The sequence below is a fragment of the Arctopsyche grandis genome, chromosome 1, assembly GCF_051622035.1.
Source record: "Arctopsyche grandis isolate Sample6627 chromosome 1, ASM5162203v2, whole genome shotgun sequence".
Lineage (NCBI taxonomy): Eukaryota > Metazoa > Arthropoda > Insecta > Trichoptera > Hydropsychidae > Arctopsyche > Arctopsyche grandis.
In genome coordinates this window covers 37,263,635-37,840,350 of record NC_135355.1, presented here as the reverse complement: position 1 = coordinate 37,840,350, position 576,716 = coordinate 37,263,635, and the positions used below count along the sequence as shown (strand labels likewise).

General features: G+C 33.8%; 14 protein-coding genes and 1 long non-coding RNA gene across 23 annotated transcripts; 5 read left to right on the top strand and 10 right to left on the bottom strand.

Moving 5' to 3' along the window:
- The first annotated feature begins 80,284 nt into the window (after positions 1-80,284).
- On the top strand, positions 80,285-82,699 carry LOC143915983 (uncharacterized). The gene is made up of 2 exons (XM_077436829.1): positions 80,285-80,351; positions 81,946-82,699. Exons 1-2 carry the CDS (start codon positions 80,340-80,342, stop codon positions 82,519-82,521), a joined length of 588 nt encoding a protein of 195 aa, XP_077292955.1. The 5' UTR covers positions 80,285-80,339; the 3' UTR covers positions 82,522-82,699.
- A 14,572-nt stretch (positions 82,700-97,271) lies between these two features.
- LOC143917837 (uncharacterized) lies at positions 97,272-123,206 on the bottom strand. Its single transcript, XM_077439441.1, has 5 exons — positions 122,956-123,206; positions 120,315-120,795; positions 101,718-104,126; positions 99,580-100,128; positions 97,272-99,516 (listed from the first exon to the last, which is right to left on the bottom strand). Exons 3-5 carry the CDS (start codon positions 104,120-104,122, stop codon positions 97,272-97,274), a joined length of 5,199 nt encoding a protein of 1,732 aa, XP_077295567.1. The 5' UTR covers positions 104,123-104,126; positions 120,315-120,795; positions 122,956-123,206.
- A 19,263-nt stretch (positions 123,207-142,469) lies between these two features.
- LOC143923077 (phosphatase and actin regulator 2) lies at positions 142,470-363,924 on the bottom strand. The gene is made up of 12 exons (XM_077446581.1): positions 363,792-363,924; positions 280,386-280,550; positions 276,034-276,135; positions 261,168-261,344; positions 160,319-160,498; positions 154,319-154,606; positions 153,966-154,203; positions 151,106-151,330; positions 148,048-148,175; positions 146,859-147,015; positions 144,918-145,037; positions 142,470-144,830 (listed from the first exon to the last, which is right to left on the bottom strand). The coding sequence occupies exons 1-12, from the start codon at positions 363,814-363,816 to the stop codon at positions 144,815-144,817; spliced, it is 1,821 nt and encodes a 606-aa protein (XP_077302707.1). The 5' UTR covers positions 363,817-363,924; the 3' UTR covers positions 142,470-144,814.
- Positions 297,784-324,223, bottom strand: LOC143923084 (uncharacterized). Its single transcript, XM_077446592.1, has 3 exons — positions 324,179-324,223; positions 319,258-319,846; positions 297,784-298,869 (listed from the first exon to the last, which is right to left on the bottom strand). The coding sequence occupies exons 2-3, from the start codon at positions 319,577-319,579 to the stop codon at positions 298,751-298,753; spliced, it is 441 nt and encodes a 146-aa protein (XP_077302718.1). The 5' UTR covers positions 319,580-319,846; positions 324,179-324,223; the 3' UTR covers positions 297,784-298,750.
- Positions 363,925-398,596: 34,672 nt separating the features above from the next.
- On the bottom strand, positions 398,597-400,544 carry LOC143920387 (uncharacterized). The gene is made up of 2 exons (XM_077443275.1): positions 400,293-400,544; positions 398,597-399,723 (listed from the first exon to the last, which is right to left on the bottom strand). Exons 1-2 carry the CDS (start codon positions 400,336-400,338, stop codon positions 398,954-398,956), a joined length of 816 nt encoding a protein of 271 aa, XP_077299401.1. The 5' UTR covers positions 400,339-400,544; the 3' UTR covers positions 398,597-398,953.
- Positions 400,545-403,905: 3,361 nt separating this feature from the next.
- LOC143920382 (uncharacterized) lies at positions 403,906-407,976 on the top strand. The gene is made up of 3 exons (XR_013261334.1): positions 403,906-404,767; positions 405,191-405,987; positions 406,248-407,976. It is a non-coding gene; the product is annotated as an uncharacterized LOC143920382 (long non-coding RNA).
- On the bottom strand, positions 403,906-419,167 carry S6k (Ribosomal protein S6 kinase). Of its 5 annotated transcripts, none has more exons than XR_013261332.1 (11): positions 418,725-419,167; positions 412,810-412,847; positions 412,474-412,726; positions 412,257-412,390; positions 411,986-412,177; positions 409,515-409,605; positions 409,189-409,437; positions 409,007-409,114; positions 408,645-408,919; positions 405,189-405,740; positions 403,906-404,770 (listed from the first exon to the last, which is right to left on the bottom strand). XR_013261332.1 is itself a non-coding variant. In XM_077443232.1 (10 exons), coding segments are annotated over exons 1-10 (1,431 nt in total). In that variant the 5' UTR covers positions 418,815-419,167; the 3' UTR covers positions 403,906-405,739. The 5 variants fall into 5 exon arrangements, 3 of the variants coding, with proteins under 3 accessions (XP_077299358.1, XP_077299373.1, XP_077299382.1); XR_013261333.1 differs by having other exon boundaries at positions 403,906-404,776; positions 405,201-405,740; XM_077443232.1 differs by having other exon boundaries at positions 403,906-405,740.
- A 4,173-nt stretch (positions 419,168-423,340) lies between these two features.
- Ripalpha (RPA-interacting protein alpha) lies at positions 423,341-425,087 on the top strand. 2 transcript variants are annotated; one of them, XM_077443210.1, is made up of 4 exons: positions 423,341-423,636; positions 423,721-423,822; positions 423,949-424,178; positions 424,248-425,087. In XM_077443210.1, exons 2-4 carry the CDS (start codon positions 423,736-423,738, stop codon positions 424,576-424,578), a joined length of 648 nt encoding a protein of 215 aa, XP_077299336.1. In that variant the 5' UTR covers positions 423,341-423,636; positions 423,721-423,735; the 3' UTR covers positions 424,579-425,087. The 2 variants fall into 2 exon arrangements, with proteins under 2 accessions (XP_077299336.1, XP_077299344.1); XM_077443218.1 differs by lacking the exon at positions 423,341-423,636 and having other exon boundaries at positions 423,702-423,822; positions 424,248-425,081.
- A 411-nt stretch (positions 425,088-425,498) lies between these two features.
- On the bottom strand, positions 425,499-454,741 carry Mondo (MLX interacting protein mondo). Its single transcript, XM_077443196.1, has 15 exons — positions 454,582-454,741; positions 446,408-446,514; positions 440,001-440,074; positions 433,219-433,344; positions 432,979-433,129; positions 432,732-432,827; positions 430,617-431,225; positions 430,119-430,540; positions 429,799-430,045; positions 429,031-429,176; positions 428,614-428,808; positions 428,394-428,521; positions 427,549-427,672; positions 427,327-427,456; positions 425,499-427,231 (listed from the first exon to the last, which is right to left on the bottom strand). The coding sequence occupies exons 1-15, from the start codon at positions 454,710-454,712 to the stop codon at positions 427,116-427,118; spliced, it is 2,802 nt and encodes a 933-aa protein (XP_077299322.1). The 5' UTR covers positions 454,713-454,741; the 3' UTR covers positions 425,499-427,115.
- Positions 454,742-458,738: 3,997 nt separating this feature from the next.
- On the bottom strand, positions 458,739-461,711 carry Ak6 (adenylate kinase isoenzyme 6). Its single transcript, XM_077443186.1, has 5 exons — positions 461,533-461,711; positions 461,162-461,436; positions 460,875-461,026; positions 460,655-460,800; positions 458,739-460,509 (listed from the first exon to the last, which is right to left on the bottom strand). The coding sequence occupies exons 2-5, from the start codon at positions 461,196-461,198 to the stop codon at positions 460,308-460,310; spliced, it is 537 nt and encodes a 178-aa protein (XP_077299312.1). The 5' UTR covers positions 461,199-461,436; positions 461,533-461,711; the 3' UTR covers positions 458,739-460,307.
- Positions 461,712-465,017: 3,306 nt separating this feature from the next.
- Positions 465,018-467,814, top strand: LOC143920330 (elongation factor 1-alpha). The gene is made up of 2 exons (XM_077443175.1): positions 465,018-465,636; positions 466,175-467,814. The coding sequence occupies exon 2, from the start codon at positions 466,186-466,188 to the stop codon at positions 467,575-467,577; it is 1,392 nt and encodes a 463-aa protein (XP_077299301.1). The 5' UTR covers positions 465,018-465,636; positions 466,175-466,185; the 3' UTR covers positions 467,578-467,814.
- Positions 467,815-468,224: 410 nt separating this feature from the next.
- LOC143920323 (uncharacterized) lies at positions 468,225-468,945 on the bottom strand. The gene is made up of 2 exons (XM_077443162.1): positions 468,602-468,945; positions 468,225-468,516 (listed from the first exon to the last, which is right to left on the bottom strand). Exons 1-2 carry the CDS (start codon positions 468,843-468,845, stop codon positions 468,500-468,502), a joined length of 261 nt encoding a protein of 86 aa, XP_077299288.1. The 5' UTR covers positions 468,846-468,945; the 3' UTR covers positions 468,225-468,499.
- Positions 468,946-470,508: 1,563 nt separating this feature from the next.
- Frmd5 (FERM domain containing) lies at positions 470,509-479,926 on the top strand. Of its 4 annotated transcripts, none has more exons than XM_077432856.1 (10): positions 470,509-470,948; positions 471,239-471,343; positions 471,425-471,467; positions 471,538-471,714; positions 471,780-472,006; positions 472,083-472,235; positions 475,269-475,357; positions 477,096-477,301; positions 477,394-477,507; positions 477,672-479,926. In XM_077432856.1, exons 1-10 carry the CDS (start codon positions 470,859-470,861, stop codon positions 478,097-478,099), a joined length of 1,632 nt encoding a protein of 543 aa, XP_077288982.1. In that variant the 5' UTR covers positions 470,509-470,858; the 3' UTR covers positions 478,100-479,926. The 4 variants fall into 4 exon arrangements, with proteins under 4 accessions (XP_077288982.1, XP_077288968.1, XP_077288975.1 ...); XM_077432842.1 differs by having other exon boundaries at positions 477,394-477,585; XM_077432849.1 differs by having other exon boundaries at positions 477,096-477,310.
- Positions 479,927-482,835: 2,909 nt separating this feature from the next.
- Positions 482,836-485,533, bottom strand: LOC143911332 (acyl-coenzyme A diphosphatase NUDT19-like). The gene is made up of 5 exons (XM_077430221.1): positions 485,147-485,533; positions 484,801-484,948; positions 484,529-484,729; positions 484,256-484,463; positions 482,836-484,184 (listed from the first exon to the last, which is right to left on the bottom strand). The coding sequence occupies exons 1-5, from the start codon at positions 485,434-485,436 to the stop codon at positions 483,958-483,960; spliced, it is 1,074 nt and encodes a 357-aa protein (XP_077286347.1). The 5' UTR covers positions 485,437-485,533; the 3' UTR covers positions 482,836-483,957.
- Positions 485,534-487,323: 1,790 nt separating this feature from the next.
- On the bottom strand, positions 487,324-494,805 carry LOC143913290 (acyl-coenzyme A diphosphatase NUDT19-like). Its single transcript, XM_077432988.1, has 5 exons — positions 494,355-494,805; positions 494,144-494,285; positions 492,324-492,524; positions 492,017-492,230; positions 487,324-487,620 (listed from the first exon to the last, which is right to left on the bottom strand). The coding sequence occupies exons 1-5, from the start codon at positions 494,669-494,671 to the stop codon at positions 487,397-487,399; spliced, it is 1,098 nt and encodes a 365-aa protein (XP_077289114.1). The 5' UTR covers positions 494,672-494,805; the 3' UTR covers positions 487,324-487,396.
- Positions 494,806-576,716: the final 81,911 nt, after the last annotated feature.

Below are 576,716 nucleotides of genomic sequence, written 5' to 3'. Positions count from 1 at the left end.
ATATATATATATATATATATATATATATATATATATATATATATATATTATCTAAAGATTCTAAAGTGATTTAATTATACGAATGCTCTTACATAACTTCATGCTTTTTACATGAAAAAGTCGTTAGTTTTTTCATTATAATATCGAGTGTGTAACACACGGTGTATCAATCGTACAATCACATGTCGTTCTGAAACTGTGCTAGTTTTAACTTGAAAACTACATTAAGAGGACTGTACACCCGTAACCTTAATTTTGTTACCGTTCCTTTCTTCGATATATATATTGAGTGTATGTATATATTGCGTGAATGCGACAGTTGCGCTTCGACCAGATAAAACGTGTTTTAAATTGACAAAATCGAGGTTTCGTATTCTACTATTTTCTCCTCAAAAACTGGACCAATTTTTAAAAAAAATTCATCATCGGTATAAGAAAAATGTTTTCTGTGCATCTATCGGCGTATTTTTTTTAAAATCGACCGTTAAATAACCACGCTAGACTCTTTTCGTGGGTGTAAAAAAGAGGCGATTTTATAGATGTTTGGCGGCTCCTAGCTCCTATAAAAAATAATTTATCAAAAAAATAAAACGATAGATGCACCCCAATGGTGGATATCCATACCATATTAAAAAATAATTTCTCTAGTACCATAATTGAGGTAGGGAGAGGTATAGTACGTTTGTATGGACAAGGCGCTGCTGTCCAGCCCCCTTAACCAGCGGCGTGGACTAGTGGTTAGCATAGTATGCTTTCAATCAGAGTGGTCACGGGTTCGAGTCCCACTAGAGTACCGCTGCTGGCCAGATCTTTGTTTGTGACTCCAGGACGCTCGTTTCTTAAAGTTTTGCAATTTTTCTGATTTTCATTAAAACGGTTCCTGTAAAAATTGGCATCTCCTTTCCTATCATGTTATTCAGCGTCTTGAGGTTCGCCAATTTGTTTATTAAAATGCTTCAAAAATTTCTCCATGGATGTCATTGATGATGTTTGTATGAATTGGAACTGTATAAAAATGCTTATGTATATTGATTGTATTGTATCTGTATAAGTGCACTTGTCGCTTTGAAGCGATCTGTAAAGGCGAGTGTTCATGTTCTACTAAATAAATAAATCATATAATACTTGATACCTCTTGTCACATCTTATTAAATTGGCTTATTTATATATGTATTGTAGGGGCTCCCCAACATGGTCGAGTTTGGGTTGCCATCCTGCGACTTGGGACCAATTCGACCATGTTGATGGCTACCACTTTACTTCCTTCCTGGATATTAAAAAGCGTGCATTAAACCACACCGTTATTTCATTCATTTCGCCCCCATAGTATTTTTTTCATTATTTAAAGCCAGTTGCATCTGTCAAGTTGACACATTAAAATATAACCGATTAAACGGTAAAAACATCTTAGAAGAATCTTTACAATGGGGGAAGTTTTAATTTGCGTGTTAACTTTTACCTGACAACATATGTATGTAGACTCGATTGTGATATTATTATATTAAGAAAGGCAACGTTATAACATATCGTTTTTGCGAACATACCGAGAGATTTTTACCGTGCAAAAGGGGGAGAAAGTTAAATATCATCTCGCGTAAAAAAAAACTTATACACATTACGCTTAGGATAACCACATTCGATCTTGCATAAACTGGGACATGTTCGGTGACGGTAGATGCATTTAAAAATATAATGTTTTTACATACATATATCATTTGAAGAATTTATTTTCATATTCAATATTTGTTGTGTTTGAAGAAAAAAACTTTTCACTATTTTTTTTTATTTTCAATTAAATGCTAGAATTTAGTATCAAAATCTTCTGCATCGACACGGAGGAGCTCAAAAGGATACGTTGGAAAGGAAACACTTGGATGAGAAGCTTATCCAAGTTGCAGTAAAAGGCTAAACAACCAGATTGGAATCCAACCAACATACTCGAATCAAAGGTTCGACCTTGTCATATGGTCCCCAAAGATTAGTAGATTGACGGAAGTGATTTAGCATTATGGTAGCATTTAGCTAGACCTAAAGAAAAATTGCTACAAAGGATTCTCTCAGTAGAATCGATAGTTTTAAAAAGATTGGTGGGATGGAGCGAAATTATAAGAAGCATGAATTGAAAAATAATATCGTTTTGTTGACTTGTCTTTTATATTTTCTGCTGTATTTTCGTCTAAAATGTAATTTTCATCTAAAATTCGATTGGATTGAAAGTCTTAATGGACAATATACGAGAGTCCTTACATTGAAAATGGCAAATGAATTGTGGTTTCAAATCATTAATTTTGAATACAGTGAAAACTAACAACATTACTGGAATATTTGCTGTAGATTGTGAATGCTCTGATGACTTGCACCTTATTTTTATATTCATCAGTATAAAATACTCGTATACCATTTAAGAGGGCTGGACCCCAGCGCCTTGTCTATACAAACGTATTAGACTTCTCCCTTCCTCAATTATGGCACTAGAGAAATTATTTTTTAATGTAACGGCATAATAGGAAAAAGGCCTCAAAAACCTATTTACAATAAAATTCTTATAAATGCTCATAATACATCTAATACATAATATTAATTAAAGACTATCTAAAGTCGACGATCTAAAGCAGATTGTGTTAAGGTAATCTGTGTGTGTGTAGATCAATAAACAACTTCTACAACACTAGCTGCATCTTTCTCTCCGATCCTGGAAACCCCTCTTCACGTCCACGCAACAATATCGTTCGTTGGGGTGGGTGGAGGATCCAAATAAAAGGCCAAAGTCGCTTCACAGCATCTATTGGGTGATTAAGGAGATCCACGCACTGCCAGTACTCCGTTTAGAATCCCTTGATAAAGTAAGTACCTGCTTATAAAGGGCAGGTCGCTCACTGCATCTTCCTCGACGCGTTTGTTTACCTATTGTTATAGTCAAGTACTAGATATGCAGTCCCACGGTCTCACGCTGTCCGTTCTGAGAACTCTAGCGGGAAGTGGTTGGGTGCCGTTACCGACCGCTAAGTCCATTCAAGGGTCTCCATTGAAAGCCGACAGCACTTAAGCCTGGAGATAATCCTCGAAAACCAATTATAACGTCGGCTCCTTTTAGCATATGCTACAATATCATATTTTAATGTATGCTATTACAAAATTGAATATGTAGTAACATCGTCAACTCTAATAGGTTCATTTCTAGGGCAGTATTATATGTAGTGTCTAGCTATCTAGCGAATTGATGGTGAGCCTACACATGGACCACACAATATTCAAGATCACGTCTGCACCATACTAATGATTTTTGTGAAGAACCGCACCGATCAATTCCATTACACCCGAATAAAAAAAGTAAACGAATAAAAAGAATTCGTTTTAATGAAACGTTCACTTTCAAAACGCTACACCACACATAATATTTTCATTTGAACATTGGCAATGGCTTCGGGCCTTACTTCAACCGGTGATAAATACTTGCAAAGTGCGTCTCGTAATTTTTACGTCTTCCGAGAAGACAATGGCATTGGATTCATGACCGACTGAGACGAATACGAGCAAGAAAATAGACGTTCGAATAAATTTCGAGCATAATAAAATGGCGCTCGAATTAAAGTCTACCTTTCGCGCAATCATTTACGTCACACGAGAGCGATAGCATCCGCTGGAGAAATGCTTTATTTTATTGATGCAATTTGTTGTAACGTCACATTAAAATCTAAGGCATGCGTGAATTATGTTTTTTTTAACCATTGACAAGTATACGATAAGCGTTTCCTTCGGATAACGATCGATCGAATTGAAAACAGTCTTTTAAGGTAGCCATTCATGTTTTATTTTATTTTATTTAACACTAGCTGAACCCGACGTGCGTTGCAATGCCATAATAACGCGTGCAATTCCCATTCCAAAAACATTCAATTTTATATATAGGTATAGATATATTTGTTAATGTGGGCCATCCGATGTGTGGTTGTGGTACAGCCCTGAATGGTCCGTACATTCGAGTGCGAGGTAGGCGTGGCGCGATTATTGTCACACTCGCGGCATGATGCGTTGAAGGCGGGATGGGATAGCTTTACTTTCGCGTCAGTAAAATTACTTATATTAAAGTAATTACGAATATTATTATTAAGATGTTTTTTCCCGTTTTTTTTTCACAGTAATCTTCGCGGACATGCATACAACAAATCCTGAAAGTTCGATCGTAATCGGTTCAGTGGCTTAGGAGCCTATTCGAGACACACAGACAGACAAACAGACATTCAATTTTATATATATATAACAGTTTATTTAGTTTTATTTATTTATTTATTTATATATATAACAGTTTACTTGTTTTTATATATTTTTCAAATGTAGGCCATTGTGGCGCATTGGGTTCTTCCTGTAATGCCACAATGGTCCAAAACTATTAAATAAATAAATAAATATTTATATATTGAATGAAATTTTAAAACCATTGTTAAGTAATGTTTAAAACCAAAATTGAACTTAAAAAACCCGTACACGGTCTAAATTATAGTTGGTATTGTTGCGTAGGGGTGGGTGGAGGATCCAAGTAAAAGGCCAGCAGTCGTCTCACAGCATTTATTGATGATTAAGGAGATACACGTATTGCCAGTGTTCAGTCCAGAATGACATGATATCACCTACGTACCGCCTTATAAAGGGTAGATCTCTCAGGACGCCTAATCTGTTTACCTGTTGTATAGTCACGTATTCGGATATGTAATTCCACGACATTGGGTCTCCCCGTACCGATTCTGAGAAATAACTACTAACGGTCATTGTTTAGCCTAAATGCACTTAGAGTCCAGATATAATCCTTGTAAGTAAGTGCATGCATTTAGTTAATCCGATAACAGATATCCGTTGGTCTAAGTGCAATTCGCTCAATCCGCGGCGTACGTAACAGTATCTTAAGATGGTACGGTTGACGGACTATTGGACTAATGGACACTTGGCCGACGGACGCTTGGCTGACGAATGCTTGAAGATAACATTTATGACGAATGCATATATAGAAGATAACATTTATTTATGGTCCACGTGGACTAAAACGTTTGACCAATTAGAGCAACGACGATACATTCTGACCAATGAGTGCATTTTATGCATCCGCTATAGGGATGTGACGTGATGACCGATCGTTTCGAGGAGACGCGGGGAAGTAGGGGGGGGGTGTGGAGCGTCTGAAATGTGCTCCTGATATTGAGCACCTGACTTGGAACAGATGCGCTGCGAAGGAGCGTACACACATACATGAAGACACACACAAACATATTCATTCATTATTTCAAACGGGTGAACGGGTTGGATCGGTGAGCGTGTAATGCACGCACTCAAAATTTTACTTTATTTTTATTTATTATTTACATAGATATATACCAGGAAGGCCTGTCAGGTAGACCCTAATGCGCCTTCCTATACAATTAATTACAAACATTGCAACATTTTTATTACATAGATCACTGTATTTCGTGAGGCTGAAGAACACGAAATGAACAATTAATTAATTAATTAATTAATCCATAGAGACATCTATAGATTTAGACTTGTACATAAATTTTTACATATTGTACATAAATCAAATTCAGATATTTGTGACAGCGGGTAGGATGGTTTTAGCCAATCGAGGTAGGAACCGTTTCAACAATGAAATCAGATAATTTGGCAAACTCTGATAAGAAACGATTGACTTGGAGTCACAAATATCGAAGTCTGACCAGCAGTACTACAGAAATACTTCCGAATAAACTATTTTTCAATCGAGGTCAACCCAGGGCTTGAACCCGGGAACCTCTCGGTAGTTAGCATTAGCATTTAACAAACAACATAGATCAATGATTAGCGTGTAATGTTTTCAATTGTGTGGTCACGGATACTATCCTTTGCTGGCCAAAACTTGAACTCCAAAGTTGATCGTTTCCTTTCAGAGTTTGCCAATTTATTTGATTTAATTGGAAACGGTTCCAACACAATAGCAATCCTGTTATACTTCTTACAGAACTAGAATTTATAGCATCTCAAAATTTATTGATATTTAAAATGCTGCAAAAAATTGTCGATAAATGTCTCTATAATTGTTAATCGATGTTTGTAATTGACCTTGAATAATACTTATGTACAAGATTTGACCATAGATGTCATGTAAAATAAAAATGGGTGTATACCTGTATAAATAAATAAATTTTGCCAGTGATGATGTATGGATGTGAAGCTTGGTCATTGAACGCCAAAATGCTAAAGAAAGTCCAATGCTTGCAAAGTATGTTTGCTTGGTATAACTACGAGGAAACGGAATGCGTGGGTGAAAAATATTTTTTTTGATTTTTAAATGCTTTTTATTATTACGAAATTATGTTCACAATACATCTTATATCTATTTTAATAGCTACCGATCTACTGATCATTTTCTATTTTAAAATTTAATTTAATTTGGTTAGTAAACACAGTATTATATTATTCTAATGTTAATCCAAAGCACAATAGGAAAAAGAGCTCAAAAACCTATTTACAATCCTTATAAATGTTCATAATACATCTAATACATAATATTAATTAAAGACTATGACAAGGGTAGTTGATATAGTAGAGATTAAGAGATTGAAATAGCAATATGTTGGTTCACGTGACTATGAAAGGTAGAAAAGAGAATTTAACAAGATGAAAGGATGATGAGTGGATGAAATTAGAAAAATGTGTGTGGTGAGATATGTATGTAGATGAGAGTTGTTTAAAACAAAAACGAATGGAAATGTTGGCGAAACCTCATCCAACAGTGGATAGTGAATGGCTGTAAACGATGATGATGTCTCTGGTAAGATTTATCTTTGTAGGGATAGAGACTTGCTTAGGAATCATTTGTCGTAGAACGTACGAAATACTTGTCAATAGCCACCTTTACAGTTGAGTAATGGTAACCATCTCGTCGATAGATTTATCTAAGTTCTAAAGTAATTTTCATATTTTATAAATCATCAGCCATCAATAGAAATTGATTACTTACATCCAATGCAATTTTTTATTGGCGCTAAAGATTTTCATAGTACCTATCAACTTTTTGTACAACTGTGCTTATTATCCCACTTGAGCTTTACCAAGTGATTGTAGTTGTAAATAATATGTACGCAGTTACCATCCGTCATCAATCAATTGGGTCATTTTTTTATTAATTTGCATTCAACAGATTTTTCTGCCTGTCAACGATCATCTCGTCCGTTAGAAATTGATGATAATGAATTGCGAACAATTCGACTTTCTCGCATTTTAATATTTGAATAGTATTATGAGCACTGTGTTAATAATTCAAAATATTCTCGAATGTTAAGCGTCGATTATATTTTATCCATATACATATGTTGCATAAGACATTTTTATAATATCCTGAATATTTTGTATAAATTGCTGTTAAATCTCATAAGTCGATTATTTGAATATTCATTGCGACCAGCTTTCAAATACACTTTCTTAGCTAATGTAAAAAAAAAATGATATGTATTTCCGAAAAAAATTTACACTTGGTTTTAATCGTGTGATTGAACAACAGAGTGCGTAACCGTTAATTTTATAATAACAATATATGAGCGAAAATTATTTAACTCGTTACGGTTTTATTGAAATGTTCTCGACTTTCGCGCGAATGTTCTTTTTTCAACGTTAATTAATAAATCAACTTTCTTCGAAACGAATCGAACAATGGCGATTCACTAATAAGAGTTTAAATTCATTTCTCACGTATTTAAAATCCGAATTTATAATAAAACGATAAATTTTTACATTTCTTTCAACCAGGTGTGTGTGTTTCGAATCCTCTTGTGAAAACTTCTCGACGTGCAATTCTAACATATGGGCGTGAATCGTGAACAAATATTTCAAAATTAAAAAAAAAAAACAGTTTAAAGATGAAATGTAGGTCATTCGAAATGTTAATAAGTACGTTTTTCGTCTTAAAAAAAATCAATATTACTCTTTCCGTATCTTGGAACATTTCTTCTGTACACATATTATATAAATCTACTTTACATTCGACCACCCACAAAAAATAAATATCTGCTATGCTTTCGAGAATACAATCCGACGTTAACAAATGCCGAAAAGAAATTTTTAATGATCGGTGCATACATTTGAGTGAAACTTGATGCATCGTGATCTAACCAATAAAAAGTCGATAGTGAAAAACGTTCTCTAAAATATCACAAAAAATAGCACGGTAAAACCAATATCTAATTCTGCATGTGTGTTTCGTACTTTCGAAGTATTCACATATGATAGTATTCATTAAGAGAGAGGATTATTCAATTTTTGCAGTTTGAATCGCCTAAAAAATTCAAGATTGATTACAGCTCGGTGAAAACAGGTTTCAGCAACATTCATAGATATGGTACATAGTTCTCATATCAGAACCTTACTAAGAGTAGAATTTTAGGAATTTCCGATGAGGGAGAAATGTACATATGTAAATTAGAAGAAAACGAAGCGTACATGTAAATAGTTCGTTCATGGGAACGAACGAAATGTACACTTGGACATATACACTATTGAAATACTCTAACTCAAACAGACTTTATTCAGATTCTGATGAAAACAACGACCTCTGATGAGGCTTCTCTCATTAGCTATGAACCTGTTATGAAACGAATTTGCTTTATAAATCTACCTTTGATTTCATGTGCCGAACTAAAATGATTCAATCATTATTATATGTAACTTGTAGCGTCTCTTAAAATACAGCTAATTTTATCAAAACAACATATTATATTGTATATACAATTATTCTAATGATTCTGTTTCATATTAAAATTATCTTAAAATAAAGATCGAAATTTTGAAGATATAATATTTATTGATGAGCAATCAATTTACTACAAACAAGAAGAAAAGCTGTCATTAAAATAAAACTCATTATGTAAAAAAACATATTGGTTCAGAGATTTAGGAACAAGCCTCTTCCTCTTATTCCCTGCAGCTTACTAACTATAATATAATGTCACAATTTGATTTTTAAATGCTTTTAATTATTACTTAATTATGTTTTTGTTAGTAATTATAGTATTACTAGTGAATAGCCCGATGAAATATCATCGCATGGGTATAAAATTATTATATACCCGTATAAAACTAAAAAAAAATCCGGAACCGGAACCGTTATTTTCGTACACTCTCATAGATAGTTTTCAATTCTTTATTTGTAATAATTTTCAATTCTTAAAGTTAACGTTAACAAAATGTTAATTAAAGTTAACAAAATGTAATATTTTCCGATTATACACAAATGGTCATTGACCTCGTAACGTTGAATATTATTATTACACATAACAAATTCGTGCATATACATATGATGTGTATTTACAACAAGTATTCTGGGCGAGGATATGGCGTGCGACGCGGGCTCGTGAAGCACATCGCTTTGGATCGGAGGGTCCGAAGTTCGATTCCCGGCGCCCGCGGTGAATGAAATCAATTTTTTTCTCGAATATCGTCAAAATATAAATAATTTAAATTTAAATTAAATTTAAATTTAAATTTAATTAAAAATAAATTTATAAAAAAAATGGTTCAAAACCTCGCTAAATGAAATTATTAAAATAACGTATTTTTATATGGCGAGAAGGAGTATTTCAATTAATGTTTAAAAAAAAAAGGTAAAATGAAGAATTGGATTTGGCGTGATGCACGTGACCATTAGCTCAATTTAGACCTATATTCCGGCTATTTGGGGTGATCGATTCGAGTCGCGACAAAGTCGTCTCGTCGAAAAATGAAATTATCGATTTTTATCGATTCGTTCATTATGTTCGGCGAGAGTTAGGACACACACACCCACACACACACACACACCCCCACACACACACACACACACACACACACACACACACATATTACCGTCTTTATATATATATGATATGATATTATTCTAATGTTAACCCTCCCTCACCGAAATGGGGTATGCAAGTGCCCCAATTTTTACGTTTTTCGTAATAACTATGTTCATTATGTTCTGCGAGAGTTAGGACACACACACCCACACACACACACACACACACAAACAGATTACCGTCTTTATATATATATATGATATGATATTATTCTAATGTTAACCCTCCCTCACCGAAATGGGGTATGCAAGTGCCCCAATTTTTACGTTTTTCGTAATAACTATGTTCATTATGTTCGGCGAGAGTTAGGACACACACACCCACACACACACACACACACACAAACAGATTACCGTCTTTATATATATATATGATATGATATTATTCTAATGTTAACCCTCCCTCACCGAAATGGGGTATGCAAGTGCCCCAATTTTTACGTTTTTCGTAATAACTATGTGGTTTTCAAAGATATACACCCTATATTTCTTGTATTCTTAGAATGAACTACAAGAAATTTATTTGAATAGATTTTGTATGATTTAGAAAATGGGTACATAATAAAAAATACATTTATACATTTCTACGTTCCAAAGTGTGATTTAAAGGCGGTAGCGACAAGTCATGTTTTTGACTGTACGCTTGCATATTCTTGTTGATCGATGAATCAATGCGAGAGAAAGAGACAGCTATATTTTCGTAAGCTTATTGTTTTCGTCGCTTTTGGCGCGTGGCTATTGAGTCATGCAGTCGCCTGTTGGCCTTATCTACATATTTGCGTTTGCATGTTGATGCTTGTCATTATTTTTTAATACAAAAATAGTCAAAAAATGCTATAAGGACTAAAACTTTTTTTATGTTCATGTATAAAATGATTAATAAGATATATATTGAACCCATTTGTAATGAGAAAAGCTGTATTTTGATTTAAAAATCCTGGAGTCCTACTCGACCCCGGTTCGGGACACTCGTTCGATTCGACGCTCCGTCCTTCAAAGGTTAATGTACAAAATAATAAAAAAAAGACCTCAAAAACCAATTTACAATTAATTCAATTGTCTTAAGAAATCTTCAATAAACGAAAGATTTTCATAGATTCTTTCTCTTCTCTAAAAATTTGTACGAATCATTGATTCGTAAACACGTCAAAAGTATATTCAAAATCCTATTTACATTCAACTAAATCATAAAATTTATATTCAATCTCTGCTTATATATATATGTAGGTACATATGTCACTTGACGAAAGGTATTATTTTAAATGTGATCAATCTTATTTACAAACATTTTTATTTAAAACAAATTGAAAGTTGAGTAATCGGTTCTTACGAGACTCGATGAACCGACAACAATTCTTAGCTATAATAATTTATTCAAATATCAATATGAGCTACATACATATTTATTTATTTATTTTTTACATACATATTTTCACATACATATATACAAATATACCAGGAAGGCTAACAGGTAAACCCCAAATGCGCCTTCCTGGTCCACATAATTATTACATAGATACATGTAAATCTAAACAATATCTGAAATCTATCGTCAGATATTACAAATATCGTATTAATACGATAAATAACGATGAATAACTTTCATGTAACAATACGAATTTTATATTCGATAAACAACCACAGAGACATCTATGGTGAGCAATATGGCGAAACCTAAGATATAACAATAAATAAAGGTTCGCAACAGAAAATTGGGAAGGAAACGCCAATTTTACAGGAATCGTTTCAATGAAAATCAGAAAAATTGGCAAATTCTGATAAGAAACGATCGACCTAGACAAATCAAGGTCTGGCCAGCAACGAGACTTAGCGGGGAATCAAACTCGTAACATCAAGTACGAAATAATTCAACATTCACCACTAGACCACGCTGCTGATTATATACATATATATTTCCAAAATATGTACATTGCATCCAAATATTGATAAAATAATCGATCCAAATTATTGATTATGATCATTTCCTCTTTCGAACAACCGAAATCCTACTACAGCCTCGTTCGCATTGAGCAAGCACTGGGTACCGAAACAAACAAGAAAGTTCGATCTAAATGGAAATATGAAATCTCAGTATTCTGACTGTATTATATAAATGTGATTTGTGTGTAAAAAAAACATATTATTTTTTAGTATGAAAAAACAACACAGTCGATAGCATCATCCGGTGTGAAGAGGGATGAACAATCGCTGACGGTTCGCGATCGGTTCCCATATATAATTTTCGGACCTGCTTTGTGCACTTTCTTCACGATTAAAATAAACGTGCATATATACATTTATACAGGCATTCCTATATACAATATTCAGATACGATCGTCGAGCATTTCGCAACCGTTTCCCACACGTCCGTCGTTGATTATGTGTAGTAATTGGCCATGTTGTCCATTGTCGTTAATCCGTACGATTTGATTGATGCTCGACTCGGACGATCTGCTATTATCACCTTTTTTTTCATCTCCATCCAAGTGGTATGATCGAATCAATGGATATTAAGGAAGTGTTTTGTACAAAAGATCGATTTCGACCTGGAGATTTCTTCACTGCAGTGTAAATTCAATTTAAATTGATTGCACGATTTCCGTAAGATCGGATTAAAATATATGACGCTCGTAGGCCTTTTTCCATTATCTTACCCTTCCTGTGTAAAATGAATTAATGGCGTCGATTATCAATAAAAGCGTGCCCAGATGAGTTATAGACTACATAGATTTTGGTCATAACGACTTTTTCAAATTAAGGTGGGCATTCATGAATAGATTCGTCGAAAGACAAATCTCTCATAATTTTGCGACAGTTGAAAACGCCACAAAATACTACGAGAGATATTTTCTGACTTGGTTTCTAAGAATCTTTTGTGAAACAAACAAATATTTTGCCGATACGCTATATAATTTAGTCCGATTTTTACCGATTACACTATTTTTTCAGCTTTCAAATCTCTCTAAGTAGTCATCCAGTTCAAATCAAAAGTCAAAAGTACGTATTTGCACTTGGGATTTTTTCCCACTGTTTTTGTACTTTTTTATATTGAGTATTTTCTATTGAAACATGTTTATTGGGATAGTGTTCTGGCCACACTATTTTTTGTTTTCGTTTAAAAGGGTACATTGGAAGTGTGCTGAATGTTAAATCGGTAAAATTACGAGCTAAAAACTCGTACTAGTGGAACACGGTTTTATTATAGTTTATTTTCATTGCTATTATTGTATTGCTAAAAGAAACCTTATATTTTGGCAAATATACTATTAATAGCCACCGATAAACAGCTTATGATAATTTTATAGAGAATTGTCTGTCAATTTATTTATTTATTTATTTATTTTACATACATATATACAAATATACCAGGAAGGCTTAACAGGTAAACCCCAAATGCGCCTTCCTGGTCCACATAATTATTACATAGATACATGTAAATCTAATCAATATCTGACATCTATCGTCAGATATTACAAATATCGTATTAATACGATAAATAACGATGAATAACTTTCATGTAACAATACGAATTTTATATTCGATAAACAACCACAGAGACATATGTATATGGTGAGCAATATGGCGAAACCTAAGATATAACAATAACTAAAGGTTCGCAACAGAAAATTGGGAAGGAAACGTCAATTTTACAGGCATCGTTTCAATGAAAATCAGAAAAATTGGCAAATTCTGATAAGAAACGATCGACCTTGTCAAATCACTGTCTGGCCAATAGCGAGACTTATCGGGAATCGAACTCGTAACATCAAATACGAGATAATTCAACATTCACCACCAGACCACGCTACTGGTAAATTGATCTGCAGACAAATCTTTACATTATTGACCCATCTTAAGAATATTTTATAACTCTCTTTTTGACATCATACTCATCTCACACAAGAAACAACCTATAAATTGTATTAGTTTTTTATTTAAAGGAAATAAAAATTAATAATTGAATGTCCACATTTACATCAGCGCACTATCAGTGGCACGTTTCTCAGTAGAGAAAGGTTTAAATCGCAAGTTCTTTATCTGAAAGTAATATCAATATAACTCAATGTGATATATGATTTTGAAATCGTTATGATAGACTTAGTTTTCACTTAACATTCCGACTTTCAATATATTATATGACGATACATATTTCATACAAAAAGTATACATTGTGAAATCGTAACATGTGTAATAGTTTTTATAAAATTTTCACTTTCGAAGAATACTAAATTTTCAACAAAAGTCATCACGGTTAATTATACAAATACAAAATGGAATTGATTGCCGCAAATAAATAAATAAACTCACAAGTTAATCTAAAGAGGCATAACGAACCACAAAGGTCATTACAGATCGCCTATTCACCGTTGCTTAAATCATGATCGTGTAATGACTTTCGTCTACCGTATTTTCGTACGTGTTAAATTCGATTCTATTGAATGACAGAACAAATGATCGATAGTGAAGAAACCTGCCGAAATTAAACTTGTATTAATCTTCGACACACTCATCAAATCTTAAATACACTTTTCGCAACTATTTGGGCTAATTGCATGCACGTATAAGTATGTTGATGATATGATGATAAAAAACATTGAAAAATGTCGAAATGAAAGTTCGCCAATTGTAACACGAAACCTTTCCTTCTGTTAATTGGTGCAAAATCAAGTTTTTCAATTCTGATATGCCAATCTTATTCCGGTTTTCAATATTATTTATGTGTAAATGTCAATTCTTCTCGCGACTAATGTCACGACTAAAATCTAAATATTTTTTTGTTTAAATTTAATTAATAGTAAACATCAATTATTATTTACAGTTATATGTATACGCTCTCGACACAATAAAATCAATGAAACAAATTAGCAAAGTCACGCAACAGCCTCTCGTTAATTTTATAATAGCAAAATTCACTCGCATACAAATCCATCAAAAACGCAAAAAATAGTGTATAACTCGTCTAAAATGCAGATGAGGCAACAACGTCTGCGTAAATTGACCAACGCATATATTAAGAAATTTGGACATTGCGTTATAGCTGTATATTTGAACTGATCCGTTTTAACTGTCAGCAAAAGTCACGATTTGCCATATTTACCTATCCCAATTAGATTTTGAAAAATTACCACACATGTGAAATAAAATCGCCCGAGTTGCTCAAACGAATCGAGCATCGCTTGATTTATTTACTGTTTGTGTACATATTTTGAAAAGTACCGATCGATTTATGCCAGTGATATAGAAACGTGATTTCACCTCAAAGAGGAACAAAGATTCCGAACTGAAATTTCGACGCGTAATATGTCAGTTGTGCAACAACACATTCGTACACACTTGGGAAAAGTTTAACCGGACGAGTTTGGCAAGATAGACCATTATTTACCATAAAAGGTTGGTCGACAGCTACGTAGATCATTATGATGAAAATATGATAATATTGTAAGTCGATTTATGTATGTAGTTCCTTATAATTGCATCAAGTACAATGATAGAATCGGGAAATCATACTTGTTTGGAACTTATACTTGTCGATGTTTGCGATCCAATTAATGACATATATGTTTGTATTATATATAATATAATCACAATAAAAGTAGAGCATTTTTCCCCATGTTTGAAAGATTTGAATGTAATATTTCGTTTTCATGTACATACATAAATATATTCAACATGTGTATGTTATATATAGGTATATTCTTCCGATTCTTGACTGAAGCACAAAGTCTTTATCCAGACTGAATGACCTGTCTGGTCCTTATGTGGCTTATTTTTACTAAGGCCTTATCCAGAAATATTGTTGATAATAACATATCATTATTACAAACATACCTACACATATATCGTAAAAGTTGCTTAAAGATCTAGTTAGCAGCCTTACGACAAGGAACTTTGTTGGAAAATCTCCCGATTAAGATTTCCCAATTTCTAGACATAAGAATGATTCATATTTGGAATAAAAACCATATTATGAAATCTTTACATACCTAAATATTAATACGCCGTTTATAAATCAAAAATTCCATTTTGCCTGAAGAAAACGATATTTAATACGCTTTGTCAGTGATGATCAGAGATCTGTGGACAAGTTGCTTCTACCCACAAAAAATGGTTTAATACTGTCCTACAAAGAAAGATTGCAAAAAAAGGTTGAAAATAGTGAACCATTTTTATGAGCAAAACCAACTTGTCCGCCGATCTCTGGTGACGACTACAGGGCGGATAGGAAGCGTGCTTTTTCCAGGAATCAGGACATTTTGGGTCTATTTACAAAGCTAGAGTGCAACAAAAAAGGTTCTTCATAAAATTGAACAAAGCACAGCAACACTTAACAATGAACGGCACGCTTCCGGTCCGTTCTTTAGTGATGACTAAAGAGGATGCCGCCATAAAATAACAGTAGAAACAAAGTTCTACCCTAAAAAAGAAAGGGAACTAAAAAAAATGTTGACAATAGTGGACCATTTTTTGTGCATAAAAGGATCATCGGCCGCCGATCTCTGGTGAAGACCAGAGACCGGCCGACACGATGCTCAATGGCTAAAAAAAATGGTTCACTATTGTCAAACTTTTTTTTTTTCTCTCCTGTTTTCTCAAACAATGGAGAGGTCTATTGTTATTTTATGGCAGTATCCTTGCCGCCTAAGTCTGGTGATGACTTGTGGATGTGAAGCGTAGAAATTGAACACCCAAATGTTACACAAAGTTCAATGCACTCAAGGAAGCATAGAATTTTGTATGTATGACATTATGAGGAGAGATAGGAAACGTAGTACGTATGTATGTAGGTGAGAAGTATGAAAACGGTGGACAAAAGAAGTGCTTTAATGCTACCCGGGAGAATGTAAAAGGATGAAAAGATTGGTGAATAAAGTTAGAAAAAAATGTATGGAGTGAGATGGATGAGGTTTGTGCTACACACTGAGAGGCATGCGGTACATGTTCTTTTTCCAAGGGTCTTTTTTAGTCTTCGTGACTTCCAGCTAGGAAGAGCGTTCCTTCAGATGTGATAGGCGTGTCTTCATGCCATTATTAATTCATACGATCTTATTATTTCGACAAGTTTCTCCTACATTTCTTCAAATATGGAAATCGCCGTTGATCGATGTCGATCACTGTCAAACCAATAATATAATGTGATATCACCAAAAATTTCTATTTGGTGATTTCCTAGTTCTAAAAATATAAACAAAGAGTTGATAATAAAAATCAAATATATGTGATAGGGATTTATAATTAACCAGTAAATTGACAAAATTTCGCCATTGGTAAATACCTGTAAATTTTCGAATTATTATGTATAGGCGTTCCGTCAAAGACAAAACATTTTTTAATTTACTCAACTTTTCAAGCATTTATGGAATTTTTATTAAAAATATTCTAATTTGTGTCAGTCAATCGTCATTCTGAACTATTTTTTTTAATTAAAATAACACACATTTACATAAAGCTTTTTGAGTAAAAATATAGCAAGGGACTCAACTCGCGAAACGATTCCCGCAGAAAAAATCACTGTGGAGCGCGCAAAAACTAATTACGAGGCCTTGGAATGTTGCATTTTCAATCGACTTTAACTTCAACAAACCATTCAGAATATTAAGTTTTGAAGATAAACAATATGTTATTAAGGAATGTAGGATACTTAACACTCCCAATAATTACTAGGATAAGAAATATCAGCAGGAGTCAATGAACAGGATAAAGAGGTAAATTACAACTGCTACCGGGCTCTCTTCGATCTACCGAGGGGTTGCAACGTGCCTCACATTGAGACCATTCTCAGAATAAGAGCGGCCTCCCTACGTCGTCGTGTATTGCTTGCTGCTGCGTTTTCTAATTTCTGCTCTTCTCTGTATGTTCCACCATAAATTGACTGTCTTATTATTATTACTTATTACTTATTATTTATTACTATTATTATTATTATTCAGTTTTATTATAATTATTTTATGTATATATATTATTATTGTCATCATATTATATATATTTATTTCTTAATTGATTTTTATTATTACATTTATTTATTATATTTATTTATTTAATAGTTTTGGACCATTGTGGCATTACAGGAAGAACCTAATGCGCCACAATGGCCTACATTTGAAAAAGATATAAAAACATGATATAAAAACAAGTAAACTGTAAATAAAGGAAAAAAGCAAAAGCAGAAAACATGGTAAAATAAAATAATAAAAAAAAAGTAACAAAAGGAAAATAATACATCATTCAGAGAGAAAAAAAATAGCAAAAGTGTAAAAATTAAAAATAAAATCCATAAATCCCATTCTTTGTTTACACTGAACAAAATTAAAATAGTATATAAAAATATACAAAGGAGAAAGAAAAAGTAAAATAAAATAAAACAAAATATAAATAAAAATAAAATCACAGCGAGGCCCAAATGGAAGAGAGTAGATTAAGATTCCACTCATTCATCACATTCAAATTAAGAAAGTAATGATGAGCACAGGTTACCAGATAAATATGTTAAAATAATATCCGATAATCTACGCTTCCCAAGGTGGAAAATATCACATTCAGGGACAGCAGCAACGATTTCATTGAGAAGTCGAATAGCTCTTGGAATAGGAGCCATTCGAAAAAGGACTGTGCGAGCAGCAGGTGCAACCATCAAATGATGATGTCTACCACGCACATAATTATTAGGGACATAAAGTCCCAACTGTTCCAGCAACAACGGGCATGACGTATTAACCACGCAATAGCTGGAGAACGAAACGAATTAACGAGAAGTTTCTCCGAAGTTCAAGGGAATTATACCCAAGCATGCCCAAAAGGAAAAGAGTAGGATAGAGATATGGGTAGTACCCATACTCTTTCTTATAAAGAAAACGAAGAAATGCTTTTTGCACTTTTTCTATAATAAGAGAGTAGTTTGCTTCATGCGGATTCCACACAATTGCATTATACTCTAGCTTACTTCTAACAAGCGAGTTGAAAAGCAAGCGAGAAACAAGGGGTTGGAGAATAATCTAGCATATCTCAAGACAAATCCAAGTCGACGAAAGGAAACGTCAGCGATTGTCTTGATGTGGTTGTGAAAGGTGAATTGTGAAAAGTGATACCCAAGTCGACCATTGATTCCACGCGCTTCAACAATACGGAACCAATGGAATATCCGTGACAATAGAGCGAATTCGCACGTCCATAACTCATAATGGCACATTTACTAGTATTCAGTTCAAGCCCTAAACTGGAACTGAACTCTAAAACAGCGTTAATATCAGCTTGAAGGAGAGAGGCTTGCCTCTCATCCTTAACAGCAAAGAATAGTTTAACGTCGTCTGCAAACAAGATACATTGATATATTATGATATGTCATAACTTCATTATACTCATAACTTCAAGATTATTAGGTCCAAGCCTAATCCCCTGTTTTAAAACTCACGGCACGCCACTGGTGATAGTATACTTTCATAATATGGCATAATAATCAGGGCTGCAAAAAAATACCGATATAACGAATTAAAAAAGAAGAAAAAATTATAATCTCGCGAATTGCGGTGAAATTTTGCAAACCTGCAATGAAATGGTAAATTATCGTGCGGCATAGGAAACGCAATGCTAATTATGGGATGCTGCTCACCATCAATCACCGACGACGCCATTAACATACAGCATGCGAGTGAAACTGGAAATGTCCGAAGATGTGTGCAGAAGATTACCAACAAAGGTGCCTTTTGTACAGTGTCAATGCGTTCTGACCTGAGCATACACACAAACACACACACCAATGCCAATTGCACAATCGCCTTTTTACCGGCAAAATCGTGTCTATTCGAATGATTTCAAACATAAATGTAATAATAAAAGCGACACCGAAAAGAGACCTGTAATTGTATCGACGAAGCTTTTGCAACAGCAGTGGACAATGGGAGGTGCTCGTGCTCCAAATTAAGCTCGAAACTATACTTCGAAAATCCACGTAAACATTTACGTACAAACTCTGTCATTAGGGAAAGATAATGAAAATTTTTCGAATTGCAATACGTATTGTAGATTGCTGGTAATGACCGACGATTTGAATTTTTTACAGTATTTATGAAGAGTTGTGAAAATGAGTAAAAAAGTCGGCCACAATTTTTTTCAATAAACGGTCAGTTACTTTTACGAAAATTTACTGTTTAACGGTCAGTAAACCGCTTATTGTTTTCAGTATTTTTTAACAGACAAAAGTCAAACAGTCAGCGACTGATAATATAGCTAATGGTAAGAACACACTATAAAGTGGGGCACGGGACGCGTAGCTGAACTCTAGTTGTGATAGGCGTGTATTCACATCCCTACTAATTCGTCCGATCTTATTATTTCTGCAAATGTGGGAATCGCCGTTATTGATCACTGCCAAATCGATGTCAATATAATAATAAAGTATCACTGAAAGCACTCCAGGGGGTTAGATTTGCGACGATGCGTGATGGTGCAGATTTGACTTAGCAGCGTTTTTTTTACATGTGCAAAACTATGTAAAAAAAACACTTGCTGCGTACCTTTTTGTGTTTCCACCTTTATACCAGGTTGACACAATGCGAGAACCTTGGACAAAGTAGCTTGGACAAATATCTTGGACGAATATCTAGAACGAATATCTTTGCCGAATTTGGACGAATATCTTGGACGTTACTCGCAGCGTGGCTACATGTAATACAACCGTTTTTTAATGTGTTGGATCTCCAAGCTACTCGAATTGTGTCAACGCGGTGTTACTGATCATCTATTCACTGCCCAAATCAAAATAAGTTACTGATCAAATAAAAAAATAGCTAAGTAATTCCTCAAACAGATCAGCATATTTTAGATAAAAACAAATCTAAACGGAAATCTTGTTGAAGAGCTTGATATCCCTTGCAACAGATGATGAAGTCATCAAATTGGTACGTGCCACGGGAGAAGAGAACAAACTTCGGCATCTAATGTACCTAAGTTGGGTCGGAACATTGAAGCTAATTTCGGTGAGAATTTCTCACCAAACCAACCAGTTATATGTACATACATACTCGTATGTACATGTGACCCGACAAACCACGTACGACAATGCCGCGCCGACAATGCCACGCAACATATAACTAAATTAAATAACAATTAGTTTGACCGAGGTTGTTGATGAATATTGAAAATAATTGAAATATCATATTGTATTAATGTTTTCAGTTTTAAAGCAATCAATTTGTTAAATCTTGAATTTTTCTTCAGAACATTATTTAATTTCTCTAATTATTTAATGATTTTTCAGATATGAAATATAATACATAGAAAATTAATTTTGTCCTGTGCGGCTACGTTGTCGTGCGCGGTTTTGTCGTGCGTGGTTTTGTTGGGGTGCCACATATATGTACATTTTTTTCAAGTAATTGTCCATGAATCTATTCATATACATATGTACACACGTGGGTATTACATATGATCAATTATTATATAATATTTGTTACTTTTGACGATAAAAATATACTACTCAAATAATTTGTCAGGCATTGTTAAATAAGTAATATTTTAAAGAATCGTTGTTTTCATAAGAACAGATGATCGTTGCAAAATTTTCTTGATAGAAATCAATAAAATTTTTAAGTGAAACTAAGAATACAACAAGCCCAAGAGTGGAAAGTGTGAAATAAAACACGTCGTTTGACTTTTCGTCTTTGACCTGCCATAAATATTAATCATTTACTACATACATAATTGAACATCACTAACCGTTGTACATATGTAACTGGATCTGGTTAGCAAATTATGACTTGCGCGCGCCGGTTTTGTCCACTTTCGTCAATCTTCCATACTTCCTCTTTCGACTAAACGAAATGCCATCGTAGATAAATAGATCGTAAAATATCGTGTTTTGTAATTGATCTCGTTAAAACAATCTTTGAATGGACAACGTTCACTTAAAACAAAACCTTTCCAAATACTAACAATGTTTCGTGTCCATAAAATCGTGACATGTCATTGGAAATTATCTCTTTATAACAAGACCTGCTTAAAAAAATTGTATAATAACCGGAAATAATTATTGAGAATAACCTCTTAATTATTGAAAAAATTCCGATTTTTATTACATCAGTAGAAAGCGCACGAGACAAACTTTAAATTCGTAATATAATCAAATATGTCACAATTCCAAAAATTTGTAATTTATACACATATTTAATATCTACTTTAATATTGTTTATATGTACATATGTATATTTTTCAAGATTTTTAAATGATTTAATTTGTACTCATCTATACATACGCAAGCTATGCAAATACAGTACCCCGACTTAGATGAAATACAGCGCGCGAGATGAAACCGCGCTGACAAAAGAGCGCGACGTCAAAAGCACGCAACGGGTATATATATAAAAAAAATAAAATATCATTAATAATGATGTGTTTTCAAATTTTAGTCATAAAATTTGAATTATTTATGATTATGAAAAATAAAATATATTATATTATAGTTTAAAATGAGTTTAAATACATAAATATTGTCGTTTTTTCGACGTTCCTTTTCAATAAACAATAAATCATGTTGTGCTTAATATCGACCATGACTCTATGTATGTATCTAGGACCATCATATCTTCAACGATCAAGACTATTTCAAGATCAAATAACGATTATCGCTTTACTCAAATATATACTAGGAAGGCCTAACAGCTAAACCCCAATGCGTCTTCCTGCGGTCAATTATAAACATCGATACAAATTTATACAGCAATTTTATAAAGCATCTCACATATACATATATAATACTATGGATAAATTTGACAAGCATTTTTACAGAATTGTTATATATCAGCAAATTCTTAATACTATAAGCTGGAGTTTTACGAGAGACATCTATGAATAAATTTGACAAACATTTTTGTGGCATTTAATAAATCGGCAAATTTGAGATGCTGATAGCTCGAATTTTTACGAGAAATAGGACAAATAGTTTCAGTGAAATCAGATAAATCTGAAAACTCTGATAGGAAACAATTGATCTGGAGTCATATATCCAAGGTTTGCCCAGCAGCAGTGGGCTAGAGAACGAACCCATGACCACAGTTGAAAGAATTATACGCTACCCACTGACTTATACTATATTTTAATTTTTCATATATTCGTTGCGCTCTTTTGTCGGTGTGGTTTTGACTGGACACTGCAAATAAATACTCAATTTTCTAATGGCATCTTAATTAAGACTGTAGACAATTTTTTTTTAACTTTCATCATCTAGCAACTTCAGTTAGTTAACAAAATAAATTGTAGATTGAATAATTCAATTTGTCTGTAATTAAAAACTAGTTCAAGGCAAACAGTATTAAAAGCACATCAAATGTAAGCTAGACTTTATCAATGATCTCATAATATATTGAACCATCTTAAATATATATTGATCGTAAAAAATTTTCGACATATAAAATGTAAATTTTCAAAAGAAAACTCAAGAAGATGCTTTCACTTTCGACGCAATTTAAAAAAATATATAATTCAAAGAACATTTAACGTCAAGTTAAGATGTGATATTTTACAGTGCAATAATTTGTCGTAAGCGACATTTCGAATATGCGTGCTTTAAAAATAAATTACGAAATATCCAATCACTTCGAAATTTGATTAGTTTTCGCACATTATGTCCGCATGTGCAATTTAATTTGATCATCGATAAATAATTGGAGAGTCATCTTCAAATCCGCGTGCATGCAACCCGTCGACACACTAACTGAATAGAACGAGTTAAATGTGAACTGCCGGTTAGTTAATTCAGTTTATACAATATCACGTAATACGTGCAACCGACTAGTATTATCTAAAAGATGTTCTCAAGATGAAGCCATAATATCCTGTAAATAATTTATTTATTTAATTACAGCACTATAAGATTAAAGTGGCAAATAAATCAATCGATATATCTACATACATACATGTGTATTATAATTAAATTTCTGTTTAACATACACGATATACATATTAAATTTACAGCAGTAGTTTCTCGGAGGCACGTATTATATTGTATTATATAAAAAAACGAGTAGTATTGTGAAATTTTTCAACATGTCATCATTAGATTAAAGCGATCTAACTAAGCAAGAAAAATCACATAAAATTGCATGTAGTTCTCGTAGAATCGTGTCAAGGTATCATCGGCGAGAAAACTGCTTTTATATTTTACACATCCTGACGTTAATTTTAAAAGTAGTTAGACTGGACGATTGAATTTTAAGTGTGTATAGAAGTATATACAGACATATATATTTTTAATTAAACCAGGAAGAATTAACAGGCTATCCCAATGCACCTTCCAAGCCATACACATCTATGGAGAGTATGGATTCTGAATCAAGAACGCTTTTCTTTCAGCATAATTTATTAAAGAATGATAAAACCATGTTTGGTATAAAAATACTTATACATATGTGGAAAAAAAGCATGGTCGTTCACTCGAAAACCAGTATTTCCAAAAGTGTTTACTTATACTTGAAATATGGATTACGGTCGAATCACTTGAATTTATTAGTATGTTTATAATGATGGCAGTACAATTAGTTTACGTATGGATAAATACACCTTTCGCTCGCCATTTGCGTTTTTCTTTCAGATATATTTTGAAATCGAATTAAATAAAAGTCCAAATACTTCTAATTATATTTTAAAATATCAATAGAAGACATTGTCTTTCATAATTTGTTTGTAATTTTGCTTTGCATTCATACGCTAATTTGTTTGCTTAAACTGTTAACACGATCTTGACATATTATTTTGTACTAATTCAGAAGCATTAGACAATATTTTCCAATGATGACTATCGCTGTCAATAACGAATACTTATTATATGATTATCATTTTGAACTACATTTAATTCTGAATATTTTTTAATTTCATCAATTTAACACATTATATTATTTATTTATTTTTTATATATATATATAATATATATATGTATATACCAGGAAGGCCTTACAGGTAAATCCCAAATGCGCCTTCCTGGCCAATTACAAACAATCCAGCATTTTAATTACAAGTCATTGAATTACGATACACTGAAAGACTCGCAAATTAACGAGGCATCTATGAATTGTACATATATTTTATTGTACATAAATCATACTCAAATAGTGGTGACATAGTAGGTAGGAAGGATTTTTAGCCAATTTTAATCGGGAACCGTTTCAACAATGAAATCAGAGAAAATTAGCAAACTCTGATAGGAAACGATCGACCTGGAGTCACAAATATCCAAATCTGACCAGCAGCACTACAGATGTACTCAGAAAAATTATTTTCAATCGATGTCAGCTCATGGGATCGAACCCGGTACCTCTCGGTACTAAGCAGAAGCTTAACGACCGAGCTATGCTGCTGGCTATTATATATGATACAACACAACTTGCTTTTCTTCACATGTGTATCTACATTCATATACATAAATATTATCTTGGTACATTTCAATGATTCCCTCGCATCCATAAATAATCAAGTCCTTCCCTAATCATATGTATATATCTTCCTCATATACTAAATTGTATACACACAAACTTTCCAAATACTGAACTTAATTCAACCATCCAATCCCAAATATTTTATTTAATTCTCCAGAATACCAAAATAAGCACTTTATGGCGTCTCTATACAATTATCGAGCCGAGTTTCTGGACCATCGTCATTTAGCCAGCAACTCAGTGGTTAGTGTATAATGCTTTCAACTGAGGTGTCATGGGTTTATTCCCTGGCCCGGTGCTACTGGCCAGGCCTCGGATATATGTGACTTCATGTTAATAGTTTCCTATCGGAGTTTGCCAATTTATCTGATTTCATTGTTAAAACGGTTCCACCAAATTGGCAACTATCCCCGTTTCTCGAAAATTTGAGCGTCTAGAATTTGTTAATTATTATAAATATGCTACCCACCTCCATATTCTGTATAAATGTATGTATTTATCGGGAAAAAAATCACTGTATATCGAATTTGTCAGTAGATTTCTCAATGATAATGTATAAACTGTATTTGTAATATAAAAATGGGTTTACCTGCAATAAATAGAAAAATATATTTAGACCAGCTCATTCGTTCCTCTTTGGTATTTAAGTTCAACCAGAGATTTACTTGTTGAAAGGACTTTATTTTCTGTATTTTATTTAGGCCACTTTGGCCCTTCTAGGCCCTATTTAGACCCTTCATCGGTTAGAACATATGTACATACATTATTCATTGCCCAGATTGTTGTTTCAAATTTTTTACAATAATACTACATATATTATAGGTCCGATGATATGACCAGGATTAGAATGCCAACATTTTATTTTAAAAAATCTTTATCCTTATGTTTCTACCCTCTAATCAGAAATGATTTACAGCGTCAAATTGAAACTGTGAATAGTTAAATTCAATCAGTAGGTAAAGTAAACCTTCGTAAGAACATTGAAACTTTCAATGTTCCGACTAAACTTTTTCACAAAAAAAAAAATCCAGTGCCACTTTTGGATTCTTTCCCCACAAAAAAAATTACATATTTCCACACGAATTTCATACTTATAATTCTTCATTTACTGTTTCTTCTTCCGGTGACGTCTTCTGTTGAAGGTGAGTTATCATTACGGCGATTTCAACTTTATTGATTGCTCTCGGAATAGCGGTTTGAAATTTATTGAATCGGTAACATATTTTTCAATCATCGCAGATCTTCTTGTGTTGTATTTTTTCTTTCAATTATTAAATTTTTATTTATTCGTTAAAAATATTCAGTATTCCTTAATTCTATAGTTTTCAAATCAACAGTTTTTTAAACAAATATCTCATTCCAAAACGTTCCTTCAAAATAAACATAATATCCTTTTGAACAACCATGTTTTAAAGTCTTCTATCCAACTGTATGTAGTTAACTTTCCCAAAAACTTATATTTTTTTACTGTGTCTTTTATTTTTATCATATTATAACCATATTTTAAAGTCTTCTATTCTACTATACATATGTATGTATGTACATACATAATGGACTTTCCCAAGAATATATAGTTTTTCACCTTTTCTTCTACCAGCTTCGTCTTTTGTCGAAGGTGAGTTATCATTACGGCAATTTCAACTTTATTGATTGCTACTCAGAATAGCTAATTTGAAAATTTATTGAACAACCAGCAGATTTTTCAACCATAAAATCTCCGGTCTTCGTCTGCTGTATTTTTCATCTCTGAATTATAAACTTTAGACTTATTTTAAACTTTTATTGTCGTCAAAAATATTCAAGATTCTTTAATTTTATAGTTTTCAAATCCTCGGCAACATTTTTGACAACACATCAACATAATAATTAAAACCACAGTTCAACGTCTTTTATTCTACTATAACTCCCTTTCCCATATTGAACCGTTTAACGCCTCGAATACTAACCTTTCCAAGCTCCAAATAATAAAAAATAAATCCCTAAAAATAATTTATAATACACCCATATTTACTAACTTGATAAAACTACATGCCATAAATAATATTCCGTTTGTTACATACATTACTAATGAACTAACCAGTAGATTCTATGACAGAATCACTAATAACCATACTAACACACTTGTGAAGAGTCTCGGTGATTACAACAAAATGTCTATACCCTTCAGGTATAAACAAAGATTACCTACACACAATCTGCTTTAGATCGTTGAATTTAGAGAATCTTTAATTAGTATTATGTGTTAGATGTATTATGAGCATTTATAAGAATTGTAAATAGGTTTTTGAGCTATTTTTCCTATAATAATAATAATAATAATAGCTTTTATTCCAGACGATGAGGAGAATAGTGCAATCCCCAACGCCCATATAAATAATATATAGATAATAAAAAGAGTATTGAAAAAATAGTAAACAAAAAAAATAAATAAAAAAATACATAAGTAAATATATAAATATTACTAATAATAAATAATAATAATAATGCAGATGCAGCAGCAAGAAGACAATTAGGCGACAAAAATATACGAAGACGTAGAGAGGCCGCTCTCATCCTGAGAATGGCTTCAAAGTGAGGCAAATGCCCTTCCACAAACATTTGCGACGCGCTGCAGCTCCTAGGTAGCCCGAAAAGAGCACGGTAACAGTTGTTGTATTGTACCTTTATCTTCCTCATCGTCTCCCGCTAGTATCTAGTCCATAATTCACTAGTTTAGAGGCTAGTACAAAAGGACATAAATAATTGTCTCTTAACCTCTACACTGGAGTGGAAAAACCGTCTAGCCAGCATATTTGCCCTTACACAAATGGCTCTTCTTTGTCTTTCGATGTCACGGTCATCGGAGAGATCCTCCTTAGAGAGATTATGCTGTACATTAACATTAGAATAATATAATACTATGATTACTAACAAAATTAAATTAAAATTGTAAAATAGAAAATGATCAGTAGCTATTAAAATAGATATAAGATGTATTGTGAACATAATTTAGTAATAATAAAAAGCATTTAAAAATCAAAATATTGAATCGTTCTGTAAGATACTACTACACTAGTGAAAAATTACTACCATAAACTGAAACATTGCGCATTTTGACGTAAAATAACATATGTAGATTAAATACGTAACCCAATCGTCGAACTTCCCTCTCTGGTAGCATCTGCCTCCGTTCGGTATTTCACATTCTTCTCGACCACATACATATATAAATATGGCGACTTCCTCCGGCACGAGGCACAGTCTCTGCCCGAACACGTTTTGGAAGAGGACGTCTCTGGCGAGAAACCACCGAATTCGTTGTTGTGGACCATTCTTTGTTACGCCGCATATCCGACCGGATGATACGCGAACACCGGGTGAAAGGCGCAAACATCTCGCCGATTTGGTGATTCAAATTCCGGTTGTGTTGTTTCTGCTACTGCTGCTGCTTTTGCCGTTGTTGATTAGTGATACAAAACAGTTCGGTGATTCAGAAACGGCCGACAACATGAGGAACCTTCACGTGGTAATTACTTCATGTCGTATAAACGAAACGCCAGTGATATGTATGTCAACAAACCGACACAGTGTCTTATTAGGATTTTTTGTACAGAAGAATACAGTGTTTTTTAAAATTGTGGTAGGGGAAACGCTACAGGCGTTGGCCATTTGGATTAAAATAACATATTTTTATTTGTTTATTATTATTGTTAAATAGCAAATCGCTAATTAATTATTACACAATTAACAATTTTAAACTAAAACTAGCAACTATAATATAACATAGATAGCAAAACTATAATAAGTTACCCTAAAATAATATAATATAATTCGAAACATAGCATTTTATTAAACTTACATATATAATTACGCCATCTTCCACAGAGGTGTCCATTAGCAACCTTCAAGAAAGCACCAATGTTACTAGCGCCTCTAATGCTCTCAGGAAGGGCATTGTACATGGGTTTGGTGCATCCACTCTAAAATCGCCAGATAAACGAACGACAGATTAACAGAACGGCAGTTTTAAACGTAATTCTCGTCTTCTCGAATGATAGATTGCACATCAGATGACGAGGCAAGATTCGATAAGTTCCGAATCCTGCCTTATTAAACTCGCCTGAAAGATCCAACTCAATTTTAATAATTACCATTTTAATAATTGCATCTGTGCACATCGAAAGGTTACCCGTCATCTGATGTGCAATCATATTAATCTGTCGTTCAATTTGTCTGGCGATTTTAGAGCGGATGCACCGCATCCATTGTAAATATATTTGAACACCTCTGTGGAAAACACCTCCTGCAGTTTTTGCTTTCCTAACTCTACCTATAACTAATTTATTCCTATTTCTAGTTTTATAATTATGTATATCTCTATTTCTAACTATATATATTTGGGCAATAGATTCTTATCTAGCTTATGTACAAATTTTAAAGTGCTTAATTTAAGACTATTAATAATATCCAACCATTTCAATTCATCTAATATACATACTTCTAACATTCTTACGTTTCCTCACATTCAAAGTTGTACGCATTGCTCTATTCTGCACTTTATCAATACACAATCCACTAAATAGATTGAGCACTGTTATTATATTTAAACTGATATTAACACATATTTATAAAAAAAATATTACATTCCTATCAGTTAGTAATGAATCATTGGTAGCACAAAATGTCACAGAGTTCGTACTTTTTACTTTATCTATGTACGTATTAACAATATATGAAGTTTTATGACCAAGCGAAAATTGGAACTCGAGATTTAGACTGATTCAAACTCAGAATCGAACTCTGATCATGTATTCATGATCTACTTCTACTGTAAGATCCAAACGATCAATGAAATTAAAATGGCCAATGACTTACATGTTTCCTTTGTTGATTTTAACTTACTTCCCTTATATATTATTTTTCAATCAGTAGAAATATGTTGATGAAAGTTTTATTGTATAGATCCAGAATAAGCAATCAAAAATTCTAAATATGTGCATACATACCATATATTAAAGGAAAGGATGAAACAAGAAGTTTATATTTAAACCAAAACATTATATTAACACTGATCATATAATATATGTAGTATTTTTTTCTAAACTAAATACAAAATTTTATCAATAATTAAAACACATTATGATACCTTGTAAATGAAGAAGCGCAAATTTTTCAAAACTACATCATAACTTTCCATAAACATGTACATTATTTCCATAACTTGTGGCAATATACAGATTCACACTTTTCTTTCTACAATTTGACGTTTCCTACCTATTTATAATGTGACCCTTTCAGAAACAAACGTATCCATCTTGAATGCACAGAATCAATGCCTTTAAAATAAATCATAATGCTTAATTTTAACTAACATATTCATACCAGAAAAAAATAGCCAATGTTCTTTATAATATTATGAATTCATTAACAAATAAATGTTGGCGCTGTAATTATTTGTGAATTAAAATCAACTAAAAACCAGCCAACATTCAAGTACAATTATAAATGAGCACTCTAATCATGTCGTGATTTTCTCAAGCAAAAAAGTGCAGTTAGAGCAAATATTTGCACAGTTAATTTAATCGCCCAACTAATAAAAAAACGCAAAGTACTCAAATATAGCTGTGTAATATTTAATTGGAAAGCTCTGTAAGTCAACGTAATATTTACAATAATAAATATCAACCAGGAAAACGATCAACTTTCTTCACGCAATTAAGTCGTCGCTTTAAAATTAAACCTCGGTTGAACCGACAACCTCTAGAAGTCTAGAGACTGAGTCATCATCATCACATTTTCACCAGACTCTCACCGAACGATGATTGATATATTATTCAATAGCCGCAAAATTTAATCGATTCGCACACTAATGCATAGGCTATGATTGCACGTTTAACACATGAGCTTTCAAGTGAAATAATAAGCTAATTTTACCGATCGAACTTCGAAAACGGCCGGTTACCGTCATAGTCATTAGAAATAATGATCCTAATAAACCATAACTAACGGTGTATAACGTTTACGATTACGCATCTTATAAAAAATGCATTACGCGCGACATAAACATTTTTAGAAATCGTCACCACTGAGCGGGCTATAAATCAAAGTATGCTTATGTAAATCCATATAATAATTTATGTACGGTAAAATGATGATCCTTGACGATTTCATTATCATACGTGATTTTAACCGTTATTATGAAACGATGTTCATTGTTTCTGCTGGGGTAATGGCGTGTAGAGAAAGCGGGTGACATAATTAATGCGATTATTGCACACGGGGAAGAAGTCACAATGGAATCATCTCGTATTCTGATGACTCCGAGATACCGTCGGCAATCTTGGAAAGAGCGAGTGTACACGCTCCGTTTTGTTGATTTTTCACAGGTCAAACCGGAAACGAAACGAAAACGAGAGTGCCTATGGATTATAAAATGCGTTGAATCATCGGTTGAAATTTTCGAATCAACTTTGCGTCTGTGCGAAATTGACTCGCACAAACGCGTTATTTGAATCTGACTTGGTTGATATAATTAAATTAAGAATGCCATAAGTCATTCAATATTAGAGCCGTTATATTTGAAAGTGGCGGAAGTCCAATTTTCAGTTCTAAAAACACTTTTGGAACTGAAAATTGTTTGACTTGATTCCCAAACTATTTTTGTAAATTAAGTTTCTGTCTGACTTAACACACAAATTGTTATCACTTCTTTTATTGCGATATGTCCAAAATCCAGAAAAGCAGAATAAACGTATAACAGGCCACCAGTGTTTTTAAATATTGTAAATTTCAAATATAACGGCTCAGTACTTGAAAGCATAAGATATCACACTTAATTTTGAAATCTTATTTATTATGATATACGATAGGAAAATAGAATTTTTAATACTATTTATATTTAAGACATCTATTTTTCACACAGGAAACTTTTAAGAGTTCTTCAAAAAAAAAAATCCATTTGTTATACAACATAAAATAATTTATTTAAATTTAAATCACATTTAATAATATGATGTAAAAAAATAATACAAGCCTTGTAAAAAATAAAATATTTAATTATCATGTGAACGCGTTTTCGTGTAAATTTCAAAACATAGATGTCGCTAATTATATACATGTGCTTAGCTTTTAAATAATGTCCTAATTCTTTTTTAGATAAAAATTATGCCAATATGTGTTTTGCAAATCGATATACAAATTATCAGTACAAAGTAAAATAAGCTGCTGCTTAAAAATTTTAATGCCCTTTTAAACTAGTATTTTTCATTCATATGTACATATTATTCATATTTTTAGTCATGTTTTTAAACAAACTGTGTTAATCTACATATTATAATCAAATGATAGCCTCCTCCTCTCAAATTTGTGAAATTTTTTTCCTCTTACTTTTTTATTTAATGTTGGATGAAGTAATTCGAACAAATTATTATTTTTTATATTTTATTTTCATTTCAGAACATAATAATTATGTGCGCAATATTCGCATCATGCATTGGAGGACCTCTCATAGAGAATAAGCCGTCGAAAAGCATAACAGCCGAAAAAGTAGAAAAACCAAAGGTATCTGAAGAAAAGAGCACAATCACCGAAGACGAGAGCACAATTACCGAAGAAGAGCGAAAATTCCTCAGGGAAATCGAAGAAAAATACAACATCAAAAACGACGAGGAAGATGAAAACGACGACGAACAAGCAGTAGAAGAAAACAACGACAACTCTTCAAAAATTCCTCAAGCGCCATTACCAGCTGTGATAGCCATCGAAATAGTTAACGACAACACAACAGACGGCAAAGGGAAAAGAACTATAGACGCAAACTTAGGCTACGGTTACAAAACAAACAACGGTTACTACTACAGCCAATTCGGCAAACCGGAACAAAAGGCCAAATTCATGATATACCCCTATTCCCAACACGACATACCAGCCCCCAACAAATTCAAATACCACACTCAAATATACTCGAACAAGGCCAAAGGAGAGAAGACCATAGTCGAAATACAACCATCGAAAGCCTTCCAATTGGTTCCCATCAATCAACACGAGCAACAAGGAGGACAAAACTCCTACAACGTAGACGACTCTGTATCTCATATCAGAACTCAATACGAACAGGTCCAATCTGTAGAAACACCACCACCTCCACAATACCAAACCCAAGAAGAATTGTACAATCCACAACGGGAAAAATTCCCCACACTTTACACGACTTTCAACGGAGGCCAACTGTCAGGCTTGAGCGGACACTTCCCAATAGTCATGCCCAATTACTACGTAAGCCAATCGCAAGTTCTGAGACACCCACAGTTCCAAGGATTCGACATACCTCAGCAAGAACAAGAACAAGCCCTACCCCAACAGAAGAACATAATTCCAGTGCTCATATTGAGAATTCCAAGCTCTCACATCCATAATCCAACCGCTGAATTCTTCCCCAAGCTACCTCGAAACAATCCTTACGCCATGACCTTAAACAACATCAACCTGCAGGGTTTATTGAACCAGTATCTATCTAGTGTTCAACCGCATTACGAACCACAAGCACCGCAAGTAGATAATAGCTTATTGAGATACACTCAACCAGCACCATACTATGAACACCAACAGTTATACACAGCACCTACAGTGAACCCAATACAATACTCTACTCATTACATCCAACCAAACCAGCAACAGTATATCCAACAACAAAACGAAGAAGAAGGACAGTCGGTAAGATACGTCGTACCTCATCCATCACCATCACCCGAAACCCATCAAACACTAACACACATGCAACTATCTCAAGTCTACGGACCTGCAAATCATCACCAACCACCTCCAGCATACGAACAAACTGAAGAAGAAAACTTACCATTCTCCGAAAACTACCCAGATAATTCACACACGAGAGTCATATACAATCCTCACTATCAAGGAGCTGAATCGTCCCAATCCACAGTCCAAGTGACTACTCAATTAGTCAATCCTTACCCAAGTCCTACTCCAGCTGCTGTAAAAGCAGCTCCTTTCGTCCTAAGACGGCCATCAATCATGCACAAGTACCACAGCGTCATTCCAGCAACGCAAGAGCACACTTACGAAAAAGTGCAAGTAGGAGAAGAGCAACAATTGACTAAAACCACACATCAGCTACCGTACAACTACCACGCTCATCCGTACCCAAAGAGGCAGGTGAAAACCGCAGACTCGGCCACTAAAAAGTCGACTCACAACAACAGAAGGTTAATGACAGCTGTGAAGACGTCTGCGTAATATTAGATAATTATTTCACTAAATATAGTTATTTAAGCCAAATATAACTTCCGATCGGAGACACGACAATATCTCATAGTTGTACCTGCGGTTTAATTATCTATTATATCGTACTCGAGAATTATCTAAAATTAAATAATTCACTGAGCCATTTTACTATTGTATATGTAATAATTAAAGAACAATATTTTATTGATGCGGAAGACCATATATGTAATTAGTTTAAATTTTAAGCAAGACTCACGATCTGTATATACGTATGTAAATTTTAGAATGGTCCTTATTTTACCGTCTTTTTAGGTTTTCAAGTCTCCGAATACATATGAGATACAATTTATTATTATTTTTATGCTTATAAAAGACAAAAAACTATTGCGAAACGTTCACTAATTCTCTTGAAAAATCTCAAAATTTCGTCAATTTGAGAACCATTCTAAAATATATACTGGTCTTTATTGTTTAGTAATTGTTAATTAATAAATATTTAAAATTGTTGATCCTTTCTTATATATGTATTATAATACAATTTATTTATTGCATTGTTCCTTGCAAATATTTAAAAAAAAACTGCATATTTCGTTGTTTATGAAATTGTAGTCAAAATGACAATTGTGTTACGGGCTGTATATGAGTGCAATATTTTCATTTAATCTATCATTTATATATACTTTATTACGTCCTTTTGTAAATAAATTTTTATTGTTTTGTTATCCGTATATTATTTATTTATAATCATTCAATTTATTGTTACATAATCATCGAAAACATCTGCGTTTTTCTCAACGTGATAGTATAATATGACTGTTACAGAATCCCATCGCATTTAACTCCATTAAAATTTCATTCACTCGTGAGAAAACCATATTGTTACATAAACATTCAATCGTATAACAGTGTCTAATTATTTTAGAATACGCATATTTATCAATTGCGTAATGAAACCATCTTGTAAATTAACCGATCGAGATGAGTTTCACTTTCGTCCATCGAAGCAGCCGTCAAAATTTTCCAACTCCAACAACTTGGATTCGTCTTAGCACATATTTTAACTATTACAAAATCATTAAAGCATTTGAGTCACAATTTATAAGATTTCACGATTCGTTTTCTTTGGTCCATTCCGCGGTAAGATTTCTATCGCGGCGTAGCGAAATCGTCTAATTGGCTTTCGTTTGTATGAAAACCCAACTGAGGAATCCACCAATCTGGAACGGGATCGTGTAAACAGATCAATTAGTCAATTAATTATGTCGAAGATACATACATAATCATAAACGGGTTCAAATGAAAGAAATAAATAAAAAAAACATGGGGAAATGTGCCGGTCAATACATTGGAATAAACCGACGATGTCGCGGAAAATACGTTCATTTCACTATAATATATTATAAATACCGGCAATTTACTATTTAATTTATTTAGGATACATATATTTTAATAGTTTCCTCTTTGATGTCATTAATAAATTTAAACTGAAGCTGTTTATTAAATTTCTTTCGTATGATCGTTAGTTCCGTGCGTGATATGCGAGAACCTTGCATTGTCACAAATATATCAATCTTGCATGCTTTGTCGATTTTGTGGAATTCAAGCTCGTTATATGGTTATAAATTTCCAATATTTCAAAAGTTAACAAGTACACATCGAAACTAACAACCATCCAATATAAAGCTTATTACGAAAATTACATATGTATGACCGCCGAGTGTAAGTTTCCACGTACAATGTACATGTGTATATTTACAATGTTAATGATAATAAAAACGTATTGAATATGATTTGTACCGTTTAAAGTTAACCACAGGAAGTGAAATATAATTTAAACTGACCGGTTAAGAGTTAACAAACTTCGCCAACCGACTGTGACGTTTTTCATACATACATATATACATACGTACGGGTACATATAGCGTGTTGAATTGAAAGTTGACTCTCTTTCAATGAACGCATGTATCTTAAGATTTAGCAATATCTTAACGGTAAAATATTCAAAATTGTGAAATGGCATAAAAAGCTATCTAAAATTTACTTAAATTAAAGCAGACTAAATTTTAATGGTAAATGAAATCACTTTCAGCCGTGGATAATTCAAAATTTGCATTAACTATTGAAAATCCACAATTTCTTTGATTTAAATTATATGGCAAAACCTGACCTTTTCTCAATGTTCTATTTACATTTCAAACTACGGTAAAAGGTTTAATTGGTAATTATACTCTTTGGGCCTCTCGAGAGATCGACTCGCATTAAATGCATGAACCGAAAAGGCTATCAGTTTGATTCAATTATTTATAATTTGAACAATTTAATTAGTAATTAGACTCTTCGAATCTCTCAAACATTTAAATTTGGGAAATTCTGTTCAAACTATGTCAATTCGTTAACTGAAAAATAAATCAGCACTTGCCGCACTGTGATGGATAGCGAGTGACCAGGGCTTATATTTTATTTTATTTCCCCAAATATACCAAATGCAGGATCTTCAAAATTTGAATATACCTCATCAAAACCTCTATGATTCGAATTATATCATTACAAAATAAAAACATTGATCAGTATCAACATAAATAATTATTTTCGTGGGAAGCCCCTTGTACATGTACCTCACAGGTGCAAAAAATGGAGGGGGAATTCAGTACGCGCTCAACGGTCAATATGAGAATGATATCCGCCTTGGGATGACGTCTCTGCTTCAGCCACTATTTTTTCAATTTCTTGGACTTATTTTATATTATTCGAAGTTTAATACATGATAAAATGATTTTTATAGCTACATACAATAATTTACCTCACAGATATTGCATTATTTTAACTAAAAACATATTAAATGGATGCTTGGCGTCCAGCACAGTGGCTAGCGGATTTTTTAGCGCAGTAAGTTAAGTATTAAATAAATATTGCTAAGTATGATCCTGATAGAACCCAGGTTTTGGTCAATCGATCGATGAAGGAAATATAATAAAACAGTTTCTTTACGGGAAACATATCAAATATTCCAAAATTTATTTTATTGTTTCCTCTTATTTTTTTACAGTTAATTCTCATATTAACCATATTGTGAACAAATTTTACTCATATACAAAACTTTTATTATTAGCAAACGTATAATTATCACAAAACTTTATTAATTTGTAATTGGCCAGGAAGGCGCATTGGGGTTTACCTGTAAGGCCTTCCTGGTATATATGTACATATGTAAAAATAAATAAAATAAAATAAAAATTATTATCAAAAATATACAAAACTTTTATCAAATCTAAACTAGAATACGCTTTTAGCATATGGAATTCTCATTTTAAAAAGTATGTTATATGTATCGAAAGGGTACAAAGGAGAATTACAAAGATTTCTTCTGAAATTAAATCACTTTCTTATAACGAAAGATTGAAAAGAATGGATCTCACTACACTGGAGACAAGAACAATAAGAGGCGACTTAATCGAAGTTTTTAAAATACTAAATAATCATTATAAATGTCATATGTCCAATCTTATTACGTTCAACGAAAACACTCACTTTAGAGGTCACTCCCTTAGACTCCAAAAAGAAAATTCTAATAAATTTATCAGATATTCCTTCTTTTCAAACAGAGTGGTTTCAGTTTGGAATAGTCTTCCCAATAACGTAGTAATTTCCGATAACCTTAATATTTTTAAGAATAAGCTAGATGTATTTCCTAAACTTTAAGGATTTACGTAATTCTTCTTTCCCAATATCTTATTTTTGTTTCTTGTTTACTTTTTTTCTCTCTTATTTTGAATTTGTTTGTCATTTTGAACGTATTTTACTTTTTTCTTATTTAATTTATACATTCTATATATGTATAAATGAAACCCCTTGGGTCTGTCGGCTTTGCCGCCATCCCCCAAGTATGTTTAATAAATACAATAAATAAATAATAGGTCTATTTACGTCCAAAGTCAAATAAAACTATGTATTTTATATTGAGTCGACTGATTGATTCTACATAAATGAAATGTGACGTAATTCTCAGGTTTTTTTAAACCATCATAATTTTCCTTTCAACACATACTATAAATGATATGAAGTAAGTATGTAACTCAATTTCGATAAATTTAAACTAATACCTCTCTTAGCTTTACAAAAACCTGGATCGAAATGAATTCAACAAGAACTTTGACGCAATACTGCGGAATGGTTCTAAATAATCAAGCCTTTGGGTTCATTTGGGAATTATGTCGATTTGAAAGGTGACACTTTCGTGTCATGGAAAATATACCTACTCACGAATAGACACACATATTTATACATCAAAAGTATATTCAAACGAAAATACATATTTTATTTATTTTTATTTTTACTTACCTCCTTTACGTTTCACATGGCTTTCGTGTCAGTGGTCATTTTTATCTCTTATCCGATCGTTTTCATACTTTGCCATATTGCTCATTTTGGTCATCAATACACGTAAATGTATCGTCTGCCATTACGTTGGAGATAAAATATCGTATACAACGCGTTTTAAAAACAGGGAAAGTAAATCTTCCTGACGTTTAAGAAGCGTTGTTTAACAAGGCGTAAACTGTTCGCCATGACACGGCCTTATCAATTTTAATTGTTTAAACGCCTATAATTCACTCTATATTTTATGAAATTTGCTCTATTGGTTCTCGTTATCTATAATATATAAATATTAATAGTTTTAACTCTCATATGTATATATAAATTTCAAATTTGGCGTGTAGCTTCTTGTAGGGTAATACACGATATATATTGATTTATGGCCAAAGCTGTCAAATCTGACATTTCACGGCTAAAAGTATATCTCTTCACGGAGTTTTATCTGTGAGATAAGTATTCAATAAGAAGTTATGTTGTATATAATTGTTAATATGATTTACTAAGACTTGACAAGAAGATCTCAATGCGCGTTCCTGGATAATTAATTACAAATGACATAAATCACTGTATTTCTAGAAGCTGAAGAACACGATATAACAATTGATTAATTAATTAATTAAATAATTAATCCATTGAGACATCTATGGATTTTAGATTTGTACATAATTTTTCACAAATTGTACATACAATAAATACAGAAGTTTTGCGACAACAGGAAAGATGATATTTTTGCCAATTTTGAGGAACCGTTTCAACAATGATCAGATAACATTGGCAAACTCTTATAAGAAACGATCGATATATCACAAATACTCCCAAATCTAACCAGTTGTATAGCGGATCGAACCCACTGATCTCTTGGTGCTAAACATACACGCTACCATTGAGCCACACTGCTGGCTATGTACATATATTTAAGTTCAATTTCGAAACAAAATCTTAATTGCATCAAATATAGCATACGTGTATAAGAAACACGACAAACTTTGGTCGAAAACACGGATTGCCAGTTAACGGGCGGTGTGTACCAACACGCTTAGAAGCCGTCATATGTCAGTGTCACCTGTCATCAGCTTGGGCGGAGATGCAGGAACCTGTCGCGGCATCCGAAGAGGAAATTTCCCATTGACATTCAGAGGCAGGTAGAGGGGCTGGTGGCCGGTGACCCTAGTCTGCAGAAAGTGAATTGTCGACATTTTTGCGACAGCATATTACTTGATCGTCCGGATTTTGCGTGCGGTATATATATATTATACATATACTAACCCTCTGCTAACTTTCCAACGATAATAGGATGCCTAAGGTGACACTCATAAAAAGTTATGAAATGAGTAACCATGTACTGCCACTACTGTGTATAATTATGCGATCGACATAATTATACCTATAGATCTACTTAATAATAACTAACCTATGCTTCATCTGTATGGAATAACGCCTCGAATACTAACCTTTCCAAGCTCCAAGTAATACGAAATAAATCCCTAAAAAGAATGTATAATACACTCATATATGTACATATACTAACTTGAAAAAACTGCATACCATATATAATATTCCGTTTGTTACAGACATTACAAACAAACTAACCAGTAGATTCTATGACAGAATCACTAATAACCATACTAATACATTTGTGAAGAGTCTGGACGATTACAACAAAATGTCTATACCCTTCAGGTATAAACACAGATTACCTAAACATAGTATGCTTTAGATCGTCGACTTTAGAGAGTCTTTAATTAATATTATGTATTAGATGTATTATGAGCTATAAGAACTGTAAATAGGTTTTTGAGCTCTTTTTCCTATTATGCTGTACATTAACATTAGAATAATATAATATTATACTATGATTACTAACAAAATTAAATAAAAATTGTAAAATACATAGATAATGATCAGTAGATCAGTAGCTTTTAAAATAGATATAAGATGTATTGTTATATGTATATTTTTATTATTAATTTCGTAATAATAAAAAGCATTTAAAAATCAAAAAAAAAAAAACTATATGCAATATTACCCATAGGTAAATACGTGTATACGATAGTTTTGTTGTGAAAAAATCATAAAATAAAATAAACTTTGGGCATGTATATAGGTGCATATATTTTCATCATCAATATGAAAAGTATCCACTTTTATTCAATTTGTTCCCTCAAATTATATATTAAAAAAACTGGCAATATGTATATTTATTTATTTAAGTTAAAGTTTAGACCATTGTGGCATTACTGGAGTCCCTAATGTGCCACATTGATTGAAAAAATACAGATGAGATGAGAAAAATAAAAATATATAATAGCAGAAAAGGTGAAAATATCAAATCATAAAATATGTACATAGTAAAGAATGTCTTGCATCTATAGACAGCACCAATATATAAGAACCAGCCGCAAATAAAAAACATCCCTGCGAATCCCAAATGGAAGAGAGAAGATTAAAATAAATATGCTGCGCTCATCATTATTTTCTTAATTTGAATGAGTGGAATCTTAATCTACTCTCTTCCATTTGGGCCTCGCTGTGATTTATTTTTATTGTTTTTTCCTTATGTACATTTTATATACGGCGCGACATTTTCGTGCGCGGCTTTGTCGGGGTGCCGTATAAGCCATATAAAAAAATCAATCTGAGGGATTTTACGAAGTTTGAGCCAGGAAAATTGATTTTAATGATCATACCCTTAGAAAATATTCAATTTCAAATAGAAATATAAAATGTTATCAATGTATCTATCAGATAATCCAATAAATCATATATTATATGTATAATTCAATCCGATAAATGACATGAAAAAGAAGCAATAACTTTAATAGGATAAATTTATCTAATTTAAGTCCATTTCAATTCAATGAACGGTTAATAAATATCTATAAAAAAATAATCAGCAAGTTTCTTCGCGCTCACAACTACTATATTTAATTTAATTAAATTAATGAACTATGTACCTACTGCTAGTTTCCAAATATAGACCGAGAGGCTTTTTTTGTAATCTATTTCCAGAGGTGATAAAACAGGATTGGATGAATGTAAAACGATTTGGTAGTACAGATAAATATATAATATATGATCAAAAATATCGAACGAGGAACCGTTCAGTTTCTGACCGACTAACTATAAACAAGAAGATTAGGTTAATATCAATAACGTAAAATGAATTTCTATAACCTTTTCAAAATATGAAAAGGGAAAGCTTATTAATCACAATACATCCACAACCTCTGAAAGGGTCACAACCAGTTTGTAATAAGTTTTCTCCGATTCTCATAAAATGTTCAATAACGTCCTAGTACCGTGAAATTCGAAACACTCCTCGTCTTTCTACTCTCACACTCCTATGAATATATTAAAATTAAAGGTTTCAAAAATACAGCTAGAAAGCTTACACATACTAAGTCGAATGCTATATGTAAAAGTTACCGTAGATAAAGCAACTTGTTTCGCCTTTCAGAGTATTGAAAAAAAACCTAAGAGAAGATGAGACCTTTGGATAGGTGTACGCCTAACACACGTTCATATTTCGTTGGCGTAAACAATTGCGATTTACATCGGAACTTGGCACTGAAGAGAGTGAGACCGATTACCAAGTGCCAGTATACAATTGTACAATAAAGTATGAAGAAGATAATCGTAGAAGAAAATTGATTACAGACGTTATGGTGCACTGTATGAAAAACTCTCGCGCCATAAAGACTACTCGAGCGTAACAATTGCCGGCGATAATACCATTGACTCGTTCAGCGAAAGTGCTCCTCTGGAGTATTGGGAGTCTGCGATAATGACACAAAAAGAGTCAACATAAATTGCATCATTCGATAGAAACGATTGTAGTTTATATTTGCTTTGTAATAAAGACTGAACAAAAGGCGCGTTTAGTTTAGCTTTCTTGCTCGCATAGATCTGTTGAAAATGAACTAAAATGCTTTAATAGATTTTACTCGGTATTTCACAAAGGCGAATTATATAAAAATAATCATTGCACATACATGTATTATAAAGATTTTTATTCATCATTTTATCCAGTGGTGTAGTGCTAAATTTTGAGGTGCCGGTACGCTCGATTTTGCACTTTTTTTGCATTATGCAAGAAATGCATCGAGTGTATCCTCAAAGCAATCTTCAAGCGATGAATGTATCCTTCAGTTCATGACACAAAGCCGCTTGTTTGTTCTTCGCAGCCTACTACCAAGAACGCTACCTACCCTCATGTATCGATAGCACAATTAAACATCCACCCTAGACAATGATTTGAGCCGTCATAAGCGAAAAAAAAGGTCCAGGACCTATTTATTTCGTTAATGGATCTATGAATGGGGACCAATATTTAAATTTGCTAAATACACATCTGGTGTCCTTTATGCATGACAGCGCTCCTTGTCATCGAGCTTAGGTGAAAAATATGCAGATATAGTAAAATGATACCACAGCGGTACGTAATAGAAATATTTTTAAGCATTCGATCAAGTGTAACTTCCATCCTATTTGAATCGAGTAAATAATTCAAAACAAACTTATATAGTATCTTCAAAATCTAGCACATATCTTGGAAAATTGAGAGAATGCGACTCAGTAAACAATCTTAGGTTTCTAAAGCCTTCATATTATTATCCAGTGATATTCGTATCAGGAGCTTTCTTCGATCCGACCAAACTGTCGGTTTGAACTCGCACATTCGCCAAAGGTCTAGATGGCATTTAGCTGAGCATCATCTTCAACTATGTAGAGGCGAAAGTGGTGACAAGGTGAATGGGTGGTAGAGCGTGACCGACAACTTACCCAGGAATCGTGACCCAAAGGTGCACAGACGTCGTCTACCCATCTGCGGATTTCCCTCATTGGCCATCGTCTAAGAAGAAGAAGAACCAGCACTAGCCAACTTTCAATCTCAACCGAAAGACTCAGATATCACCAATCGACTTATGATTACAATGAAAATATTCCAGACACCAACCAAATCACTATGCTTTCATTCGTTTTACATACTTACATATACACTTATTTTATTTTATTACTTTATCTATGTACGTAGTAACAATAGATGAAGTTTTGTGATCATGCGAAAATTCGACCTCGAGATTTTGACTTATCCGAACTATGATCACGTTTTCATGATCTAGAAAAAATATGTGTTTGTGTGCCTGTGTATTTTGGGGATTTTTTGAACACCGTTAGTTCTATCGAACTAAAACGTGGTTACTGAAATTTTTATCGATACGATGTAAATTTTTTTCAAATTTTTAAGTTGACAGGAAATGGTGCCTCCTCTTATATGTACGTAGGTGTCCAATTTTTTTAAGTTTTTAAATCCAATTATCTCCTAAACGGTTAATTGAATCGGATTAAATTTTTTTTACATATATAGAGATTATAAATTTTAGAGCCCAATATTTTTTAAATATTTTTTCCTGAAACCGGAAGTAGTATTTTTACTCTAGAGAATCGAGGTTTTTTTATCTTTATTAAATTTTCATATCTAGAAGTTTAAGCTGAATAAAAAGTGATGTATAAAATTTAGTAGGCATCCGTCAACCGGAAGTGATTTTTTTCGACCCATTAAAGATGCGTTCTCTTCGCGAAAAAAATCAAATATTATTCTTGTATTAATGTGATGAAAATAATAAAAAAATAGTCACTAAATTTAATAAACCGGAAATGGGATTTTTTCCTCTAAGAAAGGTCAAAAATTATGTGACCACTATTCTGACCCCTGAAGGTATCGAGATGAAAATTTGTATTTTTATTTAGTATGTAATAACTTAGAGCTGATAAGGTTTTGGTCAGAATTCGCAAACCGAAAGTAGTATTTTTTTGTAAACAATATTTAATTATTTTATTTTGACCTTTTAAATTATTTTAATCATCTTGATATTTATTGTGTATAATACTGATAGTGATTTTAAGTAATAAAAAAAAGTTGAACAAAATCTGACGACCAGAAGTACGAAGAACGCGAAAATTTGAAGCGCCATTGTGTAGTCAAGGAAATTTGTTCGTTGGTAACCACGTTACCAGTTGTTTTATGACGACACGGCGTTGAAGATACATTAACCAGAAGCATGGTCTAGTGGTAAATGTTGAATTATCTCGTACTTGATGTTACGAGTTCGATTCCCGCTAAGTCTCGCTATTGGCCAGATCTTGGTTTGTCAAGGTCAATCGTTTCTTATCAGAATTTGCCAATTTTTCTGATTTTCATTGAAACGATTCCTGTAAAACTGGCGTTTCCTTCCCAATTTTCTGTTGCGAACCTTTAGTTATTGTTATATCTAAGGTTTCGCCATATTGCTCACCATAGATGTCTCCGTGGTTGTTTATCGAATGTAAAATTCGTATTGTTACATGAAAGTTATTCATCGTTATTTATCGTATTAATGCGATGTTTGTAATATCTGACCATGGATGTCAGATATTGTTTAGATTTACATGTATCTATGTAATAATTATGTGGACCGGGAAGGCGCATTTGGGGTTTACCTGTTAAGCCTTCCTCGTATATAAAAGTATGTATGTAAAATAAAAATAAATAAATAAAAATAAATTAGTTGGGCTCCAACCATCACTTGAAACAGAAACGGGAACGCAACGGGAACGCAACGGGAACGCAACGGGAACGGGAACGGGAACGGGAACGGGAACGGGAACGGGAATTGCATACCTTATTCTGGCATTGCAACGCATGCCGGGTTCAGCTAGTTTAATATAAATAAACGCAGTTAGTTGAAAACTTCTGATTTGTTTTGAATCACCAATCACTTCGAGCACGCTACCGTCTAATTACCAGTTGAAAATTAACTCAACGCTTCGTGCTTTACCTTCCTATAATACAATTTTATTTACATTGCAGCTTATTTTTAATTATTTAAATTGCATTATTTATTCCAACATTTCTTGTCATAATTGAGAAAATAATTTGTCAATTTTTTCATTCAAAAAACACATACCTAATTACAAATGAATTTAAAGCTACATATAAACATCAATCATATGTGGAATGAGGTAGTTGAGAGCAATCGCAAATATGCCATAGTTCACTCATTTTCCAGCTGGTATGAAAGTGTCGAGGTGAAAGAACCTCGATAAACTTGAACTAACGATGAAGGAGGTGTATATCTTGAAGGCGTATTCCCATGCATTATGGTAATAAATCCTCACGTATAAATTGCACTTATCGTATGCTGAAAATGAAAATTTTTGCCGGAAAAACCGAAAGCTTTCTCGTTCGAAATTTAAATTATATATGCACAAATATATGTACGTTCAAAACTAATGCGATGTCTTGATCGACGTATGCATTAGTATTTATACATGGATTTAGATCAGTCATTTAAGGCGTTTACCGACAAATGTTATGTACCGAATTTGTAACACATGGACGATTGTAATTTTGTGAATCACAACGGAGATTCTCAAAATGTGGAAAACACATTTTAAACGGCAGTACATGTTTAATAATTTAGATTGATTGTAACTACAGCGATCGTCGTATGCGCTTATCTTTATACTGGAGAAAAATGCATTTAAAATATTTAAAAATTCAAATAAATTTAATAAAAAAAACAAATAAATATTTACTATAAGATTCGCCGTGTTTAAGCTGTTTATATTAGAAATACTGAGCGAAGCCGGGTAAAACAACTAGTAAATAATAAAGTATACACTGACATATGTATGTCCTGGGGATGCGACAATTGGCGACATTTTGTCGCATGTACGTTTTGTCAGTGCACCAATTGTCGGGTACATTGTGTCGTTGAACCTTTTGGAATTGAACCAATTGTCGCGGCGCCGTATGTCCTAGATAAACTAATGCTTAAACTTGACTATTATCAAACATTTCGAATTATTTTTCATACTTAAACCCAATGATTAAAAATTGAATATGAATTCAAAAATTTATTATCTATAAAATAGATGTCTTGCTCATTTTTATATAATACTGGTGGTTTTACCCGACTTCACTCAGTATTTGTAATGTAAACAGCGTAAACATGGCGAATCTAATAAAACACTGTCTAAATGCCAATAACTCGAATTTGCGAGAAACTGTGGGGGGGGGGGGGACAATGAATTATTGAATCTTTCACAACAATAAGCTAAAAAAATCGAAAAATTCTAACAGAAGATGGTTTTAATAACCACAAGATCTCGCCAGCAGCGCATTTGGCCTGGATTTGAACCCACGACCTATATATTAAAGATGAATAAGATCATTGACTTTCTTATTCGGTTTATAACGACCAACTGATAGCGATAATTAAATCACACCAACCTAAGTTAATATTTCAACATTTCTGGATGTCTAATGTTGCCAAAAGACCTCTTTTTAAGAGAACATATTCTCTTTTTTAACACAATTCTTTTGTTCTCTATATTTTTTATATTAAACCCATAATGTCCTCTTTTTCAATTTCACGCAGTCCGTACTATGTATATTTTCCTTCACAAAATATGACGTGAGTGGAGAGGCTTTTGCAATACCTGGCCAAAATTTCAATGTAGAAATAATATTTTCCATGATCAGCGGACAGTGGCCTAAGAAATAAATAAGTTTAAAATTTCCACTGTTCGGAGTATTTTAAGTGTAGTATAAATAAAAGAAAATAAGAAACGTTTGAACCAAATTAGCAGTATAAATGTAGATATAGCCAGCAGCACAGCTCGGTCGTTAAGCTTCTGACTAACACCAAGAGGCGCTGGGTTCGATCCCATGAGCTGACCTCGATCGAAAAGAATTTTTCTGAGTATATCTGTAGTGCTGCTGGTCAGACCTGGATATTTATTTATTTATTTACAAATATACCAGGAAGGTTTAACAGGTAAACCCCAAATGCGCCTTCCTGGTTCACATAATTATTACATAGATACATGTAAATCTAAACAATATCTGACATCAATGGTCAGATATAACAAACATCGTATTAATACGATAAATAACAATGAATAACTTTCATGTAACAATACGAATTTTTATATTCGATAAACAACCACAGAGACATCTATGGTGAACAATATGGCGAAACCTAAGATATACCAATAACTAAAGGGTCGCAACAGAAAATTGGGAAGGAAACGCCAATTTTTACAGGAATCGTTTCAATGAAAATCAGAAAAATTGACAAATTCTGATAAGAAACGATCGACCTTGACAAACCAAGGTCCGGCTAACAGCGAGACTTAACGGGAAACGAACTCGTAACATCAAGTACGAAATAATTCAACATTCACCACTAGACCACGCTGGTTGTGATATGTGTGCTCCAGGTCGATCGTTTCCTATCAGAGTTTGCCAATTTCTCTAAATTCATTGTTGAAACGGTTCTCGATTAAAAATTAGCTAAAAACCTTCCTACCTACTATGTCTCCACTGTTTGAGTATGATTAAGGTACAATAAAAATTTATATACAATTCATAGATGTCTTGTTAATTTACGAGTTTTTCAGTGTCTCGTAATCCAGTGAATTGTGTAATAGCGGTGACATAGTAGATAGGAAGGATATTTAGACAATTTTACCGGGAACCGTTTCAACAATGAAATCAGCGAAAATTGGCAAACTCTGATAGGAAACGATAGATCTGGAGTCACAGATATCCAGATCTGACGAGCAGCACTACAGATATACAAATTCTTTTCAATCGAGGTCAGCTCATGGAATCGAACCCGGCGCCTCTCGACGCTAAGCAGAAGCTTAACGACCGAGCTATGCTGCTGGCTAAATATGTGTATACAATAAATAAAAATAAATATATATATATAAATACATGTACTGTTGGAATTTTATGATTACCTTGTAAAATAATGGTATTTTTGGTACTCTCTTTTTTAGGCCATGACACTTGGCAACCCTATGGATGGCTTGCATCATCAGTATTTTTTTAAATTGAAATGTCGAAAACTGCTATTACATTTCTTCCTTATAGCCCGAGATTTTTCAAACATAGTTATGTATCAGTTGCACAGTTTTAGAATCACCTGTTGGGCATCGGTCCGTGTCACTTTCTGCGGCCGCTAGTACGCCTGTACTCGTATAAAACCACTAACGGCAATTACCTTGAACTTCATTCGACGTCAAGAGCATCACCGGACATGAGGCCCTCAAACCCACCCCCACGATCAGTCAACCCTTAAAAAACACCTTAAACTAACTGAACTATCACTACAGTGCTTCATTTTGTGCAATAAGTGTATCGAACTGTTCCTCGACGAACACCATCACATATACATACATACAGTGAATACATTTGAGTGATTTGATTGCTGACGCCTTGGAGTTGGAGTTCCTATTCGTCAAGATGAGGATAACGGTGAGTGATACCTTTAATTTGAAACAAAACATTTAAATCACAAGTGAAAAACATTTCAACTATTAAATTATCTAAATACTCATTTATATGCACATGTCAGTTTAATCAAGTATTAAATCAGTTAGTGATAATAATTTTCATATTTTATACACATACATTCCTTTTAAAGGCACATTGAAACCTAGATTTAATGATTTTAAAAGTGCATAAAAATTTTATTGAACAAAAATTACCTAAAATTAAAAAAATTTAATTATCGAACTTAAAAAGACTTGAACGCATGATATTTAAGTACATTTTTGTGACTTTACGATAATATATTGTTTGAAACGAAATGATCATATTTATTTATTTATACAAAAAGTTATTTATTTCACTTTTACTTATTTATACCATAAGCTAGTTAGCTAATTTTAATACATACTACTATTTTAATTTGATACATACTTATAACACAACTCCAAAATTATATATATGTATGTATATTCTTAAATAAAATGCACTTTGATAATTATAAACATTTGATGATAAAAAAAAATAATTTGACGTATTATATTAATGATTTGGTTGTTTTGATTTTTAAATGCTTTTTATTATTACAAAATTGTGTTCACAATACATCTTATATATATTTTAATAGCAACTAATCTACTGATCATTTTCTATTTTACAATTTTGTTAGTAATCATAGTATTATATTATTCTAATGTTAATGTACCGTATAATAGGAAAAAGAGCTCAAAAACCTATTTACAATTCTTATAAATGCTCAATACATCTAATACATAATATTAATTAAAGATTCTTTAAAGTGGACGATCTAAAGTAGATTGTGTTTAGGTAATCTGTGTTTATACCTGAAGGGTATAGACTAATGATTTATATTAAACTATAAGAGTACATGTGAAAAAATAGGATGAATCTTATATAATGACATTCACATACTGCATTTCATGTTTCGATAAAAATACTCAATTAAAATAACGTTTTATATTCACAATCTTCGCAATAATCTTACTTTTAAATTGTTGAGGGTGCAATTTTTTTTAATATAAGATGGCCATTAAATATCTTTTAAATTGATTAGCTTGGGTCCAATAAAATATGTTCTAAATTTCAACCGCAAACTTTTCCTCAATTTAATTTCAATCCTAGACGTAAAAATTCATAAAAACGAGTGTTTTTCCAATTAAGATACTATCATTCGACAGTTACTAAGATTATATTTGAACGCTAGATTAATTGTCAAACATTTGGTGAATGTTTTCCCAGTGTCGTGTTCGCGTATGAATTTTCAATGAAATATTTATAACGCTCGCTCCATATACTCGTCCACCGCGAAATGCAATTAATACACATACGGTACGTGTGCAATTTATCTCGGTCGCATCAATTAAGCTGTAAACGCAAACTTTATACGCCTGGGCATTATTCGTTCCAATCGCATCGAGAAAATTGCAAAAAGATCGCCATTTTCACACGCGATCAGTCGAAAAGCGCGCGAAAATCGCATTTTGGCGCGCGAAATGACAGGCAATACCCCATTACGTATGCAAAAATCCACTTAAAACCGAAATCATTATAAGATTTCAACCCGTTTTGAATTTATATTACATGTACTTTCATTGTTGAATTAAAATTATGATATACAAATTCGGTTGCAAAAAATCAAATTATTCAAATGCATTGATTAATTAAAATTTAGAAAGAAATTGAATATTTATCGAGTATAACATTTTTTTTTTTTGGATAGAAATGGCACTTTTCACGGCCAATCTTCCGACTGCGCTCTTATCATCATTGCGATCCGTTTCACTTTCCAAATATTGCTATTTTCGACAACAATCCAACTCTGAAATTAGATTATTCGCATCGAATATCGAATTCCAAAGTTTCACATGTTAGTTTGTGTAAAATTGACGAGACGATTTTCCCATCGTTTCTAGTCAACGATACCTTAGTATCGATTACCCATATAACTCTACAATGAGGAGACACAGATGGGAAGACGAGTCGGAAATGCAATATCTGCAATCAATTTGCGATTTCTCTCACATACGACAATAATTCTTATACGCTTACGCCGCCGTATATCATAGGATAGATGTGTATTTAATTATAGGAAACCCATTAATTACCCATGACTTTGGAAACGAGTGTATCACAGTGTTAACATTAATCCTTACCACTCGTGAATTCAAAGCTCCTTATACGATGTGAACGCGAGAAACATAATAACAATGTACCTGAATCTTCAACAAGAGGTTCAATACGATACTTTAGCAATTAATTCATAACAAGTAGTACAAGTCGATCTCGGGGTCGGCTTTTCTACTTGTTCGCTAACGAAACCATATTGAGATGTCATCTTTGAAGATCGCCGACGTACATACATATGTACGTACATTTCGTTTTCATTTTTTACGACATTGTTTTGCTTTCGTTCGTCTCGAAATAGCAACATTCACCGGTGGTATAATTAATTAATTGACATGGTCTCTGGTTAGCGGAACGCTTAATACGGACTATTTCGATGATATGCAAATGGCGCAAATCTCGTTAGCTTCGCTTAGTTTCGAGGCTAATTTGATGCATTTGTATTCGCACCTACGATTATGTGCGATCATATCGCATTGTATTGCATCGTACAGTGCTTATTTTGACGAAAGAAAAACGACTTTCAATTTTTTAATTGCAAAAAATCGGTGATCCATCATCCGCCAAGTGTAATTTTGTTATTATTGTTCGAATAGTTGGTGCGTTTATTTGCCTAACCCACATGCATATCATTTCGAATAATTAGCCACGAAATTTCAAGTCTAACTAACACTCTAAATACTCATTTTTTACAAATGTTTTATTTTTATAATTATTTATTTATTTCATACACACATATCTATACTATATGTATATATTAGGAATGCCTAACAGGTAAACCCTGATGATCCTTCCTGGCTAAATATAAACATCAATTAACAATTTTATAGAACAATTTTACAGACCATGCATAAATTTGACATAAATTTTTGCATACTATACATATGTATATAAATCAGAAAATTTGATTTTTCGCATGGAATAGGGCAAGGTTGCCAGTTTGTTAGAACCCTTTAAATTTAATCAGACAAATTGGTAATATCTAATAGGAAGTATGTAATAAACTGGGAGTCACATGTCCAAAGTCAGGTCAGCAATTCCGAGTCAGGGATTGAACCTGTGACTTCTCAATAGAAAGCATTACACGCTAATTACTGATCTATGCTGCTAATTATAAATTAGATCTACAAAGAATCAAACTTGGAGTAAATGAAATAAGTTCACAGATAAAATTATATCTTTTTCTTAAAATAAGGAATTGCCTTAACTATAAATTATAGTGGAATACAGTACATAAAAATAGTATTGTATTGAATTTTTTGGTTAATTCGTAGGAATTCGATCGTTAAGTTAGTAAATATGCATGATTTTTGCTGCACTTTGGTGGATAGCGAATAACCATGACTAATATTTATTTTTTTTCACCAAATATACTGAATTCAAGGTTTTCATGTTTTATGTAGTCCTCATCAAAACGTCTATGATTCGAATCATCTCATTGCGAATTTAAAACATTCATCAATTTTCACACATTTTGAATTCAGTTTTCAAGCAATGAGTTATGTATGTTGGTGTGTATCTAAAACATAGATATTAAATGAGATCAAAGCGTGTAAAAGAATTTTTTGATACAATTATAAAATGAATGATACAATTATAAAAATATAGAAAGTAATTATTATTACTATTATTAAAAGAAATGCATATATTGACAACAGATATGAATACATACATATATTGTGTATTTAGAAATCGAAAAATATATCAAAAACATGACTGATTAGATGAGTTGATAATATATGGAACGAGTAATTGCTCAACTGTTATCTAACTAATGTATGCACAATATATAGCAAGTAAGATTGATTAGACTTTGCATTTAAAACTGTATGTAAGATAGAGAAAGAAAATATGCATTGCAACAATATCAAAGAGACATAAATTGTTTCCTAGCATACATACATATAAACTTTGAAGAATATAAAATGGAAATATTTAGATTTTTTTAAATGTTTTTTATTATTACGAAATTATGTTCACAATACATCTTATATCTATTTTAATAGCCACTGATCTACTGATCATTTTCTATTTTACAATTTTAATTTAATTTGGTTAGTAATAGTATTATATTATTTTAATGTTAATGTACAGCATAATAGGAAAAAGAACTCATATGTGAGGAATATATTCAAATAGTACTAAATATGTAGAAATAAACTGCAATTGTATTTGGTTGGCGACATTAAAAAAATACCCAGAGTTAGACGAATAAATGCAGCCGAGAATATCACAGAAAGAAAGTTCGTTCAAGAATCCTGAAGACTAGACGTTGCAAAGCTGACCTTATACAATGTATACATTACCATCAGATTAAAATGGACAATGCATCTTCATCAATGCGAGAGCTTTCGCTCGACAAGTGCTCATGCACATCTTTGGATGCTTCGACTAGTAACAATTTTCACACACACACACCAATAATCAACAATTAACAACCGAATAAAATCGAACACGCGAACCCTGAGCCTCTTGCGAAAGTGGCGAGATTCCTAGAGACCAAGTGCGAAAGGGACACGAGTGGGCGAACAAGGCCCGCGAAACCGTGGAAAACGTTCAAGCACCGATAAGCGCGCAGCAGATGCACTTTCACTGCACGGGATGCAACTGCAGGCGGGCGAACCGGTCACGACTGACCCTCGCCGGGTCAAGGGGTGTGCGAAAAGCCCTCATTTGAAAGCAGTGTTAGACAGGTCGTTAGTCATCGGATGCGCTTTGCAACAATGGCTAATGCCCACCTCGTCGACGACATGTTCATTATGGAGAAACATCTCGGCAAGCGTGTGAAACCTTAGATTGAAACTCCTACGTGATGAGCTTTCTATCCAAAATGACCATACTATCAGGTCAAGTGTTATACAATTCTATACAAGTCAATAGTCAAATTTAATATTAATAATCTAATTCGAATCCTTATACAATACTCTCTTTACATCCAAATGTATTTGGTTTATTTTGAACTTGGTTATGTACAGTGTGGTTTTTTTCATTAGAGCAGTGATGTGCGGTTGCTCTTGAACAACTGTCTCGTTCTCCAACGAAAGGGTCTCTTAGACTTTATTCGTTGGGGGGTGGTGGCCTCATGTTGAGGGTTTTGAGGGTCGAATTCCTTGACCTTTAAAGCAGGCTTAGTATCCAAATGTATGACAGAAATGGTATCCGGACATGTACCCCCTGGACACATACCCCCCAGACACATACCCCCGGCCAAAAACCCCCTGGACATTAACCCCCCGTGTAAATAGCCCTCGCCATGCATAAAAATTGTTTAAAATAGTAATAGATAATTAATAATTAATAATAAAATAAAGTAATACATAAGAATAAATTAAGTGTGGTAGAGCATATTGAATTTCAATTTATATACAATATTTAATGTTGTAAATAGACTTTTAAAAATATCAATTTACAAGACTTTTAGTCACTAGTTAGCGTTTGCGTTCTGTAGTATTGAAAGTAAATTTTAATAGAAGTATATATTATTGTTATATTATTATTATTATATAATATTTTATATATTTTTAGACTGCCCATGATGGAATTTGGAAAATCGAGAAAAGGAAAAGAAAAAGATTTTAAAATACAATTGATTTTGGAGTTTTGTATATTTTAAATTATTATTATTTTTTATTATTGATTATGGATTATTTATAAAGAATCTGATATATGTATTATTAATATCTGTATTTTTTTGGTTGAAATAAATTAGCATTGATACTAACTTTTTTCTAAAGATGTTGTCAATTTTTATAAAATATTTTTATCCTTGACGGAGGGGGGGGGGGTTTTTATTTTATTTCATACCAGGAAGGCATTACAGGTAAACCCCAATGCGCCTTCCTGGCCAAATTACAAACAATACAGCATTTTTTTATTACATACATAAGTCGCTAAATTACGAGACACTGACTTAAACTCGACAATTAACGAGACATCTATGAATTGTACATACATTTTTATTTAGGATTTTTAGGATAGGATTTTTAGCCAATTTTTAATCGGGAATCGTTTCAACAATGAAATCAGAGAAAATTGGCAAACTCTGATAGGAAACGATCAACCAGGAGTCACAAATCCTGGTCTGACCAGCAGCATTACAGATATACTCAGAAAAATTCTTTTCAATCGAGGTCAGCTCAAGGGATCGAACTCGGCGCCTCTCAGTGTTAAGCAGAAGCTTAACCACCGAGCCACGCTGCTGGCTAATTTGCACGAGAGCTTTTTGCACGGGGGGTTAATGTCCAGGGGGTTTTTGACCGGGGGTATGTGACCGGGAAGGGGGGTTGGTTGAAATAGTTTAAAAAATTTATATTATTTATCGATCGACCAATCACAAACATCTTTAACCAATCCAGCCAATTGGAAGCGAATTACAGACGCCGTTTCGGTTTTGTATATAAGATTTTAGATAGCTTTTAGAGATTGCCAATATGACAATGTGATCTTTAGAGGTTGCCAATGTGACTTTTTCTAAATCCTAAATCCTAAAATTTCCATTTATTTGAATATTAAAATGTGGCACCGTTTCGCTAAAACTACGTCTCATATTATTCCTCTACTTTTTAGAAAAAAATATTATACTTGAGTTTGTATGAGTTTTTAGAGTATACTAGAGTGTGTATGAGTTTCTAGTAATAACAATATAACGCATTTATTTTACTACACCTATCTATAATTTACTTAGACTCTAATTTTTTTACTACAGTTGAAGCTCAGTCTGATCTTGGAGGTACTACTATTGTGACTTAAATTGGTCAATTCATATTAATTACATCATTAAAATTGTTATTTTTTTTTTCTATATATTATTAAATGCGTATTTAATTGTCTCAATGCCAAACTTTATAAAACATATATTGGACCAAAGCTTGAATTAAGCAAATTCAAGTTTTGAATAAGCAATTCCATTTGGAACCCTAATTTTAAAAAAGATTTCGTATGTTTAGAGAGGGTCCAAAAGGAATCTTAACACTTTGGAGACGAGAAGAATGAGAAATTATATAAAACCAATACGATAAATCGTCCTATGATAACCCTCCTTACGTTTAACAATAACACTCATCTGAGAGGTCATACTCTCGGACTCCAAAAATATATTTCAACAAAAAATCTTTCTTTCCATATAGAATGGTTAAGAGGGCTGTACACCCGAAACCTTAATTTTGTTGCCGTTTCTTTCATCGATATATATACTGAGTGAATGCGACAATATAGTATATCAATATACAGATATTGAGTGAATGCGACAGTTGCGCTTCGACCAGATTATACGTATTTTTAATCGACAAAATCGAGGTTTCGTATTCTCCAATTTTCTCCTCCGAAACTGGACCAATTTAAAAAAAAAAATCATCATCGGTATGAGAAAGATATTTTCTATGCAACTGTGTGTGTATTTTTTTTTAAATCGACCTTTAAATAAGCACGCTGGACTTTTTTCGTGGGTGTAAAAAAGAGGCGATTTTATAGATGTTTGGCGGCTCCTAGCTCCTATAAAAAATAACTAATCAAAAAAAAAAGCACCGAAGCATGTCAATAGTAGATATCCATAGCATATTAAAAAATAATTTCTCTAGTGCCATAATTGAGAAAGGAAGAAGTCTAATACGTTTGTATGGACAAGGCGCTGGTGTCCAGCCCTCTTAAAGTTTGGAATAATCTATTAAATGCATTAGTTACTTCTACTAACTTAAATCTTTTTAAAAATAAATTTGATGATTTTTTTAAATTAAATGGTTTTTTTGTACTTTTACACTTTTTAAGTTAGGTTTATCTTTTGAATTTCATTTTCGTCTATTTTCAGTTGTTTATACATATTTGGTTTTCGGTTTTCATCGTTTTGATTTTTATTTCTGTACTACTTTATGATTATCAAACCCCTTGTTTCCATCGACTTTGCCACTTTTCCCAAGTATTCCCAAGTAATAAATAAATAAAGGGTCAATTATTCAACTATGTATCAAGTTCACTAATGTACGTAAGTACGTACTAAGTTCACCTGATACGTAAATTATGTAATTTTCGAACCTCAGCAAACCTCATAAGTTTGTTTTCTTACTATTATATTTATTGAATCGCAAGCAATATGTCACTTATGGACACTATTCTTCCGCTGAATACACCACCCTTTCTGGGGTCCCTCAAGGCTCGGCCTACACTATTGAGACCAATTTTTCTTACAATCATTGTACTTAGTCAATCGATTATTGTACATTATGTCTCTTATACATATATAGATAAGAAATAAATCAATAATAATTAATTTAAATTTTAATCGAAAATTTACCTTTCACGGTTTGAAATGAAAGTTTTCTTTCTTCTTTTCGTATATACATTACACCTTACTTTATTATAATAATTTAAGATTCTTAGACATTTTATATCCTCCATGATTATTTCTGCATTTGACTACAATGTACTTAATTGTCTTATTCCTAATGTAATCAAAATAAATTAATGAACATGCTATTTATTATTTTCAGATACTACTACTGTTAACGATATGGTGTTGGAGGGTCAAATGTCAAGACAAACAACCGGACGTGCTAAGATTACAACGCAGACATCATTCAGAATCGGTCAGCGGGTACAAATCCAGTGTCATTCACAATGACCCCAACAATAACAATAGAAAGCATTCCACGAGCTCAGTGTCCGTACAACTTCACATGAACGACAAACACCCAATAGTAACGCAAGACGAGGACTATGAATCAGCTCCCGAACGAGAACAACTAAACCAATACAACAAAAACAACCACCATCATCATCATCACAGGGAGAATTCAGTCCCATCTGATGTCGAAACTGGAGCAAGCGACTCTCACGTGGCCGCCAGATACGCTATGCCACCTGATGATTTTGTCAATCAGCAAAAACAAAACCAGCCGAGATACGTTCCAAACGGATATCCATCATCACCTGCACCTCAACCCCAAGCTCAAGTTCGAGCACAGTATCCAACCACTCCATCTCCTATCAGTCGCAGCAACAACCAATATCCTCAACATCCAGGACAATCTTCAAACGTTCACTTTGTATCAACCCCAGCACCTACACACTTCTTCTCGACAGCTCCACCCAGAGCTCAATACCCCTCCAATCCATCTAGCTACCAACAAGTAGCTGGATCCCACGTTCAATACATAGCAGCTCCTGGATCTATACCTCAATTCGCTCAAAATCAAGCTCAAGACCAACAACATTTCAATCAAAATTCTCAAGCTAACAATAATGTAAGATATTTACCAACCCAACAACCAAGGATTCAATACGCATCAACTCCAGCACCACTAGTTCAAATTGGATCCAACGAACCCCAACGTCAAAACACAGCTCAAATGCACTTCGTATCGACTCCAGCTCCAAACGCTCAATACGCATCTACTCCAGCTCCTCACGATCATTACGTTTCAACTCCAATCCACTTTGTTTCAACACCATCTCCAGTACAGTTTGCAACAAGTGCACCTCTGTTCGGAACACGCATCAACAACCAAAACCATATACCAACAAATACAGAAAAACAAATGACCATCGATCACTTTGACAATGCCATGAGTGGCGTTAGAAATCCAAAATATTCCCATTCCTCTCAAAATGTTTTTGTATCTTCGACTCCTGGTTCGATGCAAGTTTCGTCAACGACCGCAGCTCCAATCGTCCACAAATCGAACGACGAGTATTGGAGAATAAACCAAAATCAAAATCAAAACGTATACAACGACAACGGTCAGTATCAACAAGAGCAACAAGCATCATTCACAAACGTGAATAATCAAGTGCCGCAAAACGTCCACTACCAACAAATCCGACAAAATCCCAGTAGCAACAACAACTTCCAAGACCAATCTCTGAACTTGAACGCTGTAGAATCCGCTAACAATTTAGTCACCAATGTCGTCCATCCAAATTCTCAACTGCGCAATCATAAAATACAACACAAAAACAACTACCAAAGAGATACAGAAAAGGACACTGAACCAGCCCCCGCTTATTCCAACGGAGACTACGGATGGAAGATGAACAACAAAGACAATAAAATTTCCGACAACAATCAACAAAGTTCCATATTATATCCAGTATCTTCATATTCAAACAACAACGGACTTCAATCACTCCAATCACCCAATCAAGAATATCGCCCATATCCAGACAACCCATTTTTGAACCACATTTCATACCCATCTCCTTCTCCACCTCCCAAATCGATCAACTTCCAATCTGAAAACGGCGAACAACAAAACATCAACGTCGGATACAGCATCGGTTTTGGAAACAGCGCTCAAAATCAAGAAGTTCTAAAGACAGATCATTCCATATACGCCAACAGATACCCATTTGCCAACAACTTGCAAGGATTCACAACAGCGTTCCCAGTACAGAACGAAGTAGTCAAAGGAGTACATGTATCTCAAGTGGACCTCCCAGAACAAGCGTATTATTTAAAAGACTCCAATAATCCACAAGAATACGTAACGAATGCTTTGAAAATAAACGAAAAAATTAAAGAAGTCAACCCCCCACAATACGGAAATGGGGGATATGCGTACAACACACCACCAGCTGCTTATAAAATTTCCCAAACATTAAAACAGGCAGAAAATAATAACAATAATTTCCAAGGATCTCCAAAATCGGTCAACTTCCAGCCTAACAATCCCAGCATAGTGACGACATACCACGGAAACGGCGGAGATAAACCTCAACAGTATAAATGGACCAACGTAGGATCCGGAGTAGAAGTAGCAGGCAACAGTCATATAAATTCCGTCAAACCTTTAATAGTTGACGTACAATCTATAACTCCTAACCCCATAGTATACGTCAACAACCATAATAACGACGTAGTTACTAATACACCATTCTTTTTCACGACCCAAAAAGACATAAGAGACGGAAGAGTGCTTCAATCGTTCGATCATGCAAACGCTTTGAAGAACATCCAACCGATAGACATATCGAACGTTGTCCAATACTCATCTCCAACTCCAATTTCAGACACGAGCAATTCTGTAACGATAGCACCACACTTCTCAGGTGTCCAAAACTATCAAGGATTCTCATCCCAACTGGGCCAAATACCGACATCTCACTTCTTACAACACTATCCCCAAGAGCAAACTCTCACAGCAACCAACAACTTGATTGATCAAGGCTTAGCCAACATTTTTAACAACTACAAACCTCTTGATCACTCCATATTCAAAGACAGGAGTGTGATATACAACATGCAACAAGTCAAACAGAAACCAAACTATGACGAAGCAAACTATCAACAATCATTCGTATACGGAAAACCCAGAGAGCAACAACAGTCTTACGAATCTTCCATCAACAACCATGATTTGAGACAACCAGAAGTCGTTTCACCCATCAGCTTCTTAATACATCATCCTAACGACATGGTGGGTCATTCTTCGAACATCGAAAATCGCCATTCTTCCAATATGGCATACGTCCCGTCGGAAACTTTCAGACATTCAAGCCAAGCTTTGAGAGACTCACAAGGCGATCAAACTTCTGCAGTTCACGTGAGCCACGTCCATTCTGATGGCCAATCCTCTTCGAATTATCAACACGTCATAAGTCATGAAAATCCTCAAGATCAATACGCTGGACAAAAAAACAATTACGAGAGCAACGTATACGAAGGTAGGATAAATCAAAACGTGGACTCACATCACTTAGAACCGATGCCATCGTCAAGCAATGACAATTTCAGAATTATCAATTCAAATCAGCGCAACAGTGCAGAAGATGTAACTTTCGAAAACCAGAATGAAATCGATCCAGCCACTGGAGGTAGGATAACAACAATACATGGGATTCAAGTAGCAAATCCTTACAATGTAGATTTGAAAATTGTTTCAGACATGTTGAGAGGTAAGACAATTATTGACGAATCAAGATTAGAGCCACTGCGCGAAAAAATGTCCAGGTTATCTCCAATCAAATTGAACACCGCAGCTCTTCAAGAAGTATTATCTAAAAATGACAAAATGTCTGTACAAATCGATATGTCAGATCATAACATTCCAGAAGGCATAAAGAACAGAGATTACGTCAACTACGACCCTTTGGGAATCCCACGACAGAGTAAACGCGACAACGAAAGACACCCGAAAAATTTCAAAATCGACTATTCGGAACAAACCAGACCGTTCCAGAACCAGTTCGAATATTCAAACGAGCAAAAGTTCCATCAACACGCAGTACCCATGATTGCTTCAGAACAATTACAAAATTCAGTACAAAGCGTCTTAAACTCTCATCAAATCGGCTCCGTCATCGAACAAGACTCTAGAAGTCTTGAAGATTCACCTCCAGAAAGCTACAATCCATTCGCAGAAGGTTCGAATGTAAACAATCAGTACGCGAGGGAAGAAAGGGTGGGTTTGGCGATGATTCATCATCTGAACTCTCTAGCTTCTGAAGATGCAAATAGCAAGCATCCGAAGCTTGACGTGGAAGAACCTTATCCTCTGCTGAAACCACCCCATCTTCCCGGATCTCAAAGAACGAGTCACAAGAAATCAGAACAGAGACCATACGGAACCAGACTGCACAGAACTTTGCGACACAGACATTTGCGACCTGCGAAATCAATACCATTACAAGACCCCGAAGAAGCAGAAGATTACGATACGGGATACGGAGTTCAGACAGAACTGAGACCGCCACCAGTCAACCAGAAAACCAAGACTGGTAAAACTATGCTATCATAAGTTGCACATTCGATGTAAATAATTTATTTTTTTATAAACATACTTTTAAGAAATCGCTATCTGAAAATAGCAACAGTGTTGAGTTCAACCGTCGGAACGATATACGTCGATTTGTCAGAAGGGAAATTGAGAAAAGTCAGTGATCTGATTTTAATGAGTGTGGTCCAAAATTGTACGTTAGCTTTTATTATACTTTCAATTGCTTTGTGGGTCTGAACGTTTGAGTTCAACTCCTAGCGCGCTGTCGTACCTACATAAAAAGTTAAATATAAATACACAAAATGTATTTTGAATCATAGTTTTAAGTATTGTTAAATTATATTTGTTAATCATAATGTTATATTATACTTATTTATTAGGATTACCATGTGTGTTACGGATTTGTATGTATAATAGAAAGTAAGATGTATTGTTTATTCAATGAATAAAATCGTTGCCTATAAATCTACATATGTATATTTTATTTACACACAAAGATATATCTAACAAGAACATATTTGAATATTTTAATTTAATTTTACATCGCTATCACTAAACCGAATATATGTACGATTCGGATTTGATTCCCGTAAGATATGTGTGCGAATCTCTATCCGATTCTGGGTTAACCGTGTAAATTAACTCTCAGCAGAATTAATTAATTAAACAAGCATACATAGAATTGCAAACCATGCTGTTGCGGTCATGCTTTCTTCATTCTAGTATCTTTCTTGCAGCTAGTGACTCGCTTCAATGACATTAACAAATATAATAAGTGAGTATCGATCACGCAACACACTCGTGTAAGTATCATCAATTAAAAATCGAACAAAATTTCGATAATCAGCCAATTACTTACTGCCAGTTACCGATAGTGAAAGCTCAAAATAGCTTAAATGTAAATATTTTAAAGTTTTATTAAAAAAAATACAGTAAATGACGACATACCGTAAATACAAACATGTCATTTGAATTTGGCATTTTATCAATGGATTTGTAATCCCAATTAAGTGAATCACGTCAATATTGGAATGATGATTTTCTCTGATGCAATAGAAAGTACATACAGAATTCCATTTGTATAGTTGTTTCGTATTTAATTTCTCTCTGTTGAATGTAACGAGTTATTGCACAGAAGAGTCTGAATCGTATTGATGACACTCAAGAATCGGGGTTAACGCTATTTCCTCATACACACTTGATTGCTACCCTCGTTGAAAACCAATAATCAGTTTCGCAAAGACGCTTCCAATAATTGGAAAAGTATTCTGCGGAATATAACTAACTCCTACGAGTGCTTAATAGAACGTTTGATGCAACACTTTCACTGGTAAGTTCAGTTACGCGTTAAACTGGTCCAATACACTTGCATCATGTTACAATTTATTGTGACGTATCTCAATCCGTACTTTGAAAAGTATTAAAACATTATAATGAAAAAAAATAACTGAAACAAATCAAATCTTCTATAAAGCAAGTGTGAAAGACATACATACATAAAGGACATGCTAAATACATACATATATACATACATAGATAAGAAAGTTGTAAAAAAATAGTCTATTTAATTGCATAGATTGATGATTGGAATTCAACTTCCGTGGTATATTCAATAAAATTAAACTGACAAGTTGCATTCTATTGAGCATCTGCTTTTTATGGCAGTTGTAAAAACGTAAATGGAAATAATGTATGAAAGTGGCGCGACTAGATTTTTTCATACAACGCAAATGGCACCTATCTTACTAATTAGCACCGTATGAATATACTCTAAATCAAATTTAAAGTAGTAATTAATATAAAAGTTAAAAAATTAAATATTATTAAATTTATACCAAATCATAATCACACTTTAGGTTTTTCCACGACAATATTATCAAACAGCAACAATATCATTTTTTAGGACCGGATATATTGAACAGTGTGAAATTGGAAAATTCGAATTCGGTAACGAATTACGTAAGCAAAACAATCGCGATGACATAGATTCGGAAAAAAATCTTGTGGCTATGAAACGTGCTAAAATTTTCGATCACCAAAGAAACAAATAATATTACGAGAGCAATCATTTACACTAGACACTGTTTTGTTCAAGGTTATAATCACATTTTAGTAATTCGAAGATAAAAATAATAAACATGTTAAAGTAAGAAATACGTTTAGCTAACAGTTTTTATAAAAATTAGCTGTATTGTTATGACTGGTTTATATGAAAATACAAGTAATGAAAATTTCACTCACTATGTAAGAGGACGAAGACAGGGATAAACATATGTAGTATGTAACAGGACAAAAAATATGATTGTATATGTATGTATGAACATGAATTATCAACGCTAATGCGAGTTCCTTCCTAGTTTACATGAATAATAATTGAATATATTAATAAAGGTTTTTGAAATATTTATTGAAAATTACACTGTTCGACAAATGACGACTGTTTTTTTGGTTCAGAGACAAGATATGACTTTTCTTATAGATATATGCCCAGTGAATACGAATCTGGTAATAAAAAATGTTGATTGGCTCGAAATTTGGAGAGATATGTGTTTTTTATATTTTTATATTCGGTCGATGTCTAAAAACTGACAATTTTCTGTTCAAAATGAATATTGGAATTTATTGTCGGGTATTTTAACTTTCATTTGTAGTACTTTTCAGCTTTCAAATATCTCTAAGTAGTCGTCCAGTTTAAATCAAAAGTCAAAAGTACGTATTTTCATTTGGGATTTTTTCCCACTGTTAATACTATTTAATATTGAGTATTTTCTATTGAAAGATGTTTATTGGAATAGTGTTCTGGCCACACATTTATTTTTTTTCGTTTAAAAGGGTTAATTGAAAGTGTGCTGAATTTAAAATCGATAAAATTGCGAGCTAAAAGCTTGTACTAGAATTTATTCGTATTTACACGAATCTGAATTGAATTAATAGGGATAATATATTAAATTGTCTTTATATAAGAGTTAAATAAAATTCCACTTAGAAAAATTATATTTCGACTACTTAGAGAGATTTGAAAGCTGAAAAATACTACAAATGAAAGATAAAATACCCGACTATAAATTCCAATATTTATTTTGAACAGGAAATTGACAGATTTTGAGACATCGACCGAACAACACGAAGATATAGAAAAATCGCGCGATTTAAAAAACACATATGTATGTACATACATATTATATATCTCCAAATTTCGAGCCAATAGACATTTTTTATTACCAGATTCGTGTTCACCGCGCCTAGATATACATACATTTGTATAAGAAAAGTCAAATCTCGTCTCTGAACCAAAAAGAGTCGTAATTTTTCGAATAGTATAATTAAATATATTAATAAAGGGTTTGAAATATTTATTGAAAATATTTAACAAATTTTCTTGATTTTTTCTGGGTTTGAATGATACTCGATCGTTAAAGTTTCTTTCATACATTCAAGAAAATTATTTAATCGTTTGAATCAACATGTTGAATTTACATCGCAAAAGGTCAATTTGAATACCATAAGTTACACTTGTAGGCATTTGAATCATCTTTGCGCACTTTCAACTTCTCAGAAGCCCTTCTTCCTGTTCGTTCGACCATATTGCACGTTTCCGGAAGAACCGGACAAGCCAATATTTCTCGATGCTTGAAATGAAATTTGTCAATCTTTTTTTACCAGCTTCGCTTCACCAAGAATTGGTAAAGTTATCGAGGAAGTGGTATAAATTTGCCTTGTCGGTTCGACCACAGAACAAACTCCCCACGGAACTAACCGTGAACGGTTCTGCTTCCTCCGGAAGACAAGCCTCGCCGACTTTTGGAACTCAAACGCGAAATCATCGATCATGCTGACGGTTAGTACACTGATACGCGACGATTATCGTTAAAATCGACTAATGTCATTATACGTCTCTTTAGCTCACACTTAACGATTCTAAATAACAAGTTACGTTGCCTTGTACATGCATAACTTTTTGCCTTGACAATGATTACTGCCTCGACTATCAACTTTTTGTATCAACTTTGAATTTCACTTTCGCTACAATTTCCGATCAATTTGTGGCGTTTGTGGTAAAATTATAAATCAAATTAAACGTGTATTGAACTAAAATTAGCTTTTGCATTACGCATGTATGTATATTGAACTTGAATATAATTACAATTTTAATCGAAACTCTATAAAACGATTATAAAAATAATCAATTATAAATATTAATTTAAACGGCTATAAAATAATCAATTATAAATGTTAATTTAATTTATATATAGTCAAATCTTATTATAATAATAATAATAATAATAATAGCTTTTATTCCAGACGCTGAGGAGAATAGTGCAATCCCCAACGCCCATATAAATAATATATAGATAATAAAAAAAGTATTGAAAAATAGTAAACCAAAAATAAATAATAATAATAATAATAATAAATAAGTCTAATAATAATAAATAATAATAATAATAATAATAATGAACTAAGAACATACTTATTTATTTAATTATATTGAAAAACACAAAACTATATTTAAATATGCGGCTATAATGAAAGTTTTGCTATTTTGATATTCGATATACCAAAATCAGAATCATCATCATCATGAAAGCCACTCGTTCCTGTTTTGCGTAACTCTCATCCATCTCACCCCACACATTTTCCTAATTTCATCTACCAATCTTCCCTGCAGTCCTTTTACCCTTTTACATTCTCTCGGGTACCATTCCAGCACTTCTTTTGTTCCCCTTTCGTCCATTTTTATAGCCATGTGGCCCGACTATTGCCATTTCAATCGCTTTACTCTGTCCACTACCCTTGTTATACCTCTCACCTATGTATTCTGCTTCCTATTTTTCCTCATACTTATTCATACTTATTTGAGTATATTGAACTTTGTGTAGCATCTTGGCGCTCAATATCAAAGTTTTATATTCATACGTCATCACTGGCAAAACGCATTGATCGAAGATCTTTGATCTTTATCTTCAGGCATATCGAAATAAGGCTTTTAAATTCGATCAGTTTAAGGAACATGAACTAACTTTCTTTGATCTTTAATATAATATGATTATATTTAATATTACGTAAATTTTATCACAATAAGTTTTACAGTGTGTATGTATGTATGTATGTATATAAGAATTTTTATTTAAAATAATTAAGCGACATCTGTATATTCATTCGTAAATTTTCTTTTGCGAAAAAGAAAATGTCTAAAATAACATAAAATTAACTGCAATAAAGTTGTATTTAAATATTCTTACTGATAAACAGATGACCTTCTACAATGTTATAAATTTTATTTCAGATTCATAAAGCGCTAGCAATCTTATGGATCATCATACAATCACAACACTTCACATCTGCCGAATATAACGAAAACGAAGTGCAACAACAGTACGATCCAAGATACTATCATAACAACGAAGCAGGTCATTACATAAGGCCTGAAGACCTTATAGCTCTGGGACAAACAATAGAAATCACAAAACACATCGGAATACCAATAATAAGGACAGTGGGGATCGCGATACCTCAACCGATAGCCGTGGGGATACCTCAACCGATACCCGTAAGAATACCTCAACCGTATCCCGTACACGTAGCAGTGCCACACCCCGTAGCAGTTCCCGTAGTCAGGACTCGCACAATCACCGTGGAAAAGCCAGTGCCTTACGAGGTGGAAAGACCAGTGGCGTATCCCGTAGACAGGCCTTATCCAGTGCACATCGAAAGGGAAGTTCCGGTCCCGGTATACAGGCCGTATCCGGTTCCGGTTCCGTACGTCAAACACGTTCACCATCATTCAGATTAAAAATAAGCATGAAAAAATTGATTTTGTTCTACGTAAGTTTGATTACATTGTAAATTTTGGACAATAGAAGGGTAATTTCTTACTAGATTAATTATATACCAACATATATTGTAGAATCTACGCCATCGTTGATATTATCTTGTAACTACTATGAAAATACTAGTGCACTTTGAATATAATATGAACCATTGATCGGTTTCACTTTTAAAATAATTATACAATAGAAATATGCATTTATTTTGTTCATTGGAAATTTGATTTCGTTCGGAAATTTGAACTTTTAGAAAATTGAAGAATAATTTGTTCAACAGCTTCTTTGTATTAAATGTACGCCATTGTTGATATTATTTAATAACTACTATAGAAATAACGTTGTGCTTTGAATGCACGAACTAACAACTTTGGTGCATTTATTTACAAGGCACATTGAATTTAAATTAACCTTCGAACTTCAATCCAAATGTATAAAAACATTATTTTAATGAACATGAAGACTGAATTCTATTTGTTATGTAATTCATAAGAAATAAAACTTTTAATAATTTAATATTAAAATTGAAAACCACACTTTTTAATTATATTTTTACTTATTTACTTCGTTTTATCGTTGTTTATATTCCATGATTTTTACAGAAAAAATCCTAATAAATAAACTTTTTTACATACATATACGTATGTAAATGCACACTAGGTATTCCAATTTGAATACTAGGTATTTGTCACTACCGGTACTACCGAAAATATTCAGTACCGACAGTGCTGATATTGATTTATTTAAGTGAATAAAACTATTTAATTGACAACAAAATACTAATAATTTAATTGTAGACTATTTTTCAGTTAATAATTTATTATTTTAATGAATTACTTTGTTGAATTTTTTATTAACTACTTTCTTTATTAGAAAATAGTGTGTCAAAAAAAATTAGGAAAAAAAATTGCGTTGAAAAATTTTGAGTGAAAAAAATAGGTTTCTGAAAAAATCCAAAGGCAACGAGACTTTTCATTGTTAAAAATCAGTTATAAATCAACATATGTGTTTTAAAATAGTCTCCTTTGAATAGTAGGTCAAAAATAATGTTGAGTCTGGACTAATCCATGCACAATAAATAGCCGACACAACATTTTCTTCTGAATTTGAAACAATTCAACTAACATAAAATCGAAATAATTCTATTTCAGAACTACCAGTAGTCTATATTGCACAACTGGTAGTATCAGTATTACCAGTATTGTAATCCCTCATACGTGCATACTTAAACTGCTAAACAAATACAAATCCACTCTCACATAATCTAATTTAATTTTCCTAAAATTATACAGTATTTTCAATGACTTGAAAAATAGTTTTAATACCATCACGATCGAGAAAACATTGACCTCTATATATACTAGATATGTACATACATATGCAAGATTCACTTTGATGAGAACATGCATCATACAGCAAACCTGTCAATTGCCTATAGAAACTCGTCAATATAAATCAAATATGGCAAGGTATGCAATTTTGCTTTCTATGCTAATAATCATGTATTAAATAAAATTCACATACAGCATAATCTAAGAAATACACACAACTATGTATAACGCAAGTGACACATTTTTTAAAAATACCAGTTCTGACGAAGAAGTTAATTTCACACTGGAAAAGTTAATTCACTCTATCGACTTACATATACATAGGTATATTGGTTTCAGTTCAATCATCATGTAATATCATTTCATTACCTGAAATTAAATATAATTTTACTTGACAGCATACCACTTGTAAACATACATATGTAAGTACATACAATCTGTAGATAATATGCAATAAACTTTCCAACGTGAGCCGTTCGGGTGTCATCCCGATGCGACAGTACCGGTTCAACGGTAACCATAATTTAAGATAGTGATTAAATTGAGAGAAAAAAATAACTGCATACTAAAAATCACTTTCCTGGGCGATTATCCGCTTCTCAGAGAACCCGTTCGTCGGAAAACAACTGTGACTTTCTCTGATTCTGACGACAACAACCAACATGCATTTCGACTCGCCGATATGTCGATTAATGATAGCAATCTAAATAGACTCGAATTATCCAAAATCCAAATACAAAACAAACACAAAAGATTTTCTATTCTAAAAACTGAAAAAAAATCTAGTCCAGTCATATTAAAACTACTCACTGTACAGTTAACCTTTAAAGGACGGAGCGTCGAGATCGAATGAGTGTCCCGAACCGGGGTCGAGTAAGACCCTCGTACTTTTTAATCAAAATACAGCTTTTCTCAATACAAATGGGTTCAATATATATCTTATTATTCATTTTATACATCAACATAAAAAAGTTTTACTCCTATAGCATGTTTTTGACTATTTTTGTATTAAAAAATAACGACAAGCATCGACATGCAAACTCACATAGATAAGGTAAACAAGCGACTGCATGACTCAATAGGCACGCGCCAAAAGCGACGAAAACAATAAGCTTACGAAAATATAGCTGTCTCTTTCTCTCGCATTGATTCATCGATCAACAAGAATATGCAAACGAACAGTCAAAAACATGACTTGTCGCTACCGCCTTTAAATTATACTTTAGAACGTAGGAATGTATAAATGTATTTTTTTACGATGTACCCCTTTTCTAAATCATATAAAATCTATAAAAATAAATTTATTATAGTTCATTCTAGGAATACAAGAAATATAAGGTGTAAGTAAAGCTTTGAAAACCTCGTAGTTTTTACGAAAAACATAAAAATTGGGGCACTTGCATACCCCACTTCGGTAAGGGAGGGTTAAAACAATTGAAAAAGCAACGTCAAAATCAATTTTTTTTTTTTAGTAATTAAAATTATTTTCGATACATTGAAATCTACATATTGATCAAAACGTTTCGACACAAAATAAAGAAAGCGTGTCGGATTATTATCGATTGGAAACGAATTTATAGATTAATCCGATTATTTCACTGCATTATACAAATGCCTATTGTATTTTAATGTGAAATAATTTTTCAATTTAATTCACATTTTACGATTGAAAAAATAATATATTGAATTTTCAGTTTTAAAAAAGTGGAACACCAGTATTACAGTAATGTTGCAAGCATCATATTTTTAACTTTTGAAAGTAACCAATAACTTTACATTAACCAAGAAAGACCAAGAAAGTCTTTCCAACTTATTTCATTTTTCGATCTAAGCGATGTTATTCATCTCAATTAAATAAGTGGCTGGATTAAATCTCAAACATATAAAATAATAATAATTCAAACCTTGAAACATGTCAATTTGGAAATTTTGCACGCAAAATCAAAATACATACAAAAAGTCTACAAGTTAACCTTTTAAAATACAAATTTAGTCGAAAACATGACACCACGTCACAATAAAATTGTTTTCCTTGTATGATATTGATAAAAGGATTATTCTAGAATTTTTGTGTAAAGACCATATGTAGTATATTTAAATTTAATATACACATATTAAGAGGGTCGAAATTGAACTACCATTTCCAATTTACGAATCGTTACTAAATTTATTACGTTACTTCATATCATGTGGAAACTTATAGATATTAAATTTCAGTTCAATCCGCCGAAAAGCGAATAACAAAAAAATACCTCGATTTTCTAGAATAATAGTGGTACTTCCGGTTAAGTTAAAAATATTTTCAAAATACTGCTGTATGAAATGAATCAAACTTATTACATATAAAGGTTTAGCCCAATTTGTTGAGCGATTTTGGAAGATAATTGAAACCAAATACTTAAAAAAAGAGAAGGTACCATTTTCAATCATGAAAAATTACAACCCAATAATACAAAATTCAGTAACTGATACTATTGTAGCGTATGCTAAAAGTAGCCGTCATTATAATTGGTTTCGAGGATTATCTCCAGGCTTAAGTGCAAGTCGGCTAAACAATGAGAGACCCCCGAACGCACTTAGCGGCGATAGCGGCACTCGGTCGCATTCCCGTGGAGTTCTTAGAACTGACAACGCCAAATCGTGGGACTGCACATCCGAGTACGTGACTAAACAATGGGGAAGTAATCGGACGACGAATATGCCCTGAGCGACCTGTCCTTTATAAGGAGGTACTTGGACCATATCGAGACATTCTGGACGGAGCACTGGCAGTGCGTGTATCTCCTTAATCATCAATAAATGCTGTGAAACGACTTTGGCTTTTTACTTGGATCCTCCACCCACCCCTACGCAACACTGTGTTTCAGTACTAACGGTTTTGAGCTTGAGTGAGCGTAAGTTATCGAAGATTATTTTAACCTATTTCTCTGGTAGCCTACACTCATCATTACTTTCATACTTGAATGTTATGTATGAGTGAAATTTTGATCTTCTCCCTTCCTTTTTGGCCTCGCGGGTATGTTTAATATATGCGGCTGGTTTTTATATGTACATATATTTTGCTGGCTATAGGTAGAACACATCCCCTACTTTTTATTTTATTATTTGATATTTTTACTTTACCTGCTATTATTTGTTCGACCATTGTGGCCGCATTAGGGACTCCTGTAATGTCACAATAGTCCAAACTCAAACTTAAGTAAACAAATAAAACTATATCCAAAATACAAAAACACACTCATCTTTTAAAAACCATGCAAAGATGATCTAGGATTAATATGTAATATGTAAATAAAAATCAGTCAAAAGCTAAAAGTTGAATTTTCATGAATAATCAGAAAATTTAATCAATTGTGTCCTTACATACTTTATTGTTTATTGAAGTTACATAGCTATAGTGACATTACAGATATACATATGTATATACTCCAGGGCATCCCTACAGCTAGTATAAATGAAAAAACAATTCGGATGTGACCAACCCATGACTTTATTTATGTGTTTGAGGAATATAAGAAGGTCACGAAACAAAATTCGATATTGAACCGTACAGACACATTCACACATACCGGCAGCATTATGAAATACTAACAGCTATGACAGCATTTTCGATACAAATTGAGCGCAAATGTATGGAAACTTGCACAAGACAAAAGTTCTATTTCCGGTTGTCAGATTTTGTTCAATTTTTTTTTATTACTTAAAAATTACTATCAGTATTATACACAATAAATATCACGAAGATTAACATAATGTAAAAGGTCAAAATAAAATATTGAAATATTGTTTAAAAAAAATACTACTTCTGGTTTATGAATTCTAGCCAAAACCTGATCAACTCTAAGTTAGTAAATAAAAAATACAAATATAAATTTTCAGCATGATACGTTCTGGGGTGTGTATATGGACAGAATAGTGGCGACAACATTTTTGACCTTTCTAAGAGGAAAAAATCCCACTTCCGGTTTATTAAATTAAGTGATTTTATTTTATTTTCATCACATTGATACAAGAATTATACTTGAATTTTTTCGTGAAGAGCTCACATGTTTAAAAGGTCGAAAAAAATAGTGGAAGAAAAATCGAACAAGAGTAAACTGCCTCTTCCGGATGACGGATGCTTACCAAATTTTATACATAACTGAATATTAAGCTTAAACTTCATCTTACATAGGTTAGTCATAACAAAAGGTTATCAAAAAAAAATCAAGCTATTTTTCCCATTGTTTTTCCATTTGTACACACTACAAGCACATACAAACTTTTTGATCAATTTCATATTAGAAAATCAGAATTATTCCACTTTCAAACAATACGCAAATCATTGCATAGCGAGTACGAATTTCAATTCAGTCACTTTTACATTTCGATGCCTATCTCAACATTCGCTTATCTATCTTCCCAATCGATTCAAACGAACGGGAACGACATCGAAACAAAACTTCTAACGACGTAGAGTTCAACAACATTTGCGAACCTATCGAATTACATAATCCGCAATATCTCGGAGGCTCGTGCCGAATTATCCCCCCGCAATAATTGTATTATTATTCGAACGCAGATGGCAGTTAGCACCAGAGCCAAAAGGTAATATCTACAATTACTGCATATGAAAAAGGCGCGCGTTGTTTTGGGACAGTCCAATTACCGGCGCGCGTTCTTAGATAACATAATCGGATCACTCGTTATGAAAACTGTTTCGTAATAAATTACTAAAGTACCGATTTCCCACCAGACGCGGTTCTCAAAGCCCCCAGGAAGCAGTTTTGCGAAACAGGTTCCAAATCGAAACCATAAACCGACAAATTAATGAATTAACGGGTACGGATTCGAAGCGATATCGAGAATCCAACACACGCTACGATTAAAATGATTCAGTATTCGACATGCAAAGGCTCAATATTTTGAGTCGTTTTTAAAATTAAGTAATATTTGACCTAACAAATCGTCATCATTTACAGCCATCCGCCATCCACTGCTGGATGAAAGCCTCTCGAACACGCTTCCATTCGTCTTTGTTTTGGTCATCTCTCATCCATCTCATCCCATACGTTTTTCTGATTTTATGCACCCATCTCCTCTGTGGCCTTGCACTCTTTGAACATGTGAAAGAGTATCCGTGTGAACATGGGAGAGAGTATCCACTGTTGAATTGCATTCGTGAGTGAAAAATAGAGACCCCGGATTAGGCTAACGGGACTCAGTAACTGCCCAAACAAAGGATACGCTGGGGGTCTCACAGATCTGGGTGAATGCGTGCGTAAACAATAGACACAATAAATGTATCGGGGAAGCCGTTCTGGGCAACTTGTCCTTTATAAGGAAGCACACGCGGTAGATCGGAATATTCTGGAGTGAACGGTGGTTCCGTGTAGACCTCTGGGATCGTTGAATAAATGCTATGAAGTGACTTCGGCGTTTCATTTGAATCCTGAACCCACCCCTACGCAACAATATTGTTGCGTAGGGGTGGGTGGAGGATCCAAGTAAAAGGTCAACAGTCGTTTCACAGCATTTATTGATGATTCAGGAGATATACGTATTGACAGTGCTCAGTCCAGAATGACATGATATCGCCTACGTACCGTCTTATAAGGGGTAAATCTCTCAGGACGTCTAATCTGTTTACCTACTGTATAGTCACGTATTCGGATATGTATTCCCACGGTATGAGAAATGCAATCTTTGTTTAGCTTTCATGCACTTAGCTTGTCGCTAATCCTTAAAACCACTTACCCCGGTCACACGGTCTCTCAGGACGCTACCCGGCCTAATCCGATCGCAATTACTCGGCGGCTCTGTTTAGTATACGTTACAATATCAACCATCTGTCATGGTTCTCACCCACGTATTCCGTTTTCGACCTCTCCTCATTATGCCATAAACTATATATCAATAAAAAAAAAGTGGATTTGATAACTGTGTATCAACATTTAACTACGCAAGCCCTATCTAAGGATTCGTCGCTGAATATAAAACGCATACTAAAGATTCATTTAACTATGTATATCATTGTTTTTACACTTTATAAAAATAATTGAAAAAAGCAACAGTTTCTATTATTTACTATGAATTTAGTCATCTACAAAATTTCACGCTAAATTTTTGCATATTTTCTGCATAGTTTTGACGCAATTTTGTAGACAAACTGTAAACCACCAAGCTAACTAATTATAACTGGAACAAAACAGCATTCTAGCTTCAAAAGAACATAATAATTTTTGTGATATAATTAATAACGTGACAGGATAAATGTGATATTTTATCCTGTCACGATTATTGCTAATTTTTGCCGATAGGAATAGTTTTCGGACCCAAAAAGTACAAAAAAAAGAAAAACAGGCGTGAACAAAAGCTAACAATGTCATTAACTATCTCATGCTATAATACATATTCAATAAAATTATGCTATATAGATATCTTTAAGGGAGAAATGCGCAAATCATTAATATTTGCAACATTTTTTTTATGTTAAAAATTTATTTTTGATATTGCGAATGAAATTTTAAATATTTTAAAACAGGTCACCAATAGTTTCATTGTTCTATGAACGAAATGCTAGCAAAAATCGTGTTTGAAGCTAGTTATGATATTTCTCTCTTTTTGGAAAATATGGGGGAGGATTCAATTAAACTAGTTATACAATTTTTTTTTCTCAAATAAGCTCTAGAAAAAGGTGAAATAGATCTGGAATGGATGTTTGGAAATGATCTGGAATAATTCTGGAAAGCAAAGATCTCTAAAATATGTTAAAGGAATGCAACTGAGCAATAATACTGTTAGTAATAGATGAAATGGCTAAGAATGTAGAAACACAAACGAAAAAATTCTCAATGCAGATGTATAAATCAACTATAAGAGACATTGATGACTTTTGGCCATCATTTATTTTTGAAATTTGGTGAGCTATATAATCATGAAACTTTTGAAGCATTAAAGTGGTGCATATCACAAAGAAGGCGGGAAAACACTGCGTTATTAGTAGAGGTAAGATAGTCACAGTGCTATCCATTGTTCCATTGTTGTAAATCCTTTGTAAAAAAGGTTTGGCAAACCTTAAACAATGCATTTACAACCTTTGAACAATACGCGGCACCTTCTGGGTCCGGTGACTAGTTATAAGTGATTCTGTCATAGAATCTACTGGTTAGTTTGTTAGTAATGTCTGTAACTAACGGAATATTATTTATGGCATGCAGTTTTTTCAAGTTAGTATATATGGGTGTATTATAAATTATTTTTAGGGATTTATTTTGTATTATTTGGAGCTTAGAAAGTTTAGTATTCTAGGCATTATTCCATACAGGTGAAGCATAGGTTAATAATGGTAATATGAGCGCGCTATATAATTTGAATTTATTTTGAGTTGATAAAGAACTATGGCGATTAAATATTGGGTATATTTAAGATAAACCCCGCATCGCCTTGCATTTCGTTGCCTCAATGTGAGGTGCCAATGTCATTATTTTATCGAACGTTACTCCTAACTATTTTATTACTGATTGCCATTTCAGACTTTCTCCAGAGGGGATTTTCAGATCTGAACTTGGCTTATGCTTTCTTTCACTGAAGAATATCGCGTCTCTTTTGGTTTGATTCATTTGAATTTTCCACTTAGTGAAGTGTTCCGTCATTGTTTTAATTTCAAATTCAACATTTTTACGAATGGTGTCTGGTTTTTTGCTGCTTGTGAAGCAAATGGTATCATCTGCATATAGGGCTGTGTGACAGTTTTTTTGAAATAGGTGCGTCACTTATATATATATGGAGAATAAGAGTGGGCCAAGCAAGCTCCCCTGCGGAACGCCCGCTTCGATTATTTTCACGTGAATACTATATGGTTTTAGAACAATGTATTATAAATCCATATCTGTATAAAACTTGAAACACAATAACTATAAAAATACGGTCGTAAAAGCGCGATATGAATGATATAATATAAAGACCAATAAAGCAGTATCCATTCTTCTCTTATTGTGGATTGACAAAGCTGACAAACTAGCGTAACGATACACCCTCTATGTATGCGCAACACTCGGATTCAGAAATGCACTTATTTTCTTTGAATCGGTGAGTTTTATGACCTATAAAACACACACTCAAACACAAAACCACTGAAAATCAGAACGCAACATAATACTTCATTCACTCTTTGTATGTATGTGTGTATTTAATTTCATTTCCTTGATTTCTATTTATTTTCCATCGTTTGATATGCACATAAGTGCATCCACTGAACGGAATTAGAATCGCGAATCGACATCGAAATTTGCATATCCGTCAGACGCGTTCATTGGCAAGTTCATACACACGTTTCGCAAGAGCGCGCGATTCGATAGATTTTCCGAGATGATTCCATTGTTAGAAAATTGCAACGGTCGGAAAATTCTTCTTCAAAAGTACAACGAACTCAACAACGCAACTTGCAATATCGTACCAATCTGTCAGTAGAGAATCGACACAATAGAATTGCTCACAAATTTTAAAACCTACATACACACACATATAGAGTGCCAATCGCGTCTTTTCGTATGGATTTTTTATGCCAAATTAGCTGGAATTTCAACGTGAATTTTAGTATGAAAATTCTTCAAAAGCCCGTGTTTAAGATACCATCAAATGTCATACAAAAATTGATGGTCTACATAATATATTACGAAAGTTATGGATGTGTACAGCCGAAAAACACAAGTACAAACTCTCATACAAACGTTCGAACATTCATTTCATTATATAAAGATAGACATATGTAATTATTTCAACAATGTATTCATGTATGCGATCGTTTTTCCGATAGTTAGACGCGAAAAATGCATCAGCGAACTGTGCATTGAAACGTAATGGAATGCATTCCTTTTGCATACGTAAATCGTGCACCGAACGGCAATGTTTAAAACTCACACGAAATAGTATCTCCCTTATGAAACTGCACTTTCTATCGCACTCGTATTGTTCCCAAGTGTTTCCGGAAACGTTGTGCAATATTTCGTTAAAATTTGAACCCAACTATCGACAACCGCCTGGAGAATTTCCCTTTTGCAAAAAGCGTTATATGAAAAAAAAAATCGGCAATAAAAAATATACACAACATATATCGTAAATCACTTTCTATGAACGTATTGTAATTATACGATAAAGTCCGAGCATGTAACAGCGAATTTCCTTTCAAATGGCATAATGATAATATAATTTCATTGATTTCAAACGAAAAATTTGCACCACATCTGAATATGACAGCACTACATATTTTAATGAGCATTCTGTATTATTGCAATAAATAATTTTAATTGTCGCCCTCATTTCTTCTATGCACGTATATACATATTTAGCATCTAATTTATGACTATCGTTCACCGAGAGCAACCAAATTACCGATATAAAATATATTTGATATATTTCAAGATATTCTATTCATACTGGCACAAGCAAATACCGTCAATTATGTATATGTCAAGTATTCTTTGGTACATTCTATATGGAAATATGTTGGGTAATGTGTACGTAGAGAAGACGCAACAGCAGTGGCCGACAAAACCTATTCATACTATACGGCAGTACATGTCGCCGTAAAGTAGTAGCGAGTGCACGCGTACTAACAAAAGTGCGCATGCGCATATGAATATTTTCGGAAACGTCATATTGTGACAATATTCCGATTACGGATTTCAATTTACCATCAAATTTCATAAAACAGAAAACGAAAAATTATTTTTCTTATTACCGGTATACCGGTATTTACCGATAAATTAAAAAATCGTGTATTATATAGCTGTATGTGGTTACTTTCGCTAAAAACGTCAATCTAGATCGAAACGTATATAATCAAAAATAAATCTCAGGAGAATAATTTCATATACATAATTGTATTGAAGTAAATTCATAATAATTAATAAATTTATTTTTAACCAATCATATGTTATTATTTATTTAAAGTTTGGACAATTTTAAAAGTTTCAATCATAATTGAAACAACCATGTGATTGCATTTATGACGATTTGGCTAGTCTGTGTTGCCAGTGAATTTATCAATTTGAAATACCACACACATTTTATACTGAAAATGAACAAATTTCAGACAAACTTATCCACAATACGCCATTTTCATCGACGTTTTAATATAATATTATGCAATAACATGCCTGTATATGTACATATATGTATTACTTAATTCACGATAAAATAGTTAAAATAGTTAAAATAGTTAAAATAGTTAAAATAGTAATAGACAAATAAGGGTTTATTTTGAAATTTACCGGTATTTACCGATTTTTCGATTTACCGGTAAACCTATATACCGGTATTGCAATCTCTAATTGCGATATTGCACCGTATCGTCGTGCTCGTGTGTGTATATGTAAGGCGATTTTGCCTTGCACTCAGTCAAAACTTGTCTGAACGTGAGCTGCTGTATAGTATGAATATGAGTAGTCTTTTACATGCACTAATGTGCCGTTCTGTTGTATGAAAAAAAATTATCCGATTTTTTTTTTTTTATTGTTAAATAGGCAAAAGTCCACAGAAAATTTAAAATAATTACTAAGACAATTTGCAGTTTCTTAATTTGAATAGCTGCAGATTTATAAAGTAGAGAAATAATCAAACAAACATTCATCTTTATGATCATATGTAGTATAAGAATAATCTGATTTTGACTTATATTATATTTATTTTAATTATTAAATTTATTTATTTATATTTATTATTAAAATATTTATTTATATTTATTTTAATTATTAAGATCCAAGCATATGAAAAATTTAAGTAAATTATACTTTTTTATTTAGATTACGTGTATGTCTTCGAATGAATGCATATTTTATAAAACCGACATATATTTTAATTTCACCAAATTATATGTTTTTACTTACGTATAATCAAAGTTACTGTATTAAATGACTCAATGATATGTAACAACAAACGATTAAGCTGTAAATTTGCCTGTAAAATATTTTCATAACGCTCTGTTTTTCCCACCAATTTCTTACAAACGCACACACACACACACACACTTTCAAACAAATTGTAAAATGCAGCGAAGCCTGCAGAGAAATCCGTCTATAAAACCCCAATGTGTGTTTACAAATTGTATCACAACTAGTTTAGTTCTCTGTCTGTGCGCACTCACCTTCCACGGAACAACATGAAGATTTTTGTAAGTTAAATCAAAATAAATCTAAAATAAAAATACTGAAAAACTATCGACAAACATCTAAAGTTTAAGAAATAAAAAAAGATTAATTAAATTTCAGCATATTTTATCATACAAAAATCAAAATAATTTCATCAATCAATATCAGACACCAAAATTATACTCACCACATACAATTATTATTTGATAATTTTATTTATTTAATAACATTTCCCATCCATATTATACAATACAATATATAACCACGTTTTTCACTCAAAATTTTATTCAAACATTCGTCGAAAAGCTCATTTAAAAATAATTAAACAATAATAATAAAACACAAACTCGAAAGTTCACCTTGTCGTAAATATTACACAATTCCACTATTTTTTTTTACAATGAATTAACCAAATTTATCACAAGACAAATTTGCATATTAACAAGTCAATTTCCATTCTAATCATCGTATTAAATTAGCATAAAAAGATGCGACCATTTTCACATAGATATCCAATTGGCAGAAGCGAGATAATCCAGTATATTATCCGATCGATCGGCCGACTTCGATTACTCGTTGACTTTCTATCGTGTAGTTTTTTATTTTCATTACTCAAAATGGTACTAACATGCGAGAGTGCAAGTGAAACCATGATGTCGTAGATACTTCATTGTTTTCTCTCGGGCACACATATCGGTACGAAAGCGATATTACATTCGAAAATTGGAGTATGGGTTTTGTAAAACGGACATTGACCAATAGCAATACAATCGAATATTAAATTAAATTTGGCTACAACGGTAAAAAATGGCAATCAACCAATGAGGCAACTGAAAGATCTGCAATCTAGAAACGAAATTGTCTTTGCATGGGATTTTCAATTTTTATTATTTTTTTCCTATTTTTTTAGAACATGTATCTATTCCTAAAGCTAAAATGAAATGATACTTATAAATGCAGTCTTTTATTTTTATATGCAACTGATGAAACGGTTACTTATTCAAACCGCACTAAAGTAAACGCAGCGTTCACGAAAGTTTGATTAAATATAAGGTTACGTTATTATTAACCAAGTGTACGATAAATTCGAATTGACACCGAGCTTAACTAAGAAGTCAACATTAAATTTTGAGCAATCGATCTATAATTTGAACCCCCTTAATAAAATATTAATGAACAAATCAATTTCCGACGGAAAAGAGCTTGATTAAGTTTAAAACATTAAAATTTTGACTCAAAACTATTAAATTTCAATACTTTGTACTTCAATATTTGGCTTAAATTAAACCCAAAACAAATATGTAACTTAATTAAACAAGACAAGTGAAAAGAAAGAAAGCAATTCCGAAAAAAACGTCATTGAACTTTACATATATTTGTAGAACGGTAAAATTTTCTCGATTGATTTCTGTTTGTTGTTGCACTTTGCGAAATTAAGAGCCACTTAATTCGGTACATATTCTCATAAATCATAGCAGAGACTATAAACTCATCTGAAAAGGTTATTTTTTTCATAAATTCTCATCCAACTAAGCAGTGACGGCAATCTATGTATGTATATTATATTGTTCGCTTATAAAAAAATATACTAATCATATTCTTACGGATTGATTTCAGATTTGTTTGGCACTTTTGGCCGCAGTAACGGCGTCTCCTTCCAGGACACGACGAGGTGTCATCCAGCAAGACTCCAAATCTGATGGAGAAAGCTTGGGAGCTTCTGGATTCCATCATGAAGTCCAACACGAGCACGCCAAATCACATCAATCCGTCAAATTGGAACATTTCCACCCCGTTCCGGTCTACATCAAGAAAGAGCACTCTCATTTGCTGAAACACCCCCTGTCGAAGGGAAAATCAGGACATGGAATCAAGCTGTTGCACCCCAAGACCGAGCACCAACACGGATACGGCCTGGTCTTGGAAGAGCACCGTCACGACCTCGAGAGCCAACATCACGGTTTGGGAGACCATGGATTCTCTGAGCACAGTGACGACGCTTCCCAAATCGAACACATCCCAGAACATCACGAATTCCAAGGAGCCGAAGGTGGCGAGAGTCACGGCTGGGCTGCTGGGTCTGAAGAGGCTCCTGCTTACGAGACCAAGGGATTCGAGGGTCACTACCAATTCAATCCCGTCGATATGTCGCAGTATGCTGGACACGAAGCCGAAGGCGGCGAAAGCTACTGAGCTACGAATATTAGATCTTGTTGTTTTGCTTCCTGTTATTTAATTAATTTTTGTTAAAGTTGACCTGTCGCTTCGAGACGTGCGACCCGTTGCGTCCTTACGCAACTGTCGAATTATCTATCTCGTTTCGTCGACTTTCCATCGAATAAAATGTGTCGAATAAAAAATGCTTGATATGAGTATGTGCGTGTTTTATTTTATGGTATTATGTCACTGTGTAGGCGCGAGTGCGTTTCACGATGACTGAACACGCAATTCTAATGCGATTATAATATAAGATATTGGAAATATTACTATTCAGTCGTAATACGTATAATATGTACGTACAATTAATAAAAAATCAATCATTGGAATGAATATTTTGATTGTGGGTGTAACTTAAGCACCGTTATATAAAAAAACATGAAGAAAAACTGTTTATATACTATTTTTCTGTCAAACAAAAAAGAAAATCGAAAGAAAAGCGGTTTATTCAAAATAATATAATTTTTAAGTGACATCTATTAATAATCTTGAAAAACTTTTTTAAAATTTATTAATTTTTATTTTTACACATAGATGTCACTTTTTAAAAATTAGTATTATTTCAATAGAAAACTGATGGATATTTTAAAATTTCACACAAAAATGCTACATTTATCAACAATACATAAACTGAAAGAACAAAGTTTACTCACCAAAAATAGTCTTTTCAATTTACATGTATACAAATTGTTACAGCTCGGAAAATTCTTCATGAAAATTCTGATCAGTTGAAAATCACGCACACACACACGTTTCAATTTTAGCGTTATTAAACTGAAACAATTTATTTATTATATAGCAAATTGCTAATGAATTATTTCACAATTTTACAATTAACAATTGCAAACTTAAACTTACAACTATACTGTAACATACTTAACAAAATTAACAAAACTATAATTAGTAAACATGGCATTTTATCAAACTTACATATATAATTACGTCATCTTCCACAAAGGTATGCATTAACACCCTTCAAGAAAGCACCAATGTTAACTCTAAAGTACCTCTAATGCTCTCAGGAAGGGCATTGTATATTTAAACACCTCCTGCAGTTCTTGCTTTCTTAACTTTTCCTATAATTCATTTATTCCTATTTCTAGTTTTATAATTATGCAAATCTCTATTCCTGACTATGTAATTATTAAAATACTTGGGTAATAGATTATTATCTAGCTTATATACAAATTTAATTTAAGACTATTTCCAGTGGCGGCTCGTGATAATTTTTAGTGGCGGGGCTGCACTGAAAATATGTCTAAAAAATTTCACCATAATTATTCTATCATGTCATAACAGGACAAAATAAGCACAATTTTTGGCGTACGACCACTTACATGTGGATTTAAGTATTATTGAAAAAAAAACTAGCAAAATTCACCACCCATTAAAGGGGTGCGTCCAAACGCGATGAAGATTTCGAAAAATACGCTGGTACTCCAGTAAAATTGCTAAAAAAATTCGTTCTTGCTGGTTTCGCGACGCGGATTAAAAAAAACCCCAAAACCTTTCAAAAACTTAACCCCCTAATTCGTAACGAAAAACATTAACCTGTTGACAATGCATCGATACATCGGTTGTTTCATCTGCCATAACAGCTAGATAAGTTGTTTTTTTTTTATTTCAGCACTTATTTGTTCCCTACACACGTTCAAAATACAATCTAAAAGTTAATTTTTAATAGTTTTTGATGTCCCTTTAAAAACCGAAGAAGTTTGAAAATGTTTTTTTAAAGAATCGTCGAAATTTTGTGAATATTCTAGAAGCCCCCGAAAAACTCCTGGATTTTTTGAATTATCTGTTTCATCGTGTCCCCTCATTGGCATTTCAAATTTACCGCAAAATTTAACGCAATCAATAATTTTAAATAAAACATCCCAATTTTTTTTTGACGTTTTCGTTATGCTTATCTATTTCCCGCCGACAAGCTTCCCAAAATCGTGAGATTACACAAATTTTTTAAGTGTTCTACACTTCCCTTGTGTTTTAAGTCAATAACTCCTGTTTTCGTCCAAGATGCTTCGCCTGGCGACTCGCCGCCAAACAAAAGACACGGATAACAAAATAACGCGTTTTTTTCTGTACATCTCGTTAACCAATTGTATTTTTTATAAATGTCTGGATTAAATTTTCGCGAGTAACTGAAAGATCTACTAGTTGCAGGCTGTGAAATAATTAAATTGGGCGTGAGGCAGCCTAATGCTTTTATAGCGACTTTTTCGGTAAATTCTAGTCGCAAAAAGTGCAAATTTTGTAAATATTTTACTGAATTCTTTTGTTCTTCCATTTTTAAAAGAAAAAAAATCTTAATATATTTAAATAAAAATTACGAGAAAAAGTTAAACAGATTTGAAAAAAGTTTGCTGTTATCAAAATGAAAACGACTCACCGAAGATTTGATGAGGGCTCGTACACAACCAATTAAGAGTAACGAAAACGAATAAAGCTGTGATCGTGCGATTCAACTCATCAAATGTAAGATCAAGCGCGCGAAATCTTAAACAAACTGACAGATGAATGTCGAAGGCGAAGACTGCCGACTGTAGACTGCAGACAGGCGAAGGCTACCGACTGTCCAGCCCAAAACGACAGAGTGAGTGAAAGAGAAAGAGCTATCTGCAGTTGCAAATAGCTCTTTCTCTTTCTCGTTCCGAAACTCCGGGCTGCGCAGCGTTCAGCTCGGCGCTGTAACACTTTATAGCCAGTACAGCAACATTTTAATTCATCTGTCACCATACAAGTTAGTGGGGTCTTCGAAACAGTCAACATTACTTACAATATCACCCTTTTGGATATGGGTGATATTGTAAGTAATATTTACTCTGTCGAAGGCCCCAATAGTTAAGTCCATCCAACTAATAAAAAAAATATCATTAATAAATAAAATATTAAATATATTATTAAATATATATCTTAGAATTTTATAGGAGGGGCTGCAGCCCGGCAGCCCATTAGGACGAGCCGCCACTGACTATTTCTAATATCCAACCATTTCAATTCATCTAACATTGTTAACGATTGATAATGTTTAAACGTAAATAAGGAAATTTTATTTGAAATTTGAATCAAAACGTCTTCAGTCATTTTTATTATTATATACTTCACATCTAGGCATGCATTCTATTCCTCATTCATTATGAATATATCGTTAAAATTAGCCTATTGACCGTGACCACGCAAGACGAGGCATTAGCAATGTCACCGATGTAAAAACTAAGGAAAGTGTCTAATTCACGAATCAAAAGACCTGAATTCCCACGAAATGGAGAAAGTAATGATTCCAAACAAAGAATTTACACGGTTTTTCGTGAGACGTGAAGTGTGTCGGACACGGAACGGACAAAGCCGTCTTCAAAACGACGCTCTTTAGGGAAATCGAATGGATACATGTATGTATGTATGTATTCAATTACTCAAAGTATTTAGATTTTTTCCATGTATCTTTTTAGTCACGCTCTGCAAGCATCAAAACATCACGACGACAAACTAAAATATTAAGCTTAATCCTAGTCATCCGCTCGGATACAAAATGCATCGTCGACAAGTGGGCCGTGAAAGTTGAGTACTGTTTTTGTCGACTTTTCGTTCGAATGCAAGTAAATTATGTTGGGCAATAAACACTTTCATCCTGATTATCAGTTTGTAGGGCATCTAATCGGTCAACATGTATTGGCTCGGAAACTACATTGTACGAATTGTAAACTCGTTTGATCATTTCACCGATATGAAACAGCCTTCGTCGCTTGTAAAGGGTTATCTGCAGAGATCAAGTATGAATTACGACACATAAAACATATCATTTTACATATAAAAGTGTGTATTTTATTAAAATAGCGCAATATATTTTATACAAGCAAACTGTGAGTAAGGTCAAAGTGAATAAAAATAGAAATTGTATCCATTGTTTCATTCCAATTGTATCCATGCCCTGATAATCACAATTATATATCTCTCTCTCTTAATCGTTATATTAAGTCAATATCAAATTACTAGGCGACAATTTACTTCGCGTGACAAAGTTCTCATTTTCTTTTGCGCATTCAAAAATAATCTTCTATTTGCAGAACAGGTATCTCATTAACGTATTTGATTCTGACAACTGCGATATATCTTTCGGTTGAAGGGAAAGTCCCGGAGAAACTTACAATAAAGGAAGTGAAAAAAATCAGGAAGCTGTCATAATTATTTTCGTTAATCGCAAACGCTTAGCCTAGATACAGAATGAACATAAAATCATCTTCCATAAACGCTTTTTTCTCAAATTTTAAGTTGAGAGTGACTCGTAGCCGAGAGTTCTTGTTGGTATCATTTTTTTTTTGCGTTATAACAGGTGGATTAAACTATTGAAAATATCCAACACGTTCCATTTTCTATTATCAGGGTGAAAAAGTGGTTCAAAGCTCCACAATAAGTTCAATGTGTCTTCGCTCCGTTGAACTACAAAGACCACATGCAACAATGACATGTCGCGTTCATGAAGATAATTAAGCGACTTTTCCATATCACATGTTGCTTATACACCGTGCTATATTCTGAAATAACAAAATATTTGGTACAAATACCCAGTTTTATAAAAATAAAGTAAGTATGTAGGTTTTAAGCAATAAAATAAATAAACACTAGAACAAAAGTTTCACGTTATGCTTTCAGCACACGAATTTCAACTTTTATTTCTTATCACAACAGTAATAATTTCAAAGATTAAAGTCAATCCGTGTATTCGTTGGCATTTCATTAAGATTAAATTAAGCAGATAATTCGTTAAAATTCAAATTTATTTACATCAAATGATGTTCATACAGTTTCTATTCTGTCAATGAATAAGATTAGGTCTTTTCTGTTTCTATCTCTGTTAACAATTCTCAGTTTAATCAATTTAAAATCATTATTTGTTTAATTTTAGATCCAAATGTTTAGATAGCTGTATGCTCGGCATAACGTGGAGAGATAGGAAGCGTAATATGTGGGTGAGAAGTATAACAAGGGTATTGGATATAGTGGATAAAGTGAAGAGATCGAAATGGCAGTGGGCGGACACGTAGCTAGAAGAATGGATGAAAGGTGGACAAAAGAAGAGCTAGAATGGTACCCGAGAGAATGTAAAGGGGTGAAAGGAGGCCGCAAGGAAGATAGGTAGACGAAGTCTGGAAAATGTATGAGGTGAAAAACAGAGGTGAGTGGAAGCGTATTAGAGAGGCCTTCATCCAGCAATGCAATATTCATTTTGAAACACAAATTCAATTTGTAAAAATTGGTGAAACTAGCGCCAATAATAGAACGGATAAATATTCAATGTAGGGTTAAAAAAAATATCTTATAATAATCGATTTCAAACCAATCAATATAATGAGTTAATAAATAAATTAGATTGCTTAATTTCGAAAATAAATCAAAAAAATCAATAAAGAATAATAGAGCGAAATAAAATATTTATATAAAAGACAATATTTAAATTCTTATTAAAGTGAGCACCGCATGGTAATATCTATATACTACATAAAATTAAATGTCTGTCTGTCTCATATAGGCTCCTAAACCAGTCAACCGATTACGATGGAACTTTCAGAATTTGTTGTATGCATGTCCAGGAAGCTTAATGTGAAAAAAAACCTCTTAATAATAATATTCGTAATTACGATTTTACCTACGCGAAAGTTTGAAGCGCCATTGTGTAGTAAAGGAAATGTGTTCGTTGGTAACCACGTTACCAGTTGGTTTATGATGACACGACTTTGAAGAGACGTTAGTAGAGCTCCAACCATCACTTGAAACGGGAACGGTAACGGGAAAGCAACGGGAACGGGAACGGGAACGGGAATTGCATGCCTTATGCTGGCATTGCAACGCATGTCGGTTCAGCTATATGAAATATGAAATAGAACAATGAATGACAAATATTCAACCACAAATTTGCTTCTTCACCTCAGCGCTAAAAGTACTGAATTATATTAGAACAAATCAGGGCAATCATTTGTTCGATCGTAAAGACTGCATATTCGGGCAATTGTGCTATTAAATAAAGAGATATTTTTAAAATATTTGAACATCTGGTGAATCGAGTAATGACATTAAAATTTATATCTGCCAAAACTGATGTATCGATAGTACCATTAACTATTTTATGTAAGAGCAATCAGAAATTCTTCTGCGATGCGATAAACTTATAATCTGATTTTTTTTTATTGGATATAAAATATAATACATAGGAACATTTGTCATGCACTGATTTGTCAGGTTAAAGTTCAATCCATTATATACATATATGTATGTATTACAGTAAGAGTGTAAAGTTCGAATCAGTATACACTGACTAGTAAGTCTATGCATCATCATAATCACCCAGTAATAGTATACACGCGAGAATGAAAGAACTCGTTAACTAGTAAATTCATACACTAGCTATCCGTACGCAGTAAATGTTTACGAAAGGAATAACAAGTTGACATTCTTAACAAGTATACATATATTCGGCCTATGACAGATTAAACCAAAAACCGAAATAATGCGACATTATATCGAAGAATATATAATATTATGAATGAACAAAATAAAATGCAATCTAACCTAAATTAAAATCGTATTTATTATGGATGTTCATACGTAATTGTAATTGTTGGATTGGAATACAACCAGTAATATTCTTAAGCATGAAATGCATTAGAAGAGCAACGTCAAATTTTGGTCAGCTGTCAAACCACTAATTTAATAGTGCACAGCAGCAAGTGCATGAATTTGCGCATCAGTGTATACTTTGTCTAGTAAGAGGATGCGGTGCATCCGCTCTAAAATCGCCAGACAAATTGAACGACAGATTAACGGACGGCTGCTTTAAATGCAATTCTCGTCTTCTCGAATGATAGATTGCACATCAGATGACGGGTAACCTTTCTATGTGCACAGATGCAATTATTAATATTTATCCAAGTATCCATACCGGGATTATAGTAATGGCAGAAATTTCTTTAAAAATATTATTTTTACAAAAATAATAAATAAAAAACATAAAACAACATTATATAATGAACAATGGTGGGATGAACAATAACAGTCATCGTCAAATTGTTTGCTCTGAGCCTTTTCGATGCATGCTCGCCATTTCCACGAAATGCTATGATTGTGTCGCAGATTTCATGCTCAACTACAACGGTATTTGTAGCAGATATTGAATTTCTTCTTTTTATGAGACTTGTGTTATTCAGGATCGAATATGATCCATTGCGATGCGGTGCAAACGATCGAAAAGCGCCAGACAGACTGAATCACAGATTAACGACACGTATACCTTATGCGTGCGCACTGCTCGCACTTACACTAAGCGAAATCTACCCGAAGTCCCGACATACCTACCCTGTATACGTCCTGTGCTTCAGATACTTTAATTCAGAATTTTTCCTTATTAAATTATTAAAAACTCGCCAGAAAGATCCAACTCAATTTTAATAATTACCATTTTAATAATTGCATCTGTGCACATCGAAAGGTTACTCGTCATCTGATGTGCAATTTTTCATTCGTGAAGTCGAGAATTGCGTTTAAATCAGCCGTCCAGTTAATCTGTGGTTCAATCTGTCTGGCGCTTTTCGATCGTTTGCACCAAACCCGATCCATTGTGTCTAAGTCACAATTATGGATTTTCAAGTGTAAATAACTCAAAACTAGAACGCCAATATGGGAGTATTTTTTTGTGTGAAACAGCGGGAGAGTTTTGAAATTTTAAAATATGAAAATATGGAATTGAACATTTTTCTTCTTATACATACATTTAATTTCCCGGTGAATTGGGGATTCCTGTAATGTCACAATGATCCAAACTTGTATAATTAAATAAATGGATGTGATGTATTTTTCGACTTTGTCGATTTTTAATATTCTTAGATTTGGACCTTACAGGAATGTTTTGTGTTCACGGTTGGGTCTTGTACATATGTAAATACATAAGTACATACATACATACTGGCTGTTGATACTAGACATTCCTAATTTTTCTCCTTATATAAAATATCATTTAACTTTTTATAATATGTATTAATTTATGTATAATTATTATTTTGTGTTATGTATATTTTTGACCATTGTGGCGCATTAGGAATTTATTTAATGCCACAATGGTCCAAACTTTTATTTATTTATTTATATAACCCTTTGGCTGCTACGAGGTTTTTCAATGTCCAAGCGAAAAATGCTAACATTTGTAATTATTTTGAAAAAAAAAAATATAATATTTTTTTTTACATACTTACTTCGCCGAACGCTCGTAATTTTTATAATACTTTATATACATTTTTAAGAAGCAGTTGTGGACTCGTGCTCTCTCTTTCTGTCTTGCTTTTACATGCGTGCGTGCGAAAGAGATACCTACATATATACACTAAATAAGTTTTGACGATTGTTTTCCGACGCTTTATTTTTTTCAATAATCTATTTTTAGACATCGATGTACCCTTACAACATGCTATATATTCGAAACAGGTAGCGGTCTTTCTCTCTTTCTTTCTTGGTTTTAATTGTGTACGTGTGAGCGAGACACACAAGGATGCGAAGTTTCTAATAATCAAATAATTTTTCAACATATATCATAAACATTTTGTATGCATTTCAGTTGCATTTGATTGATTGCACGAATTCGTGACGTCTCGTGACCTATATAATTGAAAGCGGATTTCTATTGATTTTTGCCATTTATTTTAACTCTGCAAAATGATATCGGACAGTGAAAGTGATGAAAGCGAAATAATAGCTCTTCGCCGAGGAACTCGACAAATCAGCAGCTCTACTGATTCTGAAAATGAATTTATCGACAATAATCAATTCCCAAGTAATAACTCCTTGTATGACATTGACAACGAACCCGAAATTTACTTTGATGATGAACCCGAAATTGAAGAGCTTTTTTTTAAAAAATTGATAAATATTTATAAAGCATGATTGAAAAATAAATCCTCCCGTATTCTGCGCGCGCACATTAATACGGGAGAAAAAGCCTGTTCCTCTTGTTCCTGTTGCATCCTGCTCGCGCAAATTAAGTGAGTATGTACCGTTTACCATGTACCCTTTTTTTGATCTTTCGACTTAAGATCTTTCGATTTTCGATCTTTGCCTTCCGATATTTGCGTTTTCTGTAATTTAACATTCTGGCTCGTCACGGAGACCGCTAGAAAAATTGTGTGTATGTGTCTGTGTATTTTGGGAATTTTTTGAACACCGTTTGACTTATCGAACTGAAACTTAGAGTCGGTTACTGAAATTCTTATCGACAAGACGTAATTTTTTTTTAAATTTTTAAGTTGACTGGAAATGGTATCTCCCCTTATATGTACATAGGTGTCCTCTTATTTTTAATTTTTTGAATTCAATTATCTCCCAAACCGCTAACTGAATCAGACTGATTTTTTTTTACATGTAATAAAAATAATATAAGCATCCCTCAACCGGAAGTGGCAGTTTACTCTTACTTTTCACTATTTTTTTCGACCCTTTTAACATGTTCACACATTAAAAAAATACTATTTCCGGTTTACGAATTCTGACCAAAACCTTATCAGCTCTAAGTTAGTACATAAAGAATACAAATATAAACTTTCAGCTTGATCCGTTCAGGGGTGTGGACAGAGTAGTGGGCACAACATTTGTGACCTTTCTAAGAGGAAAAAATCCCACTTCCGGTTTATTAAATGTTTTTTTTTATTTTCATCACATTGATACGAGATGAACTCTTGAATTTATGTGAAGAGCACACATGTTAAAAGGGTCGAAAAAAATAGTGAAAAGTAAGAGTAAACTGCCACTTCCGGTTGAGGGATGCTTATATTATTTTTATTACATGTAAAAAAAAATCAGTCTGATTCAGCTAGCGGCTTGGGAGATAATTGAATTCAAAAACTTAAAAATAAGAGGACACCTTTGTACATATTATATAAGGTTAGATACCATCTCCAGTCAACTTAAAAATTTAAAAAAAAATTACGTCTTGTCGATAAGAATTTCAGTAACCGACTCTAAGTTTCAGTTCGATTAGTCAAACGGTGTTCAAAAAATTCCCAAAATACACAGACACACACACACACACACACACACAATTTTTCTAGCGGTCTCCGTGACGAGCCAGAATGTTAAATTACAGAAAACGCAAATATCGGAAGGCAAAGATCGAAAATTGAAAGATCAAAAAAAAGGGTACATGGTAAACGGTACATACTCACTTAATTTGCGCGAGCAGGATACAACAGGAACAAGAGGAACAGGCTTTTCCTCCCGTATTAATGTGCGCGCGCAGAATACGGGAGGAAAATCTTGTTCCTCTTGTTCCTGTTGTACCCTGCTCGCGCAAATTAAGTGAGTATGTACCGTTTACCATGCACCCTTTTTTTATCTTTCGACTTAAGATCCTTCGATTTTCGATCTTTGCCTTCCGATATTTGTGTTTTCTGTAATTTAACATTCTGGCTCGTCACGTAGACCCTTTTTCTAGATCATGAAAACGTGATCAGTAATCGATTCTGAGTTCGAATCTGTCAAAATCTCGAGTTCGAATTTTCGCATGATCACAAAACTTCAGAAAAACAAATCAGAAACCCTTCTGCGCTGAGACAAACTTGCTATCTTGAAAAAAGACAGTCTCTCATTATAAGATGGTAACAATTTTACAAGACCAGTCTTATGGGATAAATAGCGCAGAAAACGCTTCTGAATTTAAAATAAATAACTATTTAGAACCATTTTATTTTAAATAATATGTGATTAAATTTAACTAGCAACCCTCCTCCACTCGGCTTGTTAAATGAAAGTTTCTCTACAATCGATTATTACAATTAATTTTCCATCTTGTTAAATTTCATTACACGCACGCATGTCTACATGAGTAATGAATTTCAAACCAGCCATGTAATTTCAGGGCGCGATTAGCGTGACATTTTTCTTTTCTTCTAATTGCGACGCGAAAACAATACGCCTTGAAAGAAATTGTTGACCTTACCATGAAGAAAAACTGAAGCGATTGCAATACGATTAGAGTGGTAGGGATGTGCCCATTGTCAATGTCTTCTCACAGCCCTGGCAAACTGGAGTATATCAGTGGGCCGACCGGCACGCGCACCAGTCGCTCAACAACGACAATACAGACCAGTCGTGCCTTCAGGTGCAGTCAAAACCTACCTCTGTAGAGAGTGAAAGTCCTCCGCCAGCCTATCTCAATGATGACAATCAGCATACATTAGTCATGGACGTCAAATCTGCCAAAACTCTCTCCGCAACCGTCCTCTCAATTGCACTACTGGCTCATAGTGTAGTGCAAGTTGCTTCAGACACTGTCCACTTCACAAATTCCCGCTCAAGAGTTGAAAAGTCTCTGAGGGCTCTGAGAAACGACGCACCTACGAAAACCTACAAATTAGAAGTGCCAGGATCACAGCCGATCACGATAATAGAAGCTGAACCACAACCCCACACTTCAGATGACAAAACAACTAAGGATTTCCTAGTACCAGGATCGACCCATGAAAAAGATTTGCACAACAGTAAAAGGGCTGAATCTGGAAGATGTCTAGGTCCATCGTGTCACGAGTTCGTCTCCAAGAAGAAGACAGTATATTCACCAGATCTTCTGAACAAATTTTTAAAGGAATACGCTGACAAGTTCAAAAACGCAGATGAAAAAACAAAACTCCACTTGCAACAAATACAACAACAGATCGAAGATGAATCTTACGTGCCAATAAACGACAAATCCTATCAAAAGAACAAAATAACTGAAAAGATTGATCTGCATCTTCAAACTCACAATAGTGAACATTCGCAATGGGATCGATCAGATCCTAAACGAAACAATCATCCTCACGACGACAACGACGGTTGGGTCACATTGGAAGCTGTTCCTTGGTCCAAGAGCAAGATTTCAAAATGGAAAGCGAACTCTTACAAAATAAACAAACCAATTAATACTTACACGTATGGAGATGAGGATAGAGATCCTTCGGTGGAAACAGACAGATTTTCTCCACCTGGGTACGGCAAACCTGATTTAGAAGCAGACTACAACACGCGTCCTTTCGATTTCGAAAGACCCATAAACAGACCCGATCCGATGGACTATGGACATAGCTATGGATCTAATCATGGATCTAGCTATGGATCTAATCATGGATCTAGCTATGGATCTAATCATGGATCTAATCATGGATCTAATTACGGATCTAATCATGGATCTAATTACGGATCGTCTCAACAAGATGGCGATTGGGCGAACGAACAACCATCTCGTCCTTCGTGGGCTAGACCGCCTCATCATTCAAACTCGGACCACAATAACTGTAATCACGAAGACCACCACATAGCAGTAGACGTCAATAGAAGATTCTCAAACAAATACCAAACAAACGACGGAATAATAACAGACGGGCAAGCAGACGATTTCCCAAGTTATAGTGAATCAAACCACAAACGACCCACTCAAGCTTTACACGTCAATTCTAAGCATCCTTATACGCATCCTTCTAGTGGTGATGGAGAATGGGTCTTATTATCGACCACTAAAGGATATCAATTCCCTAAAAAACGCCAGAGAGCTTTATCGATTCAACCGCAAACGATATCAGCACACAAATCAATCAAACTTACAGTGCTTCCAGCAGTCGATGGTTCCAAAGAAAACATGACGACTTCTCACGGGGGTATGTTGGAAGTTGAGCCGAGCTTTCAGACTGTAGAAGAATCTAGGAAGATGCAGGAGAATGAAGCGTTGAAAAGGAATGGGACTCGGTTTAAAAGGGTTAAGATTAGAAACGTGATGACTACTGATTCCGGTCATGACAGTTCAGCTGTCATAGCAGCTGTAGGAGCAGGACTTGTTCCGGCAACTGTCGCCATGATCATGCCCATGGTTTTGGGTAGGAAAAAACGCAACATCAACCAAAACGACTTTCATCATTCGCCACTAAATCAAAACGTGACTCAATTCCCACACTTGGCATACGAATCGACACTGCAAAGGAATCTCTAAATGATTGCAAGTATTTATATTATTATAATTATTTATTACTTAGTAATGTAATTTGTTATGTATTTTATGCTAATTTATAATAAAATCGTTATTTGTTTTTATTTCGTTTTATTCAGTATGCCTCAAACATGTCATATATACAAAAATTTCTTACAATTTAATATTCCTTAAGATTAATTTATATATATATATATAATAAAAAATGTTGTACATTTATAATATTAATATATCTAATACAAATTCAGCAGGATTTCCTCAATCACAATCGAGGAAGTCGTCCTGAAATTATAAATAATATGCTATTCCTCATACATACTGACCGAAATATATAAATTTACATTTGTAATGCAATTTTCTCGTGCGATATATTACTATTATATTAAGTCTTTGATCCTTAACCTAATGCATTATTAAATGCAAGGTGTAAAAATTTATTAAAAATATTCACTGTTCGGTAAACTAATCCAATCTATTATGAATACTCATAACTTATAAATACACTGGACAGCAATTTGTATCTTTTAATACTCGACAAAAACTCAAAAACATTTATTATTATTTTTCAGACCCATTTTAACATTTTTGTTATAGTTTTTAATCACTTCATATTATATGGTCAAAATAAATAATTTAATAAATAAACAGTGGAGTAATCTTCACTCGCTGAAAAATACTATTTTTAGTATTTAAATAAATACAAGGCTCATTTTATACATACATATGTATATGGAGTATCAATAGATTATTGAAGGGAGATTATTTTTTAGGGGTGTATAATCAGTATAATAATATTGAGCAACAAAAATATAACCGAAATGGAGACTCAATTTTTACTCATTAAATTCGAATATGTTTTATTGATTTCCTCTCGTTTATGAGATATGAGCGTTTAATAAAATACGCAATTTTTTCAGATTTTTGGCTTTTGCATTATTTAAAACCGAAATTTAATTTAGTATGCAAAAAATGAGTATTGAAACCAATAGTCAGATTTTTTTTTTTTATTGATTGTGATTTTTTATTATTTTAAAATACGAATAATTAATTATCTGGCGAATTTCCAAAGTAGAAAAAAATTTTTTTTTGACTTATTTGATTTTGAAAGTATTTCAAAGCAATAAAAATCACAATCAATAGAAAAAACATCTGGATATTAATTCCAATACTCACTTTTAGAGCAGCGAAACTAGATTTTAAATTAAAAACTGCAAAAGCCAAGAATTGAACATTTTTTTAAACGCTTTAATATCTCTTAATTGAAAGCAAGCCAACAAAAATCATTACCATATTCGAATTTAGTTAATCAAATTTAGTAAAGACTGATTAGTCTACACTCCGGTAATTTTTTTCGTTGCTCAATGTAATTTAAAGAAATTTAATCTAATAATTAAAATATTCATGCTCGTTTACAGTATAAAAACCGATGAAAATCAGGCAGGATCTTATGCAAACCCCTAATATATTCATCAATAGACTTCGACGAATGATTTTGCTCTTTTAGATATGAGACTCATTTTTAAATTATTTTACACTGATTATGCATTCTTTCAAGAATTGAATCAGACTTAAGAGCTGTATAAAATGACACTCATATTATGCTTATTAAAAAATCAAAAGTTTTCAGCAAAACGAATGACACTCTTTTAGACATGGGTTTCTTCTTTCAAATATCACATTATTGAAAATTTTTGAGTTCTAGTCGATGAAATAAATCGCCGTTTTTTCAGTGATATTAGTGGTTGGCATATGCAGATGCTCTTGCAGCTGTCCTGAGATTGCTTTCAACTCCCCTCAAATATCTGGCTATGTTCTCCGTCGTCGTTTGTAAAATGTTCATACCTAGTCTCAATTTGAATTCAATCAAGTTTTTAACGAAGCGAACAAAGGAAAAGGGTTTCGGGCTAGGAGTGTCCGTATCTGGGTAGCTATCCGGATCCGGAAAAGGAGGCTCTTCTGTAATTTCGTACTCCTTAGTGGTCGTAGTTTTCGGCTCGTTTTGCTCGACATCCATCATCGTAGTGACATCAATGAAAATTTTATTAGATTTAACGGTCGTTGACTCGCTCTTTGCCGATTGTAAGTCGCCTTTGACCTCTTTGACTTCTTTGATCATTGTGACTGCTTCAATTTCTTTTTTCAACGTAGTTTCAATTTCTTTTTTCGTCGTCGCTTCAATTTTACTTATTGGCGCACTAGTCGACGCTTCGTACTTTCGTGTCGTTAAAAAGTTACCAATTTCACTGATGGGCACGTTAGCTTCTTTGTTCGTCGTGGGAAGAACTGTATACACAGCTTCTTTTTTAGAATCGACCACTTTCAAATCTAATGGCGCTTTTGTCGCCGTCTTCATTTCTAATTTATCTGCGTACTTGTCGCTAGAATAGATAGGCTTTTTGGACCATTTATCAACAGGCAAACCTAAAGCTTCATCGATTTCATTCAATAAATCAGGATCTGTAGCATTTTCTCGCTCCTCTCTCAACACCATTTCCAAATCTCCAGTAACACTTCTCGCTAGAGGCATATCTTCTACACTCCTACGTATCCTCAAACTTCTAGGCCCATGCTCTGGAACAGTGACGGGTGTTACAGCTTGTATCAACTCTTTGGGCACATTTCCAACGACAAATTGTGGTTGCTTACTTTCATCAGTAGCCGCTACAGTATAACCAGTTTCTTTCTGCTTCTCGATGATATCATCAACTCCTAAATGAAGAGTTTCCATCATAGGTTCTTTCGTAGTTTCAGCGAAAATCTCTTGACTATACCTCATTGCCTGTCCGTAGACAGGATCAGATAGCTTCTCATGAGATTCATAAGTCAAATCCGACGCGTATCCCGTATCGTGGATCAATTGTTCTTGTGATTTGTATACTGGTTGCAAAGGTTGGTACAACGGTTGTGAATAGACATCTTTATCATCTGGAATGTGAGTGTCGTATTGAATGTGCTCTGAATATGCAGCTCCTTGAATATTTTCAGGACTATGTTGTCCTACTCGATCACTTGGTAGGTAGCTGTTAACATCAGATCCATAAGCTACGTTTCTGTACCTGACATTTTGGTCTTGTTGGGGTTTTACTTGGGGATATTTGAACTGGGTCTGTCCTATGTAAGGGTCTAGGTTACGATTGTTATCTGGCATTCCAGCTAAAACTTTTCCCAGCATTTCCTCTTCAGATTGTCCTCCATCATCTGTGGCATATGATTCGCCGTTTTGATAGTACAGATCATCTTTCCTGTCGTTCGTGTCGTAAGCTCGTCGCACAACATTCGAAAATGGATACAAAAAATAGCTCGCCAATCCTACTATGCCAGCCAAGCTAACGAGTCCTACTCCAACTGATGGCATTACTTCCCTAGAGAGGTAGTTGTATATTTGGGTCGTTATTGGTTTGTCTTTTGGTGGTACTTTGCTTGCTAATTTGGTGCTGTTGCTTATTTTAGATTCGGCTTCGTCTATATCGGGTTTGGTAGTTGAAGTGGCTGGTTTTCGCCTACGATTCTTATTCTTCTTCCTTTTGTTTGAGGTTCGTTTAGGTTTCTTTGTCGTTGCTGGAGGTGGAATGCTTACTTCTAATTCAAACTCAGTTTCTTTAGATTCGACGACATTGCTTACTGTTTTAATTGGGGTCGTTTCTGTCGTTGTTTTCTTGACTTTGTTCGGTTGAGGTTTATTGATCTTCAATACGATTTCGGTAGTGGGAGTTTTCTTTTCTTTCTTGACTACGTCTTGCTTTTTAGTTGTCGATACGGATGCAACGGTCGTTGAGATTTCGTTATTTTTGTTCTTATTTGTGACAGTCACTGCAGATGGCTTTACCGTAGTAGTTGTTGTTCTATTCATGGCTGCGCTCTTATTCTTTTGAACATTAGCCAAGACTGATGCTTTTATCTTGTTCATGACATTTTCGTTGACTGCTGATCCACTTGCGATAAGATCTGCTTTATTCGGACTGCCAATTGTGACTGGTCTTCTTTGAAATAAAGGTTTTGGGGCTATCGTTGTTGATCTAGTCGGTTTAACTGTCGTTTTAGGCTTTGGTTTATTTTGTGGTTTCGCATTTTCTTTACTAGAATTATCTTCAACCTTAACCTTAATTTCCGGTGTGACTTTTTTATTCTGATTTTTGAAAATTGGGGAACCCGTCGTTGTTGGATTTCCACTTAATAATATCCAAGTGGAAATGCCTTCTTCAGTCGTTGATGGTACCTTGATTTGAACGAGGTTGCTTGGATTTTTTTGTTTTAGTGAGTTACTTTCTTTCTCGAGATCTTCACTTGTTACAGGCATAGCGATACCTGCGTGAGAGTTTTCCACAATTTGTGGCTTTGCAGTCGTCGACGCTTTGGGTTTGTTCTTATTTGCTTGTTGGGTCTTCATTTTAGGTGGAGTTCTGACGTCTTCGACAATGCTGCTTCCTTCGCCAGTAGCTGGAGGTGGATTTTTGCTACTTTGGAGTAATTGACTGGCGACCATTTTGATGGATTCACTCATCGCAGTTGCATTAGATTTGTCATCTCTCGATGTTTCATTGGAAATATTGGCGTTTAAAACTGATTCCGGAATAGTAATTTTAGCACCAAATCTATAACAAAAATAAAAAACAAAAATTACTAAATTATGTAAACATTTAAATGCACACCTACATATTACGATAACGTATAATTGTATTTTAAATAAAATTCTTCGTATTTTCGGCTTTATTTAATGATTTTTTTTAATTATATGTACTTATCAATTCCGCCACTTTCAAATATAACATCTGATATTTTTATATTTTATTGAATTTTTACTGAACTTTATCTAATAAACATGTAAATAAAATATATATGTAGGTGCCTACCATAAATTTTAGTATTCAAATTTTTTTGGGTGATTTAATTTATGAGAAAAAACCCATCCATAATTTTATGATGTTATCTTATAGCAAGCAAACTTACAAAAAATAATGATTTAAAAATAGCAGAGGTAATTTAATTTAGATTGCTGGAATTAAATTTTATAACGGTCATTTTATAATGTACTAGTTGTTTTACCCGGCTTCGCTCAGTATTTGTAATATAAACAGCTTAAACATGGCGAATCTAATAGTAAATATTCAGTTATTTTTTTATTAAAGTTATTTGAATCGAAAAAATAAATTTAACCATATCGAATCGTCGTCATAGGAACTTTGATTTGTTCGATGCTCCCAACAAACCTTACATACATACCAAGTCTCTAACGAAATTATATATGTCTTAAACAAATATTCATGAAGATTTATTACAAATAGGCAATATTAAAAAAAATACTCATAAATTTTAGGGCCATTAAAAAATCTTCGTTTAAAATGTGATTTATTCATTTTTACTTTAAAATATCAAGAGTTGTTATATTAGATTCAGAATTATTAAGACACAATCTACATTTTTCAATAAAATTTGCTTCACTGCCTACTTACCATACATATTATTAATAACCTTTATTGTATAATATTTAAATATAGTAATTATAATAGATGTATTTGAATTATAATTACATATATAATGACAGTTTGATTTAATGTAATTTTTCAACATGAATATAACACTTTCCCAGTAAAGAAAGACTGATTAAATTTAAATTTAAAATTTTATTTTCCATAAAATGTAACTTTGAAACTAAATTTGGTTTGAATAAAGGATTAAAATTTTCCGAACTTTTTAGAGACATCTATGTGAGATTTCCAAAACTTTTAAAATAAACAAATTTTTAATTTGTAATAAATAATTCATGCCTTAAAAACTACAATAATATAAGCACATTTTAATTAAAATTTATTTTATAGGGCATTAAATGTATGAAAAGTAGTTTTTTAAATAATTTTATTTCCTTTCAATTGTAATGGTCGTAAATATTTCTTATATTATATCAGCATTATTTTCACAACAATGACGAAAAATATACATTTCTTCTATATCACTACGACATAAATAAAATTAGACTAAAAAAATAATATTTTATTGATTGAAAATTTTAATAAAAGCTAGAAGCGTAATAAATAATACATTCACATACATATGCGTAATAAGCTGAAAATTCAAATAAATACTATTTATTGGCAACGATACACTTAAATTAAACAAAACATTAATCATCTTAAATAGTTCGATTAATCATCGCCAACCGACATTCTATTTTTTTTTATTTCACTTGCGCCTTTTCTTCCAATTTTCCTTCCCATTCTCATTATACACATACCTCGACTTTATAGACTTACCCCAACTCCTACCTTCAAAAAATGACCTATACTTATCGTACGCCCACTTCCTCAAACTTTGAACAATTTCCATCGCGAAATCTTTAATACTTTTCTTAGACGTGGTCTGCAGACCACTTTGCACCTTAGCAACTCTTGGATCTTTACCCACCCAAGCCTTGTGGCGATACGGATAAGCGGCCCAATTCCACGTGTTATAATTCTCATGCCACTTCCAATTCGATGCTGGCTTATTGTACTCATAGGCGATATTATTAGCATTCCTCTCAAACCCACCAGACCAAGCCCAAGGCATCAGAGAGGCTAAGCCGGCACCTCCTGCTGCGAAAATCACCAAAGGTGCCAGCAGAAACGAGAGCATACCATAGTTGAATGGATTCATTAAAGACATCCACGTGAAGGTATCCATGGCCGAGTTCAACCAACTCATTATACCCCCACCTTCATCGTCATCGTCAGGTCTCGAAGCACCACCAGCCGCTTGAACGGCTTGGCCTACACCTGGAATTCCTCCAAATTGAGGAATAGAATTAGAACCCAAACCGCTATTACCAACAGCATTACTCGCCAGTGGGATACTATCTCCAGCAGGATTCGCATTGACAGCACTACTGGAAATAGGTGCAGCAGGTATGACAGCATTTACACCTTCAACTACAGGTACTACATCACCTGCCGAGTATAAAGTCTCATCCTCATTAACCGGATCGTAATCGGGTAAATCAGCAGCGGCTGGCACAGCAGGATAGCTTCCAGAAGTACCCCCACCAGGATCACCCACAACCTCATTGTTATTAAGAACATTCGAATTGATAATCAAATGTATGTCGGCACATCCTTCTTTAGCCTCGTTCTGAACTGTATTGTTCACTGTTATGTAGACTAATGGACAGCCATCGTCTCCTATCGGCATGGGCGTGACAGGTTTTCCGGATGGAAAATATATGCTATCATCATCATCCGGTCTATTTTGGTCATAATTGACACTGCTAGGCGTGGATGGATAAGAACCGTACGATGGTGTAATTTGTATTGGATATTTGTTATTGGAACCTGGTTTTGTACTTAAGACTATTGTAGTGGGCGCGTTCGCTACGATGTAATTCGTATTTGGTGTGTTTGCAGGCTTTGGCCTGTTAAACAAGTCTTGGGTACCTATCGAAGGTCTCGTGTTGAACGTTATAGAATCTTCATTTCCGTCGTAATTCGATTGCGACGTATAAGCAGGTTTAGGTTTGATGTATACGACAGGACCTTCTACTGGTCTTCTTTCTACTTTAGTTGCTTCTACGTTTTGTCCGTTTGAGTAGAAATCTACGTACGGTTCTACAGACGTTACGACACCCATTACATTTTGAGAATATGAAGCTGTTGTTTCTGCATTTACTGCGCTTTGGAAGTTATTGAATGTGACCACGTCTTTGTCTGAATTTGTCGGTCGAGTCGTGTGCAGTTCGTCTATGCTTTCATATGAAGGCGTGTCGGACCATTTAGTCATCACTTGATGGATCACGGGTTTCTTTTGGCTGGTGCTTATGGCGTAGTGTTGCAGACTACCAGAATCTTGATTGGTTTCGTCTTCGTCGTTTATTTTAGTGTAATTTTCGTATGTTTCCAGATCGCTTTCGCTCAACGGAGAGTTGGGCCACTTTTTCATGCCACTCACCCTTCGATTGATACTTCGAGTCTGTTGGGGCATTGAGTGGTTCACGCTCGATTTCAAATCATCGAGTGTGTGTTTGAGGAAGTTGTTGAAGAGTTTCTTGTCCCTGAAATCGTACGTTCTGTCGTTTCCTGATCGATGAGACCGCTCCGTGCGATTTCTCTGTCCGATCACTTTCCTTCCTGGGATCGGTCGGTTGATTGTGTCAGTGTAATTTAGTTGCTCGTCCGTGGCATTGGACACTCCTTTGATTGCATGGTCCTCCATTAGAACCGGTCGTCCGACAATTTCTAACGGTGTTTCAGCCACGAACGGTATAACAGTGTTTCTGTTTTTGTCCACGCGAGATCTATTATTCCGCGGCGACCTTACGCGTCGATTAGCATTCGAATGCGAAGACCCAATTTCCCTATGACCGAATAATTTCCAAAGAAATTTCGACCTCACCATACCATTTGAATCTGACAGATTATTCCCAGAATCCTTTATATACCTGTTGTCGTTTTGACGCGATATTTGCAGCTTCGCATCCGTCAAAACGGGAGCATCTTGACGATTGAGCGGATTCTCAACCTGCTGATGAGTCTCTTGAGGTCTTCCTGCAGACTGGTCTAAAACGCATAAAATACCCAAAAGGATAATCCAGCGATTCCACGACGTCCGTGAAATCTCCATGTCTCTGAAACGTAAGGAAAAAACAATTATACAAACTGGAAAACGGACGATTTGCGTTATGTAATCAAATTCTTGATACACTCGATAATATTATAAATCATACATAGGCTATAATCAAACTTGAACTTGATATTACATCATTTATCGGAATATCGATAACCAGTTCAGAAAATTCAAATTGCGCAACCGTTTAATATAAAACATACATACATAGATCGTCAAAATTTACTTTCAAACAATTCTTTTGGCTTAAAAATGAAGTGAACTTAACCCGCTATAAAAGGTCAATAAACTCAAATACGTGACCGTTCTTTCCTTATAAACATTACGTGTACGTTTTACCTGTTAACACAATTCACACATAATTTACGCTATACTTTAAACGCATACTATTATATGAAAACAGTCAGTCGTTTGAATTGGGTTTTATATGTTTTTAATAACGAAACGAAATTGAAAGTTAGTATTATACATTTTCGATATTGCGAAACCAGTTTTTGGCAATAAAAGGCATTTGTATTGATTTGAATTAATAAGCATTAGACGGATATCGAATCTCATCTATGGAATTAGTCGAATTATGTATCATCAACGTCGCGCACGTAATGAGTGTTTACTAGAATGTTCCAGTCCGCTTTTACGGTAACAGTTCCGTTCATTTAACCGTTAAGTTATATAAATGTGAGTTATTCTGACCCACTTGAACATTCGTGAAAATATCGAGTGTCATATTATTGTTTGCGCGGGCGAAAGATTACAATAAAACCAAAACAAAAAATTGTGTCACGGGTTTGAAGCTTCAACGCTCGTCTGGGTCGCCGAATTAATTCGTATTATACTTTTTTATACGGATTTAATTTTTGTAGCACGAGTGATTCACTCGTGAATTATCCGGAAAGGTTGTCAATATGAAAATGAGGATGCAAAACAAGTTTTTTTTTTATTTAGAGAGCCGAAAGAATCGGCATTCCTCGGAAAGGAACCGAAGAATTCAGGTCACGATGACGCGCTGGAAGGTACCCGTTAACCCACATGTTTATTTTTTCATTATTCTTTTTTATCCATCTATCTATCTATAATACGATCACGATTTCGAACAGGAAACTATTCTAATTTGATGCACAGTATAACGTTGAAAATTATTAAATGAGATTTAACGAGTGGACTTGTATTGTCTATGATTCAATTGTCGAGGATTACATTGCATTATCGAATACTACACCATAATGACGATGCTTAAAACAAATCTGCTATTTTTAAATTTATGAATAAATCATATAGATATGTGCATGTGGTGCATAACGACATTTTAATTTCGGTCAAATTTTAAATCTAACTATGACATCGATGTATTTTAAATTAGGATCACAATTCATTTTAATTATATTGCTCCACATGCAAATTAAAATCATTTTTTACCTAATTTCGATCATCAAGTCGCATTTCCTTATTGCATATAAATACGTTTATAGCAAATTCTATTACATGAACGTAATAGTCAACAGTTGAAGGACAATCAAAAATTTTTCGAATATTTTTACTGAATATGTGATGAAGAATGAGTCTTTCATTTTAATTTATAATACTAAGATTCGATAGAAATGCTTCCTACTTGAGTTATATTTACTCAATTTTTTAACTTATTATTCCAAATCCAAACTCAGGACATTTAAATCGATGATAAAAATCCATAGAACAATTAAGTATACGAACGAGTATTGTCTTTTATAAAACAGTAATATTAATCATAGCCGTCTTAAGGAGCCCTCACATTCGATTGGGAAATTAATCGTAGCAACAAACTAAGAATTAATAGTATAGTATCAGATCTTTCAAAGCTCAAACATATTATTAAACAACGGACGAGACGCTTCAGATTTATTTCAGTAAATTTTTAATATAATATTAACTATATATTTTTATTCAATATGATTTCAAAATCGAAAGGGAATTTTTTCATTATATCAATTTGAAAATCTGTCATTTTGGCCGTTTATATTACATAAAATTCGTATGTTCATCCGACATTTTTTGTGTAAAAAATAAAGATAGATACTTAAAGAAGTTGCTTACAACTTTTATATTCAAAATAATGACGAAAACATGAAAAAAATGTTGATTTTCTGAAAAGAGAACTTCCGCCATACAAATGGATTTATATCGGAGTTTCAGGCAAAAGGGCAACTTTGAGTTCTCGATAATCAGTCAAAACTAATCACAATCGACCAAATTAAACTGCAATAGATGACTATTGAATTTTTTTTAATGGTAAAAATATCTAAACCTTACATATACAATAAAAACGCGAATTTTGGATTGGACAATAATGATAAAAAAAATCATCGATTTTAAACAATTTTTTCACCGCCTCCAATCAATTGATTTATCTCGAAATATCTTTTTCGAGAATAATTTTGATTTCTTTATTCACCTATTGAAGCTTATATGGCTCGAATATGATAAGCTTTGACTGATAAACGAGAATTCAAAGTCACCGTTTCGCTCAAAAGTCCCATGATGAGATTTTGCTCTCGGGTGTTCCTATGGACTCGAGGTTGCAACCGACAAGTTTCTCCTACATTTATTCAAATATGGGATTCACCGTTATCGATCACTGTCAAGCAACGATAGATACAAGGATAAAATATCACTGAAAACACTCCAGGGGGTGATTTTTGGGACTGTGTACTATGTACAATAAGGTCTGGGGGGTGCTGCGTTGTTTTCGCATGTTTAAAAGTATCTAAAAAAAAAACACGTACCACTTCACACTCAATATGTTTTCGCTCTTATTGTTCAGTGGAAGTATTATTGTATGTACGGTGAAGGAGATAGTTGCTCAACTTCGAAGGAGTGGGTAGGCTGGACTCCAGGGACTCACTGGCGTCTGGGGATGGTGCGCTGGTTTATATATTGGTTGAACGTTATCATCATGCTTTCGAGGGTTCCTACAGGTCGATGTTTTTCTTCAAGGTTTGGTTGGTGCGTAGTTGTATGATGAGACCATGCTCTCGGGTGTTCTTATGGACTCGAGGTTGCAACCGACAAGTTTCTCCTACATTTATTCAAATATGGGATTCACCGTTATCGATCACCGTCAAGCAAGGATAGATATAAGGATAAAATATCACTGAAAACAATCTAGGGGGGGATTTTTGGGACTGTGTACCATGTACGATATGGTTTTCGCATGTGTAATAGTATCTAAAAAAGAAAACGCGTACCATTTCCCACTCAATATGTTTTCGCTCTTATTTTTCAGTGGAAGTATTATTGTACGTACATGTAATATGGGTCTACGTAACGAGACAGAATGTTAAATTACAGAAAACGCAAATATCGGAAGGCAAAGATCGAAAATCGAAAGATCTTAAGTCGAAAGATCAAAAAAAAGGGTGCATGGTAAAAGGTACATACTCACTTAATTTGCGCGAGCAGGATACAACAGGAACAAGAGGAACAGGCTTTTCCTCCCGTATTAATGTGCGCGCGCAGAATACGGGAGGAAAATCTTGTTCCTCTTGTTCCTGTTGTACCCTGCTCGCGCAAATTAAGTGATTATGTACCGTTTACCATGCACCCTTTTTTTATCTTTCGACTTAAGATCCTTCGATTTTCGATCTTTGCCTTCCGATATTTGTGTTTTCTGTAATTTAACATTCTGGCTCGTCACGTAGACCCTTTTTCTAGATCATGAAAACGTGATCAGTAATCGATTCTGAGTTCGAATCTGTCAAAATCTCGAGTTCGAGTTTTCACATGATCACAAAACTTCAGAAAAACAAATCGGAAACCCTTCTGAGACAAACTTGCGATCTTGAAAAAAGAGAGTCTCGAAAAAAGAGGTAACAATTTTACAAGTCTCGTCACGGAGACCGATGTAATATATAGGTCAATTATATTACATGTTTCAAAAAGATGTACTGAATGCAAATGTATGTCAAATATCATACATTTACGTATGTATCGATCATTATCAAGCAAGGACAGATACAAGGATAAAATATCATCGAAAACACTCCAGGGGGTGATTTTTGAGACGGTGTATCATATATGTATATGGGCTGGGGGTGTTGCGTTTTTTTCGCATGTTTAAAAGTATCTACAAAAAACACGTACCACGCACCACTCAGTGTGCTTTCGCCCATAAACTTGACATTCCAAACGCATATGCAATCGATTTTAATCGATTCATTGCATTGCATCACACAGCACCTATTACAAAACTAATGCGTCTAACTGTACGCTATTTGAAAAATACGTGAGTTGAACTCCCCATCGCATTGCTTTAATTGAATTTACGGTAACGTCAAAGTACGAAGAAGCGTGTACATGTGTTATATGTAAACATACGTAGACGGGCGATGTACCGTTGCGATATTCGCGCACTTTATGAACTTTCATAGCCATTGTTTCGTCACGTAGAGTGTTAATTTCCCAGAGTCGGCGAACGGAAAAGTTGTTGACGATCGACTAACTGTATGTATGTATTGCTCACCGCACCATAACTTCATTTAACCAATTGATGAATAAATTTCACGTAACAGTTACCGCCAGTTACGTGAGCCGGTTCGAATGCACTGTCTCGGTCAAGGTTGCGTTATGTATCTACGATACACAGATACTTATCTACACGTACCTTACATATATACGGGTGACCGTAAAAAAGTCGAAAATGTTCGTTTACCATGCATATGTTACACCGAATCCGTGAAATTGTCTATTACATGCATTCGGCAAGAGAATTGCCGAATGCGTGAAAAATGCAAGCACGTTGCCCAGTTCACGGAATTGGCAAATTTTTTGGCGAATGCGTGTATTCGGCAAGAATTTGTCTGCTCAAAGCATGGAGTCGGCAAACAGACAGCAGCGCTCCGGTGTTGTTTTTTAGAACTGGACAGCGTGGACAAGTGTCAAAGTGACAGCTGAATGAGGATGTTTAATTTAGTTTAATTTACATATTATTATGTATAATATGACTACATACATATGTTTCGACCATCTCATATGACTTATACATAAATTAATGCCATTTTTATACATTTTGATCAATATTTTAACAGTGAAACATATGTATGTAGTCATATTATACATAATAATATGTAAATTAAACTAAATTAAACATCCTTATTCAGCTGTCACTTTGACACTTGGTTATAATATAACACGCTGTCCAGTTCACGCATTCGGCAAAGAATTTACGGAATCCGTGAACTGGGCAACGTGCTTGCATTTTTCACGCATTCGGCAATTCTCTTGCCGAATGCTTGTAATAGACAATTTCATGGATTCGGTGTAACACATACATGTATATGAAAAACGGTTAGTATATAAATCAGTGGCGTGCGGTAAAACTCAATCTCCCCCCGTCGTACATCCTCACTTAATTTGCGCGAGCAGGACACAACAGGAACAAGAGGAACAGGCTTTTCCTCCCGTATCCTGCGCGCGCACATTAAACAAGGCTGTATGACAAAAAGAGAGATAATTTCACCGCATGCCACTCATACATACATATATTATATTTACATAGTAACGTTTACCATGCACCCTTTTTTTCGATCTTTGCCTTTTCGACCTTTTTACTTTCGGTGCCGTAAGGTAGACCCCTTATATACATACGTACTTATCATTATGCAGCAGTATTTAAAACATATTATGAATTATGACATCATATTATACAATAAGTAATTATTTCGTAATTATCATTTTAAATATGTATATACTTTCATTGCAACAGAGTTAGCCTTCACTTGACCTTATTAAAAATATTCGTTTATTTAAGGTCGGCTGATCTTAATATAATTTTTAATTTGTCAAGCTACTACTAGAAATTATTCTATTAGCCATTCGTCAAATTGAGGATCATTCTAATGAACGTACTTGACTGCTATATACATATTTCAAATTATTATAATCAAAGGAAGGACTCGGAAATGTTTCGATTTTAAATCATGACATAACTTTTATATTATTTACATTTATAAATCAATATAATTTATCATTCAAAATGTTTATCTCCGGAATATATTGATCTTTATATATATAAGCTAACTGAACAGCCCTTCGCTGTTCATATTATTTATCGTGATTTACCTTCTAATTAAATGTATCTGGCTTAGAAAGTAAATTTTTATCAATAATTGACATAACAATTACTTTATAATTTTATATTAAATGAAATATAAACACAAATGACTAAAACACTATTTCCTTTAGTTTGTTGACTTTGAATTATTATTTAATAAAAATATATGAGTCATTATTTAATTTATTAAAAATATATGAGCCACTTTTCTTCATTTCGGGAAATATTTCGCAAAACATTAAATATAATATTTAAAAATAATGGTTACCTGTAATACGACACTTTCAAGTATAACGGCTCATATGTATGTATGTGTATAAAATGTATTATAACGTAATCACTTGCATTAAAATAAGATTATATTATAAATACTAACATGAAAAATAATATGTGAAATCGAAAATGATCACTGGATTAGTGATTATTAAAATAGATGAGATGTACCGTGAACATAATATATGTATATACAATACAAAACCACAAAAAAAAGAAACAAAAATGTGAACTCAAAATTCAATTAATTATATCATAATATCAATAGTTAAATATTTAAAGGATTAATAAAAATTACTGACTTCCAATTTAGCACTGGTTAGCTTTTTTGTAACTGTTGTCGAATTATTTAATTAAAAAAAATTCAAAGCACATTATTAAACCTTAAATATATACATAGATAAAAATAATTGATCATCAATTGAAACGTATACTTTTTCTAATACCTGTCAGCATTTGGATTAAAAATCGATGTACTAAGTATTGCTTCCAATTATTACTAATAAATCATTCACAAATATAATTATATGAGGCAATTTTTAATACGAAAATTCCTCACTGAATTCAAAATTCTATTAATTATATCATAATATCAACAGTTAAATATTGAAAGGATTAATAAAAATTACTGACTTGCTTTCAATTTAGCTCTGATTAGGAATTTTGTATCTGCTGTCGAATTATTTAATTAAAAAAAATTCAACGCACATTATTAAACCTTAAATATATACATAGATAAAAATAAATGATCATCAATTGAAACGTATACTTTTTCTAATACCTGTCAGCATTTGGATTAAAAATCGATGTACTAAGTATTGCTTCCAATTATTACTAATAAATCATTCACAAATATAATTATATGAGGCAATTTTTAATACGAAAATTCCTCACTGAATTCAAAATTCTATTAATTATATCATAATATCAACAGTTAAATATTGAAAGGATTAATAAAAATTACTGACTTGCTTCCAATTTAGCTCTGATTAGGAATTTTGTATCTGCTGTCGAATTATTTAATTAAAAAAAATTCAACGCACATTATTAAACCTTGAATATATACATAGATATAAAGGATCATAAATTTAAATGTATACTTTTTCTAATACCTGTCAGCATTTGGATTAAAAATCGATGTAATAAGTATTGCTTCCAATTATTACTAAAAAATCATTCACAAATATGATTAGATGAGGCAATTTTTAAGAAGAAAATTCCTGACTGAATCCAAATCTACTACTAAATAACCTAAAACAATCCGAACTTAATACGAATACAATTGTCGCCTGCTTTTATTATAAAATATTGCATATGTACCTGAATTTATCCTATAGTTTGCCGAGAGATTTCACTGATTTTAACACTTTTTATTCCAAAAAGAACATAAACTATTTACATGCGAGATTTAACTACACCGATCGATATATTGAACTTTAAAACGGCCGAATAAAACAAAACCCGATGACTTTTCAACGAAAGTCACGTCCCGTCGAGAGCTTATTGCTGACTGTCAGCGAAGAGGTAGCAGCGCGTCCTACTATACTCGGTATCGCCACCACTGGTAGACAAGAACTGTTATACCGTGACGCACATCCAACAGAAGACCATCAAATCCACATCAAATATTCAACTATAGTCCAATGTGCATACATGCCTATTCACACCTGCCAAGTGCGAACAAGAATTTCAGGAATGCCGCAATCAAATACCATTAAAACACCATTTCAGATACCATCTCAAATATCGATAAAACGCAATCGAAATTCCATACACTTCATATTCAATGTAAATAGCCTTTTTCAACTTGGACCAATCAACCGTTAATTTGAACAAAAGGCTTTGATAGAATCCACGAATAATTTCATAGCATATACTAGTCTATGTCAGACGTGAAAATATTATTGATATTGTATCATATTCTAAAAGGAGCCGCCGTTATAATTGGTTTTCAAGGACTATCTCCAGGCGTAAGTGCTGTCGGCTAATAATGGAGACCCCCCAAATGGACTTAGTGGTCGGTAACGGTACCCAGCCACTTCCCGCTAGATTTCTTAGAACTGACAGCTCAAAAGTGTGGAACTGCATGCCGAGACCGTGGGGCTGCAAATCTGGTACGTGACTATAACAATAGGTCGAGGAAGATGCACTGAGTGACCTGCCATTTATAAGCAGGTACTTAGGCCATACCAAGACATTCTGGACGGAGCGCTGGCTGTGCGTGGATCACCTTAATCAGCCAATAAATGCTGTGAAGCGACTTTGGCCTATTATTTGGATCCCCCACCCACCCCTACGTAACAATATTTTTAACAAAGCGTGCATTTTTATTTTATTTTAACATAAAATAAAATAAAAATGCATAAAAACCTATATTGATTTGATTTACAATTTAAGTGGTACAGATAGTATTCGAATAGTGGTCTATATTGCATTATATTTCTAAATAGTATTCCTGTCCAAAAGAAAACTATCAAAAATTAAATATATGCTAATGTGATCAAATTTAAATTATAGGCAAATTATATTACATGTACATATTTCAAAAGGATGTACTGAATGCAAATGTATGTCAAAGATCATATATGTACGTATATATGTATGTATATATACATGCTTTCTACGGAATTTCTGTAACTTTTCCTGCTCAACTATGTTTTAAAAGTTGTAAATAGGTTTTTGAGCTCTTTTTCCTATTATGCTGTACATTAACTACAGTAGAATAATATAATACTATAATTAGTAACAAAAATAAAATAAAATTGTAAAATAGAAAATGATCAGTAGATCAGTAGCTATTAAAATATATATATAAGATGTATTGTGCACATAATTTAGTAATTATAAAAAGTATTTAAAAATCAAATTCACTAAAAAGAATCTTATAATATTTCAAATTATGATTGTATTCAGATTGACAAGTTAACTGAAAAACATAATTTATTTGTATAAAAGTATTGTTCGAAATCAGAAGAATAAAAAAAAGAGGTGAGATTTTGAAGATGACACGTGTTTTCAAAATCTGAACGATCATTCCAAATGTGAATATACTTTTTATTCAATCAACTTAAACGATATGCACTGGCAGAGCTATTTATTGCCTACTACTATGTAGAAAGGTCGTTGGTTCAAGCCCCGGCCAAATACGCTGCTGGCGAGATCTTGTGGATATTAAAACACAGATCAAAATGTCTCCAGTTATAATTTTACGATTTTCCTAGCTAAATTATTAAGACGGATCCAATAATTCGGATTCCCTCCCCCCTCATCTCACTCCACACATTTTCCTAATTTCTTCTACCCATATTCCCAGCGATCTTTATTTTACCTTTTTGCATTCTCTCGGGTACCATTCTAGCATTTCTTTTGTCCACCTTTCGTGCCATTCTTCTAGCCACGTGGCCTGCCCATTACCATTTCAATCTCTTCACTCTATCCACTATATCCACAACCCCTGTCATACTTCTAACCCACGTATTCCGTTTCCTGTCTTTCCTCGTTAGCCAAACATACAACGTTCCATTCTTCTTTGAGTGAATTTTTGTTATTAATCCACAAGAATAGTCGAAATATGATTTTTCCAAGTGGAATTTTATTTAATTCTCATATAAAGACAATTTAATATATTATCCCTATTAATTCAATTCAGATTCGTGTAAATACGAGTAAATATTAGTACGAGCTTTTTAATTATTATTAGCTCGCAATTTTACCGATTTAAAATTCAGCACACTTCCAATCAATCCTTTTAAAAGAAAAAAAAATAGTGTGGCCAGAACACTATCTCAATAAACATCTTTCAATAGAAAAAACTTAATATAAAATAGTATTAACAGTGGGAAAAAATCCCAAGTGAAAATACTTACTTTTGATTTTTGATTTGAACCGGACGACTACTTAGTACTACAAATCAAAGTACTACAAATCAAAGATAAAATACCCGACTATACATACCAATATTCATTTTGAACAGGAAATTGACAGATTTTGAGACATCGACTGAACAACACCAAGATATAGAAAAATCGCGCAATTTAAAAAAATACATATATCTCCGAATCTTGAGCCAATCAACATTATTTTATTACCAGATTCGTGTTTACTGAGCATAGATCTATAAGAAATGTCATATCTCGTCTCTGAACCAAAAAAAAAGTCGTCATTTGTCGAACAGTGTTATTGGAGTGCATTTATTCGTCCAAATGCACTCCATCTTAATTTAATACGCCTCTATATTTCTTCTTGTCTACAACGGGACATGTTCATTATTTGACCTTGATATAAATTATTATTTACTACTTCTACTATGTACATACATATGTAATAAAATAAATATGTATATGTATTTGCCATAAGAAAGAAGTAAATTTAAATTCGTGCTAAGCCATTTTGATTTTCCAAACCGTTATCTAAAATCAGAGCTGTGCAGAAGGGTTCGAAAGTCTGCAGAAAGTTGAAGAACGCTGGTATATACATACATAGTTACAATAGAGTTCTGAAAATAAGGTCAAACGAAACTGGTTTCTATCGATATGCACTCACAATCCTAGGGCTTTCCGACATTGGACATTGAAATTCCACTGGCGTTCTAAGCGAAGCTACAAGTTTCTGGAAATCGAAAGCAACTTCACAATATCCATTCGAGATTCTCTTCATACGACATGTGCATTGTGACATAATCATTCTCAAAGTACACGCATGCGATAGAATTATTTTCGTATTTTACGAATGATTGCCGCGAGCGTAATCGTCTCCAAGTGCATAATCACATAATCGCAGAGTATGTAGCCTTGTTTTTTATGGTTTTCGGTAAACCTTTACTCAATACTTAACATTAGGCCTTCCTGGTTTTAAACGATGTACGATCATAGGTAAGTACTTGCAGTAGAAAGTTTTCAATTGTCAGTAATATAAGAAATTTGTCATCGATATGTGTAATACACTTTCGAAGCAAGCAAATTGATAGTTAGTCACGTATCTAATCTATTGATTTCAACTACATCTATTATATTTCCGGATGTTATAATCTTCGGTTAACCTAAAGTATACACTTCTGCCGTGGATTGGTTGTGCATATATGTAAGTGCAATTGCGACCTACATATTGCAATTTTTAAATTTAGATACAACGTTAACAAACGAATTGTTTCCGACTACACTTTCAATACATCTGGAGTATACGTTTGTATTATATTTAGATTTATTTTATAAATTTCATCTCAAGTAATATTTATCTCAAATAAAAACATAGATAAAGAAGAAAAAATAGTTACAGCTCTCAAAAATAAACGAATGGTTTTCCAGCCATCTATCGATGATTGATAAAAGTTCTTGCATCCGGTAAAAACGTTTTAAAAATTATATTTTAATAAATTCGTTGTACCTATATAAGATTTAAATTAAAAATTTGATAACTGTTTTTAAATAAATACAAATTAAATATTAAAAAGCTTGTAAAAGTTAATCGAAGAATTGCAAAACAAAATTTAAAATATGTAAATGTAAATATAATTAGCACTATGTATATTCAAATTCAATTGATCATCGGTCCCCAACCTTAAGGTACAGACTTCAAATTAGATCGTGAAGTGCTTTCGCGACTCAATTAACTAGGCTTTAATATAATTTTAATTTTTAATCCTTGTCTATATGTTCGAATAATGCTTCATATATATTTTTATTAAATATTAAAAATATATTTTATAAAAATGTATTAAGGTCGTGAGGTAATTTGGCTTTTATAAAAAGGGTTCGTCATCCGAAAAAAGTTGAAAAAACATGCTATAGATCATTTATCGTCTGGATTAGTACGTTTAAGTGAGATTGAAAACCAATCCTTGTATACGTAGTGAAATATAAAACTTACCCAATGTGTAAAAAACTGTATTTTTGATTTTTAAAATTCGCTAGATATTTAATTATAAGTATTTTAAAACAATAAAAATCAAAATCAATAGAAAAAAACATCTAACTATTGATTCCAATATTCACATTTGACACATAATACTAGATTTTGAGTCAAAGACTGCAAATTTGTACATTTTTTATAAGCACGTCACATAAACGAAAGGAATCCAACAAAAATCATTGCCATATTCGAATTCAGAGAATCAAACTTAGTAAAAATTGATTAGTCTACACTCCACGGTCATTATTTTGTTGTTCAGTGTTGTCAAATGAAGACCAATGTTTAAATATAGTTATAATCAAAAATTTAAAATAGGCTTAGGTACATACATATATTGAATACTATACTATATTTTTTTTAATATAGCTCGATGGTTGCGTAATCCTTACAACCGAGATGTCCGGGGTTTAAGCCCTGGATTGAAAAGAATTTATTCTGAGTATTATCTGTAGTGTTGCTGATCAAACTTTGGTATTTGTGATTCCAAATTCCTCCGTTTCCTATAAGAGTGCCAATTTAACAGATTTCATTGCTGAAACGCTGCTTCATCAAATTGGCAAACCATTCATCAACAATCAAATTCATTGCTGAATGCAACATCTATAAATTTACATATATACAAGTTTAATATCAAAGGTGTCGCTCGACGCTAATACCCGTAATGGCAACATGGGATTCACATTATAAATATATACATATGTATATGTAATTTATTAAAATTTTATAAAAAGATTTTCAATGACAATTTTGCATATTATTTAAATACATCCATTCAGACTTTGAAATACATGTGATTTTTATTATTTTTCTGCTCTCTATATGAGACATTCATCAAAAAATTGGTACTGATTGAATAATCAATAAATATATATATAAGTACATATTTTTCTACAAGCCACTCTAATACCAAACATAATGCGAAATTTTCGTACGCAGTTAATATAAATCCGACACAATTCAAAATAACGACCTTTCCAAAAATTATATACACAACAATGCAACCTGAATTTTGAATCGGCTCCAAAACAGGGTCAAATCCGTCTAATTTTTCGCCACAAACGCGCTCAAATTAGCCTCGTGCTCTTTTATCCATCTTATTTTTTGTGATTATGTGAAGGGAACATGAAACAATTAATGAAAGTAGACTCGAGAACGTCTTATTAGCGTCACGAACGCTCACCCGCTCTTGCACAGAACAACAAAACCACCATTAATTAACACTCCACAAACACTCCATCATCATAGTCGCATCGATAAGAATATCCCCGGAAAAAGTATAGCTAAAGTTCGCCTCAATTTGGCCCTAATTTGCACAAAACTGCAATTTCCCGCCAATTTGACGCGACCGAAACCGAATTGCAAAATGGCGCGGACAATAATACTACTACGGCTTCAGCTTACTTTCGCATCTATCATGCGAAAGTTGCACTTTCAAAAGAATAATTTCCGAACATTAAAGCAATCCGAAGAGAAGGTCGATTAACCATGATTTATCGGTGCTGAAAATTCTTTAATTTTCACACATGCATGTTAATCAGAGTGCAAAAAGCTTCTACGAATTTGATTTGTCAACCGTTACAATTCATTTGAACCGATTTGAAATACTGCTATAATAATGACCTAAAGTTCGTAATATGAAGTACATACATACATAGATTGCGTTATAAAACACGTGTTAATTTATTAGAATTTAAATTAAAATCCTATATAAAGCGAATACTTTTTCGTACTAACTACTTTTTATGCTAAAATAAATTGTATAAACATTGCATTTGCATACATGCCGATCGAAATCTGTCTACCTGTCTTCGTCTCGTCACGCTCCGTATACATGCATATTTATATGTATATCTACATATACATATATACTGGTAATACTTTTCAAAAAGATCACCTATCAAAAGATCATTGAATAGCCATTCGATGGCAAATATCTGCCGAATTATATCGATATCTCGATATCTATCCGAGATTTCTCGGCTATAAAGAGACTATCTTTATTTAGTCTTTATAGAATTTCACAATAGTATGCAACTATGTATGTACATAATGATGACTAAACATCCCTCACACTCTTTGTTCCAAAATATTTAGCTAAATTAAATACACTGTCTGTTTTAGTATCGAAGAATTTCAAACCCAACCCTACCTACGTACATAACACGTCTAGTAAGAAGTTCATATACTCAAATATATGTACTCAAAATAAAATTAAGCCTGCATTTTCATATTATAATATATGGACACAGTTTTGTCTAATGAAACTAGCCTACATTCATATTTTATAACATCCGGAACTTAAGTGCATCCTTTATATACCTATACAATATAAAAGCTAACTCATACCATTTAGTGATAGTAAACATAAACAACATTATATCATTATTAATGTTGCCTTCTACATATGTACATATTTATGTAAGCACCACTGAGTTTGCCTTTATATGGCAAAAAAAGATTTATAACTTTGCGGATGTCATTCATTTGCTTAAATAGTATTGTATGTTCATATATTGTGAAGAAAATTTGCAAAATATTTAAACACAGCCGAATTATAGTTTATACTGGCACAGCACGTAAACATCACTACAAAGTGTATTCTTTGGTAGATTAAAAATGGACACATTCATATGTTTCGTAATGTGTGCGTGGCGTACACATAACATCAATAGCCGATAAAATCTATTCATACTATACAGCAGTACATGTCGCCGTGACGTATCAAGCAAAACCGATTTTCTGTGGCCACCGTGGAAATATTCACGCACGAGGTGACGTCATAGTAGCTATTGCACACGCACTATATTTATTTGTCATATTTTGACAATACTGATTCTACAAGGGATATTCCGCCGTATCGTCGCGCTCTGTAATGTGTATGTAGGGCGATTTTACCTTGCACTCGACAAAAAATTATCTGAACGTGCGCTGCTGTATATATGTAATATGCGTGCTGAACGTGCGCTGCTGTATTAGCCAGCAGCATAGCTCAGTCGTTAAGGTTCTGCCTAACACTGAGAGGCGCCGGGTTCGATCCCATGAGCTGACCTCGATTGTAAAGATTTTTCTGAGTATATATGTAGTGCTGCTGGTCAGACCTGGATATTTGTGATTCCAGGTCGATCGTTTCCTATCAGAGTTTGCCAATTTTCTCTGATTTCATTGTTGAAACGGTTCCCGATTAAAAATTGGCTAAAATCCATTCTATCTACCTATATCACCACTATTTGAGTATGATTATGTACAATAAAATTGATGTACAATTCATATATGTCTCGTTAATTTGCGACTTGTATAATAAAAATGCTGTATTGTTTGTAATTGGCCAGGAAGGCGCATTGAAGCTTACCTGTAAGGCCTTCCTGGTATAAAATATAATAAAATAAAAAAATAATAGTATGAATAGAATCTGTCGTTTATGTGAGTTGCTGTGCTGTGTTGTTGCCGTGAACTGCTGGATAGTATGAATAGTGTTTATAGAATATTTACATATATACAGCCAAATTGCCTGGCTTCGCTCTAGCAAGTCTAAGAGAGAAAACTAAAATAAATTGTATTCGCCACGCTTATGTCTATAGATTTGATACGACAAAATTTAAGTACACACAATTAGTAGACACGAAACGATTTTCTATTCTGGTGAAAATGGCATCATATCAAATGACCAATCGACGTCATCAATCAACCGCAACGGATCGCCGTTAAATCCCTAACACGCAGCAATTCCTACTTTTACTTTTCCATTCCGTTTTAAACCAACTAAACTGATCGACACACAGAAATTTCTACTTTTGAGAAGTAGGCAGGTATGTATGTATGTAAATATGTACATATGTGTGTACTTTACCCAATTCAAACATCACGATCACATTCCGGGTTCGTTCTCATCCGCTTAACGGCGCTAACGACGCTGAAAAATAATACCTGAACGTTTGAAGGCTCGATTTTATTGTTGCGATTCGTTGTCAATGGGAAATCTCGTCTCAAAAATGGGACCATTGTCGCGAGTTCGCAATCGAAAGATCGCCCTCTTGCACCACATTGTCTCCTCTTCACACGCAATCTCCGACAGTCCGTTTTCCATTATTCGGATGGAATTCTCTCCGTTCCGAATTCAACATTCCAACAGATGATCCCTGACTGCGAGAGAAACTGCCGTGAAAAAATCTCCAAGGGGCTTCACACTGTTTACGTCAATAATTTATGCCTAACAACCGTGAAAATCTTTTTTCTTTTTCGACGTTCTCTTCTCACTGCTGATCCATTTCGTTTTTTCTGAACAGTTATCTCTTTGAAAAAGTGTCGTCGTCTCTGGCTGGGCAAAGTCACGAGTCGCGCTTACCCATCCGTGATGAAGCCGCGCATCTCGATCATCGTGTGATACGTTATTACACGTGAATCCGTTCTGCAACATAACAATATCAATTTCAATGGTTTTTTATGTATTTTAATTAATTTCAGTAGGATTTTCGGTGATTTATGATACTGATCAAGGGTGCGTAACATCGAGAACACGTTTGCGAAACTGTAGTTAGTGGCGAATCGCGTGAAATTCGCCAATTATTATGTGTGGTTAGAGTTTTGGAACAAAGATTAATTATACAATAGTAATAGGAGTAAAATTTTATAAAAAAATAAACAATTAATATCATGGTAACAGTCGTATGGACTAATTCTATTATTTTAGATACATATGTATGGGTCTACGTGACGAGCCAGAATGTTAAATTACAGAAAACACAAATATCGAAAGGCAAAGATCGAAAATCGAAAGATCTTAAGTCGAAAGATCAAAAAAAAAGGGTGCATGGTAAACGGTACATACTCACTTAATTTGCGCGAGCAGGGTACAACAAGCACAAGAGGAACAGGCTTTTCCTCCCGTATTCTGCGCGCGCACATTAATACCGGAGGAAAAGCCTGTTCCTCTTGTTCCTGTTGTATCCTGCTCGTGCAAATTAAGTGAGTGTGTACGTGAGTATGTACTGTTTACCATTTACCCTTTTTTTTTATCTTTCAACTTAAGATCTTTCGATTTTTGATCTTTGCCTTCCGATATTTGCGTTTTCTGTAATTTAACATTCTGGCTCGTCACCGAGACCGATATGTTTATATGTATAAAAATTTATAAAAAAAAATACGTTTGAACCCCAGAAATGTAAATTTTTATCGAATTATTTTAAATTATTTTAAATTTTGAAAGCAAATGAGCCGTTATATTTGAAAGTGGCAGAGGTCCAATTTTGACTTCCAAAAACACCATTTCAGTTAAACTTAATTCTCAAATTTTAACACTTTTTTTAATTCGATATGTCCAGATTCTTATGTAGAAAAGCAGAATAAACGTAATACTGGTCACCTGTATTTTTAAACATTGTTAAACGCAATTATAATTAATGTTATACACATATACATATATACTTGTCCTTCAATACTATATTAATCATACTGTTACTATTCAGGTTACTATTCAAATACAAACCAAATCTATAATATGAGAAGCACTTCAATATATTAATCATATGTACATTATATAATATAAGGTTTACACGTGGATTCATTTAGTATATAAAGTTACATTAAAAAAAGAAGAAGAGTTTCGTATAGTATTCTTTAGGAATAAATAGTTTAAAATAATATATTTAAGCTTCTTTATAAAACGGGGAATGTATGTATGTATAATATAATTGAACTTTATTTTAGATAGCATTCATTAAGTAAACTGAACTTCAGTTCTGCTACTTTACAGTTGAAATTATATGCTAAATAGAATCACTTGGTACATCTTAAGTTTATTTCGAATATTTTAAAATAGATACTATTCAATTGGTACACCATTATTATTTAATATATTTGTTGAATTTTGAATACATTTAAATAAAGCTGAACAGTTTATTTTTCGTGAAAAAGATTTGTTACATTTTTATGAAAGTGAATATGGTCGAAAATAAAGTTCAATTAATTAGCACAATTATAAAACTACATATCGATGAGTTAGTGCACAGATATTTTATGTCCATTTTTGAATTTGTATCGAATTTTAAGTTTGTAGATTCTGGAATAATTCAGGTTTTTCCTTTCAAGGTACTTTATGTGGTATACATAAATTGCCTTGAAAGGAAAAACCTGAATTATCCCAACAACTACAAACCTAAAATTCGATACAAATTCAAAAAAGGACACACAATGATTCTCACTTCATATTATATTAAATATTAAATGTGTATATACTGAGCATTTACGTATGTATCTAAATGTATTGAAAAACAAACATTTATTTGTTAATTTTGTAATACATATGTATGTATAATACAAACATTCTTAAAAATAATTTTCAATTGTAAATAAAATCGTGCATTTTTTAATTTGTCACTTTGAAACTTATTTTTTGTATTTTACCACTCATGAAACAGAAACGTTTATAAATTACAGTTAATGCAAAATCTTTATACAACTGAACATGTAAGGAAAATTCATACAAATTTTTTTGTGTCTATAATAAATGCAATTGATTTTAAATAACGATCCACTGTTAATGTTGATTTGTTTTGATACAAATAAATACCTTAGCAGTGAACTCGATCCATACAGGCTCACGGTTGTTTACAGTTCTACATTTTAATGCAATATTGCACGTACTGGTCTCCTTATTGGTATAGAAAAGTGACTCGTAGCGGTATGGATGCTGCCAGTATGAAAGACAAGATTAGAATGGTGTTGAGATGCAGAAGCCTTTTGCAGACGCCTGAACCTCCACCACCAATTGTTTACGTTCGACGATCAAACTATGGGACGCGTGACTTCAAATTACTGTCTAAAATATCAACAATGTGAAGTGAATGTTCATTTATTTATCCAGTTTTAATTTCAAAACAATATGAATATTAATTATATTCAAAACAATCGCAACTTGTCGGAGCTTTATATTTGAAAAAATGTTCAAAATATAAATAAACGCATATTAATAATTAAAGAATTACGATCTAATTGCAGCACATCCTATAATATTGTTACGTACGCCGCGGATTAAGCGAATAGAATCCCAGAGACTATGTGACCGTTCAGGGGTTATCTGTTATCGGATTAAATAAGTGCTTGCATTTAGACCAACGGATATCTGTTATCGGATTAACGAATGCTTGCACTTACTTCCAGGATTATATCTGGACTCTAAGTGCATTTAGGCTAAACAATGACCGTTATTAGTCCTTTCTCAGAATCGGTACGGGGAGACCCAATGTCGTGGAAATACATATCCGAATACGTGACTATACAACAGGTAAACAGATTAGACGTCCTGAGAGATCTACCCTTTATAAGGCGGTACGTAGGCGATATCATGTCATTCTGGACTGAGCACTGCCAGTGCGTGTATCTCCTTAATCATCAATAAATGCTGTGAGACGACTGTTGGCCTTTTACTTGGATCCTCCACCCACCCCTACGCAACAATATCTATATATGTATATAATATATAAATGAATGTCTGTGTGTGTGTCTTGAATAGGCTTCTAAATTTCAGAATTTGTTTTATGCATGTCCGGGAAGATTAATGTGAAAAAAAAACGGGAAAAAACGGGAACGGAAACGGGAAAAACGGGAATGAGTGACATTGCAACCCTACAATTTCTAATGTTTTCGCGTCGCGACCAACGAGTTCGCTGCCTGCGTTTTTCCGACAAATGGGAACGGGAATTGCATGCGTTAATGTGGCATTGCAACGCATGCCGGGTTCAGCTAGTATGTATATAAAAACTGACGCGATGTACATATGTATTTTTGTGGGAATGTAGGTATGTGGGTATGTATGTGGCGGATGCGTGGACAAGTATGAAGATTTCAAAAACACATTTTAAAATACCAGGAGTATGTATACGTTATGCATAGGGATGTGGCGTGACGACCGATCATGTCGAGGAGACGCGGGGAAGTGGGGTAGCGAGGAAGTGGGAATTGAGTGTCTGACATGTGCTCCTGATATTGAGTGCCTGAGTTGGAACGGATGACGTCAGCGTCAGATGCACCTAAGAATGCGCGGGGTCGTGCACACATACACACATCCGAGAAGACACACATATTCATTCATTATTTCGACGTGGGGAAAGGAAAACGTATACAGAGCGTACTTTTTACTAATAATACGAGTGCACGTCCATAAATTACCTTACATTATAATATATAACATATAATTATATTTTAATTCGTGTATCAATTCGTTTTCCGAAGCCACCCGTTGAAATCAACGGGCACAACACTAGTCTATAATATTGAAATATATAGCCAGCAGTATGGCTCGGTGGTTGCGTTTATTTTTAGCACCGAGAGGTTACCGGATTCAATCCCACGCTTATCTTTAATACTGCTGGTCGGAATTGGATATTTGTGACTTCAAGTCGATCGTTTCTTATCAGAGTTTTCCAATTTATCTGATTTCATTGTTGAAACGGTTCCTTCATCAAATTTGCAAAAATCATCCTACCCGCTGTCACAAATATCTGAATTTGATTTATGTACAATATGTAAAAAATTATGTAAGTGTAAATTTATAGATGTCTCTATGGATTAATTAATTATTAATTTCTTGTTCTTCAGCCTCTCGAAATACAGCAGTTTATGTAATAAAAATGCTGCAATGTTTGTAATTTAATGTCTGGGAAGGCGCATTGGAGTCTACCTGTTAGGTCTTTCTGGTATATATATATATATATGTAAAAAATAAAATATAAACCAGCGCACCAGCCCCAGACGCTAGCGAGTAGGGATCCCAAATATTCGAATATCGAATAGTAGCTTTAAATTATTTATTTGCGGTTTTAAGAAGTTCAAGATATCATTAAAATTTTAAGAGAATCATTATTTGTAACATCAAATAGAACTAAATGTGATGTGAATTGAAAATAAAAAAAATAAGTCCGTATAAAAATGAAGTATTCGAAAGTATTATAAAAGTATTCGAATATTCAAATTTGCGAGTTCCTGGAGTTCAGCCTGCCCACTCCTCTGAAGTCGAGCAACAATCTCCTTCGGCGTATATATAATAATACTTGTATCCACTAAACAATATGGGTGAAAACACACTGAGTGGGATGTTACGTGTTTTTTTTTAGGTACTTTTAAACATGCGAGTAACACGCAGCACCCCTAGCTCATATACACGGTACACAGTCCCAAATACACACAGAGTTTATTTTAGATTTGCAAATGTAAAAAACAATCGCTAGCGCGTCTAATCTACATATGTATACTGTCACGATTCAGGGCAAAATTAATGCTATGAGCTCGAATTTTTGCATGAAATAGGACAGGTTTGCTATTTTTTTGTAACTGTTTAGATAAATTAGCAAACTCTGACATGAGAGTCACAAATATCTGGCCAGCAGCACTACAGATAATACTCAGAATAGATTATTTTCAATCGAGGTCAACCCAGGGCTTGAACCCGGGAACCTCTCGGTGGTTAGCATTAACGCAACCACCAAGCAGTGGCGGACTGGCCATACAAGCGAACATGCCCGATGGCATGTGGGCCCCACTATCAGTTAGAAAATATGGGCCCTCAGTAAAAGTAAATAACTTTTTAACTATTTATAGTATATTGCAACTTTGGGACCTAAAGTTTGGGTATTTCAACAAAACAAATTTCTTACTATATACACAAACAACTAATACCTGCTTTAACAGCCCAAGGATCGGTTAACTTTTTTTATTAGGCTCGAATCGTGTAAGTTTCAAAATTTGCGTGGGCCCATTTCCAACGTCAATATTATGTATATACCAATACCTATGTAACAACTAACTACTGAAATATAAATGGGAATAAACAAATTTTCGTGAATAATATAAACAGAACTGCTTAAAGGAATTTTGATAAGACGATTAATCATCAAACAACGATTTAAATTTACTCCATACTTTCAAAATAACATTTGATTATACTTCGATGATATAGTAAGATTTAAATACACAATTTTAAACAGTTTCCGAATATAAAATCTATTCTTAATCTAGACACATCCATGTAAATAGAAATATACGATAGGGGCCCCCTCCCCAAAATCCCGATTTTCGATTAACATTAATTGAAAATATTATGCATTTTTTTCAGGGACGTAATTTGGGGGGGCCATAGGGGGGCACTTGCCCCCCTAAATTAAGGAACAGTGTGAATTTAGAAAATATTATGAATTTAATGATTAATGAGATACTATGGATCTATGAATGCTACGTTTATTTCTTATGTACATATGTTATTTTTGGGTAACTAATAAAATAATCGCTGTTATGTGCTTTGAAGAAAAACAAAACAAAAATTTATCTATTGTTATTACGTACTTACATATGTACATAGATAAAGTGAAAAGACAGTTGGTAGAAATTAAGTTAATTGATAGTTTTTTGATGACTCAGTTTGATGGTCGATTAATGTTGACCATGTGAAGATTTGTGGAAAAAAATTTTCGCTTGCGGCGCTTTTTTCTCTTTTTACATAATATTTTTTTATAATTACTTTTTCAAAAATAAGTTCCTTTTTTTATATTTTATAAGTCAATAAGGTAAAGGATATTTTCCATTTTTATTCTGATATAAAAAAGATTTTTTGAAAAAAAATTCAATTTGACCAATCTTTGCCTGCCCCCCCCCAAGAAAAAGCTGAAATGACGTTCCTGATTGTTTTCTACCGAAAGTAAAAGCCGCTTTTATGCCGCATTCTATTTACCCAGGACAAGGGTTAAAACGAAATATCTGTACAATGAAATTTGTGGATCTATTTTGCTTTTGCCATTTTTCTTGTACCTGAATTTGTTTATTCCCATTTTTGAAAATTTCATTTATTTTTTTCCCTTGATTTTTAGCGTGGTGGAAAGAAGAAAATTTTGTTATATGGGGGGGGGGGGGACAAATTTTTTTAACCCTGGGGGGGCCCCCTTTGACTCCTGGCATGCACTGATTTCAGTCCCAGTCCGCCACTGCCACCAAGCTATACTGCATGCTTCTTGTTTGCATGTACATATGTATATATGACTCATGTATTTAATATAAAATATTGCTATATGTATTAGGATATTTCCATACACTATCTGATAAAACATGTAATACTTTCTCGTCTATAATATATTTAATATGAACTTCAGTGACACGGTATGGAGGCGTATAATTTTACGAGACATACTCAAGAAGGAAAATTCTAAACTCAAATTGCTTCCAATTATGCTATCATATTGTAGATATAATAAGTTGAAAACAAAATAGAAAGCTGGGAAATGTGGTTTTGATATTTATGTATGTATATGTATAATCAATTGCACATTATATACTGATAAGATGCGCGATTGGTGTATTAATTTTTTTTTTTTTTTGCATTTTAAAATTATTCATCGAAAGCGAAATTGCGCACGCATGCTTTGAGAATCTCTCTGTTTCTCAAATGACTGCGAGAGTAATCCCGGGCTGAAAAGTGTAACGAAATTTAGAGCGTGCAACGATCGTGTAAGGCCAGGGGCACGATATCAGATACGCAGAACAATGAGAGAACATCATGAGAAAGAAATAAAAAGAAGATGGGTATAGCCCACCATCAAATTACTTCTTTTTTCGTTCACTCCTTCCTCTTCTTTTTTCCCAAAAACACAACGCGTAATAGCATTGGACTTTACGAGCGGAGATAATCGCATTGTGAATACGCCACGCCGCAAGTGAAACGAAACAATCGCTTTTCCCAATCATAACAATAAATCATTTGCATATAATGACTGATTTGTGCATACGTAATTATTCCAAACAAACAAATTATAAATCAAAAGCCGTTGTTGATGGATGGGGAAATTTGCCGGCAGACAAGTCTGTCGTAGGATCTCTATCTACCAAATTTGTCATAGTTAGAGAAGGGTTGTAAATAGGTTGTAAAAAAATAACAAAGAATATCAAGAATTTTATAAACTAATGAGAAATGGAAACCAATTTATCACACCAAATTTTAAAACAACACAAATGCAAAACCATTATATTTTCCAATCCATAAATAACTATAATAATCTCCCTTCTGAATTGCGCTGTATTGTTAACCAAACAGAACAAGTAAAAAAAATTAAACACTTTTACAAAAAAAACTTGCACTGAAAAATTTTAATGTAATTTTTATATAAAAAATATTATAATAGATTTTAAGAATTTATAATAGAATCGTAGCTCCCTTATCAGGCACAAGAGCTACTCTTATCTGATAAGGAATACATGTCCAACTTTGTAATAAACATTATATCCTGTAAATATATGTATATGAATAAAAAAAAAAAAAAAAAAATAAAAGTAGATTAACATTAGAATAATATAATACTATGATTACTAACCAAATTAAATTAAATTATAAAATAGAAAATGATCAGTAGATCGGTAGCTATTAAAATAGATATAAGATGTATTGTGAACATAATTTCGTAATAATAAAAAGCATTTAAAAATCAAAAATAGTTAGAGACGACACGAGAGAAAAATCAAGAAACAAATATATTTATTTTATTACATTTTATACCAGGAAGGCCTTACAGGTAAGCCCCAATTCGCCCTCTTGGCCAATTACAAACAATACAGCATTTTTATTATACAAGTCGCTGAATTACGAGACACTGAAAACTCGCAAATTAACGAGACATCTATGAATTGTACATAAATTTTATTGTACATTAATCATACTCAAATAGTGGTGGCATAGTAGGTAGGAAGGTTTTCAGCCAATTTTTATTCGGAAACCGTTTCAACAATGAAGTCAGAGAAAATTGGCAAACTCTGATAGGAAACGATCGACCTGGAGTCACAAATATCCAGGTCTGACCAGCAGCACTACAAATATACTCAGAAAAATTCTTTTCAATCGAGGTCAGCCCATGGGATCGAACCCGGTGCTTTTCGGTGCTAAGCAGAAGCTTAACCACCGAGCTATGCTGCTGCTGGCTAAGTTTTTGGCTATATTTTCTGATATTTTTTTCTCATATACATAGACCATTTATTTATTTATAGTTTTGGACCATATTGGCATTGTCTAAAAATAGAAAAAAAAATATTTTAGCCAGCAGCGTGGTTCAGTGGTAGCGTTGATACTAAGCACTGAGAGGTCACCGGGTTCAATCCCGTGAGCTGGCCGTGATTTAAAATATTTTTTCTGAGTATAATATTTAATGCTGCTGGTCAGACTTGAATATTTGTGACTCTCAGTCAATCGTTTCCTGTCAGATTTTACCAAATTATCTGATTACACTGTTAAAACGGTTCCTCAACAAATTGATAAACCATTCTACAAACTATTTGTAAATATTTATAAATTTATATACGAGTATGTATTTAGAAGTTCATAGATATATAAATTTTTCATCATCACGGAAAAATATAATTTATAAATGATAAAAGATAAAATCACAAAGAAAAATATACATAATAGTAAGTATGTACTTATAAATATTATATGTACACAATTGAAATAATGTAAAAATAATTTATGTAACTATAGGATGAATGTCTTGGAAGATTTTTTTTTGTTTGAAACTTGTAACAGAAATTGGATGACACCATTGATTACACTATACAAAAAATGTTGCTAAAAAATTTATATTTCATATAGTGAAATGTGTATTATTTAAAAAATATTGTATGTTCTTGAAAGACAGCAACCATTGCAAATAGGAATACCCACCTGATAGATTATTTTATGTTGTGAACAAAAGCTTTGTCTGCTGACAGACAAATCACTGGGGAGCAGCTACGACGAACAAATCACTAGATATATTTATTATATGTCTGTCAATTCGTATGTGTCCAATTAGTGGCCATATAAATGTATTGGATCGTAACGAATTGAGATTGGTGTTTGTGTGCAGATTACTTTTGTCTCAATTGGGAAAATTTCGAGGTAGACAGCAAATATAATTTTCCCGTCTGTCAATTTGCAATAAACCTAAGCGTTCCGAAAATTATATTGTCACACTTATTTTATGCTGGTTTTCATACATAAAAGTATAACAATTCATGTCTAATACTACTTTTTATTACTGGGAAAACTGTATGACATGTGTGTCGTGATCCGTCATATTTTATTCGAGGCTTCGAAAACAATGTCATGTTCACGCTTTTGATCCAATTTTCCTTTCGGCATAACGGTGACATATTCGACACGAAATTTCATTTGTAAATTTTCTACAAAGTGAATATTTATGAACTTATGCTAACAAAAAACACGTCAATACAATAAAGTATTGAAGAAATGTCTATACGTAAGATAGAAATCTAAATTGAGGAACATTTCATATAAAATTCATATGCAAATGATTGGTAACACTGCGATAAAATTGTGAATTTACTTTTATTGCACTTAAAATTACGGAAATAGTGTTGAAACACAAATTCATCTCAGCAGTGTTCTTATTCACGATTCCACAATTAAAGTTTTTCTACGTGGTGAGACATTATTTTTTAATATATTTTTGATAGTAGTTTACTTAAAGGTCTAATTATTTGTGCGTATTTAGGATCTGCCGTTTTATGGCTGTGATATTTACATAATACAAATTTTATTATTTGTGATATTTGTAATAATCTATATCTATATATATATAAAAATAAATGTCTGTCTGTGTGTCTCGAATAGGCTCCTAAACCACTGAACCGATTACGATGGAACTTTCAGGATTTGTTGTATGCATGTCCGGGAAGATTATGGTGAAAAAATACGGGAAAAAACGTCTTAATAATAATATTCGTAATTAAGATTTTACTGATGCGAAAGAAAAGCTATCCTCCAGCCTTCAACGCATCACGTCGCGAGTGTGACAATAATCGCGCCACGCCTACCTCGCACTCGAATGTGCTCGGGAACGGGAAATGCACGCGTTATTGTGGCATTGCAACGCATGCCGGGTTCCGCTAATAATATACATATATAATAATGATCTTATGAAAGTTCATAATGTTTATAACTCAATTTAATTTATAAGCAATTATTTTTTTGCATAATATAATATGTGGGTCTACGTGATGAGACAGAATGTTAAATTACAGAAAACACAAATATCGGAAGGCAAAGATCGAAAATCGAAAGATCTTAAGTCGAAAGATCAAAAAAAAATGGTGCATGGTAAACGATACATACTCACTTAATTTGCGCGAGCAGGATACAACAGGAACAAGAGGAACAGGCTTTACCTCCCGTATTCTGCGCGCGCACATTAATACGGGAGGAAAAGCCTGTTCTTCTTGTTCCTGTTCTATCCTGCTCGCGCAAATTAAGTCAGTATGTACGTGAGTATGTACCGTTTACCATGCACCATTTTTTTTTTTTGATCTTTCGACTTAAGATCTTTTGTTTTTCGATATTTGCCTTCCGATATTTGCGTTTTCTGTAATTTAACATTCTGTCTCGTCACGGAGACCGATAATATGTATGTATATTTACATTTTTTTTCTATATCAAATTTTTCAGAAACCGGTGAAAGCCGGTCAACCGGCTTTTAATTTGTAAAAAAACCGAAAACCGTATTTTTCATTCGGGCGGTTTTTTAGAACCTCTGGTTCGGTACAAAAACACAGAAATAATCCTCAATAGGCTGCTCTTACGGTGAATTTTACCTACTCTCACATATTCATAAACATAATATTAAAAATGTAATTTGAATGAGGAAATTCGTTCCAGAAGACTTACAAAATAAAATATTAATAGATAAACAGTCATTAGAATTATTAACAGCTACTTATCTGAAGCATTCAACTAAAACGCACCGTATACATAAATTGAGTTGATTTTATTCGACTAAAATCGGGTCGTGTTGTACTATTAAGTGCTATTCAACTAAGCAATTACTGGGTTTAAATAAAAACAATTGAAATTTCGGCCATTGTATTGTTATAATGGATTGCATCTCCAGAAGAGTACATATATGTATAATTAGTCGTAATTAAAAGATACACTTACAAAAAATATTATTTGGGAACTGACAGATACAAATGAGAATATTACTATTGTTTTAGCATTAAAAAAATGGTTTCAATTCAAATGAGAGAATAAACTGAATCTTGATATAATTCATAATTATAAATTGCAAGCACGAATGATCATTCGTGCAATTATATTCTGTCTGATGAACCTGATACTGTTGGAATCCAAATAGTTAATAATTACAGATTACCTATTATTTAATTATCATATTAGTTTAGGTAAGACCAGTGCTGTTGAGCCGGATTCGGAGTCGTAAAAAATCAACCGACTCCGAATTCTTTTTACATACCTCCTTTACGTTTCACTTACGATTACAATTAAGGAAAAAGTTTGCCTCTTATCCGATAGTTTTCATACTTTGCCATATTGCTCGTTTTGGTCATCAATATAAGTAAATGGATCTTCCGCCATTACGATAGACATAAAATATCGTTTAAGAAGCGTATCAAGATCGAAAATTTTAAAACTCGGTGATGTCTCGTAGTCATTAATTATATTTATTTATTTATTTAATAGTTTTGGACCATTGTGGCATTACAGGAAGAACCTAATGCGCCACAATGGCTTACATTTGAAAAAGATATAAAAACATGATATAAAAACAAGTAAACTGTAAATAAAGGAAAAAAGCAAAAGCAGAAAACATGGTAAAATAAAATAATAAAAAAAAAGTAACAAAAGGAAAATAATACATCATTCAGAGAGAGAGAAAAAAATTAAAAATAAAATCCATAAATCCCATTCTTTGTTTACACTGAACAAAATTAAAATAGTATATAAAAATATACAAAGGAGAAAGAAAAAGTAAAATAAAATAAAACAAAATATGAATAAAATATAAAATCACAGCGAGGCCCAAATGGAAGAGAGTAGATTAAGATTCCACTCATTCATCACATTCAAATTAAGAAAGTAATGATGAGCGCAGGTTACCAGATAAATATGTTAAGATAATATCCGATAATCTACGCTCCCCAAGGTGGAAAATATCACATTCAGGGACAGCAGCCACGATTTCATTGGGAAGTCGAATAGCTCTTGGAATAGGAGCCATTCGAAAAAGAACTGTGCGAGCAGCAGGTACAACCATCAAATGATGATGTCTACCACGCACATAATTATTAGGGACATAAAGTCCCAACTGTTCCAGCAACAACGGGCATGACGTATTACCACGCAATAGCTGGAGAACGAAACGAATTAACGAGAAGTTTCTCCGAAGTTCAAGGGAATTATACCCAAGCATGCCCAAAAGGAAAGGAGTAGGATAGAGATATGGGTAGTACCCATACTCTTTCTTATAAAGAAAACGAAGAAATGCTTTTTGCACTTTTTCTATAATAAGAGAGTAGTTTGCTTCATGCGGATTCCACACAATTGCATTATACTCTAGCTTACTTCTAACAAGCGAGTTGAAAAGCAAGCGAGAAGACAAGGGGTTGGAGAATAATCTAGCATATCTCAAGACAAATCCAAGTCGACGAAAGGAAACGTCAGCGATTGTCTTGATGTGGTTGTGAAAGGTGAATTGTGAAAAGTGATACCCAAGTCGACCATTGATTCCAAGCGCTTCAACAATACGGATGCAATATCCGTGACAATAGAGCGAATTCGCACGTCCATAACTCATAATGGCACATTTACTAGTATTCAGTTCAAGCCCTAAACTGGAACTGAACTCTAAAACAGCGTTAATATCAGCTTGGAGGAGAGAGGCTTGCCTCTCATCCTTAACAGCAAAGAATAGTTTAACGTCGTCAGCAAACAAGAGACATGAAGCATTGCGTAGTACTTTAGGGAGGTTATTAATAACTATTGTAAATAGTAAAGGGCCTAAGGTGGACCCCTGAGTTACACCAGATCGCGTAAAAAATGAAGGAGATTCATAAATACCATATCTAACAAATTGCTTCCTATCACTAAGATAAGAAGCAAAGAGTTTAAGAAGATTTTATACATAGATGGCGGTAGTAAAAAAAAATTAATGGTATTTTTATTCAAAATAATAATTTTATACACAAATTATAGAAGAGGTATGTTTTTAAAAAACTTTTTTTTATTCTTTATATTTTCATGTATGCATGTATGCTATAGCGCAGTGACAGGCCATCTCTAAGGTGCAGACGCACAGAGAGATACATGGCACGTGCTTTTTTTCCTTAAACAGTTTTGCACATGTAAAAAAACGCACACAGGCCAAAACTAAATGTATTGACAATAGGTTTGACAGAGTGATTCCCATATTTGAAGAAATGTAAGAGAAACTTGTCGGAAAAAATCCATGCGGTGTGAGATATGTTTTTCACCACAGAAGGCCAAGAAGGGTCCGTGCCGTACGATTCAGTGTGTGGCATTACGCTTAATTTTGTACAGATTAACAAACCATTATACAATATACAGGTAGGTATAAGTATATTATTATTATTTTCTTTAATTAATAGTATTACGGTGTGTTTCAAAAGTCTCCAATTTTATTGAAGCAAAACCACCAAAAAATAAAAGTTAATAATTTCTTTATAAAAATCATGAATTACATCTTATACATAAAACCGAAACGGCGTCCGTAATTCGTTTCTAATATGTTAATAGCTTTTATTCCAGACGATGGGGAAAATAGTGCAATCCCCAACGCCCATATAAATAATAAATAGATAATGATGTACAAAGATAATGATGATGTACAAAATTTAAATCCATAGATGTCTCAATGGATTAATTCTGTAATTAATTAATTAATTAATTATTATTTCGTGTTCTTCAACTTCTGGAAAATACAGTGATTTATGTGATAATAAAATGCTGCATTATTTGTAATTAATTGTCCAGGAAGGTGCATTGGAGTCTTCCTGTCAAGCCTTCCTGGTATATACATATGTACAGTAGCGGTCAATAAAAAAGTGTCCACCTTAAAAACGCGTATTTTTTTAATTTATTTTCTATCCAACAATTTTGAATGACAAGTGTTACATAAATATATTTTCGATGATTTAATATCATTTTAGTTTTAATATTATCTAAAAATAAAAATCCTGTCAAGCCCTGGTAAATATATATGTAAAAATAAATAAATTACAATATATATATATATATATATATATATATATATATATATATATATATATATATATATATATATATATATATATATATATATATATATATATATATATATATATATATATATATATATATATGTATGCATGAGAATATTACGGCAAATCCTGAACACCTTTCAATAATGTACAGTTTTTACTATTCCTTTATGTCGAGGTGCGAACGTTAGTTTTACTAATATACTGAAGTCTACGCCAACTTCCAAGTGGGAAATTGCTTCTTTTATGAGGTACGCTTTGTAAGTATACATTTGTGGGTGCCCTTTAGTGGATATTGCTCGACTATGAGTGAGGCTGTTGTGAACTTTCGAACCCTTTCACCGCAAACACTGCATTGCCCACCCGTCGACGGCATACTTAATTCAATCGCTCAGATTGTTTCTCGCGTGGATGGTTCTAAAACTATAACGAATTGCCAAGGGGGAAAAGTGATGGATTATACATATATTATATTATACGAATGTGCACTTTCACCGAGTACGTGACGCGTGACAACACCGACACATTCATACGTAAAATGGAATATTGAATAACAGACATACTTGTTTACACAGAGGATGCATCTATTGATATTACATATATTATAGAACAAATTTTAAAATTGAACACCACTTTTCTGCAATACAATCAAAGGTGCAGCAGACTAGGCACGTGCCTAAGGGCGCCATATATGTATAAGGGGCGCTGCGAGGCACCCCCCCCCCCCCCTCCATTTATCTTATATTTGATTACACTGTTCGACAAATGACGACTTTTTTTTTGGATCGGAGACGAGATATGACTTTTCTTATAGAATTATGCCCAGTGAACACGAATCTGGTAATAAAAAATGTTGATTGGCTCGAGATTCGGAGATACATATATGTATGTGTTTTTTAAATCGCGATAACTGGCTTACCTCGATAAAATAAACGAATTTTTGTTATTTATCCACAAGAATAGTAGAAATATGATTTTTCTAAGTGGAATTTTATTTAATTCGCATATTTTATTTATTTTATTTTATTTTATTGTCACAAATCAATACACACTCGCCATTACAGATTTGCTCCAATGCGATGGGTGTACGTTAATGAAATACATAAACAATCAGAAATCAGAAATACAGTAATACATACATATACAATCAGAATATATAGAATATAACAATTAATCAGAAATAATAATCATAGTGACATCTATGGATTTCAGATTACTGTGTATAATTAATACAAATTATACACAGGCAGATTTTTGTGACAACAGGATTAGATTTTTTAATACCAATTTTCAGGAACCGTTTCAGCAATGATCAGATAAAATTGGCAAACTCTGATAGAGAAACGATCGATTTGGAGTCACAAAACCCCCAAATCTAACCAGCAGTGGCGAGGACACGAACCTATGACCTCAGTGATGCTAAATATATACGCTATCACTAAGCCAAACTGCTGGCTATAAAGATAATTTAATATATTATCCCTATTAATTCAATTCAGATTCGTGTAAATACGAGTAAACACAAGTACGAGCTTTTTGCTCGCAATTTTACCGATTTAAAGTTCAGCACACTTCCAATTAACCCTTTTAAACAAAAACAAAAATAGTGTGTCTAGAACACTATCCCAATAAACATGTTTCAATAGAATATACTCAATATAAAATAGTATTAACAGTGGGAAAAAATTCCAAGTGAAAATACGTACTTTTGACTTTTGATTTGAACTGGACGACTACTTAGAGATTTGAAAGCTAAAAAGTACTATAAATGAAAGATAAAATAACCAATTATGGATTCAAATATTCATTTTGAACAGGAAATCGACAGATTTTGAGACATCGACCGAACAACACCAAGATATAGAAAAATGGCGCGATTTAAAAAACACATATGCATATCTCCGAATCTCGAGCCAATCAACATTTTTTATTACCACATTCGTGTTCACTGGGCATAGATCTATAAGAAAAATCATATCTCGTCTCTGAACCAAAAAAAAAGGAGTCATTTGTCGAACAGTGATATCAACAACTCACGGATAAAACTTGTAAAACAGCAAACTGAAATTTGGATTTGTATTTTATATAAAAAAAAACGCTGAAACATATGTACATATGTATACCGGTGACCGTCACCACATCGAAAAATCGAAAATGTTCGTTTACTATGAATATATATATATATATGAAAAGCGGGTAGTATACATATATTATATATCAGTGGCGTGCGGTAAAACTCTTTCTCCCCCCGTGGTACAGCCTCACTTAATTTGCGCGAGCCGGATACAAGAGGAACAGGCTTTTCTTCCCGTATCCTGCGCGCGCACATTAAGCAAAGCTGTACGACAAAAAGAGAGATAATTTCACCGCATGCTACTGATATATATATTATACATATATACATACATAGTACCGTTTACCATGCATAGATTCTTTTCGATTTTTCGACTTAAGATCTTTCGATTTTCGATCTTTGCTTTCCGATCTTTCGACTTTCGATGCCGTGATGTAGACCCGTATATATACATATCATATATCAGGGATGGATTCATATTCAAAAGAAGAAATGTCACTCTATAAAATTCTTCAATTCATTGTTGAATATAAATTAATGCCTTCATTACCGAGTTTATTCATAATTATCCGTATTTTATTCATTTTTATATGTACATAAAACGTGCCTCTTTTGGATAAAAATTTTTTTTTTTTTTTTTTGTCTTTATATACATATTTTTCTTCAATATAAAATTTCAAGAACTTTCATGAAATTTATTGTTTAAAAATTTAAGGTGGGGGGCGCTGAAATCCATCTGCCTAGAGGCACCATATACCCTCGGGCCGGGCCTGAATACAATAAACATCTGCTATTGCTTTGTGAGTTTTAGTATTTGTGAAATGAATTAGCAGTCATAGAATAAAGGAATTTGATTACCGTAACACTTTAAGAGTAAATAGGATTACAACAATAGGAGATTGATTACCGTTCGTGAAGCTGGAAAATAGCAAGATAAAAGCTTCTTAGAAATTTTGTTAAGAAAATATAAGAGCAAGTAGATAATAAAACGCTTTCCAAATGTTTTATGGCAGATTTCTTCCCAACTGAAAGTATGTACATACAAATTTGTCATCTATAAATTTATATATGCACAAGTTTAATACCATTGATGTTGGTCAGAGGCAATCCGAAAACGGCATCTTGGGAAAATATAAAATTGGGTCCATCGACTATGCCACCTTTACCAAGTATAAATAATTAAGGGCGAAATCACACAGGAAGGAACGCGGCATATGGTTTTTTTTAAATACTTTTAAACACGCGAAGAAAATGTGGTATGCCTTGCACATATTTAAGACACGCAAAATCGCCGCCTGGAGTGTTTTCGGTAAAAATTTAATCTTGCTTGACAGTGATCGATAACGTTGTATCCCATATTTGAAGAAATGTAGGGAACTCCCATAGTGGGGAGCCAAGCACACGACGTGCCGTTCTTCCCTGTGTGATTTCGCCTAAATCTTTTTTCTCTCGCTTGCTCAATGCTGAGTGTCGTGGTTATTGGTGTCATCTAGGATACCATTGACGATCCAATCGACTCCTATCGGTTCTATCGATCCTGCCAGTTCCTTGATTTGGTCAGATCATCTCTTGGGGGACCATCCTCTCGTTCGCCTTCCCTCCAGCGTTTCGGTGTCTACCAGCCTCTCCAGACTCCACATTCTTCCTGGCCATATGGCCAAAGTATGAAAGAACTTTTTTCTGCATATTGTGGAGTCTCTCTGAGACGTGGTACGTGTTTTTTTAAAGATGCGAAAAACACGCAGCACCCCTAGCCCATATACATGCTACTCGATCCCAAAAATCACCTCCTGGGGTGTTTTCGCATCACAGCGGGAAGCCAAGCCAAGGACACAAGGACCTTGGTCACAGCGGGAAGCCAAGGACACATGACGTCCCGTACCATTCAGTGTGTTTTCGCCCTCAAGACTCTCTTAAAAACTCAACTAAGTTTCTATAGGCGGGGGAACGGTCGAAATACAACCACCTATAGCATAAAACAAATAACTATTTGTCTAATAGTACCCATTCAGTACGCTATTAAAGATTCAAACTAAATGAGAATAAATTCTGTTGATGAAAGCCGTATTAACCCTTTGAGTGCTGACGTCCTTTCTGTTGAAAGCCCACCACACTGAAAATTTCGCCAACATTTACAACGAGAATTATTTAGAAATTCAATAGAAAGCAAGGTATTAAAATTATAGCTAATCCAAACAAACCCTAGATAACCACCGCCGAGGATTTCGAGTTTTGTAAAGGTGTGTTTAGACTCTCTAATATATCTTGCAAAAATACAAAATAAACAAAAGAAGTCTATAAATGACCGTATTTTTCCAAAACTAGTTCCATCTTCTTCATTGTTATTAAAATGTAATGCTCACAATCTAAATGCCAAGCCACAATCTAAGATACTCAGCAGTTAGAGATTTACATCGGGAAATTCTGCTATGGTTATAAATTTAGAAATTCTGGTGTCAAACAGTCTTTATAAACATTGACACGGATTACACGACCCATGTTCAATGCATTTTTTTTTCAATGCTACCTGGAAAGACTTAGCGGGTAGTATTCTTGTTTATTTTTTACATACTCAAAAAACAACGCCTATCGGCGTATTTCAATCTCATAAACTTGTTGGCAAAACGCCGATCAGCGTTGGTCAGCATTCAAAGGGTTAAGACATCACGTATTATATTTATTAGCCAGCAGCATAGCTCGGACGTGAAGCTTCTGCCTATCACCGAGAGACGTCGGGTTCGATCCCTTGAGCTGACCTCGATTGAAAAGATTTTTCTGAGTATATCTGTAGTGCTGCTGGTCAGACCTGGATATTTGTGACTCCAGGTCGATCGTTTTCTATCAGAGTTTGCCAATTTTCTCTGATTTCATTGTTAAAACGGTTCCCGATTAAACATTGGCTAAAATCCTTCCTACCTACTATGTCACCACTATTTGAGTATGATTAATGTACAATAAAATGTATGTACAATTCATAGATGTCTTGTTAATTTGCGAGTTTTCAGTGTCTCGTAATTCAGCGACTTGTATAATAAAAATGCTGTATTGTTTGTAATTGGCCAGGAAGGCGCATTGGGGTTTACCTGTAAGGCCTTCCTGGTATAAAATAAATAAATAAATTTTATAACATGTAATGGTTTTATAACATGTAATCAAGTCTTAAGACCTTATGTTCTGTTCTTGGTTTCCTCTTCAATAGTGCAGATTCTGTTGATGAAGAAATAAATAGTTGAGTTTTGGGCACCACAATTAGCATAGAATGGAGGATAATAGAGGAAAATGTACATTTTTTACAGTTCGGCAATAAAACAATATGTTTCAATGAATGTTGTGTATTTATCAATAGTGCAAAACAAAGGTATTCTCATTCCGTTGAATATATGTATGTATATACGAATATATATATCATATATATATATATGTACACAGATCAATGTCTAAAAAGCGAAATTTGCGACAGTTAAAAAAATAAATTGAACACATTTCACAGATTAAAAACCAAATTCACATACAAACACGTCATCGGCGAAAGCAATATGTAATAAAAGAAAAATTTACAGACATACAATAATAACGAAACAAATTTTTATTTGTATAAAATTATATTCGAGCCGATTTCGGCACGAAAGGTTATAGTTTTATTGTGATTATATATTGTATAATATGTATTTTTCAAATACGAACAGCACTAAACCTTCTCGAACAACGCAAACATTTAAATTTCACAACACTTGATATGCACCAAACTCTGCGATACGCTGTAAACATTTACATATCCTCGTTTTCGCAATAATACACACACATATATATATAATGCGCTAAATAAAAGCTTAAAACGTCTTGTATACATATTTGTGGAAAGTTTGTTTATTTTATTTATACTGTTTTGCTAAACAACAAAGACTCTTACAGTAATTAAACTGAATTGCGTTTATTGGAATGGAACATTTCAGCTATAAAAAGGCTACCAACTGTCACTGAAACGGCTAACGTTAGAATATTCACTACGAATGAACGTAACTTAAGACGATGATAATAATATATATATATATATATATATATATATATATATATATATATATATATATATATATATATATATATGTAATAATAATAGAATGTAACATATTTTGCGATTTTTTTTCATTATGTATGTGACGTAATTATGATCCATGAAACGATTTTATTTCTTAAAACACAACTACATCAGATATTAATATTAATTCTATCACTTTTTTTTATTTATGTTGCTTTATTTATTCATTAGAACCATAACGAGTCTTCTTTTGTATTACAGTTTACAAGTATATAATACCTTACTGTAATCTAATAATAATAAAAAAATAAAAAAAACGAACAAAATATAGTAATCTTTGCATCTCTTTACATTTTATACGTCTAACGAGTGTTTAAAAATATAAATAAGACGTATAAAAAATGTAACATATTTGCTTCAGCTATCAAAATAATGACATTTAAAAATACAGCTTGGGTAACCCTGTTTGTATCGTTTTGATTAAGTTTGCAAATGATCAAAAAACACAACAACAACAAAAAATTGACTATAACGGATTTATGTATATACGGGAATGAAAGTATTTCGAAACAAATTCAGGACAGTTAAGCAGTTTTCAGCATTTGTTACACAGCTTCCGTTTCGCAACATGTAGTGTATCACATTGTAATTCTTATGTGGTAAAATTATTCTAGCACAAAATACATTAAGTATTATTTATCAATATTATCGTTACAATTATTACTATTATATATATATATTGTTTATCATTCAACGTATCTCAATATAAATAAAAAAAAATTCCATGTACAATGATCATTACACATTTTGAGATCTAAATCAATATCTCTTAATATCATTTGAATGTTGAATTAATACTGTCTAAAATAAAATAAAAATATCTTATGAATTGTAAAACTTTGTTTCTCTTTTTAATTATTCACTTAAAGCTATAAACGTGTCGTCAATGATCCCAAGACTGAAATCTATCATCGAAAATAATATGCGTATAATCCGAGTGATCAGGCTAAGCGGAAGGGTAATGAAATAAAAAATAAAAACAATCATCGAATGACAAATGGCAGAAAATGGTTGGTATTAAAATGACCTACCGTCACAATATTTAATATTGCTGTTGAATGTATTTTTTTTTTTTTGTTCATCTACTGATAGTCGAACTGCGTAAAGCATGCACGAATAGCTATCTTAGCGTATGTACAAATATGTATGCCTTACATCGAATTAATTAGTGCAAGATCATTTGTAATATTGAGTTTCAACCATCATTCCTTAAAAATAGGAACGATAAATCTACGTTATATTAAATTTGTTCATTTCTTTCGCTAAATTCTAAATTACAAATTTTAAATAATAAAGATAAAGGGGGGGGGGTTGTATACATAATACAATTGTTGCAATGGAACAATTAGTAAATAAAACATTTTTAAAAAATGCAATAGAAAAAAATAATAATGAAAACGAAATGTATTATTATTATATTAATAAAATTGTTGAAAATTATTGCTGAAAAACTCACTTTATGTATGTAAAAATACGTTACATCGAAATGATATTTGACTCTACGTATGTATTATATAATAATTCCAATGAAAATAAATAATAAGCAATGGATGAAATTAAAAGAAAAATATATGTGTATGAAACATTCAAAGATGAACACAGAAACTATCTAGTATGTCCTAATCGATAAAAAACCTATCCTTAGAAAAAGTTATAAAAAGAAACATCAAAGATGTACAAAGGCACCCCCTGCCTGTAAAATGCGGTAACCACCAACAAATTCATTGATTATTCATATATATAATTTCGCATTACATAAAGCTAAGATAAAATATTTTCACTTCATGTATGTATGTATATATAATTTTTCTTAATTAACATCTAAATATTATGTAATCTCCATTATTATATAATCAATAGATATATATTGGATCAATGACTGGTAAAAATATACTTTATTTGTCAATTGTCATATTTATACTTCCACGAGCGAAAGTACAGTAACAACAATAAGCAATTCGAAGATGTCAATATGTATAAATATTTATTTTTATAGTTTCCAAAAAAGAAATACAATATTAGTAGTATTTAAAGATAGTTTTAGAATACGCTATATAATTTTAAATGCATCACTATTGCCGTACAAACAAAGCAAAATCACATATAAAAATGCAATATTCCGTTATATATTGTGTAAAATTGTATGCAATTTGAAATTGAAACACGAAAAGGTAACTTATGCAGTAGAGTGGTTGGTATTTCCATTCCATTTTATGTCAATATTATTTTTAAATCAATGAAATATCATTTTTTCAAAATATATATGCATGTACGTTAAAATAAAACAATATTACATTTCAATTTTCAATTTGGTAAGACATTTTTCAATCGTTTTTTACATTAAAACCAAAATATCTAGAGATCATTTAATAATAACATTATTTATACACAATTTAACGCAAACGTTCCATTAATTATTGTTCATATGAGCACACTTTTAGTTTTCAAAATACGATAAAAAATCTAAACGAAAATCACTGGATCGTTTCTTGACGTAATCTTAAAAATTAACAGTCAATTAATAAATGGCAATTGAAATATTCCCCTCGAAACAATTTAACATTGAAAATTCACAAAGTGCGTATATGATAAAAGGAAATATCATAAGCTGTGTGTATTGTATTTGTTTTCACTTGATGAAAGATTGTCACCCTGTATGTATATTAAATGAAAAAGTTGTACAGTGCAAGCCAACGTCTCCTACACACGACAATATTGACAGAGATATCCCGGCAATTTGAGAGAGTTTGCCAAGGAAAGGAAGACTAGTGAGCCTGAAGCCACAGTCGAAAAGCAGACGACCGGCTTTTTCGCACTGACCCTCAGGTTGTGTGAAGTCTCTTGAAAACATTATTAAATTTATTTCGCTAAATCAACTTTTAACGTAACTGCCAAATATACTCCGACTGGAGAAAACTTAGTGATGAAATCCGAGTGTTCAACAACCAGCCGTTGCCAAAACGTTGGTAACTGTGTGGATGATCACACCCAATAAGGGGCCAATATGAGTTTTGAAGAGGATGGTTGGTGCAGCGACGCAATCTGCCGGTGTAGCTGTGAATGGATTGTGTAACGAGAGAGGCACCCGGTGGATCAAGCACCGCGCAAGCTCTTGTAGTTTTCACTGCGGAGAATCGATCTCCCGGCTCCTTCCTGTCTACACCAACACTGGGCATATACTTGTCAGGGCCGATGAAACCTAAAAAAAAAACAACATAACACGAGTGAGCAATCGTCCCATGTGAACTTGTATACGAGCGTGAACGCCGATCACAATTTCAAATACCTCGTAAGATGTCGACTTTCTTCGTGAACTGTCATTTCGGAACTCTTAAATTCGTTTAATTCCTTTCTTATTGCTGCTTTGTCTCGTGGAGTGAGACGTGTCCAAGGTTTGTCAGCTCTCCTGAAAATTTTGTTCGTAATTAGTATACAAATTTTATGCGTGACTGTAAAGTAGTCGAAAATATTCATTTACCATGCATACATATGAATTATTATTTTGATTAAAAATACCAATAATTTTATTTTACTACCGCCATCTATGTATAAAATTACTGACTACAAGATGTCACCGAGATTTCGATCTTGAAACGCTTCTTAAACGATATTTTATCTTAATCGTAATGGCGGAGGATCCATTTACTTATATTGATGACTAAAATGAGCAATATGGCAGAAAACGATCGGATAAGAGGCAAACTTTTTCCTGAATTGTAATCGGAAGTGAAACGAAAAGGAGGTATCTAAAAACGGTTAATATATATATATATATATATATATATATATATATATATATATATATATATATATATATATATATATATATATATATATATATATATATATATATATATATATATATATATATATATATATATATATATATATATATATATATATATATATATATATATATATATATATATATATATATATATATATATATATATATATATATATATATATATATATATATATATATATATATATATATATATATATATATATATATATATATATATATATATATATATATATATATATATATATATATATATATATATATATATATATATATATATATATATATATATATATATATATATATATATATATATATATATATATATATATATATATATATATATATATATATATATATATATATATATATATATATATATATATATATATATATATATATATATACATATATACATATATATATACATATATATATACATATATATATATATATATATATATATATATATATATATATATATATATATATATATATATATATATATATATATATATATATATATATATATATATATATATATATATATATATATATATATATATATATATATATATATATATATATATATATATATATATATATATATATATATATATATATATATATATATATATATATATATATATATATATATATATATATATATCAGTGACATGCGGTAAAAGTCTCTCTCCCCCCGTCGTACATCCTCACTTAATTTGCGCGAGCAGGATACAACAGCAACAAGAGGAACAGGCTTTTCCTCCCGTATCCTGCGCGCGCACATTAAACAAGGCTGTATGACAAAAAGACATAATTTCACCGCATGCCACTGATATATATTATATATATACATATTACCGTTTACCATGCACCCTTTTTTTTTGATCTTTCGATTTTCGATCTTTTTTCTTCCGATATTTGCTTTTTCGACCTTTTCTATTTTCAGCTAGTTACAAATTTTATATGTAACTAGCTGAACCCGGCATACGTTGCAATGCCACCATAACGCATGCAATTCCCGTACCCACTCTCGATGTGTTTCGATAAGTGAATGTTTCAGTTTCAAATTAATACTTAATAATCAAATTGATAATTTGTCGGAAAAATACAGGTGGCGAACACATTTGAAATTATTCAATCGTTTGTTTATTTTACGCTAACAACGCAGGGGGCGAGGCGAACACATTTGAAATTATTGCGTTGCAATGCCACTCATTCCTGTTTTCCCGTTCCCGTTTTTGGGCAATTTTTTTTTCAGAAACTATCGTGGGCATACACACAATAACTCGTGTAAGTTTCATCACAATCGGTTGAATGGTATTGAAACGCATACGTGACAGATAGACGAACAATGATTTTTATATATATAGATTTCAAATGTTCATACATAATATACAAGAAGGTGTGAAGATTTACCTGTCGTAATCGTGTGCTTGTGTGACTTCAATGTAATCGTTAAACCTGATGATTTTCTTTTCTTTTAGCTCTTCGACTGTTGGCCTGAAACTAAGTTTTCGTAAAAGATATCGTTTCTTTTCTTCCCTTTGTTTTCGTTCTTCAGCAGGAGTTTGAGCTTCAAATGATAATAAAAATAAATTAATATGAATCGATTAATATACATCTACCATTTTCTATATAAATATTAGTGAGAGGTTTTCAAACCATGCTTCGTGGCAAGAGTATCAAATTGAAAAGATTTAAATCCTTATTTTTAGAAAAATTCAACCTTTCGAAAGAGTCTTTACTAGCAGGCCCCGATCCAGCTTTCTTGCCAACCTGGGCAAAAAAAATGTTGCCGCCCCTTATTCCAATATACAAAGTCCAATGCACACAAAGAAGTATGGAACGTTGTATGCTTGGCATAACGAGGAAAGACAGGAAACAGAATACGTGGGTGAGAAGTATGACAAGGGTTGTGGATAGAGTGAAGAGATTGAAATGGTGGCTAAAAGAAAGGACGAAAGGTGGACAAAAGAAGTGCTAGAATGGTACCCAAGAGAATGCAAAAGGGTAATAGGAAGACTGCAGGGAAGATGGGTAGATGAAATTAGGAAAATGTGTGGGGTGAGATGGATGAGAGTTGTACTAAAAAGAGACGAGTGGAAGCGTGTTGGAGAGGCCTTCATCCAGCAGTGGATGTAGATGATTTTAAATATGATTTTTATTTTTTTAAAATACCTACAAAATTTGATGTTAGAAAATTTTGTTTTGAAATAATAATAAATAAGGGGCAGCAAAAATATACATTGAAGGGTTGCCCAACATCTTAAGTAACTGAAGGAGCGTTGAAAATGTGCGACAGAACACCTTTGTGTTTTATAAATTTTTATTTGTTTACTTTAATTTTATTTTTTCTTTACGGCAATTTTTGCCTCAAATCTGCCGCCCCTGGGCAAATGCCCAGTTTGCCACCCCCTAGATCTGAGCCTGTTTACAAGGTATTATTATAATAAGACACACATTTTGCAAAAATTAGTCGAAATTTTAAAAAGACAAAGTCTGGCAGTGAATTTTTCACCATATTTCATGCAAAATGATTAATTTTAAAATCAAAGGTTTAAAAACCTCATACATAATATTTTGATAATTAATATTTTACACATACTCTTGAGAATATTTCGTTCTACAAGTTCTTCGGGAGTTGGTCTCATGGATAATCGACGTATAAGACGAGCACCGATAGCTTCCCAAGACTCTTGACGTTCATTGTCACTTTGAAGAACTAAGATGTTTCTACAAAAAATAAATGAAAAATTATGTATTATGTACAAAAATTTGAATCATATAAAAATTTTATATTTCATTCGGAAAATACTCAATTATGCAATACAAAAAAATTTTTACACATACATAAGCTCATCAGAGGTCACAAAATCGATAAATCTAATTTGAAGATATTAGTGAAAGAAGAGTGTTAGCGATAAGAGGCATTCATAGATTAACTTTGTTAATAATCAAAAAACTAAATAATTGCACTTACTTGGCCATAAGTAATTGTGTTAATTAATAACACCGAGCAACAAAAAATCACGTATTATACTTACCGGAGCGGAAACTAATCAATCTTTACTATATATGTAAGTTTGACCCACTGAATTCGAGTTACACTTTTTGTCTCGAGCTATCTCGAGATCGGTTTATATTTCACTATATTTACAAGAACTGGTTTTCAATTTCAATTCTATTTTTATCTGAACGTACTAATCTGAGTGGTAAATGATTTTAAATTAAATTATGAAATGTTCTAGTGAGATGAGATCGAATGATGCGTTAGAGTAGGAATCTCCATTCTTCATCCCGCTCTTGCATCATGTACGGTCATCAATTAACTGACAGCATCTTTTAACTGAATTTAAAATCATTTACCACAACAAATAGTAGGTTCAGATAAAAAAAAAACCAAGCTTTATAAACGTGGTTAAGTTAACTAGTGAAATAAACGGAAAATGTATAATAAAAGTATATTTTAGACATTTAAAATTTACTAAATAATTAATTATAAGTATTTTAAAGCAATAAAAATCACAATCAATAGAAAAAAACATCCGAATATTAATTCCAATACTCAATTTTGGCACAGCAATACTATATTTTGAGTTAAAGACTACAAAAACCAAAAAAATCTGTAACACGTGCACTATTTAACCCTGCCTCACCGAAGTGGGGTATGCAAGTGCCCCAAATTTTACGTTTTTTGTGGTTTTCAAAGCTATAATACACCCTATATTTCTAGTATTCATAGAATGAACTATAATAAATTTATTTTAATAGATTTTGTATGATTTAGAAAAGAGGTATGTACATTGTATAAAAATACATTTATACATTTCTACGTTCCAAAGTATGATTTAAAGGCGGTAGCGATAAGTCATGTTTTTTACTGTTCGATTGCATCGATTGTTGATCGATGAATCAGTGCGAGAAATATTTTATAAGCTATATTTTCATAAGCTATTGTTTTCGTCGCTTTTGGAGCGTGGCTATTGAGCCATGCAGTCGCCTGTTGGCCTTACCTATGTACGTTTTTTGTTCTTGTCGTTATTTTTTAATACAAAAATAGTCAAAACATGCTGTAGGACTAAATTTTTTTTATGTTTGAACCCATTTGTATTGAGAAAAGCTGTATTTTGATTAAAGAAAGCTGGGGTCTTATTTGACCCTGGTTCGGGACACTCGTATCATAAACGAGAGCAAACCCAGAAAAATCATTGTCATATTTGAATTCAGTGGGCCAAACTTAGTAAAGATTGATGTTTAATGCTGTGGTATATTTTTGTTGTTGCTCAGTGTAATGAGTAAATACACAAATGTTAATACATTTGACTACTTACAATGTTAGTTGGGACTAAATATCATTAAAAAAAAATCACTTCGTGGGAAATACATGTACTTGTTATTTTAAAAAGTCACACATTCTAAAATTTTTGAAAATTAAAATCATAGAAGAGTACGTATATCTAAACGATCTTATGAAGTCGAATGAATATAGCGAAAGTTACAATGTGATTAATCTATTGCATTATGTCGATACAAATTACAATTAGTTATTAATAATTTCATAGCGGAAAAATTTTGGAAGAATAAAAATACTTGCTCATTTAGAATGAGCGTTCTTTTTTTTTACCTACATCAAATTGTTTAAATTCCATTCGCCTTTAAGCCAGGGCGAAAATAAAAGTACACGTTGCAAATTGAATCTGCAATTGGCAAGAAAACAAACTCTAGAATTTCATGATTGACACTTTTTTGATGATTAACGCAGGTTATTAAAGCCATAGTGGTATCGGAGAGTCCCTGTTAGCGTTGCCATAACCAAAAAGCCTCATTAAATTAAGGTTGTGGCTATTTGCAGGTACTATATCTGCAAGCTATTGGCTATTTGCAGGTACTATATCTGCGAATTATTGGCTATTTGCAGGTACTATATCTGGGACAGACGCAAAGCCTTCTGCGCATGCGCGTGAGCTGTCACTGTCAGCGTGTTTACTGTTAAAATTTTGTTTTAAACCTCTTAAAATGTAGTTTGAACTCGTAAAGTGACGTAGAGTAAAAAATATAATCCAAATTAGTTAATATTATTAATTTTTAGAAAATTATTATTATATACAACGTATAATACTTACATACAAGTACAAGCCGCGAACTAGCTAAATGATATAAATCTATTATAATAACGTGCGACATTTATTTGCCTCATGTATAATGAACGATTGATTAAACAAGTCTAGCATAAATTAAATGTAAGAAATTATAATCGGATTATAAGTTCACGCGCATGCGCAGAAGGCTTTGCGCCTGTCGCAGATATAGTACCTGCAAATAGCCAATAATACGCAGACATAGTACCTGCAAATAGCCACAACCTTAAATTAAATGAAATCAGTGTTTGAACAAAATCATGAAACTATTCGAGTTGAATTTCAATTCAAAACTGTCCCCGACACAATCCTAAATTGCAAACATGCCCAACTATACATGTAAATTATAAAATGCTAGTACATATAAGAAAATATACAATTGAAAAACACTGTTAAGCTAACGATCTAATCCAAACACTAAATGTAAAGTATATATATATAATAATCCTCGACCATCGATTTAACATAGACATGCATTTGTAATCATTTTAAATTTGAAGATTAATTTATACGAAATGAACTGACCTGTTAATGAGCTCCTGTCGGTCCGGTCTCAGTGCTAATTTAATGTTTAAACTTTCTTTCCGGGCAATCTTAGCAGCGAGCCGATCGTTATTATCGTTGTGATCGTCTCTGAAATGAACTCCGTCGGAGCCCATACCTGTCGGAGTACGGTCGTCCTCTCGGATTATGTACGGACGAGCGTTTTCTTTGTTTTCCATGGCACAAGCCAGCCGTACTGGTCGACTGCTGTAAAGTTTTACATAAAATTTTAGGCGAAATAAATTAAATGTTACACTCGAAAGAGATAAATCAAATCATATATGTATGTGTGGAAAGGGGGTCGGTGATAAAATAAACGTGTGAGGAATATAGAACAAATATTTTTGCAGTATTAAGAATTCAAGTTAAATTTAGACAGGTATCATGCAACATTCTTTGAAAAAAAATGCAGTTGAAAGTTGCCAATATATTACTTAATTTATTATGAGAAATGTGTTTACTCTTTGAAATTATGCACCTGAGTGAATACAAAATAGTTGAAGAATACATTCAAACGATAGAATTATAATCATTTCAAAAGATTAACACTATGAAAACTGTGTTTTATCAATGATAGAACTAATAATGATGTCCACGCACGGCAAAACATATCTCATCGATATAAACAATCATTTTAGTGCATATATAGGCAGCTAAAATTCTATTAGTCGGCTCGCTGCCCCCTTGAATTTTTTTAAATTTAAATTTAAAGCTATATTTTTTATTATTATTATAATTATTCTGCTCCAAAAAGTTATCAACACTCTGCAAGTGTCGACTTGTTTTTATTTTATCCACATTGGTTAAACTATTGTGTTCATGTAAATATTCGATCTCGGGATTTCGACTGAATTTTTAATTATAACAATTAAATTAGAAATTTTTCTACGTATTCTTTATAGTTTCCGTAATTTTACGAACCAGCTTCAAAAACTAAAATTATTTAAGCAACCGGTATTATTGAGCCGCTGAAAACCCATCAGTTTTTTCGGGGGTAGTTTATATTTTGGGCTTGAAACTTTTTTTTCAACTAGTTAAGGACGAATACCAGTCAAGAAGTTGATATTATTCTCGCATATTTTATCTCGAATACTTATGGCGTATTAGTATCATTAGTACTGTAGCATCTGCTAAAAGGAGCCGCCGTTATAATTGGTTTTCGAGGATCATCTCCAGGCTTAAGTGCTGTCGGCTAACAATGGAAACCCCCGAATGGACTTAGTGGTCGGTAACGGCATTCGGTCGCTTCCCGCTAGAGTTCTCAGACCTGACAGCGCGAGATCGTGGGACTGCATATCCGGTACGTGACTCTAACGATAGGTAAACAAACGCGTCGAGGAAGATGCAGTGGGCGACCTGTCCTTTATAAGCAGGTACTTAGGCCATATGAAGGCATTCTGGATCTCATTAATCACCCAATAAATGCTGTGAAGCGACTGTTATTGAAAATTATTTGGATCCTCCACCCACCCATACGCAACAGTACTGTTGCGTAGGTGGGTTCAGGATCCAAATGAAAGGTTTAAGTCACTTCACAGCATTTATTCGACGATTCGGGAGCTCCACACGAAACCACCACTCATTCCAGAATACTTGATCTACCGTGTGTACCTCCTTACAAAAGACAAGTTGCAGCAGTGGCAGCATTCGAGTAATACGGCAAACCTAAATGCCCCCACTATGGCGGCATTCGAGTGCAAAGAGTTAAAATACATATATTTTGTATTGAAAATCCCTTTCCACTGCATCTATAGATAAAAGTCGAATGAATATAGACCACTAAGATTAATTAATAGAAAAATTGACTACGCCCTTAAAAACCCCACATATGTGTAGTGAAAAGAAGATTACAACCGGGTCCAAGTTTGATGCTGAGTACATTGAAAAGATTCCTAGTGTATGATTATACTTGTTTTATACTTTTATCAGTGAAATATTTCACAATTAGACAGCACAATCTTAGCCATTAAGTACGTTAATACTTCAATAGTTTATATACCAAATAGTAATATAAACCGCTTAAAAATGGCTAATCTAATAGTAAACATTTGATTAAATTTATTTGAATATTTATTGTTATTTTATTAAATTGAACGTCACTGATTCTACGAACCAATCAAACAAATATATGTACGTACAAAGTATCTTTCAAAATTATATATTTTGATACACTCAGCTGTCAAAGTGTTAACAATGTAGTTATTATAAAAAGACATGAATAAAAGATGGAATAAAAAAATAAAATAAAATGTGGAAAATATGCACAATCAATGACGAAAGAGGTTCTTCCATACAAGATGAAGGCAAAAATCAGGAAAGGGAGTGTGAAAGTAAGCGATATTTGTAAGCTCAGTTATTGGCAAAACTTTACCATATTCTTATCCTCGGCCTGGGTGGAGGCCTTCTAGTAAATGCGGCAGTAATAAATAAAATAGGACATTAAATAATTTTCCCAATAAAACTTCAAAACCAAAATAATTTCATAACAACCAATTTAAGAAAACATAGAGATACATACAAATAAAAAAAAAAAATTAGGTATGGCCGCATCATAGAACAACAAATAAATAAACAAATTTTGGATCACAATCGATATTCAATCGATCCCTAAAATTGTAAATAAATTTAAAAAATACTGTGCGTTGTCATTCATAAAAATAGATCAGCAGCGATAATTCTTTACAAGGAAAATCGAATCATATAAACATAATTAACAACTATATATAGTATATATATATATATATAAAACATTAAACTATGTGCTAGTATTTTAAAGTGCATTTAAATACAAATCCACAGGAAATCACAGATCGATAAGGGAAACAAACGAAATGAGACTGACTTAAAACTTGCATGCAGTTGTTCCTGCCGTTGGGTGAGAGGACGTCCTTCCTGCGTCGGAGTCCCCGGCCCCGAACCGCCTCCGGAGCACCGTTTCTTCAACGCAGACTTCAGCGGGACTGCATTCAGCATCGGCTCCTTGGGTAGGATCTCTTCCACGCGAGACGTGTCGATGGAAGGATCCGGCTGCATCGAGCGCAACCTCAGCTGGTTGTCCTCGGGATCAGAATCGACATCATCTACCATGCCAATAGGTTCATCTTGATCAGCTATTCACATACGATTTAGTTAAACCGATTAAATCATATTAAAGATATGATTCTTAGCTTGTAATCTATAATAATTCATACATACCTTCGTAGTCGTAGTCTGAGAGGTCCAGGGGCACGGCGTTCAGAAGGTTTCCACCCATGCCGACGCCGCAAGAGTTCTGTATGGAGCATTTCTGTCTCGATAGAGCGGTGGGACTCGGTGAGCTGAACATTGGAGGCGGTGGAATTGGTCCGATTTCCGACAAGGGTATAGGAGGCTCGGGCAGTTCCGATAGAACGAATTGAGGTGGGAGTTGCATAGGCAGAGGTGGCAACTGAGGCAGCTGACTTAACTGTGGTAATTGTGGTAGTTGGGGTCCTGGTACGCCATCTGTTACTTAAAAACAAATTTCACAGTTAGATGATTAATTGATACTTAACCCTTTGAATAAATCAAAAAGAAAAAGAGTCCGACAGAGATGGTCAGATGACCTGATACAAGCTGTAGGCCCAATATGGACAAGGATGGCAGGAGAGAGAGGAATATGGAAAGGTCTGGAGGAGGTCTATGTGTCATCAGGATACGCTGAATATCAGCAATAAAGGCTTTGAAATCTTGAAAACCCCTTTGAATGCTGACCAACGCCGATCGGCGTTTTTCCAACAAGCCCATCAGCCTGAAATACGCCTATCGGCGTTGTTTTTTTTTTTTTTTTAGTATTTAAATAATAAACAAGAATACTACCCGCTAAGCCTTTCCAGGTAGCATTGAAAAAAAATGCATTGAACATGAGACGTGTAATCCGTGTCAATGTTTATAAAGATGGTTTACACCGGAATTTCTGAATTCATAACCATAGCTAGGGTTGCCAACAGGTCTCTTTTTAAGAGAACATGTTCTCTTTTTATTACATACCTCTTTTAGCTTCACTTACGATTACAATTCAGGAAAAAGTTTGCCTCTTATCCGATCGTTTTCATACTTTGCCATATTGCTCATTTCGGTCATCAATAAAAGTAAATGTATCATCCGCCATTACGATGGAGGAAAAAAATCGTTTTAGATGCGTTTGAAATTTGAATTTCTGAAAAGTGTCCGAGGTTTATCCAGTTTTTAGTTTTAAACATAGATGGCGGTTTATGCGGCTAATTCAAAAATTAATTTTTAAGCCCACTTTTCATGTCCCTAACTACATATGCATGTTCCGGTTATAATGAAAGTGGAATAAGTCATGAAATATTTCGTTTCAGATAATTGGACTTTTACGTTAATTTGTTTTAAAAATTATTTTGATACCACATAAAAATATATTTATACATTATGATTCTTAGCCTTATATATGTAGATATAATCTTTCCCGTACTGGTGGAATTTTACGATTACCTTGTAAAATAGTGGTATTTTTGGAACCCTAAATGACTTATTTCACTTAATAATAACCAGCACAATTATAAAGAAAATTGTAGAAACTAACATTTTTTTAAATATTTTCTTTTTTTGTCCATGACACTTGGCAACCCTAATAACCATAGCAGAATTTCTCGATGGAAATCCCTAACTGCTGAGTATTTTAGATTTTGGCTTGGCATTTAGATTGTGAGCATTACATTTTAACAACTATGAAGAAGTTGGAACTAGTTTTGGAAAAATACATTCATTAATAGACTTCTTTTGTTTATTTTATATTGTTGCAAGATATATTAGAGAGTATAAACACACCTTTACAAAACTCGAAATCCAAGGCGGTAATTATCTAAGATTTGTTTGGATTAGCTACAAGTTTTATACCTGCTTTCTATTGGATTTCTAAATAATTCTAGTTGGAAATGTTGGCGAAATTTTCAGCGTGGCGAGCTTTCAACAGAAAATACGTCAGCACTCAAAGGGTTAATAGACGATAGCACGTTGGTTGAAGTTCGTGGAACTTTCACTTGAGTTTGTTCAAGATTCGAATTTAAACACATTCGAACTTGGTTCGGGATTTGCTTATAATATCAATGAGCGAAATGGGGTGCGAAACGAAATATACATTGAATGTCAAAATTTCGAATTGTACAAATGTAGAATATTCACATTAAGGATAAAGAGGTGTCGAAATAGGAGGAACAAAAACACCGACTTTACCTATTGAGTATCTATCTCTCATCACGTTAATATTTTATAATACGCTGAAATTCTTAAATTTCTATATTTTGTCTGTGGTGTTATTAGATTGATTTCTAACCGACTTCATATTAAAAAAAAAAAAACAATATAATGGAATTTGAAGAATTTTTTTAATCGTATGTACATACTTATGTATGTGATGATCAAAGATAGGCATTAGATGTATGCTTTTTCGCACAAAAATGGTTTACTATCGTCGATTTCTTAGAAAAACCATGGTTTTTTGCTCTCTTGCTTTGAATACTAATGGAGCAATATATGTTTATTTGAAAAGCATCCGATAACAGCTAAACGACCTTTACATTGATAGTAAAGGAAAACGCAATTGATCGCGGCTATTCCTCATATTATTAAGGAAGTTCAACTGCACTAAAATGGGAAGAAAAATAGAGCTTAAAATATCATTATTAAATATTTCGAACGATAAATAAATTCATCATCAGTCCGGTCCCATAAAAGGACTTAAAGAAACATACTAGAGAAATATGATAAATAGTATAATAAAATAAAATTTGGCGGACGTTCATTGAGGGGATTTTTGCACCTAATAAAATATTTTAAGATTTGACAAGCTTTCCTATTTATATGCGAACATAGGGCACCTCAGTACTGCACTTTACACTTGCAAAACAAAAGTAAATTCCTATATTTTATATATTACATCCAATAAAAAATTAAACATACTCATAATTAGACATCAGAGTAAAACTCTAAATTAGACAAATATGTTAACATTAACAAAAAATGTTTTTGCAATCTAATTTTGGACATCATACTTTTCACAAAATTATCAAATAATATTTGTTACGCGGGTTTTTCCAATTATATAACGGAATATTTATTATTTACTATTGTTAACATATTTTTGCCAGTGATATAAAAAAAAAATACTCTAACGCCTCACTGTGACCAGACATATAAGCATTATACAGATATACTATAAATAAGAATTAGCGAGACACCCATGATAAAGATAATACATTTTTGAAATCATATTCAAATAGTGGTGACATAGTTGGTAGAATGGTTTTTGCCAATTTGAAGGAGAAACTGCTTCAACAATTAATACAGATAAATTCAACAAATTCAACAAACAATGAATACAGATAAATTCACAAACTCTGATAGGAAACGATCGACTTGAAATCAATGTCTGACCATTTAAGATTACACTCAGAATAAATTATTTTCAATCGAGGTCAGCTCACGGGATCGAACCAGGCCACCTGTTGGTGCTTGGTATCAACGCAACCACCGAGCCACGCTGCTAGCTATAACGGTTTAGTTTTTTTTATGACGGTTGTAGTTTTAGTCTACATAGTACGTCCGATGCTTTCTTCAATATTTTGAGTCCTAATAAAAATAATAGCATTCGGTTACATAAAGTTAATAACGAATCTTTAATACCGGTGCTCCTAATATATTTTTTCAATTAGACCATTTTTTTCTATCCTCTTATTTTCTAAGAAAGCTTCTGTTTTATTAAATTAAATTTTGCAGTTTTGTTTTGCGCGACTATGTCGGCACAGCATTAACCACTGAATCGCCACGGGTTTGTAGAAACCGATTCGATTATTTTATTATACGTATGTGTTTAGTGCCAATCCTTGACACTACTTCTCGAATATATCACAAACTAACGAAAAATATTGATTTTTTTCAATTCATCAGTATCACTGGATATTTTTAGATGTCACTGTGAAGAAAACAAAATTAATTTCAAGGCATATCCGTAATTACGGAGGAGCGCGCACCGGTGCGCTTATGGCGATGAAGTGGTAAAAGGGGTTGTTCTACGCGTGTCTGTCGGCACGGCAATATCGTGCGCGGCTTTGTCGGGTCACCGCATACATAGCCATGTAGATATGTAGCTCTATTGTGTCTACGATGTTAAAACGACATTAGCATATATTATATGAATGTTGATATCGTTTATGCAAACAGGAGCCTAGTAAGAATTTAGTATGATAATTAATGCGAAATCTAGAAGGGGTGGATTTAATTTTATCTGTAAAGGACCAAGGTTTGACGGGGAAAACAAGCGCCCGGGGAAATCGGAAGTAATAACACGAAAACGATTATCAACTCTTTAGAAGTGTGCTTAAGCTGAATTACAAACAGGAACATCCATGTATGTACATATGTACACACGCATTAAAATTAAATATCCAATAAGTAAAAGGTTAAAATTGGATTATAGTACATATATTACATATATGTTACATGCATGTAACATATATGGCATTCAAGAAGTTCCCTCAGCAAACTTTACGTACGTACAGTCACGAAAATGGAAAGTGGAACAAGGAGATGATGCGTAAAATTTCAGCTTTAAATGTTTAAAACCAACACACAAAGTCGTTAAAATAGTAGATAATATCATAGTGCACTATTTAAAAAAGAGAAGTGTTAAAAATATATTGCAGAAAGGGGGCGAGAAAAGTTTTATGGCTGATTGGTTTTAACGACAGTGTGTCGGTGTCGCGCAATAATGATATTTGGGATTAGAATAACAGTTTAAATGTACATTTTTCATTTTATTTCAGTCATATAAACTATTAACAAATTAATAAAAAATAAATTAATATTTGGTTGCGGCTCCTTTTGCTTTTATCACAGCTTTTATTCTACTAGGCATGGAATCTATCAAAACTCTCAGAATTTCAATCGAGAATTCATCGTACCACACTTTTTCTATTATTTCCTTTAATGAGTGTACAGATGTGATGTTATATTTATTAATTCGGCACTTAATGGCCATCCAGAGGCTTTCTATCGGGTTCAAATCGGGACTATTTCCTGACCATGTTAGTGTGGAAACTCCCAATTTCTACAAATAATCCCGTACCTGCAGAAAATTCATGAAAATACTTCCGTTTTTTGCTTGAAATCTTATTAATGACATTCAACAGCATTAAAAAATAATGATAATTACCGTTTTAGCTCTATGACAAAGCGCGGAGTCATCTTGAAAAATAACATCATCAAAATGTGAAAGGTGGTTTTCAAACAATACAAAGTAAGCAAAATAAGTCTATTAATGCTTGTATTTTTCCAAAAATAGTTCGATCTTCTTCATTGTTGTTAAAATGTAATGCTCACAATCTAAATGCCAAGCCACAATCTAAATTACTCGGCATTTAGGGATTTCCATCGAGAAATTCTACTATGGTTATAAATTCAGAAATTCCGGTGTAATCCGGTCATTATAAACGTTGACAAATTAATGACACGGATTACATGACCCATGTTCAATGCATTTTTTTCAATGCTACCTGGAAAGGCTTAAGGTCTAACCGCACTATACGACAACCGAACGATCCGACACTTCACAACAGTGTGCGACAATATTAGGTAAACCTCACTTGAACGACAGCGATGTGACACTAAGGAGTAAATTATGTCAATCATTCGTTCGGTACTTCGGAGCAAGATCGACGAAACGGACGCTAATATAGTATTTTTGATATGCGAGGAAGAACAATCGAGAAAAAGCAAAAGATTATGGCTACATGCTTTTCAAATTCACGATATGAAGAAGTAGAATAATTGTCGCAAGGCAATCCCCACTCAACGACACTTGCGTCACGTCGCAAACGACACCTTGCGTCAAAGTTGGTCGAAAAGTCAACTTTGACGCAAGGTGTCGTTATACGTCATGCGACTGTCGCGCAGTGCGTTATGTCTCATACAATTTCATACAAAAAATATTTGGTCGCGTACTGTTGTGAAGTGTCGGATCGTTCGGTAGTCGTATAGTGCGGTCAGACCTTTAGCGGGTAGTATTCTTGTTTATTTTTTACATACTCAAAAGACAACGCCTGTCGGCGTATTTCAGGTTCATGGAAGTGTTGGCAAAACGCCGATCGACGTTGGTTAGCATTCAAAGGGTTAAGTAAATGAATATTAATTCTTAAAGTGTGGTGTTGTGCTTACGGTGATCAGCGTGGTAGCACATGAGTCGCCTGGAGAGCTTTCCGGGGGCGAGCGTGGCGGGGCGGTCGGGGCGCTGCGCCCCCGGCGCTCCGGACTCGGCGCTGCCACCCTGCTCGCCGCCGCCCGCGCCCCCGCCCCCAGCACCGCTGCTGCCCCCATCGGTCTTGTCCTTTTTTGGCTCTGAAAAAAATAATGACAAAAATTAATCAATAGAAAAAAATACACAATCAATCAGATGGTAGATTGAGTCCCATTATACGGCATGTCAAAGCATAGAAAGAAAATCCATTAATATTAAATATAAAATAATATGAAATTATTAATTTATTTTAAGTATAAGTTTGGACCACTGTGGCATTACAGGAGTCCCTAATACGCCACAATGATAAGATGAGAAAAATAAAAATATATACACTGAAAAAAATACATTTATACATAACCATAAAAAAAACAATAGCATTATAATAATAGCAGATAAAGAAAACATATCAAATCATAAAATACAAAGTAGGAAATGTCTTGCATATACAGCCAGCACCAATATATAAAAACCAGCCGCAAATGCAAAACATTCCTGCGAGGCCCAAATGGAAGGGAGAAGATCAAAACTCCACTCATACATAACATTCAATTATGAAAATAATGATGAGCGCAGGCTACCAGACAAATAGGTTAAAATAATCACCGATAACCTGCGCTCACTGAGGTAGAATATATCACATTCAGGCTCGGCAGTCAGCAACAACGATTTCATTGAGAAGTCAGATCAGCTCTAGGAATAGGAGCCATTCGATTAGGACTGTGCGAGCAGGAATCATCAAAATAGTTCACATTTTATTTCCCAGACATTTAATGTTAATATATTTAAACATAATTTATTTAAAATAGTAGTTCATGCAATTAAACGATTTTCGCCGTATACCGACATATTCAATTATTTTTTTTCAACGGGTGGCTTCGGAAAGGAATTGATATACGAATTAAAATAAAGTTATTGTATGTTATATATAAATACAGTGTAAGGTGATAAAACGCTCGCCGTTCGCCCGCGTCGAAATGATGAATGAATGTGTGTCTTCGTGGATGTATGTATGTATGTGTGAAAGCTCCCGTGCATCTGACGCTAACGTCACCCGTTTCAACGCAAGTGCTCAATATCAGGAGCACATGTCAGACACTTTACACCCTCCCCCCCACTTTAGACGATCGGCCGTCACGTCACACCCCTATGCATAACGTATACTCCTAGTATTCTAAAACTTGTTTTTTTTTTAGTCCACGCGTCCGCCACATATATAAATACCCACAAACATACATCAAGTCCGTTTTTATTATCATTATATTATAAATGGACAGCCTTTTTCAAATGATCGATAATTCATTTATGAAACATTTTTCAAAAAGCTCAAAGATATTATTGAAACACCAAGTTTATACTGTTTCCGTTCGATAAATTACCCGGCTTCGCTCAGTATTTTGTAATATAAGCAGCTTAAATATGGCGAATCTAATATTAAATATTCATTTGTTTTTTTATTAAATTTATTTAAATCGAAAAACATATATATATATCGAATCTAAGCCACATCGAATCGTTGATTTGTTTTCGAGATTACCAACCAACATTACATACTTACATAGTAACAAAATCTCTTTCGAATTTATATATTAATAGAATATATGTGGATACAGCACTTTTTGAAGTACATTAATATATTCTCAACGAAATTAATATAATCATAAAAAATATGTATATAAAAAAAACCTATAGAATAAATCAAATTAGATTTTCTCCCGTCGAAATTGTTTGTTCAAAATTTTAATATTCATGTAATATTTGACTTTGCGGTATTGAGATAGGCCAAAATAAAAAGGAAAAAATAAAGTTGATTCATTGATTACTTTTAAAAGAATTTCTCCAGCGAGCAAACAATCGTTAGAACGGCAATAAAAAAAGATTTCTATTGGAATTACTTGATGAGAACAAATATTTGGAAATGTTAAGCGTTTGAGAGCCTGCAAATAAAAACGAACACGCTCAAGTTTGTACGGGAAAATCTCATCTGATTTTGGCCAGATAAACGGGACAGGATTTAAATGAAAAAAGTATTCGGGCAACCGGCAGAAATACTTTCTATTCTAATGGAATTGCCAAACTACCACACCGTAATACGGGAAACGCTGTAAATTTAAACTTTTCACCTTAAATGTCGCTCCAGGCATTGTTAAGAATAATAAAAAATAATAATAAATAAAACTTATCTTGCCATGGAAACTTATTAATGAAAAATTATACAACTAAAAATATACATATACAGACACACGTAGAATTTCACACATACAATCGGTTGTAAGCGTGGCATTGTGTTAATTGCGAAATTCCTCGAGCACGTTGCATGTTAAAATAGACAGAAAAACGCCACAGTGGAATTTCTATTAACTCGGTTAGTGGATCGCAAAAAAGCATACCCGGAACTCTATCGCCGGGGTTGCAAAAACACTGGTGAATTTATGAAAGAATGTGCGCAATATAAAATCAGACGTGTTTTTGAAATTTTCCTGGTGGAAAATCGTGAAAAAGCACCCTGTAAAACGGTCGCGACGGTACCAGTTGAAAATTGGGAAAATTCAATTGGACGCGAGGTTTGCCGAAATCGCTGTCCAATTCGAATCGGACGAAACAAAAACAATGAAAATTGCCAAATTCTAATGAAAACCTTTTTAATGATAACGATTAAAAAGGTTCTGGATTTCCCCATACAGACTTTTTATATCAATATTTCGATAAAAATATAGTTTTATACTAATCTAATATATGTACATATAATTTCGAAAGAGACTTTGTATGTATGTAAGTATCTTTGGTTGGGAAACTTCGTAAACAATACAAAGTTTCTATGAGGACAATTCAATTGGTTTAATAATTTTTTTTTTCGATTCAAATAATTAATATTTACTATTTATTAGATTCGCCATGTTTACGCTGTTTATATTACAAATACTGAGCGAAGCCGGGTAAAACAACAAGTATAATATGTGTACATTTAGCCAGCAGCATAGCGTGGTGGTTGCGTTGATGCTAACCACCGAGAGGTTGCCGTGCCGGGTTAAAAATAATTTATTCCGAATATTATCTTTGCTTTGCTTTGAAATGCTTATTTACAGGCACCGTTTCAACGAAAATCAGAAAAATTGGCAAACTCTGAAAGGAAACGATCGACCTGGAGTCACAAATCAAGGTCTGGCCAACAACTAATAGTGGGAATCAAACCGTGAACACTTCGATCGAAAGCATAAGATGCTAACCACTAGTCCACGCTGCTGGTTAATACTTATGTAAGTTGGATCTTTTTTTACAAAACTACGTGCAATTATTCATAAATATTTAACAATAATCTCATTTTGTTTTGCATTTTGATAAATTTCATTATAAAATAAGCATTTAATGCTAAAGAAAAAGATTTTATTCAAATTAATTTTATGAAAGGAAACAAAAACTTTTTACATTTTTAAATGTGATAAAAGAAATTGTTTTTGTAAAATTAATAAGCGGCAATAGTACTATTCACCGCCACAACCAAATCCTCGTCATTTTTTAATTAAAATGCGAACAAAACAATTTGTTTTAAATATTTTTAAGCCTTCATTAAAAATATCAAATATATAGCTCCCGGGCTTCATTACTAAACATACAATAAGAAGTGAGTATACATATATAATCATAAGTTTTATAAACAAAAATTAACGAGGATTGGGTCGTGACAGTTAAAGGCGCATACACACAAAATCGTACGGCATGGCATACCTAGTTAGACTCCAGCTGTGAATGGGCGTGTGTATAACATTGTTAATTCGTACAATAGTATTATTTCGACGTTTCTCCTACGTTTCTTCAAATATGGGAATCACCGTTACCGACCACTGTCAAGTAGGGATCCCAAATCCGAATATTCGAATACTTTTATAGCACATTTAGTTCTCTTTGATGTTACAGATAATGATTCTCTTAAAATTTTAATAATATCTTGAACTTCTTAAAACTACAAATAAATAATTTAAAGCTACTATTCGATATTTGAATATATCCCTACTGTCAAACCTATGTCAATGCTAGTCTCCCTAACGAGTTGAAAGGAAGTTCCTCAGATTTTTATATCTGAAGACATTTGGATTTACTCGTATCTGTTCCCTAGTGCCTTTGTCTTAGGATATTTGGGGTTCAACTCCTTGGCAAAGAAAAGGGATTTATTTCTTGGGAAACATTTCGTAAAATTATTAAGAGAAGAGATTCACAATCCCGCTATCCTGGACAAGCTTAAATTTTTGGCCAAACAAACGTGCTCATGAACTCCCCCCTCTCGAGAGCTGTTCGACTCTTCAACTTACTGACACATTCCTTGGATTTCTTCAATGCCAGTTATGTTGGACACTTCCTACATAGCACGATATAATTATCTTTATTATTTACAAGTCTTTTTACCTGTCTTCGCTCGGTATTTGTAATATAAACCGCTTAAACACGGCCAATCTAATAGTAAACATTTTGTTAAATGTATTTGAATAGTTTTATTTTATTTAAATTTATTTGAATATTCATTTGTTTTTTATTAAATTAAACGTCACGGATTCTACGAACCAAACAAACAAACATACATACAAAGTTTCTTTCGAAATTATATATTAGACTAGTGTTTTTAGCCAGCTTCGCTCGGTATTTGTAATATGAACCGCTTAAACATGGCCAATCTAATAGTAAACATTTCGTTAAATTTATTTGAATATTAATTTGTTGTTTTATTAAATTGAACACCACGGAATCTATGAACCAAACAAACAAATAACCATACGTACAAAGTCTCTTTCGAAATTATATATTAGCTAGTGTTTATACCCAGCTTCGCTCGGTATTTGTAATTTAAACTGCTTAAACATTGCCAATCTAATAGTAAATATTTGATTAAATTTATTTGAATAGTTTAATTTTATTTTTTTTTTATTATTTAATGGAACGTCGCGGGATCTACGACCCAAACAAACAAACAAACATACATACAAAGTCTCTTTCAAAATTATAAATTAGATTTTTTCTTTTTTTTCATTTATTCATTTTTTCTTTTTTTTCTTTTTACCTGTAAGGCCAGGAAGGCCTTACAGGTAAATCCCAATGCGCCTTCCTGGCCAATTACAAATACAAATGCAGCATTTTTATTACAAGTCGTTGAATTGCGAGACACTGAAAAAACTCGCAAATTAACATCTATGAATTGTACATAAATTTTATTGTACATCAATCAAATTTCAAATAGTGGTGACATAGTAGGTAGGAAGGATTTTTAGCCAATTTTTTTTCCGAGAACCGTTTTAACAATGAAATCAGAGAAAATTGGCAAACTCTGATAGGAAACGATCAACCTGGAGTCACAAATCCAGGTCTGACCAACAGCATACTCTGAAAAATTCATTTTCATTCAGGGATTGAACCCGGCACCTTCTTGACGGTAAGCAGAAGCTTAACGTCCGAGCTATGCTGCTGGCTATTTGTTTTTCACTATACATATTTCTTACTTGCTTTTAATTTTTTGACAATTTTTGTTATTCTTGTTATATGTATACTTATATTTGTACTAAAACTGCAGTGACGCTCTGGGGCTATCTGTCAAGTCTCTGTTGTATTGATTTCACCTCGAAAAATGGTAAATTGAACCAAACTAACATACAAAGATGCATATGTATGTATGTGTTGACTTATATGTAATTCAACATACGTATGTATAATAATTCACCCACACGTCCCACACAAGGGTAAGTTAATAAGACCCCATTTTTCACACAAACTCAATCCCTAATTCCCAAGCCCTCACAAAGGAGTATAATATTATAATATAGAGAAATCGAATCGGACCAGGGTCGAGTCCACGACCACCGACTGAACTAATCCCCGTTTCATTCGACCGTTCGATAAATTACGTTCGGGTATTATCAGCATCCATATTAGCGGTTTTCCCAGCTTCGGATCCGAACGGGTTATCTCACAAACACACGCACAAAAGCACACACACACACAGAGCTTTCCGCCGTAATGCGGCCGCAATAAAAGAAGTCATTAAGCTCGTAGGGTTCGCTCGCTATAATGGCGACGAGAAAAGCTCGGCGACGCCAAATTAAAAAATAATGATCGAGTATGAGCTTATAATTTTCCGGCGCAAAAATAATTAAAAGTTCCTATTGCCCCCCCCCCTCCCTCCCCATTCCCCCTCTGTACAAATTTATAGATATGTTTGTATATTTTTTCCGACGAAACAATTGCGGCGTTAACGGCCCGGACGTGGCACTTATATATCACAAGAATCCATTACGAAAAGTTCATTTACAAATGGAAAATACAATACAACTGAAACGGGTAGGAAAAGTGCGTATCAATGAAGCGCTCTTGGCTTAATAATAGCGTTTTGTATTGTGCGTTTTTAATGTGGTCGTTTCGGGTTCAATTTTCAACTGTAAGGTGCAAGTAATAAATTAGCTTTTAAGTACATACTTGTAAAACACTTTTTAAGTTACACCTTTTAATAAAGTTTCATTTTAAATTCCTCCCCCCCCCCCCCCTCCGACTATGTAAAAACACGACGATGTAATATGTAATGATTGAAATAACTTCAATTTAAAAATATTGAAAGAATTTTGGTAGAGTACTGTATTGGCGTCAGAAATATGTAATTAAAAAAAAATGTATGCAGGACATTTTTTTAATGTATAAAATCGTTCACGAGGGTTGGGTGATGAAGTGTTGGGTCACCCCGACAAAGTCGCGCATGATAATGCTGCGCCGACATTGCCGCGCACGACAAAAGTTAATTCCTGTATGTTATATTTTATATGGAAGTCGTGGCCATTTAGAAAGGTTGAGTTAGTGTTTTTAATTATGATTTCATGTTTTATTTAGTTATCTTTTCCTTATTTAATTTGTATATATAATTTGTTTATTTAACTTGTATTATTTCCTATTGTACTTCTTAATCTTTTTAGCACACTCGTCGCTTTGGAGCAATCTGTTAGACGAGTGTGCTTGATTAATTGATTTTGTAAAATAAATAAAAAATATCCAATAAAAATTAAAACACTCATAAATAACCAGCAGCGTGGACTAGTGGTTAGTATATTATGTTTTCGAGCAGTGGTCACGAGTTCGAGTCCCACTAGTATCCAGGTCGATCGTTTCCTATCATTTTCATGCCCTGGTACGCTGTTCAATTCCACAGTTTTATAATAGAACCTTCAAATTCGGCAAATTATCTTTATAATTATGCTTTCGAGCAGAGTGGACACGGGTTCAAGACCCACTAGAGTACAGGTCCAATTTTTCTGATTTTCATTGAAACGGTTCCTGCAAAATTGGCATCTCTTTTCCTACCTCTCTTGCGAATCTCAAGGTATTCAGCGTCTAGAGGTTCACCGGATGATATTCGTATTGGATAAATAATTGATCGTATTGTACTTATATAAATGCTTGCAATGGTACTTTGCAATGTTTGGCCATGAATGTCGTGTATAATATAAAAAATATAAAATAATAATTGTGTATTTATATATAATTTAGTGTTTCGATCTGTAAGACGAGTGGACATGACCGATTTTTTGCAAGAGCCCAATTATGGGCTTCATACTTTTCACAAAAAAAAAATTATTTTGAGAGACCGTCATAAAGCTTTATGATGGTTGTAGTTTTAGCCAAGTACGTCCGATTATTTGTTGAATATTTGTATCTTTAAAATAGTTACATTCGGTTGCATTAAGTTAAAGATATCGAATCTTTTCATTTTTTTTTCAAATAAACCGTTTTTCCTCTATTTTTCTATCTAAGAAGAACTTCTGTTTTATTAAATTAAATTGAATTTTGTAGTATAATTTTGCGCCAGTTTGTCGGCGCGGCATTGTTATGCGCGATTTTGTCGCGTCACTAACCTTGGTTATAAAATATTCTGAAATTTCTTTTTTCTTTTTAATCATATAATGATTCAAAAAATACACATTATCTAAATATAAATCACCCCAATTCGTATGGTAAATTTGTCAAATATATTGATATAGTAATTTAATTTGTCATTTAATTCTTGAATAATACGTTGAGTCATTGAAAAGCCTACTGGTATTTTATGAGAATAATGCCTACAAGCGACAATAAAATTGTCTCAATTAGTTATGAAACTAAATACATAGCTGGTAGACGAATTCGTTTTATTCCATTAAATATAATAGCATCATCAAGCTTTATTTGCTTAATTTGAATAGAATGAAATTAAAAAGAAAATACATATTTTTAGCAAACCGAAATCTATACATTTAGGTATAAAAACCATTAATTAAGACCATCTACATAAGTCAAAGTACTCCGCAAACCAAATGCCTTTCAATCATATCGAATTAAAATCAAAAGCTCAACCATGTATTAAATTTTGTTCATATTATATTATACTTATGTACAAAATATTTCAAAGTATTTCATATATTATACTTGTAAGTGAATTGAAAAACACCTGCGCATTTTTCGCATAAAAAACGAGCATCGTCGTACATGAACAACTCAAATACAAGAGGGGGGAGGCCTTTATTAAAATTTATAAACAAAAATAACGTGCCAGAGTTTTCCCATTTTCCCGAGCGATTTATCAAAGAAAGTCTCAAAAGGAGCGCCGCAATATACAATCGCTATGGACACCGCAAAAACCGAAACAGCGCACGGAAAATTGACAGAGTGAAAATTTGCCTATTTAACACATCGTATAAGAGAGAACGGAAGCTGGAAAAGTTCATGACCAGAAAACTGGAAAATTGTCGCAATCTCTTCGAACTTGGCCTGGATGTGTGGAAAACCAGGACAACCGACGACAGGCTGGGCCAAGGTCGATAATCTCATAACTCAGATGTGGCACCAGCCCTTGAAACTTTCGTCGAAGAGCATTTATCAAAAATGGCGGCGGATTTTAAACCACGTAATATATTCGTAAAGCGAGGCAAGAACACCTTTTTTACTATACGATAAAAAAAGACAAGTTGTAAATGACGCGTAACATTTAAATCGGATAAAAGTTTAACGTTTAACCTATTAAATTTAAATACATACATATACGTGATTAAATTTTTCACATAAAAACTAGATGAATGAAAATTATTTTTTCTTTATTATTTATTGAAATATTGTAAAATAAATTGCATTGAAAAATATGTACGTGAAACTATCATCGAGCGGATTTTTCAGCAGCGTAAATTGATGGTTAAGTTGACCTCGATTGCATACAATTTATTCCGAGTATTTCTGTAGTGTTGCTGGTCAGACTTGGATATTTGTGTCTACAAGTCCCCACCAAAACTTTTAATATTTATGTATAAATAAAGGTATGTACATATACCGATAACACTGTTCGACAAATGACGACTTTTTTTTTGGCTCAGAGACGAGATGACTTTTTTTATAGATCTATTATGCCCAGTGAACACGAATCTGGTAATAAAAAATGCTGATTGGCTCGAGATTCGGAGCTTGGGATTTTTTCCCACTGGTAATACTATTTTGTATTGAGTTTTTTCTATTGAAACATGTTTATTGAGATAGTGTTCTGGCCACAATATTTTTTGTTTTCGTTTAAAAGGGTTAATTGGAAGTGTGCTGAATTTTAAATCGGTAAAATTGTGAGCTAAAAGCTTGTACTAGTATTTACTCGTATTTACACGAATCTGAATTGAATTAATAAGGATAATAAATTAAATTGTCTTTATATGAGAATTAAATAAAATTCCACTTAGAAAAATCATATTCCGACTATTCTTGTGGATTAATAACAAAAATTATATTGATAACCGGCTTATCTCGATAACATAAAAAGAATTTTTATTATTAATCCACAAGAATAGTCGAAATGATGATGATATGTATGTTACTCAGGGGCATCCCGAAAATGGCATCATGGAAAAATATAAAATTGGATCCATCGGCTGTGCCGCATTTCTAAATATTTTACTCCGCATAGCTTAGTGGTAAGATAATTCTATAAATATACATAAGTAGAAAATATTTATTTAATGAAACCAAAAAAAATAAAATATTACTTGTAATATAAATATGTATGTAGACAAGTCTGAGACGATAAAAAAATACTTTTAATCTCGGACGTCTCTCAATTTATTACATCTTTCATTATAAAAATGATCTATACTTTGGAAATATACATATACAATGTGTATGTATATATAGAGAAAGTAATTAGTAAAGTAATATTTTCAATCAGTGTTTTACCTTATAAATTATTAATTAATTCTCAAATTTACGTTCTTAACTTAAGTGGTCACTTTCTTAAGTTTATATTACTCTCTTTAGAAATACTGAACCCACACCACTTTGAAAAGCCAGACTAATTAATATCTACACATAATACACACCACTCATATATACCTACATGTATGTAATTGCATCCATCGTTCTAGATGAGTTAGTCAGCAAGTAATTTTACAAAAAATAAGAACTCAGCCAGACGACATTACTCACCGTGAACTTTCTTATTTTATCCCCCGCTTGTTCTCACATAAAACAGACCCTAATTTAGAAAAATGTCGTATAACTTGTATGTCTCGCACGCCAACATACATATGTACATACATATATATGTATGTACATGCTCAAAAGAAAAACCGCTTTTCGAGCAATTCTTCGCTTAACGTCACAACTTACAAGAAACGCACGGCGTTGACAAATCTACAAAATATACCGAAAGCACTCGGCAAGATAAAACAATAGATCAAACTCACCCACGAAGATGGCGGATTAAGGTGGGCATTCACTAAGAGATTTGTCGACAGACAAGTCTCTCGTAAGGTCTCTGGTTACGACATTCGCCATAATGCTACCATAGACCTTGCCAGATACATATCTCTCGACTACATTTCTGATCATTTTATTGACAAAAACTCAACTTCTTCGCTATGTGTATGTGCGATAAATAAACCTAAATAAAAAATACTAAAATAGCATTAATTAACGTTTTGTTACAACTAACTCAACTAACGTCTCTTTAACGCCGTGTCGTCATAAACCAACTGGTAACATGGTTACCAACGAACACATTTCCTTGACTACACAATGGCGATTCATACTTTCGCGTCGGTTAAATCGTAATTACAAATATTATTATTGAGAGGTTTTTTCCCGTTTTTTTTCACAGTAATCTTCCCGGACATGCATACAACAAATCCTGAAAGTTACATCGCAATCGGTTGAGTGATTTAGAAGCCTATACGAGACAGACAGACAGATATTCAATTTTATATATGTATATATAGATAACATATAACTTTATTTAAATTCGTGTATCAATTCCTTTTCGAAACCACCCGTTGAAATCAACGGACACAACACTAGTTACTATATAACTAGACTGCGGATAGAGACCGTGCTTTTTCCAGGAATCGGGGCGGTTTGGCTCTATTTACAAAGCTAGAGCACAAAAACAATGGTTGGGCGAACCTTTTACAACAACTGAACAATAAACGGCGCGCTGTGGATCCGACCACTATATATAACAATGTGCGTGGTAGACATCATCATGTGATGGTTGTACCTCCTGCTCGCACAGTTCTTTTTCGAATGGCTCCTTTTCCAAGAGCTATTCGACTTCTCAATGAAATCGTTTCTGCCGTGCCTGAATGCGATATTTTCCACCTAAGTGAACGTAGATTATCGGATATTATTTTAACATATTTATCTGGTAACCTACGCTCATCATTATTCTTTTAATTTGAATGTGGTGTACGTGTGGAATCTTAATCTACCCTCTTCCATTTGGGCTTCGCAGGGATGTTTTGTATTTGTAGCTTGTTCTTATTTATCGGAACAGGCTGCAGGTGCAAGACATTCCCTTATTTGTATTTTTACTTAATTTAATTTTAATTATTAACTTTTTTATGATTCTGTTAAATGCTGTATTATTTTTTACTTTTCTTTTTCTTTGTATCTTAATTTTTTTGCCATGTCATGTCATTCTGGACTGGCAGTGCTCTGTCCAAAATGACATGATATCGCCTACGTACCGCCTTATAAAGGGTAGATCTCTCAGGACGTCTAATATGTTTACCTATTGTATAGTCACGTATTCGGATATGTCTTCCCACGGTATGGGTCAGTTCTGAGAAGGGATTAATAATGGTCATTGTTTAGCCTATATGCACATAGAGTCTAGATGTAATTAGCCTATATGCATTAGGTTATTCCTGTAATGCACAATGGTCAAAAACGTTAAATAAATAAATAAATAATTATTTCCCACATGAATGCCCACCATTATGGGTCTATCAAGTCACTCACATACGCACAAGGTATATAGATTCTATCGAGAAATTTAACACGTGTTTACACGTCCACATTCGAAGGGTTAGTTCACCTTCCGATGGGCATTCGATCGCGTTATTTAGAACGAGCTCTGGGATTTACAACTTCGCACTCCGCATATTAACAATCCCTTCCAGTCTGGAGTGGGCAAGAAGTTCTGGTGGCGTAGGGATATCACGTCAACTTCGATTTCGCCCTGAAATTAAACCGTGGAACGGATGCGAAACGACAGTGGCCTCGGTTAATAAGTAACAACGTCGATACACGCGCATTTGGCAAAGTTATGATAAATAAATCACATCGGCCCTTATTATTATACGTACGTAGGAGGAATATATGTATGTATATATGCGAAGGTTGTGTGTAATGTGAAAAGCCTTCGGGTGTACGAAAGTGGGATGTTGAATCAATCTTTAGCAGTGGCATCCAGAACTGGAACGCATCGATCGTTTCCACTTCGAGACTTGGGTCAAGGCTCGAACAGCTCACCAGAATATTTGTCTGAACGACCTTACGAGTACGTACATACATATATAAATCTGCCGTTTAATAACGATTTATTGCATTCGCACAATACGATTTGCAAGGCGTTTTATAATATATGAATTTTATGTAATTTATTGTTGTACAAGGCTGCAGAGGCTGAATCATCGAATTCAACATCACCGCAGTGGGATTGAGATCGATTCTGAAACAATTCCAACTGAGAATGTTTCTGCTTCGTGTTTCAATCGATTTGTTTTTATTTACTTGCAAAAAAAACTTGGCAGAGTGGCCAAATCACTAAGCAATGATATTGAAATATATTTTACGCGCACAATACGATACAATATTTGGTAGAAGACGTGAATTTTGGTTGGTTTTGTATGAGTGGCATTGACAGCTAAATCAGGTACGTTAATTTAGGATACAAAGTAAATAGAATTCAATTTGAAATTAGTGAACGTTAAAAGCTTGTGATATTTTTTTTGCATAGATATATACCAGGAAGACATGACAGGTAGACCCCAATTCGCCTTCATAGACAATTAATTACAAACATTGCAGCATTTTTATTACATAAATCACTGTATTTAGAGAGGCTGCAGAAAACGAAATTTACAATTAATTAATTAATTAATCCATTGACACATCTATGGATTTAGACCTGTACATACTTGCTCCTGATATTGAGCACCTGAATTGGAACGGGTGACATCAGCTTCAGATGCGCTGCGAATGAGCGTATACACATACACGAAGACACACACGCATTAATTCATCATTTCAAACGGGTGAACGGGTTGGAACGGTGAGCGTGTAATGCGCGCATTCAATATTTTACTATATTTTTTATTTATTATTTAAATAGATATATGCCAGAAAGGCCTGACAGGTAGACCCCAATTCGCCTTCCTAGACAATTAATTACAAACATTGCAGCATTTTGATTACATAAATCACTGTATTTAGAGAGGCTGCAGAACAAGAAATTTACAATTAATTAATTAATTAATCCATTGAGACATCTATGGATTTAGACTTGTACATACTTGTCAGGTTCTCCTGATATTGAGCATCTGACTTGTAACGGGTGACGTCAGCTTCAGATGCGCTGCGAAGGAGCGTACACGAAGACACACACACACACAAATTCAAACGGGTGAAGAACACGAACTTAACAATTAATTAATCCATTGAGACATACATATATGGATTTAGACTTGTACATACATTTTTACATACATGTACATAAATCAAATTCAGATATTTGTGACAGCAGGTAGGATGATTTTTTTGCCAATATGAGAAACCGTTTCAATGAAAATCAGATAAATTGGCAAACTCTGATAAGAAACGATCGTCTTGGAGTCACAAATATTCAAGACTAATCAGTAGTATTAAAGATTAGCTTACAATTCAAATTTGATGAGTAATGATCTTTTCGATAAACGATCTATTAATTTTTCGAAATTTTTAGCTTGAATTTATACCTTGTTTAAATGAGACAGCCCTGATTGAAATATAATATAGATACATGTAATATGAAGCGTGGGTGATAGAGCAATGAATACAATGTTATCTATGAAAGCCAATCAATTCACAAGCGTCCACAGAAAGCCAACACAACTAAACACAGATAAGATAAAGATGATGACACATACATACATATATAATTTTTAATTATCCAGTTAAAATATGTAATAAGTTTTGACTTGATGAACGTTTCTTTAGATTTTGCAATACGAAAGTTTTATTTAGCGGGCTATTTGTGGGGCGGGCGAGAACGTGCCGACATATGTACATACATACATATGTATGTTTGTATGTATTCCACTTCAAACAAACCCAAATTTGAAACTTGAGCACGTTCTCAGGTCGCCCGCAACAAATCATCAACAAGGATTCCCCAATCTCCCTGACGCTGCGTCAACAAAATAATTATAAACACACAAATAGTATACACACTCACTGTGGAGTGGTTTCGAAAACACGGCGAAATTCCACGTGCGTCACTCGAAGCCCTCGAAACAAATAGTGTGTGCGAATTGAAAAATAAATTATTGCGGATTTTGCTTCGTTTTTGATGGCTCTTCGTTTCGAATAAATTCGGCGCGAGCGGATGCGCCACAATAAATAACTTTAAGAGGCGTTTTTCGCCGAAGCGAAATATCCGAACTCTTGTGTAAACATTTTCCGAAATTACCCGAGGAAAATTTCTTGCGCGAATATACATCGGCATAATAATAATATAAAATAATTGAACTCGAACTCGACGGTCCAAAGAATGGATGGGGTTTTTTTCATCGTTGAATCTCTCTCTCTCCCCGTTGCGTTGTACCTATACATACATATATAGGTAATAGGAATCGGGCCGACGACATTGCTGTTCACTTTGTATTCGGAATATTGGAATAGCTAATCGAATTCAATTAAAATATGTATGTATATAAGAGGGCGCCGAAGTTTGAGCATCGCCGGTGCGATAAATAAAATACGTTTTGCCAGCTGTGGGGCTCGCCTCTTGTAAAATTATAGAAAGTGTTTTATGAATGCAAATTTTGGAATGAATAAAAAAGGAAAACGGACGGAGTTATTTATTTATTAATAACGTTACTTGAAAGCTTTTACCTTCATCTGTCGGCGATATTAACCCCTATCGGTCCATTTCAATTTGTCTGTATGGAGATTTATTTGGTTTTGTAATTTTTAATGTTTAATATTTATTGTTTTTTATTTTCTTCTTTATTTATTTTTTTCTTTAAATAATTTGAGTAGCATGTGAATGTTTGTTAAATGAAATGAAATTTGTTTTTATATATTTTATATAAAATGTGTATTATTTATGTATTATCTGGCTACAGTGTCATATTGGGGTAACCTATAAAGACACTGATATATGTTTATAAAAATAAAAATTAAATAAAATGAATTGGTAATAATTACCTTTTGCGGCATAATCCATAATAAGACAATATGTACATATATGTATATGTATGTATATATATGAAGTTGACGGACTATTGGCCGAATGGACACTTGACCGAACTGATTTTAGGCCAATGGACATTTGACCGAATGATAATATTTTTAATTGTTTAAATTTTTCAGAAATATCATTTTTTTTGTGATACGTCGAAATGATTACTGAATCTATCTATTTTTAGTAAGTTTTCAATAATTTAGATTAACAATTATTGATATTTATCGTTTGGTATAAAAATCAATTTAGTGGTTTTTTTTTTTGAAAATCGATCGAAATACAAAATTATTTTAAAATAATATTTGCATTTAGTAAAATCTAGGCGATAAAAACGATATTTAAGGCACTTATTGTAATGGCTGCAAAGTATTTGTGCGTCATTATTAAATTTTGATTTATTTTTATTTTCATATTATTTTCAACAAAGCAATTACATTATAATTAAAATAAATAAAATGATAATCTACAACGATATTTCCTTTTTTTTTTTTCACCAACGTCGTCGTTCACCATTTACTGAAATAAGAGATTAGAAATAAATAAAAGCAATTAAAAATTTCAACCGGATAAATTTCCGTTCGGCTAAAAGTCCATTCTGCACAGTGTCCATGTATCCATTCGCCAAAAGTTCGCGCACAGTATATGTAAAGCCTGGACTAAATTTAAAGTTGATATGTTAAATTATTCTGTTAAAATTCTGCTTTAATTGGTTCATTTAAAAATACTTTCCGTTTTTCCATATAAAATTTAATTTAATTTCAAAAGTTTATTATTAAATATAATATTATACGACTACAACATTCCAAAAAATCTGGCTATAACATTGACGGTCAGAATTACAATGAAATATGTACATAAGCATATTAATTTAGCTTTAAAATAAAACATCGAAATATCACAGTGACATAAACACAACGACAAGTGCATTAATACATAGTTCTGCATAAAGGATCCAAACCACAGGTTAGATATTTCTAAAATCATTTTTTAACAATATAAAAATTGAATAAAAAAAATTTGTAAATGCAATAAGTAAGCAATATAATATATTTACTATCGAGCATTCAATTTTATAGTTTATATTCGCCTTAGATCTTTTATGCAAAACTGTATTAAAATAATTCAACCAATAACACACACTATAAAAGAGTCGCCTTGGATTTTGTGCCTCAGGTCCAGTAAGGGTTAGTTATCAGACGGAATTTATATCGCTGAAGAGTGGAGGGTGAAATTTTCACATCAAATTTACATTTTTTTAAGCCGAAATGAATGAAAAAGTGATGAATGAAATGATGATATGATATATTCATACATGGAAAATTGCCGAAAGGAAAATGGGCATTTGAAAAAATACCACGACGCGAAACGACATGTAATGTCTTATTGAAAAAAGCTTGAAAGCAGCGTTTTGTTGCTGAACATTTAAACAAAAAACACATAAGTTTATATTTTACGACACATAAAACATTCACATGCATCTATGTATATTTATCGGGAAGAGGTGGGTTTGTGTTTTTTTGTAATTTGGATCAAAAATATATAGACAACTATGGGGCCAAAATTTTTGTATATGAGACTTGCCGATTTCTCTCCAGCTGAAAGACTCTCGAACGATCCTGTACGAGTCGCCTTGCTGACGGGTAAAATACGATCCTACCGACAAGACATTTATTTATTTTAAAACACACACATAAAAACAGACAATTGTTAAACAATACAAAGACAACATATATTTTCGCAGATATAGTTCCAATTTTAATATCAATGTGTACACGAGTTGCTCTGCACCGATGTAAGTGATCATCTTCACATCATAATATAATAGTATACATACGTACACACTATATAAAAGTGATGTTTTCCAGTTAATCATTCATTGTATGTACCTGTTTTAGAAGAAATTTGCAACCCTATGAACCTTTTCAAAACAAACGTTATATATAATTTGTATAATATATAAGCATACTTATATATTATACATATTATAAAGTCTTTAAAACCTTTTTTTATTTATTTGAATAAGATCAATACATATTTTATTGGTTTTTTTTTATTGAAAGCTTTATATCATTCTTTAACACATAAGCAATCGACATATTATATATGTATAGCATAAATTAAATGTCAATATGATTAGTACATATATAAAAAAAAAAACAATACATCCTAAATATATCCCGGAAAATTATTGAAAACAAATACACTCGTGTCTCTTTTTATGCGGTTTTGAAGTTATGCGGTTTATATTAAAGGGTTCTTAAAAAAATAGTGATGTAAAAATATATTATATAAGTGCAAATGCTATGAATTTTATGAGATATAGTGTGAAAAAGATAGTTATAGGCGTTTAAGCAATTAAAATCTGACAAAACGAGTGGGGGGCGGAAAGTCAAATATATAAGGCTACAGGCTAAGGGTTAGGTGAAGGGTTAGTTGTCACCGTCTCCAAAATTTTTGGATTTATTTATCTAGCGGAACCACTTGAAATCTCTATCGCCGGCCAAACTTCGACAAAATTGCAAAGTTTTACAGTTTTTCAGACATTGGATATCGCCTCTCCTTACTTAACTTTAAAGACAAGCACATTAGAACGAATTCCTACTTTTTCTACGAAAGTCTTTTTTTATGCAGTATCCTGTGGAAAGAGAGTTTTGATATTAATGTGTCCAAATTCACAAGACTTCGAAAATTCGAAACGATGAAACACTTTCCGTTATTCCGTTCATACAAGATCCTTAACAAAGGATCATTACTCAATTAGCCAGTTGTAAGAAAAAGTCTGACGATAATCAATTGCTGACAGCTGAGGGTGTAAACTGAACCAAAAACCATCCCGTTTCAAAAAGAAAGAACGAGAGGGAAAAAAAGGAAAAGTCATTTCATAATAATAAAGCTCGGACGAAAAAAAATCCCAGCACCATCAATCCCGACTCGGCGTATAATTGCCCTTCCGAGACAGTCCTCCTTTAGCATTGACCTCCAAAGTTCTCAAAATTCCCTTTTTCCCTTCCCTGCGAAACACACTTTTTGTCCCTAAAATACGTGTACGTATTTTCGAATATATTTTGAACAATTTGGGCGCGTACTCTGGCGATACTTCAAGCGTAAAATATATATAAAAATGCGTGCCATTTGAAGCGTTCGAATTATTCGTCTTAGAAATAACATGGCACAATGGAGACAACAAAAGACATTTTTTTAATACGTTCAGAAATATATTGAATATAATTTCATACTTCCAAAAGAAATATCTCGTCTTTAGGCCAAAATGTTTATAATTCCGCATTTTTACTGAATTGATTTATTAATGCGGTTTTATTCATATCTTCATATTGAAAGAGAACAAATGGTAAACTAACAAAATAGCATCACATTTTTAAAGCAAAAATTCCTTACGCAGGGTAAAATAAATTGTAAATTATGGGTTTTATTTTATTTTATCTTTTTAATTTATATCAGGTAGCCCCAATGCACCTTCCTGGCCAGAAATATTGTACATTTGATACGAATATTATTAGTATCATACAAAGTACATAAATACATATCAATTAACATCCACAGATGCATCTATGGTCAAATTTGTACATTTGCAGCATTTTAAACAATTCAGCGAAATTCAGTAAATACATATCAATTAACATTCACAAAGACATTTACGGTTAAATTTGTAAATTTGCAGCATTTTATACAATCCAGCAAAATTCGAGATTATCGAAAACTCGAGATTTTGCGAGAAAATGGGTAAGGTTGCCAATTTGTTGGAACCATTTCAATGAAAATTAGATAAATTGGCAAACTTTGATAGGAAACGATCGACCTGGAGTCACAAATCCAAGGTCTGGCCAGCAGAAACCAGTGGTATTTGAACCCGTGACCACTTTGTTCAAAGCATTATATGCTAACCACTAGTCTATTCTGCTGCTTATATATTAAAAGCTTATTCCTTTACGCATATCAATCCTATTCAAAATTACCCATTGAAACTGTAAAAGTCAAAATATCACTAACAAATAAAAGATAACATTTACAATTGATTAAAGTGAATTTTATTATTTAAAACGTTGCCCTGAACATTTTGTAAAGTCATCACCATTCCGTTCTGACGACGAGATATAAACACATAATAGAGCAACTTAAAGATAGCCCAAAGGCATGCAATAAGTCTCGTTATTAATAAGTGTAATTTATATTAATGATCTTGCAAATGATGAATTATGGCGCGTAATGGGGTTGAGATACTGTTAGATTTCCTATGGGGATGGCCGGGCTCTGAGGTCGCGTGGAAACTCATCCCTAACGAGCTCGACACATTCCAGATACGCCCGAAGACTCGAGATAATTTTCGCCGAATGAAAAGTGGGAAAATTGTATTGCGCAGTTCGGCGAGTCGCGACAAAAACTGCGTGCATGAATTAAAATTCACTTGGCGTACGATACACACGGGACATTTTTCACGTTTATTCGAAACATTAAAAATAATGTTTCGGCCGGGGCAACAAACGACGCTTTCACTTTACACCGAAATATTAAGCCTTTTCATCCATTTTCAAAGGGGGTTGGAAATTGCCCGGGTCGCGAAACACCCTACAGCGGGTTCATTCGCACGAAAATTTCAAATGCACTATATTATCGCTATATATAAATTGAAGCGATTAATTAAAAATGACTGGGGGAACTAAAGACGACGTTTATGTCACAGCTAGAGGCTTTTAATAAATGACATTCGGTAGGGTAAATAATTATAAATATATTTTTTTAAATCTATATTTACCATGGCATCATTACGGGTTTTACCCCCAAGGCGACACCTATGGCCAAATTTGTACATTTATATAAATATATAACATTATTATGATAAACTAGGGTTGTACCCGATGACATATCATCGCATGGGCGTTGGCATATTAAGTTATTATTTTTTTATTTAATTTTTTAATATGAAAAAAAGGTAAAAACTACCTACCTACATATAAACAATATAAAACAATCGATAGAAAAATTAATTAATTAATGAAATAAATTTTCAATACATGGCGGAAAATTGCCAAGAGGAAACGTTGGTAGCAAATAGTATATATATAGAAGTTTTTCTTTTGTTATTGTATTAGTATATACGTTTTGGCAGTGGTTTAGCTGTGACGTACATATGTATGTATGCCGAATCGAAACAACTATTATAGTAGGGCGAGCATTAACGCAGACAGACAGACACAAAGACAGAGTAGCGATATTATATACATACACCAGCAGTCACATAAAATGGAACGCTTGTGAATTTTACGACTTCGAGGTCATTAAAGGATAATCCCATTTTGTGTAGGGTTTTTAACAACCAAATATTCTAAATATGATTGTTTTCTAAGATTTGAGTTCAGTTTAGTGTGGGTTTTCGAGGAGAAAGCATCAAATTCGAATTTTAACACGTCAACATGAAAAAACGAGCTCAGTTATCATTGCAGAAGAGTGTAAAAATCGTGACATTGGCGAGTTCAGGATTTTCCTTTCGGTCAATTTCCAAGAAAATGGGATGTTCTATATCGACTGTTTCGAGAATACTGATAAAAAAAAAGAGAATCTGGAAGTTTTGATCGTAAGAAGGGGACCGAACTGAAAAGATGCACATCGGAGAGGCAAGACCGTGTAATAACCAGATTATCTTTACAGCAGCGATTCAAAACTGCTGTAGAAATAAGAACAGATGTATCTTCACAATTTTCCATGGAAATCAGCGACTCAACAGTAAGAAGGCGACTCAGAGAAGCTGGACTGTACGGTCGGAAAGCTGCAAAAAAACCACTACTAACCAAGAGAATGAAAAACAATCGATTGGAATGGGCGAAAGCACATGAAAATTGGAGTCCATCAGATTGGCAACGAGTGATACTTTCCGACAAATCAAAGTTTAACCTCTATAGTCCTGATGGTTTTCCGTATGTCCGAAGGAAAGTTGGCGAAAGGTGTAATGAAAATTGTACCCTTAAAAATGTTAAGCATCCTCCAAGTCAAATGGTCTGGGGATGCTTTTCGTACCATAGCATTGGACAATTGGAGTTTCTACAAGGTGCCATCGATGGAAAAAAATATAAAAAAATTTTAGAAGAAAGCTTTGTCCCATCGATGGAAAACCACCTTTCATATACCGATGATATAATTTTTCAAGATGACTCTGCCCCTTGTCATCGAGCTAAATTGGTGAGAATTCATTTTATTTGATAGCATTGAATATAAATTATAAAATTTCAATCAAAAAACTGATTTTTTTTTTTTACTTTTTTTTTGGTTCGGGACTATTTACAAGAAATGGGTGTAAAGACACTACCATGGCCTGGCAATGGTCCCGATTTAAATCCAATCGAAAATTTATGGATGGGTATCAAGTACAGGATAAGGAAGAACAATGTTACTACTCTTAAATCGTTGAAAGAAATAATAGAAAAGATATGGTACGAAGACTTCCCAATCGAAAATTTAAAAACTTTAGTAGATTCCATGCCAAACTGAATAAAAGAAGTTATAAAATCGAAAGGAGCCGCTACAAAATATTAATTTCTTTTTTATAAGTTGTAAATAATAATATGTGACTGTAATAAAATTAAAAATGTATATGTATAGTGTTATTTTCATTTCAAATTTCATTTAACCGTGAAGTCAACGCACGGTCGTAAAATCTGCCCTCCATTAAATTTCTCCCCAACTCATTTTTGTCAACTTTTTTTTTTCACGTTTGGTATTACACGAATGCACTATGGTACAACCTATCATTTAAATGACTTTCGGTTTTGGTTTTATATAAGATTACCGAAATTTCACGCAAAAACATGTTTCGCTTAAGCGTTCCGTTTTATGTGACTGCTGCTGTATATGATTATTATATATATATATATATATATATATATATATATATATATATATATATATATATATATATATATATATATATATATTCAAATAATGGCGACATATTTGTTTGAAACCGTTTCAACAATGATCAGATAAAATTGGCAAACTCTTGATAAAAAACGATCGACTTGGGGTCACATATATCCGAGTCTAACGAGCAGTATTAGAGGGATCGAACCCAATGATCTCTTGGTGCTAAACATAAACGCAACAACTGAGCCATACTGCTGGCTATGTTTAAAAATTGTTAGTACTGTAACGTACGCCACGGATTAAGCGAATAGAATCCCAGAGACTATTTGACCGTTCAAGGGTTATCTGTTATCGGATTAACGAAGTGCTTGCACTTAGACCAACGGATATCTGTTATCGGATTAACTAAGTGCTTGCACTTACTTCCAGGATTATATCTGGACTCTAAGTGCATTTAGGCTAAACAATGACCGTTATTCGGCTTTTCTCAGAATTAGTACGGGGAGACCCAATGTCGTGGAAATACATATCCGAATACGTGACTATACAACAGGTAAACAGATTAGACGTCCTGAGAGATCGACCCTTTATAAAGCGGTACGTAGGCGATATCATGTAATTCTGGACTGAGCACTGCCAGTGCGTGTATCTCCTTAATCATCAATAAATGCTGTGAAACGACTGTTGGCCTTTTACTTGGATCCTCCACCCACCCCTACGCAACAGTACTTATGTACAAAAATAAATTAACCATATGTGTCGTCTTGGGTAATTTCTGTCATGGCACATATGATGTATGTGTGTGTGTAATAAAAATAAAAACAAATTTAAAATATGTCAAATGCATATATGGAGTTTGATTGTACTATATTGAATGTATATTAATGTAGATGAAAACTGATCTTCGAAAAAACAAGAAATAGATTCAAACCACTACCCGCTGACTTAATAATCGTCACCACAAGAGTCAGACATAAACGTAAGAAAGTATGATCGATAATTAAGAGATGAATCGAATCTAATGTATGATACGTTCAATAAACTGACAGCTCTGAAAGTGAAACTGTCGTCTTTATCTATAACTCTATCGAAATCAGACTAATTTACCGCATGACTGTCGTCTACAATCGAGCTTAATATACATATGTACATATGTATGTAAATGTGCACATGTATATAACTTGATTATTCGAAATTCAAAACCAATGTCAAAGATTTTTTCATCATTGATGAATCAATCTTCTTCTTTCTGTCTAATTTTGAACGCGAACAGAGAGAGTGACAGTTTTCCGAAGATGAAGAATCGCCGGTCGACGACAAAGGTCGACTCTGCGGCCAAATTTCACATTGTAAAAGGAAAAGATATGGCGAATGTAAAAGGAAAAAAATGGAAAACCCCATCTGGGTTGAAACAAATTGAAATGATTCCGAGCACTAGTGGGAAAAATATCGATCGAGGGTAGGTCGCTATCAATCTCGCCCGCGGGGAAATAAATTCTAGGGTAGGTTTTACGGGGTTGTTTTGTCGCAGGAGACGCGAGGAAAACAAACTTGCTTACATTGAGTTAAGTGAAAATAAATACAATTATAGTCGGCGGCTAACAACGGTTGTGGATTAGAGGGAAACGGCTAATTCCGCGACGCCCGCTTTTCCGCGTCAAAAACGGAAAACTCGCCTTTATTTCGTTAGGAAGTTGCAAACTTTCCACCTACCCGTTGTACGGGAAACTTAAATATATATCTATCACGTGAAATTGCTTCAGATAAGTATCCTCGCGCACATTGTTCAACTTATACGACACGTTTATAATGGCTGAAATATTTCACGAATGAACATTACGGTGGCCTTCGCATTGTGGGGAAATGTGATTTTATTAGTGTGCATACACGTAAGACTCGGAGCCTTATTTAATTCGTTTTCATATTATTTAATTTTGTTTTTATCACAAATCAATCGGTTTATTTGATTTGTCTATTAAACTGCTTACATCACTGGTTACGAAACTTTTCGTTTTCATTTTCCACCGGTTTCAACCGAACTTAACCATGCCATATCTAATAAATTTTCATCAAAAAGTGTAGATACTGAGAATTTAGTGGTTCGAAATTTAACTGTAAAATATTATGCCAGGAATTTGACATACTTGTATGTCTTTAAAAGCTTCTGCGTCCACAAATAACCGAAGACAGCGCAATATTTTCATCAGTCGATTGTGACATATTTCGTCGCCACACAAAAATAAATTCTTATTCATGTCAAAAATGCGAAAAATTTTATTGTAAATCCACACACATCATAAAAATAACGCTACAATGAGAATAGAGAGCGTAGACAAAGAGAATAATAGCAAGGTAATAATACAAAACGTAAAAACGATAAACGCACGTCTGCCAAATAAATGTAATACACTTTTATTTTGCGAGAAAAACAATACAAACTAAATATGATTTTTCGCTCGATTTATTTTAGAATATTTACTATATCTTATATAAAATCTGAGCAAGAAAAACAAGTCAATAAATAAATATTATATGATATTTCGACAAGTTAAAATTTTTTTTAAATAAGCAAGAAAATTTGTACGACTGAATTATACTATTATTCATATACATACATACATACCTTTACTACTTTAAGATTAAGAACTCAAATATGAAATACGACAAAATTTTAAGCTAACACATATGTACATACATATTATAGCCAACAACATACCTTTGGTGGATGCGTAAATGCTAAACACCGAGAGGTTTCCGGGTTCGATCCCATGGGTTGACCTCGATTGAAAAGAATTTATTCCGAGTATTATCTATAGTGCTGCTGGTCAGGCTTGGGTATTTGTGACTCCAAGTCGATCGTTTTCTGTGAGAGCTTGCCAATTTATCTGATTCCATTGTAGAAACGGTTCTTCATCAAATTGGCAAAACGCACAATACCCAACCTGTCACCTTTATTTGAATGTGCTTATAAAATCTATTGTCTATAATTTTTTATATGTTTTGTTACAGTTTAATATCATTGGTATCGACCCGATAAGGACACCATGAGAAAATATAAAATTCGTTCCATAGTAAATAAATATTGTTTTCAAAGCACATATGTACATATACATGTATGTATGCGCCGTCATATTATAAAGTGGCGGAAGTCCAATTTTCAGTTCCAAAAACACTATTTCTGTTTGACTTAATTCCCGAATTGTTATCACTTATTTTAATTCAATATCTCCAGAATCTCGGAAAAGCAGAATAAACGTATAAGAGACCACTAGTATTTGTTTAATATTGTTTAACGCAAATATTTAATGATTTGCGAGATATTTCTCGAAATGAAGAAAAGTGAATCGACCGATATCAACCGTTTTTATTTAACAAATTATTTTCGACATCATATTGAACCCACTTTTCTTTCCATTTTAAAACAAAATAATTTTATAGAAAAAAAAATACATTTTGTAAATAAATTTTGAGGCTATCAAAACTAAACATTATTAATTTAATGTTCTCTTACACGTTTGTCCTTCTATTTTAATTCGTTTTATTGAATATGTATAAAAGAAACCGAAGGAAATTGCATAAGAAAGAATTTCAAAATGAATTCTGAAATATGTAAGTTGATATTGTAGTCTACGGGCTACATACATACATATATAAGTTTGAGAACAATATAAGATAGTATAATACATATAGCAAATAAATGGAAAACTATAGATTTACATAGCGGAAAAACAAACAAATAAACATTCATCTTTAGATGTATATATACAATGTATAATACATATGTATGTACTATACAAAAAAAAACCCTTTTTATTTTGAAATACTATTCTTCCTCTTTGAGGAATGTTTTAATCCATTAATATAGTATATACGGCATAAAATTCGGATACGCATCAAATAAATATGTCACATTCAGTATTTACGTAAGAAATTACTTATTATAAGTCAATTTTTTACAAGCACGTGCGGTATTACCAGCCATCATTTAATTATACGTACGTACATATTATATATGTATGAATATTTCCGTCTACAAGCGCCAGCTACAAATTTCCTTACAACAATAGTTTATCACGGACACGTATCCATTTATCATCGGGGATCACATCGTCGAGGATAAATTGTGATTAATGAGATGTCCTCGTTAAAGATTTTCCCACGATGCGCTTTTCCGACGGCAGACACACACACGCATTCATCTCAACGTCGCGAAACGTCATCGATGACGGGGCCTCGTCGGCGTCATGACGTGCGAACGTCATCATGAATTACAGTGTATTTTCGTTTTTAGGAATTCACACGAGCGAAAGCGTCAATTTCGACGATGGTTAAAATTAAATTGCAAAATACATATTTAAACGAAGAGTCGCTGATGTCATGCGAGCCGCGCACGCGAGCTTAAATATAAAGGGGTGAGTAATATCGTTAAAATTCTTACGTCCATTGAACACGAGAGAGCTTTCCTGCGTTATTAAAAGATCGAAATAGCATATTTGGAATGCCTATTCGTCAGCAGACGTCAAAAGATCCGGAGAGAGAGAAAAGAGCACGCAACTCAAGACCTAGTAGCGTAGGCTCAAATTATATACGTAATGTAACAAAAGAAACGAAACCACGTTTTTACGACGTAGCCGATTGATGCGAAATTTCCTACACGTGTATGAGACTAATCTATTTATTTATTTATTTACTAGCTGAACCCGGCATGCGGTGCAATGCCAGAATAAGGCATTAAATTCCCGTTCCCGTTCCTGTTTTAAGTGATTTTAAGCTCAACTAACGTCTCTTCAAAGCGAAATTCAAAGATGAGTGGAAGCGTGTTGGAGAAGAATTCATCCAACAGTGTATGGTGAATGGCTGTAGATGATGATGAAATATAAGGAGAAAATTTGGGAATTTATTTTTTTATTTTACATATGTATATACCAGGAAGGCCTTACGGGTAAACCCAAATGCGCCTTCCTGGCCAATTACAAACAATGCATCATTTTTATTCAACAGACAGCACCAATATACATATGTATATGTACATATGTACAAGAACCAGCCGATTCCGAGTGGAAGAGAGAATATCAAAATTCACTCATATATCGCGTCCAATTATGAAAATAATGATGAGCGCAGGTTGCCAGACAAATGAATTATAAGCAATTAAAATAGAACGAATCCAAAAAAGCAATCTAACACCGAGAAAATTGAGCACTTTGGCATCTACAATGCGGCCTTGCTCCGAGAGACAATTAGATAATCAGAAAGAGAGACAGAGAGAGAGAGAGTTTATCAAAGTCAATTCGCGATATTCCCCAATAAAAGCCGTTCATAGAATTGTCCGATAAAGTTAAGAGCGACGCAGACGAAACTAATCACGTGCACGAGCGGCAAACGCCGCAATAAAACCAGATAAGCGTAATCGGCGAACACTCGTACTTCGCGAAACGGTGGGCGGGGTCGGGGCGGAAGACCGCAGCCTTTGAAAAAGGGGTTAAAATCCGACCCCCAACCCCAAAACCCGAAACCCCGGTGAGTTACGGACGCCAGCTGGACGTGTCCGGGGTCCAAAGTGGAAACGACCACCTTCCTCCTGGGAAATTGTCGGACATATTCGAACGCAGAATCCTCACGGAATCCTTTCGCAATCGGTTATTAATCATCCCCGGCTCGGCTAAATAATGCAAAACGCCGATTTTCGACGACGCGGGGATATCAACGCGCCCGGAATATCTATCCCGGGGAAACTAAGCGGGAAAACCCGTTAGTATCAATGGATTTTACGACGCCAACAACGCTCACTCGTAAATCACAATAAACGAATTATTCCGACGCGCACACATATACATATGTATATAAAATAAATGCGAGTATGTTATTATGTGCTTACATGTCTCCACAATAGACGGTGTCTGAAAGACGTGTATTTGTTTTAAGCTTTTGATATTTCACAACTTAATACTATTATATACTATGCTGGCTTAAAGTTCAAGGCTTTTCTCGAGAGCGTTGGTTACGCAAACTTAACTTTCTACACGTGTGATAAAATGAGGAAGTCTAAACCTCCCAAGTCGAAAAAGGAATATGCGAGAAAAATTACAAAAATAATAGATAAAGAAAGCGATCGTATTGTATCTAATGTAAAATAATTAAAAAACACGGATTATAACCAAGACAATCGATAAAATTTGAAATGGAAAAGCGATTCGTATTTCCAATTAGCTGGGCAATTTATCTATAGGTACATATTATTCTAACCTAGTAGGAAGAAGGTACATTTTTATTATGATTAAGGTTATTATTATTATGATGTCATGATTGTATGACTGGCCACAGTAACGCGTTAGTGTACTCTGTAATGCCACTGTGGCTAATACGTTAAAAATTAAAATAAATAAAAATAAAATGTCTTTCAAAGCATGTTACTAAAGATGTATTAGTACTAATCTAGTTTTTCATCAATATGCTTTCAAAATATTTTTATCTAACAAGAGAATATCCGAAATTAATTACCAACCGAAATTAAAATACTAACGATCGATAAATCAGGCAGTTTATCGCCTCGTATGTGAGCCCTGAAATTGTAGTTTTATAGACTTAACTTTAAGCCCAACTTCATTAATTTATTATTATTAGTTTGCAAAGTAAATAATATTTGCGGATTAAAATTTAATCAAATTGAAAATTAGCTTTGCAAGGCATAATCGGCTTACATATGTACATTACAGAGCGCAACAATATGGCGCAATACTGCTTGCGTCATATCATCGAGTCAATATTGTCACATGACGTTTCAAAAAATACTAATATGCGCATGCGCACTCTCGTTAGTACGCGTGCACTCGCCACTATAAAGTCACGTAGTGCGTGATTATTTCCACAGTGGCCCAAGAAATTCGGTTTTGCTTGAGACGTTACGATAATATTTTATTTTATTTTATTTCATAAAACATGAACACCCGCCTTTACCGGCTGGCGAACCTCAAGACGTTGAATAACTTGAAATTATCAAGAGAGATAGGAAAGGAGATGCGAATTCTACAGGAACCGTTTCAATTAAAATTAGAAAATTGGCAAACTCTGATAAGAAGCGATCGACCTGGGGTCACAAACCATGGTCTGGCCAGCAGCGGCACTCTAGTGGGACTCGACCCCGTGACACTTTGCTCGAAAGCATATTATGCTAGTCCACGCCACATGTACTCTTCTATAGTATGAATAGATTTTGTCGGCTACTGCTGTTACATGAATGTGTCCATACAAAATGAACCAAAGAATACTTTTCGTTTTGATAGTTACGTGCAGTTGCCGGTACGTGCTGTGCTAGCAGTCCTTTATATGTACATATACAAGAATGTATAATAAATTATAAAACATTCTACATAAAGCAAAAACAATACAAAATGCGTCCCACGTATAAAACTCGAATCGAAACGAATACTTAAATGAACAAAATAAAATGAGGAATTCATTCGACTGAATGAAACGCAAAAGAACATGACAATAAAAAGTCAGATAACAAAAATATGCAAAATCTTGCTCGTCTCCAGAACGGAAAACGATGATGATAATTTAATTTCTCGGACCGCCATCGACAGAACAGCAGATGGGAGGAAATCGGAGTAGGAGGGGGCACGCAATAACCACCCTGAAAGGGCACGGTAGGAACGCAAGAATGAGAAGGAAAAAATGTAAATGGAATATTTAGGTGATATGTAAATTATTCATGAGATATCTTATATGAAGGTGGTATATTCGAAAATTTGCCTGAGGGAGCGATCGATCGCGTATCTGGTCGTGAATAATGCGAGGACCAGAGAAAATAGTGTTACCCGGTCGGGAAAACTACCCGCCGTCACTGGGTGGGGTAATTTGCAAGGATACCGAGACAGGAACACTCCCAGAATCCATCCTAAGATCGATCCGGGATAATCTACACACGTATAATATAATAGAACAGACCGCGGTTGGGATATGGCTTTGTGGAGAGGCAGCTGAATTCAAGCACAAAAAAAACCAAACACGATTTGTGTATCCTCGAATATATACGAGGGAGTACCCAAAAGTTACTGGAATTTCGAATCCATGTCCAATAAAACAGTTTCATAATGTAATCACCAACTATATTAGACACAATATCCTTGTCCCATTTTTTTCTAGTTCTGATGAAGCTCCTCAAATGTTTGTCCTTTAACGGTTTCGTCGTTTTGACACAGCGGGTAGAGAGTAAAGAGCATGCGTGATATTCTGTTACCTATTAAGGAAAATCGCGATGGAGATTGTTGTAATATTTCAAAAGGCTATAAAGAAGACCCACAATCATTCATAAAAGCAAGTGGAAATAATGGCTTTTTTAGTGTCAAAGGAAATGTGTTCCTTCCGGGCAAACTTTTATCTCGAAGTTTTGAAGCGGTTATGCCGCTTTGTGTGGGGAAAAAGTCATGAACAAGTGATTGGTTCCTGCACCACGACAACGCACCAACACAAAGCACGTAACGTGCAATACTTTTTGACTAAAAATGAATATAAAAAGAATATGAAAGAAGCGCTAAAGGCTATAAATATTTTAACGTAAAGATTAGGTGATTGGTGCTCGTCGACCACTGGTTTACTATCGCTGGTCAACTGATCTCGAGTTCGCGCCAAAAAGGCCTCCACGTATGAACAAGCTGTATACAACAGCCAATAAGGTCTCGCGACTTATCGACCATTGACCTCTCTGTGTTGAGAGTACCCGCTGGGTATATATGGGTATAATGCGGTTTTGGTCCGTGCGTCATTCGGAGCTAGCAGGCCGACGGATCAAAAACAATAAACTACCTCTACCATTGTCTGCGTCTTTCGCTCCGATCTAGATAACCCCTCTACACGCCCACGCGACAATATCATATAAAAATAATTGGAAAAAACGTTTAACATCAACATAATTCAATTCCTTTTATGCTTTGGAAAAGGCGACATAGCTGAAGGAGCCAATTTTATATTTTCCATCGGGTTTCCTCTGAGCAATATCTACATACATACATATGTTGTTAAACTTGTGCAAATGTACATTTTATTTATAGATTATCAATTATGAAATCATATTTAAAAAGTAGTGACATAGCGGGTAGGATGATTTTTGCTTGATGAAAAAACCGTGTCAACAGTGAAATCAGATATATCGGCGAACTCTGATAGAAAATGATCGACTAAGAGTCACAAATATCTTAGTTTCACCAGCAGCACTACAGATAATTACTCGGAATAAATTCGCATTGGTTGGCATTAACGCAACCACCAAACTAAGCTGCTAATGAATTATGAAAGTGTTTTATTGAACACACGATTTTTAGCACTATAAATCCGGTTACTTTTTGGTATTCCCTCTTATTCATTTGAGAAAGTCCGGGATTTTGAGGAAAATACAAGGAAGAATAAGTATGCATCCAGAACGAGGGTGAATGCCATACATAAACGGACGGACGAAGCATGCAAGGCTTGCGAAACAAATTGGATGCATGCAACTTTCAAAAAAGATTTATGCAAGATATGCAAGTAGTGCGCAGTCCACTGCAACATTTTTCAGAAATATTACATATCATATTTGAAAAAAAATATAAAAGAATATATATATATATATATATATATATATATATATATATATATATATATATATATATATATATATATATATATATATATATATATATTTAACGTAAAGCGAAGAATAAATATTTTCGTTATAATTTGCGTACATTATAATAACACGAAGGGTTTTTTCTGCGAGTCGGAAGGGACCTTGTCGAAATTTTCCGTCTAAATATTTTTCCTCTGCCCGAACAACGCTTCTGAACTTTTGCAAAGCTCGCTGTAATTACAATCGTTATATCGAAACGAGAATCCGAAGAAAATTTCGCGAACTCGACTCAAAGGATATCGCGTTTGCATACATGTACATAATATTAGCAGTACGTGAATACATTCTGAGAAATGTGAAAAGTTTAACTCGCGCATAATTAGGTCTTATATAAAACGATACTTATGTAAGTTTTCACTCTTATTTCAAATTCAACCGCGGTTTAATTTGCTATGAGCAATACTGGTTATTTTCTACCACAATTTCAAAAAAATATTATTAATGGAACCAACCCAATTTGTAAGTTTTTAAGTGGATTCAATCAATTCGGCTAAACTACATCAATAAATGGCACCTTTTATTTTAAACTTCAATTTTTTACATAAGATTTGCTTCACCGGTTAATCGATTAACCGGTAAATCGCCGGATCTTATACATAAAACCGAAACGGCGTCTGTAATTCGTTTCTGATTAGCTGTCGTCAAAGTTGTTTCTGATCGGCTGGATTGGTCAAAGACGTTTGAGATTGATTGGTCGATACCTATGTAATATTAAATTGTTTCGATTTAAATAAATTTAATTAAAAAAATGTTTTTCGTGGGTTTAATTTAATTTCCATTTACCGAGCGAAGCCGGGTAGCATCACTAGTAGTGTATTAAAATATTGAAAATTGTAAAAAAACATATATACTTGAATTGTTATATAATTCAATCAATGCAAAATTACCGGTTAGTTCCATTTCGGTTCTTATCAAAATTTAAAATTCAAATTGCCGTTTTAATATTGAACAAGTTTTAAAGCGAAAATCCTTTTTTGTAATACAATTAAACTACCGAAGCAGAATTGTCTTTGCGCGGCTTAATCAAAGTTAATTGTGATTTAAATGGCAACCTATGAACCTAATGACTTGAATAATCATTAGAAATGGTCAATGTTCATTTTAAAACGAAGAATAAATAATTTAAATCAAAAAACTTAACATCCTATATATGTATGTATGTATTCTGAAGCAATCCAAACATTGAATATAAAAAAAAACTGGAATTCTCCAGCTCCATTACAATTTCTCTACTTTATCTAAATTAACCAAAGACCATCCTACCCAAACAATCATTCTCTTATTCTGTGTACTCTCTAGTAGTAGGCAAACATTGAAAGTTGACCTTTCTCAAGAGCGTTCTCTAGACACATAACAAATAAATATGTCACGAAACGAAGAAAACGACATTAAGAGGAAAATTTAGTAATCGTACAGGTCATTACAGTTAGTAAGTAAAAAAAAAATCAAGGAAAAATAAGATTTTGGATTCGGCATTATAATATTATACATATAGCAAGGGATGGCTCTTACATAACGCACACGCATTATTACAAGATTCCGACCTTGGATGTTCGAATATTTTCCATGGCTCTTCGAGCGACCGTTGAGTATGCAAAACTCCATACATTAGCATTTATTATGGAGATTGGGGGGTGGGGCGGAAGATGGAGATTCGGCAGCCGATAGATGTATGGCTCTGCTGGCCGCCCTGGGCGTTTTCGCACCCTGAAACACATTAATTCAACACGGCGCTCGTTCGTTGTTCACTTTGTCAAGTGCGTGAAGTGAACTCCTCGTCGACTAAAGTAATCCTTTAGTAAACGAAAACCCCCAACACAATACGATACGCGACCCTTTGAGAGGTCGATCTCAATAAAACACACCTGTCGGACGAAGTTCCAGTCTAACAAGACTTCAAACGATGATACGTTCGGAATAAATAAATATTAATTCCCAAGCTGTGCTTGGACTTAACATAGAACTGCGTGTTTGGTAATTCTCACAGAATCGAAAATACCAATATTGTTATCATTGTTTTATTTTCGTTTATGTACATATGTAGTTTTGATTTTGATTTTTAAATGCTTTTTATTATTGTTCACAATACATATCACATCTATTTTAATAGCTTCTGATCTACTGATCATTTTCTATTTTACAATTTTAATTTAATTTTGTTAGTAATCATAGTATTATATTATTATAATGTTAATGTACAGCATAATAGGAAAAAGATATCAAAAAACTCTTTACAATTCTTATAAATAGGTACTCATAATACATCTAATATAATAATAATTAAAGATTGTCTAAAGTCGACGATCTAAAGCAGATTGAGTTTTAGGTAATCTTGTGTTTAGGTAATCATATGTAATTTAAAATTTACAATAGCTTCAGAAGTTCAAAATAGAATAAGGGCGAAATCATACAAGGAAATCATACATGCGAAAAAAATTTGGCATGTCCTGCACACACCGTCAAAAAATCACCCCCTAGAGTGTTTTCGGTAAAATTTTATCCTTGCTTGACAGTGATCTATAACGGTGTATCCCATATTTGAAGATATGTAGGAGAACCTCCACAGCCGGGAGCCAAGCACACGACGTGCCGTTCTTCCCTGTGTGATTTCGCCCTAACAGAAACGTAAAGCGGAAATAGATACGATCCCAGTATGCCAAGCCCCTCCCCTATAGACACGCCATAGAATAAACATCGACCTTAAAAAAAATGTACAAATTTTTCATCTTTGTTTTGAACTCGTCCCCAAAATTTCATACATTTTTCAAATTACTACGATTTATATATGTATATGTATTTTAAACACGACATTTTTGAACAGATGTTGATTAAGTCAAAATTAAAATATATATAGCAGAAGGGGTTAAATACGAGAGTGCGTAAGTAACGTCAACAAAAGGCCACAACAAAAGCAATAAAAGGCACCCGAAGAATGTTCAAGCTGCTTTCATCAAAGGCACGTGTTGTAATTGAATTCTCAAGTTATACGTAATTGAGTCCCGTATAATATAATATTAAATTATGCAAGAAATTTAATAACCGGGAAATCTTCAATATATGTGTATGTACTATAAATGGATTCGATGTGTAAGATTAGCCTATTAACTTAATATAGGAGGGTTTGAGGTTAAAGGGTAAGATTCTTATCGTTCAATAATAGACAATTCAAATGCGAACGGGTATGAGATACCTCCCCATAATACAACACCAATTACTAATATTATTATATTGAAATTCGTATCAAGGTGAATGAAACACTCCCACATTTTCAGCAGAATGGTTATTCAATATGAAGAAATGTGACTAACGAAAACCAATACAAGTATGGAAGAATATTAGTTTGATATTATTCTATAAGAGAAAACGGTCGTATAGAAGTAAAATTCTTTCCCTCAATCTGATTCTTTTTTTTACTTTTTGAAGAAAACTTAGTACATAAATACTATGTACATATATATACATATATACCTATGTACATACCAAAAAGTCAAAAAATGTTAATATGCGCGATATATGTAGTCCTTACATAGATTAATATTTAGCAAAATTAAATGTTTACAACTTTATTTTTGTGAATCATATAGATTTTACAGGATTAGTTTTTGCCGTCCAGTCCAATAAATCTAGGGTTTAATATAATATATGTATTTTACAAACATACATATGTAGGTGTAAAAATATACTGAACGTGTTTTCTAGGAAATAGAGGGTATAATCGGTATGTGGGTTTTATTTTTTACCAGAAGGTCAAATGAAAAATTTTAAAAACCTACCAGAAGATCAACATTTTCTTTCAATGGGCAAAAAAATGGTGAAAAAAATTCTCAGCAAACACTAAAACACTTTATAAAGGATGTTCCCAAAAAAGGAGTAGAATTTGAATTACATAACGTTTTTAATTTATTTAAGTTTTTTAAACAGCCACCTTTTACATATGCACATGCGATATACGATAATACCCTAGTAGAATTCAACACACAGATTGGTGAATTTTATAATTTTATTCGAATGATGGATAATGTGCTATACAAACATATTGACTAACTAATTATAACATCAAAATCTGTTTTGTATTTGCAGCTGGTTCTTATACCTATATATTGGTGCTGGCTATAGGTGCAAGACATTCCCTACTTCGTATTTTATTATTTGATATTTTTACTTTATCTGCTATGATTATAAGTATAATGCTTTATTGTTTTTTTTTATGATTATGTACAAATGTATTTTTTTTCTGTCTATATATGTTTATATTTTTATTTTCTCATCTATCTGTATTTTGACCCTTTCGTCGGAGAACGAGACGGCTGCCGGCAATAACAATAGAGCAACCGCATATTACTGTTCTATTAAGAAAAGGAAACACAATAAATAAATATATAGAAACTTTCTTGGTGTCAATATTTTGGGAATTTTTGTTTCTATTTTTAAATAAATAAATCTGATTCACTTCACCGTGCGTAAAGAAGTTTTGACTTCGAAAATCAAATTCAATACTTTTTATTGAAACATCCTCTATATCAGACTTTTTCGCAAACTACAACAGAATATTAGAAAAGCATAAAACTTTATACGCCGACATCAAAGATAGGCACGTCGAGAGCGCACAGACTGTGAGACGGAGGAGGTCACCCGATCACAATGGCGAACGAATTCGCGCACGCACAATATAGCCACTTAGGATAATATAAAGGGAGGATTTGCTCGCATAAAACCGCATAAAACGAGTATTCCGCGCGTGTTACACTACACCCTCGCATCGACGGGAATTGGATGAAGCGGACGATTTTCCGAATACTAAATTGAATTCTCCGCGCCCCGTATATGTACAGGACTCATGAATATCGCGCGCGCCAGGTGAGCTTTTCCGACCGCAACCCGATACACCCGAAGGAGATTGGATCCTTAAGCCGTCGCAGCCGAGATAAATAAGCCGAGCTTTTCCGAGCTTCGAAAGCTCAGAGCCGTGCAGCTGGGTGTTACGGTGCGACGAATTACGCGCTAAAAGACAATACGATTGAAAGAATGGAGGGTTGCGAGGGGGGCGTTTAAAAAGTCGTCTCAATAAGGGATGGAACGGATATCGAAATCTTGTAAGGATAACGGCAAACGAAGGCACAATGCGCGGAGGAGAGTGCTCGATTTCTCAATTCAAAGAGTAATATCCGTTCGATATACATACTACGTACCGTCGCACAACAAGCGCAAAGTTCTGGAAAATCCGCTCGGGTCGGACTATTTGTAATGAAAATCTCTATATATATTATATTTTTGTATGTTTATATATTTTATATATTTTTTTCTCTTATTTTATTTTATTTTAATATTGTATTTTAATTTTTCTCATTTTTTTTATTGCATATATGTATAATTTGTGAAATATGTTTATTCAAACCCCTTGGGCCTATCGGCTTTGCCGCCTCCCCCAAGTATATTAAATAAATAAATAAATAAATCCAAATCTTTCGAATGATTTTTAACGTATAAATTTGTGTTTTACGATTTCTATTCATCGAAGTTATTACAACATTGCACGTATGTAATTAACTAGCTGAATTGCCAAGCGTTACTCGGACGAAATTAAAGATGGAGCTTTTTCAGGATATTGCGAAATATACAGTCTAATTTAGGGTGTTGAAAAGAATGTATCAAATTTAGTACAAACTATCAAAATTATTGAAATAAGAATTGTAAATAGGTTTTTGAGCTCTCTTTCCTAATATGCTCTACATTAACATTAGAATAATATAATACTATGAATACTAACCAAATTAAATTAAAATTGTAAAATAGAAAATTATCAGTAGATCAGTAGCTATTGAAATAGATATAAGATTTATTGTAAACCTAATTTAGTAATAATAAAAAGCATTTAAAAATCAAAAAAAAAATTGAATACTTAATATTAAAATGTTAAATGAAAACTATAGATTTACATATCATTTTTATTCATGCATTATCCTATTTAGTCATATTTTAGTTTTTATTCTATTATTTTTTTTATTTGTTTGTCCATATGTACTAGATATATTATGTATTTTGTAAAAATGTATAATTCGACTCAGATGTTATTTTGTTTTTTATTCTATATTTTTATGAATTTCTACATCTGATGCCTGTTGATTTTTCAATAAATAAATAAATACCATGGGTTTTCAAAGCGTTAGGCTACGATTGTCTATTGATATTCCAATGCGTGATTTTGGAAAGGATTCGTGATTTAAAATAAAAGTGAAAACTTGTACATTACATTTCCAAAAAACGCGACTTTATTTAAAAAGAATTACCAATATGCTGTCTTAGAACATGAATACAAGAATAAACGCATTAATAATTTAAATTTATCAATCGTGAATCGCTACGATAATGCGAAATATCCATGAAAAAATACCTATTAATTTGTTGTCAACATTTGATTAATGTTAACTCATTATGGACCACCCGAATTATCTGTTAACTCTCTGAGGTAAGTTTTGAAAATTAAACATAGCTCCCAAAACTTTATATAAATTAAAATACACACATGAAAATTTGTATTTATTTGTTATCAACATTTCATTAATGTTAACTCTTTATGAACCGCCTGAATTATCTAAAAACTATCCATAATGTAGGTTTTGTAAATCAATTTAATTTAATCCTAATCCTTTATATCAATTAAATTGCAAATTAAAATACAGCTTATTTAAAGTTGTCTTCGACCGTATAAATTATTAATTCGGTATTTCTCAAACTGTGGTGATTGCTGTAGTCAATTTTGTGTCAAATTTATATACATTTCAATATATTTTCATCTTATAAATGACATCACTTGAATGAAAGATTTAATTTGAGAAGTATGTATGCTACGCGAGAAAAAAAAACCAGAGAATTTTAATATCTGAGGATTTGAAATTTTGGGATATTATCGATAAATTCCTTGGAAAAAATTCAAGCTTTAAACTACATGCATAAAAATGCATATTTTTAAATTTATTTATCGATATTTTGGATAAAGATATGCTAGTATTTTATCTATGATTACAAGTTAGTAACAAAATCTTTTAAATAATACTTTTTTTGTATGAATAATGGAGGATTTAAAAACACACGCTGTGTTGATGGCCTTTGAATGAAGTTTTATTATCAATAAAGCGTGTGTGTTTACGGCCCATAGTGAGTTAATATGCTTCTACAAATAACAATATACTTAATACTAAACATAGCATATGCATTTTAAATACATATTTAAATTTTATACATTATTTATACACTATTCGCGCCACGTGCGAACACCCGAATATCTTATTAATCAATTATGCCAGATAAATTATTATACATAATATATACATAGAATAATAAGGGTTTGGTGAAGTGATGTAATTATGAATCCCCAGTTTTTCACCACAAAATGGAAACGGCCGACGAAATTAAATAAACCCTTCTCGTTAGGCATCAAGACGGGCGGCTAATACTTAATAAATAATAAATATGCAAATTTATTCGAATAACGAAGACATACTACGTACATACATACGACAAGTTAAATATAAACGGGTGAGAAATTTGAACAACAAGCATCCGAATAATTTCCAAGACTATTGTAATGCTTTGACGAAATAGCCATCAAACAAAATTGGCACATTCTAACTAGGAACAATCGATTTAAATTCATCAACATTGAAAATTGGCCGTCAACTATAATTAGCCTCATTGATTTCAACGGCGTACTTGAAGTCAAGTTGATTATAATGTGACACTGTTAATTATTCAGATATTAAAACTTTCAAACGTATTTAAGCCAAATTTTCAAAAAAACATTAAACAAAGTCGAAAAATAGGATACACGAAAAACAAATACATAAGTATATATTCACAAATATTATCAAAATCGATTCAACAATTTTTTACCAGATGTATTAAGTTAGGTTAAAATTTATCTAAGAGTCTTTTGCAGTACAACAAAATATTTTAAACATAATACATCCATATTTGTTACAGAATTAAATTCAACAGAGCCCACAAACACACGGAATACTTTATTTTTTGTACGGAATTTAATTCAAACATTTCAACAGGTACGGAATCCCCCACATGATGTGGGTTAATCCAACCTGAACCCTTAACCTTTAACCGTTGAAGACATACGCCTACGCAGAGACACAAAACGGCTTGTCATAATCAAACAAACACACACACACACACACTTATATACAATGTATATGTAGGTAGAAAACGCCAACGCAAAAGGTTCACAGTTAAACTATTAACATATACAAGTAGTTCAATTAAAACCGATAGTGGATAGAGAGAGCATCCATCATCACACACGCGAGTTCGTTCGTCACGTAAATAATTAACGAATAGGTAGGGTTGCTTCGAACGTTGTAAAATTCAACGGTCTTAAAATTTAAACGCAACATTGTGAGAACAATCTCGAAGAAAATTATGTATGAGAAGTGTCGTCGAATCTCGCATCTCAGGGGTTCTTAACCAGTAGTCCTCGGGAAAACCTAAGCTTCGCAATGTTAAAAGAACTGATATCTGCCTGCGAGCTCATTATTTTTATTTTGATGACACAAAACTAGGTGCATATAAATAGAGAGGTCGTGGGTTCAAGTCCCGACCAAATACGCTGCTGGCGAGATCTTGTGGTTATTAAAAAACACAGATAGGCCGAATCCTGTTAGAATTTTCCGATTTTTCTAGCTTAATTGTTGTGACGGATCCAATAAATCGATATCCTCCACCCCCCCCCAGTTTCTCGCAAATTCGAGTAGTTGGCATCTTGTATTTCATGTATTTCTCGCAAATTTGCTTGATTGTCCATAGATGTCTCCATTATATTTAATGTACTGTTATATTTGAAAAGTTGTTAGTACTTATGTACAAAAATAATCTAGCTCTTATGTACTTATGTATAAAAATATTGGCACATATTTTTTATTAACATGACATCTATTGTCAACATTATACATAAGTATTATTCAAAGTCAATTGCAAACATCCACAACTTATGAAAAAAAAACAATTATCCACAAAATATGACATGCTGTTGACTCAAATTTTGCGAGAAATACGACAGGATTGCCAATTTGTTGGAACCATTTCCAATGATAAATTGGCAAAATCTGAAAGGAAACGATCAACCTTGGAGTCACATACCCAAGATCTGGCCAGCAACAAAGCCAGGATTAGAACCCGTGAGCACACAATCGAAAGCAATACATGCTGACCACTGATCTATGTTTCTGGTTAAATATGATATATAAAAAAAAATATTTCTGAAATAAACTGTACGCAAGATGAGGACAAACTCATTGATGCCAGAACAAAATCTTGGAAAATGTCCTAATATTCTTCGAAACAGTATTTGGGGAATCAATTAGTTCAGGTTTATCGTGAACCATCTACACATTGGACTTAGGGTAATTCTCCACAATTAGCAAATCATATCTTGTAAATCGACATGTGTAAGGGTGAAAACAAAAACTTGAATATTGCCAACATGACATGCGTGTTGCCTTATTTTTAAAAATTAATGACTACCAAACGTCACCGAGATTAAAAATTTTCGGAATTGAAAAGCTTCTTAAACGACATTTATCTCTATCGTAATGGCGGAGGATCCATTTCCTTATATTGATGACCAAAATGAGCAATATGGCAAAGTATGAAAACGATCGGATAAGAGGCAAACTTTTTCCTGAATTGTAATCGTAAGTGAAACGTAAAGGAGGTTTGTAAAAATATAATGTATGTATATTTTTACTGAGGTTTCCTTTGCAATTTCAATTTCGTGAATTTAAAAACTTTAAATTTTGAGAAGGGGTTCATAGTTTGCATCTGACTTGACAAATTTCGTGGAACAAAAAAGGTAAGAATCCCTGCCGTACCTGATCTACGCTTGTATCCGGGCGGTAAAAAAGCAGGGGGTGGGGTTATGGGGGGCGCTGGGGCCCATGGGGGCACCACGTCCGGGGGCCCCCCGGCCACTTCGACGACTTGCTTGTCGCATCGGCGCCTCCGCCCCCGGCCGGGGGTCAGAGTCTTCATGGTGGCCAAAAAGCTCACGCCGCTCATTGCAGATCTCCATCCATCATGGTATTAGTAAACATCACTATAAAGCCTTTTCGAAACAACACTGAAGCCTTACACCACTAATGATAACAAGTCTTAACAATTATTCAACAACAATATACATTTAACATTTATTTTTATATATCACTTTTTTTATTCTATTAAATATGTAACCATTTATTTCTTATATATTATTGCACATTTATTTAGATTTAAATACTGCTGAAATTATTACGTGCGATGATTTAATACATTTAAATATAATATTAATGTTGCGTGAAATGTTAGTGCCATACTGAAATTCACGACAGGCGCATCAAAGAGAAATATTCTTGAATGAAAAAAAATACAGGACGGCTCAAAATATTCACTCTCTGATTTGAAATGTCTATTTTTTGTATGAAAACATAGTACTAAATTAAAAAGTGTCAGATTTTTTTTTATATTTAGCCCGAATCTGCATTCCAGTAACGATTTATATATAATATGGTATTTTAGTATAATACGTATAAGTTTTAGTATATAAAAGCTTTTAAATAAGCTGATTCACTACTATTACTGGAAAAATTCAAAATACATTCTCGTCGGGGGGTTGAAACCGTTTGCAATTGAATGGAAGATCAATTTTCAATTTATATTATTATTTCGCGAACAACGAAAAAGCGTTTCGATCGACAACAAACGAGTCGAACGAACGAAATAGACTAAACACAATTCATTTCGTTTGGTTCTCAACGCTTCAGTTAAGTTGATTGTTTTCTCAATAAATTGGCATGCTTTCGCGGAATCGTACTTGTACAGAATTGAACCCAAGGATTTGTATATAAAAGAGCAAAAAAATGATAATAATAAATTACAAACATTACAAAATCCGAGACTTATGTCCCGGCATGTAGTTTTGACGTAGTAATATTTCACGCTTTGAATATGTAAATATTGAACGACATTTTTCGCAGATTTATAATAAGATATTGGGAGGAAAAAAGCAGACACACGCGAGATACGTTCAGTTGAAAAATGTGCTACACTATGGCCGGGGAGAGTCACCACACTTTGAAATTATTTCTGGCATGACCCTCGCATATTTTGGCATTATCGACAAACCTCGGATAGAAAGCGATTATCACGACAATATAAACTATGTGTATAAACAAAGCTATTACATTAACGATTGCAAGGTGCCAAGATAATAAAAAAATCGTAATTTTTCAGCAAATAATTTATCAATTTAATACTACATACCACGTGGATGAATATATTTTTAAAAAATGCTATATTTAACAATCATCATGACATTGTCGAATTGGTTATTTCTTACACATATCCTAATGTTATTTAAAGTTCATATATGAGCCGTTATATTTTGAAGTGGCATAAGTCCACTTTTATTTATTTTGAAAAATATTTCGCAAAACATTAAATATAATTGCGTTTTACAATATTTGAAACACTGGTGGCCTGTTATACGTTTATTCTGCTTTTCCAAGATTCTGGACATATCGCATTAAATTAAGTGATAACAATTTTTGAATTAAGTGAAACAGAAATAGATTTTTTTGGAACTGAAAATTGGACTTCCAAATCTAGCTTCACATATATATTAGATGTGTTGCGACAGCGAACAATTTTGAAAACCTGTTTCAAATTTTCATTGGATGACATGAGAATCTTTTATTTCATTTCGATTATTAATTTCATTGTTTTGTATGCTATAAAGTATAATATAAAATCTATTCTTTCGTGAAATTGAAAAAAAAAACACAAATTACCCATAAAAAAGTTAGTTGGCACTTGCAAATAGGTCATAAAAATTTATCATTAACATCAGATCCACTTTTGTGAAGAGTGGTTTTGTAAGATCGATATTAATAAGTTGCAAACTTTTTTATACGCAGAATTATGGCGGTTCTCGTATTCTATTTTTTTATTACTTCATCTTTATGTTTTTTTTTTTTTAATTTTATATTAATATTCCAAACGTCAGCATATCATTAGTTTCCTTTGAAGATCTCAAGCATAAAACAAAAACAGTATTAATATGATTCGTTAACCCTAAATCCGTCGAAGTTTATATTTAATAACAAATTAGAAATTAAAAATATATTCACCACAAGTTAAATTATTCTCTAATAAGATATAATATTGTACACCTTATAGAAAGTTAGGATCACTTCAATATTTTCCCGAAATTGATTAACCCCTAAACAACGGCAAAATTTGACAGAGACCTGAATAAATATTACACACACACACACGGCCGTGACAGAACTCTTGTATAATATACACACGGTCGTAATGTATTTCGCTCTAATTTTATTCGACCCAGTTCGCGCCCCGTCACCATCGAGAGCGAGTCCAAATAATATGTAAATAAATGTGTGTGTACGATAAGAGTTAAATAAAATAATATCTCGACTATTCTAATAACATTCGTTGACGATTCAAAAACGTTGTAATTATTTTTGTGGGTATCCGACTCAGAGAAACAAAGTATAATCGCCAAGTTAATTAAATAAAACAATGTAAAAATATTATCAAAGATTACATAATATGTATGTATGTGTATAGCGTCAAAGCTTTCAGTTAATTAGGTACATACAGGGTCTAATCGAGTTCTCGATTCGGAAGACATTTATTAACCGTTGATTAATCCGAAGCAATGCGTTACGTCGCCCGTCGATAACCGATACAAAAGGATACACTGTTAAATCTGATGGATAACAAACATAGTTTCGTTAGTCGCGATTAATTAAATTCCTCGGTTTGTTGTCGACCCGAGTGAGAGTGAACGGGTAGAGATGGCGGTTATACGGCACCTAGGGGGTGGTTTTGCCTCCTCCCTATCGTCTGTCCGGGGTATAATAACCCCATGAGTCGTAAATAGTATGTTGCTTTTAACCCCCTCCCCCTCTCTCCACCTTCCGCCCCGTTCGTTCTCCTACAGGACAGCATCGACTGTACCGCAATCAAAATAGGATTTATTGTCCCCCTAAGAAAATTTGATTTATGCACTATAAACGTGTTAATCAAATTTTCTTTGACAGCGGCAGTATTTTGTGAAATAAAAGAAAATTATATTTTGACGTGATACTTTTTCAAATCGATTAGAATTGAATGAATGTACTTGGCCTATAAAATTAAACTATAAAACTAACTATAAAATTGGCCCAAGTTACAAATGTAAAGTCGTTTAAAACTCGATTGTGTTTAAAGTTGGTTAACAGTTTGCTCGCAATGAACAAACACAAAAGTTCAATTTTGAGAAAAGGGGAGGCCACGGTAATTGGCCGCTCTGCGTACAGTAATAGACCACAAGGAAATTCAGTGAAATCATATACCTACATACACATGTACTCGTATTTCCGATTAGTAGAAAACGAAGCACCATTGAAAACAGATTGATGCTATATTTTAACTTAAAAATACAAATACGCTCAGGTCTCTTTTTATGCAATTTATATTAAATGTAAATTCTCAAAAAAAAAATTAAATTAAAAGTTATTAATAGAGCCCGGAATCTGAAGGGGCTGTTTATTGTTCAAAGATTGTAAATGCATTGTTAAAGGTTTGCCGAACCTTTTTTACAAAGGATTTACAACAATGGAACAATAGGCGGCACGTTTCCGGCCCCTTCAGATTCCGACCTCTAGTTATTAACATAACGTTGCACCGTTGTTTAGGTACGCTACGTGTTATTTCCCACGCTTTTTCGCAAGACGATGTTGTCATGTGTCCGTGTCGATGTTAAAGAAGACGAAATATAAGCCCAACCGGCCTCGTTTTGTGCAAACATGAACCGCGGCCAGTTTAATGCGGCCCAAACCAGGCGATATTAGGCGTTTTTATTGAGCGATATATCCCTGCTTTCAAACTTTAATGACCAGCACATTGGAACGAATCCCTACTTTTTCCTAAAAATTATGGAACGCATCTCTACTTTTATTAGAAAAAAGTAAAGATACTTTTTTCTACATAAGCCGTCTTTTTTATGCGGTATTCCGTGAAACGCATACATTGCATACGTGACCTGAGTGTAGTATATTGTCATACATACAGAGGCCGGACATTTACTAAAATTTCTCGAAAAAATAACAAATAATAAATAATCACTAAATAAGTGATCAGCAACATAGCACACGCTAAATCATGTCATTTAATAGATTTAAATAAAGTTTCATATATATAATATGTACATATAGAAATTTCACGACTTTTGTCAACAATAGAAGTGTCTTATTAAAAAAGTAAAAAATACCTAATTTCAAATTTCTTTAGTTTTTTATAAAAATAGATTTAGCACAAAATATTAGCATACGGCACTTTTTTTCAATTGTAGATACGATTATACAATCAAAAGTAAACCACATATATGAATGCATAGAGAATGAAAAGTTTTAAATTTAAATATAATCACGATGAGTTAAAAATTCGAGAAATCAGTGACATCCATAATCAAGGGCACAAGTGTGTACATTTGATGTAACACGGAATCATTCAAGTAAAATCTATCTGCTTTGCAAAACTGCAACCTATTGCATATTTAGAGCGCAATGATGATAAGTCAACAAGGCGGATTGAATATGAAACTAATCGTTTTTCAATAAGTCTTTCAATTGTAAATTCGCTTGGCTTTAATCTTATATATAAAATATCGCTATTCTGTGTGTATATGTCTGTCTGGGATAACGCTCGCCGTACTATAAGAGTAGTTTCGATTCGACATACATATGTAATTCACAGCTAAAACACATCCAACAAAGCGTAAATACGAATACAACAACAAAAGAAAAAAAACTTCTATAACTGATCGCTACTAACCCATCTATTGAAAAAATTCATTTAATTCATTTTTCTACTGGTGTTTTATATTGTTTGTGTAGGTAGGTAGGTAGTTTTTACCTTTTTTTTACCTGCGTATTAAAGAATTAAATATAAATTAAATACATTAAAAAATAATCGACCGCGTGGGGATCGAACACATGACCGGCGACACATTTATTTTTATTTTTTTATTTACTAACTTAATATGTCAACACCCATGCGATATTATTTCATCGGGTACAACACTAGTCGCATATATAAAACCGTAACGGGGTCTGTGATTCGTTTCATTTCTGATTGGCTGTCGTCAAAGTCGTTTCTGATTGGTGGATTTGTCAAAGACGTTTGTGATTGGTCGGTTATTAAATCATATTAAATTTTTTCGATTCAAATAGTAAATTTATTAAAAAAAAAACAATTGAAGATTTTTTCATGATTTTCATTTCATTTCCATTTTCCGAACGAAGTCGGGTAGCACCACTAGTTTTCTATGTGTTTTGCCCGTTGATTTTCAGCGGAAAGTTTTTAAAATGAATGAAAAACTTGACGATACTTTGAAAAGTTACCAATATGCTCTGATAGCAAATGAAAACAATAACAAAACTACACGTCAACAACTTAATTCAGCCAATTTAGCGAAGCTAAGACTTATATCACCATTACGCTCTAATGTACATAATGCTCTTTCGAAGGTTGTTGCGCCAGGCGTCAAGGGCGTCGTCCTGACATTGAAAATGAACAAAGGACGCCGAAAACACACACACAAAATCACACCAACTACACAAAAAAATATTGAACAATTTTAAAAAATGCAAACACTTCACACGTGAATAACATCGGACGCGGAAAAAGCGAGTGTAAAGTGAAGTTTGAAACAAAAAATCACTCGGCATAAATATATATGTAAAACACACTTCAAAGCACGTGTTGCTGATTCCAGTATGGCACTATCGACAGATTAATTTGTTTTGTAAATTTATCATGTTGTTGAAAAAAAGTTCACCGAAAAAATAATGATGATAGACATTCGAGTGTCGGAGATGCGATCTGGACACTGGGTGGGTGGGTTGATGGGGTGCAGGTCGTGTGGGCGCCCCCGGGGTAGGGGTGTCGGGAGTGGGGGATGACGGTCAGGGGGGGGTCGGTCAGGGGCGTCCCGTCAGGGCATCGCGTCCGAAGCTCGCGGCCAGCGGCGTTCGAGTGAGCGGCGGCGACAGCCTCTCGCCGGGGCGGCCGCGCGCACTCTGACGTGCGCCCCCCCAGACACACACTCGCACACAACCCTACACGTGCCGACGGGGTGAGCGCCGCCCCCCCCCCCCCCCTCCCGCCCTGTGATCTCAGCATACGGTGCCCTTTAATATAATACCATCTCCGCGAGAGTTGCGACTGTGTTGAGAGCTCGCTCGCCGCGCGTCTAAATTAATACGTTTCGGATTTATATTCGTATGTGTGCAAGTTGAAGCGGTTCGAGGATTAAGCCCTCGCCTAAAACTGACTATTCTTTCCTAATTTTTTTTTTTAATATAAAACTAGCTGAATCCGGCGTGCGTTGCAATGCCACAATAACGCAAGCTATTGCCGTTCCCGTTTCTCGATGTGTTTCGATGAGTGAATATGCTTCAGTTTCAAATTAATACTTAATAATCAAATTACCGTAATGATAATTTGTCGGAAAAACGTAGGCGGCGAACACATTTGTTTGTTTATTCAATTATTCAATTATTTGTTTATTTTACCCTAACAACCCAGGTGGCGGCGCGAACACATTTGAAATTATTGCGTTGCAATGCCACTCATTCCCGTTTTTCCCGTTTCCGTTCCCGTTTTTGTGTGATTTTTTTTAACAAAAACCATCGCAGGCACAATAGCTCCTGTAAGTTTCATCGCAATCGGTTGTATGGTATAGGAACGCATATGTGACAGACAAACATTGATTTTTACATACCTTCTTTACGTTTCACATGGCTTTCGTGTTAGTGGTCATTTTTATCTCTTATCCGATCGTTTTCATACTTTGCCATATTGCTCATTTTGGTCATCAATATACGTTAATGTATCGTCTGCCATTACGTTGGAGATAAAATATCGTATACAACGCGTTTTAAAAACGGGGCACGTAGACCTTCTTGACGTTTAATTATATATTTCATATGAACAGTCGCCTTTACAGATTATTTCATAACGACTAGTGTACTTAAACAGATACAACACAATCAATATACATAACCAGCAGAATAGACTAGTGGTTAGTATATAATGCTTTCGACAGAGTGTTCACGGGTTCAAATCCAACTGGTTTCTGCTGGTCAGACCTTGGATTTGTAACTCCAGATCGATCGTTTCCTATCAGAGTTTGCCAATTTATCTGATTTTTGCTGAAACGGTTTCAACAAACTGGCAACCTTACACATTTTGTCGCAAAATCTTGAGTTTTCAGCTATCTCCAATTTCGCTGAATTGTATAAAATGCTGTAAATTTACAAATGAGACCCTAAATGTATCTGTGGATGTTAATTGATCTGTATTTACTTTGTATAATAGTAATAATATTTGTATCAAATGTACAATGTTTTTGGCCGGGAAGGCGCATTGGGGTTACCTGTTAGGCCTTCCTAGTATAAATTTAAAAAAAAATAATGCGAATAAAAAAGTATGAGATGAAGGAAATCGGTTTTGGCAACAAAACATCAATACCTGCAATTCAACGATTTTATTTATAATATAATTTAAAACCATGATTTTATAAAGAAATTATTAAATTTATCAGTGGGTTTACTTCAATAAAATTGGAGACTAGTTGACACATACCCTAATACTATTAAAGAAAATAATTCAAAGCATTATATACTAACCACTAGTCTGTTCTGCTGGCTAAATTAATTCAATTTATTTGTGTATGAAATTCATACGCAAATACTATTAATGAACTTACTTTTAAATAGAGTTACATGTTTTGTTTATATTTTCGTTTATAAAGTCGCTATTATCTTTATTGCTAACAATTTTATATGTCGTCTAGAAAAATCAATGATACTAAAATCGTTCAAGTTGCAGTTGGAGTTTAGAATCGGAGTCGGTAAATTTTGATCCACGAGTACACAGCCCTGGATAAAACTAACTCGCCCGCAATTATTCAAGTGATTATTTATGCCCTTCCTAACCCGCGAGAGTTGTAAGTTGGTGTACCTTGAGATAGTATACTGAAATTTGGTGATCCTAAATTGAATATTGTGTCCTTGAATAGCTTATACATACATAAGACTGATTTATATATATATACCGAATAGATAAGTTTTAAATTACATGAGGTGAAACTATTTAAGTTTTAATAATTGTTTTTGGCTAATATAATTATTATAATTATTTTAAAATTGGAAACAAATATTTACATATAAACATATGTATGTGTAAATGAAAATATTATTTATTTATATATACTTGGGAAAGGTGACTTAGCCGATGGGACTCAATTTAATATTTTCCCAAGATACAGTTATCGAGTTGCCCCTGAGTGACATCTATGCCATATTGCCCCAGCTTGACATTAACAAAATCTATAAATATGTACATATTAATAAATTTTGAAATTATATTTAAATAGCGATGACATAGTGGATAGGATGGTTTTTGCCAATTTTATGACGAATTGTTTTAACAATGAAATCAAATAAATTGGAAAACTATTATAGGAAAAGATTGACATGCAGTCACAAATGTCTTAGCAGTAGCACTACCGATAGTACTCGGAATGAATTATTTTTAATTGTGGTCAACCCACAGCATCTAACACAGAAACGCAGCTACCAAGTTATGCTGATGGCTATCAGTGGCCAACATTCATGAAGACTTTTTTTTAAAGAAGAAACTGTCGTTTTACTGAAGCGAATCATGATAATTACGCCTTTTTGATAAAAAAAAAATACACATTTTTATATAAAAATATTTGAAAAAATTTCTTCTGTGGCGCATATTTATTATTAAACATATTGAGTAATAGGAATGTTTCGTTTCTGACATTCTAAGCTTAGTAAAGCCGCGTCTAGATGAGGCGCACGCGGATAAATATAAGAGGTAAGAAAACAAAAAGAATATATGTACATTAATGAATGAACTATCGGAATATACAAAAAAACCATTGTGATTAAATGTTAAATTGCCTTACCAATGCAATTTAAAATATATACATACATAACATAATTATTGGAGTGAAAATACTAAAATTATGAATAATATATATTAAAAAATAATTATTGACCAATTTCAAACATTCTTTACAGTTTTCAATAAAAAGAGCTTCCAATATAGTTTAATTGTTTTTATTCAAAAAAATAATATTACTCAACAAACTATACCAGACAGGATATTTGAAGCCGTGATTAATTATTCCAAACGCTAGAACTTTCCTTTCATAACGAAAGAAAAAGGAACTGTAAGAAGTTCAACTTAATCGTAAATTAACTAAAATTTATATTTTTATATAATTTGTATATAATAAAACATTTTTTTAATATTTATATAGGTACATACATATGTACATGGATAAAATTCGGTGGCAACCAAAAATTATCATCAGCGATTTGATTAATCACAAAAAAAAACATAAAGTTGATTAAATTTTCAAAATGACGTATAAAATATCGTAAGCATTGAGTTGAAACGATTCTTATGAAATTCAAATTTCAATTTAAAATAGTTATCATACTTTCTATAATAAGTATCGAGAAAAGTTTTCCAGAAAGTTGACAGACTATTAATCATTTTTAGGAACCATTTTCATTTCGAAATCGAATATCTCGCTATTCGTGGGAATTTAAAATTAAAATCGAAACATACAAACATGAAAATGAAATACAGTCACTTAAAATGTATATAAATTATAATAAAATCCAAACAATTCTTATACCTTACCTTGGCACAATTGCCTCAATCGAAATTCAAATTGGATTATCCGATAATAATTCGCAATGATGTTGTATTTAACATTTAATATAATCAAAATAAGTTTCAAAGTCGATTCCGTCGTATGGCGTCGAAAACGGATTAAGATTATTGAATTAGTAACTTCTCCCAAAATACAAATTCGCGTATTGAATTTAAAAAAAAAAACAAAATATAACACAATTACAAATTCGCAAAATATTTTCCAACAAATTTGAATAAAAGCGAAAGGCGACTCCCTCAAATTCATGTAAAATTCAGAATAGATATTTCATAGAGCGGTCGTTGAAAAATTCACGAGCTTACTTAAAAGTACTCACCCGCAAAATTTCCAACATACTTTAAAGAGCATTTTTTAAAAACCTCAACGCATTTTTTTTATATACATATGTATATACTTTTTACGAAATTAATAGACACACTTCAGTTAGATAATTGCGAGATAGGTATTCCGTCAATTAAGAAGGTCCACCTGTTTGATTGCGCCATTCAGTGCCAAGTGTTTCACCGCCTTCTGAATTTGTCATCACAATATATACAAACAAACATACCTACGACTTGGATCCAACGACTTTCATGACTCACAAATGACTATGAATAAAATCAAAGATGTTCTGTTTAGAACAACAATGACTTTTAATATTATACATACATATATTGAAATATTGTCGAAAATATTCGGAACACGCACCTGCTTAAGCCGGAATAATAATATTATTACGCAAAGTGAGTTTAGGCACTCGAGTGTGACAACGAGGGGCACTTGTTGTGGAAACATTTAAGATGAAGGGGCGCTAGTCGAGAAGGTGGAGGGGTGGGGGCGGAGGGGAGGTCCGGCGCGGTGGCAGATCGTTACCGGCGCCTCCGCCCCCGCGACTTCGCCCCCGACCGTGAATGAGGCGCGCGCCTGCGCCCCCGTCATCCGATACAGCCTCTTTACAGACCGTCCACAGAGCACGACCTATTCCTGCTCGTGCTCTTGATTAGGGTTCTGTTCGCTTCGGCTCTGAAGTCTAAAAATACTAAATTAAACCCACGTCGCATATTTATTTTAATTTTAATTTATTTTTAATACACTCAAGGTAAAATGTACCATTAACTGTCATGACCTGTTCGTTTTATTTTTTCTCTTAAAAAGTATTTAAGAACTTTTGTTCCAAACATCAAAGCTCTAACCCTTTGAGTGCTGACGTCTTTTCTGTTGAAAGCCCGCCACGCTGAAAATTTCTAGAAACTAGAAATTACTAGAATTATTTGCAGGTATAAATATTGAAGCTAATCCAAATAAACCCTAGATAACTACCGCCGAGGATTTCTAGTTTTGTAAAAGTGTGTTTATACTCTCTAATATATCTTGCAACAATATAAAATAAACAAAAGAAGTCTATTAATGAATGTATTTTTCCAAAACTATGTAGTTCCATCTTCTTCATTGTTTTTAAAATGTAATGCTCACAATCTAAATGCCAAGCCACAATCCAAAATACTCGGCAGTTAGGGATTTCCATTGGGAAATTCTGCTATAGTTATAAATTCAGAAATTCCAGTGTTTATAAACATTGACACGGATTACACGAGCCATGTTCAATGCATTTTTTTTTCAATGCTACCTGGAAAGGATTAGCGGGTAGTATTATTGTATATTTTTTACACATGTACTCAAAATACAACGGCTATCGGCGTATTTCAGGCTCGTGGACTTGTTGACAAAACGCCGATCGATGTTGTTTAGCATTCAAAGGGTTAAATAAACATTGAACATAAATAGACAAATAGTTTTTTTCGTTCCTAAAATTTAGGATAATTGTATATAAATTTATTCAGCACATTTAAAATAAATATTTATCCACTAAATTCATGACTAGAATATCGTGTTGAAAGTTTCCGTTGTTTTTATGACTTTTTTGGACTAAATTATTAAATCAATTAAGCATGCTATATTATTCGAAAAAAAGTTACTCCCACTGCGCTTATTACTCCTACCTTAAATACGGTTTTATACAAAACGTTTATGAACCATATTGCGAATTATCAAAAACAAATTCATGTTTTCATAATTTTTTAAGTGTATTGTGTATTAAAAAAAATCATCCGAGACGTCGAATTACAGCAAAAGTTTTTAAATTTGATTTTGTTTTTTATTCTAAAACTGTATTTTTTTATTTAGGGGGGCTCCATAGCCCCCTTAACTACGGCACTGCGTAATAATAATTTGTAAAACTCATAAATCCACTTTAAGTCAAAAACTTTTCAAACTTTAACTGTAGAAGATCGAAAACTATTTTAAAAAACATATACATACAAAATAAAGGATGACAACCCTGTTTTTATTCTTTCTTAAAAAAAATATATAATTTCGGATTTACGATGGTAACTAGATCGTGACGAATACAAAGATTTTAGGAAAGGAAACTCTTTCATATGTACATTATTATTTATGTTAAGCAAATAATAATTTAATAAAATTATTTTATTTTATATTATATTTTAAGAAATAAATATATAATAATAAAATGGAAGCAACAGCGTGAAACTCAACAGCCGAAATTAATATGTAGGAGTTTCAAAAAAAATGTTTTTGAACGACGTCAAGGTTGTCTAAAAGCTAAATATGGGACGACTTTTTACGAGATATGGACGACGGAAGCTAAATATGGATGACGAAAATTATTCCTTATATATTCATTATCGTCAAAATGTAAAACGATATTACACAATAACAAACTTCAATTTAAAATTTACATAATTCAACTAAGTCTAAAGAGCCAGTACGCATTTTGGACGCATTTCTTTTATGCTGAAATTACATCAAAATAAAGATCGCGCGCAAATTTTCCAACAATTATCAAATAAAAGAATCCATTTTTCAACGAAAACATTGAACTCGAATCAAAAGCCAATCGAAACGCGTGCAAGTTACATAACAATGTATCAGAGCGTGCTTCTGCAAAACTGTATTTCTTTCACGAACGATAAAACAATGTAATGTATTGCGCGAATAAATGCGTAATTTCGGGGTCGTTTGAATCAGGCGTAGAAACGTTTTTCGACAATAAACAAGATAAATTACACTTATTTGTACCTTAATCATACACTTATCGGTACGTATAGACGTGTGCGCCGCCCCTGGATTACTTAAACCGCTATTTATTTCCCTCGGAGTAATGGAAGGACATTACCGAATATTTTCAGCTTTTCTTGTCAAAAGTGAATAAAAAATAATAATAAAAAAAAAAACACTGGCAACGTACGAAGACGATGATCGATGGGACAAAAGCCGGTTGGTTTCGCGATACAATAGTTATGAGATGAGTAAAATAGCAGACGTTCGCACTGGCAATATGATGAGCAGCTTCCGATGAAAAAAAAGTTGTTTTATTTTTTTAACATCCATAAATTGAAAATGTTAGTATGAAAATTACTCACATTTCTGCAACAAAGATAAAATGCTTAATAGCGACGAAGAACGTGCCAAAGTTTACAAAAAATCAGAAGTAAATAAATGTAGAGCGTCAGCCAAGATCACGGCCATTAAAAACATGCTTACGTACAGAATGGGTCATAAGTAATGTTGCAAATCCTTTCATCAGCACTTTTGATCAGTTTGTTAAAATAAATAGAAGACTTCACACTTATCGGTAAGATAATAGCTTTAATATATTTATTATATGTATATTATAGGTTTTTAATTCCAAACTGACCCTATTTCATTTCAAATTGACATTAAAAGAGGTTCAATTTGAAATGAAAAGGGGTCAATTTGGAATTTAAAACCTGAATGTATTATGTCACATTTATTGTATTTCCATAAGGGTTGGTGACAGAAAACATTCTGTAAGATATTGTGATGAAAAAATATTACCCAAATTTTTTTTTATCTATCTGTATAAACACAATCATTAGAAATGAAAAATTCTAGCACTTTTTTACAACATTTCTGTTGAAAATGAAGTGTTTTATCAAAAACAAAGTTGTGAAAGGAACGTAAAGGGGAGAACTTTCTCCAAGAAATAAACTATTTTGAAAACTGACTTGCCAACGACTTCGGAAAAATTCTATGGAAATACATATTTTAAAGAGAAGTCAACGAATGGATGGTGTTTATAATATTTATACATTTATGATAATTTTAAAATTACTTTACAACAAAATTTTCGTCATTTGAAAATAAAAAAATATGTACATCAACAAATACGAACTCCCATTTACTTCTGAAGAAAATACAACGATAAAATATGTAGATACACATAAAATTCAATTCCGGTCTTTTCTCGTAAGTAAGAGTTGAAAATACATATTTCAAGTAATATTTGATAATAATAAAAAACGAACAAAGTTTTGACATGACACGAAGAGAAAAGAATGAAGATGAATTTTGAACAAAGCAGAGGAACCGTAGTGGGATGCCAGTTAAACCGTAAATAAAGATTATATTATCCAGAATATCGCAGAGGAGGAACGCGCAATGGAGTGTGAGGAGAAATTGAGAGGGAAAAGTGAAGTAAAAAAAAATTAAGCCGGCAAACAGCCATGCTCGTCTTAGAAGAAGCTCGGAGATATTAAGAGACAAAGGTCACCATGGCCACGAAAAGACACGACCAACGCTAAAAAACCAATTTGAATTTCCATCCCTTAACATTGAGATGAAAAGAAGAGGAAAAATAAAAACGAAAGCGGAAAGATTAAATCCGAACGGTCGTCGCGGCCTCGCTAAATTCCACGACAGCCATGTTTTATGCACAGACTCGATCTTAACTAGACAACTACATATGTACATATAATAAATACATAAATACAGACTCCCAAATTTCGACTTTTAATCTCGGAATGAAGACGTGTGTGTGTGAGAGTATAAAAGGTGTGGGAATTTAAAGCAACACAAAGTGGTCGTATTTTATTCAAGCTCGAACTCGCCCACTAAACAAAACGGCTGTCGTCGAGGAAATGGAAAAGATAAACCGCACGTAGCGGCTAATGTGAACACGTTTCCATTAAAAGTTTTTCCGGGAGGCTTTCATGCGCGCACTGTAAACAATAAACTAACTTATAACAAAAATAAAAATGAAAAAAAAAAAACGACCGAAGCGAACAGGGAAAAACGATATCGGAAAATGACAACCGAACGTCGCAGTTTCGAAAATAATGTTTTTCCAATGTGTACCATATTTTCCGAGAGAGCGAGAGACGTGTGGATGTATTACATATAGAAAGTCTTCCGTATTCGTATACTGCGTTTTCATATCAGGACGGCGTAATTTTATTTCGAGATTCGTATTAATAATAGGGGCATACTTTCTCCCTTCGATGTCTCAATGTGTCTCCCATATAGTGTAGTGCACTGGTAGAACTATTGTATGCAGCTAACAAAATATTGTGGTTATTAAAACACAGATCGACCACTTTCTGTTAGAATTTTTCGATTTTTCTAGCTTTATTGTTGTGACGTGACGGATCTAACAAATCGGTATCCTCCCCCCAAGCTTCTCTTTACCTCAAATTTTTTGAATTTTAGAAAATGCTACCTACATAATGTATTTCTCACAAATTTGCTGTGTATCAAAAAAAATATTAACTGTCCATAGATGTCTGTATTGTTATTTTAAAAAATTGTACTTATGTACAAAAATAACCTAACCATGTGTCGCCTTGGGGTAATTCTTGTATGTGCTTAAAATGTGCCTAATAACGTTACCGCTTATATTACTAATCGAAATATGTGATTCAAAAATAGATTTTTTTATAATATTGTTGCGTAGTAATGGGTTAAGGATCCAAATGAAAGGTCAAAGTCGCTTCACAGCATTTATTCAACGATTCAGGAGGTCCACACGTAACCACCGATCACTCCAGAATAAACTGATCTACCGTGTGTATCTCCTTATAAAGGACAAGTTACACAGCATAGCTTACCCGATCTAGGCACTCGAGTCTAAACACGTAGTCTACCCTAGCAAGTCACACGGGCACTTACTGGGTCCCATTAGCCTAATCCGGGGTTTCTATTGTTCACCGACGAATGCACTTAGAGAGTGGATACTCTCTCGCATGTTCCCACTTTACAATATATACACATATTATATGTAAATATATTTGCTGACGGCATTCGTTATGTCAAAGATTTCATTTGCCGATTTCATCTGACTTAATTATTGAGGCATTTACGCACAAATCTCGCCCACCTTACAATTATTGTCACGATAATGATTATTTTGTCATGATCAAAGATCGGCGTTTGGGACGATGCTTTTGGCACAAAAAATGGTTCACCATTGTCAATTACTATTGTCAACCATGCTTTTTTGCTCTCTTGCTTTGTATACTAATGGAAAGGTCAATTTTTATTTGACGACCACCCAGCCAACGCAGAAAACTAGTCATGATTAGCCACTTAGAAAAAATATCCGCTCTAAAGCACTTATTTATATAAAGGAAACAGATTCAGCGGAGCTAATCTTTTGAGGGATCTGCCCCTTCCTCTTGTTCCCTCGACGACAAGCCGCTCAAGATTATCCTCGGCACGAGTCAAAGAATATCTGAGACGCATTCGTTTCATCTATAAAAGAGATTCTCAAAATCCGCCAACACCATATCTCAAAGGAATCTAATCTCCAAATACTACCGCCGTATTGCATAAATTTCCACTGCTTAAAGACAAATAGAAAAAAAAAACAGGATTTAAAAAATACAAATAAAAAGTTATATAACACTAAACATTGAATATTTTGTTGAGGATCAGTGCTAGTTATTGCGAATAATAGAAAACACGAGATATTCACACACTATTGTATGCATCCATATTGGTAAATTGATATGGTAACCAAGTACACAGTTACCATTCAAATAATTTGGGTGTAGCCCAAATTTTCATTGGAAATCCGTATGTGTGCAAAATTTCGAGAAAATTTAGATTCTATTCTATCTGGACAAGGATTCAACTACATCGAATTCTAGTCGACATAGTACATCGTCAAATTAAATAAAACCATTTAATAATAATAACGATAGTGAATAAACTGTTGTATCATAAAATTATACACATTACATAAAAAAAATATAAAATAAATAGGCATTATTTAAAACCCGGAAACATACCAAATCAGCTGACGGTACATAAGCGTCCGATCCACGTGAAAAATCGCAACGAACAATACATACCACACACACACACGCAATGAAAAATCTGTATCTCTTACCTGAAACAAACAAAAAAAAACAGTAAAATTAATATACATCAACAGGAAAATTTGAATGAGAGATACAATTATTTGAAGGTTTAACAATGTTATAACGAGCCGATAGGCGAACGGCGTAAATCGAGAGGAACGAAGCGTTTAATTAAAGCCGACTATCGTTAACCACATCTCCATACGCGTGCGTTAATTGCTGAACGCGCGCTACATAGCACATTATGTACAAAAACCCCGACTCGACACTTCCAACACCGCATATATGACATACGAAAATTGCTTGCTAAGATGTGGGCTAGTGGGTGACGATTTTCACCCCCCTGTGCCCGTGTAATATATGCCCGGTGATAATTAAAGTGGTCTAAAGTCGCAAATTTCAAATTTCAAATTATGCCGCAATACGGCTTAGAATCTAAATACATTCGAGAACTTGTTGCGATAGGCTAGAGTGCTAGACTTCGAATACAATGAGTTAAATGTTAGATCGTATATATTATATGTAATATACAATAGAGTGACGATACTTCGACGTGAAGCGGAAACTGAAGATATGTATGTTGTAGTTTCGCCTCGCTGTTTATAATCGATACTGAAGAGAAGTTGAAGTTGGGAAGGATTTTTTTTTATCGAAGCCACTATTCTTATCCAGTGATCCTCAATTGGAGACGTACATATGTACCCTCAAGAACGGAAATTTTATTGCTTAAACATTAAATACTTATTTTATTTCAATCGAACATATATGGCGAAAACAGACAGCAGTGAATGTGGGGCGTGGTTTTTTTTTAAGATAGTTTTAAACATATAGAAAAAATGTGGCGTTCATGGGACGCGTACAAAACGACATGTCGTTAAAATTGTATGGTAGTATTTATCGTTGCTTGACAGTGATCTATACCAAAACGATCCTTTGGACCATTTTCGGTAAAATTGTATCCTTGCTTGACAGTGACTGATAACTAATTTGGGATACACCGTTATCGATCACTGTCAAGCAAGGATACAATTTTACCGAAAATGGTACAAAGGGTCGTTTTGGTATAGATCACTTTTGGTATAGATATTTGGTATAGTCAAGCAAGGATAAATACTACCATACAATTTCAACGACATAAGTCGAATGTGTGTGTCGTTTTAAAAGGAGTATCCCATGTACGCGTCCCATGAACGCCACATAATGAGTAGAATGGTTTTTTCCAATGTGATGTAGGATCCGCTTCAACAATGAAATCAGATAAATTGGAAAGCTCTGATAGGAAACGATCGACTGGGAATCACATATCTAAGGTCACTTATATTTAGATTTTATTTTTTTTTTAATTATATACATATATGTATACCAGAAAGGCCTAACAGTTAACCCCCAATGCATCTTCCTGGCCAATTACAAACAATGCAGCATTTTATTACATAAGTCGTTGAATTACGAGACAATGAAAACTCGAAATTAACGAGACATTTATGAATTTTAGCTTGTGCATAAATTTTATTGTACATTAATCATATTCAAATATTAGTGATAAAGTAGATAGGAAGGTTTTTTTAGCAAATTTAACCGAGGAACCGTTTCAACAATGAAATCAGAAAAATTGGCAAACTCTGATAGGAAACGATCGACCTGGAGTCACAAATATTCAAGTCTGACCAGCAGCATTTAAGATAATACTCAGAATAAATTATTTTCAATCGAGGTCAGCTCACAGGATCGAATCCGGCGACCTCTGGGTGTTTAGTATCAACGCAACCACCGAGCCACACTGCTGGCTATCAATGCATATGAGTATGAATAGACTTAAACCGTTAAATATGCATAAAACATTGAACAATCGATATATACGATAATCATTATTATATAAAAATTGACCAAAGGTACTTTAAGTTGCTGAACAATTAATTACAGACCTAACGGTGTGCATTTTTGAAAAGGCTAAGAACCACTGGGATAGACCCACGTATATGTATGTACATATGTACCTATATATTCGCTTCCAGCATACATATGTACATACGTGCATCGAAATTTAGAGTTGTTTCGATGCATTCAACGGAGTCGCCATATGGTGCACATTCGACTCTCAATTTATGAAAAGCGCTGGAAACGGATTGGAAAACGTACCAGCGGACACGAAGAGGTCATAATTTCGACATTATTTCGCTACGATACGATTTATCCGCTGTAAATTTAATATTTGATATATAAATTTTCAACCACAATGGCACGGTGACCGAAAACCGTACACCCCGGCCATTATCAAATTTCATCGTTTACCGAATTATAAATAGGCGGAAGATGCGTCGAACGCTATTATTGTTATTATAACGGTTTCGTATTATTTTCATAATACGAACCGTATTTATGTATTCGCGACGGTGGTAAATTATTCAACGTATTCTTGGCGAAAAGCGTGTGATCGTATTTCAGAACGAATTAATACTGAATTTCACAAACGGGATGTTGATACATATGTACATACATACAACAAACACTAAACCCTTCTTACAAAATAAATTCGGTCCAAACTATAGTTGGATTTTAATAATGGTACGTCACAGTTTGGACTTCATGGGAAATATTGTGATAAATAGGCTGTTTTAGCACTCAGCGAAAAATAAACTCTGCCCAGAGGCCATAAATCTTCATTCATCAATAGGCGTACGAAAATTCAGTAGTTATCACAAATCGACTTGGGCCTGTAATGGGTCGTTTTTTAACGAAAAGTATTGTAAAATACAAGCTTCGGCGAATTTATATTCAGGGCAAAACCAAAGCAATGTCTAGACGTAAAAAAAAAAAAGATGACATCCTACGAGATGCACGCTTTGGTGTTACGATTAGAACTTACAGAACCGAGAAACGTCTTGCTACATATTTATGTACATATGTTCATATAATATACATACATACATATGTACTCTCCTTTGGAAACATTTTAACTGAGATACATCTTTGGTGTGGAAATTTAAAAAGCCCACTCACGAAAAGATGTCAGTAGATAAATCTGCCCATAAATATCTGCTTACGAAATTTGCCCTAGTGAGAGATGCTACGAAACTTGTCATGAGACAAATTTATCGACTGGTTTTTGAGAATCTTTCGTCGAACAAAAACATTATTTTACAAAATGTTGGGTCCTTGAACGACGAGACCAATTTTATTGTATTGGAAACAAAAAAGTCATTAGCTATGTATGTCTCCACTTCGTCATTTTCGTCTTCAACGATCGTTTTCAATTTTCATTTCAACATTATGCATGACGCATACGATCAACCGTCCACACTTTCATCAGTACCAGCGCCACTCTCTTTGTTTACTGTCTTTATTTCCTCCTTACAATAATATGGCCCCAAGATACTTAATATTTTTCATAACATTTTCGAGGGTTATATTATATTTTGATATCAAAACCTTTAAAGTTTTAACCCTTTGCAGTCCCATAGTAGCAGAAAATGTGAATAATCTTCTATAAATTTTATTATTTCCTTCGATTTTCATGTGACATTATAATCAGTCAAAACGCGTCCGTTTAACTCTAAAGCGCATGCACTGCGTTCGACAAGCGCATGCGTTTCGAGTTGCACGAAAAATCAACAAGTGGAGACATAGCTATTGGCATACAAGCTGTTCTTCGTTGGCAACACACAATAGCTACGACATACAAATTGCTAGTAGCAAATTACTCCGTATTAAAAGATTTATCTGCCAACAAATATCAAACACGTTGAAATACTTATTATTTATTAGATTATGTAGACGATCAAGGTTACTTCGTATATAATAAAAAATAGTAAAAACCCTAACGATATGAGAAAAATATCTTATCATTTCATTTTCTAAATACATATGTATACATAACTGTGTAAAAATGAGTTATCATGACGACCTCGTGACCTTAACATATATAAAAAATATTATCGATTATATGTTATTTGTTCACTGTGCGAATCCACATTTTGCAATAAAAATCTGTAAATTTCCTTCCGCCCGAAGAACTATTCCATAAATTATAAGCAGCACAAACATAGATGAGTTAAAATTTTGAGCTCAGCAAACAAATACATAGGTACACATACATACGTGGTCGGTGTAATTCGAAAGGGCGTATTAATTTCCGCTTTCCGAGAAAGTCTAATATTGGCTAATAATATCAAATTATATAACACATTGAAGAGTGGGCATATTAAAGTTTTACATACGAATAATTTCCAAGTCCGTCGACATTGTGCAAACGCTTCAAGGTCACGCTTTTTACATATCTACATACATATATAATATATGGGTGCTGTACAGTCAGAAAGGTGACAATGGGTAGGAGGAAACGAGGAGTTGGGGAGGGGTTGGCTGGTGGTGAGCGTGGAGATGAGGGGGTTGTGGAGCTTCCGGAAAGATGGAGAACAGAGTCTGAGCAACCAGTACCGACGAGAGATATCTGCCGTCAAATGACTATTGTACGGATGTACTGAATCTATACGGATGGAAACGAACGCGTACTGTCAGTTGCTTGACAACACTATAGAAACTTGAATTGAAACATTGAATACTTATTATACCCATGATTCAATCTATGTATATATGAACATTTGAGGGGTGTATAAACAAAAACGACTATATTCATTCAAATTGATTTATGGTCAGCATCGCATCGTTCCATCTTACCTATTGTGTGACACTAAAAAAATAGTACAAAAGTAGTACATTCTATAATATCGTTAATAACGATAACTTACAATGGGAACGCTAACAGTTGAACATTAACGATAGCTGAATAAACTATAGGTATTATCTTTAGCTAGTTGTTTTACCCGGCTTCACTCAGTATTTGAATCTAATACAAAATATTCATTTGTTTTTTTATTAAATTTATTTCAATCGAAAAAAAAATAATATTCAACCAATCGAATCGTCGTCATAGAAACTTTGACTTGTTTTCGATTTTCCCATCCAAAAATACTTGCATACAAAGTCTCTTTCGAAATTATATATTAGATTTATTTATACCAGGAAGGCCTAGCAGGTAACCCCAATGCGCCTTCCTGGCCAGAAACATGGTCAAATTTGTAAATTTGCAGCATTTTAAACAATTCAGCGAAATTCAGTAAATACGTATCAATTAACATTCATAGAGACATTTATGGTCAAATTTGTAAATTTACAGTATTTTATACAATTCAGCGAAATTCGATTTTGCTTAAAACTCGAAATTTTGCGAGAAAATGGGTAAAATTTGTTGGAATCGTTTCAATGAAAATCAGATAAATTGGCGAACTCTGATAGGAAGCGATCGACCTGGAGTCACAAATCCAAGGTCTGGCCAGTATAAACCAGTGGGATTTGAACCCGTGACCATGTGTTCGAAAGCATTATATGCTAACCACTAGTCCATGCTGCTGATAATGTTTCATTAATCGCAATTCTATTATTTGCAACATTTTATAAATCGGCGAATTCGAGATAAAGATTTTATAAATCAGCGAATCATTTTATAAATCAGCGAATCATTTTATAAATCAGCGAATCATTTTATAAATCAGCGTATTCGATATAGCTGTAAACTCGAATTTTGTGAGAAATGGGTAAAGGTTGCCAATTGGTTAGAACCGTTTCAATGAAAATAAGATTAATTGGCAAACTCTGATACGAAATGATCGACTTGGAATCACATATTAGAAATAAGAATGTAAAAATACAATTACGGAGTGATCAAATTGATCATTGGAATAGGATCTAACTTAATAAATAAGGACTATCGATTATATAATTCAAAAGCTTAAACAATAAACATAAATCATATTTTTTTTCCTAAACAAAACGATCATGAAATCTATAATTGCAGTAAGAATAGAATTTTTTATTTATGCGTTCTAAATTATTAATATACATATATGTATCTTTATATTTATCTTTTTAATTTTTGTAAAAATCTATTATTGGACTCGGATGTTACATATATTATTTATTTACTATTTGTTTTTTTATACATATCTATGTACATCCTGTCTGTTGATTTTTCAATTAATAAAATAAAATAAAAAAATAAAAATAAAATATGTACTTGAAAGAAAAGATTCCAAACAGTACTAGCAAATTCCAGGCGACTTCTTATAAATTAACTGAAAAGCAAGGCAACAGTACTATAGGAGTTAAAGGGCTTGGCTAGTCTAAAAAAGCATTGCTAAAATAAAACGCAAATCCCTATATGCTTTGCTTATTATTAAATCAATATGAAAATGGAAAGATAATTAGTAAAACTTCAAGGTCTCTCACAAGATCAACTCTAAGTAATTGATTAATATCGATAAGAAAATTAAACAATGTAAGTCTAGATAATGTAATGTGGAAACACTTGGTAGCATTGAGAAACAACTGGATATTAAGACAGTGATTAATGAAGGAGACCAAGTATTTTTGTAAGTAAAGAATGTCGTATCGCAAATAGACGTATGTAATTCTAAGTAAAAAATTTAATCTCATTACTAAATTATATAATACGAATTTTGTACCAGCCTAACAATGCGATCGCAACAACTTCAATACACTTCACACAAACGAAATCACCATAAATTACGCATCAAACATGAATAGAATACGTAAAAGGAAAATAAGACGGGGCAGGTGGGAAAAAGAAAACTCTCTCCGGATATATATTTGAACCCGCAACGAGAGCAAACTGACGTGGAGCAAATTAAACGGCTCCCAGGCTAATCTGAAAGTTACCTCGCGTGTTCCAATTGTTCCCTTAAAAGGGGGAGTGGAGGGAGGGACTTTGACTGGAGTGCTTTTAATCCGTTCGAATTGGATGATCCTCGACCGGTAATCACGACGATGTCGACCTGTCAATAGGTATTATTTCTAGCACGATTTATCACCGAACTACGAACGACCAACCTCTGAAAGGAGAAGTTCTTACCGTTAATTTAGATAATTAGTAGACACTCCCCCACTTAAAGACACCAATTAACATCAAGGCAGTCATAGAATTACTAACTTTTCATCGTAAAGTATATGCTATGCAAGCGATCGGCAATCTTTAGAGCGAAAACACACTGAGTGGTACATGGTACGAGTTTTTTAGATACTTTTTAACCCTTAGCCCACATACATGGTACACAGTCCCAAAAATCGCCCCCTGGAGTGTTTTCGGTGATATTTTATCCTTGTTTGACAGTGATCGATAACGGGGAATCCCATATTTGTATAAATGTAGGAGTAAATACACGTGCGACCTCCCAAACATATGTATTCTGCACGTGCAACTACACCCGAATTCGGTTTGGGGAACACAAAGCCAAGGACGTGACAGTCCATACCACTCAGTGTGTTTTCGCCCTTATGTAGTGTAGTAAGTCAAGTAGCCAGTCACTTGGAGGGGACTACGCAAATATTTTATAATGAAAATATGCAATATTGCCATTCAAAATCGGTTTTTTCAATTTATTACAGTTTTTGTAGTGTTTTAAATGTGTTAGAGGTGGTTATTTAAATCATTTGAATAAGATAAACTTACCACCTAAAATGTTTTGGGTCGTTTATGTTTCATAAAAGCTCGATATTGTCCGAAAAGGTCAAACGTATGTACTATCTTCAAAGAAATAACTCAATTTAAACTCCAGCAAACAATTAAGTACGGCAGTTGTTTGTTTTTTTTTTTGTCTTTTTTTCGTCTCGGTTAAAACGTAAAAGATTCCCAAACCTGACAAACAGGTAAATAAGTAAAGTGAAAAAACTCGCAAAAAGAAAGGAAAAAGGATGGCAAAAGTGCGGCAGAGAAGGACCGAAACTAATCAAGCTGGCAAAGAGCAACAGGGCACGCCAGAACAAACGAGCTTATATTTGAAAAATTCATAGAATTAAGCGGAAACAGCACCAAAGGCGAAAGCCGTGGGCGGCAGGACGTCTGTGGGCGGCACAGCGCAACAGGGTAAAAACATTGAAATGCGTGGGCGACCACCATAAACGACATTTATTTTTCAGAGTGACGTACATACGCGAATGTAAATTGAAAACTGAATCAGACGAAGAAAAAATACGATCGAGAAATAACATTCGCTACATTTTAATTATAATAAAAAAAAAAATATATATATATGAAAAACCAACAAAACTATATACTTCTTGGAATATTATTTACCTTAAAATTATTTAAAAATCAAATTCGAAAAGATCAAAGTAACAATTTAACCTTTACTAAAGCATCAACTGTGATTAAGTATCCAATTCAGTCCTTTGACTGCATACATATGTACATACACATGTACCCATGTAGATACATAGGGTTTCCAATTATTACTTTAAAAATCATTCGAGATATGGTCTACGTAAATTTAAATAAATAGATCATTTATATTAACCCCTCCTCTCCTCCATGAATGTATTAATGCTAAGAAGCGAATATTCTATATATTTATTTAATACATATATATTTTGGGGAAGGAGGCATAATCGATGAACACCCAGAGGGTTTTTCTTACATTGGAAAACATTTACTCGACAATAAACAATCAGCAATATTAACTGAAGACAAATAAAGAAAAAATAGCAATTTAAAATATGAAAAAAAAATCATACATAATATAAATATAACAAAAATAATAATAGAGATAGTAAACAAATAATACAAGAATACATATGTATGACCTATCCGAGATCTGAGACGGCGACTTTTATTACAGAATAATCCTGGTCAATTTGAAACGGTTCGCAACCGTATTTTTTATAGTGTATCGAATCCAAATCGTACGAAAGATCGTATTTTTTTTATTCCCTTGTATTTGAATTTCGCAGTGTCGGAATTGAATCTATACATTTAAAATCGGACTTTTTTCTAGATAGCAGCTCCGATTCCACAACCCTACTATAAAAACAGACAAAAAAAAACACCTCAGTTCATTTCACGAAAGACCGTCACACTTTTCGCGACATTTAATCAAGTCCTAATTACTGTACCACTTAACGAAACATGGCAAAGAATAAGGGCGTTGATATCAACCGGTTAAAATAAACGATTACCGACCAATGAGAGCTTCAAACATTTTCTTTATGCTAGGTCGTTACGAGTAAATTCCATAAAATGTTATCAGTTCACGGTTCATTTCACAAACACAATGGAAAGCGATCGAAGAGGCTGTCATAAATAAGAATACGAAACGAACCGTGCTAATTAATTGGGTGTCACGTATACAAACATTAAAATCGAATAAATATCACCGTGCTTTATAATAATTACAATAGAAATATAAATCAAATTCAAAATATTATCGTATTATGTTTAAGAAATACAGCATGAAGGATACATACAATGTTTGAAATACAAGTAGAAACGTTGATACATATGCATAGGTATGCACATATGTAGGTAAGGGTTAGGGTAAATTAAAATTGCATGCACGTTCGAAGTCTAACGTTCGCCACGACTGGGAAAAAGGATTTTGCGCTAGGAAATTCCGAGGATACATCAAATGCAAATTTTACAAAAAAGAAAGGAGAACACATTCAGCATACATATGGCTTGCAAAAGTAATACACGTCATATTAGATGAAGAAGGCGGGTAAGAAAAATTGATAATCGGAATATGATAAGTATTCAGCGTAGTCATATAATAAAAATGTCATTACTTAAATTATTTTTATTTAATACGTTTTGTCTAATAGCAAAAGCATTCACACTCTAAAACCGCCGATTCATTTCAAATGTGTTCACGAGAAAATACTAGTGTTCTTGAGCTTAAAACTTCTTAATCACATGGCCAAACTAAGTATTTTATGATCATTTGCTCGCAACCATGTTACAAATGAATCACCGACTTTAAGGCTACGTACGTAAATCTAATAAAACGACAAAAGATCGCAGTGCGACACGACAGACAGCGAGAAACTACCGTCAGTTATCCTCGTCGCGTCGCGTCGCGTCGTGACAGTGTGCACGTAACGTTAATAACGTGTACAGAATGGCGGCTGGTGAACAATTACATTGGAATTCCCTACTTCTAAAAATTAAGACGAAGAAAACGAAATAAGGGAGACGACTGGGGGGATTGCAGATCTAATTTTGGATAATTTTGTAGCGCTGATCCATAGTAACTTTTTTTTTGTTTCACGTGTCAAAAATACTCGAGTTCTCTTTAAAACTCATTGGTTTCTAGGTGAAAATTTGTATGGAGAATTTTTCAATATGAGCACAAAACAAAACGCACATTTAGAATATGCGTTTTGTTTTGTGCTCCTTTTGAAATCTTTAACGCAGCAGGCTCGGCGGGAACAATTGTATGTACTATTTGCTCTACCACATGTTTCCTCATTGTACATATGTAGAATAGGCATAATTTATGGCATAACAGTATGGTGTAATATATAGTCATTTTATATTTATTTTAGTGGTAGTATATTCAAAGTATGGAACGTTGTATGCTTGGCATAACGAGGAAAGACAAGAAACGGAATACGTAGGTTATAAGTATGACAAAGGTTGCGGATATAGTGGATAGAGTGAAGAGATTGAAATGGAAATCGGCGGGCCACGTGGCCGGAAGAATGGACGAAAGGTGGACAAAATAAATGATAGAATGTTACCCGAGAGAATGCAAAAGGGTAAAAGAAAGACCGCAGGGAAGATGGGTAGACGAAATTAGGAAAATGTGTGGAGTGAGATGGATGAAAGTTGCGCAAAACAGAGACGAGTGGAAGCATGTTGGAGAGGCTTTCATCCAGCAGTGGATGGCGAATGGCTGTAGACGATGATATTGTTACGTACACCGCCGAGTAAGTGCAATCGGATTGGTTTCTAGGATTATCTCTAGACTAAGTGCATGTAGGCTAAACAATGGCCACCGAATTGGCCGCTATTGGTCCCTTCTCAGGAGTGACCGATACCGTGGGACTGAGTGTCGTGGGAATATATATCCGGGTACATGCCTAAACAATAGGGAAGTAACCGGACGTCGAAGATGCCCTGAGCGACCGATCCGTTATAAGGCAGTACTTAGGCGATATCAAGACATTCTGGACGGAGCACTGCCAGTGCGTGTATCTCCTTAATCAACAATAAATGCTGTGAAACGATTTTGGCCTTTTACTTGGATCCTCCACCCAATATTGATATAAATTGATACAATATTGATATAAATTTGTTTCTTTTGACTGGGAGGTTCACCGCGCCAGTATCCCCTATGACGATTCTCCCCTGAATTTGTACATATTTATACAAAATCATGCGAAGAAAAAAATCAAAATTGAACACATCGTATTCATTTATTTAATTATTAATAATAATAATAAAAAAACAACAACGAAAATGTATCTACATATGTACATATTTTACTATACATACAAACATTATTGCAAAAATGTGTTAATATTATCATAAATAAGTTTGTTGTTTATTTTTAGACACCAATATGTACAACCAAAAATACAGTCTACATAAAAATTTCCGACCTAATATCCTGAAAGCAAATTGAAAAACTTTACTTCAATTGAAAACGTATCTTCGTTGAATGCAAAATAGCGAATTTTAAATTGAAAACTTGGTCAGACCAGGGGGCTATTTAAATTATTTAAAAAAAAAATAATAATAATAATAGGCAAAAGACGAAAAGTTTATCGGTGGATTATTAATTTGCGTAAAATTTGGCAACGCGAAACCACCTTTTCCGCAAACAGAAAAAAAGCGAGTGTCGGTATAAAAATATAAACAGACAGAAAAGGCAGAACGGTGGAAAATTTTAATTACAAATTGATTAATTGACTAGGGGGCTCCTTTTGTTTTCGTTGAATTTTCATGAGGCAGACGTGCAATCCCATTTATGTATAATAGCAGACGACACAATATAAAATTGATAGCGCTCGAAGAGAACAAATAACAAAGGTACAAAACGAATAATGGACAAAATGAGAGGTGGATAGCCGAAAAACATCAAACCACCTATATGTACATCCCAGAATCCAAAGATTATTAATTCCGTGGAGTAAATAGGTCCTTCCTTGCATAGGTCCGCTAACGAGGCCGTATTTCAGAGAATAATAACAACGCCACTGGAGAAAAGCTCGGCGACAGTGATTGAACGACAGTTTGAAGCCGAGGACCGCAATCCAGAACCAAGAGGCCGGTTTAAGCTTTCCATCTACTTGCCACTCGGAAAGTTAGTCATCGAGCAATGCAAATATTGCAAAGTTAATTAATAACCGTTCTGAAGAGACGGCACGCTTCGATGACGAACGCCATGTTCGAAAGTTTCGATGTGTCCGCTCGGTTGTGATGATGGAATCGTTAAAACTTACGCACACTTTAAAAACCTACGTAATTTTCATTCATTATGACTATTTTACTTCATTAAAGTTTATAATAACCTTGAATACGTAACCTACGGCAAGGTTAGAAAATTTTAAATTTATACAATCAAAATGCAAAGTTAATTCTTAGAAGTCTTAACACAAGGCCACCACTTTCCCCCAAAGAATATATGTATGTATAATATGTACATATTCTGAAATTTTTCCGTTAAAAAATAATATAATTGTACAGTTATATAAGAGTATGGTATTACCATATCTCCACCCTACTCATTTCCTTTTGGGCATGCTTGGGTATAATTCCTTTGAACTTCGGAGAAACTTATCCAGCTTTTATGTGATACGTCAAGCCCGTCGTTGTTGGAACAGTTGGGACGTTATGTCCCTTATAATAATGTGGAGGTAGACATCATCATTTGCTGATGTCTAGCTACCTCCTACCCGAACAGTTCTTTATCGGATGACTCATATTCAAAATCTATCTGACTTCTTAATGAAGTCGTTGCTGCCGTGCATGAATTTATAATATATTCCACCTCAGTAAGCGTAGATTATCAAAGATTAATTTAGCCTATTTGTCTGGTAGCATGCGCTCATAATTATTTTCAAAATTAGATGTGATGTATGAGTCTTCACTTTGTCTATTTGGGCCTCACGGGTACGTTTTGTATTCACGGCTGGGTCTACTACATATGTATGTACATACGTACATATTTATATTGGTACTGACTGTTAATGCAAGACATTCCTTATTTTTTCTCGTATTATTATATGTTTTTTGAGTACTTCTATTGTTATTTGAACGTTTGCTACTTTTATTTTATTATGTACTTGTGGTTTTACCCGGCTTCGCTCAGTGTTTGTAATATAAATTGCTTAAACAAATGGCTAAATTTAATAGTAAATATTAATTTGTTTTTTATTAAATTTATTTGAATCGAAAAAAAAATATTGAACAATATCAATATCGTCGGCATAGAAACTTTGATTTGCTCGATGACGTCTCGGATTCTACGAACCAAACAAACAAACATACATACGTACAAAGTCTGTTTTGAAATTATATATTAGATTGTACATATGTATCTATAAATGTATGTTATTTCCTTATATAATTATTTTTTTTTGTTTCTGCTCAGTAATTTCAGTAAACATTGTGGCGCATTAGGAATTCCTGTATTGTACAATATTCCAAACTTTAAATCAATATAGTTTTCATCCAATAGGAATCGAGATTTAGAGTTTGCCTGCTGTAAATAAAGTGTAGCTGTTCTATATTATTTTAAAAAAAAAACATTTTTTTATATGAAAAACCATGTACATACATAATAGATTAGTAATATTGAAAGACTATACCTATATAACATATGTAATACAAACATTTAAAAAACACTAGAGTAAACGTATCACTAACGATATTATTTTATTTTTTATTTTATTTTATTTATTGAAAAATCAACAGACAACAGGATGTAGATATGTATAAGAAACGAATAGTAAATATATAATATATGTAACGAGTCCAATAACAGATTTTTACAAAGATTATAAAAAAAATGAAAAATATAAATATAAGGAAAACAAATGAAAAAGAATGGATTATCTATACAACTATCAGAATAAACCCAAAGCAAAAAAGAATTTAAAAAATAAAAATAAATCAATCCATTTCCCATCGGGAAAATTCCACTAAAACTAGGTTTTAACAATTTTATTCCAGGACAAATTCATTCGCACACGGAACCAAATTATGTTAAGTCGTAATTTTCACAGCACACGAATGCTATCCGAAGTCAGTTTTGGAAAAGTGGAAATTTCACGATATAAATAACGTCGCTCACTCGTGAGAAAGTTTCCCAAGTCGTTCATGCAATCATACATAAGAGAGCACGTTGCCGTCGCCTTATTTCCAGCTGAGAATTAAGTTTTCAACGAGATGCAAAAACTCACTGAGAAAAATGCACGAAGAAAAACCTAAAGACATTCAAAATGTTCAAACTTAAAAAAGGATACACCGAGTCTTTCATCGTATAATATAATATATTCCAGTAACTCATCATAAAATCTGAAATCGAAATTTAAATTAAAATACATCCTACGCTCGTAAATAAAGCGTACGTACGTTTGTTAAATTTTACATTGGGGATTAAAAGCAATTAAAAGTTGAAATCCGTCTATATTTACAGTTGAGTTAGTCCGAAACGAATATAATAATTGAGAGTATAATTTAATTACCGGCGAACAAATTGAGTTCGCAGCAATATACTACGGAGTAGATATAAAAATAATAGATTTTTTCCAGAGGAAAATATTTAATAAGTTTAGCGACGGTGACTCTCCCATCAGTTCGCAGTGAAAACTCTTCGTTTGTTAATTTAATGAACTTGGACAGCGTCATGTTTTCCGGCATTAAACAACTAGGCGTGGCTGTGTCGTCCTTCGAGCGTAATTTAATTATTATCTTTTTTTTTCCATTATAGAGTTTTCTAGTGACCGTTATTTTGCATAATTGAAAGATTGGGTTGATATTATCTGTCGATAATCTTATTAAAAGTGTGGTTTACCTTTTAATACAAATATAATTTATAGCATACAGTGCACTGATAGCGCTATTGTTTACCAGGAGTTGGGTCATTGGTTTAAGTCCCGACTAAATACGCTGTTGACGAGATCTTGTGGTTGTTAAAAAAAACAGAGATCGATCATCTCCTGTAAGAGCTTTCCGATTTTTTTAGCTTAATTGTTGTGACGTATATAATAAAGCGGCATACTCCCCCTCAGTTTGTCGCAAATTCCAATTATTAGCATCTCGAATATTTTTAATCTTAAATAAAAATATGCTACCCACATAATGTTTCCCTCGCAAATTTGCTTTACCAAAAAAAATGATTTCCATAGATGACTCTATTGCATTCTTAGTACTGTTATGTTTTAAAAATTGTTAGTACGTATACATATATGTACCAAAATAATCTAACCATATGTGTCGCCTTGGGATAGTTTCTGTCATGTATGTAATATAATAAAATACATATGTATGTAATATAATAAAATAAAATATTTAGAAATTCTTCTTTTTCCAGTGAACAAGCCGTGAATTGCGCTTTTCTTTTCAGACATAGCAAAGAACGTCATGTATGCATGAAATGAAAAGCTGGCTAGAACTACGGAAGCTGTCTCGTATCAAGCGAGATGGATCTATACATAAATGTGCATACATACATATATAAATAAAAAATACATAATATACACATATGTATATATAAATAAAAAATTGAAAAACTTTTCACTATTTAGTTACATATGAGCATTTTTTCGCAAAATAGTTAATAACCAATTAAAAAAAAAAGCTTATTTACGGCCGGTAGTGAATTGCTTCAATGGCACATACTGGTATTTTTGCCTCAAAATCTGGCCAAAAATCAAAAATTCAAATCTTCACAAATTAAGTTTATGTTGGGGTCCCAAAGCAGGTAGATAAATATGACGTTACACTGTGGAGTCCTTACTTAGGTAAAGCTCACTAGCCAAATGTAGTGGAATCCTGTCATCTGTGTGATACGCTTGTTTTTGTTTGCGGCATGTTGTTGTTAAACAACTTTCCTTGTGCCTATTTTTATGCTAAAAGTGTTTTTGATAGAAAAACTTAGACGTTGAAGAATAATATATATATACACTAGATTAAACTAACTTTCATTCCTTTTAAAATTTTATTTTACATGTTTCGACCTGTCAACAAACCCTACTATTTTCACTCGGGTTTCCTTTACTTTTTTGAACAAATTGATGTTTTTAAACGTATTGTGCTTATTTTAGCCGAATAAAATTTATGTGATTTTGTACACGGAAGTTTGACTTCAAACCACACGGTCGTTTTTTTTTAATGTACTTGAATCAACAGTGAGAGATTGTTGCCGGTGCGAAGTTGACCGCGCGCAAACTTATCAGCTCAACTTGGCTAAAATTGATACTGCGGGTTAACTTTGAACAACCACACGGTGCATGTAAATTTAGATCCCAATTTCAACTTTACGGTGTTGAATATTGTATTTTCGCAGAAATGCCTACCTTTGACATAAATTAGTTGAAATGGTCGTATATAATATATAATAAAATTGTACGTAAAAAGATGAATCTAATATATAATTTCGAAGGAGACTTTGTAGCTATGTATGTTTGTATGTAAGTACGTAAGATTTGTTAGTAACATCGAAAACAAATCAAAAAGTCTATTACGACGATTCGATATGGTTTCAATTCGATATTTTTTTCCGATTCAAATAAATTTAATACAAAATCAAATGAAAATTTACTATTACATTCACCATGTTTGAGCTGTTTATATTAAAGACTGAGCGAAACCGGGTAAAACAACTAGTGTTTCAATAAAATCAGAACTATGTATGTACATATTACATATGTGTATGTACGTACAATCAATATCGGAGTTGAAATATATGTACATATATTGTCCCAGTCAAGTTCATGAGAATAATCTTAAACATATTGGGAAAACAAATTATGCTATCAATAGTATTATAACTAGAGGTAGTACCGGAAGCGTGCTATTTCCAGGAAACAGTGCGTTTTGGGTCTATTTTCCAGGAAAAAGGGCAAACTAAAAAGCTAGAGAGCATAAAAAAAGGTTCATCATAAAAATGAACAAAGCACGGCGAACAAAGAACGGGGCAAAGTTGATCCGCTCTTTAATTATAACCATGTAATTAATATGATTTCATCTTACATATATGTATATTATATCAAACTTAATATTTTACTCTTAACTTATATTATTAACAGTACATACATATTTACATATATATGTTTGTACAATGAAGCACAAGATTGTTGACATTTGGTATATTTTAGTTACCAGAATATTACAATAACACACAAGTCGAGGCGAAAAATATAGATTTTTAATTATTTGTAATTCGAGAAATAGCTAAGTAAAATTGTAAGGCTTCGATAAGTGGAAAATTGATACATTTTCAGTGTAGGAAGTTCGATAAACACGAATTTCTAACAACAAAAGGTCAGTATCAAAATACGCAGAAGTACATGATACTATACAAACTAACTTACTATCTTGACTGAACTCAAAACAAAGAAGTCATATTACGAACACGTGCCCGTTTGAAGTTTTCAGACGAAAGGATTAGTTATGGTTTGTTTAGAACGAACATGCCCAATGGGTAATTTTGCGTTCAAAGCGAAACCTAATTGTTGAACAAACCCAAAAATAAACCTAATCAAATTATAGTTATACACAAGCGAGAGTGCAAAACCCTATTTGTAATAGATATTAAATAATGAGACGAGAATTGTAGATTAGCGTGAACGTTATATTGCGACTAATATTAATAAATGATTTTATTCAAGTCGGAAACTTTATATCGATAGTTAAATTTTACAACGGTTGTTATTTATTTGCTCCGAAACTCGTGGCTCGAAACTATTCAATATATTATACGGGAATGCCTCGAAATTAAATAAATAATAGGAAAATGAGAAATCGCGTGCTTTGCGATCATAACGTCGGCGATATTACCATGCAGACTCTGCCTCGTCAAAAATTCCACCGTTATCGCACTACTTATCGGAACAAAATTTGAGAAGCTCTGGTATTTATGTATATTCTTACATACGAGTGAAACGACCTTAGATTATCGACTCAATGCGTCTCAGTTTAGCGTCGTGTTATCGGAATATGTAACGCCTAATTCACCCCTGTATCGCTACCACAAAATCTGTGATATAATAAAAAATAAAATACCGCAACAAAACTGATTAAGACACATCGAAGATTTGTCAAAGTGTGTGATATAAAAAATAAAACAGGAGCTAATCGTAAAATTACAATGAAGTCAACCAATAAATTAATTAAAAAAATCACTCCCCCCCCTCCCCCTCTCTTTTCGCCAACATGTTCAAACGCAATTTCGTTTGCACCATGCATGCATCTCATTTTTTTACAATAATTCCGTAAATTAGCCTATTCATTATTCATCAATGAAGTGTAACTATATAACTAATATAACATTTTACATTATTATGAACACGGTCAATGAACCGGAGGCTAATAAAAGTGAATAGGGGGAAAAGCTCATAATGATGACTGTTAAAAATTAAAAATGAGAAACACTTCCTTGTTGGAAATCGTTCGTTTGGTTTGTATTAATTAAAATAAAAGTATAAACACTCATAGCAAACGTTTTTGAAAGGGGGGTTGGTAAGCCCCTGACTTAAACGGCGAAACGCCAAAAAATCCAGAATCGATCCCATCAGCATTTCAATTCCTACCGCTAACGCCATATTTCATCTCTCGAAACACACCTCTTTGACTCGACAGGGCACAAAAAAATCACCGCAGTTCGCGTAGGGGGTGAAAAAAAACTACCCTAGAACAACTATCAAAGCGAGTCGCGAGGTGTGACGCAAAATCGATTCGCGGTCAACTTAGAAAGCGAAAAAAAAAACCACGCCATACTTAACAAACACAAAGCGACACGCGAGTACTCAAAATCTCCACGTTTAGGACATTAGCGGTGACATTAGAAACTTATTACGGTCATAATCGCAACCACTTATTTACACGACGTGGAAATCATAATTACAACACACATATGTAAGTACCACCTTAGACACAGCTGCTTCTGATATTTTCATCTTAAAAATATATTATTTTTAAGTAAAGTACCCTCCTTCCCCGTCCATGCACTATCTTGCAAGCAACACTATCAAATTACTAGTAAAGTATTAAAGATACAAAAAAAAAACCTTTTAAATGTTATATATAAAATTTAAATCTATAAATTTTAGGCACCAAATTAAACGACCAGTATTTTAATCAATGTCAGTAAATATATTTAATCAATTTTCGGCCAGTATTCTATTACAAAATGTTCATTGTTGTATTATTAAATGTCAGTATATATGTTACAATCAGTGGTGTAGTCGGGCCACGTCGCCGCCCTGGTACTTCTTTTTGAGCCAGGTCGCCGCCCTGGTACTTTGATATAAAAATTGTTTTTCGAGTACAATTAAAAAATATTTTTGCTTATATTTCATTAAAAATTTTGTATACCAAATATTGTGAGCAGACTCTCAAACCCATTTAAAAAATTATACACACTTTGAATGATGCCGAAATCGAATCATCTAACAACATTTTCAGAACTGTATATTATATTGCAAAAAATAATAAGCATTATTCAGGCCACTTTGATTGACTTTTCAAGTTTATTATATTAGCATTTGATTTTAAATAAATATTTGTACTACCAATATTAAGATAAGTTTTTTTAAGTAACAAAAAAATCGGGGGGGGGGGGGGGTCGTAAAAATTAAACACCGACCTGGTACTTTTTTATTTAGCACTACACCACTGGTTACAGTGAAAGCATATTTCAAGTGAAAATATATTTTCACCAATTCAAGCAGTGAAAATTTATCAAACAATGAATTTATTGTACAACGTTTAACTATATAAATTTAATCCTAACAACCCAATCTTAAATGAATAGAGCCAACCCTTACTTAACCTAACCTATCCTAACCCTTAAATAATATCAACTCTAACAGTGTAATCTTAAATGAATAAAACCAACCCTGAAAATGTAGCTGGTTATGATTTCACTGAAACGTCAGTGAAAATATATTTTCACTTGAAATATAATTTCACTATGACATAATATATATCAAATGGACAGCATAACAATCTGACGTACATTCGCCAGAAGAAATAGCAATAATGCCTGTTGCATGGAGTTGTCTATCAAGATCGTACCAATCTTGTGTTGATATCAATCAAAAAGTAATAGTGGACATTCGTCAAAATAAAACCTACCATTTAACATTAATAATGACCGTTTACGTATAAATACTGACCATTTAATAGAAATATTGACCTTTTATTATGTACATACATATAATGAACGAAGGATACTGGCCGTTTATTAGAAACTAGATGTTTGGCCATGTTTAAGCTGTTTATTTGTAATATAAACAGCTTAAACATGGCCAGTCTAATAGTAAATATTCATTTGTTCTTTTAATAAATTTATTTTAATTGAAAAAAATATAATCAACCAACCAACATTACATACATACTTACATACTTAAAGAGTGTCTTTCAAAATTATATATTAGAAATACTGACTTTTTAGTATTTATACTGGCCATTTAATATAAATACTGACATATAATATTTAAATACTGACAAAAATAGACTAAAATACTTGCCAGTAAAATACAAGCCTAAATTTTAAAATATTTAAATGAAAATAAAGTGAATCGAGTACAACCGAAAACAATTGAATCGAGTAAAACCGGAAAAACGTAGTAAAAACTTGTAATAAAAAAATACGTCCGTTTTGAATCGAAGAATATGCTAAACAGAGAGACGCAGAAAGTTTGCGGGTTTGAAAAAAAATGTCGAGTTTTCGGCTTCCTTTGGGTATTTCCAGATCTAGGCAATAAAGTTTATGACTTTTTACACAGAAGGATATCGAGTACAGCTGTGCAGTTCACATTTAATGGCTAACAGTTAATTTTGCTAGTGCATAACGGAAAAGAAGGTCCTTCCTTATACCTGCTATGTATTCGACTACGAATAAAACAAAGTTGTTTGTACATTTGTATAATTTTTAACAAAAATGACATGATTTTTTTATTTCAAACAACGGGTTCCCGGAAACTTTTTATTTTGAACAGGTTTCAAGAAGCCCACAGAAACCAATAGAATGACAATATTGATTATCATTGGCGTACTGTGGGTGCTGATGTTGGGTGTGCTGTGTATGAAAAACTGATTTTACGAAAGCGTAATTGAAAAATTGACATCTAAAGAGCGAAGAAACAAATTAATGTATAAAAAATAATGAAGTTTAGTTTAAAAAATAACACTTTTTTGATTTTTTTCATACACAGCACACCAAAAATCAACACCACCGTACGCCACTGCTGATTAAAGTATTTTCAAAATTTTATAAACAAGTATTTTCTGAAATTCGAGACGTATTTACACGTCGTTTAATTGTGGCGAAGCTTCGGATTGGTCGCGTCCCACGCTCGTTTACATACAGTTTACCCGTTGAAGCTCTTTGTTACCGCAATAATTCTAAAATGCAAAATAGCATACACGTTCAACCATCGATTTTCTCCATTGCTCCAATAGAATCAAGGCGAAGTTTTGTTACGGTTATAAATTAGGGGAAACGTTTTTCATGGTTTTCTAAAATTTTATGCGAGTGTACATAAAGAGGATTACGTATATATGTACATGAAAACAAACGTGTTTTGTACTATACAAACAAAGATATTATAGGTAAAGCAAAAATTATATTTAGTATCATATATTCAACATATTATCTTACTACGTATTTCACATACAAAAAGGGCTAGACAATATTTTTCTATGGCCCAAGCTCGTTTATCAGACTGAAAAACATAATGAATTTTTTTTCATACACCGAAGAAGAATTTGTCTTCGTTTTTAAAGTCCACTTCGGCAAATTCGACAGTTAGATAAATGAGCACTAACTATTATGGTAATCTAAAATTTACAACTGTGTTTTCGAATATACATACATATATAAATATAGTAAACAAACAGGCAGCATTGTACTAGTGCTTAGCATATAATGCTTTCGAACAAAGTGGTCACGGGTTCGATTCCCACTAGTTGCTGCTGACCAGACCTTGGATATGTGACTCTAGGTCGATCGTTTCTTATTAGAGTGTGCCAATTCATCTGATTTTCATTGAAACGGCATCCTTATCCTATCTCGCAAAATAATCGAGTTATTCAGCATTTCGACTTTTCGCTGATTTCTATAAATGTTGCAAGTTTCTCCATAGATGTCTAGGTGGATGTTGACTGTATTTGCCTTGTATAATGTTTACAATGCTTCTGTATGATGTTTGACCATAGATGTCGTATTTTATGTTAAATATATAATAATTATGTATTTAACATTGATATTTCTTGATATGTACATACACTTCACGACTAAAAAAATGATTGACTATTGTCAACCATTTTTTTTTGCTTTCTTGCTTTCTCGAACAATAGTGAAGTATATTTTTATATATTTTGGCAGCATCCTCACCGCTTAAGTCTGGTAATGACGAGCGTGCATGATTAATTTAAAAATTATATATTCGTATTTAAGGTACTAGTCTTTAAAAGTCTAGTCCCCTAAAATCTTTTACACATAATTTAAACATTTCAACAATTCAAATCGTCCAAATTGATATTGTTCACTCGGATGAGTGAAGTTCGGAAACCGGAATCGGCCCGACCTGAGGTAGTGGATTGTTGGGGCGAAAAAAATGTGGCACGTGGTTTTTTTAAGATACTTTAAAACATGCGAAAGAAATTATGCGTGCGATTCAGTGCCGTGCCGGCCATTCATGGGACGCTCGGCATGCCCCGCCCCACAATGATCCTTTGGACCTTTTTCGGTCAAATTGTATGCTTGCTGGACAGTGATCAATAAGGGTGTATCCCATATTTGAAGAAATGTAGGAGACCACCCACGGCGAGGAGCCATGCACGCGGTGTGCCGTTCAACGCTGTATGTTTTCGCCCTTATGGTATGGTCCGTAACGTCGTTCGCTTGCACGGCTCGCCGTCTCAATTCTGTTCCATTCGCAGTACTGCCGAATTGTTATATGTGCCGTTGAAGACAAAATACTTTTTAATTTACCTATATCTCACATGCAAGGAATTTTCACTAAGAAGATCTTGATTTGTGTCTATCAAACAACATTCTAATATATTTATTTTTTTCACATCTACTTCTGAATAGAAATATGGCAAGGGGACTCGGCTCACGAAACGATATATTACACGCTAATATAAAATATTATATATTACGAAGATAAAGTATTGGGTATAAAATACAGACATGATATTTTATCGAAATACGAACGGCGGCAAGTCGTCAATCTTACCTTTGAAGCAGGCGCAGCCCATAATGTAACCCATCATGGGTGGGGAGGGGCGCGCCGGGGGCCGCTAGCGCGCCCCCGGGGCCTCCGCCCCCGGCCCGATGCACTTCCTACCGAAGATATTCATAACACCGGCTCCTGTAGTCAACACAAACGACCGCTCGCCGAAATCGATCAGCATCGTAACCGGGAAACGGCCAAGTGCATCTCCACCGCACGGTTACCGTGAATCAACCACATTATAGGCACACAGGATTCTTATTACTTTTACGTATATCACAATTATATATTTTTATTATCACAACTATTTTTAAAGCGCTTAATTGTCGGATTCAACACGCGTTACTATTAAGGCTAGCAGTAGGAGTGGTAGAGGTAGTAGACATCCTGCAAGAGAACGTATGATTTTCACTTTTCACGAGGAAAATGACAGCACGTTAGTAGGGTATGATAGATAAAAACTAATGAAACGTGCGACTTTGGGGTAGGGATTCGTGTTTATGGGTGTGTTTGTGTGCGTGTGTGCGTGTGTGTGTGTGTGTGTATACCTGTGGTGAGTCACGAAACCGCCAATTGGGTTCTAATTTAACCGGAAACTAGGGAGATTGATGGTGCCGGTAAACCGGTGAACAGGTCGCCGCTTCCGGTTTTGTCACTTACACCTGCGATTACCCCTCAACATTATATGTTTATAGTACATAACCAGTTTATTTACAATATAAACTGTAAAAAAAAAACAAAACCTTATTTGTGCTTTAAAATATCACTCTCATCCTTATATTAATATAATTTGTTTTTGTTATAAACAAAAAACAACGACATTTTAAGAAATATCACGAGAAGCCTAAGGAATCACTAAATCACATCTAAGAAGACAGTTTCAATAATCGATGTATAATATAAAAAAAGGTATGTCTACTCTTCTAAATTGCGTATAAAAGTGCGGTAAATGAAAAAAGAATAATGATTTTGGCGCGATAAATCTTGAACTGATAATAGCGATGTCAAAGCCTGACAAAGATGAAAGCTATAGATTTTTCGTCTTTAAGAGGAAAATGCCATTAAGCAAACGGGTATTTGAGAAATATAAAAGAAAAATATTGTTGGAAATTTTGAGTGTCTTCTTGATCAAATTGATATTTTATTCCAAATATATAAATTAAATTAAATAAAGACCCCATTTGTTAAACAATATCGAAATTATCAAAAATTTAAAACATATATTTAATTTTAACTATTATATCTACAGATTATCCTAAAGCAAACTTTGAAAGCTTTTAGATACATGATTATAATAATTTGAATATCGGAATTAAGCCGCCAGAATTCATTAATATCTCTCAGACTAGTACCTAACTTTACAATGGAAAATTTAAGAGGAAAATTAATGAAAATCCCCCATTACTTTCAGCTGAATTTTAAACTTTGATTCATGAAAGTACCAATAAAATTAGTCTATGAATTTTTAGCACAGAAACGCGTTAAATTTTAAGATTACGTTACATTCAAGGTTCAGACATTCAGGCTGAACATTGAAACAATGAAAGGCCATAAAAAAGCTCGTTCAATAGTTCGTTATTGACAATTAATTACGCCTTTGATGCGAAGTAATGAACCGTAAAATCTAAAATGACACAAGAGCAAATACGTATACCTATTTTGGCACACTCGAACGCAATTTCTTCTACATACTATATACATATATGTATTTTTAGAATCAAATCATACGCAAAAAAGACGAACAGGAGTTGAACAAACTATTGATCAAATACGTTCGAAAATGGTCTATTTTAAGGCCCAATTCCGAACACAAACCGATAAGGTCAAAGAGCTGACAACTGTTGATTCCAATGATTAGAGTATTGGTTAAATAAAAAAAATAATCAATCAATTGATACAAACCTAAAACATTTAGGAATGTGTTTTAATTGTTTCCGGAAAAATTTCCACCCAATTGATCTTGTGCCTTTTCAAAAACCACGGCAGTTCTTTAAACAAAAAAGCGGATGAAAGTTTTTTTACACGTTAATCGCTTCAAATTTTTGGCCTTCATTTCTAAACTAACTGAAGTGAAATAGTATGAAATTATGAAAATCAATTTTGATCCAATTGTCAATTTTGCAACTTCGAACTCCGATCCCTTCCACTACACACCACTTATTACAATGAAGCTATAATAGTTTTAAAAAAAGTTTCTAAATAAAAATTGAAAACAAAAACAATTTTTAATCACAAAACTACCGATTTTTGACGGTGAATCACCGTTGCCTTAAATGAATTGTTTTATAAACACAAAGAAACGTCTACACAACACAAACCCGTAATCGGAGTACGACGCGAGCACGTGTTGCAGCCACGATACCGTGCAGAAACCTTTTAGCACACATACGCGAGTTACGACTTCCGCGAAAAAATCAATACATATGTACATATATAATACACATAGCACGGAACTGAGATGTATTGTCAACACGGTGCAACACGATGAGACAGACAGAGACACGCGTAGACAGACAGACAGACAGAAACACACACACACCCACACACACACGTTAATAGTAATGAGGAAAACAAACGGATGAGGTGGGGGGGGGAGTACCGCGCGTTTGTATGTCGTCGGCAAATCCATAGCAACAGCTTGGTTCGCCATGTTGTGGTGGGCAAAGATGGTAGGCAGCGCGCGCAGCGTCCGAGGGGCGCCAAAGCCGGGGGCGGATGCTCTGTCGGCGGGGGCGCCGCCCCTGGCTGACAGGTTAGGGGCGCGGCGCAGTGCACGCGGTGCGTCGCGCCGGTCGCGAGCCACTGCCGGCGCGCGCCGCCCTTGCCGCCCCTCGCCGAAGCCCCGCGACGCCGACGCCGGACTGAAAGAGACCCCCTTGCGCGCCCCTGAGCCCGCGCAAAAAACCCTTCCGCGAGGGACCACTTTCTCCCTCGTCGTTCATTTCCGAAATACATTGGGAAAACCTATGAGTACACATGTACGTTTCTAGGTTATACGCCGATCCCTCCTTGTAAGGATTCAGATACATATGTATATACTTTATTTATGTAAATATTTTATTTATTTTATACAATTGTAAATATTTTATACAATTGTTTCATAAACATACATAAACAAACAGGTAAAAATCGGGTTTATATACGGGGCGGACCTGCTAGGCTCCATCGCCACTTTGAGCGAACCCGCTCCTTGCTGTGATTATCTGCTTTGTGCGAGTACTCGAGTATTGCCGTGCCGTGAATAAACTCGAGTTTTACCAGATGAAATACTCCGACATATATATACTAACTACCTGGTTCGCATATAATTTCGGACGGTTGGGCAGTGTACGGAAATATTCCACATATACACGCATTCGTTTGTGGTTCATCAGAATAATTTCGTGGATCCAAATGATAGTGAAATATGTACATACGCAAAATGTGGAAAATATGTGGATGCGTGTGAAAAGAAAGATAAAGCGTCAATTTGACACAACGCGTGGACGTTTTGATTCATATTTAGATGAATTCGTATTGAACCACAAACGAATGCGTGCATATTCCGTTCGCAATATATAGAATATTTCCGTACGCTGCCCAACCGTCCGAATTTATGTGCGAACCAGGCAGTATACATACATATGTCGGAGTATTTCATCTGGTAAAAGTCGAGTTTATTCACGGCACGGCAATACTCGAGTACTCGCACAAAGCAGCCAATCACAGCAAGGAGCGGCGACCGAGCCTAGCGGGTCCGCCTCGTCTATAAACCCAATTTTTACCAACAAACAGACCTAAATTACCATAAATTTACAATCTTGTTAATATAGTCGCAAAAATATAAATGGCAGTCAAAATTAAACTATATTTAACATATAATTTCGGAAGAGACTTTGTATGCAAGCATTTTTGGTTGTATGTAAACTGTAGGTAAAATTTCTATGACGATTCGAGTTTTTATTTTTCGATTTAAATAAATTTAATAAAAAATCAAATGAATATTTACTATTAGATTCGCCATGTTTAAGCTTTTTATATTACAAATACTGAGCGAAGCCGGGTAAAACAACTACTACTTAATTACTAATGAAACTATGAAACTAATGCAAACAAACCCCCGGTTTTTTCCTAAAAATATATCAAGGTCATTCAAAACTTTATAGGACCGTCAGAAAAAGATATTTCGTGAAAAGAGGGAAATAGAAAATGAAAAGAGGGCATATAGAAAGTGACTTTTGAACGTGAGGAGTAAGACCGAGGAATTTTAAAAAGAATTTCGCCCAAAAGGGGTGCAGAGTTGATGTGATTGTTTAAAATTTTGTATAGGAAGATGCTGTTCACGAATTCAAGAATTCACGTCTTGCATACAAAAAATGTACTTTGTGTCTTGTCGCTCTCTCTGAATAATCTGTACAAAGGTTACCTGTCCGAAAGTTCAATGATTTTAAGAATTTCTTTTGCACCCTCTCAATCCTATCTATATGAACAGCATACTGGGGACTCCAAACTACACTTTTTACGATTTCTAGAACGCTACGAACGTATGCATTGTAGAGTACTTTAAATTTTTTGCCTCTCGTAAAAGGCTTACTTACATATGTATGACAATACATACATATGTAGTTCAGTGGTTAACGTATAATGCTATCAACTGATCGCAAATGGGTTAATTTCCTGACCAGATGTTGCTGGCCTCTTGGATATATGACTTCAAGGCTGATCGTTTCCTATCAGAGTTTGCCAATTTGTCTGATTTCATTGAAACGAAATTATATCATCTCAATAAAGCCGATATATAAATATGCTACCCACTCTGTAAATTGTATGTATGTATTTCTTGTAACATTAGTAATATCGAATTCGTCCATAGATGTATGATTCTGTATAAATATGTTTGTAATAGTCCAGAAAGACGCATTCGGGATTACCTGTTAGGTCCATCTGGTATGCATATTATTTTTCGATCCACGCATTTTTTGTGTCAAAATTCAACATCAAAAAGCACCCTCATGTACATATAAAACGACAGCTTGAAAATAAGCTTTCGATTACAAAAACTCTGGAAAACTCAATTTTCATTTAAAAACGCTATTTAGATTAATTCAATTTACCTAATATTATATAGGTAGAACGATCGTATTTAGGCGTGTGTATAATATTTCGACATATACATTCTATTATATGTTGGTATATTGAACTAAATAAATTCATAAAGTTGCAAAAATCATAATATTATACACATAGATTGGTTCCATAGGGCAAAACTATGTATGAACATGAATTTCAAAAATAATAAATAGAGAGAGCCTGACCGAGATGATACATTCACTTATGTATAATACAAATGACCTGCATGACATTTCATGAATTAAAAAAAAATGTTTGGTTTTATTTAAGATTTCAAATTGAAATGAAATTTAAATCAGAAATTAATTAATTACAAATATACATAAATGAATTCCATATTAATGTTTAAAATAAATAATACTTAATAGTCCGTCCACTAAATAAAATCAAAACCAAAATCTTAATGCAATATTTTGACCATTTTTTCAATCAAGCTAGATATCTATGTACATATATGTATATAAAATTTAACAATTTCATTTCGCTGATTTATGTATGTATATACCGACCTTAATTTTTCAAACGTTGAAAAATTGTCAAAAAACTAAATCATTTCAGTCCTGCGAGCGTTAATTTTCCAAACCATCGTCCTTGGAAGGAAAAAGGCACAACCGCGAGTAAAAACATACACACACACCGAGAGAGTTTTCCGGGTAAATGAAAATAAAACGGGCAACATTAAGCGTCCTTACGCATGAAATACAGCCAGCGAGCGAATCGACCAGAATGAATGGGCACAAAACGCCACAGAGGAGAACCACGTATAAAGAAACTTCGTTTTTACCGGTGACACACACACATACAAGGAAAGTTGCGAGAAGAAAATCTCTCGAAAGCATTAAAGAAAGCGAACCGATGCGGCTCCAGGTGAAAAACGTAAGGTAATCAAGGGAAATGTGCCACGATTATCGATTACTTTGGACTCGCACGAAACGCGCACAAGGAACGTGTACACAGGAAACGGACGCTAATGACCCACCCACAAATAAAATAACTCAATTTATTCAATAACATAAAACATATTTACAATATACGCGAGAAAATTCTCAACGGAGACAGTCTACTTCTACGGTACAGTGTCTACGAAAGTTACGAGTCAGATTTAAAATCCCAGCTTAAGCACGGCCAAGTTATTTCCACGGTGGAAGAAAAACTCTCGGGAATAACACGAGATGTGTGTATGTATGTATGTATGTTGCCAATGAGAGCGATTTTTGCCATGTGCCAGAAGCTTAACGTGGATAGGCGTTTAACAAAAAAGGAAGTACGAATCCAATTAAATTAATTCGTTCTATTTTATCTCAGGCACGGGAGCGAGTGTTTTTGTAAAGCTAATTTAGAATTGAAATTGTCTAGGTTTTTCTAGATATTCAGGAACAATGGGACTAATTGGGTTTCGCTTTCCTTTATAATTAACATCGGATTAGAAACGGCACCCACATTTTAAAGGCTACATAAACCGGACAAAATCTCATTAGAAGCAATAACGTCCTCATGAAAAGGAGGTAATTTGTTTCTAACTTTCAATTAGACAATTTAAACAAAGCCTGAATTATAATCACATACTAACCGGTTAATATGTGATTGGTGGTTCTTTCGATGCATTAAGCTTTGCTATACAATTATTTACGAATATTTTGTATACGAGTCGTTATATTTGATAGGGGAATAAGTGCAGTTTTCTTCATTCTCGAGAAATATTTCGCATAACATTAAATGTAAGTTTAACAATTACATGTATTCCTCGACTTACGACGGAGATATGATCTTGCATCTCGGTCGTAAGTTGAATTTCATACAAAACGTCAAAATATTAAAGAAATTTTATTCATTTCAAAATGTGCATGTTTACTCATTTCTTGAAAATATGCGCCATTTAACTTCTTCCAAGAGCAGTGGCGTAACAGCAGCTCATGATTTAATGTTTAAAAAATTTAATAGTAATGTTAAAAATGTTTTATGTTTAATAATAATTACATAGTTAGGAATAGAGATATGCATAATGATTAAACTAGAATAGGAATAATTTAATTATAGGTAGAGTTAAGAAAGCAAGAACTGCAGGTGTTTTATACAGAGGTGTTCAAATATATATTGCATTTCCTGAGAGCATTAGAAGTGCTAATAACATAGGTGCTTTCTTGAAGGGTGATAATGGATACCTCTGTGGAAGATGATGTAATTATATACGTTTAATAAATGCAATGTTTGGCATCATATAATATTATGTAATGGTTACCAATTATAGTCTTGTTATATATATTATAGTTGTTATTTTTGTTATATATTCATTAGCAATTTTCTACTAAATAAATAAATAAAATATAATCATTGATTTTTTTCGGTCGTAAGTGCGAATCGTCGTAAGTCGAGGAATACCTGAATTTAAAATAATGGTTATCTGTAATTCTGCTTTTCCGAGATTGTAGACATATCGAATTAAAAGAAGTGATTACAATTTGTAAATTAACGCAAACAGAAATAGTGTTTTTGGAACTGAAAATTGGACTTCCACTACTTTCAAATATAACGGCTCATTTAATGCAATTCCTTTCAAAAAAAGAACCATTAGTTGAAATATCAACGGGCAAAACACCATATAAGATAAATAGACTACCAGGGTAAGAAAAGTTTAAGAAGAAAAGCTGTCGTTGGGCAAAAGAGAATCTCAAGCATACATAGATAATAAATAATAAGCTCAAATGCAAAAAAAAACAATGAAGCCAAAGATAACATTAATCACTTACAAAACAAACTAAAATGAGAACGAGAATTCAATAGTAAAAATATGGTTAAGAAACGGCGGCATAAATTCCGGGAGACGAAGCGGCGGATCGATGTGCGGTTTTGTACTAAAACCATCGCAGTTATGTATACATTAACATATGTATATGTGTATGTATGTAAAGAGGAAACTATGGAAAAGCACAAAAATGCGCATACAATCACGACAGCAAAAAAAGAGAGAAAGAGAAAGAACAGATGAAACGCAGAAAGAAAGCAACGTTGAGCACACTCCGCCATGTAAATCATCGCGGCACGAAAAGACGGCAAACACTTAGTCGAAAACATTTTTATATACATCGAACTTTTATAACACGTTCACAAATTTCAGGCCACTCATCAACTAATATGCTAAACGAAAAGAAATAACAATAAAATCGGCAAAATTAAACCGTGGCGTCTGAAAAGCTTCTCGTTTCGTTCGCTCGTAAAATTAATGAAGTGCCACTTCATAGACCGCCGTAAACTTCCCCATACATTTTAACGATTTTTACATTAAATGCGAAAATTGTCGTATCAATCTAATACATTATTAAATCAATTGTAGTTTTGAGTTTTGGCGAAAAAATAATTTCGCTTCGTTGAGAATTAATTGTACGACGCAAACGGGGTCGATTAAAATGTTGTGGAACCAGCAGCGGGGCGTATCTCCACTTGTGAAAGGACTAGTTCAAACACAGCCTACCTCATTTTCCGAGGGTTGTGAGGGAAAATCGTGAAAACCAAACAGCGGAGCTGCAGAGTACGCTTTTGTCAGATGTAATACAAAAGTCAGCGGAAAAAAAACGCGTTTAAATGCGGTCGCGTTATGATGTACATAAATACAGAACATTTCGCAGCCTATCTCAAAATTAATATACCGTGTGCGAATAATAAAATCCGACGATTAACGTTATTTTTTTTCATCAGAAGTTCTCAACCTATTTTGGTTCATGGTTGCATGCAAGAAATAATTAAATTCAGAAAGCAGCATGGTTCAATAGTTGTGTTTATTTTAAGCACCGAGAGGTTGCCGGGTTCGGTCCCATGCTGTTAGGCCTTCCTGATATACATATATCAATGTAAAAATAAATAGTATTTAAAATGGTCAGCAGTCATTTTTTTTAATACATATTGCGTCGTTTTATGAGAAAGATGAAAACAAACCAAAGGGCGAAAACACACTGAGTGGTACGTAGTACGTGTTTTTTTACTTACCTCCTTTATTATAGATACTTTTAATCCCTAGTCCATATACATGGTACACAGTCCCAATAATCACGCCCTGGATTGTTTTCGGTGAATATTTTATCCTTGCTTGACAGTGATCAATAACGTTGAATCTCATATTTAATGAAATGTAGGAGAAACTTGTCGGTTGCATATGGATATGCATACACGTGCGACCACCCAAGCATATATGCATTCTGCACTTGCAAGTACATCCGAATTCAGTTTGGGGAACACCCAATATTTACGTTCACAGCGGCAAACCAAGGACGTGACGTCTCACACCACTCAGTGTATTTTCGCCCTTATTTTCTATGAGACTGGATATAAAAAAAAATAATCATAATTTTCCCTAATTCACACGAGATAACTTAAATTCGATTTCAAGTTTCTTTTAAATCGATTTCAAGTAATTTTCTACTAGTTTCTATTGAAGATATTTATAAAAACGGCCTTGAAGATTGATTTCGCCATTTCGATGGGCTAATGTTTTATGACCTCGATTGAAAAGAATTTATTCCGAGTATCTGTAGTGCTGCTGGTCAGTCTTGGGTAATAGTTACCTCAAGTCGATCGTTTTCTATCAAAAAAACGGTTCCTCCATTTAAATTTAAAAAAACCCCACCCACTATGTCACCACTATTTGAATATGATTTCAAAATTTATAATCTAATAATTCATATATAGTTACATATGTACGAGACTCTAGGTTCAGTTAGCGACCTTCTTACGTATTAGAAGACCTCGCTCCGTAAGGAACGAATCCACGGTGGAGTGTGTAAAGGAAAGCTATCAGAACACTTCAGCAGCTGAAGGACGAGATTTGCCCAGAAACCAAGGCACTGGAACCTGAGACGCTAAGAACTGGCATGGAAAACGCTTTAGAAAGAGCACGTTTGTGCGAGGCGAATTCTTCAGCGAGGCACATAATTTTTCATACATAGTGAAACTTTATTTTCTATATTTGCTTTGTTTAATATTAAAATATTATACATAAATTTAAAAAATAAAATAAGAAGTAATTATGGAATCGTTCCTTTTTTTAAGTAAAAGTTAGTGTACATACAATTTCAAAAAAAAACCTTATTTCGAACACTTACCAACGTCCTCTGATATATGTAATATGAAAATTGGAACAAAAGAATATTGATCAAACAAATTGCAGAGGTATCGCATTTAGGCTGTACGGACGCGATATACATATGTATGTATATATCAAATATACATTTATATTTAAATGTTTAAGCTCTCACCCCAAACAAAAATATAGTTCAAACAAATGCGCCACATGCGAAAATAATATAAAAATAAATGCATTCGTTTCTCATAAAAAAAAACTATTAGGATTTTTTTACATCAACTGATGTACACATATGTATGTATGTACAGCAATTACATATGAGCCGTTATATTTTAAAGTGGCGGAAGTACAATTTTCAGTTCCAAAAACACTATTTCTGTTAAGACTTAACTCACGAATTGTTATTTTTATTTTATTTCCTAGAACATGAATACTCGCCTTTGCAAATCGCTTCAAAGTGACTAGTGTACTTATACGGATACAATACAATCAATATATATTACATAAGCATTTCATACAATGCGAATACACACAATCCACAGTGACATCTATGGAGTAATTTTTGCAGCATTTTATAATCAAATTGGCGAACCTCAAGACGCTGAATAAGATTAACAAGAAAGTTAGGAAAGGAGATGTCAACTTTAAAGAAACCGTTTCAATGAAAATCAGAAAAAATGGCAAACTCTGATAAGAAACGATCGACCTAGAGTCACAAACCAAGGTCTGGCAAACAGCGGGACTCTAGTGGGACTCGAACCCGTGAACACTGCTCGAAAGCATAACATGCTATCCAATAGTCCACGCCGCTGGAATTTTAATTCGACATGTCCAGAATCTCGGAATAGCAGAATAAACGTATTTTTAAATATTGCAAAACGCAAAACATTATATTTTATCTTTTGCGAAATATTGAAAAGTGGACTTTTTTTGCAAATTTCAAATATAACGGTTCATATATTGTTTGAAAAATATTTATTTTTTTAATTTTGAGAATATTTTCTACATTAAAATTTAAAGGAAATATAAAATATTTATGCCAAGATAATAAAAATAAAAATGTTTACTTTTTTCTCGTCAAAAAAAACGCCAAAGAGCCATCAAACTTCTGACACCTGATGTATATAATAAAAATTCAAAAATGTTTCAATACATCCATATTTTTTTACACCTTATATATAATTCCAATAAAGTTCACATTGACTTCCCAATTTGAAGTCACACACAAGTAATTTCTAACAACATCAGCAGAATGTGAACACTTGCACAGGCATTACGCCCATCGTTACATAATAATAAAAACGAACGATATTTACAAAGTGCAAAATCTAGTTGCAAAACGTGCAGAAGAAACGCCCTCGAGATAAAATAACGCGATTACGTGCCGCACAAATATTCCTTGTCCGCGAAAAGGCGTCAAAATTGCACAAAGAAAATCAACCAGGTAAACAGAGGCTCTTACTGATTATTCGAAAATTCGAAACTGGGCGAAAGATTCTGTAATGAGCAAACGTCGAGCATCCCTTATCTCTCTGTCGGTAAATCTCCAAGAATAATACATATTATATGTACATATGTATGGAGGTGGCTTACCCATATTAAATTTATTTTCATTATTATTACGCTTTCATAGACAAAAGCTGAGATGCTTCAACGAGATAAAACATAATATACAAATCATGATTGAGTCGTTTTTTATTAGACTAATCCAATAGATGTATGTATATAATATTTATGCAAGATGGATCGATGATACGGGAATATGTACGTAGGTGGATTCAATTGAATAACAGATGGTGGAAGTCGGTTTTGAAGGATGTGACGTCATAAGATGTGTATTACATTCTATAAATTTATTTTCGCATTCATCGTTGACTGTGTGTATCGTCAAATAATATTATATACATAAATATGTATATATATATATATATATATATATATATATATATATATATATATATATATATATATATATATATATATATATATATATATATTTTATCCGACTAATGTTTGGACATCTAAAAGAAATACTGTCATCAATCAACTTTAGATAGAGGAGAGGAAAAAATCGGTAAGCATTTTCCATTCACAAAAAAGCGATATATCATTTTCTTTGACGTTTTCAATTAACAAAATACGGCCGTTAAACTTTTCGACGTTGCTGTCTAATTTTTGATAATAATTAACATACCTACTTGATAATCGAGCTCGACTTGTCCAAGCCAACGGATTGCCATCGCGGCAGTGTGAAAACTCGAACTGCTTTAATATGAATGTACACGAATTCCGCATTTCGCATTCTTTTCGCTTGAGCGTGCTTGAACAGACAATATTGAGAGGAAAATCTCGCATTTCGCGTGCGAAACTCAATATTAAATACTCAATATCGTATTATTGAAACAAAGAAAAATTCATGAAAAAAACCTTGAATTTGAATTTTCGTAACAAACAAGAAGTAATGTGAAATAGATTACATCATTATTACTCGTTTATGGTAATTATGCAACGGAATGCTAAAGAACAAAGCAAATGCAAATCTTTAAAACAAAACCATACACTAAATGATTTATTTTCTTCCTCTTACTTCCTCATCATCGGTTGGGAATAAAAAGGAATTGAAGCAACAATTAGAACTATTTCAACATTCAATTCAAATATAATCACATTAATAATAAATTTTAATAATACGAGAACAATCAAACAATTCGAATGAATATACTACATATGTATGCATACTTACAGAATATATTAATTTTGCGGATAAACTTAATTCTAGCTTAATTGTTGTAACAGATCCAATAAATCGGTATCCTCCCCCCTCAGTTTCTCGGAAATGCGAGCTATTAGCATCTCGCATGTGTGGAATCTTATAAAATGCTACCTACATAATGTATTTCTCGCAAATTTGCTGTGTGTTTTACATATCGATGGCTTCGTGCACAAATATTATATGTAAATTTTTGAACTTGTGTGAATTTTAAGTTTGTTGATACTGGAATAGTTCGGGTTTTTTTCTTTCTGGGTAATATATGTGGTATATTATAATTTATAATTTATAACTTATAATTCGATAAAAATTCAATAATGGACATACAATATCTGAGCACCAAACCATCGATATGATGTAGACAATATATGTATGTATGTATTAAATTAAATAGTATAATTTTTTTTATATTTTCGATTTTTAGAAACATACGTTCGAATAAAAGGATTATGAACAATAAATAAATTCATACAGATGATAATCTTTCGGGACGAAAACTCAAAAGCGCCTACGGAAACGCAAATTTCAGTATATTTTAAAAGGGTTCTAAACTTTCGGACACACACAACATTTATTCCAAACAATGGATGGCGGGCTGTTGTTGAGATTGTCACGCGATAAACCCCTCATATATTCTGGTCCAATTTCGCACAACAAAACCAGTGCGTAGGCCAATCTGCACAACGATATGAAAGGCGGCCGACTAACTAACTAACTAAATATAATATAATAACATACCACAAACTTCCCCGGCGAAAGGTCACCCATGACCATACCGAACAGAAGAAGAAAATAACATTCAATTTAACCGAACATATGTACGTACGACATTGAAAAAAAAATCAATACACGAGCTTGCCAAATTAACGCTACATATTACGACGTGATCATTTCATCGTAAATTGCGTATCAAATATATCGGTTCGAAATTTATGCGCGTCGTAAAATGTGCAAAAATGCACTAACAAACGCGAGGCTAAATTAAAACGCGTCGTAAAACGAGACACGCCCTGAAGCGAAACCGCTTCATGTTTAATACGTTTTTAAATTCGCATTAACCTTTAGCATTATTCGCGCGACCTCACACGCCCTCGAATAAAAAGTAATCCAGAACGATATATTTATATACATATGAATGTAAATTTCACGGTAAAAATGACATGATAAAACCGCACAAATGAAAAAAAAATCTTATGTGCAATTTTCGGTGCGGATTTTTCATGTGCGATTATACTTGCAATGTATGCAGTGAATTATCGACCGGTCATTGGAGTAAGCGGTCTGCAGGTGACCCCATAAAGTGTCAATCGGACTGCAACCGAGCGACTAGACAAAGGGAACGGGCTTTTCCACATATATAAATTAAACTTAAAGCTTCACCGGCACTTATTGCAGCAGAGCACAATGCACTTCTCTGCACAGTAATGGAAGAACCCACCGTATAATTTACGGCACGGTCATATATCAAGCGATATGTATACTGTCTTTAGGTGCAAGCGTTATGTATACTGTCTTTAGAACTGAGCTAAAGGTGTCTGGAGACGACACACGAGTAAATATTTACATTACCATACATACGTAATAATATCATAAATCTGTACGACGTGAAAGCCAGAATGTGAAGGAATGTGAAGTATACGGTGCAAATGATGTAGCAAGTCAAATTAGTTCGCAAGGTGCAGGTAGAGATGTCAAGTTGAAAGTCGGATAGCTCTTGGAATAGGAGCCATCTACATATTTAAGCACTCATAAATGCATATGTAGTAGCCACCTATCTATTCCAAATAATAATACTAAAATTGCGTAAGGGTGGTTCCAGGATCCAAATGAAAGGGCAAAATCACTTCTCAGCGTTTATTGGATGATTCTGGAGGTCCACACGTAGCCAGCGTTCGCTCCAGAATAATCTGATATGACGTATGTCCTCCTTATAAAGGACTAGTTATTCCCTACAGCTTCCCCGATCCATTTATGTATCTATTATCTAGGCACGTACAGGTTTAAGTGAATCTCACGCTCTCGTCCGGGTTCTGATAACTCTAGCAGGCACTTACTGAGTCCCGTTAGGCCAATTCGGGGGTCTCCATTGTTCACCCCCGAATGCACTTAGACAGCGGATACTCTCTCTCGTGTTCCCACGTTACACTACTATCAAGGACTGACCGCACTAGGCGACACTACGCTGCAGCGACGCAGCGCAGCACATTATAGTTGGTACAAAAGGCAACTTTGACGTGCAGTGTAGCGCCACTCGTAATGCGTTCTATCTCATACAATTTCATACAAACAATATTTGACCGCGTCGCTGCAGTGCAGTGCTGGCAAGTGCGGTGAGACCTTAACACTACTACATAGTAACTAAGGATCGTCTGATTATTCAGCCATTCGTTATTCGAATATTTCATCAACTATTCGAATATTATTCGTGTATATATTTTTCTATAAAATAAATACACAAAATCAATTTGAAAAGGGTGATGAAGAATAAGCCGAAGATTATGAAGAAAATTCAATGTGTAATGGGGATAATTGTGATGAAAATGAAGATAATGAGGAAGATGAAATGTCTACATGTGAAGAAACGGATTTTTATTCATTAAATACAGAAATGTTTGAATAAAATCATTTTTCGATCGATAATAATCTCCACGAAATTTTAGAAAACATCAGAAAAATAATACGACTATTTTAGAAGAAATCATAATGAAAAAAGGAAATAAAAAATTTAAATTATTATTGGATGTAAAAAAACTATGTAGGTTGAATTCAATGGCAACTATGATAAGACGATTTATTCAAGTTTACGAAAGTGTAAACACAGCACTAAAAGAATATAAGTTCAATACTGTTTCTAAGAATGAAATTGATATTTTGAAAATTTTGATTGATGTTCTTACTTGCGTTGAAACCGCAATCAAAGAATTAAGAAAAAATAGTCCATCTTTAATAACAGCAGAAGGAGTTTATAAATTTTTATCTTATATTTTATTTTTACATGTTTTTTTATTTTCTTAAAATTATGTTGTATTAATTGTAATATATTACATATATAAATATAATGTAATTTATGGTTAGTACATACATACATATGTAATTACTTTTTTTTAATTTTCGAATATATTCGAATATTCGAATAGCTCTTGATTTACTATTCGATATTCAAATAGTTGAATTCGACGAATATTTGGGATCCCTAATAGTAACCCATAAATTAAATAAGTCAAATCATTTCCGACGGCTACGATTGTATCGCAATTCAATTTAAAGAAATGTGATGTAAAATTTATCTCAAAAAGGTGTCAATCAAATATAGCGCAATAACGAAAGAGCAAATAAAAGAACGACAGAATACATCGGAATGAATATCTCATCAGGCACTGTATAAATAAAATAGAATAAAAATAGCGACGTAATTTTATTTTACTTTATTATTTGAAGACTAACTCTCAAGAGAATCGCTTTTAGATATGGGAAATATTATACAATTTTATTTTTAGGAAATGCTTTTTAGAAAATAATTTTACAACACTGGAATTGTGAATCGAAGGCACGGTTATGATTGATGCAAAAATTCGGACGAAATAATCACAGAAAAATATTGAAGAAAAAAAGTTTTGCGTCGTACATATCCCGACTGCTAATATTACCTATACCTATGTATATATATTTAATATAAAAAAACAACAACAACAATATAACGAAATTAAAGGGGTTCCTTTGGAAAACTCGTCGGAAGATAATCAAAATTTCAATGAAAGCGAAACAAGATCAACAAAATGTTTTAATCAGGATAAAATCCAAATTTTCTTATGCGAAGCACGTCACCAAACTTGTTTTCCATACATTCACAAGGCCGCATTTAAACAAAGGTTTGCGCTATCGAAATAAATTATTCATAGTTGTCTCACCGGATTTATCGAACCATTTTCTCACCCGGAGCCTTTCGCAGTAAAAATATGTATAATAATAATATTTAAATTCAAAAAGTTGCCAAGTTGCGACATTAGCTTCGGAGTTTCGTTATTGTTATTGTGTATGTATATTAATTAATGAGCACATTCAAATCCGTAAATTCTGCCTCGAAGCCCGTCGGGAATTCGGGAACGCGTTGGATTTCTCACTCAAATTCATCTGTATTTACGTCGAATTATAATATTATACATACATATGTACGTACGATCGAGTGGAATACCTCGAGCTGTGATACAACATATGAAAATAGTCGACCACTTAATGCGGTCAGATAGCCCGCAATATGAAACATCTCTGGAGAAAATACTTAGTGATCAAAGATTTTTTTCATAAACGTTGAACCGCCGAATACAATTCTCTGTTTATTTGATAACGCTGTTGCATTATTAAAAAAACTTTACGTGAAAAACCCTAAACCTTGATGAAAATTGTTATGTATAAAAACTGAAATAGATGAAAATTGTTATGTATAAAAACTGATTTTTAAATGAATTATTTTTTTATAGTTTATTCTGGATAGTAAACAAATTTATATTTCCATAAATAATAATATTTTTTCTCGTACGATAAACATAAAGTTGTAGATATATGTATGTATCGGGGTATTTTCGCAAAAATATATACTGGCCGGCTGACAGTAAAAGGGTTATTTCAAGACAGTGTATACGATCATTAAGTTTCATATAGCAAACACACATATAATATAATATGTACATATTTATATGTACATAGTATTTTCGAATACGCTATTCATTTAGTATGTAGCGATACTTTTGTTAAGATTATGTTCTGACATAAGCATTCGAGTAAAAGGAAAAGCAACTTTATTATTAGAAGAAAAATACCGTTGGGGTTGTTCGCTTTGACGAAGGTTATACGCTCCGACATACCGTCGAAAATGAACGGAAAACACGAAATGGAAAGAAAACTTAAAAAAAAAAAAAATAACGAAAAACAATTTCATCGGCATATTTTATTTCAACGAGAATTATTAAAGAGCAATTCCAGAATAATACCGCGTTGATAACATATGTATAATAGTTTAATACGAGGCATTATGTAAATATACTGTGTATGTCTGTCTGCATTTAACAAAAATCCATTAACTGACATATTTTTCAAAATTGAGGTATTTGAACGCAATTTTTCAAGCTTCATATCCACTTGGTATTTTTAGTGATTTGTAAAAAATCATTAAACAGTAAATATCAACAAAAATAGCGGCCACGAAGTTGTCCGTTCCAAAGAAACGTATAGATAAGCTTCGGCTATCGCAAATCGACAATCACGCAATCACTCACCTATAACATTGTTGTTCTGGGCATTGTTGACAGCATACATCATTTGCTGATGGTGCAGATGCTGCTGCAGTTGTTGCTGCAGCGCAAACTGCGCCTGCGCCTGAGTCTGTCCTCCCAGGACATTGGGTAATACTGGCAGCCCCGCAGGGGGTGCCGGCTCAGTCTCTTCCTCTTCACCTACAAATAAACATCAACATTTAATTATAATCCAATACATAAAACAATTCAAATCCAAACCATATTCAGCAAGCTTAAGTTACATATATTAATCGCTAGGAAAATAATTGAAATTTGTGACATTCAATTTCAGATATGAGCTGTTAGATTTGAAAATCCGCTTGTCTTCATTTAGAGAAATATTTCAAACATTAAATATAATGTTTTGTGTTCAACAATATTTAAAAATAAAATTCGGATGTGACCAATCCATAACTTTATGTATGTATTTGAGGAATATAAGTAGGTCTCAAAACAAAATTCGATATTGAACCATACAGACACATTCACACATACCGGCAGCATTACGAAATACTAATAGCTATGACAGAATTTTCGATACAAATTGAGCGCAAATGTATAGAAACTTGCACAAGACAAAAGTTCTACTTCCGGTTGTCAGATTTTGTTGAAATTTTTTTTATTACTTAAAATCACTATCAGTATTATACATATTAAATATCAAGAAAATAGAAATAATTTAAAAAGTCAAAATAAAATAATGCAATATTCTTTAAAAAAAAATAGTAATTCCGGTTTACGAATTCTGACCAAAACCTTATCAGCTCTAAGTTAGTATATAGAGAATTCAAATAAAAATATTTCAGCTTGATACGTTCAGGGGTGTGGACAGAATCGTGGTCACAACATTTTTGACCTTTCTAAGAGGAAAAAAATTCCACTTCCGGTTTATAAAATTTAGTGATTTTTTTTTATTTTCATCACATTGATACAAGAATAAAACTAGATTTTTTTCGTGAAGAGCACACATGTTAAAGGGTCGAAAAATATAGTGGAAGAAAAATCGAACAAGAGTAAGCTGCTACTTCCGATTGACGGATGCTTACTAAATTTTATACATAACTGGGTATTAGGCTTAAACTTCTAGATATGAAATTTCAGTTCAATAAACCAAAAGGTTTCTGAGAAAAACATAAAAAAACCTCAATTCTCTAGAGTAAAAATACTACTTCCGGTTCAGGTAAAAATATTCAAAAAATATTAAGTTATAAAATTTATAATTTATATTACATGTAAATAAATTTCAGTCCGATTCATTTAGCGGTTTGGGAGATAATTGAATTCAAAAACTTAAAAAAAAGAGGAAAATGTTGGACAAATTTTGTTCTGTCGAAAATAAATTAACTTTCAACATTCTGTGTCCTCAATGTGACAAGATCTTCGAATCGTTTGATTTATCCCTATCACGTACATCGTATTGAATTTAAGTTAGTCGATGATTTTAGCAATTTGGGGTCTTGTTCTCAAGTAACTTTTCTTTTAAATAACACGTAGATAATACTTATTTGTCTATAGGCCACTAAAATGCTGGGATTCTTACTTTTCCAAAGTACGTTGACGCTTAAAATTCTTTATGAATCTCTAGTACGTAGTATTCTGGAATTTTCTTCCATTATATGGAATCCTACTCATTCATTGAAGATTAAGAGAATCCAAAAACGGTTTCTCAAATATCTTTATATGGAATTGTATGATTATTATCCCTGGCCTAGTGTTTTTCTACTAGGGGCGTTAGGCTTTAACCCATTGAGTGACGTCGTGTTATGTTTCTGGATAGGCATTTTTTTTAAACTATTAAGTTTAAACCTTGTAAGTTCAGGGACCTGAGATCATCGTGATTTATTTTCTCCTCCTGTGGCTTGCTCAAATATGTTAGCAACGTCTCCAATATCTAAAGCAATCTATCTGCTCAACCGAGTTGCTGGTGAAATTGACCTACATTTTAATATAAGCTATGCTGAACTAGTTGAGTGGTTGTTGAACAACACTCATTGTTGATTTTATCCAATACGAATGTTGTTAAGCACGAATGTTTTACATGCCTATATTTGTATTGTCCTTATATGTCTGGCCACAGTGAAGCGTTAGAGTACTCTGTTATGTCACTGCGGCGTCACCCGGTTAGAACCGGGCCACGCCGGGTGACTTACGAGTGACTTTGTTATCCTAAGGTCTGGTCGTGGTAAATCTTTGCTCGTGGTAACTCTTGGTCACCCAACACAGGCAACAAAAGTTACCAAGAATCCGTTCACTAATACCTTTTTTTTAATACAGCGATATAGAGTTTTCAATACAGCCACACATGTTCATAGTTATTCACGCTGGTATCTAATTGCCGAGTGTGGCACCCCTCAATACAACGCTATACATTTTGAGACGCTATACAGACCGAACGCCGGCAAGCGATCTCGTTGGTAGGGTTACTTTATAGCTTGGGTAACCGGTGAGTTGTCCGGTGGGGCATGCTCCATACAACTGCATACATTTGATATGGTGGCGCAACAAAGTCACCCGGTGTAGCCGGGCTCTTAAGATCAATTCAAAATATGTGCAGAAGTGATCCCAAACTAGTTTTCACCACAGCTTTAAGGCTCTCCTCTCTCATCCCCAGTATGAAAATTTTGGAACAGTACTACAAAATCAATGTTTAATTTAAAAGCAGTTTTGCTGCTTTCACAAGATAGCAGCAAAGTAGCCTAATATATTATATTATACAAAAGCCGGAAGACTTGTATCTTTTATCGTTCGTCACATTTATTTTGAGACTTGACGGAGTAAAAAAAAGACAGCCTTAAATAATAAAGGAAATTGTGCACGTGCGGTAAGGTCGTTACTTTGTTATTCAAATTCCGGACGACACAAAGGGATGATACAACAACCCCTTTACGACTATGTTTTTGACGACCACATTGAGTTTCATGTAAATCAGAAAAATCGCACGAAATTACGCACACATAACAGCGAGCTAAAGAACTTGAGCGAAAAAAATTACAACGATCCATTTGATACTCTGAACCCTGGCTAAATTAAATATTGCAAAAGAGAACGGCTGTTAAAATCCAACTTCATAATATTTTCCGTCATGCCTGTTGACACGTGATACGAATTAATTTTCTACATTAATACATCTAAATATGAAAATTTGTGGAAGCTATAAATAAAATGAAATTCAAAACTTCCAGTCATTTGACAACCACTTCTCAAAATAATTGAGTATGTACAATTCGAGATATCATAATTTATTTAAGAATTGCAATATACATTTGTGTATAATATTTCGGACGCTTTCAGATTTTTAACATCAAAGGGTTCAATTTAAGTTATCAAAGATTCTCACGGGAGAGTCGTTATCCAAAATGGCAAAACGAAAATTGTAACCAAGGCAAACTATTTTCTTCATTGGAGCTGTATAAATGCCACCGGGGAATAGAAGTCAAACTTAAACCCAAAGAAACAGAATCGACAATACTTGATGGAGACAATTCGATGTCTAGAACTAACCAAAGTCGAATGCAAGCATATCTATAATATATATGTAGTAGGTGTATGTATGCCAATAATATATAATACATTATCGATTAAGGTTGATAAGGGTACGCTATTAGAGCTATAGTTCAAGATAACAGAATAATTAGTGGAATAATATACCAGAAATGGTGAATCTATTTATGCTAAGCGTGTCAATATATCGAAAATACATTGTTTTGAAGTCACTATAAATAGTATGAAAGATAATAAGTTGATATCTTTTTATTTTTTATCTACTTACCAGCCTCAACTTGATAGTAAAATCCACAAAAAACTGCACTGCACGCATTTCTTTTCTCATTTTCAACGTAATATATTTTTTAATAATTTATTATAACTTATAAATACATAAATTTAATATTTGGGAAAGGCGGCATGGCATAGTCGATGGACCCAATTTTATATTTTCCATTACATATGTATGTATGTCATTTTCGGGTTCCACCATCTATGGTATTTAACTAGTACATACATATATACATACATACACATATAAATTTTGAAATTATATTCAAATAGTGGGGTAGTGGTAGTTTATGTCAATTTTTAATGAGGAACCGTTTCAACAAAAGTAAGCAGATAAATTGGCAAACTCTGATAGGAAACGATCGACTTGATATAGCAAACCCCACTTTTTACAATTCAAATAGAAACCATTTCAATTTACGAAATTTTTGAAATAAATAAATTATGCATATCCATGACGAATATTGAAAAGTTTGTACATTGCATATTTATCATTATCTCAAATCGTCATATGTATCAAACCAATTTTTGTATGAAAGCATATATATTACTCATAAACACACTCCGTATCCTATATGATCTGCTAGTGAGAAGCATTCTTGAGTTTTCTTCAATTATATGGAGACCTAGTGATGGGTCTATTGTTTGAGAATAGAAACTATTATTGGCTCTATCCTAGTGCGTACCAGATGGAAGCACTAGGTTACATATAATTCCCTCGAGTCACGACGTTGAGTATAATTGGGGAAACATTTTTATAAATTACTGGTTGGTTTGGTGAGCAATCCTCGAATATGTCCTTGCTGAATTGAACTTCAATGTTCCCAGCCAACTCAGATATATTAGATACCAAAATTTATTCTCCTCACCTATCGTAGCATGTTCTATTATTATATTTATTTTTGATTATTTGTTTTATATTTATGCTTATTTCGTTTTTGATTGTTTTATTTTATTTTCATCTTATTTTATACATTTTTCTTTTTTTTAGTGACGAAAGTGGAACTACTGTGTAATGTCACTATGGCGAAATTGTAATAAATAAATAAATATTACGAACTACATATGTATGTATATGAATAGAACAAATTTATTAAAAAATACCAGATCTAAATTCTAAGTATTATATCTACATACATAAGAAATTAACATAACTAATTTATCCAGGACATTAACCCTTCATACCTTTCGGTTTATAATAAATTGGTCTACCGAATGAGCTTTGACTATAGAATATGAAATAGCTTAATATGTATACATACATATATAATACATAGTTTTGATAGTGCTGTGAATGTGTTTATAAAAAATAGTGCGGTTTCACACAAGGGAATTAGTATTCAGCGCAAAGACAAGGATTAATGCCTCTCCAAACAGAAGTTCGACCTCTCTAAAACAATTTTATCAGAATCTGGAAGCCTTGAAACATCCTTCAGCCGAAACGCGTTGTACCACTTCGCTTTTCCGAAACAAAGGTCTGAAAACCGACTTTGGTCGACTTGAATAACAATCCTGTCCGTTTCGATACCCACACACAATAACACCTGTCCCGCAGGTAACGCCACTCAAAACTAAACCAAAAACCACATTATCCTTTATTATTAGAGTGAATGAAAAATACACGTATACATATGTTACATACATATGTATATATTATATAAGCGTCGATGCCGAAAAATCGACCATTTTTTACCGGGTAAATAAACGACGAAAATATATTACGACTCGATCCCATATAAAAAAGTAACCCTGACACGAGAAAAGCTTGTCTGCGTTCCCGAGAGCACATCGCCAGCGCGAAAATTGTGTCACGGTCATAAAGGTTTTCTTTTTATTTTTATTTTTTCACCCCGTGGACGAAACGTAGAAACACACCACCGTATCACATCGTGGCGTAATCAAATAGAAGTAATTCAAACAAAGAAATCGAATGAAATATGCAAAGGTCTCGCGGGAAAATGATACGACTTCAGACTCGGTCGAAACGGGATGAAATGCGATAAATTGGAATCCTCACAAGATAACGCCTAACTAGTACCACGTTGAAGTACGGACGCACACATAATTTTATCGATCGATGATACATTTTAGAACAAAAGAAAATGATCCGTATCGATTTTAAAAATGAATAAAAATAAAATCCTTCCACTAAAAGGATCCCTCCGGAGACCCGAGATGTTTAACCGACACAAAGCCTTATTCATTAGTTCTAAGGAATCTGACGTTCAAGGGCGAATTAGCGACCTCAAATAGGCTTAAGTCGAGTTTATATGAATTTCAGATAATGAACTATGTATGTACATATATGTATATGCTGTAAAGTTCGAATAAAATTTATCAACACAGAGCAGAAGCTGTATTACGTAACACAGCAACTTGTTATTGCATTTCCGAAATCGGGTTTGTGAATTTCAAACTCAAATTACTGTCGAAAATTATACGTAATTATTTGGAATGAAATCTATTAAGATGCATGGGATCACAGATAATTCAATCTACCTATACTTTTTCAGTAATATTACGATAAACATATTATAGTTTCGATGTAAACTATCTTTATGCTTAGAGACGTAGCGATTATCTCCCAGATTAATTTCTTGAGATATCACTACCTACGATACATATGTATATTATACATAAGTACATAGCATAACACAGTTATAGCTAGGGATTTTACTATTCGAAATCGTCCAACTTTCGTTGTATAATTTATTTCAAAGATTTTTTTATGAAATAAAATTCTAATATAGACTGTGGTAAACGATGAAAATAGACAGTAGTTAACAAAATATTTATCATTACCCAAAACATTGTAGCAAAATGGTATTGACTTAAAAATTACCACCGCTATAAGTCTGCAATAGGGCTGCCATAATTATCGAGATGCCAACCAGGACATTTGGGAATTCTTCAACAACTTTTGACTATTTATAGTTTACTGAAAGATGTTTCAACTGATGCGGCGGTAATTGAAAAATTCTAAGCACTACCTTATTTTTTATAATTTGTTATCAAATCAAATCGATCGATTAATAGAAGAATTTCTAATTGTCAATTTTATGAAAGTTTTCATTCAAAAGCGGGAACGATATCTTTACATTTATTATTTTACTCAAAAATTTGGGAATTTGCGTATTCATTTAAAATTTGCATTCAAAATTGAAATTTGTGATGACGATTTTGGCGCCCCTAGATTTTGAAGCTCGCGACCATTGCTACTTTTACACGGCTCTACGTATACGATTAAGTAATCGCAGGTCGCGCGGTGAAAAGGTCACACAATGAAATTACCATAAACCAAGCGCAGGGATGAGGGTAGCTCTGGCGACTGGCATTCGACTCGAAATTCGCATTTGTCCTTGAACCCTTGCGACCTTTTCACCTTTAATTCTCATATTTACTTGTTCTTCTTTAGTAGTTTTTGTCTAACTAACTAACCAGATAGAATAGCAGAACAACTGACTCGTGGACTAGGACACCGATCTATAAACCGGGACATGTCCCGGTCTACCGAAACGTATGGGAGACCTAGTATAAGCAAGAAATTTATCATAAATTTACAGTTTATGTAATTACAAATGTTAGTATTAAATACAAAATATTAATTGTAAAAAGATAAACTATTTAAAATGTTCGCATATAGATAAACCAACTAATTGTAAATAATCCGTCTGCGGATCCTTTACTATGTACTGTCTAGAGATTTTTTTATTTTAACTGAGGGCCAAAACTGAAATCCTATTCATTTTATTTTAGATCATTCAAAATAGCGAGCAGTATTGCTCATTGGTAGCGTGTATGTTAAGCACCAAGTGATTATTGGGTTCGAGCCCGATATACTGCTGGTCAGACTTGGGTGTTTGTGAGTCCAAGTCGATAGGTTCTTATCAGAGTTTGCCAATTTTATCTGATCATTGTTGAAACGGTTCCTTAAAATTGGCTAAAAAAAAATGGACAAATCTTCTGTATTATATATTTACAATTTGTAAAAATTTATGTACAAGTCTAAAATCCATAGATGTCTTAATAGATTAATTCTTTAATTAATTTAATTAATTGTTAAGTTCGTGTTCTTCGGCTTCTCGAAATATGTATACTGATTTATGTAATAAAGATGCTGCATTATTTGTAACTAATTGTCCAGGAAGGTGCATTGGGGTCTTCCTGTCAAGCCTTCCTAGTATATATGTATGTACATACATATCTATGTAAAATTAAATTAAATTAAAAAAAAACTACAAAAAAGATATCAGAATATATATATCAGGTATGAACTCCAGAAAACGTTCAAAATGTGATTGGAATACAAATAGCAATGAGTCTACTTATGTACATAATATGCTATATATGTCTGTACATATGTATGTCTCATAACATGGAACATGATACAACGTTAACGTGTAATTCTAAATACGTACATACATACATACATATATAAGTATATATTTGCCGAGCGATAGTCCTATCATAGTCAATTTTTCAAAAACGTGTGCGATCCCGCCTTCACCCGACATGAATTTCAAGATTTTTATACCGAAACGTGCCATTTCAACGCACATATTATATAATATATGTACATAGTACAGTGCAGCTTATCCGCAAGGTGTTAACCGGACGCAGCTGTCGACGTGATCCAAATACGCGAACGGGACAAAAGTCGCCCCCGGTAAATTGCCAGAGGGAAAAAAGCGAAACGACCCGGCGTTGGCCGAGGTCACGGTGAAAACTGGCGCCATCACCCGAATATAAATATCAATTTGAGCCGTCGTTGAAAAAAGACCCGGCCGCCGTCACGCGCCGAAGACTCTTTCACCGACAACGGCCAGAGGAGTCTCTTCGAAACTAATGAAAGTGTGTGTTGTGTCCTCGGGAATGGGGGATGGGGGATAGAGTCCATCGGTTGCCTCGCCCTTCCTTGCCTTGCCTTGCCTTGACTTGGTCGGTGTGAAAGGACGGGAGGGTGGGCGAATAATGTGTAACGAAATGAAAAAAAAAGGGAAAGGCCGAGTGAAAAAGTAGCACACATGCGACGGAGCGGCACTTCCTCGGAAGCTGAGAAAAGTGACCAGAGAAAGAAAAAAAAGAGGCTCACTCGCCGAGGCGAAAGAAAAACGAGAAGGATATCCGATTATGTATGTATATAAAGCTAAATTTAAGTGTCTGTATATACGTACAAAGCTCACGATTAAATCCGACAGTCTCACAAATGTAATTGGTCGAAAATAAATATGAAACAGAACCTTTTCAATACAATTATTTTAAAAGTATATCCACATCCACTCTAATACGAGGCTAAGCTTTTCTCTTTATTTATATTATTTTATGATCGCATATTAACCGTAAATATTCTAAATCGTCGTAATAACATACATATAATACATGTATTATATGTACATATAATACATGTATTGATAGATATATGCATCTGTGGATAAATTTATTACAACATTAGGCCACTTGTTAAAAATGGTTTTGACCGAAAATACTCGATTATTTGAAACAGCCACTACTTATGTACATCGCATCTTACTAGAAATTCTTCTATTGATCAGTCCGAAAAATTTTCCTTTGATTGCTTATAATTTTTACAAGCCTCTTCTATAACTTCACTTCGCTAACGATTCATTATATTTTCCTTCAAACTTCCGATCGTTTTGAAACTTTACCATTTTGTGCGAATGATGATGAACGATGGACATTAAAAAAAAAACGAAATTGTCCATATAACGCTAATCAGTGCTTCGAGATAAATGATTTCGTTGCGTTATTTTTATCGTTTCCGTTTTTTTTTTTTCAATGAAATGCATCTTCTTCAATTGAATAATGTCAAAAACACGGGAATTGAGTAAAGGGAACAGGGTTTAGATCATTTTGATACATTTTCAAGGTTTGGGATAGAAAAAAAATCAAACAACTTAAATTATCGTCACGTCTATAAAAAATCAATCAAAAACGGGAAGACAGAGGAAGAGGACACTGTCAAGATTTCGTTTTGACAACCGTATCCCCAAATACCGAAAACAGACCTTCTAAGCCAGCTGCAGAAGTGAAAAGAGAATGAAATATAATATTTTGTTAACTAATAGTAATAGGAGACGTTTGATAGATGCTGGATTACAGGAAGTATCCATGACTCCCTGAGATAAACATAAAAGTAGTGTGAGAGTAGAGATTGAAATTGAAATATTCAAGTGGTACCCAAGAGAATGTGAAAGGTTGTAAGGAAGGTGGTAGATACAAAATGGTAAACAAATAAATGGATAGATGGTATTATAAAATAGATTATAAGTAACTCGATTTACGAGTTTCGAAATACGAGCACTAAGCATTAAATACGATTTAAGTTAAGATAAGAAGGAAATCATCGAGAAGCACAAAAAAACATGCGAGAGGCCGACATCCCAAGATTTTATAAGAAATGTATGTACGTCTATAATTTGCACAATTTGATAAAACGAATGTTTTGGATTACGAGCACGTTTCCGGAACGAATTATGCTCGTAAATCGAAGTTCCACTGTGTTTTGGATTATCCGAATCACATATATATATGCATGCACGTATGTACGTTGCCTAAACACAAATTCGTCTAAACGCGTTTTGCAATAGATGTATAATAATATATGTATATAATAACTGTATCCATTATATGAATATAACCCAATAAAATTCCATTTTATGTAAATCCATTCATTTACTCTGCTCTGATCAGTTTCTTAATTGTCGTTCTTATCACACGCGTGTTTCCCATTATAACCGTTTCACTCCTTTCCATGCCTCTATGCTAAGCTAAAATATTTATTTAAAAATTTTCAATCGCAGTAATTTTTCAGAAACATTTTTTTTTAAATAAATAATCAATTACTCAATTATTTTTCTAATAAATTATTCAATTGTTATTTATTTTTCTAATAAATTATTTAAAGCTTGGCCTGTTTTCAATCCAGTAACAGTGAGCATTGAATATTAATTATAATGATAATTAAAACTAAACTAAGTTAATTAATCAAAGAATGCCAAACCCATTTTACGCACAAATATAATATAACTTGAATTTTCCTCAAAGTAATCTTACACTAAGACTATGTAGAATTCCGTTAATTTCCTGCTAGAAATTCAAGAAAAGTTAGTCGCCAACCTTAATTTACAATATCATTTCACTATCAAGATCGCTCCGCGCAAGTTTCGACCAATACGAACAATAGCACGGCGAAGATGGCACGCAATTCGGAAAAAGAATTACATTAATCTGTATTTGAACAGAGAAGACGATACGGTCTCAGAGCAGCACACCCACATCCGATCGATGGAAAAAAAAACATATACAATATACGAAAGAGGGGGAGATAAGGGGAGGGACACGCACGTTTGGGAAAAATGTCCCGGCGACATGCGAAAACAATTAAATATGGAACGCGAACGGTTCAATACGTCAAAAGTGTCAATATAGCGACAGGGGTGACACGAGTCCGCTGTCACTCACTCTCAATTATAAAACGAGCTATGCGACAGCCCTTGCTCGGGACGAAGGGAAAGTTGAGACGTCCTGTCCTCGGAAAATGATAGACTTGGGTCGCCCACGTGCCATGCCCAGGTGCTCGGCTCCCGGTACAGCATCCGTATAGTGTGACACTAAACTCGTTAACGGCCACCCGACCACCCCCTAGCCCCTGCACCCTCCCCAAAAGACCAGCGATACAATACCTACACAAAACATACGTATATATATATATATATATATATATATATATGTATGTATAATATCATATGTAGCAAAAGTCTATTACCGGAAGGTGCGAAGTATCATCATCGCTTGGGTTAAAAGCATCAACCGAAATTTCAAAACGAGATAAAGTGTAATGAGTACGCACATACCTGCCGTAATGTCGACGATAAAGATTTTTACGATCTTGCGTTGAGGTTTCGTTTTTAGAATTAAGACACTGATGAGGGGTTCTGAAACTGTGATGGTACGGAAAGTGTTATCGGTGGTGTATTTTTTTTATTTTTTACATAAATTGTCGTATCTATTATGTCTTCACTGATATTCACAGAAGTAAAATTAATATTATTAATGCCGTTTTAAAGGTCAATGAAGTATACTAATAAAACTAGTCAACATGAGGCCAAACAAATACAGTCCAAGACATCGTTTGTCTTGGACTGCACCAGATCACCTAGATTGCACCAGATCAAACGCACGTTACTGCTAAAATTAGTATCCAAAATCAGAATGGCTAGATGTGAAGGTGTAATGCGTTATGTTTTTACGCGGCGTTTTATTCGTGTCGGTTTGTTGGAAGTTTGCAAAAATTTCTGTAGTAAAATTCAGGATATTATGAAAAATATCCACAATCAATTCGCAATATTTAAAGCGTTTATTCATACAACTGCTCAACTACAAGAAAAACTGGTCGTACAAATTTTCGGAGTGAAAAAATGCAAAATATGCATTATAATTGATAATTCAAATAATTCTCAAATATAATATTATTACCAACACCAACATATAATGTCGTTCAAAAATATTATAATGAGAAATTAATCGGTAAATACGGATAAAATAAACGCTAAAAATGGTGTGTGATATTTTATTGACAGAAAATCAACGATATGCTTAGCTAACAGAAAACATATTGAAAGTTATTTATATATAAAAACATATGTAGTTAGTTTCGAAAGGTTGTCAACCGCTAGTATGTATAAAGAGGTTAAATATGCCAAATCAATTTTCATCAAACTAAACAGTATTATTGGATGCGAGATTTTACTTGATATCCACTCGCGTAGCATCAATTGGAAAATCAATATCAATTTTGATAATATCCATTAGGCTAAACCATTTACCACTTGCCTAATTTTATAGCATGCATAATTCAAAGACTAATTGGAAACACATCGCAGCCAAAAGTTAAATCACATTTCATAATATATTCACAAGAAACATTGATTGATATTACGCGAGTGAAAATAAAAAAAAAATTAAAACGAACGAACCAAAATTATCAATAACAAATGTATTTCGAAAAAGACCCGGAATCGTTCAAAAAATAAACGCAATAAAAGTGAATAAATATTTCTTGCAAGCACAAACGAACAACAAACACGAGATGGTCAATTTGTATGAAATTTTAAAATAAAAACAAAAATATACACTAAAATTCGAAACACATACTACCTTTGTTGCGAATGGACAAAAGGATGAAAATATAATATATACATACATACATACAAAAAGACAAACGGGAGTCGTACAATTTCGGCGTAATTAATCCCGCATTCGCTTTGCAGCTCTATGTAGAGCGCTAAATGTTAACGACATGGCTCTTTGAGTTATATTATTATCGTACACATGTACAGATAATACAATTTTCAGGTCCGGAATGTTTCAGAGGATGCTGCGCATTATTTTAACACAAACCGCGCGAGTACGAGGACAAAAAAGACAAAGTTATATAATACATACATATGTTATTACGTATGTCATATGAAATTATACCGATAGAATATAAAATTTATTCGTATAGACTCTATATGGATAAATTTCAATGACTCTGTACTATTTAGTGATTGAAACGAGTTCAGCGGTACTTTTCCTAAAATTTTCTCGAAAGTTTTCTTGGACTATAAATAAATGCGCGTCGTGCACGTCTAATGTAATTATACATATAAATAAAGGAAAGCAATTAAAGTTCATCGAAAGTTTTGTTCATAATATAACCTTTTTCTAGTGAAAAGAGCCTTCTTTTAAATTACAGCTTATTTATTCAACTCTATAAAAACGAATGGGTTTATTCGCAATGAAAAAGAAATCCGTTCACGTCCGCGAATACAGACGAAATTCTTAAATAATTAATCCACTTTTACGACAAACGAAAAGCAAATTCAAATGAAGAATATAAATGAATAAACGAAGAAAACATTTCCAAAAAAACGCATTAATTCTCAATAAAGTAACTATGTATGTCCAACGGTGACCCAGTCCCCGTCACTTTTTCTTTCGAATATGAATAAAAGTTGCTTATTTTCGACTCTATGTAATTCAAAATTATTACAAACATCGGTGTTATAATTAGTTTATTTAAAAACTCAATACCACAGTAATTTGACAGGTAGCCTCAAAACGTCATTGTGGTTAAACATATACAGAAAAAAAAACAAATACAGAATAAAAAATATATATATAGTATGACACAAAAATATATAGAAATAATAATATCATGCTAAATAAGTGAGATGAGCTCAACCACCTCAACATAGCTGACATTGAAGAGATCCAAGGAATGTGCCAGTAAGTTTAAGAATTCGAACATACATATGTATGTATATAAGAAAAAAAAACACATCTTTGAATTAAAATACACCATCGATACTATTGTAAATTATATACAATATCATTTTTTGTATAAATATGAATATTGTATTCGAATAAATTTTCCGAACAGAGGACATCTATCGAAAGTGGCGAAAATTTTCAAGCGTTTCGGTAAAAGCTCTACACAACCCGGTTGTGGAAAAGGATGAAAACCTCGTCGGTTTCGAAACACGATCGGAAAATCGGCATAGTTTTCGGAAAATTTTCACACGTGGCGCTATTTTATCGAAAAACACCATCATAAAAACAATGCTAATTAAAAGCGGCGCTAAACGAAAATCTTACGTATTATACAAACAAAACATAAAATTAAAGCATCGAGTATTAAAATAAAGTTCATCCGGCATAATTATCTCCAACCGGAAGCTGCGTAATGAATAATTAACTACCATTCTTATGTATGTAAGTTGCGTCATTAACAACGTCCTTTGGGAACCCTTAAGCTCAATCTAATTTGCACAATTGTATTATATTAAATTAGTAACTACAAAATACCGTCAAGCCGGGTTAACGAAGTATATTTATTATATTGGAACTGGACTCGAAATATATAAAATATAACTGAAGAAATTAAATTCAGTTAGTTTTTTTTTCTTTAATAAAAGGATAAAGGGCACATTGGTTATAATTATTAACCAACAGAAAATCTGGTTCTATGTTTTTTGTTTTTTACTTTATTATTCGCTTTAATTGAACTCACCTGGCTCGGGTATGGGAGAGATGGGGCTACTGTCGGGCATCAGGATCCCCTTCTGCACCAACTCATCTCTGTTTGCGCGGACGGAAATTTTACGCTCCAATGCTGTATAAACATCAAAAATTAATTAATCAAAGTATGCATACAATTGTATATTACGAATCAAATAAAAAAAAATAATAAAATTTTATATGTTCATATTCAAATCTTTTTTTTAATTCAAAACGAATAAAAATTCATTTTTGTAAAATTAGACTTCGACAACAATTTCGAAAAAGTAGGTTTTTTCATACAGTATCTCTTCATATATCATTTTTTATCGAGATAAATCAATTGGTTGGTGGCACAGGACAGGGCACAAAACAATGAAATTTTTATTACAACGAAAGCTTTCCACTAGGTCCATCGATGAAAATCCGAAATTAGCGTTTATCGCTCTGGTCTACATAAGTAATGTACATATGTACAGACATACATGCGTGTTTGAAGTAAAAGACTTTGCCAGATACAAAGAAAAATAATTTACGAGTTTGTATGTACATATATAGATTACGTATCTTTAAAAACCAACTAAGTGTAATGAAGTCAAAATCCAAATTGAATATTTGATTCCCATTTGAAACTAATTTTTCACATTAATACAACGAAACATACTCAATAAGCAGCATCTAAACTTATTAAATTCTTGTGAGCACGTGCTTGTGTGCAAGTAAATGTTATATCGGTATAGCAGAGTTTCTCAAACTTTTTTAAGGAGTACCCTAATACCTTGGTTTTTTATAGATAATTTTTCACGGTATATTAATATGTAATTTGAATAGCTCTGCTATATAGAATAAATATTCAAAATACGCTTTGCAATTGTATTAAATCAATTTAATGTTCAGTACGAAAGCTCGAAAAAGTGAAGAAGTTTCCAAGTCGTTATTGTTCGACAAGGAGACCCGTAGTAATTGAATGATTTATTCATCCATCAAATGTCTAAATGGCATCGTTAATAAAACTGGAGGAAAGAATGCCAAACACAATCACCATCAATTGAATGATAATAAAGCAACCCATGTATCAATATTATAAACGTAATATAATTTCAAAGAAAAAAGTCACTTTAAAGTTATATCCATGGCAAATACATTTGTATATGTATATGTATATAAAAACGGTTCTATATCTCAAAAACCAATATCACTTTATTCTCATACGCGAAATAGTTCACAATGCGAGTTTCGTCGATTGCGGCGATTTTATTCAGTAATGAAAAATTCCAATCATCGACATTCTTTATGAGCAAATAGTAAAATTTCAAAGGAAAACCTACATATCTACAAATATATGTATGGTATGTCCAATATAGCGTGAAAATCCCTCCCATTGTAAATATTTATCGAGGGTTAAATTTACGATGTCTTTATTTCATTCAACGCTTGTTACTTGGATAAATAACTATATTTGTATGCTAATACAAAAAAAAAACCAGCATTTATCACCTGGAACCTCCCGTGTCACTGCGTTTTATTAATCTAATAAAGTGATGATATACATAATTATGTATGTATAGACAGACAACCCTCTCGAATCTGATATATCGTATTTCATTTATCAAAACCCATTTCCATTCAATAACGAATAATTGCATCAATAAAATAACAATCGATTTACATACATATAATACATGTTTCACGAATACTTTTAGTGACAACCACATCGTAACGAAAAACTATCACAGTTTAAAAACAAGTATAATATAATGATATGCAGATAGATAGGTAAAGAATATTCAACTAATGTATTAATGTTTCATGATTCAAATTGTTAACTAGATAACATCAACTATTGGTATAGTTTACCGAATAAACTAAGACAAAAAAGATACACAGCCAGAAGACTGGATTCAATAATACTTGAGTACGTTACATAATGTAATGCGCAATAAAAATTGCAATGGAAATACCACAATTATAGTCTTGAAGGTAACTTGTTTTTTAAAAACGGTATTATCAAATATTCAGTGCGAGATATTCTGGAGCGAGCAGCGGTTCCGTGTGGACCTCTTAAATCGTTGAATAAATGCCGAGAAGCGACTTTGGCCTTTCATTTAGAGCCTGAACCCCCCCCATACGCAACAATATCATCAATTTCTGAGAATCACTTTTATTATTTATTCGAAAAATGAAAATGTATGCCTTTTTATTGAAGAACACAGGTTTTTCTGTATCTTCTAGATCAAGTACAATAAAAAGCAATGTGATTTTTTTGCAAATCAATTGATTAGAAAAAGCCGAATATATGCATAATTTAACTTTATTTTAGATAGTATTCGCTAAGTACACTGAACTTTAATTCTGCTGTTTTATACTTAAAATCAAAAACTATTCATTTGGTACATCCTAACTTTATTTCGAATACTTTTAACTATAAAATAGATACTATTCACTTGGTACGCCGTGAAACATAAAAACTAATTTAATTAGAAATAAAAAACAAGGTGAAAAAATATAGACAAATACGGTACAAGTATCATACCAACAAAAAAAATTAATAGAAAAAATAAACCCCTTACTTAAAAAAAATACCGACAACTTTGTGTGATCTTAAAGTGCAAATAAATTTGTTCCATTGAATGATTTTTTTCATATGCAATATATTTATTTGCGCTAGCCACCACATCGAAAGTCGAAAAATCGAATTTTTTTTTTTCGTTTCCCATGCATACATATGAAGAGCGGGTACTATACATATCAGTGGCGTGCGGTAAAATTCTCTCTTTTTGTCGTACAGCCTTACTTAATGTGCGCTAGCAGGATACAAAAGGAACAGGCTGTTCCTCTTGTATCCTGCCCGTGCACATTAAGTAAGGCTGTACGACAAAAAGAGAGAATTTCACCGTACGCCACTGATATACATATATTATATATATATAGTACCGTTTACCATGCATACATTCTTTTCGATCTTTCGACCTAAGATGTTTCGACTTTCTATGAGGTGAACCAGACCCATTTATTTGTTATTAGTGTTCATTATTTTTATGAAAGTGAATATGGTCAAAATTAAGTTTAGAAAAAATCCAAGAGTCAAAAAAATTTGCTGCGATATAAAATAATTGAAAAAACATGCCTAAGTATTGTAGCACCTCAAAATAAACTTGTATATATATATATATATATATATATATATATATATATATATATATATATATATATATATATATATATATATATATATATATATATATATATATATATATATATATATATATATATATATATATATATATATATATATATATATATATATATATATATATATATATATATATATATATATATATATATATATATATATATATATATATATATATATATATATATATATATATATATATATATATATATATATATATATATATATATATATATATATATATATATATATATATATATATATATATATATATATATATATATATATATATATATATATATATATATATATATATATATATATATATATATATATATATATATATATATATATATATATATATATATATATATATATATATATATATATATATATATATATATATATATATATATATATATATATATATATATATATATATATATATATATATATATATATATATATATATATATATATATATATATATATATATATATATATATATATATATATATATATATATATATATATATATATATATATATATATATATATATATATATATATATATATATATATATATATATATATATATATATATATATATATATATATATATATATATATATATATATATATATATATATATATATATATATATATATATATATATATATATATATATATATATATATATATATATATATATATATATATATATATATATATATATATATATATATATATATATATATATATATATATATATATATATATATATATATATATATATATATATATATATATATATATATATATATATATATATATATATATATATATATATATATATATATATATATATATATATATATATATATATATATATATATATATATATATATATATATATATATATATATATATATATATATATATATATATATATATATATATATATATATATATATATATATATATATATATATATATATATATATATATACACGGTCACCAAATGAACCCAGAAGCTCCCATTAAATAAAACACACAGACTACTTATGTATTGTACCGTCTGTGTAGTTGATAGATCAAAAAAATTCGCCACGAGTGCACTGGAAAACACTCCCGGCATACCTGAAAGAATAGAATGAATTTCGTTCTCTTACATCTAGATGCGGCCTCGAACTTGTCCGACTTCTTTTTTCTTTTCCACTTCCATGGTTTGAAGAGTCTGCCTAGTGCCGACAAGCGCGACTTGCGCTCTAAGGGGGGTGTACGGGCGCCCGTGCCCAAACTGTTGGTGCGCAACGCTGCACCATTCTGCTTCTTAGCTGCAAACAAACAAACATACAATTTTACTATATGCACACACACACAATCAAATAAATACACCTGCCTAATAAAAAAAAGATCGACATTATTTATTTCATCACAAGGATATCGATGAAATCGTTTTGGACCCCAAATAAAAATAAAAACATTTAAATAGTCCTCAACTCATTAGAGCGAAATCACACAGCGGTTAATGTGGGACGTGGATTTTTTTAGATAGTTTTAAACATATAGAAACAATGTCGCGTTCGTGGGATGCGTACGTGGTATAGTCCATTGGAAACGATATATTCGACCGTTCGTCGTTAAAATCGTATGCTAGTATTTATCCTTGCTTGACAGTGATCTACATATAACAAAACGACCCTTCGGACCATTTTCGGTAAAATTCGGTCCAAGGGGTCGTTCGTCAAAACCGAAATGGTCCGAAGGGTCGTTTTGTTATAGATCACTGTCAAGCAAGGATAAATACTACCATACGATTTAAACGACGAACGGTCGAATGTATAGTTTTCAAAGGACTATACCATGTACGCATCCCACGAACGCGACATTTTTTCTATATGTTTAAAACTATCTAAAAAAAAACACACGTCCCACATTCACCGCTATGTGATTTCGCCCTTAGAAGCATAAATATAAACAAAAGTATATATTCGTCATTACAAAGAAAATTAAAAAACGATTTATTCAACACATTGAATGGCTGTTGATTTTTGATTGTAATGGAACTATTTCACATTAGTGATACCAAAAACAACAACAATGTTATTGCCAATTGTCACTATTAATTATTGTTATATAGTTTGTTTTGACGGAGAAATTTTAAATGTCTAAAAACGTCCAAGAAGGCATGGTCTGTTTTAAGTATTCAAAACACGACATTTGTCTCTACCGGTACTACCGAAATAGATTTACTACCGGAAGTGCTGGTATCTAAAATATACATGCTATCGCATTCACCCCCCACTCGACCCGCAATGGCCAATCACATTTCGTTTCGGTTTCGCATTGAATTTTGGTCAATAAATACAACATTCTTCGTGCGTATAGCGGTCGATAGAATTTGACTTCTATTTTTTGTAAGTTTTGAGTTGGTGTTTCGTGTTTTGAAATATTTACATAAATACAATTTTAATATACAATACCTAATTTGTTGATATTATTAATTTTTTTGTGGAATACGAATATACATATTTCATATAAATGGAAATTTAAATGTTTTAGACAACAAAACTTACAGTAATGGTATTACAAACCTTGCATTTAATTATATTGTAATAATATAATATAGTTAAATAAGAAATGATTTAATAAAAACAAAGAAGTTATTTTACCCCTGTTAAAATACACTACACGAATGCGACAGCATGCGTGGTTCTCACGCTACATCTGATCGGCTATAATAAGTAGAGGTCGGCGGTCAAGTTGCCGCCATAAAATAACAATAGTCCTCTCCATTAGCAAAAAAAAATGTTTGACAATAGAAATTGACAATACTGAACCATTTTTTTAGCCGTCGAGCATCTTGTCCGCCGGTCCTTAATTACTTAATTACTTAATTCTTGACTTACAGTAATTGCAATTACAATACAGATAATGAAAATAGATTAATTGCTAAAAAATTATATCATCAGTTCCCTGTAGCGAATGGTGTTCAGATTTTCAGTACAAAATACCGTCTTCAGATATTAGTGTATCGTGGGTACCGTAAGATAGTAATGCAATGTGGAGATTGTGTAATTGGTGCTCATCGAACACTGGTTTACTAGTACTAATCCCCTAATCTGGCGTTCGCGCCCAAAAGGCCTCGCCGCATGAATAAACCGTATACAACAACCAATAAGGTCTCGAAACCCATCGACCAATGATATCTCTGTGCTGAGAGTACACGCTGTGTATAAATATTCGGCGATTCTGTTCCATGCCTAATTCGGAGCTAGCTCGTCGAAGGATCGAGAACAATAAACTACCTCTACCACCACCACTCGCTGCGACATTCACTCCGATTTCGGAAATCCCTCTTCACGTCTACACACAGTGCCTATACTATACAAACACCAAATTTGATAGACAAACACATACGTATATAATACAAACAATAATTTATTATACAGATGGTCTGTAATAGTAATCTAGTGGCCGAGTTTGATGATATTTAAAATGGAACCATAGCACATTCCGAGTGTAATTGTAATAATTATCCTGACGAAAGTTTAAATATCCACATTGTACTATGTATATTATTGTATGTGGTAAGCACATTCGAAAAGAATTGTGTTCGACACCCATTCAGTCATTAATCACCGTAAGGAGCCTTGATTCGGTCACGATCGACCTTCTTAAGCCGTTCGAGTACACACTCGGCAAAATTACGCAATAAAACTTTCATTCTATCCACGTGAACGGCAAAGATAGCTTCAAAAAATTGTTCCATCCCGGCCGCGTATCAAATTTTAATCAACTCGGTGATAAAACCGAAAGGGTCTATGACAATAATAAAAATATTTATTGGCAATAAAGAGACCAAGTATGTATTAGATATGGCGGCGCGGTGGGATGCCCGCTTACTACACAATACATCCGAATTAATAGCCTTAAATTGATTGAGACGATAAGATATTGTATAAGTATATGTACATATATAGATATATATGTACATGTATTTATTAACATTCACATTTTTAATGTTTACAAAATTTTATTAAATGCCATCAACTGGCGCCGCGCCTCAACATTTTATTGATAAAAAAAAAATGCATTAGATCACCGATTCTAAAAATGTTGAAATAAGTTATGTATGTAGTAGAATAGGGCTGCAACTGAGAAGTAAAAAAATAGTAGGCAGTTCTCAAAAATATTTCATTTTATTAAAAAAAAATCACAAAATTTTAACATAAGATCATTTAGAACAGCGGTCGCCAGACTTTAGGAGGTCACGATCCACTAAATTCATCATTTTAATTCCTGAGGAAACACTTTTATTTATTTATTTTATTTCATAGAACATGAACACTCGCCTTAACAGATCGCGCCAAAGCGACGAGTGCACTTTTCAAGACACAATATAACCGATCAATATATGTACATAAGCAATTTAAACAGTGCGAATTCATACAAACATCCACAGTGACATCTATAGATAGATAGGAAAGGAGATGCCAATTTTACAAGAACCGTTTCAATGAAAATCAGAAAGAAATAAAAAGGCAAACTCTGATAAGAAACGATCAACCTGGAGTCACAAACCAAGGTATGGCCAGCAGCGGGACTCTAGTGCGACTCGAACCCGTAACCACTCTGCTCGAAAGCATAATATGCTAACCACTAGTCCACCCTTCTGGTGATATGAATTTTTGAAAAAGGTACATGCATATATTTGTAAAATAATCATCAGAAAACCATATTATTTATATGAAACGAACAGGGTGAGCTTGAAAATTAAGCCCCTCCTTAATTTTTGTTAAACATTAAATTAAGCCCATATGAAATCAATTGTAGGTAATTTTAATGAATTATTTACAAAAAATACTTTAAATAATCGTGACTTGAAATCATGCGAGTATTACAACTCTCAATTTATACGAAAAATTCGAAACGGTTTAAAAATCAGAAAATTCAGATGTTTAATTTAACACTTGCCACACTGTGATAGATAGCGAGTGACCAGGACGTATATTTTATTTTATTTTTACAAATATACTAACTGCAAGGTCTTCATATTTCACATATTTCTCATCAAAACTTCTATGATTCGAATTAAGTCGTCACGAAATAAAAAGATTGATCAATATCAACAGAAATATTTATTTTCGCGGGAAGCCCTTTGTACACGTGCCTCACAGATGCGAGATTTGTATTTAAATAATTAATAGATTGTCACGCGAAATACGCTCATGCGAATCGTGGATTTTTGAGTCTTCAAATTTGCATAATTCCAGATAACTTAAATAAAAAAAATGTCACGTGAGGCATACATACGTATGTATTAATAGCTTTTTATTTACATAGATCAAAAACACAGTGAAAATTTTCGCACGAATACAACAATTAACCTAATGATACTTCTTAAATACATATTATATATAGATATTTTATAATTAAGAAGTACCTGGAAAAGCTGCTTTAAGCATTCCATCGTGTATTTAATCTAAGAAATACACATCAAACGAAAAATACGTAGATACGCGCCGCAGACGAATCTTCATTATTTCCCAGACGTGAAATTACATTGTCAAAGAGGGGAGAGAAAAGTGGTTATACTCGTATAATGTACATACATACGTCTTAAAGTTTTCCAATTAACGAAAAACAACATAGCATATATTACAATGAGGTCCCGCAACAAAACGATAACACAAAACTAATACAAAATACAAGCAAATGAAAAAAATCTAAAATCATTAGTAGAGTCGCAAGCCCAGTCTGAAACTTTTTTTTTTTTAAACATTGTGGCCAAGATTTAGGGAAAATACAAAAATTACAAAATGAAGCTATGAGAGGTATTTTGAATGTTGGTAGATTAAAAAGTATTCGAAGTATGTTAGGTGAATTGGAATGGTTGAGTATTAGTAATAGTTTAAAGCTAAGCACATTATCGTTTGTTTATAAGTTAGATCATAAGTTATTGCCTAAGTACTTTGATGATTATATAATAGAGATAAACATTTTATACTAGAAATAAGGACAAACTAGTTGTAAGTAGTAGAGTAAGAAAAAATAAGACAGCTGGGGTTGTCTTTCACTGGGGTGTGCTAATGTATAGCGCCCTCCCTGAGTGCATCAGGTCTTCTGAGACCATGGATGCATTCTTGCGAGGAGTCAAGAGACACCTCTGTGAGGGACAGTACATATAAGTTAAATATAGACTTTTAGATTTATTAAGATGTATTTTTTTTAAATTAGCTAATAGCTATATTATTAGATAAGTTATTAAGATGTACTTTTTTTAATTAGCTAATAGCTAAAATTATATATAAATAAATAAATAAATAAATAAAAGGATATTACGTTGCAATTCTTCCAATGGCGAATAATTCCACGTATCCGCACTAGTATGCACGTGCACACATGTCTATATATGTACATATGTATATGCATACATATGCCGACCAATGCACATGCACAATATTATACGGAGTTCGACGACGAATAGAGCCGCATTTGCCTATCTCGTTTGAATGTTTTATATTACATATACGTGCAATATACGGTACGAGACGACGTGAATATCTATTGCGGCACTAAAAGGGTAAACGCCCTTTAGAGTAGACTTTAAAAATAGATTGAATTTCCGTAAGAGCAAGCGGATCGATGAGCGATGGCCTTACGTGTATTGTAATATTTTGCATAATGAGCGCGAGATGAACCCCATTAGTCGGACGAGGAAATAGAGGGTGTACCCCTATTTATGTATGTCGAAAAATAGAGAAATTCGAAAAAAATGAAACATGGCGACTAGAAAGTGAATACGTATATGTACGTGTGTGTGTATAATTCTTTCATACGAGCTGGATTATTTTTCATAAATTTCACGCCACTTTCATACCTAAAATGATACTCCACACGTGAAAGTGTTCCACACAAGGAAATGTGAAAACGCGTTCCGTGATTCCGTACGAAAATTCGTACTGATGTACTGACGAACAGGCACACAATAATATCATCATGGCCCTTCCATTTACATATGTAAGTATTCCAATATTCGCATGTATACATTCATGTTCCTTGTTCGAAAACTATCCAACCCAGTGCAAGCTGACGAGTGGATTTGTCATCCACTGTTGGATGAAAACCTCTCCAACACGCTTTCATTCGTCTCTGTTTTGGGCAACTCTCATCCATCTCAATTCAATTTTTTTTTCTGATTTCATCCATCCATCTCACCTGTAGCCTTCCTTGCACCCTTTTACATTATTTCAGATACCATTCGAGCATTTATTTCGTCTATCTGCCGTCCATTCTTCTAACTACGTGACCTACCCATTGCCATTGCTACAGTTACAAATACTTTTTTGTTTGCATTTAAGAGAAATTTAATCTAAGATACTCTAAGGGCGAAAACACACTGATTGGTATGGGACGTCACGTCCTTGGTTTCCCGCTGTGACCGTAAACAGTGGGTTTTCCCCAAGCCGAATTCGGGTGTAGTTGCGCGTGCAGAATGCATATCCATATGCAACCGACAATTTAAATTTCTTCAAATTTAAATTGTAAGATTTACCGTCATCGATCACTGTCAAGCAAGTATGAATACAAGGATAAAATTCCACCGAAAACACTCTAGGGGGTGATTTTTGGGACTGTATACCATGTAGATGGGCTAAGGGTGCTGCGTTTTTTTCGCATGTTTAGAAGTAGCTCAAAAAAAACACGTACCACTCAGTGTGTTTTCGCCATTACGGTCTATTCATAATGGTACTGCACGTAAACAGCAGTACGATTTCAAAACATATATACATATAACCACAGCGTAGTTGCACTGGTAGAGCTATTGCATACCAATAGAGAGGTCGTTGGTTCAAGCCCCGGCCAAATACATAGGCTGCTAGCGAGATCTCGTGGATATTAAAAAACACAGATCGACCTTCTGTCTCTTGTTATAATTTTCTAGCTTAATTGTTCATCCAATAAATCCAATAAAGTATACTTCCCTTAGTTTCTCGCAAGTTCGAGTTATTGACATCTCGAATCTTTGAATTTTGTATTTCTCACAAATTTGCTGTGTAAAATTGTTGTATGTCCATAGATATATCTAATGTATTCTAAATACATACTGTAATGTTTGAAAAATTGTTAGTACTTATGAACAAAAAAAATCTAACCTAGGGTTGTCAGGCGTCCCGATTAATCGGGATTGTCACCAGTTTTAAGTCTCGTGTCCCGGTGTCCCGAACAAACCTCTCGGGACGCCCAAATGTCCCGGTTTATTACTTTTTAAATTCCTACCGAAGTTTTTAACTCAGAATTAACATAAACTAAAAACATGTCGATGTCTGGTCCAGACATCGACATGCAGCAATATTCAACAATGAACTATTTGTCTCTGTCTTATACTATCTGGAGAACTATTTGTAGAAGGGAGACAAAAATGTGTATCAGGCATCAATTAATTTATCTTGAATCGATCATTTTCTCACTCAGAATGATTCATCACACGCAGACGTGGAATAGACATAGTCAGAACAGAAAGACTAAAAGTTTTCTGTGATTTTGCTAACATTGAATATAAAAATCTACTCTCACATTCAAAAACTAGGTGGCTATCACTATTACCTGCAATATAACGCACTTTAAAGCTATTTGGAGCTTTAAAAGATTTTTTTAGCTGAAGAAAGAGCACTAAAAACCTTATTAGATTTTTTGACTAGTCCTCTCAGTGAAGTCTATCTTTGGTTTCTTCATTGTAATTGTAGCACTCTTCATTTACATATATTAAAAATAGAAGAGAAAAAAATCAATTATAGATATACTAAATGTTATCACTTCGATTGAAAATATATCTATAGAAGAGTCAAAGATCTGATTTTTTTTGGGGGGGGGTGTCCCGGTTTGACTTGCATGAAATCTGACAACCCTATCTAACCACATGTGTCGCCTTGAGGTAGTTCCTGACATGGCACATATGAATGTATATAACAAAATACAATATCCTACACATTTTGCATACATGTATTTACTATCAAAGATATATACTTTTAGATACCAATCAAGCAGTTCACTCCCTGTGCCGAATAAATCCTCCAATTAATCAAACCCTCATCTACCTACTTTCGATCCCTCACGCGATGTGCAAGTACACACACGTATGTATATTATTTAGGTTTAAAGGGGGTGGTTTGGCTGATTCGCATTCGCTCGGAATACGACGTCTGCGATTCACCCACAAAGCTAATGGAGAAACCGACGAAGAATCGGAACACGTTTCACCATAGGCAATACCAAGTGGACGTGACCGATGCGACATCACGTGTCTCAAGTACGGCAGGGAGACTGAAAAGAAGGCATGACAAACTTTCGAGACGATTTCAGCTGCACGGATGAGATCCTTGAAACCCACTACGAAACGGTTCCGTTCCATTGTTGTCTAAAATATCCACCAATAATATCTACTTTCATATCTACATACATACATAATACACACATCAGATCAAAAACAAAAATATTCACTTCGTCATACAAAAACCAACATACCTACAATATTACGTACCGAGACACTGTGAGAAAGATATATTGAATGAAATTAGATCAGCGCTAGATAATATTCAACAGCGATTTACCAGCACAGATAATTTCATTCATTATACTCGACTCGAAACACAAAAATAATAACACATCTAATTAAGTGTTGAAATGTGGTTAAAAACAAAATTTGATGTAATTATATCTGATTTCATTCATTCAATATTGACAAAAGCTAATTTGAAAGTTCGATCGTTGAGCTCGATTTTAATTTCATCGAGCCGTTCAATGAACTCGACCTCTCGTATGTAATTAATATTCCATATGCAAATATAATAATAGAAAAAATTGCACACCGTCCGCGTTGGCAATTCGAATTTCGCATTAAATGCAACGACGAATAAAAACGACTAAATATCATCATCATATATATGAAACCGAAACGGGGTCTGTAATCTTATATATAAAACTCACTACTAGACTCCATTACAAGTCACTTTTATTACATCCGTGCTAAAACGGAAGAGATCGTCAAAAGTTGAACCGAGCGAAGCCGGGTAGCACCTAGTTCATACATAAAATAAATTGTACGTAGTTCAAATTTAACAGCACGCGCAATAACAACCGGTAATTTTCAATTTTGGATCATGTGGAAGTCGCCATTTACTGTTTCCGTGGGCGTATTGCTGTTTTTAGAAGAAATCGGAAGTTACATATGTATTATGACGTAGAACTACGTCCATTCGAAGGGTAGCAGTAGACATCACTATGAATCCGAGATTATCTCTCGGATAACAATAATAATCATATCATTAAATTGAGCGGGAGTAACGCTTTGCTATAATAATTAGTTGTCCTGCAGACTTTCAGTCGATTGGTCATATTACATCAAAATTAGACAATTAAATTTGAAATTCTGTAAATTCTAATAATATGTACATATGTATGTGCAAGACAATGATAGCAACGATGAAATAAATGAATGTTTTAAACAGAAACTTTGATATTTTAATTTTCATTACTTAAGCCAAATTTTACGTTTAGATACAGCATACTGAATACATTTTTAACATGGTTTTATTTGGCTTGACATTTCTGTTCGTGCGGTTCAAATCTTGTAAGCAATTTTAAACCAGCGGCACCAAGACGACATTCTTGAAATATTCCGATGGCAATTCAATATTTTATCAAATTTTTGAGTTGACTCCCCCCCCCCCCCCCAATTAGGAATTTACAAAATATTTGAATCGAAACTAATAGAAGACATTAACTAAATATATAGCATCATCAACATTTCACGCCACTCACCCTCACATTCCACACGTCTCTGTTTTGTGCAACTATCGTTCATCTCACCCCACACATTTTCCTAATTTATTCTACCAATCTTCCCTGCGGTCTTTCTTTTACCCCTTTGCATTCTCTCGTGTACCATTCTAGCTCTTCTTTTGTCCATTATTCTAGCCACGTGGCCCACCCAATTCAATATATTCACTCTATCCACTACCCTTGCCATACTTCTCACCCACGTATTCCGTTTCCTGTCTTTCCTCGTTATGTCAAGCACACAGCGTTCCATACTTCTTCGAGTGTATTGGACTTTTTGTAGCATCTTGACGTGCAATGTCCAAGTTTCACATCCATACGTGATCACTGGCAAAACACATTGATGATCGAAGATTATTTTCTTGGATCAAATTAACATTTTTGATTTAAAAACGGCATTCATTCGTCCAAATGCACTCCATCCCAATTTCATACGTCTCTTTATTTCTTCTTCGTTGCGATATAAAAATAAATAACAAATATTTTTACTTCGCCATCATACAAATTAAACATGCAGTACTCGTATTATAAATGTGTGAATATCAGTAGCGGCTCGTGAGATTTCATAGTGGGGGGGCTGCAGAGATTATTCAGGATGTAGTAGCTCGTTAACCAAACCGGTGATCGAATGAAAATAAAAATAGCTTGAATATGTACTATACTGGGAGGTCTGCAGCCCCGCAGCCCATGTGGATGACAAAAATAGCATGCATTTGTACTGTACTGGGAGGACTGCAGCCCCGCAGCCCATACGGACGAGCCGCCACTGGTGAATATATCGTGTTTTTTTTTACGATAGTCAAAGGGACAAAAATAAAATTACACTTTTTGAACGGTATTTTTGTATTAATTCAATATATGGTATTTTCATACATGAAAGCAAATGATTTCAGCGGAACAAACGTGCGTAAAATCGTCAAAAATCAGACACGCTACAACGATAACGACCCAGACAAGTGGCGACGTCGACGCGAGGGTGGCGAGGGGGTTAAAAGTCGCTCGTTTAAAATCGAATTTGAAGAGCCCAACCGTCTCATAATTGCACTCGAGCAAAAGTACCGGAGAACATATTTCATCCCGGATGAAATTCAACTCCGGGACGAAAATCGCCGCCGACACGGAAAAAGCTCACTATTTCTGGACTGGCTGCTCGCACGCTTCCGCAGGGATAAAGACCGATTGTGATTTATAACAAACCAAAAGAGCTATTTTCAAAACAAATAGACCGGGGATATCTCGCAGGGGACCGTCTCGGAAGTCAAATCGGTTCCGAATCTAATAAAACTATCAATAAATGCTGTAAACGCTTGTCGGTGATATATAATTTTTTAAATATTTTTACAAATCAAGAAACGGGTTAGGCATGTGAAGTAATTTTGAAGAAGGGAGTCTTCACCGTCATCTCTCACTTATTTTTCAGCGTTATAAACTCTCATATCAGAGCAATTTACTATACTGTCCGTAAATAAGTTATACTTAAAAAAAAACAAAACATATGAATCAATGATCAAGCGACTGTTCCATTAGTTTTAGGAGTGGTAGATTGAGATCCAAATCAAAACATGATAATTACTCGTAATTGTATCGTTTCACTGCATGATGAACTTTCCCATGCTCGGAATTGGGTATGTAATAAAAATAAAACTTTATATATCGATACTTGGTATGATATTTATGTAACAATGAAATTATATTTCAAGTGAAAATATATTTCCACTGAGGTTTCAGTGAAATAATAACCAGTTACATGTTCAGGGTTGGTTTTATTCATTTAAGATTAGATTGTTAGGGTTGGTATTATTTAAGGGTTAGGATAGGTTAGGTTAAGTAAGGGTTGGCCCTATTCATTTAAAATTGGGTTGTTAGGGTTAAATTTATAGAGTTAAACGTTGTAAATTCATTGTGTGATACATTTTCACTGCTTGAATTGGTGAAAATATATTTTCACTTGAAATATGCTTTCACTGTAACATTTACATAAATAAGGTAAATATACATATTTTGCATTGTTTTTTTTTATATTTTCGGTAACGTGTGAATTTGTGTAAAGTAAATTGAAATGTGTTTCAATATATTTTATGTTTAAACATATTTAATATGTTTATATAAAATGTGTATTATTTATAATATGTATTATCTAACCACAGTGCCATATTGGGGTAATCTGTGAAGACACTAGAATATGTTTATTAAAATAAAAATATGTATCGTACATATTAATTTGGAAAAGTCATAAAATAACGCAATCGAATAAAAACTCAAATTCAAAAATGGGCGGAACTATTATTAACCTTTCGCTGTTAAAAATACACACTTATAATTTAAACGCATTATGAAATTCGGCCAACTGTGTAAATGTCACCGCACAAATTGATGCCTAAAACAAGCTATTGAGGAAGAACTTAAAAAGTCCTATTAATTGAATTTCTGAAGTGCATTATATTTATAATAAACAGCCAAAAGTAAAGTGTAAAAATTATAACAAATTTTAAAAATAAAATGAACCTATACATCATCTTAACCGAATTCCAAAGGAAAACTCTGACTTATGATTTGTTCTATCATCATATACATATATAATAGCGCTACTATGTGTGTACATATGTGTGCGATAACGCTCGCCGTACAATAATAGTATATTTTTCGTTTCGACATATGTATGTTCGTTTCAGTTAAAACACTGCCAACAAAACGTACGAATATCATTCGAATATAAATAATAATAATAAACCAGATCAACAAAAAGCTTCTATAAATACTGTTTGCTACCAAGTATCTGAGCAATTAGGCGCCATCTATTGAAAATTTATTTAATTATTTTTTTTTTCTATTGGTGTTTTATATTGTTTCTATGAAGGTAGGTAGGTAGGTTTCATATTAAACAATTAAATATAAACATTAACTTAAATATATTTGAAAAAAATACGACCGCGTGCGGTTCGAACACAGGGCCGACACATGTCTATTATTTATTTTTTAATAAATAGCTTAATATGTCATTACCCATGGGATATTTCATCGGGCGCAACACTAGTTAACTAATATTATTTAACATAAACATTCCACATAATCATTAAATCAAAATTTCAAGACCATACATACATACCTATTGCTAGATTCAATTCAAAAGATTTGTAAATTAAAATGAATCAAAATACTATATTGTTCGATGGTGAATACAGTACCGGTCAACAAAATACGTATATGTATCTAAAGAGGATCCATTGTTGAAATTTCCTTCAAAAGAAAAAACCCTACAAATTGACTCCTGCCAAAATTCGTCTGCGGACTGAGTTAGAATACCATAAGATAGATACAAACATTCATATGTATAAACATATGTACATAGGGGATACAAATATCGAGAATATCATCGTGGCATATCATCCACGAGAATGAAGCAATTGCATTGGAGTTCGTGATTCGATATGAATCAAAGTCTATTGAACGTAATACGAGCCAAGTTGCACATCAGCACACTGGAACAGACGTACATACATACATACATACATCTTAGTAAACAGATAGAGGCAATCACGAAGCACAAACTTCCAGCTCCGACTATCTCTAAAAGCTCAATATCCATACCGAGGAAGCATCATAATCGCATTACCCAGAGCACCAGCCGCGTCTAGAAACCACCCCTGGCCCAGGATATAACTCAATTGTGTGCCATTACGCGATAAATTGCAACGTACCTACCGTTCTAGCTAATCTCCGACAGACAAACTAGCGTAGCAAAATTCAATCCGAAACGGTCAGTTTGACGCATCAAAAGGGAGAGAAAATTAAATAATCTCCATTGTAAAATAGCAGATCGATATTAAGCTAAAACGTATTCAGACTATCGATGGCGTTGTCGTTTTTTTTTTTCAAAGAAGAGTTCAAAGAAGCCACTTTCCCATTTCAAACGAACTCCCCCGTGAATACTGAGGTTCAATTTCTCATAAATAATTCCGCATAATTTGCATTATAGACAGATGCAAAACTTGAATTCGCTCGTCAATGCCAGGTTAGGTACTTCTATCACTTCGCCGAAGCGAACTCTTGATTACATATTATCATATTGAGCTTTGATATGAACTCAAACGTCACGATATGAATTTGACTTTTTATTATTTAGTTTATACTATCTATAAGAGCATTGTCTAATATTTATCTACATATGTATATATTTTAAGCTATCTAATATTTATCGTCTAAAATTTAAGCTTATTAGTTTTATATGTACATATGTAATATTAAAGGATGGCTACAGGCGGATGCTTTTTCCAATAAAAATAGACCACTCCATTAATGTTCAAAGCAAGAAAGCAAAAAAGGATGGTTTTTCTAAAATATTAACCATTTTTTGTGCGAAAAGCAACTGCTATTAGCTTGACTGGCAATTATGTATACGTACATATGTATGAATATATTTATTAATAAACATATTTACTAATTAGGTACTAAAAACAAAAATAATATTGTACAGCCGTGGACAAATATATTAGGCCATAAAAAATGGTTTTAACCGAAAATACTCGGGTATTTGTAACAGCCATTATAGTCCATCCGCTGTAGGAAGACACTTGCTGTCAAACGTACATGCTGTTCTTTACACTCCATTTCGCGCGTACAATATTCTACACGAAATGCTATTGGTCCAGATGCGGTGTAAGAGACAGCATGTACGTTTTTGCCAATTCTCTTCCTACAGCGGACCAACTATACTTACATCGCATTTTATTATCAACTAGTGTTATACCCAGTGACATATCATCGCATGGGTGTTGGCATATTAAGTTATTAAATAAAAAAAATAAAAGAAATGTGTCGTCGGTTATGTGTTCGATGCCCACGCAGTCGATTTTTTTTTTTCAAATACCTTTTAAATATATTTAATAGTTTAATATGAAAAAATGGTAAAAACTACCCACCTACCTATATATCAACAATATAAAAAACTGATTATTAATTAAATAAATTTTCAATAGATGGCGGTTAATTCTCTGCCAAGCGGAAACATTAGTAGCGATCAGTATATATAGAAGTTTTTTATTTTGTTATTGTATTCGTATATACGTTTTGGCAGTGGTTCAGCTGTGACGTACATATGTATGTCGAATCGAAACAACTATTATAGTACGGCGAGCGTTATCTTAGACAGACAGACAGACACACAGACGGAATAGCGATATTATATACATGATTCCTAAAAAATATAGTGTGATTAGTTATATACAAAATCGTTTAAAAACGGGAAGAATAAGGAAGAGATAACTGTGTCAAAATCTCATTTTAACGACCATGTCTTCCCAAAATCCCAAAAACGGACCTTCTGAGCTATGTAGCTGGAGAAGTGAAAAGAGAATGAAATATAAAATTTTCTTCACAAATAGTAAGAAGACGTCTGATGGATGCTGGATTATGGGTAGAGACCGGCGGACAAGTTTTTTTTCCCCATAAAAAATGGTTCAGTGTTGTCAATTACTATTATATTATCCTACAAAGCAAGAGAGTAGTGAAACGTAAAGGAGGTTAGTAAAAAAAGGTTGAGAATAGAAATTTACAATAGTGAAACATTTTTTGTGGGCAAAGGAAACTTGTCCGCCAGCCTCTGATTATGGGGTATCAAATGCAAAAATACATAAACATAATATTCGGATAAAACCATTCTTTACAAGTGGTCAAATACGGCTGGACATACGTGGAATACATTTTGTTTTGTCCATGTGGTATCTATCTGATTTATCAACCGGTCTGTCTTCAAAGTTATGTATGTATATTATAAATATTTTGGTTCAGTACTTCGTTTTGGATAATATGTTGTCAAATGCAGCGAAAAAACATTTAACTAAAAATGCAATTTGAAGTTAATTAACAAAAAAACTAGTTAATTAACAAAATTTTATAATCTAAAGTGTCTGGCTCGGTATCGACTACCTACATAATTGCAGTCGCTATAAGAGATTATACAACACATCGGCACTCGTTATCAACAAAAAATCACCGTTGCGCATTTAGAACTCAATCGTTTGATACGAACGCAGCTTTATTTTATTCGACTTCGACTGTATTTACTATGTAAATAAAGAGAAAATCGAACATAAACAATAACAAAGGATCTGCAATGCGTATCAACAATAAGCCAACAAGAATAATAATAGAAGAGAAACACATATCAAAGCACGAGTTTCAATACACAAGAAACATAAAACAGAGAGTGATATTTCGATTGATTGTTTCAAGTTGATGTTTCGGCCTTAACCTTTCAACATCCTAGAACGAAAAAATGTAAACTATCCCGAACAGCCACGTTTTCATATCCACATAAAACGAACAATTTCTTCACGTAACATTTCGCGAAAGGTGAAAGAGAAATTATGTATGTACATGTACACCGACCAATATTTCGAATGCGCATCTGGCCGTTTTGACGTGACCCAAACAAAAGCGAAAACTAATAATTTCGCATTTTCGGGACAAGGCCGCTCACTCACAACTACATACATATATGTATATTTATGCAAACGACGTGCTAAGTAAAAACGGTGTGTGACCAACAATCTACATACTTTCCTATATTCCGCATATCGAATATTACTCGAGGCTCCGAAAGATTAATCTCATAGTACACTTTCGAATCGTCAATGTTTCAATACCCCTATTTTTATGTAGACTTTCAATGAAATTTTTGAATCGGTTTTTAAAATAACTAGGCACGTTTACAATCCGTATAATCTATGTATCGAGCGAATTCGAGCAGAGTACGTGTCAAACCCAGAAGACTACCCCTTACCGAATGTTTGCCAACTAAATCCTATTACCGCGGCTGTGTTCACGTCGAATCGTGAGAGCCGTGCCCTACTGCCTATCCAGAGGTCGATTAATTTTGAAATAATTGAAAATCGGTCAGGAGGTGCTGAACTAGGTGAAAATACACGGCATTCATAGAATTTAAAACGTTTTCTCCAATCCAATACCAACATACTTCTGTTTATAAGTATGGTTTTCTAAGGGTTTCCGAGATCGGAGTGAAAAACGTTACAGTAGTGGTAGAGGTAGTTTATTGATATTAATCCGTCGACCTGTCAGCTCCGAATGATGAATGCACGGACCAAAACCGCCTAATATTTATATCCAGCGGGTACTCTCAACACAAAATGGTCATTGGTTGATGGGTACTAAAATCTCTATGACGGAACATCTGGCAGCCGAAAAGTCCATCATACTAACGATAACTATCATACTAACGAGAACTTGAGTGCCAAATATTCCGTATTCGCAATGTTCATGGCAAAAATTGTCTTTTGGGCGATCGCAATGTGACTAATAATCCAATTAACCTTTAATCAAGACACTAAAAAGAAAAATTAGGATGATTTCCAAACTAATACAAAAATATCGAGACAAAAAGAATAAGAGGCGACTTAATCGAAGTCTTTAAAATAATAAATATGTCCAAACTCATTACCTTAAATGAAAACACACATTTATAGGTCACACTCCCAGACTCCAAAAAGAATAAATAGATCAGAGAATCCTTCTTTTCAAACAGAGTGGTTACAGTTTGGAATAGTCTAAATTCTGAAAACCTTAATATTTTTAAAAACAAACTAAATGTCTTTCTTAAATTGAAAAGATTTTTGTATTATTCTTCTTTTTCAATATCTTTTCTATACTTTTGTTTTCTTCTAGTTATTATGTTACCGTTCCAGATTTATGTTTTATTTTTCTTCTTTTGGTAATTTCTCTTACTTTTTTTCTTCTTTCATATATTAATGTTTTTATTTTGTTATTTATATCAAAATAAAATATTTATATATTTATATCAAAGTCAAACCCCGTGGGTCTATCGGCTTTTCCGCCTTCCCCATTTATTTAAATACACACATGAATATGAATGTATGGATATTTTTTGAATAAATAATATATTTTAACTATGCGCGATTTTATACGACGAGAAACTCATGAAAATTTAATATACATGCAGAATTTGAATTAAAATTTATGCAATCAATATCACAAAACAAATTCGTAAGTCAGATTAATTTCATTACAATTGTTCTTGCCATCAACAATAGCCATCGCATCATCAAAAATAATAAATCACACCTTACCGCCACTCCCGAATGCACAATCGGGTCGTCCATAAAATTAATAACAATTGATTAGGTAGATTCGTCGTATTTAAAAACAATATGTACTTGCTTGATTATCTCAAATTTGATCGCGCTCAATGATACCAATTCAAATGGAAATCTCAGCACAGTGACGGCCATTATTAACGAGAGGTTCGACGGCGTTACATTGACCATACATACATATTAATCATCAAATTCTTCCCAATCCAACAAACCATCAATACCTACTAACATTTATAAATGGGTAGTCATGCCAAATTTATTTTTAAATGGCGAACGAGTGTTTTTCGACTGACAATCGACGTATTCCACTTACCAAAGAGAAATTCGTATAGTTTTGGTCAATTTGAACATGTGATTCATGTGATACCTAGAAGTATAATAGATAGCGCATGCGGCAAGAGCATATGAGGCACGGCAACAAATCCTACCAACTAGTCGGCCTTGGCATACCTATTGCATGTCATAGAAATACTCGAATAACTCAGCATACGTATACGCGAATTTCAACAGATAGCCATCGACAATATCCACAGATGAAGACGGCTTTCCCAATTAAACTTCGTTTAAAAAAAACTATAGACCAAAATACGTGATTTGGTACATTTATAATAAAAATATTCTCTTACCAGACTGCCGTATAAATAGAATATAGTAAACAATCGAATGCGAAGAAGATACATACCTGTAACAAAAAAAAAGAAAAATTAATATTACGCAAATTCACAAGTACCTATGTAAAAATTTCTAAATAAAAAATAATAATCATATGAACAAATTCCAGCTTGCTACGTGTACCGATAATTTTGAATGATTTTACATAGATTTCTTCGCATTTTAACGTTTCGTACGGCGAGCGACCCACCACTTATATACTTGGAACTATGGAAATGTCATCCATATTGCTACGTTTTTACTTCCTACTCAAACGACGGCGAAAAAGGAAAACGAGACAATATACCATGTAAATTATATATTTATATTCAGTAATGACATCCGCTTAATGAATTTATAACCGACAGCAAAAAAATTACGCAACAGTGATCGTTTGTCTATGAATTCGCGATAAAAATCGGTCCAAGATCGAAAAATTTAACATCAGATCATCTATGATCGCGATGGAAAGCTTGTATAATAATAATTCTTTCTGATTAGCAACGCCACAGTTATGCGAGAATTTCGAAAACCGTCTCGGTTTATTGCCGTTTTATGTAATAAAAACATCCGTTGTATCGAAACGGCAATGACCATAAAAATCAAGTTCAAGTCCAATCTAACAAGAAAAATTTCGATGTTCAAAACGAAAAACTTCTCATCAAATCCAATTTTCAACGATAAATAAATGTATGTAGATATTATGGGTCTGGTTCACTGCATCGAAAGTCGAAAGATCAAAAAGCAAAGATCGAAAATCGAAAGATCTTACAGTCGAAAGATCGAAAAGAATGTACATATGCATGGTAAACGGTACTATGTATAATATATACAATATATGTATATCAGTGGCGTGCGGTGAAATTATCTCTCTTTTCACAAACCTCCTTTACGTTTCACTTACGATTACAATTCAGAGGACAATTTACCTCTTATGCGATCGTTTTCATACTTTGCCATATTGCTCATTTTGGTCATCAATATACGTAAATGTATCCTCTGCCATTACGATGGTGCAAAAATAACGTGTAAGACGTGTTTGAAAACGCTCCCACGAAAAAGTGTTTGACGTTTATCCAGCGTTTGTTTAGACTATTCTCACTTTTCGCCATGTCAGATTTCAATTGTTTAAACGCCTATAACTTTTTCTTTTTTCACTTTATATTTTATTGTCATACAGCCTTACTTAATGTTCATGGGCAGGATACAAGAGGAACAGCCTGTTCCTCTTGTATCCTGCTCGCACAAATTAAGTAAGGCTGTACGACAATTATATTTTTTGAAATCATATTCAAATACATAGTGGGTAGGATGGTTTTTACAAAACTCTTCTATATTTCACTTCGCTCATTGGTCTGACAACATATGGATATTATATCCCATACCCTACATTCTTCCGATCGTTTTGAAACTTTGCGATTTAGCGCGGTTTGGCCAGCAATAGATATTCAAATCAATTCCGATAGAACGACGCTGAAAAATAATCGTAATAGACACGTTTAAAAAATGCTACTATTTTGACCATCTATATTATAGTACCCTCATTTATTTGCCTTTCCGCAACCCTTTCGTTTTGTCAGATTTGAATCGTTTAAACGCCTAGTTCTTTTTCTTTTTCACACTATATATTATAAAATTTGCATTATAGGTTCTCATAATCTCTCATATATATTTACACTCATACGTTTTATAATGAATGTTAAAATGTTTATATTATAATTCTGATATACATATGTACATACGTATGTACGTGTTACGGCAAAATTTTAAACGCTCATTATGACAGCTCGAACTGATTTGGTCCTTCTGGCTTGATTTAATATATTTATACTGCGATATCTTACAAACCTTTTATCATACTACATTTTATAAGCCATTTAAAAATCATCCCATTTCGTTTTTTGTAATCCCACATGTAGAAGATTAGATTTGTCAAAACTTCGTTGTTGAAATAGTGAAAAACATACAAACGTCTTGTAAATACAAAATGCATCCACATATTTTGTAATTAAACATGCGAGGTATGTACAAAAAAATGTTATCCAAACCAGGCCCAGTGATTTTTTTTAGTTATAATCATAGTTGTCAATGATGTCGATGGAGGAACCGTTTCAACGATGAAATCAGATGAATTGGCAAACTCTGAAAGGAAGCGGTCGACTTGCGAGTCACAAATATCCAAGCCTGACCAGCAGCACTACAAATAATACTCGGAATAAATTCTTCTCGGTGGTTAGAGTTAATGCAACCACCAAGCTATTCTGCTAGCTAACGAATAATAAAAGTTTGGCAGTTTCTAAACGGGTGTATGAATGACAAATTGGAATAATTATACACACTCGTACGAGTGGCACGTGCGTATCCGAACGCGACGCACCACATGCGCGCCGACAGGAACCGTAAAACTGTGGCACGCGTGCCCGACACCCGCATAAAAACTGTGTCACGCAACGCTCCGCCAATTTTCAATGTCGACCGCTTGCTTCCATCATCGGTTTTGATTTATCAGAATTTGGTTCTCTACCCAATGTGGAAAATTTAACAACTGAACGGCAGTCTTGAAGAGAGGAGGAGTTTGTAACAAAAATTTCAAATATTCCAAAACTTAAACTTAAAAAAAGACTACAAGCATAATTGCACATGTTTATGAATAAATAAACGTACATGTATGTACATATGTATGTGAGTACAAAACGAAATGCCATCACAATACCAGCCAACTATACCGATATATAACTTCGACAACTTAAAACTTCTGCAAATTTCACAAAGTTTCCTAATTGTACACGTAAAAGTTTTAATGCAAACAGTTGAACTTCCCGTAACAAGTCGATTCATTTACATTCATACGAACACAATTCAGCTACATGAATTATTATGTAGTACGTTAAAACCACCATTCGTTCAATAATAACACACAATAATAAAAAGAAAAACATTGACGGATTCGTAACGACCCAATAACGTGAAAAACTCACGAGCCTTATTGAAAACGTGAGCCATCATTACGAAACGAGATTTAATTGATTACGCTACGCTCAAATTACGTTCGATCGAATAAAACCTGTTCAATCAGCAGTAGTCAAACCATCAAAAAAAAATAATAATAATAATAAAAAAGACCGTCAGCATATAAAATACATACTCAAATACGTGAAGAACGATCATGCCAATAACATATGGATAATAAAAAAAAAATGAAAATTATGGAACCTAATTGCCAATTTTTCACGCTTATTACACTCTCTCTATGACTTATTCGTCTCACTTTCGTTATCTCGGTGACGAGAATTTTCGTTTCTTTCGAACAAATTTTCGACGCATTCATCATTTATAACGAACGCTTTCGCCCGAACTCTCAATTCCACTTCCAAATTTTATTACATTTAATTGAATTTCCGTAGAAAAAATATATTTGACTGTATGTGCAAATAAATCGTGGGAAGTGTGACAACGTTTTACTTTTGCCGACAATAAACGAGTGGTTCTCGCGATAAGAACTTTCACCGCGACGGCGACGATGATGACGATGATGATGCTGCTGCCGAGAGCCACTCTTGTCGAGGGTCATCCACTGTATTGATTCACGCCATTGCCAAATAGATCAAAAGTGATAAATTTCGTAACGAAGACACCCTTCTCGCTTTGAAAAAGAAAAACCACTCAATTAAGTGGCGAATTGGTCTTCATAAATAAAAATATTTTTCAATTCAAAAATTCATATTTTCAAACATAAACCATATCCATATAATATATATAAGTATAGAAACAAACGATGAAACTGTCCTAATAATTGCTCAATCATATTCAATTACGCTTTTGGCAAAAACTTCACTTTTCCCATTAAAATCCATAATAATGACGTCGTATCAAAAGAGCTAAATTTCATAATCTATCGGGCGAGAGGAAAACAAGCCGATTCAGCTAAAACGCTTAATGGCGATAAAAGAGAAAATGACTGCGAGTTTGAAGGCGAAAACGATGAGCAAACACCCTAAACAAGAGTTCTAAATTGGTTAATGAACCTTAACCCTTTTATTTAAATTAATAAGACGTCCGTTCATGTTTCACGCACTTCGAATATAATTAACATTTTGGACGAATTATTTAAAACGAGATCAAATATGGTCAATTTTCAAAATCATTCGTATTATAAACAAATGCGATAAATCAGACGGCAAATATGTGAAAAATAAATTATGTAGGTAGGTAGCATTTTATAATGTTCATAGAAGTGGCTTCAGGTTTCATAATGTTGTAAGATTACGGTATGGCTATCGCCATACTTAATTAGTTTCCGCCACAGTCGTGTGTGGTGTTTGTTGTTCGACGTATGTCTGACAAATATTTGTGCATATTACTCGCAACATAGAGAAGTGCATTATTTAAAGTTGCACAATATGATAATCAGCAGCGTGGACTAGTCGTCAGCATATTATGCTTTCGAGCGGAGTGGTCATGGTTCGATTTTCATTGAAACAGTTCCTGTAAATTGGCATCTCCTCTCCAATCTCTCTTGAAAATCTCAAGTTAGCGTCTCCAGGTTCCCCAATTTTTATAATAAAATTCTACAAAAATGTATCCATAGATGTCACTGTGGATGATGTTTGTATGAATTGGCATTTTATAAAATTCTTGTACATATAATTGTACATATTGTATCTGTATTAGTACACTCGTCGTTTTGGAGCGATCTGTTTAAGGCGTGTTCGATTGAAATAACATAAAATTACATTTCTCTGAAGAGGATACCGAATTATTGAATCAATTACAATTAAACTAAAAAAATCGGAAAATTCTAACGGGAGACGATAGGTCTGTGTTTTATTAAACATAAGATCTCGCCAGCAGCGTATTGGGCCGGGACTTGAGCCCACGACACTACATGCAATATCTCTAGCAGCGCACTACCCTATGGCAGTATTACTGTATATGTGGCGATCTCTACGATAGACAAATCGTTATTTTGTGAGCCACATCAAATAGCAGCCCCAACTTCAAATGTCAAACTACAGAAACGGCCTCGACCGCTCGAATTAATTCCGAAAAGTTAAGAAACCGTCTGTAATAACACAAAACACATTCGTATATAATACTTCTGACAGCGTAGAAGTTTCCATTGAGCAGGCGATAATTAGCAATTAAGCACACCTGATATGTAAACAGCGCTGTTTGATGAACGGCAAAGCACACATTTGTACATATATACATGAGTGTTAAAACATTTCAAACTAACGTAAATAATATCGCACTTTGATAAAAAGTCGACCGGAATACGTTGTCATCTCCATTACAAAAAAAAAATAACATGAAGACTTTTGATCATTTTTTTTAAACAATCGCCGAGAAATACAACAAAACACCTTGAATTATTCACAACGGTGTATGCGCAAATGTTAATTACACCGTAGGTTTTCCATTCACAATGAGTTGAAATTATTTTTTGGGTGGGCGTAGCCATACCTGCGTAAAAATGGAGATAAACACGTGGTAAAATTAAAAGTAGGACATCATTTGAAAATTTCGACCGAGGTAATTAACGTTAACTGTGTACAATTACATGGGACAACATCCGACGACAAGTAAACAGTCTTAAAAATAAAAATAAAAAAACGGAACAATTAAACACGGCTAAAACACGAAAGAGTAATCAAAATATATGCCACTCCTATTTTTCATTGCGAAGTATCATTAATAACAGAAAATACAAATGTTTTCGAATAATAAAAGTACGTAAAAATTCCATATAAAATTACGAACTTATTGAAAAAGTAAAAAGCATTAAATTGGCTTAGACGCGCAATCACTATTAAAACTTATAGCGAGCCAAAGAAAAATCATTACGGATATAAACGACCACGACTTTATCATTATCATTCCGTTATTAGTTTACCTCAGCCTTGTTCGAATTTGGAACGTTTTTGAACAGCCCGGAACCGCCCCTTTATGGAAGTGGCCAATCAGGCCCAATCAATGACAAACTCATCCAATCAGTTAAACAACTCAATATGTAAAGTTCTATTGCTGTGCACGGAAAAGACAACCTCTATTCATACTATACAGCAGCGTACGTTCAGACTTATTTAACTTGCACAGATTTAACCGAATAGACTTGCAGTATTCGGGTGGATGAAATTTGAAAAATAATCAAATCAATGATTTTTTAATCGTTCTAAAAATCGTCTACAGTTCAATTTACTAGTGCCATCATACAAAATTTGAAGTTTCTAAATTGAAAACTGTAGATTTGAATATAATAGAATATATTCGTAACAGCAGTGCACGGAAAATACTACTTATATTCATACTATACAGCAGCGCACGTTCAGACAAGTTTTGGCCAAATGCCAGGCAAAATCGGCTTACATACACATTACAGAGCGCGACAATACGGCGCAAAATGTCTTGCGTCATACCGTCGAGTCCATATTATAACAATATGACGTTTCCGAAAACATTCATAAGCGTATGCGCACTTTAGTTAGTACACGTGCACTCGCCACTATAAGGCCACGTCATGAGGGAATATTACCACAACACAATATTTTCAAAGAAAACCGGTCTTGCTTGATACTGTATAATATGAATAGATTTTATCGGCTACTGCTGTTATGTTTACGCCAAGGACACATTACGGAACATATGAATGTGTCTATACAAAATGAACCAAAGAATACATTTCGTGCTGCTGTTTACATGCAGCTGCCGGTTTATGTTGTACCAGTATGAATAGACATTAAGGACGAAAACGCACCGAGTGGTACGTGGTACGTGTGTTTTTTTAATACTTTTAAACATGCGAAAAAAAAGCAGCAACCCTAGCCCATATACATGGTACACAGTCCCAAAAATCACCCCCTGGAGTTTTTTCGGTGATATTTTATCCTTGCTTGATAGTGATCGATAATGGTGGATCCCATATTTGAAGAAATGTAGGAGAAACATATGCTCTCTGCACGTGCAACTACACCCGGATTCGGTTTGGGGAACACCCATTGTCACAGCGTAGAGCCAAGGACGTGACGTTCCATACTATTCAGTGTGCTTTCGCTCTTACACGTCATACGGCTTGGGAAATTCATAAAACCGCCCACTACGCCACGTGGGAACGATTCCTTTATGTTAAACACCACCGAACATAAAGTGAACGATTTTATTATTTTGCAGTATGGAGTGAGTATTTTTTTAGAAAGCCGTAAAGGACCGCCCACGTCAGTGAGTGAAAATTTTGCCACTATTCAGAGCTCCTAAAACCATATGATCGCCAATCTTAAAAACATCAAGTGACTACAAACTTATACATGTATAGCTATTCGCCACAAACACACTTACATTAAAAATCGTCGTAACTTACATATGCACATCCAATATCAAGTCTGAACCTTACGCTCAAACCACCATAATAGCACAGTTACAAACTGATAGCTCATAGTAACACTATTATCGGTATACATAGCATACTGTATGATTCACCATATACATGTACATATACATATGCTTCAAAATTTTAAAACAAACGTGACTACCTTTCGTTATACAATACATGAACATTATAAATTGGAAATTAATCGTATAATGTCAACCATTTATTACATTGAATGCACGGTAGGTGTACGGCAGTTAAGCAATTATCACTCAATTGCGAAAGCCATTATGTCGATCACATCTTACGCCATTTTGTAGCAATTACTAACAATTAAATTTTAACCCTTTGATGTCAAAGGTCGCATACCACTCGAAAGGCGAATCAAAACGCTACCATATTTTCTGGCAAGAGAAGACGCGCAGCAACCGTTTCGTACCTGAACAAACACTCTGCAAAACCAAAATAATATTATTACAATCGTGTAGACTTTATACAGATCTCGAAAGTGCCACAAATTAGACGATACCCAAAAGTGGAGCCAAGGTGACAACCGTCAGGAGGTGTAGGACGTGGAGCGACAATACGAACACGATTAACACAAATATCTATACATACTACATATATAAAATATTATTATAAAGTGAGGCAAAAATCACGAGGTCATAAAAGACAACTACGCTCCACCGTATAAAGACAGTGGCGCGCCGATTGAATTTTGCAAAGTCGTGAAAAAACACCTTTGGAACATCCGCACAAGCGTCTTTTAATGCGAAAAATGTATTGAACCGTATCGAAACCAAGCTTACACTATGCAAACAAGAAACACATTAAAATGACTATAAACTGAATACATACATAGACGTATACACATTTAGTTAGGCAAGAAGTGTGCCTAGTATTCCTTATTTCAATTGACATTATTGGAAATAAATTGAGATGTACCAAACCACAACGTTTCAAGTGCTAGAAAGTTTAGTTTTCAGGCGAGACTTCTAACTGTTTAAATAAATAAATAATGCATAAATTCATAATTACAACATTGATTATTAAACTATAATTCCCCTGCGAGGCATTATAATCATTCAATGAGCAATCGATACATTTTAGATATTTGAAAGAATTACAAAAAAATATTTTATATGAGTGGCACAATTTTTGCTAATGAGCGTTCAAGGATGTACCCAAGCCAAAAAAGTTGAGAACCGCTACCTTAAGCAACTGCATTTAAAACCAAAAAGTAAAATAACACTTGATACTTCTACCATTGCACTGATTTATCTGAAATATATACATATGTATGTATATAGATTATTGAATTAATACGTAATTCGCAACTTTAGACGTGTAGTTAAAATAATAGTTAAAAGTTTAAATAAACTTCTGATTGGGATTAAATTTGAATCAAATATGTGGGATTAAATTTGGGTTAAAATTTCCCCACGAATTGCGCAAAGTCATCTACTTTTTTTTTTTCATCTCCTTTTAGAGCAGCCCCGTTATTTTCAGGGCAATCAGAAGGAATCTAGGGCAGACCCATTATTTAAAACCCCAAATACTCCCAAGCACGAGAAACCCGAGTGGGGGGGGACCCACCCACCCAGCTTAGGCAGTTTCACGTGGATAAATATTTACGCGAAAAAGTTACACAGAAATTTATGGTCAAAGTGGACAAGTTGGTGCGTCCTTGTGAGTATTCACATACACACACACATACATACGTAGTAAAAAAAAAAGACGGTAGATCTGAAGGAAAAACTTTTTCCGGCAATATAAAGTTTACTTTCAATAAAGACATAACGCAGAGGCGAAGGAATTTCGATCACAATTTATTGATCTCGAATCGCAATCATAAAATCGTCCACGCTTTCATCACATCGCATTGTGATAATACGTGATAGAATTTAATAAAATCAATGAAAAACTTGCGTATGAATCGAATTTATTAAACATAATCGAAAACACTTACAGTACATAACAGTAACATGCTGCACGAGATGACAAACGATGCATAACGCATCATAAACCCCATGATACATATGTACATGATACGAATTCTAGACAAATTGAAAAAAGAAGTCCATACATAACATACATACATACACATATCTGCAAAAATTAAATTAAACAACAATACAACAATTGAAATCGTCATCTTTCACAAATGTTCATATGAATCATAATGAAACTAAATAAAACCGCAATATTGTCGTACGCACATATGCATTATAGATACATACTGCCATATATTGGGTGTACTGTACAATACTATGGATGTACTATAATTATATGCGAGTGTGATTGAACTTAAATTGGCCGATATTGCAAGTTAATATATGTATGTATGTATATACATACCTACTTATACAATGTAAAATATCGTCATCATTGAAAATAGTCGTGAATGGATATGAATGAGTGATTCACGTTAACGAAATACTGCGCGTGACTCATTCGTGATTATAACAATCAGTCCCGTCTACATCTTGTTAGGATGCAACTTCACACTCACACGACGCTCAAATGCAATTGAATGATTGCCAAAGTATACATGAGTCAATGCGAACATTTGTGAAAAGCGCACCACATATGTACCTACAGACACACATCGTCATCATTCACAGCCATTCGCCATCTCCTGCTGGATCAAGGTCTCCCCAACACGCTTCAATTCGTGTCTGCTTTGAGAAACTTGCGTCCAACTCATTGCACAAATTTTTCTAATTTCATCCACCCATCCCCGCTGTGGCCTTCCTCGTGGTACACATTCTCTCGTGGTCTTCCTTACATTCCTTTTACATTCTCTCGGGAACCATTCGAGCACGTTTTCGTCCATCTATCGTACGTTCTTCTAGCAAAATTTTCTAGATCCGCCCATTACCATTTCAATTTCTTTACCCTCACCATTATATCAACCAAACTTTGACATACTAACCCACGAATTCTGTTTTCTATTCTTTCTCCTCGTTATTTTATTTTTTTATTTTATTTATATATTTATACCAAGAATGCTTAACAGTTAAACCCAACGCGCCTTCCTGGCAAATTACAAACACACATACAAATATTTATGTGTGTTTGTAAAACACACATACAAACATCCACGGTGACATACATGGAGACATATTTACAGCATTTTATAATCAAAACCTTTTCCTCAATTGCGTCCAATACCAATTAGACCTAGGTATCATCACCACTTGCGACCTAAAATGGTCCGCACATATAAATCATATTGTCAACAAAACTTACTCATTTTTGTATGTTATAAAGCGGGTATTCAATTTTCTAAATTTAACTATTTTATCAAAAATATATAAAACCTTCATTAGACCTAGACTAGAATACGCTTTTAACATATGGAATCCTCATTTTAAAAAGGATATTACATGTATTGAAAGGGTTCAAAGGAGAATTACAAAGATTCCTTCTGAACTCAAATCACTTTCTTATAATGAAAGATTGAAAAGAATGAATCTCACTACATTGGAGACGAGAAGAACTAGAGATGACTTAATCGAAGTCTATAAAATTCTTAATAATCACTATAATTTTCATATGTCTAATCTTATTTCATTCAACATAAACACTCACCTCAGAGGTCATTCGCTTAGACTCTAAAAAGATAAAGCTAATAAATTGATCGGAGATTCATTATTTTCTAACAGAGTGGTTTCAGTTTGGAATAGTCTTCCTAATGATTTAGTAACTTCTGATAATATTAATATTTTTAAGAATAAACTTGATATTTTTTTTAAAACCAAAGGATTTTTGTGATTATTCTTTCCCATAATCACATTTCTGTTTTTTTTTTTATATTTATTTTTTCTCTTAATTTATTTTAATTTTGTTTTAATGTATTTTAATTTTTCTCATTTTTTTATTGCATATATGTATAATTTGTAAAATATGTTTGTTCAAACTCATTGGGCCTATCGGCTTTGCCGCCTCCCCCAAGTATATTAAATAAATAAATAAAAATAAAATTAGCGAACTGAAAGACGCTGAATAACTTGAGATTAGTGAGAGAGATTGGAAAGGATATGCCAATTTACAGTACCTGTTTCAATGAAAATCAGAAAAATTAGCAAAATCTGATGGGAAACAATCGACCTGGTGTCACAAACCAAGATCTGGCTAGCGGCGGGACACTACTGAGACTCGAACCCGTGACCACTCTGCTCGTAAGCATAATATGCTAACCACACCGCTGGTTAAACATTTAGACACTCACAAGTATACGACACAAGTTACTCTTTTCAGCTAAATACATATTGAGTGCCAAGAGTTGCTGAACGACATACGATGAGTTGATTTACACCACTTTTTACTACCGCCCGTTACAACCCGAACCCAACCTACTTAATACATAGTCGAACGTTTGTATCGATTAATAAATCGTCTCAATAAGCTGTACGACGGTAATGGAAATTGAGGTGCGTCGTATAAGGACCCCAAAACAGATTGAATTCGTAAATAATGAAATTACATTAAAATGACAATTTTTTTTGTTTTATTAAAAAACGAACAAGGCCACACAACACAGTGACACACATATTTTCATCACACTTCCCACTAAAACTCAAAGTACACACACCAAGTCGTGGCATTATAGTCGGATTTTTCATCTCGCCGAATAAGAAAGGAAAATCGGATAAACTGACGGCAGAATGTAAACAAATAAGAATGTAACGAATTTATCGAATCACAAACAAAATAGGTTTCTAGGTAAATTCTAAATATGTTTTTGGCAACGTCCCTTAGCGGAAAATTTCGCACAGATACGAACGTTGTAAAAACGTACAATTATTTATAAACATCCACAAAAAGTATGCGCTGCTCTACATTAGACAAAAATTATAATTAAATGGAACGATAATAATCAAACAAATTAAAACACATACATATGTATGTATCTATGTACGAACGATATAACCAAAACAAGTAGCTCCTTTTAATTTCCATGTACACAGCGAGAGACCGAACATGCCTATCGGACAGTAGAAATATTTCACGATTAATCATACAGGGCCCGAGTTAAAAATCTACGGCTGATCATTAAAAAAGGCCGGATAATAAATTTACAGAGCCGGATTAACTCAATCCAAAGTTGAAAAAACAGCACACATACGTACATACATATGTACATACACGTACACAAAACGGGCATAACTTTGAATCTTAATGCAACCGCTACAACATGAACAGATGAATCCGAAATACGAAATCAAACTTTACCGGTCCAGTTTTACATTTTTATCCTAATTGCAACGCTCGTTAGTGGATATAAAATTCGGTTGTGATAATCTTAAACATACCTAAGTAACGTATCGATCTTAAACGGTCACGAACGTCGAAAAACCGTACGGAAAAAAGTGAGAGCTATTTAGATACGGATCGTCACCGCAAAAATGGGAGATTTAATCAATTTATAGTTTTGTTTATTCCGTTGGAATCAGAAATAATCATATAATAGTACATATACGACTGTAAAACAACAAAAAGCATGAGATTTCCAACCTTGAGATTAAATGGTTTTGTAATTTTGTACGAATGTTTGATATTTTACTATTCAATTTTCATCTATTACATTATATGTACCTATACTTTAATAAATTGATTTCCAAAAAAAATTTGCGTCTTTTTACGAAACCCATCAAATATATCGTGAAATTTTGATGACTACTGTCACATGTACTATCCATATGAATGTGCACGCAATGTGTTTTCGAAAGATTAAATACCTTATCAAACAGGCTTATTATAGAACTGTCAAATTTTCAGCCATACGACAAATCGAGTTCACTAGTAATCCACAGTAGATATGATTAACGGTTCTGCCGATATTTTTGAGCGGCTTGGCGAGCGTCTCAAATAGAAAACTGCCATCGCGACGGCCTCGCTTATCAATTAGACATCGCTCACAGCCTATCCTTCACAATTCGCAATACTTCATAATGACAAAGCAGATCGATTAGCCCACTCGGAATTTACTGTGGCACCTTACAACCATGTCATGGCTTCATACCAACTGCCCCAAACAGCTTAAAAGTAAGATTTACACATACATTCATACATTAAAACAATTCTAGAAATTAATGTGTAGCGATTTCTCAGAACTTAACATACAACAGATACGAGATTTTATTTTTAAAAATTCAGCCGGATATCACAATTACAATACATTTTTTAAAAACTACATAGTTTCACGACTTAACTTTATCGCCTTTATATAAAGTATTAATAGATGAATTTTTGTGATCATAAACAAATTCAATCTCGAAATTTTAACTATTTTTTTTAATATGTTTATAGTTTTTATTTCAGCATTATACTTACATACGTGACGAAATTTAATATTTTTATAAAAATTTATCCCTCAACTGCATTTGACAAAATAATACTTTTTCTTCATTTAAAAAATGAGCAAATTGACAGTTTTTTGGCTTTTGCAGACTTCAACACAAAATCTAGTATTGCTGTGCCAAAAACAAATATCGGAATCAATAGTCGGATGTAGTATATTTTGACTTTTAAAAGTCAAACTTTTAAATCCGCTAGATAATTAATTATACGGACTTTAAAGGATTTAAAATCACATCTTACTATTAAATCCAATACTCACTTTTGGCACAGAAATACTATAATCTGAGCTAAAGAGCTAAATGCTTAAATTTCAAAGTTTCACATCCATAAGTCATCACTGGCAAAACACATTGATCGGAGATCTTTATCTTCAAAGCGCAAGTAGCATTTTTGCTTTAATCCAAGGACATGTAACAAATGAGAGGCATTCCGTTATATGTAGTTTCGCATCGGCGTCAATGTCGACAATAATGACAATATTGCAAACGACCACGTAGAGACACGGCTTATCGCGTAGAAAGAACGACAATTGCGGTTCGAGCCAAGCGAAAGAATACCAACGGACGATAATGAACGGCGATAAGGTAGGCAGCCGCGAGACCGATTGGCATTCGCTTCATCTTTCGATATGAACGTGCTCGTATACGTAGGTATTCGCCACGGAGATTAATCACCAACGTTAGGAAAAGAAGCGTTTGAGAGGCGCCAGCCAGCCGGTAAAGGAAAAAAAAAAGCGGAACGCGAGGGGAAATTGACAGGCGACAAGTGTATCTGATACGCGACGTTAGGGTCAAAATGGCGTTATCGAGGGTGTTGGTCAAAATGACATTATCTGAAAGGACTTGCCCTCGGACGATAAATGCCGGATGCCCAAAGTACAAAAACACCCGAAAAGAAAGACAAAACAAAAAGGCGTCTTCTAACCTACATATTTATGTACATATGTATGTATGTATCTATACATAATATATAAATCTGCTTTAGATCGTCGACTATAGAGAGTCTTTAATTAATATTACGTATTAGATGTATTATGAGCATTTATAAGAATTTTAAATAGGTTTTTTCCTATTATGCTTACATTAACATTAGAATAATATAATACTATGATTAGTGATTACTCACCAAATTAAATTAAATTGTAAAATAGAAAATGATCAGTAGATCAGTAACTATTAAAATAAATATAAGATGTATTGTGAACATAATTTCGTAATAATAAAAAGAATTTAAAAATCAAAATCAAATAATATATAAAAATTATTGTTGTCTGTTTGTCTGTCACGTATGCGTTCCTATACCATTCAACCGATTGCGATGAAACTTACAGGAGTTGTTGTGTGTATGCCCACAATGGTTTCTGTAAAAAAAATCGCCCAAAAACGGGAACGGAAACAACGGGAATGAGTGGCATTGTAGCGCAATAATTTCAAATGTGTTCGCGTCGCCACCTGGGTTGTTAGGGTAAAATAGACAAATAATTGAATAATTTTAAATGTGTTCGCTACCTGCGTTTTTCCAACGAATTATCATTACTGTAATTTAATTTGATTACCAAGTATTAATTTGAAACTGAAGCATTCGCTTATCGAAACACATCGAGAAACGGGAACGGGAAGTGCTTGCGTATTGTGGCATTGCAACGCATGCCGGGTTCAGCTAGTATGTATATAACACACGTAGACAACGGAATTTTAGTATTGTATATTATTATATTTCTAATAATAAGACGAGATTCAAAAGAAAAGATTATACGTATGTACAACCCACGTGAGTACTACATATTAAGGAAAAATTTATTTCACAATTCAAAACCAAAATTAGAATGGAAATATATTATCTATATACATATATAAAAATTAATGTCTGTGTGTGTGTAGGAATGAGTGTCATTCGCTATAATTTCAAATGTTTTTGCGTCGCGACCAGGGTGTTCGCTGCCTGCGTTGTTCCGAAAAATGGGAACGGGAACGGGAAAGGGAAAGGGAACGGGAACGAGAACAGGAACGGGAATTGCATGCGTTATTGTGGCATTGCAACGCATGCAGGGTACAGCTAGTCATATTATAAAATAAAAAGACAAATAGATTTTCGAGCGTTTTCTCCTATTCATTTTAAACACCTACATAAGTTAAAATAAGAGATACACTTTAATACTAACAAGAAACAAGCTAAGAAGAGGTATGTAAAAATGCGTAAAATAGATAAAGATCATTTCAAAAGTACATAGCTATAAAAATAGAAAAAAGTCGTATTCTGAACACAGCTTGTGAACGCCAAAACCAGAGGGCGCTAAATTCAAGCTTTTGAACCGGGCGTAACTTTTTATTCGCGCAGCTTTGCTTATGAACAACAAAAATTAGTAAATTCTGACTAGTTGCACATATTATAAATATGTTACAGGGAATCTACATATATTCCCCAGTGAAATTATACCATCGCCAACTCTGCAGTATAGCTCGGTGGTTGCGCTAATGCTAACCACCGAGAGCTTCCCGGGTTCAAGCCCTGGGTTGACCTCAATCGAAAAGAATTTATTCGTAAGTTTTTTGTGGTACTGCTGGTTAGACTAGGATATTTGTGACTTCAAGTCGATCGTTTCTTATCAGAGTTTGCAAAATTTACAGATTTCAATGTTGAAACGGTTCCTCATCAAATTCGCAAAACCATACTACCCACTATGCCGCCACTATTTGAATATAATTTCAAATTTATATATGTACAAGTTCAAAACCATAGGTGTCGCTCAGGAAGAAGACACAATATTAATACAAGTATCAGAAGTAAATGTTAAGCGTTCGGAATATGAAAACGCCATTGAAAGTATACATTCACTGCTAGTATGAAATTACTGTAACAAACACATTAAACGTACATACATATATTGTCCACATAGGATACAATTGTCAAATGAAACATTTTAGTTTTATTATTGTAATGTAGAAATTAGGTGTTTGGTGCTCGTCGACCACTAGCACTGATCACCAGATCTCGTGTTCGCGCCAAAAAGGCCTCCGTATGAATAAACCGTGTACAACAACCAATAAGGTCTCGCAACCCATCGACCAATGATCTATCTGTGCTGAGAGTACACGCTGTGTATAAATACTCAGCGCATCTGTTCAGTGCTTAAGTCGGAGCTGGCTCGTCGACGGATCAATAAAAATGAACTACTTCTATCATACTCGCTGCGACTTCACTCCGATCTCAGATCCCCTCTTCACGTCCACGCTTCATTATGATCAAATTCTGTTTTCGAGAACTATTTCGCCAACTGTAAATCTGCTTTGACTACAGTGTATCTATTTTTTATAAATACAAATTCAAAATTGTACAACCAACCAAAGTGACGTACATATGTATGTACATCTCAATTCGACGATTTACTCCACGATTGGTAATCAGGTAAAATTCAGGGTTTCCCAAACTATATTTCGCGGAACAGTGGTGTTCGACGGAACCTGAAATAGGTGTTCCGAGAAAATTTGGAACAGTTTTATACGCTGCAACACATTTAAACATTTACTTCATATTAAAAGGCGAGTGATATTAAATTTCCAGTGACGTTTAAGAATTAAAATCACCAATATTGTGTCTGATATCAAAAACATTTGCGATTCATTGAGAGATTTTTATTTACTCATAATTTTATGTAATATTTTTAAAAATAATTATTTAATAAACTATAAGTGTTTTAATAACACTATTATGCTCTACCCAACCTAAAAAAAACTATTAAAATTTTCCGTTCAACTTTCCTATTACTATTAAAGTGTTTTGGGAAACTCTGAGATAAATTATCAAAAATCTTTGATCTAGTCTGATCCATTACTTTTGATTTAACTTAAAACCACACACATACACACACACTGTTGCACCACGTCGAAAAGCTTACTAATGCAACGACGAAACCAGATACGAAACTGAAACCATTCGAAAGAAACACGTACCTACTCATTACAAAACGGTCAAATTGAAGCAATATTAAATGCACGAAGCACACTGCACTTCACCGCAGATCACCATCGCACCAGTGCAGCCGCAGCAAGTACCATTCTTGAACTATACGAAATGGCAATAACGTGACAGAAGAGCTACCCGTTGTTGTATCATACAACTGTCTACCTCCTGCCATACAAAATCGAAAGTATAACATTTAAAAAAAAAAAAATCACCCACGCATAAAGACGATGACATTCCACAAAAGGCGATATCATTAGTCATAATTTGTCATTGTTCATAATAACCACGGCACCAGCTGGAGTATACTTCTTGGACTAATGTGAACGAAATCGAAATTATGTTTGATCATTTTTTTTGTTGAAGAAGAAAATCGATCTAAATTTTAGAATGTACATTAGCTTCGATCGAACGTAAATATTTACGGCGTCCATGTTCGATGATTTCATAGTCGTTGGCGCGCGTTTTTCCCGGAAAATTCCTCATCATTCATCACATGACGTTCAATTAAAACGTACTACAGTCACACGCGTCTTACGTGCATACATCGTAATTGCGCAAATTATTATATTCGCGTGGTGGCAAAATATCAATTTATCCGAATGTTCGAATTTCCGGCTCCACTCACGACTTCCCGTCTCATCAGAACGTTTGAGTGCTCTCATCGAAAAAATGATCATTCAGAATAACGCTATTTTCTCACTGGAAGGTTGAACGATGTAAAACGTGGGTAGAGAGCGTTTGCGGATTTCGGGCAACGAAAACGTCTGAATTTTCAGCGAAAGACTCTCCGAAAAATTCTCGAAATTGTTCAGAAGCCGGGCGCGTTGTCTTTGTGAAATTCGCAAGCGTAACTTTGGCAGTTGCAAAAATGTCGAGAATTTTTTATCAGACTGCGTGTCATGTACAAACATATGTATGTGTATGGATTGCGGTTTAAAATTTGTAAATAATTTATGCTTTTACGCATTAAAAGCGAAAAAAGTCATTTTTTAAAAATAAAAACCCAAAAATATGAATTAAGTATGTAATTTGATAAACCACTTTTCAAAAATAGCCGAGTGTAATGGAATACTGGAATATAATGCCGATTTCCATTCGTAAAGTTAATTCTTTTTCTTTTAATTCGGAAATTCCGAGAGCTTATTTCATCAACGACTTATTATTATATACATGTACATACATATGCATACGTGAATTCTTTCTATTATGAAGTATTCTTGTGATTTTATTACATTATATGTACGAGGAAAAAAATACATATGAATGTACTAGTTATTTTCATTATGCTAAAAGCTCCCATTAATTTTATTAGCTAAACTCTAATATTTATTACCTACAGTCACTTACATATAATGCATATTAGTTATTTATATCACTGCAATACGTACATACATATGTACATATGTACACATTAATTACCAGTTTGCCGGATACAGTCAGGTTCACTTGCGCAAGTCATTTTTCTTTTAAACTATTCCATGTCGTTTATAGCAAAAAAATCAAATTTCCAATTTTAATTTTTCATTCATTATATGAGCCGTTATATTTGAATGTGGCAAAAATCAAATTTTCAGTTCCAAAAACACTATTTCTGTTTGACTTAATTCACAATTTGTTATCACTTCATTGAATTCGATATGTCCAGAATCTCGGAAAAGCAGAATAAACTTATTACAAGTCACCATTTTTACAAACCTCCTTTACGTTTCACATTCATTTTTCATGCTGTTAAACGTAAAATATTATATTTAATGTTTTGTGAAATATTTCTCGAATTGAAGAAAAGTGGACTTTTGCCACTTTCGAATATAACGGCTCATATGTAAATACATTCATAAAATGATATTTACAAATTACAATCCCCACTGGCGGATAGAAAGGGTTTTATTTTTAAACATTTACCAACTACGTCAAAGTCAACCGTATCTCTTATCTAGGAGAAAAGAATCACACACAAATTACATATATATGTACATAACATATATACATACAGAGCCAACGCCTACCTTTGGTGATGAGTAGAGTACGGATAGCCAAGGTGCCGCTCATTGTTCAATTGTTGTAAATGCTTTGTAAAAAAAATTCGGCAAACCTTTAACAATGCATTTACAACATTTGAACAATGAACGGCACCTTGGTTATCCGGGCTTTAGTAATGAGTAAAAGACGGAGCCTGATTAGGGCAACATGGTTTTTTGACGTTATGATTATTGTTGGGATGTGTATTGTATTTTGAGATAGTCCTATGAATTATCCATCCCTTAAGTGATGGGACCACCCTTTTCGTGTCTAAAGATGCGATTTAGGACGAAAACATACAGCGATGATCGGCACACCGCGTGCATGGCTCCTCGCCGTGGGTGGTCTCCCACATTTCTTCAAATATGGGATAAATAGAAGCATACAATTTTACCGAAAAATGTCCCGAGAATCGTTTCGGGACGACGCATGCTGCCCTTTCCTCGGGATCTGTGCCTGGCACGCATAATTTTTTTCGCACGTTTAAAAGTATCTAAAAGAAAAAACCACGTGCCACATTCACCACTGTGTGTTTTCGCCCTTAACTACGACGCAACTTTGGTGGTGTAACTCGTTCATTAGGGGGGGGGGGTGGGGGGTAAATAGTCAGATTGAATTGTAATTTTCGATGAAAAATGGTGGACAAATTTTATAAATATAATAAAAATAGTCCATTACGAGAGAAGAGACGGTTGACAAGCGACTGACCGACGACGACAGCGGTCTGGTTGGCGTCCTTCGCCGGCGGCGGTCCGCAACTGATGAAGTCGGTGAGGGAGAGCGAGCTGGCGATCAGCTGCCGCTTCTCCTCGAAGTTGAGGTAGTCCAGACTGTTGCTGCGCTGCGGTTGCCCCGGCGGCTGTTGCAGTTGTTGCTGCTGTTGCGGTTGTTGTTGTTGTTGTTGTTGTTGCTGCTGCTGCTGCTGCTGCTGCTGTTGCTGCTGCTGCTGTTGTTGCTGCTGCTGTTGAGCGAGCTGCAACTGTTGCTGCGGGGGCTCCTGCGCGGGCATGGCGCCGCCGCCCGCTGACATAACATCACCCCGCGGAACAACTGCCACAATTCGCCGACACCATCGTCCACACCCAACACCGCGACGGCAACACACCACAACACAACACACTCGCTGCTGCTACTGCTTTTGCTTCTGCTTCTGCTTCTACTACTGCTGCTGCTGCTGCCGCTACTCACTCGGCTCGCTCGGCTGCTGATCCACTACCACTACCACTAAAATTAGCTCGCGTACAAAAATTCAGTCTTGCGTTATTTTGGCACTTCGGTATAATATACAAATAAAATCCTATAAATATCGAAAAATATATAAAACACACGTCAATTACGCGCACACGTATTTTCGAATTTGGCCCGCCCGGCCCGCACTTATAGGGTCAAGGTACTCCAGGATCGTTATATACATACTTATATCTATCTATACACGTCAGAGTTTCTCAACTTTGTTGATAGTGGAATACGATTTTTATTTGGGTCAACTACTGTTTCCGACAAAATATATCGACTGAAAATTTAAAAAAAAAAAAGTAAAAATTGTATCATTGATACAATTCTTTTGAATAGAAAAGATAGTGTCCAGCAAAGAGATACGATAATCGAGATAGATTTCCAAATTAACGGGAGATTTAAAATTTAAGACAGAAATATGCAAATTAAACTTAAAATAAAGTAATGGTTTTATTATTAACTAGTATCAAGAGGCCATTACGAGCGTACAAGAAATCCATTAAAACATTTCCAACTCGAAAGCGAACGTAGTCCTAAACTTGAAATGTAAAAAATACTGAAATGGACGATGGAATAGTCATAAAAACAGCTAGCGATAATATAAATTACAAAACTCTCGATTTTACCATTTTTTTTAATAGTACAGATTATATGTTGAAAAAAGTCCTACAAATTCCAACTAACGCAATAATTTAGAAAAAATACTGTGAATCTTAAAGCAGCAAAAATCAAAATTCAAATAAGTTTCTGTACGTTATAACTAGAGGTAGGATAGTCACAGTGCTATCCATTGTTCGGCAAACCTTTAACAATGCATTTACAACCTTTGAACAATACACGGCCCCCTCAGGCTCCGGTGACTAGTTATAACATGTTCTTTCATGTCTCGTACCAGTAGGCAATCCCTACCAGCATGACGCACAAATACCGACAGTGACACTAGATTTGCAACGCCACAATCCTCAATTGCCTTTCATTTTTTTTTTTTTAAGTACATATTATCCACTCGAATGAATGAACCCTAAAACATTAACTAACGATTATTTATTTATCAGTACGTAGTCCTTCAAGCGGCCAATAACTATACACCGGTCTAAATCGAACCTTTGAAGTAATATAATTACGTATTCTCATTGACACAGGGCGATTCAATCGCACCACGGCCCAAAGCCCTTTAGTGGTCCTTTCGGGAAGAGAAATAATTGATTTTTATATAAAGGTATATATATACTATGCAGCTACAGCGCAGCAGATCATATAAACAACAGTTTATATTCATACTATACAGCAACGAACGCACGTAAAGATAAGTTTTGGCCGAGTTCAAGGCAAAATAGACTTTAATATTCATTACAGAGCGCGACGATACGACGCAATATTGCTTGCGTCGCATCGTTGAATCAAAATTGTCACAATATGACGTTTCCAAAAATATTCATATACGCATGAGAACTTTGGTTAGTAAGCGTGCACTCGCTACTATGACGTCACGTCGTGCATAAATACTTCCACAATGGCCAAAGAAAACCGGTTTTGCTTGATACGATAAGGTAACATTTACTGCTGTATATAGTACGCATAGATTTTGTCGCCTACTGCTGTTACTTCTACACCACATTATAAATTAATGTGTCCATATAAAATGTACCGCTGGCGTATACATAAATGTGCAGTTGCAATCACGTGCAGTTGCTGGTACGTGCTGTGCTAGTATAAATATACATTAAATGGTTCGGAATTCTAAACACAAATTTGGAAATTTACGTTGTGTTATAAATACATAATTAGCACGTAGTTGTCAATTTGAAACGTTCGAATTCCGTAATTTTAGGATTATTACTATCAAAAAGATCGTAATTTCATATATGATATTAAAAAAAATTGCAGAAACCGACATTTCTTTTATGATCTTTTGTGTTTTTTGTGAAACAAAACGCTTTTCAATGGATAACATATTGAAATGAAAGTGAATGTACTAACAAATGAACAATGTGAATAAGAAAAATTATCAGCTGCGGCACTTAATATTGTTTACTAACCAAAATTTTATAATTAGTTTTAATTAAAAGTAGTACTTATTTTCTTCTAAGAATTTTTTTACAAGGCTTTTATTAGCTTCACTTCGCCTTTTGGTCTGACACTATTTCCTACATTCTTCCGATCGGTTTGAAACTTTGCCATTTTTGGTCACCAATAGAAATTTAAAATGCTTCCACTAATTCGACGGTCAAAAATAATCGTAATAAACACGTTTTAAAATCAAAAAATGTTGGATACGATGACAGCTCATTCGCCAGCGGCCAGTAGCCTTGTTTGTTTGACTTTCCGCCCCTCACTCGTTTTGTCAGATTTTAATTGTTTAAACGCCTATAACTTAATCTTCTTCACACGATATCTTATAATTATATATGTATCTCCCCATGATTTGAAGTCAAAACCCACCAATGACTATTAAACATTTAATGATACAATTTATTATATAACTGAGGGGGGGGGGGCAATTTTCAAGCTTTGCACCAGGGCCCACAATGTTGACAATATGCCACCGACAAGAGGCAATTTAAGAAGTTTGAACCAGGGACGTCATTTCAGATATTTCCAAAGAGGGTGGGGGGCAAAATTTGGCCCGCATGTGGTTGTTTATTGAATTTTTGTTTAAAGCTTCTGATCAACTTGTTATGTTAAACTTTTAGTAACGAATTAGTCGATTCGATTAAGATTCATGATATTTCATCAAATGACACGCATGTTCCTGGCCCGGCCAAATCTAGGGGGGGGGGTGACAAATGCCCCCCCCCCACCCCCTCAAGCCCCAAATAACGTCCCTGTTTTGCACCACGGCCCACACAGTCGAAGATACGCGCCCTACCAGTTGAGAAACCCTGCCATATATATTTAATATACAATAACGAAAGAGACTTTGTACGTATGCAACTATTGTTGGTACATAGAAAAACAAATGAATTTAAATAAAATATTTACTGTTAGATTAAGCGGTCTATATTACAAATACCGAGCGAAGCCGGGTAAAAACACTAGTGCATATCTAATGTATATCTAATCGGTCTCCGTGACGAGACAGAATGTTAAATTATAGAAAACGCAAATATCGGAAGGCAAAGATCGAAAATCGAAAGATTGTAAGTCGAAAGATCAAAAAAAAAAATGGTGCATGGTAAACGGTACATACTCACTTAATTTGCGCGAGCAGGATACAACAGGAACAAGAGGAACAGTCTTTTCCTCCCGTATTAATGTGCGCGCGCAGAATACGGGAGGAAAAGCATGTTCCTCTTGTTCCTGTTGTATCCTGCTCGCGCAAATTAAGTGAGTATGTACCGTTTACCATGCACCCATTTTTTTTTTTGATCTTTCGATTTTCGATCTTTGCCTTCCGATATTTGTGTTTTCTGTAATTTAACATTCTGTCTCGTCACGTAGACCCATATCTAATATATAATTTCGAAAGAGACTTTGTAAGTATTGTTGGTAAAAATCAGTTTCTACATAAAAAATATGACGATTCGATTTTTTTTTTTTTCGATTCAAACAAATTTAACAAAAAAAAAAACAAATGAATATTCTCACTATTAGATTCGCCACGTTTAAGCTATTACAAACACTGAGCGAAGCCGGGTAAAACAACTAGCATACAATTGTATATAAATAAGCATCGCAAAACACTACACCTGCCGTGTACCCAAACGACATTCATTACGCACGAAAAAACATCAAACGGCGCTACCAACTCGCGCCGACGAAAACGCTCACAGAACAAATTCGAAACTAGTAAAAAAAAAAATGAAACAATTAATTTCAAATAAAAAGCTTTTAATAATACAATAAAAACAAAAGAAGACCGGCGCAAAGAAATCACAAACACACACACATGCACACTCGAACTCGACACGGTAAATATTATCGACGCGTCTCAGCGTCGACCGACACATAACCTCAAACGCGAAAGCGAAACAATCCGTCGACGAAACTTGGCGCCATATTAAATTATTGTTGTAAACATTATATATATATATATATTATTATTACACACATATATAGAAGCGTGCGAATCTACATATTGTATGGACGTCGTGCGTATTGTTATGGGCGGAAACGGTCAAATGCAGGTGCAGCGGGCGGGGAAGCGGGGCAGGGGGGGGGAGTGTGTGTGTGTGAAGTCTGGAACCGGAGTAGGTGGGGGTGGGGGAGGGGGGTAAGGGGGGGGGCGATGCACCGGCTTTGACGTTTCGAACGATATCGACCGGAAGTACGGGGGGGGGAGTGCGGGCAGCGGGGAGCGGGGCGACACTTGTTGCGCGGGGGCGGCGGCTCTCGGAGACTCGCCTGACGCATAACGAGCCGCGAGCAACGGGCAACGAGCGCCCCTTTCTACCTGTCGCGATGACAACACTACGCGAGCAGCGCACCGCACGCCACTGGATGTTTGTCGGCTGCGAGACGCCTCTACCCCCCCCCCCCCCCCCGCCCCTCCCGTTTCCTCCCCTCCCGCTTCCCCTCCACTTTGCTAGGCAACGCCGCCCCCCCCTCTTCTCCGGCCAGAGATGCACAACCGTGGCCGCATCCGCATCCGCATCTGCGAATTGCAGGTGCCCTTCAAATATTCACGTCTGGTATAGATTTTTCGGCAATGTGCTCGTTCCCCGCCCGCCATCTTGTAATGTGCATACATTTCGATCTAATTAAAATGGCGTCCAATTCAAACAACAATTTCAGATTTTCAGTGTCTGTCCGATTCTTAAATAATAGTTTGAACGAATACGGAATTGACGAAGTTGGTACTATGATTACCAACCAAATTAAATTAAAATTGTAAAATGGAAAATGGTCAGTAGATCAGTGTGAACATAATTTCGTAATAATAAAAAGCATTTAAAAATCAAAATCAAAAATGTAACGAATAGCAGTGTTTCATCATAAGACAACAATATTCAAAATATGATGTTCGTATTGAATAATATACAATATTAAAACGTACTTGGATGCAGTGAGGCATTTTCTTCAGCCGACATTTTGATGACTGAATTATTTCATTGTAAGTGTAACTATCGTTATTGTATTCTTTTATTTTTATTGAATTTCAAATAAAATTTCGAATTACGTATTTTGTTTTTTTTTTCACAATATATTTTAAATAAAATTAATGTTTCTTTGTATTATATTTTCTTGAAACTCAACCATGCAGATTCTTTTTGAAATTGGCTTTGCAAAATTGCTTCATTATATATTTTGCAGTTAAATTGTATCTTCCAGTTGAAATATATTCCGTCTAACCCAGGGGGTTGTAGAATAGCCGGGTGACCGTCACCGCACCGACAGTCAAAAAATCTAAAATGTTCTTTTACCATGCATACATATGAAAAACGGTTAGTATATATGTATATCAGTGGCGTGCGGTAAAACTCTCTCTCCCCCCGTCGTACATCGTCACTTAATTTGCACGAGCAGGATACAAGAGGAACAGGCTTTTCCTCCCGTATCCTGCACACGCACATTAAATAAGGCTGTATGACAAGATAATTTCACCACATGCCACTGTTATTATATATACATAGTACCGTTTACTATGCACCCTTTTTTTTTTGGTCTTTCGATTTAAGATCTTTCGATTTTCAATCTTTGCCTTCCGATATTTGCTTTTCGATCTTTTAACTTTCGGTGCCGTGAGGTAGACCCATATTTTGCAGTTAAAGTGTACCTTCCAGTTGTAATATATTTTGACTAGTTATATATTCCGTCTAACCCAGAGTTGTAGAAAAGCCGGAACGTGCCGGTACGACACCCTGCCACTTTTTATCGGCACCGGCACGTGACCCGTCATAAAAATTTCAAAAATCAAAATGGTATAAAACTTCAATTTTTTCGAAAAGTTTTACCACTTTTGCAATATTTTTCACCAAGCTCGTTGACAAGGAGCGCTATCATGCATAAAAATGCTGTCAGGATCAAGGATACCACCAGGCTTTATGTGAGGCACCAGGCGTGTCTTTAGCACATTTAAATATTGGTCCCCATACATGGACCCATTAACGTAATATATGGGCCCTGGACCTTTCTTTCGCTTATGACGGCTCAAACCATTGTCTAGGGTGAATGTTTAATTGTGCTATCGATACATGAGGGTAGGTAGCGTTCTTGGGGGCTGCGACGAACAAACAAACAGCTCTGTGTCATGAACTAAAGGATACATTCATCGCTCGAAGATTGCATTGAGGATACACTCGATGCATTTCTTGCATAATGCAAAAAAAGTGCAAAATAGATGCAATACACCACTGGTCTAACCCACGTAAGTTGATTCACATGGCGAATTACATTCCAACTGGTCAAAATATATTATAACTGAAAATACAGTTTAACTATAAATCAAATGGATTGGTAAGGTTTTCGTAAAAACGTCACTCGACTAGTAAATTGAGTTGGAAAGTCACATTTTTGTTTCGCACACATTCTTAGAGTTATCGTAATACAGTACTCATTGCCTTTATTTATAATATTTAGCAAATACTAACGCATTATTGAATTTCTAAAGCATTCGTAAAAACATCAGAACTGTCAAAACTCAACTGTTTTTACTCAAAAGGCATTTATGCTTGTAGAGATATAATTTACTAGTTGAATTGTATTCGAATATTAATGACCTAAAACGCCGGTTGGAATATATTTCAACTGAAAATATATTTCGACTGTAACATGTACATATATAAAACACATACATAAGCGATTATTTTTTTTACATATTGAAATACTTATTTTACGAGGTAAACATTAACTATTACAAAAAGTATAGGGAAAATTGATTTTTAAAGGCTTTTTAATATTTTTAAGGTTAGTAGTTTAAAATGTACTAATGATCACAATTTGTCTCGTATATTAAAGATATTACATACATAAATACAAAAACACGTCAAGCAGACGAAAAGTCGAGAAAATGAGTCTCAAGAAATTTCAAATCAATTCAATGGAACGCCATTTAACGCAATTTAACAGAGTGCTTTCTCAATCATTAACCCACAATTTATCAGCATTCGAATTAACATGTTAGTGCTAGGTTTCTTTAGTAAGTTGAACGTAAGTATCGTAAATCTCAGTATATTGTTCCACTCATTGATAAGTTTTATCATAAATTTGACTTTGAAAAGGACAAATGAATCTTAAGTTGACATGTATATTAACTTAAATGATAATAGATATACTTAAACTATACATTAACATGTATGTAAATGTTCACTTGTTACATGATATTGCAACTTAAGCTTAATCTCCAGCTAATTAAGTTGACGTCTACTCGACGCGAAATACACCACTTGCTCAAAATGAAGTGCGCATGTGAAGATCCAACTTTTAAATTTTGACTTAACTTATCTACTCATATCATATACAATCCTTTTAATAAACCTAATAAAATCCAACACTACATAAATAAAATATCCATGCGCAAACCCTACTACATATATGTACACCAAGCAAGATCAAAGACGTCTCGTAGGCATAAGCTAAGGTGACCAGACGTCCTCCTTTGAGGAGGATTGTACTCTAAAATTGTGTCCTCCTTTGTCCTCCTCTAGGGAAAATTGTCCTCCTTGTCCTCCTTTAATTAAATTTAAAAAGTACACCTTTGACATAAGGCATAAACCTTTGACATTAAAGAAAGAGAATGGACAGAAAATGTAATTGATATGAAATGACTATGTTTGATTTATTGAAATATAAAAACATTCCCCATGACAATATAAAAATTTTGATTGAAATGGCATCGTGTTTGCCGGGTACAAACGCCAACGTAGAGTGAACATTTTTGATTTGCAATGATATCTGGACAAATAAAAAATCCACAGACTAGCGGTTAAAACATTGGCAGGAATGATTATAGTTAAATTTAATATAAATCTAGATTGCATATCGTTCCTGAATTTCTTGAAGAAAAATAAACATTTACTCAAAAAAATACAAAGAAACGATAAATATTGTTGAGTTGTCTTAGTTACATCAAGTAACTAAGTAAAATTTCAGTAGTTTTCTAAAAGTCTTTCAACTTTAAACTGTTTTTTTGGTAAAGTAATATCATTAACATTGTAATAAATCGACGATATGATCAATAAGGTTCGATGATTATTGGTCACAAAGCGCTCGCCCAAAAGTCACTAAAATCTCTATAACGGGACATCTGGCAGCCGAAAAGTACATCACACCAACGAGAATTCGAGTGCCAAATATTCTGTATTCGCGATTTTCATGGCAAACATTGTCTTTTGGGCGATCGCAATGTGACTAATAACCCAATTACCGATCAATAAAGAATTTTTTTATATCCAATTTTACCAAGTGCCCTCTTTTGACATTTTCAAAGCCTGGTCACCTTACATAAGCACACAAGAGAGCATCAACGATAACTATTGCTGTCAATCTGAACAAAATTTTGTCAAAAGATCGTTAATCATGACCAAAATTTTCCAGAAATTAGTGATTCGAAATAAATTTACAACTTCAAATGTGTATATTTTAACTATGGAAAATATTATATAAGGGCATCACTTGGTAAGATTAATATTGTGGGGTATTTTCAAGAGGGGGGTAGGGAGAGAAAAGATGGTGGGACGCCATCCCACTCTATTTTCATGCATTGTTTCAGCGTTGCAAATTTTCGTGACGCATAATGTTACATCAAAGCAGTCCACTCAACCGTCCGCGAAGAAGTTTTACTTCACCAATTTGCAAGGCGCAAGACATCGAACATTATTTTATTTTTACTGTCACAAATCAATATACACTCGCCATTACAGATTTGCTCCAATGCGACGGGTGTACGTTAACGAAATACAGAATACATAAACAATCAGAAATCAGAAATACAATAATACATACATATACAATCAGAATATATAGCATATAACAATTAATCAGAAATAATAATCATAGAGACATCTATGGATTATTTTTAGAATTTTTTTTGTATACAATTTTTATACATATAATAAATACGAAATTATAGAGATATTTATAGATTTCAGATTACTGTGTATAATTATTACAAATTATACACAGGCAGATTTTGTGACAACAGGATTAGATCTAATACCAATTTTCAGGAACCGTTTCAGCAATGATCAGATAAAATTGGCAAACTCTGATAGAGAAACGATCGATTTGGAGTCACAAAACCCCCAAATCTAACCAGCAGTGGCGAAGACGCGAACCTTTGACCTCAGTGGTGCTAAATATATACGCTACCACTAAGCCAAACTGCTGGCTTTTATTCCAAATTATTATACCAAAACCTGCTGAATAAAAGGGAAAGACGCCATTGGAGAGGATCGATTCGATGTGGCAAGTTGACAATCCGATCAACCGGTTCGGGAGCATAATCCCATTGCGTGACATGTAAATAAAAGGTTACGCACTCATACGATGGCGGCTGACAGTCGGCGGGGCGCGGCAACGAATACGACTGCGAGATCGCGAGCTGGCAACACTGCAAACACCAGGCGTGCCAGCACGTGGCACGCGAGCCGCTGTCACACTGACGTTACACACACACACACACACGGGCGCGCGCGCGCGCGCACGCACTTTGCCGGAAGTCAATTAAAAACGATCCCTTTACGCGTAAACATCATAGGATATTGTTGTGCACCATTTGTTTATTTACGCGATGAGCAACTTGGTGCCAATTTACATACATATATATGCGTAGGCATATGTGTTTCATTTGCCAAGGTACTGTAGAGATACACACACTTTCGTTTTCCTAGTTTGGTACCTGGGATGTAATAGCCCGCATACACGGTGTAACTTTCAAACGACCCCAAGTAAAACGTAAACATGTGTTTACATCGTTTTTGTCGCGTATTTACTCTGTTGCAAAAAACCCAGAGGAATACATATGTATGTAAGTGTGTAGTTTGCTTTTAATGGCTTTTATTGTTCTGAGTCGCGCGCGCTGCTAATGCTTTCCATGTAAGTCGGACAGTTCTTACACTATATAAATCAGACAAGTAAAAAAAAGTCTTTTGAAGATTCATCTTCGTTTAATCGCATTTCATTTTCAACTGGAAAGTTTCACTTCTATCGTGCGTGACTGAATACGCATCCAATTGTTTTTTTCTTAAAATTTATTTAAAAACTTGTCTGTCATTTTTATATGGAATATAAGTTTTTGAACTTTTTTTCTTATTATGCTGTACATATATACATATATATGTTACAGTTGAAGTGTATCTTTCTGTTATAATATATTTTGGCTAATTGAAATATATGTATTCCGTCTAACCAACCAAGTTGATTAATATGGAAATACAAATCAATACTCTGAAAATACAGGTTACAAGTACCAGGTTAGATAAAGAAGTTGGATTTTCGTGAAAACGTCACCTAACTAATAAATTGAGTTGGAAAGTTGAACACGTTCTTGTAGTTATCGTAATACGATACTCAATACCATAATTCGCAAATATTAGCGCATTATTGGATTTTAAAGTATTCGTGAAAACTTCAGAAATGTCAAAAGTTTTTGAACTTTTTTTTCTTATTAAGCTATATATGTTACAGTTAACTAGTATCTTTCCATTATAATATATTTTGATTAGTCGAAATATATTCCATTTAACCTGGTACCAACTACCATCGTTATAGTTTACTCAATCTAACTTATACAGTTCAAGTATAAGTCAAATGGAGAGGTTAGGTTTTCGGGAAAACGTCACTCGACTAGTAAATTGAGTTGGAAAGTCACATATTTGTTTCGAACACATTCTTAGAGCTATCGTTATACGGTACTCATCACCTTATTCGTAATATCTAACAAATGTTAACGCATTATTGAATTATGAAGCATTCGTAAAAACATCAGAGCTGTTAAAACTCAACTGTTATATTACAATTTTTTGTAGAGATATAATTGAGTAGTGGAATTGTATTCGAATATGAATGACCTAAAACGCCAGTTGGAATATATTAAAACTGAAAATCCATTTCATTAAAATATGGTAATACTATAAATACTGACAATTAAAGTAATGTATCAATTGTAATGTTATAGAATAGACCCAAAATGTATTGAGGACACATGTGATACATATATGAACAATAAGAAGTATTTAAAAATCAAAATCAAATACAGAATGTTTTAACATTTTTAGTATAGCGTTACTGGAATCTACTCAAAAACTGTTTATTATTAAAAAAAATCTGTATGTAAAATTGACAAAAACATATTCTTTCTATGAGCCATTAAGGGCGACAAAATGGTAAATATAAATATGTACCTTCGTATTATTGAGGTTGACTATGCCGTAATTGCAGGTGTTTGTGAGCCCTCCTATAATTTCTGGACGATGTTGTTGGAGTTCAACAACATTCTGAGTTGGGAGGATCCCAAAACTTGTTTTTCGACCGCATCATACCGAACGAAAGGGAAAAGAAGACGGTTGTGAACAATTAGCTCATTCTTTGGCCTTACACGTAAATCCCATTAATTTCTCATCAGCCGTCACATAAAAATTCCAACTGGATTAATGTTTCCGATTAGAAATCAGATTGTTATCACTTTATTTATATTTATGTTCTACCAGCGCTGAATCTTAAAATAAAAAACGAGAAACCTAGAAAATTTAAACTTGACACGACTACCATTTGGTAACAATAGTGTTGGAGAGTTTGTACAAATGAAAATAACAAAATAAGAAAAGGGGGAGAAAATAGTTGACAGACTTCTTGGAATAAACTTAAAGCAATAAATAAGTATAATGCACTCGAGTAGCAGTTCAATGCTACACCTGCTACTGTCAGTAAAAAAAATATAACCCTAAAAGTTGTTCCGAAACGAAACCTGAGACCGATTTTGTGCGGAACTTTAACCCTTACTCCAGTGCCATTCATAAATGATTGTTCATTATATATCAGTGGTTCGGTGATTACTAGTCACATGTGAACCGGTCACAGGACAACCGGTCGCTCTAGATCGGTCACACGTGATCACCCGTCACACTAAAACTGGTCACGAGAAAACTGGTCACACCCGAAAATTGGTCATGAAAAAACTGGTCACACTCAAAAATTAAAAATTGTTCGAATTTTGTTTAAGCAATTAACATTTAAAAAATTATATTTAATGTTCCGTTTTTATAATAAATTCACTATCAAATTTTATTTTTGTTACTGGCAACCCATTTGACATTTGATTTGCCGGGCGGACCCCGATTGGGTCGTGCGAGCTTTTTTAGAGAGGCACTCTTTTTATTTGTAGGGCGAAATGTTTTAGAGATGGTCATTTGCATATGTCGTGATAAATACCTAATTTGTCTGGAAATAGGGCTACTTTGCCGGGCCGATAATTAATACTCGATTTAAAGTAACTGAAGATTTTTTTTGTAAAAAAAAAGTCAAATAGGTTTGAAACATACACATATCATCATTATAATTCACAATCATTCGCCATCCACTACTGGATGAAGATCTCCCCAACAAACATTTCATTGTTTTGATCAACTCTCTTCCATCAATGAGCTCATCTCAAGCTATTGACGTGACTAATGCTGCATTTACACGATGCCAATTGTTAAGACATTCCACTAAACCAAGCCAATATTGACCTAGTGTAAATAAACCTTCCGAGACAATACAATGTCAATTGGCGTCGTGTAAATTCAGCATTAAGAACATACTCAGTGGCGTAATTCAATTTTTATAAAATATTCTTGAATTAAAAATACGTCAAAATAATACCAAATGATGTTCCAAATATGTCAGTTCGCAATCCTGGAATGCAATCATCATCATCAACATTCACAGCCATTCACCATCCACTGCTGGGTGAAGGCCTCCCTAACACGCTTCCATTCGTCTCTGTTTTGAGCAACTCTCATCTATTATTATCTGACTGCATCCACCCTTCTCCCTGTGGCCTTTCTTGTACCCTTTTACATTCCCTCGGGTACCATTCGCGCACTAACATATTTCATCCGTCTACCGTCCATTCTTCTAGATGCGTGACACGCCTTTCTTAAATCTCATCCTTACATCAACCACCGTTGTCATACTTCTAACCCATGTTTTCCGTTTTCTATCTCTTCTCCTTACGCCAAATTTACAGCGTCCCACACTTCTTTGAGTGCACTTGTATGTTGTATCTATACACACATATCTATATTTAATATTTTTTGAACAACTTGATTTTTTTCTTAATACAATTCAATTTTAAATGCAAAAGAGATCTTATGAGCACGTATGGGTTGACTGATCGCCACCTACTTCGTATATGAAGCACACAACCCGTTTTTTTTCTGAAAAAAAAATACTTGAAGTTTAGATCACATACAATATATCTAGCTTATGTCTCCAGCAGATTAAGGGTGAAAACACACTGAGTGGTATGGGAGGTCACATCCTTGGCTTCCCGCTGTGACCGTAAATAGTGGATGTTCCCCAAACCGATTTCGGGTGTAGTTGCACGTGCAGAATGCATATGCTTACGAGGTCGCAGATTGGGAATATATGTTTGGGAGGACAAGTTTCTCCTGCATTTCTTCAAATATGGGATTCACCGTTATCGATCACTGTCAAGCAAGGATAAATACAGGGATAAAATATCACTGAAAAAACTCCACGGACTGTGTATCATGTATGTACATATGTACATATATGGGCTAGGGGTGCTGCGTTTTTTTTGCATGTTTAAAAGTATCTAAAAAAAAAAAGGAACCACGTACCACTCATTGTGTTTTCGCCCTTAATATTGCATTTGTAGCTGACTTTGGTACGTTTTTGGCTCGAACCCCATCACTTTGATGACCTTGACAATAATGATGTATTTATAAGAATAAAGAATATGAAAATCTCTATGATGAGAAACAGTTGCAGTACAATCAATTTTAATGATTCTCTCTCTACAATAGATGTATTCAAAGAAGTCACATCCCACCGTGTCACGGTCGAATCCACCGAAAACACACCTTTACACATAGTATGCTGTTGTTTACTTCAAATTTAGAACTTGTTTGAACTAGGTTCAGGCCTAATATTGGATACAAACTATCGCTACACTGCAGCAACCCCTGAAAAGCCCTTTATTCACTTGAATCTACAACAAATCAGTCGCCAAACAGTCCACTACAAAGTTCAAACGAGACCGCCAACTTCACTGAAAATCCACTCACACAATTCAAAACACAAACACACACGAGAGAGAGACATCCGATCGAAAATCAACCCTCAAACACGGGGGTGTCTGCGAAAAAGGGTGAAACTGAGATACCTAACGATATAAATTACGATGCGTGTACAGTTGGACGGTGGCCAATCTGCAAGCAAAGCCGTCGAATCAATACGTTCGTGAAATTTCCCCGACCCACTACCCCCCCCCCCCCCCATGTTCGACATCCAGGAAAACTGATCTTAAAATATGAGAGGGATTAAGATGAAATTCCCGGCAATTAGAAGAGCGTCTGGCACGCGGTCCTTCCCGTGTCCGTCTCTCGATTCGAACAATGCGAACACGTCGAAATGTCTAGTCGTAAAATGCAAATGCGTATCGATTACGCATGGGATTCGATCCATTGTTCGCTCGATTGTTTCCGCTTGATGCTGGGGAATGCGAGTTCGATTAGCGGATATTATACCGAGGTAAGCTGCGGTGAAATGATGCCAGGAATTCCTAATGAGCTTCGTCACCGAAATCCGACGAATCTACCCTCAAATTGGGTATGTAATTGAAGTACGCTTGAGTAAAAAATTCAATTTGTTATTTTCATACCACTTTCAGAATTTGTATTCATACTTTACATTAAAAAGTATCAGCCACTAGGCGTCTTTGAAGCTTTTCCCTGTCCTTCATTAGTTAAAAATGCCGTCTTTGAGACAGTTTTTTTTATAGAATATTTTTTTTAAGTTAATAAATCTCTTCACTCCGTTTATGAGGATCTTTAGTTGAACAAAACTTATTTTTATAATTTTAGTATCTTATTTATTAATCCACAAGAATAGTAGAAATATGATTTTTCTACGTGGAATTTTATTTCATTCTCATATAAAGATAATTTAATATATTATCCCTATTAATTCAATTCAGATTCGGGTAAATACGAGTAAACACTAGTACTAGCTTTTTGCTCGCAATTTTACCGATTTAAAGTTCAGCACACTTCCAATTAACCTTTTTAAACGAAAACAAAAAATAGTGTGGTCAGAACACTATCTCAATAAACATGTTTCAATAGAAAAAACTCAATATAAAATAGTATTAACAGTGTGAAAAAATCCCAAGTGAAAATACGTACTTTTGACTTTTGATTTGAACTGGATGACTACTTAGAGAGATTTGAAAGCTGAAAAGTACTACAAATGGAAGATAAAATACCCGATTATAGATTCCAATATTCATTTTGAACAGGAAATTGACAGATTTTGAGACATCGACCGAACAACACTAAGATATAGAAAAATCGCGCGATTTATAAAACACATATATCTCCGAATCTCGAGCCAATAAATATTTTTTATTACCAGATTCGTGTTCAATGGGCATAATTCTATAAGAAAAGTCATATCTCGTCTCTGAACCAAAAAAAAGTCGTCATCTGTCGAACAGTGTTATTAGAAGCTACCATTTAATTTATTTTTTATACAAAAAAATGTTATATATAAGATAATTTATATCATAAAGACGATGGAAATATTTTTAGATTTTTCTCACTTAAAAAAATTTGTTGTTTAAAAAAAGGCTAATTACCTAAAAGTCTCAAAGTTAGGAGGCAAATGGTAAATCGCGGAAAATCAGCTATGATAAACAAATCTTTTATCGCCAGATTTAGAATATCTACGTCAATGAGAGGGGTACAAAAGACACATTAATTTGTCAGACCAAAACATGATTATACCTATGTAATACTTCAACGATCTGTTGTGTAATGTAATTTTATGGTCCGTCATGTGTTTGGACATTTTGCAGATTTGGCAAACATTTCTTCAGCAATGTGGTCTCATTATTTTAAAGAGATGATGGAATGGAAAGGACTGATTTAGCAAGTGGGTGTAATAATTTTCTATAGCAGCAAGTGGGTGTGATAATTTTTTATTCAATTTTGAACAAGACTTGGGCCCCGAATCTCTCGACCTTATTATGCATGATTTATGATGTATATGTATAAATACATATTTTCTTCGTATTTGTAGAATACTGAAAACGAATCGAAGTATGAAACCTTCGGCGAAGTATATAATTTTTCAAAAAATATCATATATCAGTGGTGGGAAAGGCTTGAAGGTGACAATAGGGACGATCAAACGTTTTCAGCGTTTTTCTAGTTTAATGGAAAATAAAGTTCCTAACATTGAATGTAGCATATAAGTGGAATATACGTAGACGCCTAGTTTTATATTTCTCAAGTGAGAGACATCAAAGTCGTCTGTCGCCGTCAAGAGATAAATTTTCCACGTAGATGGATGCTAAAGAGAAATGAAGAGGTCTTTGGTAGACTGGGGATTAGAAACACAATATCAGTAGCCCTTTAAAATAAATCTATTTCCAATAACGCGATGACATTAATGGTGAACTTTATTTAAAATTTTGCTTTAGCTAAGGTTGACATTTAAACGACAAATTCGTATTGTATCTTAATATATCTACATATGTACATATACTTAGCGCTGCGAGACCCAAATAATATCAATATTTATCTATATATGTATATACGAATGAATGTCTGTCTATCTGTGTGTTTCGAATAGGCTCCTAAACCACTGAACCGATTACGATGGAACTTTCAGGACTTGTTGTATGCATGTGTTTGTATTGACAATCAAATTCATAAGATTGATACGTCCATAGCTGGAGTCTACTTAGGCATATCATGCCGTACAATTCAGTGTGTCTGCGCTGTAACAGTCTCAAATTTATGACTGTTACAAAGTCGATGGATCTTAGCCGCACTACGAATGCTGAATTAAGCTTCACAGTGTTGGTAAATGCTTCTATACAACTCGAAAAACTTGAATACGACTTGACATTTATTTTTTATTCATTTAGACCAGTGGCGGCTCGTCTATATGGGCTGTGGGGCGACAGCCCTCCCAGTATGGTACAAATACATGGTATTTTTGCCGTCCATACGGGCTGCAGTTGAAAGAAATCGGCAAAAAACCTCTTAATAATAATGTTCGTGATTACAATTTACCGACGCGAAAGTTTGAAGCGCCATTGTGTAGTCAAGGAAATGTGTTCGTTGGTAACCACGCTACCAGTTGGTTTATGATGACATGGCTTTGAAGAGACTTTAGTTGAGCTCCAACCATCACTTGAAACGGGAACGGAAACAGGAACGGGAACGCAACTGGAACGGTAACGGGAATTTCATGCCTTATTCTGGCATTGGATCGCATGCCGGGTTCAGCTAGTACCAAATAATAAGCTTTTATTGACGCGAAAGTAAAGCTATCCTCCGCCTTCAACGCATCAAGCCGCGAGTGTGACAATAATTGCGCCGCGCCTACCTCGCTCTCGAGTGTGCTCGGGAACGGGAATTGCACGCGTTATTGTGGCATTGCAACGCATGCCGGGTTCAGCTAGTTATTTATATTTATTACTAGTGTTTTTACCCTGCTTCGCTCGGTATTTGTAATATAAACCGCTTAAACATAGAATAGTAAACGTTTTATTAAAATTTATTTGAATATTCATTTGTTCGATGACGTCACGGATTTACGAACCAACATTACATATTTACTTACATACATACAAAGTCTCTTTCCAAATTATATATTAGATTTATTGTAATGTACATATGTATGTATATATTATATTTGAAATTTATTCAACGCCAGAAAATGTATACATAATACATTTTACAAAATAAATCGTATAGAAAAAATGGTAAAACTTCATTTAAAATTCATTCAAAGCGAATTAGGGACTAAAAGAACAAGTGCGACCCACTTTGAATATTTCCAATGAAATATTTCGGAATTTCATATCTGCGAAATTAAATTGATACAATTTTGAGATGGCGAGAAATGAAGATGGATCTTATTTAGTAAAGTAATTGAGTTTATTCTTTGTATATAAAAAAGAAGCGATTCTAAATCAAAATAAAAATAATAATTAATTCTACGTGTATTTTAAACACTTTAAATATGCGATTTTAATAAAATACATTTTATTTTTCAATTTCAGTTAGACGGTTCACTCCCCTTTTTAAATGCATAATTTACTTTTGACATAATCCGTCAAAGGAAATCTGAAATATGCCATGGAAAAATAATTACATATATGTATGTACTATATACGCTAAGACTTCAAAGAAAAAATAATGCTCGAGGATATAAAAGCCCATTCGTAATACGTAATTTGAATGAACAGGAAATGTACACAAAATTGGCAAACATATTTTATTTCAAAGAAATTCTTTTAATGTTTGCCTAATTGCTATGTCGCTATGCAAGATTGCATTTGCAATAAATTGGAAAGATGCATCAGTCGGTCTTTGGTTAAACGACTATGAACCATAAGTGGTCTGGTTTCCCCGACACTTGACTTTCTATGCAGTTTCTATGCATTTCTCCACAAGTGCGACAATCGCCAATCTACGTATATGCTGACTTTCTAAGGCAGTACTCTTTTTCGTTTTTAGAAATGAAATTTTTGAAGAGATTATGGTATTGGAGTTTATATGATAAACGAGTTATGTGCAATGGGTACGGCTTTTCAAATGGTTTCCCAGAGGGTTGTAAGATTGATAAGAATTTCCTTTTTTTTCACCCCCTCTAGTCATTTCCACGTGGGTTTTTTATGGACCATTTTATCCTTCTCGTTGCAATTCCATTGCAACGTCAAAAACATCACACAACACTGCTAAAGGAAATGAAAAAATGTCATATGCAAACAACCCGTGCGTTATAAACTGTTCTTTTATTTACAATATATGTACATATATGTATGTCTATAATAATACAATATATGTTAGCTACCAGGTGAGAAGTAAAAAAAAATGATATTTTTCAAAATTAATAAGTATAAAAAATTTTGCATAAGATTGTTCAAATCAGCGGTCGCTAACCTTTCAGATCTCGTAAAGCAATAAATTCATGATCTTAAATCCAGCGGACCACTTAAATGAATTTTCGAAAATATACATATGTATTACATTCGTAAAGCTTCCATTTTATTTATATGAAATTCACTGTGGCGTATCATTAATAGTGTGGGCCCCGGTGCAAAGTTTTAAAATTGGACCCCCTTTAATTTTTTTAAATATACTAATAAATAATAAACCCAGATGAAATCATGTGTAGAAAATTTTTAGAAATTATTTAAACAAAATACGTTTAATAATCATGATAGTATAGCAACACATCGCGTCCGTTTTTATATATATTATTATTGTTCTAGAATGTTAAGTTAAATGTATTACTTGATGTTACGAGTTCGAATCCCCGCTAAGTCTCGCTGTTGGCCAGACCTTGATTTGTCTAGGTCGATCGTTTCTTATCAGAATATGCCAATTTTTCTGATTTTCATTGAAACGATCCCTGTAAAATTGGCGTTTCCTTCCCAATTTTCTGTTGCGAACCTTTAGTTATTGTTATATCTTAGGTTTCGCCATATTGCTCACCATAGATGTCTCTGTGGTTGTTTATCGAATATAAAATTCGTATTGTTACATGAAAGTTATTCATCGTTATTTATCGTATTAATACGATGTTTGTAATATATGTATACTGACCATAGATGTCAGATATTTAGATTTACATGTATCTATGTAATAATTATGTGGACCAGGAAGGCGCATTTGGGGTTTACCTGTTAAGCCTTCCTGGTATATTTGTATATATGTATGTGAAAATATGTATGTAAAATAAAAATAAAAAATAAAAAAATATGTATATATGTTGTACATCGATTTAGTTATAGTAGATTTTTACATAGCATGCCTTTAATTTTATATACACTTATAAAGTAGACATGTACATATGTACATATGAAAATGCTTTCATTTCATTTTTTACAATACCTTTAAGAACGCGAACCGCATATAAAACATATTTCACGCAAAGCTTACATTTTATTGCTCAATTGGGACATGTATTACATCCAACGTGAGACTAAAAACTAAAGTTGAACTGTTCGAATGCCTCGGGAGCCATAACACAATACCCACTGTATCAAATATAAATGTGCTGAATAATTTTTCACTTGAAATATTAAAAACGCAGAACAATTAATCCCGTTAGGAGGCAGTCTGTATCGGGAATTAATTTGCAGAGCCGCGGCCACGAATGGCCGAAAGCACACAAAGCAAGCGCACATAAGCAATTCATGAAGTAATTTGAAACGGTGTCCGTGTTTCGGGGTGAGACAAGCTTTACTAGACATCGTAAGGGTTGGTACAGATACACAATAGGACGCCGAGATGAATGGTGTCTGGTACAGCCGCGCGAAATGGAACAATCGAAAATAAAATTTGTACGCATTATATGTACTACATTGTGTAGGCTTAATGTATGATGTATTATACCGTAATTTGATCTCAAAAGCTTTTTCGGTTGACCTTCTAAGATGAAATGAAATGAGTTCCAAAATCTGTTGGAAAAATTACGCACCGAATATCTCGCAGTTGGTGCGTTCTAAAATCTTATATAATATCTTATGTAATACGTATGTACATACATATATATATATATATATATATATATATATATATATATATATATATATATATATATATATATATATATATATATATATATATATATATATATATATATATATATATATATGTATATATATATATATGTATATATATAATTATATCTAATACCTTCTACCTTCAACCGGATAAGGTACATACCTATATATAAACCAGGACTGCTTTATTGATTTTTATTTTATTATTCCTCAAGTACGCCATTAAAAACATGGAAGCATTATTATAATTGACCCTAGCTAGGTCCAAGCTAGTCTTTATGTTAAAATGATGATAGGTACATATATTATATGCACAGGCGCTAAGAGATAATTAGTATTGTCAAAAAAAAAGAAAAAAGTGATTCAATATAAAAATAAAGCTTAATTGTGCGTTTAAATACTGGCCAAATAAATGCATAATAGCATGAAAAATAAATATATTTTTGACTTTTAAAATTCGCTAGATAATTAATTATAAGTATTGTAAAGCCATGAAATATCACAATCAATATTAAAAACATCTGACTATTGATTCCAATACTCATTTTGAACACAACAATACTAGATTTTGAATTAAAGACCGCAAAATCCCAAAAACTGTAAAAATTGCGCATTTTTTAATCGCTCATATCTCGTAAACGAGAGCGAACCAATAAAAATCATTATCATATTCAAATTCAGTGGCTTAAATTTAGTAAATATTGATTAGTCTCCGCTCTGGTAACTTAAAAACGTGATTTTTTGTTGCTCAGTGTTAATTATTAATAATTTTAAATTGAATTAATTTTTTTGAAAAAAAAATCTTTTGTTTTTGTCGGTCACTTATGTGAACGAAGTGATATGCCGCGTCTCTTTCGACAATATACGATTCCAAGGGGAGAAAGATAGACGGAACATGGTGTTAACAGCAAGTACTAAATACAAACACGCACGCACGCACTCATTAGACAATTATTATATAAGATAACAACATTAAAGAAAATTTCTTCAAACACAAATTATTTATTTGTTTATATTTTTAATTATTATTACATTCTTTAATTTTTTAATGCTTTTTATTTTTATTACTAAATAAATTATGTACATATGTATGTTTACAATACATCTTATATCTATTTTAATAGTTACTGATCTATCTACTGATCATTTTCTATTTTAAAATTTTAATTTAATTTTGTTAGTAATCATAGTATTTTATTATTCTTATGTTAATGTACATACATACAGCATAATAGGAAAAAGAGCTCAAAAATCTATTTAAAATTCTTACATTATTATTATATGAATGTGTATCTTTGTATATCTTATTATTATATTTGTTTAATTTTTGTATTAACATGTATATATTTATGTATGAAAATCGCCAATTGTCAGTTACAAAGACACTTTTTTTTATTTCAATTTGTTTTAATTCACAAATTGTTATCACTTCTTTTAATTCGATCCAGAATCTCTTGCCCAGAATCTCGGAAAATCATAATAAACGTATTACATACATGCGACCAGTATTTTTAAATATTGTTAAACGCAAAACATTATATTTAATATTTCTCGAAATGAAGAAAAGTGGACATTTGCTAATTTTAATTATAACGGCTCATATAAAATGTACTTGGAATACAATATACCAATTATTTGGAATTTTCTTCAAAATAAATATTTTTTGTTTTGGTATTTTTTTGTACACAAATATATATTCGAAAGGAAATTTGCAAAAATTTATGAATTCGGCAAAGAATACGGATTATTCTGAATGCAGAAATTGTGACGAATTTCGTAGACAAAATAAAAAAAATAGCTTTTGTTCCTCTTGATAAACATTTCTACAGCGAAAACAGAAACCACTCAAAAATCTTTATAAAAATTTTGTAACAAAAACTTGTTATTAGATTATTTCAACGAAACTATAATATTATATGATAAACTATAAATTTCATTACAGTCGATCCTCATAAAGCCAGCCGGAAAAAATAACGTCCAAGCAGAAAAGGCTATTATGTACTTAGTCCATCACCACTCCTAGAAAAAGTTTTCGGTTTATTTTAGTACCCACCCAAGTCTCTGTCGAGAATGCTTTCAAACGCCATTGGGTTCAACAGCACGACAAAATGTAGAATGAGCTTTCGACATATAATATAATACATACGATGTCGATGACAGGCGATTCATAATATATCACTCATTCAATATGAGTGGACTATATCCGATCCTGCCGGAGCCGAGTCCTGATTGACTGCTTCCCGGGGGATTTCCCATCCGTGGACAAACAGTGGGGTTGCTCAGTCACCCCAACGTCGAAGGGAGGATAAACGTCCGTCTTGGATTCTCAGATACGGATTGTGTTGAATTTTACCTTTTTTGACCTTTCTCCTACTGTACGTATTATGATTGGACGACATTGTAAAAGTCGGCTTGCTATCTTCAAGTTGATTTTTGGCGTTTTAAATTTGCTACGATTTACTATTATAATTATTCAAATCGAAAATGATTGTCCATAAATAAATATGTGGTCTCGATCAAAGCTCATTTGATCTATTGCATTAGGTTGCTGTGTAAGAATAAGGGACATAATAATATTAATGTTCGTTTATGTATGTACATATGTATGCATATCCGACGTAAATTACGTTCATGGTAATGAATGTCATAAATAGACACCGAATAGTCACAGTGCTTTTTCTAGGAATCGGGGCGGTTTAGTTTATTTACAAAGCTAGAGTCCAAAAAAAAAAACGTTCGGCGAACGTTTAACAATGCAATGAACAATACACAGCACCCTCTGGGTCCGTTTTTTTCAAGACGGCACCTTGGTTATCCGGCCTTTAGTCATAAATTAAAATATGATAGATACAGCAAAAGTACATCCGATTATTCGAATAAACCTCGTATGAACATATTCTACTTGTTACCTTCGATTCAATTTATCAAATTAGAATTCTGATGCAATTTTAACACTGCCTTGTAATCTCAATCTAAACATTTTACTCAAGCTTACTTTTCTCAAGCTTACTGTTCGATAAATGTATGATAACATTTTAATGATTGAAAATATTTGATCATCCATTATCATTTCATAAATGGATACACAAGTAGAAATTAATCTCGTGTGGCAGATCTCGTCATTTAAAAAAAATCCATGATTGGACTTCGAGATGTGAAAATCATTATAGACTTCTAAAATCATTATAAAAATCTGATTGCATTTTTGATTTTGTATTTCATTTTAAACTGTACAATCAATTTTTTTTGTCATCAAAGATAATTAATCAACCTTTACGCTTCTACATAAATGCGTAGAAAAAATGTGAGATGTTTAAATACAATTAAAATATATTTAACATTTACTAAAAAAAAATCCACGCATCAAGGTCTATTCATACTATAGGTTTTTCATTCCAAATTGACTCTTTTTCCCGGAACAGCAGTGCATGGAAAAGACTACTTCTATTCATACTATACAGCAGCGCACGTTCAGATAGTTATGGCCGAGTGCAAGGCAAAATCGGCTTACATATACATTACAGAGCGCGATGGTACTGCGCAATATCGCTTTCGTCATACCATCGAAGCAATATTGTCACAATATGACGTTTTCGAAAATATTCATTTGCGCATGCGCACTTTCATTAGTGCGCGTGCACTCGCTACTATGACGTCACGTAGTACCTGAATATTTAACGATAGGTTACGGTGACATATACAGCTGCATAATATGATTTTATTGGCTTTTATTGTTACGTCTACGCTACGTACATATTACGGAACATATGAATGTGTCCATATATGTAGAATGTACCAAAGAATACTTTTCGTACTGCTGATTACGTGCAATTGTCAGCCTGTGCTGTGCCAGTATGAATAGACCTTTAGTGCCAGTATGAATAGACCTGCAAAAATTGAGCTTGAATACAACAATATAAAAATAAAATTTCGATAGATAGAAAATTGTTAGAAAATACAGCTAGTCTCTACCTAGAATTCTTCTTGTAATTCCTTTTCTATTGGAAATCGGATAGGAACGTGGCTATTTTTCTTACCTGATTGTATCAGTTCTAAACAATAATAATGTGTTGCAACTGAAAATTTATTGGTCAAGATATTTTTCTTCCACTGGCATTTTATTTTTCTTCGAGTTTTTCTCGCTTAACTTCATACAATTAAAACTAAAAATGAAATTTTATTCAAAGCGATGTTCAAATGTTAACCGTAAGATGGCGGTCTAACCGCTTAACATAATAATGAAATAATGGGAAAATCCACCTCGAGCGTTTCGCTCAACACTTTATACATAATTGAGTCGATCCGTATCGTCTCGAACAATTTCCCAACTAGAAAATTCACCGAAAAACACTTATTAAAACCACTGGAACTGCGAAAATTTTCACAACGCGTTTGTTCTGCTTATTAGCAACAGTAATCTGTATTATTAATGACGGCCACACGAAACACGATTCCCGTGAATCCCGAGATAAACAGTTATCCTTTAATGTCATTTTTGCGAGGTGGCAATATTTCACAAGCCGTCCAGACTTTCATCCAACGCTGAGAAAAAACAGCAATGTCAAAGGAAAGTCTTCATTGTAACCGCTAATGTTTTGTCGTTGTTAATATATTTATATCTGTGCGATAAAAATTTAGGCAATTTTTAGAAATAATGTAAAAGCTTTGAGATAAAAACATGTCGCTTGTCATTCCGCATACATAAATAGACACTCGTCCTACAATTGCCAGCAAACTTGAGTAAATCCTTGATATATTAAGGGATAATTCACCTTGATATTTTACATACATATATTGCTCTTAGACATTATATAAGTTTATGAATATTAAAAATATAATATATACATATATAAAAATGGAAACGATGTACAATGTGGGTATGTGGGTATGTGGCGGACGCATCGACCCTTATAGAGATTTAAAAAAATACATTTTAGAATGCCAAGAATATACATACGTTATGCACCGAGGTGTGGCGTGACGCTCGATCTTATCAAGGAGACGCGGGGTAGCGGGGAAGTGGGGACCTGAGCGTCTGACATGTGCTCTTGATATTGAGCGAGCTGGAACGGGTGGGGTGAGCGTCAGATGTGCTGCGCGGGAGTATACACACATACACACATCCACGAAGGCACACACACACACACACATACATTTATTCATCATTTCGACGCGGGCGAAAAGCGCATTATGTAATGCGCGCACCTATAAATTAACTTATATACACTATATTTACATATATATCCCATATAACTTTATTTTCATTCATTTATCGATTCCTTTCCGAAGCCACCCGTTGAAATCAACGGTCACAACACTAGTGTATATAATAAAATAAAATATATAATTTCTTTGCATACAGTTTAATTCTGCTTGTAATATTATTCGTAGCAATATTTATTTAGATAAAAAATCCGAATAGCCTCAAACTGAACCAAAAATCTTAATTTACGTAAGCGATATACGCCTTTGGTGAAACAAGGTACATTTATCATACTGAGATTGTATTAAATTTTCAGTTATTAATGAGTTTGTATGTACGTGCGAACATGTTATATTAAATGTTATATTAAATACATAAATATATGTTGCACACATGTACCTTGTTAATTCATATTAAGGTTGTAAAATACATACATTGTTTTTCACAAACCATGTGAAATTGTATTAAAATTCGCTACGGGTAAATTTAAATTTTAGATTACACAGAAAATTTGGAAAAGCAACAACATCGAAAACGCTCAATTTGATGGTTTTTTAAACTACTAATTGGTTTGTTTGGCCCCACTAAAAGCTGACTACACACATATTGGTATAGCGAATTAGGCGTGATGCGAGCTTTTTTTAAGTTCCCTGAAACGTCATTAATTTTCATTAAGCCTAATGGATGTAGCGATTTTTTCAACACTCAACGCTGTTATTATATTGAAAAATAAACAGGAAAATGCTCGTGCAGCGGATAAATATAAACACACAAGTATTATATGTATAATACAAATGCGTATGTATAAATCAACCAGAGCAGTTTAATTTTTTCATGTTTTTAATAATGCAACGAGTATTACATGAGCTATGGACGAGCACGTGTGTGAACTTGCGGCAGAATGCATTCTACGTATGTGAAAAATGCAAATGCATAATTAAATAAAGAGATTACTTGCATTATTACGCGGTGTAACTGGGAAGCCATCACATTCTTGAGTGCGATGGAAAAATGTATGAACATAAAAAAGGTGATTCGTGCTAAGAAGCGAGTTTTTCATACCATACAACTAGCTGATATTATACGAACGTCAGTAATAAAATATTTAGGAGTAACGTTTGATAAAAGAATGAGATGGGCACCTCACATTGAGGCAGCGAAATGCAAGGCGATGCGGGGTATATCCTCAATATATCCAATATTTAATCGCCATAGTTCTTTATCAACGCTAAATAAAATAAAATTATATCGCGCGCTCATATTACCATTATTAACCTATGCTTCACCTGTATGGAATAACGCCTCGAATACTAACCTTTCCAAGCTCCAAGTAATACAAAATAAATCCCTTAAAATAATTTATAATACACCCATATATACTAACCTGAAAAAACTGCATGCTATATATAATATTCCGTTTGTTACAGACATTACTAACAAACTAACCAGTAGATTCTATGAAAGAATCACTAATAACCATACTAACACACTTGTGAAGAGTCTCGGTGATTACAACAAAATGTCTATACCCTTCAGGTATAAACACAGATTACCTAAACACAATCTGCTTTAGATCATCGACTTTAGATAGTCTTTAATTAATATTATGTATTAGATGTATTATGAACATTTATAAGGATTGTAAATAGGTTTTTGAGCTCTTTTTCCTATTATGCTTTAGATTAACATTAGAATAATATAATACTGTGATTACTAACCAAATTAAATTAAAATTGTAAAATAGAAAATGATCAGTAGATCAGTAGCTATTAAAATAGATATAAGATGTATTGTGAACATAATTTCGTAATAATAAAAAGCATTTAAAAATCAAAAAAATATTATACGAACAGCATGTGTAAGTAATAGACAAAGCATAATAAGAACTAAATAGGAATTAATAAAAAGTTTTTTACCGCGGTGGGTCTGTAGATAAAATTTTATTGTATTGTTATCCTTTTAATTTATACCAGTAAGGCCTAAGAGGTAACCCCAATGCGCCTTCTTGACCAGAAATATTGTACATTTGATACAAATATTATTAGTATTGTAGCATATGCTAAAAGGAGCCACCGTTATAATTTGTTTTCGAGGATTATCTCCAGGCTTAAGTGCTGTCGGCTAACAATGGAGACCCCCGAATGGACTTAGTGGTCGGTAACGGCACCCAGCCACTTCCCGCTAGAGTTCTAAGAACTGAAAGCGTGAGACCGTGGGGCTCCATATCTAGTACGTGACTATAACAATAGGTAAACAAACGCGTCGAGGAAGATACAGTGGGCGACCTGTCGTTTATAAGCAAGTACTTGGGGCATATCAAGGCATTCTGGACGGAGCACTGGCAGTGTGTGGATCTCCTTAATCACCCAATAAATGCTGTGAAGCAACTTTGGCCTTTTATTTGGATCCTCCACCCAGCCCTACGCAACAGTATTATATAAAGTACATAAATACATATCAATTAATATCCACAGAGACATATATGGTCAAATTTGTAAATTTGCAGCATTTTAAACAGTTTAGCGTAATTCAGTAAATACATAACAATTAAAATCCACATAGACATTTATGGTCAAATTTGCAGCATTTAAAACTCCAGATTTGGCGAAAAAATGGGCAAGGTTTCCAGTTTGTTGGAACCGTTTAAATGAAAATCAGATAAATTGGCAAACTCTGATAGGAAATGATCGACCTGGAACAAATCAAATCAAGTCACAAATCCTAGGTCTGAAAAATATTGGAAATCTAATCCAGCAGAAGCCAGTGGAATTTGAACCCGTGACCACTCTCTTCAAAAATATACATATACATATGTTTATCACTAGTCTATTCTGCTGTTTAAATATGTAAAAGGAAAATAAATAAAGGAACTTCTGGAGCAATTTCCGAAAGATGTACAAAAAATAAATAAAGTCAAAAAGGAAAACTTAATATGCAGACGACAGCTTAAGATAGTGGAAATCATGGAAAGGGGTACATTATTAAAGTATGTGACATACTCACTTTTGAAAGTTTTTGACACGTATTGAAGTGTCCCGAGTAGAGTTTTTCTTTATCGGTTTTCCTTTGTCTTATATATTTAGGGGTGAAAGAATGAAGAATACCATTTTTTTAAATGAACCATCTCAATGAATATAAAATTGTCATGAAAGAAGACAGACGATCTACTTTTAGAAATAAATAAATCTTGCCTACATGCATATACATATGTACGTAAATCCTCAAGCCAAAATATATTACATAATTATATACATATCTACATAATTTAAATCTATGAAATTCAACTTTATTTCTTGCATATTGTATACATATATTTATTTCACAATTTTGCCATAGTGACTTAACAGAGTAGTTCTAAGTAGTCTTTGCTTCACTTTGGCTTAACAAAAAAGAAGAGACACAATAATAAGAAAATAAACATATCATATTAGACATAATAGAAAACAAAATAAAAATACAATAACCCGATTAAAGCTTAAAGAGCAGCACTTTTCAATGTTGAACGGCAACATGTTTACAGCGGAAATAGCATCCGAATCGGATTGAAGATCGACCGAATCGCAAAAGGCATCAATAGATTTGAATAATTTGAAATCATCAGCAATAGGAATGCAGAGTGGTTAATGACATTAAATATGTATATAATTTGCAAATATATACATTAAAGAGCAGGGGACCTAAATTTGCACCTTTAGGAACACCAAAATGAGTAGGGTGTTCGACAGAAACCTTTACGCAGTAGGAAACATATTGCCTCCGATTCTAAAGGTAGGATTTTAAAAGGCTCAAAAAACAGTGATTTTGCAGCAAAATTTGACTGATGGAGTAAATTCGTAACTGTCGATCTGGACCGTCTAAAACCACGCTGATTATCAATGAGAAAATACCCACGATGTCTCTAAAGTTATCTGTGGATAATTATTTCAACAGATTTTTACAGGAGCAGACAGAACGGCTATACATACATATCTATATCTATGGTTGTCTATTTGTAGCCACCCTTTTTTGCATTACATTTACATATATACATATGTATATTCCATTATATTTACATATGTAGATATTTTATATCTTGAAGACTTGCATCTTCTTAAAGACGGATATTGTATGATTAACATATTATTAACGAAAGCTTTCCTTGACTACTAATATTCTTCTTCTTTTTACGACATACATACATATTTTCTTCAATTGGCTTATTTATATTAACTATGATGATATATAATAACAAGTGTAAACAAACACATAAATCAAATATTAAACGGTTTCTATCATTAATTTTTTTTTTTCATAACAAATAACTAGAAAATAATTATTTAAATTTCCATTTCAAAGTACAACTCAGTATGAACATTCGCCGGTGTACTAATATTTGCTAAAAGAAAAAACACGATCCGAAATCTGCCCGAGCATTGAGAGTAAATACGTTGACGAAATTTTCTCTATTTTGTTTTTTAGGTATTTTTTCAGCTTTCACAAACAAAAAGCTTACGCATTAAAGGATTCGCTAGCTTGCAGGGCGAAACCTTGAAATTGCAAGCAACAATGGTTCCATTTTCGCGCTCACCGCTCCCTTTATCCCGACCCATTTTTGTTCGGAACTCTCATAAATAACACGCGAGAGCGATTTGAGACTTTGCGAACCGCCATCTCGTTGACAAGTGATTAATTTTTCTCGCAGAAGCTAGCCATTTTTTGTCCCGGACTTTTTTCGTTTCAGAAGCACGCGTGAAATATGTACCTTATACTAAACACTGGAACATATGGTCCTCTCGCTCAATTTATTTCACAACATCGTCACTACTACCCTTTTTAAATGGGAGAAGAAGATTTTTGTTTGGATTTTCAGAAAATTCTTATAATATATGTATGTACATAGGAAACCAATGATCTATTGCATTTGCATTCAAATATGTTAAATTTTAGAATTTTTTATGAAAAGTTCCTTTTATATAATACATAAAAAAAAATTCATGAACAATTGTTTTTTTAAATTTTTTTTTTTAATGCTTTTTATTATTACGAAATTATGTTCACAATACATATTATATCTATTTTAATAGGTACTGATCTACTGATCATTTTCTATTTTGCAATTTAATTTAATTTGGTTAGTAATCATAGTATTATATAATATTATTCGAATGTTAATCTACAGTATAATAGGAAAAAGAGCTCAAAAACCTATTTACAATCCTTTTTTTAAATCTTTGAGTGCTGATGTCTTTTCTGTTAAAAGCATTGAACAGAAAAGAACAATTTCAAAAAAAATTTGAAATTGTATTCATAAAATGCAAATTTTGAATTTCCCACAATGAACCTAATGGAAAGCTTACGAATATAATAGTTTTTTTTTTTAAATAACCCTTTGCGTGCTGACGTCTTTTCTGTTAAAAGCCCCCACGCTGAAAATTTCACCAACATTTCCAACTAGAATTATTTAGAAATCCAATAGAAAACAGGTATAAAGATTGTAGCTAATCCAAACAAACCTTAGATAACTACTGCCGAGAATTTCGAGTTTTGTAAAGGTGTGTTTAGACTATCTAGTATATCTTGCAACAATCTAATATACAATTTCGAAAGAGACTTTGTAACTATGTAAGTATGTAATGTTGGTTGGGAACATCGAAAATATATGACGACGATTCTATACGGTTTCGATTCGATATATATTTTTTTCGATTCAAATAAATTTAATAAAATCAAAATGAATATTTACTATTAGATTCGCCATGTTTAAGCTGTTTATATTACAAATACTGAGCGAAGCCGGGTAAAACTAGTATAAAATAAACAAAACGAGTCTATTAATGAATGAATTTTTCCAAAACTAGTTCCATCTTCTTCATTGTTGTTAAAATGTAATTCTCACAATCTAAATGTCAAACCACAATCTAAAATACTCGGCAGTTGGGGATTTGCATCTGCTATGGCTATAAATTCAGAAACTCCGGTGTAAACCAGTCTTTATAAACACTGACACGGATTACACGACCTATGTTCAATGCATTTGTTTCAAAAAACAACGTCCATCGGCATATTTCAGGCTCATGGACTTTGATCAGCATTAAAAGGGCTAGTAGCATATTTAATAGCATATTCATATGTACATATTATTGGCGTGCCATAGAAATCTCCATGATTTTATCACACAGCCTCACTAAAGTGGGCGCGAACAGGATACAAGAGGACTCGGTATGGCGTCACCTAGTCCCCTTGTATCCTGCTCGCACACACGTAATTAAGGTTGTAATATAAAAACGGGGAGATTTCACGTCACGCTACTGATACAAAAGTATAAATTGGTCCCCCACCTAATTGAAATATCTATCATATGTATATGCATATATTTTTTAAATAAATTAACATTAACATTTTTTCGTTTGGGGTTGAATCTTTGAAGATATTTAAAAATATATATTCTTAAACCACACCATAAAAAATAAATTTAAAAAATAGATTATGCGTTTAAATACTTTTCAGCAAAATATATACCAGTCTAATAACAGATGTATACAAATGTAAATCCATGCATTTATAATTCTGGAAGATCAAATTAAATTAAATATTTTCAATTTTTATCAAATGAATAATATGTATGTATCTATATGTTTGTAGTTTTCCTAAATTTGACTCGGAATTAAATAGAGAGTTTTAATATATTCATATTTTTTTATTTTGATATATTACTTTTACTGAATCCAAGTAGAATACAGTATCCAAGGGAATATATGTATATAATTCGAAAACAAAACTATCACATAATAATCAATTTATGTAATTATTTGCCAAGCATCAACTTCATCCCTATGGAATTCGATATATTAAAAGCTAGTCTCGTTTTATCCATTAGCCGTAATAATTTCAGAGCTATCTATTGCGGCAGCTATTGTCATATCTACGAAAACAAAGCCTCCAAATATGAGACGAAAATTTTCTGAAAAATAGCAAATCATGCATTCTATTAGAGAAGCACAAATTTAACATTAAACAAATCCTTTCTATCTTTGAACAAAAACCTGAGCAAAATATTAAATCAGCCCGGTGAAGTATGTAATTACTTTTTGAACCGAATCCAGGTACTCGAAATTCAACGTAAATTAATCGACATACTTACATATACATATACATACATACACGTAGGTAAGTAGATACATACATATGTGTGTTTGAATTATTAGCTTTGTTTCCACATACCCGAATCCATGAGTACGTAGAATTCAGCTCCAATCAAGATCGAAGTGAATGTTGCGTGGAAGTTTAATAACTAATACGCATCTTCGCAACCCGACGTACCTCAAAACACCATTTGGCAAATTAGGAGTGGGTAGGTATTTGCAAACGACAGAATAATGATTGATTGACGTCAAAACTAGGCACACGTAATCGAAGAAGGAAGAAATTGAAAGACAACACTCGGAAGACGTATAATGCTATATTAGGACATGAGGGGGGAACAGTTCCTGTCCCTCGGCAAAGGGTTCGAACAGGGTCGTTTTAAGGTCGCACCCTCAAAGCACCTCAATAAATATAAATACGCTAAATTTCATTCGGTTTTACGCTATAAATCTTGCCGGCCCGTAAAGAATCCGGTACGGAAAACAAACAAAAGCCTCCGGCCAATTTGAACCTGTCAGCTCGTTAATCGGAGCTCCTTTTTGCAACGGAATTCATTCATTTATGAATTCCAAATAGTGTTTATTGATAAAAATAAGCTATTATAGATTTTGAGCTTAGTTAATTCATTACATAATTTACTTAAATCTCTTGATTTTTCATTAATAAATCCTTGCTGCTTTATTCTATTTGAATCAATCTTTATATATACATACATAGTTACACTCATCCATATAATAGAATAGTAAATTTATTTATTATTTTATAATAATAATAACAATAAAATTACCAGTGTGACCTGACAAAATGCCCCAAAGCGTCACACCAGTCTTACAAAAAAATAAAATAAAAACTAACAATCATTCATCTCATTCAAATAGTCTCGTGTTGAATCTCAAGAAACTGACCAGCTCATCGACATGACAATTGAACAGGTCCAAATGTTAATCCATCACATTAAGGAACCGGAAAGCTTTTACAAGAGACGAGTTATTGAAAGCAGACGATTTCGCAGGTATAGGTTGGAGAAGTAAATGATGACGCAAAGCTCTAGGCATTCAGGCGCCGAAAATTTTAATTCTAATAAAATCGAAGGGTTGTCGATTCTATTAGAATTAAGGTTAGGGATGGCCCTATTCATTTAAGATTAGGTTGTTAGGGTCGGTATTTATTTTTGTTACTGGCAACCCTTTTGTCGTCCGATTTGCCGGGCGACAGCCGAATCTGTCGTGCGAGCTATTTTAGAGAGGGGTATTTTTTATTTGCCGGGCCGATAAATGGTAACCATAATTCAGCTCTGATTATCACAATATATGTAAATATGTATATCTTCTTTGGAATATGTAGGTTGTCTCACACATTTTGAGTCACATCGTGAATTTGAAACATATGTATGTACAATGTTACATACATTCATACCTAGATCAATACTTTACCTCGTCACTCTATGATGTCTTTGTTTAATGGCAGATAAAAGCCAGATTGACCGTTTGAGTGGTTCGATCATTAAATGATCCAAGTTGGAGAGGAAGGGCGCATAAAAATCGTTACCGTCGCGAAAGTCAGCTGAAACCGCAATGTGGTAAGCCGAGCCCTTAAAATCCCATTCGGGGAGGGTTGTATTTCAACGTTTAACGGAAGAGGAGGCTGGGTCGTTTTGCGGCTACGCACCCCGGGTCGATAAGTTATTGTTTTCGCGAGGCAGGGACGTGCTGTATTGGAAATTCGCGCTATCGCAGAAGATTGATGTCGTCGGGGGAAATATTTGAAACTTTTAGCTGAGGGGCGTAAGCCCAACTTTCCGATTTTCATCACGAGTAAGACAGGTTTGAAATTGAACATTCTAGGACGAAGCCACGGCGATTCGATGTGATGCTTTACTCAGTAGAGCGTTTGCTTGAAAACTAAAAACTTTTAAATTCAAATACTAACATTTCACCCTTTCAGTGATTTCGTTTTCGGGTCTGGTTTCGTACAATCATCGCTTATAACCGCTTGAAATATCTCATTGGTTCCATTGTCACTTTTGCATTTAATTGCTTTCTATCTATACATGCGATATACAGATATTTGAAAAGGTGACGGAAAACTTCATTATATTACAAACTAGCTGAACCCGGCATTTGTTGGAATTCCAGAATAAGGCACGCAATTCCCATTCCAGTTTCAAGTGATGGTTGGAGCTCTACTAACGTCTCTTCAATTCCGTGTCGTCATAAACCAACTGGTAGCGTGGTTACCAACGAACACATTTCCTTGGCTACAAAATGGCGTTTCAAACTTTCGCGTAGGTAAAATCGTAATTACGAACATTATTATTAAGGGGTTTTTTTATCGTTTTTTCATAGTAACCTTCCCAGATATGCATGCAATAAATCCTGAAAGTTCCATCGTAATTGGTTTAGTGGTTTAGGAGACAATACGAGACAGACAGACAAACAGATATTCAATTATATATATTATTAAACCAGTAGAAGTAGTAAATAATTATTTATATTTAGGTCAAATAATTGACATGTTTGGTAGTAAAGATGAAGAGATAAAGATAAATTAGGATGGAGTGCATTTGGACGGATGAATGCTGTTTTTAAATCAAAATTGCCACTCTGCTTGAAGAAAAAGATCTTCGATCAATGCGTTTTGCCAGTGATGACGTATGGATGTGAAACTTGGAAACTGAACGCCAAGATGCTACAAAAAATCCAATGCACTCAAAGAAGTATGGAACGCTGTATTCTTGGCATTACGAGGAAAGACAGAAAGCGGAACACGTGGGTGAGAAGTATGACAAGGGTAGTGGACATAGTGGATAGAGTGAAGAGATTGAAATGGCAATGGGCGGGTCACGTGGCTAGAAGGATGGACGAAAGGTGGACAAAAGAAGTACTTGAATGGTACCCGAGAGAATGCAAAAAGGTAAAAGGAAGACCGCGAGGAAGATGGGTGGACGAAATTAGGAAAATGTGCGTGGTGAGATGGATGAGAGTTAAGAACAAGGACGTTCCCAACAATATATAACACACAATATACATCCATACAAGAGTTTAGTCCCTATGAAAATGTAAATGAAGATATGTACTTTTCAAGGGATTTCTTTTACATATGATACGTTTCATATCGCGAAATATGAACAATACAATATACAGGCGTGGGCAAATGTACTACGCCACTTGTAAAAAATGCTTTAAAAGGTATTTAAAAAATAAACAACTCGCATTGCATCTTACTTAGTTATTCTTTGCTTATTATTTAAAAAAAAAAGTACGAAAGTTTTCAATTTTACGCAAACGTTTTCTCACGATTCGCGAAGAAAATTTTATTTTTCATTCCCTGTTCACTTTTCCAGCTAGGTCAGATGGTGCGTTTTTGGGATTTCGAAAGACATGGTCGTTAAAGTGAGATTTTCGTTTTCGATCTATTTTATATAGAACCAATCTTACTTAACAACAACGTTTGGAATTTTTATCTATCTCGACCCGTGAAACTGTATTAAAATAATCTGAGAACTGTTCCCTTTACTTGATTACAGTGTTTTTGGCATTTTTGATATAAGAAATTTAAAAAGAAAACCAAAAAAGAATAAACCAGGAATGGAAACGAAAAAAACAAAGTAATGAAACCACTACTCTCGAAACACTGGTGTGCGTGAAATGGACAATTTCTTCCTTTTTAAAGTAATAACTTGTTATTAATAGGTAACCCAGGCAAAAGAAAGTACGATTAAACAATAAAGGAATTCCTGATAAGTTTCAAATACCCGAGTATTTTCAGTTTCTTCAGATTTTTTTTAGTCATCATAGAGTTGAAGATGTAATGTACAAAATTTAAATGCAAAATTATACATACATATATAATATTTACATAACAGAATGAAACAAACGTTCATCTTTGTGTAGTATTCGTATGTATGTATATATGTGTATACATAGATACATTGATACAACGCGAATAAATCTAATTATGTTAATGTCATCACTATAAATAAAGAAATAAGCATTGAAATGAATAAATATTTAAATGCAAAAGTATTTTAAGCAAAGATCTTTGATATTTGAATAGCTAGCTCAATGAACAACATACATATATGTACATTATAAGAGCATTTCTTGAAATTAAATATACATATAAATAGTTGTTTTTGATGTTATCAAATAAAACGTTATGATAAATCTTTCGAAAGCATTTTTCGCCTACGATGTCCTTTTTCATATTAGAAATATGCCTACGAAACAGAGATAAAATAAATTCTATTTTTTTTTTTTTTTTTAATGAAAGTCATTCAAATGTTAGTACAACCCCTATTAAATATTAAAAAGCTATACGTAATTCAAAGCAGCACTAAATAAAGCCTCGATTGTATAAATGTGAGTCACGTTATGTAAGACTATTATATACGTACATACGTATTTATATCGCATACTGTTTCAGCGAGAGGAAAAATGTCTGCGAAAATGCATTTTCCTTGTGTTTCAAAGACTCCGATGTTTTTCAAAGGGAGGTGAAAGCTCAGGGGTGACTTACACATAACACAAACATGCCATTTACTCTCACTCCCCGCTCTACTATAACCGAAAGCAAACACTCTCCTTTGTTATAAATGTTAAGCTTATTAGCTTTGGTGCCCACTTTAAGCAAAATTCAAAGAAATAAACGACCTTTTTACAAGCCTCTTCTTACTTCAGAATCGATTTTTAACAGGCGATGCTCACAATTTATCACGAAGCCAATAATAATATATTTTATTTTTATTATTGTTACAAATCAATATACACTCGCCATTACAGATTTGCTCCAATGCGACTGGTGTACGTTAACGAAATACAGAATACATAAACAATCAGAAATCAGAAATACAGTAATACATACATATACAATCAGAATATATAGCATATAACAATTAATCAGAAATAATAATCATAGAGACATCTATGGATTATTTTTAGATTTTTTTTTGTATACAATTTTTATACATATAATAAATACGAAATTACAGAGATATCTATAGATTTCAGATTACTGTATATAATTATTACAAATTATACACAGGCAGATTTTGTGACAACAGGATTAGATCTAATACCAATTTTCAGGAACCGTTTCAGCAATGATCAGATAAAATTGGAAAACTCTGATAGAGAAACGATCGATTTGGAGTCGAGTTGAATCGACTCGAACCTTTGACCTAAGCGGTGCTAAATATATACGCTACCACTAAGCCAAACTGCTGGCTTAGTGGTATATATATATGTACATCCAATCGAAATATATTTTATTTTTGGGTGAGAGCTATGTGTCTGTATGTATGTATGTGTGTTTACATTAAGACCAAATGAAAATTCTGTCTGCGAGTCGTATAAAAATTGATGAAACATAAATATTCTAAATATAAAATATCCTTATGACCTTTATGGTACAAGGTTGAACATTATTACTCCATTTATAAATAAACGTACTTTTTGCTGATCGAAATTCGGAAAGCTAATTTCAGTGAAGGGTCTAGATGGCACGTCATATTTACGAGCGTACTTACGATCGAATAAAAGCTCCAAATTTTGACCCGATTACGTCACGCGATCGACCCTATTTACTGCGTGTATCAGTCACAAAATACAACTATTTCCAAAGTCGAAGACTATGTCTGGACCATAAATTGTCCGAAGGTACCCACCCGAGAGAGAAAAACCTTCGCGATAATGCGATTACATCGACAACGCATGAACGCATTATATAGGTATAAAGTAGATATAAATACAAAGGATCGATACGACATACACATGTAAATCCCCACAAAATCTTTTTTATATCGCTTCGACGTAGATAGCGATCGATTTTTGATGGAAATTATCAAATTATCCTTGCCTTAAAACGTTAGTATTATAGTATAATACAAGGGAATGGAAAATAATTCGTCTGACAAATGATACTGCGAGATAACCGAAGCGGGAGAGTCAAACGTGGGATTTTCTATTGCTGAGGTCGGGAAAACTCGTTCTTTCCGAATAAATCGTCGGTAGGTGAACACACAGATAAAGGAAAACATTCTTAAGCTACAAACCTACACCTTAATGCGAATATATGTACTGTCGAAAGCGAAAGAACATTTCAAAGGATTCGCGAAAATACTAGAATTCTATGCGTGTGGAAATTTCCTGAGTAAACAATACTAAAATTAAAATATTTCACATATATTGTAATATGAGATAATAGTTATAAAAGTGTATGTAAATAAGGCTATGCATCCAATTTTGGACATTTTTAATGGAGCCGGAGACAGAGTCGTTAAAACTATCACAAGTTTGACTAGAGTTAAAGTTTGTTAATTGCTACCTTATAATAATGTGTATATATGTATATATATATTCCAAGCATTCGTTCTAGGAGTTCATAATATTAAAATTTAATATTTAGCGGATAGTCGGAGTCATTGCTGGAGTCATATTTGTTTATTTGTTTTAAAACATACCACAGTGTCTTCACAGGTTACCTCAATACTACACTGTGGCCATAAAATATAATACATTAAAAATATTTTATAAACGTTCACATAAAGTAATTAAAAATTATATAAAATATACAAAAAAACAACAATAAAATAAAACATAAAAAAATTGTAAGTAAAGAAGAAATTTAAAAATATGTGTAGGTATATCATATGTCATACTTGGCTGACCGCGGTTGAAAAGAATTTATTCTGGGTAGAATCTATAATGCTGCTTGTCAGATTTAGATATTCGTGACTCTTAGTCGATCGTTTCCTATCAGAGTTTGCCAATTTATCTGATTTCATTTTTGAAGCGGTTCCTCTAATAAATTGGCAAAACCCATCCTACCCATTATGTCACCACTATTTGAATATGATTTCAAGTTTATTATCTATAGCAAATATGTCTCGCTAATTTTCTCATGTATAGTATTTGTATTATGCTTATATGTCTGGTCACAGTGACGCAATAGAATATTCTGTAATGTCACGGTGGTTAATATGTAAATAAATAAATAAATGTAATAATTATAATAAATGTGGCTCAAAAGAGACTAAATATTACTTCGTCATAAATTTTATAAAAAGGGCAGCAGCATGAAAATAAAATATAATTCATAACTTCAACATATAAAATAGATTCGGAGTCCACTTTTTATAACAAGATTTTTATTGGCTTCACTCTGTTAGTTCAGTGACATTCCAGCCCGTCAAAATTTTGTGATCTGATTTTGAAGCACTTCTATTCTTTAGATCGCTTTTATATTCTACCGATATCCGGGGGTGAGCTAATATTGAAGTCAGCTTATGTCTCCGACATGAAGCTAGAGAAGTTTAATCAGTAACGACTCATTAAAAATTAAATCGGAATCTGCTTTCTACCGCACCTTCACAACTCAATTGAACTATTTTCAATCTCATTTTTCATTAAATCTAACCAATCGCTTATTTTGTACACATTGCAACAAACTTTTATAAAAAACGCTCGACTATTTTAAAATACATACATATGTATAACCTATGTATACATGGGTATACATACATTATATTTACGTTACTTTGTACTAAATATAAATGTAAATTTTCAAATTTTTTTAAGAACGTCTCCTTTCAATCAGTCTGGAAATACCTTTAAAAGTATGTATTAAATAGCATTCACCCGATTAACCGAGTTAACTGAAAAGCGGATTAATCAGGACAAGTTAAGTCATTCAAAAAATCCGTAAATAAGTTCGTAAAATCTCCCAAATTCTTTATATATATTTATGAATTCGTGTACACATAGACGGTTTGCTGCATAGATATTGTATGTCCATTTTTGAAGATGTATTGAATTTTGTATACCACTTGAGTTACCTGGAAAGGAAAAACCCGAATTCTTCCAGCATCTACAACTTAAATTTCGATACAAATTCAAAAATAGACATACAATATTCATACACATGTCCACCAAGCCATCGATATGTATATTATAAATTATATTATACTATCATACAAACGATATGTATATTATAATACATAAATACATGCATACTATATTATAGTATGCATGTACATATATATATATGCAGATTTTTAGTTATTTTATTAGCACTCCATCCTGTTAAATTGCGTGCTAGAAAGTGCGGGCCAGAAAGCCTCAATATATCTATTTTGTATAAAAAATATAAATTAAAACTCATAAAAACGCATTTATGTAGTAGAAACATTGAAAAAACTTAATATTTTAATCGGATTAAACGATTAATCAAACACTTCAAAGCTGTGAAAACTTAAAAGAAAAAGCAATTGAGAAAAGAAAATTGCGGATCGTTTCGAGCTTCATTAAATATAAAATAAAACGTTTTATACACCGCTTATACGTATTGTCTTAAATTATTAACCAAGATCCTTTATTTTTTCCTTGCAATTTTTTTCCCCTTGCGGGCAAAATTTTCCGCAAACCAGGTCGCGTTTTCTCATTATCCATCCCGTAGAACCTTTTAAACGACACCGGTTAGTAAAAAAAAAAACCACGCAAACTACATTTAGCACATACGACAGTTTAATCCCACTTATTTGTTCCATCCATCGTTCCGTTTCGATCCCATCTTCTCCTTACCTGTCCATCTTAATTACACACTCGACAAAGGAGACACCTTACATGGGTATTAACCGCCGTGCTCGGTCGTAAACATACCTGAAACAAGAGCACAAATCGAAATGAGTAATTTGAACTTTATTTCGAAGCGATTTCGTAATTATGAGAGCTACATTAATCATCGCGATAACAATGGGGGCCACGTCTTCCCCCTCGAAACCCCACACCATCGACCGTTCCGTGATAACTGAGAGGGAATCCTCTTTGAAATTAAGCGCGTTTAGTCTAATCTGCTCGGATGCAGTGTGGAAGGCAGATTTTCCACCCTATAAACCTTATACAGTCCATTATATACAGGCAGTTCATCGTGATTGGTCATAAGCGACCGTTTGTTTAAACTGTATTGACGTCGTCTGAACCAACAGATAACAAACGTTCAGGCAACGGACGATATCGAAGCTGATCAATTTTATGCTAAAATTAATGATATGGCTGTTCATATTATATACCGATACAAGATAAAATCAAAAATGAATATATATTTTACTTTATGCAGGATAATGCAACCTGTCAAACAGCAATAAATCCTTGGCCCGACAATTCTCCTGGCCTAAATCCTATTAATAAATTCATATTTTAAAAGTATTGTAGCGTATGCTAAAAGGACCCGCCGTTATAATTGGTTTCGAGGATTATCTCCGGGCTTAAGTGCAAGTCGGCTAACAATGAGAGACCCCCGAATGCACTTAGCGGCGGTAGCGGCACTCGGTCGCATTCCCGTGGAGTTCTTAGAACTGAAAGCGTGGGACTGCATATCCGAGTACGTGACTAAACAATGGGGAAGTAACCGGACGTCGAAGATGCCTTGAGCGACCCGTCTTTTATAAGGAGGTACTTAGACCATATCAAGGCATTCTGGATGGAGCACTGGCAGTGCGTGTATCTCCTGAATCACCAATAAATGCTGTGACACGACTTTGGCCTTTTCTTGAATCCTCCACCCACCCCTACGCATTTGTAGAAATGCAGGATAAAACATATTTTTGTTTCAATCTTCGTAAGTATTTTTTTTTTCGGAAGGAAGCAAACGTCTATACTGGCGGGATTTCGGAAAAAAGTGTGCTTCTTCACTCAATTGGGTTTTAAATTACTTGTATGAACAATACTGCACCAAATATTTTGTAGATAAATACAATAGGATACTACGCATTGTTTACAAAAAAAATGAACCCAAAATGCTATTCATAACGAGAGCAGTTACACAAAATAGCCTCGAGTAACGCGTGTTCATACTTCGGTGAGCAGGGACTGTATGTACATAACGCATCAAATGGCAAATATTAAAATTTATATTTACCATGGTACCAGTATGGGTTTTGCCTTCATGTCTAAATTTGAACAAATGTAAATTTATTGTATTACTGGTGGTGCTAACAGGCTTCGCTCGGTAATCTAATATATAATTTATAAAGAGACTTTGTATATATCCTTGGTTCGTCGTCCGTAGATCGGTGAAGTCATCGAACACGTGATTCGATTTTTTTTTCGATTCATAACTTCAAGATTCAAACTCTCAAAAAGACAAAAAAAATCGGACGTTGTAACCATAACGGTACATCGTTGTTTTAATTCTTTACATATGTATGTCACGTACGAAATCCAGTGTTTCCCGCGTTTCGTCGCAATGCGACGTTGTCATATCTCCATGTTAGTGTTGAGAAAGGTGGAAGGTAAGCCCAACCGGCCTTGTTTTGTGCAAACTTGGGAAGCGCCCAGTACAATGTGGAGATATTGGGCGTTTCTGAACGATATCCCCATCATTTCCAAACTTTAATGACCAGAATATTGAAAAGCACCCCCACTACTTCTCAAAAATTTTAAAACGCATCCCTAGCTTATTGATTTATTTTATTACATTCATAAAAATATCCATTCTAAGCGGTTAAAAAATCACTCGCGTGTTTTTGACTTCAATAAAATCATTTCATTACCTGGAATATCAATATCACTACAGAACATCACGAAACAACCGATACATTAAACCGACCATTTGAATTAAACCACTGATTTTTATTTCAAACCCTAAATACTTATCAGAATCATTCAAAATTAATGATCGATAAATACAGGCCGCAAAATAATAACCACATTACATTTGCGAGCAGTATATATAAATAGTCAGTTGCGAATACATACAGTATGCAAACATAATTAATTGCGTTACACACTACATATATTTATATGCATACATACACACACATATATATATATATATATATATATATATATATATATATATATATATATATATATATATATATATATATATATATATATATATATATATATATATATATATATATATATATATATATATATATATGTAAAAGTAGGCGAATTCTATATTTAATACTTAACAAACTTAAATAACCTAGTTTTAAGCTTTTGTCATCCATTCGTATGCAGGAACGCGTTCGAAACACATATGCAACTGCACTATGGAATTAAATATAACTTTTTTGAATTTAGACACCAGTGTATTATAAGACTAACCTCGCAGCACTGACACGTGATAAGTGATAAGAAATATACGTAGAAAGTGATAAAAATATGTGATTACATATTTGTAAGACCAATCGCAGAGCGATGTCCGTAAGCGTCTTATCTATGTATTTATAAGACTAAAATTTTAGCGCTCAAAAAAATATTATTTTCCAAATTGAATAGAATAAAATACACCTCTATCGTCTAATTTGCGGTATCTAAAACACTATGTACATAATATAGAAAGATAAGAAATGAGTGACACATCACATTCGTTCAATAGACAAATAAAACGATTAGCTCAATTCTGTTGTTTGATTTGATTCAATTAAATAATGTAGGTTAATGATACAATGAAAAATATTTTTTCTATAATACCAAGATTTCTAGAATACGGCCGCAGCTAAATCTCAGAAAGGAAATAGTCACAAATAATATTTAGTTCGAGAGTTTTCCCCGTTCAATCTATTTAAAGTGTTTTTGATGACTGGAAAATGATTCAATTTATGCAATTAGAACAACTCAAATTCAAATATTGAATAATTTGTATATGTTACAGTAAGAGGGTAAAGCTCGAATCAGTATACACTGACTAGTAAGTATATGCATCATCAATCAATCACCCAGTTACATTTTACACGGGAGAATGAATGAACACGTTTACTAGTAAATTCATACACTAGCCATCGGTACGCAGTAAATGTTTACGAAACAAGTTGACATTCTTAACAAGTATATGTATAGTCGGCCTGTGATCGATACAAAATAAAATGTAACCTAACATCGTAGGTAATAAGGATAACGTAATTGTTAAACTTCTACAGTGGATTTAACCTTGTTAATTAGTGTATATTTCGTGTAAATTCAACAATTAATTAGTTATTTAAACACAACCTGCTATAATTCATCGGAAGAGCAACGTCAAACTTTGCTCAGCTGTAAAACCACTCAAATTTCATTCGAGGAATCCAGCGTCATAAGATTTAGCTAAAAGCTAGTGTGCACGCTTACTAGTAGGGATCCCAATCGAATATTCGAATATTCGAGTATTCGAATTATTCGTCTGATTTTTCAGCCATTCGTTATTCGAATATTTCATCAACTATTCGAATATTACTCGTGAATATATTTTTTTATAAACTAAATACACAAAATCAACATGAAAAGAGTGATGAAGAAGAAGAGGATGATTATGAAGAAAATTAAATACATATTTGTATGTATAATGGGGATAATTGTGATAAAAATGTAATGAAGAAGATTTTTATTAATTACATAAATATGGAAATGTTTGAAGAAAATCACTTTTAGATCGATAATAATCTCTACGAAATTTTAGAAAACATCAGAAAAATAATACGAATATTTAAGAAGTCACCGGTGAAATACACATTTTTACAAGAAATCATAATGAAAAAAGAAAATAAAAATTGAAATTATGATAAGACGATTCATTCAAATGTATGCGTGGTTTATGTGTAATTACCTTTTTTTTAATTTTCGAATATATTCGAATAGCTCTTGATTTACTATTCAATATTCGAATAGTTGAAGTCGACGAATATTTGGGATCCCTACTTACTAGTCAGTGTATACTGATTCGAGATTTGACGCTCATACTGTAACATATCTATTAAATTCCTTTGGCAAATTTTAGTATTGGTCATTTATGGGCTAACTGTATTTTTAATGTATTGATTAGAGGACTTAAAAAATCAGAATATTTAAATACAAGAGAAGTGATTTTGACGTGTATAATTAATATCTAGCAATTATTCCAAATATGGAAGTCACTGAGATAAAACGCATATTAAATAACGTTGTGCTTCAAACTTTCTTACAAAAATATACTATAAACGATGATCTCACTCGATAGTGAAGCACCTGAGGGTATAAAATTTTATAACTGAAAGAAGTTTTTAAAAAATGTTTTGTGATTTCAATCTTTATTTTTGAATGGTAAAGCAATCAAAAACCACTAACAAAACAAATCGCTTCTTTTATCTTGTAGATAAGAACACTAAAAAGAGAGTTTCTCATGTTTTGTGTGCCCCTCCCCCCCCCCCCCACCCCCGTATGTATGTATAATGAAGGATATTATACGGGTACATTGTTCTCAGAATCCGCATTTAAAAAGTCTATTAAGCGCATGTGTTGCGAACGATCAACATTATTCAAAATAAATAACAAGTGTATGTATGTAGGTCGTCGCTAAATTATACAACGAAACGGAACGTGCCGCTTTCCAGAGAAAATTTTCAGGGAAATTCCTAGGACAGAGGTTCGGAATACCAGTGTGAAACCATGCGCAACGCAAGTACCAGTATATAACAACTCGTTACATATTTTCACATCGAAATTTAAATATTTGATGAATTTTGCACGAACGAAACGTCTTCATCTCGTCTGCAATAAAAATGAGTTTCATTTACAAGCCGGTGGATGTACACATATGTGTGTGTGTGTGTGTGAGCGAGAGCGTGACGGGAAAATCAAAGAGAAAAACTCTCTATAGTAACGCGCGGAATTTTCTAAAAATGTAGCCGTTGCTGAAAACCGAAACAATCGTTGAAGAGATTTTCATTTTTGCATTGCGTCGACCGGGCGAGTCTAATTCGACGTGCGAAATTGTGTTTGCACGTCACAATGCCTCAGTTTTTCACGCTCAAACAACGCGAAAAATCTCACCCATAACATTTCTGAATACTATTTTCAGCTGAACATTACACACATCCAACCTGAAACGGAGACGCAAAGCCGAGATCGAAAAAACGGCGTATTTAATTAAGAATTTCAATCTGGCGAAACAGATGAGGAATTATAATGAAAGATGCGTGCGTCGCACAAAACCAAAATTGAAAACATATCTTCGGAATTATTCTCGAGTGTAATGGATGTTTAGGGCATCCATCCGCGAAACGGCCCGGTTTAATATTAATTAAAAGCTTTTAGAATTCCAGCGTGACGTAATTAAAGCGTCGACGACATTTAAATTAGCTCTGGAAAACTGAGAGAGGCATTGCCTAAAATAAGTTCGGGAAAATCCTTCACGACTCCTTGGTTTTTCCTATAAGGAATTGACTACGCTGTGTGATTCCTAGAAATGTACATACATACATACATACATATATACACACGCATATTTAAATGTCTACGTCTGTTGGTTTAAATACAATTACTACAAAGAACATTTCAATGTCATGTTTGTTGTCAAGATAAATTCCATGAAAATTTTACGATTATTTATTTATTTAACTAACAATCAAATAAATAAACACCGATAGCAAATACGAATATATATTTAGTTTTAGATAAATATATGTAAATATTTAAAAAAAAAACTACTAAATAAATTCAATTATAATGTAGATCGCTTACGATTAATTTTAGACAAATTCTTTGTACCTGAGCGATCACGTCTAAATTTATTTCAATTATATGAGGAAATTCGTTATAAGTCTTAAGATTATTTAAATACAGTGGCGTAGCTAGACAAATTGTGCCCGCATGCAAATGTTAACAAAAGGCATTATTTTATTGAAATTAAAATTGATTATTTTAATTAAAAGTTTGATGGCTTGTTTCAACGTTTTCTTCAATTCTTCGTGGATTTTTCACTAAAAATTGGTCATGTTTTGGAAATATTATTATTAAATGCTTCACGGAAAACTATTAAATGTTGCGAGAAGGAGTATAAAATCTTAAAAAATCGACACATAGTGTTGCGTATCAAATTTGTAGTATATACTATAGTAAATGTCCTAAATAAATAAGTTGATTTAAAAAATGCTACTATTATATTAAATATGTAAATATATTATACTAAATATATAAAATGTAACATACATACATCCATATATACATATATGTAAATGTATGTATGTATGTTAAATTTCATTTGTAGGTAAGCACCCATTCTAAATATAAGATTCTTTTCCTCTGAAATAAAAACAATAGTTTTCATTGAATTCAAAGATAAAGTGTCCAATTTTAAATACGCGTATATCAGTGGCGTGTCGTCATTGGAGTAGGGGGATTAGGCTAGTCTCCTAAAATGTTTTTCCTTAAATTTAAAAAATCAATAATTCAATTATAATAAATTCAAATCGTTTTCCATATTAATATTGCTCACATGAATTAGCCGAGTTCAGAAACTGGAATTGGACCTACTTGTGGTAGTGGATTTTTATGGTATGGTCCGCCGCGTCGTTTGCTTACACGGGCTCGCCGTCTCAATTCTGTTCCCTTAGCGGTAATAGCGAGATATTATGTATAGTCTTTAAAATATTTTTCAATTTACTCGCATTTTTGGAACTTTCACTAAGAATATTCTAAATTGTGTCTATCAAACAACATTCTGAATTATTTTTTTGTTATTAAAATAATACATATTTACACAAAACTTCTTCAGTACGAATATGGAAAGGGACTTGGCTTATGAAACGATTCCCTCAGAACAAATCATTGTGGTGCGCGCGGAAACAAACAACGAAGCTTTGGAATTTTGCATTCTCGATTAATTGTTCCGAAAAATCATTCAGAAGATTAAGTTTTGAAGAGAAACAAGATGATATTAAGAAAGGTGGTAGGCTACTTGGGATATTTCTGTTAGCATAAAAATGAAAAATTTTACTCATCACTTCAAGACAGATTATTATTTATTTTTTACATATGTATATACCAGGAAGGCCTTACAGGTCACCCCAATGCGCATTCCTCGCTAATTACAATCATTGCAGCATTATTTTTTTTATTATACAAGCCGCTGAATTACGAGACACTGAAAAACTCGCAAATTAACAAGACATCTATGAATTGTACATAAATTTTATTTTATAATCAATCTCAAATAGTGGTGACATAGTAGATAGGAAGGATATTTAGCCAATTTTACCGGGAACCGTTTCAACAATGAAATCAGAGAAAATTAGCAAACTCTGATAGGAAACGATCGACCTGGAGTCACTAATATCCAGGTCTGACCAGCAGCACTACAGATATACTCAGAAAAATTCTTTTCAATCGAGGTCAGCTCATGGGATCGAACCCGGCGCCTCTCGACGCCAAGCAGAAGCTTAACGACTGAGCTATGCTGCTGGATTATATGTATGTATTTTTTTAAAATATGTTTTTTTTGTCTATATTTAGTCGTCCCTTGTTTTAAAAGTCACGGAACGCCACTGGTGCATACATACATATGTACATACATAAGTGGAATAACCATACATTATATTCTTTGAGCCGTATATGAAATCATTAAAATGAATAATAATACATATTCAATTTTATATTCAAATAGCTCGAGCGGATGAAAGTTACAAAGAATAAAAAAGGAAAAAAACAAACTTTCAAAGCCTTCGGTCCAAGTTAGAGTACCAAATTTGGATAAAAATTGTATGTAGATTTGCATAGCGGACAAATACAAAAATAAACGTTCATCTTTATAAATTGGTATGGTATGGTATTGTTATAGTATTTTGGGGAATCACGGGTTTAGTTAGTCTTGAATCTCGTCATCGTATTTTATTATTACGACACGTGTTCCTTGTTCTTAGTCGAATTATTTATAATCCACCGATTCTTAGTGAATTCACTTTTTATGCACCTAAAATTATTTTTGAGTACGTGAACATGTTCTGTTTTCGCCTATTATTGCGAAATTCTTTTCAATACTCCAATATGCACAGCCATTGGGCTATTTAACCATATAGCTGATCAAACATACATATGTATGTACATTTCGTGAGTTTAGTAGATTTATCCAAAATATTGTTTTTCCTTAATATTATGTTTTTACTATGTTTTTTGTCATATATGTCAAATGATTAACGGAATATTGTTGTTTTCATTACATTTATCTATTACGGCATTTTCGATACAAATTGATCGCAAATGTATGGGACTTGCACAAGACAAAAGTTCTACTTCCGGTTGTCGGATTTTGTTCAATTTTAATTACTTAAATTCACTATCAGTATTATACACATTAAATATCAAGAAAACAAAAAAATATTTGAAAGGTCAATATAAAATAATGAAATATTGTTTTAAAAAAAATACTACGTCTGGTTTACGAATTCTGACCAAAATCTTATCAGCTCTAAGTTAGTACATAAAAAATACAAATATAAATTTTCAGCATGATACCTTTCTAAGAGGAAAAAAATCCACTTCCGATTTATTAAATTTAGTGAGTTTTTTTTATAATATAATATTTTCATCACATTGATACAAAAATTATTTTTTCGTGAAGAGCACATATGTTTGAGAGGTCGAATAAAATAATGGAAGAAAACAAGAGTAAATTGCCACTTCCGGTTGACGGATTCTTACCAAATTTTATACATAAATTGGTTTTAAGCTTAAACTTCTAGATATGAAATCAGAAGTTCAGTTCAATAAACTAAAAGGTTTCAGAGAAAAACATAAAAAAAACCTCGATTCTTTAGAGTAAAACTACTCCTTCCGGTTCAGGTAACAATACTATGAGGTATAAAATTTATAATATTTATTACATGGTTTTGTTGCTTTAGCACAGACAGACATACAGACACACAGACCAGACACACAGACGAACACAATTTTTTCTAAATCATTAAAACGTGATCAGTGATCGATTCTGAGTTCGTATCAGTCAAAATCTCGAGTTCGAATTTTCGCATGATCACAAAACTTCACCTATTCTTACTACGTACATATATAAAGTAAATATACATTTCAGAAATTTTTGTATTCTACGAACTGAACTAAAATACCACGACATTGCATTTAAGGAATTCGGAGGTATTAAATTGTAAGCTTTTAATTTACATTGCGAACAAGCAAACATACATCTTTATATATCAGTAGATAAAGCGTAAATATTTCGCGGAAATAAACTTCCCACAAGCAAATTAATAAGACACAAGCATACCGAAGAAACTATCCAACTGCAGCATCTTCGCCTGGAGCATCCCAACATATCAAGCCGGAAAAACTTCAACCGTTCATCTCCCACCAACAGCACCTTACAATTTCCACGTAGAGGCGTTTCGAAAACATACAAAGTTTCAAAATGTACACACAAACAATGTAAAACTTAATTTTCATTACACTTGCGAAAACTCGTGTCGCTCACACACACACAACCACACACGGAAGACGGGAGCTCGATAAATTCCAAACCGGAAGCACTTTTCCATGAAAACGTATTGTCACTGGGGTACTACACGAATGTCATCTCGTTGAACGGCGTCTGCAATGATATGGCGCCGACTTCTAATAATAACGGCGTCGCGTCGGTTCGTTGCATTCCTCGGCGTGTAACGTCATCGACTAGCACTGGACAGAAGCGGAATAAACGCTGATCGTCAGTGTGGGCATTGAAAGGGTTAGAGTGGGGCGGTTTGCACGTTTGCGCGTCACTTTCGGTCCGTGTCTAATTCGATTTGTCCGTTGGCCATAGGGTTGTCAGATTTCATGCAAGTCAAACCGGAACACCCCCCCCCCCCCCCCAAAACAAAATCAGATCTTTGTTTTTTCTATAGACATATTTTCAATCGAAGTGATAATATTTATTATATAATTGATTTTTCCTTATATTTTTACATACCTCCTTTTAGGTTCACTTACGATTACAATTCAGTGAAAAATTTGCCTCTTATCCGATCGTTTTCATACTTTGCCATATTGCTCATTTTGGTCATCAATATAAGTAAATGTATCCTCCGCCATTATGATGGAGAAAAAATATCAATTTAGACGCGTTTGAAATTTGAATTTCTGAAAAGTGCCTGACGTTTATCCAGTTTTTAGTTTTAAACATAGATGGCGGTAGTAAAATAAAATTATTGGTATTTTTATTCAAAATAATAATTTTATATATAAATAATAGAAGAGGTATGTTTTTAAAAAACTTTTTTTAATATATCCAAATGAAAAGTGCTACAATTACAATTAAGAAACCAAAGATAGACTTCACTGTGAGGATTAGTGAAAAAATGTAATAATGTTTTTGGTGCTTTTTCTTCAGCTAAAAAAAAGCTTTTAAAGCTTCAAATAGCTTTAGAGTGCGTTCTATTGCAGGTAGTAGGTTCTATGAGAGTAGTTTTTTATATTCAATACTAGCTGAACCCGTTCCCGTTCCCGTTCCCGTTCCCGTTCGCATTTGTCGGAAAACGCAGGCAGCGAACACATTGGTCGCGACGTGAAAACATTTGAAATTATAGCGTTACAATGACACTCATTCCCGTTTTTCCCGTTTCCGTTCCCGTTTTTGAGCGATTTTTTTTTCACAGTAATCTTACCGGACATGCATACGAGAAATGCATACGAGAAAATCAGTTAAGTGGTTTAGGAGCTTATTCGAGACACACATACAGATAGACAGACATTCATTTTTATGTGTGTATGTACATACATATATAGATTAGCAAAATGACAGAACTCTTTTAGCCTTTCTGTTCTGACGGTGTAAATTGCAAAATAGCTAAATATTTTAAAAATTATTTGATCAATGTCACACGGTAATTGGTCAGCTGCGGTTTTTAATGTATTATGTAAAATGTGAGCAGGACATCCAATTCCTTCAATGTCTTCTCCAATTTCTATTTTAATTTATTGTACACATTATTACATCCATTTCTTTGTCGCTCACCAAAATCAAAATTAGCATTTTCGCCCCCAAATCCAATGCATTTTTTTAAATCTATTTTAAATCGTTAAACGCTTTTGATATTAATTTGTTAAGGCAGTCTGTAGAAGCAAAATTGAATATTGCTGCAGTGTGTACCAGACTGTCTGGTCCAGCCATCGACTTTTTATTTATAGTTTATGTTACATATTTTTTAATTCTGAGTAGTAAACCGGGACATTTGGGCGTCCCGAGGGGTTTATTCGCGACACCGGGACACGACACTTAAAACTGGTGACAATCCCGATAAATCACGATGCCTGACAACCCTATGGTTGGGGCGCTTTCGTTTTAAATTTCGGAAAATTCTCCTCTCAAAGTAAAATCAAATATTTTTCCATTTAACTATAGGCGATGTATTTGAGGCAGCTGTGACGCATCTGGGTAACCCCAACGGTCACAACGGTCAATAATTTAAGGTGAGTGGTGGTCGTCGACCACCAATTTACTATCACTGATCACCTGATCTCGCGTTCGCGGGACAGCAATCTCGAGTTCGTAAGAGGGTTCTCAGGGAGGGCATTGTACATGAGCACACCCCTGTGAAAGGGGTCTACGTGACGAGACAGAATGTTAAATTACAGAAAACACAAATATCGGAAGGCCAAGATCGAAAATCGAAAGATCATAAGTCGAAAGATCAAAAAAAAAATGATGCATGGTAAACGGTACATACTCACGTACATACTCACTTAATTTGCGCGAGCAGGATACAACAGGAACAAGAGGAACATGCTTTTCCTCCCATATTCTGCGCGCGCATATTAATACGGGAGGAAAAGCCTTCATTAAAAATTCTTCATTCATCGTCATACACAATTGTTTCATCTTCATCCGAATCTAAAAGAGTTTCTTCCATTGTGGAATCGTCAATACAAGAAGGATATACTCGCTTCATAATAGTTTCACCATAGGACCTACATTCGCTCTTATTAAAACATTTAAAAAATGTTTTGTTCGGTATAAATTAGAATTATTAAAAATTTGTGTTAAAAAAATTCGTTTTAGGCTTCTTCTTTCTTCGATTTTAATTTTCAATTCTCGGAATAATTTATCGGTAAGGTCAAGTCCTTCGGTATTGAGGTTTTCCAAAAGTAGAATTACAAGAAACGATTTTGGCCAAACGCACAGAAACATTATGCTCATAAAACTTCCATGTTCAGGAAATGTGCTGTACTTACTGCTAAACAACAAATCTTTTTGAATACCTTACGATTTTTTGTGTATTTGATTTATTATTTCTCTTCGTGCAGTCTTGAAAATGTTGTATATTCCCAAGATTTTTCTAAATCAAATTCCCGGAAATGTCTGTCCCGGGTCGACCCGGGTCAGAAACCCTAGTAGGTACATACATACATATGAATCATTTTATAGCATATCAGTTATAATTAATCGCATAAAAATGAAAAGGGATGTTGCAGGTAAATCCAACGAACCACATGTGTATATACTTCGAAACTATTAGTCGAGAAAACATGGAAAATCATTATAGCAGAGTGGATTTTCGTCTGAGCTTTTCCAGCGTAGTGTAAGCTTCTAACGATGACATTAAGCGTCATTTCGGTGTATCTATGGGTATGCTGGGTTGCATTTTCAGCCAGGCTGCAACGTCGAGTGCAAGAAATACTTGCAATGAGCACCTATTGGTGTAAATCCTCGCATTTTTCCTGCGATAACATTTCATTACATGAAAACCCCCGAGACGAATAAGAAAGACGCACCACAATAAAGTCTCGGTGTAAATGAAAAACTCATTCATTGTTCCCGAGCTATATTATGTCTCTTTTGGCGTCGTTAAAAGTTTTACTAGCAAAATATTTGAGAGTGAACGTAGTGTAGTATTTTATAATACGTACGTACTATGTATGTATGTACATATGTATGTGCGTTTTATTTATACAAATTTGAACGATGAGTGGAAAAATAAATTCGGCGATGTTTCGCCACAAATTAATCCGCGAAATATGAAAGCCTCAACAACAGAGAGTCGTTAATGTCGATTTTCCGAACGAAGCGCTTTTCCCAGATGCGTGAAAGCCCCCACGTGAAGCTTTAAGCCCTCGTCCAATTTGGATGGTGAAAAATTGATCGATTTTATACACATGCGTGAAATATTTTTTCGCATTAAACGATTACGCTTTGTCAAAGTTTTTGTCTCTTTTTTCCGATTGAAATACAGCATTAAAATCAGTGCAATCGCTCACAGCCTCAATTAATTAGGATAATTTCGCTCCGCAACAATCGTGTTTCTGCAAATTGCCGGGGTTGGTTTCGTTTGGAAAATAGAAGTGGGTCAGAGATGCTGAAAATGATTGTTGACCTATTTAGACTAGTTTAAGGGCGGAAAACAGCCGAGATACCCTGTACATCATCCCCTAATGTGAAAATTAAATAAGCGACGGGGACGACTGAAAGGTTCGTCAGGTTCTAATTTCATATTTGTTCAAAGAAATTCTCTAAATATGTACAAATTATAATATATGATACCCTTTTAATATCATTTGGACCGCATATAGCGATAATTTGAGTCGTTTGGAATCTTTTTTCTATGCCGACCCTTGAAAATGTATTGTAATAATCTGAGCACTGTCTCCTTCACTTGATGCCCATTTTTTTAACATTATTCAATTGAAGAAGATGTACTTCATTTGAAATAACTAAAAAAAGATAAAAATAATACGATGAAACCACTTCTTTCAAAACATTGATTTGCGTAATATGAACAATTTCGTTTTTATGGAAAAATAAGCAACCCACCGAAAAAGAAAAAATAAGAGGGCTAAACAATAAAGGTACATATTTCTAGTAAGATGCGATGTGGGTGTTTCAAATACCCGGGTATTTTCGCCTAAAACCATTAAAGTGGCCGAATAATATTTGGTTTATATACTTATGTATATATTTACATATGTACGATTGAAAGCATGTTTGAATGTTTATATTTGGCATTTAATTGGCATTTAATAAACCAGAATATAACTCTAAGGACATTTTTTTGAGCCCGGGTGACGCCTGGTATACCTGTCAACATATTTCTGCAAATGCACAGGTAAATACATACCTATATATACTCGAGTTATAACATTTATGATTATATAACTTTTTTTATTCTGTCAGTACCATTGTGGACTTCTTTAAACTATAAACCAATTTATTTCATCAAAAACTGTTCAATTTGGGTCGTATTTGATATATAGGATTACTTTATGGAGTTTTATCAACTTTTCCCGTGACCCAAATCTTTCCTTCTTAAAAAAATTCAATTATCGAGCAATAAAAAGAGTAAGGAGGATTAAAGCGAAAATTAATGAACTTTTATAAAAAATTCTCATACAATTTTTTTCATAACGATTTCAAACCAATACACAAAACATAATAATAGATAATATAATAATTATAAATTTGATAAAAATATGTGTCATAATTTTTAAATATTTATTGGAGAAAACAAATTTAGCCTTGAAAAAAATTTCTCGACATGTCTCAATAAATATGAAAGTAAACTATGAGACTTTCATAAAAAAAAAAAAAGCACCATTATGATGTAGATATATAATAAATATAATATATAATCAAGGATATTAATATATGTAAATAATAATCAATAAAATTAAATTACTGTCAAAATTTCTTCGTCCGAATTGAACCGTTTTTTTTTTCACAGAATTCGATTTTTGTACACTTGCCTTTACAGATCGCTCCAAAGCGATTTAGTAATACAAAAAGTGTATATAATACAATTAATACAAGCATTTTTATTATACAATGCAAATTCACACAACAGTGACATCTATGGAGACATTTTTGCAGCATTTTATTATAGAAATTGGCGAACCTCAAAACGCTGAATAGCTTGAGATTTGCCAGAGAGATTGGAAAGGAAATGCCAATTTACAGGAACCGTTTCAATGAAAATCAAAGAAAAATTGGCAAACTCTGCAAGGAAATAATCGACCTGGAGTCACAAACCAAGATATGGCCAACACCCACTAGTGGGAATCGAACCGTGACCACTCCGCTCAAAATAGGTTGTGGCTATTTGCAGGTACTATATCTGCGAATTATTGGCTATTTGTAGGTACTATATATGCGACAGGCGCAAAGCCTTCTGCGTATGCGCGTGAACTTATAATCCGATTATAATTTCTTACATTTAATGTATGCTAGACTTGTTTAATCAATCGTTCATTATATGTATGTACATGAGGCAAATAAATTTCGCACGTTCTTATAATAGATGTATATCATTTTATTTAGTTCGCGGCATGTACTTGTTTGTAGGTATTATACGTTGCAAATATATGATCACTCTACTCTACGTCACTTTACGAGTTCGAACTAAATCTTAAGAGGTTTAAAACAAAATTTTAACAGTAAACACGCTGACAGTAACAGTTCACGCGCATGCGCAGAAGGCTTTGCACCTGTCGCAGATATAGTACCTGTAAATAGCCAATAATTTGCAGATATGGTACCTGCAAATAGCCAAAACCAAGCATAATATGCTAACCGCTAATCCATTTGTTTTATAAATTTTAAACTTATTTATAAATTCATATATGTACATATCTTTACCTGACGAAATTTTTGCTGACACTCTTATGTGAATATGAGCTTTGGCCGTGTCTGAAGGCAAAAATTCACACATAAATTTGCATGAACTCTAATATTATGGCAAAAAATGATGAAAAAATATGAGTTTTTAATACCAATTAAGTATATACTTAAAATGTTCCTTTAGAACAATTTCCATGTAAAAGGTTATAAGTGATGGTTCGTAAATTCATTGCAGGTCCGCACAAAGCCCACCTTGTACCTCAGCCATGCATAATAAATGCGAAAGAGCACATACACATACATACATTTATACATGAACGGGAGCTTACACGAGGTTGCTTTTGCACTCTTCCATTTCTATCCTCCACCGTTCTCCTCATGCCATAAAAGCACGCATTGCCCGCCCAAATATTTAATGAAATTTGCCGTTTTCAGACGCGAAGTTTGCACCAGGTTGCGTCCAAAAATGCGGATAATGGACTTAATACTGGACGTGGGAAAGCGGCAGGGGGAGGGGTACGGGGGAAAACGTCAAATTATCCCGGGAAAAATACGATGCGCAATTGGCGAAAATGGATCGAAGCTTTTCCAGGATGCTCTTCGACACGTAAAAACATTTTAGAAAGAAAAATACTCTTATATAACTGTAGCACGCAAGTGCTTTGACTTTGAGAAATGGCGGAATAATTGCGGAAAAAATCATTGAAATATTAAATAGATGTTACTTTTTCGTACGTAAAAACACGAAAGCCAGCAGCGTGACTCGGTGGTTGCGTTGATACTAAGCACCGAGAGGTGCCGGGTTCAATTCCGTGAGCTGACCTTGATTGAAAAATAATTTATTCCATGTATAATCTTAAATGCTGCTGGTCGAACTTTGTGACGTATGGCAGACAGATATTTGTTACGTATGAACAAGCTGTATATGAACAAGCGGCGTATGAACGAGCTGTATATAGCAGCCAATAAGATTTCGCGACCCATCGACCAATGCTGCTGGTCAGACTTTGTGACGTATGACAGACAGATATTTGTGACGTATGAACAAGCTGTATATGAACAAGCGGCGTATGAACAAGCTGTATATAACAGCCAATAAGGTCTCGCGACCCATTGACCAATGATCTCTCTGTGTTGAGAGAACCCGATGGGTATAAATACATATTCGGCGGATTTGGTCCGTGCTTCATTCAGGGCTGGCAGGCCGACGGAACAATAAACTATCCACTACTGACTGCATCTTTCACTCCGATCTCGGAAACTTCTCCACACGTCCATGCTACAATATGATATATTATAACTATTGAGCGGACCCAAAGCGTGCCGTTCATTGTAAATTGCTCGCCGTGCTTTGTAAAAGGTTCGCTGAACCTTTGTTTTTGCACCTAAGCCCCCTGGGCGCCAGAGGCGTTGGGGTGCGCCAGAGGTGTTGGGAGGCGCGGGGGGCGAAGCCCCCAGGGCACACACACACACATACACACATTAATTTGTCATTTCGAACGGGTTGGATTGCTAAGTGTATAATATGCCACTTTTATTACGATTAATATTACGTGCGCGTGCGCCTATCAATGACCTTACATTATACATTATACTACATATAACATTATTTTTATTCGTGTTTCAATTCCTTTTCAAAACCACCCGTTGAAATCAACGGACATAACACTAGTAGTTTAATAGAGATCTTATATTATATTATATTATAATACACATTACAATTACATATGTATATAAATATATAAAATAAAGTAATTTTTGGACAAAAATATTAAATTACATTCAAACGGATGTGCGGAAGCTGACGTCTATTTATTGTTCCATAAATCTCGCTAAAATATTGTTTTTGGTTTTGACGAGTTTATTAGATTAGCTTCAGAATCCAATTACAGAGCAGCATGTAGGTAGCAAACATTTCGGAAAAGATTCACTCGTCGTGATTGAATACGTGAGCGCAGGACAAAAGAGCGAGAGCTTTTTTCTCGCACTACACACAAAGGACATCCTATCGACCAATCCGTATAATGACCTCTGGGAAAGACCTCTTCGCAGTCTCCCATTTATTTATCATACTGCAAGGGATGGGACAGAATGTTGCGTCATGATTTAGATCGGGGATTCTTAACCTTTTTTGTTCCACGGACCCCTTTGTCAGTCAGATACAAACCATGGACCCCTTCTCAGAATAACGTTTTAAATGCGAAAAATAAAATTACAAAGGAAACCATCTATATTAAGACATGTCAATTTGAAAACTGTTTATCTTGAATAAAAACATTAAAGTAAAAAACATATAAAATTTGACAAGCTAGCACGCATGTCATGATCAGAGGTAGGCGTTCGATTTCTCGAACAGTTATTCAATTCTTGGCTCGGAACATCTCTTCGGCGCTCATATCTGTCCACATGTGCATGTTTTGAAGCCAAGACAACTTTTTCCTGCCATCCATTTTTTACCTTCTATTTTCCCCATGGTTATCAAACGGAGAAATTCGTGTTTTGGACCCTGTATCATGTGTCCGAGGTACTCCAATTTTCTCCGCTTGATGACAGAAATAAGTTCTCTGCCTGTCCCTATCATGCCGAGGACAGCTTCATTTGATATTTCTTTGGTCCACGGGATCTTCAGCATACGTTTGTAGACCCACATCTCAAAAACTTCGATGCGGCTGATCATCCTGGTCTTTCTAGAGCGTGGACTCTGGTCCACGTTCCACATCCATGTAGTAACACTGTCCAGACGTAGCTCTTCGCGAATCTTAAACGCGTACGAATATTGAGATGCTTGTTTGTAAGCGATGCCTTCATTTTGATTAATGCTGTTCTAGACATCTTGATGCGGATTCTTAGATCTTCATCTGGGTCCATCTCTTCATTCAGCCAGGTACCTAGGTATTTGAATCTTTTCACTTTTTCTAACACATCTCAATCCACTATCTTATATTATATAAATTGCTTTGTATATAAATTAAGCAGTCTATTTTAATAACAAATTTTATATTAGTTTCACTTTGCGATTGTTGTGGACTATTATTTGAAGAGCACCCAGCCAACGCTCTGGTCATGATAGACTTTTTTTTTTTTTGGAAAATTTACAGTTTAATAAAATAAAAAAAATACTAATAAAATGTAATTATTTAAAAGATAAGCCATTTATAAAATTTTCACATCTAGATGAGAAATAAAATGAACAAACTGGACGAACAGTCTGAACGATTAATTCGGACGATAGACATCAAGATGAAATATGACGGAGTATTTTCAAACGTGTCTATTACGATTACTTTTCACCATCTTAATGGCGGACGTTATTTCCAGTTATATTGATGACCAAATCGAGCAAAATGGCAATGTTTGAAAACGATCGGATAAGAAATCGTTTCTGAAGTAAGAAGTGGTTTGTAAAAAAAAATGAAATATTGAAAAATAAGAACAACAAAAAAAATAAGTAATAATAACATTGATAACAGTAGTACTAATGGTAGCGTTAAAAAATAATATTAAATATAACGTAGATTACAATTATAATAATAAACAAAAAACAATTATTACTATTATAATTCCATATTTCAGCAAAATAATTAAAAAAATAAAATAAAACATATAACAATAATAAAACAATAGTAAGTGTTTTAATATAATAAAACGATCGACTTGGAGTCACAAGTATCCAAGTCTGACCATCAGCATTAAAGTTTAGCATGGGATCGAACCCGGTAACCTCTCGGTTCTTAACATAAATGCAACCAACGAGCCATACTGCTGGCTAATCATGGACCTCTTATAATCTTTCCAGGGGTCCGTGTACCACTGGTTAGGAACCCTTGATTAAGATTGTGACAAACAAAGAGGATAATCCGCAAAGATTCCTTTTTTCAAAAAACGGTGCACGCCCTTTAAAGATACGGCCGAAACTCAGACGTGTCCCGCGTATTAAAATTATTCTCGCCTATGAAGGGATGCTGTAGGCTTTTTTAAAATTTAGGGGAGGGTCTTAGCGGTAATTGGGTTGCTAGTCTGGAACGCCAATTCACCACGAAGACACCTCGACGGAATGAAAAACGACCGGATGAAATAAATAAGATCGCAGAAGGACCGACAATGATTTTTCCAGGCTCTTTTTATCATCGAAATACATACATAATTAACTAGCGTGAATGTATTTTCATATTGTGTTATCTAATTAATTGGTTTCTCGTTGATTAGTTTATTTTGCGGTTGACTTTGCAGATTAGACGGGGATTAGTTGGTTCGTTATTTAGTGTAATTACTATCCTTTTATTGTTTTACGTGGGTTTTTATGTATGTTTTGTTTGTAAGACGTATTTTCCGATGGTAATCTGAGAAGAAAAACTGATTTTTCATCAACTGTTTATATCTCGTATTAACTTCAGTTTGCTTTTGGCTATAAGTCCTTTTTTATATCGTAATCGTAATTTCGCCATTTTGTCATTTATAAAATCAAGATATTCTATATTTAATTACAATAAACAAAATAACAAACCAGTTTAAATTCTCTTTTCATTAATGTAATGCTTACAACTAAGTGGTCATGGGTTTATTCCCTGGCCCAATGTTTATGGCGAAACCTTGGATATATGTGACTCCGGGTTTGCCAATTTATCTGATTTCATTAAAATTGTTTCACCAAATTGGCAAAAACCTTTCATGTCTCTCACAAATTCGGATTTGCTGATATAAAATGTAGGTATTAAGTATTACTACCTACATTTTATATCAACTATACTAGATATAATAGATGTAAAAATAAAAATGGTAGAAATAAATAAATTAATTATTAACAAAAAAGCCCCAACGATAAGTAAAAAGCTATTTAAAAATATTTAATTCATACATTTTAAAAGTATACGAAAAATATTTTTTGTCCAAAATTCATTTCGCTCGCGTATTTTTTATTATTATACAATACGGAAGACGACGGATTAAGGAGCTTAAGAAAATAAAAAGTATTTTTAAATCAGCTTACTCGTAAAATCTATTTGAGGATTGCACCATACGTATGTATGTACATATATGAAAATTTTATGTTCTTAGAAAATACGGAAAAATTTTGACGATATTTTTTTTCCCCAAAATATAATTATTCCATAAAATGTTTCAAGAATACTACCAAGATAAAAAATAATCAAATAAAATTATTGTTAATGAAGAAAACTTGAAACATCAGAATTAGGAAAATTTGCTCGTCGTACTGGAAAATTTCGTGGAAAACAAGGCTTTCTTGACAGCCGAGCTTCATTCAAGTTTTGGTGCTGAAACTGAATGAAAACCTTTCAAAATATGAATCACTTCTAAGAATTCTATTTTTGCCATAAGAAATTACTTCCGGAAATACGTTTAAAAAATCATAAATGTTACTACATACATATATACGTTTGTAATTCTTTCATGCGCATATTCGACAGACCTATTCGTAGACAATTTATTGAGAAAGTTGTGAAATCGCTTTCCTCCCGTGGGAAAATACGGTAAAAAATGCCGAGTTTGAATAAATAGTATAACTATGTTCAGCGAAAACATAAATCAAACCCGAATTGTCTAAGCTTTATGTTTCACAGGAACAAAAATAAAATCGCAAAATTTCACCTACGTTCAACAGAACAACGAATCAGTAAATCAATCAACTGAAATTACCACTTCAGTCATTATAAATTATAAAATGACACTTAAACAGACTAAAGATTCATTAGTATCTATAATTTCAACTAATTAATACATCCATATCCTTAGATACAAAACCACAGCTTGGAGAAAGATTAAAATTAATTATTCATACGTAAATCAACGAATGTTATCAAAAATTAATTTACATATGAACATACATATGGCCAAATTATGAAGTGCATATACATATATTATGATATTACTAAGCAATAAATTTTTATAGTGAACAATAATCAGTTATTTCGTTTGATTCGGTAAGTAAATAAATGATCACTAAATTATATTATCGGTAACTGAATGCTTGACTATTGCCTGACTATCAAAAGATAATAGTACCTGTAAATACCCAATAATTCGCAGATACATTACCTGCAAATAGCCAATAATTCGCAGATACACAACCTTTAAAAATCAAAAAAATATTATAATGAGGATATGCAAACAGGGTCTTATTATTCAGTGCAACTTTATACGTCTAAACTATGTAACGTTCACAAAAAATGAAAATTTTTGAAAGAGCAATGAGAATTATGTTCCGATAGAATTTAATTACAAATCAAACCCCATTTAAACATTTAGGCAAGCACTTAAGCATGCTTTCAATTGTGTATACAGCCGCGGACAAATGTATTAGGCCACTGTTTGAAACATCCACTACCTGCATCGCATCTTTCTAAGAATTCCTCAATTGTTTAACACAACTTTCTCTTCCTTGGTTTGCGTATAATTAAAATATAATACAAAATTGCCCATTTTACACAAATCCGTGTTTCGAGAGTAGTGCTTTCGTCGCATTATTGTTGTCGTTTCCATTTTTCTTTTAAATGAAATGCATTTTCCTTTATTTAATAAAGCCAAAAACATGAATATCGAGTGAAGAGAACAGGGCTCAGATAATTTCAACACATTTTCAAGAATCGGGATTGAAAATAATTCAAACAACAAAAATAATCGCGATGTTCGCTCCAAGCTATATTAGAAGGATACAGAAAGATTGGTTCTATAAAAAAATGATCAAAAATGGGAAGAATAATGAAAAAAACATTGTCAAGATCTCTTTTTAACGACCGTGTCTATAAAAATTCCAAAAATGGACGTTCTGATCTAGCGCTGGAGGAGTGAAAAGGGAATGGAATATAAAATTTTCTTCGCAAATCGTACTATACATATGTTAATGTATATGAAGTACACTATTAGCACCAAATTTTCGTAAAAGTTACTAACCATTTATATTTTATATATAGTGGGGAAGAATATGCTTATAGTGTAGTTACATTTACATATATATATCTATTTATCTATATACATATTTTGCTTAAAGAACTTCAATCAAAACAATAAAAATGGTCAAAAATAGTTCAGCTTGCGTTTAATTGGACGAAAATATTACATAGATTATAATAATTTACTTATTTCAAGACGATAGAGAGGATGGTGCAATCTCTAACTTTCTTACAAATAGATATGTATACAGGAAATAATACAGAAAATTAAATAAATAATAATATCAATAATATTTAACATGATACATATCGCCTCCTTGGAGCGCACATGTATGTAATTGTATGTTCTATCAGAACTGTTATCAAACCATTATATTTTCTACTTTTAATTCGATGTGTGCAGAATCTCGGAAAGGCACAATAAATTAATTACAGTATTTTTAAATATTGTAAACCGCAAAACATTATATTAAATATTTTGCGAAATATTTCTTGAAATGAAGAAAAGTGGACTTCAAATATAACGGCTTAAATGTACATACATATGTATGTAATAGAAAAAAATTAACTGGATTGAATTTATTGCGAACTTTAAAACCCTGCACTGAACCGAAATCTTATCAAGCGATCAACTTTCTGGCCTGAAAAACATAATATACTGACTATAGACGAATTGTTTAAAATAATGAGTGATTTTTATTCAGTATATAATTTAATTTTAATTTCTTGCTGAATGATGTCTGCTTACAAGAAAAAACTTGTATGACTTTTAAATCCGTTGCATAAATAAAGTATAATCTAATATATAATTTCGAAACAGACTTTGTATTAGATTAGTCATGTTTAAGCGGTTTATATTACAAATATCGAGCAAAGCCGGTAAAAACACTAGTCTTAATCTTAATAGATTTATAATTTCGAAAGAGACTTTGTATGTAAGTAAGTATTGTTGGTTCGAAAATGGTTGGGAACTTCGAAAACAAGTCAAAATTTCCATGACGACATGGGGACGGGGGGCGCCGAGTGAGAAGGGCGCTCCCGTTCAAATACATTTAATAAAAAAACAAATGAATATGTTTAATGTTTAATAAATAAACACATGTTTATATTACAAATAAGTACATATAAGTTAATTATAAATTTTAGAGTTAAGTATAATAATTAAGATGTATTTTTTAAATTAGCTTGATAGCTAAATATATATAAATAAATAAATAAATAAATAAATAAATAAATAAATAAATAAATACTGAACGAAGCCGGGTAAAACAACTGGATGCGGTGCATCCGCTCTAAAATCGCCAGACAAATTGAACGACAGATTAACGGACGGCTGCTTTAAATGCAATTCTCGTCTTCTCGAATGATAGATTGCACATCAGATGACGGGTAACCTTTCGATGTGCACAGATGTAATTATTAAAATGATTAAAATTGAATTGGATCTTTCAGGCGAGTTTAATAAGGCAAGATTCGATAAGTTCCGAATCTTATTCCGAACTCGCCAGAAAGATCCAAATCAATTTTAATAATTGCATCTGTGCACATCGAAAGGTTACTCGTCATCTGATGTGCAATCTATCATTCGAGAAGACGAGAATTACGTTTAAAGCTGCCGTTCTGTTAATCCGTCGTTCGCTTATCTGGCGATTTTAGAGCGGATGCACCAAACCCAAAACAACTAGTAGATATATAATTTCGAAAGAGACTTTGTATATATGTATGTAACTATCGTTGGTTCTTAGAATCCGTGACGTTCAATTTAATAAAAAACAAATAAATATTCAAATAAATTTAAATAAAATAAAACTATTCAAATAAATTAAATTAAATGTTTACCATTAGATTGGCCATGTTTAAGCAGTTTATATTACAAATACCGAGCGAAGCCGGGTAAAAACACTAGTCTTAATAGATTTATAATTTCGAAAGAGACTTTGTATGTATGTAACTATCGTTAGTTCATAGAATCCGCGACGCTAAATTTAATTAAAAAACAAATGAATATTTAAATAAAATAAATACTATTCAAATAAAATTAATAAAATGTTTACTATTAGATTGGCCATGTTTAAGCGGTTTATATTACAAATACCGAGCGAAGCCGGGTAAAAACACTAGTCTTAATGTAATTTCGAAAGACAATTTTTATATGTATGTATGTATGTACATATGTATGTAACGTTGGTTCGTAGAATCAGTGACGGGAAATTTATTAAATAAACAAATGAATATTCAAATCAATTCAAATAAAATAAAAACCATTCAAATAAATTTAACAAAATGTCTACTATTAGATTGACCATGTTTAAGCAGTTTATATTACAAATACCGAGCGAAGCCGGGTAAAAACACTAGTCTTAATGTAATTTCGAAAGACAATTTTTATATGTATGTATGTAACCATCGTTGGTTCGTAGAATCAGTGACGTCAAATTTATTAAATAAACAAATGAATATTCAAATCAATTCAAATAAAATAAAAACCATTCAAATAAATTTAACAAAATGTCTACTATTAGATTGACCATGTTTAAGCAGTTTATATTACAAATACCGAGCGAAGCCGGGTAAAAACACTAGTCTTAATGTAATTTCGAAAGACAATTTTTATATGTATGTATGTAACTATCGTTAGTTCATAGAATCCGTGACGTTAAATTTAATAAGAAAACAAATGAATATTCAAATAAATTCAAATAACATAAAAACCATTCAAATAAATTTAACAAAATGTTTAATATTAGATTGGCATGTTAAAGCAGTTTATATTACAAATACCGAGCGAAGCCGGGTAAAAACACTAGTCTTAATGTAATTTCGAAAGACAATTTTTATATGTATGTATGTAACGTTGGTTCGTAGAATCAGTGACGTCAAATTTATTAAATAAACAAATGAATATTCAAATCAATTCAAATAAAATAAAAACCATTCAAATAAATTTAACAAAATGTTTAATATTAGATTGGCATGTTAAAGCGGTTTATATTACAAATACCGAGCGAAGCCGGGTAGTTATATATATTATAGTATAATGTATATATTTAGTGCTTAATACTTGACGGTCAACAAACTTTTTCTAATTATTCTACGCGCCTAAAGTTTTAGTCGAAAATTACAAAGTAGTTAAAAGTTATTTGATTTGGGTGTTAAATTAAACCGAAAGGCGAGGTGAGGTGGCCAGACTTGGCACTTTTGGAGACGAGAGACATTGTGAAAGACATACCTTGAGAATATATGGGAAATTCGCCATCAGAGTGGCTGTGTGTGAGCATTGAACTATAATGTCTCGGCCAGGCGAGCTGGCCACGGCGGGCTCCGGGTGACTCCAGCGCGCCCCTAGGGCCGAAGCCCCTTACCCGAACACGAGCACCATCGGGCCACTGGACACTGGCACTGGACGAGCACTGGCACTGGCACTGGCACAGCCACTAGCACTGCCACTAGCACTGCCACTGGAACATTGCGAGAGGCGGGGGCGGACTGGCGCCCCGACGGGACGCGACTGACTGGGTTGGCGCCGGCGCCCCTCGCTCTCTTCAGGGGGCGGGGGCGCATCACCACACGGAGGCTGCGCCCTGGACCACACTCACACACACCGACCTTTGTTTACCACCCCACGTGTCTATAACCTTCCACAACTGGATGCCACTTTACTCTATTGCACTATTCAAAGTGCTCGACACACCGACTCAAATCACTTTCCCATCACTTTTGTTTTGAAGGAAACACACTCTAATTTAATTATTTGCATATGCATACATATGCCACGTCTTCTTTAAAATAATATTACATCATTTGCAGTGGTGTAGTGCTAAATTTTGAGGTGCCGGTACGCTAGGGTTGCCATAATTGGCGGACCATGGACGGGGACACCCCCCCCCCCCCCCCCCAATAAAAATAATTTATTATATTTTTTGATAGTTAAATTATAATAAATTGAATCATGTTTAATTATAATATTAACAGATTGTAATTGAAACATGTTTAATTTAATTTAATTTTACTCATTCTCTCTTGTCTTCACTCTTCCCCAACTTCTTGAACTGGATCTTCGTTGCTCTTTGTTGCCCAATTATACCTTTCTGACTTGTGATTGCTAGAATCTATAGAAATTCCATATAATGGAATTTTTAGCATATCTTGTTTGATAATGTTACGTACGCCGTGGATTGAGCGAATTGTACTTAGACCAACGGATATCTGTTATCGGATTAACTAAATGCATGCACTTACTTCCAAAGATTATATCTGGACTCTAAGTGCATTTAGGCTAAACAATGACCGATATTAGTTATTTCTCAGAATCGGTACGGGGAGACCCAATATCGGGGAAATACATATCCGAATACGTGACTATACAGTAGGTAAGCAGATTAGACGTCCTGAGAGACCGTGAGACCGGTGTAAGTGGTTTAAGGGATTAGCGACAAGCTAAGTGCATGAAAGCTAAACAATGATTGCACTTCTCATACCGTGGGAATACATATCCGAATACGTGACTATACAGTAGGTAAACAGATTAGACGTCCTGAGAGATCTACCCCTTTATAAGGCGGTACGTAGGCAATATAGGTCATTCTGGACGGAGCAGTGACAGTGTGTGTAACTCCTGAATCATCAATAAATGCTGTGAAACGACTGTTGGCCTTTTACTTGGATCCTCCACCCACCCCTACGCAACAATAATTTAGCACAATATGAGGTGCAGTATGTTTTTTATGAGGGCAGTTGCTTTCGTTCTTGCTACAGATTGTTTCCTCGCAATTTTGGAATCGTGATACATAACGGAATTAAGCTTCGATGTACATACAATCTAATGAATTGAATGTCTGATGATGCTTAACAGTTTTGTAAGCGATTGTTAATTCCCTAGCAGACATCAAAAGATCTTTCTGGGCATTTTGCTTAATCAAATAAGAAAAAATATGTTTGGCGGACGATACAGATACCAATCTTAAATTATGAGTTTCGGATTTAATATCCTCTTTTATGCTGAATTTTTCACTATGTTTGAATTTATATAATACTCGTAGTATTGCAAATTGAGCAGTGTGCTTCGTATTCATTCCTTCCTTTTTTAATACATGACCATTCCTTTGTGTAGTCGTCAGAAAAATGACACTTTCTTTTTCCCATGGCTGTAAAAATTTTTCAAGTTTAAGGAATCACTTATATTATGAAATGAATAAGTAGGTAACCTGGTAACTTGAAAATAAAATTGGAAAAACCTACTTGTCTTCCCGAATCTCAACGCAAATAGGCTCCCGTCCGGCTTTGACAAAAATGCAAATTATGATGCAATCCACGTCTAAATAATGGGCGGGCTAGTGACTACAATGTTACCATTTGACAAATATAGCCACTAGCCATGTGTTACCATTGTGCAAACCCACTTAATTATATATTATCGGAAAGATATATTTTTAAATAATATCTATGGAAAACTGGGACAAATATCCCTCTGAAGGGGACACTGGGACGTAAGCCTCAAAACGGCCCCGTAAACTGGGACGTATGGCAACCCTACGGTACGCTCGATTTTTTTATTTATTTATTTATTTATTCAATATACTTGGGGGAGGCGGCAAAGCCGATAGGCCCAAGGGGTTTGAACAATCATATTTAAAAATTATCATGTTTGAAATAAAAATGAGAAAAATTAAAATACATTAAAAAAAAAACTGTATAATTTTTTCGCATACCCGAGATTTCATGTTTTGACCGACATGATCAATTATATTTATTGCACTATAACGCGAATGCAAACTATAGCTAATTTCCGATCCATTTAATTCTTGTAAAAGTAATAGATCAAAACAATCAGAATATGGTCTACCATGTTTAACTATAAAATACGCAGTTCTAAAAAGTTAGTAGTAAAAGTAGTTACTGGTTGATACAATGTCGAAGTCATTCATAATATCTAAAATCTTTTCAAAAGGCTGCTCTTTCGAACTTACTATAATTTTTTCGGCGTTAATATGCGCTTGTGATTTCAAATGATTGTCAATTTTTTTTCTCAAAGATGTTAATTTAGCGCTCATGTTGCAGGAAATGCATCCTCAAAGCAATCTTCGAGCGATGAATGTATCCTTCGTCGCCACCCTTGAGAACACTTAAACATCAACCCTAAACAATGGTTTGAGCTGTCATACTCATAAAAGAAAAAAGGTCCAGGGCCCATTTATTTTGTTAATGGGTCCATGAATGGGGACCAATATTTAAATGTGCTAGACACATCTGGTGCCTCACATATGTAAAGCCACGACAGCGCTCCTTGTTTATCGAACTTGGGTGAAAAATATTGCAAAAGTGGTCAAATTTTTCGAAAAAATTAAAATTTTATACTATTTATTTTGATTTTTGAAATTTTTACGGCGGGTCGCGACCCGGTGCTGATAATAGGTAGCGGGACGCCGTACCGGCACGTACCGGCTATTCTACAACCCTGATCATTTGAGATATGAAGTTTACCGGCGTAGACCCAATTTTTACAAAAAGTTATTAGGATATTAGAGCCCGCTTTAAAGGGGAAGGAATTTGACCCTTAAAGCCCTCCACCACCCACCCCAATGAATTCAATATAAGAAACCCTTTCGTCGGAGAACGAGATGGTTGTTCATGAATATCGCACAAGAACAACCGCATATCACTGCTCTATTAAAAAAACCACACTGTACATAACCAAGTACAAAATAAACAACAAAGTCAAAGGCGAAGCTCGGATATTTTGCGATCGAGGATGAACTATCCAACTATTTGCCTCTCCCCCCCTTCATCATTATCATTCTCTCCCCCCCCCTCCAAATTTTCTATATATTTCACTGGTCCCGATATTTTAAAAATACTATCCTTTAAGTGGGCTGGACACCAGCGCCTTGTCCATACAAATGTATTACACTTCTCCCTTCCTCAATTATGGCACTAGAGGAATTATTTTTTAATATGCTATGGATATCCACCATTGGCATGCATCTGTGGTTTTATTTTTTTGATTAGTTATTTTTTATAGGAGCTAGGAGCCGCCAAACATCTATAAAATCGCCTAAAAATCTTTTTTACACCCACGAAAAGAGTCCAGCGTGCTTATTTAACGGTCGATTTTAAAAAAAATACGCACGCAGTTGCATAGAAAATATCTTTCTCATACCGATGATGATTTTTTTTTTAAATTAGTCCAGTTTCGGAGGAGAAAATTGGAAACCTCGATTTTGTCGATTTAAAATACGTATTATCTGGTCGAAGCGCAGCTGTCGCATTCACTCAATATACATATATATTGATACACATATATTGTCGCATTCACTCAATATACATATATGTACATTCACTCATATATATATACATATATCGAAGAAAGGAACGGCAACAAAATTAAGGTTTCGGGTGTACAACCCTCTTAACAATATTTCTGTCAGGCGACGACTCACTGATGCTACATTCTTTTTTAAGCTCCTAAATGGTTTCCTTGATTGTTCCGATTTACTGAGTAAGGCTGGTTTCCGGATCCCAGTTAGGTATTCTAGACACGTTGCACTCTTTTCACTTAATCCTTTCGAAACCAATTCCCTAAAATATTCCTATCTACAGCGTGTTTATCGTATGCTTAACGGGGAGCTGAATGAGGTTGATCTATTCGGTATTTCCTTACATCAATTCAGAACTGCCATCAGGAGAGGCTTGACTGATTGATCCATTTATGTTTCTATTTCTATTATATATTCTTTGTCCAATTATATTATATCACATTATGTTTATCCAATTATATTATACCACTTTATGTTTGATTATGCATTGTCCTATTTAGTCATATTTTAGTTTTTATTCTGTTCTTTCTCATTTGTTTCTCTAAATGTACTAAATATAATCTATAATTGGGCTCAGATTTTGTTATATTTATTCTTTGTTTTTATGAATTTCTACATCTGAGGCCTGTTGATTTTTCAATAAATAAATAATAATGTTACATCATTTGAAATATGAAGTTTACCTGCTTAGACCCAATTTTGACAAAAATTAATTAAGATATATAGGAGGTGGAGTCAAAGGTGAAGCTAGGGTATTTTGCGATCGGGGATGAACTATCTAACTACCCCCCTCCCGATTTTCTATATATTTCACATATTTTCAAATGTATACTACATACATCAAATGGTATTTAATTATTAATTAAAATGGTTGAATATTAGAAATAGTCTTTAAGACTTAAAATTTGTATATAAGCTAGATAAGAATCTATTACCCAAGTATTTTAAAAGCTATCATATAGTTAGGAATAGATATATACATTACAAATTAATTATAGGTAGAGTTGAGAAAGAAAAAAACTGCAGGAGGTGTTTTCCACAGAGGTGTTCAAATATACAATGCCCTTCCTGGGAGCATTAGAGGTGCTAGTAACATTGGTGCTGTCGTGAGGGGTGTTAATGGAAACCTCTGTGGAAGATGACGTAATTATATATGTAAGTTTTATAAAATGCTATGTTTGGAATTATATTATATTATTTTCGGGTTGCTAATTATAGTTTTGTTAACTATGTTATATTATAGTTGTTCGTTTTAGTTTAAAACTGTTAATTGTGAAATAATTCATTACCAATTTGCTATTTAATAATAAATAAATAAAATAAGTTAGCCAAACATATCTTATACTGAACATGTGAAAATATAATAATATAAAAAACAAAGGACAAATTAACACATTCAGCCCGGCGCATGATTTCATACATTTGCCCATGTGGCGGCACTGTCACGCGTATCGGCACCCAATTACGCGTGACGCCATTAAATCACTTTATATAATGAGTTGACCCTAAATCTTTAGAATTTTATTGTTGGGGTGCTCAATGAAGTGGAACCGTAAAATTATAGTCTGTTATAGCATTATCCGCGTGGCCACCGGTGGTACACGCCGGATTGAACGTGTTAAAACTCTTTCTTTTTTTTTTTAAGTATATAAATGACTCCAGGTCGATCGTTTTCTATCATAGTTTGCCAATTTATCTGATTTTAACTGAACCGCTTCCAAAAAATTGGCAACCTTTACCAATTTCTAGCAATTTTCGGGTTTTCCATTTCTAGCAATTTTCGGGCACCTCAAATTTCGCTGATTCGTATAAAATACTGCAAATTTGTCCATAAATGTCTCGCAAATTTTGAGTTTTTTAGCAAATCGAAATTCGGTGTGTCAAATTTAATATTATATATTTAGATTAATATATAAAAAGGCACCGGAAGAATGCACTTTATAATGGCACACTTTCGAGAAATCCTAATTTTCAAAGTCGCTCAAGAGCTTACCCAATACCCCTTGACGCTTTTTTGTGGAAGTCTATTGCGTTAGTTCTTCTTGAGCATCTTTGAAAGTTTGGATGTCTCGAGAGTGCGGATCTCTTGAGTGCATTTATACTATTTAATTTTAATTTATCAAATTTGTCAAAAATTTATCCGTAGATGTCTCTGCGATGCTTTCTAAAAAGTATTCTAAAATTTAAATCGATATTTGTAATTGGCCAGGAAAGCGCATTGGGGTTTATAAAAATTAAATAATACGTATTAGAAATAAAGTTAAGGTGTACCAAGTGAATACTATAATATATAATTTTAAGTTTACAATTGCCGTACTAACGTTCAGTGTACTTGGTGAATACTATTTAAAATAAAGTTCAATTATGTATTCCCATATAAGAAATAATAGAAACTAATTTCTATTATTTCTTATAATTCTTATATTTCTTATAATTAATCTTCTTCTTGTTAATGCCTTGTCCGCATCCGGACGTTGGCGACCACCTCGTCGATTATTTGAATATATCCGCATCGGTCTTCAGCGGCTCGGAATAGGTCTTCGGCGCTCATATCGGTCCACATGCGCATGTTTCGAAGCCAAGATAACTTTTTCCTGCCAATCCATTTTTTTCCTTCTATTTTCCCCATGGTTATCAAACGGAGAAATTCGTATTTTGGACCCCGTATCATGTGTCCGAGGTACTCCATCTTTCTCCGCTTGATGACAGAAATAAGTTCCCTGCCTCTCCCCATCATGTCGAGGACAGCTTCGTTTGATATCTTTTTGGTCCACGGAATCTTCAGCATACGCCTATAGACCCACATCTCAAAAGCTTCAATGCGGCTGATCATCTTGGTTTTCAGAGTCCACGTCTCACATCCGTGTAGTAATACTGTCCAGACGTAGCTCTTCGCGAATCTCAACCGCGTATCAAGATTGAGATACTTGTTTGTAAGCGCCGTTCTAGCCATCTCGATGCGGATTCTTAGATCTTCATCTGGGTCCATCTCTTCATTCAGCCAGGTATCCAGGTATTTGAATCTTTTTACTCTTTCTTTATAATTAATAAGACTTAATTTCTAAGAAGGTATCTATAGAACAATTTTCCTTGATTTTACTGTAGAAAACTGGTCGATTTCGTGATTAAAAAAGTGGGTTTTGTTTTAAGTTTCTCTACATTTTATACGTGAGTTAAATTTAAATTTCTTTTCTATAATTTTAAATCCCGTCTGGCACTCGGAGGCATCTGTCCTCCTCCCCCTCCCACCTTAGCTACGCTTCTGAGTGGGGTGTTGTTAACTATTACGATGTACCATATAAAATTAAAAAAATATAATAATTATGTAAAGGCAAAAAATGTATTTTTTTTGAATATTTGAAATTATTTGGCTATTTTTTTGCGAGGAAAGAATTTTGGTAAACGTCGGAATTCTCGACAGGAAGGACCCTCTAGGCTCGGAAGCGAGGCTCGGTCGACCCGCTCCTTCCTGATGAAATATTCCGACGGACGGTTGGGCAGCGATATGTCGGAGTACTTCATCAGATAAAAGTCGAGTTAATTCGGGGCACGGCAATACTAGAGTACTCGCAAAGAGCAACCAATGACAGGAAGGAGCGGGTCAACCGAGCCTCGCTTCCGAGCCTAGAGGGTTCGCCCTGTCGAGAATTCTGACTTTTACCAGGATTTTTTTATGTATTCAAAAAAATAATACATTTATCTTCCAAAATCTTTTTATTAACTAAACTTTAGTTATAAACATCATTTAGTTACTAAAGGATGTTTTTTGTAGAGCTTTGTTTTTTAAATTAGCAAAACTTTTTCCAGCGACAGCCAATTTGACAGTTGATAGCTGAATTATGCTTAATTTGGTTTGCCATTTTATCATAAACTAGCTGAGCCCGGCAGTTAAACACTAATGTTATAACATTATCTTCCAATAAAGCCAGGACTACGGCCATTACCACCATTTTATATGTTTTATTTAATTTTAAAGATTTATACCTCTAAAAAACACCCTTAGACGCAAGGCGTACGCAGATACACAAAGCGCACACCATGTGGCATAATTTGAATGAGACTTAACAAATGTGTACTTATCAAGCCTTTTTAACGTTCAATTAAGTTGACCCATATAACCCTCAGCATGAAGCCACCACCCACCACCCCAATTAATATAGTCTGAAAGGCCTTTCTGACGAGACGAGTGTGCATCTCTTAGTATGTATGTATGTATGTACATATATGAAATGAAATGTGTACCAACTGTTGATATTTTCTTCGCTGATAAATTCGTTTCATTGATTTCTAATTCGGTAAGTAGGCACTAAAGTTTTTTGGTGATTGTATATCTGGATCTACAGAATTAATTTCCACGAGAATACGCTTCCGTGTAAAATCTTTCCCTTAGTACTAAAAACTTATTTGCAGAAATTACAATTCTAAACTCGGGGAATACGAAATTCCTATAAAAATCGCGATTAGTGTCCAAGACCATATGGTATGATAACCAAACATCTCTATTGAAAATTTAATACCAACAAAACGAGAATTTACCCGTCGATTTACCACATATTTATCTCACTCGACATCGCAAATGTAAGAAACTCAGAATAGTTTTAAATATACACAGTGTTGTAGCCAAGTAGAAGTGTAGAGAAAGGCGAAAAAAATACAATCCTGCTTTTTTTATCATAAAAAGACATTTCCTTCAAGTTTCAACTAATGTTCTCTATTCTTCTGTGTACAAGTCTTTTACTGAGTGTTGGCGCGTTCTCGTACTCACACAGAAACGCACGAAAGGGACAGAGTGTATTTTTATTATTGAATGCAGTGTGACAGCATGCTATACACTTATTCACCGACACTACACAAGCGCATTTGTTCGCGCCAACTCTTAGTAATAGACCTATACATATTTATCAACCATAAGGGCGAAAATACACCGAGTGGTATGAGACGTCACGTCCTTGACTTCCCGCTGTGACCGTAAACAGTGGGTTTTCCCCAAACCGAATTCGGGTGTAGTTGCACGTACAGAATACATATGTTTGGGAGATCGCACGTGTATGCATATCCATATGCAACCGACAAGTTTCTCCTACATTTCTTCAAATATGGGATTCACTGTTATCGATCACTGTCAAGCAAGGAAAAATACAAGGATAAAATATATCCGGAAACACTCCAGGGGGTGATTTTTAAGACTGTGTACAATGTATATATATGAGCTAGGGGTGCTGCTTTTATTAAGCATGTTTAAAAGTATCTATGGGGATGGAACGAATAAGACGACTGGCATGTTGATGCACGTGTTTTTATTATGGCAGCCGAAGACGGAGTGATGATAGCACTCCGAACACGGCCGAGTTGGTCCCAACTCGCAGGATGGTAACCGAAACTCGACCATGTCGTAGAGCCGCCACATATCTAAAAAAAAAACCACGTACCATGTACCATTCAGTGTTTTTTCGCCCTAACTGTCATTACACAATGCAATCTCATTCTTCTTCTTATTCGTCCTTTAAGATTAAAATTGTAGACCTGAAACTATCACTCTCCTAGTGAAACTATATCATAAACCACCTCGTTGACATCTTTTTAATTGAGAAGTACCCAGTCTATCTACAAAAAGCCCTCTTACCTGCCCTGTACTGAGCACTCTTTGGGACATCATCACAAACATCTTCAAAATGTATCCCAAACAGTTTTCGATTCACACATTTAAGATTTCAACTCAAAACCTATTTTCTTTGTAAATTAACGTTTTGGCTATCCATGTTCTCAGCTGAGACACTGCCTCAATTCCTCAGTCTGATCATTGCAAGATATTGACTGCAATGGTATACCATTGCAGTTAATATCTTGGTTGCGTTAATGCCAACCCTGGGTTGACCTCGATTGAAAAGAATTTATTCCGAGTATTTCTACAGTGCTGCTGATCAGACTTGGATATTTGCGAAGTCGATCGTTTCCTATCAGAGTTTGTTATTTATCTGATTTTATTGTTGAAACGATTCCTCATCAAATTGGCAAAACCATCCTACCCGCTGTGTATGTTACCACTATTTTAATAGGATTTCAAAATTTATATACATATGTGCAAGTTTAATACCATAGATGTCGCTCAAAGGCAACCTGAAAATAGTATCATGGGAAAATATAAAATTGGGACCATCAGCTATGCCACCTTTCCCTAAGTATAAAATAAATTTAACATTTTTCTTGGATACACAGGTATAATACATACTTTGAAATGCAATTGGTGGATTTAAAAAACAAGGAATTATGGCACTCTAAATTTGAACGTCTGTGTTGATATGGAAATATTGGAGAAAAAAATGTGAACTTAGTTCACAGCACAAGTGGTCTGCTTTGGAAGACCTGGAGAAGGAAGACATGATGATCTTTAATACCTGGTATATTATTCCTGACTCATATGATCAGTTGAAAAGACTAGCGTTTTCTGTTCTTTCCCTTTTCGGTTCTACATATTCATGAGAACAATATTTTTCAAGCATGAACCTTATCAAAAGTAAACTGAGAAGTCGTATTATTGATGAGAATCTAGAATCGTGCCTAAAATTAAAACCAATAACATATAAACCTGACTTGTTACAAATTTCCAAGGAGATGCATTTTTCACATTGAGCGTTTGTCAATCATTGTCATGATCGAATTTTATCCACCTTACTTACAGTTGAATTTGTATTAATAAATAAGATAATTATTAAGTATGATATCGAGTTTTATTTTATAGTGTTCCCATATTTTAATTAAGACTTTAATAAACAGTGTACCTACGTATGTATATATTTATACTTACATATTTACATACAAAGTCTCTTTCGAAATTATATATTAGATGTAAGTCAAAGAAATTTGGCTCTCAAGACTAATCTCAATTGTTGTACTGTTGAAATTTGGCTCTGTTTACTAATAAGTATGCCGACCCCTGGTCTACACTCTACACACAGTACCACTCGCAAGTTGCAGGTAATTTGATGCTGGCGACCACGGGACCATGGCAGATGAGCGATTGCCCTGAGCTGAATTACGAACCAGTTCTGCTAACCTATACAAGTTCTGCTAACAGTATACAAAATTGTTTTCATGTTTGGTTAGGAGAAATGTGTGTGGAGCAGTGCCCCAGTTGCCCTAAAATACGAGCCTATAATATATAACTATAGTGTAATGTTTGATATATGTATTTATCATAGAACTGCCATCAAAATTTTAAAAATCAAATTAAATTATTACATTAAGATTTGTCCATTACATTGGATATGAAATGAAAAATATAATCCAAATAAATGATTTTATTTGCATACGAAAGTATATAAGTGATCATTGTGCCTGAAAAAATATATATTTCCGGCAGACTATAAATCACTGTTAATCAAGAAGTACATATAATATCATATTTTATGTAAATACATACATATATTCTACATATCACAACACAACCATTTAATACTACAATAATTCACACGAATTTTAATGTTTTTATAATTAAAATACATGAATTTTACAATATTAAAAGAAGTCTTCTTTGGAATAAACATTCAACATTTAAAAGTTACATATTTGTTCTGATTTAGATGGGATTTCCAGTTCTGATTTACCGTATCAAACGTAAATCTCTCCTTAGCCACAATACCTTTTTCCTACCTTCAACTTTTTCCCGGTGACATCTTACATATTTCTCAAACCAATCAATATCGACCTTGTTCTGTAGAGTCTGGTAGCAATTATTACAATCCCTGGCGACGAATACACGCCACAATGCAGAACATTGTGAGATTCTTCTGAAACGACGAGACACCAGAGACAAATAAGCTGTAGAAATACCACCCAAAAGCATCATAATTCTGTATATAATTTCGTCGGGCAGTCCTATGAGGCTACCATTGGTGAAGCCGACAGCCAGCAATTCATAACTGCGGGCTGGCATAATGATATCATTCCAAATGTTAAATCGTAGCTCCTTGATATGATCAAACTTCGACAAAATCGAAGATCGTCTTGGCGAAGGCACGTATCTGTTTATAGGGTAGCATTTAGAAAATGCAAAATTAGTGCTTTGACTGATCAAATTCACCAGCATCAATTTGCTAGACACCGTAGCCACCAATTGACAGCAACAACCTGCATATCCAACGGGTTGAAATTTGCATTTGTAAATAACGGTGGAAGAATTAGTCCAACCCGGCGGTAGAATTTCGTCAGCTTCGAAATTCGAACCCTCTTGGAATGTGCCAAGTTTTGCATCCAACATTATGGCATATAGCATAGCTGCGAACAAACTTGGCGGATGATCAGTATCATTTAACTGATGACAGAGCTGTAATATGTGATTGGATACGTTGTACATTTTTGCAAGGCCGGCATCTGCAAATGAATTGTTTATATTATATAAAAATTAATATGTATTTGTTTGCTAACTAAGCAAATGCACTTCTATAAACACCAAATTCCATATATTATTTCGTCGTATTCCAACTTAAACCGCAACTCTTTTTCAAGAAAAATTTTCTTTACAGCAATTTTGTCAGTACATTTAGTGTTAATTTTGTGGTTGAAAATGACTAAGGTGACTATTCGTACTGGTTTTACCAATACATTGCTGGCTTTTGGTCAGTCTTGAAATAAAACCACGACACCTTTTAATCTAATCGATAGATTGAATGAAATCCTATAAACATATTGGAAAATTAGTCCAATATTGTTTCTTTGTTGGAACAAATGCACCTACTAAATGATAATTTATTTTCATAAATTGATGATTCAGGTATGTTCGTTAACGTTTTTGATAATTGAAGTATTTAAAAAAAATTTGGAAAAGATATTCTGATTTTGAATTCAGAAAAAATGGTCACCTAGAAAATGACTGACAGGTCGATATTGAAATGACGTGAAGTAATAATGTTGAGGTATTAACAAATGTAAAATATGATTACCTTTATCAGTAATCTTAATGTCATTGTAAGACATGGCCTTAGACATGTAACTGCGTTACAATTGCAGAATTATTCAAATCCTTTATCTGTCAAGTGTCAAGCAGAGTTTGGTCTAAGCGTGACTTTTTGTGTAATAGACCTACAAGAAAATGGTTCGGTGATTACTAGTCAAATGTGAACCGGTCACAGGACAACCGGTCGCTCTAGATCGGTCACACTAAAACTGGTCACACCCTAAAACAGGTCACGAGAAAACTGGTCACACCTGAAAATTGGTCACGAAAAAACTGATAACACCCAAAAATTTAAATTGGTCGAATTTTTGGGTGTGACCTGCTTTTTCGTGACTAATTTTCGGGTGTGACCAGTTTTAGTGTGACGGGTGATCACGTGTGACCGATCTAGAGCGACCGGTTGTCCTGTGACTGGTTCACACATGACTAGTAGTCCGTTTACCAATATAATGTTACCTTGTTCGCGCAAAAAGGAGATCCGCGCGAACGATTTTCGTATCGGCAGTTATCCTGTTGGTGATTCACATTTGGGATGTAGCCCGTTTACCATATATTTTAGTTGCTTGTCTTTTAAATTTACATAATTGCATGATTATTTTTATTTAGTAGACGTACTATGTTTAATGTAAGATGAAAGTAACCGTAACTTTCAAAAATGTATGTAATTTATTGCCCAGTGTTTTGAACATTTTATTGTATTTTTTCTTTTGAACGGTGGTTACGTGTGGAACTCCTGAATCGTTGAATGAATGCTGTGAAGCGACTTTCATTTGGATCCCGAACCCACCCTTACGCAACAATAGTATTGAATTAGTTCTAAAACGGTCATATGATTTTATAAAATTATGAAATCCTTTCAGTTCTGGACAGGGCCGGCTCAAAGGTGCAGCAGACTAGACAAGTGCCTAGGGCGCCATAGACAAGGGGCGCCCCATTTTTATTTTTTTAATTATTAAATTGAAAAATTATAAAAAATTAAAATTTGGCTTTCATTGAACTTTTAAAATATTCAACTTTAATTTTCTTTTCGAAGTAACAATACTGATTGTAAAATATTATAATTTACGAGGAACGCAGGAAGTTGACTGTCAAATATCAACGACTCACGTATACAACTTGTAAAACAACAAACTGTCGTCGGTACAAATGGTAATTTGGAATTGTATTTTATATAAAATACCGCTGAAACATATGTATGTATATTAACATATATCTAAAAACATCCCGTGACACTAATGAAATTGAAAAAAGTCAATATTTTTCGTTAGTTTGTGACATATTCAAGAGGCACTAGACAAATATAATAAAATAATCGAATCGGTTTCTACAAACCTGTGACGATTAAGTGGTTAATATATTTTTCTTGACATAAAATTTCAAGAACTTGCATGAAATTTATTATTAAAAATTTGAAGGGAGGGGGAAGGGCGCTGAAACGAATTTTCCTAGGGGCGCCACATACCCTCAGGCCGGGCCCGGTTATTTTATTTTACTTAAGATAAGAAAAACCAACAGTCTTAATTTCAAAACAGAACAAATAATAAAATACATAACAAAAGACCAATTATAGGTTTCCACTGGTAGTATGGAAGAAATGAAATAAAACACCCCTAATAAATTTTTGGTTTGATTTATTTCAACAAAATAAAAGTAAAAAATTATTTTAAAAATAGTGTATCTATCATTACAAAGGTTTATAATTTATCTTCACAATAAAAATAGTATTAAATCAAAAAGAAAAATAAAATTGAGCACATGATTATTAAAATAAGTGAGCTTACATTGGGACAGTAAATCGCAATATTAAAATGAATAAGAAATATAATATATATATATATATATATATATATATATATATATATATATATATATATATATATATATATATATATATATATATAAATATAAATGTATTACTCGTTCTTACAAGAAAGAAAAAATAATATCGGAGTAAACATAATGTATATATATATAATATAATATAATACATTGTGCTCATTTACAAATTATTAGTGTAAATACCTAACACAAAGCATTTGGAAGCATGTGTCTGCAGTCTGTCGATAATTATATTTTTTACACATACTAGTATATATATATATTCACAACATATAACTCTTTAAAAAGCCTATTAGATTTCGAATGAATTCTTTCGCTTATTGCTCGGCAACACTTACATAGCAAATAGACAGTCAAATACGTTTATTGCACGCACTGTTACAAATACAGGACCGTACTATATGTTAAATTTCGATATTGGCCAAAAATTATCAATTCAACTTGTGGTCCTTTAAAATTTTCAATATTGCTTTTCTCGTGAACCAACTAGATTTTGCTTCACCACACAAATATTTAAAATCAACACATCGGTTGCGTAGACTCATCAGGGCAAAAGTCCACCATTTGCGAGTCGCCGAAACAGATTTGTAATGCAATTACAATTTAATAGTGATAAATTTGTAGCCGCTTAGCGATCGGATTGCAAGTAAGAGCAATTAGAACGATGCGACATACATACAAAAAAAGGAAGAAAGTAAAGGAAAAATTACACATACTGAAACAATGTAATAATAGATTACAAATAAAATATAATATAATATATATATAAAGCAACATACATAATAATTATTGCTACGGTAACATTGTCCTTTTTTTTTTTCATTAGGATAACCAGATGGTATGTGGATTTATAAAGTGTTAAATTTCAATTGAGAATAACTAATTATCTATAATGGTACAAGTCCATTTACACCACTTTCACAATTATATTTAAATCTAAAAATATCCTCTAAATACGAAACACTCAACAAAATTGTTAGAAAAGACTCACTAACGTACTTTAAAAAAAATTTTTTTAGAGTTAGTACTTGATGTAATCATTTCTCCTACTATTTTAATACAAAATACAAAATAAAAAATAATATTATAATAATAGGCAAAAATTTCGCTAAACAATAACTAAAAATAAAACATTCAGACACAGAGAAAAAAAAATCAACATACAAAAGGCAAAAATTAATTGCTGTCCCAACAACTACAACAGACTACATATTTTCTTTGAATACACAATACAATAATTAATTTTTCGATTAAATGATTTTCAAAAGTACGAAAATACTCTTCATTATTATATATATATATATATATATATATAAGTTAATCTATATAGTTATATTTTGAAGAATTAAATCTACCGTGGCAAATTTACTCTATATGCAAACTCGTTACTTACGTGATGATTTTCAAACATTATTAAAAGCATATTATTATTTATAAAATGACATTCAAACACATATGTCGTAATTAAGTAACCATTTTTTTAGTATAAAAAATATCATCATGATAACGAGGTCAGTTCAAATGGCGATAAGGCTATAAATTGCTTACTCTGATATTCTTGGTGTATTTTAATCAGCTTATTTTTTAAATAAAAGATGCTCAACAGATCGTCAACAAAATCAGTAGAAAAATGGCAGTGAATAATTTTCTTTCACAAAATACATTACATTTAGGAACTAAAAATGGAAATATGTATTTAAATTATTGGCTATAAAATTGGATATATTTTTATTTTCATTTTTTTTTTTCATTTTATTTTTCATCGTAAACATACCCTTAGAAATGCACCAATTCAGTATATAATTTCCGGCAATAGTCATACTTTATACCGCTCTCACGATTACTATTTTCAGTGCTGTTTTTTTTCACATACAATAATCGTTAACCAAATCATATCATATCTAAAATGATAAAACTCTAAATTTGATTTTATATAGGCACCAGTAACTTGTAATTAATTATAAAGAGCGTTCTCTCAACTTTCCCAAGGAATTATCAGAGCTCTAACATGTATACACATGCACATTACATATACATACGTATCGTGAATTTAAAATTAATACATACAAAAGTATCTAAATTTATTGATTTTACCGTAATTGCCAATTTTCCATGTTCATGAAAAGCAACATGTGTATTATTAAGATTTTTCTTTATTATTTTAAACCAACCACCCATCATCGTACTACTGTTTCGGGGTACAACCGTCGATTTATTTCATTTTTAAAATGAAAATTACACATTGTTACTCGTAAAACAGACATATACATATGAGTGATGCCATGATCAATGATTAATAAAAATTTACTATTTACAAATTCATTAAATATACATATACAATCGAAATATCATACTGGTTTCCTTGAATTCAATCACACAAAATCCTTTCACACAGGCACACACACACATAAACACAGATATATACTAGTACAGTAATCCCTCGCTATTCACGACAGTAATAATCCATAAACCTTCATAATTTACTGTCGGTATAACAAAAAAAAAGCAACCAAAACAAACAGCTAAGCCAAGACTAAATCACACCGAAGCTGATCAAATCCACGCGAATTTGCCACAATCAGCCAGTCGTTTGAATTAAATTTAGGTTGTGGCTATTTGCAGGTACTATATCTACGACAGGCGCAAAGCCTTCTGCGCATGCGCGTGAACTTATAATCCGATTATAATTTCTTACATTTAATGTATGCTAGACTTGTTTAATCAATCGTTCATTATACATGAGGCAAATAAATTTCGCACGTTATTATAATATAGATTTATATCATTTAGCTAGTTCGCGGCTTGTACTTGTATGTAGGTATTATACGTTGTATATATGATAATAATTTTCTAACCATTAATAATATTAACTAATTTGGATTATATCTTTTACTCTACGTCACTTTACGAGTTCGAACTAAATTTTAAGAGGTTTAAAACAAAATTTTAACTGTAAACACGCTGACAGTGACAGTTCACTCGCATGCGCAGAAGGCTTTGCGCCTGTCGCAGATATAGTACCTGCAAATAGCCAATAATTCGCAGATTATAGTACCTGCAAATAGCCACAACCATAAAATTTAACATAGACATTGCAACAGACTCGTATAGATCCACCATTACATCGAGAAAAACCGTTTACACGGTTAATGCGTGACTCCGAATGACACCAGATATAGCGGTCGATCTATACCTACCCCCGACACTTTCCAGTTTCGAAAGGGCGAATGGCGAGAGATTGCTGTATATACACATATAATGTGTGCATGCGTTAAATATTCAAATTCATTAATATATTTGGTTTTTGTATCATCTGTATATTTTTAAATGCCGAAAAAAAAAAAAATAACAAAACGACAATATGTATCTCCAATGATAGACTTTATATTTTATGTATAATTAGTTAGTATGCTTGATTTACTGAACACATTTGGCAGCCTGTATATGTGTGCGTTTATGTATGTACATACATGAACACTAGATAATGGACCAGATATACTCTTTGATTCTCAGTAAGTTAATCTAACTGATGAATATTCACTTAAAAATATATCATTTCCTCTGGTTCAAACTTGGGATCGGTGTTATCTTAAATCTAAACAAGAAAGAAACGATTAAAATTCATTCAAGAAAATCATATTACAGACACAGTGTAATTGGCCGGTCAATCTATAACAAAACTGAGCAACAACAAAAGGTCACCACATCGGAGACTAATCAATCTTTATTGTATTGTACAAGTCAAAAATATACTTATTATACATCCATTCAATGCCAGTTCTATAATTCAATTCCTTTTTTAACACGATGGCGACCGCTGACTCATATTTGTATCATGTTGGGTGCACAACGCTGGTACATACATATATGATTTACGACTGCACGAACTGTATCAGTCCGCTGATATATTTTTGTATCACGTTTGCGTCAATCGTTTGTGGCCAATGTATCAAGTTTTCGTTTATGACGTAAACGTGATACAAATATATATCAGCGGACTGAAAAATATATTCTGCACGAAAAATATATTCGCGCAGTTGTGAATCATATATGTATCCCGATCCCGTGAATCATTGTGCACCCAACATGATACAAATATGAGTCAGCGGCCACCACAGTATTAAGGATTGGTTTTTAATTTTAATATTTTTTTTATCAAATCGTACTAATTCACACCGTAAATGATTTTAAATTGAGTTAAAAAATGCTGACCGTATCCATAATGCAAGAGCAAGATGAAGAATGGAGATTCCTTTTTTAGCACACGTTTCATAGTGTAATTTAAAATCATTTACCACTCGATTAAGTACGTTCAGATTAAAAAACGAGCGAAGGCAAACTAAGAAGAGGCTAGTAAAAAAAAATCCCCAAAATTAAGACAAACACACATTTTTTCTAGATCTTGAAAACGTGATTAGTGATCGATTCCGAGTTCGAATCAGTCAAAATATCGAGTTGGAATTTTCGCATGATCACAAAAATTCATCTATTGTTACTACGTACATACATAAATTAAAAAATATTAAAAATGAAAACCAATCCTTGTAAACTTAGTGAAATATAAAAATGGCCCAACAAATGCTCGAGAAAAAATATGTATTAAAAAATATATACTTTCGACTTACTCAAAAATTCGCTAAATAATTAACGATACATATTTTAAAGCAATAAAATCACAATCAATAGAAAAAACATCCGACTATTGATTCCAATACTCACTTTTGGCACAGCAATACTATATTTTGAGTTAAAGACTGCAAAAGCCAAAAATCTGTAAAAATTGCGCTTTTTTTAAACGCTTATATCTCATAAACGAAAGCGAACCAGCATCGTCATATTCGAATTCAGTGGTTCGAACTTAGTAAAGATTGATTAGTCTCAGCTCTGGTAAGTAAAAAACGTGATTTTTTGTTGCTTAGTATAATTAGCCACTTGGATTTAAGTTCAAACCTTTGGTTACCGAGGCATTTTGAAGGTCCCTGTCCAAGATTGACAGACAGGTCATCGGTTTGTGTAATGTTTATCTACATCACCATTAGCATTTGGTTTTTGACAAGATCTCTAAGTCTTACATTTTAACCTTTACCTGTACGCCAGCATTTTAGTTGAACATGCAAAAAAATTATTTGACTCACATAATGTGAGGCTCCCAGAGGTTTGGTATGACCTTGGATGCATATGTTTACAGACGTTCTAGATTTCTCGGTATAGCTGATTAAATAGCAGCCCCGATGACATCTATTGCATATTTTTATGAAAATCCCGAAAAACTCAAATCATTCATTTATTTTTGCAATAAAGTTCGTCCATAGATGACGCTTGTAAAATAATTTTTAGCCCTTGGGCTGTAAAATAAATTACACGAAAAATGTCAAAACTAAATTCCACGACAAAATCAGCGTTCGCCCGGCTAATCAAACGTCAAACAGGTTGCCAGTAACAAAAATAAAATTTGACGTTTCAGTGAAATCATAACCAGTTACATTTTCACTGGGTACTCGCAGTATCTTAGCAGCCAACATTTATTTATTTAAGGGTTAGGTTAAATTAGTGTTGGCCCTATTCACTTAACCGTTTGCCCGTGGCCGTCTTCTATAGAAGCTTTGCCCGACAAGTCTGTAGCGCGGCTGTCTTCAATAGAATTTCCGAACTTTGCACGGGATTTTGAGCCTTATATGCGCCTATTTCAACTGTTTTAAGGTTCAAAATTGGTTGAATATATTACTGAGAGTTGAATGCCATCTATTCAATTAGCTTAAAATGAATATATACCAGTCAAAATTAGTTTTTTGTGGAACCATACTGAAACCTCGTTTATGTGACGGCACGTCTGTTGAACAATGGCGACGATACGTTTCAATTGTATGAAGAATGATTATTTGACAATTAAGCCAAAACTACGAGATATATTATGTATTCTATTGTTTAAAATAATACTTTGTGTTAATTAACATATCTGGTTACTTGAGTAAATATTAAAATCTGTATTTAGGGTCGAAAACTCGATTGCCAAATTTGCGAAAAAGGTGCCGCCGCGTACAGGGCTTGTTCGTTATATTTATTGCCGCAGGCTCGGTATTTATTTTTGTCAAATTTTATTTTTATTACTGGCAACCCATTTGACGGGCGAAAACCGAATCTGTCGTGAGAGTTATTTTAGAGAGGGGCATTCTTTTAATTTGCAGGGCCGATAAATGGTATCCTAAACAAAATACTTAAGACACGACTCACTATTTACAAAAGTGTCAACTGACATATTTGGTCACTTGAATAAATCTAACAATATACATTTATGTTCGAAAATTCGATTAACAAATTCGAGCGAGTCACTGGCGTACAGAGTTAAAAAAAAAAAAATCAAATACCTATTTACAATTTATCTCTTATTGGAATTTTCATATTTGAATTTGATTGGCAAAACGGTAATATCGTTCACCACCACTTCATATTGAACGGCCAACTACCTTGCTCTTGTCCATACAACATTCACGTTACTCACTAAAGTATAGATCCTCCCTGGATGTCCATCATTTCATCGTTGATCATGTGAGGCTGTGTCGGTTGTGGTTGCAAAGGAGGAATATGAGCGAGGTGATGGGAGACGGGCATATGAGGTACGTGATGGCCGAATGCGGTAGGTAGACGTGGCGATAAATAGTGCAATTGCTCGTGTCTCAGGTGAGGGGCAAAAGGACGAAGGGGGATGTTTTTGGCACTGATGATGAGCGGTTTGTCCATCTCCTCCAGGATGGAAGGTGCGACGTATGTGAAACCCTTAAAAATTGTTCATCAAACTTAATCATATAGCAACATAAATAAACGTACACTAGAGAATCCAATTACATAATATGAAATACATACTTGGAAAGCCAAATTGGCGCTTTCGCTCAAAGTGGACTCGTCTGGAGAGTCGATGGGGGTCTGTTTAGTAAAGCGTGTATCAAACTGTGACACGTCGTCTTCGCTCGACTGAAGAGAATACATTATTATTTATATATAACAAAATTTTATTATTGAATAGCTTCGTATTTAAACGGACATACCAGTTTGGGTTCGATTGGTGGTTTAAGCCTCCTGGCGAAGACGTCTTCCCAACACACTTGTTTGAAGAAAGGATGTGATCGGATGGGTTCGGCGTCGTCTAGTCCTCCTCCGAGTCTATGTTTGACTTGACGTTTCATCAGACGCCTTATAAGATCTTGAGCTTCGACGGTCAAGTAAACTGGTAAGGTTAACTTCGCCGATAGGATTTTTTCAATCGTCTTCTTGCGATTGGCTCCAGTGAACGGCGGCTGCAAATTTTAAGCTTAACTTGAAAAAATTCCGATTCCGATTACAAAATGATGATTATTAGTGTGTGGTATTGTACCTGTCCAGTCAACATGTCGAACATCAACGCCCCCAAGCTCCACCAGTCGACTGCTTTTCCGTGACCTCGACGGGTCAATATTTCCGGAGCCCTGCGAAATGTCAGAGTATGCAGTGGGTTTTTATAGAAATAGGTGTTCCGACACACTTATGGAAAAATCCTCTATCAGGACAATTCTGAGTTAGTAAATGTAAACAAGCTGTTAACTTCAAGTCCACAAGGGTATGCCATCAAGGATGTATTTTATCTCACATGCTGTTCAATATTTATGAGAAGTACATCATGAGAACGGTGCTTGATGACTGAGAAGGAAGAGTAAAAGCATATCCAATCTGATGATACCACTCTAATAGTCAACTCTGAAGAGGATATGACGGATTTACTCCATACGAAAGCAGAATACTTGGATTCGAGATGAAAGATTATGATAGTGGATCGACATGACCAACTCGTGAGGGTCTTGAAGTTGTACACGAGTTAATTTATTTCCGATAAACGCTATTGGATGACGGAGGGTGTGAGACTGAATAAAAAGACAGATCGCCATGACGAAACTGAGCAAAATTTGGAAAGACCGAGGCATCACCATACAAAAATGCGTCTTTGATTGAGCTTTGATTTTCCCCATATTTCTATACAGAGTTGAGATATTGAAAGAAAGGCAGAGAATAGACGCTTTTGAGATGTGTTGTCGGATGCTTAGAATCCCCTAGATAATCCATTTGTATCGTATCGTATCGTATCCCCCAGTTCTTTGGGTACATCGCAAGGCGAGACCAGGGCCAAAGTTCTGGGAAACGTAGATGGAAGCAGAGGAAGAGGACAAGATGGAGTGACCCGGTCAGAGCTGCCACTGGGAAACTGCAGTCGAGTCAATGCGAACTGGAGGGGTGTCGAGAGGGCTGGAGGATCATGACTAGTCGCATTATGGAATTCGAAAGTCACAGCCCTCAGACATGAGGTATCCATGGATAAATTTGACAATACTGTAACGTGGGAACATGAGAGAAAGTATCTACTGCCTAAGAGATTCGTGGGTAGACAATAGAGACCCCGAAATTAAGCTAACAGGACTCGAACAAAGGATACGCTGGAGTTCTCACAGACCTTGGCGAGTTCATGACCTTTAAGCGCCTAGACAATAGACAAGAGTTGAAGAGGCGATGCTCTGCAACTCGTCCTTTATAAGGAGGTACACACGGTAGATCAGATATTCTGGAGTGAGCGGCGGTTCCATGTGAACCTCCTAAATCGTTGAATAAATGCTCTGAAGCGACTTTGGCCTTTCATGAACTCACCCTTGCGCAACAATACTTAATACTTCGAGAAATACATGCATTTTACAGAGTGGGTAGCATATTTACATATCAACAAATTTGAGACAAGATATGTTGCCAATTTGAGTGGAACCGTTTAAACAATGAAATCAGATAAATTGGCAAAGTCTAATAGGAAACGATCGACCTAGAGTCACATATGCAATATATGACCAGCAACACCAGCAGCATGGACTAGTGGTTAGCATGTCTTGCTATGGTCAGTGTCGTTGTGAGTTTGAGTCACACTGGTTGCTGCTGGCCAGACCTTGGTCTGTAACCATGTCGGTCGTTTCTTATCAGAGTTTGCCAATTTTTCTGATTTTCATTGAAACGATTCCTACAAAATTGGCTTTCCCTCCCCATTTCTCTCGCGAAATCTTGAATTATTGTGTTATATCTCAGGTTTCTCTCCATAGACGTCTCTGTGGATGTTTATTGTATACAAATTCGCATTGTTACATGAAAATGTCATTGATCGTATTGTATACGATGTTTATTGACCATATTGTATACGATTTTTGCAATGTCTGACCATAGATGTCTGTTGTATGGTTTCGATTTATGAGTCTTATCTGTTTAGCAAACTCGTCGCTTTGGAGCAATCTGTTAGGCGAGTGTGCATGATTAATTGATTTAATAAATAAAAATAAAATAAAATACTAAAAAAAAAAAACACCAGGGCCAGGGGTTGAACCCATGACCCCTCAGTTGAAAGCATTACACGCTAACCACTGAGCTATGCAGCTAGTTATAAAAAAGCATCGACAAGGAAACATCCAAACATGTCCAAAGATAGATTTCATATGAGGATTGGTAGGGAAATTGGTAGGAAAAAAACCCATGGAGCGGTAATTGGATTATTAGTCACATTGCGATCGCCCCAAAGACAATTTTTGCCATGAAAATCGCGAATACGGAATATTTGGCACCCGATTTCTCGTTAGTGTGATAGTTATCGTTAGTATGATGGACCTTTCGGCTGCCAGATGTTCCGTTATAGAGATTTTAGTGACTTTTGCGCGAGCGCTTTGTGACCAAACCCACGGAGCGGCCCAAAAACAGATAAATTCAATTTAACGAAGATTGGAACTGCGTGCACTGGAATGAAGAAGTCAAACAAAATAAAAGCCTGAATTAGATCAATATACTTACATATATTCGATAGTTCCGCAAAATGTGTGCGTCACTATTCCAGCTTGTATGTGCTCTTTGCATAGACCGAAATCGGTCAGTTTCACATGCCCTTGTGCGTCCAACAGCACATTCTCCGGTTTAAGATCCCTATATATGATGCCTAAGCTATGCAAATGTTCCAGTGCCAGTATGATTTCCGACAGATAAAAACTGAAAACGAAACAACGAATCAAACACACGCTTCCACATAAAGAATACTATGAATGAATTCGGAATAGAATAAAATTACCAAGTTGTATCCTCTAAAAATATGCCCTCACGCTCCAAGTGCATGAAAAGTTCACCACCGCTTAAATATTCTAATATTAGGTAAAGTTTTCCCTCAGTTTGGAAAGCATATACTAATTCTACTATAAAAGGATGCTGTAATAATAATAAAAAAAATACTAAATAACACTCGATCGCATACAAACCACAAATATCATTATAATATGCATAAAATATACCTTAACAGCTTCTAATATATTTCTTTCCGCTCTAGTGTGTGCAGTATCTTTTTGATTCCTAACTATCGACGCTTTACGCAGCACTTTCATAGCAAAGTGTGCGCCATGGTCGTTTCCGGAGGTCTTCCTAACTTGGAACACCTTTCCGTAACCACCCTTGCCGAGGACTTTCCTCAGTTCAAAATCGGTCGGCCCCAAAATGGTCGGCCCCTGGTTAACATCGGACAACTGAATGGTCTCCGATCCCTCCAGACTGAAAAAATATTCAACATTATAAAACCAAAAGACACATACATACGTGCATGCATAGCAACAAAATTGAATAATAAAACATACTCGGCAAAAGTGTTGACATATTCCGACTCAAAGTCAACCTGGAAACAAAACACACCTGAATGTAATTAAAATGTTTCAATCGATTCAATTTAAAGACATGTGTATACAATAAAGGAAAGCAAAGGAGGAGGAAATTAAGCGCGTTCAATTAACTATGACTCCTCATAATAGAGTACAAGTACAAATGTCATTCAGTGACTCAACGGTGACTCATCCTACCTACAATTATCGACGAGTATGAAGATTGAAAAAATAGACTATTTAAAAATGATGAGTAAATTTTAGCCCTCTAGATGCCGAGAATATTGTCTTGTTCGATTGAATACAATGAAACGGCTGTTTGCTACAGCAATTGCTAACATACTTTGCAGATATATGTTAGCAATTATACTGTTTAAAGCTATAATAAAAAATAGCTTTGTTACGATTATTAAAATCCACATTGATAAGCTGTTGGTTCGTGTGTTGTTTTTATTTGCATATATATATAAGATTAGCTATTGTTATAGCAAGAACGAAAATCCATCTGGTACTATCTCTGGTGACCTTATTGTATGGAGTCAAGCCATTAGATGCCTTCGAAATGTGGTGATGGTGATTTCGAGAAGCACAGACTTCTCTATCCTCAAAGAGCTGGCAGTTTCCGAGAGACTATCCACAATGTGTAGAAAAAGGATTCTTTCCTACTTTCGACTACATTTCCAGGAAGGATGTGGAGAGACTAGAGAAGCTGGTAATCACTGAAACACTAGAGGATGGTCCCATAAGAAGGTTCAGATTAAATTAAAAAACTGACGGGATCATCATCCAACTCGGCACAGGATCGGGAGTGGAGTGGATCGTCCATTGGATCCCAGCCAGCAGCATAGCTCGGTCGTTAAGCTTCTGAGTATATATGTAGTGCTGCTGGTCAGACTTGGATATTTGTGACTCCAGATCGATCGTTTCCTATCAGAGTTTGCCGATTTTCCTGATTTCATTGTTGAAACGGTTCCCGATTAAATTGGCTAAAAACCTTCCTACCTACTATGTCACCACTATTTGAGTATGATTAATGTACAATAAAATTTAAGTACAATTCATTGACGGCAATGAGCAGGTCACGCAGTTAGAAGAACGGGCGAAAGAAGTGCTCAAATGGTACCCGAGAGAATGTAGAATGGTACAAGGTAGGCTACGGGGGAGATGGGTGGATGAAATCAGAAAATTGTGTGGGATGATAGACGAGAGTTTCTCAAAATAGACGGGGAATGGAAGTGTGTTGAGGCCTTCATCTAGCAGTGGGATGGCGAACGGCTGTGAATGATGATGAAAAAATATTTTTTTATAATGATTTTCTTTTATTCTTTGTGTGATGTATGTTGGTGGTTTGTGCGTATATATCTAAACATGTATCTAGAAAACTATATTTGAAAGACAAGCAATCATATTTTCATTATATTATTTTTGTTTGTTATTCTGTCTGTATGTCAATTAACCCTTTTAATCCCACAGGGCTGACACATTTCGACACCATGTTTTTTTACTTTATCTATGTTTTTATTTACTACCGTCGAATTTTTTTTAATTTAAAGCAATGTTTTTACTACATATCGAACATCTCGAGATAACCAGATATCAGTTTTCAAGTATTTGATTATATGGCCTAGTAAAAAGCATTTCGCAGCAATTTGTTGTGCTGCGCCATAAAGCGAGGGACTGGCACGCCAGCAGCTTGCAAAATAAACAAAGTTTATTTTTAGAATTTTTGACCTTTGCACTTCATATTCAGTATTACTTCAAAAATCGTTCAACATTTAAACTCAAAAATTACTAAATTCTTGTATTCATTTATTTGCTTCACAGCCTATGTATTATATAAATATTACTAACTAGTGGTTTTAACCGCTTAAAAATAGACAGTATAGTCGCTAGGCCTGTGCAGGGAGTGCGGTCTGTATCGGATGACACCAAATTGTTCAAATTGAAAAACGCCAAATAGACATATTCGTTGTATGACGGTTACAACAAGCATTATTGCAATATCTGTATATATACAGCTTTCTGTATTTATACAGCTACCGCGAAATCCGTGTGGTGCAGCTTTATATATATAGCATTAAAATACAAGCCATAATTGGCTATTGTTTAAATTCCTGAGAAATCATTGAATATATGTACCTAAAGGTCAGAAGGTCAGACGGAGACGCTGTGCAGTAAAAACGTGTGAAATCAGTTTCTCTTTTGACGCTTCTCTTTCGTAAGTCATAACAATTAACAAATATTAATTAGTACTACTGACCGCTAACCTAAATGACTTGCAAGCAACACTGCATAACATAGCTGTAGAACGGTGTTGACATTGACATTAACAATGTGGTGGAAAGAGTAGATCATTTCAGATATCTTGGGTGCTATCTAGGTGAAACGTGTGAAAGTAAAAAGGAAATTCGCGTTAGAGTGGAGCAAGCAAGAGCTACATTCTTAAATATGAAAAATGTCCTAACCACTCAGGATCTCAGTATAGCACTCCGACTTATGTAGACTTCTATGATGCTATGTTTTCAGCATCCTACTGTATGGGACAGAGGCATGGACCCTGACGGATACCACATGCAAGAAACTAGAGGCATTTGAGATGTGGACATTCATAAGTATGCTGAGAATCTCATAGACGCCGAAGTGCTGGGATGGGAAAACATGTCGAAGTACTCAAAAATGTGAAAAGGCGCAAACTGGACATGTGATGCGGACCAGAAATACGGTCTCCTGAGCCTAATAATCCAAGGAAAAATCGTAGGTCAACACAGTCGAAAAACATCTTGGTTAAAGAATCTTCGGCAGTGGTATGGCCTTAGCACCCGAGCACTATTCCGAGCAGCCATAGATAGAGTACAGATGGGAAATCTAGTTGCCAACGTGCCGGGATGATAAGGCATATGAAGAAGAATAATTAATAAAGAATATTTTTTAGGTGACTTCACCACGGACCAGGTCGACACCACCTCTAGTGACGCCACTGCCAAAGCATAGTAAAACCGAGCCCAATATTCAAATACTATAATTTACGAAATTAATTCTCTTTCTACACTTGTGACAATATCGATGACTCGTCTGTGAACAGGTTCAAAATCAATTAAAAAGCCACTTTGAAGGTATTTTTCAAATAATTGACTGCATTAACTCTAATGAGATTCCGCCGTTGTGCTGGCAAAGCTGACCAAATCCACACTTCCAACTTTCACGGCCGACGGCATTCAATTCTGAGCAAGTGCAAAGCCTGAATGTCAACACATGGTCATTACGATATTATACCAGTGTTGTACCCGATGAAATATCATCGCATGGGTGTTGGCATATTAAGTTATTAACCCTTTGAATGCTGACCAACGCTGATCGGAGTTTTGCCAACAAGTCTATGGGCCTGAAAAACGCCGATAGGCATTGTATTATGAGCATGTACAAAATAAACAAGAATACTACCAGCTAAGCCTTTCCAGGTGGCATTGAACATGGGTCGTGTAATCGTAGAATGCGGGGGATCGCCATGAAACTTTTAAAAACTGTCAAACTACGATGTTAATTGAATAATATGTTACTTAAATAATCAATTTACTTATAAAAATGTATACCATATTGTTTATTGTGTGTGTTTTGAAATATAATCGTATAGGTTATGGCATATTAAGTTAATAAATAATTAAAAAATTTAAAGAAATGTGTCGGTGTTTTTATCGAAATACTTTAAATTTAATTGTATAATATGAAAAAAAAAAATGGTAACAACTACCTACATATGAACAGTATAAAAGACCAATAGAAAAATTAATTAAGCAATTAAATAAATTTTCAATAGATGGCGCTAAATGCTCAGACTTGCCTTGAGCAAACATTGGAAGTTAACAGTATATATAGAAGTTTTTTTCTTTTATTATTATATTTGTACGTTTAATTGGTATTGTTTTAGCTGTGACGTACATACATGTCGAATCGAAACGACTATTATAGTACGGTGAGCGTTATAGCAGATACACAGAATAGCGATATTATATATATGGCTAGTGTTGTGCCCGATGAAATATCATAGCATAGGTTATGGCATATTAAAAGGGCTGTACACCCGAAACCTTAATTTTGTTGCCGTTCCTTTCTTCGATATATATATTGAGTGAATGCGACAGTTGTGCTTCGACCAGATAATACGTATTTTAAATCGACAAAATCGAGGTTTCGTATTCTCCCATTTTCTCCTCCGAAACTGGACCAATTTTTAAAACAAAATCATCATCGGTATGAGAAAGATATTTTCTATGCAACTGTGTGCGTATTTTTTAAAAAATCGACCGTTAAATAAGCACGCTGGACTCTTTTCGTGGGTGTAAAAAAGAGGCGATTTTATAGATGTTTGGCGGCTCCTAGCTCCTATAAAAAATATCAAAAAAATAAAAGCACAGATGCATGCCAATGGTGGATATCCATAGCATATTAAAAAATAACTTCTCTAGTGCCATAATTGAGGACGGGAGAAGTGTAATACGTTTGTATGGACAAGGCACCGGTGCATTGATGTATAATACACATAGATGGGCCCTGACGTGTGATTTTGGTCGGAGATCTTGTCTTCACTAACTGAGGGGTGCGGGGGGTTAAACTAGCGGGGAAGTTGGGTTTTTTTCCCTACGATGCAGCGGTACCTACCTACTAAGAGAAACTGTGCATGCGCCATGTATTTTGCATGCGCCAAAAGGGAGACCAGCATAAGACGTGAGGGCGGATCTAGTGTATTATACATCAATGCACTGGTGTCAACAAATAAATAAAAAATTTAAAGAAATTTTTCGATTTGAACGCGGTCGTATTTTTTTTTTTTAAATACATTTAATTTAATGTTTATATTTAATTGTTTAATATGAAAAAAAATATATGATAAAAACTACCTACAATATAAAAGACCAATATAAAAATTAATTAAATAAATTTTCAATAGATGGCGCTCAATGCTCAAACTTGCTTTAAGCTAACATTAGAAGTAAACAGTATACATAGAATTTTTTTCTATTTTGTTATATTATAATCGTACGTTTTATTGGTATTGTTTTAGCTGCAACGTATATATATATATATATATATATATATATATATATATATATAAATATATATATATATATATATATAAATATATATATATATATATATATATATATATATATATATATATATATATATATATATATATATATATATATATATATATATATATATATATATATATATATATATATATATATATATATATATATATATATATATATATATATATATATATATATATATATATATATATATATATATATATATATATATATATATATATATATATATATATATATATATATATATATATATATATATATATATATATATATATATATATATATATATATATATATATATATATATATATATATATATATATATATATATATATATATATATATATATATATATATATATATATATATATATATGCTATCGCAGATACACACAGAATAGCGATATATATATATATATATATATTGTACATAATATGATATGATGATAGTGCGCAGTTTCGTCGACGAAATGAAACAACATATGGAATCGGAATGGTGGCGAAACGAGCATTCGCAGAGTTGGCAAAATCGACGATGCATTGCGACAGACTGCGCAAAACGACGCGTGCTGTCACAACATCGCGAGTCATCGCGAATCTGACATTCGAATGGCACGATGACGCACGTGGCGACACATCTGTCAAATCGACGGAGGCCGTGGGGTGGGGAGGGGGGGGAGGGGAGGCGGGGAGGGAAGGGATCAGCTGTCGTTTGTTGTGAATGCAAAGTGTGGAGAAGCGAGAAGCGAGAAGCGACACGCGACAAGCGATACGATACGTCCACCTCGTCGACCTCGATGACGTCATCGTCGTCCGAGTCGTCGCACTGCTGGTGGTCCACGTCGTGAAGGTCCAGCTCGAACACTCCGGCCATGCTCGAACACTGCGAATGGCGATTGGCGATTGGCGATTGGCGATTGGCGAACGGCGACCTGGCGAGAGGGGCGCGGGTGCAGCCCGGGCAGCGCTGGTCTGTCTCGCGGGGGACTGACACGTCGAGGCTGATGGGCCGATGGGCCGATGGGCTGATGGGCTGAGGGCTGGGGGGCTGGAACGCGGTCTGCGAGTGTGCGAGTGTGCGATTGCGAGTGGCGAGTGCCCGCTCACAGTGACCGCTGCAAGCACATGCGACGCCACACCACACACACACGCACCAACACACCAGCGCGGATGCACCAAAACTACCCAACAATACCACACGCCACTGCTACGTCGAGACCTAAGCGCGACCGCTCGCAGCCATGCTCCCACACTCACGCGCGTCATTCCTTCATTTTATTGTTTCGCATTTTCGGATACCGTTGGGCCTCAGTGTGCTCTATTAGGGTTATGGGATAATTAATTTTCTTGCTCAGATTAACAATGGTGTCAATCAGATTTTCGCTTTTAAAGAGTGGCACCCCTTTGATTTCAATATTATTTCTTCTTGACCATTGTTCTGTAGGCGGGGTACATGTATGTTGACCGTATCCCAGTCTAACGAAACACTGTTGTGCTTGTTTTATAAAGTTTTATTGTTTGCCTATGGTTGTACAAAGGTATTATATTTGGGCAAAAGTATGGCGTTCAGCGGTCTCTGGATATGGTAGAGTGTCGCTGGCTCGGCATTCGTTCATGTTCAGAAGGTCTCTGGATGCGGCAGTGTGTTGTTGGCTCGTCGTTCGGCTATGTTCAGAAGGTCTCTGGATGCGGCAGTGTGTTGCTGGCTCGTTGTTCGGCTATGTTCGGAAGGTCTCTGGATACGGCAGTGTGTTGCTGGCTCGTTCGGCTGGTTGATCTTCCAAGTCCGCGTGGTGTAGTGGTGGCAGGTCAGGAGCTGGATGTTGACTGGTCTGCTGCTGTGTGTCGACGCTTGCTGCTGTGGGTCGACTGGCGTTGTTTGGGTTGTACCTCCTTTTATAGTGTTTCTGGAATCACCTGACCCATGGTGGTGGTTGTTGATGCGTAAGCGAGGAATGCGCTTTTGTCGATGGGGTGGACTTTTCTGGAACGATTGGCGCCGTTCCGCTCGATGTAGTTTAATGGCGGCGGCGTGTTTCGACCGTTTTGGTTCCGCTCGCCTGGTAGGGGCGTTCCGCTTGAGTTTAATATAATGGCTGCAGGTGTGCTTCGACTGGTTTTGTTCCGCTCGAGTGTGAGGGGTGGAACATTCTCGAAGGATTTGGCGATTGATTCCAAGAAGTGCACGGGTTGTTTACGTGTGCGAGTTCTGCGCGGAATGTGGTTTGTTGTTGTGGAATATTCTCGAATGTTTCGATGACGATGACGATGACGAGATTCCTACAGTTCCTTCTCATTTAATTTCTGTTCAAGGTGATCAATCTTGTTATGGATAGTTGCTGTCTCAAGGTTTGTCTTTTCTAGAGTATCTAACCTAGACTCTAGTTTATGTATCTTCTGTGTAAAATCATTTATTAAGGAATGGGCCATCTCCAAAGAGTTCTTCAAATCAGAAACATCAGATTTCAGGGATTTGATGTCATCCGACATTGATCTGAGAGGGGCTAAGTCCATCTTGATGCCTTGTATTTCAGCCAACAGAAGATCCATCGATACTGGGGTTGGGGAGCTCGACGCTGGGACGCTTCCAGGAGGGGTTGGAATAAGGCCCAACTTGCATGAAGCACACTTCCACTGGAGCCGACGATCCCCTCCGAGTCTATTGTAGCCCGCTTTGGTAGAACCAGAACAAGGGAAATCAAATTTCAGCTTACATCCACCACATAGAACACCTTCTAAGCCTTCAGAATTACAACGCGCACACTTAAACATTGTGATATTGTGATAAAGCCAATATTCGATAAATAAAATAGAATTTGTAATTAATAGTTAAGAAACACTGGAATGATTGATTATAAACGAGAGAGCACGTACGCTCATTAGCAAGTCCCGATGAATACTATTGTTTATTATGTTAAGTTTAATGGGGTTTAAGTGGTTTTTTTCTTTTCTTCTATTATTACTAAAGAGCGGACCCAGAGCGCGCTGTCCATTGTTCACATGTTGTCAATGCATTGTTAAAGGTTTGCCGAACCTTTTTTACAAAGCATTTACAATAATGGAACAATAGACGGCGCGCTTCCGGTCCTACCTCTAATTATTACATGGTATTCAGTTGGCAGCATTGGACTACCTGCAATCACATACTATTGTAACGTAGAAATTAGGGTTCGGTGATTACTAGTCAAATATGAACCGGTCACAGGACAACCGGTCGCTCTAGATCGGTCACACTAAAACTGGTCACACCCTAAAATCGGTCAACCAGTTTTCTCGTGACCAGTTTTAGTGCGACAGGTGATCACGTGTGACCAATCTAGAGCGACCGGTTGTCCTGTGACTGGTTCACATATGACTAGTAATCCGTTTACCGAGATTAGGTGGGTGACGCTCATGGACCGATAGTTTACGGGTTCGGTGATTACTAGTCAAATGTGAACCAGTCACAGGACAACCGGTCACTCTAGATCGGTCACACGTGATCACCCGTCACACTAAAACTGGTCACACCCAAAAATTAAAAATTGGTCGAATTTTTGGACCTGACCAGTCTTTTCGTGACCAATTTTCGGGTGTGACCAGTTTTCTCGTGACCAGTTTTAATGTGACCGATCTAAAGCGACCAATTGTTCTGTGACTGGTTCCCATGTGACTAGTAGTCCGTTTACCGGTTTACGAGCACTAATCACCTGATCTCTCGTTCGTGCCAAAATGACCTCGACGCATAGGTGGATCCAAGGGGGGTGCCATAGCCCCCCCCCCCCCTAGGAATGAATCTAATTTCATATATATTGTAAATTTTTCATATTTAAATATATATTATTTGTAACGGATTTATATTTTTATAAATATTAAGTTCCATTTATTTTAAACGTACATTGTTGCACGAGTTTTCTACCTACATGTAAGGGTCTAAAAATGAAAGTGACCGTTCGTGCTGTTATAGCAGCAAATCCCCAAATGACCCCCTCCTTGACCATTGTCTGGATCCGCCTATGCCTCGACGTATAGAGAAGTATGTTAAGACCAATAAGATCGCGCGACTCATCGACCAATAGGTTCTCGATTATGTATGTATCTGTATTGTGCCCGATGGGTATAAATATTGGGCGCTCTCGAACTGGAAAGTATTCCGAGCTGGAGAGCCGACGGGTGCCGACCTAATAAACCACTTCTACAACGCTGATGCGTCTTTCTCTCCGATTCTGGAAACCCCTCTTCACCTCCAAGAAACACTATAGTGGGAAAATGGATTTAGTCACATTGCGATCGCCCAAAAGACAATTTTTGCCATGAAAATCGCGAATACGGAATATTTGGCACTAGAGCTATCGTTAGTATGATAGTTTTAAGAGGTTTTAGTGACTTTTGGGCAAGATCTTTGTGACCAATAATCACCGAACTACTATAGTGTTCGCCAAGTGAGCTGTTTTCGGGGGTTCCGTGATAGTATTCCGCAAAAAGCGATCTCGCGCAAGTCGCTAAAATCGCGATCACAGAACATCTAGCACCCAAAAACCATCAATCCAAATCGAAATATTGTACTAACGAGAACCCGAGTGCCAGATGTTACGACATCGAGATTTTAGTGACTTGCACGACATTGCTTTTTGCGGAATAATCCGTTTACCGTTTACAATAAAAACTTGATTGGATCTGGGAAAAGTATTTCTTTTCTGTAATATTTCCTTGTTGAGCTAAAATCATCCCACCTGTATTTCGTTCACGTTACCTCCAATACGATAGTGTTGCGTAGATTTTTTTTACGGGTCTGGGTCACTGCATCGAAAGTGACTTGAACAAAAGTCGAAAGATCGAAAGTAACTTTCAATGCAGTGACGGCCACCGATAAATCACTGTATTTCGAAAGACTAAAGAACATGAAATTAATAATTAATTCATTGATACATGTATGAATTTAGACTTGTACATATTTTTTTAGATATTGTACATAAATCAAATTCAGATATTTGTGACAGCGGGTAGCATGATTTTTTCTAATTTGAGAAACCGTTTCAACACTGAAAATCAGATAAATTTGCAAACTCTGATAAGAAACGATCGACTTGGAGTCACAAATATCCAAGTCTAACCAGCAGTATTAAAGATTAGCAGGGGATCGAACCCAGTAATCTCTCGGTGCATAACATAAACGCAACCATCAAGCCATACAAGCTTTCAAAAATTGAATGAAAAATGCATTGAATAGTAATTTTAGTTTATAATCAACGCATACTTAACGAAATGAGATATATTAGTGAATTTGACTTCATTGGCTGTCGAGCGCCGCTCGCTCATAAGCAATTCAATTTGATCACTGATTGGACAGTGAGTACAGGTCATCCAATCTGCTCATTAAAACGATAATAAAACGACGAGTTAAATAAGAAAGAAAAATCAGCAAATAAAATGGTTAATAAACATATGTAGAAATCCATAACAACAATTTTTTTCACGTAACAGCCTTATCATGTTTTTGCAGTATATATTCTCGTGTGACATAAAATAAAATAACAACTGCGATTAAACTCTTTATAACTGTAATAAAAATGAACGATTTATTAACCTTCAAAATGTAAAACTCATGGTCGGTAATATAGCTATGTTGGCCATACTTGAAAAGGGTGACAGCGCGCCATCGAAAATCACATTTCTTCGTTTTCCTTCCGAGTGACATTCACCTGACATTTTCATCAGTATATATATACTTATATTAACATTCCATAGATCTATATGTAATTATTCAATGTGACTTTTGAATTGCAATCATTACTTTCCAGAACTATACCTACATCATGTCGAATTGTGTCAAATCTAAAAGTAGAGAATCTTTCGTCCGTCTCAAAAGTGAATCGCCCAAGTTTAAAGATGTGCTTCGTAAGGTATGAATGTGGAAATCCACACATGTAGAACTAGCTACATACATATTGAACTTTGATTACGACGGCCAATGGGTTATCAATGTATCGGTGTGTTTGTCGATTGAACTACGCATGTTTTGCTTTCAGAAATGTCAACAAAGATGGCGAGAAAACAGATGGAAATTCTTAGATGTGAATAGAAGTATTCCAGAAAACGAAGAAATACAAAACACCCTTACTAACATTATCAAAGAGGATTTGAAATCTATGCGCAGTTCGTCCTCGGGCGACTTGGCTCAGAATAGTACTGAATTAGATAGAAATTTACAAGAATTAGACGAAATCAAAAATGAACTATTAGATGATGAGTTGAAATGGTAATTTTTTATACTTGCTTCACTTTAACGTTTTGAATTTATTTTGATTGGATATACTTTCATCCTCAGGTTAATGAACGAGTACGATAAAATCCTAGATAATGAAGATAGGCTTGCAGATTTGTTGAACGAATTGGATCACGTTATTTGTCCCCTGTGCCAAAAAAACACTCTTGTCATAGAATGTAGTCAGTTTGCTTCTTTTGCAGTATGCACATGCGGAGTGAAAATACCAACAAATTTGCAGCTACCGCAAATTAAAGATAACATCACAAAATGTATAGGGATTCACGACTGCAATTGTGATCACAATCCTCAATTTGAAATTATAAACGAAGACGGTGAAAACCATCTGTATTTATTGTGTTATGTGTGTTCGAATTTTTCTATGCTTTTGTAATTTCGACTTTTCAGTACCTTTGTTGAATATTTTTCTGAAATTAATTCGATATTTCTTACCTATACATATATTGGATAATATGTATAATTTTTTTGAATTTTTTATTGTATGAAAATTGATTTAAAAAATTCATAATTTTGTATTTGATGTATGATTTTTTGTTTTATTGTGTTGTAATTTTTAATTTATTCTTTTCTAAAATATTTAAATTTTGTATCATAAGCGCTTTTTTATACAGTCGCTTAATTTTTTTACTGTATTTCCTATGACTTGTTAAATTTTTAATAGTGAAAGAAATTTAATGTATGTTTTTCAGTTTGATGTTTGTGAATAAACCATTTTAAGATTTTTTTATTTATTTATTTAAACATTTTTATAAAATCCATATCCAATTTCAATAATTAAATAATAAATAAATCAAATTCAATCACATGATAGTACATAGATGTTGAAAATTAAAACTAACAAAATACGTACAATGTTGATATTTTCGTCAAATTCGATGCATCAAAAAAAAAAAAACGGAAAGCTATCAAGAAACAAACAGCTATTCATAAAATAATTTAAAAAAAATGAAACGGATACAAGAAAATATATTTTCACGGTAACAAATTTAAACAATTTTCAATTCCGTCAACTTTACTAATAGTTACTTTTAACAGGTACACAAGACTATGACATGTTTTTTATGGAGAATTAATAAATTTTTGAAATCGTAGATAGTATTTAAGGTACACGAAATATAAAAATGGCATTTGTGCTATTGATTGTCCTTATACGAAACTTTCCGATGAAAATGATCATAGTTTTAGAAACTTATTCTTATTTTGTACTAAAAACAGTAATATATTTTTTTGCAAGTCAGTATGGCACCTTAAATCATTTCATAAATATGGATTTCCATTTAAGAATATTTTTTTACAATAACATAAATAAAGTATAAAGTTGTGGTACATCTAAACTAAAATAGTTGCAATAGTTTACGAAAAAACAATTAAAAAATTTGAATGAAAACAATCAACGGTATTAAAATCAACATTAAGTTTGTGAGATCTTTTTTACATCTAATTGCGCATCAATTGAGCAAACATCTGCACATTGACGTCGATGAAGCGCTAAAATCGTCATTAAACATTTCAATAGCGTATACAATATTTACAGATACGAGAAAATCTGAGTTCACAATTTTGATATTAACATAAAATAAAAATGCAACATATATCTAACAAATATACAATAATAGATTAGAACTATTTTTTAAATGTTTACATACATATACACTACACATCAATGATTACACACAGAAGAAAATAAGTACAACCTAACATAATATGAAAGAATTTATAATGTATTTTTTTGGTATATTCAATCTCAAATAAGATAATTACAGCACAAATTTATTTTATATATAAAATAAAGGCATTAGTTTAAATTTAAATTACACCTACCCATAGCTTATAAAATTCTTAAGTAGAAAAATATATATTCTGATACAAGTATTTTCATTTTTAATAAAAAAATATGTAAAATTTAATTTTGGTAGTAGTAAGTGTAAGATAATATATTGTGAGCTTCGACTGGAAATATGCCAATACATATATCCAGCTTCGATTATCTTATAAATGTGTATTCTAATATCACTTCCGACTTCAAGATGCAAGATTATATATATATAGAATGACTAGAGACACGTATTTTGGGCATTTTGCTATTAATGCTAAAATTCGGAATAGATGCTAAATTTGTAAAATATGCGAATAGATGTTAAAATAACAAACAAAAGTGAAATTTGCATAAAATTAATAGACAATTTAAAAGGGTCTTCCTATCCCTTTGCCCATTTATTATGTGAAGAAATTGAGGGGATAAAACAGAGCTTGCAGTTTACCATAGACGGTGTTTTTCCTGTCGAAACCAAGCGACTGCTTTTGTCTACTACTGTAAATAGTAGATTAAAGTGTGGATGCTGAAAGGTATTTTAGTAAATACAATATAATTGTTACCGATCGTCGCACAAATCTCAAAAAATAATCTGTAGAAATATGTTCTATGTTGAGTTTTAATAAATTTTAATTGGTATTATATTTTTATATTCAATGTTTTTTTTGATTGAAAAAATTGACAAAAACAGATGCCCAAAATACGTGTCTCTTTGAATGACGTACGTCGCAAAGAAACGCGAGCAGAAAATTAAAATCCTAATGTGCAAACATCGGCAGGGACAACCGGAAAATTGTATTACCCTAAAAACAGTAAACTAATTATAAACTATACCTCGACAAAATCAAGACACAAAAGTACTTCAATTTTAAGAGATAAAAATTTTCAGGCACAGCGGCGTAAAGTTTAGTGTGCTCGTGGCACGATCATTCTAAAAACAAGTAAAAATTCATCCACACTCACAATTTCACATAGTATCAGGTCACTTAACTTTTATAATTAGCCGATTTATATTATATATATATATTATTTATTTAATTATGCACATATTATGCATATATAAAATCACTACACCTAACTCCTTCCATTATATTATATTAACGTTCTTTAGGCTTTTTCTTGTTCACAGCAGCTAGGGCCTCGTCGGGTAATTTTCCAGGATTGGATAGAATATCGGTCGTGGTGCACAAGTTACGCAACGAAGTTAAAACGGCTGAAAAATAAATAAAAAGACAAGTTAAGAGTTACATCTATACATGTTGTACGCAATAATATCAATATAATTATGCATATATGTATGTATATTACCAGGTCTTAATTCCACTAGTGAACAATGTTGCTCTGCCCACAACAACGTAGAGCGTTTCAGCTCTTCGGTACTGGCTTGCGATACGCAATTATTAAACGAACCCAATAATGGTTCAATTAATAGACTAAACTGTACGGGAAATGTTAAAGAAAATAAAAAAAAAAACACTTGATAACAAAAACGAACAAAAATAAACAAAAAATCAATGTATAAAAGGATACGATCCAAAATTTCCAATTTTCATTAGTCCTCTGGCAAACATAATCATCAAACATTTCTTTTAATTTTCCAGAACGTTGTCGAGAAACAGGCGCTCCGGTTGCTGGTAATAATGATTGGCAATTACTAGAAAAAAAAAAGTATAACCGTTAAATAAGATCCTGAATTTAATATTATAAAATAAAAAAAATATATTTATCATGGATTTTATATTTCTATGGATGTTTACTAAGTGGTTTATATTACAAATACCGAGCGAAGCCCGGTTAAATCATTAGTATATTATATGATTAAGCCTGCTTCGTTGACCCATAAAGCGGGTTTAATAATATAATATACAAATAAAGAAAACTACATAGATATTAGGCATTTAAAGTTTACTCCATGTGTTTTTCGGAACTGATTAACCGTTTGCCCGCAGCCGTCTTCTATGGAAGCTTTGGGCGACAAGTCTGTAGCGCGGCTGTCTTCCATAGAATTTCTGAACTTTGCACGGAATTTTGAGGCTTATATGCGCCTATTTCAACTGTTTTAAGGTTCAAAATTGGTTGAATATATTACTGAGAGTTGAATGCCATCTATTCAATTTGCTTAAAATGAATATATACCAGTCAAAATTAGTTTATCGTGGAACATAATATATCTAAATATGGAACATAATATAATAAAATAATACTTTATGTATTAATTAACATATCTGGTTACTTGAGTAAATATTAAAATCTGCATTTAAGGTCGAAAACTCGATTGCCAAATTCGCGAAACACAGGGCTTTTCCGCTATATTTATTGCCGCAGGCAAAGGGTTAAATCAAAAACAAGCTGTGTAGTATCACAACTACACGTACCTTATAGAATTATCAAGAAATTCGATTTTTTTTCTAAACCCCTCTATTTCCTCCTTGATTTGATTTTGTTCAGTTTGCAACTGTTTAATATGCTCCACACCCTTCTGCAGCATTGCAGCTTTGCTGACCTTCAAAAAAAAAAAAAAATTTATTATACCTATACAATCTATGTATACATATTTAATAATAATTTATGTATGTAAAAAATAAAATGAAAAACCTTTGCACTGGGATTTTGAGCTAGTTGAGGTATGAGTGACTGCAACAAATCAAAACCATTCTTTATGTTATAGCGACGTTTTTGTTCGGCGTGAATGTGTCCGGCACGTCTGTGATCTCTTCCACCTTCCATCGGAGACGAAGGCGATGGCGGAGAAGTTGCACTCGTGGGCGAGTGTGAACCGAGACCGATAAGCTGAAAAGACCGATAGTAAATATAAACAAATGCACAGGTTAGCGGTTGCGTTAATGCTAACCACCGAGAGGTTGCCGGGTTCGATCCCGTCGGTTGACCTTGATAGAAAAGAATTTATTCCGATAACGATATTATCTGTAGTGCTGCTGGTCAGATTTGGATATTTGTCAAAGTATAAAATAAATTTAACATTTTTCGTGGATACACAGGTATAATACATACTTGAGGCGAAGACGGAGCGATTTTCGGTGTTAAAAGTGCGCTGGTAGGAGCCGGAACTATGGCGACTGGCTGAATTTGCTGATTTACCAAAGTGGAACTTTCAGACGTCAAAGACTGCATGCTGCCTGATGTATACATCTCTTGTGCTGAAAATAACAAAGTAAGAGAGTTGATGATTCGATTTTTGGCATATGCATTGTCGAATCTTGTACCATGAATTGACTGCATAATACATGTATATGTTACGGTTGAAATGTATCTTCCAATTGTAATATATTTTGACTAGTTGGATTATATACTATCTAACCTGATACCAATACCGATATTTTCAGTTGTAATATATTCTGACTAGTCTGAAGATATTCCGTCTAACCCACGTTAGTTGATTCATATGGCGAATTACATTCCAACTGGACAAAATATATTACAACTGAAAATACAGTTCGACTATAAGTTAGATTTTCGTGAAAACATCAATCGACTAGTAAATTGAGTTGAAAAGTCACATTTTTGTTTCGAACACATTCTTAGAGTTATCGTAATGCGGTACTCGTTGTCTTTATTCATAATATCCAGAAAATATTAACGCATTATTGAATCCTAAAGCATTCGTAAAAACATCAGAACTGTGAAAACTCAACTGTTACATTACAACTGGCGCACATTGTTGAAAGTGTATTTGCGCTTGTAGAGATATAATTTATTAGTTGAATTGTATTTGAATACGAATGGCCTAAAGCGCCATATATAAAACAAGTAACATTTTACATTTTGAATTGAGAAGATGAGCAAGAAGTACGCTGGCAGGATTCAGCGACGGTTCACTGGCTGCAGTGTTTAACGGAGCGCGGCGAGGAGGAGCAGGAGAACAAGATCCGCTGCGAGGTCGACGAGGTCGTGATATCCGAGTCGTACCCAAGACTGTTGCCAGCGTAGCTCCGATCGGAAGACTGTTCGAACGGAAATTCTCCACTTTAGCGACATGCTGTTGGCTATTGTTTTTACTCGTCGAAATCTGAAATCGTACATACAAAACATCACTAATCATTTCAAAATTACAAATACGATGAAATATTCACTATGCATACTTGAGGAAGGGCAATTATAGCCGAGTTGTTGATCTGCGGAGGCGGAGAAGGCATTTTGAATCTCGCAAGAGCTTGATTACCCGCAGACGAACCACTCCCGGATAAACTCTGGTCGGTTTGTCCTCCGATGTTGCTCAAGAAGATTCCCGCAGTGAGACTCACGTTTTGCGGTATGTTATTGTTAGAAGACGTTATTAAATTTTGTTCGTGAATGTGATCGCTGTAACATTTTTCAGCTAAATTCTGCGATGAGTTGTGTAGCGCCGATTGAGGATTGTATTGATTGAACGATGTGGAACTGGGAGGAGTCAACGGGCTGGGTCTTTGACGGGAGACGCGTTCCCGTATGCAGCCACCGCTGCCTGAGACACGTCTCGACATGCCGGAATTAAAAGACGTATCTAGACGGCTTTGATGAGGTCCTGAAAGGCGACACATGTTAATAAAAATCAAAAAATAATTACAATATATATTTCTTTTACATATAAAATTCGTCACCTTGCATATGATTATAATTCCGTTCATGGAAACCAGCAACCGGTATCTGATGGTATATTTTTTGTGGTGCACCGTATTGATGAGATGGCTTGGACATGTCTTGATTGTTCGGTATTATAGATTGGTGCGTCATCATTTGGTTGGTGACGTTTTGCAAACTGGGATTCATGATGTTGTACGACTGGACCATCATGGATTGAGAGTGACTCGGCGTAATAACGGTAGGTGATAAATCGATCCGAGAGTTTGAATTCGATTGGATGTAGTCGTGATTTTGATTTTGTCTCGAAATAATGATTGCATTATGCGCCGATTGTTGACTTTCCAAACTGTGCGGAATCGATTGCAGTCCCGGTATAATAGGATCTTGTGATACTAATTGGTTGTTAGGCGATTGAAGTATGTTCGTGTGGTTATTCGAATGGTGTTGCGACTGTTGGGAGAGGTTTAAATGCTGCATAGGCATCGACGTGATGGGATACGACGTGTTGTTTAGCGAATGTTGGAGACTGGAATCCATTATTGTTTGTGAAAATGGGTTTCTGTATACTGAATCATCCGTTGGCACACTCTCTTCCGGGACCGGAGGAAGTTTCACGGTGAATAAATCTAAAAAAATTGACAAAAAGAAACGAATAAATAATAAAATAAACGGATTACGTTTCCAGAAATTGAACTTGGTTATAATGAGACGAATTTTCCGAAAACTCACATACATACATACATAGCTTCTAAACCTTTCTATCAATTGAATTGAAAATTGGAATACTGCTTCTTGACAGTTGTCTTTAAGCGTATGAATAATCAAATCAGTGTTTCCCAAATTGTAATGATTGCTGTATTCAATTTTGTATAAAATTTATATACATTTCAATATATTTTCACATAGTAAAATATGTCTATCAATCTGTGTTATTCACTTGAATGATAGATTTAATTTGAGAAATACATATGTAGGCTATGCGAGAAAAGACCAATGAATTTCGATATCTGATGATCTGAAATCTTTTCTGAATATTATTATTTTGGAATATTACCGATAAATTCATGGGAAAAAAGTAAAGTTTTAAACCATATAAATACACATACATATATGTTTTAAAATTTATTTATCGATATTTTGGATAAAGATATGTTATGATATCTATGAATGTAAGTTTGAAACTTTCTTTTGTACGAAGTTTTGAGAATTTAAAAACAGGTCTACCTCACGGCACCGAGAATGAAAAGGTCGAAAAAACAAATATCGGAAGGCAAAGATCGAAAATCGAAAGATCTTAAGTCGAAAGATCAAAAAAAAAAGGGTGCATGGTAAACGGTACTATGTATATATATCAGTGGCATGCGGTGAAATTATCTCTCTTTTTGTCATACAGCCTCGTTTAATGTGCGCGCGCAGGATACGGGAGAAAAAGTCTGTTCCTCTTGTTCCTGTTGTATCCTGCTCGCACAAATTAAGTGAGGATGTACGACGGGGGGAGAGAGACTTTTACCACACGCCACTGATATATATACTAACCATTTTTCATATGTAAGCATGGTAAACGAAAATTTTCGACTATTTTACGGTCACCCTTTAAAAACATATGTATGTAGATGCTGTGTTGACAGCCTTCGAATGGCGTTTTATTTACGGCCCAAAGTGAGTTAACTATCAGTACTGATTTAAATCTACTTCCAATTTAAATAGTGTTAATAAGCTCGTTTAATATGAATGCAAGTAATACTAAAAATAATATTTATTTAAAATGAACAATCTTTTTACACAATAGCACGATATTTTAAGATTTTACTTTAAGGGAATTCAGAATTCATCCAATGCACAACATACATATTCTATTGACAAATCGATTTAATCTATCTTCGGAGATAGAAATCTTGTTGAAACCTGTTCTTTTGCTGGTAATGCGGTTTTGAAATAACTGATATTTCTAGAATAGGACTTTTCAATTAGAACGTTTGCATATTTATTTCAGGAAATTTGTATGGTATATCCAAAAACCGAGCGCATTAAAACAATATAGGAAAACCAATTGAATTTTGGTTAGTTCTTTGTTAACAGCCGAGATCTCGATACAACCAGTTTTATACTAAGCAAGTCCGACTATAACAAACCTTGAAGAGGTTCTAATGTATCCATAAAGTCTTCCAGATTTGGCTGTAAAGGTCCAAGACTGGGCTGAATGAAATCCGCTAAGCTGGCACCTCTAGCTGAAATATAAAAATTCTGAAATTGTATTATAAGGTTTAATTTCGATACAAGTAACAATCTAATTTAACTTTTTTTATGTAAATTGTTTCATATTATGTACTTTAATCCAACTGTATTTGTCTATGTATTCACAAAATCAACGATACAAACCTATTTCACGCGTATCCGGAAATGCAAACGGCTGATTATTAGTAATAGTCGAAAAGAGAGTATCACTCATGAAGGATATGTAATCCTCGTCCACCAACATATGAGTGCTGTCACCCTGAGATTGCCAATCAAAAATATCCACATCGGCTATCTGAAAATTTCAAAAATCAGATTATGAAATGAAACAATATGTATATACAATGAAACAATAAAAATTTAAAATTGGGTATAAGAACTCACAACATCGGACACGTCTTTGGCGCTCCAGCCAAGAGCCATGTTCCTGTAGTACATTCGCCATTTTTTATACTCTGCAATAACTGCCTCAGCTCGCCTCTTCCAATATTTTCCTTCGAGTAGTGTAGTCTGTGACAAATTAAAGTAAATAGTATTATACCTATACTAGTGAATAGCCCGATGAAATATCATCGCATGGGTATAAAATTATTATATACCCGTATAAAACTAAAAAAAAATCCGGAACCGTTATTTTCGTAGACTCTCATAGATAGTTTTCAATTCTTTATTTGTAATAATTTTCAATTCTTAAAGTTAACGTTAACGAAATGTAATATTTTCCGATTATACAAACGGTCATTGACCTTGTAACGTTGAATATTATTATTACACATAACAAATTACGTGCATATACATATGATGTGTATTTACAACACGTATTCTGGGCGAGGATATGGCGTGCGACGTGAGCTCATGAGGACATTGCGTTTGGATCGGAGGGTCCGAGGTTCGATTCCCGGCGCCCGCGGTGAATGAAATCAATTTTTTCCTCGAATATCGTCAAAATATAAATAATTTTAATTTAATTGAAAATAAATATATAAAAAAATGGTTCAAAACCTCGCTAAATGAAATTATTAAAATTACGTATTTTTATATGGCGAGAAGGAATATTTCAATTAATGTTTAAAAAAAAAAGGCGAAATGAAGAATTGGATTTGGCGTGATGTCCGTGACTATTAGCTCAATTTAGACCTATATTCAGGCTATTGGGGTGATCGGTTCGAGTCGCGACAAAGTCGTCTCGTCGAAAAATGAATTTATCGATTCATTCATTATGTTCGGCGAGAGTTAGGACACACACACACACACACCCACACAGATTACCGTCTTTATATATATGATTATAATAGTGTTTTACCCGGCTTTGCTCGGTATTTGTAATATAAACCGCTTAAACATGGTCAATCTAATAGTAAATTTATTTGTTAGTAAAATGTTATAATATTCATTTGTTTTTTTATTAAATTGAACGTCACGGACTCTACGAACCAAACAAACATACATACACACATACAAAGTCTCTTTCGAAATTATATATTAGATGTATGTTCGATAATATCTAATTGAAAGTTTTGTCATGGACTAAAGCTACGATTTCAGTCAGTTTCGAATATGTATTTGGTTTCATAACTAATAGCTGGCGTTAATGCGTTAATGCTAGTTTCCGGGTTTAAGCCATGGGTTGACCTCGATTGTACATAGATAATTTATTCAGAGTTTTTCTGCAGTGCTGTTGGTAAGATTTGAATATTTGTGACTCCAAGTCGACCGTTTCCTATCACATTTTGCCAATTTATCTGATTTCATTGTTGACACCAGAGCAATTTAATAATAATAGAATTGGCTTTAGACGTCAGTGTTGTAAGATTGCGGTATGGCTATCGCCATACTTTATTAGTTTCCACCACAGTTGTGTTTGGGGTACATTGTGCAACTTTTTTTGTTGTAATTGTAAGTATTTTAATAGGAAAATGAAGCAAATTTCGGAAAATAAGATAAGATTAGGTTATTTAAATTCATTTAAAATCAATATTAACAAGTGGTAGTAGATAGTGATATTATGTATAAATAATTCTGACATACATATGTATGTAAAATTGAACGTAGTTCTGCAAAATGGATCCAACCCATATGGGTAATATACATACATATATTCGACAATTGAATTCCAAACATGTGGTTGCGTTAATACTAGCGGCCGAGAGGTGACCGGGTTCAAGCCATGGGTTGACTTCAAATGAAGAGAATTTATTCAGAGTATTTCTTCAGTGCTGCAGATTAGACCTGGATATTTGTGACTCTAAGTCAATCGTTTCCTATCAGAGTTTTCCCATTTATCTGATTTCAAGGTTGAAACGTTTCATCAAATCGCCAAAACTATCCTACCTACTCAGAGAGATGTTATAACTAGTCACCGGAGCCTGAGGGGGCCGTGTATTGTTCAAAGGTTGTAAATGCATTGTTAAATGTTTACCGAACAATGGATAGCACTGTGACTATCCTACCTCTAGTTATAACAATAGAAGGGCCCTTACGAATAAATAAATTGTGTCAATATTACGCGGTACATCTTCATAACGGAATACAATCAATTTATTTATAAAACTGCATCCCATGTTGTTTACTGTGTGTTTTTTAATGCATTGCGCAATTTTTAACGATGCACTTGCCCATCTTGCGAGTAATATAAACAAACAGAATATTTTATCGGACATATGTACGTCGAGCATCAAGCATTAAATACGACTGACGCCAAAATTATTTGAAAAGGTCTGTGGACATTCCTCACTTGACAACAATATGACGCCCAAAGCCACTTCTATTATTATAACATTTCTCTGTGTCTCTATTGTATTATATGTGCTGATGTTTTCCAATTCCTGTCATGGCACATGTGATCTACATATGTACATACATATGTATACACTAAAAAAAAAATGATGTCTATCTACTATTAAACCCAAACCGAAGCTTTCCTAATCTCAACAACAACATCAATTCAAAAGTTTTAAAATCTTATCAACGCTATTTATCACGTACAACTAAATTTACATCCCGGTGGTGGGATATATGGAAAGAAAAAAGGTTACAAAGTACTGCAATAAAGCATAACGCATAAATACACACGCGGCATATAGACGAGATAGCTGACATATCTTAAGAAAGTCTAGCCAATTCGGCCGAACGTTCAACCTGTACAAAACATGATAAAGACCCACGAGACGACCACGTGCCCGCAGATAAACATTGCAAAAATAAATGTTTTTTGCGCACAAGAGCATCACAGACATATTGGAATCAAGATATAGTGTATCGAAAGTATACAATATACATAGTTTACACCCCATATATCGAAGCATTAAAACTACTACTATCACAGACGGGCAGTTTCTATTGCGACAATACAAATTTCGTACAATTCAGCGGTAATAAAGATCGGATCAGGTGTCGACTATTGTTTGTATGTCTGATTGCCGCCATAAAATTATTCGAGTATAGATTGCAACAATAAATCTATTTTCATACATTTTATTTATTAAATTTATATATAGTACTTATGCACAGGGCCGACGAGGGGGGGGGGGGGGAAGTGTATGTAAATTGCCCGGGCTCGGCTTTCGAAGGAGGCCCGGGGCCCCCACAAATAATATGTACATTTTTAGCAAAAGTATAAAAGCATTATTTGTCGTTTATATTCTTTGGGTTTTTTGGACACTAAGCAAAATGCCATAACTGTTTTCGAGTAACGGATTTTACTTACTTATGGCTAGAGACCCGTATTTTGGGCATCTATTCTTGTCAATTTTAGCATTTTCATTTTGTATTTTAGCGTTTTAGGGCATTAAAAATGTTCAATTTTAGCATCTATTTTTATGAAGAGCTAAATTTTAAATAATAAAAAATTTCGATGAATTTTAATAAAATTTATATACATACATATATACAATTTGAACTGTTTTGTGCGATTCTAGTTTTAAGACGTCTGTTGAGTGCGAATCTAGTTTTAAGACGCTTTTTTGAGCAGCCTTTTGGATACACAGCTCCAACTGTCTTCTTTTGTTTACAGTAGTAGACAAAACACCGTCTATGGTAAACTGCAAGCTCTGTTTTATCCCCTCAATTTCTTCACATAATAAATTGTCAAAGGGATAGGAAGACCCTTTTAAATTGTCTTTTAATTTTATAAATTTTATGCAAATTTCACTTTTGTTTGTTATTTTAGCATCTATACGCATATTTTACGAATTTAGCATCAATTAAGCATTAATAGCAAAATGCCCAAAATACGTGTCTCTACTTATGGCATAATCAAATTTAGGGAAAGATGTATCTATAGTACTTTACTATATTCACTTCATATATGTACATTATGAATGTGCATATGTATATCAATTGCATTCACATTTGAATAAATGCTCTGGAATAACTGTACAATTGATATCACTTAGCACTGCAGTGGTATATTCATGCAAACTACATATGATGTGTATGTAGGTATCTAAATACATTACAATATTGTGAAGAATTTTATATGGACATATATGCCGGTACAGTACATACCAGTACATAGATTAAACTTGAGTAGATAACAATGTTGATAAATCTTCATAGACATCTCACGTTTACTTGTCGTAAAGGGATTATGTGGAGATGCAGTATGTCAAATGGTTGCTGAAAGACTTTTTATAGACTATGCACTAACAAACAGCTTCAATTATGTTTTTAGTCTTCTACATTATTTGGGTACTTTGTTTGTGTCATTAAACCACATTGCGAGTTTGAACAAGTGATCGATACAAAATCAAAAATTCTAACCTTACATCTATATATAGTATTTTAGGTATAAGAACAGTATATTTTATCATTGTTTTGACTTAGTTCTGCAAAAAGGATCCTGCCGGCATGGGTAAATAGTAATCATATTGAAATAGTAGGTAGGATGGTTTTGCCAATTTTATGAGGAACCGTTTCAACCAAAGAAATGTAATGATAATAGAAATGGCTTTGGTTGTAGTATTGCGGTATGACTATCGCCATACTTAATTAGTTTCTGCCACAGTCATGTTTGGTGTTCGACGTATGTCAGATAAACATTTGTTCATATTACTCGCAAGATGAGGAAGTGTATCGTTAAAAGTTGCACAATGTACACCAAACACGACTGTGGTGGACATTAATTAAGTATGGCGATAGCCATACCGCAATCTTACAACACTATGACGTCTAAAGCCACTTATATTATTATTAAAAATCTCTGGTTTCAACAATGAAATCTGATAAATTGGGAAACTCTGATAGGAAACGATCGACTTGGGAGTCACAAATATCCAAAACTGACCGGCTGCACTGCAGAAATTCTCTTAATTTGAGGTTAACCCTGGGCTTGAACCCCGGAACCTCTCGTTAGCATGCTAGGAATGTACTTACATAAATAGTCGAATATATATTACCCATACATGTAGGTTGCATCCTTTTTGCAGAACTACGTCCAATTTTACATACACGTGTCAGAATTATTTATAGATAATATCACTATCTACTACCACTTGTTAATATTTACTTTAAATGAATTAAAATAGCCTAATCTAATCTTATTTACCGAAATTCATTTCATTTTCTTATAAAAATACTTACAATTACAACAAAAAAAAAAATGCCACAGCGCGGGACTAATCAATTTTTATTACTAGTTTAACCCACTAAATTTGAATATGATAATGATTCTTGATTGTTCGCTTTCGTTTATGAGTGTTTAAAAAAATGCATAATTTTCAGTTTTTTGACTTTTGCTTTCTTGAACTGAAAATCTAACCTAGTATTGCTATGCTCAAAGTGAGTACTGAAATCGATAATCGGATGTTTTTTCTATTGATTGTAATTTATTGCTTAAAAATACTCATAATTAATTATCTAGCGAATTTTTAAAGTAAAAAACATATACATACATATATTTTTTACGGGTCTACGTGACGAGACAGAATGTTAAATGACAGAAAACGCAAATATCGGAAGGCAAAGATCGAAAATCGAAAGATCTTAAGTCGAAAGATCAAAAAAAAATGGTGCATGGTAAACGGTACATACTCACTTAATTTGCGCGAGCAGGATACAACAGGAACAAGAGGAACAGGCTTTTCCTCCCGTATTCTGCGCGCACACATTAATACGGGAGAAAAAGCCTGTTCCTCTTGTTCCTGTTGTATCCTGCTCGCGCAAATTAAGTGAGTATGTACCTTTTACCATGCACCATTTTTTTTTGATCTTTCGATTTTCGATCTTTGCCTTCCGATATTTGCATTTTCTGTCATTTAACATTCTGTCTCGTCACGGAGACCGATTTTTTACACATTTTTTGCCATACGTTATACGTTATTTGGACAATTTTTCATTTCACCACGTTTATAAGGATTGGTTTCCTATCTTAAATTTATTTATTTATCTAAGCGTTACAATTCGAGATGTACATATGTATGTGATTTTAAAATGTATCAATTATAATATTGTTACGTACGCCGCGGATTGAGCGAATTGCACTTAGACCAACGGATATCTGTTATCGGATTAAGTGCATGCACTTACTTCCAAGGATTATATCTGGACTCTAAGTGCATTTAGGCTAAACAATGACCGTTATTAGTTATTTCTCAGAATCGGTACGGGGAGACCCAATGTCGTGGAAATACATATCCGAATACGTGACTATACAACAGGTAAACAGAGTACGCGTCCTGAGAGATCTACCCTTTATAAGGCGGAACGTAGGCGATATCATGTCATTCTGGACTGAGCACTGCCAGTGCGTGTATCTCCTTAATCATCAATAAATGCTGTGAAACGACTGTTGGCCTTTTACTTGGATCCTCCACCCACCCCTACGCAACAATATTGATTTTTTTATACATTCATTTTTCATTTCAAATTGACATTGAAAAGAAAAACGATCAATTTGAAATGAAAAAGGGTCAATTTGGTATTAAAAACCTATATATTTCATCACCACTGTATGTATGTATACTCTATGAAAAAAAATCTGACACAAATTAAAATAAAAAAATCGAGAACACACTAGAGATAACCGTAGAATGATTTTAAATTGCTATATTTATACCATTTTTGAACACTACATACATATGCACATTTATTTGCTCGATTATAAGTATGTCATAATATACATATAAAAGATTATATTAAAAAAAAACACAAAATAATTTTATAATTACCTCTGGTTTGGTATGCGTGTCGACGTCCAGGGGTGAGGCAAACTGGCACACCAGGGTGTTTTGTTTCATAATAACTGCAACAAAAGCAAAAGTTTGGGTCCAAACACCACCGTCACAACATCACCTCCATCAGCACGGCACAGCCCCCGCATCCGACCACCTCAACTGCACCTTTCGTCATCCCGTCGACGAACCCTCAGAGCTTAACCTTAGTCTTGCGACCCCAAGAAGTGCGGGGCGCCCCTGAATGAATCTGCATATTTCCGGCACGTTCGGCGAATCGCCCGAGAACTCCGTTAACGAAATCCCGAATGTCCCCGGCATGAATCGGACACAAAATTACCACCCGCCCGATCTAGGACTATACTTCGATACGCGGATAACGAACAGCAATAGATATGATGTACGAATCAGTTCTTATTTATTTATATTTCCGATCCGCGGCTTATTTATAATACACAAACACAACGTGCGGCGCACTCGTTCACATTATACGCGATGAATCGGAAGATGTTTGAAGAACTCAACGGTCGATATTAATTCGGAAATAGTCGATCGTGGAACACTATGTGTGTGTGTGATGAGTCCGAAACCCTGACGGAGTGTGGACGAGAGTACAAAGTCGCACTTATTTTATACTTTATATATCGGGAGAGATTAGGGTATGCGGAAAATTTAAAGAGACGTGTGTATATTGACTGACAATAAAGATATTATGATGGGCTTTATCACGGATCTTTATGATTTTATAGTTGTCGGATGCGGGGCTTTTTGGAGGGGATAGACGTGCACGATTGGGTCATGTGTCTGATAAAGTGTCCGACTGAACGAGATATATGATTGATGTGTGACATTTTTTAGAATTTAAAATATGCATGTACGTAATTGTGTTATATTTCAACTGACTTTATCGAATACAGTACCCAGTAATAATTTGAGCCACTTTTGCTAGTATGAACATTTAAGAACCTTTTTTTTAAATCCGCCATTGACAAAAGACCAAATCGTTTAATAATTTGTTTTGAAAATTGGGTCGAGTGAGTAGAAAAAAAAAAGTTCCATTCTTAAACATTCATACTAGCGAAAGTGGCTCAATTGAGCAACTATTCAATTCACTACATGCACTCGATTTACCAAGATGGTGATAAAAAAAATCGATTTCCAAATTTATTCAAATACATATTTAACTATAGATAACTTAACAGGATACAATTATCAGGTCTGTTCAGGACCGGCTCCCATTTTTATTTTTTTGATTATAAATTGAAAAAATAAATAATTTGGTTTTCTTTGAACTTATAAAACATTCTATAGTCAACTTAATTTTTCTACTCAAAGTAACAATACTGATTTAAAAATATTACAATTTACGAGGAACGCAGGAAGTTGACTCAAATATCAACGACTCACGAATAAAACAACATTGCTCCGTATCATCGCGCTCCGTAATGTATGTAATGTAAGCCGATTTTGAACTACACTCGGCCAAAGCTTGTCTGAAAGTGCGCTGGTATATAGTATGAGTAGAAGTAGTCTTTTCCGTGCACTGCTGTGCTGGGCTGTTGCCGTAAAATGCTGGATAGTATGAATAAAATCGTACCCACTTTAACTATGTGAAACACGCTGGCATTTTTCCTTTTTGGAATTTTTCTAATTTATTATTGTTTTATTTTACATCATATACCAGGAAAGCCTAACAGGTAAACCCCAATGCGCCTACCTAGCCGATTACAAACATTGCAGCATTTTTTATTACATAAATCGCTAACGCTGACGTGAAAAACACGAAATTAACTATTAATTAATTAATCCATAGAGACCTATGGATTTAGACTTGTACAGGTAGGATGGTTTTTGCCAATTGGATGGAGGAACCGTTTCAACAATGAAATCAGATAAGTTGGCAAACTCACAACATTAGGAAACGATCGACTTGGAGTCACAAATACCCAAGTCTGACCAGCAGCATTAAAGATTAGCACGGGATCGATCCCAGTAATCTCTCGGTGCTTAACATAAACGGAACCATCGAGCCATACTGCTGACTTGGCTTGAATCGAGAGATATAATAAGAGCCTATAATGCAAATTTTATAAGATATAGTGTCAAAAAGAAAAATTTATAGGCGTTTAAACAATTAAAATCTGACAAAGTGAGAGAGAGGGTGGCGAAAAGGGAAATAAATGCTACTAGACGTCAAGATGGTCAAAATTGTAGCATTTTTTAAACTTGTCTTTTATGATTATTCTTCACCATCCGGACGAGCGTGAAACGGCGCGTTCCTGAGACCCTGCGACCGTTTGACATAATTGGTTTCGAGGATTATCTCCAGGCTTAAGTGCATTCGGCTAACAACGGAGACTCCCGAATGGACACACATAAGTGGTCGGCACGGCTTCCCATTAGAGTTCTCAGAACTGACAGCGCGAAAGCGTGGGACTGCATGCCTTGGACCGTGGGACTGCATATCCGTGTACGTGCCTAAGCAATGGGGAAGTAAATAGACGTCAAAGATGCAGTAAGCGACCTGCCCTTTATAAGCAGGTACTTGGGCCATATGAAGGCACTCTGGACGGAGCACTGGCAGTGCGTGGATCTCCTTAATCACCCAATAAATGCTGTGAAGCGACTTTGACCTTTTCTTTGGATCCTCCACCCACCCCTACGCAACAATATATTTTTGACCAAAACTCGCAAAATGACAAAGTTTTAAAACGATCGGAAGAATGTAGGATACCAAACCCAAAATATTGTCAGACGAAAGAGCCAAGTGAGGTATAGAAGAGGCTTGTGATAATAATGATTAAGATGACGATAAAACCTTTCACCAACTCGACATTATCGGTTTTTCAATTCACCCTAGACAACATTAAAACTGTAGCGTATGCTAAAAGGAGCCGCCGTTATAATTGGTTTCGAGGATTATCTCCAGACTTAAGTGCAAGTCGGCTAAACAATGAGAAACCCCTAAATGCACTTAGCGGCGATAGCGGCACTCGGTCACATTCCCGTGGAGTTCTTAGAAGTGACAACGCCAAAGCGCGGTACTGCACATCCGAGTACGTGACTAAACAATGGGGAAGTAATCGGACGTCGAAGATGCCCTGAGCGACCTGTCCGTTATAAGGAGGTACTTAGGCGATATCAAGACGGAGCACTGGCAGTGCGTGTATCTCCTCAATCATCAATAAATGCTGTGAAACGACTTTGGCCTTTTACTTGGATCCTCCACCCACCCCTACGCAACAATACTTAAAAAGATTAACTACATATCTCCAGTTGAATATTCAAATAGTAAATAGTTGTTGAATATATGTACATACATACATACGTCGATGCAAAAAATATAACTATGTATTTATATGGCCATTGATAGAAATGATATACGAAATTCTAAAATAAGAAGTGCTTTTTTAGCCATTTCACGTGTTTGCACTATCTGAGTAGTGACTATTTTTCTGTTTATTTGCGTACTTTCAATGATAATCAATCTAATTTAGTTTCCCACACACACACAAAAGCTCATATTATATCATTCTGACATATCGCCGACGATATGCGGTAATCGTACGATTCATCCACGCACTCATCGCATGATCCTGCACATAAAAAAGCCCCACATTCTGGCACCACCAAAATTTGAACTCCGGTTATCGGATGAGATAAGACTTTAGACACATACATGTGCACACACACACTATCTTGATATGAAACGAGAATAATTCATTAATTGTTATAAAATATCGCCCTATCAGCCTTGAATCGTCATCTGTCAATGTTGACTCTTCAATAATTTCAACATTCATACGCGAAGAAGCACCATAGAAAATTTAAAACGATATAAAATACGGTACATGTGTGCAAACAGAACCGCTTATATGCGGATCTCGCGATTTGTGCAATTTTATGTGTTTTCAATTAACACACTGTCGCGAAAATATATTTAATAAACATGTACTATTGATTATTTTTTAATAAAAAAAAATCTAATTCTGTAACAATATAACATGATCGGTGATCGTTTATTTCAAATGATAACCAAGAATATAAATTTAAAAATAAATAGATAATTCGGAGCGAATCCCTGACACGTGTTTTGCAAATTTCAAATCGAAGATAAACGTCAAGACGATAACGCTCCCAATTTACAAATATGTTATGTACTAAATTGAATCCACAGGGTGAGCCATAAGGTATGAAACAATTCTGAATATATAACTGACATTTCACTTCTGATTCTTCGAGAAGAATTGGACAAGATCCGAATAGTCAAAAGCATAGCTTGGTTGTTGGGTTGAAGCTAACCACCGAGAGATGCCCGGGTTCGAGCTCTGGTTTAACCTCGAGTGAAAAGATTAATTCGGAAGTATTTCTGTAGTGCTGCTGATCAGACTTCAAATCGATCGTTTCCTATCATTGATTTCATTGTTGAAACGTTTCCTCATCAAATTGGCAAAACCATCCTACCCACTATATCACCACTATTTGAATATGATTTCATATTTATAAGCTATAAATTCATATATGTACAAGTTTAATATTATAGGGGGCTACCCGTAATATATTAATGGGAAAATAAAAATCCTTATATTAAAAAAAAGCGAAAGTCTAACTATAATAGAACATAAGATAAATGCACCACTAGCACGTACTTCATTTTTTATATTGATATGATTTATACGAATGCTGATAAAATTAAAGAACAGCTGATTTAAGTTTGTACACAGGCGGCTAAACCCCTAGGCGCAGCCCTGGAAGAGCTAAATAAAGAATACTTGTGTATATGTGTATAACGGCCAAACACGCTGCGAGATCTTGTGGTTATCAAAAAATACGACCGTTTCGAAATAGATCAACCGTTTCCTATAAGAATTTTCCAATTTTTCAAGCTTAATTGTTGATATAGATTCAATAAATCGGTATCCTCTCCCTCAGATTCACGTAAATTCAAGTTATTAGCATCTTGAATTTGTTGAATCTCAAATATATGCTACCTACATAATGTATTTCTCTCAAATTTGTTGATTGTCCATAGATGTCTCTATTGTATTCTATGTACTGTTATGTTATGAAATTTTTTTAGTAATTATGTACAGGTCTGTTACCGAAAGTTGGTGTTGTATCGGTGAATATGTGTATAGCATGTCACACTGCATTCAATAATAAAAAGACGCTCTGTCCATTTCGCACGCTTCTGCGTGAGTACGAGAGCGCGCCAACTCTGAGTAACACACCTGTACAATAATAATCTAACCATATGTGTCGCCTTGTGGTAATTCCTGTCATGGCAAATATGATGTGTGTAGGCGGGGGCGTCATTTTGGGGGATCCGGGGTGGGCAGCCGCCCCCCCTAGATATGAACGGGACTATCCACGTTGTTCAATGTACTATTATGAATTTGAAGTCATTCCTTATTGGTCAAAAATTTTGTCGCCCCCGTGCAGAGAAATGTTATAATAATAGAAGTGGCTTTAAATGTTATATTGCTGTCAAGTGACGCTTGTCCACAGACAATCCAAAATAATTTTAGCATCAGTCATATTTGATGCTTGGTGGTAGATGTATGTCCGATAAAAACTTCTCTGGGCAAGGACAATGGACAAGTGCATCGTTAAAAATTGCACAATGCATTCAAAAACACACAATAAACAACATGGAATATATTTTTATAAGTAAATTGATCATTTAAGTAACATATTATGCAATTAACATCGTAGTTTGACAGTTTTTAAAAGTGTCATGGCGATCGCCCGCATTCTACATAATCTTTCAGGGGTGGCACAAGAGAAATGTAAAAACATTTTTATTGATGGCGCCGAATACTCAATTATAATAATGACAGACAAATAAAAAAAAGTGGATATAAATAATCTGCCAACTGAGAAAATAAACGGATTGGCCACCAACGCCCAACACCACCATATATATACTCAAATTGTAAATAAATCTATATCAAAATAAAACTTTAATTTCTGTAGTGAATATGTGATGACCCTGGTTGTATTTCGTACATTTTAGCGTAGTTATGGAGACGTGCCGCGTAATATTGAAACAATTTATTTATTCCTAAAGGCGCCTCTATGTATTATTATAACATTTCTCTGCCCCCGTGTGTATGTAATAAAATAAAAATATATATGCAACAAAACTCAATTTCCAAAATGAATGCGAACTGAAATGTTGAAAATATCAACGTGTCTTTTATAACATTCAAAGGAATCGACTGATAAAAATCCCGATCTGTGCAAATGAAGCCATTTAAATGCAACGTAACGGGAACATGGAGAAAAATAATTATCCGACCTACATACATATACGGCATGCGTACATATAATGAAATGAATTGACGATGCATTCAAGAATAATAACAGTAAATATTATACTGATTAAAAAATATGTATCTCACATTGCATGTGCCAACATCTCCATATGACGTTGTTCAACCGGATTTTGTCTTTCCATCTCAGCTTGACTCCCTTGAATCGGTTCCATTTCGGGGATGTGAGCTTTTGTCTGTTGGAAAATATAAAAAAAAAAATCAAAATCAGCATATAATACATAAGTATATACCGCAACGATTGATTGATAGCGACAACGATTGATCACTATAGTGTCAAAAGATAAAGATCCACATTATTATCTAAGTATATTGAAAAGCTACTGTCCCAGTGTATGCAATGCATGTATGTATGTATCTTAGTCCACATTTATTTTTAAAACCTTGACCCAAAAACAGTAAAATGTACATATTATAATACATTAGTATATATGCAAACATTTGTATTTTATAAAAATATATAAACATGTGCTTGAAAATTTCCACCACATTTCTTCAGATGTTATAATTTTTTTGAATTATTTAGTTCAAAATATTAGGACTTTGGCAGCGTTTAGATAAAACCACATTTCTCGACCTTCCTCTAATTGTAGTGAGAAACAATTTAAGAGCAAATCCATAAAGGTCTTTCTGGTTTGGCAGTATTCCAATATCGTGCGTTTTGCTTATTTACAAAACCACTTATAAAATGCTACTTATAAAGGCGAAAACACACTGAGACGTGCCGCATACGACACGTGTTTTTCTTTAGATAGTTTTGCGCATGCAAAAATCAACCCGGTATAAGGCTTTTAAAAAAACAAAGCTGCTAGGTCAAATCTGTACCGTCGCGTCCCTTCGCAAACCTCACCCCCTGGAGTATTTTCAATGATATTTGATCCTTTTATTGACATTTGGTTTGACAGTGATCGATAACGATGATTCCCATTATTTGAAGAAATGTGAGAGAAACTTCCCGAAATAATGAGATCATACGAATTAATAATGACATGAAGAAAAACCTTTCACCGCTGGAGTCCATATTTGAATAAATGTATAAGATATTTCTCGAAATAATAAGATCGTACGTATTAATAACGACATGAAGATTCGCCTCTCACAGCTGGAGTCCACGTATACGCACTTTCGAGTGTTTTCTTATAATAAGTTAACTTATAACCACAGATTCCGGCATTAGTTCCAATTTAGAACAGAAACTTATCAACATTTATACTAAAATTATACGCACATTTAAAATTGTATAAGAATGGTTGTGATTTGAAGTCTATTCATACCATCCAGCAGTTCACGGCCACATCTCAGCAGCTCACGTAAACGACGGTTTATATTCATACTATACAGCAACGCACGTTTCGGCACGTTCAGACAAGTTTTGGTCAAGTTAAGGGCAAAATCAGGGCGCATGATTTTTTTTACTAGCCTCTTCTTACTTCATTTTAATTGAACATGTTGAATAAGGATAATATTTTATTTCCTATTAATACATGTTGAAAATAAAAAAAATAATTACTTAATCGACAAGTATGGAGATTTCGAAAAAAATAATACCAGGAGTATACGCTATGCATAGGGATGTGGCGTGACGACCAATCGTGTCGAGAAAACGCGGGGAAGTGGGGGGAGTGTGACATGAGGTCCTGATATTGAGTACCTGACGGGTGACATCGGCGTCAGATGCGCTGCACGGGAGCGTACACACATCCACAAAGACACACACACATTCATCATTTCGATCGGGTGAACGTGTAATGCACGCACTCAACGTGATGGATGCGAAACTTGGACATTGAACGCCAAGATGCTATATAAAGTCCAATGCACACAAAGAAGTAAGGAAAGCTGTATGCTTGGCATAACGAGGAAAGATAGGAAACGGAATACGTGGGTGAGAAGTATGACGACAGTAGTGGATAGAGTGAAGAGATTGAAATGGCAAAGGGCGGGCCATGTGGCTAGAAGGGCGACCGGAAAAATGCACTCGAGATAGTTGCACTCTCGAGGCATCCAAACTTTCAAAGATGCTCAAGGAGAACTAACGCAATACAATTCCATAAAAAAAGCGTCAAGGGTTATTTGGATGTTATCCGAGGGTTTACCTTTGGCTTCTACCTTTTATTTGTGGAATTCTATTGCGTAAGTTATTTTTGAGCGCCTTTGAAAATTATGAGCTGCGCTATTATTCAGTGCAATTTAGCGCATCTTTCCGGGAACCGGCTAGAAGAACGGACTAAAGGTGGACAAAAGAAATACTAGAATGGTACCCAAGAGAATGCAAAAGGGTAAACGGAACAAGATGTGAACTGGATGAGAGTTGCGCAAAACAGAGACGAGTGGAAGCGCGTTGGAGAGGCCTTCATCCAGCATTGGATGGTGATGATGAAATAAAATCCAGCTATTATATAATACGCACATGTGCGTAGAAACTAATTATTAATTACATCATTATTTTATGACACCATTATCAAAACAAAAATATGATTAAAAAAAAGGCGGGAAAACTCCTACACGTTGAAACTCCATACGGCGAGCGAGATATGCTAAATTTACCTCTCAGAACTGTGTCAACGAAAAAGAAATTGCTTAAAAGCATCGATTTCGAATTGGGAAGCACACCGATCGACTTTCTTGCTCAGAAAACAGGTTTGGATTATAGAATTCATTTCAATGTTGCATCACGCTCATTGAGCAATGCCAAATGTAAACATTACATTACAATACGTATCTGCTATCCGAGACCTTCACGCTTGCTAGGTCGAAACCATACATAATACACATAGATAGGAGAAATGGAAATTGAATCGACTTAGCGAATATGTATACACATTTATAATTGATAGCATTCAAACAACGCCAGTTTGAAGAAATTAGCCACACACACACACACACACACACACGTGGAGTCTGGTCCAAAGTCCCTTGTTTATAATTCGATGACAGTGTAAGAGACTGTGAGGTCAGCCAACTTTCGTGTTACATAATCCAATTTGATATGTCACAAAGAAGCTAAAACTCATTGACGCATGTGTAGATCTACAGTGGAATACGGTTAATCTGTTTCAGAGTGGAATTTCTATGAAGCCATATACATATAATATCCATACATATAAAGGTTCGTGTGTATAGTCCAGTATGCAACAGCTTAGCACAGCACGGAAAAGACTACTTCTAATCATACTATACAGCACCGGCCGATTTTGGCAAGTTCATACTAGTTTTGAACGTGTGCAAGGCAAAATCGGCTGACATATACATTACAGAGCGCGACGATACGGCACAATATTGCTTGCGTCGTATCAATATTGAAAATATTCATATGCGCATGCGCACTTTTATTAGTAGATTCGATTAGCGTGAGACTTGCGAGAACCGAGTGTGCTGTCGCATTCGTGCAATGTGTTGTAACACTGTAAGGACGTAAAATAATTTCTCTATTATTTCTTATTTAACTATATAATATTATTACAATATAATTCAATGCAAGGACTTTAATCATATTACTGTAATTTTTGCTGTCCATAATATGAAGTTGACAATTACTTTTATCGCCTAAAAAATATAATATAAATTTCCATTAATATAAAATATATACGTATTCCATATATAAATTAATAGTATTAACTACTTACGCATTTTATATTAAAATTGCAAAATACGAAACACAAACTCAAAACTAACAAAAAACAAAAGTAAAATTCTACCGACCGCCATACGCGCGAACAATATTGTATTTCTTGACTAAAACGCAATGCGAAACTGAAACGAAATGTAATTGGCCATTGCGGGTCAAGTGGGGGGGGGGGGGGTGAATGCGATAGCATGTACATAAGTCTCATGCTAGATCAGTTCGACTATAGCTATTCTGACGACATTATGACGTATTGATACTCCTGTATAATATGAATAGATCTTGTCGGCTACTGTTATTACATCTATGCCACATACAAATTACGGAACATATGAATGTGTCAATATATGTATGTACATATGTATATATAAAGTACTGTAACGTACGTATGTCGCCAGTTAAGTGCAATCGGATTAGGCCGAGTAGCATCCCAGAGACTGTGCGACCGTTATAATTGGTTTCGAGGATTATCTCCAGACTAAGTGCAAGTCGGCTAAACAATAGATGGACTTAGCGGTCGATAGCGGCACCCAGCCACTTCCCACTAGAATTCTTAGAACTGACAACGCGAAAGCGTGGGACAGCATATCTGGTACGAGACCATAACAATAGGTAAACAAACGTGTCGAGGAAGATGCCCTGAGCGACCTGTCTTTTATAAGGAGGTACTTAGACCATAGCAAGGCATTCTGAACGGAGCACTGCCAGTGCGTGTATCTCCTGAATCACCAATAAATGCTGTGAAACGACTTTGGCCTTTTACTTGGATCCTCCACCCACCCCTACGCAACAGTACTATATAATATTTTTAGTACTGCTGTTTACGTGCAGTTGTCGCCTTGAGCTGTGCTAGAGTGAACGAACCTGAAGTTGTATAAATATTAAACGTCTCACAGTTTCAAATATTAAACACAATGAATCGTACGGCACGGAATGCATAGGTAGGCTCCGGCTGTGATAAGCGTATCCTCGTGTCATTTTTAATTCGTACAATATTATTATTTCAACAAGTTTATCCTATATTTCTTCAAATATAGGAATTACCGTTATCGATCACTGTCAAACCTATTTCAAAACAAGTATAAAATATTACCGAAAACACGCCAGAGGTGAATTTTGCCATGGATTGCCGTAGCATAGATCAGGCGTGCTAGCGGTTATTTTTACATATGAAAAACTAAAACACGACGCGGCTCGTGTTTTTTTCACCCTGAAGGCACAAACACCACTCTGTGTGTCTGTCTGTGCCTTTAGGGTGGTGTTAAAATAAATTTAGAACGCAGAATTGAACTATGAGAATTTGGTGGAATGTGTCGTTTCCTTTTCTTTTCAAAATCGATATAATTAATTTATTTATAATTTAAAATATTTCAATATGGAAAGATACCTAAGATGCCTTTCACTATTTTGTTTTACTCGTTGTTAACCTATAATAAAATAATAATATCCAGAAGACAAATGAAAACTTAAAATTCATTCAGCTATTAAAATTAATTTGATTATTTAACCCCTTAAGTTGCAAGTTGAGACCTAGCTAAATCGATTTTTTGCAATCAAAAACAGTACATTTACCAAATTTCATCAAAATCTTTACAACCAATCTCAAGATATAATTTTGAAACATACAAGAACTACTGTAGGCATAATGTTGGCAACTGACTTGAGTAATGCTCGCGAAAAATTTGTCAAAAATAATTTAGTTTTAATTGTTTAAACAAAAGTCAGTCCCCATCATAAAACTTAAAAGCAAAAAAATTAAGTATTCAATAAAAATTAGCAGTATTCCAATTAGTGACACAGCAAGGGTAAATGACGCCCAGAGCAAGCTTATTTTTGAGCCTTAAAATCATTTACCTCTTAAATGAGTACGTTTAGATAAAAAAAAAATTAGATAGAAAACTAATCCTTGTAATCGTAGAGAAATATAAAACTGGCCCGATAAATGCATAATAGAACGGGAAAAAATATACTGTTTTGACTTTAAAATTCGCCAGATAATTAATTATGATTATTTTTAAGCAATAATAAATCACAATCAATAGAAAAAACATCTGAATATTGATTCCAATACTCATTTTGAGCACAGCAATAATTTAAGTCAAAGATTTTGAGTTAAAGATCGCAAAAGCCAGCAAACTATAAAAACTGCGCATTCTTTTAAATGCTTATAAACCAGATCAAACCAACAAAAATCATTATCATATTCGAATTCAATGGGGCAAACTTAGTACACGATTTTTTTTGTAGCTCAGTGTTATTATAAAAAAGACTATCCATTACAATAATTTACACATATATAGAAAATTCATTCTAAAATATAAAAAAATTTAAAGTATAGATATAGATTTTTTTAAATAAACGCCTCAAATAATATGTAAGTAAATTTGAAATTAAAAAAGCAAATTATTCTTATATATATATTTTAAAATTTGTTTACTTACATAAAAAGAGTACGATCTGTAGTTAAAGTTGAATTGTTATATGTATTATTATACTGATAAAAAAATACAGAATTACTAGCGAATTTTTTCTTGGCGAATACCATGTATATCCAACCAAAGAACCAAATGATAAGTCTACATACTATCAAGTAATGAAATCATTATAAATATTCAGAACAAAAAAGTCGCTTAATACTTTTCCATAATTGTGAAAAATCCAATAATACATACGTAGAGCTTAAAATAAAATATTATAGATAAAACCCTTAACAAATACACACACACACACACACACACACTTTCAATTTGTTTTACCTACATACATATATTTGTAGATACGTATATAAACAAATTAGTGTAGAAAAATGATAACAGCAACTTGAATTATTGTTATGTATGAAAAAAAAATAACACGAGGTAAATCACAGAATATTAAAAATATAAAAATAACGGCCTCATTCAACAAGCAGAACGATTTTTCATATATATATATATTAAGTAAAATCAAAACAAACCGACTAGCGTTACATAAATATTATCTTACTGAATTCCTTTTTGAACGAATATGCAATAATATAATACATAACACATTTGATAGCCATTGTTTACATATGGACATTGCGACAAACATAAATTGTATTAAAATAAGTCCCGTGTGTACATTTTTATTTCGAAAGACATCTAGAGATGCATCTCGGCGCACATGGACTCTCCATCGGAACGACGAGAGATAAATCACGGCGACTCGTTACACTAGTTGATAATGAAATAAATAGATGGCACATGCGGAATATGTATAATACGTACGCGATGAATAAATTTTGCACAGATTGTTATCTGTATGTGTCACATACATACTGGAGCTAGCTGAAATTAAACAACAGGTCGCAGATAGCGAAACTAACGGTGTTTCAATAAAAACACACACAACATCCGATGGATCGATGAGTAATAAAAATGAATGAATATATACACACATACATAAGACGTATCTAGTACAATAAAATGTATCGAGTGTAGAAAAGTATACTAAAATATATTTATTGTGCCGCTTAATAAGATATAGATAAGGTATTGTAGATATAGCAAAAGGGACAAGTCGGTGAAGTTAGAAATAGTCAAATTGGGTATCATTTTTGATCGCTCGTACTCGGTCGAAGGCTAGGATATTGTTTGTTTATATGTACACTATCAGAACGTTCTTGAAATGTATAATGTATATATATATATATATATATATATATATATATATATATATATATATATATATATATATATATATATGTACACAGCACTGATTAAAATTCCAGATGTACGCATCAATACAATACACTAAGCACGTGAATACTATCTAATTGAATTTAATCTTTGAAACGTGTGCGAATCTTCGATAGAACATTAGATAGACCTTCACTTTGTTGGAGAAAGTTTTTGGCGTTTTTGGTAAGAATAAATTTCTACGATGAGAGTTTAGTTATAGCCTCATCTTATCATCGTTGAAAATAAATTGAAATATATACACCGTATGTGATTCGATACAAAAAAAATCATGTACGTAAACATGATTTGTATCCGATTGATATACGGCGATTGTGTTTTTCCTCAAAACACTTTTCACACACACATGATACTTGTGTAGGGTTGTCTCGATTAATCGGGATTGTCACCAGTTTTAAGAACAAACCTCTCGGGACGCCCAAATGCGCCCGGTTTACTACTTTTTAAATTCCTACAGAAGTTTTTAACTAATGTAATTTTAAAAATACTTAACAAACTACATATAAACAGAAATATTCAACAATGAACTATTTGTCTCTGTCTTATACTTTCTGGAGGATTATATGTAGAAGGGAGTAATTCATTCAACTTGAATCGATAATTTTCTCACACTCAGAATGAACACTTATATTTAATGTGTTCATGTGGACTCTTTTTAAATTTAGATGTTTTTGTTCCTATTTAAGTAATCAAATTATTTGATCTGTTTTTTTTTTTTTTTGGAGGAGGGGGAGTGTCCCGGTTTGACTTGAATGAAATCTGACAACTCTATACTTGTGTAGATGAATGAAATGAAGGTGGAGTAGAAGATGTTTGCACAAAAACAATGTTGATTTTGTGATGGCTTATAGGTTAGGTGTGACAGAGAGAGAGAGAGAGAGAGAGAAAGAGAGTGAGACCTGTATGCGAGAGACATGCACTGGAAGAGGTTGTTGAGCGAAGTGTCGATGGCGAGGATGGGCTGGTTGGTGGGGGGGCGCGGCGGAGGCTCCTCGTCCTCCTGCGCCTCCGCCTCGAACTGCGACACCATGAAGTGGCCCGAATGGATGCACTCGCCAGCGCCCGCGCCCGCGCCCGCCCCCGCCCCCGCCCCGGCCCCCGCTGCGACTGCGCCCCCCGCGCCCCCGCCTGCGCCCCCGCGCGTCGCCACTGACATGTCGCGGCGGGGCTCAACCACAGCCGCAAGCCCCCGCTCGTGATCCGCACATCGCAACCACTGACGGAAACGGATAGCGGGTAGCGGGTGGCGGGTGACAACTGCCACTGCCACTGCCACTGCCACTGACGGGAGACAGGAGACGGCCCTAGCTCGTCCAACACGCGGCCATGTTCCCAAGCAAAACACACTGTTCTTGCCACCACCTGCTAACTTTCTTGTTTACTTCATCCGCTCCCAAACGCAGAAACCAGCTAGGGGGAGTAGTGAGAGGAGAATTTTATTGGAAATTTTACCGATTTAAAATTCAGCACACTTGCAATTAACCCTTTTAACCCTTTGGCTGCTACGAGCTTTTTCAATGTCCAAGCGAAAAATGCTAACATTTGTAATTATTTTGAAAAAAAATAAAATATAATATTTTTTTTACATACTTACTTCGCCGAACGCTCGTAATTCTTATAATACTTTATATACATTTTTAAGAAGCAGTTGTGGACTCGTGTTCTCTCTTTCTGTCTTGCTTTTACATGCGTGCGTGCGAAAGAGATACCTACATATATACATTAAATAAGTTTTGACGATTGTTTTCCGACGCTTTATTTTTTTCAATAATCTATTTTTAGACATCGATGTATCCTTACAACATGCGATATATTCGAAACAGGTAGCGGTCTTTTTCTCTTTCTTTCTTGGTTTTAATTGTGTACGTGTGAGCGAGACACACAAGGATGCGAAGTTTCTAATAATCAAATAATCTTTCAACATGTATCATAAACATTTTGTATGCATTTCAGTTGCATTTGATTGATTGCATGAATTCGTGACGTCTCGTGACCTATATAATTGAAAGCGGATTTCTATTGTTTTTTGCCATTTATTTTAACTCTGCAAAATGATATCGGACAATGAAAGTGATGAAAGCGAAATAATAGCTCCTCGCCGAGGAACTCGACAAATCAGCAGCTCTACTGATTCTGAAAATGAATTTATCGACAATAATCAATTCCCAAGTAATAACTCCTTATATGACATTGACAACGAACCCGAAATTTACTTTGATGATGAACCCGAAATTGAAGAGCTTTTATTTAAAAAATTGATAAATATTTATAAAGCTTGATTGAAAAATAAATATAAATACGTATATTAAAAAAATGTTTCGTGCCACTGATGCGCTGGTGGCTCAAAGAAAGTATTGAAATACGACAATTAATGACGACAACAACAATCGTCGTAGCAATCTTCGCCGATTTCAAAACAACGATTTATCGTTGTTGTAGCAGTCAAAGGGTTAAACGAAAACAAAAAATAATGTGGCCAGAATACTATCCCAATAAACATATTTCAATTGGACGACTACTTAACTACTACTAAAGATTTGAAAGCTGAAAAGTACTACAAATGAAAGATAAAATACCCGACTATAGATTCGAATATTCATTTTGAACAGGAAATTGACAAATTTTGAAACATCGACCGAACACCAAGATATAGAAAAATCGCGCGATTTAAAAAACACATATATCTCCGAATCTCGAGCCAATCAACATTTGTTATTACCAGATTCGTGTTTACTGGGCATAGATCTATAAGAAACGTCATATCTCGTCTCTGAACAATTCTTCGTGGCGAACAGTGTAATTATATTAGATGAAAGGCGTTTCAAATAAGAAAATTCAACTCTTTTTTTTTTAATAAGTTGAGACAAATCACAAATGTTTGCCGATTCAAGATGAAATAAGGTGGTTGATATTGTAGAGATATAGCACGACTTGTGATATCACCTATTTCCCTCATCGAACTTAATCTGTACAAATGACATCATCGCGTCCTCTTCTCGTATACGAAAGATAGCCGTGGCCGAAATACTTCGTCCAGCTTACCCATAAAGGCGATTCGACTCGCTCCAGATACGCAATCACGAGTACACGGGAAATCCCAAGGAGCTACGCACCTACGCATCAAACATAGAACACAAAGGAAGACCTCGACCCCGTCGGAATCTTCCAGAACGTGATCTCACCAGCCCAGCTACGCGTTGCTCAAGCAACACCTTTATAAACCAGTGCATCGTCCCCAGATGCCAGTGAGCTTCAGGAACTCGACCTAGCTCGTTCCAGTGAATCCTTTACCTACTTCGCTGTACATACAAATAAACCTGTATTAATCGAGTAATAAAGATCCTCCAAAATTCAACTGAATTTCCATAGGCCGGAAAATGGTTCAAAACCTTCAACCCCCCTATAATCTAATGTTCTTGTTGAGTAGGATTCAAGAATTATTGCCTGAAATAAGAATATTTTTAACTGAAAAAAAGCATAATAATACGACCTATGTATCTTGAAAACGGGTCTACGTGACGAGACAGAATGTTAAATGACAGAATGTTAAATGACAGAAAACGCAAATATCGGAAAGCAAAGATCGAAAATCGAAAGATCTTAAGTCAAAAGATCAAAAAAAAAATGGTGCATGGTTAACGGTACATACTCACTTAATTTGCATGAGCAGGATACAACAGGAACAAGAGGAACATGCTTTTCCTCCCGTATTCTGCGCGCGCACATTAATACGGGAGGAAAAGCCTGTTCCTGTTGTATCCTGCTCGCCCAAATTAAGTGAGTATGTACCGTTTACCATGCACCATTTTTTTTTTTTGATCTTTCGATTTTCGATCTTGCCTTCCGATATTTGCGTTTTCTGTCATTTAACATTCTGTCTCGTCACGGAGACCGCTTGAAAACAAGGAATGACTCATGTTATTGAACGATATATTATATTTCCTATTAAAATGAATATCTGCAACTTCTAAAAACTAAAAAAGGCAACTAAAAAAATTCTTATAAGATTCTTATTACAAGTCGATCACCATGAAAATTTGCATAGATGAACAGTAGTTCTCAACCTTGAAAAGGTTCGGTACCCTTGACATAGAGGGACCAGTTTTTCATTTCAAATTGACATTGAAAAGGCGTCAATTTGAAATGAAAAACCTGTATAATGTGTCTCAGTGTATGGAAAGAGTTCGTTTGTCTGGCGTGCGAGTTCTCACATACGACAATCTTAGCCACAAAATCACGATTATGGCCTATCTGGCACTCAAATTCTCGTTAGTGTGATAGTTGCGTGAGTGTCTCTCGGTAGGTGGAATTTTCGAGTGCCAGATATCGGTCATCGAGATTTTAGTGACGTGTGCGAAATAGTAATTATATATGTATTTAACTTTGTGTTTTATTTAATTATTTTGTTGATATATGGAATTATTACAAATATGCGAATGTACGTAAATGGTTTACTTTTTAAAAATTATATTTTATACATGCTTGTTATATTAACTAAAGTGATTCACGAGTTAAAATTATACTTTTCAACATTCAATTGAGCTTTATCACTAGACCACATATTGTTCATCAAAGAAATAAGTCACTCTGCAAGAAAAATTGTTCCTGATGAAAAGAAACAATATTCGACTAATTTGCCAATATTTTTGTAGGAAACTTCATTTCCGCTGAAGGATTTAAATATTTCAATCCACTCATTAGCTATAAGGTTCTATAAGATAAAAAAGTGCACTGGTTTTATCTCACGACTTACCCATACGAATGATCACCTTACGTTTCCATTGAATCTGTTTTGTTCTGCAATCTTTTTTATGTCGAGGTCGAGGGTATCACACACTGGTCAATCGATCACCGACAAAACAGTGTCGGTGATCAAAAAATTTTGGTGTGGAAATAATTAGAAAGAACATGAATGAAAGTATTGGGCATAATTTTCAACACTAACTAAAAATTACACGGTGCTGAAACAAATTTGTGATTGTGCTAAGTTAACTTTTTATACTAATTTTGGATCACTGATTTCGAATATGTTAAAACTAAATAAAATTCTAATTTAAATGAATGATAGGAATCACATTATATTTCTCTTCCATTATCGTCTGTAATAAAAAAAACATAAGTAAAGTAAAATTATTATTATACCCACACACACGCACAAGTTTTTTTAAAAGCCATGATCGTGATGGAACGCCATGAAACGTGATCAGCGACCGATTCTGATTACTAATCATTTCAATACAATTACAATACTTCAACTATTGACATTTCGTAAAAATTATATGCGAATGGAAGAAATCTCGTCTAGAAATAGACTAAAAAAATAGGAATAGATCAAAAGTTTGTCAGGGTTTGCAAAGTACTTCTGGCACAACGTCATTGCTAAATTGTACTTGTGCTTGCAATGGTAATCTTGTTAACTACTAAATGAAAAATGTATTATTTTTCTATCCCTTATCTATGATAATTAAATATCCATTCTCAAAACGTTGTTAAGGAATATTCATAAATATAAATAAATGTGATGTAAAAGAAATAAACTGAACAGATTTGCGCTGATGAAAACCCAAATTTCAAAGTCAGATCAAAATTTAACGACTCCGACTTTGGCTTTATTTTATAATTCGAATCCGACTCAGACTCCAAATTGAACGATTTTTCAAGTTGGAGTCAGAATCACTGGATCTAAATCACTAAAAATTGACATGTAGCCCAATCTATTGAATTATTGGTAATGAAATAGGTATAAATAAAAATTAATACATTATGAATTTCATAAACAAACAAATCAATGAGATTAAAAAAAAGCATGAGACAGAGGAAACATCGGTTTTGCCCAGAACACATTAATACACCTACATATATGTGAAATTCAACGATTTTATTTATAATGTAATTTAAATTCATGATTTATAAAGAAATTATTAAATTTCCATTTATTAGTTGATTTATTTAATAAACTTAAAGACTCTAGTTGATGCATACTGTAATACTATTAATTAAAAAATAAAAAGGAATCAGAGTCGGTTGATTTTTACGACTCTGACTCTGTTTGAAATGTTCTGAATCCACAGCTCTGGTTTTTGTCAACTTCAATAATAAAAGCTGATATTTAAGCAATATTGCATATTGCCTTCAAGTAAAATCCAAAGAAATACTATATAAGTCTATGTTTCATCAATATTTTGGGATCGTTTTTCAATTGACGTTGCAAAAACCAAAGTTCGGTTCTATTTATTGCTTAGGTAAAATTAAAATCGAAATAAATATGAAATTTTGTGAGTTTTTAGAAATTCTATTTCCAAATATTAGAACATATTCAGTTAACATAATGCTATATATGTATGTATAATAAATAGTTTTATATCAACTCATTCTTCTAATATGAAAATAATTTAGAACGTTTAAATTTCTTTTAAACGCCGAAATCATAGTGAATATCAACGCAATAATTTAATGAAATATTTTGTGAGTTCACGGAAATGAAATAGCACTAACTATCATAGTTAATTCATTCGATACTAGACAAATCATCCTCAACATGTTTCCAGTGCCCTTTATATATTCAAAATATGAATATTATTAAAAAATATATGGCATATCTGGAATAAACTAGTGTCATTGTAGTTTATTCGCTTTTTTGAATTTTATCTTTCTTCCATTTCGTTATCCATTTTACAATTTGTTTAATATTTTGATGTAATTCCTGCTCACTATTGTTTTGTAATTCATGTACAATTTCAGAATTATATGAGGATTGTGCTTCTTCTAGTATAGTTTGGAATATTTCGCATTGGATATTATCTTCCAATTTTTTTCCTTCATAGCCTCTGCAAAGCATTCGAAATAGAAACATAAACCAAATTATAATAATACATTGCACATATAATTATAACTATTTATATATATATATATATATATATATATATATATATATATATATATATATATATATATTTATATATATAAACATACCTTGCAATTAATCTGTCATATAAATTTGTGTTATCCGCTCTCAATACAAAAACAACGTCGAACCATCTCTCAGGAAAGAAATCACATCCATGGTAATCGACGATATTCCCACCTGGAGATATCTCATCTTCCAGAAAATCGAGTAGCTGAAATCAAATTGTTTATTAGTTTCGAAGACAAAATCAAGAATGAAAATAACAAACCTAATATTAACTCATACTTTATCTTCATCGAGGACGGAAGTTTCATACACTTCGTCATATTCCTGAATGCAATTTTGGTCTTTGGCAATTTTGGAAATGTCTTGCCAGACGAGACCCGTCTTTTTCGCTAGCTTTTTACATAATGTCGATTTTCCTACACCAGGAGTACCTACAAAACAATAACATTATAAATCTAAAATTTACGTTTATATATAATACTTGACTGTCATATTGAATACAAAATCAATAGAAAACGGTCTTGTTTACAAATTGTTGCTATATTTTACATAACAATATTGTATACCAGTAATAAGAATGTTTGGTTTTTGTGTGACGTTCATGACAGTTGACACAGCACGTGTTTCCAAGTGACAGTTAACTGTATGACTAGTACGCTCTGCAGTGCGGTTTACGAATTTGAGAATAAAAACATGTTTATACTTTTCAATCTAATGCATAATTTATTGCGTATCTGTTTACTTGACATTATCTCTGATAGCTAGGTAATAATAGTATGTAGTACGTAGATATTGCACCATATACGCATTTATGATGAAATCAACCCTTGATATTATACAACTGAAAACAACGAGAAAAATCAATACTTATATTATATTTTTTCTGGTTTTTATATACACGTAATTTTATGGTGAAAATAAAAAGACGTATACATACCCACATATATACGGGGCTTTTTTCCCATGTAATGCGGTGGAACGGCGTTCCGGGACCTTTTTTCTCGGCATTTTTTTGGTTCGGTGATTACTAGTCAAATGTGAACCGGTCACAGGACAACCGGTCGCTCTAGATCGGTCACACGTGATCACCCGTCACACTAAAACTGGTCACACCCTAAAACCGGTCAACCAGTTTTCTTGTGACCGATTTTAGGGTGTGACCAGTTTTCTCGTGACCAGTTTTAGTGTGACGGGTGATCACGTGTGACCGATCTAGAGCGACCGGTTGTCCTGTGACTAGTTCACATATGACTAGTAGTCCGTTTACCATTTTTTTATGCTTCAAACGAATATTCTTAATGGTAGCGTATATATTTAGCACCACTGAGAACAATGGTTCGATTCGTCAAACTGCTGGTTAGATTTGGGGGTTTTGTGACTCCAAATCGATCGTTTCTCTATCAGAGTTTGCCAATTTTATCTGATCATTGTTGAAAAGGTTCCTGAAAATTGGTAATAGATCATTTCCTATTGTCACAAATCTGTGTGTATAATTTGTAGAAATTATGCACAGTAATCTGAAATCTGTAGACATCTCTATAATTTCGTGTTTATTATGTGTACAAAAATTGTAATAATAATTGTGCACAAAATCTAAAATAATCCATAGATGTCTCTGTGATTATTATTTCTGTACTTCATTAATTATTATATTCTATGTATTGTTGTATTCTGACCGTTATCGTATACTCGTCGCATTGGAGCGATCTGTAATGACGAGTGTACATTGATTGTAATAAATAAAATAAAAATAAAATAAAATAATAGAATTTGAAAATATTTTTTTCTAATAAAAACTTGACAAGAATTGAGTTCCGGCACATTTTTTTTTCAAAAAAAGGCCCTGCTTATAACAATTTTGAAAAAAATACAACTAGATGCCTATAAGTTCACTTTCTAAAATTCAATATGTGGTAGAAAAGAGATTAATTTCTTCAAAAGACATGATTGTAGCTCGTTACGATTCTTACATTATAAACAGAGAGGATGATTGCACAATACCTGCATGTATGATGTAACAAGGATAAACTTTAATTTTCGCATTTAGAGAAAACATTACAGTTGTTGGCCAGCGTAAAGTTACGGGAAATTTTGATTTTAAAGCTTAAAAATAATAAAAACTTTGTAATATTACTGAGACTCATAGAGGTTATTACGATTCTAACATTTCTCCTCTATATTTTGAAGTAAAAATGTGCTTTAAATTACACGATTTTGTAGATCTAGCCTTTAGTTACCTTTTCGTGAATAGTATTACCTTACTTAATGAAATTTGATGATTTCATAATTGATATTTGGTCATAATTGATAGTCAGTCAATAAATATTTTAAATAGCGGTGACAACATGTCTACCCATATAACAAGTACTCATAGAAACCTATAACAATCATAAACATGTCATTATTACGCCACATATTTACTACATATTATATAATTTCATGATTGTGTACCAATTGAAAATGTATGATCGATACTTTACACATGAACACATGCCTTTAAAAAAAACACGTGCCACGTGCTTCTCTGTGTTTTCGCGGCAAAAAAACGCGTAGGTGATGCGCATTCTGATCCCAAACTTGTAATGTAATGTAAAAAGTATTGATCATGAAGTTGGCCCAAACGTAAGGATCAAGTATAAGATTTGTACAATTATTGCTCACATTCGGTTCTAAAGTTATTGATTTCTTATATAATATTTCGACGGCTCAGTGGCAGAAAGCTTTATGTCGAAAATTGGCTGTTTCATCGTAATAACAACTCGGTACAATTCAACACGCTCTATCGTTTGAAAAAACAAGCTGATTCATATTTGATTTATTTTTGGCGTAATTTAAATATTTCAATACGAATAATGTCCTCGCTTGTTACTGGAAAAACACTTAAAAATACTTTAATCGAATACAAAAATGATTATCACATTTCATATAGTGGTTAGTTTAATGAATAATGGATTTCGGTCACAAAATAAAGATTTTCAAATTTCGCGATTTTCGCAGAACAATGGATCGCTATTATTCTGAGAAACATTTCAATCTCAATACAAGGATTTACGCCTGGTTCGTAGCAAAAAAAAAAAAACGTGTAGGTGGTGTGCATTCTAATCTTAAACATGCAATTGTACTGCTCCCACGCACGCATTTTCTATGTAAAACGTATTTATCACGAAGTTGGCCCAACGTTAATTAAGATTTTTGCAATGGTTGGTCACTAATTCGGTAAGTAAGGCCGAAAACACACTGGGTGGTATGGGACGTCACATATCCTTGGCTTCCCGCTGTGAGTGTTCCTCAAATCGAATTCGGGTGTACTTGCACGTGCAGAATGTACATATACATATATTTGGGAGGTCGTATGTATATATGCAACCGACAAGTTATTCCAACATTTCATCAAATATGGGATCCACCGTTATCCATCATGGTCAAGCAAGGATAAATACAAGGATAAAATATCACCGAAAACACCCCAGGGGGTAATTTTTGGGAATGTGTACCATGTATATGGGCATTCTTCTTTTTTCTTTCTAAATTTTTATTTATTTGTTATGTATGTACATATATTTGTACTAGAAAGTAAATTGCGGAATTTTTAATAGAACAATAATGTGCGGTGCTAGAACACTAGTGCTATATTGCTGGAAACGGTCTCTCAGACTGTATTTATTGGGGGAGGGGGGGGGGGGGTGACCCCGTGTAGAAGGCTTTATTTGTTGACTTCATTGAGCTGTAAAGTGGTCTTATATGTATATAGGCTAGGGTAAACTGATTATTCCACAAAAAGCAATCCCCGCGTAAGTCACTAAAATCTCAATCACGGAACATCTGGCACTATAGTTCTCGTTAGTACAATATTTCACGTGAGTTCCTTTCGATTGATGGAGTTTTTGGGTGCCAGATTTTCCGTGATCGAGATTTTAGTCAGGTGCGCCAGATTGCTTTTTGCGGAATAATCACCGAACTAGGTGAACAATATTACTTTAACCCTTTGCCCGCGTCACCAAATTTAGCGAACATGCCCTGTACGCGGCTGCTTTTTTGCGGATTTTGTTATCGCGTTTTCGATTATAAATATAGGTTGTAATATTTTATAAATTATTTTAGCCTATATTGAATTTTTTTCGACTACTGCCATCTATTGAATTTGGTAAAGTATACATTTAGTAATATTTTCAACCAAGTTATAAAATTTAAACACAATAGACGGCTCTTAAATAGGTTGGAACTTCCAAGACATCTATGCGTGTCTCACGCGTTGAGGGCATGTTCGCTAGGACATATATAGTAGTCGTACGCGGTGGAAAGGTTAATATAAATAGGTCAATATATATTAATATTTATATTAATGCCATTTATACAGAGATGCTGCATTTTTTCGCATGTTTAAAGACCACACCGCACTATGCAACACGACACGGAAAAGTTGATACAAAAATTATCTTTGTCGCGCGGTGTCGCGTGACGCGTAGTGCGTTCTATCTCATACAATTTTCCGTGTCGCGTCGCAGTCGCATATTGGGGTCTCGCCTTAAAAGTAACTAGTAAGTAAAAAAACACGTACCACGTACCGCTCAGTGTGTTTTCGCCCTAAAATACGTTTATGTAATTGTACAAAGAGGAATGTAAATCTATAGTTTTAAATTAAAACATATCGAATTTCGTTTACTTTTTCATTTCCCGGTTGATATTTGATTTGATTCAAACCGTGTACTGTAAAATATTCCGAAACGTTTAATTATATATGGAACTTTCACTCGCTTGAAACACACCGGGCGATTGGATCAATCGTTGTAAAATTGAGGATCGTCGTGAGGAGTGAAACAGTGCACAATCGAGCCGAATCAAAAAGCGAAATCGCCATCGGAAAGGTAAAGAAACAAGTGCGGTGGCGGTGTGTGGCGAGTCGTCCGCCAGGGCGCGCAGCGGCAGCTTCCGGTGTCGGCGCCGTCGTGACGACACGTCGTTCGCCGAGACTCGGCCATTCCTCTGGGGGTCGCACCAGACTTCGCACGTCCGCGCCGCTTCTCCTCTTGTCGCCGCACAGGTAACCACCCCACCCCACCCCGCCACACCCCATCTTTTGTTCACCCTTTCGTGTCGCGTTGCACCTGCCGCGCCCCTTTCAGCAGCTAGGAATTCGCATTCGCAAACCGGAGTCGAGCCGAGCACGTGGCGGCCGGCGAAAGCCACCGCCGCAAGGGAGTCGCCCGCCGCTTCCTTTGTCCGCACCTGCCATTTTAACCCTTCCGGCCCTCTACGTAAGGCTCCGAATCGCGTCTCGCACGAGCTCGGCTTCGTGCATCATCGGCACGTGGCGGCGCCCCGACACGTGGTGCCGGCGAATCACCGGAAGTAGCGCATAAGATGGCCACGGTCGACACGTGCGCCGCCATATTGCATCCTTTTATTACATTACACCCATATGTATATTTATATATCGACGCGACGTTGATTTGTTCTTATCGGCGAAATTTTCGGCCGCCATTTTCGCATTGTCCAATTACGCGTATGGAGAGTACGCGGGGACGGGTCGATAACCCGTGTGAAGGTGAAGGATCGATTTGACGTGTCGTCTGTTTCAGGTCTCGCAGCCATGGGTAAGGAAAAGTTCCATATCAACATCGTCGTCATCGGACACGTAGATTCCGGCAAGTCCACCACCACCGGTCACTTGATCTACAAATGCGGCGGCATCGACAAGAGAACCATCGAAAAGTTCGAGAAGGAGGCGCAGGAGATGGGCAAAGGCTCGTTCAAGTACGCGTGGGTCCTCGACAAGCTGAAGGCCGAGCGTGAGCGCGGTATCACCATCGACATCGCCCTGTGGAAGTTCGAAACCACCAGGTACTACGTGACCATCATCGACGCCCCCGGACACAGAGATTTCATCAAAAACATGATCACTGGCACCTCGCAGGCCGATTGCGCAGTGCTGATCGTCGCCGCCGGAACCGGAGAGTTCGAAGCCGGTATCTCCAAGAACGGCCAGACTCGCGAGCACGCACTCCTCGCCTTCACCCTCGGAGTTAAGCAGCTCATTGTGGGAGTCAACAAGATGGACTCCACCGAGCCTCACTACAGCGAGTCTCGTTTCGAGGAGATCAAGAAGGAAGTGTCCTCTTACATCAAGAAGATCGGGTACAATCCCGCTGCCGTAGCCTTCGTTCCCATCTCCGGATGGCACGGAGACAACATGCTCGAGCCCTCCGCCAAGATGCCTTGGTTCAAGGGATGGAACGTCGAGCGCAAGGAAGGAAAGGCTGAAGGCAAGTGCTTGATCGAAGCCCTCGACGCCATCGTGCCCCCGTCTCGTCCCACAGACAAAGCCCTCCGTCTCCCCCTCCAAGACGTGTACAAAATCGGCGGTATCGGAACGGTACCGGTCGGTCGTGTCGAGACTGGAATCCTCAAGCCCGGCACCGTCGTCGTCTTCGCCCCGGCTAATCTCACCACTGAAGTAAAGTCCGTCGAGATGCACCACGAAGCCTTGCAAGAGGCCGTCCCCGGAGACAACGTCGGTTTCAACGTCAAGAACGTGTCCGTCAAGGAGTTGAGGAGAGGATTCGTCGCCGGAGACACCAAAGTCAACCCGCCAAAGGGAGCCGCCGACTTCACCGCCCAAGTCATCGTCCTCAACCACCCCGGACAGATCGCCAACGGATACACGCCCGTGCTCGATTGCCACACCGCTCACATTGCGTGCAAGTTCGCCGAGATCCAACAGAAGGTCGACCGTCGTACTGGTAAATCCACAGAAGACAATCCCAAGTCGATCAAGTCTGGAGATGCCGCCATCGTCAACTTGGTGCCGTCCAAGCCCATGTGCGTCGAGTCTTTCCAGGAGTTCCCTCCTCTGGGACGTTTCGCCGTGCGTGACATGAGGCAGACGGTCGCCGTCGGAGTCATCAAGTCGGTCAACTTCAAGGATCCCTCAGCCGGCAAGGTGACCAAAGCCGCCGAAAAGGCAACCAAGGCGAAAAAGTAGCTAGATCCTTTGACCGCCGCACAACTTTTCAATTTGCTTATAAAACGCTTTTCTCATCGGAAAGTGTTCCGCAGGAAAAAGGCTCTACTCATTCCTTACTATATTTTTCTACTTCATTCTATGATAATGATCTAAGTTTATTTTATGTAATTTTGTATACATACCGAGATGATATTTTTATAATCACAAGGGAAGTGTAATTTAATAGTAATAAACGAGTAGCCATTGGTCATCAAACTCTTAATTCTTTGATTTATTACCTCTCCTTGATTCCTTTTAATCTATCACTTTCAGAAATACACATCAATTTAATTAAACAACTGCAGATCCATATGGAAAAAACCACAATGAAAGGATTTCCTTTGAATTGTGACTCAGCTAAGGCAAGTATGAATCATGGTTTGGGGGACCACATGGGTGAAAAGATACGCTTAAACGAAATTACAATTGTAAACAATGAGAACAATCGAAAGCTTGACTGATGATTTTTTTGTTTGGTATGGAAAATGCTTGTGTGATTGCACAAATGCAAGAAAAATCGCATTATGATTATGAAATATTTTACATGACCTTCAGGTAAATTTGAAGGTAAGCTTTGTGACCAGCTCACTGACGCATGCACTGTGCAAAAAATAAATAAACAAATTAATATTTATAACAAATTTATTTAGAAAATAAATAACATCTAATTATAAAGTCTTTGACAATAACTTGAATCATTCGAAAAATGTATCTGAATCTTTAGGTTTGGTTTCCTGTTGGTATAAAAAATCAGCATAAGCTTCCTGCTGCTGGAGGTCTTGTTTATTCCAAAGCGGTAGAATATAAGTCCGATACAAAATGACTCCTAGAAGGACGCCTGCCACGGCCTTGAGAGATCCCCTTCCCGGGGAGGAAGTTTTCAATTGGCCGAACTTATCTGTCATGCTGTTGTATTTGCTGAAAAGTGAAATGCATTGAAGTTTTAGCACAAGTTTGATTGATCGCACTGCGGTGAGGTTATGAGGTTATGCAAGCGACGAACCTGTGGCCGCAGAGTCTGTGGATTTCGGTAGGGCTTCGGCTTCCTTTGGCTGCTCGGCGCTCCGTTTGTCGAAGATCGGCCTCCAGATGTAGACCCCGCCGACGACTCCCAACACTGTCACCACAACCAAGTCGAGAGTTGATATGTCGCGAGGGCGTCTTATCCTCATCGTCAAGACGACTGACAGATTTAGAATATCGAGCTGGTGGCGTTCACTGAAAGCGCTCACGCATGTCTGCCACATCTTATCTAACCCCCTCACTTTCTTCGAACTTTCACTTTCAGTACGCGCTCATTCACAATTGAGCGTTGATAATATCAAAACATTAACATTAACCACTAATGACACATCTGCAAATAATCGACGAGGTGGTCGCCAACGTCCGGATGCGGACAAGGCATTAAGAAGAAGAAATTTAAAATTTGTTTTTTTTAATTTTGATTTTATAAAACAATGCACAATTGTAATCGATCTTCAGTTGGGCGTTTAAATATCAACTTTCTCAACATAAACTACTGATTTATAAATTGTTGAAATTAAAGATAGCTTCAACGTCACAGTTGTAAGCGTCGGCATTCAATGTATAGATCTTCAGTTAATAATTGAAATTATTCTTGGAAAGAAATTCTTAGTTAACATATATTATGGTTCGGTGATTATTGGTCACAAAGCGTTCGTCCAAAAAATACTAAAATCTCTATAACGGAACATCTGGCAGTTAAAAAGTCCATGATACTAACGATAACTATCATACTAATGAGAACTCGAGTGCGAAATATTCCGTATTCGCGATTTTCATGGCAAAAATTGTCTTTTGGGCGATCGTAATGTGACTATAATAATCCAATTACCTATATTATACATATTATCAGGGCTTTTACGCGGTGGAACGGCGTTCCAGTACCTTTCCGTAAAAATTGATCTCGCACACGTTACTAAAATCTCGATCACGTTACATCTGGCACCTAAAGTCTATCAATCGAAAGCTATCCGTACACAATATTATCCTAAAGAGAACTCGAGTGTCTGATATTCCGTATTCGTGATTTTTGTGGCAAGATTGTTGTGCGCGCAATCATAATTTGCGCAATAATCCGTTTACTACAAAATACGTATATGTGGAAGTAGAATTCACATCACCTACACGTTTCATCAAGGTAATATATTCATTGGCGCCGTGCACTCACACGATATTTGCAATATTTTCCATATCCAGTTCCTAAATAGCAAGCACAGATTGCAATATGGGAATTGGATATGGAAATATCGTTAGTTGATATCGTGTGTGTGGACGGCGCCATTGCGACTCGACTAACGTCAAATATCGTCAATAATTGTAAAAAAATAATTGACAATATATAATAAGCTTCGATTATTATGACAAAAAAACAGGAGGATCAGTCAAACATTTCTACATAAATAGCTCTTTCTAGTGCAAATGAGCATAGATATAGAATAGCATAGATGGGGCTTGACGCTCGAAATTTGTCTCCATTTAAAAGAGTGCAACCAAAGAAAAAGAGTGCAATCTTTTAGTGGCTAGCTAGCTTCTAAGCTTTTTCATTTTCGAAGCATCTGTGGCGGCTCGCTTATACGACATGGTCGAGTTTGGTTGCCTTCCTGCGAGTGGGAACCAACTCGGCTGGGTTCGGAGAGCTACTACTCACTCTGTCTTCAGCTGTCATATAATAAACACGTGCATTAACATGCCAGTCGTCTCATTCGTTCATCCTCCATACTTCTTTCCTTTTTTTTCATTCATTCCCCCACACCTCCCAGTTGTTTGGTCCGCTTTATCTGGGCAAATTTGTTTGCAATACCTCATCTATGTTATTCTATATTAGTACGATATGGTAAAAAATAACCGAAATGGTCAATATTATTAATGGTAGGAAAGAATGGTGCTAGGGGTGTTTAAAAAGTGTTGTGAAGGCCGCGGCTGTCAGCGGGCGCCGAACCGGCCGCAAAGAACTAGGCCTCCGCCGCCCGCACTTTCGGGCCCCATTCGAGCCTCCGCCCCTCGCGCCCCCATCCCCCCACCTCTCACCCGCCCGCCCTCCTCCGCAGACCAATCGTTCAATCTGTCAGGTCTTTTCGCGGATTACAACATGGCCACATACTTTTTTCAGCTGAAAACCTACTTTTGTTTATCAAAATTATAATCGCACCGTCTCTTTTTACGAAGAAAGCCTCGAGTCATCACCTGCAAACAAAACACCGAGCGTTCACAGTCGAGGTCTTCAACATTGCGCAAACATGTTTAGAAGCAGGGCAGATAGCAATATAGTGTATAAATGCACGGTTAGACTTTTGGAAGACACTGACATTCTAGAATGTGAATTTCACGTGAGTATAATAATACATTATTTATTCACAGTCGCTAAGTTACAGTCAAACTATACTATTATGAGATTCTATAAATTGAAGACAAATCATCAGCGATGAGTTAACATGCTTGTTTAAATAGCAATGCAAACTTTTGATATTACACTCGTTCTAACAACAGTTGTTGCTCTTACTTTCAATGGTGCTTCACAATTATTGCAAATTTGTCTGCTTATACAAATGTACACTGAAATTTGATATTTCATTGATTAGATTCTTCAAACTTATCCATATGAATTTTTATATTCCAGCCTAGCCAAAAAGGAAAATACCTCCTTGATTATGTTTGCCAACAGTTGAATTTGGTCGAGACGGATTATTTTGGACTTAGATTCGTAGATGGAATGAATCAAAGGGTAATATAATATAATATACCATTATTATTTTAAATTATATTAAATTTCACTTATATGTATATATATATTATTGAATTACAGCACTGGCTTCATATGGCGAAATCCATTATCAAACAAGTCAAAGGTAAGCATGACATTCTCAGATCGATTTATTCGATAGTCTATTATTTCTACACCTTTTAATTTTATTTCAGATTCAAGCTCAATACTTTTTAGTTTCCGTGTAAAATTTTATCCGCCTAATCCGTTATTACTAAAGGAAGAAGTCACACGTTATCAAGTGTATTTGCAATTGAAAAGAGATTTACTTCACGGGAGACTTTATTGTACTCCTAACGAGGCTGCAATGTTAGGGGCTCTCGTCGTTCAAGGTATCCATTTATACACGTTTGATTTGATAAGTGTAATCAGTGTTATAATGTGATGTTTTTCATAGGTGATTTGGGTGATTACGATCCGGCCGTGCACGTTGGCAATTATATTTCTGAAATGCGTTTACTTTTGAGACAAACTGAAGTGATCGAAGCGCGGATGCAAGAAGTGCATGCACTTCCCGTAGATGAAGGCGGTGTGGGTGGCCAACAGCCTGCCGATGCTGAAATTACATTCCTTAGAATATCTTGTCAATTAGACACGTACGGTGTTGATCCACATCCTGTTAAGGTTTTTGCTTCGTTGATTTCGAGCGATTCGTTTCGTATTGTTTTCAAATTTTAATGTATGCTTGTGTGGTTTTTAGGACCATCGAGGAAATCAACTGTACCTGGGGATAAATCATAGTGGTATAATAACCTTTCAAGGTAGTAGGAAAAATCATCATTTTAGGTGGTCTGAAGTACATAAAATAAATTACGAAGGGAAAATGTTTATTGTTCATCTTAATTATCCGGAGGTGATTATGTTATATTTGATAAATATTTTTCATTTTCTTATTAACAGTTTTGTGACGTTCTTTTCAGGCCTTTAGATTTGCTTTTTCATCGTAAATATTATTATGGTACTTTTTACCTTTTACTCATCTAGCAACATATCGCACTCATTACTACGAACTTTTCGAATCTCTCAATTATATCTGCCATGCTTTTCATGTATAAGATTTTCTGTATTATTTTGTTATTTATTTATTTATTATTCGATTGTTTTTATAATCATACATCTTTCTACGTTTTGGCCATTCAACTCGGGCTATTTTTTTTAAGTGAACAAACTTTTTGGTTAGCAACTATATATAAAAAGGGTCAGTAAATAAATAAAATTCAGTAAGTATTCGTAAACGTGGTCAGTAATAACATTAAACAGTCAGTAAAAACATTAATCGGTCAGTAAAAAACAAAACGGTCCGTAAAAAACATTAAACAGTTAGTAAATGGGTATCTATAAACCCATATCTCTATCCTACTCCTATCCTTTTGGGCATGCTTGGGTATAATTCCCTTGAACTTTGGAGAAACTTCTCGTTAATTAGTTTCGTTCTCCAGCTACTGTGTGGTAATACGTCATGCCCGTTGTTGCTGGAACAGTTGGGACTTTATCTACCTAATAATTATGTGCGTGGTAGATATCATCATTTGATGGTTGTACCTCCTGCTCGCACAGTCCTTTTTCTTATGGCTCCTATACCATGAGTTATTCGACTTCTCAATGAAGTTCGTTGCTGCCGTCCCTGAATGCGATATTTTCCACCTCGGTGAGCGTAGATTATCGGATATTATTTTAACATATTTATCTGGTAACCTGCGCTCATCATTACTTTCTTAGTTTTAATGTGATGTATGATTGGAATCTTAATCTACTCTCTTCCATTTGGGCCTGGCAGGGATGTTTTGTATTTGTAGCGTGCTCTTATCAGAAAATGCTGCAGGTGCAAGACATTTCCTTATTTGTATTTTTTCTTATTTTAAATTTTAATTACTATAAAGTTTTTTATGATTGTGTTATAAGCTGTATTATTTTTTTTTTTAAATTTTTTTGTATCTTAATTTTTTTAGCTTTTGCTTTTTGTTGTATCTATTTATTTTTTGTTTTCTCCCTCTTATTTTATTTTATTATTTTATTATGTAGGCCATTATTTTATTTTATTTTATTTTATTTTAAAAAATCAATACCACAGAGAATTATGGCGCATTAGGTTCTTCCTGTAATGCCATAATGGTCAAAAAAACGTTAAATAAATAAATAACAATATTTCATATTGTGAGAGACCACATTTGCTAAATTCTCCGATTCCAGTATCTCGGTATGATTCAAACACCACTGTACTACTTGACGAATACTAATTGTGTTATTTCCTGATTGTGATTTTTTAAATGCTTTTTATTATTACCAAATTATGTTCACAATGCGTCTTATATCTATTTCAAGAGCTACTGATCTACTGATCATTTTCTATTATACAAATTTCCATACACTTTTTTTTTTAATACTATCAAATAATTAGATATTTGCTTATTTTGTAGCATGAATAAAAAAATCAGTAAGTATTCATAATAGTGGTTAGTAAAAACATTAAACGGTTAGTAAAAAAACATTAAACAGTGCGTAAAAACATTAAACGGTTAGTAAAAAAACATTAAATGGTCCATAAAAAACATTAAAACGGTTAGTAAAAAAACAATATTTCACATTATGTGAGACGACGTATGTATGCTAAATTCTCCGATTCCGTTATCTATGTTATTTCTATACATGTTTTTTTTACAAGCCTCATATTTTTAATACTGTCGAATAATTAGATATTTGCTTATTTTGTAGCTTAAAGCCCTTTACTAACAATATTTCACGTATTCTTTTTACAGGAATGTTCAAATCACACAGCAATTTGATTTCCGTTTTCTCGCTTTTCGACTATCTTAAAAGACACATCATTGAACTGTTGGATAATTAATTACTAGTATTTTAAGACAATTAAAAATCACAATCAATAGAAAAAACATCTGACATTAATTCCAACACTCACTTTTTTGGCACAGCAATACTAGATTTTAAGATAAAATCTGTAAAAATCTGTAAAGTAGTATTTTAAACGCTCATATCATAAACGAGTAACGTTTAAAAATAGAAGACTAATCAAACTTAGTAACGGTTGATTAGTCTTCTATTTTTGTTGCTCAGTGTAATTAATTTTCGTAAAAATCAGTGTCCCGAATAATCAATGACTCTTTAAATACAGGCCTATACTTGATATCATCATCATCATCATCATTATCAGCCATTCATCCACTGCTGGATGAAGGTCTCTCCAATACGCTTCCATTCGTCCCTGTTTTGCGCAACTCTCATCGATCTCACCCCACACATTTTCCTAATTTCGTCCATCCATCTTCCCTGCGGTCTTCCTTTTACCCTTTTGCATTCTCTCGGGTACCATTCTAGCACTTTTTTGTCCACGTTTCGTCCATTCTTCTGGCCACGTGGCCTGCCCATTGCCATTTCAATTTCTTCACTCTATCCACTATATCCACTACCCTTGTCATATTTCTCACCCAAGTATTCCGTTCCCTGTTTTTCCTCATTATGCCAAGCATACAACGTTCCATACTTCTTTGAGTGCATTGGACTTTGTGCAGCAACTTGGCGTTCAATGTCCAAGTTTCACATCCATACGTCATCACTGGCAAAACACATTGATCGAAGATATTTTTCGTCAAGCAAAGTAGCATTTTTGATTTAAAAAACGCATTCATTCGTCCAAATGCACTCCATTCTAATTTCACACGTCTCTTTATTATACTAGCAAAACTATTTAAATTCTAAATTCGAATATATTCACTCCAATAGTTGTATTGAAAATTGAATTTCTTATTAGTGTGGTTTCATTATGTCCTATATTTATTCCGTTAATGTTCGTCTATTTCACTACTCAGTAAAATATTGATTTTAAAATCATCGTGATGTGTTAAGAAAAGTGTTTTTTTTTTATTTTCAGAAGAAGCATACAGTTGGTTTCAAATGCCCTAGCGGAGCAGCGTGTCGACACGTGTGGCGATGTGCAATTGAGCAAATGCTATTTTTTACGTTAGTATAATATAATATATATAAAAACGGACGCGATGCGCTTATACATTACCTTACACTATATTTATATATATAACATACATATAACTTTATTTTAATTCGTGTATCAACTCGTTTCCGAAGTCACCCGTTGAAATCAACGGGCAGAACACTAGTATAGGGCTGCCATACGTCCTGGTGGACCGGAACATGTCCCGGTTTATAGATCTGTGTCCCTGTGTCCCAGTCCATGAGTCAGTTGTCCCGGTATTCTGTTTATCTAAAGACTACTAAGGAAAAACAAGTAAATGTGAGAATGAAAGGTGAAAGAACTGCAAGGGTTCAAGGAAAAGTGCGATTTTGGAGTCTCTGCGTAATGTGTGACCTACAATTACTTAATCGTATACAAAGAGTGGTGCGAAGGGAGCAACGGTCGCAGGCTTCAAAATCTGGGGGCGCCAAAATCGTCATTACAAATTTCAATTTTTAATGAAAATTTTAAATGGATGCGACAAAATACAGAATTTTTAAGTCAAATAATTATATACATATATGTATGTACATATATATACATACCAGGAAGGCCCAACAGGTAAACCCCAATTCGCCTTCCTGGCCAATTACAAACAATGTAGCAAGTCGCTGAATTACTAGACATTGGAAATTCGAAATTAACGAGACATCTATGAATTTTAACTTGTACATTAATCATACTCAAATAGTGTTGACATATTAGGTAGGAAGGTTTTTAGCCAATTTAATCGAGGAACCGTTTCAACAATGAAATGAGAAAAATTGCCTAACTCTGATAGGAAGTGATCGACCTGGAGTCACAAATATCCAAGTCTGACCAGCAGCTATACAGATATACTCGGAATAAATTCTTTTCAATCGAGGTCAACCCACAGGATCGAACGGTGGTTGGGCAAAAGCCCAACCAACAGCTCTTCGGAGCTCATATCGGTCCACATGCGCATGTTTCGAAGCCAAGACAATTTTTTCCCGCAAATCAATTTTTTACCTTCTATTTTCCCGATGGTTATCAAACGGAGAAATTCGTATTTTGGACACCGTATCATGTGTCCGAGGTACTCCACCTTTCTCCGCTTGATAACAGAAACAAGTTCCCTGCCTCTCTCTATTATGACGAGGACAGCTTTATTTGATACTTTTTTGGTCCACGGGATATTCAGCATACGCCTGTACGCCCACATCTCAAAAGCTTCGATGCGGCTGATCATCCTGGTCTTCAGAGTCCACGTTTCACATCCATGTAGTAACACTGTCCTGACGTAGCTCTTCGCGAATCTCAAACGCGTACGAAGATTGAGTTGCTTGTTTGTAAGCGCCACCTTTATTTTAATAAATGCACCTCTCGCCATCTCGATGGGGATCTTCCTAGATCTTCATCTGGGTCCATTCTTCATTTAGCCAGGTACCCAGGTATTTGAATCTTTTGACGCTTTCTAAGACCTCTCCATCCAATGTTAGATCACCGGTGTCTGTTTGCATTCTATCTGCTATCATAAATTTTGTCTTCTTTAGATTTATGCGCAGACCTCTTCGATTGCTTTCTTGATGTACACGGTCTAGAGATCTTTGCAGGTCTGCTAAATTTTCAGTGACTAGCATATCTTATATTGGTGATTGTCTCGCCGCCCACCTTGATACCCTCCGCTTCCTACACTATACTAGTAGGATAATATTGACTTTTAAAAAAAAAGCGTTGTGTATTAAAATAAAAATGTATTATTTACAGCTTGGCTTCAAGCGCCGACGCATCTGTGATATCGGGAGGTGGATTTTTTTCATGGGGCAGTAAATTTCGCTACGTCGGCCGCACAGAAAGAGAGATACTGCAAGGATCGAGCGAGTCTCGGGGCAACGGCACGGCCAACGGCGAGGGAGGCGGACCCAGGCGCAAAGCATCGAGCGTGCCGGCGACACCTTCGACTCCAATGAATAGTGATTTTAGTAATTGATCCTAGGAAAACTTATGAGTTCGCGGCGTCGCAATTGCCGAAACTAATTTGTGCGCTTTGTGCGGGTCGTTGCAGGTGGTGCTTACAGCAGTTTGCCACGTTCTACTCACTCGGCACCGTTGGGTGAATCGTTAGACACGTGCAACGGGTGTGCTATGATGAGCACGGCCATAGGATCCAATAATGCCGGTGAGGGAAATTCTTTTTGTCCAGATCATATATTGTCACCCGTTACTGAGGAGCAACGTTCTAAAATGTTCCACCAAGGTAGCCGTCGTTGTCTGACCGGACCTCTGCACTTATCTGTCGCACGCTGCGAGTGTCCCCTCGGTTCATTTCCACGTCTTTTTCAGGCACTTCCGGAGAGGGGACGCACCACTTCAACGATTACTACTTCCGGGACTCGTTCGAGCACTCGTCGTCCGAGTCGCAGCTGACGAACTTCGGCATGGAGGCGGCCAACAGGGGCCCCGAGGAGTCTTCCAGACACTCCAGCAACAACCACACGCCGAGTAAACGAGCTCTCACCACGTTTCAAGCGTCGCAGAACGACGCGGCGGCGAACAGCGGCCAGCCGAAGAAGTTCAACATATTCAAAGCGTTCGTGCCGTCGTTTCTCTTCGTTTGTTTCTCTCTGTTATTTCTGACGGTGCTAGTTTTGGAGTCCGACTGGCCGCTGCTGAAGAAGTTCCGGCAGTGGCCCGAGATGGTCTCTCTTCACTACCACTATTACAGGCCGCTCAAAGATTACATGCGGCAAACGGTGGCGAGATTGTTTTGATTGAGCATTTTATTGCATTATTCCAATGAACAATCAAAAATTCTGAATTTTAGACAACTTGTAACTATTTTGAGACCTGTCTTAGATATATTTAAATATTTTTATGTAAATACATACATAATAATGACTAATTTATACAATTAAAAAAACCAACCAAAGACCACTAATAAGCCACTTCATTAGAAAGAAAGAAAGAAAAAAAAAACAGTCAAATTATAATTAAAAAAGAAAATATTTTTGTGACTTAAAAAAGGTTTTCATTCCAATTTAAATTCCAAAAACTGTAATGTGATAAGCATTCCTTTTATTTATTTTTTTTATAACATGTACTTATTTATTGTTATTTATTTTTTATACTCCAGTCATTAATTTTAAAATTTTGTACCTGTTTTTGTTTACGTTGTGTGAAAAATTTGTAATTCAAAATGTCAATTTAGCTAAAAGTCTGTTTAATAATCATAACTCGCAGTAATTTTTGCTAATTATGAAAAGATCAACATTCGTGATACAATTATGAACCTCATTAATTTATTATATACAAATATTGTATGTTAAGTAATACATAGATATTATTGTTTTAAAAAAAAATTGCGGTTTACCCAATTAAGGTCTATTCATACTATTCAGCAATGCGAGGCAACGGCACAGCACAGCAGTGCACAGAAAAGACTACTTCTATTTATACTATACAGCAGCGCACTTTCGGACAAGTTCCAAGTTTCAAGTTTCACATATGTAGGTATATGTTCATTACAGAAAGCGCGACGATATAGCGCAATATTGCTTGCGTCGTATCAATATTGTCGCAATATGACGTTTTAGAAAGTATTCTCATGCGCATGCGCAATCTCGTTAGTACGCGTGCACTCGCTACTATGACGATCTCCACAGTGGCCAAAGAAAACCGGCTTTGCTTGATGCATTTCGTTGATTTGTACTGCTGTATAGTATGAATTTATTGGGTTCACCTTACCTGAGTTGATGAAGACTCGAAAAATGATAAAATGACTTGATTGTTTACAAGCTTTAAGATTAGGAGTGGGGGTAGATGGTTTCCTCGGTACCTCACGCATACACGTGTGCTTGTCCCATACGACCTTCCAGCCTGGGATGTTCTCCTGAGTTCATTTTTCGTGTCTTAATCGATTCAGTGTTAATGCCGTAAGGGCCACTAGAATTTATACTATACAGCAGTTCACAGCCCCAGCAAAGCACAACAGCTCACGTATACGACAGTTTCTATTCATATTATCCAGCATCTCGCGGTTCAGACAAGTTTTAGCCGAGTGCGAGGCAAAATCGGCTCACATATACATCAGAGAGCGCGACGATATGGCGCAATATTGCTTGCGTTGTATCGATATGGTCGCAAAATGACCTTTCCGAAAATATTGATATGCGCATGCGCACTTTCGTTAGTACGCGTGCACTTGCCAGCACTTTAACCAGCAGAGTAGACTAGTGGTTAGTATATAATGCGTTGAACAGAGTGGTCACGGGTTCAAATCCCACTGGTTTCTGCTGTCCAGACCTTGGATTTGTGACTCCAGGTCGGTCGTTTCCCATCAGAGTTTGCCAATTTATCTGATTTTCATTGAAACGGTTCCAACAAATTGGCAACCTCACCCATTTTCTCGCAAAATATAGAGTTTTACTCTATATCTCAAAATATAGTTGAAAGTTTACAAATTTGACCACAGATGTCTCTGTGGATATTAATTGATATGTATTTATGTACTTTGTATAATACTAATAATATTTATATCACGTCTACAATGTTTCTAGCCAGGAAGGCGCATCGGGGTTACCCGTTAGGCCTTCCTCGTATAAATTAAAAATATAAAATAAAATAAAATAGCTTGCTACTATGATGTCGTGTCGTGCGTGAGCATTTCCACAGTTCCGGTGACGTGTACTGCTGTATGGTATGAATAGATTGTGTCGGCTATCGCTGTTGCGTGTACGCCACGTGCATATGAATGTACCGAACAGTATGAGTAGACCTTTAATTATAGTGAAATTCCTAAATACATAGTAACCATGACTAATCGACTCTCTATTTTAACATTAAGTCTAATTAATCTCGAGGCTATCGCATTTAAAGTCTCCATTTCTGACTTGAAACATTCTCGCTCGCTTCTATATCCAAATATAAGCTTTAAATTCACATACTTGTAACATTCGAACGCCGACGTACATATAGGCACGCGTTTGTTTGTCGTTTTCACTTTATTATTTTACTTATGTGCCTGTCCGCGACGTGTCAGTTTTGATCGTGATCGTGATTTTCAGTTCACACAGTCAATTAGAATGATTTTCGCTGATGTTATGTGTAAGTGGCCAAATCATTTGACTGCCAAAGTGATTCCCTCAGTAGTTTTATAGCGAGCGTGTTATAGAAATATGTTATCGTTTATTTGTCTATTATTATTGCACAATTTTATTGTTACGTAAATATACATATATTAGGAAATTGTATAATCCTCATTGCCTCAATATACATACCTCATGATTCTCATGTATATTTATCGACGTGTTGTTTTTATGTGTGTTTGTTTCGTTACACGCTAGGGTTTAAGTGTTATGTAGCGAATTTTAATGTTTTTGAGATTTTATTTTATTGTATTTTAATTTTATATGTACGTACGTATACGTACGTATTAAGTTGCTTTGCACAAATGTACAAATTCGGAAACAGGTTGTGTAAATTATTTGCTACACTGGGTTGTGATTGGTATTCAGTCGTTTTTTGTTTATTTATTTTTTATTAATTAATTTTAACTAACTGTCGAAAAGATTTTTTGAAGCTTTACAATTTATGTGTATTTATTTATTTTTTTTTAATATAGAGATACGTATATTTTTGTTCCAATTTTGCAAATCACCGTAGCTGCAGCAGCTATGATTCACATTGTACACATGTTTATATGTATAGGTAGTTTTGCAAAAAGGATCCAACCCACACACGTGTAATAACATTTTGAAAATACTCCACGAATCTTTTTTTCCTTTTACATTGTATAAAAACTTTGTGAAGTTTAGTCAATTGAAATGTGTGTTGGATCTTTTTTGCAGTGCTATGTCAATTTGTGTCGGATTAAAGCATGAATTGTTTACGTTAAAGAATTTTATACACCGGCCACAGTAGTCATGCCATAACTATAGCTTTTTAATATTGTGATATATATAATGAATAGGCTTAATGCTTTTTTTTTATTAGGATCTTAAGATGTGGGCATCCGATAGATATGGGAATTTTACACTCTCGTGAAGAAATGCTTCATGCATTTTTTCTTTATATATATATATATTATATACATAAGTGACGTGGAGGAGTTGAAATTTTAAAATATGTATTATATTATACATTTTGACATGTCATGTTATATGTACACATACATACACGAATAGCTCGAAGTTGTTTTTAAAAGTAATCGTGCGTAGGGTATGTATGTATAATGTGTAATTTACATTAACGCTAATAGTAATTAAAATTAAGCAATAATCTACAATGAAAGATCTGATTTTCAGAATGTAAAATTAGAGTAAACGTAGACTGTTTCGGCTTTAGGTTCTTACAAACGCAACGGACAATGTGAAGAGGTAAATTTCTCAATTTTAAATATGCGCCGAGAGATCATTTGCTGTGTGGGTAAAGTTGTTGATTTTGTTGTGCAAAATAAAAGGGAATTATTATATATATATATATACAAGTTAACACAATACGTAGGCAAAGTGTGATATGTGTATGTAATAGAAGACAGTCAGTTTAAAAATGTATAGGTTAAAATTTATTTATTACATATTATGTATATTAGGAGATTTTTTTGGTCACTATTGATAATAATGCGTAGTCCTTCAAATTTTTTATACATTAGTGAATTGCTGAAACTGACGCGTCTCTTGTTTATTACAAGGTGCGTGACGTAAGTTGTTTTTGTCTTTTCCGTTTTTCAATAATAGCAAAACAATTGTTGATAAACATTTTATTAAGATAAAAAATTGTAAACGCTTAAAATTATTTTGTATGAACAATTTCAGAAGAAAATAAATAAAAATCTTAAAGATGATACATTTTTTATATATTGTATAACACTACAATTTTTTTTTTTTTACTTCTATGTTGGAATTCTTCATAGAAAAATGTGTTACATGCCGCGCTCTGTGATGGATAGCGAGTGACCAGGACTTATATTTTATGTTATTTCTCCAAATATACTGAATAGTAAATGGACTACTACTCATATGTGAACCAGTCACAGGACAACCGGTCACACCCTAAAATCGGACACGAGAAAACTGGTTGACCGATTTTAGGGTGTGACGGGTGATCACGTGTGACCCATCTAGAGCGACCGGTTGTCCTGTGACCGGTTCACATTTGACTAGTAATCACCGAACCATACTGAATGCAGGGTCTTTATTTTATTTTTATGTACTCCTCTTCAAAACCTCTATGATTCGAATTATGTTACATACAAAATAAAAACATTAAACCCTTTAAATGCTGACCAACGTCGATCGGCGTTTTGCCAACAAGTCCATGGGTCTGAAAAATAGGCGTTGTATTTTGAGCATGTTCAAAGCAAACAAGAATACTACCTGCTAAGCCTTTCCAGGTAGCATTGAAAAAAAAATGCAATGAACATGGGTCGTGTAATTAGTGTCAATGTTTATAAAGACTGGTTTACACCGGAATTTCTGTATTTACAACCATAGCAGAATTTCCCGATGGAAATCCCTTAACTACTGGGTATTTTAGATTGTGGATTGGCATTTAGATTGTGAGCATTACATTTTAACAACAATGAAGAAGATGGAATTAGTTTTGGAAAAATACATTCATTAATAGACTTCTTTTGTTTATTTCATATTGTTGCAAGATATATTAGAGAGTCTAAACACACCTTTACAAAACTCTAAATCCTCGGCGGTAGTTATCTAGGGCTTGTTTGGATTAGCTACAATTTTTATATAGGGGTAATTCAGTGAGAGAATGTTATCCGCCTTTGGATTGACGGCTTCAGCCATTATTTTTTCATTTATATTATTTGACGTTTAATACACGATAAAATGATTTTTATAGTTAATTACAATAATCACCATCGCAGATTTTGCATTATTTTAAATTAAAACACATTTTTAACTGTTTTGGACGTTTGGTGTCCAGCACAATAAGGCGAGTGTTAAACATAAATACTTTGGTATTTCACCATTAAATGGCACAATGAATATTTTAAGCAGTTGGAGTATAATATTAAGCATCTATTTAGCTACTAGGCAACAAATTTTTTGTCAGGTTACTAATTACAACAAAAACTGTCAGTAACTAAATTAAAAAAAAAGATCAGTAAGTATTCATTAAAGTGGTCACCACATATTCAGAGTTTTCCGATTCTGGTATCTCAGTATCGTCCAAACACCACTGTTTTACTTGATCAAGACTAATTTTGGTATTTCCGTCCATGTTTTTTTTAATATTGTCATATAATTAGATATTTTAAGCTTGAATCCCTTTTCTTACAATATTTCATGCATTTTTACGGAAATGTTTAAATCGTACAATTATTTGATTTATTTTTTCCAATTATCTTAAAGATACAACATCAAATGTTCGTGTGAGTGTTTTTTGAATGACTGACTATTTGATTTAAATACTGACTCTTTGCTGATCCTTTTATATAAATTACACACCACAAACATACTGACCAACAGATAGAGACCGTTTTAATAAATTCCTGTCAACTTATTTAATTTAATGATCGAAAAGGCAATTAGTAACTGAGCTTTTATAAGTAGTACTCATCATAATAATAGCAGATAAATGATATATTAAGCGCCTAGTATAGTAATTCTTTTTATAAATGACTATTGACGAGTATTTTCGGTATATTTCCATCTATAGGCGACAGTTGGAAATTCGGAAGAGTATAATTTTCGATTCTTATGATTTTTTCTTCATTTTCATTAGCCTCAATCCGATGCATGCTAGTCGCCGACGAACGCAACTCTTCAAAAGTTTTCTCTCTGTCACACAATTTCGTTGCTGTAAGCAAATCTGGATCGGTTGGGTACAATTCATCACCTTAAATCAAAACATGAATGCATTAACGTATTAATTCAAGTACTGCAAGGATTTCACAATATAAAATTTACCAGGAAGTACTCCTAGTATGCCGTCTTTTATCTTTTGTCGTATCGGAAACATTAAATGACAACCGAGTGGACTTCTTTGAGCGGCATGCCGAACAAGTCTTTCGATATCAGGTTGATGTCTAAATCTCAACAGCTCATACCATTGCGGGAATATCATTTCTACTTCTTTCTTCTCGTTTGCAATCAGCACATCTTCGGCGGTGGTCAACTGAATGATGCAGATATTAAATATACATCTTTCTTTAATGGTTGTTGTGTTTTATTGATACTAACGGACACGTCGGCGACTTCCTTTTCTTCAATGTATATTTGCGGTTTATCTTCGAATGCCACTACGAAGAAAACTGTGTCAAATCTGTGCGTTGTCATCTTAATAGGCGTCAGCCAATTGCTCCATAAGTAAAGTGACCATATATCCGGATAGCAGTCTAGTTCTTTACAAAGTGTTAGGAAATTTTGTGGGTCATGATGTACCTGAAATAATAGTTTGATTTTTGAGAATGTTTTGAATTTTAAGAAGTGTGAATTTGACAGTAAGATTAGACCTTCTCTTGCCAGTGTCGTATATTAGACGGTGTTATATAAGGTGCAAAAAGTTTGTTACCGCTTTGCAACTGTTTCCTATTTCTACAAATTAATATACCAAGTTCTTCGAACGTTTCCCTAATTGCCGTTATCCTTAGAGATACGTGTCTATAAGAAAAAAATAAATTTAAAGCGATCATGTCATGTAGTTCGGATTAATGTGAAGAGACTACTGCGGTTAGGTATATGTGGGAAATCGTTCGAAATGGAAATCTATTTGAAAGGAAAACGGCCGTGTATGATTTATTTGATAGAGTATTTCGGCAAGGTGATATGATATATGTATGCAATTTTTTATTGAATTACCGGTGTATGACGTCGGGTCCGTCTTTGAATATTTGAGTGAGTCCAAAGTTCGGATTGTGCAAAGTGGCAAAATTGCTACTGTTCAGACCGAAAGATTTGAAGTGGTCTGTCCAATATTGATGAGAGTCACACTCTGATGTGGCACCTCCAGGAAAAACCATCGCATTAGGTAGAAATTTGGCATCCTTACTTCGTTTTTGCAGGAGGATTTTATAATTGGGAAGCTGAGTCTCAGCAATGGAGTTCTTTAAAAGTATTATGATGCTCGCTGAGTTTTTCCATGCTTTCATTTCGGAAGAAATTGCTGATAACAGACTAAATTTATGTTGGATTTGAAAAGTCTGACAGTTTGAGGCACGTCAATCGTATGACAGTTGGCCATAATACGTTAATATTGAGCTATACCCGGATGACGTTTCTATTTTTTTTTGCAATTTTATATAAAATCAAATACCATTCTTCATCGGCTTGTATTTCACTGGTAAGTATTTGAGTCTATTTTTTGTCAGTATTTATATTAAGCGGCCAGTATACATTGTTCAAAATAAAAGTATTCAAAATATAAGTATTGAAAATAAGCGTGCGCTTGGGCTCCCCGAATTTTAGGGGTCCCGAAATGGGCCTTTGCTACTAAAATTTACAACCATAGAAATAGAATGCATAGAATGGTCATTGTTAACAAAAGTATCGTTTAAAAGCGAGCCATCGAAGAGAGAGACGGAAAGTCAGGAGAGAGACAAGAAAGAGAGAGACGAAGTTTAGCAAACAATGAACAAACTCTGCCACGCAGAATTTTTGTAGCAACATTTTTGGAGGCTGAGAGCGATTCTATGTTTACAACTAAAAAATTATTATCATTGTCCACAATACGTTCGTAAGCCAAAAATGGTAATTGGATTATTAGTCACATTGCAGTGGTCACAAAGTCAATCTTTGTTATGAAAACCGCGAATGCGGAATATTTGACACTTGAGTTTTCGTTAGTATGATAGTTATCGTTAGTATGATGGACTTTTCGGCTGCCAGATGTTCCGTTATAGAGATTTTAGTGACTTTTGTGACCAATGATCACCGGACCGCCAAAAATAAACGAAATTAATACCTATTTTTTAATACCAATTTAGTGTTTCAAGTAAACATAGTAAATATATAAAAAAAAATATGGTTTTGTAAATTCCTAATGAAAAACCATATACTGAAAAGCATGGTAAAAAACGATAATAGAAATTTTTTTACTGAAGTGGGGGCCTAAAATTTCACATGCGCTTGGGGCCCCCCATTTACTTGATCCACCACAATAGCCATTTCGATTTTTGTTCCATGATACACCTACTTGCGTTTGACAACTACATACACTCATCTGAGAGGTCATACTCTCAGACTCGATGAAGATTTCATTAGATGTATTATTAGTAAAAACCACCTACCTACCTACATATATATAAACAATATAAAACAGCAATAGAAAAATTAATTAATTTATTAAATAAATTTTCAATAGATGGCGCTAAATGCTAAATGCACGTGACACTATTTTCCAAGAGGAAATATTGATAGCAAACAATATATATACAGTTTTTTTCTTGATTTTACGAACCAAAACTTATGTACATACATACATATAAAGTGTCTTTCGAAATTACATATATATTAGATTTGTATTTTTGTATAACTTTATGTATTGACAAACCTTTTGGGTCCATTGGCTATGCCACTTTTCAAGTATTCTTAAATAAATAACATACTGTTACGTATACTAAAAAGAGCCGCCGAAGTAGTTGCAAGCCCGAGTAGCATCCCAGAGACTGTGTGACCGTTATAATTGGTTTCAAAGATTATATCGAGACTCTAAGTGCATGTAGGCTAAACAATGGCCGCTATTTGGTCCCTTCTCAGAAGTAACCTAAACCACGGTACCGTGGGACCGAATGTCGTGGGAAGACATATCCGAGTACGTGACCATAACAATAGGTAAACAAACCGGACGTCGAGTGACCTATCCCTTATAAGGCGATACTTAGGCGATATCAAAACATTCTGGACGGAGCACTGGCGGTGTGTGTATCTCCTTAATCACCAATAAATGCTGTGACACGATTTTGGCCTTTTACTTGGATCCTCCACCCATCCCTACGCAACAATACTATATGAAAATTCTTAAATAAATAACATACAATAGAAAAATTACATTAATTTTATTAAACAATAAAACGTGTACATAATAAATGCAGAGGTATAAAAAGTTTAAAATTATTTGTTGTAAATTTTCAAATCAGGAATAATTTCACTTATGGGCGACAATTGGCCTTGAAATGGAGAAAAGTTTTTCAACTTGACATTCAATGTATATAAATCGTAAAGTTCCATTCTATGAGTATAATTAGCAACGTTTTGTAGTTCAGCTATAGTATTTTCTTCCAGGTGAACAATAGTTTGCTTTTCAAAGTCTGGATTTGGGGGATACAATTCGTCTCCTATTAAATGAAAAACAAAACCATAAAATACATATTTTATATTATAAATTAGAACGGCACGAAGCTGTGTGATCGAACGATTCAAGCCTGCTTATATAATCATTATATATATAGTCGCGGGTTGAGCGAGCTCGGTGCGGACGTGTGTTTGTGTGTTGTTCCCGATAAGTATGTAGAATTTTGTGTTAAATTGGAGCTAAAGAGGAGGTGCTGGGATGAGTATGTAGCTCTTCTGGCGCCTCGCAAGTTAGTACATATTCAGAATCATTACCTATGCTTGATTTCATATTTTTTAAATGGAATTTAAATTTATAATATTTTCATATTTACATAATTACCCACATAATTTCGATCACATTTCTTTTGATAATAATTTACTATTAACGTCGATTGATTTATTAATGATAGTATTGATAATATTTAACGTTGAATTATTTCATATTTAATATTGAGTGAATGGTTTGATATTTAATGTTGAATTATTTCATAATTGATTATTTAATGTTGAGTGTTGAATTATTTCATAATTGATTATTTAATATTGAGTGTTGAATTGTTTAATATTTAGTTTTGATAATTTAATATTTGATATTGGATACTTGTACTCAACGTTAACGTTATTGTTTGGTACTAATTTCATAAATATTATGATTGTGAATAAACTGTCTATATATGTAAATATATCATAAATGGAAACACACGTCCGTCCGCACGGAGTAATTAATAAGCTCAGAGCAGAGCTCCATGCAACCGCTCAGGTCCCCAAGTTGCAAATAGGGGAACGACTCTTGCAGTCAACTGCCATGGCGACATGGTGGTCCTGGACAAGGAGCGCTGAGATAAGAGTGGTGATGAGTGAATCCGTGGTAAGTTTCACTCTATAAAATGTCACACAACACTATGACGGTCTCAGGTCAGCGGCGAGTAAGTGCCGCCGCTTAACAAAAGCACAACCCGGTTTTCGAAGGTACCGTATCATCTTTGACAGAGAAGGAAACTCTATAATAAATCCCTGGTAGTGGGCAGCAGCTCTGCCAGTATAAGATGTCAAAACATTTACTGCGCTGTAGAAGGAAGTGGGAATCCACTGCAGTATTCTCCCAAGATAACTATGATGTACAAAAATAAAAGTGTGAAGAAGTCTGACTCTCCGGCTGACACCCGGCGCCTTCGAGGTTCCAGGTCTCACGGTGTGAAATTGGCTACTGGCCACATGCATGTGACTCACCAGGCATCATGTGGAAAATATGCGACTGGAGAAACTTTACGGAACAAATCCAAAATAGGTACTTGGAACGTTAGAGGACTCCTGAATCCTGGGAAAACACTGGTTGTTGAGAAAGAGATGTACAGTCATGGGCTAGATATACTCGGAATCTCGGAAACGCACTGGAAGAACAACGGCCATTATAAAACTTCAAATGGAAATACGATATATTTTTCTGGTAACCAAGATTCGTCACATAGCGGTGTCGCGGTGATCTTAGCATCTAAATTAACCAGTGCACTAATTGGCTACAACCCCATAAGTGACAGACTTATACACTTAAAACTCAACACGCATCCGTATAAACTAAACATCCTTCAAGTATATGCTCCTACTGCAGATGCCGAAGATATTAAAATAAATGCGTTCTATGCTTCACTACTCGATACATTGTCAAATATCTCAAACAAAGAAATGACCATCATTCTTGGTGATTTTAATGCCAAAGTCGGTAATAATAGCAACATTGATAACATAGTAGGTAAATATGGATTGGGTATTCAAAATGAGAGAGGAGAGAAACTTATAAGTTTCTGCATTGAAAATAAAATGTCCATTATGAATACTTGGTTTCAACATCATCCTAGGCGATTGTACACTTGGATATCTCCTGGGGATCGTCACCGCAACCAAATCGATTATGTATTAATAAATTCTAGATGGAAATCATCGATACATAACGTCAAAACATATCCAGGTGCAGATTGCGGATCGGACCATAACTTACTTGTTGCTAAATTTCGACTGAAATTGAAAATGATTAAAAGACATCAAAATAAAGCAATTAAACTCACCAATGATGATGTAATTAATTTTGGCAATGTAATCAGAGAAAAAGATGCAGAATTCCAAATAAATCCTAATGTAGATGTAGAAGAGTCTTGGAAAATTTTTAAAGATCTCATAATTCGGTATGCCAGAAAACATCAAACACCGCAAAATGAACATCGGAAGTCTTTTATCTCTGATTCAACTTGGGTTAAGATAAAAGAACGTAAAAGACTTAAACAAACTGGCATAACATCGACAGAATATCTTGAAAGGTATGCAATATTACATAAAGATATTCAAAGGAGTTGTAGGCGGGATAAAGCTAAATATATAAATGACATATGTGAGGAGATAGAAAAACACGCATTAAAGAATCAGGCAAGGGATATTTTTCACAAAGTAAAAATCGTCACTCAAAAATTTTCACCCAAAACTTGGACAATAGATGATCAATTTGGAAACACGCTTACAGATATTGATGTGATACTCAACCGATGGAAAGAATACTGTTCGGAATTGTACAGTGGTAGTTCGTCGACCTCAATTGTTTCCCTAATTGATGATGTCAGGGAGCCTGACATCTTGACATCTGAAGTTGTAAATGCCATAAAGAAACTGAAATGTAAAAAGTCTCCTGGCAGCGATGGTATACAAGCTGAACTTCTGAAAGAGCTTGGTGAAACTGCGATAAAGGCGCTATGTAATATGTGCAACAAGATCTGGGTAAACGGAGTATGGCCGAAAGATTGGGTCAATTCAATATTCATTCCCTTACACAAGAAAGGATCTACAAAAAAATGCGAGAATTACAGGACCTTAGCCTTAATATCGCACTCTAGTAAAGTATTGCTGTATATAATTAAAGATCGTTTGAGCAGTTACCTTGGATGGCAAATACCGAACGAACAAGCAGGGTTTGTAAAAGGCAAAGGGACGAGGGAACAAATACTGAATATACGTCAACTCATTGAAAAATGTCGGGAGTTTCAAACTCCAGCCGTTCTTTGTTTTATAGACTATAAAAAAGCTTTTGACTTTGTGAACTGGGACTATCTGTGGAAAGTTCTACTGGACATGGGAGTCCCCATGCATCTTGTAAAGATAATACATAACTTGTATAATGATAACAATGCAGTAGTTCGAATCAATTCGCTAAACTCGACAAATTTTCGAGTACAACGTGGAGTAAGGCAAGGGTGTATATTATCTCCAGACCTATTTAATATATATGGAGAGTATATAATGCGTAGAGCACTGGATGGTTGGAAGGGTGGAGTGTCCATTGGTGGAAAAAAACTATCCAATCTTCGGTATGCGGATGACACAACGCTCATAGCTAATAATCATGAAGAAATGGCCGAACTGATCCGTCGTGTTGAGACAGAGAGTAATGTGCTTGGCCTCCAGATAAACCGCCCCAAAACAAAAATTATGATAATTGACCGTCACCAACAGCTGCAAAACAACAACTCAGCTTTAAACGGTATAGATGTGGTTGATAATTTTGTCTATCTGGGGTCACTCATATCTAACAACGGCGGCAGCGAATTGGAAATACGGCGCCGGATTACATTAGCAAAATCGGCAATGTCACAACTAACGAAGATTTGGAAGAATAGAGCCATTACAACTGCTGTCAAAATCCGTCTCGTGAAGAGTCTCGTTTTTTCTGTCTGCCTTTATGGTGTCGAGACGTGGACCATGAAGGCGGCGGATAGACGGAGAATCGATGCCTTCGAGATGTGGTCCTGGAGACGGCTACTGCGCGTGCCTTGGACCGACAAACGCACGAATGTGTCTATTCTTGAAGAATTGAAAATCAAGGATAGATTGTCAACAATATGCCTGAAACGTATATTGCAGTTCTTCGGCCACATTGCACGAAGAGGTGAGGAGAGCCTGGAGCGGTTGGTTGTGGTTGGTAGCGTCGAAGGCAGAAGAGCCAGAGGCAGATCCCCCGCACGCTGGACTGACCAAGTATCTGCAGCGACGGGCGCTTCCACGGTAGCAAGTCTTCGCCTGGCCGAATTTAGAACTGAATGGAGGCAGCTGGTTGACCGCACATCATAGTCACGATCCTCAGTGATGAGGGAACCGACAGCAATATATATAATCATTATTGTCACTAACATCTGTTCAATTATGTATGTATATACCCAAACTAACAGCTGATTGGCAGAACACTCTTTTGTACTATAATAATTATACCTGGATAACAACTATAACGTTTTTCTTTATCTTAATAGCACTCAATAATCTGATATGAACATACATATGTTATTCGACTAGGCTATGGACTAATAGAGAAGTGTCACTATCACTACAGCTTCGGCTAGCATATAATGAAAATGCAGTCACCTGGGAAAATAGCAATGTGACCTTTTCCTTTTTTGGGGTGAAGCAAAATAGGATAGATTTGCTCACATCCCAAACAACTCCTGTCTGCTGAAAAGTTAACTAATCTTTCCATATCTTTTTGATTGATTAATTTTGATATTTCGTACCATTGCGGCGGAGGTAGCATTATCTTCTTATTATTGAACTTTTCCATAATATCTTCTGGTGATATCCACTGTAATTTGAATTAAAAATCTTATACAATTTCTCATTTATTATATTTGGACTTTGGATTGACGATCTCGACAAAATTTAACATTAAACTTACTTTAACTTCGACTACTTCGGATTCATCAGAATACACAGGTGGGGGCGTTTCAAATGCTGTCAAAAAGAATACAGTGTCGAATCTTTGGTTCTCGTATCCAATCGGTGTTAGCCAATTACACCACAAATACAGCGACCATATGTCGGGATAACAATCCAAATGTTGACACAGTGAAATGAATTCGAGTGGATCCTTGTGTACCTGCAATATAATCGATCGTTGGAAAGTCACAACTCTTCGTACATACATATACGTAGCATTCTAGAATTTTCTTTCATTATATGGAGTCCTACTCATATGACTGATTCATTGAAGATTGAGAGAATCCAAAAACGGTTTCTCAGATATCTTTATATGAAATCGTATGGTTATTATTAATCACCGGACCCAGAAGGTGCTGCGTATTGTTCAAAGGTTGTAAATGCATTGTTAAAGGTTTGCCGAACCTTTTTTACAAAGGATTTACAACAATGGAACAATGTATAGCAGTGTGACTATCCTACCTCTAGTTATTATCCTTGGCTATATTTTTATTTTTCATTTTCAATTAATCATGCACATTCGCCTTATGGTGCGTACGCACCAAGCCAACGAACGGCCCACAGGCCAACTTTTAAAACCAGTAGCGTACAAAATATCGAAATAAAAATTAAATTTAAAAATTGAAATTAAATATCAAAATTAAAACTATTATTATTATATTAAAATTAAATTCAAGTATCAAAATAAAATTATAATCATTATATTAAAATTAAAATTAAATATTGAAAGTTAAAACAGAACATGCACAATTTAAATAAATTTTCATAAACATAAAAAATAGCATTTAATAATAACAGATAAAGTAAAAATATCAAATAAAATATAGCATAAGGAATGCCTTGCACCGACAGCCAGTTTCAATAACTATGTGGATTTCAAAGCTATACACCCTATATTATTTGTGTTCCTAGAATTAACTACAAGATATTTATTTTAATAGATTTTGTACGATGTAGTACATCGTAAAAAAATACATTTATACATTTCTACGTTCCAAAGTATGATTTAAAGGCGGTAGCGATAAGTCATGTTTTTGACTGTTCACTTGCATATTCTTGTTGATCGATGAATCAATGCGAGAGAAAGAGACAGTTATATTTTCGTCGCTTTTGGCACATGGCTATTGAGTCATGCAGTCGCCTGTTGGCTTTACCTATGTGTGTTTGCATGTCGATACTTGTCGTTACTTTTTAATACAAAAACAGTCAAAAACATGCTATAAGACTAAAACTTTTTTTTATGTTGATGTATAAAATGATTAATACGATATATATTGAACCCGTTTGTATTGAGAAAAACTTATTCGACCCCGGTTAGGGACACTCGTTCGATCTCGACGCTCCGTCCTTCAAAGGTTAAGCTATTAAATGGGTTATTACTAGAGGTAGGATAGTCACAGTGCTATCCATTGTTCGGCAAACCTTTAACAATGCATTTACAACCTTTGAACAATACACGGCCCCCTCAGGCTCCGGTGACTAGTTATTACTCAATCCTCAGGTTCTTAATTTATACACCTAGTAAGTTCAGGGACCTGAGGAGTCTTGATTTGTTTTCTCCTCCTGTGGCTCGCACAATATCTGTTTAATGTAAGCTGCGCTGAACTGGTTGAGTGGTTGTAGAGCAACACTCGTAGTTGATTTTATCAATTATAAATGTCAAGTACGGATGTTTTATATACATTTATTTATGTTATGATTGTGCGACTGGCCACAGTAATGTCACTGTGGCTAATATGTTAAAAATAAATATGTACATATGTATGTATATTCACCTACCTTGTCTTGCCAAAGTTTCACATCAAAATCTGCGAAGAATGTGGCGTATTTGTTTGACGGATCGCTGTGTCTTTGTCTGCATATCAATACACCCAATTCTTCAAACGTCTCTCTAATGGCCGTTATACGCATTGAAACCTGTCTAATGAATAATGAATGTTTTGTTATATAATGATTTTTGGTCGAAAGTAGATTTACGACATTAAGATACCTTGAAATCGGTTCCTCTTCTGAGTCCTTGAGAATCGGTGGTATGAGAGAGTTTTTTGAATTGAATTTCTGGAATTTTTGTGCAGTCACACCGAACGATTGGAAGTGGTTCAACCAGTCCCGACTGAAGTCACAGGTTTCGACAGTTCCTCCGGGAAACACAATGGTGCTGGGTAAAAAGTCCGACTTGTGACTCCTCTGCTGAAGCAACATCTTGTAGTTGCAGTGCGATTTGTCCGCAAAACTTGCTGTTTTGGGGTTTTTCGCCAACGCTATGAGGCTGGCCGATTCCCGCCAAAATTTCGGTCCTGGTCGCATTTTTACGACGTGTTTAGCTTTCGAAAGATGAGGTTTGTCGTTAATTTTGATGGTATGGATAGGACGTCCGTAAGCGTGTGGATGTTGCCAAAATATAATCCATTTTGCTCTCGAGCGATATCGTTATCGAATGTGCCTCATTAAAAAGCAATAATAATTATTATACTAATTTATTGTTATTGTAGTTTCCGTATCGTAAATTATGTAAGCGATGGTTTGTTTTCAAAATAATTAAAATTAAAGGCATAGTTGACCGATATACATTCTACATACTATATGAAATATTATCGCATGGGTGTTGGCATATTAAATTATTCAATAAAAAAAAATAAAGAAATATGTCGATTGTTAAATATGAAATGTAAAAACTATCAATGGTAAAAACTATCTACCTACATACCTCCCTACATGTAAAAAAAATATAAAACACCAATAGAAAAATTAATTAATTAATTAAATAAATTTTCAATAGAGGGACATTGGTAGCAAAACAGTATATATAGAAGTTTTTTATATTGTAATTATATTCGTATACGTTTTTTAGGCAGTGGTTTAGCTATGACGTACAAATGTATGTTGAATCGGAACAACTGTTATAATACGCCGAGCGTTATCTCAGATACACAGACAGACAGACAGATACATAATAGCGATATTCAGTGCCAGTTTTAGGGGGGGGGGGGTCGGGCGCCAAATAAGTTAGGGTGCCGCTCGATGCGCCAAAGACGCTTTGAAATTTAAAATTAGAGCGCCAAAAGTCATACAAAATTTTAGATTAGAGCGCCCTTAGATTTTTTTTCTAAGGGTGTTTAGAAAAAAATTCCCGAGGTCGCCATTGGGTCTAAGGCCGGCACTTGCGATATTATAGTATATACATACATTCATATGTGTGATCCGTTTAGCATGAGAGAGCTTTCTCAGTATTTTTTGAACGATTAATTTGTGATATTAGGGTAAAATATCCTTATCCATTAGTGTATAAACACGTCATAGGCAGCATTTGTTTGATTTGGTCACTAAATAGATGATCAGTAAGTTATATTATGGGTCACTGACTGTTGACTATTGTCTGCTTGTCAAAAAAATACTTCAAACAATAAGCGGTTCATTCGTATCTACATATATGTATAGTACATTATTATCATTAAATTTCCATAAAAGTTACTGACCATTCATTGAAAAAACTGTCCATTTAAATTGTTATCTACATATGTATACAGCCTCTATTTACTTTAATTTGAATTTACATAGGAATTAATTTTCTTGTTAAAAATAATTTATTTTCATTATTTCAATGATGGGTGTTTTGTTAAAAGAAATTTGAAGAATGTCGTCAATTTACAAAAAATATATAATCAGAAATTTGAAGCCAAATATGTTGAAAAATTGATCCCTTTAATGCGAAGAAATATTATCGTTATTATTAGTTGAATAAATTCCATTGTTATAAAAAAAGTTATTAAAAAAATAAATATATATATTTTACTTACCAAACGATGTCTTAGCTAGGAGTAATTTGTCAGAATAATAGAAATCACCAATTATAATATAATTGTTTAATTATTTGTTTATACCAAAAGTAGGGCTCGAAATTGAAAAATTTACTAACTATGTAGATCTATTTATCAAAGTACTTAGTCACGTTTAATAAATTTACAATGACACAAATTTAAAATAAAATTAAAATTTTGAATTTAAAAAATTTAATACGTTTTATTTTAATATATAAATATATTTCACGAAAAAGAGGCTTGAAATCATGTCAATTAGTTTTAAGTACAATTAATTGAATACGGTTTGAGGTCCAAATTGAACTTTAATAAGCAATTTTGATATACTCGTTCATTATAATATAAAAAAAACCAATTTGATCAATTGAGTGATGGAAACAATAATCTTTTTCGAATGGAATACTGAGTTAAATATATTAATTTTTAAGATCCAAAAGTTGTATTTCGTATTTTAATTTAAAATTTGATGCTCAATTCCATTTCGAGCACCAATATTGTTAAAGATCAATATTATTGTTAGATTAAAAATAACACTGGGTGCGAAGGTGATTAAACATATACCAATCTTACATACATATTATACATATACATATGTATAATAATACAACGCTATTCTTCTAATAATCGTATTGTTTCAAACTGATAAAAATTTATTGTAACTCAAAAATTTTTTTAAACGAAAATACACAAGTATATATGTATATCTTAACCTATTTTTATAAAAGAAAAAGTTTTGTTCATATTAGTTTATTTCTAATATAAGTTTTTAAAGCCGTTAATTTAGTCCAGAAAAGACTACTTCTATTCATACCATACAGCACCGGCTGTTTTTGTCCCGTCCATACTTGTTTTGGACGAGTGCAAGGTAAATTCTGCTTACCGTTTACAGTTCCTGTTTTTGGCCGATTTTTTTCACAGTAATCTTCCCGCACATGCATACAATAAATCCTGAAATTCCATCCTTCCATCGTACAATAACGCACGCGATTCTCGTTCCCGTTTCCGTTTTTCGATGCGTTTCGATAAGTGAATGTTTCAGTTTCAAATTAATACTTAATAATCAAATTAAATTATAGAAAAATTAGAAACGCATACGTGACAGACAGACAAATATTGATTTATATACATAGATATGTAGGATTGTTATGAGTGGTACGTTATGTCAGGTTGGTATGAGTGGTACGTAATGTATTTGTACGTTGGCAATGCGTGCGCGCAAGTTGGTTACCAACGTAAACATTTCCTTAACTACACACTGGTGCTTCATACTTTCGCGTCGATAAAATCGTAATTACGAATATTATTATTAAGAGGTTTTTTCCCTTTTTTTTACAGTAATCTTTCCGGACATGCATACAACAAATCCTGAAAGTTCCATTGTAATCGGTTCTTTGGTTTAGGAGCCTATTCAAAACAGACAGACAGACAAACATTGATTTATATAAATATATATGTAGATAGATAGATAGTGTGAAAAAGATAGGCGTTTAAACAATTAAAATCTGACAAAGCGAGAGGGCGACAGAAAGGTAGATAAATACGGCAACTTATCATTATACATCAAGATGGTCGAAATTGTAGCATTTTTTAAACTTGTCAGATTTGTAGTGGCGGATTTGATTTGAATATATTATTGACCAAACCGCGCAAAATGGCAAAGTTTCAAATCGATCGGAAGAATGTAGGCTATCAAAACCAAAATGTTGTCAGACGAAAGAGCGAAGTGAAATAAAGAAGAGGCTTGTAATAAAATTGACGAACCCCAAGACGCTGGATAGCTTGAAATTAGTAAGAGTGATAGCAAAGGAGATGCCAAGAAACGATTTACCTGGAGTCTGACAAACCGAGGTCTGACCAGCAGCGGGAATCGAACCCGTGACCACTTTGCTCGAAAGTTTAATATGCCAACCACTAGTCCGTGCCGCTGGTTAAATATATATATATATATATATATATATATATATATATATATATATATATATATATATATATATATATATATATATATATATATATATATATATATATATATATATGTATTATGTATATGTTTAGTGTATGGGTATCGGCAAAGTGACGTTCGAGCAATATCCAAGTTACAAGTCAAGTCGTCGGCCATTTCTGTTCGACGCGTGTTGAACTTCGCACGAATTCAATTTACGCGGAGAGCGAGGATACTATCAAACTTTTCCATTTTCCGTCGGTTCTACGAGATTCTGTGACTTTTTTCTCAGGAAAATCTAATGGAGCGGCAAAAAGTGATCTACCGGCACTCCAGCCGCTCGGTATTTACGGCGGGGAATTTTCGCGCGCACTTTCCTCGGCGGAAAACCGGCAACTTTCCCATAAAAATAAATTTTCCTATTATTAATTTTGCCGGAAAAATGTCGTTTGAGAATCGCTCGTTCGTATTACGAGCGATAATTTATCGTACCGTGTTCGCGATTTTTAACAGTTACATACATATTGTTATATCGGTATATTGACTGTCTATATTGACTGTATATAGAATATTAAATGACAATAAAAATGATGCGTATTTATGTATATAGAATGTTATTATTGATTATAATATTTCGGAGTATTATATAATCTAATTGTACTCGATAGATATGTCTGTTAATCAGACTCTTGACTGGCATGTTTACAACACATGGAAGTTTTTTTTTGTTATTGTATTCTGAGAGAAATCGTTATGAAATCAATCCAGTTTCAATATAATACATTTGTTGTATAATATATATGTCATCATAATCATTCACAACCATTCGCTATCCGCTATTGGACGAAGGCTTCTCTAACAAGAGAGTTGCTCAAGCAAACAAGTTTTGAGCAACTCTCATTCATTTCATCCTACACATTCTACACCCATCTCCCCAGTTGCTTAAAACAGAGATGAATGGAAGCATGTTGGAGAGGATTTCATCCAGCAGCGGATGGAAAATGGCTGTAAATGATGATGACGATACATATATCATCTATGTATATGTATCATATATTTATTATAGTAATTAAATTGAATTAAATTCAACATTATTTGAATTAGATTAATAATTGCTTTGTTTTAACTGTTCCTTTTTAGCTGTAGGAGTGGTGTGAAGCATTGTGACACTGTCAGGTCACATTGGTCATTAATTTGTTATTGTTACTGTCATTCTTTATTCATTTTGTTGTGTATTAATTATAGTTATAAAATAAATTTTATTTTATATTTATTTTATTTTATTTTATTATACGTCAATTAATCAAGCAGACTCGTCTAGCAGATTGCTCCAAAGCGACGAGTGTGCTAAACAGATTGAGAATGGAAAAAAGTACATGAAAATACATAAATGGAAGAAAAGGAATAAAGAAAAATAAATAAACATGACATAAAAATTCTTAACTGATCAACTCAACCGTTCTAATTGGTCGCGACTTCCGTAATTTAGGGCTGGGCCGCACCGTGCAACTTTGTCGGCCGACTTGTTGCGCAACACGAAAAAATGTATGGAAATGTGTGCGACAAACAAGTTGATGAATGTGGCATGTACCATCTACCTGCATGCATTGGTCTGGTCGCCCTCAACCAAGTTGTTCGCGAGTTGAGCGGTGCGGCCCGGCCCTTAGGAAGTGGTGCAGAAGATGACGAGAGATGTTACAAATGTCAATGCACCATCCAGTGAATTTAAGAAACGGAGGTCACGAGGAATAGGATAATAACTATAAGCCACAGTTCTAGCCAGAGGAGTGTGAAAAAGGGGACGATGGCGGGTCCATATCACACTCTCCGGAGCATGAAGGCCCAACTCAGCCAGGATAGACGGACAGGAGATAAATCCTCTAAATATGGAAAACAAGAACTTGATGCGGGCAACACTCCTCATGTGTTCAAGATAAGTGTAGCCGACCATACCCATGACGAATTGTGAAGGAAATAAATATGAGTAAATCCCATATTAGCCAGCAGCATAGCTCGGTCGTTAAGCTTCTGCTTAGCGTCGAAAGGCGCCGGGTTCGATTCCTGGGTCCAGGCCTCGAATGAAAATGAATTTTTCAAAGTATGCTGTTGGTCAGACCTGGATTTGTGACTCCAGGTTATTTTTAGTTTAATTTACATATGTACATATGAGTATTTTTCTTGATTTATATGAAAATGTCAATTGTGTCAACGTAAAGCCATTTTGTAAATTCAACCAACTGTAATTCTAAATTTTCCACATCCTTTCGGAAAATCGTTGCGATGGTTTTTGCTAGACTTTGGACATTATTTTCAATCATATTTGATGGTGATGATAAGAAACTGCAAATTTTATGAAGCTCATTAATTAATTTATTTTATTTATTTATCGAGATGTCAGTAAGCCTCCTGTTAAATTGATTCATTATTTTTTGTTTTAAAAAGCATGAAGATGGGTCGCATTATAATCCGTTTCTCAATTAGAAAAGTTCTCATTTTAGGCAAAATCTCTCGAAACTTAAAAAATATATATCATTTGATCAACCACCTTACTTTATTGTGAATCAGCAAATGTGTCTCAACTTCTTCCAAAATAATTTTTGATTTTCATCTCCGAAACACTTTACATCTAATCTAATCAAATCAATTGCTGTTTATATTTTAATTTAAAATATGAAACTAATTATTATTTTCTAAATGCACGATCGACTGGTTAGGAATCCTTGATATTCTCAAGATGAGGGTGGCCTCCCTACGTCGTCGTGTATTTTGCTGCTACGTCTTCAAATTTCCACTTTTTCTGTATGTTCGATGGATGGAACTACTCCACCAAACGCCATAAATCGACTTTTTTATTATTATTATTATTAATTAATATTATTATTAAGTATTTTATATTATTATATGTACATATATTATTTTTATCATTATATTATATTTATTTATTTTATATTTCATTCGTGCTATGTATTATACATTTTGCCATATGTACATATGTATGTATTTATATATTATTTATATGGATCAAGGGGATAGCAAAATACCTACATACATATCGTCTGGAATAAAAAAATATGTTTTTTCCTTTCTTTATTTATTTCGGTATTTTATAAAGTATGTACATATATGTATTTGAAGATCTATTATTGTGTCTATTTTATATACATACATATGTATGTATGTATATAATTATTGTTTTTGTATGCTAATAATTTCATTGTTTATTATATTTCGATGTGTTTATATATTTCCAACTGTCTGGTATAATTATTATGATTATATACATATATTTATACCTACAGATAATTTCACCCATAGCCAATAGATGTCGGAAACAATATCATAATTTGATATTATAAAATATGTAAATAAACCAAATTGAACCACTAAAATGGACAATATAATTTTATACATATTCACGACCTCAACTCTATTTGGATAATATGTATAATTTAAATATCCATATATTATGCTGTATAATGAACTTTTGTATACATACATATATTGATTTAAGTTTTTCCGAGGCAACATGTTTATTTTTAGCATTTTTGAACGACTTTTGCAAATTATTCGCTTCCGGACTAACCGGATCCGGGTAAATGGAGTGTTTCCAAATAAAATAAAGTAAATAGTAATTTTCAAAGAATTCATTAATATCCGTTGCTGTTCTGCAATGCAGGAAATTATTTGGCGTCGTTAGTCGTTAGTAGTATTGCTCGGCATTATCCAAACGATGATCACATTGTATAGCGGGAATACACACGAAGGTAACATATGTAGGAAGTTATTCCAACCACAGGAAACCACAGTTAAATTGTGTGGGCACACTTCTGAAATTCCTTGGGCATCGTCCAAATGATGTCTACAGAGAGCTTTTACCTCAAAGCTCGGCTACACAATTTATTAACAAAACAATGCAGAATTGCACAGGCAACACTGCACACATTTCAAATGAAATATTCTCAAGATTTCTCGAATACAAAATATATATATATATATATATATATATATATATATATATATATATATATATATATATATATATATATATATATATACATATATATACGGGTCTACGTGACGAGCCAGAATGTTAAATTACAGAAAACACAAATATCGGAAGGCAAAGATCGAAAATCGAAAGATCTTATGTCGAAAGATCAAAAAAAAGGGTGCATGGTAAACGGTACATACTCACGTACATACTCACTTAATTTGCGCGAGCAGGGTACAACAGGAACAAGAGGAACAGGCTTTTCCTCTCGTATTCTGCGCGTGCACATTAATACGGGAGGAAAAGCCATATATGTATATATTTATGTACGTCACAGTTAAAACAATGCCAACAAAACGTACGAATATATGTACTACAAATATAATAACAAAATATAAAAACTTCTATACATACTGTTTGCTACCAATGTTTCCTCTAGGCTTATAGACGGTGCTCTGAGCGTTTACCGCCATCTATTAATGTTTGTATTTGTATGTGTATGTATGTAAGTGTATATGTACATATATGTATAAATATATGTTTATATAATTGTCTTTGGCCAGGAAGGCGCATTGGGCTTACCTGTTAGGCCTTTCTGGTATAAATTAAATAAAATAAAAAAATTTATTAATTATTTTTTCCATTAGTATTTTATATTGTTTATATGTTGGTAGGTAGTTAGTTTTACCATTTTTTTTAAATCATTAAATTTCATAAACCGCTTACCAAATCGAACTGAAGTTTTTTCATAGATAATAGAAATAATAAATTTTATAACCCAATATTTTTTAAATATTTTTATCTGAACCGCAAGTAGTACTTTTACTTTTTTTATGTTTTTCTCAGAAACCTTTTGGTTTATTGAAATTTCATATCTACAAGTTTAAGCTTAATATAAAGTAAAAAAATTTGGTAAGCATCCGTCACCCGGAAGTGGCAGTTTACTCTTGTTCGATTTTTCTTCCACTATTTTTTTCGACCCCTTAAACATGTGTTCTTCACAAAAAAATTCTAGTATAATTCTTGTATCAATGTGATGAAAATAAAAAAAAATCACTTAATAAACCGGAAGTGTGATTTTTTCCTCTTAGAAAGGTCAAAACTGTTGTAGCCACGATTCTGTCCACACCCCCAAACCTATCAAGTTGAAAATTTGTATTTGTATTCTTTATCTACTAACTTAAATGTTATAAGGTTTTGGTCAGAATTTGTGAACCGGAAGTAGTATTTTTTTTAAAAACAATATTTCATTATTTTATTTTGACCTTTTAAATTATTTTAATCTTTTTGATATTAATTGTGTATAATACTGATAGTGATTTTAAGTGATAAAAAAAGATTGAACAAAATCCGACAACCGGAAGTAGAAATTTTGTCTTTTACAAATTTCCATATATTTGCACTCAATTTGTATCAAAAATGCTGTCATAGTATTTCATAATGCTGCCGGTATGTGTGAATGTGTCAGTACAGTTCAATATCGAATTTTGTTTTGTGCCTATTTTATATTCCTCAAATATATAGATAAAGTCATTGGTTGGTCACATCCGATTTTTTTATTTAATAAGTTAATATGCCATAACCTATGCGATGACATTTCATCGCGCACAACACTATTGTTGTGAAAATCAAATATATAAATAGAAAAAAATACACATAATTCAATAATAGACGGGTCGTTTTTTTCCAAATTCAATTTATTATTTTTGTAAGTAAATGGTATACAAATAAATTCGAAAACAATTCGTGGCCATGGTAATGCTCTATAGCGGACGTAATAGTTCGTCGTACATACATATTATTAATAAATACACCCTTTCAACAACATTTTCAAATTAAATTTAAAATCTATGAAAAAGTATTAATATAATATAAAGTGAGTCGTAATAATAATATAACAAACGAAACATACATTCATAACAAATCACATTTTCAATGTGTCCAACTGATAGATAGATCAACCTAATACGACTATATTTTACCTAATGTGTACAAAATTTCATTATTGTTTCACTAATTAATATATAGTATTTACAAATTTTTATTATAAATATTTTCATATACGTATAATATGCTAGTGCTTTTTTTTATTTAGAAACATTAGTGTTTTCACAACATTTTATAATTGTATTTCTTGTGTTTGTGATGTTACATCTATATAATAGTAATTAGCAAATATACACAATGTACACACCTTGTTTCAAAGTACGTAAGTGCGTCAAAAATTGTATTCAAAATAAAATACAATTCATCATGATGAGATCCAATCGCTTAACGTACATTTATTTAATATATATATTTTTTTTATCTTTACAATCAGTCTAAATAGAATAGCAACGTGTTCGATTGATTGGATGGGCGAGCACTCTCATCGAAAAAAATGCAAGTTTGAATAGTTTCCCGTCATTTTGATTATCAGTATTGATTTTACATTGAAAAACTACAGTTCAAAGCACTACTTATCACACCTTTTAATTCATTTAATGATTAACTATTGTAATAAAATATAGATTTTTTTTAAATCTCAACGGAATTCAAAACTTTCTGCGTCAAGGATTAATTTTTAAAGTATTGAGAAAGCATCTCGTTTTATTCTCGTGAACGGAATGCAAAGGAAAACTTTAATACGGAAAAAAGGCAAGTAGCCACTTCGTCGGAAAATTTTATTACATTCCAACCATAAAAAAAACAAATCTGCGATAACATTCTTTTGAGGTATAAAACCCTAATAAGAATTTAATTTTTTGTATCAACTATGTTTACATAACGTTTAAACATACATACATACTTTTGTTTGATACGGTTTTAGTAAAAAAAAATTATAAATAAAAAGTTTCAAACAGGGCTTTTTAATTCATTTTTTATCACCTTTGATTGTTTTGGAATTGTGGAAAATTTTCTCCCACCGTTAATAACAAATGTTTGGATATGAAAATGATTTATCATTCTATTTAGGAATAAATGACAGTGGAAAAATTATTAAACTATTACCACTGATCAAGTTTTTATCACTTGCCGATAGCGACTGACCAGGAGTGATATTTTATTTTATTTCTCCAAATATACTGAATGCAGGGTCTTAATATTTTTTGTATTCCTCATCAAAACCTCTATGATTCGAATTATGTCATTACGAAATAAAAACATTCATCAATATCAACAGAAATAATTATTTTCGCGAGAAGCCCCTTGCAAACTTGCCTCACATATGTGAGAGAGAGAGAGAGGGGGCATTCAGTACGCTGCACTCAACGGTCAGTATGTGAATGATATCCGCCATGGAGTGGCGGTTTTGTTTAAGCTATTTTTGCATTTATTTTACAATATTCGACTTTTGATAGATGGTAAAACGATTTTCATTGCTAACTACTCGCAGAATTTGCATTATTAAAAACATTTTAGCGCTATAGAGTCAGCACAATGGCTTTTTTTTGTCTAGTACAGTAAGGCAAGTGTTGACTTGTAAGTTGCAAAGAGGTAGTAGAAATCTGCATTTGGATAGCTGGCTATCATCGCTTCGATCTGACACAAAATTCAAATATAATTTTTAATGAGTTCGTTAATGATTAAACTCATCTATGTAGCTTCATATCTTAGACGTTAGCTTATTTCAATGTTAGCTAGCCCCTGCATGCAAGTAAAATATCAAAAAGATCTAAAAAGTGGTTCAAAATCAGATCACAAATTTTTGACGGGCAGGAATTTTATTCAACTAACAGACTGAAGCTCATTAAAAAATTGTAAAAAAAATAAAATCTCATTATATTGGTTGATTTTTTTCAAATACTTGTCTATCTCCATTTTACCTTCATATGTTATTTTTAATAACCATGGCGCTTTCACAGAGCCGATATTCGGCGAATTAAATGAATTCATATTACCCTGAGACGAATCAAGTGGTTACAAGTGGAAATTTTGATCAAATAAATACGTACGTAATAGATATATATGATAAATTTCAATAATTGACGAATTTCACATAAAATAAAAATACATTCAAATTAATAATCGTATAGGGGGAAATTCGATCGTTCTTGAAGTAGGTACCTATCTACGTATAAGCCTGAACAAAGGAGCTGATTGAAAGTTGTGCGTTGAACTATGATGTAGTCACGGTCGTCTTGAATCCAAAGGCGTATATAAACAATAAAGTGGCGAGCAACAGGGACGTGCCCAAGGGGTTTCTTATGGGGTTTGCAAAGGCAGCTGCAGCAGGCGCAGGTCCCCCTACAGCAGCTTTCGATTTCCATTTCACATGGTACACTGGAGCTTTCCTCGTCATCGCCAGAACCCTAGGTTAAAGTACAAACAAGAAGATTTTTTACAATTCCTTCTACGAATGCAACTGCTTTTAATATTTACATACGATTCTGTCGAAAATTCACATACCTGACTACTACCGTGTTGAGCCTCCACTGTAGGACGTACTTTTTATAGGAGTCTCTAGGACAGAATGTGTGCAAAAGTGCACCAGCGTGGTGTTGATCTTCAGCAGTGGCAGAATACTCGTGGATGGAGATATTCCAGGCAACGCAAGGACGTGACTATTAAATAAAAAAAATATATTATTAAAAAAAAATTGTTGCATAATCATATATTCAATACGTTCCCAAGTATTAAAGAAAATAAATAAACAAATTTAGAAAAAAAATTCTGGTGTGACCAATCCATGACTTTATCTATGTATTTGAGGAATATAAGAAGGTCACAAAAAAAATCGATATTGAAGCGTACATTCACACATACCGACAGCATTATGAAATACTAATAGCTATGACAGTATTTCAGATATAAATTGACCGCAAATGTATGGAAACTTGCACAAGTCAAAAGTTCTACTTCCGGTTGTTGGATTTTATTCAATTTTTTTTTATTACTTGAAATCCCTATCAGTGTTATACACAATAAATATCAAGAAGATTAAAATAGTTTAAAAGGTCAAAATAAAATAATGAAATATTGTTTTAAAAAAAAATACTACTTCCGGTTTACGAATTCTGACCAAAACCTTATCAGCTCTAAGTTAATTTTCAGCATAATACGTTTAGGGGTGTGGACAGAATCGAGGCGACAACATTTTTGACCTTTCTAAGAGGAAAAAATCCCACTTCCGGTTTATTGAGTTTAGTGATTTTTTTTTATTTTCATCTCATTGATACAAGTATTATACTTGAAAAAAATAGTGGAAGAAAAATCGAACAAGAGTAAACTGCCACTTCCGGTTGACGGATGCTTTACAAATTTTATAAATAGCTTTGTATTAAGCTTAAATTTGTAGATATGAAATTTAAGTTCAATAAGCCAAAAGGTTTCTGAGTAAAAGTACTACTTCCGGTTCAGATAAAAATATTTAAAAAATATTGGGTTATAAAATTTATTATTTCTATTATCTGTGAAAAAACATCAGTTCGATTCGGTAAGCGGTTTGGGAGATAAAAAGGGGACACATATAAGGGGAGGCACCATTTCCGGTCAACTTAAAAATTTAAAAAAAAATTACGTCGTGTCGATAAGAATTTCAGTAATCAATACTAAGTTTCAGTTCGATAGGACTGACGTTGTTCAAAAAATCCACAGACACACACACATTTTTTCTAGATCATGAAAACGTGATCAGTGATCGATTATGAGTTCGATTCGGTTAAAATCTCGAGTTCGAATTTTCGCATGATCACAAAACTTCATCTATTGTTACTGCGTACATAGATAAAGTAAAAAGTGAATCATAGAATATGATATTTGGTTGATATTCCTGACAAAATTTACTTAGAGGCTCTGAAAATTATATCTCGACCCCCACTGCTTATATAATATAATTCGTATTTTTCAGATCCCAAGCCGAAATTACACACGATATTTAAAAATACATTATTTGTACGGTCTTTTACACAAACATATCAAATATGATACCCTTATAAAACGCTTTCATATTTGTTTTTCAATAAATATTCTGTAAATTATACGTTTGAGAATGTATTATATTTAATCAATTTTCACAATGACTACCTTGAGGCTTATCGTTAACATCCATATACATACATAATTAAAACCAGAAATCGACATTGGGAGGATGTTTTTCAAATAACAATAGACCGCTCCATTAATGTTCAAAGCAAGAGAGCACAATGAATAGTTTTCGTAAGAAATTAAAAATTTAATTTGATCAAAATTTGAAAAGTTATGTGTTTCCTATAAATTTTGTTAATATCAAACGGACACGAACTTTGCAACCATCTATAATAAATGTCTGTTTGTCTGTCTGTCTCGTATAGGCTCCTAAACCACTCAACTGATTACAATGGAACTTTCAGCATTTGTTGTATGCATGTCCGGGAAGGTTAATGTGAAAAAAAATCGCCCAAAAACGGGAACGGAGACGGGAAAAACGGGAATGAGTGGCATAGCAACGCAATAATTTCAAATGTTTTCGCGTCACGACCACCTGCGTTGTTAGGGTAAAATAAACAATTGAATAATTTCAAATATGTTCGCTGCCTTCATTTTTCCGACAAATGGGAATGGGAACGAGAACGAGAACGGGAACGCAACGGGAACGGGAATTGCATGCGCTATTGTTTCATTGCAACGTATGCCGAGTTCAGCTAGTCTAACATAAAATACCGTACATACATAATTAAAAAGCAATATTTATCATTTATTATTCAGATGGCAATAAGAAGCTACTCGCATTATGATTTCAAAACACTTTATTACAAACAAAACAATAAAAACGCTCGATTTTCCAATAAAGGATTTCAACAACACTCAAAATATTTCGAAATATTCTGAAAAGCACACAATTGAAAAAGCACCCTTCGGCGAAATGTTCAGTTGAATCTACACGAATTGTAAAAATGTAATTTATATAAAAAATCCCTCTGCGAGTGTTCACGTAAAATAAAATTTAATATCCGCGCGTGTTTCAAGGACGTACTTTGTAACATATCCGTACTTTATATATTATACACATATGCGTGGGCTTGTGAGTAAATTTTTGCTAGTCAAAAACAGTAGCATAGCTTGCGATAGAGGCCCGCAAAAGCCTTGTACGTTTAACGATGACCGCTTGCTCACAACGAATTCATTGGTCTGATGAAGTTGCCGGAGTCGACCGTAAAATGCGCCGAACGTTTTCTTATTTTTTCCCTTCCAAACCCCTCCCCTGAACCGGGCCTCTAGTTCTTTTCATTTTATTTTAATCGCATCCGCGCTTAACGGCCCATCCTAAGGAATTCGTCCAGGGATAATAGGGTTCTTTTTATGCAACCATAACCGTTTTCCGGGCACGGCCGAGGTTCGCGAAATTGCCCCACATAAAAAATGAGAAACGCACCGCCCCGTTGCGGAACACGACGGAATTCGATACCTTTCCCTCTACCTTTGATATACAAAATGAGAATGCCGCACTATCTTGGCACACTTTCCTGCATACTAAATCAATAGTTAATATATATACATCATCTATATACGGCCACCATATCGCAGTCATTATAAAATGGTACACCCATCTTGACACTAAGCTGTTGCGAAAGTGAAATTTTCGACTATTACATACATTATTGTCAAAAGTTGTGCCGAATCAATGTAGCAATGTATGAATAAGCAGTCTCTGTGACGAGACAGAATGTTAAATGACAGAAAACGCAAATATCGGAAGGCAAAGATCGAAAATCGAAAGATCAAAAAAAAAATGTTGCATGGTAAACGGTACATATTCACTTAATTTGCGCGAGCAGGATACAACAGGAACAAGAGGAACAGGCTTTTCCTCCCGTATTAATGTGCGCGCGCAGAATTGGTTTGTGACTTAATCAAGGTCTGGCTATATTCAGACTTTATATATTCAGACCTTGAATATATAACTCCAGGTCAATCGTTTCCTATTAGAGTTTGCCAATTCATCTGATTTCACTGTTGAAACGGTTCTACCAAAATTGGCAACCTACCCTGTCTCATATTAAAAAAAAAATTATTCGGTGTATTTCAGCAGTGTTGCTGGCCAGATCTTGAATATACAACTCCAGGTCGATCGTTTCCTATTAGAGTTTGCCAATTTATCTGATTTCGCTGTTGAAACGGTTTTGGCAACCTACCCTGCCTCATAGTAAAAATAACTTATTCGGTGTATTTCAGCAGTGTTGCTGGCCAGACCTTGAATATATAACTCCAGGTCGATATTTTCCTATTAAAGTTTGCCAATTTATCTGATTTCGCTGTTGAAACGGTTTTGGCAACCTACCCTGCCTCATAGTAAAAATAATTTATTCGGTGTATTTCAGTAGTGTTGCTGGCCAGACCTTGAATATACAACTCCAGGTTGATCGTTTCCTATTAGAGTTTGCCAATTCATCTGATTTCACTGTTGAAACGGTTTTGGCAACCTACCCTGCCTCATAGTAAAAATAATTTATTCGGTGTATTTCAGCAGTGTTGCTGGCCAGACCTTGAATATACAACTCCAGGTCGATCGTTTCCTATTAGAGTTTGCCAATTTATCTGATTTCACTGTAGAAACGGTTTTGGCAACCTACTCTGCCTCATAGTAAATCCATTTTATAATATGTAAAAACGAATGTTGTATGATTCGCAGAGTTTACACGGTGCATATACACAAAAAGGCTGACGCAGCGAATTTTATTGCAATTCAAAAATAGCAGAGAAAGAGTTGCAAGGATTAAATTGGTATATTATGGAAATAGTGAATGGCACAGTTGAGGAAACGCGCCGGAAAATTCCTTTTGAACAACGGCATGTGCGGAAAATGACCGTACACGTGAATATTGAACTTCGAAACTATCCGCTAGGGCGCATAAAACGTAAACGTAATTTCAATTTTCAAAGCCGTTTTCCCGTAGCGTGTGAAACGTTTCAGCGATTCGCGAAGCAGCGTTTCCGGAAAATCGACCGGAATAAAAATCGGTCCGTTGAACTGTACGTAAATCGGTCGATACACCAAAGCTTCACTTCTTTGGAAAAGCTTTTTGAATCGCACACTCACGTACATACATACTCTTGAACGTTCTTTGTTCAGTAGACGAGTCTTTGCGACTATTTTCTTTTCTTTTTAATGTCCCGTTTTCGATTTTATTTTCTTTCAAGTAATTTTCAGCTACCGTCTGAAGGAGATGTAAGCAAATGAAAGGAAAGTAAAATAGTTACTACCAATTTTGCATTGTATCATTCGAGACCGTTGCGAAAGTATAGCAAATCAATTGCTAAATCGGAATCAAATAAACTGCTTTGATGTAATAATAATATGGCTATAAGTCCATTTTACTTGCTTATAAACTTTTATTCCAACATGAGGTCTGTTCATCTTTATATATAACATATATTCGCTTATTATTTGGTACTAGCTGAACCCGGCATGCGTTTCAATGCCAATAAGGCATGCAATTCCCGTTCCCGTTGCGTTCCTGTTCCTGTTCCCGTTCCCGTTCCCGTTTCAAGTGTCAACTCGTGTCTCTTCAAAGCCGTGTTGTCATAAACCAACTGGTAACGTGGTTACCAACGAACACATTTCCTTGAGTACACAATGGCGCTTCAAATTTTCGCGTCGGTAAAATTATAATTATGAATATTATTATTAAGAAATTTTTTCCCATTTTTTTTTCACAGTAAGCTTCCCGGACATGCATACAACAAATCCTGAAAGTTTCATCGTAATCGGTTGAGTGGTTTAGGAGCCTATACGGGACAAACAGACATTCAATTTTATATATGTATATAGATTTTTTAATACAAACTTATTTAAATAGTGAGTATTATTTAAGATTTCAACAGTTTATAACTAATTTTTGGTAAATTTGGACCTAACTCTTTACCTTTCAAGTATGTTTGTATGTTTTTGACACTGACAGGTATGTAACTAAATTTATATATTACCTTGAAGGCTTTTTATTTTCTCAAAAAAGATGTATGTAAATTAAATGAAATGTTTTAAATATTCCAAATCGTTAGCTTCTTTCAAGAACTAAAATTTGTAATGTATTATAAGGTATAATAAATAAATTTTTAGATGTCCAGTAATTTTAGACACCTGACACCTGTAATTTTAGATACCTTCATGATTTCTTTGCGCAGTGTAAATGCAAATTTAAAATTAATTTAAAGCTTTATGAATTATAAAAAAGCGATTGATCAAGTGAATCAAATGATCAAGTAGTCTTCGAATTTTGAAACTACTTAAAGTCGACGGGAAAATCTCACATTGTGTATATTTTCAGTGTTTGCAATGCAAAATTTAAATTATTGGCATTTTGTAACGGAAAAATTCAGTGCTAAAACATAAAACGGTGCAAATTTTTACAAAAGTATGTGAAGTATGTGAAGTTGAGATCGCATTAAAAATTAAAAAAAAGAGAAAAATATCAAATATCTACCCTCTTTTGAAACTTTCACGTGGCTCGTTAAAATATGCAGAATAAGTGACAAAAGGTGTTATACTACTTTTACACGAACACGTTTGTAAGCGAATAAACTGAAAATATAACGCAAGATATTATTGCAGATGAACGATAAAAATCATCATTTCCATTTTTGATTTCAATGTACATATTATATGTACAGAGTCGGTCTCCGGGACGAGCCGGAATGTTAAATTACCGAAAATGCAAATATCGGAAGGCAAAGATCGAAAATCGAAAAATCTTAAGTCGAAAGATCAAAAAAAAGGGTGTATGCTAAACGGTACATACTCACTTAATTTGCGCGAGCAGGATACAACAGGAACAAGAGGAACAGGCTTTTCCTCCCGTAAACGTGAGAATATGTTTTATGAAAATGTGCGTGCGCAGAATACGGGAGGAAAAGCCTGTTCCTCTTGTACCTGTTGTATCCTACTCACGCAAATTAAGTGAGTATGTACCATTTACCATGCACCCTTTTTTTGATCTTTCGACTTAAGATCTTTCGATTTTCGATCTTTGCCTTCCGATATTTGCGTTTTCGGTAATTTAACATTCCGGCTCGTCACGTAGACACGTACAGAGTATATGTACATTTATTTATTTATTTTTATTTTTACATACATATTTTCACATACATATATACAAATATACCAGGAAGGCTTAACAGGTAAACCCCAAATGCGCTTTCCTGGTCCACATAATTATTACATAGATACATGTAAATCTAAATGTCTGACATATATGGTCAGTATACATATATTACAAACATCGTATTAATACGATAAATAACGATAAATAACTTTCATGTAACAATAAGAATTTTTTATATACGATAAACAACCACAGAGACATCTATGGTGAGCAATATGGCGAAACCTAAGATATAACAATAACTAAAGGTTTGCAACAGAAAATGGGGAAGGAAACGCCAATTTTACAGGAATCGTTTCAATGAAAATCAGAAAAATTGGCAAATTCTGATAAGAAACGATCGACTTAAACAAATCAAGGTCTGTCCAACAACAAGACTTAGCGGGGAATCGAACTCGTAACATCAAGTACGAAATAATTCAACACTCACCACTAGACCACGCTGCTGGTTACATATGTATATGCAGTGGCGGCTTGTTCATATACACTGCGGCGCTGTAGCACCCCCAAAAAATTTGATAGAAATTTAATTTTATATACAATAATTGTATCTATAATATTATAATATAATCTGTGTAGTGTGTAGTAAGTTTAGCGCGTATAATGGTCAGCGCGCGCCCGCGCTGGTGAGGTGCACGGTCCACCGATGCATTACTGTATACCGGGAGAGTGACGCTGTGTGCTTGTGCTGCGTGCAGCATTTTTGTCCATAGATTTGAAAACGTGTGGAGGGGGGAGGGGGTGGGGGGGGGTCTCGCCGTATAGTCAACGTCGCGCTGCAGACTCGAACAGCGCTCGAGAAGCGGCGAGCAGTTTTGAGCAGCGCAGCGTTACACTCTCGAGAACGGCAACGTTTTTACTTTCTACTAACACCTCTTTGTAAGCGTTTTATACTCTTCATTTTCATGCCAAGCTTCTTATTTATTAAATGCAACATTTACCCCATTACAGGATTAAAGTCATGGCTCTGAGTGTAACGGAAATAAAAGTTATAAAGTTTTCAATGTTGTCCCTAAAAGAAAAGGTGAAGATCAAACAACGAGGTTGTCCAACCCCGAATATAACCCAATCAGGAACTAGCCACAATAAAAAATATATTCGAGCTAAAATTCAGATTAATACGAAAAGAAGAAATGGCTCTGTGGGTGTGACATAAAAAATACACTATTTTGCTTTCCTTGTTTATTAATGGGTGGAGATTCAGTCTGGACTGAAAATGGCTTCAATAATATAAGCAGTTCAATAGAAAATGGCTTCAATAATATTAAAATTTATCCATGCTAATAGTTTGGAGAATTAACGAAGCTCTTAAAATTTTTGATTACCACTCCGATGACAACTGCAGAACCTGAGCGATGCTTTTTTACATCAAATAGAATCAAAACTTACCTCAGAAACACAATGAGTCAAGAGAGATTGACAGCTTTATCTATGCTTTCAATGGAGAAAGATATGATGAGAAAAATAACAAATTTTAATGAAAAAGTTATAGACAAATTTGCCAATAGCAAAAATAGACGGATGGATTTTGTTTTGAAATAGCTTTATCTAATTATTTTGAATAAAATATAAGTGATATGCACTTTTACTAATTTTTAATCTACCACAGCACCCCCAATTATCATATCCACGAGCCGCCACTGCATATATGTACACTATACACAAATACACTTACTAGGCCGATGGACGTTTGGCCGAACGAAATTTGGGTATCGAAATTAATCAAAACTCACTGATTATATATACATTATTCAAAAATCAACCTTGACCTAATTAAAATTTGATATTTTTCATAGATTTGTGCAATTAAAAATTTCATTGCGCCTAATGTCCGTTCGGCCAAGTATCCGTTAGACCAAATGTCCATCAGCCTAATGACTTTTCGGCCAAGTGGCCATTCGGTCAATAGTCATAGGTCAACCCCAGATTGTCCATAGATGACTCTACTGTATTGTATGTATAATAATGTTACGTACGCCGCGGATTGAGCGAATTGCACTTAGACCAACGGATATCTGTTATCGGATTAACTAAATGCATGCACTTACTTCCAAAGATTATATCTGGACTCTAAGTGCATTTAGGCTAAACAATGACCGTTATTAGTTATTTCTTAGAATCGGTACGGGAAGACCCATTGTCGTGGAAATACATATCCGAATACGTGACTATACAACAGGTAAACAGATTAGGCCTCCTGAGAGATCTACCCTTTATAAGGCGGTACGTAGGCGATATCAGGTCATTCTGGACTGAGCAGTGACACTGCGTGTATCTCCTTAATCATCAATAAATGCTGTGAAACGACTGTTGACCTTTTACTTGGATCCTCCGCAACAATAATAATAGTGTAGCATATGCTAAAAGGAGCCGCCGTTTTAATTGGTTTTCGAGGATTATAGAACATGAATACTCGTCTTTACAGATAACTCCGAAGCGATGAGTGCACTTAAACAGATACAATAAAATTAATATAAATAAGCATTTTATACAACGCGAATTCATATAAACATCATCCACAGTGACATCTATGGACAAATTTTCGGAGCATTTTATAATAAAATTGGCGAACCTCAAGATGCAGAATAACTTAGCAAGATTAGCAAGAGATTTAGGAAAGGAGATGGCCATTTTTACAAGAATTTTTTCAATGAAAATCAGAAAAAATGGCAAATTCTGATAAAAAACGAACAACCTGGAGTCAGTGGGACTCTAGTGGGACTTGAACCCGTTACCACTCTGCTCGAAAGCATAATATGCTAACCACTAATCCACTTTGCTGGGTAAATATAATATATAATCAGCAGCGTGGTCTAGTGGTGAGTGTTCTTTCGATTCTTTCTTGCAAGGTGTCACGGGTTCGATTCCAACTAGAGTCTCATTGTTGGCCAGACCTTGGTTTGTTGAGGTCGATCGTTTCTTATCAGAATTTGCCAATTTTTCTGATTTTCATTGAAACGGTCCTGTAAAATTAGCTTTTCCTATCCAATTTTCCATTGCAAACCTTGAGTTATTGTTAGATCTCAGGTTTCACAAGATTCCTCTCCATAGATGTCTCTGTGGATGATTATTGAATGTAAAAATTCGTATTGTTACATGAAAAATGTTATTGATCATATTGTTTCCGATGTTTGTAATGTCTGACGATACATGTCAGGTATTGTTTCGATTTACATATGTAATAATTATGTATTTAATATATGTATATATAATTTCTTGATTCTTAATCTGTTTAGCACACGCTTTCGAGCGATCTGTTAGGTGAGTGTGCATGATTAATTTAATAAAAATAAAATAAAATATGCGTAATTGCAGGTTTATTAATATATGCCAACAGTATGGCTTAATGGTAGCGTATATGTTTAGCACCAAGTGATCAATGGGTTCGATCCACCATACTGCTGGTTAGATTTGGGGGTATGTGTGACTCCAAATTGATCGTTTCTTATCAGAGTTTGCAATTTTATCTGATCATTGTTGTAATGGTTCCACAAAATTGGCAAAAAATCATCTTTCCTGTTATCACAAATCTTCTGTATTTATTGTGTGTATAATTTGTAAAAAAAATGTACAAAATCTAAATTCATAGATGGATTAATTCTGTTACAATGGATTGATTCTGTAATTAATTAATTAATTAAGCTTCTGGAAATACAGTGATTTATGTAATAATAAAATGCTGTATTGTTTGTAATTGATTATCCAGGAAGGCGCATTGCGGTTTTCCTGTCAAGCCTTCCCGGTATATATGTTCATATCTATGTAAAATAAAATAAAATATTCGAATATGCATAATTGCAGGTTTCCAATTTAGAATAAGGGGATGGTTTTAACGACTCGAAACGCAGATGATTCAATTACGATGCAGGAAATGGGATAAAAAAATAATTGGTCTTATTTGCGATCGTTTGGAGTGATTTTGATTTGAATGTCGAACAATTGGCAGTATTACGGAATGACGCGTATTAAAAGTGAGCGGACAACATTCGCAAAAGCCTCCAGGGGGTTGGAAGAGGGTTGATGAAAAGTTAGGGGGTGATAAGACGTGGAGAGGGGAGCATACTTCTGGCAAACGAAGCCAATTTGTGCCGGAGACGAGCCAGCATCTAAATTATCTGCATCAGCTGAAGCGGCGTGCCGTTGTATCGCTTGCCTAAGCTGAAAACTGGACGGAAAATGGCCGAGTTTTTCACAAGTCACATCCGCTTATGTAATTAGTCATGGAATTTATTATGACTGTGAGTAATATAACAATAGCATTTTTAAATTTATTCAGACATAATGGAGTGTAGTCTTGTTTATAAATATACATATCTACAAGAGTTTCCCACTTTGCTCGCCCTGCACCGCTACCAAAAACACGCCTCGAATACTAACCTTTCCTAGCTCCAAGTAATACAAAATAAATTCCTAAAAATAATTTATAATACACCCATATATACTAACATGAAAAAACTGCATGCCATATACATATAATATCCCGTTTGTTACAGACATTACTAACAAACTAACCAATAGATTGTATGACAGAATCACTACTAACCATACTAACAAACTTGAGAAGATTCTCGGTGATTACAACAAAATGTCTATACCCTTCAGGTATATACACAGATTACCTAAACACAATCTGATCTAGGTCATCGACTTTAGAGAGTCTTTAATTAATATTATTTTTTGATTTTTAAATGCTTTTTATTATTACGAAATTATGTTCACAATACATCTTATATCTATTTTAATAGCTACTGATCTACTGATCATTTTCTATTTTACAATTTTAATTTAATTTGGTTAGTAATCACAGTATTATATTATTCTAGTGTTAATCTAAAGCATAATAGGAAAAATAGCTCAAAAACCTATTTACAATCCTTATAAATGTTCATAATACATCTAATACATAATATTAATTAAAGACTATCTAAAGTCGATGACCTAAAGCAGATTGTGTTTAGGTAATCTGTGTTTATACCTGAAGGGTATAGACATTTTGTTGTAATCACCGAGACTCTTCACAAGTGTGTTAGTATGGTTATTAGTGATTCTTTCATAGAATCTACTGGTTAGTTTGTTAGTAATGTCTGTAACAAACGGAATATTATATATAGCATGCAGTTTTTTCAGGTTAGTATATATGGGTGTATTATAAATTATTTTAAGGGATTTATTTTGTATAACTTGGAGCTTGGAAAGGTTAGTATTCGAGGCGTTATTCCATACAGGTGAAGCATAGGTTAATAAAATTAATATTATGTATTAGATGTATTATGTGGATTTATAAGAATTGTAAATAGGTTTTTGAGCTCTCTTTCCTATTATGCTGTACATTAACATTAGAATAATATAATACTATGATTACTAACCAAATTAAATTAAAATTGTAAAATAGAAAATGATCAGTAGATCAGTAGCTATTAAAATAAATATAAGATGTATTGTGAACATCATTTCGTAATAATAAAAAGCATTTAAAAATCAAAAAACCGCTACCAAAATAATGTCAAGAAATATGAAGCTCGGAAATTCTATTAATTTACTTCTATTTTTCAATATATGTAAGCCATAGGTCATTGAAAGTTCTCTAAATCGACACTGTGGCTACATACGCAAACACATCATCAAATGTAGGTATATATATGTAGATATTAATTACAAACCGCAAGCAAATTTATGCTTGTAGCAATCAGCAAATTGGGACTAAGCAAATTTGCGAAAAAGGAGCGATATCGACGACGATATCGTTTACCATGCACCCTTTTTTTTGATCTTTCGACTTAAGATCTTTCGATTTTCGATCTTTGCCTTTCGATATTTGTGTTTTCTGTAATTTAACATTCTGGCTCGTCACGGAGACCGTAATGGAGGCATTGTTTATTCGGTATCCTAATTTGGACAAGCAGCTTTACACAAACGATTCATCGACATCGACAAAGTGTACATTTACATATTTGAACTAATTTTAAAAGAATAAGGTTTTATAAGCTGTATAATAGTACTTGATATATTTTCACAAATTGAAATATGAAAAAATGGGGACACACGATATTTTTGTCAATAGTGAATATGAAAGTATGTAAATGAATATAAAATGAACACATGTAAATATAAAAAAATGAGGTCGATCGACGCTCTGAATTTCAAATATTTGTCGGAATAAATTGATTTGAAAACATTTTTTTTGGGTTCCCTTTGATTTTGCGTGTGTCACATGTAAAAGTATACTCTCGCAAAACACGTTAAATCGTTGATGTCATACACGTGTATATATTTTCAAAGATAATATAACTTCTTTTGACGTAAGAAAAATATGAACTTTGTCGTTTCCAATTACGTCAAAGTCATCGCTAAAAGCGATATCAGGCCAGATACTAGGAAAATTGAAATTTTCCCCCGCGCTATATTGAAAATTATACCGATTATTAAAGGAGCTCGTTCAAAGGGATAACGTTATAAATTACGAGTAGCTACTGTTTCCGTACGCAGCCAAATTATATTGCAGCCCGGAGACGAGGAGGGCTTTTCATTAACTTCAGCCAAAATGGAAAATTAATTGATTTTAATCCGGAAACAGCCAATTAATCACTATTTATAAATTTCTTGACAACCCAACCCCTTCCCACCGCCCATTTTGCTTATTTATTTACCTGATTAGTGCTAATTTCGATGATCAGTTGCCTCTCCACGTTCGTGTCTAGTATCCACGTGCAGTGCTGGTGATAGAAGTTATTGATCGTTCCAGACGACGTCAAATTTCTTGAATAAATTTCACCTGAAAAGAATAAATTACTTTATATTAATCATGAGATAAATGTTATCTAAGAATGTTATCTATTCTAAAAACTCGCAATGAATTGATTTATAACCAGTAGCATACTCGTAGCTCAGTATTTAGCGTGTAATGGAGTCATAGGTTCAATGCCTGACCCGATGTTGCTGGCCAGATCTTAGATATACGCGACTCCAGAGTTTGTTACTGTTTTCTATCAGAGTTTGCCAATTGATCTGATTTAATTGTTGAAACGGTTCTATCAAAACTAGCAACCTATTCTGACTCTCACTAAGTCGAGTTATATGAAGAAAAATATGCTTCACACTATTTTATATATACCTGTTCCTAAGTCCTAAGTACATATACTACATACAAATGAGTCGTTGTATTCGAAAGTGAAATAGTTTAAAAAGTCCAATTTTCAATTCCAACTTTGACTTAATTCACAAAGTGCTATCACTTATTTTAATTCGATATGTCCAGAATATCGGAAAAGCAGAATAAACGTATATACGCCATTTTCCATCCACTGCTGGATGCAGAACTCTCTAATTCACATCCATTTGTCTCTCATACATATCATCGAACACATTTAAAAAAAAATTCATCTGCCCATCTCCCAAGTTTCTAGCACTTTTTTACATTCTCTCGGGTACTATTTGAGCACTTATTTCATCCATCTATTCATACATCTCATCGAACACATTTTTTAAAAATTTCATCTGCCCATCTCGCAAGTTCCTAGCACTCTTTTACATTCTCTCGGGTACTATTTGAGCACTTATTTCATCTATCTATCGTCCATTCTTGAAGATACGTGACCCACCCATTGCCATTTCGATCTCTTATACATTTGAATGTATATTATATATATATATATATATATATATATATATATATATATATATATATATATATATATATATATATATAAATAAACAATAATTTCGTATATATTTACTTAATCTCTATATACTAAGAATCAATATATGAAGTATTATGATTCGACCTCGAGATTTTTTTATATATTATACATATATTTTTGCCATAAAAAATTTCATGAATATTTTTTGTACAAGATAAAAGTAAAGTTATTAAATTTAAAACAACCAACAGCTAATAGATACTAAACTTTATATAATATGTTATAATAACATTGTTTTATCAATACTTTATATAGAGAAACATTATAAATACTAATAACAATATATTGTGTAAAATATATGATGTTCATCGAATTGGTAACAACATTATAATAAAACTAGTGTTGAGTCCAATGAAATATTATCACATGGGTTATGGGATATTAAGTTATGAAATAAAAAAAAATTAAAAGAAAAGTGTCGGTTCTGTTTTCCATCCAAAACGGGGTCGTATTTTTTTCAAATACCTTTAAAATACAATTAATATGATATTTATATTTAATTGTAAATTATGTATATCTAAATCAAATTACCGTTATGTATTTCTTATATGGCGTGACGTAAGCAATTTCTAACCTGTACCAGACCTGTAATATAGTGATAGACCCGATGAAAATTTAATCGGGTGTATTATAAGTAAAAATTACCTACCTAACTACACATAAATAATATAAAACACCAATTGAAAAATTAATTAATTGGTAATAAATTTTCAATAGATGGCGCTAAATGCTCTGAGACTATTGGTAGCAAACAGTATATATGTATATAGAAGTTTTTTTTCTGATCTGTTATTATATTCGTATTAATTGGCCAGGAAGGCGCATTGGGGCTTACCTGTTAAGCCTTTCTGGTATATATGTGTATGTTAAATTAAAATAAAATATTCGTACGTTTTTTTGGCAGTGCTTTAGCTGTGACGTATGTTCATATGTCGAATCGAAACGACTATTATATGTAGTGCGGTGAGCATTATCGCACACAGATACACAGAATAGCGCTATTGTATATATATAATGATGAGAATAAAATTATAAATTATATAATTATAAATATCAAATTATTATTTTGCTTTATGTACATACATAGTAGTTTAAAATTTACAATTATATCGAGCGTTTCCATCAAAAATTGTCAAATAAAAATACGTATATTTATAATATATATATATATATATATATATATATATATATATATATATATATATATATAATATTGAAAATGTCGACCGTTCAATCATTTTCATATCAAATTGAATTTCGTTGTTTACGCGACAGATTTAATTAATTTAAAATCGAGGGGTTGTGAAATTTATTTTTACGGTTCCGAAGCTTTGTTCCCGTTGATTCAATTTCTCCGTAAATCTCACGGACTGAATTAGCAATGGACGGTTGCGATGGACCATTAAAAATGGATATTAAGGCTACTACGAATATACCCACGTACATATGTACATATAACGATTTATCCACGTGCGTATAAAAGAGTGTATAAAATTGACTTTGAGTCGAACACGTGAAATACACGAGAGTGACATTAATTAATAAGAGCGTAAGCCAAATTGAAAAATCATGTTTGGGAGTTTGTTATATGTATGTATGTATGTACAACACAACACAGATTGCCTAAACACAATCTGTTTTAGATCGTCGAATTTAGACAGTCTTTAATTAATATTATGTATTAGATGTATTATGAGCATTTATAAGAATTGTAAATAGGTTTTTGGGCTGTTTTTTCTATTATGCTGTACATTAACATTAGAATAATATAACACTTTGATTACTAACAAAATTAAATTAAAATTGTAAAATAGAAAATGATCAGTAGCTATTAAAATAGACATAAGATGTATTGTGAACATAATTTAGTAATAATAAAAAGCATTTAAAAATCAAAATATGTATTTATGTTTATAATTGCATTTTTTTTTCGTTTGGTGTATATATTTTGAAGGAGTTCTTTATTGGATGACTTTGTTTGCGAAGAGGTGCTCCGCAGTTTTACACAAAGTAAAACTGAATTGGATTCCTGAAAAGTCTTTTTCGCTGTCCGGCGTTTCTCTGTCCCTTTATCTCGACGTTGAATCCTTTTTAGATGTCCTCTCCTGAAGATGTATCGGCTTCAGAGCTCGGGCGAGTCAATAAGTCTTGTCGCATTGACAGTATACTTTCTTTCTGTCTTTAGACGGATCCCCACGTTTAAATTCGGAAGCATGAACAATTTTAATACGCTTATATGTATATCAAACATGATTTTATTTATCTATTGTACATATGTACATATTTATTTATTATTTTTATAATAATAATAACAATAATATGACCAATGTGACCTGACAGGTTGCCCCGAAGTGTAACACCAGTCTTACAAAAAAAGAAAAGAACAAAAAAAAATTATCAATCATTCATCTCATTCAAATAGACTTGTGTTGAATCTCATTAAACTGACCAGCTCGTCAACATGACAATTGAACAGGTCCAAATGTTCATCTGTCACATCAAGGAACCGGAAAACCTTTACAAGAAACGAGTTATTGAAAGCAGATATTTTCACAGGAATATGTTGGAAAAGTAAATGATGACGCAAAGCTCTACCACATTCGGGCACAGAAAATTTAAATTTCAATAAAATCGAATGGTTGAAAATTATTCCCTTCTAATACTCCAAAGAGATATTTGGAAATGGCAATATTTATTCTCGAAGATAGTGAGTCAAAGCCTAGCATACCTTGTAAAAAGGCAGTGGGAAATAAATAGGGGTAATATTTATATTTCCTCATATAAAGGCATCTAAGAATAAATGATATAAATTTCCATCTCCAGATTATGTATTCACTGTTGATCTCTGATCACGTTGTTACGTTATTTATATTTAGTGTGTTTATCTGTGTATTTTAAAGATAGTTCAAATTACTAATCCTGACAGATTTTTTAATCACTGTTGATCTCTGAACACGTTTTGATGTTCTTTAAATTGAGTGTTTATGTATATTGTATTTTGAAGATGGCTCCGAGATTACTAATCCTACCTGTGAACGTTTCTGCACAGGTTTCCGTGAATTTCCGGGATAGATATCCCCGGGAATTCACGAAATTTTTGATGTACCGTATCTCGATAATTCTCATATCAAATCCCGGGAAAAATATTTTAATCAAAACGCTCTTTAAATGGTTTTATAAAGGCGAATGTATGTATATCCTGCGATGAAACCAATATGTATGTATCAAGTGTGTCCTTCCTATATCGACGATTCCACAATGAAGTAAACGATTGTGTATTTGATGATGAATGAAGAGTTGAATAAGAAGTTATCGAAGACAAAAAAAATGTGTTCATCTTTTTTAACTATAAACCTAATTCGAACGAAACTGAAAGAGCTATTTTATTACTGGAAATTTTTGTTCTACATCTAGAAAATAAGCATTCCACTTCTACTTTTATACTATTTTTCATTATTAAATTTTAACCAGCAAATAGATACATTGTTTATTTAATTTAAAATATTTTTTTAATAAATAAATTTCATATTTATAAAAAATAAATTAAATTGAAAGAAAAAAATGTTTACATCATACATATGTCCAGGGTTCCCGGGAATCCCGGGAATGATTCCGAGCTCCGTTCCGTGACCCTGGAAATCAGAAACTTTAATCTGTATATTTTGAAGACTGATCCAAGATTACTAATCCTACCAGACTTTGTATTCAGTGTTGATCTCTGATCACGTTTTTATGTCATTTAATGATTGAGTGTGTGTCATCATTATTTACAACCAGTCGAGAAATATTTTGCAAAACATTAAATATAATGTTTTTCGTTTTACAACGTTTAAAAATATTGTTGGTCTTTAATACGTTGATTCAGCTTTTCGAGATTCTGAACATATCTAATTAAAATAAGTGATATCAATTTGTGAATTAAGTTAAACATAAATAGTGTTTTTGGAACTGAAAATTAAGCTTCTGCCACTTTCAAATTTTATATAACAGATCATACATGTATGTATAAGCTTATTTATGTATATCAATTGGTCAATATTTTTATTAAATGATTTATTTTTACAAGCGTTTTGTGATTTGACCTTACAAGTTACATATACGTATAATTTTTTGACGCCAAAACTACGTGGAGGATTTGCTAAATTTATATAATGGACATTTTCATGAATCCAATAAAAGCATTTACTGACCAAGCTTATGAATAAACTGTAGTTTTGACCATTTAATTCAATTGCAATTTTCCCAAGGTTTTACTTAGTTTCACTTCGCCAATCGGTCTGACGAACTTCCTACATTCTTCCGATCGCTTTGAAACTTTGCCATTTTGCGAGGTTTGGCCGCTGATAGAGATTTAAAGTTTGATGGTGAAATATAATTCAAATAAACATGTATACGAATTCAGTATTGTTTGACTTTCCACCCCACACTGGTTTGGTAGATTTTAATTGTTTAAACGCCTATAACTTTATCAATATTACAATATATCGTATAAAATTTGTATTATCAGGCTCTCATTATCTCTCATATTATATATATATATATATATATATATATATATATATATATATATACATATATATAACAAATATAATATTTAATTGAAAGTATTAATTTTACTTCTGAGCGTCGTAATTTTTCACGTTCAATTCCGTAAATTATATTAATATTGATTGCGTTTACGACATGCTTAATATGTATTTCAAAAGATGTACGATATTATATTTCGGTCGCACACGTGTTGTGAAACGTGTGCGATATAATATCTGGCTTAATAGAATTTTTCAAAGGGACTTTCTGCCGGTACATTTTTTATGCGAATACACCCAGGTATATAATATTAACGATATATTAAAAGGGAGAGGTCGGTCGAAGGAATATAAATGGATATAAAATTTAATGGAAAAACAACAATCCGTCTTTGAACGTGAGATTCAGTTTATTCAAAGTTTATTACGCTTCCGTTTCCTACTAAAATCCGACGTCTATCGGGTAAAGCTTTTAAAATCGAAGGAAATATTATAAATTTACATCGTATTTTCTATTGTTGTGTTTTTTATATGTATGAATGTACAAAGCTAGGTTATATGTCGTTTAAAAAACAAGGCTGTTGTTTTTGTTTCGGTGTGTTTTGTGCTGAAATGGGAATTGAAGTCGTAAATATAGTTCACCTGAGTGCGTGGTGACCGTGTGATGTCCGCAAAGGGCATCGTCGTTGAATTGGTAAGAAGCCCTAAACGAAAATCCCTTAGATGTCCATGTGTAATGACCTACGTAATATACCAACTGAACACTGCTCCAACTGCGTAAAGCCACTGGAAGCCATTCCGGCTGAAAAAAACAAAATAAAAAACACAAGTCAGTACATTGAGTAATACTTCTGTTACAAACAATACATGTACATATACATATTAACATGTTTAACATTAATTTATATACACAAAGAGTACGTACTGTGGTAATATTAATTTCAAAGATTAGCAAACTTACAAATTTACATACATATTGTAGCATATGCTGAAAGGAGCCGCCGTTATAATTGGTTTTCGAGGATTATCTCCAGACTTAAGTGCTGTCGGCTAACAATGGAGACCCCCGAATGGATTTAGTGGTTGGTAACGGCATCCAGCCACTTCCCACTAGAGTTCTCAGAACTGACAGCGCAAAACTATGTGCGCACGCAGAATACGGGAGGAAAAGCCTGTTACTCTTGTTCCTGTTGTACCCTGCTCGCGCAAATTAAGTGAGTATGTACGCAAGTATGTACCGTTTACCATGCACCCTTTTTTTTTGATCTTCCGACTTAAGATCTTTAGATTTTCGATCTTTGCCTTCCGATATTTGTGTTTTCTGTAATTTAACATTCTGGCTCGTCACGGAGATCGTCACAATACATCTTATATCTAATTTAATAGCTAGTGATCTACTGATCATTTTATATTTTATAATTTAATTTAATATGGTTAGTAATCAGTAATTACATTATTCTAATGTTAATGTACAGCATAATAGGAAAAAGAGCTCAAAAACCTATTTACAATTCTTATAAATGCTCATAATACATCTAATACATAATATTAATTAAATACTCTCTAAAGTCGATGACCTAAAGCAGATTGTGTTTAGGTAATTTGTTTTTATACCTGAAGGGTATATACATTCTGTTTTAATCACCGAGACTCTTCACAAGTGTGTTAGTATGGTTATTAGTGATTCTGTCATAGAATCTACTGGTTAGTTTGTTAGTAATGTCTGTAACAAACGGGATATTATATATGGCATGTAGTTTTTTCAAGTTAGTATATATGGGTGTATTATAAATTAATTTTATTTCTATTATTTATGAAAAAATATACTGGTATAGGTATAGGTATGAGGTTGTTTTTGAATTATATATTTTTTGGATTTTATCATAGAAAAATATTATCTAAAGAAGTTACGCTGAAACGTTAGAATATTGATTACCGTTAAAGTTAAGCAGAAAATTTCAATATAGAAAGAGAATAAGAAAAATCGAGTAATAAAGGAAAATGTCTTTTCAGGCCAGGTAGGAGTAAAGCAATGACGCAAGTGCTATTAAAAGACGTATACATATACAGTGTGCGTTTGCCAGTTTGGAAGAGGCTGCGTTAATAGACGATGTATTTCAACGAAAGTGGTTTGCAAAAGTTTAGTGCGGTGCAAAACTTAAACGATTTAGCGTCGCGCATTTCAGACATAGCTTCGAAGAGGGTATTTTATTTGAGACTTTTCGATCAGATTTTCCTCTTGTGGCCATAGTGAAATTTATGTGGCTGGCGTTTTGTGGCCGGATTATGTCTAGAAGCGAGGTTTGATTAGAAAAGTTTGGTCGGACGACTCGGTCCAAGAGGAAGAGGGTTTGGGGGAGGAAAACCAGTCGGCGTGGGCGATGCTTTTCTTTCCCCGTACGTTTTAAACTTTCATATTGTTTCACGTGTACATTTTCCACCTAGTTCCGGGGAGAAAAGAGCTAAATTGAAATCCAAGATAAGCCGTCGCGATCGGTTTTTCCGGCACTTTTCCTCCCGTTCGGCCGGAACTCGCCGTCTATCCCGGTTATCTTCGAAGGTTCCTCTTTTTTTTCCTTCCAGTACTCTTTTCCTCTGAGGCGATAGCTTCCGTCCACTCAGAGAAGAGATACCGCGTATAAATAGTAACGCGATAGGGTTTGAATTCAAATCTTTCGATTGCTCATGACGTCAAAAATATATATGTAAGAAGATATAATACCGATATAATACATAGATATAATACCGACGATAATATTGTTACCATTTTCTAAGCGGATTATATCCAGTTAATTTGATCAAGCGGGAGTATCAAATTAACTATTTCTATCATGCTACATTTCAAGAGAGTTCAAATTTCTCGGTAATGAAAAGCGAAGTGTTACAGATATGTTAATATAAATCGATCAATTAAGCTATAGCGTGGATATTAAGATATATTTCCGAGATCGAAGTGAAATACGCATTAGTAGAAGTAGTTCATTGTTGTTGATCCGTCAACCAGCCAACTCCGAATGAATCATCGGAATAAATCCTCCGAATATTTATACACAGCGTGTACTCTCAGCACAAAGAGATCGTTGGTCGATGGGAAATTAGACGTTTTCATAACAATAAGTTGGAAAAGTTGACGATAACGCAAAGTTCTATCGCATTCAGGCGCCCAAAATTTAAGCTCGGACAAAATTGAATACTTCCTTTTAATACTCTTAAGAAGTATTTCGATCTTGATCGTATTTGTTTATTGATCATATTGTATACGATGTTTGCAATGTCTGACCATAGATGTCATATAATATATGGTTTAGAATTATATATTAAAATATATATTTTATTTTATTTTTTATATATATTATTTTATTGTAACAATCAATATACACTCGTCATTACAGATCGCTCCAATGCGACGAGTGTACGATAACGGTCAGAAATACAATAATACATATACAATCAGAATACATAGCATATAACAATTAATCAGTACAGAAATAGTAATCATAGAGACATCTATGGATTATTTTTAGATTTTTGTGTACAATTATTATTACAATTTTTATACAAATAATAAACACGAAATTATAGAGATGTCTATAGAGATATCTATAGATTTCAGATTACTGTGCATAATTTTCACAAATTATACACACAGATTTTGTGACAACAGGAAATGATCTAATACCAATTTTCAGGAACCGTTTCAACAATCACCAGATAAAATTGGTAAATTCTGATAGAGAAACGATCGATTTGGAGTCATAAAACCCCCAAATCTAACCAGTAGTTTGACGAGGACTCGAACCTTCGACCTCAGTGGTGCTAAATATATACGCTACCATTAAGCCAAACTGCTGGCTATATATATATGTATGTATGTATACCAGGAAGGCCTTACAGGTAACTCCAATGCGCTTTTCTGGTCAATTACAAACAATGCAGCATTTTTATTACACAAGTCGCTGAATTAAGAGACACCGAAAACTTGTAAATTAACGACACATATATGAAGTGTACATACATTTTATTGTAAATTAATCATACTCAAATAGTAGTGACACAGTAGGTATTAGCCGATTTGAATCGGGAACCGTTTCAACAATGAAATCAGAAAAATTGGCAAACTCTGATAGGAAACGATCAACCCGGAGTCACAAATATCCAAGTCTGACCAGCAGCACTACCGATATACTTCTTTTAAATCGAGGTCAGTTCATGGGATCGAACCCGGCGCCTCTCGGTGTTAAGCAGAAGCTTAACGACCGAGTTATGCTTTTGGCTATATAATTTCTTGATTTTTATAGTACAATAGTCACATTGGAGCGATCTGTAATGACGAGTGTACATTGATTGATTGAATAAAAATAAAATAAATATGTGGATATTACACACAAGGTTGTATCGGCTCTGTTTTAAAGTAGTCCGCATCGTCTACTAGGGAAATCACAATGGAAAAGGAAAATCTCATATCGCGATATTGAAATAAAGGGGTAGTTGGTGAAAGTGTGTGTGAGGGGGGGGTGGGATCGAAGAAATTCGCATCGAAATCGGCAAGCGGCGATTAAAGATGGCCGACAGAATTATGCGTAAAATTCGATCGTAAAGCGCCAACCGTAACGGCCGTCGCGAATAAATGAAGCGACGTCTTCCCTATTCTAAATCTTCTATCTGGGCGTGTTCATCTCTAGAATTTGGAAAACGGCGTCGTTACGCACCGAATAAGTTAAAAAATGGACGCCGTTACGATTCCCCGCCGATTGTTCGCGAGACGGCGGAAATTGTACGCAACGAACGACTCCGCGCGCAAAAGGTTAAAATTGCCACACCGGAAAAGTTTCAAAACATTCAATAGCTTGATATTCACAGACATAATAAAAAAAAAAAACCAGCCAGCAAGTGGAATTACAGCTCCAATCACCATATGTACGTATGTATTTACCTATACATTACTAAAGATTGTTTTACAATCGGGAATGTCCGGTAAGGCTAATTTATTTTATTTTTCACATACATATATACAAATATACCAGGAAGGCTTAACAGGTAAACCCCAAATGCGCCTTCCTGGTCCACATAATTATTACATAGATACATGTAAATCTAAATATCTGACATCTATGGTCATTATGGATGTATTTATGTTTATGTTTAATTGTTATTTTGTTTTTTTTCTTTTTTGTGTTATATTTTTTGACCATTGTGGCGCTTTAGGAATTCCTGTTATGCCACAATGGTCTGTTTAAAATAAATAAATAAATAAATAAATAATTATACATATATTACAAACATCGTATTAATACGATAATAATAATAATAATAATAATAATAGCTTTTATTCCAGACGATGAGAAGAATAGTGCAATCTCCAACGCCCATATAAATAATATATAGATAATAACAAAAGTATTGAAAAACAGTAAACAAAAAATAAATAAATAAATACGTAAGTAAATATATAAATATTACTGATAATAAATAATAATAATAATGAATAATAATTATAATAAATAAATAATAATAAATAAGTCTAATAATAATAAATAATAATAATTTAATGTCTATTCAAGGCGGTCGGTGTAGCAGTTCCATCCATCGAACATACAATGAAGAATGCAAATGAGAAGATGCAGCAGCAAGAAGACAATTAGGCGATAAAAATATACGAAGACGTAGAGAGGCCGCTCTCATCCTGAGAATGGCTTCAAAGTGAGGCACATGCCCTTCTACAAACATTTGCGACGCGCTACAGCTCCTAGGTAACCCGAAAAGAGCACGGTAACAGTTGTTGTATTGTACTTTTATCTTCCTCATCGTCTCCCGCTTGTATCTGGTCCATAATTCACCAGTATAGAGGCTAGTACAAAAGGACATAAATAATTGTCTCTTAACCTCTACACTGGAGTGGAAAAATCGTCTAGCCAGCATATTTGCCCTTACACTAATGGCTCTTCTTTGTCTTTCGATGTCACGATGACGATGATAAATAACGATGAATAACTTTCATGTAACAATACGAATTTTATATTCGATAAACAACCACAGAGACATCTATGGTGAGCAATATGGCGAAACCTAAGATATAACAATAACTAAAGGTTCGCAAGAGAAAATTGGGAAGGAAACGCCAATTTTACAGGAATCGTTTCAATGAAAATCAGAAAAATTGGCAAATTCTGATAAGAAACGATCGACCTAGACAAATCAAGGACTGGCCAACAGCGAGACTTAACGGTGAATCGAACTCGTAACATCAAGTACGAAATAATTCAACATTCACCACTAGACCACGCTGCTGGTAATAGGTGCATATTGTAATAATAACTCATTACATAATAAAATTTGGGAATCTATTTTCAACTAATGTTGTACCCGATGACATATCATCGCATGGGTGTTGGCATGTTAAATTATTAAATAAAAACAAATAAAAGTAATGTGTCGGTCCTGTTTTCGATCCGCATGCGGTCGATTTTTTTTTCAAATACCTTTTAAATATATTTAATTTAGTATTTATATTTAATTTTTTAATATGAAAAAAAAATGGTAAAAACTACCTACATATAAACAATATAAAACATCGATAGAAAAAGTAATTAATTAAATAAATTTTTAATAGATGGCGGTAAACGCCTTGACTTGGAGACGTCTATTTGCTTAGAGAAAACATTGGTAACAAACCGTATATAAAGAAGTTTTTTCTTTTATTATTATTAATTCGTATACGTTTTGTTGGCGATGGTTTAGCTGTGAGTACGGCAAGCGTTATCTCAGACAGACAGACAGACAGACAGGTATACAGTTATGCAGTATTTAACGCTCTACAAACACAGGGAGTGCCGGAACCTTATGTGGGACTGTTAGCTGCAATATACATATAAGAACGCTACAGCTTTGGTTAAACTTTTTATAGATACAGATAGATTTAACATAGGAAAAGGAGTAAGGCAAGGAGACATTATCTCTCCTAAGCTATTCAATGTGGAGATTGTGGGTGTTTTTAAGAACTTGGAATGGGACACAGCATGAGTAAGCATTAATGGTAGCTTTTTGAGTCATCTTCGGTTTGCATACGATATGTGTAGTTTTAATAGCTCGCGATCCAGCTGATCTGCTTTACAGACTAACACAGCTGAACAGGGAAAGTAGGATTAAAATTAAAGTAGATAAGACCAAATTAATGTTCAATAGTTATTGCATACCTGATAGCATTTCAATAGATGATAAAATAGTAGAAGTAGTAAATAATTATTTATATTAAGGTCAAATAATTGACATGTCCGGTAGTAAAGAAAAATAAATAAAGAGACGTATGAAATTAGATGGAGTGCATTTGGACGAATGAATAATGTTTTTAAATAAAAAATGCCACTCTGCCTGAAGACAAAGATCTTCGATCAATGCATTTTGTCTGTGATGACGCATGGATGTAAAATTTGGACATTGAACGCCAAGATGCTGCATAAAGTCTAATGCACTCAATGAAGTATGGAACGCTGTATGTTTGGCATAAAAAGGAAAGGAAACGGAATTAGTGGGTGAAAACTATGACAAGGGTAGTGGATATAGTGAATTGAGTGAAGAAATTGAAATGGCAATGGGCGAGTCACATAGCTAGAAGAATCAACGAAATGTAGACTAAAGAAGTGCTAGAATGGTACTAGAGAGAATGTAAAAGGGTGAAAGGAAGATTGTCAGAAGAAATTAGGAAAATGTGTGGGTTGAGATGGATGAGAGTTGCGTAAAACAGAGACGAGTGGAAGTGTGTTAGAGGGGTCTTCATCCAGCAATGGATGGTGAGTGGCTGTGGATGATGGTGATGATGATGATTAAATGATATTATTAGTGGAATATTAACCAAATGGTCCACATTATTATTTTTGGATAAATAAAATTTTCCGTACATAGATTGTAATCAAATATTAAAGGAAAAATCAGCTGATAACTAAAAATAATTATTTGTGATGTATGTACATATGTAAGCTTATTGTAAAAAACTAAATGTATGTAAGCTTATTGTAAATCATATTAACAATTAGATACAATATAACTTCTTATTGAATACTTATCTCGCAGATAAAACTCCGTGAAGAGATATATTTTTAGCCGTGAAATGTCAGATTTGACATATTTGGCCATAAAACAATATATATCGTGTATTACATTACATGAAGCTAGACGCCAAATTTGAAATTTATATATACATATGAGAGTTAAAACTATAAATATTTAAATATTAGAGATAACGAGAACCTATAGAGCAAATTTTATAAAATATAGAGTGAATTATAGGCGTTTATACAATTAAAATCTGTAATGGGCATATCAAGGCGAAAAGGTTAGAATACAGTATAACGCGGTTGACGTCGGCGTTGTAGACGTCAGGCAACTCGATGAGCTCGAAATTTGAAACCCGTTGTATACGATATTTTATCTCCAACATAATGGCAGACGATACATTAACGTATATTGATGACCAAAATGAGCAATATGGCAAAGTATGAAAACGAAGAGATAAGAGATATAAAAAATGACCACTAACACGAAAGCCATGTGAAACGTAAAGGAGGTAAGTAAAAAAAAATGTTTTTTAAGGGTTTAATCTATCATTCATACTTCATCTTATGCCCAATTTAAATATTAATGGATTCGTCATGATATAAGAAAGGTATTAAACATTTTTATCATAATTATGTATGCTTGAGCACTTGACACTTATAAATGATTCAATTTTTGAGTAATGGTATTATGAACAATATACATATTTTCAAAGAATATTTTGCTTGTGGCATATTTTTCCGTTAAAATGAATACAAACCAAACGATTAAAGGTTTGTTTATACCGGCACAGCTCAAGTCGGAAGCTGTACGTAAACAGCAGAACGAAAAATATTCTTCAGTACATTTTATATGGAGACATTCATATGTTCCGTTATGTGTATGTAACGTTTCCGAAACAGCGGCAATTTACACGATTTATTCATATTATAAACGTGCCGAAAACGGGCGGAGCTGTTTAGTATGAATAGAAGTAGTCTTTTATGTGCAGTGTTGTGCCGAGCCGTAATGTATTAAGCAAGATTGGGTTTCTTTGGCTACTGTAAAAATATTCACTCACGACGTGACGTCACTACTCACGAAAGTGCGCATGCGTATATGAATATTTCCAGAATCGTCATACTGTGACAATATTGACTCGACTCGACGATGCGTTGCGACGCAAGCAATATTGAGCAGTATCGTCGCGTTCTGTAATGTATATGTGAGACGATTTTGCCTTGCACTCGGACAAAGCTTGTCTGAACGTACCGAAACGTGTGTTGCTCTATAGGATGAATAGAAACTGTGGTTTACGTGAGCTGCTGTAGCCGCAAACTGCTGGATAGTATTGTTGCGTAGGGCTGGGTTCAGGATCCAAATGAAAGGCTAAAGTCGCTTCACAGCATTTATTCAACGATTCAAGAGGTCCACACGGAACCACCACTCACTCCAGAATATCTGATCTACCGTGTGTGCCTCCTTATAAACGAAAAGTTGTACAGCACAGCTTCCCCGAACCGTTAGTGTGTTTATTGTATAGGCACGTAAAGGTCTACCCTGGTGAATCTATTGTTTACGCATGAACTTTGAGACCAGATCTGTGAGAACTCAAGCGTATACTTTGTTCGGGTACTTATTGAGTTCCATTAGCCTAATCTGGGGGTCTCTATTTTTCACCCACGATTCCACTAAGACAGTGGATACGCTCTCTCATGTTCCCATATTACAGTATGAATAGACTTTAAGCGTAGTATATATTAGGGATCCCAATCGAATATTCGAATATTCGAGTATTCGAATTATTCGTCTGATTTTTCAGCCATTCGTTATTCGAATATTTCATCAACTATTCGAATATTATTCTTGTATATATTTTTTTATAAACTAAATCAACACAACACAAAATCAACATGAAAAGAGTGATGACGAAGAAGCCGACGATTATGAAGAAAACGAAATATATAATGGGGATAATTGTGATAAAAATGAAGATAATGAAGAAGATGAAATGTCTACATGTGAAGAAACAGATTTGTATTCATTAAATACGGAAATATTTGAAGAAAATCACGTTCCGATCCGTAAATAATCTCAACAAAATTTTAGAAAAAATCAGAAAAATAATACGAATATTTAAGAAGTCACTGGCGAAATATACATTTTTACAAGAAATCATAATGAATATCGAAAATAGAAAATTGAAATAATTATTGGCTGTAAAAACGAGGTGGAATTCAATGGCAACTATGATAAGACGATTCATTCAAATTTATGCTTGGCACATATGTAATTACCTTTTTTTTAATTTTCGAATATATTCGAATATTCGAATAGCTCTTGATTTACTATTCAACATTCGAATAGTTGAAGTCGACGAATATTTGGGATCTCTAGTATATATAAGCCCACTTTAGAGGTAAATTAAGTCAACCAATAAAGCCCTCAACATGAGGCCACTCCTCTCCAACGAATACAGTCTGAGAGACCCTTTCGTCGGAGAATGAAACGGTTGTCCGGTAATAGCATTAGAGCAACCACACATCAATGTTCTATTAAAAACAAAGGAAACATCGCAGTATATAACTATATATAGGTAAATATACATAAATTAAAAAAAAATACCTTTAAGCGTAGATAAGTTGAGTTTTGCGCATCAAAACGTCAAAGGTTAAGGTAAGTTATCGAACTTTTGTTTGTCAGTACTGCTAAAATTTACCCCCCTAGTTAGAAAAGGCAACGGTTTAAAAATGGTAAGTACGCATAATAGATGACCGTATTTCGGTACGGCGAATCATAAAATCCGATATATATGTAGGTAAATATGTGTGGTGCAGATTTTGACCCACGCATTCCATCAATCGTCCAGGATCATTTGCGGTCGCGATCATTAAATGGTCAGACGGTCAAATTTTCTCGGAAAGTAATTAATCAAAGTTGATTAATGAATTGCCTAGCACAGTCGTGGAACCCTTTTAACAAGTGATTTCCGACTGTTGAAGCTGAACACGTATCCGCGAGACTCGAAAGTATGGCTTCGTGGAGGACCTTACGCAGTCGAGAGGGCCGCGAGGCCCTTCAGACACTCTCATGGAGTCGGCCTCTCGCATTATGTGCCCACCGACTCCCCTTGGGACCAAACTCTACTACCATTTCGAGACAAGGGTTTTTTATTCTATCCTAAGAACACGCGTGTAAGCCTCATCGCCCTGGGATGAATAACAAATTGCTTAGTGTGGCGTTTCTCAAACTGGAGTCCGCGCACGCGTGGATTCCATTCTGCTGCTTCGTCGTTGGCTTCTAATGAAAAGAAGCACTGTTTCTTTCATACATTTATCTTGCAGTATTGTTTTTATCAAATAAAAAATATTCCGATAAAAAGTTCAAAGCACACAAAAAACTCAATTTTGTAAATTAGTTAAATAAAAAGGTATATAAAAATGAATGTCTGTTTGTCTCGATAGGCTCCTAAACCACTCAACCGATTACGATAGAATTTCCAGGATTTGTTTTATGCAGAAACGGGAATGAGTGGCATTGCAACGCAAAATTTTCAAATGTTTATTTTACCCTAAAAACGCGACCTGAGTTTTTAGGGTAAAATAAACAAACAATTGAATAATTTCGCTGTGTTGAATTCGCAATTGAATAATTTGAATGTGTTCGCTGCCTGCATTTTTCCGACAAATGGGAACGGGAACGGGAATTGCATGCGTGTTTGTGGCATTGCAACGCTGCCGGGTTAAGTGAGTAGAAAATAAAAGTGACAAAATGGCAACTAAATATTTTGATTGTAGTAATATTATTGAACTCAATCGATTATTTGATTAGTACAAATGAAATATTCAGCACCTAATTGTATAAGAATTTGGTCTATTATTTTTTAGTTTGGTCAGTGCATACTTTAATTGATTTCATCAAAATTTCCATGCATTTTATATTTTTGGTTTATCTAATATATATATATATATATATATATATATATATATATATATATATATATATATATATATATATATATATATATATATATATATATATATATATATATAACCAGTTACGTGTCTAGTGGTGAATGTTGAATTATCTCGTACTTGATGTTACAAGTTCGATTCCCGATTCCTGTAAAATTGGCGTTTCCTTCCCAATTTTCTGTTGCGAGCCTTTAGTTATTGTTATATCTTAGGTTTCGCCATATTGCTCACCATAGATGCCTCTGTGGTTGTTTATCGAATATAAAATTCGTATTGTTACATGAAAGTTATTCATCATTATTTATCGTATTAATACGATATTTGTAATATCTGACGATAGATGTCAGATATTGTTTATATTTACATGTATCTATGTAATAATTATGTGGACCAGGAGGGCGCATTTGGGGTTTACCTGTTAAGAGGGCTGGACAGCAGCGCCTCGTCCATACAAACGTACTATACTTCTCCCTACCTCAATTATGGCACTAGAAAAATTATTTTTAATATGCTATGGATATTCACCATTGGGGTGCATCTATCGTTTTATTTTTTTGATTAATTATTTTTTATAGGAGCTAGGAGCCACCAAACATCTATAAAATCGCCTCTTTTTTACACCCACGAAAAGAGTCTAGCGTGGTTATTTAACGGTCGATTTAAAAAAAAATACGCCGATAGATGCACAGAAAATATCTTTCTCATACCGATGATGAATTTTTTTTTAAAATTGGTCCAGTTTTGGAGGAGAAAATAGTAGAATACGAAACCTCGATTTTGTCAATTTAAAACACGTTTTATCTGGTCGAAGTGCAACTGTCGCATTCACTCAATATATACATACACCTAATATATATATATATCGAAGAAAGGAACGGTAACAAAATTAAGGTTTCGGGTGAACAGCCCTCTTAAGCCTTCCTGGTATATTTGTATATATTTTTTATTTTATTTTTATTGTCACAAATCAATACACACTCGCCATTACAGATTTGCTCCAATGCGACGGGTGTACGTTAATGAAATACATAAACAATCAGAAATCAGAAATACAGTAATACATACATATACAATCAGAATATATAGAATATAACAATTAATCAGAAATAATAATCATAGTGACATCTATGGATTTCAGATTACTGTGTATTATTAATACAAATTATACACAGGCAGATTTTTGTGACAACAGGATTAGATTTTTTAATACCAATTTTCAGGAACCGTTTCAGCAATGATCAGATAAAATTGGCAAACTCTGATAGAGAAACGATCGATTTGGAGTCACAAAACCCCCAAATCTAACCAGCAGTGGCGAGGACACGAACCTATGACCTCAGTGATGCTAAATATATACGCTATCACTAAGCCAAACTGCTGACTAATAATAATGCTATATGTATGTAAAATAAATAAATAAATAAATTATGAACAAATAACGACAAAAATAAAGTCTTTTCCGTGCAGTGATGTGCCGAGCGGTCGACGTGCAGTGCTGGATAAGAAGTTCATAAAGATATATGCGAAACTAAGCTGCAATTATGTTCGCAGTAACTTGATACATGAACGAATTTGAAAATGAAAGCCACAAACGGCAATATGTAGTAACCGTTGTCAATTCGTAACTCCGACCAATAAAACGTTTCGCAGCGCTTGTAAAATATTTTATATCGGCTCCTTTTTATCGCGTGCGCTCGCGCGAGGGGGCAATAAAACAATATCCAATTTCGCTTGAAGGGCGCGAAAAAAATCTTCATCATTACGTATGTACGTTACACGGGCGAGGAATAAATTTAGGGGTCCAGGTTTCTAGGGGCACCTACACAAACCCACTCACATACATATGTAGTATGCCGTCAACGCATAAAATTGTCGAACGTTTCGTATTCAATAGCCGTGCTAGCTGCCAGTGCGATTATGTTCGAAAGACGTGGGGGAGGTGGGTTGTAGTCTCGGCCCTTAATGGGGAGGGGATCAGCCAAGGGTTCAGGTCCTGTAATGGATATGGAGAGACTTGCCGCCTGCATAAAGTTTCCCGCTGCCACTCTATCCCACCCAAAAGCCCCAGTTCTTTTGCTGCCGACCCGAACTGTAGGAAAGTAGGATACAAATCTGAGATAAATCCCCACACGGTCGTCACGCAAGCCTTGTGTTTTCGGTGTGATTTGTTTCGATCCGGCATTAATGTAAATAAGAGATTACGATGCCATTTTTATTACGTACGTAGCGCTTTTTAGTTGCATAATTCAAGGTCGTCTGTATTGAATAAAACTGGATTTTAATCCTGGCGTAGTTTGATCATAGATACGGTGATCTAATATATACAAATTTCGAAAGAGACTTTGTATTGGGTTGTCAGATTTTATGCAAGTCAAACCGGGACACCTCCCCTCCCCAAAAATCGGATCATTGACTTTTCTATAGGATAATTTTTACTTTATCTATGTACGTAGTAACAATACTTTAAGCTTTGTTTACTATTACATTAGCCATGTGTAAGCGGTTTATATTACAAATACCTCGGTTATATATGCGTTGCGCGATTTTGTCGAAGCGACCTTGTCCCGCGCGGTTTTGTCGCCAAGCGCTTTTGCTGGGGCGGTTTTGTGGCAGCGCGGATATATATATATATATATATATATATATATATATATATATATATATATATATATATATATATATATATATATATATATATATATATATATATGTATATATATATATATATATACAATATATTTACATGAAAAAAACTTCAAAAATTTACTCAACAAACAAAGCTGGGCCCCGCAAGTCGACGTTTAGACATAACCTCATTTTTCAACCTTAATTTTAATGTTGTTTCTTCCTTTCTAACCAATACAGACTTAATATATGTATGTACACAGATCAAACAGTGAGAGTTTTATTTTTAGTTATAATTAGTTATCAGATGATTGGAAAGTTAAACTCCGGTCGTATGGTGTAACTGTGCGGTGTCGGTGTGTATAAATAAAATAAAAATTAAATTAATTTGTAAATAATAAAAATTAATTTGTGAATAATAAAAATTAATTTGTAAATAATAATTAAATTAATTTGTAAAAGTGTAAAATAAAAAAAACTAGTAAAAAAACGTTTTTTTAAAAACTTACCTCGTCTTAGTTTCGTATATAATATTAAGATATATAAAAATCATTATAAAATATAGTTTAATCATTATAAAATATATGTTTGGGCCGCCTTAGTACGTATGTGATGATATAAAAGCGGCTCAAACCTCTTAGTAATATATTTAATTACATTAGTTTATATATTTAATTACATCATAATTTTGATTGAAATTCCAATCATTGAAATCTTTTTGTTTAAAATTTTAATTGTAAATAGGTTTTTGAGTTCTTTTACCTATTATGCTGTACATTAACATTAGAATAATATAATACTATGATTACTAACCAAATTAAATTAAATTGTAAAATAGAAACTGATCAGTAGCTATTAAAATACATATAACATGTATTGTGAACATAATTTCGTAATAATAAAAAGCATTTGAAAATCAAAAAAAAATTAAAATTAAAATTTTAATCATGAAATCCCACACATTTGTACATCTGTTGTTGAAATATTTGTTTAAATTGGCATTTTATTTTATTTATATTTTAGTACATTAGTTTTTTACTACAATTTTATTAAATACATTTATTTTTTTATTTGAGTTTTTTTATTTCATTTACATGTGATTTTCGAAATTCTTCGTTATATCTATAAGTTTCTAACTATAAAATAAATTTTCTGTAAATCTGGACATACATTTGGCTGAATATACATATTTGGGTATATAATACATGTATAAGGATGTGATCGATAACGAGCTTGGTGGCTTAGTACCAATTTGCCGTACGTTTTTTTGAACTGTCAGCTCTATATAGAATCAGTCAGACTTAATTCACTACTATTGGCTATGAACTGTCACTATTGCGAGCGGCTTGGAAAATTCCCATTTTTTTTTTAAATATAAAAATCTGCGCTGAACGGAAGACAGCAAGAGAGAGAGAGAGAGATTAGCAAAGTACGTACATCTATCAAAACGCTAGCCATTAATATTATTCAAGAGACTCATCATCCGAACACTTTTTTTTTCGGGCGAACTTCCGAGCCGGTTGCTTACACAGAGAGAGGTTCCAACTATCCGTGGGTGTGAGGAACCACTTAAGTTGTCAAGTGGCAATTTTTCACGCTTGGAGGAAAATTCTCGAGGCACCATGTGGCGACGCCAGATTGATTCAAAACAAATAATACTTTGGGGCAAGTGTAAGTATAAATTCACCACGGTCCCATCTAAGTGGCGTTTACCGAATCGGACGGGAAGTTCGACTTGCCACTTCTCGGGAAAATCTCTCGATATTCGGACGTGTCGGAGCCTGCGCCAACTTCGAACGACCCTCTTTCGCGGGCCACCCTCCCAACCACCCCCTCGCCTGGAAAGTTTTCGGTGCCCCCGGGGGCCTCCGCAACAAAGTTTTTGCTGCGCGTTGCCACCAACGCCGCAGTTTTGCGACATCAATTGAAATTTAAGAAACAGTTTGAACCTCCCCAAAGGTTCAAATTTGCAACGCGCCACTTGGATAGTAGTTTTGCGGGCGTGGAAATTGAAATCGCTGTGCAACAGCGCACTACGATTTCCGCCAACTTCAATATGCGACGTTTACCAGACATGAAAAGTACCTGCATCTTAAGCGTGAGGTTGGAACTGCTTCAATTTGAAGGAAATATAGAATATCTGTAAATTTATTTTTATTTTACATACATAGATAGCCAGCAGTTGATTAACGCTCATTAGTTGCGTTTATGTTTAGCACCAAGAGATTATTGGGTTCGATCCCAGGCTAATCTTTAATATACTGCTGGTTAGATTTGGATGTTTGTGAGTCCAAATCGATCTTTTCTTATCAGAGTGTGCCAATTTAATTTAATTTTTACATATACATACGGGTTTACGTGACGAGACAGAATGTTAAATGACAGAAAACGCAAATATCGGAAGGCAAAGATCGAAAATCGAAAGATCTTAAGTCGAAAGATAAAAAAAAATGGTGCATGGTAAACGGTACATACTCACTTAATTTGCGCGAGCAGGATACAACAGGAACAAGAGGAACGTGATTTTCCTCCCGTATTCTGCGCGCGCACATTAATACGGGAGGAAAAGCCTGTTCCTCTTGTTCCTGTTGTATCCTGCTCGCGCAAATTAAGTGAGTATGTACCGTTTACCATGCACCCTTTTTTATCTTTTGACTTAAGATCTTTCGATTTTCGATCTTTGCCTTCCGATATTTGTGTTTTCTGTCATTTAACATTCTGTGTCGTCACGGAGACTGATACATACATACATACATACATATATACCAGGAAGGCTTGACATGAAGACCCCAATGCGCCTTCCTGGACAATTAATTACAAAAAATGCAGCATTTTATTATAGCATAAATCACTGTATTTTCAGAAGCTGAAGAACACGAAATAACAATTAATTAATTAATTAATAACAGAGTTAATGCATTGAGACATCTATGAATTTAGATTTTGTACATATTTTTTACAAATTATACACACAATAAATACAGAAGATTTGTGACACCAAGAAAGATGATTTTTTGCCAATTTTGAGGAACCGTTTCAACAATGATCAGATAAAATTGACAAACTCTGATGAGAAACGATCAATTTGGAGTCACAAATACCCCCAAATCTAACCAGCAGTATGGCGGATCGAACCCACTGATCACTTGGTGCTAAACATACACGCTACCATTAAGCCATACTGCTGGCTAGATTTGGGACTTAAAAAATTGGCAAAAATTATCCTACCCACTGTCACAACATCTTTTGTATTATTGAATGTACAATTTGTTAAAATTTATGTACAAATTGTAAAAATCCATAGATGTCTCAATGGATTAAATAATTAATTGTTAATTTCGTGTTCTTCAGCATTTCGAAATACAGTGATTTATGTAATAAAAATGCTGAATTGTTTGTAATTAATTGTCCAGGAAGGCACATTGGGGTCTTCCTGTCAAGCTTTTCTGGTATGCATCTATGTAAAAATAAAATGAAAATATATATCAGGATGCCTAACAGCTAAGTCCCAATGCTCCTTTCTAGACAATTAATTACAAACAAACAAGCATTTTTTATTACATAAATCGCTGTATTTTGAGAGGCCGAAGAACACGAAATCAACAATTAATTAATTAATTAATTAATCCATAGAGACATCTATGGATTTAGACTTGTACATCAATTTTTACATATTATACATAAATCAAATTCAGATATTTGTAACATAGCGGGTAGGATGTTTTTGCTAATTTGATGGAGGAACCGTTTCAACAATGAAATCAAATAAATTGGCAACTCTGATAGGAAACCATCGACTTGGAGTCACAAATATCCAAGTCTGACCAGCGGTATTAAAGATTATCACGGGATCGAACCCGGTAATCTTTCGGTGCTAAATATAAACGCAACCGCCGAGCCATACTGTTGGCCATGTATTTCAATGTACATAAGTCATTATTTATTTACAAAACATACCGCAGTAGCATTACAGATTTTTTTATCCAATGCGCCACTGCGGCAAGATAAAAAAAAATACAGAGGAAGGAAAATATATAAAGACTACCATGAAATTCTCACACACCTTTGTGTGGTAAAAAAAAGTACTTGCATAAATACTGATGAAATCTATAATGTAAACTGATAATTAAGCAATGTCTCAACCAGATCAGCAATTCTTATATTGAACAAATTTGTGTCGATTGCAATTTGGCTAAGTAGCTTATTAATCTAAGCCACGGGTGATGTAATCATCATGTTGATCCGTGAAACAGGAAAAGAGAACAAATAATATATCAATGTACATATGTACTATGTAAGTTAGCTATAAACATTAATACTCAATTGAGAGCCGTAGCGTAGGGTACGGTAGATAACCCTGGCACAAGATCAAGAGGGGCACCCCCTTCAATTTTTTATATGATTTTTAAAATATTCTATCAAAATGGCAATATTCTCCTTTTGATCGAATTTATTATAAGCTATTTATTAGTTTCATTATTTTAGTTCAGTGACATTCAGTGTATATTATTATATATTTTTATTTTTCTTATCGCTCTGTATTTTTTCGACCATTGTGGCGCATTAGGAACTCCCATAATGTCAAAATGGTCCAAATTTAAACTTGAATCAATAAATAAATAAAAAAAATGACCATGAATTAAAATTATACTATCTATCATCACACCATAGTAAGAAATAGGTTTAGGTTTTTGAGGAAAAACCAGCAATATGGCCCAGAGGTTAGTGTGTGCTGCTACCTATTGGGTTCGAACCCTACATATGTAGGTTATTAGGGTTCTAGGACACATACTCCCATTCAAAAACCCCCTGGACATAACCCCCCCCCCCCCCGTCAAGGATAACAATATTTTATAAAAACTCTTTATCTTTAATAAATAGTCAGTATCAATGCTAATTTATTTCAGTCAGAATAATAAAAATACAGATGTTAATAAAACATATATCAGATTTTTTATAAATAATCAATAATCAATAATAAAAATCAGTAATCAATAATAATAATTTAAAATATGCAAAACTCCAAAATCAATTGTATTTTAATCTCTTTTTCTTTTCCTTTTCTCAATTTTACAAATTCCATCATGGATAGCCTAAAGATATTTAAAATATAATAATAATAATACAACAATAATATATACTTCTATTGAAATTTACCTTCAATACCACAGAACGCAAACGCTAACTGGTGACTAAAAGTCTTTTAAATTGATATTTATTCTATTTACAACAATTAATTGAAATTAAATATTGTATATAAATTGAAATTCAATATGCTCTACCACGCTCAATTTATTGTTATGTATTACTTTACTTTATTATTAATTATTAAATATTTATTACTATTTTTAAACAATTTTTATCCATGGCGGGGGGGGGGGGGGTTGCACGGGGGTTTTTGGCACGGGGGGGTTAATGTCCAGGGGGTTTTTGTCCGGGTGTGCGTGCCGAGGGGGTACATTTCCGGATAACGGTTATTAGATGTATTTCTGAGATACTGAGATTATTGTGACATCCAAGTCGATCCTATTAGATTCGTCTAATGAATTTGATATATTATATTTCAGTTTTTCATGTCATAGTTATCGCCTCGTGAATAGCGCATTTCTACGTCAAAAAGGGCTATTCAGCGGCGTATTATTAACATAAGGGAGAAAATCTAAAAATATGGCTCTCTTTTTGTGGAGTAAATGATGCGTATGCGTAAATACATTGTTCGGGAATATCCATCGATTCAAAAGCTGCTACAGAATCACATTAGACGAAGTACCCGCGAAACGGTAAGTGCATTAGTGACGCGTCAATAATATTTACCATGTTCCATTTCGATGGATGCCGTCATGCGTTAAGAGGATTACTAAATGAAAATTATATATGATTTCCAGTCGGTGCTCTGATATTGTTTTATTTATGAATACGATTTGATTAAATTAGTTTCGACTAAAGTAGGGATCCATTTACAGTTTGAAATATAATATACGCACATATACATATAATATATACATATGTATGTTCTAATAATATAATTGAAAGAAAATTGAATGAATATTTTGATTAAATGAATATTTTGTTCTGAGGGAAACATTCACGAGCCGAGTCCCTCGCCATATTTGTACTCAAAAGTTCTGTTTTAATATGTGTTATTTTAGCGAAAAAAATTTCAGAATGATGTTTGATAGACACAAATCACGATATTGTTACTAAAAATTCCATAAATGCTTGTAAATAGTAAAATAGCTTAGTAAATTAATTTTTTTTTTTTGAACGTCTTTACATTACAATCCGCCAGTACCACGAGGGAACAGAATTGAGATGGCGAGTCAGTGGAAGCGAACGACGCACAGAGTGATATTTTGCATCAAAAGCTGGCCAAAAATTAAAATTGAGTTTATGTTGGGTAACGAAAGCAGGTCGATAAATACCAGGGTTAAGCTCACTAGCCAAATATAGTTCCAGTCAAATCCTGTCATTTGTTTGATACGCTTGTTTTTGTTCGCGGCATTTTGTTGTTAAACAACCTTTCCTTGTGAATATTTTTATCTTTTAAGTATTTTAGGTGGAAAAAATTAGCATACATGTTTAAGAACAAGATATGTACACTAGATTAAACTAAATTTCATTCCTTTTAAAATTTTATTTTACATGTTTCGACCTGTCAACAAACCCTACTATTTTCACTCAGGTTTTCCTTACTTTTTTGTAAAAATTTATGTTTTTAAAAGTATCATGCTTATTGTAGCCAAATAAAATTTATGTAATATGAAACTTTAGACTCTCTACTTTTATTCTAGATAAACAAAGTTTGCCTGAATGTGCCCATTAAAAAATAGTCAATAATAATAAAGCGTATATTGGAACTCCAATTATTTTACTTATTTTCATTTTTTATTTATATTCCAGTTTCTAATGATTCTGTCATGTCTGTGACCCGAAAGCATCTACATCAGTGCTACTCAAACTTTTTCAGCTGGCGGACCAGTATATATTTTTCATTAATTCTCACGGACCGGCATCATATTTTAAAATAAAAGGGTTATATATGTATATGGTTGAAAACTTGTAAACAAATAAAAAAAAAAATCTAAGTAGTAAAATTTATTTTATTGAATTCAAAGCAGTACAATATGTATGTATATACTTATAAAATATATTACTATATAAAATATGAAATAAAAAATGAAAATAAAAAAAAACTAATGAGACATACATACATATGAACCTGTTTGTTATTAGATAACTTATCCAGTCGTGGTTTGATCGAAGACAATGCCACACGCAATGGATCATAAATATCCACACTATTACCATGTTTTGTTTTAATTATACTCATTGTTGAGAAACCAGTCTCTCAAAGGTAAGTTGATGCAAATGGTAAAAGAGTTTTCACTGCAAGTTCATAAATATATGGGAATTCTACTTTTAATTTGATCCAAAAGCCTGCAAGTGGTTTCAAAATTTTTTTTTTAATTCTTGATTTGCAGTCAGATCAATTAGTTTATCTTCTAAATTAGGTGATATATCATCAAAAATGGATTTCGAATCCATCCTTTTTCTTTTCGTGGATCGTCATCTGGTGGAAAATATAGATCGAATCGCTCTGATAAATTTGCCTAATGACAACTGATTATATCGCGCAATGACGTCATATTAAGCTCCTCTCCTCCTTCGTAAATAATATCAGCCAAATTGTGAAACATGTCATAGCAATCTTTTGAAACACGAATCTTCCATGTTTTTAGTTTTCGTTTCAACCATCTGTATTGTCTGCCATTGTGAAACAAGATGACATTATTCCTTGCATGGATAAGTTAAGGTCATTCAAAATGCAAAATGACCTTAGCTTATCGCTTGGCTATCCAGTCTATATTTTGAAATAGTTCTGACATAAGCTATTGTTTTATTTTTTTTAATTACGCGACCAGTAATGGGCCGCGGACCATAGTTTGAGTAGCACTGATCTACATGATATAATGAGAGGAAGCACCGAAAGACTTCTATTCAAAAATCCAAAGATTTAGTCTTTTTTTAATTACGCGACCAGTAATGGGCCGCGGACCATAGTTTGAGTAGCACTGATCTACATGATATAATGAGAGGAAGCACCGAAAGACTTCTATTCAAAAATCCAAAGATTTAGAAATTATTTTTGTTTAGAAATTAAGGAAAAAATTAGGTACTGTTACAAAGTGCCCTCTTGCGAAACTTGAGGAATTTCGAAAATTTATCAACAATTTTAAGATTGTTTGCAATCATTAATAGCTCGCATGCATTAGTGCAGAAAGCTATTTAATGGTAAAAAAATAATTTTGACCAGGTTTTCAGGCCAAATCTATGCGATGCGGCGGATCATATCATACCATAACAAACACTAACCACAGTTAGGGCCGATTCCGGTTTTTGAACTTCGTCAATCTGAGTAAAAAATATCAATATGGACAACGATTTGAATTTATTGAAATTGAATCGTAGATATTTTGAAATTTTAGATCATAGATTTTAGAGGATTAGCTTAGTCCCTTTACTCCAATAACGGCACGCCACTGTTACGTATGTAGATATCTACATACAAATAATCAATTTCGCTATATAACAGATGTTGTTGATTTCATACGACAATTTAATCACGTTTATTTTTCTAAGCAACAAATATTTTTCTCGTACACTCAGAATACTTAACTTTTAAACTGACAATCTGTTGGTCAAACTTTCGACGTACGATTCAATTTAATAATATGTTTTTAGATATATGTACATATTATTTGGCAACCTTTCACAATAGTCGCCACATTTGTATAATAAAACGCATATATAAAAATTCCAATAACTGATTTGAATTTTTTCCTCCCTCTTCTCTGCTCATTCAATTTTCTATCAATATTATATAACAAAAATTGAAAATTTTTGCTGAGAAGCCTGTGTAGCCACATTACGAACGAAGAAAAAAGACCGAAAACGAATGCGAGCCCATTATTCTTCATCACGATGTCGTTTTCTTATTATGATTAGAAGTTTTTTCGCTCCGGGTGAAAGCTTAACGGGGTGACTTGTAGTTATGGGATGAAAAAAAAATATATAAGGGTTGCGCTCGGCGCTTCGGAAGCCTTCAGCAAAACATTAATCATTTTTCGCGGTTTGCAACCGCGTCAAAGTTGAAACACGAGAGCGGCTTGCAGTTTTCAAAATATCGAGCACCTTTTTTTGCGGATGTGGTCGAATTTCATACGCTTTTTTCCTCAGCATTGTGACTCGAGATGAGTCATCGCATAGAACAAAGCTAAATTTATTTTAGTCTAATTAATCAAGATGAAAAATTGCATATTTGTATCATACATTTGTTTTTTTGCTAACGCCGACAGCAAATAATACAAGTCGAAAAATCCGATTGTGCGCCCTCGTTAAGCATCCTCTATCCCAGAGATTTATATTTGTATTGCGTATCACGGCGAAGGGAACATAAAATAACTCACTTTTCTGTATACGTATGTATGTATGTATGTAAATACAATATAAAAAAATGAAACAATAATCGCTAGTAAATAACGAACGTGCGTGTTTTATGAAAAATATAAATTCGCTTTTAAATACGACTGAAAAAAAAAACACACATACACACAAAAGAGGAAACAAAAAATACATTATTTTCGTTGACGCTAAGGGTTGTACTAACGGTGAAAAAAAATATAAGGAATGGTTGTAGAGTGCGCGAGAGCTGTTGAAATAATAAAGGGGCAGTGGCGGCGCAGGGATGGCGAAATAAATGTGCAAGAATGGGGTAAGAAGTTGTTTACGAACGCCGACACAATAAATATATGTAAAAGTGTGTTTTTAGTTTATTTTTGCATAGAGGAGAGGGAGCACGCTTTATTTACAGCGCAGGGGCGCATTAGGCGCGCCCGCATAAATTCAACTAAGACAAAATAAATAAAACCGAAATGTGTGTCTGCTTACGGCTCCGACAGATGGCGGATTAAAACGTGAACGTTCGCAGGCACATATCTTTTTTTTCCGTAAAGTATTACGTTCACGGATTTTCTGCTCGTATCTCTAATATGTACAATGGGGTTCCATGTGGCGGAAAATTTGTTTCACTATAAAAAAAATTCCGACCAGTAGGCTTACAGTAATATGGATATACTCGTCATTACGGTTGGAAGATGAAGAACTACGAATAAAGTACTCTAATCATTAAACTACGAAATTAAATCTACAGCATCTACATATCCAGAACTCTATTCCTCCCTATTCGGGCCAGAACTAATGTGCTTGATGACTCACCCCTTTCAAGAGCCATTCGACTATTTTACCTGCTTTCTGGGAGCCTTGATGTTTTTACTGCATCATACAGTTCTGTCAGGCAGCATATTTTAAATGACTTCTAGCTACATACATATTTACACATGTTGTTTTCATTTTGTAATTTTATTATTTAGCATAATGTGTATGTATGTTGGTTTTATCTTTATTTATATATGTATGCTATTTTTTATTGTTATATATATGAGTAATTTATCTTTATTTATGTGTTTATGTGTATATGCATGTATAATGTTTGTATGTTTATGGATGTATGTAATGTATGTGTATGTGTATATGTATATGTATGTATATGTGAATATATATATGTGTAGGTGTGTATGTATGTATATGTATATATGTGTATTTTTATATTTATGTATGTATGTGTGTGTATTTGTGTATACGTGTAAGTATTTGTGTATATATGGATGGTGTACATATATGTTTATATAATTGTCTTTGGCCAGGAAGGCGCATTGGGTTTACCTGTTAGGCCTTCTTGGTGTAAATTCAATAAAAAATAAAAATAAAATAAAATAAAATATTACGTACATATATTGTAATAGATTAGAAACCAAGCTTACTAAATGCCGTTTTTTAATCAAAAATGCCACATTGCCTGAAGAAAAAGATCTTCCATCAATGTGTTTTGTCAGTGATGACGTATGCATGGTGAAACTTGGACATTAAACGCCAAAGTCCAATGCACTCAAATAAATATAAAACGCTGTTTGCTTGATATAACGAGGATATACAGGACCTATCAACAAACCCTACTATTTTCACTTAGGTTTCCCTTACTTTTATGTCAAAATTTATGTTTTTAAACGTATCATGCTTATTGTAGCCAAATAAAATTTATGTAATATGAAACTTTAGACTATCTACTTTTATTCTAGATAAACAAAGTATATAAATACTTTTATTCTAGATAAAAAAAACGCTGTTTGCTTGATATAATGAGGAAATACAGGAAACGGAATACGTGAGTGAGAAGTATGATAAAGGGAAGTGGATATAGTGGACAGAGTGAAGAGATTGAATTGGTAACGGCCGGGAAAGGTAGATAGAAGAATGGACGAAAGGTGGACAAATAAGTGCTAGAATGGTACCCGAGAGAATGCAAAATGATAAAAGAAAGACTGCAGGGAAGACCGCAGGAAAATGTATGGGGTGAAATGAATGAGACTTAATGAGCGTGTTGGAGAGGCCTTCATCCAGAGTGGATGGTCAATGTATGTAGATGATGGTGATGATAAAATTAGGTGGGATAATATTTAAGTTTTTAAATTTTCTATGCCATTAACGGTTGCCTCCGAGCGACACCTATGATAATAACTTGTAAATTTATAAATTTATAGATTATAAATTTGAAACCATATTCAAATGATGGTGAAATCATATTCAAATAGTCGGTAGGGTAGTTTTCGCCAATTTCACGAGGAACCGTTTCAATAATAAAATCAGATAAATTGGCAAACCCCGAGAAAAACTAATCGAATTGGAATCATCAATATCTAAGTCTGACCAGCAGCCTTGTAGAAATACTCCGAATAAATTTTCTTCAATCGAGGTCAACCCATGGCTCGAACCCGCTAACCTCTCAGTGGTTAGTATTGTTGCGTACGCCGCGGATCAAGCGAATAGAATCCCAGAGACGGTGTGACCGTTCAAGGATTATCTGTTTAACGGATATCTGTTAACGGATTAACTAAGTGCATACCGTGCGACTGGTATAAGTGGTTTCAAGGATTAGCGACAGGCTAAGTGCAAGTAAGCTAAACAATGATTGCACTTCTCATACCGCGGGAATACATATCCGAATATGTGACTATACAGTAGGTAAACAGATTAGACGTCCTGAGAGATCTACCCTTATAAGGCGGTACGTAGGCGATATCATGTCATTCTGGACTGAGCACTGCCAGTGCGTGTATCTCCTTAATCATCAATAAATGCTGTGAAACGACTGTTGGCCTTTTACTTGGATCCTCCACCCACCCTTACGCAACAGTATTAACGCAACCACCAATCTATACTGCTGGCTTAAATGACATTTATAGATTGATTTCATTCATTTTCTTTTATCTCATGAGATTTAATTTGTTTTTGGTGTTATTGTAGATAGAAATACAATTGAATTGATAGAAGTACTATTATCAGTTCTGAAATCAATCTACATACATTTCTATTTATATATTTATTATAGCACACATTTATTATAGCATAGTAATCTATTAAAAAAGCACTTCATTTCTTACTCAGTTGCTTATGAAGTGCTTAAGATAAAGAGGGAATCTTCCCAGGAGACAGCTATAGGTGTCATGCTCTACATGCCAGTATGTAGCGTGGATGGCATGATTAAAAAAATACTTCAGTTGTCAATTGAATAAATATTAAAACCTATATTATGTTCGAAAACTGAATTTACAAATTCGTAAGTTAACGGCCGAAGGATTTGAATGTATGTATGTACATAGAACCTTTTATTCAAGTTGAAATTAAACATCTCCTTCGTTTAGATACGCCTATATGATATAGTGAGGCTATTTATTATTAATGGTGAAAGCCAGAAAAGACTTTTTAACGCCTTTCATTAACTTTTTATGACAAAAATGTAGTGCTAGGAAAATTATGTAAGCTTTTAAAAATGAAAAATGGGTAAAAAAAACATAATAAAACACGGTGAATAGTTTCTCTTCGTAAAAACATCTATGTTCTTAACTGGCTCGAAACTTTTTAAAATTATATTGTTAAATAATTTGTATATAAAATTATTATTTTGAATAAAAATACCAATAATTTTATTTTACTACCGCCATCTATGATTAAAACTAAAAACTGGATAAACGTCAGGTAATTTTCAGAAATTCAAATTTCAAACGCGTCTAAAACGATATTTTTTCTCCATAGTAATGGCGGAGGATACATTTACTTATATTGATGACCAAAATGAGCAATATGGCAAAGTATGAAAACGATCGGATAAAAGGCAAATTTTTTCCTGAATTGTAATCGTAAGAGAAGGTAAAAGGAGGTATGTAAAAAATGAAACTTGTCTTTGTATACTATTTATTTTAACCAAATTAATAATATGCAAATTTTGTTATGTGTAGTATACATATATGTGTATATGTAAATTTTAAATCAGATTTAATTATACATATATGTACATATGTATGTATACATTTTGTTTTATTTGAGTAAAATAAAAGCAATAAATGTCATTGCAAAATGAGAAAGAGCAAGTCAAAAGATGAACGTAATAAAACACGTTGTTAACAATATAGCTGTAATTAATCATATATTACTATTTTCCGTATATAATCATATGTATTATATTCTACACATACGTATATACATATGTATACTAAAAAATAGTCCATATTCCCCGAGAGGAAAGCTTTCGGATTTACTGAACTGTAAGTGGCTGATTGGAATCTGATTAGGAGACGTGATTCGAAAAACAGGGAAATTCTGAAACGAGTTACGAGTCTGTATCAGCCCGAAAAACAACGACGTCGACGTTCATCTAATTAAAACTTCACAACGTTTTTAAGCTGGGGATGAAATAGAAAAAAAGCAAAACAAAATGGACTCTTGAAAATGTTGGGTAGTTTAAGAAACTACAAACTTTACATTATGTAATATAATCTTTTTATTTTGCAATTTTTTATTATAGTTCTATACTTCACTTCGCTTATTGGTCTAACACTACATATATCCTACATTCTTCCGATCGTTTTGAAATTTTACCATTTTGCGCGGTTTGGTTAACGATAGAAATTTAAATCGATTGTCATAGTTCAACGGTGAAAAATAATCGTAATAAACACTTCTAAATAAGCGAAATTTTTGAAGACGGTGACGTTTAATAGCTTGTGGGCTTACATGTTTGACTTTCCACTACCCACTCGTTTTGCCAGATTTTAATTGCTTAAACGTCTATATCTTTATCTTTTTGACACTATCTTTTAAAATTTGCATTATATGGGTGACATAGTACATACAATTTTACAGGATATAATATTTAATTTCATCGTTGGTCATGTATAACTTATCAGATAAGAGGAGCTCTTGTGCCTGATAAGGGAGCAACGATTCTATTATAAATTATTAAAATCTATTATAATATTTTTTTGTATAAAAATTACACTAAAATATATATATATATATATATTTATATATATATATATTTTAGTGTAATTTTTATACAAAAAAATATTATAATAGATTTTAATAATTTATAACAGAAAAAATGTTTAATTTTTTTTATTTGTTCTGTTTGGTTTACAATACAGCGCAATTCATAGGGGAGATTATTGTAGTTATTTATGGCTTGGAAAATATAATGGTTTTGCATTTGTGTTGTTTTAAAATTTGGTGTGATAAATTGGTTTCCATTTCTCATCAGTTTATAAAATTCTTGATATTCTTTGTTATTTTTTTCTTTACACATTTTTATAATGGAAGCTTGCTTAAATATAACATCGATATTTGGTACTGGAAATAGTTTAAAAAGCGATTTTGTCGAGAAAATAGAGTTTTTTTTAAGTATTACTTTTATAATAATTTTTTGAGAAACTTTTACCGAATTTAGATTGCTTTTATAAGAATAATAATAATAATAATGCTTTCATTATCTCTCATATATTTTTTTACTTCACTCATAGGTTATATAATGAATGTTAAAATGTTTATAATTCTGATGTATGTACATACATATATAAGTACGTGTTACGGCCAAATTTTAAACGCTTCATTCTGACAGCTCTAACTGATTTCGTCTTTTTGACTTGGTTGTTTATATTTATACTGCGATATTTTACAAACCTTTTATCATACTAGATTTTATAACCGATTTTAAAGTCATCCCATTTCGTTTTTGTAATCCCACATGTCGAAGATTAGATCTGTCTAAACTTCGTTGTTGAAATAGTGAAAAGTCTTGTAAATATAAAATTCATCCACATATTTTGTAATTACATAAACTTGCAAGATATGTAAAAAAAAAATGTTACCATTTTTTACCACAAACCAGGCCCAGTGATTTTTTTTAGTTATAATCATAGTTGTCAATTTGATGGAGGAACCGTTTCAACGATGAAATCAGATAAATGGGCAAACTCTAATAGGAAGCGATCGACTTGGAGTCACATATATCCAAGCCTGACCAGCAGCACTACAGATAATACTCTGAATAAATTCTTCTCAGTGGTTAGAATTAATGCAACCATCAAGCTATTGTGCTAGCTAACGAATAATAATCCCAGATGTTGAAGATTAGATCTGTCAAAACTTCGTTGTTGAAATAGTGAATTAGTAAAAAATGCATCCACATATTTTGTAATTAAACTTGCGAAGAATGTACAAAAAAACGTTATCAAAACCAGGCCCAGTGATTTTTTTTAGTAATAATTATTAAAGTTGTTTCATATTAGCATTATATTTACTCACCATGAAATTTCCACAAAGGCAAGCTGCTGGTTGTCCAGTTTCAGTTAACAGTAGCAGATGATCCAACTGGTCCAGTCGTTCGTATGTTGGTCTGCAAATGCATCCACTATCTCCACATTCTGTGTGGCAGTGCTTATCACTGGCCACCTTACCCAGAACTTGAATCTGCAACGAGCAAAAAATATGATAATTCATTCAGATTTATTTGAGTTCAATATGAGTCAACTTTGCGTTTAAGAGAAAAACTTTGAGAAAAGATAAACTTCTTGATTCTACTTCATCCTTTAAATGGTGTACTATAAGGTTTCAGGCTACGGCAACTTGAGAGTTTTCGTTTGTATTTCAGCGGTTCGTATTTGATTTGAGGCATTGTTATTGAATGATGGATTAAAATATAAACTCAAAGCGAACAATTGATGTTTAATTTGTAATATGAATCCATTTAGAAATTACTGTTTCAAACACTGCCGTGGAAAAAGGCACTCAATTTATTGAATATATATTCAAATTATACATTTAATACGAACATGGATATATTGAGACCTCAATTGTTTTAACGAAACACCCAAAATTAATTTCGATAGAGTGTTTCCTCATAAAATCACTCAGTTATTTAACAATCTTGCTTTATGGATATTTTTAATATATGTATGTATATACCTATATATTAAAAATTGTATTTGAAAATTCAAATTGTATAAACAACATAGTAAGCAAAAGCACATATCATTCATAGCCGTTACGATTTATTAATGAGCCCATTTCTTTATAATGTTTTTTAAATGAAATCTTTCAAATAATATACATGTAAGAAACTTCAAGAAAAAATGTTTTAATATAGAATCGAAGCTCACCGTTATTGTAACACTTTGGTTGGCCGCTGGAACAAAATGGTGTCGACATTGTAGTGGTCCTTCCACGTTCCAAAAGAGTGGTTCACCAACTGGACTGGACAGTAGACCTGCTGGAGCACTGCTTAGCCCAAAGTATTGAGCTTCACACAGTCCTCCCGGTTGAAGCGTGCCAGCCACTTGCTCTGCTCCAAATTTATTACAATTTTTTTTTAATCATATAAATATAAGCATTCATACATTTCAAATCAAATTTTTATAATATATAACACTGTTCGACACGAAAAATGGTTCAGAGACGAGATATGACTTTTCTTATAGATCTATGCCCAGTAAACAGAAATATGGTAATAAAAAATGTTGATTGACTCGAGATTCGGAGATATACATATGTGTTTTTTAAATCGCGCGATTTTTCCATATCTTGGTGTTGTTCGGTCGATGTCTCAAAATCTGTCAATTTTCTGTTCAAAATGAATATTGGAATCTATAGTCGGATATTATATCTTTCATTTGTAGTACTTTTCAGCTTTTAAATCTCTCTAAGTAGTGGTCCAGTTCAAATCAAAAGTCAAAAGTACGTATTTTCACTTGGGATTTTTTCCCACTGTTAATACTATTTTATATTGAGTAGTTTCTATTGAAACATGTTAATTGGGAAGTTTATAGTAAATAGCTTTTACAAAAAGGGGATCGAAAAGCTACAAGAGCTATAGGAAAGAATCACAAATGATGACGGAAATTTTATTATATATATGTAGTATCATGTACACAATTATAAAATAAATACATTTTAATGCTGTTTTTTAAAATGCGCGATTTATTTTTGGTACCCCTAATAGTAAGCAGTAAGTGAGCTATGCAATGGTTTATATACATAATTACATGATAGGATTGTTTTTAGTTAAAATTTGTTCGAAAATAAGTATTTTAGATATTATATGCTCGTAGAGAGGAGTACACAATTTTATCTATACTATATATGCAAATTACATTGATTCAACATAAAATGAAACAAAACGATAGGAGATTCTCCATTTCTTTTGGAAATGACCGCTATTGGAAAACGCTTCGTTTTTATGGCACATAGAGAGGGAATTTGTCAGGAAAAAATGTATATATCCCTTAGCCTTTTTTTTAGACGGTCGCTTTTTTCGATTTCGTCACAGAGCTTTTCGTTTGACCGATGGAAAAGCTCTGCAGCGAGCTACTTGAAGACAATTTTCACGATCGAAATGCCGGACATGTTTTAAATATACATAAGTATATATATATAATAATAATAATCACGTTTCGCCGCAGGGCTTGTCGACCAGGAGGATTCTCGAGGACAGGCCGCGGAAACAATGCGGAGGCTTTCGAGTGGTTCGAGTCACAGTATCCAGAATGGAAAAAAATGAAAGATTAATCTAAGCCTATCCGGGATTTTATCCCGAGTCCTTTGCGAAAAATACATTTATTTTTTCGGTCGGGCTTTGTTCGAGATTTGTCAATAGGTTGTAATGCGTGTTCGCCGGTTATGGTCGATTTGTCGGTCGTATTTCATGTTCTTTCCTTTTTCTGTGTGTGTGCGACTATCGGAAGCTGCCAATGCGAGCTTTCTCCGGGTTGTGTTCACAAAATTTAATAATATTTTGCAACACTCAAGTGCGTAAATTGAAAACTTCGAGTACGTCAGGGCGGATGTGCCTGTTTAAAACCACTCTAGGAAGTTGTTCACAAGATATTTACATGTTTACTTTGATCGTCAATAATTGATGCTTTGATATATATCTATACCGTATATAAAGTACACTGGAAGTAGCGTGGTTTAATATTAAAATATACGGATCAAATTATTATAAACAGTGTTTTAATGGAAGGTGTTGGATTTGAATTGCACAACGTTTTACTCTTGTTAAAACAAATGGTACAAACGCATTCAAAACATTGAATGCTATCATTTCATGTTATAAAAACCTAACAACCAATTATATATGACACTAATATCACGCAATTTGACGCTACTGAATTTTTACTTTGTACTTAAGTATTACTTTTAGTCTAGAGAATCGAGGTTTTTTATGTTTTTCTCAGAAACCTATATATTTTATTTTACTTGTTTTATCTCGTTTTTTTCTTTATCAAATGTAGGCCATTGTGGCGCATTAGGTTCTTCCTGTAATGCCACAATGGTCCAAAACTTTAAAAAATAAAATAAATAAATAATTATATATAAAACTTAGTCAATAACCGTCAACCGGAAGTGTTTGATTTTTCTTCCACTATTTGACGAGAAATTCAAGTATAATCCTTCTATCAATGTGTTGCAAAAAATCATTAAATTTATTAAATACCACAAAACATATCAATCCAAAAATTTACATCTGTATTTTTTATGTATGTATGTACTAACTTAGAGTTGGAAGTAGTAATTTTTTTAAAACAATATTTCATTATTTTTTTATGATCTATTAAATTATTTCCATCTTATTGATATTTTATCTGTTTAATATTTATAGTGATGTTGTCATAAAACATTTTGAACACAATCCAACAACCGGAAGTAAAAATTTTATCTTGTGTAAGTTTCCCTATATTTGCGCTCAATGCTCTCATAGTCTGTAAGTATGTGTGAACGTGTATGTAGGTTTCATTACCTAGATAAAGTCGTGGGTTGGTCACATCCGAAATTATTTTCTTTGAAGTCATGCTGAAATATGCCGATAATACGCTATTGCTGAAATACAGTATCATTTTTGCAACACATTGATTAAAATCTTCGAGAAAAAGAATGCATGTAACGTTGCAATTAAATTAGTATACTTTCGGTGTATCCATGTTTCACAGGTGTCGGAGCGCTAATGTCACCGTGCACGTTATCTGTCTTCGTGCGCACTTTGTACCTACGTGTGCCTTAATTTGGAATCAGCTTAAATAATCTATTATTGAATTAAAAAAGGAATACGAGAAAGTATAAAAGCTCGTAATATTAAATTTAAATGAGAGTAAAAAAAGTTATTTTAACCACTGTTTAATTGAGTTGCAAAAAGGCGGTAAAAAGAGTTATTGATTATTAAACTAACTTTATATTGGAATCAATAGCTTCAATGTTAAATAGCCCCTGTATTTCGATAAATTATCAAAGCGACCTGAAGAGTGAAAGTGGTTCAAAATCAGATCACAAATTTTTAACGGGTAGGAATTTCATTTATCTAACAGAGTGAAGCTAATGAGAAGCTTGTAAAAAGTCAAGACTGCCATTTGGATGATATACTATTCCACATATTATCTTCTTTATAACGGATTGAAATCTTAAAATCTAAAAATCGTTTAATTGAATTAGACACGAGAGACAAGAGTGACGTAATGGAATAATATGATTGCGTCATGCAATAATGTTTCAACGCATAATTGTAACTTCAATAAATACATATATTTTTCTCAGTTGTCTAGACTCTATGTAACTTGATTTGTTTTAGGGGTACTCAATTTAATTAGCGCTGATGAGAAGAGGGGGGAGAGAGGGGGCAAATTCTCGGCGCCTGTGTTATTTGAAGGGCATCGATTCTGAAGAGGATCATAACAAGGATATATAAAAAAAACGAATGAACACTCAATGGGTATCTCGCATCGAAATTTATATAGTTTTATAGAAGATTTTTTATAAAAAAAAATATAATTTTTTTAAATTTTAAAATCAATGCCCCCCTCTTCATACAAAAGGTCCAGAATTATTATTATTTCTAGGGTATAGGTTCGCTCTCAGCAGCCCTGGCTCTAGTCTTATCTATAGCATCATCAAATACGCATGTTCTCAAAGTGTACAATCAGAGGCAACGCAATTCGAATATAAAATACTTAGCAGAGAAAATACGTTAAATGTTCATGCCGTTTCCAACGAGAATTAATTAAGTTTAATGCCTTTAATTTTACCGAACGAACGTCGGTGGTAAAGTTTTCGGACTTTTATATAGACTTATCATTTTTCAGATCAAAACTCCATTTATAAATTCTTTTTTAAGTTGGCGACCGGACGGAAAATGGGCTTTCGTGTTGTCAAAAAGCCATTAGAAGTGAAACGTAGGAGAAAGGATAAACAGCTTTGATGTTTAAATTGAAAGGGAAAATAATAAAAGACCGTATTGCGTGCAAATCGAGGTAAAAAAAAATGGAGGTGATCAGAGGAGAAACCCACCATCGCATTGGTGTCGGATTGGACTTAATTTAAGGGCTTCGATTTGGAAATAATGAGAATAAACGATCGACTCGAAGCGCTACTTACCATCGTGGAATGTGTAGGCACCGTCCAGGAATTCCGTGTCTGGAATTGTGGAGTGTGATGATGGTTGTGCAGATCGCCTCAGAACGACTGTGAGGGTGGGTCCTTTGGATACTATTGTTCTGTAATCGATGAATCTTCCTCCATCATCCCTCGCCATCCTTGATGTGGGACTGCATAGTTTCAACAGTGACTTGTCGTTGCTAACGGACCCACCCCCTACAGGCATACCGGACCACTCCCCGTCGACAATCTCGATGACTGATCGACATGACGGTGCCCTAAAATTTTTAAATCACTCAAGGTTACACAGTGTATACAAATTGTAGGTGAGGTAAAAGTATTTTCCTATTCTGAAATAAAAAAAAACACATTTATTGATGTATCGTATCATATAAACATATATAATATCGCTATTCTGCGTGTCTGTGTGTATATCTGTGTATCTGCGATAACGCTCGCCATACTATAATAGTCGTTTCGATTCGAAATACATATGTACGTCACAGCTAAAACACTGCCGACAAAATTTACGAATATAATAACAAAAGAAAAAACTACTATATTTTATTTTATTTTTAAAAAATCAATACCACAGAGACTTGACAGGTTGCCCCAAAGTGTCAATGTGATTATAATACAAATAATAAAAATCATAAATAAAAAAAAAACATCATAAAAAATAATAAAAATCAAGTTAGAAATATGTACACAAAATAAAAACAAAGAAATAAGATTGAAAAAATTATATCGTGCTATTTAGGATGTGTTCTACCAACTCAACATAACTGGCATCGAAGAGGTCCAAGTGATGTGCCAGTATGTTAAGTAGTCGAACAGCTCTCGAGAGGGGGGAGTTCATGAGCACGTTTGATTTAGCCCTAATTGGCAAAAATATATCATGTTTTCGTAAAACTCTATGATTTTCCGGGGCCCAGAATTTTAGTCTCTCCAGGATAGCGGGATTGTGAATCTCTCCTCTAAGTAATTTTACGAAATGTTTCCCAATAAATAAATCTCTTCTCTTTGCCAGGGAGTTGAAACCCAAAGATCCGTAGACAAAGGATATACTGGATATAAGGATATACAAATATATACTGTTTGCTACCAATGTTTCCTCTAGACAAGTCTCTGGGAATTTGGCGTCATCTATTCAGAGGTATGCACATAATTATACGTCTGAAATGAACTTGTTAATATTTTTCCATTTGTTTTAAAATTTTATGTACCCTTATGAGAGTACCACCAAAAGGAAAGTCATTAGCTTCATTGTGTCGATCCATCAAGTCAGAGATCTGTCCCTTACTTTTTTTTGTCACCCCACATCTTTACACGTCTTCAATTTATCTTATTTTTTATAGTCTAAAGATCGGAAGAACTGTCGAATGAACTTGTCATTATTCATTTATTTTTGTAGTATGATCATGCAATACGAAATACGCAGCAAGAGAGACTAGTAGCGTAGCATTGGCTTTAAGATATTTCCTGGTTTTTTCATAATTTTACATATTTTCTCAACTGCGACTTCAAGTTATATTCTTTTCAACTCTAATGACACTTTTAAATTGAGTTCGTCTATATAAAACTTGTTTCGAAGTTTTGAAACACGTAGAGTACTAGCAGAAGAAGAAAAAAATCGGCAGTGTATTTTATACTACACACAAGCGAAGCGAAGCTTAGTTAACTTAAGCTTGGCGAAAAATCTACATACATTGCAGATATGGTTTGTGAGATAGTTCTCAAGGGAGAAGGGAGGAATAAGTACAGCATCCTAATTTCAATAATCCAAAGAAGTCGGGGGTGTAACGTTTCGTATCATGATCAATTACTTCTATCGTAAGTGTGGAAGTTTTGACAATAAAAAAAATCTTAGATTTTCACCATAAAAATTTAAAGTTATTCATCATTTCATGGTAGAATATCCTCTTCTTCTATAAATTAATTCTTATTCAGTTCAATGCTTGTGTTATTTTCAAATTAGATTATATTTATCTTCTATCTATTTAATTTCATATTTCAATACTTCAGATACATATATTATTGAAAAATTGTCTCACTTTGAGGCCATTCATAGGATAAGTGCAGCTTATTTACATACTTTAGCGTGTTTCATTAGCATTCAACTGTCTTCTTGCTGCTGCGGCTATCCACTTAAATTAACATCAATAACACTGTTCGACAAATGACGACTTTTTTTTTGGTTCAGAGACAAGATATGACTTTTCTTATAGATCTATGCCCAGTGAACACGAATCTGTAATAAAAAATATTGGTTGGCTAAAGATTCGGAGATATATCTGTTTTTTGAATCGCGTGATTTTTCTATATTTTGGTGTTGTTCGGTCAATGTCTCAAAATCTGTCAATTTCCTGTTCAAAATAAATATTGAAATTTATAGTCAAATATTTTATCTTTCATTTGTAGTACTTTTCAGCTTTCAAATCTCTCTAAGTAGTCGTCCAGTTCAAATCAAAAGTCAAAAGTACGTTTTTCATTTGGGATTTTTTCAAAACATAGTTTGAAAATACTGTGCGACAATACTGTGTTCCTCTTTCCAATTCATGACCAAAATTAAAGAGTTGATTACAGTGCACCTAGATTATGGTGCTGCTTCACTAAATTCAACCAGGAAGGTCGGTTATCCCGACACGATATCGTCATCGTCATCGTCTTGCAAATATTCCATCGATGACAGTCAACTTGCACTCTGCAGCCTTCTTTGCAAAAATCTTCAGATTTTTGATTCGAATTAACAACTGCGAACACTAAAGATTAAAGTCAATCTTTTGAGTAAATCTTTCATTGTCACTTATTTTTTAAAGGTTTTATATTAGTTTCACTTCGTTCGTAAATAAGGCGTCCCTTCCTAAACTCTTTCGATCGCTTTGAAACGTTGCCAACTTCTCATCGTCATCGTCGTGTAAATATTTTACCGATATACATATGTAAGTCAAACTGCACAAACTACACAATAAACTTTTTATTATCACATATTTTTTATAACTGGACTATTAAATTATTAAAAAAAATTATATAAAAAAACAAATGACAATGCTTGATCGTTTTTCCACAATGAATTTTCGTCACAATTTCCGCATCACAATATAATATGTCCGGTTTTTTTGTCACAAATTTAAGTACACTGGTTATATTTAAAATTTTGCGAAACACAGAAATTTTTACGCGACTCGAATATTGTAAAATTTAGCACGAATAACGGACGACCAAAACATCGAATTTTGGGTTTCTAGGCAACCAAGCAACTAGTATTTACATAAATCCCTAAAAATAATTTATAATACACCCATGTATACTAATTGAAAAAACTGCATGCCATATATAATATTCCGTTTGTTACAGACATTACTAACAATCTAACCAGTAGATTATATGACAGAATCACTAATAACCATACTAACACACTTGTGAAGATTCTCGGTGATTACAACAAAATGTCTATACCCTTCAGGTATATACACAGATTACCTAAACACAATCTGCTCTAGGTCATCGACTTCGACTTAGAGAGTCTTAGAGAGTCAACATCGACTTAGAGAGTCTTTAATTAATATTATGTATTAGATGTATTATGATCATTTATAAGAATTGTAAATAGGTTTTTGAGCTCTTTTTCCTATTATGATGTACATTAACATTAGAATAATATAATACAATGATCACTAACCAAATTAAATTAAATTGTAAAATAGAAAATGATCAGTAGATCAGTAGCTATTAAAATAAACATAATTTAGTAATAATAAAAAGCTTTTGAAAATCAAATCAAAACTAGTATTTATTGTTTTACATATATAATTGCTATATGGTGCTACCCGGCTTCGCTCGGTTCCACTTTTGACAATCACTTCCGTTTCAGCATAGATATATTAAGAGTAATTTGAAATAGAAATCCAGTCTAGTAGTTAGAATACCAACGAAACATGAAAAAAATCTTTATTCGGTTTTTTGAGTGCTGACGTCTTTTCTGTTGAAAGCCCGCCACACTGAAAATTTCGCCAATATTTCCAACTAGAATTATTTAGAAATTAAATAGGTTGCAATGCCAGAATTTATTTATTCAGCCGGATTGAATAAATTGTTCAATATCAATATCAAACAAAGCGCTAAATTTCAAGGTTTGTTTTATAATGATTTATACGTGACTTTTGCTCCACTGTACAAGTATAACAAACACCATTTCTTTATCAAAATTTGTGAATATAATTTCACAAGAAAATGTCAAATACGCGATAGCGATTATAAAGTTGTATTTTACACCGGAATACCATTAGCACGCAAACGCCCGAAACACTTCGTGTCAGAACTACCTTTCTGGCGTTTGTGACCGGTTGATTCAGCGCAAACGAAACCTATTTCGCATGGTTAATCGCACGCACGTGTATGTGCGAATTTATCGGTCACAGACCGTTTAATATCCTGTGCGAGATAGCGTTCGCGTTTATTAAATCAGACGGGGAATTTAGGCGATTTGAACAGTGGGAGCCGAGCTCGCAATCTGATGTTGTTTTATTCGACAAACACCACGCCCTTGTTGTGTTTTAGAAGGACGAAGACGAAGGGAACAAGGGGAATGGGGATCTCGGAGACCTACAAGCCTCTTCACGTCGTGATGACAGAGAAGGCTTTCCGCCACCCCTCCCCTCCCACCACCCACCCTCTCATTTTCCGAGTGGAAGGAAAAATCTGCGCGACGGCCGGTTACAATGTGGCAACTTATCTAATAAAGAGGCCGTAATGTTACGGTCGCTTTGGCCGCGGCCCCCAGCTTGAGAGTGCCTGCTGGAGGTTCTGTGACGAGATCGTTTGCACCCTTAGGGAGTCGGCCATGTGTACAAGCACTTCGGGCCGTAGAAATGGCGAAAATATTGGCTCGGATAATGTAGTGCACATTGTGTGTACACACACTAGATCGAAAACTTTCAGACAATAAACGTTAAGGTGCTTTTCGAAGACAATGTTGATATGTTTGCGAATTTTGTATGCATTGTATAAGGTTGAGTTTTCAAGGTTGACTTTTTTGCACGTGTACCGTGTCAAATACAATGCGTAACGTACACATGTAAGTGGCATCCCAAAAAGGGCGCACACAACAATGAAGCGCCAAAAATGGCGTGAACGACAATGCAGCGCCAACATATGTAAGTTAAGTATACTCTTATATATTATAGTGTTGTATCCGATGAAATATTATCGCATGGGTTATGGTATATTAAGTTCTTAAATAATAAAAAAAAAATAAAAAATGTGTTGGTGCTGTGTTTGATCCACACGCGGTCGTACTTTTTACTTTTTTCATATACCTTAAATAAATTTTTATATTTATATTTAAAATGAAAAAAAAGGTAAAAACTAGAGTCTGTTCAAGAAACGAGCGACCTGGTTGACAGTGTTCGTAACTACCGGTTGAGTGCAAAGTATGCGTTACGCATATATGTATATGTATATATTAATTTTTTTAAGTTTTTCTCAAAAATGAAACAAAAGGAACTTTTTTGTTATCTAAATTTATTTATATCTATATTACGTAAAATAAAAAAGTAGAAAAACAAATACAAATAAAAATATATTTTTTGGATTATTATCTGGTTTTGGCGGAGGGAAATACCGGAGCGCACATGCCGCACCACTACATCATGCACGACTGTATTATACCTATACTTTTACATTGTTGAAAAAAATAATTAACAATTTTTTTTATATTACTTATGTGTTGGGAACTTTGTAACCACCGTGTATGAAAAAGCGAAGATACATCCTCCTTCGTTGAACGCTGAAGCGAAACTAATGACCACTGCATGTATATACACTAATACTGTCACACAGGTCGCTCGTTTCTTGAACAGACTACCTACATAGAAACAATATAAAATACCAATAGAAAAATTAAATAATTAAATAAATTTTCAATAGATGGCGCTTAATGCTCAGAGACTTATTAACCTAGAGGAAATATTTGTAGCAAACAGTATATATAGAAGCTTTTTTCTTTCGATATTATTTATTTTGTTGGGAAAATTAACAGTTTATTAAATTACAAAAGAAAATAATTATTTTAAAAAGAACCATTAAGAATTTTCGCATATACATAGGTAAAAAAAAAATTTAAACATTAAAAATAAAAAATAAAAATAACAATAGAGTATGATAAATAATTAGAGAAAACAAAAAATAATAGAAAAAAAATATAAATAACAATATAATTATATATGTATGTATTACATGCGAAGATTTTGTTGGCAGTGGTTTAGCTTTAACGTAAATATGTATGTATGTTAAATCGAAACGACTATTATAGTACGGCGAGCGTTATCGCAGATACACAGATACACATACAGAATAGCGATATTATATATGTATATGATACTTTATATCCAATAAAAATTAAAACATACTCAAAATTAGACATCAGCCACATGGTCAACATAAATAATAAAAAAAACTTTTGCAAGAGCCTAATACTTTTCACAAAATTATACAATAGTACCCGTTTTGTGGAAGTTTACAATTGCCAATTTCCAATTATTTATGAAATTAAATTAAATTTTGTAGTTTTATATTGCGCCGCACTGTCGGCGCGGGTTTCTTGGGCGAAATTTACGGGGATGTTTTGCGCGGCATTGTTATGCGCAAAACAATTGTTAACTTTGTCGGGTCACCGTGTTGAAGTGGTTTATGAAGTAAAAATATCGAATAATTAAACGTTTATATATAACACGAATAGATATGTATATTTAGAAGTATCTTATGAAACATTTAAAATGAATTAAAATAAAAAATAAAAAAAACTTGAGCTAAGATGAACTTCTATACAAAAGCTTATATACATAGAAATTTATGACCGTGTGCTTTAAGTAAATATAAATAATTCCATAATTTATTAAATGTTTTTGGATGATTATTGAATTGGAGTTCTGTTTTATAACACATATTACGAATTGAATTATTTTTATGTAGAAAAGCTATAAATAACTGGGTCAAGTTTTTGCTTCCTTCGATCAATAGTGAATGATAAAAGAAGGGCAAAATAAATATAATTTAATAAAGTTTCTTTATTGACACATTTATATTCGAAAAAGTTTTAATTATACATAAATAACTATTTTATTTGAAAAACAGTTATTTATGTATGTATTTATATTTATATTGAAAATTGAAAATGAAACATACATTTAAAACAATTACAAAAAGAAAGACTTAAAAAAAAAAAAGATTGATTTCAATCGTTTATTTAAAAAAAAATTAATTTAATATAACAATGAAAATTTTCCATTCAAAAGTAAATGAAACGCATCAACGGCAGAGCGCTGAATCTTATAGCTTACGTTTTGTAAAGAAAATGAGTTGTTTTGAATACAAAAGAGGAAGACAGATCTGAATGTTTTTTAAGCAAAATATTACCATGAAAATAATATTTTTGGCTTCTGAAATTTATTCCGAAGAACATCAATCTCCGACATATTGAGTAACGGGTTCAGATCAATCGTAAAAAGTCTGACAACCGCCTTTCACAATAGAATATAAATTTTATGGCAGATTTGTGTTTACGCATGTGAGAGGAGTGCACATAAAATAAAGTAACCAGCAATAAATACCTAAGCTTGAAGTTGAATATTGATATGTGGACGACATCAGTATGTCTGCCTCGGAACGTGATCCTGCATTCGGGATGCCAGCCAAGACTCCTAGTGTCGAAATGACCCGACCTTCCATTTTTTTCAGCCCAGATTGTAGTTTCGCACTTGCTGGTGCGACCGAATTCAGCTGAAAAGAAAAAAAAATCACACCGGATATAATTTAATAAAAGTCCATAAATTTCACTCGCACACAAGAACCTGTCAATTATAAAGGGAAACACAACTACGATAGGGGTCGGTAGGGGATCGTATCGCGTTTCCTATTCTTCAGTGGTTCTAAACCATATCTAATGGTATAAAATATTTGTGAAACGCCTCCTCACTGTCACGCCCAAAAAATAATTAAAAACAGCTTAATCTAATATATAATTTCGAAAGAGACTTGGTTGGTTCTTTTTCGATTCAAAGGATTCGAACGCCCGGGGGCGAAGGTGCCGGGGGGGGGGGGAGGGACGCTGGTTTCCGGTATACTTATAATTTCGAAAAAGACTAAACGGTTAAGTTTCTATGACAAAAATATCAATTCCGCTCTTGATTTCGATTCAAAGGAATCGAAGTCCCCGGGGGCGAAGCCCTAGGGGGCGCAGGTGCCGCCGGGGGTGCAGCCGCCGAGGGCGAAGGCCCCGAGGGCGCAGGCACCGGAGGATTCCGGTATACATGTAATTTCGAAAGATACAGTACATATATATGTTTTAATGTTAAATATATGGTTAGTAAAATATTAAATGAGTATTCAAATAATATTATATAAAATAAAACTATTGAAATAAATTTAATAAAATGTTTACCATTAGATTAGTCATGTTTAAGCGGTTTATATTACAAATACCGAGCGAAGCCGGGTGAAACAACCAGTAAATAAATAAAAATAAAATAATATTTAATTGATTTATAAGAATTACCATTTTTTTCAAATTTAGCCAGCAGCATTGTTCCGAGCTCCGATACTAAGCACCGAAAGGTCGCCGGGTTCGATTCCGTGAGCTGACCGCGATTTAAAATAATTTATTCTGAGTATAATCTTCAATGCTGCTGGCCAGACTTGGATATTTGTGACTGTAAGTCGATCGTTTCCTATCAACGTTTGCCAATTAATCTGATTTCATTGTTGAAGTGGTCCCGCCATCAAATTGTCAAAAACCATCCTAACCACAATGTCACCAATATTTGAATATAATTTCAAAAAATTGTTATCTACATATGTATAACATATATGTCTAATTAATTTTCTTATGAATATTATTTATATTATGCTAATATGTATGTCAGTGAAGCACAGGATTTTAAAATTAGGAGTGACTAATACAGTTTCAATTTACCTACATTTGCTTTTCTATACCTTTTATAATTTTAATTGGATTGTAAAAAATTACGCTTCCGTCACATCAAAATAAGTAATTGAATCCATAAATAAATTCATCCTTAGTACTTTAAAAGGAGATATTTTAGGAAAAATTTTCATAACCCACAAGATCATTTTTCTCTACTGAAATCATGGGATAACGAACCCATCGATAAGAATTTCAGTAATCGATACTAACTTACAGTTCGACAGGACTAACGGTATTCAAAAAATCCCTAAAATACACAAAAACACAGACACACACACATTTTTTACGAACCTCTTATACGTTTCACATGGTTTTCGTGTAATCTTATCCGATCATTTTCATACTTTGCCATATTGCTCATTTTGGTCATCAATATAATTCTAGATCATCAAAACGTGATCGGTGATCGATTTTCAGTTAGATTCAGTCAAAATCTCGAGTTAGATTCAGTCAAAATCTCGAGTTAGAATTTTCGCATGATCACAACACTTCATCTATTGTTACTACGTACATACATAGATAAAGAAAAAAGAGCGGAAACGGAAATTATAGTATTAATTGATATGAAATTACTTTGATATTTTTCCCTACATATAAGTACATGCATAATACAGTGGGATAAGGATTGTAAATAGGTTTTTGAGCTCTTTTTCCTATTATGCTTTAGATTAACATTAGAATAATATAATACTGTGATTACTAACCAAATTAAATTAAATTGTAAAATAGAAATGATCAGTAGATCAGTAGCTATTAAAATAGATATAAGATGTATTGTGAACATAATTTCGTAATAATAAAAAGCATTTAAAAATCAAAAAAAATAATACAGTGGGAACACAGATTACCTAAACACAATCTGCTTTAGGTCATCGACTTTAGAGAGTCTTTAATTAATATTAGATTAGATGTTGGACAATCTTCATGTTGTTATGGTCGCTCCCCACCTAATATTTAATATAAATGTATAAACAGAGGGCTACCAACGGTGCACTGCGTTCATTTAATAGTGAGTATCAGTTAAACATTCAATAGGTGATGTGCCAATCACCATACACCAGCCGGCAGTCCCTCTTCTATTTCTTGTAATAAAGGAAAGTAAAACCGACAAGAAAGGAGTCATTATTACTCAATTACGTAATTTTCCATGGTCCTTCGAAACGGATTGCATGATTTTATCTGCAAGAGCCAACATAAGTCAATGATCACTCCTTTCTGTCCGAATTATTGTCACATTTATTCCATTGTGTATACATATTTCTGCTTCTGTGCGTTAGGGTTGCCAAAAATTTTACTGATGATACAGTTTTAAATACATAAAATAATAATTTCCTCCATGAATGCTTTCGCGTGAACGATTGTTTCTTTTTTTTTGTATTATCATTTAATTCTAATTATTATATAGAAAAGTTACGATTATTGTTCACGTTCGCGAATATTCAGCTGCTTCTGAATACTAACTTCCTCAATTCTGACTTCGTGAATACGAACGATCTTGAGCCTTGTTAGATTCACAAGTTGGGAATTTCATAGAAATCCAGTAATTTTAAATACTAATGCCCTCAATTCTGACTTCATGAATGTGAATGATCTTGAGCGGTATTAGGTGTTTATTAAGTATTTCACGCTTTCGTGCGAATATTCAGCTGCTTCTGAATACTAACTTCCTCAATTCTGACTTCGTGAATACGAACGATCTTGAGCTTTGTTAGATTCACGAGTTGGTAATTTCATAGAAATCCAGTAACTTTAAATACTAATGCCCTCAATTCTGACTTCATGAAGGTGAATGATCTTGAGCGGTATTAGGTATTTGTTAAGTATTTCACGCTTTCGTGCGAATATGGAACTTTTTTAAATAGTTTTCTGTTGTTCAATTTGAATATTGAACAGTTCTCCTTTTGGGACAGATTTGTCACATTGTTCTAAATATTGTACGTGAGTCGCGTAGATCGATTACATGTACATGTTTGTCATTTTAAACAGGTGACAATTATACATATGTATGTACATATAAGTACGAGATAAATAAATTAATTTAGGAATCCAATTATAAAGTTTAAGTTAAATTAGTAAAACTGTAAATTTACTAAATAAATATAGATTATAAATGAACAGTTACTTTAATTTTCGTAAATGAAATTTCACGACGATAAAATAGATATAGTATACTTTTACAACAATTTATACTTGCAACATTCTAGAAAATACACAACATTACAACAATAACCGAATAAATCGAAACATCACATTTTCACACATCTATAATAATCAAGTTATTTTATTATTATTACTTTTTTTCTCAACATCATGGCTAGTTACGAAGTATTAAAAAAAAATAGATCCAAAGCATATGAAATTCTGTCAAAGGCTATAAAAGAATTAAAAGATTGTCCAAGTTTGGGTGTAATTCAGCGTAAGGTATCACTGGTAGAAACTTATAAAGGAAAATTCGAAGAGGCACAGTTGGGTATAAATTTGGGTGATTTTGAAAATGAACAAGATAGAGATATGCATGAAAACAGATATTTTAAGGCTTATGATGAATTCACGGATATGGCTAATCATATGATTGATGATAGATCAAGACAAATCGTAAAACAAAAAAAAATTTTTTTTTCGGAAACAAACGTAACTAATTTATGTCCCCTAAATGTACCTAATTTCACTGGCACCCAAGAATCCTGGGGTGAATTCAGAGACATGTTCATTTCACTTATTCATAATAATTCTGATCTAAATAATATATCATAACTTGCTTATCTTAAAAAATCACTACAAGGTTCAGCTATGCAAGTCATTCAAGGACTAGAAAATACGGAAGAAAATTACACCATCGCGTGGGAACTGTTAGTAGAGCGATATAATCATTCTAGGATGATAATTAAAACAAAAATAAATTCAATGTTTAACTTAAGGGCAATTCAAAGGGAAAATTACACAGATTTACGTCATTTAATTGACGAAATAACGATAAATATACGAACATTACAAACAATGGGACAACCAATAAAGCACTGGGATAGCATATTAATATGCATAGTATTATCTAAGTTACCCGTACGAATGCAAATCGAATGGGAGAATACCTTACCAAACAAAGACATGCCAGCTTATGATTCATTAAAAAATTTTTTAGAAAATCGTTGCTCAGTACTACAATCAATAGATGCAAGTAATTCAAAACCAGTTTATCAAAATAATAATGATTTTTCTGTAAGAACATATAATAGACAAACTAGAAATTTTGAAAGTATTAAAAAAAAACGTTGTCACCTTTGCGATCGAGAACATTTTACAGCTAGCTGTCCAATTTTAACAAAACAAACGCCACTAGAGAGACGACGATCTGCTACAGAAAAGAAATTATGTTTTAGATGTCTTAATAGTGGTCACATGTGGGAAAACTGTCATTCAAAATTCACTTGTAAAGATTGCAATAGGGCTCATCATACACTATTACATATCCCACAAACATCTATTGTTGAAGAAACAAACTTCTCTCCTCAAACATATACAAACATAGGTACATTTCACAACGCCTTACTAGCTACCGCCTCAGTTCTTTTAAAGGATCATGACGGAAAATTTCATAAGTGTAGAGCTCTACTAGATCCAGGATCTCAAACTAATTATATTACAGCCAAATTAGCTAGGAATTTGAAAATAAAACAGAATCATGTCCACATACCAATAACTATGCTGCAAGGTGTGACAACAAACACAACAAATTCAATAAATACAATAATTAATTCAGAAGTCTCTAATTTTTCATCGGATATCACATTCTTAATTTTAAATTCAATTACCGGAATGTTGCCAAACGAAAATATAAATAAATCGATTTTAAATATTCCTAAAAATATCAACATGTCCGATAAATATTGGCATAAACCAGGTCAAATTGACGTTTTGCTCGGAGCACACATATTTTGGAAAACATTAAAGACAGAGAAAGTAGATTTAGGGCAGAATCAGCCCACCATGTTCGAAACAGAATTTGGGTGGATTATTTCCGGAAGGATTCCAACATTAAAATCATCATCAATTACATGTAACTTATCAATAGCGAAATTAAACAATCAAGTAAAGCAATTATGGGAAATTGAAGAAGTACCAGAAATACTTCCGAGATCGTCAGAGGAAACCAAATCTGAACAACATTTCAAAGATAATGTTTCGAGACTACCATCAGGGAGATTCTCAGTTAAATTACCATTTAAAAGCTCACCAAATGATTTAGGTAATTCTTTATGTGTGGCGGAGAAAAGATTACTGGCTTTTACTGGAACAAATACCATTAAAAAATACTGGCTTTTAAATGGAACAAACACCATTAAAGGAACATTACGTAAATGTATCACATGTTTTAAGAGTAAACCTATTATTATAGGTCAATTGATGGGTGACTTACCATCGTCTCGAATAATTCCAAAACCTCCTTTTCATCATTACGGGGTTGATTATGCCGGTCCATTTGCAATTAAGAATGGAACTTTGAGAAACTCCAAAATCACCAAATGTTATGTTTGCATTTTTATCTGTTTCGTAACAAAAGCAGTACACATGGAAGTTGTTAGCGATTTAACTACAGTTGCGTTTTTGAATTGTTTTAAACGATTTGTCGCGCGTCGCGGAAAGCCAGCTATCATGTGGTCGGACAACGGGACAAATTTTGTCGGAGCCAAGCGAGAACTAGGACGAATATTGCAGAATTTATTTTCAGAAAATTCCTTTAATCAAATAATTAGTTATGCGTTTACGGAAGGCATTCAATGGAATTTTATTCCGCCTCGATCACCTCACATGGGAGATATTTGGCAATCGGCCGTTAAACAATTGAAGTATCATCTAAAAAGAATAATAAATTCAGTAAATTTAACGTTCGAATCATTGGCAACTGTAATTGCACAGATAGAAGCATGTCTAAACTCCCGTCCTCTTACACCCATATCAAATGATCCTAAAGACCTTAATCCTTTGACTCCCGGTTATTTCTTAATTGGACGACCATTATTGGCCATTCCTCAATCAAGAGTAATAGAAACCACTAATATCAAACATCAATATCTTCAGATGACCAAGGCAACTTCTGAATTTTGGAATAGATGGTCACTGGATTACATTTCGGCATTACAAATAAGAAATAAATGGAAACAACAAAAAATTGGAGATTTAGTTGTGATAAAAGAAGAGGGACTGCTAACAACTGCATGGGCTTTAGGCAGAGTCAGACAAATCTATCCAGGCGGAGACAGATTAATCAGAGTAGCAGAATTGACAACAAAAAACGGAATCACGAGAAGGGCCATTTCCAAATTGGCTGTTCTTCCCATCGATGACAACAACTTATCATCATGTTCTGAAAAAGAATAATATTTTTATCTCAACACATCATTGCCCTTTTTAACAAAGGTCAACTTCCAGTGCTCAACAGTTCTTGCTTTCGGAAAGACCAGTCAACAGCACATCTGTCTGGGAAGGTCATTGTTCCGGATGTCATCAATACTTCTGTTCTGGGGAAAGTCAATCTCCTGATTTAAACATCATCATCCGTTTTCTGGGAGTGACGGCAGATCATCTGTCTTCTGGGAGAGACATCTTCTGAATGTCGGCATCTCAACTGACTTCTAGGAGGAACAACTTCTGAATATCTGCATTTCATCTATCTTCTGGGAGACACATCTTCTGGACGTCAGCATCTCAACTTTCTACTGGGAGAGACATCTCCTGTATGTTAGCATATCATCAGCAGCTCATCTGCCTTCAGAGGAAGGCCATATCCAGAGCTTCTTTCATCTGCCTTCCGAGGAAGGCCATCTCCAAGATACATCCATTAGTGCAAAGGTTATTTAGTGATAAAAAAAAAAAAAATATATATATGCATGTATATGTATGTATGTATATATATGTATATATATACATGTATATATATATATATATATACATGTATGTAAAAATAATAGTGTGAAAGTGCATTAAAATTGAAAATAATATTTAAAAACAAACAAACTTCAAAATAATAAACATAAACAAATAAATGTCAAAATAAAAATAAACAAATAAACATCAAAAATATAAACAATAAACAAACTATTTCATTTCTACAATGAGACTTTTCAAATAATTCATTTCAGTTATATACAGTCCACTACACATAGTTTTTTTATGATATTATGCATGTTAAAACAAATATTTAAATAATTGTTTAATTATTTTTTACTCATTTTATTTTTTACTAATTTTAAGATTGAGATTTGATTTTCATATACAGTCCATTATAGCGTTTTATCATTTTTATGCATGTTAAAGTAGATTTATATAGTATCAATTGAATTATCTTTAACACTAAGATTGTCTTTTTAGTATATAAGTCAATTAATTTCCTTATAGGGGGGAGTATGGACAATCTTCATGTTGTTATGGTCGCTCCCCACCTAATATTTAATATAAATGTATAAACAGAGGGCTACCAACGGTGCACTGCGTTCATTTAATAGTGAGTATCAGTTAAACATTCAATAGGTGATGTGCCAATCACCATACACCAGCCGGCAGTCCCTCTTCTATTTCTTGTAATAAAGGAAAGTAAAACCGACAAGAAAGGAGTCATTATTACTCAATTACGTAATTTTCCAGATGTATTAAGAGCATTTATAAGAATTGTAAATAGGTTTTTGAGCTATTTTTCCTATTATGCTGTACATTAACATTAGAATAATATAATACTATGATTACTAACCAAATTAAATTAAAATTGTAAAATAAAAAATGATCAGTAGATCAGTAGCTATTAAAATAGATATAAGATGTATTGTGAACATAATTTAGTAATAATAA

Coding starts and splice junctions, on each gene's coding strand:
- LOC143917837 (XM_077439441.1), bottom strand. CDS start 104,122: ATGGAGATTTCACGGACGTCGTGGAATCGCTGGATTATCCTTTTGGGT. Junction 100,129..101,717: donor AATTGGAAGAAAAGGCGCAA/GTGAAATAAAAA, acceptor TTTTTGTTATAG/ATTTGGTGCTAAAATTACTA. Junction 99,517..99,579: donor AAACCACAAAATAAACCAAA/GCCTAAAACGAC, acceptor TTTATTTCAAAG/AAGACCAGTCACAATTGGCA.
- LOC143923084 (XM_077446592.1), bottom strand. CDS start 319,579: ATGTCAGCGGGCGGCGGCGCCATGCCCGCGCAGGAGCCCCCGCAGCAA. Junction 298,870..319,257: donor CCAGACCGCTGTCGTCGTCG/GTCAGTCGCTTG, acceptor TTTTTGTTACAG/GTATGTATCTTCTTCGCATT.
- LOC143923077 (XM_077446581.1), bottom strand. CDS start 363,816: ATGGATGACAAAAGCTTAAAACTAG. Junction 154,204..154,318: donor CTCAGACTACGACTACGAAG/GTATGTATGAAT, acceptor TTGGCATGGTAG/ATGATGTCGATTCTGATCCC. Junction 148,176..151,105: donor CGACAGGAGCTCATTAACAG/GTCAGTTCATTT, acceptor TATTTTTTGTAG/AAACATCTTAGTTCTTCAAA.
- LOC143920387 (XM_077443275.1), bottom strand. CDS start 400,338: ATGTCTAAGGCCATGTCTTACAATGACATTAAGATTACTGATAAAG. Junction 399,724..400,292: donor CATTAAGATTACTGATAAAG/GTAATCATATTT, acceptor ATTCATTTGCAG/ATGCCGGCCTTGCAAAAATG.
- S6k (XM_077443232.1), bottom strand. CDS start 418,814: ATGGCCGGAGTGTTCGAGCTGGACCTTCACGACGTGGACCACCAGCAG. Junction 412,727..412,809: donor TATGTCAACACTTTTGCCGA/GTATGTTTTATT, acceptor ATATTTTTTCAG/TCTGGAGGGATCGGAGACCA. Junction 412,391..412,473: donor ATATATTAGAAGCTGTTAAG/GTATATTTTATG, acceptor TTATTATTACAG/CATCCTTTTATAGTAGAATT.
- Ripalpha (XM_077443210.1), top strand. CDS start 423,736: ATGTCGAATTGTGTCAAATCTAAAAGTAGAGAATCTTTCGTCCGTCTC. Junction 423,823..423,948: donor TTAAAGATGTGCTTCGTAAG/GTATGAATGTGG, acceptor TTTTGCTTTCAG/AAATGTCAACAAAGATGGCG. Junction 424,179..424,247: donor TTAGATGATGAGTTGAAATG/GTAATTTTTTAT, acceptor TTTCATCCTCAG/GTTAATGAACGAGTACGATA.
- Mondo (XM_077443196.1), bottom strand. CDS start 454,712: ATGGTGTCGCAGTTCGAGGCGGAGGCGCAGGAGGACGAGGAGCCTCCG. Junction 431,226..432,731: donor TACATTAGAACCTCTTCAAG/GTTTGTTATAGT, acceptor CAATTTTTTTAG/ATTTATTCACCGTGAAACTT. Junction 428,809..429,030: donor TCGCTCCGTCTTCGCCTCAA/GTATGTATTATA, acceptor CGGTCTTTTCAG/CTTATCGGTCTCGGTTCACA.
- Ak6 (XM_077443186.1), bottom strand. CDS start 461,198: ATGAACGTCACACAAAAACCAAACATTCTTATTACTG. Junction 460,801..460,874: donor CCGTCCTCGATGAAGATAAA/GTATGAGTTAAT, acceptor ATTTGATTTCAG/CTACTCGATTTTCTGGAAGA. Junction 460,510..460,654: donor TATGACAGATTAATTGCAAG/GTATGTTTATAT, acceptor AATGCTTTGCAG/AGGCTATGAAGGAAAAAAAT.
- LOC143920330 (XM_077443175.1), top strand. CDS start 466,186: ATGGGTAAGGAAAAGTTCCATATCAACATCGTCGTCATCGGACACGTA.
- LOC143920323 (XM_077443162.1), bottom strand. CDS start 468,845: ATGTGGCAGACATGCGTGAGCGCTTTCAGTGAACGCCACCAGCTCGAT.
- Frmd5 (XM_077432834.1), top strand. CDS start 470,859: ATGTTTAGAAGCAGGGCAGATAGCAATATAGTGTATAAATGCACGGTT. Junction 471,468..471,537: donor CATTATCAAACAAGTCAAAG/GTAAGCATGACA, acceptor ATTTTATTTCAG/ATTCAAGCTCAATACTTTTT. Junction 477,586..477,671: donor TTCTAAAATGTTCCACCAAG/GTAGCCGTCGTT, acceptor CGTCTTTTTCAG/GCACTTCCGGAGAGGGGACG.
- LOC143911332 (XM_077430221.1), bottom strand. CDS start 485,436: ATGAAAGCATGGAAAAACTCAGCGAGCATCATAATACTTTTAAAGAAC. Junction 484,730..484,800: donor TACGACACTGGCAAGAGAAG/GTCTAATCTTAC, acceptor CTATTATTTCAG/GTACATCATGACCCACAAAA. Junction 484,464..484,528: donor AGGAAGTCGCCGACGTGTCC/GTTAGTATCAAT, acceptor TGCATCATTCAG/TTGACCACCGCCGAAGATGT.
- LOC143913290 (XM_077432988.1), bottom strand. CDS start 494,671: ATGCGACCAGGACCGAAATTTTGGCGGGAATCGGCCAGCCTCATAGCG. Junction 494,286..494,354: donor GAAGAGGAACCGATTTCAAG/GTATCTTAATGT, acceptor ATTATTCATTAG/ACAGGTTTCAATGCGTATAA. Junction 492,525..494,143: donor TGAAACTTTGGCAAGACAAG/GTAGGTGAATAT, acceptor ATTATATTGCAG/GTACACAAGGATCCACTCGA.